At 38.7% G+C, this 550,817-nt stretch overlaps 20 protein-coding genes, 1 long non-coding RNA gene and 2 other non-coding genes across 24 annotated transcripts; 9 read left to right on the top strand and 14 right to left on the bottom strand.

Annotated features, from left to right (window-relative positions):
* Nucleotides 1-9,018: 9,018 nt before the first annotated feature.
* Nucleotides 9,019-10,641, bottom strand: LOC140230895 (la-related protein 6-like). The gene has a single exon (XM_072311037.1). The coding sequence runs from the start codon at nucleotides 10,639-10,641 to the stop codon at nucleotides 9,019-9,021; it is 1,623 nt and encodes a 540-aa protein (XP_072167138.1).
* Nucleotides 10,642-30,142: 19,501 nt separating this feature from the next.
* Nucleotides 30,143-58,213, bottom strand: LOC140231186 (uncharacterized). Its single transcript, XM_072311334.1, has 3 exons — nucleotides 57,853-58,213; nucleotides 43,157-43,728; nucleotides 30,143-30,790 (listed from the first exon to the last, which is right to left on the bottom strand). The coding sequence occupies exons 1-3, from the start codon at nucleotides 58,211-58,213 to the stop codon at nucleotides 30,143-30,145; spliced, it is 1,581 nt and encodes a 526-aa protein (XP_072167435.1).
* Nucleotides 58,214-75,064: 16,851 nt separating this feature from the next.
* LOC140231185 (retinal homeobox protein Rx-B-like) lies at nucleotides 75,065-77,654 on the bottom strand. The gene is made up of 2 exons (XM_072311332.1): nucleotides 77,430-77,654; nucleotides 75,065-75,682 (listed from the first exon to the last, which is right to left on the bottom strand). Exons 1-2 carry the CDS (start codon nucleotides 77,652-77,654, stop codon nucleotides 75,065-75,067), a joined length of 843 nt encoding a protein of 280 aa, XP_072167433.1.
* Nucleotides 77,655-102,392: 24,738 nt separating this feature from the next.
* Nucleotides 102,393-107,514, bottom strand: LOC140231282 (zinc finger protein 474-like). The gene is made up of 4 exons (XM_072311427.1): nucleotides 107,496-107,514; nucleotides 105,044-106,585; nucleotides 103,554-103,749; nucleotides 102,393-102,544 (listed from the first exon to the last, which is right to left on the bottom strand). The coding sequence occupies exons 2-4, from the start codon at nucleotides 106,466-106,468 to the stop codon at nucleotides 102,393-102,395; spliced, it is 1,773 nt and encodes a 590-aa protein (XP_072167528.1). The 5' UTR covers nucleotides 106,469-106,585; nucleotides 107,496-107,514.
* An 802-nt stretch (nucleotides 107,515-108,316) lies between these two features.
* LOC140230326 (uncharacterized) lies at nucleotides 108,317-111,696 on the top strand. The gene is made up of 3 exons (XR_011901388.1): nucleotides 108,317-108,481; nucleotides 111,026-111,210; nucleotides 111,641-111,696. It is a non-coding gene; the product is annotated as an uncharacterized lncRNA (long non-coding RNA).
* Nucleotides 111,697-117,270: 5,574 nt separating this feature from the next.
* LOC140230672 (nucleotide triphosphate diphosphatase NUDT15-like) lies at nucleotides 117,271-121,945 on the top strand. The gene is made up of 3 exons (XM_072310811.1): nucleotides 117,271-117,701; nucleotides 119,715-119,911; nucleotides 120,499-121,945. Exons 1-3 carry the CDS (start codon nucleotides 117,328-117,330, stop codon nucleotides 120,660-120,662), a joined length of 735 nt encoding a protein of 244 aa, XP_072166912.1. The 5' UTR covers nucleotides 117,271-117,327; the 3' UTR covers nucleotides 120,663-121,945.
* A 3,566-nt stretch (nucleotides 121,946-125,511) lies between these two features.
* Nucleotides 125,512-132,639, bottom strand: LOC140230671 (small ribosomal subunit protein bS16m-like). Its single transcript, XM_072310810.1, has 3 exons — nucleotides 132,548-132,639; nucleotides 128,750-129,025; nucleotides 125,512-126,957 (listed from the first exon to the last, which is right to left on the bottom strand). The coding sequence occupies exons 2-3, from the start codon at nucleotides 128,982-128,984 to the stop codon at nucleotides 126,830-126,832; spliced, it is 363 nt and encodes a 120-aa protein (XP_072166911.1). The 5' UTR covers nucleotides 128,985-129,025; nucleotides 132,548-132,639; the 3' UTR covers nucleotides 125,512-126,829.
* Nucleotides 132,640-134,081: 1,442 nt separating this feature from the next.
* Nucleotides 134,082-142,194, bottom strand: LOC140230383 (uncharacterized). Its single transcript, XM_072310532.1, has 4 exons — nucleotides 142,082-142,194; nucleotides 140,811-140,924; nucleotides 135,372-135,508; nucleotides 134,082-134,269 (listed from the first exon to the last, which is right to left on the bottom strand). Exons 1-3 carry the CDS (start codon nucleotides 142,188-142,190, stop codon nucleotides 135,393-135,395), a joined length of 339 nt encoding a protein of 112 aa, XP_072166633.1. The 5' UTR covers nucleotides 142,191-142,194; the 3' UTR covers nucleotides 134,082-134,269; nucleotides 135,372-135,392.
* Nucleotides 142,195-154,665: 12,471 nt separating this feature from the next.
* On the bottom strand, nucleotides 154,666-197,823 carry LOC140230668 (integrator complex subunit 3-like). The gene is made up of 32 exons (XM_072310808.1): nucleotides 197,711-197,823; nucleotides 194,487-194,570; nucleotides 193,497-193,580; nucleotides 191,154-191,267; nucleotides 189,015-189,099; nucleotides 186,516-186,582; nucleotides 185,194-185,335; nucleotides 184,011-184,140; nucleotides 183,033-183,130; nucleotides 182,466-182,513; nucleotides 181,811-181,954; nucleotides 180,507-180,594; nucleotides 179,793-179,872; nucleotides 177,705-177,796; nucleotides 177,011-177,102; nucleotides 175,621-175,764; nucleotides 171,899-172,025; nucleotides 171,185-171,248; nucleotides 169,190-169,293; nucleotides 168,631-168,675; nucleotides 167,988-168,107; nucleotides 166,436-166,532; nucleotides 165,467-165,526; nucleotides 164,378-164,446; nucleotides 163,110-163,185; nucleotides 162,097-162,213; nucleotides 161,814-161,862; nucleotides 161,019-161,189; nucleotides 159,455-159,546; nucleotides 158,886-158,958; nucleotides 157,961-158,111; nucleotides 154,666-155,306 (listed from the first exon to the last, which is right to left on the bottom strand). The coding sequence occupies exons 1-32, from the start codon at nucleotides 197,789-197,791 to the stop codon at nucleotides 155,229-155,231; spliced, it is 3,066 nt and encodes a 1,021-aa protein (XP_072166909.1). The 5' UTR covers nucleotides 197,792-197,823; the 3' UTR covers nucleotides 154,666-155,228.
* Nucleotides 197,824-199,879: 2,056 nt separating this feature from the next.
* Nucleotides 199,880-212,289, bottom strand: LOC140230665 (proline-rich protein PRCC-like). The gene is made up of 8 exons (XM_072310806.1): nucleotides 212,151-212,289; nucleotides 209,633-210,008; nucleotides 208,519-208,658; nucleotides 207,514-207,564; nucleotides 205,840-206,664; nucleotides 203,074-203,220; nucleotides 202,598-202,663; nucleotides 199,880-202,103 (listed from the first exon to the last, which is right to left on the bottom strand). The coding sequence occupies exons 1-8, from the start codon at nucleotides 212,151-212,153 to the stop codon at nucleotides 202,017-202,019; spliced, it is 1,695 nt and encodes a 564-aa protein (XP_072166907.1). The 5' UTR covers nucleotides 212,154-212,289; the 3' UTR covers nucleotides 199,880-202,016.
* A 5,007-nt stretch (nucleotides 212,290-217,296) lies between these two features.
* LOC140231184 (sorbitol dehydrogenase-like) lies at nucleotides 217,297-227,022 on the bottom strand. Its single transcript, XM_072311331.1, has 9 exons — nucleotides 227,017-227,022; nucleotides 225,969-226,002; nucleotides 221,666-221,830; nucleotides 221,048-221,204; nucleotides 220,188-220,306; nucleotides 219,541-219,606; nucleotides 218,874-219,049; nucleotides 217,978-218,099; nucleotides 217,297-217,453 (listed from the first exon to the last, which is right to left on the bottom strand). Exons 1-9 carry the CDS (start codon nucleotides 227,020-227,022, stop codon nucleotides 217,297-217,299), a joined length of 1,002 nt encoding a protein of 333 aa, XP_072167432.1.
* A 5,228-nt stretch (nucleotides 227,023-232,250) lies between these two features.
* LOC140230662 (sorbitol dehydrogenase-like) lies at nucleotides 232,251-244,194 on the bottom strand. Its single transcript, XM_072310802.1, has 9 exons — nucleotides 244,094-244,194; nucleotides 239,635-239,668; nucleotides 237,685-237,849; nucleotides 236,904-237,060; nucleotides 236,164-236,282; nucleotides 235,130-235,195; nucleotides 234,556-234,731; nucleotides 232,936-233,057; nucleotides 232,251-232,480 (listed from the first exon to the last, which is right to left on the bottom strand). The coding sequence occupies exons 1-9, from the start codon at nucleotides 244,163-244,165 to the stop codon at nucleotides 232,324-232,326; spliced, it is 1,068 nt and encodes a 355-aa protein (XP_072166903.1). The 5' UTR covers nucleotides 244,166-244,194; the 3' UTR covers nucleotides 232,251-232,323.
* A 10,374-nt stretch (nucleotides 244,195-254,568) lies between these two features.
* On the bottom strand, nucleotides 254,569-264,391 carry LOC140230660 (sorbitol dehydrogenase-like). Its single transcript, XM_072310800.1, has 9 exons — nucleotides 264,326-264,391; nucleotides 262,416-262,449; nucleotides 261,770-261,934; nucleotides 260,396-260,555; nucleotides 259,018-259,136; nucleotides 256,837-256,902; nucleotides 255,928-256,103; nucleotides 255,426-255,547; nucleotides 254,569-254,754 (listed from the first exon to the last, which is right to left on the bottom strand). Exons 1-9 carry the CDS (start codon nucleotides 264,389-264,391, stop codon nucleotides 254,598-254,600), a joined length of 1,065 nt encoding a protein of 354 aa, XP_072166901.1. The 3' UTR covers nucleotides 254,569-254,597.
* Nucleotides 264,392-267,217: 2,826 nt separating this feature from the next.
* On the top strand, nucleotides 267,218-267,290 carry Trnav-aac (transfer RNA valine (anticodon AAC)). The gene has a single exon. It is a non-coding gene; the product is annotated as a tRNA-Val (tRNA).
* Nucleotides 267,291-272,990: 5,700 nt separating this feature from the next.
* Nucleotides 272,991-317,739, bottom strand: LOC140231183 (integrin alpha-6-like). Its single transcript, XM_072311330.1, has 26 exons — nucleotides 317,546-317,739; nucleotides 310,705-310,842; nucleotides 305,225-305,279; nucleotides 304,501-304,701; nucleotides 304,185-304,270; nucleotides 303,158-303,234; nucleotides 301,749-301,959; nucleotides 300,487-300,592; nucleotides 298,640-298,742; nucleotides 297,219-297,474; nucleotides 296,474-296,575; nucleotides 293,684-293,745; nucleotides 292,556-292,725; nucleotides 291,803-291,958; nucleotides 291,200-291,282; nucleotides 289,817-289,961; nucleotides 288,693-288,788; nucleotides 281,465-281,544; nucleotides 280,681-280,767; nucleotides 280,007-280,106; nucleotides 278,651-278,824; nucleotides 277,555-277,689; nucleotides 276,994-277,116; nucleotides 276,391-276,495; nucleotides 275,097-275,225; nucleotides 272,991-273,107 (listed from the first exon to the last, which is right to left on the bottom strand). Exons 1-26 carry the CDS (start codon nucleotides 317,737-317,739, stop codon nucleotides 272,991-272,993), a joined length of 3,291 nt encoding a protein of 1,096 aa, XP_072167431.1.
* Nucleotides 287,759-463,531, top strand: LOC140231283 (dolichyl-diphosphooligosaccharide--protein glycosyltransferase subunit KCP2-like). Of its 2 annotated transcripts, XM_072311429.1 has the most exons (6): nucleotides 287,759-287,766; nucleotides 449,732-449,747; nucleotides 458,612-458,766; nucleotides 459,294-459,357; nucleotides 460,837-460,903; nucleotides 461,966-463,531. In XM_072311429.1, exons 2-6 carry the CDS (start codon nucleotides 449,744-449,746, stop codon nucleotides 462,066-462,068), a joined length of 393 nt encoding a protein of 130 aa, XP_072167530.1. In that variant the 5' UTR covers nucleotides 287,759-287,766; nucleotides 449,732-449,743; the 3' UTR covers nucleotides 462,069-463,531. The 2 variants fall into 2 exon arrangements, with proteins under 2 accessions (XP_072167530.1, XP_072167529.1); XM_072311428.1 differs by lacking the exon at nucleotides 287,759-287,766 and having other exon boundaries at nucleotides 449,668-449,747.
* Nucleotides 321,937-322,009, top strand: Trnav-aac (transfer RNA valine (anticodon AAC)). Its single transcript has one exon. It is a non-coding gene; the product is annotated as a tRNA-Val (tRNA).
* On the top strand, nucleotides 323,843-351,641 carry LOC140231181 (vacuolar protein sorting-associated protein 33B-like). The gene is made up of 14 exons (XM_072311329.1): nucleotides 323,843-323,956; nucleotides 328,258-328,338; nucleotides 328,901-328,962; nucleotides 329,327-329,376; nucleotides 330,372-330,439; nucleotides 332,168-332,213; nucleotides 332,957-333,051; nucleotides 334,689-334,793; nucleotides 336,367-336,544; nucleotides 342,323-342,393; nucleotides 344,748-344,834; nucleotides 346,946-347,039; nucleotides 349,402-349,479; nucleotides 351,463-351,641. The coding sequence occupies exons 1-14, from the start codon at nucleotides 323,843-323,845 to the stop codon at nucleotides 351,639-351,641; spliced, it is 1,308 nt and encodes a 435-aa protein (XP_072167430.1).
* On the top strand, nucleotides 384,467-389,533 carry LOC140231284 (vacuolar protein sorting-associated protein 33B-like). Its single transcript, XM_072311430.1, has 4 exons — nucleotides 384,467-384,560; nucleotides 387,849-387,942; nucleotides 388,762-388,881; nucleotides 389,333-389,533. The coding sequence occupies exons 1-4, from the start codon at nucleotides 384,504-384,506 to the stop codon at nucleotides 389,407-389,409; spliced, it is 348 nt and encodes a 115-aa protein (XP_072167531.1). The 5' UTR covers nucleotides 384,467-384,503; the 3' UTR covers nucleotides 389,410-389,533.
* On the top strand, nucleotides 397,284-437,491 carry LOC140231180 (lamin-B2-like). Its single transcript, XM_072311328.1, has 10 exons — nucleotides 397,284-397,679; nucleotides 416,511-416,700; nucleotides 418,573-418,665; nucleotides 420,483-420,653; nucleotides 423,178-423,303; nucleotides 427,853-428,073; nucleotides 433,391-433,574; nucleotides 434,513-434,743; nucleotides 436,574-436,627; nucleotides 437,462-437,491. The coding sequence occupies exons 1-10, from the start codon at nucleotides 397,288-397,290 to the stop codon at nucleotides 437,489-437,491; spliced, it is 1,692 nt and encodes a 563-aa protein (XP_072167429.1). The 5' UTR covers nucleotides 397,284-397,287.
* LOC140230529 (uncharacterized) lies at nucleotides 454,190-455,131 on the bottom strand. Its single transcript, XM_072310673.1, has one exon. The coding sequence runs from the start codon at nucleotides 455,129-455,131 to the stop codon at nucleotides 454,190-454,192; it is 942 nt and encodes a 313-aa protein (XP_072166774.1).
* A 4,971-nt stretch (nucleotides 463,532-468,502) lies between the features above and the next one.
* LOC140230892 (uncharacterized) lies at nucleotides 468,503-473,219 on the top strand. Its single transcript, XM_072311035.1, has 3 exons — nucleotides 468,503-469,977; nucleotides 470,795-470,909; nucleotides 472,454-473,219. Exons 1-3 carry the CDS (start codon nucleotides 468,667-468,669, stop codon nucleotides 472,768-472,770), a joined length of 1,743 nt encoding a protein of 580 aa, XP_072167136.1. The 5' UTR covers nucleotides 468,503-468,666; the 3' UTR covers nucleotides 472,771-473,219.
* A 26,468-nt stretch (nucleotides 473,220-499,687) lies between these two features.
* LOC140231179 (chondroitin sulfate proteoglycan 4-like) lies at nucleotides 499,688-509,618 on the bottom strand. The gene is made up of 3 exons (XM_072311327.1): nucleotides 509,582-509,618; nucleotides 503,080-507,786; nucleotides 499,688-502,558 (listed from the first exon to the last, which is right to left on the bottom strand). Exons 1-3 carry the CDS (start codon nucleotides 509,616-509,618, stop codon nucleotides 500,055-500,057), a joined length of 7,248 nt encoding a protein of 2,415 aa, XP_072167428.1. The 3' UTR covers nucleotides 499,688-500,054.
* Between the last annotated feature and the right edge of the window lie 41,199 nt (nucleotides 509,619-550,817).

Genomic DNA, 550,817 nt, shown 5'->3' with positions numbered 1-550,817 from the left:
TCGTACGAGGGTATTCTAATATTCAACCTCTTTATAACGAGGTTCCACTGTAGTGTTTAATCAAACGCCAAGAACGGTTGAAGTTCAATTAAAATCGGACGTTCGCTAGATACTGGTATACAGCCACTTCCCCATCAAGTAATCACCAATCATAGGCGTTTGCAATGAGAAGGTCACACGTTCTTCGTTTTTGTTCAATTTTAAAAAGAAATTTTGCCACAAGCATGCAGGTCAGTCGGACGACGCGAGAGGCGATCGCATGACTTTATCTATTTCGCCTTTATGTATGTAAGATGCATTTGCGCCCGATGTCACTACCGTACTTGCGCGTCGTGAAAATAAGTAAAACTTTAAAATCCCCGAGTTTATTATTTTCCATGTCCGAATGTCAACGAACCTTCTATCATGTTTTGTTTTTTTAGAGCCAACTTGAATATGGAGAGGAATTGCACTTTAAAAATTACACATCCAAAAGCTCTCACACACAGTGGTATTCACAAACTTTTTAGTTAAAACAATCTCAAATGAAGAAAGCGGGTTTCCATACTTTAGGCGAATCGGAGAAAACATAGCAAGCTATAAAGAGGTTTTTAATTGGGCACTGGAACTGCAGTCCAGCAAGGATATCACCATAATCAGTGACACGACAGACAAAAAGAACCCGACACACCATTACCAGTGCATCAATAATGAAGGCAGCCAACTAGCCCATCTACACTATATATGTAAGCCAGCGATATGCAACGGACGCATCATAACATTGTATTTTACGTCAATAGTATAACTGAATGGAAAATTTATTGAAAGAAGCCTTTTTGTATAACGTGGAGTTCTTGAAGGCAGTGCATAGCATATGCAGTTATACCACTTGAAGGAAAAACAAGAAGTTACAATTCAAACAACAATTCGCGCATGAAAATACATGTATATTATGGACTAGTATTTTCAATCAAACGAAAAGAGGTAGGCTTATTGTACAAAATAAAAAGACCTCATAATGATGACCTTTTTATTTTCAGTGCGAATTGAGTTAAGATACAAGGTACTGATATATTGATCAAAATACAAGAGGTGAATCTTGCATAAACGTTCAGTGTTATCTTGCAAAGATGGCAAAAAAAAAGAAAAAAAAAAAGAAGAAATTTTCAGCAAGAGTTGTCGCAATAATACTCTTGCCCGCATGAATACAGCATCAAAATGAAGCATGCGGTTATACTCGAAAACCCCAAGTTCTTTGCAAATATACAATGTATAATTATATATAGGCCTATATGTAGGGCCTAAATGTATTTATAAACGTAGACTTGACACACTGAAGCCTGAAATGGGGAAAAGTGCCTTCAAGTTACCTTCAGCACAATTGCATCTATTATACTATACACTGTCTTCAAAGGCATATCTCTTAAAACTAATTTAACTGATTTTTAAAATTCATTTTCAAGATACAGAATAATGATGTACATGTACAATATACACTCGTAAAAAGAAAACAAAAATCTCATATAATAATACAATTACATAAAAGGAATCATGGACTCATTTTCACATGTAAAAATCACTTAACAATCCATAAAATCACTGCCACACAATTACAAAATATCAGTCTGTATATTGTCGCACACACCTGTTACAAGAAAATTTTCATAGATAAGATAAAAATTACATGTACTCGATAATCTCAATAAGATTTCCATTACTTCTATACATGGACCAAAAGCGAGACATTGTCAATTCGAGATACAGGCATCACTCTGTACTCTCAAATACAATCCACATACATATCATTTTTGGACAAAATGACAGGAGGAGTGATGAATGAAATCTTACTGCTTTATGCTGACCTATAACAAGAATGCCCCACAACATTCTAACACGTCATAAGAATGAATCCATCACTGATAAAATCTCAACCATATACAGAAACAATAATCTTTCTAACAAAAAATAAACGTTAACTGCCACTGCCTCAATAAAATAATTTCACCTGTTCTTTCTCCGTGGAATGTATCATTACTCACGACAAAAACTAAAACATACAAACATACCTGCACAATAGCTAATACAGTGCACTCTTGAACACGGTTATAACGAAATTCCGAATATAACGAAAACACAACGAAATACAACGAAATGAAAATTCGCGTCGCAACATTATCCGCTCTGGGTTTTATATATATATATATATATATATATATATATATATATATATATTTTTTTTTTTTATTTGTTCGGTTATAACGAAATTTCGATATAACGAAAGAAAACTGCCAGTCTCGACGACTTCGTCATAACGGGAGTCCACTATATGCATTATATACATACAAGTGTATATATTTGTCAACGATTATTCAAAGAAGTCATAAGTGTCGCAAATTATACGAAATCACATTCATGATGCCTCGTACATAGTAACTACAGTGTAGTAGCCCTGTTCTGTGATGGAAAATAGCCGCGGTACCATGACTGGAATGACGTCATAGTATAATAGCGTTCTACATCCGTGGTTCTCGGAAACATCTTATAAATATAAAAATGGAATACTTTCCTTTAAACGCTAACAGCTATCTACATCAAACAGCAACGACAGAGAAAGAACGATGCTCTCTCGTGGTATCGCACTTCTGCAAAGCAAATAAAACTTGTTAAAGTCATCAATGTTACAACACACGAACTACGCTTTTCATACGACACTCGGCCTCTAGCAACCGGTAGCACAGAGACATTTGCTCTATACGAGTCTGCCCACCATACCAATGACAACTACACAGAGAGTGAGCGTGATCTTGACCTCAAGACCCCTAAAGCACTTTACAACAGACTGCATTCGAATGCATGGATAGTCCAAGTCAAAGTTTCTATGGGCGATCAGCTATATTCATTACAATACAATGTAGCTTCTTGCCATCACATCGACTCCCAGTACACCTATTTTTAAACTGACACTTTTTGTTGCTGTTGTTATTGACATGCAAATCAAATAGTCAGTGGAAAGGAAGCATGCACAAAACGTGAGAACATTCGTTTAACTCGGTCTACTAGACCCACTGAAACGTGCACACGACACATCAGGAATGGAATTACTGTATCAAGCTGGCAGGTTATACATGTACAGTTCATTATTTCGAAGGTTCGTTATTCTGAAACAAAATGGAATAAGGTTTGCTGTTCTCAAACTTAGTTATTCCGAAAATGAAACCAGGTTTGTTATTCAAAAACTATAACAGGGTTTGTTATTTCGAAGGTCCGTCAATCCGTAAATGAAAAAAAAAAAAAGTTCCGTTATTCCGAAAGTTCATTAATCGGAAAACGATATAAGGTTCGTATTCCGAAGGTTTGTTAGTTTGCATCTTCTTTCATTTCCGGATTAACGAACCTTCGTAATAACGCCACAAATCTTCGGATTCACGAACCCTATTCCATTATGTGGACGGATGAACGTCTAGGTTGAGTTTGGAATTTGAGTGTTTCGGGAAAAAAAAAAAGAAATCGGTATACCGATCCTTATTTCACTTTCGGATTAACGAGCCTTCGAAATAACGATCACCAACCAGGTGATCAATACAGACGAACGAATGACAGCGTTGAAATATCCAGCAAAATGAAAACAAAACAAAAGGGGCCAAAGATTAATGAAGACTGCAATAATTTTCTGAAGACTGCATCAAAAAAAAAAAAATTATACTTGTGTCACAGAATATCGGCGACTGAAAACATACAGGACCCACGAAATGCGAATTAGTATGCATGTTGACTTGTGTTGATGTATGATACCCTCATCACATGGGCGTCACGGGGGGGGGGGGGGGTGCGTTGGTGCGAACGCAACCCCCTTCAGACCCTTACAAAAAGTGCCCCCCTTTTTTTTCGCTTGTTAGCTGATGAAACCCGGAAGTGGAACCAGAGATATAAACGCACCCACCCCCCTCCCCTTTGAAAAAAAAGCTGGTGACGTCCCTGCATCATCACAAGCATTTTTTCCCCTTAGAAATTATGACAGAGCTAACTCATGCAGAACATTTTGACCTACTGTTGTAGATAGGCAGAGGAAGCACGAACCTAACCAGTCCACACATACAGTATGTGTACATGCAGTTTACTACAAGATTATTTACCTCAGGGAATAAAACATGCTCAATTAGAATAAAAGCAAAAGCAAATCATTGCATAATACATGTATAACAACTGAAGTCACATATACAGTTAATCTCTGGAAATGAGCAAGGTCCATTAATTAACCAACGAATAAATTGTAATTACAGGCTGTATACAATTAAAAATAAAAATTAAATACTTTTAAACAAACCTACATCTGTAGATAGTTCAAGAATCAATACAATAAAATACAAATACCACCACAAATCCATTGCTTCAAGACTGAATATAACCCTTTCCTTCGATGTTGTATAATCTACAAAGTATAAATGAGCTCTAAACATGCTACTCCACTTAACAAATATACATGGTGCAATTAAAAAAAAAAAAAAAAAAGACCAAGAACGAGATAACGATAGAAGATTAATACTACGCCGCTGGCACAATCCATGACAACTTCACATCCTGATGCCTGCCTACCACAAAACCAATGAAAGCAAAAAATGGGTGAGTACTGGGGGGGGGGGGTGGTTAGGGGAGGAAGGAACCTTCAGTAAAGGACAAAGGGGCACAGCAATTTAAATAAGTTAGTCATGGAAAGGGGAAATATTGGTCAAATCTGATTGATAGTTCATTATCGCTTGACAAGAACTTCAGAGTAGTTCACACTTTGATGCTCCTTTGGTCAATAATCTAGTCACGCTATCTCCTCCTCATAACCCAACACTTTCAACTGTAATAAGTTGTTTCTTCTTATTCCATGTCAGCCATTTTTTTTTAACTTACATGTAACATATCAATTTACTCAAACGGGCAAGAGAAATAAACTTTAACAAAACAGGAACCCCTTTAGAGTCTACTCTTTCACAGACATAGCAAATGAACAATAGAAAAAAGATTAACAACTTCATGTTGGATTTGTGGGAGGCAATCACTTTTCTTTGTTGACGAAAGTTATCAAAAAAGAATTTTATCTCAAGCACAAGTATACATATCTCACATATTATTGTCTCACTCTACACACAATATACATTATGTACAGAAAAAAAAAACATGTAAGTGAGGTGGGTTAGGATTTGTAGCTAATATTATGAAAACATTGGCAGGGTTAAGGTCAAAGGCTGTGCCCTGTAATGCATCACCACACTGTACATGATAAATAGCTTGTTCGTGGATTGCCTACAATGTACACGTTGCATCTTCCTACTGACAATTTGCCCTTGTTTTCTAAATCAACTCTCATCCAAATACATAGCATAATACATACAATTGTACATACATAAAATGTGTGTAAATGTACAGTGTAACTACACATTCAACACAGCATCTGCACATCTTCTAAATATTATTTTTTTTTTTCTGATGTCTATTTTGTACAAGTTTAACGTGTTTTAGGTATAACAGTTTATTGCACACAGAAGACAGCGCTTCCAACAAGAACATGTGTATGATGAATGTCAAGGAAATGTACCTAGTCTTAAGAGGTGATTACAAAACGGAGCAAACAAACATACTGAACATTTACATGTCACAGCATGGTACCTGTAACACTGTGATTCACCAAAGAATAATTTCAACCAAAGCACCATCCGGCCCAGGCTCATGCCGTGCCTCCTCAGGTCAATTTGCATCTTACAAAATGCATGGAAAACTGGCCTACTGTGCGAGTTCTCTGCACCAGTTGTTCAGCTGAGTGAAGGAGAGGACACATGCGTAAAGTGAGTCAGATGGCTAGTGGGTCTTGGTCAGGTGACCGGTGCACTGGTCAGGTGACGGGTGCATTGGTCAGAAGACAGCTGCATTGGAAAAAAATGACTACATGACTGGCTGGTAATGTTGTCTGCAATTCAAGTCCTCAACTGATTATGTTTTTGGCAGGGGCTGAACCACCATTAGAGACAAACTTAGCATGGCTACACATGAATTTCCCTATGAATAGGTTGTGCCCCGAAAGTCCACTTTCCAGCCGCTCAAATCCCCTGCCTTCTTTCCGCAGAAAGCAAAGAGTCAGAGAAGTATTCGACTGCCATTCAACACTCGACACAATATCAAACCATAAACAGCATGCACTTCCTGGAGCTGTGGTTGTCCTACAATAATTCTCAAAGCAAACCTTGGGATAAGAAACTTGCCAGTCATTTTGTCGACTCTAATGCCTCCCTGCCTCCAAACTGTACATGTAGTGTGTGGGAATAACTATTGCTTTCCTCACAAGAGACCCGCTTTATTAAAATAGTTGCAACTATTGCACACTGCAAAATAAAAGCAGTTAATGATGCAACAGCAAATAAAATTCTCTCAATAGATTGGATGCTTTCTTGCTTACTGGTTGCTGCCATGGCAACAGCAATTAGTACATCTGCATGACACAGGGCCAAGTGCATCATTAGTTCAGTTATAGCTATGACAGCTCAAAGTCCAGTGCGTATCCTTGAATGTCCTTGGATTAGCATGGTAGAGCTCTGTAGAACGGAATAGAGGTCCTTGCTGATAGATAAGGTGTTATGAAATGGTTTCCAACGAAACTGTCTGGCTACCTACATTGTCTGCATACACCGAATATCCACAATCTGGGTGTGGATACACTATCTATAACTTGATCGCTGTGAAGGAAATGCATAGGGTTTGTGGTGGGGATATCACACCTTGCACCTACACATTCTACCTACAACTGTGTGTATGCATCAGGAAGGTACATTTACAGGTACATGTAGTACATGCTGTAGACACTGTGAAAGTATTTTGTTGTTATAGTAGATTTTGCAGTCTAAAGTTATTCCTGTATTTAAAGCTGCCTTCAGCAAAAGGTCTTGAACATGTACAGTACATGTCCTCCTGACCTTTCTGAAGTGACAACAGAAAAGGTCAACAAAAAAGGTCTTTTTGTTATGACTACAGACCTACATCCTACATCATCCTGCTGTCAAAATTATTGCATGGATCATGTATAGCTACAGGAATATGTACGTGTACATCACACTTTAAACATTTGTAGAATATCAAGGTTCGTGTACGAGTAATGGATGTTTACAATATCCACATTCATAATTTGTTCAGTATGACTTTGTATAATTCATGCATTTAGCCAGCATTTAATGCCTATTGATAATTTCTAATGATGGTATACAGCTGTATGTACTTTATATTCCTGGGACAGAATGAAGCTACATTTACAAGTGTACTGTATCTCTCAGAAATACCACAAATTATGCAGTCAACAAGAAAAACAAAAAACAAAAACAAAAACAGACAAGCATTTGGCTGGCATACACACTGGTACCTCCCATTTGCAAAGGAAAGCTCCAAATACAGTAGATTTGAAACCTGACTATTTTGTAATCAAATGCTTGTCTGAAAAAAAAAAAATAATGGGCTAGTTAATGGACAATCAATACTGTTTTATGCCTCAAATAGTGGGTTAAGAGCAGTGGAACCATCATGTGTGTATGGATGCGCTAAGCCCCAATGTAAGAGACTGATGAGATTATTAACAGAGTTATTTTAGTCATACGCGGCACTACTTAGTGAAGCACACAAAATGCCATATTTTCATGACATAGTTTGAGATGCAATTTTTGGAAGCCGATTTGTCCTTGAAGTGTATCTAATGACTTCTTAATGTTTTGTGAAACCTTCTTTCTACAGCATTCTACACCTGTGGCTGTATATTTACAGATACTTTCTCTTACGTCAGCTTTTACATGACGTGTGCAGTGGCTGTTTGTGACACTAACGAATGCAGCACTGGTCTGAGCATCCATGGAAGTTGATACGTGCTAAAATGTGCTGATGAAGCAGACTAGAGCTGTATAATAATACAAAGTGAGAATCATAGTAAAATAGGTGAGAATGATAATAACCTAATGTTCCCTACAAACAATTAAGCGACATGATTGGTACAATTGTTCAAATCATTTTGCTCCGATTGAACAGAAAGCAAAACTACAACTGTACCTCTGTATCATGTGACAAGTTGAGAAAGAGGCATATCTTTCCTGCCATGCACTGCAGCTTGAATTCCAGAGCATGACTGGACACAAAAACGTCAGAAATTTCTGACGCTTAGTGACTACGATTTCATGTACAAATCAACGATATTGTGCATTATTCTGTACAAGGTGCTGCAATTGGTAGAGAAAGTGTTTTAACGGAAATCATTCACTAAGGCTAACAAATTCGATTGCAGAAGTGTTTTATCGCCTAATGATGAATAAGGAGCAACAAATATATGATCAAGTACCTAAAGTGGGAAGTAGCCATTGGAAGCATAATCAAAAGAGTAAAATCAGAGCATCTGTTCAACGAAGTTCATTAATGATTGCATGAAAACAAACAGCAGTACTTTCCTGAACATGTTAAGATCGTACATACAATGTACAGTGTACGGTAGTATGCACACTACAATGTAAGTGCAACTTACACCATTTGACTGTCCAAATTGAATATTTTGAAGTGTTGGCACATTTTTCTCTTTACAAATGCATAAAAACAGGCAAGATACTGAGTAGATATCTATCACTTCTTAACAAATGGCATCTTGAATCATTATTTGCAGCTGCCATTGTCATAGCCAAGGCAAATCACCTTGAAAATTTGAGCAAGCCCATTATGATATTGTGGTCACTCCATCCTTTAGCAGTTTAAAAATAAATCAATTCATCCTTACTCTACTTGTAAAAATGTACATTCACACAGATTCATAATTCAAATGATATTATAATGGAGTACCGAATTCGCTTAACCTGACTATCTGACATACGAATTTGATTACATCTTTCAGATACACTATACACAATCTGTATGTTACAGCATTATTCTGGAATATTACAGCTACACGTATACATTTTAACTGATGTTAGAGCATTTATCTGCACTACAGGGGGGGAAAAAATATGTGTGCAGATTAAATTGGTACTGATACTTTTTTCAAGGCTCAGATGGAGGCTTGCCACGACCTTTACCCCCGTAGAAGGCTGCAACAGAACCTGGTCCACCAGGGCTGCGTAGAACACCAGCTAGATCTGCCATCTGGCGTCTTCCCATCATGGGACTCCCGCAGGGACTGCTCCCAGCTGCAAGAGGGCTCTTGTCCTGGGCTGCCAGCATCCGTCGACGAATCCACGGGCTCTGTGAGGCACTGCTATCGGAGTGGTCGCCACTGCCCCTGCGGTCGAGGCTTCTGCGGCTCAACTCGGGGCTTCCCTTGGGGCTGGCCTTTGGACTGTTGCGAACCCCTGGAGAACCAATCAGGGGAGACCTCCCATGCTTGCGCTGGCTCCGTGGGGACCCATGAGGACTCGGGCAGGGACTTGACTTGGGTGTGTTAGCCGGGCTGAGGTGGTTGGGGCTGCGATGTTGCTGGATGGGTATGGGCTTGCTGGAATGTCTGTGCTCAGATGGATTATCTACATCTGAGGAGCTGGGAGTACCAGTCACGCCACTTCCATCGCATGAAAGCTCGTCCAGGCGGTTGCTATTCCTCTTTTTCTTGCGGCGACGTTTCTTTTTCTTTCCTTCTCCGTCACCATCCACAGAGGCAGCATCATCAGCCAGTTGAGGGGACAGATTTTCCTGCTTTTGTGATTTCCGCTCCTTCCTCTCCTTCTGTTTTGGCTTGACAACAAGGAGTGACACGTGCAGGCCAGAACGCCAGTCTTCCTTATCATTCATTGTCTTGGCAGCTTGGTGAGCAGCTTCAGTTCTCTCAAACTCAATGAGAGCACATGCTTTCTTCTCACTGTACTCTACATGGGATTCCATGTGCTTGCGCACATCTTGAGGTATGGGATTACCTGGCCTTATAATGCGAACAAGGGATATCTCCCCACATGTTTGGAACAGGTGCGACACTTTTTCGACATTGGGGTTCTCCATTGGTAGATTTACAGCAACTACTGTGCGGGATGTTGAGGTTTCATCATACTCTGGCAGTGGGGCTATTCTCTTTACTTTTGTTCCCTCATTGTTGACTTGTAACTTTTCTGACTGTTTCAAACTGAAGCAAACAGCTTTCCAGTCTTTTGACAAACTGCGCACCTTTTTAAATGACGCTATCAACTTTATGCTGACATAGCCCTGTTTGTTCCTGCGAACATGTTTCAGCAGGAAAGCATCTTTCACAATATTGGCATCAGAAAAGTAGAACTCTACCTGCTTGATGATTTTCTGCACAAGGGCATCATCGGGAGGCTTCCATTCTTTGGCCGGCGATGGTTCCACACTTGTGTCCATTTCTCCCTGGTCCGACTTGGCCTCATCAAAATCACCTGCACCATGTCTTTCATGCTCATCGCTACTGGCATCTGAACTCTCGTCACCACTCTCATCAAGCCCCGATCCGTCTGCCTCAGACGCACGGTGAATCTGCACAACAGGTGGGGGTGGTATTTTGGGTTTATTGGCCCGGTCACTTCCATTTTGACCTTGGCCAGCTACTGTGCGATTGGTATCCTCGGAAATAAGGGTGTGGGACTGAAGGGTTCCACCATCGTGATCAGCGTGGCCCGGAGTGCCGTTTTCTACCTTTTGGATCACTTCTGCTTGACTCATCTTCGACTAGAAGGTCGGCTACAATCTCCCAAACGAGATGATTTCAGTTTCGTTTTCCAATGAGTTGATTGAACGCCAGAAAACCGCACAAGATGGTGACGGGCCACGGCTGCGCTTTCGCTCCGAGTCACGCTACACATGCACAGCCTGTATACACATACGGGATTTTGTACACACGAGTAGTGGGTGCTAGTGCGTCGCATGCATACAACAAATAACATACAGACCTGTACATGTACGATGTCCCTTCAATTTTCTCAGTACCGTACTCGACTCATCCGGCTTTCCGCATACTAGCACTCGTTCATCCCATCTCCGTACCACAACAGGCCTCTCATCATGCGCATTTCATATTTCTTTTTCTTCTTTTTATTTCTTCCCTCGTCCTCCACCACCCCCTTCCCGCAGTATCATTCGCGTGGTAATGTACGTCATGAATACGGTTTATTAGTTACTCAGCATTCGCCACATCTAGCACTGCCGCAGCAAATACAGTATATAGGACATGATCTATGTATAGTACATGTAGTTCCCTTTCATATGACAAATACTGGATTAAAGTGCATGCCCTTTATGAAAGATGTAAACTATTAAGAAAAATCCCCTGATGGTTTACACCTTTAACGATTGTAATCTTTAGACACTAGATAGGCCTATATCCGTATTCTCCAAAAGCAGAGATTTCAGGAACACACACCTGTTAGTCCGATGGGACAATTCTTCTCTCCTCCACTCTTTCTTTTGTTGGTAATTAATAGGGGCCTGTGTGTCATAACGACAGTGAGGTGTCGTAGTAATTTATATGATTTATTAAACCTGTCTTGCCCATGTCCACAGTATAGCAGTAGTAAAACAGAGTCTGCCCGTTCGAGACAAATCACACAAAACAAAGCACTGAGTTACTTGTTTGCTAGTTCCCTTTCCAATAGGCCTATGCTCTAAAGATTCATCAGTCGACCGGTGTGTTTTATGAGGTACCGGTACATTTTATCGGCGAATCACAGCTAATCCTGTAAAGCTCTACTACTTATGCCGATTCTTGTCTTATTATCATGAGTCACGTTCACGGTGTATGTTATCAATTCGTTATGAATCCATAATTATGTGAATAAAAATAATGCACTGATACATCCATGCGTGCATTTTGATGAATGTAATATGAATGAACGGATCCCGGATAATGGATATGACAATGAATAAACAAGAATGATAGATAGATAAACAAGTGTGGTTTGAGGAAATCTGGACTAAAGGCCGTTCAAATGTTATGAATGTGAAGTTTCAGTGAAACTAATGTAGGATCCTTCTTACAGTCATTGCTAAATTTGAAGCCTATAGGTCCTGTACGTTTTATATGTTGAAGGGACGGTATTGGTGGAAATGAGGATTGGGTTTTTAACTTTTTGCGAGATACACATGTACTAAGAAACCACTTATGAAATAGTACAGAGCATACCGTTAGTATATCATGATGAAAATCGGGTTTGGAATGGCTGAGACATCTGAAAACAGAGTAAAACAAAGCCATCATAATAAAAGGTGGGTCCCACCTTTTATTAGGATCCTTTTGTTTTGGATATCTCGGCCATTTCAAAACCAATTTTCATTTAATAAATGATGAATTCCTCTTGGAATTACATCCTCTTTCATATTGCAAGGTTTCTCGTCAACTCACCAAAAATGTTAAAAACGTTAAATTAGGTCTTAACCAAAACTTTATGATCCCTTTAAAACGATAAAAAGAAAACATAAAGAGAATTCCACAAAAATCATTTTAATGAAAAGAATAATTCCCCTCCACTGGTTTCTGATTATGGTTATGTAAAAGGTGAAATCATTCCTCATGCCTTCTATAGGAAGTATATGGAGGTATAACACTGAAAAATAATGCAGCCTAATTATATATGTAATAGCGGTGACAGCAAAAAAAAAAAACACACAAAAAAAAAAACACAAAAAAAAAAAACACGTTAGAACACATAACTCTTGAACAGACGGTCGATTTCCCCAAAAATTTCACTTACGGTTTCATTAACATTATTTTCTATAAAATTCACTGCAGATGTAGGGCGATAACTATTCAAAAAATTTGAGATGAAATGGCAAACTTGTGCAAACTTCTGATGATGTCGTGCACTGCTTTAGCATTTTTAAGTCGATCACAAAGCATTGTCTGAAGTTTACAACGACTGTGACTGTCTATCATACTTTTGATTTTTCTTAAATTTGTTGTTTCTATGACTCAGTCAACGTTATGGCGCAAGAAATACGAGGAAACAAATGAAATCTTCCAAAGTGGACACAATGATTAATCGTGCATGAATATGATAATTGCGATCATAATAATATCATTTACGATGATTGTAATTGCGCTATTTCGGTTTCAAAACATAAAGACCTACAGACTCAGTGTTGTTTGTTTGCTATGTAGTATAATTCTGCATTTTCCACGAAAATATATTAACATCAGTGTAACAATGAAAATAAATTGTACAAAATGATGCAATTCAACATAGCTACAACTACAGGAAATATATGTAAATCTTAGGACATACGGCAGCCTATATACCCATCATCATCTAATATTACAGTAAAAGATTATTATCCACTATACTAACAATATCAATACCTCCATAATTCCCTGTTCCAGCAGAGCTCGTAATACACTTCACGAAATTTCGAACTAATAGAGAGTCATTCCATTTACTATTAGCATGCCTGGGACCCCCGATATCAATGGGCTCTTTACAGTACTTGCGACGTGCTTCACGGCAGAAGCTAAGAAATAGCCAATCGTTTTTGATACGAGCATTCAATTGTTGCTAAACAGCGACTGTTTATGATGTTTCGATTATTACATGTTGTGTTGTGAATCTCGAGGCATTAAATTGACCGTGGAGCTACAACTCATATAGCTCACGCATTTTACAACCTGCACCTGTTATGCCTGTGGAAGATATACTCAGTGCTACGCAATTTGACCGATAAGAGGCAAAGTTAAATGGAAGTTTAGCGCCACCTCTCGTCGAACAGCTTCTCATCCTCCACCCCCTCCGTGTAATCCTTAACTGTCTTTTTTTTTTTTTCTTCTTTTTGTGATGCTTTTTAAGCCCATGCTCTCTAGACCACAAGCTCCATCCGTCATCTCTGGTTATCATACGATGACTTTCCCGTATTGGTTCGAGATCGCCCCTTGCATGTCTTTTATAAGCCAGTTCGGGGTTCCACTTTGAGCATGAGCAGAAATAGGTCATCACTCTGTACCAGCAGAGCATGTTGGTTTTTAAATTCACTGAGATAAGCATCTGTGATGTAATGATTATTCAAGTGATACTTATAAGTGGTGCTTGTCAGCACATCCACCTGACAGCAAAAGCGGTGTCTGACAATATCAATAGAAAGAGATTGTAAATACATTCAATGCAAAATAATGAATGGATGCTTTCCAAAATGCCAATGGAAGGATCATTCTGGTCACCTGATCTACGCAAGTTCATCCTTTGTTTGAACATGACTGATGAATTCCATCAATTGTTACTTTGGGCAAGCTTATGCCCTCTGTCACTTGTTGCTATAGATAGTGGAGTGCCTAATCAACTGAGAAAGAAGAAAGGTCATTATTTTGTACCCATGTGCCCATGAGCTAACTCCCAACTGGCTTATTCATTCATTCATTCATTTTCTACAGCTTCAACAGCAACATGTCAATAATTAATTTCTAAACAAAGATGTGCATATGTTAACATTACAATGTACAATAAAATTCTAATGGAATTTATAAGTATTCAATTAAATAAGAAAGTTAAAAAAAGACATTTCGAGTACATGACCTATATGGAAATGTTGGAGATGGGGAGGGATTTTAAAAATCAATGTTGATATATAGGGTGCATTGCCGCCAAACATAATGATACATAAGTCATATTTATTGATATGCTATTCATAACAAAGAATAGAAACCTAACTAGCCCTAAAAATACACCCCAGACAAATCCTTACACTTGGTCGCTATAATTCAGAAAGGAAAAAAGACAGAGAGAGAGAGAGAGAGAGAGAGGAGAGAGAGAAATTAAAAACAACAACAACAACTAATAACATGATGTAAAAATTAAAACAATATCGATTTCGGCGACGAGAAGTAATGGATGATCGGAGCCGCTGAGAAAGCGCTTGATGACTTAACACGAAATCAAAGTTTGATTCGGTTCTTTTGCAACAACTAACAACTCAAAAAAAAGTTATATATTTTTATGGTGTAAATGTATAAAACAACAGCTTTGATGATAAGTCTCTAATAATTTCATTCCAATCAACAACAGCAACAACAAAAATCTTGAAATTAGTTTAGACAAAAAAAAAATACAAGTCACTTTTAAACTATCACAGAAACTATTCCAAATTTGGGACCAGTAAATATGAATGTATAGCTGTTATTTAGTATCGGTGCAAGAATTTGGTCGATGGAATTAATAATGTATGTGTGCATTTTCATTTTGTCTATTCAAGCTTCCCCCTTTCACTGAAACCATGCAGATATTGTCTAATTTCTCATTGAATCACTGGAAAATAACCAGTGAACTTTACTTTGTTGATGAGTTGATTTTGTTACCTGCTCTCCCTTGCCATTCCCACCTCCCTTCTCTGTGCTTTTCAATGGTGATTAGAATGGAACTGAAAGGATACAAATTGGATGATTACTGCATGAAGAAAAAGGAGCGTATTCCCTCGGAAAATTTGACGTGGATATAAACATAATAAAGAGAAATAGACTTTGATAACCATGTATCATTCAAGTCACCTGCTGCTATACCTCCCGAAATCTGAAATGGTTTTGAAAACAAGACGGGAATGTCAACAACTACTGTTTGAAGATCATGCGTGGTCACGGTGCAAAGGAATATATACGAGAAAAAAAAAAACAAACAAACAAAGAGAAGAAAAGGGGACACTAAGCACATCTACGGATCAATTATGAAAACGAAATAAAGTGAACCCTGGTAAACTATTTGGCTGATTTCCTCATAAAGTAAGAGAAAGAGTGAAACCTCAGAAATTAGACCCCGGAATAACGTTAATCAAACTGACAATAAGAGCATGGTGATATAATGTGCACAATTTGTCTCAGATCAAAATCGAGTACGCAATGTATTAACCCTCTGCATGCCACATTTGTTTTCTGTCCACAGGTTTATATGTGAAATTTGTGCATTTATGACTCATTGGCAGAGGAGGGTTCATGACATCAGTTTTAAGAAGAGAATGGATGATCAATATTAAATATCGGAACTGTCTGTCAAAAGTATAATTATTTTTCTCAAAATAGTGAACGATCTACACGATCACGCTTAGAGACGATTCGATGTTTCAGTATTGGGGCACAAGGGCCTCGCTTTCTGCAAACAAACACAAACAACCACTCTCGATAAACAGGAAACATTCGGATAATGTATATCGAAACATGCCTCCATCAAATAGTTGGTATATAGCAGTAGTATAGCCCCCTGTCGAGCTATCGGGTTGGCGCCCCCGCAACGGCGGTCGCATGTGTGCGTGTGCTCAGTCTAATGATCAACACCTCCCGTAATGAGCCTAGATTAGTCGCGCCTCCGCAGCTGCTTTCGGCAGTGTAATGACCTAATGTATTTACTTTGTCACTTTTGTTGCTTATGCCTTCTGAATTGAGACGACTTTTCCACATAGGGGGAAATTGTAAACGGGGTTAACTTTCCCTTCTGGATTTGACTTTGATGATATCTGTTTTTGGAAGTAAGGCCGAATAGGCCTTAGTACGGATTGTCCGATTTTCCTCAAACTTCGCTGATGTGAACTATATTTTGCTGCTTTCACTGAATTGACATGAAAAGTATGACGAAAATTCCCCTTTTATATATTGATATTGTATAAAGGACTTCTTTAAAGAATTTGTTCAACAGAATTACGATAAGTTCAGATGATTATTACCTTCTGTTACTATGTTTATTCACAACATCAATGTATATATACTTTGTCATTTCGATGATATATTATGCTAGTGTTTTTTTAAAGGAAATATACACGAGCAAACAAACAAATAAACAACTAGCCACATTATTAATTTCCCAAAATTCTCAATCGTGTATGCTATAGACGGTACCGACCGGATACCCTAAAAAGAGTCTGAGGAGTGCGGGGGACGGCTGCCAACGCACTCGATATCTGTAATTCACTGACTTAATGATGCCTACCACGTGTATAGAAGCTGTAGAGGTTATTGCCACGACCGGAAGTGAAGATTTTTCTCATTGATTTCATTTTTTTTTTGTAGTTTCCCACTTCATTTAGTCCCTGTAATAATCGCATGGCACTAGAATGTCTCGTGTCATGTAGCTATATACATGCAAATGTGAACGTATGTTGAAAAAGCATTGATATGTTTGTTAAATTATAGATCAGCAGTTGCGAGATACCAAGAAACCATTTATGAAATAATACAGAGCGTACCATTCTAAAAGGAATTCCAATTTATTAGATTAAAATCGGTTTTGGAATGGCTGAGACATCCAAAAACAAAGTAAATCAATCCTAATAAAAGATGGGTCCCACCCTTTATTTAGATTGCTCTGCTTTGGATATCTCAGCCATTTCAAAACCAATTTTCATCAAATAAACGTTGAATACCTCTAGGAATTACATGCTCTTTCATATTATTTCATAAGAGGTTTCTCATTATCTCACCAAAATATTAAAAACCTGAAGTTATACAGATCTCAACCAAACCTATTCAATCCCTTTAATTGAGCAATTTATTTCAAATTTGGTATGTAAAATGATCTGTAGGTGTAGCTATGCAGGACACTCTTTGCGTTTGTACCCGACAAGGCTTTGCCATGGTAACGGCATATTTTCTTACTTCCACAAGTTTGAAGCAATTGAAATCAAATTTGGTGGACATTATGACATTGAGGTATAGACTTTGAAGACATGCTTTTTTAGTTTGTCGGACAAAGCGGTGCCATGGTAACCACAATTTCACCAAAGCCTTGTTGGGCGAAGTACTTTCACAGTATTTCCGCAATTCAATTTCTTAATACATAGATCCAGCGTCTCCACTTTAATTAAACGTTAAATAAAAAATGAATGTAATTTTTAATGATGTGATAAGTTTAAACCCATTCAATGCAGCAGCGAGTTAATTAGTCTTCAAGAAAATATCAACGATTCTCTGAGAGCCTGGACTTTAGCCTCTGAGGCTATACGAGTTTGTACTACAAGAGCACCGGGAGGCATACAAAGAACATCGCATCATCTGATCATTGCATATATGCCGATACTGTAATTATTCGTTTAGAGCTCAAATCAGTTCGGTTCAGTTCAGCTTTATTCTGTTCAATTTATTTCTGCATTCCCTTTTCAATTCAATATATAACAGAATTTGATAACATGTCATAAGTTGTAAATCAAAACAGAAAAGAGGTTTAAAGAAATTGAATTTGGTTTCAAGAAGAATTGTTACATGGTTCTTGTAAGATTAAACATACATAAACATGCATTATACAGTCATGATAATTCAGACATTTATACACTTCGTAACATAGTGCTATACAATAATCTGTGTTAAGTGCATTGTGACGATCTTTTCAAATTTTTGAGAATACGAAACAACAAAACTTAATATGTAATTGATCCAATATTATGCATCCATATGTACACACATGTAAAATAAACTTGCATGTATGTTATAAATAATTATGTGGGTATGCGCAGTTTGGTGCGGCTGCATGATTCTTTTCTATTGAGTGTTTGTGAATGTCATTTCCTTTGCTTTGTTGCTCAAAGCGTATATCTTGTTGATTGGATGTGAATTTGTTGAATTGAAGTTAATTGAAAGACTTATTATATTTCCAACGTTCTAACGTCAAGTTATAGAATTTATACTTATCAAGGTCCAATGCGCAACATGAGTTGCATGGGCTCCCTCGGCGGAGGAGTTAGTGAACGTTTTGGTATTGGAGTGCAATCACGCGCCTTGTAGTGGCATATGTCTATATGGATGGTGGTGATAAGCAGCGAGTTCATGGTGTTTAATTGTCCAAGCACATCATGTCGGCTTCGCATAGAAGTATGCCTTTCCACTTATTTCCCTCAGACAAGTGCGACGAATCTGTGAACCAAATCGCAACAATTAGAGGAGAAAGCTCCGACTGTACGCATCTTGTCCCCAATGCGTATATAGCAAGCAGAACGAGAAGGCATGCCGCACTTTTTTGACAGCTCAAGCAAATGCCATCACCTTTGAATTCGAATTAATGTCGAAAACGAAACGCGAAATGCAATTACAGTTGGGGGCTGAGGATTTCATTCGAAACAGACTCTAACTGAGCAACCGAATCACTTTATACAATGGTGATGATGCGGGGGCACAAACGATATAGGCTTATCTATCCTTTGAAAGTTGTCACTCTTTTTGTCTCCGTCTTATGTGCATGGTGTATACGAATTGTATAAATAAATGTATGTATTCTATAGTCATAAATGGATTTCTAAATTCTGATTATGGACAACTGTATTGTGGAGAGAAGAGTTGTTGAATGAAATCGGTAAAATCAAGAGAGCAGCTTGATCAGCATAACGTATAGCACAATATTTGAACAAGTGCTGAAAAAAGCCTGCAAAACAAAACAAAAATCACATGTTTGCATGAAGCCCTCTTACATGGTATCCTATCAAGTCACAGGAAATGATCTCAGTGTATAGACATCACTGTTTTGGCAGACATACCAAAAAATGATATACAATTATAACTTGGGTTTTAAACGAGGCCATATACTTCCTTTCTTCTCGGGAGATGAGCAATAGAACAATGTCGTCAATAAGAATACGAAGTTAAAGGCGTTATTTACCATTTTGCATCAGATGGAGCAAAAATCTAGCTTTAGTGTTTAGTGCTTCAAGATAGTAGTTCTAAAATGTCAATTAGGAATAAAACAAAACTAATGTGAAAATTATAATCAGTATAATCAATGTTAAGTATTGTTGAATATACAAAATATGAACAATAGTTATAATACAATTTTCTTTAGAATAAACCGTCCACAGTATAGTTTATTGAAAAAATAGTGATATCTTTATATTTTACGCTTTATTGCGAATTTTTTACATGATAGGCTATTTCATAATACAACTGACCTACACATATTATGCATCAAATGTGACAACTCGAACATTTTTTTAAATCACTGTTCCCAATAGTAACTAGTACCTTTAATGCTGAATATAAAAGCAAAAACCAGTAGCTGGTAATAAAGGACGTCCACAGCTACGAAGCCAGTTATATCAAATGGGGCAGCACTACACAAGATTGAGTTGTTCTACTGACACTATAGTGTATTAGGATCATAACTTTCTTTCTGTTTCTTAAAATTCGTTCGTACATGCCATGATCTGATAGCATTGTTTCAGGCATATCTACATGTATCGTCTTTTATAGCACTGTTTTCTTGCCAAAAGATTACAATGATCTTATGTTCCAGACAAGCGCTTTTTCATCTGTTCTCTCTCTCCCTCTCTCTCTCTTTCTCTCCATCTATCTATCTATCTTTCTGTCTATCTATCTATCTATCTATCTATCTATCTATCTATTAATCTATCTATCTATCTATCTATCTATTAATCTATCTATCTATCTATCAATATCTATCTACCTATCTATCTATCTATCTATCTATCTATCTATCTATCAATCAATCTATCAATCTATCTACCTATCTATCAATCTATCAATCTATCTATCTATCTATCTATTTATCTGTCTGTCTATCTATCTATCTATCTGTCTATCTGTCTCTCTGTCTATCTCTTTCTCTTTCTCACTTCTATTCTCTCCCCTCTGTCTTATTCTCTCTCTCTCTCTCTGCCTGTCTCGTATCGTACAAATGCAATTCCTTTCCGTATGTATATATAGTTTCCTTGTGTGTGTGTGTGTGTGTGTGTGTGTTTGTGTGTGTTTTGCTTTAAAGGGAAGATAAACCCCAAGAACAATGTGGATTGAGTGAAAGCAGCAACATTAGTAGAGCACATCAGTGAAAGTTTGAAGAAAATCGGACAATCGATGCAAAAGTTATGAATTTTTAAAGTTTTGGTGTTGGAACCGCTGGATGAGGAGACTACTAGAGGTTATGACGTATGAGTGGACTACAATATCAAGAAAATATAAAGAAAATACTACAAAAATCCATTTTTCATGAAAATTACAAATTCCATCAACTTGATATTGACCTAAGGGTAGCAATTATTCCCCCTGCTTTCTGAAAGCGGTTGGTCCACTGCTCTTTCGTAATTCCAGAAAAGTGAATTTTTGTTGAATATCCTTTATATTTTCTTTGTATTGTTGTCCACTCATACGTCATATCCTCTAGTAGTCTCCTCATCCAGCGGTTCCAACACCAAAACTTTAAAAATTCATAACTTTTGCATCGATTGTCCGATTTTTCTCAAACTTTCACTGATGTGTTCTACTAATGTTGCTGCTTTCACTCAATCCATATTGCTCTTTGGGTTTACCTTCCCTTTAAGATAGCATTGACAGACAATATAATTTAAGGCATCTCCTAATAATCTCGACATTATTTCGTCTGCAGGAGAAGTTAGTTGTTTTTTTTTTCTACATTTTGTTTCATTATTGAAATAGTGCTAAAAACATCATTTATCATTAAATTTGACCGTGAAAGGACATTGTTTTTCTACGGCAATTGTTATTTTAAACTTTAAGATTTAATGAGCATGTTTACTCTTGCGGATTCCTTCTAATTTCACTCAATTCGTGACATACAGTTGCCAAATGCGAAAGCTTCAAACTGCTCACATAGTAGAAGAATTAGTACAAATTAGTCATCCCTTGAATGGTATGGCATGTCTGTTTTGTTTTCAATGTTTTACCTTGTTTCTCTGTGGTAAACGGAAAACAGATTAGCTTTTGCATGATTGAAAAGAGACTATGAATAACTCTGTAATGATCGATCCTACTTTTGACGCACGAGGTGAGTTCGTTAAATCATTTTCCACAGTTCGCAAAATAATGACAGGACATATTATATTCTATACAGCAGATGTCAAATTATGTGTCATTAACGGTTGTGTAAACTGTGTTGCCTTTATCGTAACTGCTCCAGAATGAATGACATCTGGTTTGTTCATTTATTTCGGGAAAATGCTTATCGTACGATTTATAGACGAATGTAAACCAAGAAGAAGGTATAGGCGTAATTATGACAATCATCAGTGATCATGTACTTTTTTCAAATTTTTTAGTCGTCTGTGTACTGTTTTGTTGTCTCAATTTCCGCATTTTACAACTCATACTAGTATCCTGAGCCACATGCTCCATTTTGACATGTACTTAATTGTTTTCTCCCTCTCCGTTTAGCAAAATGAAGCCAATTCTAAATGACTCTAATACGCATGATAATGTGTCGAAGGCATTGCGTTACTGAACTTCCTCAAAGAAAACAAGGTTGCTCTTTTTGGATCCAAGGAGGTACCATGTTATAGATGACACTTTTTAGATTTTTTTTCCCATTCTAATTCGATATGAAAAAAAAATAGCAGGCGCAAAATCAACTTCCCTTCGAAAACAAGCTAATTCAGTAGATTTATAGATGGGCCCGAACTTTTGGTATAAATCTTCCCATATCTCTATTATCGACAAGCACCTTCTATTGATGTTGGTCAAAGGGGGTCATTTGGTTATTCAGGGTCGGCGCAAGAGGGATGGGGGTGGCTGACCCCCACACTTTTTTTTTTCATAATACAAAGGAATACATAGGAATACACCTTTTTACCTCGGAAGTGGCAGTTTTCCGATGAATCCCGGAAGTTGTACCAGAAATTGCCAATGAAGACCCTTTTTTTTTTTTCGAAACCCGGAAGTGGTACCAGAAGTATAACTGCCCCCCCCCCTCCACTTTTAAAAACCCCGACCTTGCTATCAGTAGTTCCTCGATTAGGGGCACCATATAACCCACTGATGTTGTCAGGGGACCAACGGGGACCTCACGATGGAGATATACGGTCACTTAGAAAAAAATATCATCAACACTTAGATAATTCTGTAATTTTCTCATTCTGGAAGCTAGTTAGAAAGTGTAAAAATGTAACTTAGTCTATCTTGACAGGAAGAATACGCCTGTGTTTGTCTTCTTTTTGTCTTGTTTTATTGTTAGAATATGTCTATAAATTTGATCATCCATAAACGATTCAACGATTCATCCTCCTAATCATCCGTCTAATCTATCTATCGACAAAGCTCTCTCCTTCTCACCATATCGTTCTAACATTTACTCTTCTATCTTTTCATGCATCTATCTATTTCTCAATCCAACTACTGACTTATCTATATATTTTTATATATCTTTCCTATCGCATCCCCTCCCCGCAATTCCGCTCCAAAAATCCTCGCCGATTACGCTCTTTCGTCAAATGATTTTTTTTTTTTTTTGGGGGGGGGGGATGCCAGAAATAATGGCCTTATTGAGTTAATGCCCACTGAATAGTTGGTGATGTGGGTAGCCGTGTACCGTCTGCCAGTAATCCAGGAAATAATGCCCATCAGTGGCACTGATGGGTCTCCTACTGACAGGTTTGGATGTCGTGATAGACGTTCAGTCGACCGTGGGAGATAATGCATTACGCGCCCCTGCAGCAAATCATTAATGAGATAGTCTCTCACCAAGACTTCATCTTCAATATTTTTTTCGCGGTTAACTCTCAGTCAACTTTTAGCTTGTATATATAATGTTTGTTTGTTTGTCAGGGCTTTTTGTTGTTACCCCCTACTTATTCAGTCAATATTTCTTTTTCTGAATTTACGGCAGGCCATCGAACTGGCAAAACTAATAGATTGTGCTACAACGAGGCTCTGCAAATAGAAGATTTAACTCTCAACTCCTCCCTTCTGATTGATAATTCTCCTGTAAATAATTTCAAGGAGAGTATCCGGCTAAGATTCTAGAAAAGCACTCTGACAAGAATCCGGATTGTTTACCGGCCACTTGTTTCTAATAATCCACAACGAGACAACGGAGTTCGTCAGTTGATTATGTTACCCTCATCGATTGTCTATTGCTTCTATAAGGAAGGTCACGCGAAAGATGATTTTTCAGCAATCGATGATGTACACTGCCGCAGCATAAGGCATAATCTTAGAGCCAAGCTCGGACGGACATTGGTATATCTTTACATCCCTTCTTTCTTACACGCGGGAGGAAAAAAGTAAACTACACTATCCACGGCCACGTTTGCTCGACAAGGGAATGAACACCGGCGACGTAACATTGATGTGACAGATAAGATGGGCGATGACGTAACAGTGGTCTCTGTCCACCCGTCAGTAAAGAAGAAGCGGAGAGAGCGTGGCGCCACTTGGGCTTGCTGCACAGCACGAGTTGTCATTCGGAGGGAAAAAGCGAAACTGATGGGCGAACAAAAGCCCAGTTAAGTGTCTAAATAGCCTTTAGGACGAGCCAACAATAGGGGTATAGATTGGACAAAATAAACTCTCCGACACCAACCCATTTGGCGTTTTTAGTTTGCAGGCCCAGGGTTGCAGGGAGGAAAAAAGAATAGGACGCCAAATTATACTGGTATGTTGGTGTCTGACTTTCTGAAATGATTGACTCGGTAATCAATGATTTGCAGTTAAAGGTCTCCACTTCGTACGTACTTTTGCGTGTTATCTCTTTGTATTAAAGGATAGGCTTGTAGGCCTTTAAGTGCGTTAATGGATGTGTGTGCTGTATTCTTCAAATGTTATACAGGTACTTCGTGCTGAGATGACAAACCGCCTATCTCAAATTTCGGCGAAAATGACTGTTTTTTGATTAACAGTCGAAAATGACTGTTTTTTGATTAACCATTAGATAATTATTTAGTCCAAATCCTAGATGTCTTACCCCCAAAATAAAACCAACATGGCATGTCAAAGGAAAGGTTATCCCATTTATTATAGTGCTTTGACTATCTTTTTTTTTTTTTTTTTTTAGATATGAGGTTTTGTCGCCTTAATATTGATATAATTTTGCTAATTAAGGCAAGAAGCGTATATGGGTGTGTTTGACTCATGAAGAGAGCAATGACCACTATTTTGCCGGATGTTTTTCTTTTTCGACACTGCACGGGTTAAACCTGGGCACCGTTTCATGCATGAAAGTTGTTAGCCCTGATAAGTTATCGATTCTCTGACAATTTCAGTGTAATTCCTTCGATTTGATTGGCTGAGAAGCTCTGGTCACTGATTGTTACTGCGGTTCGATTGTCAGAGACTGACAACTTGTCAGGCCTGACAACTTTCACGACACGGTATCCTGAAATCTGGTGTTCATTTAATGACGTCAATGTTCTTAGTATCGGTGATATTGATTACATGTTTGTGGCTGCAAGGTAAGCATTCACTCGACCCACTTAAAGTCCTCCACCTCATAGATATTACACACACACGGGAGCAAACATTCAAGTAGTGGCATGATAGTGGATGTACGAGACAAAAACAAACAAACAAACAAACAAACAAACAACAACAACTAACAAAAAAGTTGGTTGAAGTGTGAGATATCTTCAATTATTTGTCTCCTTCTCCATACAAATGAAATTTGTAAGATCGCAACTGCTGATCAATAATCTAACAAACATTTCGGGAAAAGGAACCAAGGAACTCGGACCTGTCATCTACTATATCGTGGGTGCAGCGATACTACCACCAGGCTATCCCTGGTTGCCGGCAGTGACACGATGCACTCCAAATTTCATTGAGAGAAGAGAGACAAATTAAAGAAAACTCACACTTCAACCTTAACCCCTCTGCTTAATAATTTCTTGCTTTCATTAATGCCATATCCGCCTTGGACTACTAAACTTAATAATGTCGGAATTTCGGAGCTTGGGTATTGTTCCAAGTTCTTCTCCAGCGATGAAGGCACCGAAAATTTAAAAGTTCGTAAGTTCGATTTTCCTCAAACTTTCACTGATGTGTGTTTTACTGATACTGTTGCTTCCACTCAATCCACATTTATATTTTGGTTTTGGCATGTTTGGTTTCCTTTAAATTTACACACACTGACAGAAAACGGACAAACACTGACAATGAAAAGATGTAAGCGTTCTGCAGTATATAGAATTGCTTTTAATCTGGCAGATTGATGAAGTGTTATCTGCAATGAATGTAACATTATAGAAGGACATGTTTCACGAATAGATATCAAAGAAAAGAAATATTGTCTGTACATGCTCACTTTACAGAATGATTTAAAATCAGGTATCATAATGCAATTTAGCCTATATAATCAAAGACCATTCGCCAGACTAACATTCAAATTCATACAATTTGTATCAGGCGTATATCCCAGACAGATTCCTGTGACTGCAGTCACGATAGACACATGGCAGCCGATATTTCACAAAATGCTTGAAAAAGGGAGTCAGCCACAATTTCATCAACAAAAAGAAATAAACAAACTTAACATTCTATTACCTTGTTTTTAATGTCCACATGACATGCATGTGTATGATATAATTATAATCTGACAGAGACGACACAGCATGCATGACGAAGGAAGTAGGACATTATGGTTGCCTCTTCAACGTGTGCTTGATGTTTTGCGATTAGTGCAAAAATTGCGAACGAGTTATGTTTCATTAGCTGCGTCCTGGATCAACGAGTCGTGATCTCCACAATATTGCGTAGTCATTTAGGTGAACCACATGCTCTCAAGACTAAAGTAACGCGTAATCGAGAGACCTACAGCTTGAATAAATATCCAGAATTTACATTCGTTGTATTACATAATCATTTCCAGGCATTCAGCGGGTTTCTTCTTTTTTTTTTTTGCATTATTTCTGTTTTACTTTCTATTATCTTTTCTGTTGACATCATAAGCCGATTGCACAATAAACGTTACCATGTTGCGTTACCTCAAACTTCATATTATGATATTCGTATAGCTAAATATCCCTATGGTTGACCACGACCATAGAATTAGATGCCTTTATCACTCAAGTTCAAATACATGTAAAAGAAAAAAGGGCGTTTAAGATATCACTGGTAGGGCTTGTCAACGAGAAAATCGAAATGTTTACAACTTCATTTCTTATTGTGATGAAGGTGGAGGCTTCTGGTCCGTGAGGAAGTTCAACGGCAGGCAAAGGCAACACTTCATAGCGCTAACTGTGTAAAGCGATATCATCGCGTTTAGCATAATTTCTTTATGTACCTGTCTCAAAACCAATCCATATAATAGAATTAATGCGAAGTGATTAAAATTTTCAGTCTAATGAAATTGTGGCCGGCATTTCACGGACTCTAACATTCTGGGAAATGGTTATCCTAAATAATGCAAGGGTGATCGAGGGAGGCATAGAACGAGTATGCTCTTGTAAAGATAATTAATTTAATGTACACACATAGCCTGGCCTTGGAACGGGGTATGAAATTAGGCTATCATGTTTATTACATCTCGGTTAAACTGCTAAGCAGGAGACAAAGTACTGATGAACAGGAGACATGGATGCCACATTGTGTCAACATCTTGCTAAAAAACCATAAATTCAATCTTAAAAAGGGAAAAAGACAGCGTCCCCTATATATCATCCAAAGGTTTCCGATAATGCTCTATAAAGTAATTGTCCCCAAATTTTACATTCGAAATGGAGAAGTTGACATCATTATGTGCTTTGTAAAATCTTATTCAAAAGATTGATAGATTACAAAAGATGAAATATACAAAAGAAATTAATTTTGATCATGACGAAAGCATAGAGACTAACAATTGACTTTCCGAAATTGGCGCAAAAAACAACAACAACAGTTGTCAGTTTTTGTCCGTCCCTTCTTTTCTATACCTGGTGAAAGGAATTTATAATCTCCATGACAATGTATACATCCTTAGATATCAAGAGTACTGATATAGAATCGCAAAACAACAATAGTGATGGAAATGCGATGTGTACAAATATTTTTAAGGCGATTTCTTTGTTTTTTACTTTTTTTACATCAACTTTCTATACGCTGTTCTAATCAATTCCAGATTTGCATTGTTATGTGATGATGGGTGACATCAGGTTCATTTAAATGAGAAAGCTCTGAATAAAAATACTCGTGGAAATCCAGATGTTTATATTATCATACCTGCAATATCAACGTTTTGTTTTGAGAACGTTTCAGCGTTTTACCGTGAGTTTATTCCATTTTTGTTCTCGAGATCTTATACCCTTATGCCTTTCTCCATGCCATCTGAGATGATATTCTATTCAATACGGAAACATTGTAGTTCGTATAAGCTTTTTTTCCACGCTTATGGGACACCGTGGAAAGAATGATAACGTAGCCCAGGTTCATGTTCACTTTTTTAAGTTGATGTAGTGATTACAGAACGCATAGAACATGTATGGAGCCTAATTCGAGAGAATCAGTCTACTATAAGTGTTTAATTTTCCCCATAAAATGTCATCATACAATAATCGAACTCTGAACACATTCATGGACCTCCGGGCAGTTTAAACACACACATGATGTTTATTACTATAGTATCCATTCTACTGAATCCTGAAATCCCCATAGACTTAATACACAGGCCACCAGGTTCCCGTAAGGAATGAGTTAACTATAGGTGGGCTACATGGTACATTAATGTTTATGAGACGGCAGTATTGCATTTACCTTGGGAAAGATAAGATAAATTCTAATTTCAAAGGCAAAATAAATGCAAAGAATGTCGTTGCGTAGACTGTTTCATGTGAAATTATACTTTCTTCTTTTTTACAATGGTTTAGGCAAGAATAAGAAGTGACAGAATGATATTTCAAGGCGATATAATTAATGTCACGATTAATTACAAAATAACATAATAGACACTTTGTAAAAGGATGTGCACACAAAACTTGTTTTTTCTTTAGTGCAAGAAGTCTTCATTATATATACAACATTTACATATACCATTTAGCACTATGTAACACAATACATTTCCCTTCACAAATCAAGACACACTTTCCATCTTTTAAGTATTTGAATGTTATCAGTGATTATCTAGGTTATCAGTAAAGTTATAGAGGATGTAGATGTTACAGTGGCAGTGCAAATACAATAATAAAATAGTTCTATTATCATTGGCGTAAAGCAAACAAATTAATGTCAAACACTAAGTGGACCTTACATACATAGCTTTTTACGTCACTAAAGACGACAGGTAAAGTTCTTTGTCATAAGTATTATATACTGTACTCTTGTCATGCTTGTATGGAAACGTACCAGATTATCAACGTGTACGAGATGATATCGGTAGACATCAGGAACCATATTGGAATAATTTGGAAATGTCTCAAAGAAAAGTCGTAGGAAAACTAGTGTTTAAAGCTGTGTGCGAATTGATATAAGTCTTTCATGCCTTGCAAACTCAGATACTTTTATGTCATATTTTTGCATTGAAAAGGTGGGGGAACTGGTATGTTGAATTAATGCTTGCAAAATCATGATTTTCCCCCATTCCATAACGCCTTGTTCCTCTCAATATTTCAACACAGTTTTCAAAGGCAATTAACTGAATATTATGGATAGACAACATTTAGGTCCAAAGCAGAAAAAGTGTGCAGTAGAAATGGTGTTTGAACACATAACGGCATTTGCCTCTTGATTGACGAAGCTGTCTATCAAGCTGTATTACATAGAAATATTAACAGAGAAGTTTAGTCCAGGAAAAGGTATATAATCAATGTAAGAGATACTGTGCTTCTGCTTATTCATTGTAAGGGGACTCTCCCTTGATTAGAAAGCTTGTTTTAGGTTTGTTTGTTTGTTTATCTAAATATTCGACGTAATCAAATGCGGAGAGTTGCGACGGTGACGTAATGTCGCCATAATTTCGAGTTTTAGCCTCACTTATGAGCATCCAACACACCTATCGGTACTCAAAATTAATAAATCATGCGTGCTCCATTCTCACGCTCTTTGTCGTCCTTATCTTGCTGAGATATGAAGTTAGCAATGTAGAGCTTTCATAACTGAGTGTGTAAATAATCTGCTTGTATCTGATTAATAAAAACAAAACACAAACTCTACAAGACACCGCCACGCGACAACTATAGTTTTGACATCTTACATTGCAAAAAAAAAAACAAAAACAAAAAAAACCAACATTATTGTGCATCTTACATTTTACTTTATCGAATATAATCTGAAAAAGTTTTTATAAATGTGCCAGTCATGACGGGCTTTTCTAAAGATCCAAATCTTAGTCTTGTGCTCCTATCTCAAGCTCTCGCATTATTTTAGTCTGCTGTTCGTTATATAACAGGATGCCACTCCTCCGCTAACCCTCTACTTTGTCTTGAATGATAGATCGATTACTCAAGTAAATAACATACTTTACTTTTCTCATGAATGAAGCCGTCAGAATTGTTCAAGTAGAATAGATGTCTTTATATATACAACCTTTGTTTTAGCTTATCATTGTTCTCCATATCATTTGGAGCTAATCAGATCTTATATATGCTCGTCTTCCGAGCGGTCTGATCGCAGTGGTGGGGACTCGCTCACACTACATCGACCAATGTTGTCCATGTGCTCCATAGCTTTCTTTCTCAGTTTGACAATGCTCGAGCTTCTCTGGTCCTCCCCCGAAGGCGGGGAATTACCTACGAAGTTGCCGTCGCCGTCGCTGGAGCTGCTACCCACTTCCAAACCGCCTGCGACCGCCACGCCGCGTCTCTCTCCAACTCCGCTGCGCTTCGAGTTCCCGCGTTCCAAGAACGAGGCGTTGTGCGACAAGAACGGGAGTGTAGCGGCAGCAGTCGCGGCGTGGTGGTGATGATGGTGCGCCGCCAGGAAAGGCAGCGCAGCGCCGATGTGAGAAAGGGCAGGCGCCAGCGGTCCCCCGGCCGCGGCAGAGCTGGCAGCGGCTGCCGCCATGCTGGCGGAGAGGGACGGGTGGAGTATGCCAGGCAGTGAGAACGCAGGAAGATGACGGGCGCTCGATAGAGGATTGAACCAGGCGTCCAGGGGCAGGGAACTTGCCAGCGAAGCAGGAGCACATCGCTGAATAGAGGGCATCGGAGGATCCTTCAGCTTCAATGTATTTGCTTCCATCTTCTCCTGACGACGCCACTTCGCCCGCCTATTTTGAAACCAGACCTGCGGATACAAACAATTGCAGATAAAAATAATGATATGCGATATCTTATACGTATATACCATTGCAACTGAAAATATAGTGAGAATTATGTCATGCATAGTGAAGTGGTCTGATATATAGAGCTGATTTTAGATAACGATAATAATGATGATGATAATGATAATAATAATGATAATAATAATAATAACAATGATAAAGGTCATACAAAGTGTCAGTCAGCAGAACTGAATCATTTCGTGATTTTCGTCAAAACATGGTTCCACATTATTTCATGCTTGATAAATTTTTCGAAATAACTGGCAGATTGGGCAGAAATATACCGTTCTTATGGTGGATGGTGTACTCGGATATCTTGAAGGGAGTGTATTTCTACATGTAAGCCGGTAGAAGTAGGTTCGACATAATCATTAATGTTACAAAATTTAGGTTCTCTTTGTTAGTTTTTCCTTATCAATACTTTTCCAGCTTGTTGGACAAACTGACCAAAAAAAAAAGAAGATTTTTAGGCAGGCATATTTTCACTTCCTGTAGTAATCCACTTCTCTTTGATTTACTCATGCTTAAACATCATATTATACAAATTCTCTTCGTCATGCGCGTTGGCTTATGAAGGTGTGACTGTGAACTAAACTGATTTGAAAGCTATTAGTCGCTCTCCCCTTTGTGAAAAGGTTTATCTATTATCCAAACTTCTGTATTGTCCTTTTCATAATGCATGCATCATCAGGTCTTCACTGGAATAGTGTTTCAAGTTAGCATTGAATTGAAATCAGAGTAATAATGCATAACCCGACTAATCACAGATATTGAATTATTCGCCATTCAATTTGGCACTAATGGATTTTCCCCCACTTGACTATTTAAACGTAACTGGAGAGCGTGGCTCCCTCCAGGATTCTACAGCGCCATTTTACTTATCAACATTGGACTCAACGCTAACACTAGCGAGTTAGCCCCAGTGGTTAGCCCTCTGGGCGCCCCAAAGCCGATAGTCTATCTGTTCCAGTCGTTTCTATAATAAAGAATGTTCAGCTTCAAAGGTCCGTCAAAAGTGCTGAAGTGTAGTAGGTCCTTGAATCGATAGGCATGCCGTGACTGAGAATCGATCCCGTGCAATAGGCCTAAATTGAGAAGGGTATACCGCCAACGAATGTAAGCCAATTCCCCATCTTCGCAATAAGAGCTTCTCAGTGGCGGGTCCAGGACGGAACGAACCGGGCACGCCCCCTTATTTATTTATTTTTTGTTAAAACAAAAGAAATAAAAAGAAAAATGAGGGTCGTGCGCCCCTTCCCCCCCCCCCCCCCCCCTTTACGGAATTTCTGGATCCGCCCTGCTTCTTATTTGGCGAAGCAATTGATTTATTTCATTCAGTACAGGTGTTTTTGTCCCCTCATTGGACAACCCTCATGTCTGTTGTACTAGAGACACTGTCAGAAGACTAATGATTGCACTGTATCATTGTGTGCTGACTATATTATTATGTGAGGCTTGTCACGTCTTTTATCTTGAGATCCCCAAGTTTTAAAGAGACTCCTTTTTACAGGCAAGCACACGCATACACACCCACACACACAACAGACATACCCAACAGTGCCCAAACATTACACACAGATCCACACAGATCATGCAGATCATAATAAGTAAATGTGGGCCCTTTATTAATTAGTGTATGGGTGCGTATGTGTGTGTGCCGTGTGTGTGTGTGTGTGTGTGTGTGTGTGTGTGTGTGTAGAGCGAGAGAGAGAGAGAGGGAGAGAGAGGGAGAGAGGTATGAGAGATAAAAGATTCATATTTCGATTACTTATTGAAAATTACTGCTAGTCGTCTGATTGCACTGGACTGCATGGGCATCAAAAGTTACCTTCGTCATCGCACAACGCTCGTAGTTATCTAGGCCTACTTCAACGCGTTAGCGGGAAAATATAGCTCCCATTTATGACTGCAGAAAATGTTGAATATTTCTCTAAAATGGAGACCTATGCACAAGGAATGTGTGAAATAACGTTGTGATAACACGAATTAAGTTGAGCAACGACAAAAATGGGAAATATTACCCAAAATGTACGACGCAAATATTGTTATTTTACAGCACATACAGTATTCGATCGTGGTATATGGTGGTTGCTAAGTGATTTTTATATTCGATTACATTGATTACACTTATCGGTTCATAGCCGCATCCATCGTATCGCGGCTTGAGATTGAATCGCATGGATCTTTAGGGTTGCATGGACAAACATTGGAATAATCAAGCAAACCTTTCAAGTAAAGTTTTACTATTCATCCACCATATAAGTACAAGCGAATTTAGTTACTTCTGCGATTTTTAAGATGAGTTGGTGATTAATTCTTATTCTATACCCATCTATTTATGGATCAACGCGAGAATATCAAATCAAAAGTATTAAAAAGGATGTCATGTAGTTTTCTTGTAATCAGTATCTTTACTTTCTGATTATTTTTCCTATCACTTTTTTGTCTTCTGATTTCTTACTTGGCGTTTTGTTGTTGCTATTTGATGACACCCTCTATATTAGCCCTTTTCCCCAACACGGTCGCCTCCTAAGTCAGTCGACTATTTCTGTGCCAAATGCATGTCTGTTTCCGTTCATTTTCATTTGTTTGTTTGTTCGTATTTTTGTGCTAAATTTCGTCCTTGCTGATAGTGTAATTATCGGAAAAATTTCCCCACAGTGTAAAATAACCAAATGTTTGAAAATGTATCTTAATTGCATCCAGCACTGTGTTGTTGTTGTTATTGCTGTTCTTGTGATTGGTGTGCGTTTGAGTTTGTGTGTGCGCGTGTGTGTTTAATCCAGTATTATGATTGAGGCAGATGCGTGTTTCGCGTTACCCTGGTTCTCACTCGCTTCATGTTCACATGACATGAAAAAAAAAAGCCCCCAAAAAACTTCAGCTAGATAATTACACGCCGTTCCGCAACATCTAATCAGCTAGATATCCTACAAATTTCCAAATTATGCCCACATAGTTAAGTGTATAAAAAAAGTCAACATTAATATCATCACCAGGGTGGTGTTATGCCGTTTCCAGGCAAGTCGATACTGCATGCATGCTCACTGGGTATAGCGAGAGAAAGACACCCAAACGTGTATGATCAAATCAGCCCATTTAATTGCCATATTGATAACATCAGCGCACTCTTATTTCTCATTGAATTAAAAAAAAAAACAATAGGGAGAACGCACACACCAATTCGTGCCCCTTTTTAGATGAAATGTACATCACTATATCATATCTGCCGGTTGGTCGCGCGCGGATCACTCTGTCACACTCGTTGAGCTAAGCGCGAAAAAAGCGCAATAGCTACAGCAAAGAAGCAAGCAGCCGCCACACACCCCTGAATGGCTCATTAATGCGTAATTGGAAAAAGTTGCTAATGCGACGGAGAGAGTTAGAGCAGAGGTATAGACGTGGAGGCAGCAGGGGGAAAACTGATTCCGTGAAAGTACAGTTCCACTTTCTATCGTGCCGTTACCCTATTAGGTCAAATCGTCACAAATTCATCCGTTTGGCGATAATCTTTTCAAATCTCAAACGAACTCTGTGTTGTGGCCGCGTGGAAACTATAAGGGGTAAATGGGCAGGACCAAACCCCGAAGATTTTGTCAACCCTACCATGAATGTTTAGCAAATTATCGTTGATGAAAGACAGACCCTCTATGAGTATATTCAAAATGTCATGGTTGGCACACACACACAAAAAAGAAGAAATATGCGCATTCACAACTTGCAGGCATCAGTCTTGATATATCACACAACGTTAAAGACTGATCTGATGAGAATGGTGATATTTAGAGAAGAATCAGTATATTATTTGAAACCATGACCTCTCATAATTATGGCGGAGTAGCTGGTCAATCTTCAATCATCTGACTTGCTCTACACCTATCTAGATAATCATTTTCACCAAAAAAAAAAATGCAAGACAGTACTTTCTGAAAGTTGTGCATCTATTTTGTGCTATCATTTTGATACTAGAATCGGAAAAGCTGTAATTTAGTTTTTTACAAACAAATTTTGTGCCCGCAAGGACAAGCGCCGTGCTACGCTTACGTGGTGTCCCAGTTCTTTTTAGTCTTTTTTTTTTGGGGGGGGGGGGGCGGATGGGGTCTGTTTTAAGACTTGAACTTAAGAGTTCACAAATCGTAACTCATTTGCGCATTTAAGTTCAGGGGGGTGTTTCATCAACGTTTGTCAGTGCCGACAACTGTCGGCACTGACCAATTTCAGCAAAATCCTTGGTTTTGATTGGCTGAGATGCTCTGGTCACTGACTGTTACTATGGTGATTCAAGTTGTCAGCGCCGACAAACGTTGATGAAACACCCCCAGATGTTTCTCATCGGGTTGAGTAGTATGTACACGACGTGATGAAAAAAAGAAAAAAGAAAAAACACCAAACAAAAAGGAGTTACTGAAGACAATTTACTTATTAAGGATGTCAGCTTCAACATGTTATTACGAATTCATTTGGGTGGGTGTCATCAGTATTGGAAGTTTTAAAGCTTGCAAAGCAATCCCCAAAATACCAATCTTCGTATACTTACGGACAAAAATTAACAAGAAGAGATGGACAACCAACAAACCTCACAGTGATATCTAACTTCGATGTTGAACCCTCCAAGGATCAGAAGCCTGAAGTCCTATTGGTTGTGTATGTTAACATGTTTTGGGTGGGGCAGTAAAGGGTTAATCAAACCTTTGGATCATTCAGGAAGAGGACGAAGAGTAACGGAAACGAGGCGTGTTGGGGACGTGTTTCGTCCAGAGACAAACTCCCGCGTTACAAGCAATTCAGGACACCACGTCAATTATTGTCGGCTCTAAAAACTGAAACGATCGATGGTTTCACACATTGCTTGATGAGGTTGATCTACAGTAATCACGAAAGTAATGATGGTATTTCACGCAATATATCAGCATCCTGGACCCGCAGAGGGCCCGCGGAGTTTTACAAGATAATTGAATAAATAATTACTGTCTCTGAGCTGCTTTGACGAATTGACTCATCGAATAGATATCTGTTGTATGTTGCCCTAAATTTGAATTTCATCCGGACGGTGGCAGATTTAAGATAAGAATCAGGTATCTATCCAATCACGAGGGTCGTGGCGTTCGGATGGAAACATCTCATAGATGATATTATCTTTATCGTTACTATCGCTCATTTAGAATGCTTAATATGTGTGTATTCATGTAATATCTGTTTGATGATACATTGTATCACGTCTCACTAACTCCGTTGCTATGTCTGTCCACAGAGTCAATCATACAACTATTTAAAGACACACAAAAAAAAACCAGGGTCTGTAAAGTGCGTAACTATCCTGTTTATTTAAAAACACACACACACACACACACACACGTTATCCCCAGAAGTTTGATATACATGTATATCGTCTGAAAAACACCACGACCTTCATAAGAGTAAGCAGATTATTTTTCGCACGTCACCAAACATTAATTGTCCTTTGACGGCAGCAAATTTTATTAGCAATAACTTTGGACGGGGCCCTAGAGTACAAAACTGATTATCTATTTCTGTGACAGTTTAGACAAAGAAAATAGCAGATTATCTGATTTATTTTCAATGATTACCTCTTGTTTACAAAAGCGGGTCACAAGACATTCGCCCTATGACAAAATGAAGGTGAACTTATCAAAGATTTCCAAATATTCCCATCTCTGACCGAAATGCAGGACGGTAATATCATATTATATGATGGCACATCAGATGCATGCTGCGCTAATGGTAAGGCAATTTCTATCTTTCTCTGGTCTTCAACAGTGATAACTCTTCGCCGCTCTTTTATTAGATATTTAGTTTAACTTTTCCCATGCACTCAAAATACTCCCATCCCCACAACTTCCAGATACAGATATCACTCCCAATTGACAAAAACACTGTGATAAATGCTCTTCCGATTTGCTCGCCGGAATCGCATCGAATTTTACGTGTCCCTGAAAAGGCAGACGACACGCCGAGTGCTGCTGACTTGAATCATTTACGAAGCTCTCCCAGGCGTTCAAGCATTCCTGGGGCCTTGGTTTATTCAGTGAAAAAAAAAAGGAGGAAAATCTAACAAAGACAACATCCAGACGAGAAATCAATACCGATTGTCGACGGCGATCAGGAGGAAGAGCAAAATTCGCCTTTCACGCAAATCCATTTATTTTCTCTTGACTTGGCGAAGTGAATGTTGGCTATATTGCTGAGCTGCGGGGACCAACTGCACTTTTCGGCAGATAACCTCAACCGGCTTCGGCCCATTCACCCCGCGAAGGGAGAGAGACGAGAGACGCGGCAATCGGTACAGCTGTATAGCAGTAGACGGGTTTCGTCACTCAACTCGGCAGGCGAGTGAGCATAGCTCGGACAGGCTGATGTTCCTGACATTTCTGCCCAGTTGCTCTTCCCTGAAATGGTCTTTCTTTTACGACGACGAAGACAAAAAAAAAAAGCAAAAACAAAACAAACAAAAAAACAAACAAATTTTACAATAAGTCAGCAACATATAGAGTCATGCTTGCGTAACTCATAATCGCGCGACGTAGAAAAATACACTCGCATGGCAACTTAAAGGGAAGATAAACCCCAAGAACAATGTGGACTGAGTGAAAGCAGCAACATTAGTAGAACACATCAGTGAAAGTTTGAAGAAAATCGGACAATCGATGCAAAAGTTATGAATTTTTAAAGTTTTGGTGTTGGAACCGCTGGATGAGGAGACTACTAGAGGATATGACGTATGAGTGGACAACAATACAAAGAAAATATAAAGGATATTCAACAAAAATTCACTTTTCTAGAATTATCAAAGAGCAGTGGACCAACCGCTTTCAGAAAGCAGGGGGAATAATTGCTACCCTTAACATATGTCAATATCAAGTTGATGGAATTTGTAATTTTCATGAAAAATGGAGTTTTGTAGTATTTTCTTTATATTTTCTTGATATTGTAGTCCACTCATACGTCATAACCTCTAGTAGTCTCCTCATCCAGCGGTTCCAACAAGAAAACTTTAAAAATTCATAACTTTTGCATCGATTGTCCGATTTTCTTCAAACTTTCACTGATGTGTTCTACTAATGTTGCTGCTTTCACTCAATCCACATTGTTCTTGGGGTTTATCTTCCCTTTAAGCACTAGTATTCAAAAATAACAAAGCAGCCGCACAAAATGCAACTACGTAAGCAAAAGAAAAAAAAGGATAAATGTGTATTTTGAAGGAATTCATAAATCATGTTGCGCTCAAAGATATATCTCTTTAATCAAAATCAGTAATTTGATATCTGAATTTCGAATCTGCCCTGATCAGTGTGATGGGTCACAATGTCTTCGTCATTTACTATTGTTGACGAAATTCTTCTTGCGCAGACGCTACTGTTTTCGAAAGAAATTTGATTAAGTCGTCAAACATTCCATCTTCTTATTTCCAAATACAAAATGAGAGCGTAAAGAGTAGCTGCAGGAAACCACTTCGGTTAAAAACAGAATTCCTTCGTCACAGGCAAAAGGCAAGGTGGCAACATTTTTGACCCGAGGAGCTGAGAGTGTAGATACGGAAGAAATGGGCGAAATGTCTGCCTAGCTTACAATACTGCTCAAAGTGTATTGATAGGGTAATAGCATTTGACTCTTATTCCATCTTTTTGAATATTTCTTCTTCTTCTTCTTCTTTTTTCCGCGGGCAGTGTCCTCGGTAATATATATTAAATATTTTCGAGAGTGATGTCTATTGTTTTTCCTTTCTGTATTATTGGATTACATTATCATCTGTGATGATTAAAAAAAAAATAGACAAGTTTCACCCTGCGATTAGGTGAGTACATTAGATGATCTAAATTAACCACAGATTGATATCATAATTGTGAAGACTTTGAAGACACAAAAGAACTTCAAATTCATGATTGTCTGAAGTATCGTATTGTTAAAATAGAGGAGAGGAGGCCAAGACAAATCGGAAGCAATGACGGTGTATGAAAAGCAGCATTTGGTTGTGTTGGCAAGTACACTGTATTTTAACTCGACATTGTAAGTTCATTTGAATGGAAACACTGACAAGAATCATTTGATCAGGCGTAAATTCTGACGACCACTCAAACGCACAAGTGCTGTAAATTCACTGAAGTACTGATGTGAAATGGAGTAGGGCATAGAAGGGAAAATAAAAGTAGCGGACTTTCTGATGCGATCCCTGAGTTTGTTTTTTTGTTGCTGTTTTTTAATTCGGTCGTTCGTCCCATTTCTCTATAGCCCTAAACGATTATTTAATTCATTTAAAGCCACTGTCTACCATTGGGAGCAGTGATTTAGAAAATGTTCGAATTATCACTTTTGATACATATGGCCTACGTATAATTCAGTGTCAAGCATCCTACCATTAAAAAAAAATGGCAATTTAGCCGCAATTATAAGGAGACATCACTAATTTTCTCAATGAACCATAACTGCAATGGTTTATTCGAGAAAGGATTTTAAGGAAACTATTGTTCACATATATTTAACAATACTTAACATTGATTATATCCCTAACTCGCATTTTTAAAGCACTTACGCTTTTTTTTTCATCTGCAAATGATAAATAGTGGCTTTAATTTCCCTCGAATGTATTCGAAGGAATTTTGTTCCTCTCACCATGAGAGTACGACCTTTGACATGGTCAAGATTTTCTTTTTTTTTCTTTCCAAGTGTTACTTCAATGACATTTTATGCGCAAAGTATGAGAAGTCTTGCTTCAGCTTACAAGTAAAAGTGGTGAAAAATCAAGCGAAAGCTATCATAGTATTCCATATGATTATTAAATCGATAGTTTGAGCTGGATTTTAAGTCATACAATCCGAATATCGAATGTGAGCTTCTCTCGATGTTTTTTTTTTTTTTTTTTTTGATGAGTTGTTTTTGGTGCAAGTAGTAAAGTCATAAATAAGTAGCAAACTCCACCCACTTTCACTAATCCATCCAAATGTGAACCCTTTTCATACAACTGCAGATTTAAAATTATAAATCATAATAAACTGTTATTATAATCATGAAGTTGTGTAATTGATACTTGTCAAAGTAACTTTGTAACTCAAGCTGCAGCTGCAGAACAAGCAGAATGTCTATAGATATTTTTATAGAGAGAGCGAAGGAGAAATATATTCGAGTAGACAAGGAAATGGAACTGCTAAAGGACAGTCTTTATACCTTGAATTGTTTTCCATTTCCTTCACCAATGGACTGACGGGAATTCAAATGAAATATCGAGTCATAAAATTCAATCATATAAGGTTAATGCGATGCTGCCTGTTACCGTGTAAAAGATGCACAAGTTAGAGCCCAGGAACCTACTGCGTCGCGGTGTGCTTCTGCCAAAACGACAAATAATTGATCAAGTTAGAAATTCCTTATTTACAACTGATAAACGAATGTGTCGTTTTCTTCCTGACAGATCCATTTCACTGATGTTAGATGAATATTTCATCTCCTGGAAAGGCGAGAAGACCAAGTCACCCACTGACAAGAGAGATAAGAATAGAAAGGACGGGAACACGCTGTCTCGATCCCGATAATGCGATTAATAAAATAAATCATGGGCACGTTGCCTGATTCTGTGGAGAATAAGACGCCAAAATCTTCGCATTACTGCTTGCATAAGAGGGCGAGGATTTGTCAAAAGAGAAGGAGGTGTGTGGTGATTAGGCCCCCAAGGAAACCACCGCCGCCATGCAGGGACCGAGTGTCCTCTCTCTTTTCCGCCAATTATGGACTTTTTTTTTTCTCTTCTCCTTCTGTTTTTCTTAAGTCATTAGCGCGTTTGTTTTGTCATGTTAGACGATGACTATTAATTACCCGCTGCGAAATGCCTAGCGGTTCCCCTTACCTCTCTCAGCGGAGTGCCAGCTGCTCTCTGGGCTACATCTCCGGGGGAGAGAACCCTTGGATCTTATGATTTCTTTCGCAGAGCGGACCACTTCGAAGCCTTACCAAGCATTTTAATGATCTGTAGCGCAGATGGCACACTGCGACAAATCTCAATTTTCTGGCAAGTTAGTGCTTCCAGCTCCCGTATTTGTATTTACCACACTTTTATGCAACCAACGTCAAATGTAATCATCGTCGAACATTTAAGGTCGAAACAAGGTCTACTTTTAACTACTTCTCTTAGCGTTTTTTTTTTTCATAAATATCGACATGTCAACATGAGAGTCATATAAAGTCAAATGGAAAGAAATCAAAAACTTATACACCTATTAAGACACACACTCACACACGCATAAACACGTCATTAAAGTAATAAAATGAAAAAGAGATATAGACATGCTTATTGTATATAATGAATTATATATGTATATATATATATATATATATATATATATAGAGAGAGAGAGAGAGAGAGAGAGAGAGAGAAAGTGAGGGAGAAGAGGTTAGGGCTTTAGATTTCCAATAAACGAAGCATAAATTATATACCCTTGGGTAAAATCTCTTATCTATTGTGATGTGTATCAACGAGAAAATCAAATCAACTTTTGACTCTTGAATAACTCCCAAATTAGCCTAGTTATTTTCTTTTCCTCTCATACAAAACTGTGTGTGTGTGTGTGTGTGTGTGAGTGTGTGTGTTTTGTGTGATTGTATATTTGTATATACACGTGTATGTAAGTGTTTCATATCATATTTATAAACTTTTTGGTTGGTTTATTCGGGAGGGGGAGGAAATAAGCGGACGCGTATATCTTTTAATTGACGGATATACAACAACACTTCAATGTGATGTCTAATTTCAGCACTGTCCTCTCGACGCTGCTTTCAGCCCATCCAGACTTTTTAATGAGGGTTTTTCACAATGACAGTTGGGTTGATTACAGCATTAGCACCGTTGTATGGTCGGGGAAAAATCTGAGATAATTAACCGACTGGTTGGGAAGGAAAAACACAACCATAGAGAGACGCAATGACTTTTTTTTTTTGAAAAAAACAAGCCCAACAACAACTAAACTGCTTAACCACTGTGCTTATTAACTCATTATTGCGTAACAATATCTCCGCTAATGACACTGCTGGGATACCCATTCGTTAAACCTATTTAATGATAACATCAGTGCCATAAATTCGAGCTAATTTCAGCTCAAAAGAGCTTATCTCGAATTTACGTGGAATTCTATTTACACAACGATGACTTTTGCCGCGGCGTTGCCAAGGCAACAACGCATATGGCATGATGTGATTTCCGGCAGAATCCGAGAACCATCTATAATGACAGCCTGTTGTGGTTTATTTCGTCATTGTTAACATCTTTTTACTTTTATTCAATATACATTTGCTTCATCCGGATAAAGGGAAGTCAGCAATTAATTTCAAAGAGAGATAAATTATTATTTCGTGGATGTATAATACCGTTACGCAGCTGCCTGAACGAAATACAGTCATGTTAAACAGTTATGAATAGAATTCCTTAATGCGATGAACTGAGTTTTGTTCTTCAATGACCTACAAAGGGACTGCCGTGATACCAACAAAGAAATGCATTCTGTGAGTTTGTTCTTTCTGAGTCGGTGAAAGTATTATATACTTTGGCAACTCCACTCTTGTTTTTTTTTCCCCCAATTGTATATTGTCAGATTATATTGCGTTGCGCGCTTGAAAGACGTCTTCGATCTCTCCGATTGGTTTGCTTGAAGATCAAAACTTTAGATTGGGGGCGGGGGGGGGGGGGGGGGGGGCTTTGTGCATCCAGGACGTGTACTTTGGCATGAACTTATGCATCAAGTTCGAAAGTTTTCATCTCTTGAATCTTCCAAGTTGGCTATACCGGCATTTCGGTCTCCCCTCTATCTTTATCTTTATCTTTATTTTTATCACCAGCATCAGCATCATCCTTACTATACATAAAATCATGTACAAGATGTATTATGTACTGTGAACATCAAGACAGTGATCACTGTTTGGTTACGGAGTGTGGTTTTACCAATAACTATAGTTTTTCTCAATGAATGATGCACTTCAATAGACAAAATCCACTCTTATGTTTGATCTATTCCAACGGTCATTTTTTTTTAATATGTTTGCCTTAGAGGAAGTGAAAACGTAATTTCAGATTTGAGTTCTGAGAAATGTTTTGATGTATTTCTGTTAAAAAACTGCAGCGAGTGAGGTCACATTTAAAGGGACTAAACAGGAAATGATCATCAAAGTATTTTTTGTACATACCTGTCATAAAAGCAATTTTTCAAAAACATAAATGTATTCAGTAATTCATTATCATCATCATTATTTCTGCTACTATGAAATCACTGGTGTTCGATTCCTTAAAGGCGATAGATCAAGTTAATCAAGCAGCTAGCGACGTCACTCACCTGAACTCTGACCTCAGGTAGATTAACTTTCAGAGCCAATTCCTCACGGCTGTAGACGTCTGGGTAGTGGGATTTCTCAAACGCCCTCTCCAGCTCATGGAGCTGATAGGTAGTGAACGTCGTTCGATTCCGTCGATGTTTCTTCTTTTTCTCCTCGCTCTCATCACCGTCGATTTCGGTTACCCCCTCGTCGCAGAACGACGATCTCGCCAGCGGCCCATGGGTCGAAGAGTGGGCTCGCTTGTGGCCGGCCTTCATGTGAAGCGGGCTGGTCGCACCCGAGTCGCTTTGGTCGCTGGATGTGTTGCAGCTGAGCGCGTTGTCGCTTTCGGGCGGCGTGAGCGATTCGCCGAAGCCCGGTGACACCGGGGTCCGGATCGCCAGCGACTTGGCGTCGGTGCAGATCGCATGGCGATCACTGACATGTGGAGATGTTGCCGAATGCTTTCTTCCGTCGTCGTTTTCCTCATCCTCGTCATCGTTTCCGTCATTGCTGCACGCGTGGTCGTGACCATAGTCTCGCTCATGCCCAATCGTCATTCCACCGCTAGACTCCTTTTGATGGGTGTCATCTAAACAGTAAAAGAAAAATACCGGGAGAAGAAAATCAGTGTAGATTAATGGTTCCATCCAAACTCGGTTTGTCTTTCGACATCATGCCAGACATGTTACGTTGTGCGTTGTTAGGATATAAATTGTAGTACTGGTAAAATATACAGTCATCACTCGCACATGCGCGCCATCACAAACTCACACGTAGAATGAAAACAACAACAACAAACAAACAAATACAATCGCATGGGTGCGTGTGATAATGTGTGTGTCTGAGTGAAACTAAGTATATATTGTAACATAATGTAACTGGCATTACAAGATGTACATCTCCAGGAATTCATATTTCATGATCCGTATCATACATTTAGTTCACAAGGATGCACATTCACTCGATTATTACCATCATAGGCGCACAAACACGAACATAAACTCTCTCATATTATGCATTATAATATATACACATAGTGAGGCGGACGTTGTATATATATATATATTTACGGACATAGTAATGTTGATAATGATGATGATGATCGTACAAGTGTACATGGTGTTGCTGGTCTTGGGTGAAGATTGATGATATTGAAGGATGGCGCCACTCCATGTAAAAGGAGGCATGGTAAGATGAAAACTTCCATCACATTATTATTACAGCAAACACTTTCTGAAAGTCTATCTCTTTCATATTCATGCTTTTTTCTTTTCTTTTTTGCTTTAATCGGAGCCTTTTCAGACTCTTCTTCTTGTCAGTTTTTCCCCAGTTTAAGCGAAGATTAACGATTCCCGTTTGCAATAGCAAGATAAATTTGTGAATGCTAATAGGCTACTGCGTTACGCTTCGACAGAATAAGCGATGCAAGGTCATCAACTGTGCTGGCGATAAATGGTAGATAAAATTGACAAATTCCCCAAAGAATGTGATAATTGACCTGGGGAATAAAATGCGCGGGGAAATACACATTACAGCAATCAAACAATAATGGCGCAATGTGGCAATAGTTTGATATGTTTATTCAAACACCAGCTCCTAATAGAATCATACCCCGCGGCCAGATTGTGATTTATAGAGCTTTTGCGCTAAATACGCCACAGCGTAATTTGGCGGGATCGCCAAATCACCTTTGAGACGACCTAAGGGTGCAAAGAAGCCCAAGAAGAGAGAGCGAGAGACAGAAGGGGGGGGGGAACACTAATGTGAAATTCACGTTCATCTTGATAACGAGTCAAATTCTTTTATATCTTCCTTTCTTCTCTTTCTCTCACTCTCACCCTTCTTTTCTCCCGCTTTCGGACATCAAAACGTTGGTGTCATTAATCTAGAACGAGCGCTAGAAGTGAAACCACGCACCCGCGACGGGCGAAATGGCTGAGGTATGACTCGCTCAATTTGCCCCATTCAGGGAAGAAATCGGCGCTGGGAGACTCGTTAGAGCGGGGCTCCCTCTACTCCAACAGGAGAAGAATAAAAAGGAGAAAAAAAAAGGGAAGAAGATAAAGAAAAAGGAGAGGGATACAGCTAAGACGAGCTCCCCCAAGCGATTCCAAATGAGAAGACGCCCACCCTTCCGGGGCAAGCAGTAATTGCATAATGATGGCAGAAATACAGTGGGCGAGTAATGGCTGCATTCTATAATGGCGGAAGACAGAACGAAGATGAGTAGGCCTCAGAACTAAGGAAAGATGCGAGGCTTCCTATAAATATCACCAGTTAGGTAGATCATAAAGAAATTATGAAGTGTATAAATAAACAACGTCTCCACACTCTTTTCCCTAGTTTGCAATTCTTAAACATAACTTACATTGGAAATTAGTCGATATGGATGTTATCCCGTCTGCTATAGTGTTCTGATGAAAAACATCTTATTTGCAGATGGCATCGATCCTTTTCAATGGACTCTTTTACGTTATTCATTGGAAGGGTAGCTCACTAAACTCTCTGTATCTATATAGTATATGTTTTAATAACGCAACCCTTCCTCTCATATGATTAGTTATGATGAATAGCTATTAGGAAAGAAAGTCTCTGCAAGTCACCTAAAATAAACCAATGAATCGTGAGTGATGCTCATCCGAAGATTATTTTATTCTTTTTTGATCGCTTGATCAGTATCATCTGAACCACAATCTATGCAATGCTTATGAAATGTAGTATTTCATTGCAGGTATAAAGTGTCAGTGATTTTGGAGCTTCCCTTTCTACTATGTGTTGCCCGACGCGGTGTACCAGAGTTGAAAACAAGGGTGGTGATTAATTCAAAGCGCATGGAGAGATGATCTACTTACAGATTTTGTCTTCATCGGGTGCCACAAATGATCCGCGGGCGTGATTGTTCTCGTAAATCTGGATGAGTGTAAAATGTTTGTATGTATATGTGTGATTATGATATTCCCTTTTACTTTCAATGACTGGATGATTTTGACTTAGGAAACATCTATCAATACTCTCTCCCTCCACCCCACCCCCACCTCTCTCTCTCTCTCTCTCTCTCAGTCAGTCACGACTCATTTCATGCAAAAGAGATTACGTCTGTTTTATTTGAAATGCATCAAGCCGCTGTGCGATTCCATTCAACCGAGCAGCAGAAATGATTTCTGTTGTAACTTTTTTTTTCTCTCTCTCCCTCTTTTCCTTTCAATACGCTTTTATGAAAATATCTACTATAGTATAAGAGGAATAAGAGCATGTGGAAGAAAATGTAACGGTAATATCATTTTAACTTCGTTTTCAATTTTATAACTGCCTTATACATATACCACCGCACGTATACATTAATCAGGGCTCGACACTAACGGTGGCCCGGTGGCCCGGAGCCACCAAAAACGCACATAGGGCCACCAAAATTTCAGAAATGAAGAATTTGGTGGCCTGATCGGGCCACCAAAAAAGGTCGGATGTTTGCCTTTGGGCCACCAAAAATAAAAGTTAGTGTGGAGCCCTGCATTAATGTTGTAATTTATATGAAATAAATTGATTTTATATAATACACAGATAGATGGATATATTGGTAGACATGAAGAGAAAAAGAGAGATCCTTAAAGGCGCTGTTTACCATTGGGAGCAGCGACTTAAAAATGTTCGAGATATCACATTTGATGCAAAATGTGTACGTCAGTTGTATCACAAAACATCCTGTCATATAAACATTTCCTAATAAGGCCTGAAATATAAGGAGATTATTACTATTTCTCTGACTAAAACATTACTGTAGACGGTTTAGTCTAGAAATATTTATATTATAACTATTGTTCACATTTTGTATATTTGGCGATACTTAACATTGATTATACAAATTCAAACACAGATTCAAATTTCTATGGTGGTTGTTTCTATCCCTAACTCACATTTCAGAACTATTTTCAGGCACTTAAGCTGGGTTTCTGTTTCATCTGCAAATACAGCAATGCCTTTAATACTCTAGACTGAGGTGTTGATAATGAACCATTGATTGGACAATACAGCAGGAAGGATTATTTCGTTTAGATCTTCAGAATCCCCTCTATTTAGCCAGAGAGTGATAATGTGCCAATATGGTCAGGACAATAACAACCTCCGTGAACTTTAGAAGAGCTTTGCACTCTTTGAGATAAACAAGGCAAAATGTAGATCAAAAAGGTAGTTTATCATCTTAATTGCGTCATCTCTGGCATCTGGGAGTTTGGAGCGAAGGGACACTGCTCATAATCATTAGCGTAGCGTACGAGGAATTGCCTAATAGCTCGCCGCATGTGTAAGTTCGATTTTCCGTTCATTCCATATCATCGTCATCACAAGTCATCATATTTTCATGCTGGACCTCACTGTCGTGCTATCGGTACCTTTCTGCTCGTCAATTAATTGGATTAATTCCGTGGTGCGCACGCTTTCAGGCCCAATTACAGGCTGCTTCGCAAACTCCGGACCTGGCGGAGCATGATGAGTTGACATGAATAATTTTTCGAGGAAAACGGTGGATGGGTAAAGTTTGATGGGAACATTTCGATTCAAACTTCAAACCCAACAAGAAAATTGCAAATGCGATTGATATCGCCCATGTGAGAAATTCTGCTATTTGTCAAAATGCTGATGAGTAAAACTTCAATACAGAAGTATCTTTCCGTATGTATTTGCATGAATTCAATCAAACTTATATGAGCGGAGCGACCATATAAAACTCCGCCAACCGACATCGTGTAGCAAAAGGAAACGCGCATCAAGACGGACACCAATCTAACGTGCCAAGCCAGCAATAATTTTGGTGCTGCTGGAAGGTTAAAAAGATACAAACAACGAGGGCCTAAAGACATGAATAAACAACAACAACAACAACAACAACAACAACAACAACAACAACAAAGAGACCAATAAACTTGAATGGAGACTAACAAAAGAAAACGAGAAATGGGAAGTTTCGATAAGGACAAGCGAAGCAAAGAATATCACGTATGAAAATTATTTGGTTCAAAGTTCAAAGCATTGTAAAATGTTTGTAAAATGTTTGTAAAATGATGGTAGATGACGTCATAAAGGTATTTGGATAAAGTTTTGTAAGTGTGCAGGTATTACAGTGTATTATATAAGAAACCTTGACAATGTTTCCGCCACACTGGCTGCATCTCTCAAGTTAGGCGAAGGGGGGGGGGGTACAGCAGCCCCTTCCCCAAACACACACTTTTAGCTCTTCAAACAAAGTCCAACAAAATGTCGTAAAAATTGGAAAAAAAAAAATAAAAATCCGTTACTTCCATAGGGTTCCATCAGCAGATTCTCCCCGTCGAAGGGGGGGGGGGGTTCGATTGATCGTTGACCCCCGTCACACCCCCCCCCCCATGAAAATGTTAAAGTTCCGAGGCCTCTGTCTAGAATGCCATCTAATCTACAAAACAGCATTTACCTTGAGCCGTCTCAGTAGACATTTTTGTCTGTAGACGTTATATTATATGTGTGATTAAATAATATACAATATACCTGTCACACAGTTGAAGCATCGACGTATTAGACATTCCTTATTCATCAATTCACATTAGTGGAATTGATGAGCTGTATGCATGATAGTTTATACGCTTGTTATGAATACTCTAGTTTTGCCCAATGACAGGAAATTACCTGATAGTACCGATAGATAATAGCTTGCCATCAATGTGACCTTGTGTAATGAAGCTAGATATATCACACGGCCGTGCGAGGAACAAAAGCAATTATAAATTCAAGACTAAATTATTACTAAATATACCTAATCTGAATTAAGCAATCACAATTTGCCTGGGATTGGCAAGAGCAGTTCGGATGAAATAGAATTACACACACACACACACACACACACACACACACACAAATCAACCGGTAATGACGATTTTTTTTTTTTTTTTGCATAAAACAGCAGTGTATATAAGATATGACCGTTGTGTAAACTAAAGATGTGATCAGTTATCTGAACTTCATTTGTGTCTATACCTTTGAAGACTATGGAAGAAAAACGGTTCGACTGTCCTTTTGCGAACTATTAGATCGAAGGTCATCATACTTTTTGAAGCATGGATAATGATCCCAATCAGTACTTCACGCCTCCGATTCTACCTTGAGTGCATAATGAAGAGCTGAAGACGACATCAATTATTTAGTCCATTTTGAAGTTTTTGCTCCTCGAGAACGAGCAATCGAAGATATCTGAAGGAAAATGAATTACTGAGAGATTTTCTCACTAACATTGCGTTAACTTTTTTTTTTTTTTCTGGTGGAAATTTGGAACCAATCAAATTTATGTGACACTTGCTTCATTTAGATTTTAATTGACTGGGAGGCAGTTTGAAGAAATATAGCACTTTGAAACATAGAAAAATTGTCATTTACCAGGACACATTGCTGGCCATAACATGCAGCTTTATCGACATATGCAGCTTTATCGACATTTGCACCTACTAGTATTTCAAATTCAAATTCGTATTTTCGCCAAGCTTCTGTCGGTAAAATGTATTGAAAAATGTTTGGCGCGTAGTTGACTGCTGTACAAAATGCAGTGTCCTTGAGGTTTGGATAAACATATCGCCCTGAGATGAACAAGAAAATTAAGTGGAATGTATATATATATATATATATATATACATATATATACATTCCACTTAATTTTCTTGTTCATCTCAGTTATCTCAATTATATAAAATTATATATATATATATATATATATATATATATATATATACAATTATATATATATATGTTTATATATACATGCATATATACATGTATATATATATATACAATTATATATATATATGATTATATATACATGTATATATATATATATATATATATATATATATATATATATATATATAATCATCATAATTATGTATATGTCATGTATTTAGGTTACATGCATGTTTTTGTGGATGACATATTTCATAATATGCTGAAAAGCACTTTGAACTTTGCACCTTCTGCATAAAGAGCTTGTTAGCATTTGTTATTACATTTCATGTTATCAGATCTTATTCAATGTAATCAATATCGTTACAGAGGAAAAAATTACGTGAGATATGAAAATTGTGTGTATATAAGCAATGTCTGGATTCTACCAGAGTACATGTGAATTACCCTTGCTGAAAATTGGCCAAGGTTCCGATGCGACAACATAGTATACGCGTAGTTAGTGAAAGCAGAAAGACAGGAAGAGAGGGGACTGAGTTAAAGAACCTAACCCTAATGTGAGAAGACAACCAACAAAATGGAGCAGTGGATAATAGACACATGCCTGTTGTCAGCAGGAGTTTAGGTGCACGTGGTGTATATAGGTATAGCGTTATTGCGAAGAAATTTACCCAGGACAGAATCTGACACGGTCGTAATGAAACAACTCTTTTGTGGGAAATTAGACCAAGGCAACGCGGGTGTCATGCACAAATTACCATGAAGGACCTTTTCTTATTCAATTTTGATGGTTGCTCAGGATGATAATGATAATAAAGGACATGGTTACATTGCGCAGTTACTATAATAATATACTCTACTGCGCATTACGAAGTAATGATCACGACATACTTAATTTAAACATAGAATGCATTGTTCCAAAGATGAGTTTTTAACCTGGTCTTAAACTCATTAAGTGTAGATACTTACCTTACAAACAGAGGGAGATTATTCCATAATTTCTGGCAACTTATAGGTCTCACAGTGAGTGATCAAGATTAGATTTTTACTTCAACTATCTTATGTTTCCGTGGATTCAAGTGAAACCATAGTTCTCACATGCCGGCAGAACTGTTGATTTTTTATCTACAACGTACACATTATGCATGAGAAATGTGTTGAATAACTTGTAATAAAACGATTTCCGTAGCATAACGATGAATATTTAATAGCCAAAAAGATTTACCGGAAGTACGACAGTCTAAGAGCATACCCGATCTTGGATGCTATATCTCATTTTGTATAATCGATCATCGATAATAGACAAATCAGGAAACAACACTATGGGCCAATATTTATACACTCACCAATCTACTGCGCAAGAGTGAATCGTATGCAGCTTCTTGGAAAATACGATTGCCTGGGTACAATATCGATCGTCACGTAATGTTCTACTATGTAGGGAGGTACGTATCGTGATAAGGGATAGACTCCCAACCCCTTGGTGTCTATACCTATCCACAATGCTATATAAAAGTCGTGTGCTGCCTGCGATCGAAATCATTCTACTCCTTTGATCTCAAGATACTCTAAAACAATTCATCATTCTGGCAAAGCGCGTCAGCCCGGTATGAAGTTTGTTGGCAGAATCAGGGACACTGGGGTAGAATCTTTCGATGTATTGTAAACAAATTTCAAATGATGGAAGATGAATTTTGAGCGCTTCTGACAACTATGTTTTGGCTTTAAGCGAAATGATGAACCACTCAGGTTTCAGCCATATGGCATTTATAACTTGATAGGTTATGAAATAGAATTGGTTTACTATGAAGGAGGAAGAGAATTACATGAGTCCAGAAAATGTATTTGATATTTGGTGATAATATGTAAAGAGGCTTATTATCACATTTTCCCTCTCAACTTGATTAATCTGCGACGATTTACTGGATAATAATAATAAAAAAAAAACCACGTCAATTGAAAACAAAATGATAATGATTGAAATGTCAGATCTTTTTATTTTTAGTTTTGAGGAAGATGGCTAAAACAATCACAGCACTTCAAATTAATTATGTTACTCGACGATGAAAATGCTGCTGGCTTAATGGCCAGTTGTTGTTGGGTTTTTTTTTTGGTTTGTTTGTTTGTTTGTTTTTTGTTTTTAAATGGGAAGAGGAATAAATACTAGCTCCAAATCATTGAGCAAGTATGGTTGTGTAGAATCATGTTCGGAAAAAAATAATGGTAGGAGGTAACAATAATCGTCATTATTATGACGAATGACGCAAAACATATCATGCCTATTAGTACAAAGCACCCCCGTCATTCCATCATCGAGGAATCTACAAGTGTTTTTTTTTTTTTTTTTTTTATAGAAATGATTGCATGGTTTCTCTACGAGGTGATGGTTATGAAAACGTCAGCGACCCCGATATTATATAACATCTATTTTTACTAGAACTACAGAGAAATGTAAGTTTGTTAAGGTAGATTTATCCAAAGGAACAATTCTGATCGAAAGCTGTGGATAAAAAAAAAACCCACAGCGAAATCATCTGTATGGGCAATTGATTTATGCTTAATTGAATGTTTATAATCTTTCGGGAGAAACAAGTTGTCAGTCTCTGACAACTTCAGTAAAATCTTTGATTTTGATTGGCTGAGAAGCTCTGGTGCCTGACTGTTACCATGGTGAATGTCATAATCTTACAACTTGTCAGGGCTGACAACTTTCATGAAACGGTGCCCTGCCCGAGATGCGCAAAGGATAGATTGATCATATGCATCGTTCTACAGAGAAGCAGGAAATTCTCAGTCATGTGTGAAAACATGTCTTAAAAAAGCATTTATATGATTTAATATAGAGATTGCTCGCATCATTGATCTTAGATTTGCATTCAAACCCAATGTGGTAGAAATGTTACTATAACACTTACTGAAGTTTTTCACTCTGTAAGCCTTAGGCAATGAGCGAAAAGATATGAACTATGAACAAAAACATCAAAATGAAATACTATTTTCATCACGAAATAATACCGAAAAAAACTAAAAAGGGACAATCTTTTTTATGCTTCCTGAGACTCAGTTACGATTACATCAACAAGGAAATGAGAAAGGAAAACAAAGAAACAAACAAAAACAAACAAGCCAACAACAACAGCAACAACAAACAAATAAAAATACGTAGCGGGGCTATAAGTACACACTAATCTAATCATCACGATTTTGATGTTAAAGCGCAATCCCACACCATGTTCACATTGAACTAAAGTTTCATCAAATTCGGATCTAAGACATTCACGACATGGAATTTAGCTTTTCTGACAGTTTATGTCTCAGCAACTCCTTCAGAATAGATAAGCTGTGGGGATGATATCATCAACTCATAAACGCCCCATTGCTACATTCACACGTCATCCTTTAAAAAGTGTTGGTCAATAACTTAGCAACACCAATGTGATCTCTGTAAACGTCGCCATTACTTAGGCTGGTGCAACACAGCACTGATTTGAATAGAAGGAGGCAATCTTCTGTCCTATATAATAATTTGCATGTCAGAGAAAAGAAATACAGCTAAAGATGTGAATGTATAATAGGCCTATGTGAAACTTGTGAGGTCACGACCTCATTACCTCATCTAATTTGCATATCACGATGTTGAAATAGATTTAGCTGTTTCCCGAAAACATGAGTATAACTCTACATTTAGTTCAACTATTTTACACACGCTCTTCAAGCATGAAGAATTAGCGGAGCTACTTGGAGATGTTTGATATAAAGTCGAATGATTGCAGAAGTAATAGATCCTTAAAAGAAGCAAAATCAATGCGCAGTTTTATCAGGTCGTGATTATGATTGATTTACGTTGGCAATTGTTCATACTTTCACCCATAACTCTCATATTTTCTCCCATTCGATGAAACCTGCATAAACACTCTTTTTGTCTGTTTTCATTCTATTTGTAAAATCTGAAAACCTGAACATGGTGGTGAATTGAACTTTAAACGTCAAAGATATCAATCATAATTATCTTTCTTTGCAGCAGTGACTTTTATTACAAACTCCTCTTGCACATACAAACCTTTACTGATCTCTCGTCAAACAAATGCTTGCCGCTTACGTAATTCAACAAGAAACAAGACCTTGTATTTTTTTATTCATTACAAAGGCAAAACGATCAAACATATTCAATAAATCCTGAGTGTCCTGCAGGCTCTTCAAGCTTTAAGAGCAATTCGTTAAACCTTTACTGAAAAGAGAAAAACAGTTAGACTGCAGACAGAATCACATAATCGCTAATAATTGCTGTTACGGCTTTGCTTCTGCAAATCAGAGTAGGTGTAAAATCTTTAACCCCAAATTTACAGGTTGAGCATACTTACATTAATTACATTGATCAATAATTTCTGATACTTGATATTGACTGTCTGAGAACAACCACTCTTTTTCCTTAAATTGAAATAAAAACGATAGGCCGACTTGCTAAATTTCTTCGACGCAGGATTATTCTCTCTTTGCAGGAAACGTTTCAAGGTATAATATTTTATCTATTCCTTTGGTTCTTGATGGCGTCTTATACTGTTACACGCATGCAAAGGATGTTTTTGATGTTGTTGTTGTTGTTGTTGTTGTTGTTGTTGTTGTTGTTGTTGTTGTTGTTGATGGTGATGATGATGTTGACTGTGATGCACATTAATGCAGCATTCCCATTCTTCCCTGTCAAATCCCAAAATTGCAGACACATTCACAGAATTGTGATCTGAATCTGTTGGTGCGTGAATTACACCAATGAAATATAATCAACTGAATTACTTTATACAATTAAGTAATCGCCTTCATGGCAAGATTCAAATCTAGTTATTTAACCTAACATTATCAACTACCCTACAAGCAGATGTGGCTTGTAGAGTAATTATTTTCTTCTTCTTCTTCTTCTTCTTCTTCTTCTTCTTCTTCTTTTTTTTTTTTTTGGGGGGGGGGACATTTGTCATTGCTACCAATTTGTGAGTTTTCGAGTCATGGAAGTAGCGCACAGTTGTTTCTCCTTAAATGACAACATAAGTAAAGTATAGTTTTGCATTTATTCTATAGTATCGAGTCTCAATCATCTATGTACTATCTGTCATCACATTGATGTGGATGATTTCATCTTTCGCTCACAGCTCCTCCTTGACATAATACAACGATTTAAAGGGACACATTTGATTCTGTTCATTCATGGAAGTTTCGTTTTCTACGCATATGATTGTAACACTTAATCTTTTGAATCATCTCGGCTTTTTGAAATTCGATCTCGAGAACAGAAAGACTGACTTTCAAGCAGTCAATGGTTTATATTGTAAGCTAGTGTGTTTTTCATTGGATGTGGTGTGACCAATTAATGTTTTAATGTCTGCTTCATCCATGGCATGGTTAATGGATATAGCAGCTCTCCCTCGTGCGACCTTTCCTTAGTGTGGATATGTCCTTGGTATATCTGTCCTTACTATATAACATTTTCTACTTCAGCCACGTATAGTTAGAGTGACAAAAACAAAACATTGACAAAAGCCGTCCCATATGGAACCTAGTGATTATCCCAAGATGTGCTTTTACAGCAGTAGAACGATATGTTGATATCTATAAATGATTTCATCTTACCCGCGAAACATGACTGCGATGCTGACAAAATACAAAGGACAGATAATTGCATGTTGCCTTAAATACGCGCAAACATTATACTGTTCCAAATGTACCAGCCAAACCAGACACCGGCGATGCACGTTCCGCCAGCGGCTTCTGCCCGGACACGCTTGGCAACGCTCGCTAAGTGTACACATTATTTTTACCTGTACACCACTTAATTCGATTAAAAGCATACATCAATTAATTATGACAACGTTAAGCAACCGGAACGAATTGCCTGAATTTATGCCGTTGGAAGAGGGAGACGGGAGAGTAGGGAAGGGTGAGGGTGAGGGAAGGGGGAAAAGGAAAGGGGAAACTGAGATGACAATAACTGTTATACACATGGAGTCTTCTGTGTACAACCGACACCAGTTGTTTCAGAATTGATCAAAAAGTCCTATGACCTTCCTTTGACCTAGTTTTTTTTTTCTCCTCACAAGTCAAATATTTCAAAATACGATGAAATTTGCATTAGCACAATCAAACTAAAATGGATAAACTGCATACTGATATGCAATTAATCTGAGAAAAGAGGGGCATGCGTTTGTATAAAACATCTAACATTCTATCTCAAGTAATAAAGTCTCACAAAATTGTGGGTTCATTTCAGAAGACAGAAATATAACTGGCAGAGTAGCTCTCATTTCAGTATGAAAGAGAGACCATTATAAAATCCTATCATCGCATCTCATTCAACAAAGGCTTTATAGGCTTATTATGAAATATTGAAAGCGTGCATTGCAGCAGAGTTATATCAGTTTATCTATACATAAACAGCAAATCTATTTGCATATAAACTAGTATTCTAACTGTGATATATCTGTATAAATGTAATCATATAAATGATAATTATTAACCTATATGACTCCGTAAGAATGCATGAGAAGCTATGCGAATCAGATTCTGTCTGTCTGTCTGTATCTGTCTCTGATTTCACTCGAGCTGTATGAACCGCACGAACACAAGGAGAAATAATAATATCTTTAATTTCGAACAAACAAACAAACAAACAAACAATCAAACAAACAAAAAACAACCTATACAACGTCCTGAGAAAACATCGATTCCAGTACATCATAATAATTATTTTGCTTCTTCTTTCCTGTTACCACAGTTCCGAAATGCAGGAGCATCTCTTATAGTCATATACCAGCCATAAAATATGAACTTCGAGGGAGTGTAGAAATGTTAAACAGTATATAGCCTTGATTACAATCGGCTCAGGTTGTAAGTAACTTAAACATTTCTTCCGAATTATGAAATCATCGAATGCCTTAATGCATGTCAGTTCTCGAAGACTGAGATTGATGCTAAATACTCCATACATGGAATCGTTTCACGTCAATAAAGACCAGAATTAGAATCCTTTCAAAAATTTTGCAGTAACATTACAATGATGATAGCCTCACCATATCTGAATTACATTTGACAGCTATATTCCAGCTGTGTATTTGCTACATAAATAGATTCTCGATGATAAACTTAGATACATATCTGTGCATATCTTACAATCCCTGCTTTATAGTGGACCACCGTTTTCTTTTTCATCTTCTTACTTTTCTGTCAACCTTGCATAGTATACATTGCTGTTTTTTGCTATTCTACTTAATTGCCAACAAAGATTTTGTTATGTACTTGGTGATCCACACTATATTATGTATTTCTACAAATTGATAAAACAACATGATTTCTGATATATATATATATATATGAAGGGTTTGTTTGCAAAAACCGATAAGTCCATTTTTGAAGATTTTGAAGTACGGTCTCTGTCATAAAGTACAAAATAATACCTTTTAAATGATGTATTGGTCACTACATATAAAGGTATATATTTGAAGTTATGGTCAAAAGAAGCAAACATTTTCTTATTATTCTCTTTATTTTTCTTGACCTTTAATGGCAAATATCTCCATTTGGCAAATATGGACTTATCGGTTTTTGCAAACAAACTCTTCATATATATATATCTGCATTTTCTTTGACCCCTCTTTTAGATGGGAATATGTGATAATTGAATTGAATTGAATTGAATTGAATTGTATTGAATTGAATTGAACTGAATTGAATTGAACATATTTGAAATGGGATAGAAGCTTCTTGGAAGGCATAATAATGACTTGACAACGTAAACGAGCATATTTATGGTATCACTGACAAACAAAGGTTTCTCGAATTTTGATATGGTTGGAAATTTGATAATGAAGCCAGAAATTTTGCCTGGCCTTTTCTTTTCATGTAATTGCTCAGAGACTTTCCCCCTCTCTCTTCTCTTATTCTTCAGTGATTAGTTACTTGATCACAAGAGTCAAACAGTGTTACCATTATCAATCTGAAAGAAAACTTAACAATTTCAATTGCCATGTCTACGAACCTTTCTTGAAAAAGGGTGATCCTTGCCCTGTTGGATCCGACATGCCGAGTGCGTGTTGCAAGTCTCCGCCGGGACGAGAAATGGTGGAAAACATGCCCACAATAGGATTTAGTCCGGGAAACAGGGGATGGAAGGGCGCACTTGAGCGCGAGTGTTGCTTGATGCCTAAGATCGAGTCGATGGAGTGACTTGGCCGAGACGGTCGGGCGGCGTCTTCCGACACCAGATCCGACGACAACCGCCGCTCGATCCGCGGTAAGCACGAGGTAGGGGAGGCGAGCGCCATACTTCGGTCCGGCGGAGAGGGATGGGCTACGGTCGATGTTGTGGTGGATGCACGGTGCGTCGTTTCCGTAGTCATGGGTATAGATCGAGCTCGAGGAATCGCTATTTTAGTGATGAGGGGAAGGGCAGTTCTTTCAACAACAAAAAAACTTAGGATAAATTCTATCTGTTTCACTGACGACGTCAAATTTTCACTTCAGTCTTCAGTCGCGTGCAGAATTATGCTTTCTCCAGTAAGGTCATCTCATCGTTTTAATATCAAAATGTGATTAAATCGATCGTCTGAATTATTGTCTCAATTTGATGATGCAAGTCATGTTACGAGTCCTCCAGTGCATTATGTTTGTTTGTTTGTGGCTTTTTTCCTCCCTAAGGACGACTAAAAAGCGATGATACTTTGTAGAGTTTTTGACCTGAGAGAAGAATGGTGAAATGTTGCTCCTAAAATGCCAGCAAGCCGAACACGGATCTCATATAAAAGATAACAGATAAAATCAGTCCCGCCAATGACATTAGGTATGATAATCCCAGTTACGCTATACGCAAAGCTCGAGCTGCTGGGCGGAGCTTGCGACCTTCCCCTCGATGTTTGATTGACGTTCAATTACTGACCAATAACTAACGCTGCTTTGTACTCGCGATCGCATGCGCCAAACATAGCGGTAGTAGAATTGTACGCCAAGTCTCGTCACACCCGAAGTATTTTTTATCCTTCTCTATCCGTCCTTAGTATTGTCAATGCAGCCTCATTGCACCTTCAATTCACTATCTATCTATCTTCTTCTTCTTCTTCTTTTTTTCAGACGTCGTCTGACTATCCTGAGTTAAAATACGCATCAAGCTAGCAGCAAACAAAGGAGGGTTGCATGGATCGAATTGGCAACCTATTGTTAGCCAAACGAAAGGAGAACATCGGGCGGACAACCGAGCACTAATTAGGAGCCTCTTTATTCGAATGCTACTATACTAGGAGATTCTGCAGGTTTTCTTTTTTGTACATTTACTTCAGTCATCTACACTTAATCCGGCGAACGAACGACTCCAAACATATCTGCATTTTCCTTCTTCTATAGCTCTCCCCCTCCCTCTCTCTCTTTCCTTCTCTTCCCCAGTATTTTAGTATGTAATCCCCTCTTTCCGCACGAAAAATTAATTGAGGAATCTGAAGGTATAGATTTATTAATTAATCATTGTTATAATTTAGAATCTACATTGCAGCATTTACCATATTACGAAGCTACGAACCTAATGCATTCGGAATTCAATAATGGCTCGACAATGTGACAAGGACAGGACAACAATCATGCTTCCCTTTTTCGTTAAGTTTCATCATTTTCAACATTTCTATCTAACATGTTGTCACAACACACCATTCTCATCACCATCTCATCAATGTTACATAACATTATAACACAGACAACTCATATCTTATTTGTCTTTTGACCTTGCAACCAAAGCGCTACGCCCGTGCTGTACCACAATACCTCATTAGATCATCTGAATTAACAAACTTGACTGAATTCAATCTATTTTCCTCTAATTACTTTCTTTGACAACACATGTTATAGTATGAACGCTAAGGAATAAGTAACTTTCGTGTTTGTTAAAACATATTAGTTCATAATGCTTGATTTGCTGTTCATAGACACCATGCAAGGATAGCAAGTGGGACTCAGTATTCAGAAATAGGCCAAGGTACGCACAAAATTAATGATAGTCGCCATAACTTATACGTTGAAGTAATGCAGAAAAGGAATGCCATCATCCCTTCCTATGGTTTCATAGTTTGCTCGTTAGGTTGTTGTTGTTTTTTAAACACGCACACACATGTACACATATACACACCCACACACACTTTTTTTCACACACACAACCACACACACATACACACACACACACACACACACACACACACACACACACACACTCACGATGTGATATAATTATAAGCACCTTACAGAGTGCTGATTGGATCTTCCCGCTTTCAGTTGGACGTTGTAGACCACATTTATACAAGCGGAAGATATAATGTGAGCTGTTTGTGTTTGTCTTTTATCTGAAAAATATCATTATGAACAAAAAAGTGTGACTATGAAGTAATAATGAACATAAAGCAATGCTTATCTGACATATATCCTGATTCGTAACTTCATGCAATACTTAAATTGCACAGATTTGATATGATAATAATCATGACAATTTCATTGCATCTTACAAATACCACCAAAAAAAAAAAAGAGACCGCCAACAAAACGAAGCTTACAGGATGGTGACCACCGACCTAATTCATGGTAAAGCGTCATGATTTCCATATCTTTTCAGGTGGAATCAGCGCACTATAAGAGCCCACTATTATTATTATTATTTCATTATCAAAGAAGAACAAAAAAGGATGTACTCATGATCTTTTTTTTAAGAGTGTTTGTTGTTTAATGCGAGCGTAATGTGTACGGAGTGAGGGATCGGTCGTAGGGTGATTGTTCATGTATGTAGATACTGAGGCTAGATGGGAAAAGTTTAGATATTTTGAATTGGAGTGAGAATGCCTGCAGCCCTTTTTGTATATTTGAATAATGTGTAAACACTTCTTTCATGAAGAAAAAAATGTTTGTGTAAAGAGGAAACATTTGGGTTGTTATGGAGCAGTGTCTTAACAAAGCGTTTCATTTATATATGTTTATTTTAATGCGTAATATCCTATATACATTTTGCACTTAACCCTAAATTTCAGAATCATTTTTTCAGATCTCTGTGTATTTGGTTTCCTATCAAGTTTATTACACTTTGTGTGAATTTCTGGTTATCTTTATTCTTCTATATTGAGAAGGGCAGATCATGATCATATAGATCACACACTTGAAACATAGAACCGGAGGAATCTGAAAATACTCAAATCACACAATTGATTTTTTTATATTGGGCTTTGGTGGTGACGCGTTACAGATTATGACAAAAGCATAAGTTGAAACAGCATTATTTCACTGGGACGCCATAGGGCGTTAGAATTTCTTATAGATGATGTTTGTTTTATAATGAAATACTCCGCGATCCATCGTGTGCAATTTCATTCACAGTGGGTGTCGAAGGATATACAGGAGGAGAGTGTGTACCTCCGCAATTTAGAAAGAAAGTCCCTAGGGTAATTCAATGTATTTTCCCCGTTCCCCGCTTAGGGACCCTTTATCCTTTTTTTTTTTTCCTGCTATATACAACAGTAATTGTCTCGTTCCGCCATTTCTTTAAAATTATTATTCATTTCAATGTCTCTCTTGTATACCGCTCTTCGTCTTCCACTCACAGTAAAGTGGTTTGAGAAAGACTACACTTTGGTATCCCGTAATTTCCTCCTGTTTATAATCACTTTTAGCTTCAACAATGCTATTAAGATCTCAGTTTTTTCTGATCCATTTTCTGCAATCTTCGCTGCAAGCACTTGATGTCCATGCCAAAACGAGAGAGAAATTTCGAGATAAAAATCAATTTTCTTTGCGATTTATTTTGTTTTTATTTATTTAAGTTGAATGAAAAAAAATGTTACGAAACGTTATTCTTATAGAAACTCTTTGAAAAGTTTATATTAATTGCAACTCTTGGTTATTAACACTGAGCGACAAACCTTGTCTGTTAATTGGATTTTTTGTTGTAATCGAGGGCAATCCGCAGCAGTCGACCCAGTTAGAGTCAACTTTTTGATTGCTGCGGGAGAATCCGCTTGCCACTGCTTGCTGTCGGCAATGTTAAATGCCGGCGGGAGCAGGTGGGAGGGGGATGTGTAGACGATTCTATAGTTTGAAGTGTGTGTGTGTGTGTGCGAGATAACTTGAGAGTGTTTTGTTTTTTTAATTTGTATCAATGTTTCTGCCACTTCGTCTCTTTTAAAAAGTACAGAAATCAACACAAAGAATTAAGAAACAAACGAATTTATCTGTATCATTTATCTTTTGCAAAGTCGAATGTTTATGTTTATGATGTAATTCCTGATTTATTCTGTGTAATGTTTTGTTGGAAAAAGAAGAATGAAAATAAATGAATTGAATTCAATTGAAAAATTGAAATTAATATAGGGAAATTCAATATGTTTTTGTATAGATATACTCCATATGTATTTATTATGTATAATTATACATAATATGGTATATATTACATTGATATATATATATATATATATATATATATATATATATACATATATATATACATATATATATATATACATATATAAATATACATATATACATATATATATATATATACATATATATTTGGGTGTGTGTATGTGCGTGCAGTGTGCGTGTTAATAAAGTGGTACAATATATTCTAATATACCTTATAAATTGTGAAGACCTCTTCAATGCCCTCATGATTCATAATTGCGGGGGGGGGGGGGCGTAGACGAAATATCTGTTTACAAAATGCTTTCCAGACATTACGTTTTTTTATAATCAGATGCCACAAAGACCTTATTTGAGTATAAATAACGATTTTTTTTTTCTCAATCTTATTTTTTTTTCTTCGTTTCAATTTCAACAATTCATTACATGATTTTGTCATCTATAGATTGCTTTTTAGATTCTCTTTTCTTATGAAACTGAAATTTAAGAATGAAAAATAGGAGATATCAAGAATCTGTCAAGTCTATTGTCTGGCATATATAAGTAATCATAATCTCCAGTTACGTTTTCTAATGCACTTCAGTATATGAGCATTGTCAATTAGATTCCAGTAGGATATAACTGCTGATATTCTTCATTTACAATTTCAAAACACAACTCTTATCTCTCCAAATAATGGACACAAATCACAGTGTTGTTGCCTTTAGGTACATAATTATGTCGTCAGCGCCACCGACTCGTTCTCTTTTCCTCCTAGAAGTCATGTTGAATGAGGTATATGGTATTTGCGCAAGAAGTAATTAGAATTACACGTAGTTACGTGAGATTTTTGTATTGTCGTTTTTAGTCCTTGGAAGGTTTGAGTAGTTTTGAAGTGGAATAAGATAGGTGGGAGAGTAGATGCTACATTATTGCCTCTCGGTCTGGTTAAGATGCCATACTATGTTTTCAGGCAATTTGAACTCATTTAGATATGATGGGTATTTATTTCAGGTGAGTAATAATATCTTTGATTACGAAACAAAATCCGTTGTGTAACTGCTCCAGAAGCGAGATGGGGTGAGAATGTAGTTAAATTTAAAGAAAATGAAACAAAAAAAAATAGTTGTTTCAAAGTGCTATAGGAAATAATCCAATTTTATATGTCATGAGGAGGAATGGCGTGAAATAAAGATATGATCATAAGGGAGAAAGCACGTATCTTCCCAAGTAATACCACTGATTATCTAAACTTGCACCTTGTCGCTATGGCGCCTCGAAAAACATTTTTGTTAGACAGAAGAGATGAATACGGATACTGAATTTGAAAAAAAAAAATGCCAAGAACGAACAGGCGTGGTCCATGTTGGTCCTTTCAAGAAATGGAATAGTAATGATTTAGTTAGTTGATTTTAAGGTCGGAGACACAAGCAACGGCCCATGTAAATATATATATATATATATATATATATATACGTGTATATATATATATATATATATATATATATACATATATATAGATATATATATATGTATATATATATATATATATATATATATATATATATCCATGCGCCTGTTGAGACTACACACGATCAAGCCGAAGGGGGGGGGGACTGGTAGCGTCTAATCTATTAGATTGTCTGTTAAATAGCGCTTACTCTTTTTCTTTCGTCTCACCTTGCACATGGTTACGCTATTTTGAACCATTAGTTGATTAAATGTTCTGAACCAAATCACACTAAATTGCATAGAGCCCGAATGGTTCCAATGCGATAGCGTGGAAACGCAATTCTCCTTTAGCTGCTGACATTGTCTTGTTCTTTTTAAGCGCTTAAATCTTGATGTGTTCTTTTATGGTAGAGTTTTATGTTAAGTATGTTTACATATGATATTTTGAAAGCAAGTGACATCTAAGCGCCTCCTCTATATGTGAGCTCTGTGAGTGTGCTCATCAGAATACTAAATTCTCCTTAAAGAAAACACTTTATAACACCGTATACAGCAGTATGAAACTCTATATGAAAAGGAAGACCCATTGTCCAATGTCGTTTCCTTTTTTTTCAAGTAAGAGATTTCCAGATGTCCTTTCGAATTACCCAAAAATAAGAGCCTGATGGACCAAACTCTAAATCTAGAAAACACAGGAATTGAATGTACGGTTATGACAATGGACATTGGTTGTCATTTTTCTTCGTCCAAAAGCTCACTCCTTCCTTTAGGTTTTGAATTGCTCTTAAGTGGGAACATCATTTTTCATTGATGACATTCAAATTCATTCATTCATTCATTTTATTTCCACACGGGCACTTGTTTCAGTCACAGGTTGTTCTTCTACAAATCCGTGCATCTTAAAAAACAGTTGCATAACATAGGAACATCAACATCAACATTGAGCTTGCAGGCGACAAATCACAATCCCCGTACCCCCACCCACACCCACACACACACGTGGACAGCTGTAGGCAAGATTATTCTTGTTTGAACTTTCTCCCCATGAAATAAACGCAGAAATGTACACAAAGCAGATAAATTTGATGAATCTATAAGGCTTAAAACTGTCTCAATAAATGACAATTATATATTCATTTAAATCTGGTGAAGGACATTTTTTTTTTTTCAGATTCCTAGGCAATCGGTTTCACTCTTTGATTCCACGAAATGATGTAAATCCGTTTCTGAAACCATGGTAAGGCTATGTAATTACAAATTGTTTTAAAAATTCTCCCGGTGTCACATCATATGCAGTCTTATACAAAATGTGCTTATAATTTCTCCTAACAGAAAGATAGGAGAAATATAGATTAGATATAGAAATATAGAAAGATAGTTTGTTTGATATTTCAAAATATCAAACAAACTATGACATTTTACTTGATTTCTATTAATAAAGCCAAATAAAAAGATAATGGGGAAAGATTCATTTCATTCTTTAAAGGAAGCAAGTAACAACTCTATAAAGGTTTACAGGGTTTTAAGAGGCGATGATAGTGATCCAAATAATGAACACGAAATCACAATGATGAGGTAATAGCATCTTCGAAATTCAAAGATACATGTGAATGTAATAGAATATGAGAAAATATAGATTCTATGATGATGATGATAATGGTACTTTATATCAGGGACAGCATATACATTTTTGAGGTTATAGAAACACGGAGAATGGGAAAACAAAATCATGATGAGAAATCCAGTGTATTCCATCATCCACAATACCCTAGTGCCCCTTCAGCTGGGCATTTGCCGATTCTACCAGTAAATTTGTAACAATCCTTTCAGGCCTGGAGAATTGTTCAGAAATCATCAAGGTATCTCTGAATTGGATATAGTATGACTATTAGGTGGAACTGGACAAATTCCGTAAATCTGTGCAACAGCAGCAATGAATCATTAGAATCCGCAAAATTTGAGAGGAGCAAAACTTTCATCCGATACATTGTGTTCATTTTGACGAAATCAGTTATAAAGTTAGCAATTAGAGAGGTTGTTGAAAACTCTGTTACATAGATATACGGCAAAAATAAACATTTAAAAGCAAAGGGCTTGATTAGAAGACACTTCTGTAATCTTCCGAGACACTTGCAATGTTTGCGATATGAAAAACAAAATGCTGATGAAAAAAATGCATCCCCAAAGCATGCATGCCTGGTATGGGTCTTCTAAGGGCTGTCTCACTGGAGGAGACGTCGCCGCGACTCGTGCGACTCTAGAGACCAGGAAATGGCTTGCACTGCCACCAAGAAGGCAACTCCAGGGCCCCATTTCATAAAAGATGTTAGGATGGCAACTCTTGCCGGAATGGCAACTTCCCATAGCAACAGCCAATCAGGAAGCTGGATTCCAGGTCATTGCCATTTGACAATTGCCGTTCCAGCAAGAGTTGTTATCATATCAAACTTTTATGAAATGGGGCCCAGGTCGACGTCCGAGACGTCTCCCAACAAGGTGGCAGCTCACTTGCCAGGAAGTCACGGAGACGTCGCGACATCGCCGCGACGTCTCTGAGACTTCTTCTCAGTCACGAAGACGTCTCCGCGATGTCTCCAGTAAAGGTCGCCAACGGGTCTCCGCAAGGTCACGGAGACGTCTCGGGACCTCGCGGATAAAATTAGTCTCCTCAACTTGGCCGCTACCAAGGAGATGTCGAGGAGACTTCTCGGAGACCAGCTGGAGACTAGAAAAAAAAAAGGCTAAAAAAAAAAATCAAACATGTTCGATTTCCACGCGACTTCCCGGAGACCAGGCTTGTCTCCAGGATACGTCGTGGAGACTTGAGTCGCTACCAGGTTGCCACCAGGTCGCAAGCCTAGTACAATTTGTATCCAAGCCAATGAAATACCCATTAAACCGAGTGGCATTCTTGAGTATGAAATCAAAAAGTGGGACTGAGCACGATCCAAATAATTATTCGTCACAACATTCGAACAAACCTATAACCAAGAGAATTTAGGAGGAAACAGGTAAGAAATAAACAGAATTTAAGAAAAATCTACATTAATTCACACATATCTGTATTGATAAGCCTTTACAATTCACTGTAATGTGCTCTTCAGGTGGTCTGTTTGAATAATGAGCTCGCGCAGGCGAAAAGTGAAAAACGTCACTTGCTGTTGACGCCGAGATTTCCGTTCGTAAGATTCCCAATATGAGCATGGTGAGACGTGAAATCTTTTGCATTTTCTGCTCAAGTGAGACGAAATTGAAATAAAACTAATATTTCTGAGATACGATGTAATTGATCAAGTAGAGGCGGTCGATGAGTAGTAGCTTCAACCGTACGTCCATGGCCCAATGAAGCCGATGTGAATCCTATATACCACCTGCTTTTAAAATTGACCATTCGCAGATTTTAGGGATGTTGCTTTCCTGAAGAGTTTAGTAGTTGCATGCATGGCAGACGTCGCAAATTAATGTACGTCATGTAAAACTTACTAAATCGTCCCGCTGGGAGGCAGCACAATGCGCCACCATTAATGTATCGACGCCAAGACTGGACAAGTACTCACGTGATGTCCCTAGCATCATTAGAGCCTTTAATTGTTTGGATTTGCCATGACGGGAAAGAACCTTAACCCAAGGCCACTAGGTGTATTCATATAATCGAATGTGTTCCTGCTGCGTAGTCCTCTTTTATCCTGTCCCCGTTCACACTCTTTTAGGTTTAAAACCAAAGTCCGGTTTGATTCTTGGTCAATGGCTGATAATCCTCACGTTCGATCTAATCGCGTCTTCCTCAAATACCTCATTACCACGAGAAAACACCTTTGTTCGGTTGACATGAATGTTGTTTGTGTAACGAGCATACGCGCACGACTGGAGCTGTGGTGAATGCAACCATTTAGCATGTACTAGTCCTCATTCCAGACTTCTGTATTCTAATCACAAAAGTCATACGGCACACATCATATTCATAAATCTCTTAATCATCTCTAAATGCTGCGCAATATGACCCTGGAAGCGACGCTGAGAAAGTCTCGTCGTTGAGGGAGCATTTTTCTCTCCGAAGATTAAGCCATTGAAAGGGACTGACAGTAAGTGAGTCTAATAGGTGCAAAACTAGCGCGGCTGTCAACTTTCTTTTCCTGTTATATGTCTAATGCTTTTCTTATCCTTGCCATGTCTTTCGCGTTTCTGACTTTTCCCCTGTACCATGGAGACAAGAGTTAGAAAAAACAACAATCAAAGACAGCCATTGACAGGTTATTATTGACAGGCAATCTTGCATCATTAGTGTTCCCCAACAGCAGCGACAACAAAAGGACCAAAGAACTGGAGGTGAAGATGAGATAAAATATATATATATATATATATATATATATATATATATATATATATATATATATATATATATAATATGTTAACGTTGGTGATAAATTACATGCCTTTTATCGACAGAAAGAATACACGAGGAACTTGAAGCGCGCCAATGGAAAAAAAAATATTGTTTGTGGCGACCGAATTTGTCCTCATTTAATTAACATCAGATTTACAAAATACACAGATCCAAATGGAGACACAGATTGTCCCTATACAGAAGGTGGTGAAAAAAAAAAAAAATCAAAGTAGATGAATGCTCTGTACAAAAACTCGAAACCTAAAGTTAAATGTATTTACTTCTGACCGTTTGCCAAAAGGATCCCCCATGTTGTCTTTGATATTTAAGGCTGTAGTAAGTTTCGGACAGTTCACAAGTTGTGAGGTTAAAAGGTAAAAGTCTTCCAACTTTGAGAGAGACAGAGAGAGAGAGAGAGGGGGGGGGGAGGGAAAGAGGGAGAGAGAGAGAAGGAGCTGGGTCAACGTCCTCTGTAATCTGTGTCAGTCTGCAAGGATACTGATGGAAAGATACAAAAAGTTTGATGAAGCATTAACTAATTTCGTCAGCCCTTATTTAAGAACCAATTTATTCTGCACAAGAACAATAATCAACGCTCAAACGCAACATCTATAGTTTGGTCGTAGTTCCCGAAAAGATCGTTCACGCTCACATTCGCACACACGTTTTGTTTTTCTTTGATATTTATTGATTTCATTCAAATCAATCATGAATCAGCCCATTCTCAGTGTAACATGAACAAAAACAATACAAATACAATTCAAAACACGAAACAAATCCATTTTTCAATTTATACTGCAAATAATCTCTCTTCAACATGAATAACTCGATTATGAATCAATCCCACTTATAATTCCTTCACACGAGAAAATAACTGACATATTATGCCAAACATATCCCGTGAATGTATTGAATCATGTAACTCATTCTCACTTACAAGAGCATATATGCTACATAAAAAACAAACAAAAATACATTATACAAATCTATAGAATGAACTCATTCATAAAAAAACAAAAAACAACGAAACACACACGCACACGCACACACACACACACACACACACACACACACACACACACACACACACACAGAGGCACGCACAATGATTAACCTCTTCAAGTGCATCATATGGGATCTTACTGAGTAAGTATTTTGGTAATTTACTCCATCCTTTACCGCGTGTATACTATGTCTAAATGTTGTTATGAACACTGATGAACGGTTGGCCAGTCTGCTTCTGTAACCATGACACCAAACTCTACAAATCGCTTTCATTTAAAGCGTTGTTTGTGGAGTAAACTAAAGCATTGTGATGGACAGGATGAAAAACAAGAAAAAGTGCATTAAAAGACAATAATGTAGAAAAATAGGCAGTAGGGGAAGAAAACGAAGATGAAGAGTAAAACGAAAAAGAGCAAATAATATTAAAAGGAGTCAAAGGGGGCATGAGCTTAAGCCCTTTTTGACTCCATTTTACTCCACTTCCACTATTGGGTAAGAAGTTTTCAGGAGCTCTTTCGCTGTACGAAACCTATAAAGGACATGACAGTTAAAGCACATAATATTGATAACAACACTGATGATAATAAAAAAGAGAAAGAATTCTAGATGATTGGGAGGAAATGGAGAAAAAGTTTGTTCACATGTTTAAATTTCAGACCATATTTAACATCTACTCTCACTGCTACGGTTTATTCGAAAAAAGTTGTTGTTTTCAGACAAGCTGGTGGTCTAGGAATCAGAGGAATGTGACATGTCCATGATCACCTTCCAAATATTGATAGCTGCTGCCCTAGGGCGTGACGATGTGACTGATTGGACAACGTAACAATCGATAAAATAACCTCGAATGTTTCAAATGGAATACATCTCTGGGAGTCAGCGTAGAGGGCCACAGTCCAACCCACGATGCGGTAATGTTCGTTGCAGATAGATCGGCTGTTCCAATCAAAGGTCTGAGACCCCTTCGTCACTAGCTCGTTTGTCTTCGACAATAACATCGTTATTGTTATCGCGATAATCTTTATTTATCATACTAACCACCATCAAGTGAGATCAAGCTGATTATGCAGGGGAGAAACATTGTGACTTTAATGCAGGCTATATTTCCTAAATTACTGTGTGACATGAGATATACGGAGTGGTAGGCGTAGATTCTGTATAGATGTCTGCTTAGTTACTTTTTTTTCATAAAGCTACACCACTGACACAATAATATACGAGCATACTGAGCTTTAAAAACAAAATCGATGATCGTAATGGCTGGCGAGAATAAGTCACTCCCAGACATCAAACTTGTGTGTATGATGGCTATGATAATAATAGTAATATCTTGATGATATTGACAGTAATAATAATCATAAAAATAATAATGATAATAATAATAATCATCATCATCCTTGTTATGAAAATTATTGTGTTATAATTGTTATTATCACTATCAAAATCATTATTATCATTGTTATTTTCGATTAAGATCATAAGTTGCAAGAAGTCAGTGGTTTTGGATATTTTGAAGTATAAATCAATCCTTGTCAAAGCTTCATGCAATCTTTAATTTCATTGTATTGGAGTGAACAGGAACTTTCATCGACCTTTGTGCTCGGAGCCATTTTCGTACACTTACTGTAGCCTGTCATAGAATGCAAGTCTTATTTCATCCTGGTTGATGTCCAAGATTGAACCTCATGCAGGAATATGACATAGAGTCTGCACTTTTGTATTCACTCAGGTGTGACAGACATACAGATATTACACACTTAATAAGTACGCGAGTCTGTATATATCCACACAAACATGTTCACAAACATGAAGACACTTTTATGATTCTGTGTGCTTGCTGCATATTTCAATGATGACCGAAAAACCAACCAACCAAACACGCAAAAACAAACAAACAAACAAACAAACAAGTTACTGGAACATGAAAATGCAGCTGGGATCGTTTCCGCAGGATGCTCGCATAAGTTTACATAGCATGAAATGACTACACTTAAGAATTCCCTTTTAAAAGGGAATGAGCAAACAGAGGGTACATGTATCAGGATGCATTTAGACACGCCAGATTTTATTAGAAGTAAATCACTCTCTGACCAGAAGGCAAGATCTATCAGTTCCTGGAGCAGAATAAAAATAAAGTTTTTCCCTCTTTCTTCCTTTTTTTTGAGCACTATTTGGGTAAATATTCATCATCCCAATCGTATGTGAAATTGCTTATTGCCATAATGCACTTGTGAAACATTCGCGAGTAACTATGTGGAAAAACAAAACAAAAGCAAAAACAAAAACAAAAACACACAGAGGGTATGCATAACCATGCTGGGAAGAGCAGGCGCAAAGTCAGTATTGGCAATTTTGGAAGGTGATTTTCGTTAGTTGACTCTTGTCTCTATCCAAAAAGGAACTAGATCCATTTTCTGCTTCCATGAAAGGATGAAACATTTGGCGGGTAACAGATTTTCATCTAGTTTAACAGTGATGCATTGTGACCATTCGGTCCTGAGGAGCAGGGCGATCAATCACGCATTCTCAATGACGGATCAATTTCGAGCAATTACTATCATACCTCCTATGTGACCATTTCATCTGATACCAAAAGTAACGAAACTAATGTAATGAATAGGGCTAATTATCCGTGGCGCGTTGTGCTAACCATACGGCGTGCAGCCTCTTTACCCCCATCCACACTGATCGCTCAATAACTTTTTGTGAAAGACAACTAAAGTAGGGACAAAACAAGAGAAATCAAATCTACACTTGGCGTGTCTCCCTGACAGAATTCTCAGATATAAACTGATCACATTTTGCTACCGATCAAAGTATTACGATTGGGGGGGGGGGGGGGTGGGGGCAAATAAGTGCTACAATGACAACAATTACAGGAAAAACAGACAGAACAAAGCAAGACTCCAGCTGTATGGAATCTTTAAATCAAATACCAGTACATTTCGAGGAACCGCGATATCCTTTTTCATTGTCCTTCCCCGATAACGGTCGAAAGGACGTAAGTGACAAATTATCAGACTGTTTGAAATTGAAGTAAGTCGTCCGTGGTAGATCACTAGCATTAATCTTCCTAAGACTAAAATCATTCGCCAATCCCCCAACCTCACCTGTAAAGGTATCACATCACTTTCTGGGACCCTCTTACATTTAGACATTTTAAACTATTTTTTTTTCTCGAAAGTGAGCTTCAACTGAAACTTTTCAGCTTTCAGCAAACTTCACATGATTTATAAATCAAACCCTGTCGATAGTGATTCACCCATTTTTTTATTTTTTTTTTTTTGTACGTGTACATTATATCAAACTCCTTTTTAGTGAAGTTTTTAATCTTTGATGATTTCGTTTTTGGTTTCAAGTAAAGTAAGTTAGCTATGATCCACATTAAGCCTTTGCTCCAATTTGTTATCTCCCCCATTATCAGTCTGTCTCTGTAATATGTATACATACATGCATGTTTGGGTTTTTTTTTCTTTTCTCTTTCTTTATGAATATTTCTTTGTGTGTATGTGTGTGTGTGTGTGTGTGTGTGTGTGTGTGTGTATGATGGAACTGCTTCTTACAAAAATGGCTTTCAATTTCTCATGTTTATTGGTATTATGTATCAATCATCGAAGATGTTTTCAGATTTGTAACACTCAGTCGAGTTAAACTTCGTGATAAGATCACAATTACTGTTTTTACTAAACGGTGGATTCAACTTATACTTATGACGACGTCTTCAGTATGTTTCTGATTGTTACGTGGTATATTTGATCACACTGCCGAATAAACTTGCTTACTGAGCACGTTCAAAGACTGGATATGTGAGAAACATTGAGGTGGAAACAAACAGCCTACATGTACGCCATACGGACAAACATTCACTGGCCTCCCTAGAAGTACACATTAATGCTAAATGAGCTTCATTGTTTAGATTAACGAAGCGCGAGAATTACATGGCATACATCATTTCAAGTCACGTACCCTTTCAAAAGAACGGTCTCACACCTTATAATTGAAAAGCCAACCTAAGAAAGCAGCGACATTGGTCACAATGGCATAATAATATGCAAATTAGATGAAGTGAAAGCGTTATAGCTTCACAAGTCATCCATTCGTACTTTTTTTTTTGCTTAAAGATGAAATGATAAAACATAATGTATGATATTTAACAATCTATATGCATATACGTTGTATTCATTTTCATCAAAATGTTAGAAGCCCCACAAACACTTGATTCTAAAGTTAGAAGTTGAAGTTATATAGAATAATTAGAAAAGAGATGACATCATATCGCCTTCTGTAATTTGCATGTTGTTGCGGGTGATACCACTGTTTGGCTATACATAGGGTCTACATATATGTATGTATATATATATATATATATATATATATATATATATATATATATATATATATATATATATATATATTATACTCTTCAGATTTTATTCAACTAAATATAGTTACCCGGGTACAATGAACGTGACTGCATAAAACGGAAATAGATTAACTGCAATAAGAAGTAAAAATGAAAGTGAAAGGAGACGTCGTTGAAGTAAAGAGTGGAATAGATTCTTTATTCGAACTTTCAGTTCGTATTTTGCAACGATAACATGGCAGCTGATACCATAATACACATCATTATGATATCACAAAACACCAAAGACATTAGATTGTAGTTTTTATGCCTCAGAGACAAGTCAGATTTCATCAAAGTCATAATTACCAAAGTCAGATGAGACTACCAAACAGTGAATCTATCTCATATAGGATGATATCATACGACAGGGGCTTATAGGTCCCTATGGGATCTTCGAAATTTAAAAAGAAAGTGTCAAATACGTGTACATGTAATCATAAGATCATACGATATTAATTGATGGCTGGTGGTGGCGATCTTTACCTGAACCTTTGACAAACTGATTCCTTTGTTTGGTCTTATAAAGTGGCATCCCAGGTTCTTATCCCAATGAAAAGTGCATATGAGATAGTTGCGGAGGAGTTTTGTTTTGTTTTGTTTTATGTGGAAAAGCTACGATAATGTCTGACTCCGACAAGATGCGTTCAAGATGACGAAGTCAAAAGAGAACCGTAACCTACCACAAGGTTCACATCATTGCAATGTCTAATCTTGTTCAATTCGTTACGCACCTTGTTACGTATCAGATCTTTCAAATTCAGCATGAAATTCTTCCGTCGAGATGTTTTCATTGCAACTGATTGACAAATTGTCCTACATCGATGTCGATGTAGGGTAATTTGTCAAGCAGTATCAGATCTTGTTTCACCAGAAATTTATGATGATGTCGAAAGAGGTGTGACAGGGAAATATGACCGGGACCGAAAGAGTGTGGCATTTGAAATTTTTGATGTGAGGGAAACGTACTTATTCATAGGTAATGTTGATGAAGGGAGTTTTGTGTGACTTTCCTTAAGAAGGTACTAAAACAAGAATAGTACTTTGTCTGAAATTGAGACTATTTGGATAAATGTGCCTTATGGATCTCTGGCTTAAGTGAACGTTCATAACCACAGTAAAAATCTGATAGAACTGCAAACATCTTTGCGATTTGACTCAAATTAAAATCACACGATCCCAGATTTCTACAGAATTCTTACCGTGATGATTATTACATTTCCCTGCCCAACTGTACGTGCCGTGTGAATCTTTATACAATATAATAGATATAATATCCTTTCAGCAGATCGCTGATATTCGTTCACGCATTACCTGTCAAAAAGAGACAGCACATGTCCCCTTGACTAGATTAATCAGATGCAAAAAGAAGCGAAAAAAGATGATAAGAAAATTGAACAAAACAAGATTGAGAAGTCTTTCAAAATTATATAACAGTCAGTGACAGTTACCGAATTCTTACTTTCCATTTCACAGATATAGCCAATGATGATAATACTCTTTCGTATATAGTTGTGCATCATGAGCGTTGCCACGATTGTCATGGATAGGCCTAATCAATGTTCACAATTCGTTAGTTTCAGGCCGTGCCGACTAACAGTCCGCGAGGGGCGGGGAAGTCGACGTCGGGCTCGACGGACTTCTGTGGCAGTGTTCTTTCGCCTTCGAGCGGAGATCGTCGATGCTCCGCCGCTTTATGGTTTCGTCCCCGAACGACCGCTCCTTCCCGGTCAACGACAAGCCGAACTTTGGAATGGAGAGCTGGAAGGACTGCGGCATAGTCAAGTCTTCGGGAGGATATCTCGACCACGGTGTGCTCTCCGTGACTTTCAGTCCATTCAAGGCGGGTAACGGAGGGGCGTGGCGCAACGCCATCAAGGAACCACCGTCACCGCCGTGCATGACCCCGCCCAGAAAGGGGTTAGGGATCCACATGCCGGGCGGGGTCGGGAGAGACAGCGCGCTCGGAAGTCCTAAACCAAGGGTGTGTCCCCTCATTGGCCCTCCCTCCCCACCCGACACGCGATTGGCCAACGACAGGAGTGACTGGTGATAGAGGTGCGGCTTGTCAAGCGGATACATGAAGGGGTCACAAATTTTGGGCGAGTCCATCACGAAGGATTTGCCATAAGAGCCCAGGATGCAGGGACTCTTTCTGTCAAGGACCTTTTCTCTCTTCCGCCATTTGGCCCTCCGATTCTGAAACCAGACCTGTAGAAAAACACACACAAAAAAATGGATAGCTGATCAATTAATCAGTGAGAAAAAAAGAGTCAAAGAAATCATCCACTTGTTCTCACCATTATCATTGCATTTTAATAAGTTTTGATGTAACACCTGATGACTCTACACTGGGACTGGCTTGTTGTTATTACTTTTCTCGCAATCGTTTAAAAGGAAATTAAACTTAATGTCACAGGTCTATAAGTTTATGAATCTAACCACCAAGGCTTTTTTATTGCACAGGATAAACCCGCTGGTATCAGTCGCTTTCACATTCACTCACTCTCTCAAATTTGGTCAAAGTTTACAAACATAAAATGTTACATCAATAATGTATAGAGCATGCCATTATAATCATCACATTCATAAAATGTGCAATCTGCGTGTACGTGGTATTTTACAGCACGTCCGTATACAAATTCTCCTTCCGCACATATTAAGTTTCTTCTGAAGCATCAGAAGCAAGTTTTTATCAACTTGCAGCGTGCTACATTTATGTGATTTTGATAAGCCGCGAAAGCCCGTAAACCCACTTCGCTATACATCCGTCAACATTGATTGAACACGAATCCGTTTAATTAAAGAGTCCGCTATTCCAATCAAACAATACCCGGACTTGTTGAAAATGAAAGTCGTTTAGCGTCATCACGCTTTTCAGATACTATATAGGGCTACTGCATGGATGAGCATTTTTTAACCACGTAAAGGATGCTTTTTCTTTTCTTTTTTTTTTCTAAACCAAACCACGGATAACGCGTAATTTGAACTGATGTAGGCCTATATAAAGTGTGATTTCCAACGATCTCCGAGCCCACTTTAGCAAAATCGGATTAGAAGTACGGACTTTCAGTACAAGAAATTTGTGGAATTTGATTATTTCCATAGATCAGTGATATCCATTAGTGGTAACCAAAACTTAAGATGGCAGACAGGATGACGTCAGACCCTCACATGTCTCTCACTAAATTCTGCGCAAGAATCTTCACTATGTAAGATGTATCTTTCGCATACAATTATTGCAGTCTTGTAATAACCTTATAGCAAGGTTTAGGACTTGGGTGTAAAAGCAACAATATTGAAGTATTAAACCCCTATAGTCTCTTTTTAAACCTTTTTAAAGACTTTTTATTTTGAAGTGTGTATATTTTTTGGGGAAAAAATGCGGCAATACGAGGACATTGCTTTTTTGCCAATTGTAAAAAATTGCAGAAGAGTAGGTCCTGTATCTGTATTATCATAATCATATCATTTTCTTTCATTTTCTTCTAAGAAAGAAACATTTGCACTTTTGTTTCGTTAAGATCCTGCTTTTACAAAAGAAGTAAATGTGATTAATAAACCCCTATTTGCCCATTCTACAAATTCTCGAAAAAATATACATGTATTAGCATAATTTTATAGTTTTACTTCCTTTTGATCTAAGAAACTTTTTGTGAAACGTCGTTCTTGTGTAAGTAAGATTTTAACGACAATCCTTTGAATGAACAATGTAGTGTAGTTTTTTTTCCCAAATTGTTTTGAACAAATCAAATGGACAGAATAAGAGAGTTATGTTCATTAAAAACATGTAAAACAATTAAATTTCATAAACATCATATATCTTACATTCGACGTTGGCTGAATTTCTATCAGTCTGACTTTACTTTCATTTATCACATGCAGTCAGCGTGATCACATTGCACCATAAACTGGCCGAAGAAATTATTTCTTTTCAAAATCTGGTATTTTGTCTTACCTGCACTCTAGACTCGCTAAGGTCCAGTCTCATGGCTAATTCTTCCCGCATAAACACGTCCGGGTACTGCGTCATCTCAAAGGCGCGTTCCAGCTGATGCAGCTGGAACGTCGTGAAGGTAGTCCTCGATCGCCGCAGCTTCCTCGACGACGGATCGGTAGCGGTGTCCCCCGCTGCCTGCCTGTGATCATCGACGGGTGATATCTGTGAGCTGTCGCTTGACATGGCCTGGTCTTCCGCGAGGACGTTGTCGGAATCAAACGCAGACGAGTGAGCAGATGAAGTTGGAGATATCAACGAGGGGTTCACATCATTGGACGATTGTTCTGCAGATGGGATGGCGTGCAGTGATAGGGGGAACCGCTTTCCCCTAAGATGTACAAGATTCGGAGGGGCCAACAGGGCTTGGTGTTCACTTTCGTCAACAGGCCCTAGGTGGACATTTCAAAGTAAAGTGATGAACTATTGTGATCAGAAATACACAAAATACGGCTATGGACTGAATAATATAGCGGTAAACTTTACAAAAGGCTATGTCATTTATAGGTTGCCGTGAAAGTTAAATATTGTCAGTCACCAGATATTCTATGAATCGTAGCGTACGAAACGCGCAGAAATCGCCATTTTTTGTGCCAACACTTGTTTTACTGTTCGCATAGAATAGGATGTTAATAATCCCCCAAAAGAAAATAACCAGTAATGCACAAACACGGTGTCTTTCATGATTCCAGCGTGCATTCTCCAACAACTCCAAAACTGTGCAAAACATTGGAATACATGCATTCCTCTGCATGTATTTGTAAGTAAATTAACGAAAGCATGACAGAAAACGAAATAAAACACTGTGCATAAACATTGTACCCGCCATGAACAAGGGACTTGAAAAATCATACATAAGTATATAGTTGTCAGTATGCGGTTGATATATAAATTATCTTCATTCACACAAGTACGCAAGTTTATGCATGCTGTTGTTTCACAGCTTTGCGGTCACGTGAAGTTATATCAACACATTTGTCGATTAAGAGATAATTCAAATTGCCAAGTTAAAAAAAAAAAACTGCAAGTTTTAACATCGTGTCTATGAAAGTACTGACATAACAGATAAATCAACGAAGTACGTGTACTTTGAAAACAACCATGTTAATTCACAAATATTTTGGAAGTAGTGATAACTAGGCTTATTAATGATCGTTGATCGATGTTACACTCTTATAAGTGAGGGGGGAAAAGTAACACCATCTAAGTTTCCGGACTTTGCCATATGGTTTGAATGATGGATAATAATGATCATGGATTATTATTTATTCAAAACAAGGTACTTCGAAAGGCTTTTGAAATATCCTACTCTACTTTAAACCCATTCTGAAGCCGTAGGAACACATCCATTCTTTAACCCAGCTAACCGAACAGAAATTACGAGTAGGGCCTATGATTTATGCACCCTTCTCCAAATTGTGCCCCTATATGCCACACAAAACACTTAACTTTAACTGCGAGCTCTCAGAAAGAGTGATTATATACATTCTTGTTTTAGGATGGTTGTTTGTCAATATAAACGTCTGTTACTTGTATTACCACATAATCATTTGCATTTATGCACTTTACTAAATGTTTATTCGGAAAGTAATCAAAAAGTATGTGCGTTTGTTTTTATTTTTAACAAAGATGTTATCCACTAATGATTCGTGACTTTCAGTCAAAATACCACCCTGCTTTCGTAACAGAAAAGGAAACCCTATAACAGTTTCTTGACCTCAAGTTTGCTAGTACATCTACATCTATCATGTATGGTATCCTTGAGCGGAAACCAAATGATTTGATTCTACTGCACTGTAATCAAACAGGTTATAAAATAATTTTTGGTTGTGTCTGTCTATGCAGATAGATAATTATGCTGAAACACGTATGACGCAGACACCAAATTTAACCATTCCGCGCAGTCAACATCTCTTGGAAAATATCAAGAGACCCCCTTGTTTTCTGGGCAGTTAAGTTGTAATTTTCAGCATCGGTAAGGAAGTGTAATTGCTGATGAAGATTTGATATAAGGAGAAGGCATGATATCGTTACATAAACTTGCTTAAAGCGCGTGGTTCTATTGAATGATGCTGAAAAAAAAAAACATCTGCGATCAACATGGATACACAACCCCCACAAAATCTCAAAGATGTTTATCAATATAATAAAACACAACATTATAATAGACGTAGGTATAGAACGTGTATTGATATACAACACAACAATATTGAGGTCACATTGTTGTTTGCTTTGCGAAATAAGTTCATAAGGATGATTGATAGATGTAGGTAAAGAGTTCTCTAAACACATCACAGGTAAATACCACTTTTGGATGTGTTTAGAGAACTCTTTACCCACGTTGTTGTTTGTTCAAAAACTATCCAAGAAGTCAACACCACAATACGATATTCTTCGAGAGATTTCAATGCATGTAATGTGCAAGGATGATGGTTGCTAGGAATGGGTGTGGATGGGTGGTTTTGCTAAGTACTGCATGTTTTCTCCATACCTTTCGACTGGAACTCAGTGTCATCGTTACGACAGGGACGCCGCCGTTTGTGCCCGACGATTCCCTCGCCGACCTCCTGCCCGAGGCGTGTCGGCTCCCGATCGCATATCCCTCTCTTCGCGGCAGTATGCCGATCTCCTTCAGCTCTCCGGCCCAGTAAGAAATCTATGGAATAATTGGTGCGGCTTTGGCAGGGTGTGCGGGTGATGGTTTGGACCGTCGGTACGACTAAGCTCGCCGTACCCATCGGGTTCGTCGCTGCGAGAAGAGCGGTCATGGTGTTTATCTGACGTGCGAAAAACTCCCTCTGAATTGACGATGTTATATATACGTCTCGAAAGAGTGCTATCAAGTTGAGGATTTTGGAAAATATTGCATGCCCCGTGAAAATGATTTAAGAGTCCACGGCAAATAGAAGAACTGGCAGCTTTTCGACACGGCGGTCGTATTTTTTAACAGAAATATCATTTGCAGATAGTAAACGCGCTCTGGTGGCTCGACCGGTGTTTCCAGTACCACCATGTGGTGAGAATGACCCGTTTAGACCTGTTGGACGCTTTATTTCACCACATCGACTGCTAGCTCTCTCTGGCTTCACAAAAAAAAAAAGGCACCATTGGCGGACGATACTTAAAGCAGTTGTCAAACTTGCGGGCATGTGCCAATCAAAATGCGAAGCGCCAACTAGCGGGGACTAGTTACTATTGAGTAAATAGACGCCCATTGTACCAAACACAATAGCAGATTAGTGGATTCAACAGCCCATTATCAATACTTATATACTTAGAGGCAGTTTCCCTATTTGCAGCTCGTCTGTGGTTGAGAGAGACACAAATGGAGGGGGAGGTGCACTTTCGAATCGGTTCAATAAGAGGAATTACTATTATCCTCCCCCTTCGTCAAGTCAAGTTGAAGATGTCGCCAGGAACGTGTGGCGTAGCGACACCCCCCGTGAATAGTCCACTTAGCACCATAGAAAGTCGTAGTGGTCTCTTCCTACGTATCATCATAAGCCAACTTTGTGGACCTCGTTAGCTAATGAAAACATTTACAGAATCCCCCTATCGTGCTCAATTGGCGATTGATTATTAAGGTGGTTGTGAATCAAAAAAGGAGGACGAAAGAACAACCCCGAAAAAAAAAGAAAAAGGAAAACAGCCTGCACGAACTGTGGCAATGAAGTTCATTAACCTAGCGGTCAGAAGCATCAAGTCAATTAGGACAAAGTGGAAAAGCTGGATCGGTGAGAGCGTCCTAATTTTTGATAGGCTTTCACCGTGGGTATTGTAGACTGGAATGAAAGAGATTCACCAGGATGATTGACAGGTCTGATTAGAGATGACTTTGTTTCACATTCTAAGCTGATTACGGCATCCGGCTAGCATCCATCCATCTACCCGAGTTAGGCAGCATTACACATCGACTTGGAATCGACTGGCGAAGAGACTGTGTGTTGGAAACAAAGCATAAAGAAGAAGCAAAACGATTGATGTGCGTATACATACATACATACATACATACATACATAATATATGAATATACATGTATACATGCAAATTGTGTATATGTATAATGTAGACATATACATACATTCAAACACACACACATACGCACACACACACACACACACACACACACATGGCGCTGTTGCTTTTACATGATAATCACTCTCTGTGACGTCAGGAGGGACTCATTCAGGCTCTTTGGAGTTATGATGTACACGTTATTTTTTATTTTTTTATTTTTTTTTGGTGGGGTGCCAAAGAAAAACAAGAGTAAGTTAAGCGTCATCTTTTGTGAAAGCATTCAAACAGAGATAGACTCCTGGGGCAAAAGAAAATAAAATCAAACCATTATGTAGAAATTGGAAGTGATGACTTTATTAATTTATTTATTTATTTATTCTTTATCATTTATTTTTTTTTTTTTTTGCCCAGATATATAGTTCGGTGGTGCATATAGAAAAGAAATGGAATATTCATAAAACATTCAGATGCAATAAATCCATATTTGTGATCTTTCTCTCTGATTACTTCTATAACCTGAGATATTAAAGGTCATTCGGCTATTTTGAGTGGGTGGCAAAAGATTTGTTGCTAGACGATCAAGAGTACCACGTCTTTTTGCCACATTATTCGATTATAATCCTAGAGGTTCCCTTTGCAAACTTCGGTTACTTATTCTCCAGAATTTCTATCACTTTGCTCTATCTTGTACTGTAAAACATGATATCTTAGCGACATGAATTTTTGGCGAATTGGAGCCGACGGCCTTTTTAGCGGCATGAAATTTTCGCGAACTGGAACTGGTATTCAATGCATATGTAGTGTAGAAAAGAACTTTCGCGTGCATTTTAATTTCGCGAATCTTCGCGCTCGCGAAATTCGCGAAATTAAAATGCACGCGAACATTTCTCGTTTTACAGTATTCAGCTTTTAGCACTATTAATCCGATTTCAATGTTTCAACGATGTTTGACTATGAACGCAGGAAAATGACGGAGATATTGACCAACCTATTTTCATGAACCATCTATACATTTGTGATTCGGGTGAACTGCACATTTTCACTAATTTCAGACCAAAATACAAATTGATATAGCATATAAATAGAGTAATATGGTTACTATTGTGGAGGAAAATATTCCATTTATCATCATTATGTTAACTTTACCACCTCTGGCCATCATGTAGCCTGTATGGGTAACCTATAGTATGCTAAATATACTTTCTTTTTTTTTTAAGTTCCCTTCATGATTATTCATGGTAACATGTTTGACCACCTCAAAAAACTGTTTTCATAGTGTTGTTTATGTGTTATGTGCTTTTATTTTTAGTAAAGTTGTTTCATTTTCATATCATTATTTTTTTGTGTGGAAGACTTATTCAAATAAAATCGAAGTAAATCCAAAAAAAAAAAAAAAAAAAATCACAAGCATTGGGAGTTACACAGGATGGTATCTTCGTACATGTCTGAAAGGATGACGACATGTAACATCCCTATTGGAGAAATTTCATATAGTTTGGCCAGTCACATGGGCCTAAGAGGAGTAGGGTACGTGCACCACAGATGAATGACCGGTGACAGAAATTTATGAAGATATTATTCATGATGAGTATCACTAGCACATTTATAATTTGCACCATTGAATAAGAACTTTGAAAGAAAAAAAAATATATGTATTGCTGTTGAACCATGATGCCATGACACCCACTATTCAAGAATACTGCTATATGGTCAGATCCGCCGAGAACGGATCAAATATGAGACGTAAAGATTATACGGTAAACAGGTCGGATGTTAGTCCGTATCCTAATAGAGTCCATATCCTGTTTATATCATTTAACAGCATCATGTTGTATAATGTATTTGAACTTGAACTCTTTACTCTGTTTCAACTAAAACACATGACATTCGTACAAAACAAACAGGTCATCCAGAAAACAAGCGAACAAAAATGCAATACCTAACATGTGATAATTATGAATGAGACGTGTATGGAAACTAGAAAAGGCCGTGAAGTCTTGATGGGGTTGTTCCCAACAAAAAGAAGGTGAAACAATATTGTTTTACAGTCTCAACATAAAACAGAGAAAAATTACAAAAACAGAAATAATAGAGGAATGCATTTTGGTGGTAGAAACTATAAATTGTGTATGTAAATGTTTTGAATTGTTAGAAATGAAATAAAATGAAATGAAAAAAAAAGATATTGCATTAGTGATTAATTAAATAGACTCACAGAGAAGAAGCAAATAAATAATCATAGTGTATTCCACAATATAAATTCTAATCAACTATGTATATGAAATAGAGTTCGGCAATGATTACTCGTTTGATATCTTTATGTTTAATAAAACTGCTTTGTTTAATCAAACACTATTTTATATCTATGCCATTGTTTACCGAGGAGTCTTCATTGCTTACACGATCTTTTAAAATAATTTTAAATGAAAATGATTGTCTGGACGAATAAAAAGAATACATTGATGAAATAATTGTAAAACTGAATAACTAAAATATCATTATATACAGACTTATGGACTGGTGTTTTTACTTCTTGCTTAGTCAACTGTTTAAAGAATGAACTCATCAATTTCGTGATTTTTGTTTATTCACTAGTCGTCGAGTGTACGCGATTGGACAGCCAGATTCACTGATTTTCTTGCCTGTTCTTTGTAATTTGCAGCTGGTCATTAAGACCCGAGCAGCTGTCCTGTACTAATTGGTATACCCATTTACATTAACATTATTATACAAGAGGTGTATGATGGCGTTGTTGGATGCCCAGCTTCTGCACCCTGACTGAAATGTAATCTCGAAGAGTAGCCACGAATGTCGGCAGACCCCTCATGTACGGCTTCTGATTGAGAATCTCCTACCCGGTAACCCCACGTCGTAATTATGTATGGAAGTAGTGAATCACGACATTGGAAGGAAACAAAGAAAATAAAATAAGGAATATAAGCAGAATTAAGGAAAGACTACATAAGGAAAAAGAAAGTTATAAGAGAAAAGATTAAGGTGCTCCACCAATGAACAAATCCGGGATTCTTTGATTAGTTGAATATCGCTGAATTAAGAGATCTCAACTCGTGAGTGGATTAAGAGAAAAGCGCGGCTTCGAACCACATGCAAGTTTCAAGCTGGGACCCTTTGGTTCTTGTCCTATAAGTCGATTTTCAGAGACCATTCAGATGGGATGCCCCCTCCTGCGGCACCAACTTGGTGCATTCTTCCTCATCTCAAGAGCATCTCCGTGGGAATCCCGTCCGGGGGAGGAGCTAGGAGGATCCGATCAGTCATGAAAGCAGGCATGCGCATCGGTGCCAGACAGTCTGTCAAAATGCACCCCTCCCCTCCTCCTTTTCTCACTGTTAAGCCCTTTACACAAATTACGCTTCTTCATTTGTGACAACTGATGATCTTCTCCTTATTCCCCCCTGCGAATTCTTTATTGTATGCGATTCACTAATCTTTATTCGCTAAAAACAACAATTAAAACGCCTACAATGAATCATATTGCTCTTTTTTCTTCTTCTTCTTCCCACGGCGTCGCCCCAACCCTTAACAAGACGTGGCAACGACGTATAGTATCAGGTTTCTGCCAAAATTACCCTGTTACTTTTGTTATCATTGTTTTGCATGGTATCTTGGTATTATTGTTGCTGCTCATGATGGTACCAGAGTAATGATTTTTATTCCTCGTTTGTGCCAATTATCTTCCTCTCGACTCGCCTATACGACTGTTTTGTTGTGTTTCTTGCTCAAATCGTACTTTATATGGAAATAATAGAATGGCTTGCTCTTTTTAACTTATAGTTACTAAGTAAATCTTTAGCAAGACCTGGAGCCCGTTTCATAAAACTTGACATCAGTGACAAGTTGTCATAGATGTGACAAGCTACTAAAATCCTTGCATCTGATTGGCTGAGAGCAAATTTGTCATAGAAATGTGGCAGTTGTCACTGATGACAAGATTTATGAAACGGGCCCCTGGTAACCTGAGTACGATATTCTGTCCTTGTATTATTTACTGTCATTGTTAACGATTAGCCTTGTTCTCGGTCTTAAGAAGTACAGTAGCTTTCTCGTGTGTGTGTGTGTGTGTGTGTGTGTATGTGTGTGTGTGTGTGTGTGTGTGTGTGCGTGTGTGTGTGTGTGTGTGTGTGCGTGCGTGTGTGTGTGTTGTTGATTGCTCTTGTATCTAATAAAAAAAGTTTTTCCTTCATTATACTCAGTATTCTATTTGACAAATTACGCAATAGTACGAATCCAGTTCCTCTTGTAAGGTGTAGATTTTTACCCACTCGCATTTGAATATAACTATTGTTTGCCAAGATAAGTTACAGGGTAGAATTCAAAATTCAAATTCGCGTTATCTAGAGAAGATTACTTGCATTTAAAAAGATTGTTTGGGGTACCATAAATTTACAGAATTTGGCTGCTGTATACAAAACCCACATATAGGCCCTACCTAAAAAGTGATATTCTTTATTCGAATTTCGTTGGATATCATCATCATATATTCAATCACACACAATATGTGTGTGTGTGTATGTGTGTGTGTGTGTGTGTGTGTGCAATGCAGTTTGACTTTGTATAATGTATTGTTATACAAAGTGTATAATGCAGTTTGTCTTTCTATAATGCAGCTTGTCTTTGTATAATGTTTTGTTTTTGTTTCTGTGAACGTTTCTGTTTCTGTGATATGAAATTGAACGAAATTCGAATAAAGAATTATTTTAAAAAAGTGTGTATGCGTGCGTGTGCCTGTGCGTGTGCGTTGCATACAAAAGATTATATGTTATCTTTGATAATATATATATCATATACCATTTATGAGCGTGGCGGATTTCACTACTTGCCATCCGAAATATATAAGGGCTACTATAGCAAAAAGCGCGAAAGGTCGATGCAGCAAGTATATTGCACCGACACAGGCCCTTTTGTTTTGGATACGTGGGTGAAGCGAAAATATCCTCAAGTACACTTAACAAGTTCTTGCCAGCATTCCGAAGCAATATAAACATCACTAGAAGTGGATCTGTGGAAAAAAAAAAGAAAGAGTCAGTTTGTTAAACAAAACAGTTAAGATGAATCTCTTACAGCTGACGTGATTGACACGTTTCCATGCGATAGGAATTGACTGTGGAAGAGGACGTTTCTTCGGAACGAAGCGATAGATCCTCTCAGCATGAAGCACTTTTGCAGTCAACTTACTTGAAGACTGTTAAAGTTTTCTGAACGAGTTAAAAGTGTTTATTGACTTTTTTTGTCACATTCTACGTGTTTTATTTACAGAATGCTGAGTGCTGTATTGAGTCCTCGCTCCATCTCATGATCGCATTTTCTGAATAAAAGTGAACAGACCGGAAGCAATTTCTAATTTTGATCCAGAGGTGCATACTTTTATCGATTGTTATAACCTATCGTTAGAATTTAGTGTTTAAGAAGCGAAGTTGGCCTTTAATGTATAACGAAAATCAATATAATTATCATCGAACTGTCTTCCAATAGGATTTGTCAATGATAGTAATTCAAAGTTTCGTTGCCTGCATTTCAACCTTAGTTTTAAGTTTCAGTGGCCATTACCTGACATCATTTTATCATTATTCATCATTTATCCAAAAAAAAAAAAATGGAGAAGACTTTTGGGCTATGAATAAATAAATGAATAAATAGATTAATTAATAAATATACCATGCACTGTGGCAGCAACTACCAGACTAGACGCACTCCATCACAAGCAGATTAGTTTTGAAATCCGTCCGACCAGGAGCAGACGTATACCCTTGTGTGTATGTTTGCTTCGGAAATCACATCGCATCCTGGTCGCTGATGAAGAATGCGATGACTAACCTGTTTGGTGTCTTGTTTCTATACATGCGCTTTCCTCGCCAGGATAAAGCGTTTTAGTGCCATTTTAGGTTTTTATCATATATATATATATATATATATATATATATATATATGAAGGGTTTGTTTGCAAAAACCGATAAGTCCATTTTTGAAGATTTTGAAATATGATCTCTGTCATAAAGTACAGAATAATACCTTTTAAATGATATATTGGTCACTACATATAAAGCTATATTTTTGAAGATATGGTCAAAAGAAGCAAAACTTTTCTTATTATTTTCTTTATTTTTCTTGACCTTTAATCGCAAATATCTCCATTTGGCAAATATGGACTTATCGGTTTTTGCAAACAAACTCTTCATATATATATATATATAATTATCATGATATAGTACAAAATAAATAACAATAGCAACAAGAACGATAGCGATATCGACAATGCTGATAATGAAAATTATAATGATAGCTGTAATAGAAATAGGTAACGGAAAAGAAGAAGAAGAAGAAGAAGAAGAAGAAGAAGAAGAAGAAGAAGAAGAAATGACAGAACAATAAGAAGAATATATTGAGTATAGGGCTGTTGTAAGATAGAAAATGCCATGCGATTACGATTTGCCATGGTCGATGTAAAGAAATATTAACTTACTATACAATAAACCAATTCAAAGCTTAAGTCTGGGCATGAGCACATTAAAAAACACAACGTAACTGACACACATAGTTGTAAAGAGCAATGTCGTGGACCAGGGAGGTGGAAAGAAACACCTCAGTGCATGGACGGTCAGACCACGGTGCCTGAAAAGTTTCTTTACGCTGTAGTGAAAAAAAAAATCCAAACATTTAAGAGAACTTATTAACATAGGCATGATGGATTACGTAAATGGGTGGTATCTAGATTTACAGCTGTTTTACTTCGATGGTTTAAAATTCAGGGTAATTTAAATTATCGTTAACTGGAGCGTTCGGAGAAATAGGTCAAAAAAGAAGGGATGTGTGGAGATATGAGATAGAATAGAAGATGAAGATGCCAGTAGATGCTATATAGAAGATGCCAAGACGCGTTTTTTTTTTCTTCTTAATGTGCTCTACAGAGTGGGCTTGTTTGACAGACACTGTACAGGAGGAGAGCATGCTGAAAGTATTATAGGATGCATGGCCACATTGATTTCATCATCAGATTTCATCGTCACTTTGTGAGTACAAGATTCACACTATGAAATCGAACATTATATATCACAATGTGAACATTCTGTAGTAAACCACACCATGGAGGTGTCCACACTGTAAACAACGTGTGTTCACATAGTGACAGTAGACTATGATTGTGAATACCATATTAACACACTGTAAATACACTGCGAACAAACTGTGGGACACTGCATGGGTTTTCCTCCAGCAAAAGGTTAATCCCTAAAGTTTCGATAAATTATTTTCTACAAAATTTCTTGTGATGATGACGCTTAACTTCTACAGAACTGCATTAACTTCTACAGAATGTAAAGATCGCAAATCATCACGAATAATTATTCACCAGAGGTACCGAACGGCTATCTTTTATCCCATGCAAGAAATGAACTCATGAACAGAGAGCTGAGCTGAGCTCACCACTTCTCGTTGCTCCGAAGAAAACTCACTCTTCAGTCCGGATATGCCTGGCACTCGTGAACCGAAATTGCTTCCTATTCAAGATGTCGAGTGTTGTGAAAACATCCCAAATTTGAAGCAAACAGCCCAACAAAGATGACGAAGGATGCCACCATACTGTTTGCAAATAGGACCATTGACAGCAATTTATTTAGACCACGTTGAGAGTTGAAGACAGTTAAGTCGGGGAAAATGACAGACAAGCTGGATTTGTTTGTTTGTTGTCTCGTTTTCCATCCTTGCGTTGTGGAGGAGGAGGAGGAGGAGGAGGTAGGTAGTTTGAAAAAAAAAATGTTTTGAAGCATCCTTGTTACGTAACTTGGAGCACCTCTCCAGGTTCGACAGGTGTGTGGTGCGCTTAGAAGTTATCGAGTGTTTAGAATCGTCCTTAATTTGTGTACTGACAGTTTAAACGCATGCACGCACTTCGAGAAGTCAGGAGAGTGATGCTGCATGCAGCCAGTGTTATAGGACTCACTATCATTCGAGTGGAACGATTTGATTGTTCTTTGATTTCATCTGGTTTGATTCCATTCAGTTCGGTTCAAAATGAATTGATTCGATATGAAACAGCAACATTCATGACGGAGAACACTAGAAATCCGTTTATTATTCCAGGAAAGGGTCAAGGGTCAATCATAACCCCTACCCCCACCCCCTTCGACTCGATGAATCTCCCGCATGAACCTCCGGGGAGTCATGGGGGACCCTGGTAGTAAAACGCGAGAGTCAGTATTGAAAAAGATAGAAGTAGCAGTATAGAATCGTGAGAAAAGACAAATTGTTCTTCACCCGTCAGTATCAACTGAAATAAAAAGAGTCATAAAACTCATTGTATTTGATATGATACACGGACAATATAAATGACTTTATTATCTCGCACAGTAATATGGTCATATGATGTTTATTCTCTCATTAATATTTATCAGTGTACGAGTCATCAAAATTATGTTCGTGGGAGTCGTAAACAGATCACGCATTCAGAATAAAAAGATTACAGATACTGAGTAAATAATCTCACTTTTGTCTGTGTCAGTAAGAAAAAAAAAATAATATAATGGCCTGACAGTGAATGGAAGAAGATCGATCATGTTGTCAACAATGGAACCAGATTCTCTCCTCTGTTATCCATCACACAACCTTTGCTGGTATCTACCATATGGTCAATTTCTATCCTCTATTCAAGTCACATCAGCAGTTTGATCAAGGCTCATTTTCCCCATCGGGATGAAAAGGAAAAACAAATCAGCATAGAAAAAAAAAAAAACAGAGGAGCAACGAATCAGTGGTCACATTACATATTCTTTTTTTTTTTATTTCTGTGACTAGATTATCTTATCTAATTTCGAAAGGTCTTTCGTTATGGTGTGTCTCGATGCTTGCTGTCTCTCTTCAATGCCCCCTCCCCCCTGCCTGTCTGTCTTTGTTCTTTTCCTCTCTCTAGGGTCAAACGGGAAGTGAGATTTTTAACGATTTCATACAAGCCCGTCACGCATGTGATTGTGTGAGACATCGAGTAGTTCGCTTCTTTTACGTAAACACGCAGAGACACGCATGCATGAAAGTACATTATGTGCATTGAATTGCTTACTTTCTGTTCGAAGCTTTTGAGCGACACTCATTTCTATATCTCTTACGGAAATTAATTCATCCTAATCTCTCTCTCTCTCTCTCTCTCTCCACATACACATACACACAAACACACATAAGGTATATACAATGTGTGTGTGCATTATTTTGTCTCTCCAAGCGTATACATAAAATGCAATGTACACTTTTAACATTTTACGTTGAATTATAATGTATAAAACACACATCAGATTATGGCGAAAATGTATGAGTCATGAATATATATACTGGACAGCAAAAGAAATTACCCACTTCTGTCAAAGGCCGCACACAAAAATTCACCTCATAGAAATATACAATTTTTGTACACAGGTGTGCTACAATGCCCCTTACTTATCACGTGCAATGCCTTCATAACAAAGAAGAACTTGACATGCACAGCGTCTTGGTCATTGAATCAAAAGTCCTACACAACAGCACTCTCCACCATGCAAAAATGACCACTGAATGGATAACAACCAATATGTCAAAGTGAACACCTGTTTTGTCAAAATGATGTTAATGAGCGTATTCTGTATTTAGGGATGCTATCCTTCCTGATTATGCTAATTCTCAGAATAAAATCAGTTAGCTCTTTAGACTGGACATTACTTTCCTCTGGTCTAGGCAAGCTTCCATCAAGAAAATTATGCCACGTCTTGTAAGGCTTGTAAGGCTCATTCTGTTACATTTTGTGACTTTTGATTCAGTGACCAAGATGCTGTGCATGTCATTTTTTTCTTTGTAATAAAGATAATCACTTGCTACTGGGTACGTAATTACTAATGGATGTTGCAGCATACCTGTGTACAAAAATTGTTTATTTCTAGGTGGTGAAATTTTGTGTGCAGCCTTTGATAGAAGTGGGTACTTTCTTTTGCTGTCCAGATATATATTTGTGTATGTGGGATTTTTCTTTCCAGGCACACACTATACCAAAGCAGTGACATCTTCCAAAAATGTCATCTCCTTCCACTGTGATCACCCTTATCTCATCCCTCTTGTCATTTTTTCTTCTTTATCACCTAATACTCCTTGACTGACGGAGAACTCAATACGCTCTAATTAACCTCACTCATTAGCCAATTATCAGTCAGTTGTCCTCGCTCCTAATGCCCCCAAACTGAATTGTTCGCGCCCGTTCTTCGGGAGACCGAGGGGTTTGCTTAACGCCTCGAGATCTGGCAGCCTCAAAAAGCTGGTCTTTTGTTAGTCGGACAATGTAGGAGCGGGGAAGAAGTATTGATGGGCCATTAGAGAACCACGCACAGATGAGGTCCCAGACCTGCCGAGGGCGGATGATTGCTTCCCACTGTCAGTATAATAATAATAATAATTTTGAAAAAAGAGAGGGCAGGACTGTCGTAAGAGGCGAGGGAGAATCTTACAGGAATATCCTGGTCCAGTCGTCCAGAGCGTCGACTCCTGTGTTTGTCAAGACAAATGTGATGCCAAGTGGTGTCTAAAAGCACACCTCAAATTGTTCCTCCTATACCTAGTCACAGGATGGATAATGCTCGCGCGTTTCCCCCTGTAAGTCTACCAGTTATTCTGGAAAGGTGTTCTACAAAAGGAGACTTTCATTTTACTGACGTGAACAGAGATATATGGTGATCCATATTACCAATATGCAGAAGTTTACCATCAGCCTTTCTCTTTATGGCGTACAAACTGACACTTAGCGAATGCGCTGCTTTCATATTTGTGACAGTGTTCATTATAATATTTCTTCTGCTTTTTATGCGCTTTGGGAATTCTTTTCTATAGAATGGTATCACATCATTTTTTTTAATGCAAAGTGAAGACGTATGGTCGAAAATAGCTGCGTGACGAATCTTAAACCACGAATGAGAGGCCAAACTAAAAGTAAGATGAGGAAAAGCTAGAAAAAGAAAGCTAATTGGCCCTGTATGGCTTCTCCCCCAAATCCTATGCGTCACTCAACGCTACTTTGATAAAGATTTTGACTGTCTGTACACGATTGTGCCCTTGTGAATTACAGTGCACTCCCGTTATTACGAACACGGTTAAAACGAAATTCTCGTTACAACAAAGTAAAAATTCAGCTCTCAAAGCAATAATGTACATCTTCATTAACTGTTCGGATATTACGAAAGAAAACCGCCGGTCCAAAGGACTTCGTCGTAACGGAAATCCACTGTATTACGTCTTCAATATCTTAATGTTGTTTATGCCTGGAATACGTAAACTGGACTGTCGAGACCCCCCCCCCCCCCCCCCCCCCTCCAGAGAGTAAAACAGTTCATGGGCGCGGGGTAAATATTTTGTTTATTTTGATGAAAGGGCTAGGCTTTAACAGGGAGGAGCCAATAGGGTCCCTAAATCAATTTTTACGGCAAGGGAAATGGCCACTCTTCACTCACCCCCCCCCCTCCCCACACACACACACACGAAGAATCAAAATGTAAAAATAGATAAATGCTATTTCAATGTTTTCAGTAAGTTCATCATCGATTAGAGAAAAGTTAAATCTTTTCAATGATACTACACTCGTTACATGAAGAGAATATTTTTGAAGATATCATCAATATTATCACAAATACATTGTATTTCTATAAATTGCTATGGTTTTCAGCAGCTTCAATCTTAAATATCTCAATTCGATAAAAAATGATGTATCTTTTTTGTTTAAAATTCTTCATATATATATATATATATATATATATATATATATACATTCCTTCTATTATTGTTAAACCGAGATCAATATTGTCATCCATATTAATATTTAATGAAAAAAAAAAATGTTTGCATTTTTTCTGATAATATTAATTGCAAGTCATTTTAACATATATAAATAGAAATGTGTACAACTGATGTTCCACCCAGGTTAAGATGTGATGGGGCTTCAAACAACAGATGTAATTTAAAGTCACAAGTGTTTTAGAAGGTCATACGATGCCATGCTTTTTTATTCGATCTTTAAGTAAAATCTCGATCATGCTGCCCTCCCGCCGGTAAGTGGGGGTCGCGGGTCCTTGGGGGGCCAGGCGAGCGCCCAAAAGTGCAGCAGGCGCCGACCTAAACCCACACGAGTACCTCTCCCGCGGCTAATCCCGGGCGGACACAAAACGAAAAGCAGCTCGCAGAAAGACAACTTGATGACACGGTTGACACAGGAACAATACCCGCAGCCTCCCCGTGCTCAGATTGTTTAGAAAGCTACGACGATTTGCCACAAAACCGTCTGGGCCCGTCGGAATTGTTCACCTGCCCCTTCGCCTCCCCATCAATACAATTATTTGCGCTGGAGTCATTGTTACTTCGTTTACGAATTCAATACTCGCTAATTTGGAATTCAAAAGTCCGAGCGGACACTATCGAGTAGCTTCCGATCAGCCCAGACAATCGGCATTTTTTTTCTACATCGCTCCGAGGTAAAGTGAAGCGGATAGACAGGGGTGTATAAACGGACGTGCACTTGCGTGAAGGGTTTGAATATGGACCGTGGCTAGGAGCCGTCAGACAATAGGAATAGCCATTTCTCAGGGACTGGTGTTTGTTCTTTCTGACAGGGCTGACGATGATGGGCAGCTGTCATTGAACAGTTAGGAGAAGTCTCCTAAATTTTCCTAGGTGACCGAAAAAAAGTGACTATATTTAGGGTCAGACAGCTCTACTTACAACCGAAAGCCCCACTTATTGCAAAACAATTAAATCTTAATTTCTTTGTCATCTCACTACACAGGTGACATTGTTGGATTGAGTCGAGGTGTAAGTCGTATCATGTGCGAGCCTGAAGCATTTGTTGAACTTGTCGTAGCTTGCTAGGAAGACTCTGTTCTGATTGCTTCGTTCTGCTGAACGAATCAGACGAAAAAGTAAAATGCTTCAGGGAACCTTTTACGGCGGCTACTTGCGGCTGAAAAATGACGGAGCTGCCGTCAGCCTAAGATAGCAAAGTTAGTACGACATTCAAGCGGCAAGACCACAAGAGGGCGTACTATCAATTCAAACATTGCATCTTAAAGGGGCCGTGAAATCCAAATGCATGTTGATATGTGTTGATTTATGATACCCTCAACATCACTTTTGCGGTGAAACGAATATCTAGAAACAATCCATATATCTTTAACGATTTGTTCTCTTATTTTTCTTCAAATTACTTGGGAACGCCCACCAGAAATCCTTCCAAACCAATATTCCTCAGATCACCTCATCTGTCAATCATTGCTAAAGTACTGAAATGTTTAATAAGACATTGGAATGCACCTACCCCTCGACTCAGCATAACTTGCATGTTCCCTCGCCATGTCTTTTGTTAGTCACATTAATATGACAGAAACATGGAGGTTATGTCGAGTACTATATACTATACCGCTCTCTTAATTAATGGGAACTCTATGTCACAATATAATGATGTAACAGGCGTGGAACGACATAAAGGGAAATCAAAATAAAGGTGATTTCACAATACTTCATTATTGGAGGACATCCGAAGAGACCTCTTAACCTAACTCCTTCAGAAGGCTAGGAAAATATTGATATTATTTTCCATGTCTATAATCCGTATGATAAAATGGGTTCAAGAATGTAGCCAATTGGAAGCGCTGAAATGAGTCACGTGTGCGTGCATTAATTTCTTCAGGTATGCACTAAGAAGAGTCTCTCTTCCACCTACCTGGCCTGACGTACGTCACAATGTTTACACTAGCAGTGCGCACTCAATCAGTTGTTACAAGTGCGTCACGCGCTACTATACGCGCTGTCAATCCTGTAAACAACTTCTAGTTCGGGCCGCGGGCTGCCACAACAGCCGGCGGCCTTTCTTGTGCATAACAGTACGTGGCGTACGTATACTCTTATACGTACGTACAGTACTTATGTGCGGGATTTCCGAGTGCGACTTGCGTAAATGTTTGGGACGAACATCTTCGGACATCTTGACTTTTGAGCGAGTGCTACATGTAGCTGACTGGTATTGTCCCACAAAGGTACGTGAATAATGCTGTTAGTTTTCGACCCATTTTATAAAACAAATGATGCACAGGATTATTTCGTGGCGTTAGTGAAGGTGCAGCGCTCTCTCGAGTATTGACAACGGTTGCAAACATGCACTCGGCTGCGCCTCGTGCATGTCGCACCATTGTCAATACAAAATTGTACTAGGGAGCTTTAGATTTTAGACGCGCGGACGTTCAAAGAGAAAAAACATGATCTGAGCGTGCGCAGTAACTTGATCCGCGCTACTGCGCACGCTCAGATCATGTTTTTTTCTCTTTGAACGTCCGCGCGTCTAAAATCTAAAGCTCCCTACTCTCGAGCGCGCCGCACCTTCACTAACACACTCTATCCTGTGCATCATTTGTATAATGTCATATTATATCCGTAAAGGGGTCAAATGACACTGTATGTTCCTACAAAATAAAGATTTGCGAAACTTCTTGTGTGTGTGTGGGTGAGTATATATATATATATATATATATATATATATATGAGAGAGAGAGAGAGATATTATCGAATACACATATATCATACATACATATATCTTTCTTTCTTTTTTCAAGCGAGCTATTGTGCTACTAGATTGTGTCATTGTCACAATATTACGATCTGATCTTGCAAATATGTAAATTTACACACAAGACCATTATGGCAAACATCGAGGACACAACGGCAAATACCATGGCCGTGTACGAAAGTCAGAAGTAATGAGGTGAGAACATAATCTTTAATGACCTTGATGAGAAATTTTGAGCGAGCTCACAGAGCAATTGCAGACTAGTTAAACGTTAGTCTGAAAACAAAGAGTAAAATTCCAAACACAAGAGTAAAAAAATTGATCAAAATGGGATAAATAGGACCAAACTTGATACATTGTGACTTTTCACTACTTTTTGTCTATCAGTTCTCGGACAGTTAATAGGAATATGCAAATGAGTGAGCTAATGACATCACCTTACAATTCTCAATTGCTTGTGTACAAAAAAAAAAAAAAAACTGAAGAAAATAGTTGTCTTTTTTTTTTTTTGTCTGCTAAGATAGTGTAAGACATAGTGGCATTCCTTGCTACTACAAAATAACGATCAGTCTGATATATTAGGATTTTAAGACCGGGCATAATTGCATTTTGTATATATATATATATATATATATATATATATATATATATACACACACACACACACGGAAATTTCAAATAAGATTTTGTAAACAATGTTTGTTTTGTGAAAATTACGCAATAGCAAAAATTCACAATTTCATCAATTCCCTTATTTTTTATCCAATTTTGATCAAATTCTGACTGTTGTGCTTATCAAACTTCACTCTTTCTTTTAAAAAGATGTTTAAGACTATTCATTTTACTGGTCCAGAATTGTGCTTCAATAATTATGAGATCTCAGTTCAACAATTAGTTAAAAATTCATAAGTTACAATCACAGGACTTTATATCCATATCACCATCTCAAAAAAGATAACGTCTTTGTAAGAACAAGGCATAAAGTGTACAGAATAGATTATTCAACTACTCCGTTTTCATATCACGACAAGTTGCATCATAAGTTGTGTCAATTTGCATTATAAGTGCTGAAAGACAATAAGTTTCACAATAATTTCAATGACAGCTGAATGTTGATATTACATATTACTGGAGTTAATGTTCTTTCTTTTTATCAGGTCAACGATGAATCGAGATACACTGGCTACATACATGACATACAATGCATTTAAGACAATAGAATTACGATAGAGTTCGTGTTAATTGGCCTGGATATGGATTTACTGGTGATTACAGTGTACATGACTGTGCAATTGTCACAAATCAGAACGTACTCATGTGGTACTGAAATAACTTCTCGTTTGAGCCTCGATTATTCACTTACATCTGTTTTGTTTGCAGGATTTTTAAAGTCTCTGAACTGCTTTACTTATAGAAGTAAATCTGACATTAGTAATTTTGGTTAGATTACATTTAAGTTTGCTTGTGGGTTTTTCTTTTTTGTTCATCTCTCACTCAGAATTTGTGCAGATTCAATGAATTTAGCCAATTGCATCTCATCTAGTATAGGATAAGATATGAAGTAAATAAAGAGGTGTAAATTTAAAGGGATGGTATAGTTTTGGTTGAGATGAAAATTCAGTTTTAGTTGTTTGCGAGATAATTATGAAACATTAAAGAATATACAATTCTGAAAGGATTTCAAAGTTTATTTGATGGAAATCTGTTTTGAAATGGCTAAAATGTCCAAAAAAAAAAAGGTACAAAAAAGTACGAAAGAGGACCACTTTGCTTTTTTTTTTTTGATATATCGGCCAAATCAAAACTGATTTTCATGTAACATTTTGACTGCCTCTTAGAATTGTATGCTCTTACATATTGCATAAAAGGTTCCTCATTATCTCGCAACAAGTTAAACCCTGAATCTCGATCTCAACTAAAACTACACCATCCCTTTAATGACAACAAGATGGTAATTTCCAAAAGCAAAAATCCCGCAGAACTCGACTAAACGCAGTATGCCACTTTCTTCTCAGTCTGTAACTCTCTCTGCAAATGTCCCTCTCATCAGCCAGGAGCTCTTTAAATATTGACAATAAATGTCAAGGCACAAAACGTGCACCACTTTTCGCGTCACTAAAACTCCCGCAAGGTTATTTAGTTATCTCAGTCTCTGAAAATGTCACAGGCTGACTCTAACACGTCAAATCAGGCCCTTACAGTAGGTGTTATGAAAACACCATTTATTAGACCTCGCTAATACAAAAACATGTTTACTCCATACTTGATTGAAATCTTCTAAACACCTTTATTTCAAGGGAAATAAATCACAGCAATTCCACCGTCACGGGCAGCTGACTGGGATGGCTTAACTTCGCATTCCATCACTTTACATAATTTTGCCAAAAATCTGACAACTCTATTATACCAATATAGTAGATGAAGCTCACTGATCATGACCACTGACGTCGTGCGAGGACTAGCATTGAAGCTTACATCCCCATTCATTCAAGTCTTACCAAATTACATTCTTTAATTCTGGACTTCACGACATTTTGCCTCTCACCCAGTCAACTACATACTGCATATTCATTTATTTACTGAGACACAAATCAAATCACACTGAACATCACAAAGTGAAGGTCCAAAGCTAAATTGACTTTTGCCCTTAAACTTCAATCAAATCATTTTACTTTTACACTGTACATCTTTGAGCAATTCTTCCCATTGAATCATATTACAACACATTCAGAGTTATGGTCTAAATATGTCTAGAATGCAACATTTCTGGCCAAAGTAAAGTGATCTTCGACCTTGAGGAATTTTGCCACATTCATGCCTCACATACTACACCTGAATCAAGTACTAACAAAATCCACCATTTCTGAGTTTTCCTGCCACTGTGATTTCAAGAATTGGAGGAATAGATGGATGGGCAGATAACAAAATAATAATAACAATAATAATATCTGCCACTCCCATAAATGATGCAATTCCAGAATCTGCTCTGGCTGTCACTCATTTCATATAGTTTACCTCAGAAAATAGCATTTCATCTTTGATGCATTTACAAGTGCATAATTAATTATACTCTACTTATACTGCTTTTTGAGTTGTTATGAAAAGAAATTGGACAGACAAACACACAGGAGTTACGGAGTACCCCAAAACATTCAGAAACTATCACTTCTCATAAAACTTCTAAACAACTGCTTTACAAAAGAGAGAAAGAAAAAAACATTCAGATGCACAAAGTTAATTCACTATGGGAATTCCACTTGACATAATTATGTCCATAATGCAGACACAGAGAAATCCTCCATACATATTTTGCTGAATTAACTGTGTGAACTTATGTAGCCTTCTGCAAAGGTGGCCCGCGATGGACGAGCGTTTGCATATAGGGCAGGCGGTGGACTCGCGCACACACAGCGATCAGATGGGAGCCTCGCTACTCTCGCCGGTTGCGCCCTGTGTGTGCCTATGCTGAAATTATGGCGAGCTGCCTTTGCAAACGGCTAGAACTTATGAGGACTTCTAATTCATGATCTACCTCCACTTGGGGGTACATGCACACCTGATTGCTGATCATTTGATTTTATATGATCATTCGATTTGATTCCAATATGCCTATCTGCTTTGTGGCAGAAAGTAGTGTTGTTGTCTTTTTTTTTTAATACTAAATCCTACGATTTTCATACTTACCTTAAAGAAGGCATACTTAATATTGTCCATCCCAACATACAACATTGTAACATCTGTAAAGTCTATATAAAATTAAGTGTCAGCATATCCCATCGCTGTTGAATTATGAATGGAAATATACATCTTGTCAACCAATGAATAATATCAATTTTCAAATTCACATGACATGACATGCACTCACTGAAGACATCTGTGGAAAAAAAAATATATATATACACATTTCCAAAACTCTGCTGAATCTACTGGTGGCAGGAAGTAAAACAACGAATTCATAAATTTAAGTCCATATCAGTCCTAAATATCATTTACAAATGTCCCACAAATATTGAGGAAATTATTTTCATTTGCAAAATCAAGCAAATATCTACAAAACAATTGAACATGAAGTACACTTCATGTATACCATCAGAATTGTAACTCTGACCATATAATTTGATAGAAATTGTAAACGACATTTCATAATTTCTTGTATAGTCCTCTATTTGTCTGTACACGAGATGCAGCTAAAAACCTGAGGAAAAAAATATATGTATCTACAATCAAATTGCACACATGTACACTGTAGTATTACAATGGTATCTACGCCAGACAGCCACTGCTACATAAGATCTCAAGGTGATTCTATTTGGCAAAAGGATAAAACAATACCACGAGAAAAAGCACTTCTCTTTTTTTTTTTTTCCCAGGCGAATCCATCACCTGCATATGGTACTTCAGATCAAAACAGATTGGTAGGCCCCTGGCAGTAAGGCACTAGCTATTGTGAAAGGTGTAACAAATTAAGGCCCTTTTCATCTGTGTGATCAAGTTGTCAAGTCATATCAGCCTAATATCAATTTTCTCCATAACAAAACACATAGAATTAAAAAAAAAAAAAGGTTTTGACATATTGCTGAGGCACAATTGCATGCCCTTACTTGTTGAACTGTGAATACATTTCTTAAATCATTCACCAGAAAGTCCACGCACTGATGTATGCAAATCCACTGTTGTCGACTCAATCAATTTTGATGCAATTTCATTGTTCCACTGTGAAAATGTAACAACATGGACAACAATTTTTATATAGTCCATATACAGTATCAAGTTTCCACACAGATTTAAAAGATTGTCCCAACAAATCTGTTCAAATGACAAACTGACTGTAAACTATCTGCAACATGTGAAGAAAGCACTGTAAGGACTCCAGTACTAACTACAACCATCTCCAGAGATGGACTATTTCTATTTCATAACCAGATTTACTTTAACTACACATGCCTGGAAGTTGAAAACTTCATGATCTAAAAACGCAGAAAAAACAACGGTACAAACACATGCCCTGTATAATCTTGAGATGTACTGTATACGCCATTTATTTCGTGAGTCTAAATTTTTCGCAAATCGCGAATTCCTAACAATTTCGCGAGTGGTTAAATTCGCGATCGTGGAGTCCTGTACTGAACGGAGAAATGTCCACGTGTACATCACATCCTCATCTGGATCAGAGTCAATATTTTTGCGTGTCTTTAATTTCACGAATAGCACCCGACTCCCAAAATTCGCGAAAATAAAAACCTCGCAAAATATTCGGCGTATACAGTAATCATAGTGTGGTATCCTTCACCCACATGACTTGTGTGGCTATCAGCAATGTTTGACAATGACAATACCTTCTCTGCATCTATAGTTCAGTCGCAGTTCACTTGGGCCTTCAATGACCCGTAGTTGGTGATCATCATATAATATCACACTGGAAGATTTTGTATAAGTCATAGAAGTGACTGGCTGTTATTTGCAAAAGGATACAAGTTGATTTTTATTCAATTTTGCTGTCTTTCTGTTCTGTGTCACTTTGATTATGCTATTTCATGTTGCAAAAGAAAAAAAAAAATCAATTCCTGATTATCAACAGGAACTGAAAGTCAAAAGGTGGTGTTTCAGTTGTGACATTTCCTTGTTTTGGTAAACAGACAAAGCAGCAGTTAACTTAAAATATATATATATATATATATATATATATCAGGCAGAAGTCAATGTTCAAACATTTCTAAGAGAGGTCAATGCCCAGTTCTATCATCCAAACATCATGATCCTTCTCAGTTGTGCTGTTAGTAGCAGGCCAGAGTTGTTTAGCATTCCAATAAGTTGTTGTCAGATCTGCTTCAAGGAGTCAATTAAACCTGACTTGAAGAATACAAGCCTCAGACATGAGGTACAATTGCATGTATACTTTTAATGCCATAGACTGTTACATTGTCTTCTCTCCATCCCTCCCCATCTCCTTCTCCTCCTACAGCTACTGTACTTGCACGATGAACTGCCACTACAGATGTCCATTGTTTACAGAGCACTGGTCTTGGGATTGCAATCATGCAAATGATTGCTGCAACCTGCGATCACTGCCAGAAGGCAACAACTCCGCCTCTATATATATAACATGTGATGAGCTAAAAAACACACCCCAAAATAGAACTGCTCCTGCATTTGTGGCCCTCACTCCTTGGGTTTGCCAGAAGGCCACATCTCACATCTTGGGTTCGCTAGAAGGCCACAACTCCACTTCTTTGCCACAAGCCACTTCTAGGGTTTGCTAAAAGGACACAACGCTAGATGATAACTTGTGATGAGCTAGGAAACACACAAAAATAAAACTGGTCCCACATTTGTGGGCCTCACTTCTTGGGTTTGCAAGACCTTTGATGGACTATGAGTCTGTCGGGGAGGAAGGTCCTGCCACAGATGTCGCAGGGAACAAGGTTGGCCTGGGATGCCTTCCACGCTGCCTCGTTGATAGCATCCAGGTTGTACTGGCCATCTTTACTGCCTGCATCGTTGCGGGAAAAGGAGAGAGGAGTGGGTATGAGGACAGTGTGAGATTGCTAAGAGGATTACATGTATCGCTGCTTCTGGACTGGGGAGTTATATGTACCAAAGAGGTTGTATGCTCACTGCCCAAGGAGGGCAGACTATGTAAAACATCTGTGACCACAAGGAGTTCTTGCTTGCAGTTATCTATCGCAAATTACATGGTTATTTCCGTAGCATATTCCTTACATTTTTAAAACGACACAAGTTTTACAGACCCTTTTATGGAGTATTCATAATGTGAACACGTGAAAACCCCATGATTGAATACCAACGGTACAAAAATCATATTAACTGGAAGGTTATGGGTGGAATTTCAAATGTTTCAACCCAAAGCAGATCACTTTAATATTAGAAATCATTATTTCAGTTGACAGCAAGACCAACAGTTTCTATGCTCTGTGCAGAAAGCATAAAGAAGAGTCCTTATTGTCAAATCAGGTAAATCCATCTTAAATGTCACAACCTCTGCAATCTTCTGATGTCCTGTGTCTGACCTTTATCAAAGTTTTAATAGGGAAAACCTAGCAAGTAATGGTTTCCATCAAGGTCTGGCTATAATGAACACAATTCATGAGGGTGGATAATCTTTACACAATAAAGGAGCTCACCCAAACTGCCATCATTAGCATAAACATTACCCTATCCTTTGTCAGTCATATCTAACGCCTAATCTAAATGTGACATGCCACTGTCACCCTCATGATCATTCAAATCACCATCAGCATCATCACAGTTACAGTTGATTGTCATCACTTAACCATGCATTTTCTGTTCATGTACTATTTTAATACCATAAACATTTGTATGCTTGATGTACTGCAAATTCTTCCTTGCTAGCATTTCATTGCACGCTTCCTAAGTGACAATCTTTTAACCACTGAAGGGGGGGGGGGGAGAGACCCTTAGATGATGAGTATCAAATAAACAATTTGAAGTAACCAAGAAATGAAATGAAATAAACCTACCTGAGATTGGCACAACTGTAATAACAGGTTTGATCGGCTCTGGTTTGCGTAGCTTCTTCGGGAGCTTGTCGTTCTCAATGTGCCATTTCTTCAGACATTGCGGCTCATGAATGGAAATTGACTTGGTGCCAAACTCTCGACCACAGATGTAGCAGACTACAGTAGGCGGGCGTCGCATGACTGGAGTTTTGGGTCTCTGCAATACAAAAAGTCCATGCTACATTACCATCACAGAATACTTTCTTACGCGGTTCTCATGGTCACTCTTGCATTTTAAAAACTAATGCCTTTGAAATCTACAATGTACACTACACATACATGTAGATATACCATCATTTTCCATTTGCACTGTGCTTCAGGAAACTGTTTAATAGTTGCTCTTATTGTATCTTCTAATTTTTTGCTGAAAGAAATCTAAATGTGCATACAAAATAATCAACAGATACTTATACTTATAGTAAGGAAAAAGCCAGTTAAGAAGCAGTCAATCTATAATTCAGAAGAAACTTGAGCAATTTCAATGTTAACATGCAGGTGACTGGGATGCTTCCACTTCTTTGGAAATCATCAACATCTGCTTTAAGAACATGGGCCTTTGTTTATATATTCAATAATTTCATTAATCTTGTCTACTAAGGATTAACCTTAAACACTTTTTGCACAAAAAGGAATGGTTTCCATTTTATTCCTATCCATCACACCGCAGAGCATCACTCTTGGACATCTCACATGAAACTTATGGCCACAAATGTCATTTACTGGTAAGCTAATTTTTGTCTTTTTTGTCTTTAAAGGCATAATTTACCATTTGCAGATGAAACAAAAACCCAGCATTAGTGCTTTAAAATAGTTCTAAAATGTGAGTTAGGGATAGAAACAACCACTGTCAAAATTTGAATCCGTATAATCGATGTTAAGTGTTGTTAAATACACAAAATGTGAACAATAGTTATAATAAAAATGTTTACAGACTAAACCGTATACAGTTACGGTCTATTGAGAAAAACCCTGATATCTCCTTATATTTTAGGTTTTATTGCAAATATTTCATATGGTAGGATGTTTTATGATACAACAGACCTACACATATGCATCAAATGTGATATCTTGAACATTTTTGAAATCACTGCTCCCAAAGGTAAACTGGACCTTTAATGTTTTGGTTTCAGCTTGATTTTGCTTGAATAGGATAAAATCAAGATTCTTCTTCCATCCCTGCCCCCTTTGAAAAAACAATAACAAGAACAACATTCTGGCCCTAGAGCCTGCTATCTGTTCGAATGACTTCAAATTCTTTCCTCCAAACACAGTCACTGTAAACACTTTTAATTCATAGAGGTTGTATGACTGCTTGCTGGGAGGGACTTTTTGCACACTGCGGGTAAATGTTTATCTTCCATCCCACATACTTTAACCTGAACTACATGGCTGGCAACATCCCTATGATCATATTAATATTACAGAACTTTTCCCTTCCTTCTTGCACACACCTTCTTCATCTGCTGCCCTGTCTGCTGGCTTCCAAAGCTCAGAGTTGCAGTCTTGGGTCTCAGAGGTGCAGATTCCGTTTTGGGACGGCAGATCGATTCATGCTTCTGTATCCTGTCCGGGTTGAATGTCCTGCCACACTTGCGGCAGGCAACCAAATTCCCCTTGGCAGCTTCCCAGGCTGCCTCATTCCCTGATGCACTCCCAACCACACTGGGTTTCTTGGGCAAAGGTTTGCGCAACTCCCGAGGCAACTTGCTATTTTCAATCTTCCACTTCTGCAAGCACTGTGGCTCATGAATCGGCAGCGACTTGGATCCAAATTCTCTCCCGCAGATGTAGCAGACCAACGTGCGAGGCCGGGGAGGTGGAGTTGGTTGAAAGGTTTTCGGATCCTTTTTTGTGCTTGCAGGATTGGGAGAGCTGAGTTGCTGTGAATCTTTGACTGACCTTGTAAGTGATGCACTGCTAGCACTTAATGTATCAGCCCTGACCTTGGCACTAGGCTTTGAACTGCACACAGACTCATGTTTTTCGATGCGATCTGTTGCAAATGTTCGTCCGCAACGGCTGCATGGAACTAACTGGTAGTTAGCACTATGAGCAGCAGCAGTATTATAAGCCTCTGTCCCGACTTTTTGCACTCCTGGACCAAGTGCTTGAGGTTTCTGAGGTGTGGGCCTTCGCATGTGCTTTGGTAGCTGCTGGTTCTGCTGCTTCCACTTCGCCATGCACTGTGGTTCATGTATGGAGATAGACTTGCTCCCAAACTCCCTTCCGCATATATAGCAGATAACTGTTCGAGGCTTCTGGGGCCCAAGCTGTGATGCTGGCTTGGACTTGGGCATCTGCGGGGGCCTTGGTTGAAAGCTGCCTGATTTGGATGTTCTCGGGCCACCTTGGTGCCCACTGACAGGAGAGTTCACAGGTGAGTCTGACACTGTGACATACTTTTTTTGTCGTACAGTCACGGAGCTAGGGCGAGACAGGGTGGCTGTTCCTGGTCTTTTTCTGGATGGAGGTCTGGGTGCCTCTGAATCGGGACCAGCCCAGGATTTAGAAACACCACCTGCACCAAGGACTTTATGCTTCAGCGTCTGACCGCCTGGCTTACAGCTCCTCTGGTGAACAGGCAGTCTATCTGGTAGAAAGGTTCTCCCACAGGTGGGACATGGCAGTAATTGTGCCTGCGACGACTCATAAGCTGCCTGGTTGAATCTCTCTATGTCTTGTGATCTGCTCCCGTTAAGAGCTGGCAACACGTCTGGTTTCCTAGGTGGAGGTCTCTGCTGATGCTTTGGAAGCCTGTTGTTTTCTGCATGCCACTTCTTGAGGCACTGGGGCTCATGGATGCCGATGGACTTTGTCCCAAACTCCCTGCCACAGATGTAGCAGACCACTGCTACTGGGCGCAGCACCCCTGGCATGGTGGCATCACGTGCCTTGAGCGTAGAAGACAAGCCACTCTAGCAGGTGTACTAGTTCAATCAGCCATGTCATGTTCTGCTGCTACACTGTTTCAGCTCATGTTGAAGATAGTCAATCTGAATAAAGAAGAATTTGATTCAAACATCACAATAAGCCAACTGAGAAAGTAAAGAAAGTGCATTGATTTGCTTGCATGACAATCAATACATGTGCTGTAAATTGATGTCTTGCCACTCAATCTTTGGAAGTTCTCATGGATGAATCCTCTATCATGAGGTGCACTAGCTGTGTATAATAGAACCTATACCGAGGTGCACATTTCTTTATACCTCTCAAATATTCTCAAAAATAACAACTGGATTTCTTTCTTTTTTCCATCTAAAATACAGTCCTATCTTCAATCCATCTGAAAATTACTAAAAAATTAACAGTAGGGCCTCTACTCCAGTAGGTAGAACCCTACACTCCATACAGACCGCTTTTTCATACCAAAAAAAAAAAAAAAAAAAGAAGTTATTTCAATTCACTCTCACTTTCAAATCCTTGCCTGCTCTGGACATTGTCATTTTAATTAAACATTTAGAAGTCGTCTACATCAAAAGGTCAGTAGGAAGAACAAGGTTGGCACTCTGACCCAACGGCAACGTTCAACATAATGGCCCCAACTTACTTGCTATTCATATCATAATTCAGTGCTTTCACTACTCAGTTTCAATATCAATCATTTTTCACATTTAACAAGTTACAAAAAACATGTTTTGTTCATAGCATAATAAGTCATAACAAATAGTTAGGGGTCTACTTACATTCTATCATAGGCAAGCCTATAATAATAATACTAATAGGGCCTTCGCCTTTACGCCTTCGCTTGGCTTCGGCTACAATGCATTTCATAAATAACAATTAACATGACTACAGTTAACCCCGTCGCGGGGCGCTGTAACACAGTTACGGTACGTATTTGTCCGTATGGGGTCGCTGCTGCGGTTAGACTACAGTGTACGTTACTACGTACGAGTAATTTACCAGTAACGTTAGAGTTGATTTTAGACCTGCATACACGTCACAGTTCTCTCGAGATCTCTTGACCTACTCTCGAGTGTGAGACGATCTTCCTCCGTCATCGTCGCGAGCGAGTCCGCGAGTCGAGACAAGACATCAGAGTCAGAGTGATTAGTGTCGTGCACACACTATTTTACATGCACCGAGCTGAGCTGATTGCCTGAGCTGAGCTGGTGACTCGACACGAACTAACTTAGCATACATAATAAGATTACGCCTTTGAATATCTATTTTCTTTCTCTTACAAGTAAAAGAACATAGTTTATGAAAACAAGGTAATGATCCAAGTGTGAACGTTCTTATATGTCTATTCTGTGCGATCTTACCTTCTTGTTTAAAATGACAAAAAGCTGTTTTGATTTCGCAAAATACCTTGGAAACTGTACACAATCCACACGGATACGGCCGTGGTACAAAGGTCACTGCATGCATTTACGGACGGGCGGCGCGCCGCCGCGGCGGGCGGCCGGCGCTGTTCAGCCTGGAAACCTGAACCCTCGCGCTTGCAACGCGCGAGCGGGGTTGGCACATGAGTCGGTTGCATAGAGTTCTGTGGTTGGTTGTTGTTGTTTGTAATTTGGCAGACGAGCATCGCGAGCTAGCCTTAAGGCGGACTCACACTGTGCGATTTTTACTGCGATTTACCCTTTGCGATGTCGCACGACGAGAAATCGCACAGTGTGAGAATGTCTGCGATACGACAACCGGCGATTTGGGGGCTATCGCAGCCATCGCAGCCCCATCGCAGAACTTTGAACATGTTCAAAATTCTGCGACAATCGCTTGCGACGATGATCGAAAACTTTCAGTGAAGCAAGTTGGTAGAAGAAGTACTAATCAAGATTTGGCTGGATATGCTTCCTTTATTCCACAATTGCTTACTGATCTATCTCAACATGATGACGAAGATGAGATGGGGAGGGAGTTTTACGACGACTTAGAGTGCAATCGTGAGTAATTCTACCATGAATATGGGCTTCTCGCGTCCATTGCAGCCGTTTTGTCCATACGTAGTCCCATGTATAGAGTTTGAACGAGGGCAGATTAAACAGTCTGTGGGTTGGTTAAAATTTTGTTTGCGTACCGCCGGACCGGTACTGTATGCATAGCCTTGGACTAACTTGTTAAGTGTAATACAGTAGATCTAATGTTTAAATTATACTAAGCCTAGGACCTACTGAGTACTAGTATGCTATAAACTAGACCCATATCTAGCTAGAGTGGTCTAGGCCTAAATACGTGTGTGGGCCTAGAACGAGGTGATCCGGTTCTAGGCCTAGTCTGCCCTAACTACACGCAGCCGCTGTCGCGAAGCGACAACGGTCTGGTCAGGCTAAGTCTGACCTAGATCTACATTGTACATAGGCCTATGTGTTCCAGTCGAATTTTGTAAATTAAATCGACATAGGCCTACACGTTGTATAAACTACTAGGGCTAGGCCCCTGGTCTGGACAGGCCCTAGATCTAAGTCTAGACCATAATGGCTTAGTATTGCACTGCTACTGGATCGACTGACGTGGACGTGAACACTAAACAGTAACACTAAACGTTAGGGCCTAACGTTATAGACGTGGTTTCTGTCTATTAAACGACATAACGTTGAAAAAGAGTAACCTAACCAACAGTTAGAGATCTAGTCTAGTCTGGAGGCTTCAAAATTGTGAAACATTCTTCCTGCCCTGCACACACGACCATGCTAACACACAGTTACAAAACGGTGGAGTAGGCCTACAGTTAATTCTGAGTAACCTATATGGTACCGATGGAACCGGAACAGAAACAGATCCAGATAATTTTTTACACATTGATAGGAAAGGATATTGATAATTGAAAGTCTAGCCCATCAAGATGTAACTGATATTATTGGTGATAAGATCTCCAGAAATCTACATTCTTATTAAAGGCTTATGTGATATAGATTAACTAGTCTGTCTAGACCCTAAGCACTAACAGTTAGATCTAACAGTTTTAGTCTAGCACTAGCAGTCATACCATGCACTAACGTTAGCACTACTCGCAGTCAGCAGGCTTCTTCTTAGTTTTAGACCCTTACGGTGATCTAACATAAGGGTACTAACGTTAGATGGGTCTACATTTTTTTTTTTTTTTTTTTTTGCCAAAATGTGCTCATGGATTTCAAAATCATACGGTAGGCCTACTCTGGTTAAGCTAGTGATGGCTACAGAAATACAGTGTCGATTATTATTTAGGCCTAGGCACCTACTGGATCTATATTGTCAGTAGCTGTGCTAGCCTTTCCTGCCTTTGGCTGTGGTCTAACACTAGAACCGTAGGCTTAGACCTATTTTGTATTAAACGTTAGAGGAATCAGAACTCTAACCGTTGGCGTTAGACCTACACTGTAATTGAGATCCAGTGCTGTAGTTACAAGCAGTATGAATCGAGATCCTAGACAAAAAAAATAAACAAACTGTTCCCAAACTTTTTTTTAGAGTAGACGTAGTGTCTAGTCTCATGGAAATTACCTAACTACATTTGTAAGCCAGGAGTATAGCACTCTAGATTTTTAACAATAAGGCCTAAGTGGAGCTGAGGTACTGTAACTAGATTGATCAGTTGTTCTTGGAGATTTGTACAGAAATTGTAGTTCTAGAAACACACACACACAAAACAAATGCAATGCAGTGAATTGACCCTCTCTACATGTAGGTTACTAGGTGATTAACATTTTATCAATGTTTGTCCGAGTTTTCATGTGATGATCGATCATGCACTCCAAACTGAAACTTGTTACTGTATGAGGCTGTAACATGTTCATGCTCAGGTCTGCAGACTAGTGCTACAAAGTATTTGATTATCCGGCAGTGCGTCATTTGTTAATCTGTGTCGATAATAAGCACAGCCTTGTCATTGCTACCTCAGCAAGTCACAAACGTGCTGTGCACAGCACTTGTAGGCTATATAGTATATAGTACAGTACCGGTGTACATGTCATACTCCCTGTTAACTTTAATTTCATAACAAAGTATATCAAAATGAACTCTCAGTCTGAAATCATCAAAGACCCTGCCCCAATCTGTAGGGTGTATAAACTGTACTTGCAGTTTGATTGCAGAATGTAAAACATCATTCAAGGGCAATCATGAATTATCCAAAATTGCAGACTGTAGGAAACAATGCTGTGTGCGTCATGTGTTACACATGTATGAATATTGACATACTTGTACTAAACGTACACTATATGTAATGCATAGTGTAATTTAGTTAAGCTTTCGAGCCCTTAGACCTTAGTAAATGACTGAAATAATTATGATTATGATATATGAATTTATGAAGCACTTACGTATGTACAGGCCTGTCCAATGATCAACAATGGTGAATAGTTGAATAAATTTGTTCATCACTATATGTGTTTGTTAACTCTAGATTCATTCCCAAATGTTGTCCTTTTTACCCAAATGGTAAATTTAGAGTCTACTGTAATTATCATAAATGCCTAAAAATAGTTGTCCCTTTGTGTCACCCTAAACAGGTCTGAATAAAAATGAAGTCTCTAAGGAATTCATACTGGAGGCTTGTCTCAATGTTGAAAAGGAAGAGCAGAAAAGGAGCAGCTGGCAACTGGTTGTCCTGCAGAAGTACATGAATCCCTCTGTTACCTGCAATTTCTGAGGACAAACATGCCAAGAGGATACCTAACCAATTTTGGAGACTGAGGTACAAAGATAAAATAAACACTTTTTCATACTTTTCAAAATGTTTATGTGACTGCATATGTGAATACATCAGTTTCTTTTTCTTTTTATGGTGGCTTGACAATTAAAAAAAAAACAAACAAACATTAAGTTGAGAGCAAGAAAGAAATTATTTCAAAAGTGTAATTTAATTGTCTTTTACAGTATTTTGAAGAAAATAAAAATTTCATTCATGCTAGCCTAAAAGTGATGAATAGTTTATTTATAGAACTTCAAATACAGTCATTGTAAGCAATTTCTAGAAATAAATGAAAACATTTCTTATGAAAGAATGAATCCATTGTAAGACATAGGGGGAATGCATCCCTCTTCATCATTCTAATTCAATACAATATGTAATCATGTTTGTGTGTTGTTGTTTTTTTTCTTTTTCTTTTTCTCCTATTTACTAGGAATTACAAGATGATTAAAGACTCTACCAGCAAGGCGTCAAAGGCTGAAATGCTACACATAAGGAGCAGGAGAAGGAGAAGCAGGACCTAAAAAGCAAAACCTAAGAAGATAAGAAGGAGTCAAGAAGCGAAGGAAACCAAAATTTTATCAGCAGTAGGTACCCTGCTGATGCACTAATGGAAAATATTTGCTTTACCTCTAAAATAGAGAGAGAAAGAGAAACAAAAACATGCTTGTTGTTGTTTTTTTTTTCTCTCTCTACAGACAAGTGCAACATATTTATGTATTTGGGGTGTACCTGAAAATCCCAAATTTGATTTACATACTTCAAAGAACATTGTTGAGTAGAATTTATTCAAAGAATTATCATCCAGGGATACTTAATTTTGTCAGGGCATTCAGATCCATGATCACTGTCGAAAGGATTATTCAGGTGTAAGTTCTCTAAGTATAAAATAAAAACATGCCACATTGTTCTTTTAATTTTTCAAGAAAATAAAATTCCACAGTCAATTCCATGGTCGAGGAACTTCATAAAAACTCAACTCGATAACTCAACTGTGGTTGTCAGTTGCTGATGTGTGTAGTTCAAGTGCTGTAAACACTCCAAGCAAATGGGCGGAAAGTTGGAGGCATCCTAAACTACAAACACTTGCTTCACAGGGAACCTTATGCATTTTTATAACAATTAATATTTCCCTTATTTTCTCCCTTTTGCTCTCTTTTTTGTGTTTGTTTAGCCCTTGTCATGTAGGTCACCTCAACACTTACACCTGTAACTGCAAGATCGGTGTGGGATGGCATTGCTGTCTCTCTGGGACTTACTGGAAACAAAATGTGACTTTTCAAAGCAGGAAAGTGGTAGCTATACTACAGCAGGCAGTCGTGAAGGTGGAACTTGAAGAAACTGACATATTGACTTGTTTCTTTCATTTATGTTGGACCAGTGCAAGTTTCCATGAACTTTACATGCATTTGATGTTAACTTACAATAGTTTGATTTCTGTTTTCCCACCAACTACAAACACAGCTACTCTCGAAAAACTCAAATTTACATGCAGTCACCGTGAGTCATAGTTTTTTTTTTCTGAAATACCATCAAACAGCTGAAGAATTTCAATGTGCAAGGTTTTGTCATGATTTTAAGGTGATTATGCACTGTTACTCCGACAATGCACTTTCCCCTTCTCTTTAAAATGTATCCTGCAACTTTAAATCATGTACAACAAATGTACCATGTTTTCTTTGTATCACTGAAAAACTGGAGAGGGAAAATTCCACAAGCTTTTGTTTGATTTGTGAGGGCCATTACAATGTTCAGAGACAATAGCAACACTCTTTCCACTACTGTTTAGAAATGTATGTTTTGTGCAACTTTACATTAAACTCAACATGTGTGCCAAACATTGTTTTAATGGCTCGAAAACTGGGGAGGAAAGCTGTTCTTAAAGCCGTTACATAACTTTGAGGGCAATTAGTGTTGTTACCACGGCAACACACTTTGCAGTGAGCTGAACATGTAAGCAAAACTTCTTTTGAATCGATGGAAAACTTCAGAAGTTCAAGAGATGTTTTACCTTGAAGTTGTTGTATATGACTTGCACTGTTGCAAAAGTGGTAGTGACATGACATCATATTTCTTCGTCACTCACAGGACTGCACAGAGTAAAAACACCGTAGGCCTTTGTGGAAGTGAGAGCTTATTGCAAGTTGTCTAATATTAGTTTAACTTGACCATTGAACAACTTAGTTTTGTGAACAAATTAATCACCCTAATAATGCCAGTCTACATCAACAAGGCTTTTAATAATCATTGCACAATGATGGAATTGCACAGTGTGTTTTCATCGCCCTTGTCTAAGCGAATTGAAATGTGAGTCTGACAATGATACATGTATTGCCAGAAATGTTTGAGCCAGAAAAATGGAGAATGGCACATGTATCATTGCAATAAGTTGTACTATAGCTGCAAACAAGAAATCATGTTACTGTGCAATTCTGAATTTAGAGCAATTTGAATGCAGCAGTCAGAGTTCTGAGATAGCTATTTTTTTTCCTATGCAGTCATATATATGCTACCGTATAAGTGCTGCATGGTATTTTAATCATACATATTTTAACTGCTGATCTCCCCCTCTGCACAAAATTATGTTTGTTTGTTTGCTTGTTTTTTTATCATACCTCTATCTGTATCGATGGATAACATTTATTACTGGACTCAACATCTGAGAGTTTGAGTCAGCAAATTGTTATAGTTGTATTTGCTACATTGTAGGCTACAATTTGCCACTTGCCCTTATCAGTCAAAGCAATTCAATGTTCATTCATTTGTATCTTCCTGATTTATTGGTAACACAATTGTATATTTCTTGTTTATAAGTCAGTTCTGGAAAGTAAAATGTGTAACCAAAATTACATGTACTCTAGCCTTGAACCTTTTTTTTTCCGCACATTTTAACCAGCACATCTTCTTATTGTAAAGAATGCCTAAGGTAGGCACCAACATAATCTGGGATGGAAAGAAAATGGACAATGTTGAAGATGAGATCTCCTGTAATGATATTACATTTTTAAGGTATACAATTGACAAGGTTCACACACAGTTGGAATTTCAATTCAAATGACTGCTTTGCCACAGTATTTTGCAGTGTATGCAGTGTCTGATTAATCTGGATTAGGACCAGTAGCACATTTAGTGCATTTCAAAGCACCCCTTCGGATGCTGGTATGATCATTTCAATTTGGCATTTTTCAAAATACACTGTATGTTTACAGTAAGTGTTTATGTACCTTTGTACACAAACTCTAACTGTAAACATTGCTGGTAGAGTATGTTAGATTGCAGCAATTTCCTCTCTGAGGTTTGTTTGTTTGTATTTGCAACATTACATGTGTTTGGGAAATTGTAGTGGCATAGGTAGTTGTCTCATGCAAATTGTAATGGTAACTCGTTGAGCTGAACTTCTTGTAGATGTTCAAGTTGACTGAATTTATTCATTGTTTATGTGGGAAAAAATGGAAGTTGGTGTTTTTTGTCACTTTGTGTGATACTTTTAAGAACTATGACATCCATACTGCAGTATGTATATATGAATTGTACAGCACAATTATGATATTGCTTTTCCTACTAGTTTTGCATTTTTTTTTTTGCATTTTTTTGACAGTACAATTGTATTGAACTAATTGAAGCATACAGCTGTAGTCATGATATAGAAAGACAAATTGACAACTTGAACCGCTTTGTACCATCTTATCTTTTTCTTTTTTGATGATAGAAATAAATAAACTATTGAATTGACTTTAATTGTGATCAATGTGTCTATATTTTAGATTTAATTTGATGACTTGAATATATCATTATCTTTATTCTTGTCACGTTTTTATTTGTGAATCAATATATATTGTAAATAAGTGTGATTCCCATACATCTGGATGGTAATTACATACCGTACACAAAACAAGAGTGAATTTTTCAAGGACCAACCAGAAAAATATGTCAGCACAATATTTTATGTGTTTGAGAAACCACAATGTTAGAATTCCACTATCAAAGCCTTAGAAAAGCACTCAGAGAATACAGACCTCCACCAAGCAGTACTTTTTCACCCTTACTGCGATTTCTACCCATTGTAATAATTACATAAATATGCGTAATATGCAGTAAATGACTACTTTCAATGATCAAGAATCCTACAACGTAACCCCCTTCCCCTCCCCCCCCCCCCCCCCCAAAAAAAAAAAAGGGGGGGGGGGGACTTTGATCCAGGCAGTGATCCAAATTAATACCAAAATATGGCATTTCTTTTTTCTATCATTATTAACTTTATTTCTTAGAATATACAGTGTTATTCGATTCATATCTAGCAATTTCTGTAGTTACTTCAGAATTAAAAAGAAAAAGCAAGCTTGAACATACATGTACTTTTCAAACCAACGTCGCCCAAAAAAAAAAAAAAAAAAAAAAAAACCAGTCACGAGTGACTTCATTCATGGTGACCGTTCTTTATGATGAACAGGTGCCATGATGTACGATGTACGCATGCGCACGGTGTAAATCGTAGGCCACAAATCGCACAGTGTGCGGTATACATCGCAGCACCTGCGACAGAGTGCAACAGGCTGCGATATCGCACATTGTCGCAGCGCAGCGCATCGCATTAAAAATCGCACAATATCAACCCTGTGACAACTCTCTGCTCAAGTAGCACCATGTGTGGCAGCTCCTCGTGTGTGCTGTGTGAGTGTGTGTGTGTGTGTGTGGGGGGGGGGGGGGAGTGGGGTTCTCTATCACATAACATAAGTTTTTTTCCTTCTGAATCAAAAATACAGAAGAAAATACAACAACAACAACAACAACAAAACATGACAAAAAACAAACAAACAAACAAACAAACAAACTTTTTTATGGGACTCTCATTTCCCTACCAAAATCGGCTGACAAGTTTCACATTTTTTTTTTAATGCCAATCCTCTAACAAAATCGGGCCTCAGCTGTTGACAAGCAACATTTTCTGCGAAAAAATGTGTGTGTGTGGGGGGGGGGGCAAGTGAAAAGATCCCCATGTATTAATGCAACAACAAAAAAGTGGGGTGGGGGCGCTCCCCCTCCCCCCGGTTGCCCTTGCCCGGGCATAGCTCTGCTATATCACACCTGATACATCAATGTTAGGCCTATTTTGTGTTCGTCTCGAGGTGAGGTGTTGAACTTATTGATAGGTTATCCTGACCACGTAGGGGAACCTCCTCACATGTAGATCACTGGGTAGTGGCAAAATCATCAGGGGGTGGGGAGAAAAAAAACACTTTAAGAAAGTAATTCTCTCAGTGGTGTATCCGGCAGGAGGTGCACCTTGTGTGCTGCACGGGGTGCCCCCTCTAATTCTCTTTTCTTTTCTTTTTTTTTATTACATGCAAAAGAAATAAAATGCTGTGTTTCATTTTCTTATCAACCATGGAAGTGTGACAAGAAAATTCCTGGCAAGGCTTTTCTTTTCTTTTTTCTTTTTTTTTTTTTTTTGTTTTGTTTTTTGCTTGTCAGGTGATTAAACCTGGAAGTACGTGGCACCAGAAATATGAACTGAGTTTCCATCTCCTCCCCCCCCCCCCCCTTTAAGGAATTCGTGGATCCGCCCCGGCCTGTTCTCTTGATCGTCGTGTAGATCTAGTCACAAAGGATAAACAAGAGCCAAACTGCGCTTTTTCCATCAGAATATTATTCGTTTGAGACTGAAAAAATGGAATGAACCTAACAAACACAGGCAATATACCCTGGCTCCATAAAAAAAAAAAAAAGTTAAAAAAATAGAACATAGATACATGACGTAACCTCTCTGCTCCAAAGGGTATAGTCTACCTTCCTAGTATTGGATATACGTAATTCAGTCTCAAAACGCACCTGGTTCTCGTCTTACTTGCATAGAGTTGGACCTCGCTATCAGCTTTTAAAAAGTTTTGGAACTTGCGCGTTGCGAAGAAGAGTGCGACAGTGCAGTGCCTTGGTGAGAGGCTACCTGCATTCTGCTCTTCCCAAAGAGGTTCTCCATACGAGAACCTGTTTGGCTCTTCCCAACTCTCGTACGTGGGCCAGCTTCAGCGCGCCATTTTCGACCAAGCCCGTACAAGATTGCTACCAAAGGCGCTGGCTGGCGGCTCGCGGCGGCGGCGGGCAGGTGCATGGTGTGGCGGGATGGTGATCGGGAGGAGAGTTTTTTCATTTCCAATTCGTGCACATGCGGATGCGGAACATAAGCTTACGCGACGCCTAGCTCTCTCAAGCTTTGTTCGTCCCGTCAACACATTTTACTACCGACACGTCAAGCCTCCTGTCAAATTAAAACATCCATATCTATCACGGTCTTCACTAGTTTATCGCGGGTTTGCATCGGGAAATACTTTCGAGAAACACATGGCGCCTTCAAGACATGATCCAATGAGACCAGGCATTGGGGTTGGTGTGATAGTGACGAGCAGAGATCATCCAAACTGTGTGTTGTTGGGCAAGCGGATAGGATCATCCGGAAGTGGGTCCTTCGCCTTCCCAGGTGGTCATTTGGACTTTGGGTAGGTCCGGCAAGTTACACAATCACACCAATGCACAGCACAGGCAATACAATAATTGCGACCAGGGTATTTCCTTCCTCGTCAAGAGTTCCCTAATCATATAACGTTACTAGTACCAAGTAGTAGGGCCTACCCCTCCCCCAATGTATTTTGTCATACCACTCTACACTATCTTATTAACTATATGACTCCCCCATTCCAGTAATATACAATTTACAAATGAATGTTTATGAGTGCAATGGACAGAATATTTCATGAGGTGTTACGTGAAAGATGAAATGATCCATTCAACGAGGCGCAGCCGAGTTGAATGGATTACATTTCATCTTTCACCGAATAAAATATTCTGTCCATTTCACGAATTAAAAACATTTATTATTTGTTTTATATAACACCTAAAATAGATCCTTGTCATTTGATGTTTTAAAAATTTAGAAACAAGAGAGTGCTCACTGAGCACTTTCCGCTCGTGTGCTGTCACATACACACACTGCAAACGCAAACCTTTTAACACGCGTAGTGTGTCGCGCTCTTAAGCATATCTTGCTTAGTGAGCGTGCAATGGAGCAAATTGTATGGATCAAAAATTGCACGGTAAATGGAGCCACAATTGCATGGATGATGACGTCATAGTGAAATGGGCCGAATGATCAATGTCAAACAACCAATCAAATCTAAGGATCTCTTCAGTCATTATGTGTGTAATACTCAATTATCAATGCTCTAATTGAATTCTGTTGATGTAGTGTACCGTGAACCTTGAACTTGAAGATTAAATCTAGATAGCAGCTTACCTGCATGTGAAACTGAACTGGGATGGGTGTGTGACAGAAGAGCTAGTGCCACTAGTGGCGAGTATAGCAAAATAAAGCCTAAAGGAACTCTTAGTCTTTGTCTTTATTAGTTACTGGCATTCTTCAAGATCCTACAAGTTTGTCTTCATGAAGTTTTTATTATTATGTAGATGAGGATCTCGTTATCATTCATCATTGATTAGGTTCTGTTATACGTTCATATAGAAGTGATGATAGACTTCTAGAGTTCTAGATTGGTCAAGTTAACAATCATTTACCACAGCATAAAAGAGGCAAGAATCTGAATAAAGCCTCTCTTTTTTATCCCATCTACTACCTACTGTAAAACATGATATATTCGCGGCATGAAATTTTTGCAAATTACCACTGGCGTTCAATGTATATAGTGTAGACAAGAACTTTCGCGGGCATCTTAATTTCGCGAATCTTGGCGCTCACGAAATTCGCAAAATTAAAATGCACGTGAACATATTCCTCGTTTTACAGTATATATATAGGCACGTCTGCTGACCATATGAATTGTCATCATTGATGGACCCTATTCCAGGGGTGGATCCAGGAATTCCATAAAGAGGGAGTGCCTTTACGGAATTAAAGTGGGGCGCATGTACTCCCCACCATTTTTTTCCTTTTACCTGGTATTTCTTTTGTTTTGGCAAGAAAAAAAAGAGGGAGCGCGCGTCCGGTGCGCTCCCCCCTGGATCTGCCACTGCTATTCTGACCCAAAATTCACATGTCCTTTCCAAAGAAAGACATCTTGGTAAATTTTGTTGGTTGAGAATGATGATCTCTAAAGCCATAGCGTTCGAGGCAACTTAACGCACGCCCTTCTCATTCTCACCCGACAACTTGTGATATTGCATTATTGGGAAGTGGGAATGCCTTTAACTTAAGCTGAATACATGTACTGTGAAATGGGAAAAATTTCACATGCAGGTGATGTATGAACTTAAACATTTACTAAGAGCTATAGACCACTATAGACTGGTTCACAGGGCTGCTGTTTGGTGTTCGGCATTTGCAAGTTCCTAAAGAGTCACACTTTGGAAGTCTTAAATGATATCTGTCTAGATGTTATGGATACATGCAGGCCTGTACTTAACTTACTTTACTGCAACATTTAAAAATAGTCTAGATTTGATTTGATGTTTCATGTAAGTGACAGCCTTACTTTTTCTGTTATCTTCCCTTCCCCAAGCGAGGAGTGGGCAGAATGTGCCGAGAGGGAAACCGAGGAGGAAACTGGTTTGCGTCTCACCAACGTCGTCTTCTCGACAGTCGTCAACGCTGTCTGCAAGGAGAAGGACTACCACTACGTCACAATCTTTATGAAAGCGGAGGTGGACCGAGACTTTAAGAAGGAGCCTGAAAATACCGAGCCTGATAAATGTGAAGGTGAGATACTGAAGTGAAATGGTCCTGAGAGAACACCTATCTGCATGTGCATGGCATACTTATTTGTCAATCATCAGCTGAATAGTCTCTTCGGAAAAGGCAAATAAGCTAGCAATTGATGGTAACACACATAAATTGAATGTATTCTGTGTTGGTGCATGACATGATTCGTTCCTGTATTCTGCAGATATGCAATTCTTCAGATATATTGTGTATTTCTCTGATTACAGACATACAGGCAATGTCAATATGAAATTTGACAGGAACACGTCAAATCCACTCACTGAAGGAATGCCATACAAAAACAAAACAAAAACAAAGCAAAAACAAATTAGAGATCAATTAAAATCTAAAGCCCTCCGCACACTATAAGACTCATGACTATACAACTGACAGACTCTGGATGTGAAATGAATCACAATAGTCTCAGAATAAACATGCTTGTTTATTTCAGATCCAAAGTCGCTTAGTCGTATGACAGAAAGCGGTACACTGTATCATGTGTGGTGGGCTTTAGAATTACTACATCATGATTTAAATGACTTTTTAAATGCTTGTGGTTTGCATTCTCTCTTTTCCTTCTGCAGGATGGGAGTGGGTGAACTGGGATGAGTTTCCTCCAGCTGATCAACTCTTCTGGCCTCTACGTGTCGCAAGAGAGCAGGGAATGAACCCCTTCCACCCCCTGAAGGAGGCAAAGGATCTCAACAACCATTCAACAAATTGTAATAACATTGATGCACATAGCTGAAAAGCATTCCACATCAGAGATGTTTTTGTATAGATATACTAGAATCACTACATGTAATATAGATCACTTGATCTGTTCAGATTTCATAGAAATGTCCATCAAATGAAGGGAGTGCAATGGTCATTGTAATGTTTTGAAGTTGCCCAGTGTGATATCCCATGGGGACAACAGGATAATTGTATTCCTTCCAGGACTGTGTCAAAAAAGCGAATAAACATTGGGCTTCCTTGTGTGCCTTTTAGCAAGTGCTGATCAAGCACATTTTGTACGTGTATTCTGTTTTGATATTATGGCTCTTTTTATTTTGTTTATTTGAATGAAACCAAACATTCCTTGACACCATCATTATACTGAAGACTCTGTTGAAAAAAAAAAAGTCCTTGGGACCGAGTTTTCTTTCACTGTAATGAGAATTTCATTGTACGATGTAATCGTGTTCGTTAAAATGGTAGTGCGTTGTATTCATTTGCTATAAACACCTCAGTCAAATTATCACAATCCTGACGACATTATCTACAACTTAATGTCATTGTTTCATCAATCAATTTTATCTTGCAACTTTGTGTCATACTGCTCATAGAAAAGCCCCATGCTTTTGTGTCAGTTGCATGTGAATGCCATTAGTTCATGTATTTCTGTTTTCAACTTGGAAAACCTTTTTTTTTATTTTGTCATGTGGTGGTCTACTGTAAACAATAGTTATTGTTACAAGACATGTCACTTTGACTGCGTGTATTGTGAAAGTTGCTTATGAGTGATTACAGAGACTCCAACCTCAAGAACCTTCTGATCTGGAGATTCTCCCGCCTGAAGCCCCTAGTAAACGGGAGACTCCAACTTGATGTGCCCGAAGCGCGAAGTTCCTTGCGGCCGGGGTCCAGTTCTAGTGTTTTAGATGCTCTATTGTGCTATCTAAGGCCAATTTTTCAACATCAATGATGGCAATAAGTACAAAATCCTTTCCAACTGGAGACACAGAGCCAGGGCAGGAGAAAATAAATCTCGAGCGGGAGAACAGGAGATTTTACAAAAATTGGCTTTCGGCGGGAGATCTCCCGTCGAAAGCGGGAGAGTTGGAGTCTCTGTGATTACAAAGAAAGAAAACACAAGTCAGCTATAGTGGTGATGCTACACAGACTCAGACACAGACACGTGCACTCTCTCCCTCTCTATACAGTGGACTCCCATATTATAATGAAGTCCTTGGGACCGGCAGTTTTCTTTCATTACATTGAAATTTCGTTATAACTGAATGAATAGACAATAAAAATACATAGAGTCAATTATGTTGCAGCCCTGAATTTTACTTCGTTGTAACTGGAATTTTGCTATAACCGTGTTCATTATAATGGGAGTGCACTGTATATATTTCTATTATATATCATATATATATATATATATATATAAAATAGCATACATACTTATTATACAGGCCGGCAGTGCATGACAAAAGTTATAGTGCACGCAAAATATAACGATTGAAGACGATAACCCACTATCGATTTGATATCGGTTTTTGTTCCCTCATTTTAATCATCGAGTACTGAATCCCGCACCTCATTGACGCGATTGCGCCACAACCGCGATATGCTCGATATTATCGTTATTCTCGATTCTCGCTGACTATGCCAGCAACTTATCTGTGTGGGACTAGACTTTCAGCGGTAGATTTAAACACAGAAGCTGAAATGAACAGGTTCGCTATTTTTACAGAGACTGATCCATATAAACAGTATCTTAGACAATAAGGACATAAAGGATGCCATCAAATACGCCCTACGAATTTATTTTGGACTCCTACTTTTCCGAAAGAGGAATCAATCCGACGGATATTGAGCAAGTCAACCCAAGATTTGTGCCGCTTTCTCCGTACATTCTACGCGGAAGTGCGCCGTGGAAATGGGCAGCGTGTGTACGGTAGACTATACGCTAAGCGCCCTTTGATCACGCTACGCTATGAACTTTTACTACGACATTCACAACACACTCTCGGAATCCACTTGTGTAGCAATGGTGACTTCAATGATGCCTGGCACGAGCCTTGTGTTTAAATCCAGTAGATCCCTAATCCTACAAAACATCATCTAGTCCTGGTCCTGGACCCACAGTGCAGTAAGTAAACTTAGGGCGTCTAACGTGTTACTGCTAGTGCTAGATCCATGGTAGACCTACTGTATTGTAGGGTCAAGTGTTAACTAACGTTAGCTCTGTCGCTCGTAAGTGACGTAGGTCTAGTAGTATAACGTTAGGCCAGGGCCCCTAGACCTAATTCTGTCGTAGGGCCTAGAAATCGTTAGATATAACCACGTAGACCCTAGACTCTATAGTTGAATTTGGATCTTCAGGATTTTGTCTACACAGGTTCAAAGAAACTGGTATTATTGCTTGTCTAGACACGTGTAGAGTCTTAAATGATCTAGCTAGGCTTTCGTATTTTTTCAATTTATCTTGCCTGGGTATGTATGCTATTTTATATAACACATAGTGCATGACATCTTATTGCACTATAACAAGTACCAAGCACCTCCAAATTCTGAATTTGCCCTCAGGCAATTATATTCAATTCGGCCTGCGGCCTCATTGAATATAACTGGCCTTCGGGGCAAATTCAGAATTTGTCGGTGCTTATATTGTTATAGTGCATTCAGCCTCATGCACTATATATATAATATACATATATATATATACATATATGTATATATATACACATGTATACATATACACACACACACACACATACATGTACACATGCATACATACACACACATATATAATAGTGGTCCATTCAGCATATGAGTACATGTACTTAATACCAAAATCAGTTTCATCTGCTGGTGATACTATTGTAGATTGTGTGGGACATGTAGTGCACATGTACTGTGTTCCCATTGAAGTTTATGCGGCTTTCAAAGGATGTCCCATGTGGTATTTTGTTCTTGGTACTGCTGAATATGTTTTCAAGGTAAATGCTGAAACATAATGTTATACAGGCACATGTAATACCTTGTACCATGGACAGTGTACTTCACATATTCAGGGTATTCTTTGTGTGTGATCAAATATTCACGGTACAACTGTACTCGAGAGATACCAACACAGTTGCACTTAACGCATCGACTCCTGATGCACTCTTCAGAGCAATAAAAGTACATGTAAAATGTATTTATCATTGCAGTACTGATGTATATAAACTTCACTTCTGCAAAAAATGTTTTGTGTACATCATACATGTACATTAAACATGTAATGTAGTACATGTACAGTGTATACCAATGACATTGTACACACGTATAAAGTACATTGTAATATTTTTCTCTTTCTTTTTTTTTAATCATGACCACATCAAATAAATCCAGTTGTAAACTACATGTAATTTGCTTATGAGACTGGTCTGTATTATGTAACAAGGCATTTTTCCATTGCATTGTACGTGTATTTCGTTTCTGAACAATCCCTAACATTGCTACACTTTAGTAGGATTTGTCTGCTTTGATGCAGTGGGTACGAGGGATAATTATGGAATTCAGTTTTGGCCAGCATCCGATGTGCTGTGCCTGGTAAATTACTTGGCTGCGGTGACTTGTACATGGCATAATGTATGATTGTACAAAATTTGCCATTCGACAAAAAGGATGACAGAACATGTCAACAAATTCCACACACAGTACAAATTTGTATCTGGAATCTTAAACATCACGTAAGGTTACCAAAACATTGTGTTCATGTAAGTCTGTATTTGTGTGTGCGACTGTGGGTGCATGCTTGCTTGTATTGTGTACAATGTGCGAGTATAATGTGGTTCAAAAATAACAATTACATGCGGTATAAGCTGTTATTTTCACGAATTTTGTGAATCGCTATTGGACGGCAAATTTAACCACATGCAAAAATATCTCAGACTGACAGGCATTAGTGCACTTACGATAGCCAAGTTGTCAAAATCGTGAAAACCACACCTCACGAAAGTGTCCTTGACCACCTAATTCGCAAAAATAACAGCTTATCATATGTACAGTACATAGTACACTGTTGTGTGTGTACAGAGTACTGTATTTGCAGAATGCCAGTACTGTATTTGAATGAGAAATCGTCCTGTACATGCATAATGTACATATACTATCACGTAAGGACTCTTGTTGACAGAATTATGCACATTACACATTTCTTTCTATCTGTCAATTTGTAACTGCAGTATGATTAAAAAAGTGATACAATGTACATGCAGTTAATAAGCCAGGTCGGAGTTACAAGAGTAGTAGCTCATGCACACATTGGTACACATGACCTTTCTTTCTTTTTTTTTTTTCAGCTGGCTAGGCACTTCACTCATCATCAAAGTGACATAATGCATGTATAAGCTTTCCAGACAATTTATAAAATGTATTACTCTTGTTCAAACAAAGAATGAGCTTTAGTAGGCAAGCTGACTAGAACGGTCCATCCTTCAAAACTTTGGTAAGCATCCACTCATTATCTTGCATTGACTGTATTAACAAACCTTTTCAAATGATATTGCCAAATACCATGGTTGCTGTTAGTGGATGTGCTGGCAAGCATCATATAAATGGTGATACAAATGATCATTTTGTCACAGATAATAATTTCAGTGAAAGTAAAAACAACATGCCTGTTGGTACAAATTATGTTTTTATGCTCATGTGCAATGTAGAACTCCAAACTGGCTTATAGAAAAAGGTTGACTTTGGAGGGTCTCTGCAGGTCCTCGTGGAAATAGTACACATACAGTACTCTCCAAACTTTGACTACAAAGGTAATTCTGTCTATTGTTGGGTTTTATAAAAAAAAATAAATAAAAATAATAATAATAATAATAATAATAATGCACACACAGACATAGACACACATAACAGGTGATTCCTTTTTCTTTTCTTTTTTAAATTTTGCTTCAACTTTATGGGGTTGGATCATTAAAGCTTCAATCATACTTTGGAAGATTAAACTGTGCAGGCCCAGAAAAGATGACATTGATTAGTCCAAATTTTGGTATGTACAAACATGTACAGTCCTACACAGCACAGTTTGACATTTCACAATACATGTAGGCCCTATTGTGAAAACAGTGAATGCTTACTGTTCTCATTTCGTAACAGAGATAATTCAAGCCCTGGAGCACAGGCAAGCAATGTATGTACTGTATATGAATTGTATATACACACCAAAGTGATGCTTCATTTGGATATTTTTATTTTTTTTAGAGCAGACCTAAAACACACTGCCAATTTGAATAGCGTACTTGGTGTGTAATTGTATCACAGTGTATAGACCAGTTACTTTCTAAGAAAATGGTTTCATTGTTTGCAATGAGATGCTACTTCTCATAGAGCACATGTACTGCCTGATACCACTTGTCAACTACTGCTAGACACCTTACGGGGACCACAAGGGGTTGGCATCTCCTCACACGTTTCTCGTATGTAAGCGGGGCAGACAATTTTACTGCCCTGGCAAGCTGCTCTTCATGAGGAGTGAAATGGGGTCACTTACATGCTCGAGTTACATGTAGCATTCCCTAACATATTGTATATGACCTCCACTCTTTGTTTTTATTAGGGATGGAATAATTTCCCTCCACCTTACGACAAGGAAATTTTCATGTCACTGGTATTGGTCCAGAGCAAAGATATACAGGAAAGGAGAATCCTTTATCCCACCCCATCCCCATCCCCCAACATACACAATCAACCAAAGCAGCGTGGCTTCTTTAGGTTCGAGACAAACAAAACATGAATTCAAAATCTGGTCTTGAACCATATGGTTACATGCATTACCATGAATATATCTCCTCTGCTAGAAATCAATCACTTCTTGAGCAGAATCTTCAAAAGGACATACACATTTGGCTAGTTGTTGGTAGCCTCCAAGTGTCTAGACAGAAACTAGACTCACGTTGTCATACCAAGCAATATCTGTAGTCATGATTGACTGTAGCATTACCATGCTGAGGATGAGTCTCGAGTGTACTCGGGGCAAGTGTCTATGGGAATTGCGTGTTGTAGCAAAATCAGCCTGTCCTCAACTGGTTAAAGCTGTAAAGCTTTTTGTATTGCAGAGCTAAAATCGTACCACAGCAGTCTCTTTGAAAGTCGAAGTCTTGGATCACACCAAGTTCAATTCACAGTTATTGAGTACATGTATTGACATTCTGCTCAGTTGTCTTCGTCGTTTTCATTTTCAGCAGCTGCAGCTGCCTCTTTCTCCTTCATGGCCGTCTTATGTCTCGCTCTCCTTGCTAGTACATATGTCCTTGGGTGGACTGGTAGCAAGCCTGAAAGACCTGTTGAAGTTCAGAGAAATTGAGAAACACACAATGGTCAAAATAATCTTCTCAATCCCGTACTGTAAAAGTGGATATTTTCGCGCAACTAATTTTTCGCGCTAGGCCGGGTCAGAAGAGTTTCGCGTGTTTTTAATTCCGCGGAATCAAGACATCACGCACAGGAACGTAGGGCAAGCAAAAATATTCATGCATTTTTATTTTCGCGCTAGTTTCTGGTTGCGCGAAATGCGCAAAAATTTCAACACCGCGAAAATTTCCACTTTTACAGTAACTGACTGCTTTGACTGTCTGTGAGTAGCTTAAAGGACAAGTTCACCTTCATAAACATAAGGATTGAGAGAATGCAACAATATTAGTAGAACACATCAGTGAAAGTTTGAGGAAAATTGGACAATCGATGCAAAAGTTATGAATTTTTAAAATTTTTGTGTTGGAACCCCTGGATAAGGAGACTACTAAGGCTCGTGATGTCATATGAGTACAACAGTATGTATAAAGAAAATTCAACATATTTTCACTTTTTTTACATAATAAAAGAACACTTGACTTGCCTCTTTCTAAAGGCAATGGGAATAATGTTACCCATAACATATGTCAGTAACGAGTCAAGGGAATGTGTACTTTCTTCAAAAGATGAAATTTTGTGAAATTCTCTTTATATTTTCCTTATATTGTTGTACGCATGTGACATCATACACTGCAGTAGTCTTCTCATCCAGCGGTGACTGCACAAAAACTTGAAAAATTCGTAACTTTTGAACGGATTGTCCGATTTTCCTCAAACTTTCAATGATGTGTTCTACTAATATTGCTACATTCTCTCAATCCTTATGTTAATGAAGGTGAACTTGTCCTTTAACAGGTGGCACAACACGTTCATAGTTGAGATCACTGAAGTTTCATCAAATTTGCCAGAGAAAAAAAAAGTCACAGAACTTTAAAAATGTGACATGCTTTTGTAAAACAGGATTTATGTGAAAAGATATAAGGATGTTAGCCCCTCACAACATTCCTATTGGTTTGTACATACCATGTAAAATGTACAATTTGTGTGTATTTTGTCATTGAGTTTGTTATTTCCACTCACTCCCCCTATATAGTCATTGCTAATTTACAGCAACTCTGTGATGATTTGGTACATAAATTCCTGTTTCCTATTTTAATTCATTAAAATGGCAAACAAGGAGACACATGTACAGAAACTCTGAAATTATTCTGTGCAACATTAAGCATATATGTTGCTCTACATCAGATGTTTTATCAATTGTCATTCTCCATACAAATGCTGATAATGAAGCTGCCTGGATGACAGGTTCAGTTCCTACTGGTTCCTTTTTTCTGACATGTTTGCTAAAACATAGATAGCAGTTGTGATCTTGCAAATGCATTTGTACTGAGGGTGACAATTGATTACAAAACAAACAAACAAATCTGTCATAGAACATCTTCATTGCATTATGCCTCTGCATTACAGTGGACTTCGTTATAACAAAGTCCTCGGGACCGACAGTTTTCTTTCGTTCTATCAAAATTTCTATATAAGCCAACAAACAAATGATAGAAAAAAACATACAGCCAATAATGCTGTGGCCTGAATTTTTTCTTTGTTGCAACTGGAATTTCGTTATAATTCATTATATTCATAATTCATTATAATTCATTATATCAGGAGTGCACTGTAACATTCTTTTGCTTTCAATTAGCAATCTTGTTTGCCTCTGCAACTACATGCATGTCTGCAGCATCTTATGGTCAGACAAAGTGCGAATGAATCAGCCAAATAGCTCACCAAGGAGATGCGAGACCGGTGTGGACGGTTGGGCACCACTGGCCAGCCAGAATTTGATCCGTTCCACATTCAGACTTATGAGCTTCTCATTGTGGTTGTTTGGCATCGGGTCATACGTTCCGAGCTGTTCGAGGGCACGGCCGCTGTTCCTGGCAAACTTGTTGTGGATGACAACAATGTGGAAGAAGGGCCTGTTGGTGCAGCCAAACCTCGCCAGTCTCATAACGACAACCATGGTGATCTCCTTGGGAAGGCTGGTCCTTTTCAAGTCTTTACCTAATCATCAAAGTGTTCATGAAATAAACAAGAAAATTAAGACTACAATGCTTGTTTATCAGAAAATGTACTTCCAGTTTTATGTCCTAATTAAATCATATCTTTTCCTTGTTAAATACTCACTTCAATACACGCCATCTCCCACCTTTTGTTTTTTCTCCCCCTTCTCTCACTAATCATCAGTTACATATAACTGTGCAAAGAACATGATCGTGTCATCAGACATCTACATATATACCTGGAAACCTATCAATGTATTACAATTAACTAAACAAGAATTAAACTGTCTGTAGTCATCACTCATGTCATGGATGGTTTAACTGTTGTTGATTCAGTGTGATTGGCAACATTTATAGCAGAGTTGTAAGCAGCAATTGACTGCAGGCACTCGAGGCTAACTATGCCAGCCATTTCACTGAATGTGAATGGTTATAGGCAATATCGTATAAATCCACAGGCAGTAATCATGCCTTTGATAATGATGCTCTTGTCCCACTCTGTTACTACGTATGACCCTTAAAAAACAAAATAAAACAAAACAAAACCAAATGGGCCTCACATGGTCCCGGTGGTTTAGTCATATGCGTACGTGGGCGCACGGCGCAAGTTTCCTATAGAGACCTACGTATGCTATCGACTCCTCTTTAAAGGGAAGATAAACCCCAAGAACAATGTGGATTGAGTGAAAGCAGCAACATTAGTAGAACACATCAGTGAAAGTTTGAAGGAAATCGGACAATCGATGCAAAAGTTATGAATTTTTAAAGTTTTGGTGTTGGAACCGCTGGATGAGGAGACTACTAGAGGTTATGACGTATGAGTGGACTACAATATCAAGAAAATCTAAAGAAAATACTACAAAAATCCATTTTTCATGAAAATTACAAATTCCATCAACTTGATATTGACATATGTTAAGGGTAGCAATTATTCCCCCTGCTTTCTGAAAGCGGTTGGTCCACTGCTCTTTCATAATTCTAGAAAAGTGAATTTTTGTTGAATATCCTTTATATTTTCTTTGTATTGTTGTCCACTCATACGTCATATCCTCTAGTAGTCTCCTCATCCAGCGGTTCCAACACCAAAACTTTAAAAATTCATAACTTTTGCATCGATTGTCCGATTTTTCTCAAACTTTCACTGATGTGTTCTACTAATGTTGCTGCTTTCACTCAATCCACATTGCTCTTTGGGTTTACCTTCCCTTTAACGCTTATGCTTTGACCCATTTCCCTCTTCCCTCCCCCCCCCCCCCCCCCCCGAGTCCGAAGAAGACCGATCCACTGTAGTCAGTAGTCCAATCGCAGTTCGGCTCATGATTCGGCTGAGGGGGATGACAGCTTTAGCACACTTCTAATTTTGTGATGTCATACTAAGAAGCACATAAGCACGCTTCCTGGCATCACTACAGACTGTGTGATGCGCACAGAAGACAGCAAAGGCAACGTTACCTACATGTAGCAACACCTACGCGCTTTTATACTCTTGATGACAGCTTAACTTCAGCAATCTTCATATCATGCTCACGGTGATCGGCAGTATCATCCAACAGCACCCTTGCACCCACCGGGACTACATGCACCTTTAATAATTATCCTAGCATCCTGTCATGTCAAATAGTGCTGTGTTCAGTGCAGCACAGCTACAGGATTGGATGATTGGACTAATTGGAGGATGAGTTCCCTCCCACTCCTCATGCACCAGCCACTTACATTAAGTGCACATTAATATGCTATTTTATATGAGTTCTCTGGCAAATGGCACGAGTATGGCAACTCACGATCATGCTCAGCTCATGATCTTATGCGCAGGTAATTATAACCCTTGACATTGTGCAAACTGACCTGATCGTAGACTTGACATATACAGTTGCACCTACTACTCATAGATCACTTTTTGATTAAATACCATGTATCTTAGAAAATATCGCTCAGTTTCACCTTAGATTCATTTCACTCAAGGCAGAAAATACCGCAGATTCATATCCACGGCTCAGATTGTTGACTCGTACTATACGCGTGGACTTCTTGGTGACAAACGCAAGTGACTTTTTTCACTGTGCACCGGCGCAAGCTTATCATTTTAATCCACCACCTATTTTCCCTTTGAAAAGCACGTAAATCCAGTGAATGGCAAAATATTTGGAACAATAATTATGTGTATTACTAATGAGGATTTTCTTCGATTCTTTTTCCTCCCACTTCCTAAGGTTATTAACCCGAATCCCCCAATTTCTCTTGATTTGTATTCATGTTCGAATGTTCTAACATACTGCGCCCTGTCCCACGCGTACTTTTGATTTTATACGCAAGAAAGCCATTGCGCAAGGGTGGTCAATCTAAAAATATGTGGTCAATGAGTAGATTAGTAGACTTTCCTAAACAGCTTGGTGCTCGTACATGGTGATGCTAAAGAGATGGGGCTGGACCCCAGGCAGGGCAGGGACAGACAGGCAGGGCATGTGGGCAGAGTTGGTAGAATGTGGCATAACATGTACATGATGAAACATCAATTACCGTATAGTCGCCACTTGCGTGCATTTCCTATGCACTCCCGAGTTGGCAAACTAGGGTGTTGAATTATAGTTCAGCGCCCATAGCGCGCCACGTATTATGTGTGCTATTTATACACAGACTTCAATGTAGGATGCAGTGTGCATCATCGCATTTAAAAAATCTATTCAAAATAATTAAAAAAAAAACATTCTCGCATTAAAAAAGGTTTTGTCACCTATAGACATATTCTACAATTGGTAGAATACATTTGGATTACAATTATTTGTGTTTTTATGGAGGAAAAAGGAGAATTAGGAATGACTTTTGACAGCGAAGAAAATCCGTCGCCCCAGCTGATCTCCAATTGCAGCGCGCATTACATGCGATGTGAATGTCTGGCGACTTTAGTCTTTAGGTAGGCCTAGTGGTAATTGGCGTTAATGTCGTTACGTTGCATACTTGACTGAAAGATCGGTCTGCTACTCAGTGCTAGTGTACTGTAGCTTGTCGGGGATATGTTTCGCAGAGACTGGGTCTGGCTTCACGGAATAGCGAGGAGCTAGAGCTGAGCCGTGAAGCAATTCAAGCCATAAATAACGTTAAATCTAGATCTATGACTTAGTATGAGTAAATTTATAAGACTCAGAGTAAAAAATATTTAAAAAAATAAATAAATCACAAAAACAAACTCCTCCAGACAAACGGATTTTCTGTCTAGTCTAACGTTAGCTGCTTACTTACTAACTGCGACCAGCCCGAACGCGAAAGTTAAACTTGTCGCAGTTGAATAGAGTTAGATCTAGGCAAGGGTCGCTCGCTGGTGCTGGTGCGGTTGATTTATGATGACCACACAACACACACGAATACCAACATATGGGACCGAACAAATAAGAATTAAGATACCGTTAAATTAGCGAAAATTTGATAGGTCAACGCTATGCATTCGCTTTAAAAACAGGCTAATGTTTTAAAAAAAAAACCTTGTCTATATTGGGGTATAAATCTTAAATGGCAGAATAATACATACGTGGGCGTTCGTGTCAGTCCTTCCAATTCCACCGCCGCCACCACAGATTCATCGACTATAGCTACCTATCTGTGGCTGCACTACTCGATATGCATACGCATTGTGGAGCAGTCAACTACAGTAGCTAGATGGTGTACTTCTGCGCTGATCTATCCTCTTTGGTGGGGGGGGGGGGGGGGATGAGTTCGGTGAATAATGTAAAATAATCCAGAGGGCTTGTCACAAAAATTTCCAAAATTCATCACTTTTGAACGGATTGTAGTACGTCTAGTCTTCTAATCCAGCGGTCTCATCATCAAAATGTCAAAAATTCATAACTTTTGAACGGATTAATTGTATCACATTGTCCTTTAAACTTTCACTGATGTGTTCTACTAATATTGCTGCATTCACTCAATCTACATGTATATTTGGGGTAAAATTACGCTGGTTTCTGAAAAGAGGAGTAATGAAGAATGTGTTCAGTGCAACCAGTGTCCAAACAGATAATTTTTATTTTTTATTTTTTATGCATTCAATCTTAAATTTTAAGCAGATCACACTCAGTTCCTTGTACTATCCTACCACCCCTCTCTTAACCGGGGAGGTAGAAGAGTCCACCTCCCTGGTTAACTATTAATCAATTAATGTGTGTGTGTGTGTGAGTGAGTTCGTGTGTGTATGCCGTCTGTGCGTGTGTGTGTGTTTGTGTGTGTGTGTGTGTTGCTCTGTGTGTGGTGTGTTTGATGTGTGTGCGTGTGTGCGCGCTCGTGTGCGTGTGTGATATGTGTGTGTATTTTTTCTAATATAGAATAATTTGTATATTGTTTATATGAAAAAAATATTGACAAAAAAAGAGTGTATGTGTGTGTGTGTGTGCTTTGTGCGTTTCTGTCATATTCTTGCGCTGTCTACGGCTAGAGTACAATTAAGGAGTTTACGCTAAACAGACAAATATTACCCGAGTGTAGATCATTTTCATGTGTTTTTAGAAATTTTATTATCATTGTGTGTGTGTGTGTGTGTGTGTGTGTGTGTGTGTGTGTGTGTTGCCACAAAGGACAAGCCACCACGGGACCGACTCTTTCCCTTCGACTGAAAGAGAAAGTCAGACGTGGTTGAACACGAATTGTACATTATTATGTGCAATGTATATAATTTCTTTGTTTATTTGATGGAAGTGAAAATAAAGTTGAATCTTGAATCTGAATCTTGAATTCCCGTCACTCAAGCAAATCTCATAGTCGAATTGACGCCAGCCAGTGAAAATTACATTCTGTAGTTGCGCGCCCGCACACACACACACGCACACATCAGCAAACACACACAAGCACACACATGCAAAACTATTGTGTGGACAACACCGACAAGCGTTTATGGGTTATATCAACAAACGACTTTCCATTCACTGTAATTATGATTTCATGATCATTTTATTGAGGTGGTGGGTTACTAAAATCACTCAGCATTGGTGAGTAAACAAATAATGTTCAGCTTGTTGAAAGGAAGCAAAGTGACAAAATAATTCCTCCAGAATATTTTTCTCAATCTTACTTTATATAGATCACATCCTGTATAAGAATAATTACGTCTCCTTTAGGCTTCGGAGTATTACGAAATAAGTCGATAATACAAAGAAGAAACTTTGTCTAAATTCAATATTAGCCAGTATCTGACTTTCAAACTAGGGTTCGCGTCTGATTCCATATCCATGTCCAACATCCATGCTATAATGTCGCCGATCTGTAGAGAAAAAGAGATAACGGAGAAAAGAGATGAATTGAAATCACACCATATTTTTATTACTCGATTTTGGGACAACATTACCCCTTATTACCATAACATCCATATTATGTCCTGCCAGCCAGAGCTATACGACCGTTTGAACAGCTCAAGCGGATGAAATTTTTACCTTGTTTATATAGTATTGACTATGTATTCATATATTTGCGTATCATTATCTACTTAATTTATTTTCATATAATGTATGTGTGCGTTTTGTATGTGTGTGCTCATGTGTACCTGCGTATGTGTTTGTGTGATATGCATTTACATCTACGTATGTAATAAATTGTCTACATGTGTGATATATACACTCTTGCATCGCTGTATTGGGAATGACGTTATAGCCATAATGGCGTTATAGTGATGTAATAATTATAATGACGTTATAGGAAGGGCGGATGGGGGAGCTGAGAGGGGGATGATCTTGTTTAAGTTTCAGATATAACATGCTTCCATTTTGTTATATCGCTGTACTACATGTATTTTCATTTTATTTGTTTGTTCTTACCAATGAAAAATTACATTTGTGTTACAATCTTAAATTCCTATTTCCACAGTGCTAAAATATTACTCACTAAAGGAAATATTCTTGTAAGTTCATTGAGCATGACAAACAAGACCGCAGTGATAAATATTGTAGTACCTCATTGGTAAATTGAATTGCCGTTGCTGGTATTATCTGAATGGAAGTGAATAATTATCATGGGGAAAAAGAAGCGGATCTAGAGGGGGGGGGGGGTGGGGGGGGGTTGCAACCCCCCCCCCCCCCCAAAAAAAAAAAAAAAAAAAAAAAATCCGGGGACCATTTTTTTTTTATCTTATCTTTTTTTTTTAACTTGTAATTTCATTTTTTTCTATTTATGGCAATGACCTCTATACCAAAAATAGTAGTGTTTTAGATGCAAGAAAACGCCATTTTCACACACAGATTTTCAAAAATTCTCCCTACTGTGGGAGGGGGAGTCCCCCTCCCACACCCTCCCCCCCCCCCCCCCCCCCTTTATAAAAAGCTAGATCCGCCCCTGCGGAAAAAAAGGTGGCGTGTATATGCATTACTTACTTTCAATGACTCCTGACGATTCTAATGAAGCATACTGCAGCCTGTTTTGACTCCGCTCATGATTGTTCCGAGATCCCAGTCTTCCTGGAATTCGTCCTCGGACACGGCCTCGGGAAAGGCCCTCGACAGACGGAAGGCTGGAGGACAAAAAAAAAGTGTTCGCGTCATTACCATGATTGCGGCAACGGGCACCAAAGACACAACGATGGCGAGTATGATGAAAACGATGACATTATAAGTATAATGACGATGACAATGACATTAGTTATCATTATAACAATTGTCATCAATATGATAATTACTGTAGATATGATTATCACATTGATAGCAATGGTACTAATAAAATTTATAATACCAATGCCAGTGGCGGATCCAGGAATTCCATAAAGGGGGGGGGGGGCACAATATTTCTGGTGCTATACTTACGGGTTTCAATTAATTTTTTTTTTTAAGTTTTTTTTTCTTTTGCTTCAACAAAAAATAAAGGGGGCGCAAGCTCTGTGCGCCCCCCCCCCGAGTCCGCCAGTGAATGTTAACAGTACACTTTATCATTAGTCATTGTCGTCATTGTCACTTCTCACAATCATCATGAATTCATCTGCCAATATTTTATGTTTTTGACACCAGAAATCACAATACTAAGACTTTAGATGGTAACAATAAACATGATTAAGAAGTCTTGGACCTAATAATGATGACAGGGAGCAATAACTGCATACAAACCATAAACATGATAAAATGCGAAGACGCATAGATATAGAAATTATGAGAGAAATCCGCCTATATCCTATCTCAGTTACAGGCCAAGGGTATGAGCAATTTTCAAAATATCAGATTAATGAACATTTGTAAAATTGCTTGTTAAAATTTTATTGAGGGGAGCACATGAAATTATCCAACAAATTGAAATGTAGCTTTTGAACGGATTGTTACATTCTCCGAAAAACCTTCAGAGAGTGTTTTACTAATCTTTCTACATTATCAATACGTCCATCATAATTGTCTATTCATTATGTCTATATTATACGTCTGGTTGAGCACAATGTCGGGGGAAACGGCTACGTTCAACGTTCCTAGAGTTGCAAAATCAATTTAGTTAATTGAAAGAATTTACACCTGATATTGTTACCGATGTGGATCAAACAGCACATGATGTGCGAACAAACGAGGTAGTTGCTAATATTTTTGTCGTGTTTCCACACTGCAAAGATGAAACAAGAGTTAATGCTATACTAGGCCTATACATCACATAAATGCATAATAATTATGCTTTATTTATTAAAGACTTTATCACTATTTGTGAAACTTCTTTCACATCAGACCCCCCAAAAAATGACTCTTGTGACTTTTGGAAATTACCGTTTTGTGTTCAATGTGTGCTCGCTGATGAAAGACTCCATCAACTAATCAATATAGTATCTCAGGAATACCCCTACTACCAACGGCGTAAATCCATACTGAGGAGTGGGGGGGATGGTCACCATCACCACGATTACAAGCCCATAACCGGACCGGCGCAGCCTTTTTTTTTGGGGGGGGGGGGGGTGGAAGAAGCTTTGTGCCCCCCTCTCCCCCCCCCCCCACACACACACTTACCAGGGATCGGATGCCCCACTCTTTTGCATGAAATATAAAGTGGGAGAAAAGTGGCAGCAACAACATAAAGACTTTTTGTTCTTGTTGCTTTTTTTTTTTGCTTGTCAGACGACTTTCGGCGGAAAATCAGACCTTAAAAGTATGAAAACATTTTTTTTTTTTTTTTTTTTTTTGTGGAGCGGAACGACCGAACGGGGGAAGGGTGTGTATGGGGGGGGGGGGGGGGGTATCCCTCTCCCACACGAGGAAGATTTTGCATTTTCAGACCTGAAATTCAGCGATCTGGTGCTCACTTGTGGTGAAAATTTTGTTTTCTCTTCTTGAAAAAAAAAACAATAAGAAAATGAAATATTCACAATATATTATTGAATGACAAAATCGTGGTATTTCAGCTCTTGCTGTGCGACATCACTGTGAAGGCCTACTAAATAATGGGGCCTATCATCGGCGTAGACAGGATTTGATCTTAGGAGGAGCGGTTATGTGAGGGAACGAATCAAGCGAGGGAGGAGGGTATGTTATGGTAGGGGGGTTTCCCCCTCCTACGGTGAAATCTCTTTGCGTTGAAAATTTTGACATTTTTCAGTCCAAAAACTGCCGTTTGTAGCTATATTCTTCGCTTTGGAAATTAAGGGGGGCACACCAGGCGCAACTGCTGTCAATCACTGGCAGCAACGTCAGGAGAATGGCATAGCGATTAAATGCGAGCGAGCGGAGCGAGCGAGCATGAAAATTTTAGCATTTTGCAGTCTAAAAACTGCCGTTTGTAGCTATACTTTTTTCGCTTTGGAAATTAAGGGGGGCCGCATCAGGCGCAACTGCTGGCAATTACTGGCAGCAACATCAGGAGAATGGCATAGCAGTTAAATGCGAGCGAGCGGGGCGAGCGAGCTTGAAAATTTTGACATTTTACAGTCCAAAGACTACCGTTTGTGGCTGTATTTTTTCGCTTTGGAAATTATGGGGGCACACCGGGCGCAACTGCCGGCAATCGGGCAGCAACATCAGAATGGCATAACGATTAAATGCGAGCGAGCGAAGCGAGTGAGCTTGAAAATTTTGATATTTTACAGTCCCACATGTCCTTTGTGGCTGTACTAGTATTTTTTCGCTTTGGAAATTAAGGGGGGGGGGGCGCACCGGGCGAAAACTGCTGGCAATTACTGGCAGCAACATCAGGAGAATGGCATAATGATTAAATGCGAGCGAGCAAAGCGAATGAGCTTGAAAATTTTGACATTTTCCAGTCCCAAAAACGGTCGTTTGTGGCTGTATTTTTTCGCTTTGGAAATTAAGGGGGGCGCACCTGCTCACAATCACTGGCAGCAACATCAGGAGAATGGCATAGCGATTAAATGCGAGCGAGCGGAGCGAGCGAGCTTGAAAATTTTGACATTTTACAGTCTAAAAACTGCCGTTTATATACTTTTTCGCTTTGGAAATTTAGGGGGCACACCGAGTGCAACTGCCGGCAATTACTGGCAGCAACATCAGGAGAATGGCATAGCGGTTAAATGCGAGCGAGCGGAGCGAGCGAGCTTGAAAATTTTGACATTTTACAGTCCAAAGACTGCCGTTTGTGGCTGTATTTTTTCTCTTTGGAAATTAAGGGGGCACACCGGGCGCAACTGCCGGCAATTACTGGCAGCAACATCAGGAGAATGGCATACTGATTAAATGCTAGCGAGCGAAGCGAGTGAGCTTGAAAATTTTGACATTTTCCAGTCCTAAAAACTGTCGTTTGTAGCTATATTTTCGCTTTAGAAATTAAGGGGGGGGCGCACCGGGTGCACCTGCTGTCAATCACTGGCAGCAACATCAGGAGAATGGCATAGCGGTTAAATGCGAGCGAGCTTTAAAATTTTAACATTTTACACTCCAAAAACTGCCGTTTGTAGCTGTATTTTTCGCTTTGGAAATTAAGGGGGCGCACCGGGCGAAAACTGCTGGCAATTATTGGCAGCAACACCAGGAGAATGGAATAATAATTAAATGCGAGCGAGCGAAGCGAGCGAGCTTCAAAAATTTGACATTTTACAGTCCCCAAACTGCCGTTTGTAGCTATATTTTTCGCTTTGGAAATTAAGGGGGGCGCACCTGCTCACAATCACTGGCAGCAACATCAGGAGAATGGCATAGCGATTAAATGCGAGCGAGCGGAGCGAGCGAGCTTGAAAATTTTGACATTTTACAGTCTAAAAACTGCCGTTTGTAGCTATACTTTTTCGCTTTGGAAATTTAGGGGGCACACCGAGTGCAACTGCCGGCAATTACTGGCAGCAACATCAGGAGAATTGCATAGCGGTTAAATGCGAGCGAGCTTGAAAATTTTGACATTTTACAGTCCAAAGACTGCCGATTGTGGCTGTATTTTTTCGCTTTGGAAATTAAGGGGGCACACCGGGCGCAACTGCCGGCAATTACTGGCAGCAACATCAGGAGAGTGGCATACTGATTAAATGCTAGCGAGCGAAGCGAGTGAGCTTGAAAATTTTGACATTTTCCAGTCCTAAAAACTGTCGTTTGTAGCTATATTTTCGCTTTAGAAATTAAGGGGGGCGCACCGGGTGCACCTGCTGTCAATCACTGGCAGCAACATCAGGAGAATGGCATAGCGGTTAAATGCGAGCGAGCGGAGCGAGCGAGCTTTAAAATTTTAAAATTTTACACTCCAAAACTGCCGTTTGTAGCTATATTTTTCGCTTTTGTTTGTCCCACTTTTATTTGAGAACCATCCCCCTCCCCCATCGACGCCTCTATACATATTAGGTTGCTTTTGTTAAGTGAAAGATCTGCTGCACACTCTTTGATAAATTAGGGAATATACGTCTATGTCAAAAGTGTACAAAGTTTATCCCTTATCCTGTATAGCGGACCTTTTGCATGTTCATGATTGCAATACAACAATCTGGTGCATAGTTCTGGCGATATTTGGACAATTTTCCATTTAGAAAGTTCGAGATTTGTCCTCATCTCGGGAATTGCTTGGGGATAAATGATTTGTCTGTCTAAACACTTCCTTTGGGGCGGGGCAAATGCCCCTTTGCCCCCCATAGATTCGACGTCCCTGATCTTCCCTTGGTATGCCCATAGATGTATCCTGACTGAGTCATCAGTCACTGTCGTTTCTCAGGAATGATTCAGGAAATGGAGGGGATTCAATTGTGGCGATAAAGTTGTTGTTATTGTTTGTTTGTATGTGTTCGTACATATTTTGCAGATGGTCCCCAGTTACTCGCGTCATAGCATGTTTATATGTAGACCTATACTATTTGACGTTGTCAACGCCTGAGCCATACCTTACAGTGTATGTCGATGTTACTTTCTTCGCGAGCGAGCGAAGCGAGCGAGCGCTTGAGAAAATTATACATTTTCCTACAAATAGAATACTGTTCAGCTCTGTTACCTGTCTGAAGGCCGGCGTACAAACGTCATGCAATATGCCAAAATTTATACAATCACATTTCTGCTTCCTCCATTTTCCCCCTCAAAATTCAGGGGGGGATGATTGTACAGGCCATCCCCCCCCTCCTCCATTTCAGGGGGGGATATATCCCCCCCATCCCCCCCGGGATTTACGCCCATGCCTACTACTTTATTCTGTTCAAAACCATGTCCTTAAAAAGTTACGCTATTTTGATTGGGGTACATTTTTTATGTGTATATCATGTTTAAATGTGCATATATAAATTTGTAAATTACTTTTTCTTCAATGGGAGCATAGAATCATTGATTTGGATTCAGTTGAATTGAATTGAGCTGAATTGAATTGTACTAAATTAAATATGATTTGATTTAATGTCTGCCTTTTCGGCTTGATTTTTTTTTTTCTATATAGCTTACCTAGCTCTGCGTCGGATGCACCATTTACCAGCGCGCATCCTTTCTTCGCTCCTGCCAAGGCCTTGCTTCCATAGCTCTTCAGAGTGTCCCAAAAGCCTTCGGTGCGGAAGTTATCTACGTGCGGAATTGCAGTGAACACAATGGCAGAGTAAAATACTGTGACAAGAGTGTCAATTTCATCATTGTTCATTGACCTTGTTCTGAATCATTATTGCCTTCCTCCTGAAAAAAAAAATCAAACAAAACAAAAGATACAAAGATCAACCATTAGGCCTATAGTCGAATGTATAAAAATTATGATCAATGACAAAAGTTGATGGTCTATTTTAGTATTACATTTATGATTTTCTTTATGTTGGCTTTTACATGTAGACCAAATGAGGGCGACTATATAAAAAATCACAATGCTCGATATCTCAAAGTTTTAAAAGTTACTATTGCGTTCTCAGACTCAACATAAACTTTCAATTTATGTTGTTGTCAGTAGCTGCAATATTCAACACAGAATTTCTTAAATAAATTACAACAGCCACGGCTCAGGGATGGCTGTTTCACTGTTCGAAGTCAAGTTTATAGTATAGAAAAAACAAAACAAGTGCTAACCTTTGCAATCAATGGCTCTTACCATTAATTTCTGTTTTGCTGGAAATAATACTTAAGAGCACAAGAACACATCGCGAAAATATTGCCTATAACTATATAACTAGACGGATGTTTTGACACTTAGACGGCTTGATATATTTCCTCTTCAGGTATCACTCTAGATTTTTATTTCTTCTTTCGTCAAATGTTACCGAACAATTCTTATACTGTATTTTCTCAACGTTTGTGAACCATAATTATATAAACCTTCTTTTTTCACCTTTTAGTAACATTTTCCTTTCCTACTGTCAATATTAAGCTATATGTTTCTATATTCTGTCTCAAAATCTTCCTCTTGCCATAATTGGCAATTATCGCTCGATTTCTTTTTTCTTTTACCCTTTATAAGCCACCCAAATTCACTTTCTGTGTCTGTCAGACGTCCCCTGCTTACTCTTGCATTATTAACCCACCCCCAAACAAACAAACAAACAAACAAACAAAACAAAACAATTTTACAACTATCGTAATATATTCATTTTCTTTCTGCCGTAGAGCCAAGACAATATGCTTATTACAATCTCAATCTGTTACATATTTTCCACATTTTGAGAGATAAGAGGATTTTGTATTGAGAAATAGAATGGACAGTTGTCCCGCACACTACTTGGAGCAGATGAGACCTTTACCTTTGACCAGGCTTTCCAGAATTTCCTTCTTCAGGTCTTCTCGGCTGGGGGCCGAGCTGCCGAGAGAGACGGTCATCAGGAGGCCGAGCAGTACCAGGGCGAGCTTCATGATTGTGCTGATAGGTTGTTTGTACACTGCGATAAATAAGGGAATGACATGTACATTCGGGTAATTGCCTGGTGCAATGCAGGCATTAATTTACTTCGATTTGCTTACTCTATAGATTCCGATATAAAAACGATAATAAAGTAATAATTATATGCAGATGATATGCATGTAATAATGACGATAATAATGGGCGGCTAGATACTACCTGCAGTGTAGCGCACATGTCTTTGTTTGGACGCTCCTAGCGATGGTTCCGATATTGATATTCGATACTGACATAAACAGTTGATAAAATACTCACATTTTGGTTATCTGATTATGAATATGGTGCGTTTTACGAACGCGTTTTGTTTCATTATAATTCTTTGTCACAGCATCACTTCGTGTTCTTCCTCATCTGACATAATAAAGACTGGCTAAAATGTGGTAATCATTCCAACTGAGATAAGTGAACTTTTCCCTACCTTCATATAGGTGGCAGTAAATTGTATAAATACGAATACAAAAACAACAGGCCGTTGATAATAATAAATGAGTGTATCATATTCTACTTAATAATAACAATATCACACGAACAAAATAAGCATTCATCTACAGTCATTCTGTAAAAGCGAATAAGCTTACGTTATCACCTGTAGTCGACGAAAAGCCGGAGTCAGCTATTGAGAGTCTCTGCTACCGAATGTTGAGAAGAGTACGATGATATTCACAGCGTTCTGCTCACCTATTTATATCTTTAGGCCTATCTTCTAGCAGTCAAACACATATGCATACATCTCCTTAAGACGAAATGTTTGCTTGACCATGTAAGTACATTTCTATGACAGTTTGATGAATCGAAATCTCTTTAAGACGAAATGTTTGCCTGACCATAAGTACATTTCCATGACAGTTTGATTAATCGATATTTTCGGGGGACTGTTAAACTCTTATTCTGTCTTTGAATTGATAGTGGTCAAGGACGAAGGTGTCCGGATGGACGAGAAGTTGACGAACAAAGAAGAATATAGTTCAAGCAGGAAGTATACGGTGTCCCACATATGGTCTCAGACTTCCAGTTAGTGGAGATTAATCAACTTTGTCATCGTTTCGTTTTCTTTTGTTTTGTTTGTATTGTTTGTTTGGTGTCTCATTCCTGCGGGTTCCAAAGTCATAGTTTTAACACTTCCCCCTTTTTTCTTCTTGTTTAGAGTGCATGCAACGCGGTAAAAGATCACTGTCAGTTTTTTGTTTCCTTTTCCTTTTCCCTTTTTGTTTTGGGTAGAGTGTAAAAAGATGAATAAGTTTTCCTTCTTCCTTCTTTTTATTGAATTAAATTGATAATGGTTTATTGATTAAAAAAAAAAGCAATGTAGTAGCCGGGTGACTAAATTATGCATTGTATACATTATGTATGTTTATTTATTTATTTATTTATTTCTGAATAACAAACAACATAAATATGAATGAATGACGTTTCAACAATAACAAATATAACATGAACAGAACCATAAGAAATATATACAACTTATCAACACGCAAATAAGAGGAAAAATAATGAACAAAATGTATTACTTTAAAATAATAAGAATAGCTTTCAATGTACCTACACACGCACACACACAAACATATGCACATCACACCCACATGTCTATAGATACCCATTAATACTCATCTCATTCGCCCATTCAACACTTGTAAACATTCATACATCAAACAAACAAGGTTTATAATTTTGTGATTATAAAAGTCCCTATAGGAAATCATAAGTATAAACAACATGGATGAATTCAACAATATGCTGACAAGTTTCATTGAACACCCCCCCCCCCCCGAAAAACCCAAACAAACAAACAAAAAGCAAACAAAAACAAAAAATAACAAAAAATCAACAGCTGATAAAATCAAAAAATTATGTGACCAATTTCAATTATGAGTGCCTAGACTTGCTCTTTTATGGCTTTAAGGTTTGCGACTTCATTTATGTGATCATGGGGTCTTGGCGGTAAATACTCATCTTTATTTTGCATTATCACGGAATAATGTCCCATACTTCAATTAATCTCTTATAAACGTGTTTCAGCTGTAAGATTAAAATGATATCACACTCGATTAGTTTGTTGAAATGACATTAAATTACACGTATCGTATGTATGCAAAATAAATGCAGAATCAAACTCAATCAATCAATCAATCAATCGATCGATCGATCGATCGATAATCAGTCAGTCAATCAATCAATCAATCAATCAATCAATCAATCAATCAATCAATCAATCAATCAATCCCTTTCCCTGTTCCGAATTTCCCCAAACGTTAATGCATTAAGCTCATTCACAGATACAACTTTTCTTTTCCTTATGATATCAAACCTTTTTGGAACTACAAAATATCCCTTCCTGCGAAATATGTCATGCTTTCCGACTTTATACTCTATAACAACAACAACAATAAGTTTAGAACAAAACTAATAGACGTAAGTGTAAATCAATGCTTGCTTACATCATTGCAAAAAAAAAATAATAATAATAACAATAAAATCCCCGACTTTCAAGCAATGAGAATACAAGTCATTCGTTGTGGTGAAATATAAAACCTGCAACTGATTTTGTCTTACCCCCATTGTTCTTCATCACTCGATTTTTATCAATCGTTTCCAATTCCTGGAGTGGTCGTTTTAATGTCATGCTGTAACATTGCCGGGAGACCAAAATCGTCCCAGCAGCTGAACCAACCCTTATGATCTCTCCGATATCTTTCTCTCTGTCTTCTCTCTCTCCCTCTCTCTCTCTCTCTCTCTGTCTCTTTCTCTATGTCTGTATATCAACTTTATCTATCATGTCTTTCTACTATCAAACTTCTATCGAATCTATAAGTCTCTCTCGATCTGTTTTTCTATTTATCTCTTTATATTTCTATTTATCTATTCATTAATCTATAGCTAGCTGGCCATCTATCTGTCCGTCTGTCTATCTTTATGTGATGCTGTTGCCGATTAGCAGTTCAGTATTGTGCACTCCCGTTTTAACGAACATGGCTATAAAGAAATTTCCTTCCGACGTCCCAGAATTATCATAAATCTATCATATCTCAGGGAGAGTTTGGTTCCAAAAGGCGCCAAATTTATTGGAAAACAAAAGTATTTAGCGCCTTTTGGAAGCAAACTCTTCCTATATTTCTATTTGTGCGGGTATGAGGAAATTCCGATATAACAAAAGAAACGCTATGATTCCGATCTGGACTGCGTTATAACGGGAGTCGCCTGCATAGCAGCAGAAGGTGTATCAAAGTTAATGTCGATCATCTCGAACGTTTATTGTATTGCCATCATTAGGCCTACTATATAATTGCCATTATGAGCATTTCATTTTGTCTTTGTTTTGTTTTTGTCCGTACCATAGCTATCGCATCTCTGTCGCCTTCTCTCTCTTATCCCCCACCCCCTCCCCCCCCCCCGATTCTTTTTACAAGGACGTGTTTCAGATTTAGAGTTCGAATCGCTGACGTGGAAAACATTAATACCATACTGCTATTATGTGAATGCACATCGAAGCTTTTTCATACAAAGGACCACCACTAAAATGTCTCCCCTCTTTTTCTCTGTCTGTCTGTCTCTCATTCTCTCACTCTGGCGCCAGAGATATTCCATCCAAATTGAGTATATCACTCCAATCTGATTTTCCTCACGAGTTCTTTTCAAGACTAGGGCAGTGTTTCATGAAACTTGTCAGTCACCAACAATTATTGTTTTAAGCGACTGAAATCCTTTGATTGGCTGAGAGCAACTTTGTCAGTAAAATTCACTGAAAGAACACTTACTGAAATGCCCCCCATGCACTCACCTCAGGGTTATCAGTCCCATATTCACATACTTTCATCTAATTATTATGTATTTCTGATTTCCAACATTAATGCCGTGTAGTTTATCCCGATTCTTTGCATCCCACATACCATTTGGGGGGGGGGGGGAAACAAAAACAAAAACAAAAAACAAAAGCTGGATGGGTTGAGTGCTTTCTCTATTCAAGCACATGTGTGTGTGTGTGTTTGCATAATAAAACATCTTGTTTGGGTAACTTGTTTGGAAACAGAATAAATATTTTGGATGACACTAGTAACTAAAGATCCCTATACCCCTATACCATGGAGAGAGATCGGTTTCTCCATTAACCCTATTCTAACTGGGAAGGTCAAATTGACCCCCTCCCCCCCCCCCCCTCGACGTTTCGCGCCACGATTCCGCAACTCGCAAAGATTTTGCCGCGTCGTTTCACGACTTTTTTCATTGAAGTCTTCTGCATATTTTGAGACCAAATTTGCGACGTCCAGGTACACCATTCTGAAGTTACGTAATGTTATGCATATGCATGTCAACCCGAAAACAACTCAAATTCATGATATCGCATACCTGCCAATATTTCAAGATGAAATATCTTACTCGTGGATTGCAAAAATCTTATTTTATATGCAAACTGAAGTTAAAAATCTTACTTTCGGTCAAATCTTCAGAAATTACACATGAAAGGTATATCTAAATATTTTTTAAAAATCTGATTTCTCTGACAGAAAATCTGATTTTGCTATTTTTAACGTAAAATATCTTACTGAATCTGATAAAATCTTACTAGTTGGCAAGTAAGATATCGTGTGCAAATTGAATGCAAATCGTGTGTTTTGGTTAAATTGATATAAATTAGATTATTTCAGCTTTTAACCATTGAAATTAGTCAATTCTAGTGTAGATAAGCCTGAAAAAGTGCCTACAACAAATTTTGGCAAAAAAAAGTCAAAAAACAATAAAATACATAAGAAATTAACAAAACAATAAAAAACAAAAGAAATTGATTTTGATTGTACTATTTTTTGCATGAAAATTGTTTGATATGTCTTGAGGAATTCTGACACAAAAATTTAGCAATACTTCAGTCTTTTTAATGGAGTTATAGGTGAAAATATGATTTCATGCACAAATTTGCATAATTAATTTCTTAAAAATAGAAAGGCAATATTTTTCTATTGTATGACCATGTAATCTTGTAGTTGACATCCAGCTCTATCTTCAGGCAAAATTTCGTGGCGATCGCGAGATCGGTGGCCGAGATCTAAAGGGGGGGGGGGGGTCAAATTGACCCCCCCTCAGTAAAAACATGGTCTCAAATAGCCCAGTTAGAATAGGGTTAATACAAGCAACAAAAATATCACTAGGGTAAAAACCTAGTACACTGTACAGCATTGTCCATCTGTATTTGGTTGTCTGATCATCTTTCATGGTAGTCAAACAACCACTTCACCTTCATCCAAATGCACTCGTGTCTGAGAGAGAGTACACCAACTGTCGTATTCTTTCTTAGTGCACCTGGAAAAGATGTACAATGTAGTGACTACAATAGGAGATTTAGGCTTCTACCAACCTTTAGTTCCCCAAATGATGAAAGTTTTCTGCATCAATGTAGTGACTGTATACGAAATGTAGTTTTCAAATGCATTCCCTTTGTAAAAAGGGAGTAAAAAAAGTTATTCACAATGGTATAGCTTTGAGCTAGTGTAATAAGATAATGTACAAATCAGAAGCAAACAAACAAACAAACAAGGCCAAATATTACGGATACACACAGCAAGTCCTTCGCTTCCACATGAGAAAAGAATTGCCATGTATGGATCTGAATTGTAGAAAAAAAGAGCCTGTATTTATTTCACATTCAGGCAAATGTACATAAAGTTGGTATGTGCACTTCATGATTTATACAAAATTTGGTATACTGAGTATGTATGGGTGAAACTCACAGTTGCACATACAAACAGTCCACTGTACAATATAATACAAACACTTCATATCTCTGAACACATATCACTATTGATACACAGAGCTTCCTCATAAAACACCGTTTCACCTTTTTTTTTTCACCCCAAAATATCTAGCGTACGTCTAATCATGGTGTGAATAATTCATAGCAATTTTCACACATATGAAAGAATTTCCAACCATCATCCTACGTCCGCTGTCTTCTTTGGATAAGATAAAAATATGTACCTCTTGACTATCACAATGATCTATTCTTCCAAGACAGACACAACCTTACATTTCTTATTTAGCATCAATAATGCATTCAGCTACTAGTATCCCATTTCAGCGGGAAACTTTACAACATGAAATTCACATCGTCTCTCAAAGACACATCATCACAGACAAATCTATGACTTCAGTCTCTTTTTCGTTAGCGCACCTCTTCATCAGCAATTGTACAATCTTACAGCTAAATCCTGTAGAGGCTGTTTATTTTGCAAGGTTTCTATTTTCATGAATTTTGCGAGTCGGGTGTTCTTTGCAATTTAACTCTGTTCTTGACATGAATGTGGCATGCATGCATATACTATTTCTCTGTTCATTATGGAGCTCCAATATCGTGAATTTAACCGCTCGTGAAATTGTTGTGAAGTCTGCACTGGCGAAAAATTAAACTTGCTAAATATATGGTGCATACAGTACATCAAATTTCCTTAAAATCCTGCTGGTCTTTTAAAGAGAACTCAATAGAGATAAACTGAAATGGAATAGTGTGAGATTTTAATATGACAGATACTTCTGATTTTTCCCCTTGAAAAAGGAGAATGTTGAGGGAGGGAAAACAAGACAAAAGTTTAAAATAACTGCAGTCGTTCTTCACTGTTGAATCCAAGAAATATATCATCACAACCATGTCAGGAAGTCTGGGGGTCAGTTTCATGAAGTCATGACATAAAAGTCTTTACATAAATCTCAGAATGTCTAAAGTTGCTTATATGCAGCTATGAGAGACTTTCAAAGAGAAGCAAAATCAATTTCATGAAATCTCTCATAAGTGTGTCTCATGAGCGAAAAGTCTCTCATAAGACTTTCATGAAACGGACCCCAGGCCAAGCGAGAAAAATGACTCTCAAGACCAAATATGAGAATCAAATTATTTACCACTCTAAAATGCAATCAATGACCGAGGTGGTATAATAGTTCATCACATTTTTAGCAATGGCCTGCAAGTCTGCATGTCAACACAATCACGAATATGAGCAAATTTGCATACCTTATCAAAATACATATACAGAGGAATCAAATGCCTAATTCAATGACAAAGATTTTCCATGAATGGTAACAGGTGATGATCTACTGTATACGCCAAATATTTCGCGCGGTTTTTATTTTTTTGTAAACTTCAGGAGTTGGGTGCTATTCGCGAACTTAAAGACATGTGAAAATATTAACTCTGGTCCCTGCATGAATGTGACGTGCACACATACATTTCTCCATTCAGAAATGTGCTTCAGATTGTGAATTTAACCACTCGCAAATGCCTAATTCAATGACAAAGATTTTCCATGAATGGTAACAGGTGATGATCTACTGTATACGCCAAATATTTCGCGCGGTTTTTATTTTTTTGTAAACTTCAGGAGTTGGGTGCTATTCGCGATCTTAAAGACATGTGAAAATATTAACTCTGGTCCCTGCATGAATGTGACGTGCACACATACATTTCTCCATTCAGAAATGTGCTTCAGATTGTGAATTTAACCACTCGCAAAACTGTCGTAAGTCCAGATTTGCGAAACTTTTGACTCGCTAAATATATGGCGTATACAGTCAGTGGTTGGAGATGACAAAATTCCCTGACTACTCAGCACTAAATGTGAGATCAAGCTCTGGTGTCAATTTGATGACGATTTCGGAACAGGCAAATTCCTCCGGAAATACTGATCATAACTCAATGACGATCAGTTCTGCTACTACTCTGGAGAAGGAAACGACTAGGCAGCACAAGTACCATCAGAGGTGAGCTCCCAAACCACAAAAGTATCATGAATGATATTCAGTCTTGCAAGGGTACGTCAAGTCCTTTCCAATCATCACATGTCATGTGATCATGACACCTCCCTACCCAACATGCATCACTCTATCCCAAACTCTCTGAGCTGCTCTGCACCATGCATACAATGACATGGATGTAAAATTTTACAGATCCATGATTCCCCCTCTAAAAAAAAAAATCAAAAATCAAAAATCAAATCAAATCAACAACAAAAACTTGATTGCATCCTAAAGAAAAAATTATTTGTATTTTCTCCACATCCATAAATATATTTTCTAAAAGTAAAAACACAGGCATATATTTCTATAAATATGCCACATCAATTACCATTTTCAACACCTTCTCATCAGAGGACAGGCAGAAAAGGGAAAGGATGCAATTTTTATGCCTCCACGAAGTGTTGCTGGGGGACATAATGTCTTTGGGTTGTCAATCCATCTGTCCACAATAGATTTTATGGATAATGTAACTTAAGAAACTTTTGAGGTATCCAAACAAAACTTGTCATAAGTAGGCCTGTGTATGAGCGGATGAAGCTGTGCCTTTCAACTTGTTTACAAAATCTCAGGGTCAACAATTCATAAAACCAAGATTAAATTCAAAGATTTCACGATTTCTCCAATATCTCTACAATGCCTGAAGGTATTTTCATAAAACTTACTGAATACATGTATAATCAGATATGAAGTCAAATGTCAAAGGTCAAATGAAACTATAATAAAATTTCACACATCCCTTTGTGTCTCGGAAATGGCTCAATTCATCTTCATGAAAACTTAAGTGCATTGGTATATGTTTTGCATGACAATGATTCTCTTTGGAAGTTTTGGGTCATGGGTCAAATGTCAAGAGGCAAAGGTCAGGATAGAATGCTACAATTACACTATTTGATGCTGAAATTGCATTATTTCCTCCATATCTTGAAAATGACTGAAGGTATCCACTTTATCAAACTTGGTCTATAAAAGCATTTCCACACAGTGATTTTGTAGTGAAAGATTTGGGTCATGTGGTCAAGGGTCAGGTGAAAATGCTGAAAATATCACACTATTTTCCATGTTTGAAAAGTGGCTCAAAGTGACACCATGAAAATTGGTTGTATTCATTTGCCAGTCATGTGAAACTGTCTCTTCTCACAGTGGCAAGATGTTCTGTAGACCTACTGGGAATATAATGGCACATGGAGGAGGCGTACCTTTTACCATAGCGACATTTCTGGTTCTTACTTGATTAATTATGGATGGAGTCCCTAACAGATGATGTGACACATGCTGCTGACTGCATCAAGGGAAATGGAATCTGTACAAGTGTCTCCCTTGCAGTGGCTGCTATCTAACCAGAACACAAATGTCAGTTTCTCAGAAGAGTATAGGTGTGTTTCAAAAGCAAGGCAAATGTAGATATATAAGTAGCATTCTTCAAGCAAAGAGAAAATGCAGGGAATATCCAGTATAGCATTTGACAGAGGAGGTCATGTGCATTAAAACTGGGCTTACATGATTGCTCCAGTAAAGCCATACGGTAATCTCTTTTGTTAAAGGGGCATAGTCCCGGTAGTGTAGATGGCGCTGTTGATGATACTGCCGATCATCGTTAGCATTGATACAAAGATTACCGAAGTTGAGCTGTCATCAAGAGTAAAGTGCGTAGGTGTTGCTAAGTAACGTTGCCTTTGTTGTCTTCTTTGCGCATCGCGCAGTCTGTAGTAATGCCAGGGTGTGTGCATATGTGCTTGTTATTGTGACATCACAAAAGAAGTTTGCTAAAGCTGTCATCCCCCTCAGCTGATTCATGAGCCGAACTGTGATCGGACCACTGACTACACTGAATCGGACTTCTTCGGACTCGGGAAAATGGGCCAAAGCGTAAGCGCCAAAGAGAAGTCGATAGCGTAGGTCTCTATAGGAAACTTGCGCCGTGCGCCCACGTACGCATTTGACTAAAACACCGGGACCATGCACCTTTAAGCTTCCTCGACATTAACGATGACTGATGATTTACTGGGACCATCTTAGATGACATAGCCTACACACCATTAATGCAAATGCACAAAAACAAAACAAAAATAGTGAAACAACACAGACTAGTTTTATAACGGTGTCAGGGCGAGTTGGTGATTGGGTGGGCTGGCCTACCAAACACAAGATTGCCAGCAGTCAATTGTACAATTTTTGTCTTGCAAGAATAATTCCTTCTCAAATGCATGACAAAGGCTTTGAAATACAGACCACTGAATTTGACTGATCTGAATGTAAATGACATCACTGTATTGATTATTCTCCGTGTGCAACTTCTGCTGGGTTCAGAACATGGACAGCAGAAAGCACTATCCCTTTATATGTTGAAATCACATTAATGTTGCATTCAATAGACCAGTTCGTAATTCCACTTTGCGCATGAGCAGAAAAAGGTCATTTGTACCAACACGCATTTTGGTTTATTAATTAAATGAGATAAGCATCTGTTATGTGATGATTATTCATGTGATCATTATTTAAATAGTGCTTGCCAGCACATCCACTTGACAGCAAGCCTGGTATTAGGCAATATCAAAAGAAAAAGGTTGTTATTGCATTCAATACGAAACAATGAATTGGATGCCTGCTAAAGTGTCAACTGACAGACTATTCTGGTCACCTGGTCTAAACACAAGTTCATACTTTCTTTGAACACGAATTCCATAAATTGTTATGTCGGGCAAGCTTATGCATTATACCGCTTTGAAAACGAGTGAAGTACCTAACCAACTGAGAAAAAAGAAAGGTCATTTGTACCAAGGTGTACACGAGCTAATTACGAACTGGCTTATTCTATCTGCATTAACCCTTTATGCACAGTAATGACATAACAATGATATGATAATAAGTTTAACATGCATTGTATTTGGCACTATTTCATTGGGACAAATCACATCAATGTGCCTTTTCAACAGAAAAGCAAGAAGTGTAATATTCATTGACATCTGTTAAAGAAATTTTACTCCGGCGAAGGTTACTCTGCACCATGAGATTAGTATCAGTCATATATGCACTGACAGCGAGTGAGACCTTCTGTACTGCTTGATACCTCTGTGACATTCATCTGAAATTATATGGCTGCAAATGGGACTTTTTGTCAGCACCACCAAAAACTCCACACATAAATGCCATGACAATATCACATATTGAGGAAGGCATACAATGAGCACAAGAAAAATGAGGTTTCCTTGCATGTAGTGTGTCTGGTTGGTGTTCCAGGGTATACTAAATTAAGAAAGAAAACATACAGTTGTGTATGCGAAATTTGAGAATGACTACAAACGCCTAAGAAATGACACCAGTAGCCATTCGTAATTACAGCAGTACTAATTGATGTCATTTAGACACAATATAACTGCTAAAAAAAAATGCAGACATACCACTACCTTGTCACTGTACGGTAATAACAACAAGAACTAGCGACTGCATCAATTACCGGTACATGATGGCCTGCTATTAACAACATTTATAGTTATTTACGAAATATCAATGATGAAGGGCGCATCATTATCAAACTCTCTATCAGATGTCATTATTTTTTTACAATTAAATTGAAATAAAGATACTTGATACATTCATGTAAAAAAAAAAAAAAAAACTTCCAAGGAAAATTTTGGGTTGTGTTTGAATCTTCAATACAATGCTGTAAATACAAAATATCATGCCTAATGTACGCTCCGCTCAAGAACAAATGCAAAATGTCACCAACGTAGAGAATGCCACCATAGAAGTTTATCTCACTGTTCAGTATGCCCTTTTCATCAATGCATGTGTGACAACTCCATACTGTGATTATTTTTCATAGCATGTTGTAGGTTTTGTGGGGAGCTTCAACCTGGGAGCTTAAAAAGAAAAAATTAGAAAAGAACATATAGCCGACAGGACTCCTTAAAGGAACAGACCGGCTTATGAACATATTCACAAATGACTGCAATTTTCCCTGCAGGTTCCATGTAGGTTCCTTACTGATAAGCCATGATTTCGACTAAACATAACACACACAAATGATGACCTCAGGTATGGAACATTCAGCAGTGGAAGGTACATGTATCTATATGAGGCAATTAAAGTTGTAAACTTTCTTTTTTTTTTTTTTAAATGAAGTTAGAACTCTCACTGCTTCCTGTCATGCATTCACTAGTTACAGGATCATGATGGTTTTATGGTTGGTGCTATGGCTAATATCAACAAAAGAGATCCTGTTTTTGCCAGCATGTGTTTTTTGTTTGTCCCATAGCTACATTACTAAAAAAATAAATTAATAAAATAAATAAATAAAAGAAGAAGTTAAGAACAGATTTTGATACAATTTTTCAAGAAAGGCCAACTGTGGTAAAAGGAACAGGCGGTATTGTAATTGGTAGTATTCCATACCATGATCCAGATCCAGAATATTTCTTGAAGGATGCCTACACATTACTCTGCCAGTGATGATCCCTTGGTCTTGGTGGAGGTTTGCATTCTCTTGGCACCTCTAGCTTCCCCCGTCATTGCAAATTAAGACCTTATGTGGTACAGTTGATGCAAAATAAAAGATCTGGAGGAGGAGGATCATGTTAATTCACTAAAAAGAAAAAGAAAAAGAAATCACTCCTGTCAACGAGGATCCCACCAAATACATCAACACTATTCCTCTGTCATAAAAGGCACTGAATAAACAAGCGAGAACAAAATTGAGAGATTTCAAACAGTAGAAGGTGGGTGCCTGAATCAAAGCAAAATGTTCATTGATCATGAAGATGATGGTGGCCCCGAAACCCTAGGATGGCATCTTGTCTGTCCAACTTCCGAGCGAAGTCATCCAAATCACACAGGAAACGGTTTCTGACAGTTTCCAGCTCGGCATCCCTTCTCTTGGAGTGCCTGATTGTCTGGATGAGGGGAAGTCTTTGGAGCTCTGCATGGGGTATTAAAGAATGGCTGCACGATGATCCCGCTGCAAACTGGCTTCTCTGTCCTCGAGTAGAAAACTTAAAGAAGTTGATGACGTCCGGACACCGGGCCTCTTGGCCGCATGCACTCCTCTGATTGACTCACTCATACTTTTTCCCGGCTGCGAAAACCCAAGCTCCATCAGTAGCGATACGCTGGGACCACGGATGGATCACAATAATCCCTGCACCAATGGAATGCTGGTGAACAAGAATGTCCTCGACAAATTTCAGATGGATGAAAAGTCTTTGCGAATTTGGGAATTCCCTTCAGTCACTATCTGATCCAGTGACGGAGGCCTTTTTCCTCTTCTTGGCTGGTTTTGACTTAAACTTCACCTCATCATCCTAGGCACACAGACAAAAGAAAATCAAATAATATATAAGTAATAAAATATGATGCAAAAGTCATTGATATGGATTCAATCAGGGCCTATTTCTCAGATCAACCAAATACTAATTAGCCTCATATTGCACATTGAGAGGTTTAGTTGTACCCAAAGTAAAAACTGAAAGTGGCAGAAAGGCATTTTCTTTTGATGGTGCAATACTTTGGAATAGTTTTCCAAGTGAAGTGAGAAATGCTCAAACAAAGCAAACATTTTGTACTCAGTTTCTGAAAAGTCGGCAATATTAATAATAATAATAATAATAATAAGGTCTTATTTACCCAGGGTAGCCTCTTCAGTGTTGCCACTGCTCTACCAGAGGGCCCTGCTATTATTATTACCCTAGCGTTGCCAGGTACCCATTTATACACCTGGGTCGAGAGGGACATTGTGGGTAAAACATCTTGTCCAAGGATGTAAGCACTGGGCGGGATTCGAACTCGCGGTCCTCCGTTCGGGAGTCGGGAGTCTTATCCACTATGCCACATGCTGTATTGGTGATTATCATATACATGATTACATTTGATAATTTGGTATTATGTTTTTTCTTTTTTTTTTCACAAGCAATATTGTTTTGGTAATGACTTGAAGTTATATACACACATGTGTTTGCTATGGTATGTACATGTTTGTAGGAGTGCAGGCCCACCTTTGGTGGTTGTCGGAGAGTATGTGCTGTGGTGACAGGTTTTGTTTTTCTCTTCTTTTCTTTTCTTTTCTTTTCTTTCCTTTTCTTTTCTTTTCTTTTCTTTTCTTTACTCTTCTTTTCTCTCTTTTTTTTTTTCCTTTCTCTGTTTTGAAGGTCATTCACATTGTCATTAGATGAGATAGGCTTTCTGGTTAACTGTTGCACAATGTGTTGCCATGGTAACAGTACATTTTGAATGAAAAATCATGTTAAAAAATATGGATGTGGAGTATTTGGTTTGAAATCTGGCATATGTGACCATTATATGATTTAGATGTTTGAATTTTTCTTATGTTATATATGTAGTTGAAAAGTGCGTTGCCATGTTAACAACATCATTTGAATGAAAATTATAGAATAATACTGCCTTTTTTTTTAGTTTTTGAGTATTGGATTTGAAATTTGGGATATGATATGATCTCATGATATCATAGTTGTGTAGATTTTTTTTTTCATGTTATACATTGTGTTACCATGGCAACAGCATTTTCACTGACAAACACAGAAATTGTCGATATATTTATTTGTCTCAGATTTTGGGCATTAGACAAGAGATATGAGATATGATATACAGCTGTATATGTGAATGCCATTGGGCAGTGTATTCGTATTCTTATTTTATGTTGAGTAACATATTATTATGTTCATAAGTTTGTTATTAGCAAGAATATAATAAGATGGTTGCTGGTTGGGTTCATTTCTTCCCGCTTTGGGTGGGGGTATTTATCACTCTCAGTGAAAGTTTTAATAGGCCCATCACCATGTTATTATCGCTTGTTTGACTAGTAAACGTGTAATTGTCAGTGTACAGTTATTGTGTGACTGTATGTAGGGGACTCAGTGGAAGAATTGTACCTGTCCACATACAGTGTGTTGTAATTGATGTATATGTCTCTGTCTTGTCAACTGTAATGTTTGTTTGTGCAGGGCCCCCTGTAAGAACAGTACTTGCCTACTGATGGGGCTACCCTGTTGAAAAAAGACTGAATAAATAAAATAAATAAAAAGCTACTGCATGTTCAAATCAACTTTGACAAACAATCTATAAATGAAATCACACATTCAGTACTGTGAAAGTTTTGCTATACATGAGAGGTAACAAAAGACTAAGTTAGGGAATTAAACAGTTTCAGATACTTTTCATAACACAATAACACTGGTCACAATCATATATGCAAAAACAACAGCTACATCTACTTGGCATATGTTGTCACTATACTCTAGTTGTATATTTGTATCCATCTTAAAAACTCTTCATTTATCTATCCATTAATCCATCTATCCATTAATCCATCTATCCATTAATCCATCTATCCGTTAATCCATCTATCCGTTAATCCATCTATCCGTTAATCCATCTATCCATTAATCCATCTATCCATTAATCCATCTATTCATTAATCCATCTATCCATTAATCCATCTATCCATTAATCCATCTATCCATTAATCCATCTATCCATTAATCCATCTATCCATTAATCCATCTATCCATTAATCCATCTATCCATTAATCCATCTATCTATTAATCCATCTATCCATTAATCCATCTATCCATCTATCCATTAATCCATCTATCCATTAATCCATCTATCCATTAATCCATCTATCCATTACTCCATCTATCTATCTGCCTATCTTTCTATCTATTCAATGTATATATCTATCTACTTATTCATCTATTTCATTCATCTACAACTCAAATATCTTTCCAGAAATCCAAGTGCATGACAAAATCTCATAATTAGGCCTATCCTCAGAACTATCATTATTTATTTTCATTTATTCAATACTTGTGTTTTCATGTATTCATCCACCCATTCATTCATCTATCCACTCATCCATCCATCCATCCCTCCATCAATCTATCAATCTATCAACCTAATTCCATTTAAAAAGTAGTGTGCAAGAGTGAGACATTTCACCTCCTCTGAAGACGAAGTATCGTCATTGTTGACTGGTTGACTCTTCCTTGCCCTGGGGCTGGTGCTCCCCGGCGACCGTCTGGCAAGCCGACTACGAGTTGTTCTTGACGCATCCTCCAGGTCCTCTACGAGCGCAAAAAGGTCGCTGAACCTGCAATGGCCACATCATCATGATAGAGGGCGTTAAAGACTTGTTTTTTTTTTTGTTGTTTTTTTAAGTGTATCAATATCCCGAGTATTATTTTTCCTACATTTGTAGAAGATAGTTGAGACATGACCTCTGCAAAATATTGGAATTTTTTGTCTCTCTGAACCAATTGCGAGATATGGAGAAGAGTGAAATTTCAACACTTTCAATCAACCTTTGACCTTTGACCGTATAGCCTGCAACTCTCTCTAGAGAATATCTATTGGGTAGTACATGTATACACTAAGTTTCAATATACCTTCAGTCATTGCATAGATATGGGATAAATAGTGAAATTATGAGCATTTGACCTAGACCTTTGACCTTGAAAATGTGCATCCAACTTTACATACACATGCCAAGTTTCGTTATGATACCTCAAATGGTTTTTTAGTTACGCTGTCCACAAAATTGATTATGGACTAATGGACGGAAGGACAGAAGGATGAACAACCCGAAAACATAATACCTCCGGCGTCACTTCGTGGCCGAGGCATAGAAATTGAAAATCGCCTGTCAGCTCTGCTTTTGGGATTAACAAACTGATCTTTCACAAACAACTGTGAATAAAAACTCAGTATATGGTTTGAATTACAAGAATCAATGTTTATTACTTTGGAATCTGTCCTTTCCACTCACAATTCAACAGACATGCACTTAGCTGGATGGGGCATTAATAAATCCACAACCTTGTAATACTTTATACGAAAGAAATAAAATGAAAATCTTGGAACTTGCTTTGTTTTTTGGCTCTCTGTGCACACATTCTGGAACTGCTGAAGACCCTGTAATAACGACTCTTGGCGAAAAACTGTGAATAAAATGCAATATGACATGAAACACGAGATGAATGAGATTGAAAAAAGAAAAGCTCTTAAGAATCTTTCATGAGAAACTGAAATTGATATCTTTGCTGCATGCACAATGTTTTGATATAAATGCACACATACAAACAAATAGTATGTTATGAAAACTTCAAAAAAGAACAAGTATGTGTGCAGCCTTCTCATTGCATTGTATTACGGTGAAATTCACACAATAAAAGTGATAACAGATGTTATGTATCAGAAATTCAAAATGGATCAATGAACTAACAAATTGCTTACCACCACACTACAGTATACAGTGATCAATTACAGTGATCAATTTTCCTTTCTTTATTATCCCTCATTGGAAATAAAGACAAAATTAAAATGTCTTCTATGTAGATAGGCATTCAATCAACCAAATCTTTAAATCAGCAAATTAAAACTGCGGCAATAATGAATGACGATGGACAGGTTTTCACAGTTAAGGTCACAACTTACACAGTGTTTGCCTGCTGGCCGAAGTATGCCTGAGTCCGTCGAGGTGTCCTAAGATCTGTGCAGGCGTAGGGTAGTTCTGCTTTGCTGTTTGTCTGTGCAAGATCAACATACAAATAATCATACAAATTAACATATAAGTATAAAGAGTTGGATGAACATTAGAGCATATGTCACAAACTGGTGTTTACAATTCGAAGTGTCAATAACAGTAAAAGTGGTAGGCAGAAGTAAAAGCCTGCATCATCATACGTGTATATGGGTATATGGAAATATGGAAAAATGAGCAAAGAAAATGGAATCCCATTTTCTTTGCTCATTTTTCCAATAATGAATTATATTCATTTCTGATCAGTTTTTCTCTGTTTACATTTGTTACATACCGTACTCAAAAAGCTGCATCACTTCGGTGATCCCTCGCATTTACTCCCAAGTTGAATTATCCTTCAGGTTTATGCCAGGTTCAAGTGCGTGCGTGTGTGTCACACACAAAGCGTACTGCTATAGCTTCTGACCATCCGAGCATTGAGAATTAAGGGTTTCTGGGACGAACACTGAACTAGGGCTTTCTATAGCTCAGTCGGTAGAGCACCGGGCTAGCAATCCGGAGGTCTCGGGTTTGAATCCCGATGGAATCCCATTTTCTTTGCTCATTTTTCCAATAATAAATTATATTCATTTCTGGTCAGTTTTTCTCTGTTTTCATTTATTTATATGGGTATATGGTGACAAACATTCATTGATTATGCACTGGTCAGGGACTTTGGTATGCATGGATGGTGTTTAGGTTACATTCATACAAATGGATTCAACAATCTATGGCTTATACCTTCACGTGGGATTACAAAAATGACAGTACTGACATGCAAAGAAAACACAACAAAGAAAGGATTCCATGTGAATAACTTCATTAGGATCAGCACTCCACTACAGCTGCAAATTCATTTTTTTTTTTCATTTATTTTTTTCAATTCAATTCAATTTTATTCAGCACATAATAGATCATAAATACATTATGTACACAATAAAAACAAAAGCAATGCATATATATACATGCACAAGTTGAGGAAATTAATGCCAGGACCCCTTTGAAGAATCTGGTGCTTGTTCTTTGGGCACAAAACAAGATTATACAAAGTACAGTCATTAAATGGCATATTGTGCAAAATGAAAAGAAAAAATCAATACAAAAAAACTTACCAGCCCTACACTATACACACACCATGTTCTTATCACACACGCAACAATACACCCAACAGCACACGCAGTACATACATTCAGTAGCAATGTCAGGATCAGAGAAGTGAAGAGAAGAAGAAATTTGGTATCAACAATCTACTAAGTCAGGGATAACAGTTTCTGAAAAGTATGCTGTTTGAATAGTGTCCTGAAGCGAGAAAGTGCAGTGCTGGACTGCTGGAGTAGAATAATCATGAAAGCACAAATTACATTTAAACATACCATGAAACAAAATTGGGAGAATGCTTTTATGATACTTAAACATAAACACAAGAACATCAAACGAAACACATAAACACTTAACAAGGACAGGCCTACGCATACGCACCTTTGGCGTATCCTCTTGGCAGCGTTCGCCGCCCGCACCATGATGCCTTTGATGGCGTCTGCCAGATGCTGCTCGTCTTGCGATGCCCAGTGGCTCAAGATGGACGCCGTCAGCCGGTCTCCGGACTCCACCTTCCTGCTCAGCAGCGGCTTCAGGAATTCCTGCGAAGCCCTGGGGAGAAATGCACATACAATCTTCATATCACATCTCTCCATTATGTCCAAGAAATGTGCTACATGGAAACTATATTGTCAAAATCACTTTCTTTGCAGCATATCTTAATCTAACAGCATCAAAAGGCAAGCTTCAAGGGAATACCAAAAATATGTATATACTGATATGAGTACAATCATAACTATGATGATGCTTCTACTTCTGGCATAACAAATAATAGTGATCATCATCATTGTTATCACCATCAACAAAATTATTACCATCATTCTTATATCTCTTATCATAATCAACATTATGAGTAGTAGTAGAAGTAGCAACATTGTTATTATTGTCAGTACGGGGAAATGGTATTTCTTCATGGAAAGGGTATTGGGTGCTTCATGACTTACACTGTATGTCCACATAAGGTAATAACAAACAGTATGACTGCATCTTTTATTCTATATTTCAAAGAATGGCTAACATCATACTCTCTTCATGACTTTTTCAGCCCATTTCACAATTCAGTCCACCTGTTTATACAGTACGTATATTTCTCGCCAATGCAATGGTCTTCCAGCATGAATGTCAACCATGTACATCAATTTACAGTGCTGGAAAGACCTACAAAATGTGCCTTACCTCTCAAGTTTTAGCATCAGAAGCATGTTGGCCAAGGCCTCAGGATGTTCTGCGTTATGAAAGCACGAGACAACATTCATTATCAAAACATGAAAGAGAAAGGGTAAGGAGAACCAACTGAGCAAGAATGCATTCCTGTTGACGAGGCCCAATTATGATGGTGCAAACGCTTAGAGTGAAACTCTACTCTGTGTTCAACTTAACATTAGTCAACAACACTCATGAGAACGGTAACTATACAGCTTATCTACTGACAGTCGTCACATCCTGCTCTGAAGCTCACCTTTGTATTTGAGTTTGGGTATGAGTGGTACCAGATGTTCTACTTCAATGTCATCGTGGGCGAGCAGCAGCTGCCAAACACAGAACTGCTCAAACGTCTCCCACTCTAACGTTGATTCTGTTGAAATACAAGAAAATGGGTTTGTCAAATTACAACAGTATCATTCTTATCATTGAGCTTTAGCCAACGCAATTCATCAAAATTTCCATGGAATACATTTCCCAAAACAATACAGTTTCTCAAATTCTTCGAGACTTCTTCTCGCTTTAATATCAAAACCTCAAAATCAGCATGTGCAGCAAATTCCTTTTTAATCATTCAAGACCAGACAAGTTGTTTACTCCATGAGAGTTGGCAATAGATCAATGGATCAACTGACTGCTGAATTGAACCAATCACACACTGACTCCATTAAACTCTTTCAGACTTGTTTGGCATGGGTCTATAAGGAACAACATATTTCTTTCTGTATATTTGCCTTTCAGTAGTGAAAATTCACTGGTATACAAAAGGTCCTTTCAATGTGTCCAGCTTTGGTGATGCAAAATGCAACTAAGATAAAGTGCATTTCAAAAACACAATAAGTCCCATCAGGGAAATATCGAACATACTTCACATTGCACTAAAATCACAGAAATAAGACTTCTTCTGTTGATTTTTCCCCTCTATTTCCATTTACAGATGCAATTTTAAAGAAATACTGTAAAACAAGGAATGTTCGCGTGCATTCAAATTTTGCGAATTTCGCAAGCGCAAAGATTCGCAACATTAAAATGCACGCGAAATTTCTTTTCTACACTGTATGCATTGAATGCCAGTGGCAGTTCGCGAAAATTTAATGCCACAAAAAAGGCCGTCGGCTCCAATTCGCGAAAAATTCATGCCGCGAATATATCATGTTTTACAGTACAGCAAAGGGAAAAAAACAACGAGATGGAAGAAGAAACCCTACTACAATGATGACGAAAAACAGAAAGAGGAATCACCGCCTTCAGCTGCAGTGAAACACTCACCTAAAAAGTTTGCCACTTTGTCCTTGTTGAAGACAATAAGGCTGCCTTGCATTATATCACAGATGAGGCCTTGTAACTGTGGACAGGGAGATCACCAGATTAAAGATGAAATGTCAGAGAGCTCACGTAATAGACCTTTAACCTTTATTTTTTTTTCCTGACATGCCCTAGAAAACATACAGCTTCATCTACTTAATCAAGTACTGCTTTTTCTTTTTTCTTTTTTTCCTGACAGGCCCTGCCTGGAAAACATGCAGTTTCATCTCTCTAATCTAGTGCTGGTCTTTCTGATGGGCCCTACAAAACATACAGCTTCATCATTCCAATTTAGTGCTGGTCTTTCTGATGGGCCCTACAAATCATACAGCTTCATCTATCTAATTAAGTGCTATGTGGGGGTAGAGAGGGAAAATTAGAGGAATTGCATGATGAGCTTCTAATTAACATTCAATCTATATGCTGCCCACCCACTTTTCCCAGTCGATATAGTCTAAGTTCAATAAAATATATTAAATATATTAGAGTCTGTGATCCATTTACCATTCCATGCTAAATTCCTGTCTTTTTTCTTTCTTTCTTTCTTTTTTTTTTGTTTTTAAATATCAGCTATTCTGCACAGCCTCGAGATGAGACAAGAAATTTCATTTGTTTGCTAGCTTCTCTTTTGTTTTCTTGTATTTACGTAGGTAAAACATTTTAGTTTGAATTGTTTGCTACATTTTTTTTTCTTTTGCACACTAGATCTGCAAATTCAGAAAGTCATTTATAGCCAAGTTCCCTCTTTCAAATCATAAAACATGTATCTCACACATTTGATATGTTTACATTTCAGTACAATGCAAATGATGATCAAGTGAGATCAAGTATTTTGATTATCTCATTGTCCTTTCGATCAATACCAGCCTTCAAACTCTTGTGCCTGAACTTGTACAAACAGCATCTGAGTTATCTACAAATTTTTGTTCTGTTTGGCATTTTAGTTTGGAAATGTACAGCATTCCAGTTTGGGTTTGTGTTGCAGTACTGTACAAGAGGGAATTTTCGCGGTGCTGAAATTTTGCACATTTCGCACGACCAGAAGCTAGTGTGAAAATAAAAGCACGCAGATATTTTTGCTGGCCATATGTTCCAGTACCTGATGTCTTGATGCCGTGGAATTAAAAACACGCGAAACTCATCTTACCCAGCTGAGCGCGACAGATTAGTCACACAAAAATATCCACGTTTGCAGTATTCAACTAATATCAGTGCTGAAGACATAAACCAACCTGTGATGAATCTATGCACGACACAATGATGTGGAGGAGTTCTATGCATCCCATAGCTCTATCAGCAAACTGTAATAAAAACAAGGAAGCCGGAGAAAGAAAGATAAAAAAACAACAACTTAGTATCAAAACTGTACCATAAATTTTTGCTGCAGTCATGTGTATATCATCTTACCTCTAACACCAGAGGGGTTTCTTGACATTTTGTTTTAAATTTTGTTGTGGTTTTTTTTTGCAAATTTAAAGTAAAGACTGTGTTCATGCTCAGTCATGGTTCTTAGAATTTTCTTGGATTCTTCAGAGTTTAGCAAACTAGAAATGAACTCAACGGGAAAATGTCCAATTTCTCATTTCTCACCAAGATACTATGATTTGATGCTAGATATTATTTGAAGTTATTTACCTACAATACTTAACCCTAACTAGGTCGGGCTATGATAGCCGGGGGGGGGGGGCTCCCAGGCCCCCCCCCCTCCAGATCTCAGCCGTCGACCGCGCGATCGCGACGAGTGGGCACACACATTGCCTATGACGTATTCTAAAGTACCATGAAGTTAATTTTTCAAAAAATTATCATTTATGCTAAATTATGCTAATTTATTCATAATGATGCATGAAATCAGACAATTTGGTTTAAATCACTAAATAAACCTCAAAACAGGCACATTTTTTGTGTAAATATTCTTTTAAGTGTCCTCAGCAAATGTAAGAGAAAAAAATTGTGCATTATTATATTATAAGTATGATACTGTTTTCTGAATTTCTTATGTATTTCTTTGTTTTTTCGACTTTGTTTTTCATTGTTTTTTCGATGAAATTTGTCCGCGACATTGTTCCGAACAAGAAAATATGTTATTATTTGATTTTAATCAATAAAACCCCAAAATAATCTAATAATAATTTTTTGTGATAGCGATACATCGCGCGGAACGTCAAGGAGCCCGGCCTAGTTAGGGTTAACATAATGGAAGCAGAAAAAAATTTCTTTTTGGAACAGATATTACGACTTCAGGTTAGCTGTGGACATGTCTCGGTTGTGAATAGAGTATAAGAAGTAAGAGTGTAACAGCACAGAATAGAAATTGTTACCTGTGTATAGACGGGAGGCACTAGGTAGCAGAGAAGATTGACATCATTTTCTTGACATTCCTGCATAAGGAAACAGTGTGCTTGTGTCATTATTCACCACTCTTCAGTTTTGCGTTCCTTTATGTATTTCACTCAACTCATCCATTTCTCGTTTCATCATTGGACTTGTAATGTAAGTTTCTTTTATTATTATCATTCTGATTCTAGATTCTGATATTAACTACAACAAAAGACAAACATGTTGCCTATTCACCAGCTGAGCACAAAATATTTGAAACATGAGCACAGCTATGTTTTACGTTATCAAACACCAGAACAGCGGTGAGGTCACTCTGGCCATAGAGGCTCTTGGAATGATTTCTACAGAGATATTCACCAGGAACTGATTTATTGATCTCTGTACCATGCTTGTGAAATGTTTGACTTTCAATTAAAACCAGTTTCCTCCTACTAGACCACATACACACAACATGGCTAAATATGTCTGCTCTAACTGAATGCATATTCCCCCATTCAAAAAATATAATTACGACAGCATACTGTAGTCCTGTTTAACCCATCAACTAACAAAGAGGAGGCAGACAATTAAAATTTCTTGTAATACACCTTTTTCTGATATGAATTTCACTGACGAAACATACAATTGTAACTCCCCTTACCGCAGAATCGGAGCAATAAAATAAAAAGTTGCGAATAATGGATCCTAACTTGTCCTGCTGGAGTTGGGAGCGGTACGCAACCCTAAACATAATCACAGGCAAGGTCAAATAGACCTTAACTTCTGCCAAAGTGGGGGAAAAGAACCAACTCCCATGCCTATCTAATGGCTTATAGCTTTCAACTGCTCTTGACAGCAGATCATGGTTCCTGAGATGAGATTGAAGATGAGATATTTCTCGGTACTGGTGTTTCCATACGGGGACATTCACGTAAGGTAATGTCAATACCAAGTAGATAATCACAACATACCATGAAATCCTTCACTAGACACGCTGCCAAGTCCCGGGACTCTGTATTCTTACACAGCTCTTCGTACACATGGAGTTTGCTCTCCCCGTCTTTACTACTGCAGAGGTCAGAGGTCAACGTAAAAAAACAGAAAATTCACTCATATCAAGATTAATATCGTATGGTTCACTTTCAACAAAAGACAGTACACATTTTTTCATGCATTAGCCTCTGATAATCACAAGTTTGTTTGTTTGTTTTTTTAATCCCTAGCAATCAAACACTGCACAGTTGTAAATTAATTAATCTGGCAGTATAATCAAAATGCTGCAGGTGCTTGCAGTACGACTTAAATCGTGAATATACACGTCTTGACAGTCAAAATTTACAAGGAGACACATTTTTGTCATGTAGTTAACACTGGGTATATCAAAAACATTATTTTCCTCAGTCTGATGTTTCCACCCTAGTGCAAACAACAGTTCTTTAATATTTAGTGCAGCAATACTTCATTTTTACCTGAGCATGCAAAAATAGGATTAGACCTTCTATAGCTTTAATCAAGTTGACTTACTAATAAGTAATATCAAAATAACAACATTTATCAAAGGTAGGGGGAAAATAAAAAGTTAGGACATTTTGCAAGTTCCACTCACATGTGCAAATAAAATGTGGACATTCTTGCTGTGTGGAAATTTCTGTGCATTTTGCACAACGCAAATTTATTACTATTATTATTTTTTTTTTTTTTTGCAGGTAATTTGTGATACTATTTCATTTTCATAAAGGAAAATTTGTGAAGTGACAACAACATCTCCTTACTTAATTGGCATGTGTAATTAAAATGTCATTTCTTTTGAAAACCTGCAATATATTGAAATTCAAAACCTTCTCACATTACCACCTGACTTTAATGGAAGCATTGTTGTTCTGTTGGTTTGCTATCACTTTAGTCATTACAATCAAAACCTGAACACACAGTGGACTTGTCCCCATGAGTTTTGCTTCCTGCTAGAGAAACCAAGATTCAACGTAATTCTCGGTATCGCCAATGTGCAGAAAATTTCTGCGCATCCTGAAGAGCTCTGTCACAGATGCACTGTGGGATTCCTCGGTGCCCTTGTTCGCTTCCGGTTGTCTCACGCGATTCGCAGTTCCCATACGATTAAATGGAGTTATTTGTCTGCTTTTCCGTTGTTACCCCTTTTTTTCTTGGCTATGTTTCAGCTTAAAAGAGTTGAAAGTTTCTAAGTTTTACTGATTTGCGGTCACTAGAGTCATGGTTCACTACTGCAAGGCTTCAATGTGCGTGCTGGTCACATGATGGAAAGCAAAGAAATCTTCAACAAAAAATACCTCTGGATAAAGACAGAGCGTGATCTGAGTGCATGTGCAGTCAAAACTGGGGCAAGTTTGTCCTGTGAGCTATCCCATAATGCATCTAAAACGCTGCTCGGCGCATGTCACCTAGGCACTGGGCATTGGCATTGGTGATATCGAGAATTCAAAACACAGGCACCTCCAGCTGTGTGAGGAGAGAGCATGGAAAGGGGGGTGGAGGGGTGGTACCCACCTGGCATGGAGGAAGAAGAGGAGGAGGTAGCCGAGCTTTGGGTGCTTCTCATACATGTTGCAGAAGAGAATCAGTAGCTGGATCGGACAGCTGTTGTCTTCGGTGTCCTGGCTGAGGTTTCTGGGAGGTTTAAGGGTGACATGGAAACAGAACAGGAAAGTCTTTAAATGCTGCAATACTCCAGGTAGTCAAAGCACAAGGACCGGATGACTTGTGGACAAGCCATCTGAACCTCTTTTCTTCCAACATTTCCTTCGACATCAGTATCTGTCTTTGAGTTTCATGCCACAAGTCAAATAAAACTTTATCCTTCCACAGCAGTCAAGGTCTGTTTTCACCTTTGACTTCATTTCAACATTTTGAACATGCATTGTGAGCATCAAGGCATGGCCAATGCGAAGTAAGTTTCTAATGCTCAAACATCTTGTCAAGTCACAAAACATCCAACTGCATATGATATTTCACATTTGTGGGATTTTTAAGATGTAGATATTTTCATTAAAAAAAAAAAGACTGCTCTAATATCCTAAATGTTACAAGTCACAGTGTATTACATGGACAATCTGTTACAAAAATTTATCACTAAACATGGTGAATGTACTGTTTCAATGGCTTCTTCTCTGAACAAGTGAATAATTCTTACCTGAACATAACAAAGAGTGGCTTTCCAAGAGCATCTTCCATTGTTCTGTGGGGGAAAAATTGTAAAAACTCAACTTATGGCAGAAACTATGATTTTTACCCTTGAAATGAGAAAAAAAAAACATGAACAAAACACACAGGTTGTCAAGAATTAAAGATTCAAATGTTTTCAGAGTTGCAAGACTTAAAAAAAACACATAAAGTTCTCAATGATTACTAATGTCATTAGGTGAGAATGATTGGGTTGATCAAAGAAAAAAGCTCTGAGAATGAAGGTAAACACTGAGGGCTATGGAAATTAATGGCTTAATGTACAGGATCTTATAATGAAAGGGTTTACCCAAGTGCTCTATATATAGAAGATCTAATAAACCAAACCTCTTGAATATTGAGGGGGGCATAGAAAGGCTCTTATCAATGACTTATAGACTTAATAAATGGCTCTTATAGACTAAAGGGTCAATATCTTAAACCAGGAACTCTACATCTTAAAGGGCTCTGACTTTTGGGTTGGGTTGATAAGGAGGCTCTAAAAGTGAGAGCCTTTTTATGCCACTCACTCATCATTGATCTCCTCAGGGAGGATGTTTCCCACAAACTGCTGGTTGTACAGATTGCAGAGGAAGTGTGCCAGCGGGGTGGCAGTTTCTCCATCAAAATCACTCTGTGAGGGAATAATGCAAAGCGAAGGCATGAAACATAAATCAGAATGTGTCTTTGCCAATACCAATAATGAAACCACTGTGCCTGCTACGTCTGTGAAACTTCGTCCTCAGACCACACTTTACCAACGTTTGATGGTACTACCACAAGGCCAGATGCCATTACATCTCAGCCTGTGCACATGACTCTCATGTCTCCACTACATCCAACACTGTAGTTAACTCCGAAACGTTCTAAAGCAAAAGATGTGGCAATATATATGAATGTTTCACTCTTGTATGGGGTTCATCATTCTGGACAATTAACGGCAGATGTCATTAAATTATAGATATCATCAAAGACAGTCAGTTTGCCAGCGCAATTGTATCCTACTGAGCAGCAACTGTGCAGCTAAAGAAATTATGTAAGGGGGATGCTGTACACCACACACCAACTGATGAAAATGACATTGCAACATGGTATGTACCAGTCAGGAATCTTTGACCAGTCTACTCCACGTGGTTTACAGAAAACAAAGTGTTTGAGCTAATGAATCTACATCTGTAGAAGAGGCTGTGAAAACCGATGAAACTTGAAATGGGAACATTTCTAAATAAACGTTGACTCAGACAGCCATGAATATGTTGCTAACGCTAGAGACGAATTGACCAATAAAAAAATCTCAAGAGGATAATCATTCAACATGAAATGATGGTGGTACGATGTACTAAACACAGGATGACAAGTGCCCTGTTGTGTCTTTCAAGAAACACGTCTCAAAGCTCAACCCTAACTTTGACACATTCTTTCAAACCCCTACAGTGGTCGCACCACCCACGGGACCATGGCACAAAAAGTGTCCCAGGCGGGGTTGGGTTAAGATACATACTTGGCACTATGATGGTGCAGATTTAAAAAACTGCAAGCTTGTCAAGAGTGTATACACAAATCACTGCCTTAGGGCTACATGCATTATGATACTAGACAAGACTGGTTTTGCATCTAGGGAGATCTGTAAGGTATCTGGTCATAGAAATGAAGGAAGCCTTGCTCTATGCATCAGCCGGGTTAGTAACAACAAGAAATACAACATCTCCGACACTTTGTCATCAGCTCTACATAGAAAACTAGACCAGAAACGCTCTAAAACAGAAAACGTTGTGGCCAGGAGCCAGCAGCTGCGGGCAATGCCTCAATTTGTCTAAAGACATCTGGAAAGTGGTGAAACTGAAGATGCTGTAAGTGTTGCCCCTAAGCTTCAAATAAAAAAAGGGGTAAACTTTCACCTAACATACTCTTTGACTAGTTCCCGAGAAATTGAGGAAATGCATCGCACTCTGTATCACATCTTGTGTTAAGAGAGAAATAAGGACTGTGCTCATGCAACAAGAGACAGAAACAACATCACAATAGCTGGCAACTTCATTGCTAAAGAAATACATTCACTCTTACCTACACCACAACATTGAAAACTCAGTGTGCCGTTTCAACACAGCCCCTTTGTGCTGAACAATTGTAATGTGACCATAAACAACTACACATTCAATTTAACTATTTGAAGCGCTATAAACTTCGAAATATGTCAGCATAAAATGTTTTGCAAATTTTGAACTTCGCATTCACTTTCTCTTTGGTCATGGACTTTGCTGTCCATTTTCTTACAGTGGATATTTGTCCCAGGATCATCACTCTTACAATTGTAAGTGAAATTGTGTTTTTTACTGTTCATGCCATATATATATACAAACAATGGTTACAGATAATAATAACTGCGTTGTATGGCTCTATTTCATGGGATATAATATTGCATTCATCTTTGATTCATGCAATACTGGTTCTAACTCGTGCGACATTCCCTTGTGTTGCATTCACTGCCATCCAATATGATATAGATATTGAATAATGCTTCTTACCATTTCCAGCAGGTAGCTGCAGAGTTCTTGCATCGTTTCACACTGTGTCTCCACATCGTCATCCCTATGAAGACAAATGCAGAAACGGATGAGATGCAAATTTGTTCAGACATGTACATCCTTTAACAATAACCTCAGTTTGTACAATGGGAGTACTAATGAATATCAGTTATCACCTTCATCTCCCATACATCAAAAAAGGGTGGTACTTGAGTTCAGTAGCTTTGGTATATAACAAAAAGAGTGACCAGGGTCCACTTCTTATTGTGGCTTACAGTTTGTCATCATTCTCCAGTGACATGAAAGAAATGAAATATGCCATAAAACGATGTGCAACAACAAGAATAAGCTTTACAATGACATATTTTGATGTTTGTACGTCCCTCCTTGAAAGTGCATAATGATGCAATATGAGAGTACTACGTTCTTAAACACCTACAGAACTTTTATTCTGGAATTCACTGCAAAGACAAGCAATGACAGGAATACCAAGAATTGAACTGAACTGAACTGAATTGGAAAAGGTATCTTATTGAGCAATATCTATCGCAGCCCGCAGGCTCAATTGTAGACATTGTACAACGGGACCATGAATACATTGAAAAATTATGCACAAGATAGAAAAAATATATACAGAATGACAACAATAAAAAGACACACATACTCATCTTAACTAGGAAGGGACAGTCACAAGATTACATCTGCCTAACCCACCTTTGTTCCAAAAGACTTGCACAGAACTTCTTGATGTCACCGTCCATCTCGTCCAGTAGCTGGTCAAAGTTCACCTCTTCCTCCTGCTTGATGGGTCTGAAGAGCATGTCCACAGGATTCGGCCGACCTGAAGGGGTGGGGGGGGGGGGGGGAGTCAGAACCCATTTTAAATTACCTTTTCTCACACCAAACTTTCAGGATTTATTTAGCTACTAACACTGACATTTTGGCAGATGATTCTTTATCTAAATGAGTAAGCAAGTTTGGCTGGGCCTAATTGGTTCTGCAGCTTTTTTATCTGTCTTCCGAATATGCTGTCACCTAAGAATGTTGCAAAACAGAGTTAGAATATTTCACTTTTCAGACGCAACTATGAGTAAACTCTTGTCTTCATATTTACATATGACTTTTTCAGGTATTAGTCAGCAAAGGCAATGAAACAACCCACAGTCCATGAGCTGACCATGGCATACACATTTCTGCATTCCCATCCACTTGAAATTGTGTCACCCACTTGTTGGGGACACTGCATGTAGTCTTCCACTGAACCTAATGAACTGCTTGTGAAAATATCTAGAGTAAATGATCTGAACAAAACTAGCAACAGGGCACAAATTGGAAAAGTGATGATAACATGCTAGGGCTGGAAAACATGATATATTCGCAGCACGAAATTTTCGCAAATTGGAGCCGCCAACTTTTTTCACAGCATGAAATTTTCGCGAAACACCATTGGCATTTAATGCATAGGGTGCAGACAAGAAGTTTCCTGTGCATTTTAATTTCGCCAATTTTGGAGCTCACCAAATTTGCGAAATTAAAATGCATATGAACATTCCTCATTTTACAGTATTTGAATTGGCCAATGAAGTCCAATGTAATACTTTGAGTATCAATAATTTGTAGTCCTTTGGTGGAATCAAAACAAGCTTTGCATCCAAAGTACATGGCAGATTCGATCACTTATTATCCCAAACAATCATGAAGAATCAATGATGAAAAAAGCTCCTCTATAACAACAAACTACAGAGTACTTAAGTGTGACATCACAGCCAATCATCGCCATATAAATTAGTTGTAAACAACCTCAGATAACCTGAATGTCTCTAAAAACAATGGCTGCTAACCATGCTCGTACTCCACTTTCTACAGCCTTGTGCAAAGGGTATTTTGTATGGACAACTCTATTAAGCTACAACAGAAGACTGCGACATCACCACTTTGATACTCTTTGTTATCTCACTATACTCTTCCATGGACAACACTACATGTATCTGTTGGCGATTGCTGATGCAGTCAGCTCCTTCTGTTGTCGCCATTGACTATTGTCATGAAGTCAGGACTGCCAACACTGGACTCTAGTTGAGAGTGAGACTCCCATAGGCCAATGCTATAATTTAGGAGTCAAAATGAGTGAGATCAATAGAAATGCATGCAAATGAAATACAGTTTTAGCGTGAGAACGGACCAAAATGTGTGAGTCTCACGCTCAATGCGTGAGAGTTGGCAGCCCTGTGAAGTGATGAGATCCTACTGAATTAGAGTATGACTGATTTCAACAAGTGCAGTCAAAACTGAAGAATCAAAACATAGTGCTGCTGTGAGGATCTTCCCCTCTTCCCTTAATGTGGTCATATGGATTGTTTTACAATACTGTTCTACTGATCATTCAAATCTTGACAAGTTAGTTATTCTAAAGCTAGTATTGTGATCATTGAAATTTAAACAAAACAGGTGCACCAGCTAAAGTTTGTGCCACCATCAAACAATTGTTTGCAACAGCTGAAAAATATCCATCCACAATAGGTTCGGAATGCAAAATTTACATAAAACAGGTGTGCAGGACACAGGTGTTTATAGCATACCTTATTGTTTACAATCACCGTGCAAATTCCATATGGTACAAAAAAACAATGTTAGTCTTTTGTTATAGCTTTAGTTGAAACAGGTGCAAGCATGGTTAGCAACAATAGAGGCAAGGTTGCTTGGAACCAGTTTCCATGGCGATGAATGGCTAAAGTCAATGTAAACAGGTGAAAAGAACCTCATCAGGTTTTGCCAGAATTTCTACAAACACTCCCACCTCATTTATGACAAATAAGTCTGGTTATTTTTTCTTTTCAAGAGCAATTCCTTCCTGGTATTACATTTTGTAAGAAAACAGTAAAAATCAGAGCAGTAGATCTGTGGAAACTTCGACTGAACCGAATTTCATTTTTCTCCAATACAGGGGCATAGACAGAACTTATCTACTAAGGAGGATATGCAAATATGTATTACTCTTATCATATATCAAGGACAGGTCTAAAGATATTTTTCTTAGGAGAGAAATGAAACTTGATGATTTTTTTTTTGTGTGTGTATGTGTGTGTACAAACTGAATGAAGAACTGCTCAAAACCTACATCTCAGTGTCTCTGATTTTTCCCAAAAATATTTCACTAAAATGTACTTCTTTGAATTTTTTTTTATTTTCATACAAAGTAACATAGTAACAGGACGGAATTTCCTTGAAGAGTAGAGTACAGAATATAACCTAAAAATGGTTTATCTGACATTAATGTCATTTAATCTGACTTAGATTATGATTTCTTCTAAGCTGTCCTGTTCAGAGTTTTGAATGAACATTATTCAAGTGTGAAAAATATAGTGAACTGATGAGCAAGTGAACTGCAAGATACTGTGTAAGATTAAGATATTGATGATGATGATGATGATTATGAATGATGCTGATGCTGATGATGAGTGATGAGTGATGATGATGAATGATGAATGGTGATGATGGTGATGATGATGATGATGATGATGGATGATGATGATGATGGATGATGATGATGATGGATGATGATGATGATGATGATGATGATGATGATGATGATGATGATGATGGATGATGATGATGATGATGATGATGATGATGATGATGATAACAATGATGATGGATGATGATGATAATGATGATGGGTGATGATGATGATGGATGATGATGATGAATGATGGGTGATGATGACGATGATGATGATGGATGATGATGATAATGATGATGGGTGATGATGATGATGATGATGATAACAATGATGATGGATGATGATGATGATGGATGATGACGACGATGATGATGATGATGATGATGATGGATGATGATGATGATGGATGATGATGATGATGATGATGGATGATGATGATGGATGATGAAGATGATGATGACGACGATGATGATGATGATGATGATGATGGATGATGATGATGATGGATGATGATGATGATGGATGATGATGATGATGATGATGATGATGATGATGGATGATGATGATGATGATGATGATGATGATGATGATAACAATGATGATGGATGATGATGATAATGATGATGGGTGATGATGATGATGATGATGATGATGATGAATGATGGGTGATGATGACGATGATGATGATGGATGATGATGATAATGATGATGGGTGATGATGATGATGGATGATGATGATGAATGATGGGTGATGATGACGATGATGATGATGGATGATGATGATAATGATGATGGGTGATGATGATGATGATGATGATAACAATGATGATGGATGATGATGATGATGGATGATGACGACGATGATGATGATGATGAGTGATGATGATGAGTGATGATGATGATGGATGATGATGATGGATGATGAAGATGATGATGACGACGATGATGATGATGATGATGCCAGATGAAGTCCTACCTCTGTCCTCGTCTTCCTCATCACTGAATGCAGCATCCTCACTACTGTGCCTCCGGTGGCCGTGGCCAAAGTGGCCCGAGGAATTATTGTTGGTCGTGGGGATTGGCTCCGGAGCTGCGTCGGGCACTGGACTCTCTGGTTTAGCTAGATGAGAAGTTTGTAAAGTAGCAGCAACATAGCGACATCACTGACGGTTCACTCTTGACTGCCTATGTGTCGATGAATGACGTATGCCGACCATATGGGATACATTATTGACAAGGAGAGTTAAACATGTATTCGTCTGCAGTTTAAGTACAATATATACCTGCAGTCAATGGGAGTATTTGTAGTTGTTGTTGTTTTCTTACCAACAAAAAAGATCCCATTTCCATGCGTTAGAAGAATACAACACTGTACAGAAATCATATAGCATCACAGTGGCATATGTACAACTTAGGCTTTAAAGGTACCTGTGTATGCATGTGAAATATGTAAGCACCTCTGGAATTTCCATTTTCTGTAGAAGGTTAAGACATCCTCAAGATGGCCTACAGAATACTGTATATGCCAAATATTTCGCGAGGTTTTTATTTTTGCGAATTTCGTGACTTGGGTGCTATTCGCGAAATTAAAGACACATGAAAATATTGACTCTGATCCCGATGTGAATGTGACGTACGCATGTACATTTCCCTGTCCAGTACAGGACTCCACAATCGCGAATTTAACCACTCGTGAAATCGTTGGGAATTCCCGATTCGCGAAAATTTAGACTCCCAAATATATGGTGTATACAGTAAATAAGCTTGTATTCTAAGTTGTCATGATAATGAAACAAGATAATGCATCCAAGACAGCTCTTGTTTAAGGTACAGTCTGACTTTTGCCATTTCTGACCTCCCGTAATACTGAGCAAACAATGAAAATTGCCCTTTAAAGAAACATATTACTGTTAACCCATTGAGGACGAGTCCCAAGTATACTCGGGCAGGTGTCTATGAGAAATTCGTGCTGTAGCAAAAATCAGTCCGTCCTCAAAGGGTTAAAGCAGCAGAACTTTGAGAAGATAACTCTTTATAGACATTGCACGGCCATCAGACATGACAAGATCATTTTAAGCATTCACCTTTACTGTAAAGCTTTAAAAGCCTAACTCTCTACAGAAGTTGCACTACTTTCAATCTGCCTTTTGCCTCACAAGCAGGCACAATCATAGCTACTACAAAGTCTGCTACACATTTTAGTGACAATGAATTATTACAGAATCCCTTTCAATATTTCTGCTACTAATTTCACTAGCAAATTAGGCAAGGTGAGCAAATCGCAACACATACACAAAGAAAATTGGCATGTGTATCACATGATTTTAAGCATTCTCAGCAAGGTGACTGGCGGAGGCTTCACTCACCTTCTGCCGTGCAAAATTCTGAAAATGTCTCCCTGATCATCGCTCGAAGCTCCTTGTCCATTTTGGTGTTGTCGAACAAAGGCGAGAGGGATCTGGAAATAAAAATATATGAATGTTTTGAAAGACAATGGAATAAACTGTTCAAATTCATTATAAATGGTATAGCAGATTAGACTGACTGTGTGACTGTGAATATAATTGCTTACTACCATTTTGTGTAGCAACATTTCCAGACACAGTGTGGAATATGTCAAGTGTTGAATACCACAATGACAAATATGACGACAATGCAATTGTCAATCATCTCCTTTGATGCTCTTTTGTTCCACGAAAAGTGACTGAGAGTTTACAAGTGACAGTGGAAATTTACATTATCAAATGTGCATGTATCAAAATAAACTCTATGAAACTACAGTTACATAATTTTATCAGTTCTTACTCATACCAAGGCTTTATTTTTTTTTTCAGTTGATATGAAGAATGTTGAAAACAAGAATATTTTTCAACTTCTGATGACTTTTTAACGGTTGTTGTCTTTGCTTAATTGTTTATTTCTCAGACAACAAAAATCATCATTGCACACATATATACAAGTTAACTGTGAAAAGGGTAATGGCAGAGTGATCTCAGAGAGAGTGTGGAAAGTGCTCATCATTCAGCTTCTTAAAGGAACAAGAATTCTGAGGGAACTCACGGCAGCACTCTTTTCTCCAGGATGAACTTCAGGGAACCTATGACCCCCTGCTTCACCTGAGGCTCAAAGGATGGGAAGAAGTTGTAGATGATCTGTGGCAAAGAGACACAAATGATCCAGGTGAATCAGAATACCACCACAGCTAAAAATACAGTTAGATTCACAAATTGCACCAGTTAGCTCACTCTAAGCTCTGGAATTCATACTCTGACCAACATACCAAAATCAACTAGAAATGTCGCTATGGCGACTGATGCCTCCGCCATAATGCATGATTCTCCCAATAGGTGTATAGTACAATGTCTTCACAATGTGCGATGACAGTTTCACATAACTGGCAAAATATTGAAATGACAGGTTTGTCAGAGATATCTTGAATGTTCACTTTCCTTGAACTAGGTTTGCTATAATCAGGGAGGTGGAAAGAGACCTCCCTGCTATAATTGTCTAAGAGTGCAGGTACACGTATGTGGGTAATTGAGGATTTTTACTTGACTTCTGACTGACCCTTTTATAAGTTTATGCATTGAGTAATTTTCAAGGTATGAAGAAAGAGTGTAATTACAGTACAAAATAGACTTTTTTGCATTTAAACCTGGCCTTTGACCCTTAACCTTTGACCTTTGACCTTCTGGCTGGAAATTTCCCAGAGAATATCCAATAGGTAATACATGTATATATTAAGTTTTAAAACTAATAATGCAAGCATTGCATATACTAGTATATGAGGGAAATAGTAAAATTTCGAGGAGTCGACCTTGACCTTTGACCCCTGACTATTCACCCATGACCCCTAAATTCCCATGATAATCCCTGTCAGTCAGTACATGCATATGTACCAAGTTCCATGAAGATACATTGAACCATTTGCGAGAAAAGTGAAATTGTAACATTTTCTCCTAACCTTTGACCTTTTGACCTTTGACCTTATGACATGAGACTCTCTCTGGAGAATCTTTATGCAGTAGTGTATGTCTACACTATGTTTCAAGAAAATACCTTCGGGCATGGCATGGATATGGGGGAAATAGTAAAATTTTTAGCATTTGACCTTGACCTTTTGACCTTTGACCTCTTGCCAATGTCACTAAAATCTACTCAACTAATTGCCCCATCATACATCATCCTTGGACCAAGTTTGGTGAAAGCTGCTTCATCCAATTTTGAGTTATCACGTAAACAGATAAATTTTAGGATTTGGCCTTGACCTTGACCTTTGACCTCGGTCTGATTTCACTGAAAAACTAATCAAGTAATTGTCTCATCATACATCATCCTCGCACAAAGTTTGGAGAAATTTGCCTGATCCAGTCTGGAGTTATCGCGTAAACGGATACAATTTCATGATTTGACCTTGACCTTTGACCTTTGACCTTAGGCCGATTTCACCCAAAATCTAATCAAGTAATTGCCCCATCATACTTTACACTTGGACCAAGTTTGGTAAAATTCCAGCCTATATTACTTAAGTTATCGCGTAAACGAATGCGGACGGACGGACGTACGTACAGACGTACGGACGTACGGACGGACGGACATCCCGAAAACATAATGCCTCCGGCACCACTTCGTGGCGGAGGCATAACAATACAGATTTTTTCAGTTCCTGTGTGAGAGAAGAATTAATTGATGATAGATTACATACTTAAAAAGTTGACCCTTTAAAAGAAATAATTTTAGCTACAAGAAAATCATTCCATGCAGCTCTGAAAGAACCAGAAATCTACTCATATTGTAACATAAATATTCCTGTGGAGCAAAGATTTGATGCAAGGACATCAAATGAAATTAGCTGGATGACTACAACATTTAATGTTATGGGAAAAGGAATGATAGAGCGTAGCAATAAGAACATTTAATTTTCAATACTTTGACCTCTAACATGCGGAACAATGAGCAAAAATTTCACCAACTTACTTCATATCAAGTATCCTTTACACATAGATGTAGAGTGTTGTCGCTATTGTTTGTGTCATTATCATTCGATATTACACCCATCGTCTTCAGTCATCATCATCATCATCACCACTATTACTGGTATGGTACCTACTTATCACATAAATGTAGAAAAACTTTGTTCCATCTTACCCTACACAGAAAGTCGAGAAGCGTGACAGTGATGGCCGGGTGGGTTCGTAACGAGTGATGCATGACGAGGATGGCAGGCTCTGCTCAGGAAGCAGACAATGTGCATAAAGAAAGACATACTGATTGGCAAAGCAACTATGCATAATGTATGATGTTTATTTAATGAACCAGATCTACATGTGAATAATTCTGGTATACGTAGGAGTGCTCTTTTAGAACTGTTGTAGAACTGTTGACACTTTATGTCTGTAGGATATCAGGTACCTTTTAGAGCTAGACATAACCCTTTGACTTAATATGTGGTTTTGAAAGCAAAACCTTCCCAATCACCCAGTTCTCCTATTCATACTAGTTTTGAGGAAGGCATAAGTAAAGGCATGCTTCACATTTAAGGTGTGTAACACGATTGCTGAAAGATCAACGTTTAGGTTTCTCAAAGATATGAAACAAAGAGTAATCTAACTGATAAAGCATTGTCCCACACACTCAAATCTGTGTCAGCATTTCTTGGACAGCATGGTCTCTGACACGTTTCATTCCTATCAAAGTAATACATCTTATCCAATACCATGAAAAGATTGATGTTTACTGTATACTGGTAATCATTCACTCAGATCAAAATTTAGACGCATTTCGTTTCATCTATTTGTTGTTTTTTGGTAAGCTATGTCAAATCACAGAGAGTAATACATAATAAATCTGAGACTTTGTTACCTATATCCATGATATTTCCCCTCACTGGGTTGAAGAACAGCCAGTCATAGAACAAGGCTAACTTGGCACAGGATGCAGCCACGTTGGACTAATGGAAAGGAAAAAGAAAAGGAAATATTACATCACATGCACACAATTAAAGGGCCACAGAAAGTGAGATTGACACAGATTCATGTGTAGAAGCAAAGTACAGAGGTACAGACATCCATTTGCAAAGTAATCACGTGAAGTCATCATTGACTTTCTTCTGATCATCACTGCTTTCTTTTTTTTTTAATCTAGTTTCAGTGCTAAAGGTTTCTTTATCTGACTTTATGATAGTGGAATTCTATTTATGAGGAAGATGTTTTGAGTGCGACCATGAATTGAGTACTATCACATTTACCTCATGAGTAGCCACTTCTTGCGGTAATGATCCCGATTCTGCTCAGGATTCTAAAATATCATATGTTAGGTAAGTAAATGCAATTACCACAAGTACATTTCAAGTTTCTGCGGTGGCAGGAATCAAATTGCAACGAGCATGCCACAGTTGATGTCAAACATACACTCAGCACCATAGTGTAGTGCATAGTGTTAAGACCATTACAGAAGAAATTACCAAAGATAGAGAATTCACACCCTTGCACACCGAGTGTCACAATCTACACTTGCACAAAGTGTTCATACAGGGTACTTGAAAATTTTCAACCACAATGTGGGGAATTTGCAGTGTGGAAATTTTTGTGCATTTCACACATGAAACTTGCATAAAAACAAAAGCATGCAAATGTTTTGCTTGTTATACATGTAATATCGGGGGGGGGGGGGGGGGGAGCCAAAATTAGCCCAGACTACTGTATACACCATATATTTTGCAGGGTTTTAATTTTCGCGAATGCAGTAAACGTCACACAAATATAAACTACAGTTCGACCTCGATTATCTGGCCATGTCGGAAACGGCGCTCAGCCGGATAAGCGAATTGGCCGGATATGGGAGACACAATGTTAATGTATATAGCTGCCGTCCAAGTGCACTGGCAGCTAGGCAGGTAGCGTACCCCGCATCAGTGGTGTAATCTATGCTAGCCTGCGCAAAATTGTAGTCCCTTCTTCACAAAAATAAAGTATATCTTTATGTGAAAATCATACATGTTTTACCTCATTAGATATTGAGAAACCTATCATGCACATCTTATGAAATTAGTGAAATAGATCCATGAAAGTCACTGTTTTTTCTCAATTTTTTGGACACACAAAAAATTAGAGTGACTGAATATATGGCATACACAGTATGTAGGGCTACGGGGGAAATGAACTCACAGTGCAGGTGGTGAGCAGCCAGCCAATGACGGCCCATCGCTGAATGACATCTGAGCACAGCACCTCATTGGACGGATGAATACAGCAGCAGATGTAGCGAATCAGGTCACAGCGTAGTGACTGGCTCTCCGGCGTTGCCAGGTACTACATTGAAAGCGGCGGAGCAAAGGTAGGTCGGAAGAGCCAATTTGTTACTTATTCAATTGCACTTCAGTCATCTTAAGAAGACATGTAATGTGTTGAAAATTTGGTGCAACCATGAAGAGTTATTGGACACTAATACTGCATTAAAATTTCTTCCCCTCATCTTTATTGTAACATGTATATAAATATAAATATGAATATGTATATGCATATTCATCTATTCATTTATCTATTGATTTGTTTGCTTATTCATCTATTTATCTATTCATTCATTCATTTATCTATTTTTCTATCTATCGCCTATTCATCTGTTTAGTAACTTATTGATCTTTTCATTTCATTGAGAGGCATCTTATAGAAATATACTGGACATTTCAAACTGCCTAGTGTCTCAACAAAAAAAGTTGCTCAAGTAGTAACAATGTTAAAGAAACAGAGAATAAGGAGGATTGAGCAACTTTTGTAAACTTCATTTGCATTGTTATTTGTACGTCTTGTTAACATGACTTACCTGTTTTTGAAACCAGTCCTGGTACCTTTTTTGATTTCCAAATCGAACCTGAAGATACAAAGGGAGAGCAGTCATGACAAACAACTGAACACAATGCCATCTGAACACATAAAAATAATTCTTTATTCCAATAAACCTAGCAAATTACATTTGATTGTATCTGTGCATTCTGCAGAGCACAAAGCTATCCAAAAAATATATACACATGATTATTTCTTTATAGTAAAACGAAACAATCATGTGTGTACAGGTATGTGTGTGTGTGTGTGGGGGGGGGGGGGGGTGGGGGCTACAAACTTCCGAAAGTCTATGACCCGCTTATTGACCGTCATGTGATCAAGGCAAAGATGGGACATTCCGCTGATGAGGGCTGTAGCGTTGACAGCTAAAATTTTTCAGAGATAAATATTTCGTACCAACATCCAAAACTGAACACCAATCTCAAATAATTTGTCCTTACTACATTTTTAGTTCAGGACTGCGCCTAATCATTGCATCAGATATCATACACATGAAGTTGTCATTTACATACATGGATTGCGTACAAAATGATGACTTCACAATTACCTTTGAGGTCAGAAATATCATTTTCTTTTCCATGTCAGGGGTCAACCTGCAGGCAAGGAATTTGTGCGATGTCCGCTGATTCAAGAGCTGCATTATTCCTGATGGAATGAGCATACAATTACAAGTGGTCATACAGAGAAATACTTTGGTTAGTCAAAGAATACCATTTATACCACAGGAAACAATACAGGTTTACACATCATGCCAATCATGCTATAGAGACAACCTTCCTTTGCTCATGGTATTCTGTAGGCAAAGTCAAAGATTCTTTTTAGAGGAGTTGCAGGAAATGGTGAGTTGGATATCATACAATTCAGGTCATGAAACACTTGCCTCTCACTCTCTGAAAAAAAAAACTACAGGTTTACACATCATGCCAATCATGCTATAGAGACAACCTTCCTTTGCTCATGGTATTCTGTAGGCAAAGTCAAAGATTTTTTTTAGAGGAGTTGCAGGAAATGGTGAGTTGGATATCATACAATTCAGGTCATGAAACACTTGCCTCTCACTCTCTGAAAAAAAAACTACAGGTTTACACATCATGCCAATCATGCTATAGAGACAACCTTCCTTTGCTCATGGTATTCTGTAGGCAAAGTCAAAGATTTTTTTTAGAGGAGTTGCAGGAAATGGTGAGTTGGATATCATACAATTCAGGTCATGAAACACTTGCCTCTCACTCTCTGAAAAAAAAAATGTTATCACTGGAGCAATGTCTTGGTGACTGAAAAAATGATGCATGATGCTGGTTGTACACTTAGTCAAATAGAAATAAAAAATGGGAAGGTATTCCAAACATCAAGAAGGTACATCACCCACTTTCTACAGAGGAAACTAATAATTCAATTATCTTCATACACACAAAATAAAAGCTACGGTGTTTACAACAACAACATATCCACATAACAGCACAAGTTCCTTCCTACAGCAAGAGGTTCCTTCACTATAAACACAGATAAGTAAGTGTTAACTCACCTGTAAATTGCGGACTTAGGGTCTGCGGCCTGTACAGCATGTCTTTCCATAACTTCTCAAATTCTGGAATGCGCGCCACGCTCTGTAGAAGACGCACCAGATCCCTGCCTATTCTACAGCACTCGTTGAACTTAAAAACAAAGGCACAAAAGGGACAACCTTTTAAAAAACAACATCAATCAAGATTTTTCCTTGGCTGAACCTAAATGTAAATTATAGCGGCCTGTGAGGCGAAGTGACAGACACAACTTCTGATCACAAAGTAGAGTGTTAATATACGTATCACGCCACAAAGGATTCCACCTCACATATTCTTTAGCATGCCATGGAAAGCAAGAACAATGATGCATTGCATTTTTCCCTAAAATTTCTGGTAGTGATTATCTTAAAACTAATGCTTACTTAATATCAGTGGCATTCTGTCATATACATCGTTTTGCAAGAGCATTTTCTATAATAGCTCAGAAATCATAAAACTGAGAGTTGATTCCAGTACTCTTTTCTTCTTACTGTACAGGTCATCTAATTGATGTTTAGGACAACAAATGGTGCAGACTCTTAAGCAACCCATTTTCTCATGAGAGAGTCTGTCATCAACCAAAAATCTTTGGATCATATTGGAGAGAGATGTGCTATATTTCCTTGGTAACAAAAACATGTTTACAGAGCTGGAAAAGGGATGCTTTCGCTGAGATATTGCTCTCCAGGCACCAGCACAAAACCACACCTATATGGACATGGAACTTGTCACTGTAATTTATAGTACATGTTGAAGCTTTTGCGCATTAAGATTTAATCATTGGGCTATTTTCAGTGAGCTCTGCTGGTTTATATGTGTACAGTTCTTTGTTTGTTTGTTTGTTTTTTAATGTTGAGTCTCCAGAGATATTTGCACATCATCACTTTTGCAAGAGTTCTGTTGAGGATGAAATCTGTGACGATTTCCACACTGAAATATTCCACACTGACAGTGCATGAGAAGTAAGTCATACGTAAACAAATCCATTTGGTCTGCAATTTCAGAAAAAGCATAGGTTTGCCACCATTTGAGTAACAATATAGAGGTTGACATTGCGGTTGGAAACATGTAAATAAAAGACTTTTTTTTTGTTTTTGCTTCAGGGGGCGTTTCATTTCCTACATGATCTGAATGAAAGGGATGTGATGCTGCATCTTCCATTACCTTTGACCTCAGTAACTGGATGCAGAAATCCACTTCTCGCTCCCTGAGGTGGGTCCACATCTTGCTGCTGTGGTCTTCAATTATTCTGAGATACGTGTAGAGCACCATTGCAAGGAGGGTAGGGTGCTTGTCTAACCACGTCCTGAGGAAACAAAATATTCATATCTCACTTTGGGAGAACACATTACAATTTTACTGTCACTTTGTTTTTGTTTTGTTTTTCCAGAAGCATGCCTTGCTGAACCCATAATGAATGATTAAACACACTTCGGCAGAAGCAGAATTCACTGCAATCCCCTGTCAGTGAATAGCTGTTGGAATTGTACTACTTATTGATTCAAAAGAAGTGAATGTGTTTCGTCAAGTTTACTTTCAATTATGGGAGGGGTTGTATCTTTTGTTTTTCAAGCTTGCTTATACACTTTAAAGGAAGGATAACTTGGGAAGCATTCAAACACAGAGGCTGGTAATACAGATATTACAGTCTACTGCATTGTAAAACTGCCGCAGTATTTTTTGTTTGTTTTACTTTACTTAATTACTTTTATTTGGAGGGGAACAGGGATCAATCATGAGGAGTTGTATGCTTAATGACAATTTACAGTAAATTCTATTCAAGTACAATTCCAGTATGACTACCTATTGTGAAGAGTGGACGGTATTTGCTGGTACTGCAAAATTGTATGATGAGAAACATGTCATCTTTCACTTTCATCAAATCACAAAATTGATATAAAGTTTCTATAGCTCCAGGCTAATACAAAAACGGAAACATGTTAACAATGTGAAACAACTACAGTAATTGCAGTCACTTAATAAATAAATGCTTGCACTGAAAACTGAGAGGAATATTACACTGCACTTCAACTGAATCATATACACTGCAGTGGAGCAACATGGCTCAAACACAAATCATGCTTTCGATAAGACATGGGATTGAACTGATCCTCTACTACAGATAAAATTTATCAAAATCCAGTCTCACTCAAATAGAGCTGCTCGTAAAAACATGTTGCATCACACGTTGTCAGGACAAATCTGCTTGTCACCCACTTTCGCATTCATGACTAATAATTGCACTGTTACATGCTCAACCAGTACTCGTGACATCCTAAAACTGCCTTTTTATCAATTGCTCTCTGTGATGCCTGATGCTTTCCTGTTAATGACCGCAATTAAAACACCATCTAAAATCTATCCCCAAGTCAGCTCGGCCAATTTGGTGCCTTTTTCTGGGAGGACAGTTTTACAGAAAAGATACATCAACTCAAAACATTAGCACAGAAACTAGCTTATTGGTGTAAACTCATGCAGCACTGTACCTGTTTTCCGTGAAGAGGTCAAGCATTGATTCTGCAAGCCAGACATTCTTTGGTGAGATATCACCACCTGGTTGGAAGAAAACATATGCACAAGGGCATCAATGCTGGAATCAGATAATCAATGGAGTTGTGATTAAATTTGATCACAGGTGTGCAGTTGAGAATGTAAATAAAATGGGACACTAGAAATCACACACACAAACCTTAGAAGTCATTTTCCATGTACAAGTTGCACTTACATGTGCCCTGAACTTTTGGGAACTTTCTCACAAACTATGCCAAAATGCACAAAACAATATCATCATTCAAAAAAAAAAAAATATTCCTTGAATCCAGCAGCAAAATAGATAAGTTCTCATTTGGACTTGGATTCTTACATAATCTATTTAGATATCAATAATTTTTAAAGATTACAGAAATAGAAACAACGAGAAATGTCACTACAGCGACTGGTTATACCCCCGCCAAACAACATTTCATAAGCTTTGGTCAAAACAACATTTCATAAGCTTTGGTCAAAAAACTGAGGAAGTAGTTAAATCCGCAAGATCTTTCCTTGATCTTCTACCATTAATATGCCGCTACCATGGCAACGTACTTTCGGGTACTGTCGAAAAATGCGTCTGCACATCTACAACCAAAGGCACACATCTGTACCAAGTTTCATGGAAATTGGGCAAAAACTGAGGAAGTAGTTTGCAACACAAAATTTTCCATCATTTTGGCTCATAATATGTGAGCTGTTACCATGGCAACATACTTTTTGTCACTGTCAAGAAATGTGTCATGCTGACCTATATCCTAAGACAAACATTCAATATGAATTCCATGAGAATTGGAAGAACACCGATGAAGCAGTTTTGCCATGAAGCATTTTGCCCTATATTTTACCAATAACATGCCGTTACCATGGCAACGCACTATTTGCCACTGCGGAAATATGTGTCTTGCACATTAACATATTCAGATGAACATCTGTACCTAATTTCATAAAAATTGATCAAAAACTGTGGGAGGAGTTCGCGACGCAAGATTTGTACCCATTTTTGCCCATAATATGCCGTTACCATGGCAACATACTTTTGGGTACTGTCAAAAAATACGTCTTGCACATCTACAACCCAAGGCACACATCTGTGCCAAGTTTTATGGGAATCGGTTGAAAACTGAGGAAGTAGTTTGCGACGCAAGATTTGCAACGGACCGACCGCCCGACCGACCGCCCGCCCGACCGACCGTCCGCTGATTCCTATATACCCCCTTCAAACTTCGTTTGACGGGGGTATAAAGATATGAATAACAATATTATGACTGATGAAGCAATTTATTATTTCAATCCATTTCCATTCAACCTATCAAAATTTGCAAACACAAAGAACCACTTGCCAAGGTCTTATTCTGAAAATGCAGTTTAAAATAATTGTCATTTACACTGATCATAAAATGTTTAATAGTTGAAGAGGACAAACTGTAGTTATTTGGAAATGGGTGAAAAGTCTCTTGGATGTAGAAACAAATAAATTTTCAACATATTTTTTTATTCAACAATGTGCTTGATAGTGTTTAGCCTTCCCCTGATCCTAGCTCACCACTAGTCAATGTTTACATCTGCATGGAGGTAAGTATCAGCAAAGCTTACAGCACTAAAGTCTGTCTCTGGTGCATTTGCATTGAGCATTATGAGCCTTGCCATGTGCTCTCATGCAGTATGAACGCTTCATACACCCGACATGAATCAATGCCGGGACTGGGGCAAGTTCAGACTGGACACACCAAGGTGCATTTATAAAATGCTGCAGAAGAGCTTGTATGCACAATATATGTCTGGGTTGGTTTTCTTTTCAGTGTTTATAAAATGGTATATTCAATGCAATCTACCAGCTCGAACAGTATATAGGTGCAGTCTCCTTTTCTCCATATTCAGAGAGTTCTAAAGATAATTCTAGTATCTCTTTCATGTCGAAAATGGTTTGTAAGAAGACACTTGGGCAGTTTGCCGAGTACTTCTGAGATAATCTCCTCTGACAGGTAATTGGGAGCCTTGAGGTTCTGCAAATATAGCTCACATACTCTTTGAACATGGGATTGTTGGTTGCAATCCTGTCTAATTTGAATGTCTTACAGCAGAATCTTCTATCCACAACGTCGCTCTGAACCAAAATTTAACACTGGGTGCTTTGCAGTGGTAAAGTAAATATAATGACAGGATCTCTGGGTTAACGGAACCATAATCAATTCAATTCAATTCAAAAGATTTTATTTACACAATAAGTAATACAAAGCAATATACATAACGCAAAGCAATATACATAATGCTTAATCATGTGTCATGCTATTTTCATTTTTTTTTCTTTTCTGGGCCACATACAAACTACCACATAACTATGTGTCATATTACCAGTATTGTTACTTTTTCTGGGTACACACAGGTTTGGCTTGAGCAACTAATTCCTGTTCAATAATTTACACTATTACCACTAATGTATCAACGATAGTTACCTGCTATTTGCCGTATGAGAGACGAGATAACTTGATCTGCATTAACCACCGAGTTCTTGACTAGCTCCCGTGCAAACCACACAACCTACAGGACAAAATATATAAAATAGAGGTGGGCTATAGAGGGTCAATTTTAGGTCATATTTTCAGAACATGCTCATCACACCTTAGTTTGATGACTTTTTGCGTACTGACACCATATTTGAAAAAAAGAACAAAAAAAATGCAAAATCCGGGGTGCCCCGGCCGAAATCGTAAAAAATCCAAGATGGCCGCCGTTTTGGCTTTAAAAAGACATTTTTGGCCATAACTCGGCTATTTTTTGGTCTATTGTGATGGTTTGGTGTCTAACCCCATGTTTTAGGGGTCAAGGAAATGGATTATCATGATAATTTTAGTGGAAAACCTAAGCTTCTACATGAAACTAACCTTTTTCCCACATTTAGGGTTGAATTTCCTTCTCCTTTACCCCTACCCCAACCGCCATTTTTTTGCCTTTTTTTCCGCATTTTTTTCAAGTCATGTTAACTACCATACTTTTGATAACAAGTTCTAGCAATCTGTTTTTTTTGGTTTTTTTTACTACCGACAATACAGCAAGAAATATACAAATAACTTACGGTATACAATGTATGTGTCATGCTGATACTGGTATGTGGCTGGTGCATTCAGAATGCACGGGAACTGTGGAACCAGTATTAAATACTGTATCTGCTTTGTAGTGTCCATTAACATTTTGGTCATAAGACATTTAACAATATAAATAAATAAATATAAATAATAACAAATAACTTACATATATGGTTTACATATATGTGTCATGCACATATCGGTATAGTGTGGCTTGTGCATTCAGGATGTATGGTACATTGTAACAGAAGCCAGTGCTTATACTGTATCTGCTTTGCAGTGCTGATAAACATTTGGTATTCAGATCTGTAGTGCATGACACATATGTAAACCACGTATAATGTAAGCTATTTGTATAGTTCTTGCTGTATTGTTGCAAGAAAACACCACATTGATAGCTAGAACTTGTTATTAAGAGTATGGTAGTTAACATGACTTGAAAAAAATACGGAAAAAAGTGCAAAAAATGGCGGTTGGGGTAGGGGTAAAGGAGAAGGAATATTTATTATCATATCTATTTATCTATATTGTTAAAGGTCTTAGGACCAAAATGTTAATGGACACTATAAGGCAGATACAGTACAATACTGGTTCCACAGTTACCATGCATTCTGAATGCACCAGCCACATGACCAGTATTGGCATGACACATACATGTATACCGTAAGTTATTTTGTATATTTCTTGCTGTATTGTCGGTAGTAAAAAAAAAAAAAAAAAAAAAAAAAAAACAGATTGCTAGAACTTGTTATTAAGAGTATGGTAGTTAACATGACTTGAAAAAAAATACGGAAAAAAGTGCAAAAAATGGCGGTTGGGGTAGGGGTAAAGGAGAAGGAAATTTAACCCTAAATATGGGGAAAAGGTTAGTTTCATGTCGAAGCTTAGGTTTTACACTAAAATTATCATGATAATCCATTTCCTTGACCCCAAAAACATGGGGTTAGACACCAAAATCATCACAATAGACCAAAAAATGGCCGAGTTATGGCTAAAAATGTCTTTTTAAAGCCAAAACGGCGGCCATCTTGGATTTTTTACGATTTCGGCCGGGGCACCCCGGATTTTGCATTTTTTTCGTTCTTTTTTTCAAAAATGGTGTCAGTAGGTAAAAAGTCATCAAACTAAGGTGTGATGAGCATGTTCTGAAAATGTCACCCTCTATAGCCCACCTCTAATAAAAACATGGCATAGTGAGAATGTGGACAAATGCACCACACTGCTTTATCATTTTCAATGTATTCCAGTTCAGATAATTTTTCTTTTTTCCACGGCACTAACTACCACTGACATAACAGCACTTTATGCAGTGCACTCAATTTAAAAAAAAAAAAAAAGGAGAGAAAAAGAAACAGCAAATCTTCCTGGAATTACTTTGTTGTATGTCACACAAATGGTAGAAGTATATGATATGGCATTCTGATTAGAATGAATAAAAAACAGTTGAAATTCACCTCACCCAGCCAAGTGTAAAAATGTTATATTGAATAGAGATATACAGTACTTTACCTGTGTTCTGATATTTTCTTGGAGCTTTGTGTATTTCTCGATAACAAGTTGATTCAATCTTGACCACACTAGTCCGAATCCATCTCTTGTGATGAGGGTCAAATCCCGGTAAGCCTGTAGATGTAAAGCAGTATTAGAAAACAAAGTTCAAAAAGAGACCCAGGGGTCTCGTACTCGAATGAGTATCGCAAGTTCACCTTCCACTCACTCTTGCAAAGTTCTTGAAAGTGATAGTACCTGCCAAGTTTGGTGATGAGTTGACCATGCATTGCAAAGAAGATAAAATGTACAATTTAGGCCCCATGGGTTCAAAGGGAGGGGGGGGGGGGGTGGGGCACTCCTGGATCTGCCAAGAACAAACTTTAAATTACAGTCATCAATGTACTTACTCATAGTACTTAGCTCTATCACTTTGTGTTTTTGTTTTGTTTTGTTTTGTTTTGTTTTGTTTTTTGTTTTGTTTTTTTGTTTTGTTTTGTTGTTGTTGTTGTTGTTGTTGTTGTTGTTTTTGGGGGGTATTTCTTAAGGATTTCTCAATTTGGGGGGTTTGCCGCTCCCCTCCCCCCCTCCCCCCCCCTCCCCCCCCCCCTCCCCCCCCCCCCCCCCCCCCCCCCCCCCCCCCCCCCCCGTCCCAAAAGGGGAGCATGGTGCCCATTTGAAAAAAATGAGATCCTATTCCCCCTAGGGCCCCCATTTAGACCCCTCCCCCGGGCTCCAAAGGGGACATCCCTAGATCCACCATGAACAAACTTGAAACTGCCGTCATCAAAGTACTAACTCATAGTATCGACTTAGCTCCATCCCTTCTGGTTCCAGAGAAGAAGTTTTAAAGATTCCTTAATTTGGGGGGTTTGGGGCCCCCTGCAGCCCCCAAGGTCCAAGGAGAGCATGGTGTCCATTTGAACAAACTGAGATTCTAATCCCCAAGGGATGCTATCTGCCAAGTTTGGTGAAAATCTATCATGGGGTTTTCAAGAAAAAGACCAAGAAGTACAATTTAGGATTGCATTTGGACTCCTCGGGCTCCCCCCCCCCTTATTTTTCTGTCTGGGAAAGGAGCTGACATGAAAGGCATAACATGATTTAACTATTTATCCCCATGATTGGATAAGCATATTGACATATATGCATATATATTTTTATATATTCACCTATCCCTGAGGAATAGGTATGTCACATACACCCGGACAAGCATATTGCATATATTCTCATATCTTCACCTATCCATGGGGAACATACTGGCATGTCATATATACAGGGGTCGCACTTAACTTTTTTTTTAACTGGCCAGGCGGACTACTTAGAATCAATTTTAACACTGAAGCAATATTTTGGCTAGCCAGACGGACTAGTAACTTCAGAATTTTATGATTTTTAGCTAGTCCGACGTGATTTTGGGTGGCCAATGGCCAGCGGACCATCGCCAATTTCGAACCCTGATATACCTGGTAATCAGGCATGTTCATAGAGAAACATTCACTGAAATGGAAGCAAAGCAACTTTTGTCTTGGGGATTTCTGTTGTTGTTTTTTTTTCACTGTCTTGTATTAACCCTAACTAGGCCGGGGGGGCCTCCGAGGCCCCCCCCCTCGACGTTCCGCGCGATGTATCGCTAACATGAAAAGCTATCACCGCGACGTTTCATGACTTTTTTCTGTTGAGTCTCCCTCATCTTTTGACACCAAGTTTGCGATGCCCGGGCGTGCGGTTCCGAAGTTTCGCATAAATATGTACATGCATGTCAGACCAAAAATTGCTCAAAAACGTGAATTCGTGTACAATTTCAATGGAAACTGTGCTTACAGTCAAATTTCATAAAAGCTTGATTATTTTTGGGGTTTTATTGATTAAAATCAATTAATAACATATTTTCTTGTTCGGAACAATGTCGCGGACAAATTTCATCGGAAAAACAATGAGAAACATAAAGTCGAAAAAACAAAGAAATACATAAGAAATTCAAAAATCAATAAATACTTAAGAAATTTTTTCGGATAGCTCAATTTTTTTCTCTTATATTTGCTTAGGACACTAAAAAAATATTTGCACAAAAAAACGTGCCCATTTCGAGCTTTATTTAGTGATTTATACCAAATTGTCCAATTTCATGCATCATTTTATGCATAAATTAGCATAATTTAGCATAAATGACAATTTTTTTAAAAATCTAACTTCATAGCACTTTAGATTACAACATAGGCAATGTGTGTGCCAATTTTCGTCGCGATCGCGCGGTCGACAGCCGAGATCTGGAGGGGGGGCCTGGGAGCCCCCCCCCCGGCTCTATGATCTACCTAAATAGCCCGGCCTAGTTAGGGTTAAAGGCAGTGAAGCAGTACTCACTCTTGGGGCAGCTGCTGCATCCGTCAGGATTGTGTACATGAGGCCGAGAGTTATCTCTTCATGTTGCTGTAACCCTTTGCTCACCTGTTCAGAGGATATGAAAGGTATATCGGCTATTCACTGATAAGAAATTCTTCAAAGCAATGTTGCAAAATCTCCAGCCACTCCTATTCCTTTATGAAAAGTGCCTTGACTCCTCACAGGTCTGACTATATGTTAACTCACAGCACCATTTTTCTTCAATATTCAAAATGTATTTGATTTCATTAGTAACACAATATTAAAGACACACTATGAAGAATGCATCTTTACAGGTGGATTCTCAATTGATATTTCCAATACTGTTTTTTTTTTTGTGTGTGTGTGGTCACTCCTTAAAAGGGTATTGATTTATAAAAAAAAAAAAATAAATCAGTTTCTGTCTAGTCAGCTGCGAAGAGTATCAGAAAAAAAGTGAGCTCAATTCAGCAAATGCAGAAACCTCACACAATAGCAATCCTTGACTTCAAAATATCAATGTATGCACACTGAACAAATCCACTTGTCTGGTTGTCTGGGATTGTAAGTAGGATAAAGGTTATTCTGTTCCTTGCTCTCCCTCTCCTGTCTATCTCTATCTCTCCAGCTATTTCTGCTTCACTCTATACTCTTGTTACCTGTCCCTCCTTCTTTCTATCTCTCCCCCTCCCCCCCCCCCTCCATTCATCCTCTTTGCCATTTTCCTTGTCATTGTCAATCCTGAAAATTAGATATTAAAGTATTCTCACTGAAGGGTTCTGAATTAATGATTCACCTGCCAAACAAGCAATGAGCATGAGAACACCATTTTTTTTTCTTTCTTTTTTCAGAATGATGGACAGGAAATGTTTTACTTGGTTTCAAAACTGTACAATGTATGTAATCATTTCCAGGGAAAGAAACGTTCGTTTGTCCAACTGATTCTTGTGGGTTGATTGATTTTTGTTAAACTCATACTGTGCATGAACTCACCACAGCTGTCAGGGCATCATGGGACTCTTTCTCCATCATCCCTGCCGTAACCTTGGTGAGATGCTCATGACCTCGTTCCATTCTCTGCAACGAAACAGGAAACAACATGGAAAATTTTAAACGATTCATTAACCCTAATCAGGCTGGGCTTTTTTGGCTATGCTATATCTGGGTGGGGGCGGATTCCGCCCCCCCTTCAGATCTCGCCTATGGAACGCGCGATCGCGTCGAAAATCGGCACACGCGACGCCCGCGACGTATTCTATCAAAATGTATGGTTGCTTTCTCCGAAAAATTTTTCTTATATTCTATATTAATTAATTATTGTAATTTATGCATAAAATCAGTTTTGGGCTCTAAATCACTTATTTATGCTCCAATTAAGCTAATTTCTTTTTAAAAATGTTTCTTGTATCATTCTTCTGAGACATAGGATAAAAAAAAATCTGTATCGAAATTAATTTCTTATGTATTTTATTGTTTTTTGAATTTCTTATGTATTTCTTTGTTTTTTGACCTTTTGTTTTTGTTTGTTTTTTGGCCAAAAATTGTCACAGACATTTTTCAAAGCATTATTATGCTAAAATAAATTGATTTCGGCCATTCTAAGTGAAGATATGAATTTTTATGTGAATTAATTGACAAAACACAATTTGCATTGGATTTGTACACAAAATCACGTTTTGGAGCAATTTTGGGGTTGACAAATTTTTTTCGAACGGGCGTTGCGTCAAAACGGTACGCGCAGGCGCAACAATTTGGGTCTCAAAAGTTGCGCGATACTTGAAAGAAAAAAGTCATGAAACATCGCGGCGGGAGCTAATTGCGTTGCGAAGATATTGCGCGAAACGTCGAGGGGGGGCGGATTCCGCCCCCCCCCCAGCCTGATTAGGGTTAAAGAAGACTGAAATCAAAATAGATATATGTCGATTAAGTGAATGCAACAATTAACAGAGCACATCAATGAAGTTTGAGGAAAATTGGACAATCCATCCAAACGCTATGAACTTTTCAACTTTTGGTAGTGCTGCCACTGGATAAGACTACCCCAGTTTGTGATGTCACAGTAGAAGAAATATGAAGAAAATATTTAGAGAATACCACAAAATTCATTTTTATTTTTCATACAAAAAAGTTCACATTTTTCTACTTTTTACTGACTTATCTTGAGGGTAATGTCATTCTCCTGGCTTCTGAAAGAAGTACAGTGTAAGCCAAACTCTGCACTTTCATTTTGCTAGAAAAATTACACTGAATTCTCTTGATCGCTGTTCTCTGCGACATCCTAAAATGTTGCAGTCTTGTTATAAACAAAATCCAGAAGTGGCAGCACATAGATTTCCCAAAAATTTAAAAATTCATAACTTTGGAAAGGATTGTTGAATTTTGATCAAAACTTCACAGATGATGATGTTTCGTACTTCTGAGCACTACATCCACATGTTTAGATTTCATTCCCCATCAACCCATCCAGGACCACCATGACAAAGTGGTCACTGATGTTGACTGCAAACAGAGCCCACATGGCAATGACAGGCCTCTTTAGCTTGGTATTCAACCTATGACTGTATCAGCATGACTTCGTTATTATATAAGTAGATCTATAGGCCTACATTGTCATCTAATTATTGCTTCATGTCAGAGACAAAGCATATAGGAGACATCAAACAGAACTAGCAAAACTCCCTCCGCACCCTGCAAAGAAAGGTAGTTGATGTGACTGTGGGCTTTGATTCCCTAACTCACTTGCTGAACAATCAGATGGCAATTTGTCACAAGAGGCAGCATTTATACATGTAGTTATATAAATTCTGCTGTAAAACAATTTACATTTGAATAAACAATCAAGCCTAGAGCAATTATGCAGCACAACCTCTTATAGTGAAGGAGTGGAAATTTTTGTGGTATGGACTATGGGTATTTCGCACGCATTTTATGCAACATGACACTGGCACCAAAACTAAAGTGCACAAATTGCTTGAATACTATTATTTCTAGACAACCTATCCTTGATTCTGTGGAATTACAAGGACATGAAAATCATCTTACTCAGACGTGCAAAAAAAAAATTAAAAAAAAAAAAAAACTCACTTGAATATTTCCACTTTTGCAGTTGTTCAGCTGCATTCATTTAATTTAATTTTTTTTAAAGTATTTTTGCAGTTTCCCCAAATTCCTTGAACTTTCCAGCTGACTTTAGTTAGCCCACTTAGTTTAGGAAAAATACAGAATAACGTCAGATCTAATTTACTCAAAAGAAAAATAAAATAGAAATAATCAGTTTATTCAGTTAGCGTACGCGTATTATCACAACCAAGATCTTGTACTCTGATCATCATCAAAGTCGAAAGTGAATATTAATGGAGCTGACTTGCACAAACGTGACGAGGTGATGTAACTGAGTTAGAGCTGCTGTTTATGAGTTGATCTGAGCAGCGTCAATAAATCTTCCAATTTTATTAAAATGACCTAAATGTTAGATATTCTTCGCACAATCCAGTCAGAAAACATCTCTCAGCGAGATTCTAACGTTACTTAGATTCTAACGTTAAAGGGACCTACCTTAGAACCGTTCTGTATGGTACAATTATAATTAGTAGACTGTTGAAATATCTGTGAGATACAGGCCAGTTTTCCACTAAAGTCCTTGTCTGTGCTATTTAAGTTGTGAATAGATGTCTGGATCTTGTTTTGTTGTTATTGGGACCAAGTTCAGAAACTGTCAAGATTTCAGACCCTCATACATAGACTAACGTTAGCATTCTATCAGGGGCAGGGATAGGGACCGGGATGTTCTATGATACTATTTTGTCTACAAAAACACGAGATTCATCAACTACTATTACGTTCCAGCATCAGTGGTGTATCTGATGCGAGCAGATAATAGATGGAAAGACTGGAACATCTTTTTAAACTCCTAATATTTTTCATGTAAAGAGTGAGACTTCGAGCGAGACTATCCTTCATGCACCATGAACTGTACATTCGGCCTAGGCTAGTCTTTATCTTACACTTTCTACACTACGATCATGCGTGTTTTGTACTCGTTCGTAGTACGTGCGTAGTGGCTTTGCACAGCGCAGCCACATCGACTCGTACGAATGTGTAAAGGAATATGGAACCACTGCGCTTTTTAGCGCCTGTCTGTACAGCCATTACTAAGAAAAAGTAGCACGATTTTCTTTTAGTAATTCACGCTCATAATAATCTGATGAATCACATACCTCCTCAAGTTCATCTCGTATATCTAATTTTGTTGCTACGAAAAGGCAGGAATGCTTCTTTTCCTCCATTTTGGAGGTCATTTTGGCGTCGGCGTACGCTGGATTGACGAAGAGCACTCATTCACTGACAATATGCATCGATAGCGATGAAAATTACCCTAGGTGCATATCGATTCACATGTTAGACGGTCGACGAGCGCCCTCAAACTAAAACATGCAGTGCGTTTTTACTATTTTTCCCCCAAGGAGATTCTAAACAACTGCTAGTGTAGACCTATATATACATTTCATACTACAGTTTACACCATAAGGAGCGAATCCAGGAATTTTATAAGGGGGGGGGGGTGGGGGCGTAACTAATATTTCTGGTGCCACTTTCGGGTTTCATTTCATTTCTATCTTTTTATTTCTGTTGTTTTAAAAAAAAATAAAAGGGGGGGGGGTGTGCGCCAGTTGCACCCCCTCTGGATCCGCCACTGCACCATTGAGCGACAATACAATTAGCTCCATGTTTACACAGACTTGAAATTAGTATAAAATTGTATCATATCTTATGGTTCATTGTTGCATTGTTGTATCATTAATATGTCTATTCTAATGTTGTAGTACTTGTTGTGATCATATGTGTTGGAAATGATCGAAATTTATGTGTCTTCAAAAACACTTCAACACTATTAGTAAAAGAAGTGCTCTTTAGAGGCTAACTTGGAATGAGGATTTTTTTTTTTGAACAAAAATTTCCATATAATGAGAAATAAAACTTTGCATAGGAGGAGATTCCTGAGATGGGGGGGGGGGGGGGGTGGGGATCAATGGGCAGGGAGTACTAACCGTTGACCTACTCAACTACAGGCACTATATAATCATCCCCCCCCCCCCCCCCCCGAAAAAAAAAAAAAAAAGTCCATGGCCTCTGCAAGAGCAAACTGTTTTATGAGCTCACCTTGTTTGGGTTTATTCCACAAGGAAGTAGGCCTACAGGTGGGTGTGGTATTCACACATCGTATCACAGAACATAATCTAGAAATGTGCATTTCTATATGTTTTCTCTTATGTGAAGAATACTAGTACGTGGGGAAAATATCCTTGTCAAAAAAAAAAAAATGTATACAATTGAACTAGGAATATGAAATCATGTGGATTGTTTGAGAGGAAGAACAAGACGTTCAAAGGGCAGGTCCAGGTTCTTTGAATTCTTGCTGGCTGTAACAGGCTGATGATAGCCGTCACTATTTTGCAAGAGTCAGTTCCAAGACAGTCCGAGTCAGTGTTAATTATTCTTCAACTTTATTGCTAAAAAAAGTGTCGGTCCTACATCGTTTATGAGGTAGCACTTTCCTGGAAGAAAACACAAAAATGTCAACTTCGACACAGCCATACTTGGTTTGAACCATTTAGTTGGATTTAACACCTCATAACTCAAGTCTCCCACCTTATTTTGGTTTCCACACAGTTCATGTTCTATGGTCACATTAATTCAGCTATGCTTTTGTTTTCTCATTGTTATTAATGCAATCAAATCACTTTGAAATTTTGATGTCTTGTTATTTTTTTTAAATAATTTTTTGACGTGGATAAAAGGGGTAATCTTGTACATAACACACACACACACACACACACACACAGATAAACAGTATATCAAATAAGAGAAGTATGGGAGTATATGTATATGTATCTCTCTCTCTGCCTCCCTCTCTCCTTCTCTCTCTCTCTCTCTCTCTCTCTCTCTCTCTCTCTCTATATATATATATATATATATATATATATGAATATATATTACACATATCATATATATATATATATATATATGAATATATATTACACATATCATATATATATTATATGTACATATACATTATACATGTATATACATAGATAGATAATAGACAGACAAATCGATAAATATAAAGTCATATGCTAGCATATGTTTATCATTTTTTTTTTCCAAATGTCTATATTCTAGATTAAGCGATAGACATTTTGGGGAAAATTGGAAGGATTAATTGAAAAGAAGAGGTAAATGAATTGTACGTGATGAGAATTAAGGCGAACACACTATGAACCTCATACAACTGAACACAACACAATAAGACATACATCATCTACACAAAACAATTTCCAGACAATGAAACACATTTACATACAATCTAGTCAACTTTGTTTTATCTCTATTTCAACATATGTTTATTAAGCATCATAGGAATATGTTCTCATATGAATAGACCATTTATAACTTTGAGAAGCTCAATACTGAAATATCCCAGTCAGTCCTGTATTGTTTGGAGGATATGCAATTATTCTTTTTTTTGGGGGGGGGGGGGGAGGGAGGTAAAGAAAATAATGAATTAAATTTTCCTGCATTTACAATAGCCACTCCAACCTTGGTCAAAATCAAAGAAATATAATAAGTGGAATGTACTAACACACAGTCACTAATGCAGTTTGCACTCATTAACCTATTGAAGACTAGTCCCAAGTATTCTTGGGCAGGTGTCTCTTCATGTAACTTGTATGAAAAGTGCTTGCCAGCACATCCACTAGACAGTAAGCCTGGTAGTATGTATTTAGCAATATCAACAGAAGAAAAAAAAATGATACTGCTTTAAATACAAAACAATGAAACAAATACTTCTCCAAGTATAAGTTGACAGGCCATTCTAATAACCTGGTCTATGCAGGTTCATTCCTTGTTTAAACATGGATTCCATGAATTGTTAATGTCAGGCAAGGTAATGCATCATGTCGCTTTGACAACAAGCGAAGTCCCTATCTAACTGACAGAAACGAAGGGTATGAAGACCTTGGTATGATATGCACTTGATAAGTTTCAAAAGACAAGAAGATACAACTGTTCTTTGATTGTGTAAAGATGAAACCTTTCAACGAAAAAAAGGTGATATGAAACACTGACATATCAAAGTCTGATTAAAGTAGGTATACAGTAGAAAAAGTCACAAAACACTGAAATGTAAAAAGAAAAAAAAAGAAAATAAAGAGTATACTGTCTCCTCTTCTCCGTTGGTCACAACTCTGTGACCAATGTTCGAAATACAAAGGAACAAACGATAACAAACCTTCCCCATTTTCTTTCACCAATGTGTACGAAATCACACACAACTTAACTTAAAATTCACCTTACATGGTTGATTTGTAAAAGTTGATAATATTCGTAATAGTTGTAACACTTAGAGTCAACATTTTTTTTTCTTTTTTGACTGGAGACTTTATACATTTGCCGGTGTTGCTGTAGTTGTTTGGGGCATGAGGTCACAGTTCAACATATCACCTTTTACACCAAAGTGTAACTGCAGATTTCTTTTCACTTGAACAAGCAGGTTAAATGTAATAGCCTGAACTTACAGAAATAATTCATATCATTTGCACTACAGCTTCCAAGGGAAAACCAAATCCATCAAAGTGACATAGTTGTTGTTATAGTTGCTGTTGTCTTTTTCCATTATTGCTAAATGCCATTTGCAGCTCCACAGAAGGCTTGCAAATACACAATAATTACCCCAATTCTTTGAATTAAAAGGTCTGTTCCAGAAACAAAGTTCAAGTGCTTTCCTTTCCAAGAACACTCAGAGCTCTACATCTAGTCATATACCACACAAGTGAACTATCACCTAGCCCAAACCTGTTCCTTTTTGACACTGCAGCTTAAACCATACATGTGCTTGTCTGGCTATACTGGACTACCAATAATTCTACTACTAACAGATAGCATATAAAAGTTCCAGCTTGATGTGGGGTGAGAACATGATTATACAATTTGTGATTATCAAAAACTTTCTTGTTCACTGGATCCTTTCATCCAGATAACAAGCAAATATTGCAAGAATTAGAATGAACACAAGATAGCAAAGGCTATCCGGCTGCCTTTCGCACTGGAATGATGACAATTCCTTGCAAACACCTGATAAAAACCTGTTGAGGGGGAAGGGCTGCTTCTCCCATTCCACTGGCATATCCTTGGCCTTAAGTCAGCACAAAGTCTTGCTCTGCAGGCCATTCACTTCCTGGACACTAGTGTTTGGCAGAAGCCTTGCTGCCACAGTATACACACACATACACATCCCAGCACTCTTGACCCTCGACCCTTGACCTTCGACCTTTGACCAAGTCACAGAGCCAGATCATGATAGTGGCATGCCAGACTATCAGGAGACCTTGCAAGGGAAAAGGGGCATGGGCGCCGCTACCAGCACACTGTGGAGATTTTGAATGTCTTGATGTAAGCGTGGCACACTGGCACATAGCGAAGTGTGCTGGTTGGGGCTGAGGGCACGCATCCCTGCTGGCACCCTTAGAAGCCGTACTTGGCCTGTGTCTGCTTCCTTGTCATGCGGTTGTCAGCCCACTGGTTCTTCAGCTCCAGTTCCCTCTCCTTGGCCTTGGGGAGAATGTAAACATGAGCAACATTACCTGATTATTGGGAATACTTTAATGTACTACATCACACATATTAAGCCTTCATGTGCTTTGTAAACAGTCATGGCATATTTGATAGTCAGAAATACAAAATACATGCGATAAAATTTGTTATCTGAGAACTTTTGATTGGAATATTGAAACATCTGAACATGATTGATATGCATTAGTACATGATGTAATAATTGCAGCATATGAATGACAGTAACTTAGGGTTTAGTGATATGGAATAAAAAAATGTGGGAAATTAAATAAAGCCTCTAAGCCAAACTTGTATGGTTACGATGCAGTGCTTTTATCTCCATTTAAGTTGGAACCTGAAGTGGATATAAAAATGGTTTTACATCGTTGTAGCCTTTACACCAAATCATGATATCCGAGGGGGTCAGACTGACCCAGAACACACAAAAAATCATACCGTGCACACCTACACACTTCAAATAGAAATGTACGTACCTGTCGAGCCAAGTAGGTAATTTGATGCTTTCTCTTCTGTTGTGATGTCGGAAGCTGTTCCTTCTTCTGTAGATCATGACCACAAAATAGAAACAAGGAAAGAAATTCTAATCTACTCGGTAGTGACCACAAGGATGGTAATATCCTGAGTTGAGGGGTGCCATTTTCAGCAAATATTATAGACTTGAACATTGACCAGATGGAGTTTCATTCTACATTGTGGTAACTACTATCGCTGTTCTATCAAAATGCCCTTGAAGATGTTTGTCAAAATGGGCTGATTAAAGACTTTGGTAAGTGTTGAATGTATGTTGAAGCATAGGATACATAGAATGCCTTGTTTATGGTAACAGTTATAACTCTTGTCTACATGCACACTTTTGTAATCCCACATACACTATGATAACAAGGCAGATTTAATGCTTCGCTGCATGGTCGTGGACCACCACGACTATATGAATTATTGATGTTCTCACCAGTTTTCCTCTGTATTCGGTCTCCTCCGTCATTGATTTCACCATTTGCTGAAGCCCCGATGTCGGTCCAATCTGGTCATCTGCATTGATGTCAATGATTTGAATCGCTTCCCTCCCACGATTGCTCTTGCCAACCATCTTAGCAAACTGCAATGCAATGGAACATATAAATGTGAGAGGGGAAGAAAAGGGATGAAGCATCTACTTCAGAGAGGACTACTGTAAAAGTTTATAGTTTCGCGCAAGTAAGTTTTCGCACTTGACCGGGTAAGACAAGTTTGGCATGTTTTTAATTCCACGGAATCAAGACATGAACTAACTGGAACATATGGCAAGCAAAAAATATTTGTTTGCTTTTATTTTCGCGCTGGTTTCTGGATGCGCAAAATGCGCAAAAATTTCAACATCGTGAAAATTTCCACTTTTACAGTAAATCAGTGGCAAAACTTGATTTTCTTCACTCTTGTTTGCCTTGTACAATTAAGATTATTGTTGATTTTCTATTTTCATGTCAGTACTACAAGCTAGAGATAACAACAAAAAAAGAAAACTCCAACTAAAGCATGATATGTAAGTAATGGAGAGTTGGCTCAAGAAAGAGGGTAACTATCAAGATTATGCACCACATCTGTACAACACTTTTTTTTTTTAAACTTTACTACTGTTTGGTAAGTCCTTCAGAATGGAGAACAGAAAAGTAGGTACAAGCATAAAAATGTGCACAAGGTAGACCAAATAACTGACAAATTAAGTTATAGATATTTGTGGGAAAACAGAGTTGGGGTATTTCAATAAAAATGGATGTCCGGGGATTCCCATACCAGAATAATTGCAAGTCTTCATCGGGTCATTTACAGAAGGCAAAGAACGAAGAATTATGTCTTCAGTGTTTTCAAGTTATTCCACCAGCATCAATTTCTCTTGGAGTCGTTGGATCTCACAATGTTTTACACACACTTAAAAGAGAAAAAAACTAGAAATGTCGCTACGGCGACTGATGCCTCCGCCATAATGCATGATTCTCCCAATAGGTGTATAGTACAATGTCTTGACAATGTGTGATGACAGTTTCACATAACTGGCAAAATATCGAAATAACAGGTTTGTCAGAAATATCTTGAATGTTCACTTTCCACGAACTGGGTTTGCTATAATTGTCTATTAAAGAGTGCAGGTACACATATTTGGGGAATTGAAAATTTTCACTTGACTTCTGACCGACCTTATTATAAGTTTATGCATTGAGTATAATTTTCAAGGTATGAAGAAAGAGTGTAATTACAGTACAATTTTTTTTTTCATTTAAACCTGACCTTTGACCCTTAACCTTTGACCTTTGACCTTCTGGCTGGAAATTTCCAAGAGAATCTCCATCAAGTAATACATGTATATATTAAAAACTTTTAAAACTAATAATGCAATCATTGCATATACTAGTATACATGTATGAGGGAAATACAGTAGTAACATTTTGAGGAGTTGACCTTGACCTTTGAACCCCTGACTATTGACCCATGACCCCTAAATTCCCTAGATGATCCCTGCCAGTCAGTACATGCAGATGTACCATGTTCCATGAAGATACATTGAACCATTTGCGAGAAAAGTGATATTGCAACATTTTCACCTAACCTTTGACCTTTTGACCTTTGACCTTATGACATGAAACTCTCTCTGGAGAATCCTTACGCAGTAGTACATGTCTACACTAAGTTTCAAGAAAATAACTGCAGGCATTGCATAGATATGGGGGAAATAGCAACATTTTTAGCATTTGACCTTGACCTTGACCTTTTGACCTTTGACCTCTTGTCAACGTCACTAGAATCTACTCAACTAATTGTTCCATCATACATCATCCTTGGACCAAGTTTGGTGAAAGCTGCTTCATCCAGTTTTGAGTTATCACATAAACAGATAAATTTTAGGATTTGACCTTGATCTTTGACCTTTGACCTCTGTCCGATTTCACTGAAAAACTAATCAAGTAATTGTCCCATCATACATCATCCTCCAACAAAGTTTGGTGAAATTTGCTCCATACAGTCTTGAGTTATCGCGTAAACGGATACAATTTCATGATTTGACCTTGACCTTTGACCTTTGACCTTTAGCCGATTTCACCCAAAATCTTATCAAATCGTTGCCCCATCATACTTCATACTTGGACCAAGTTTGGTAAAATTCCAGTAAATATTACTCAAGTTATCGCGTAAACGAAAGCGGACGGACGTACGGACGTACGGACGTACGGACGTACGGACGTACTGACGTACGGACGTACGGACGTACAGACGTACGGACGTACAGACGTACGTACGGACGGACGGACAACCCGAAAACATAATGCCTCCGGCACCACTTCGTGGCGGAGGCATAAAAATCAGTTTCCCTGGAATATCTTTCTCATTAGAAAATCTACAGTCACAAAGCAAAATGACGCTCTTGTTCAAGCCATGTGCTAAGGAGAGGGGTTGTTCCTGTTACCCAGGGCTGCACACTAACCAATTTTTTTCTAATGGTCTGACCTGTCTGTCAGATCAGTAGGTACCCAGTTTTTCCATTTATTACAGGTCCATTCCTGAAAGAGTTACTGCACGGACAGTGATTTTACTGCTTCTGGACCGTCGGACAAGTGCCAGTGTGTAGCGTTGTGTTATCTCAATGGAGCACATCACATCATCAAAATGATGAACACACATACACACATTACAGTTTAGATGGAGTGTTTTCTCAAAGGAGGATGCAGCAGTTAATCCCACTCACCTCTTTGTCTTGAAGGAGCTGCTGCTCCATAGTATCAGAATTTTGCACCCCTGCTCCAGATGCTTCACCTTCCAGCCCCTCCTGGTAGGGCTGGTTATAGTACTGCACACCACTTGACCCTTGACCTCCAAGCTGATCATACGATTGATGATACTGTGCACTACTGCTGTCTGCATAGCTGTAGTTTGATGCATCCCAAGAGTGCACAGGGTTGTGACTGTAGTTCCCATGGTAATAGTTCTGTGGGGTGTGGCTGGCTGTGTGCGACTTTGCAGGGTTGAATACCAGAGGTTGGTCCTGTGCTCCGGGTAACGTGTGTTCTGACGGGCGCGGCTGGGCAGCCGTCCCCTCTGCACTACCACCATCATCAGTTCTGGATGCCACATTGTGGGGCTGCAAAGCTTGTCCACTTTGTAGGAGACTCCCCTCACCTCCATCACCTAGGTTTTCATTCAAAGTTTGAGATGGTATTCCAGAACTTGATACTGTTGGAATTTGGGAGACTGAATTAAATGGCTTAATTTTGTCCTTATCATCCCCGCCCATGGAGAAAAAATTCATCCCTTGTCCCTCGTTATCATCATCTTCCTCATCACTGTTGTATCCAGACACCAACGGATTAGCTCCGGTACCCTTCAACTCCTGGCTGGTGCTACCGATGGAAGTGCGTACCTGGGGAGGCTTGGGGCGTGGTGGGGCACCGGCAACTGACGTTGATGCCGGAGGTGGAGGCTTCTTGGTCAGAGTGTGAGGAATTAGGATGCGGTTGGCTTCCTTCCTGCTCGCAGTTTTTGGCTTCGGGAGTAAAGAGAACAGGCCAACTCCCTGTGCAGCGACAACAACAACAAAGGGAAAGTGGCACTAAAGCACTCAGGGTACTATGAGGTTTCACAAAACAAAACAGATCTATGAACAGCTTACCTCAAAGGCAAGGTTCATTGACATTACATGCATACTCATGGTCTCAAGATTGGTTTTCTCATCGGATCATACCATTCAATTTCCAGATTATGCATACACTTGTATGATTAATTCATGATTAGTATTTGAATGTACAAACATAAATATCATTGGAAAGGGTTTTTCCAAATTCTTTCTAAGCACAAAAAGCATACAATATTTGCTTTGTTATATCAAAACTTGCAATTTCATATGATGTTTCCATATTTGCTCTCTTTCCTTTAAAATTTCTCCATGATATTCTTTATCAAATGTTATCAGCATGGGTCTCTTTTTAGCAAACCTTAATTAAAGGGATGGTACAGTATTGGTGGTGATGAGAATTGGGCTTCTAACTTTTTGCGAGATACTGAGAAAACACTTATGATATAGTACAGAGCAAACCATTTTAAGAGGAATTCAAAGTTTATTTGATGAAAATCGGGTTTGGAATGACTGAAACATCCAAAAACAAAGTAAAAAAAAGGGATCGCAATAAAGTGTGGGTCCCACACTTTGTCAGAATCGCTCTTTTTTGGATATCTCAGCCATTTCAAAACCAATTTTCATCAAATAAATGTTGAATTCTCCATAGAATTACATGCTCTTTCATATTTCATAAGAGGTTTCTCAATATCTCACCAAAAAATGTTAGAAATCTGAAATTAGGTTTCAACCAAAACTATACGATCCCTTTAAACAAGCCATAACAGCTTACATTTGAACATACTGTACCTTAGTTGATTTGGTTTTCTTTTCAACTGGTTCATCTTCATCTGAGTCGGGCTGCATTGACAAAATCAGAATAAAGAAAGCCTGAATGTTGTCATAGCAGTAAGATTTTTCATTACAGAAATTGACAATGACTTGTTAACATCACCACTCCACCGAATAAATATTTCATGATTGATTCATTAGTTTCAGTTCTGACTTTACAGGAAATTGCAGTAAGAAAATTACGTTGAGACATCATACTGAATCACTAATAACAAGATCAGACATTGTTCTAGGGATGTAATGAACAATTCACATCATGTTCTAAAAGATTTGCTGTAGTTGTTGAAATTCATTATATTTTAGAGAGCTGTATTTCTTAAACTTTACAAGTGCAGGTACCATTATCCTTTAGATGCTTTCTCATCATTTTCAATCAATCTTTAATTCTTGTAAAAATCATAACTGGCAGTTATGATTTTACAAACTGCACAAGAACAATGAGAATGGAATTGAACTAAAGCCTACATTGTCATATGACACACACAGTTAAAGGGATGGTACATTTTTGGTTGAGATGGGGATTCAGGTTTTAACTTTTTATGAGATGGTTTAAAACTATTTATATGAAATATGAAAGACCACACAATTCTAAAAGGAATTCAAAGTTTATTTGATGAAAATTGGTTTTGAAATGGCTGAGATATCCAAAAACAAAGTAAAACAAAGTGGTCCTCACAAAAGGTGGGACCCACCTTTTATTAGGGCCTCTTTGTTCCTTGATATCTCAGCCATTTCAAAATAAATTTTTATCAAATAAACTTTGAATTCCTCTTATAATTGTATGCTCTTTAACATTTCATATTAGAAGTTTCCAATTACCTTGTAAAAAGTTAAAACCTGAATTCCTATCTCAACCGAAACTACACCACCCCTTTAATGCCGCAGAAAGGCTGATGGCAACTGTATCACAGCATTCTTAATATTTTCCCTGAAATAAGTCATCATCAAGGTGCCAACACGTACATCTGGAAGGGATGGGAGGCTGATTTTCACAGGCTGCTTCCGTTTGGGAGGCGGTAGGTTCAGCAGACCCTTTGAGACACCACCTGAAGTAGCACTACTTCCTCCAGATGATGTTGCTTGCTCAGCAGTTGAAGCAGAATCTGAGCAGGAGCATGATAAGAGAATTGGACAGTGTTGAAGCACTGATAAGCAAGTGGTCTCTATAGCCTAGGTGGTCATGGGCTAGTCTATCAATATTATAACCCCGGAAGAGATTGAACGAGTCATGCTTACTATGTGTACAGTTTCAGTGAATAGTCCACTTAAAGATATTGGTAAAAATCAAATGTTTACTTTTTCAAATTCATGAAATTCTTCCGTCAAGATGTTTTCAATGCAACTGACTGACAAATTGCCCTACATCGACGTAAATAAGCACTGAATTGATCAGTGTTTTAAAATTGCCCTACATCGATGTAAATAAGCACTGAATTAATCAGTGTTTTAAAACACTGATCAATTCAGTGCTTATTTACATCAATGTAGGGCAATTTGTCATCAGCTGCAAAATGTTTACTTTTTTCACATGCTGTAAAACAGATAACTCTAAATCACTTTGGCACAACTCTTTCCATTTACTCTGGCAAATTGTCCTACACAGAGTCATGGAGCTGTACATGGAAAACATTTGCAATGGAACCACAGAGTGATAGAATGATCATGGTAATGGGTGCAAAGTGCTTTTCATGCAATTTGCATTTTCTCTTCTAATGACATTGTCATAAGGTTTGCAACAGAGCTTGCTACACAGATGACGTGAACATTATACAGGCAGTCAATTCTAATTCTACACGATACAGTCATCAAAGATATACACACGTAAATAGATGATAGATATAATGTTAGGGTTTAGCATTAATGCAAATATATGCCAGTTCTTCTCACAAAGGATTCTGTTTCAAAAGCTATCATACAGTATGAAATTAAGGCAAACTTAGATGTCAATGACAGAGTAATCATGAAAAATGAAATAGAGCCTATGGACATTTTATTTTATCTGTTTCTTCGTTTGTTTGTTTTTTGTTCTTTTTTTTTCGGCAATAGGGGCAATCAGTAGAGTAGAGTAAAGACCTACTTGTTTTAGCAACAGGAGGGGTATTTTTCTTGGGAGGAGGCAAACTGGAAAACAAGGACTTCTTCTCGAAAGCTTCTCTGGCATTGCTATGAGAGCTTCCAGCTGGACCCCCCGAAGCACCAACATCAGTGGCATCTGTCTGCGGGACTTCTGGAGTTGGGCCAGGTGTAAGTTTTGGCTTGGGTAAACTGGCAAATAATGATGTCTTTTTCTCGGCTACGGGTGGCGATGGCTTGGTGCTGGCTTTTGGACCAGACGACGTCTTTGTTGACATCACGGGAACAGGAGAAGTGTCTTCCTGGTCACTCTCCTCACTCTCATCACTGCTTCCCATTCCGTAGCTCACAAGGCTGGCCATGTTGTCATCTAGCTGTCCCTGTTCTTATAAAGATTGAAAAGACACTTTCCTTTGCTTTGGCTAGTCCGTCACAGAGTTATTTTTTGACAAACATACAGTTTGTATAATCAATTCATCATGGACTTTCATAGACTGATGAATATATGTCAGTGCAGCCATAGCCCCATTTTCACTTTATTATGAATTACATTAAAAATGTACATTTCTGCTACTGGTAAGTTTCTCTTATGCACTTGTCAATGTAATGACTCACCCCACTACCCCCGGACATGGGTGCGTCATTTCCTCGTTTGGTCCGTCAAATTTGTGACCCAGGTGTTCGTCATTTTACCAGCTTTGTCCGTCAAAATTTTGACCGAGGGGTGCGTCAAAATCCCATCATTGTCGGTCACATTTTTGACCGAGGGGTGCGTCATGGTACGTCACTTGGCTATGGAAAATAACACGCATTATTCTGAACCGAGGGTGCGTCACTTACTATGGAAAACTGCACGCATTTTTGCACGCTACCAGTACCGTATACACGTACCGCGAGTGAAATTACAGTGAGCGTTTTCCCGCGGCAAGTGAAAATCAAAGTCGGGAAGCGTTTTGGAATAAGAGGGGAAAATGCTTGCCAGAATCTGGCAAGCAAATAATTTAAAAGCCACCCTTTCTCCTCACATTTTCTAAATAATGTTCTGTGGTGACAAAGGCGAATTTTTGACAGTAAAAGAAGCGACAGCAGACGAAACTCCCTGCCGCATGCCATTTTCTGCTCGCGGGATTAGCCCAACGAGACGCGCGACGCTGTTAGTACATAGTGCGAATCTCTACGTACAGCGACGACTGGGCTGTGTGTACTCGCGGGAAGCGTTTTTTTTTAAGACGGCACAGATTGGGGCATGGCGCGTGTTAAACCTATGGGAAAAACGTTGGGTTAGGGTTTTTGGTTATGGTTAGGGTTAGGGTTAGGGTTAGGGTTGGGGTTAGGGTTAGGGTTCGATGGTTAGGGTTAGGATTAGGATTAGGGTTAGGTTTAGGAATAGGGTCCCCGATAGATTTTTAGTTTCCCCAATCTGTGCCGTCTAAAAAAAACACGCTCGCGGGAATGCCGTGGCGTGGTGTGTATGTATATCGTACCTGCGCTGCAGTATGCATCCACCGGACTAGCAATGGCCGCGCACACACTGCGCATCTGCACACATGTGATTGTCATGTATGGACTGCATGCACAGAATACACACTATGTACGGAATACTTTGTATCGTAGCATGCAGCAGCGTGATGTACGGTGAATGACGGTACGGTGCTTACAGGGCCAGGGTAAGGGAAACTTGCCGAAACTTTTACAAATTATGTTCACGAACCAAAAGAAAATGAAATTGCTTGAATAAAACGTATGCAAAAATCGTTTCAGTATTTTCGGGGGTGCGTCAAATGTACCGAGGATGTCCGTCAAAAGTGACCGAGGTGTGCGTCAAAAAAATGACTGTGGTGTCCGTCAAAAACCCCGTAGTGTCAGTCAAAAAATGACCATGACGCACCCATGTCCGGGGGTAGTGGGGTGCGTCATTACATTGACATGTGCATTAGCTCTTAGTCTTAGTCTTTTGTTTGCATTTATATTTAAGTTTAACTTTGTTACTTTACCAAATGTTAGACAGAGTAGACCTAGAGAATCATGTTTCACAATCAGGCATTCAGGGTTTCATGAATCAATTCTGCTGCTGAGAGTGCTGTAATGACAATGTCTACTGTAATTTTTAAGCGTAGAATATCTAAGAATTATTAAGTCTAACGTTCTCGTTGAACGTTAGATCTAAGAAAAAGATAGATATCTAGACTAGAACTAGTCAATCTAGATCTAACCACATCGGCAACTTCAACACGTACTGGTCACAGCGCCCCGGGATTATGTGTAATACAGCTCAAGCTCAGCTCGCTCCTCAGCTCGCTCTGCCCTGCCCTGCCCTGCCTGCCCTGCTCTGTTCTGTTCAGCGCTCGTGGAGCATAGCACGGCGAAAAATTCCAACATTTCTTTCAGTAGGTGGTACCACACAAACAACCATCGCTTTCAGCTTATTGACTAACCCACATAAATGGCTATGCGGATGGCAGAGAAATCCGTTATGCAGTTATCTTGGTAATCATGTAGAAATGCACACCATGCACACCTACCATTTCCTTCCTTAATTTGTCAATGAAAACTTCTTGTGGCTATCAGAAATGTCAAGATGGACCATATCTGACGGTTTCATGAAGTTTCATATTCAATTACAGAAGAAAAGTAGCTAATTTTGACTCGAAAGTACGCCGATCGACGACTGTCTCAGCGGAGCATGATGGATGATCGATTATGTGGAAGAGTGATATAACGAGAATAATCGATCGATGTAGTCTGTAATACAGCCGCTTGTTTGGTGTTTAACCACAATAATTACGTCGGCTCGACAGTATACTCAGTAATGTGGAAAAAAGAAAGTGATCTTGATGCGTCTGGGTTTTTTTTTTTTTTATCGTTTTAGTTAATTTTCTCCTGCATGTGACTGTATATCTGTCAACATTTTTCGCCGACTAAATGATGGACGGATAATATGTGTACAAAACAGTAAAAGATATATGAAAAAATCGGAATTATCCATCATGAATATTGCACAATAAAATGGATTTTTACTACAAAACAAAAGCAAATACTGGGTTGCTGTTTTTGTATACATAATAAAAAAATGAAATGGAAAAATAAATACTATCATAAAAACAATTAGTTTCTACTGTAAGTTGAACTTATCAATCGAAAACATATTACCATTTCAATTTCAATATTCTGTTTCTTTTTAGGTAAAATGAGCACTTTATGAGAAGTCCAGAATATTAATACATGATTGTATAACATACACTTTTTGTAATACTATTCTCATTAATTTATCAAATTAGGCCTATGAATGATGAAAATTACTAGAAACAATTCCCCTTTGAATTCAACTTCCTTCTCATCTTCTTTTCTCTCCTCTCTTTCTCTCTATCTAATAGCCCAACCTTTTTTTCTTCCACTTTTCCTTCAACCACATTCTATTCCCTTCAATACTATTCAAATTAAATAATTTAATCTAAATTATTATCAACTTTTTTCATGATAAAAGCAATACTTGCCACAATTTTTAAAGAAAGGATTGATTTCTTAATCCTGGTATGAATAATCGTATCAATAATTTGAATAGTGGTAATCATGATAGTGGCAATGAAAACAAAGAACTATCACAATAGCTCACTTGAGCCTTCGACCAGGGAGGTGGTCCCACGCCTCCCTGCTTCGACTCGGGTGAGCTAACAATAAGAAAAAAAAAATACGAAAAAGAAAGTAGGGCCTTGGGGCTACACGTATTGCACGAGTCGAGTTCGATATTGTTAGTAAGCGGCTAATTAGAGACTACCAGAATCGATTATAATCGTTGACATCGTTCTCTGCGAAATCGGTGCACTAGTTACGTCGGAGACTATGTTCGCGACCGACGTACTTTTCAACTCCGATTTCTCATTTTTCTTACCTTTTCGGCTTTCTAATTCCATGAAAACTCTCTGATATGGTTCAATTTAGCATCTCCAATAGCTGCACAAAATTTGATTGACAAACAGCGAAGCGAACGGTAGGTGTGCATTTCTACACGATTACCGTTATCTTCAACCATCAAATAACGGCAACAGCCAAATAAATACATGAACGCCATATGGGCTGATAATAAAAAGCCTAATTGCCAAGCCTGGGCTCCTCTCAAACTGCGAAAATTCTCTTACCTTTCTCCTTCACCGTCAACGCATCATCTCGCCAAATATTGAAGCAGAAAAAGCAACAACAACACGGGCGTGGGCAACCTGAAGCCACAGGTGTAAAGCCCAAATAGCCAAATTGGCTTCTGACTTTCTTTCCGTCCCTGTCTTTCTGGATTTCTTTCTTATCGTATTGATAGCACAGTTAGGAGTCAGGAAAAAGAGGTGCACACTTATGGAATTTTGATTTTGATTTTGATTTTGATTTTGTTCTTCTTTGAATTGAAGTGACAAATGTGGTGAACTTCACTTTTTTTTTTTTGGATGAAATTTGGACATTAGTCTTAATTGTTACTCTTGAAAGTGTACCAAGTATATGGAATAGTGTAATGGAGAACTCCACGGGGGAGGCTGTCGGAGGCGGCATCACTTTATTGCGCGCCGAGCTTTTGTATTTTCAGAAACTGAAATACAGTTATACCTTTCTGGTGCACTCTTTGGTTGAAATATTTGGACAATTTTGTTTTAAAAAGAAAACAATAATAATAGGTCCTAATAATAATAATGAATGATGATAATAGCAATCATCATCATTGTCATCATCATCTCTGGAATTGTGTGTGTGTGTGGAGGGTATAGATTATGTGTTAGCCCCCCCCCCCCCCCCCCCCCCCGAAAAAAAAATCATAAGGAGGAATGGCAACTTCTCCTCTTGCCCCCAGAATAGACGCCCGTGTGTCAAGAGAGCTACTTCATTCATTTCTTCTTCTTCTTCTTTTTTTTTTAGAATTCAAATGATATAGGCAACCTAGCTACCTCGTAAACGTCGCATCTTACAATTAAATACTAGCATGGGAAATTGTATATCTTCACTAGAAAGTCAAAGTGTAAGAGAACTAGACCTATGGGGGATCAAGTGGGGTAAGTTTTGATTTAAGAAGATAGCTACTCCCCTACACAAGAGAACGTTTGTATTTCTTTAATTGAAGTGGCAGATAAGTAATACTAAGTCTATTGCAAAGAACCAAGGGGGCATTCATACTGCTAAGGGGAGTGTGCTGCATGGGGATATTCTCTCCCATGCGAGGGAGATTTATAGCATTTTAGAATCGAAAGTCAGCAATCTGGTGCATGCTTTGGGTGGAATATTTGAACAGTTTTCTATACAGAAAAGCTAGAAAATTTTCTACATCTCGGGAATTATGGGGGAGGGGGCACAATCATATATTTGCCCAATTTATTCCGGTGTAACGAATTGGTAGCTGAACGTGGATTCTCGGTGTCTGACAATTTGCATAAAATCATGTGACATTGTATTGTGACCATGAATATCCTGACTAAAGGAAGGTACATAGATATGTTACACTTATTCACCAAGCTGAAACTCATATGCTTTTATGCATCCGATAGACAAAATATTCAATGTTGAAACTGACTGTTTTATTCGTGCAACATCACAATATCTTATGTTTAGATAAATGATTCTGGTCCATGATTGTATTGTACTGAAATAATAACACGGCACATCTGATATTTACATTTTTATTTCACTTCATTTCATCCTCAACAAGTAAATAGACACACATATTTTTGACATTCATATAAATCATTCCAAGTGTAAAGAATATATTATTACGATAAGAAAACATGCACGAAAATTGCACCGAAGTTGCATTGAACAGGGCAGAACCCTGTGTCAGCTATTTTTTTTTTTTTTTTGCTCTCATTCTACATCCGAAGTGAAGAGCTATAGAGTATTCAGTGTCACAATATTAATGATTTGCTCTTGATTTTGAAGAGAAACAATTGGTGAAATTGCAGTCTATTATAGTAAGTTTTCATTTACATTCAAAAAGAAAAAAAAATGATCCTTGAAGAAAACAGGGTAAGTAGAAAGAAGTTTTCTGATGGGCAATATCATGATAATTACAGTATAGGAAAAGAAATAGAGGCATAACGTTAGAACTTTGAGCTGTTAGTAATCAATCATCATATTCTATTATGATCACATGTCTCATAATTATGCACTTTTATTCAATTTGTTTGCTTATCTGTTTTAAACACACATTGATCTGACTTGGCCAAAGCTGGGCTTCATATTGGCATGACCATTAACTATGATATATATATATTACTTTCATTAGGACAGCAACGATAAATATATAGTTGTTTGTGACGATTACGACGTATTTTTGTATCGAAGTTTGTAATGTTTGCCCTGTTATCAACATGCACAATATAATTCTCTCTTTCATTCGTCAGTCGAAGAGATTGTGTTGAACGCCCGTGTTAGAGTCATCATTAACAGGAGTAAATAAGCTTTTCATGACATCATAACATTACGAGATACCATCACAAAACAATAAATTGTTATTATCCTCAAATGAATACATAATACACGACAGTAGGCCTATTACTTTTAACGACACTTATTACTTGCACGGTACGTATGGAAACTCAAAATCAGCAGTTGAAATGGTTCTATTCTGGCTATGGGCTCCACACTTTACAATCATCAACATGCATTAAGTGTCCAACGTGTTTAGATGATATACGTTTGATTGATGTTGCAGATTAACGTATCCACAACATCTAATTTTTCATCATCATTTTGACAATAAAAACTTATCTTCTACCATTATAAGTAACCTCAAGTCCTTCGGGGCAGGGAGGTGTTACAGAGATGGAGTGGCAACTCTTCGTAATTCATGCAAACACATGTTTGGGTGCAAGGCGTTAATGGGATGTCTAGCATTCTACTACGCTTTGAAGTCAGGCTCGGCACCGCTCTAGTTGCAAGACGAAATTCGAGGACGAAGAACGCATTTGACCTTTCGTTGAATTACAAGCTTTATTTCACCGCAAAATTTTAAATGAAATACTCGAATTGATTTAGAATAGTTTAGGAAAGAATTCAATATTATAAACATGTATTTCTAGTTTCTTCGTAATTCGCAAATCGAAATGAAATGAAAATTAGGCCCTCTTAAAAAACCTAATATTTTTCTATAATGCGCACATTTCCGCATGTTATTTTTCTATCTTTTAATAAGGGATATTTTGATCTTTCAAATAAAGTACTCCGCTAAAGAGTGTTCCAGCGTGTTTTTAAACTATTTGCTGTTAAAATTGTGAGTTTTACACTGCATTTTGATTCGCTGCTCCAATTCAAGGTTCACAAATTCATTGTTGCCATCACATTGAAAGAGAGAGCGAATTGCAGTAGGAGCAAGTATTTCTAGATGTGAGAGCGCTAGTCCCGATTATTGATGCTCTCTTTTGTCAAAGCACATGGTTAACACCTGTAGTTGAACGCATAACTTCTCGGCGGTGCCGCGCATGACTTCAAAGGAGAGCAGTAGTTGTCTCTCCTTCTCTAGCACCTCCCTGCTCGGGGCTTTATACACTCTATATTACATCTTAAAAGTTATACTTTGTATTCATCATTGCAGGGGAGGAATTTGCTCGGTTTGTGTGTGTGTGTGTTTGTGTGTGTGTTTGTGTGTGTGTGTGTGTGTCAACACCAAATTGGTTCTTCAGGAAACTCCTGAGACGGCATCTACTGATCGCAATGGATCATGATTTTGATAATGCCACTTCCTCCTGCCTTGGCAGTCTCGAAGGCTTTCATCGCCTCGCTCAACTTGAAATGGTGGGTGATGATCGGCTTGGCATTCACTTTACCGCTAGCCAGCATTTCTAGAGCAGTTGGGAAACTATAGTATACAAACAGGCAAAAAAGAAGAACAAGTAGATTGTGTGTTGGTATACAGTTGGTGTACAGCCTTGATGCTATGTTTGTTTATTTGCAAAACTAACATTTTGTCGACATTCTTGATGTATGATGAATGGATACCACGGCAGGGAGTCACAAGCGGCAAAACATTATAGAGGGGAACACTTACTAGTAACGGTTAACAGGAGCCGGTATGAATGGTTATCAAAGACGAAATCAAAACAGATATCTCGTGAAATCCACTGATCTACTGCGATAAATATCATAATTTTAATCAAATCCATTGCGAAATGTCCATGTTTTTCAAGAAGAAGAAGAACAGGCACTGCCATTGAAGTTAGAACACAAAATGAGATGACTTTTGATCAGCAATACGTCTAATAATATTCGATAACTTTGCAAGCTTCGGTTACGTGTACCAGTGTGACTGGGGGAAGAGAAGAGAATTGTCACTCTTAAGTAAAACTAATCCACAACATTGGAGCCGTAAAAAAACCCACATACCAGTTTGCATAAGCGTTAGTTCCGCGAATGTCAAGCTCTTTCATCAACGCCGGAAAAATGGGAAGGTTCATGTGGTACGCTCCTAATCCAACCACGGCCAGAACTCCTCCTATCTGAGAAACCTGTTAAAGAACCGAACAGACATAATCTCTTTTTGCTTTGCTTTTTTTCTTTTCACATTGCATTAAATTCAACTTGTAAAGTAAATATTATGTTGAGGACATAATTATGACGGTTCCGCCGATGAATAGAACACGATGGTAATTTTGTTCACTGCGGCAAAAAGATAGGTCAGCATCAATTCAGCAAACTTCGAATGTAATTGGGAATTGTTTCATACAACATCCGTACGTAGTCTGAAGAATATTCTCGAACAGTTTTTGAAGTTGCCTCACATTGATTAAGCTTGGAATTTGACCAACAGGCCATTTGACCCTCGACCTCTTAAATTGTTCCTTCACCTCTTCGAAAATCATTCGTCATTCTTTACCGAACCAGGGAGGTGAGACGTCTCACCTCCCTGACCTTACCTCGACAAGTTGTGATGAATACTTGCAAGAAAATGTTTCACACAACATCCGTACGTAGTCTGAGGAATGTTCTCGAACAGTTTTTGAAGTTGCCTCACATTTTAAGCTTGGAATTTTACCAACAGGCCATTTGACCCTCGACCTCTTATCTTGTTCCTTCACCTCATCGAAAATCATTCGTCATACTTTACCGAACCAGGGAGGTGAGACGTCTCACCTCCCTGAACTTACCTTGACAAGTTGTGATGAATACTTGCAAGAAATCGTGAAAGCAAAATCTCTTACATTAGCCTTTGACCTACGGCAGGGTCTAGTCAGATAGAGATTTTTAAAAACTAGAGGCTCAGTGGGATTGGTTATACTCACATGAATTGCTGTCTGAACAGCAGCGGGCGCCCCAGTGCACTCCAAGGTGATATTGGGCTTATCACCGAGGGCAGTGTGGATACGCTTGACCATCTCTTGGACATCCTTGGTGTCCACAAGAATGGCATGGTCAGCGCCCAGCTGAACGGCCAAGTCTAAGCGATACTGTTCTAGATCTGTAGATTATTAAAATTATTTGAGCTGTAAGAGTGCAAGCCCTCATTTTTGTAAAGTATGCAATACCACGAGCTTCCAATGGAGAAATAACCATAGGACGTGTAATCTGTGCCACCATTTTAGTTTTAACTTAATTATTCGTTGTGTAAAGCTGTCATCCTAAATCCGTTGATTCCTGATCATTTAAGGAATATTTGCTGTTGTTGGTGCAAATATTCTATGTGGTGATAAAATGTGGCATCTAAAATAATGCTGTTCTGATCACCAGCCACCAGTCTTATAGAATTGAATGGTATTTTGAAAAATAAAAAATAAAAAAGTTTAGTGGCGTGACAAAAGTACAAACCCAAATTTGCGTGTATTTTTCATTCTGACGAAAACTCAATAACATACATTTTTCTTAATATATCTATATTCTTTACGGAATATAATTTCCGATAAAACCAACGTATAGAAAAGGGAGAAAGAAACTTTATGATGTTATACTAACCTGTGATAACAACAGACGCCGCCCCCATAACCCTAGCAATCGAGAGACACAAGAGACCAATCGGCCCTATGAAAAGAAGAAATAGCAATAAAACAAAGACAACGCGAAGAATGGATATGCTGTGTAGTTGTTTCATGCTCTCCAGTAAAAGACCGATAAACGTTGCCAAATTGTCATGCCGCTGCCTCCGTTTTGACAAAATATAGTATAATTGCTCCTGCAGTATCATCAAATTGATAAAGACATGCGTCGTATTATGTTCCCGGGATTATGTTAAACCTAAAATTAGGGATGAGTTCGTACCCGTCATATCTGAGCATCGTCGCCAGCATATTATCACTTTTGACTATCCCAGTAATATTTTATCTACTGATTCATTTTCATTGCTGAAAAATACGAGAACACGGGTTCAAATTGCAAAATGTTTTCGATCAATACTTTCCTACACCAGTGTAACTCTGGAAACTTGAATTGTGTGTACATTGTGTCAATTTTGAGTTGTATATATTGTGTATGATATAACTTCATCATATAAGCTCCTGACTGCAACAACAACTACTTATACTACTGCTTCTATTACTACTATGTTAAACGGTAAGAACCATTTAAAAAGGGATCAGTTTAAAAGGAGCATTTAAAATACGTACCTGCGCCACAGACGAGTACCTTCGACCCTGCAAAGACGTTGGCCCTTCGGCAAGCATGGAGAGCGACAGCCAATGGTTCCAAAAGTGCGCCCTCTTCCAGACTCACGTTCTCAGGTAGTCTGCAACGTGTGTACAGTGCGTACTCAGACTGTAGACGTACATTATATTTTATTGTATTACAAACATACTCTAAGATTTAGACAGAAGTCTTGACCTTTTCAATTACACCACTACATACCTTGCAAAAGGATATCTTGTACGACCTAGAGTAAAGCTGCCAAATGAGTTAATTAGTTGCATGGAGAGTGAGCACTTTGTATAATATTTTATTCTTATTTTAAAAAAATGACATTATTTCAAGTGGAGGAGTTGCGGCATTGCCACTGCATTCCTGGCATCACTTAAGACATAGCAGGGAGCCAAAGGTGGCAGGAAATGGTGGACGTATTGGATTTTAGTCACTCCAGTAGTGATTGAGACATGGAACCTCCTTCGTCACCTTGGTTCAGCCCACCCAGTTGAAATAACCGGTCCACGATCACTATGAAAATAGCAAGCAACAATTGGGGTTCAAAAGCCAGTATTCTGTTGAATTTTCTTCATATTTCCTTCATATCGTCCCAAGACTACGACAACACGAAGTGTTTAGCCTTCTTATCCGGCAATGTATGGCGGCACCAAACTTTTTTTTTTTAATTCATAGCAAAAGAATCGTCCGATTTTCTTTTAGCTTCACTGATGTGCTCTACTAATATTTCTGTATTCACTCCATCCACACATACATGTACATTTGTTTTAAATCAACCGTTATGTATTGGAGGGAACTTATTTGAACTAGAGGAATCGAAATGAACTCGTACTTGAAGCAAAAGTCGGCTGGGTGGCACATATATCTCGTCAACCCACCATCAGCAGTCATACCGGATAGGAGCCAATGTGGGCAAACATTGTAGCGACCACGCTTGCAAATGTCGCACCTCATACACGGTATACCGGGTTCGACGGCTACCCTGTCACCTATTCATGCCATGGACAAAATGAGGGAATTCATAGTAAAGATATCTATGAATGCATTTGTCACTATAATTATGATATCGGTGAAAAGAAATCATATTCCCCTTTCAAGATAAATTGAATAAAAAAAGTACTATAAGCCGACCTCTGTGAGCGTTTTCATCAGGATTGGCTGCTTAAATTTCTCTTTCTTCAGTATGACATGCATGATAAAACTTTAAAACATCAACTTGACGTTATCTACACTGTCAAGACATTGGATTGCCTCAAAATGTACCCCTCTGACTCCCTTAATTTTTGTATAGCAGAAGCGTATAGAGATCAACAGACGACATAAACTGCTTAAAGATATTAGGTACAAAAATCATGCAAGTCCTAGTATTCCTATATCATTTTGATGATAGTCTCCTGCCCCATCCACTCTCTATGATGTGACTTGTGTCAAAACTATTCATGGCACTTACCCACTTTTAAGGATGTCACCTTTGACCCGACTGCCGTCACAGTGCCGCTAGACTCGTGGCCCAGGATCGTTGGTGATTTGATTGTGACGTCGCCAACGCTGCCCTCTGACCAGAAATGAATATCTGTCCCACAGATCCCAACTGCTCCCATCTTGAGTTGGACCTCTGAGAAATAGCCACATATAGTTTTCACACCACATGGAGGTCTCAAACTTGTAAATGCATTGTAAAGTATGTCCCCCCCCCCCCCAAAAAAAAAAAAAAATACAACCGGATTTCGGCCTTGATAACTTTCAATATGATTAAACTGTCTGAATGCTATTTCAGAGTATAAAAATATAACACCTTACCTATTATTGCAGAAAACCCCAATTGATTTGGTCGAGTGATCACAGAGAAATGTGAATCGTTGTAAAGTATGTCATGGGTCTGTTTCTTATCCCAAGTTAAGCGCTTGGATGCTCTTGGAACACAATGGACAGAACGTGGAGGGAAAGCATTCCTGACATGATCTGCAAAGTTCGTCATTTCTCGGTGACCACTGAAGCAAATTGGATGGGTTTTCTGTAAGATGTGGGTAATAAGTTATAGTTTCATACCTTCAAATTGTATATGGAATGATTAACTGTTTTTATAGTTATCGATGCGGAGGGTCTCGTATTCTTTTTTTTTCGGGGGGGGGGGGGCATGCGGTACAATGGACTCGCCCTGGCCCCTCCACATTAATATATACCCGTAACGTTCATTAGCCAATAAAACCAATGAATTTTTGTATTGATATTGTTTTTTATTGCGGTGATGGAGGAGAACTGCTCTACGAAATACACCCAGTGTGACGGTCAGAGGTTTTACAGTCTTATTGTTTTATTTGAAAGTTTTTCTTATCTTATCGGATTTCATTGTTTCAAATGTAGCAGATATTAAACAATCTAGTATATCATTATGCTTATTGCATAATTACAAGGCGAATATCTTACATTCGTTAAACATAATTTCCAACTATAGGTCATTATGAGTGAATGAAGAATAAACGCAACCTAAAGCGTAAGTCAGAAGCAAATCGAGTACTAGTATATTATAGGAAAGTCAGTCAGAAAACAGGTCTAATTCCAAAGAAGTTGGATTTCCCTGCCCTGTGAAAGTACAGAAATTCAGAAAATTTTTCTTGACACAAATTTCTAACAAGAGCATGAAGTAATCGGGGTCATCACACGAGACCGACACCCACGAGTCATACGGTCCACGAGACCGACATCAAAAACAGGTCCCTGAGTCATACAGCCCATGAGTTATACGGCTCACGAGTCATACAGCCCATGAGTTCGACACTAGGCACATAAGGCTCACGAGACCGACACTAAGCAAAGAAAACCCACGAGACCGACACTACACGAGACCGACAGTACGAAAAAGAGGCTCACGAGACCGACACTAGGCAAATAAAGCCCACGAGACCGACACTAGGCAAATAAAGCCCACGAGACCGACACTAGGCAAATAAAGCCCACGAGACCGACACTAGGCACAGAAGGCTCACGAGACCGACACTAGGCAAATAAAGCCCACGAGACCGACACTAGGCACAGAAGGCTCACGAGACCGACACTAAGCAAAGAAAGCCCACGAGACCGACACTAGGCAAAGAAGGATCACGAGACCGACAGGATGAATAGCGCCATCTACATGTCAATTACCTGTACAGGGTGTTCCATGAAGGGGAAAATTACATACTGGAGGGTGCAATTTCGTTACGCTGTCGAGCGAGAGATTGTAACTAACTAATAACAGCACCATCTACATATCAACGACATTGAATATGTATTTCTACACGTGTGACTTTTAGGGGGCAGTTCTGTCATGCTACGGAGAGCGACATTGTTACCATTTTTTTTTAAATAAGATTGTCCTCTTCATGGAACCCCCCCCCCCCCCAAAAAAAAAAATGTATGAAAAATATGATAGAGGACAAGAACGATGAATGGTTTAATTTTGAATGTCATCGTGCGATATTTAATTGGCTTTCCTAATTTCTGGGTATTAGACGGTGGACAGGATCTATTTTTTGTCTCCCTTTTCTTTCTCGCTTCACAAGTTAAGTCGGCCTTATAGATATCCCATCTGCCTGCTTATACCCTCCTGTTTAGGGTTTAACTTGTAATTTTCTCTTTAACTAGAAATGTTTGAAATTCAACGGATGAAAACGTTTTTTATCGCAGCGATTCACCTCGATTTTAGTGTCTTGTGTTTGTAAAATTATTCTTCTCAAAACGGTACGTTTTTCATAAAATAGACAAGTTGTTTTCATGGATGTATCTTCTTTTTCCGAATTCTTAACGCTGCCTTAATTGACGATTACATTATTTTTCTGTGAATTTATATCATTTCAACGCCTTTGCAGATGACTACCCCCCCCCAAAAAAAAAAACAACAACAAACAAAACAAAACAAAAAACAAGTGAAGCAGTTGTGCACTGCAACATTGACCATTTTGTGAATTATTTTCTTTTAGTTAACTTCATTTCATACCTGGGTATTTTTCTAGTTGGTTGATATGAATGTCCACAACATTTTGTTATTTTTGTTTTCTGAGGAGGTGTATACCGGTATGGGCTTTGCAGATAGGGAATCGAGGATGTTTTCGCATTTTCGAAAGTAATGTTGAAACATCTCATGCACTTTTACTGAATTTTGTTCATTTTTTCACAAACACTCACATACACAAACACAATTAAAGATCTTGAACCTTTCAGGGGATGAGGGAGGGCAATTGAAGAGGTAATCACCCCAGCAACTCCCCTTTTCCATCTCTTATACACGTGTACCTTCTTTATGCCATTATCTGGACACCCTGTACAATCAATTGGTCTATAGGTGGCGCTGTTCAACCTGTCGGTCTCGTGGGCCTTCTTTGCCTAGTGTCGGTCTCGTGAGCCTCTTTTGCTTAGTGTCGGTCTCGTCAGCCTTTTGTGCGTAGTGTCGAACTCATGGGCTTTATTTACTCAGTGTCGAACTTGTGGGCTGTTAGTGGGCTGTATGACTTGTGAGCTGTATGACTTGTGGGCTGTATGACTCGTGGGTGTCGGTCTCGTGACGTGCACCCAAATAATCTGGTTCTTTGATATAATTATTACTTTTAAGGGAAGGGATTTAGTATATATATATATATATATATATATATATATATATATATGTTATGATACAAAATAATATTTCAACACGTATGCCCCCTTTACTACTGTTTATTTCTGTGTATTTTTTTTTGTTAATGCGCATGCGCAATTGTTTGTTGTTGTCATAGAAGAAATCATAACAAAAGAACGCTTTCACCCATCCAGCTTATCCGAGTCCAACGTTACCGTTCGTTACCGTTCTTTCTCCCCCAGTCTTCTAATTTGAACAACGGATTTAGAAAATTGCTCTCCCCCTTTAATAGGCCTATTTATATTTCTTTTGTATTTACTTAAATACCGAGTGGACGCCTATTTGTCCCGTCGGTGACATATATATATATATATATATATATATATATATATATATATATATATATATATATACATATATATATACATGCATACATATACATGTATATATATATCCATGTGTAGCAGTTTGTAGTCCAGTATACTTTATTGCGCGTAGTTTTTATACGAGCGAATATTTTCCAAAGTTAAGCGGTTTTATGAAAAGTGTAATGTTTAATTCTTTACTGTTGTTTGTTTGCAATGCAAATAATTGACTGTTTAAGTTGTTTGTTTGTTTGTTTGTTTTTTTGTAATGACAAACAATTCTTCTTAAGAGTAGCTGAGCTATCGGCTTCCAATTTGAAAATTGTGTTTGTATAATATACTCTATAGTTCTATATATATCATGATGTTAATTTGTCTTTACTCATACAAATGTGATGCGCATTTTCGAGTGGTGAATAATTCATTCATTATTTGATTCATTCAAGCATTTGTCTTTTTCACGCATATAAGGTGAAATTTTTCATACAACACCACAGGGGCAGAGGAGAGATTCTGTCAATCATTATCATTACTTCTTTATTCAACGTCCAGCTTTTCCTGTTATTTGACTGTTATTGATTCCATTCTTTTTCTATATTAGTATATTATTTTTTTTTCTACATAAGTGGAAGTACTATTTCGTTCTTTTTTGACAGAATCATTTGATATTGTTTATGTGATATGGCACTATCAAAATATTCTACGTCGTCACCAACAAGTCTGTGATTTTGAATGTTTTAAAAGGTTACACCCTTGTGACACTTGGGTAGATTTGAAACATTTCATCTGTGACTTACCATTCTCCTTTGGCGCACAGATGGGCACATCTTCCTGCCAAATAGACGAAAAATCAAATGTCAAAACTCAAAACAAATCAGCCAAAATACTTCACGTATACTGCTATAACAGGATTGAAAGTTCACTCACATATCGTACCATATTGCATTTTTCGGTACGGCTTCCATAATAATAGTAGATCCGAATATCAAGACTCTATGATAGCTATTCCATACGTGCAATAATGCTACCATGTGTTTTGAAAGGAAAAGGAATCACTTGACCGAGAAAAGATGTTAAGGCATATATCATTCCTCATGCCACCGAGGGAGATAGATCAAGTGCTCCATTGGTGTCTTCTGTATATGTATATGTATATGTATGTATATTGTGGAGTTCGCATGGAGATGGAAACACTTGTAATTCACCAAAACTGCAAAAATGTGCAACTTTGGAACGGATTTTCCCACATTACTAAAACGTTTACTGAGGGCTTCCTTATGTTTCACAAGTGTTCATACGACAGCTTGGGAAACTTTTCCTTTAGTAAAACAGTATCCTATTGTTTCATATTACACATAAAACACACACACACACACACACACACACAAGAAGTATTCCGGAGAGAGGAAAAGTATTTAACATTCAACCCATGTATCATATCTGCCGGCGTTCATGCATGTTAAACATACTAAATGATTTAGTTTGCATGAACATTAACACTAACAATACATCATACAGAAATCATTGTTATTTTCCTTATCATGTTTGAAGTACGAAGTTCAAGGATTCGTGCTCCTAGGTAGGCCTACACCATGAGTGTAATTCTAACCACTTGCGCAGTCTTCCCTTCAGTCACTGATGTAGTTTTGTGACTACATTATTAATGCAATATGTGGTGTATAATAACGAGGACTAAAACACTTAAATCTGGCTCACATTGGACCTTCCCACTCACCATCAGGCGCTGAGATTTTAAAATTGTGGAAGCATTTTGTAATGATGATAGTAACTTGTATGAACTGTAAGACAAGGAGGCTTACTATTTATAATATGCATTTATATTACCTGCATCACAATCAGTTATCAGATGCTCTCTCCGCATATCTTTTAGATAAATGCATAATTTGCATATTGATCATTGAGTGATCTGCGTCTTACAAACTCAGCTTTTCAGTACATCGCTCTTTTCCATCGCTATTTAACTCGTGTCGTCCTTGGAAAGTATGCATTGTTACTCTGACTATACGTTCCATTCTTACATTCTGTATCATATCTTATGACTTGCACTTCTCACAAATTATTAAACAATACAACATAATTATAATATATGCCAAATGTATCAGTCGTATTATATATTACATATTGTTACATGGATATGAAGTTGAATCGAATTGAACTGAATTAAAATTGGACGGCGTGTCAAATGAATGAACTTTATAGCACACTGATCAAGTATATAGAGACTTTGTTTGTTTGTTTGTTTGTTTGCAACAGGTCGACACCATAAAACATGCAGTCTTTCAAATGACCGGAAAAAAAAAAAGAGAAAGTGCCTGTTTTTATGTATCTGTCAAGTAAAATGGAATTCAAAATCTGATCATGACGAAAAATTGAATAATGACTTGACGGTTACCAAAGGCATTTGATTATAACCAATAACACCGTAATAGAGCACTTTATGCGGTTTAACATGGGCTTATACATACCTGTAGGCATATGCTGAAGTATATAGAATTAGCTCACTACCACGAAACTGTCTAAATGGACAAGCAGACAAAGGAATTGCAACATTGTAGCGAAATCAAGAAGTACTATGTTTGAAAACGTATATTTTGTCAAATACCGGCACGTATCAAGTGAGAAAAAAAAAATCTCTACATAATTTTTTATATACAATTAATATGATGCGTGATGAATGATAAGTTGCAACTCACCAAGACTATTTTATTCTTTGCGTGTAGAACAAGTGATAAGTTTCCACTTGGTGCGGGAGTACATGTCATGTTCCCAGATTAGGCTTCAAAATGGCATCCGTAGGAAAGATGTGACAAGCGCTGTGCGTTATTACGTCAATCGAAGGACTTCTTCTTTGGACACTAAATTTTCCCCAAGGAGTTTAATCTGCTAACGTACACGTAGATGACTTACACCGATGAAATACCTGGCTCGGTAATGAAATAACAAGCTAGCAAAGGACGCGGATATTCAGCGTTCAGCAGGTAAATGCAAAAAAAAAAAAAATGGAATTTGTACAGGAGACAATGAACGGAGACGACGAACATGCTACAATACGTGGACCTTGGAATCCCACCGGTACAACACTGATATCTTGAATTAGATGAGCAGGTGGAAGCGAAGTGATGACATAGATTTTTTTTTTTTAATTATATATATATATATATATATATATATATATATATATATATGTATATATATATATATATATATATACATAATCATGCCAATATTTAGGTTTTCAACCCACAAGTGAGATTTTTTTCCAGACATGACTGATTAGAGCGTGCCATTGTTTTAATCATTTAACCATTAGGTGAAAAAAAAGAATGGGACACTTTAAAATTCCGTATCTCTCTTATTGTATGTCCAATCTTTATGAGACTTCTACGATCTCGTTTGTCTGATTTAATATCTTTTTAATGTATTGAAGTCAACTTAAACAATCATGATAAGGACTTGCACTTTAAAAAATTCACCAATCCAGTTTTTTTTAGTTTTTTTTTTTTTTTTTTTTTGGTGTTGCGGACAACTTAGACAGTTTTTTTTTTTAATTTTATAGGATTTAAACGAGGATTTTGTATTTGTGTGATAGATAAAACTTTATAGAAGGACAATACTGTATTGGTTTTTTTTTAATACAAGCAGTAATAATAATGATATGTACTATTACTTTCTATCAGTCCTGCTTTCTATATGATCTCATAACCAATAAATTGTCATTCAAATAGCGGTACAGTGCAACGAAGCTTTCACACACATACACACACGGTTTGTATCACATTTACAACATAAACTTGAACATGTTTTGGGTCAAAGTCATCTTCCTCGTTATTCAACATGAAACTACGACAATTTCGTCAGCGTAATATCTAACCCATAATACTGTAGTTCTACATTATCTCATGTCTGTCTGTCTGTCTGTCACAAAGGTGATTGAGTATTATAACACTGAGTAGTCGGTGTAGATACAGACACAACACAGTTTCAGAAGTGATACAGGCATGTCCTTTATATTTTCATTCATGTTACAAATGGTAGCATCATGTACATTGTATTTAGTTACTTGAAAGTAAACAGTTCGATAATTCATAATCAGATGCAACTATTGTAATTTAATTCGGATATACTGCATTTGGTGTAATTCATCCCAAACTATTGGTTCGAGAGTTTCAAGTAGATTGTGAAGTCTCCTGACAGTACAAAGGCACCGCTTGCAGTTGCAGCAAGTCCTGACGATCTCTAAATATGTTGAAGTATTGCACCTACGCAAAAGTCGTCATTTGACGACGAGCAAAACTGGTACACCATCTAAATTAGTTTGAACCAATTATACTTAGATGACAAGCATTTGGCAATCGACATAAGCAGTCTGGACGGACAACGAACGCTGGTGCCGGAAAGGGTTACAGCTTGTTATACCAAAGGTTCTTAAATCCGAAAATGAAATAAGGTTCATCATTTCAAAGGCTTGTAAATTAAAAAACGAAACAAGCTTCTTATCTTCAAAGGTTCGTTAGCACGCAACCTTCTAAATAACAAACCTTCAGAATAACGCATCAAAATTAATGTTTGACGAATGAAGAACATTCTTTAGGTATACAGAATTTGTGTTTCGGAACAATGTACATTCGGAGTAACGAACCATTCTTCATTACCTTCGGACAGACACATTATCCAGTCAAATCAAATCAAAATCAAATTATTCAGCTGTTTCCAATTTGCACATAGGTGAATTACTAAGATTATTCTAACCACTTTCATTCGCACTCTTTACACATTTTTTTCTCCCTCTTTTATTTGATTTTCTCTCTCTTTTTTTTTTTTATTCTTTTTGGAATGTTTCCACTCAATCAGCCAAAACTCATATATTTTCTGTTTTTTCCGAGGCCGACATCGAAATCAGGCAATTGCTTATTATGGCGGTTTCAGGTATAGTTCAGTTATTAATTCCAAGCGATCAATCATAGGATTTACTTTTCTATGAAGTCCGTTCCCTATGCAAACCTGGTGGCCTGTGTACATGTATTTCATTTCATTTCACTCATTTATTTTATTTCCACACGGTCACTTGTTTCAGCCATGGGCTGTTCTTCCACAAGTCCGTGCATCTTAAAAAAACACAGTTGCATAACATGATACCGGAACATACAGGAACATACACAAATCATAAAGAAAAAAAAAAAGAACAATTAAGTCTACGGGGGTTTCAGAATTCAGTATGTAATGGATTAACATCGTAACAACTCCCTATCTTATCAATTCATCGTAATGTATCCTATCACTACCTTCTATACAATAGTAATATAGGGATGTCATTATAACATGTTCAGTACCAGCGCTCAGTTTCAATATGAATATTCTAAACTGCTGTTCAGTCTGTTTCTCTACCTTCTAATTTGATCCTGTATAATATATTAAAGCATTATAATGCTAAATGCATTGTCCAGATGTTCCACCGAAATACATCTCTGCTGAGGCACTCGACTTGAAGGATAAATTATAGGGCATTTCTTGCTCTGAATGAGTGAGATGTATGGATTAACATGTGACTGTGATAGACACACCACCCAATAGCAATATTCCACAAGAAGAATTTTTTTTCTCACAGAACAGACTTTCTTGCAGGCAATTCCAATATGTCCATTAACAAACACACACAGACACGAAACACACATCACTATACATGAACATATTATATGTAATTATAATGTATACAAGAATACTTGATAAAGGGGGAGGAGCCACAAATAAACTGTTGCTACTGACAGCTTGAGCATGAGTTCTGTTCAATTTTTGATATATTTGTTTATATACCTGTATATATATATTATATATATATATATATATATATATATATATATATATATATATATATATATATATATACATATATAGGCGTATCTGTGTTTTGGTGCCTTGTCTGCTACCGGCGGTCTCACGCTGTCGCGATCCCCAGGCAGACTGACAAAGTGGTGTGTTTCTGTGCTCATGTGGCGCGGTGGATCGGTTTGACGCATGAATGATATTTCTTTTCCGGTGTCTGCATTTGGATATAAGCTCGGACCTATTATTGAGTGCGTTTTTGTTTCGGATGATGATGGTCTTCTCATCGAGGTAGAGGTTACACAGGCCACTTCTTCTTAGAGTTAAGTTTGACTTTTTTTTTGGATGTCCCATGTCAGTGTGAAGTTTACGCGATTTTCTTTCAGGCTCCAGATGTATTTTGAGAGTTGGGTTTCGTTTTTGTATTTCTCATTCTTGATAGATTTAACATGATTCCTATATCTGTCTTTGAAGGTACCCCCCGCCAGCCCGTAGTAGCACCTTTCCTCGTTGTCATGCTTGATGGTTGCTGGAAGAGAAACCCAACTCTCAAAATACATCTGGAGCCTGAAAGAAAAACGCGTAAACTTCACACTGACATGAGACATCCAAAAAACAGTCAAACTTAACTCTAAGAAAGAGTGGCCTGTGCAACCTCTGCCTCGATGAGAAGGCCATCATCATCCGAAACAAAAACGCACTCAATAAAAGGGCCGAGCTTATATCCAAATGCAGACACCGGAAAAGAAAAATCATCCATGCGTCAAACCGATCCACCGCGCCACATTAGCACAGAAACACACCACTGTCAGTCTGCCTGAGGATCGCAACAGCGTGAAACCGCCGGTAGCAGACAAGGCACCAAAACACAGGTACGCCTAATATGCTCTGCTTTACAGCATCGAGCACTTTTCAATCCTCAACAAACTACATATTCCCGACGGATATATATATAACGAGAGGGAGAGAGAGAGGAAAACAGACAAACAAACAGATTGATAGATATAAAAATGTTGCAAATATGACTAAATCTTAGAGAAACAGTCATGCATAGACTAAAGTTGATTTAAGAAATTAGGAATATCTGTGCTCCAAATTAAGGGCATAAAAGAATCTCTTATAACAAAGTGCTGCATTTGACCGGGATCAAAAGAGGCATTAATCACGGCCAAATGGATCAGTATGCTCAACACGACCCGTTATCGAGCCATCATTCTATTGGAGACTGCTAAATATCTAATATTCTTTGTTTTTAGCAGATTCTCCTTAAAGGTAACTTTCATGCCACTGGGAAACCTCATAGGACGTCATCTATTGGTCACAGTGGATCATGACCTTGATGGCGCCATCTGACCCAGCCTTGGCAGTCTCGAAGGCTTTCATCGCCTCGCTCAGCTTGAAATGGTGGGTGATGATCGGCTTGGCATTCACTTTACCGCTCGCTATCATGTCCAGAGCAGTCGGGAAACTACAAGCAGATTTCAAACAATTAGCGAAATTTACGATAGATGTATGGTATAGTCATTCGATTACACAGACTGCGATTAAAGCAGAATATACCAGCGAGCCTGTGGCAGACGTGGACGTCAGTGCCCCTAAATCTTCGTTCACGAAGCAAAGCGAAGAGAGACAAAGCAGATACATCGTTTCGAACACTAAATAACTTGAACATGTAGATATGTATTTATAATATGGAAAGGTCCTGATAAGAGAATTTATATTAGCAATACATTTCGGGTTGTCTAGCCACACACATGCACGCACACACACACACACACACACACACACACACACACAAATGCTTGTTTTTGCATGCCGTTTTGGTAAGAGGTAATTGAAATCATATCATAGTATAAATCAAAACAAAGGAGATTGGGGTCACAACATACACTTGTTTGGACGGAGAGAGGGGAATTCACTCACCAGTTAAGTTGCATGATGGCTCCGCGAACGTCCAATTCTTTGAATGCTGCCAGGATGATTGGAAGATCCACGTTATACGGGCCCAGTCCAACCAAAGTCACAACACCTCCTATCTGGGTAGCCTGTTAAAAGAACCATGTAGAATCGATCCCCAATATCAATTTCTACCGGATCAATCGAAATTCGTGAGCTTTCATGTTGATACGAGCTTAAGTATTTGGCTACTGCGCTCATTCATCTGGATTGCCCTCACATTTTTATTTTTTTTTTAAATAATGAAATAACCGTAGTCCAAACTATCGTGGCGGTTCATTTACATTTAGAGGCAATGAAAGGATCCTATCTATTGACATTGAGAACTAACTTCCTTTGCATTGGGGGAGATCCGAGTTTTTTTTTTTTTTTTTTTTTTTTTTTTTTTTTTTTTTTACTATCCATGATGGCTGAAAAACTGTAGCTTTGAGCTAAAGGTATAGTAGCTTTTGAACCAGTGATCTTTCCAACTTGTGATTTCAGCAAAACAAATGTCTTCTTGATTCTCATCCTTCCTACACTACAGCTGTATCTATGGATCCAAAATGAATCACCACTGGACACTAAATGCTGAAATGTGACACGAAAAAAGAAGAAAACAGCCAAAGTACAGTGAGTAATATCTAACGTTTCGTCTCTCATCACTAAGGGTTATCAACGGTTCGTTATTCCGAAGGTTCGTCAATCCAAAGATGAAATAAGGTTGGCTATTCCAAAGATTCGTTAATCCAAATATGAAATAAGGTTCGTTATTCCAATGATTCATGCATCCGATCATGAAAAAAAAAGGTCGTTATTCCGGAGATTGGTTAATCCGAAAACATTATAATCTTTGTTATTCAGAATGTTCGTTATTAGTACGCACTTTTCTTTTCCTTTTTCGGATTAACAAACATTTGGATTAACGAACCTGACTTCATTTTCGGCCCGTCACTTGTGCTATACTACTTTGAAATCACGAAGTCAACAAGAATGCAGTCATCAGACCATCATCTCTCCTATCAATCTGAACTAATCGCCTACGACAACCTGTTGGAATCTGTATAATCGTCAGTGGATATCTTAGTTCCTCTTACAAGGAAAGTGTTGATTCATATCCACTCATTTTACTTCGAGGACTCAATTAGTATCTCGTTTTCTCACTCTGAAGAGACGCTCTGCTTCTGTTAACCTTTAAACCCCAAATATGGATTAGGCTGTAAATCCTAAATATATAGCTGCTGTTACTCTATAACCACCTTACCTTGTTTCTCGTCTGATGAATTCGATATTCTACATTGGTTCTTGCGTGATATGATAACATAGAATTTGACCTTGACATTACCTTGGACGGATTTTTTTTTTCAATATATTCTAAATATCCTAACTTTTTCATCGTTTAATATCGTCCAAGTTGGAATTCTAACATTTCTGTCAATCATCACTACTTAATGTGGAATTTCAGCATTTTTTCGCTTAATCATTTTGCTTTAACAAACCTAAGTTAAATTACATTTGTATGAGTGAATTCCGCTGCCCGTAAGTGATGAGTTGATTCAATTTTCATACGCAAATATGACGCAGAAAGGCTATAAATGACGTACTCACATAAATTGCTGTCTGTAGAGCAGCGGGCGCCCCAGTACACTCCAAGGTGATATTGGGCTTATCATCAAGGGCAGTGTGGATACGTTTGACCATCTCCTGGACATCCTTGGTGTCCACAAGAACCGCATGGTCAGCACCCAGCTGAACGGCCATATCCAGACGACTCTGTACGAGATCTGTAGAGAACATTGATTCAATATCAGAGGATAGTGAACACTGTTATAATTATGCCAACCAGTCGCATGTACAGCGAGCTATGAAGGTGAGTTTTATGCAGATAAACAATATAGGCATACCCTATCCCAATTTGAGCCCAGCTTATTCCTAGATAAAGTTATGGATGGAATATGACATTCTGAATCAAAGTTGAGAGGCATTAATTAGATCCTGACCACAAGATATTTCGCCCAAAATGTTATCATTGCTAAGCACTGAAAAAAAAGAAACTTCAGATTTTTTTTTTGTCTGTCATTTTAATGAGATCTATAGGTAGTAGATTCTATAGACGAACATACGGATGACCCCAAAACATAAAAACAATAAAGAAAAATGAGAAAGGAAATGTCTTACTGACCTGTGATAACAACAGATGCCGCCCCCATGACTCTTACAGTCAAAAGACACAGTAATCCGATCGGCCCTATAAATCACCAATAAATGGCATACAACAAAGAGAACAAAACAATCTTGAGCAACGGCTGGCCGTTTCGTGTTTTTCAGTTTCACACTCAGTAATCAAATTCTTTGTTTCCTCAGTTTAATCAGATTAAAGGGATGGTACAGTATTGGTAGAGATGAGAATTGGGCTTTTAACTTTTTGTGAGATACCAAGAAAACACTTATGAAATAGTACAGAGGATACCGTTTTAAGAGAAAATCAAAGTTTATTTGATGAAAATCGAGTTCGGAATGATTGAAACATTTAAAAACAAAGTAAAACAAAGCGATCGTAATAAAGTGTGGGTCCCACACTTATTAGATTCGCTCTGTTTTGGATATCTCAGCCATTTCAAAACCAATTTTTATTAAATAAACGTTGAATTCCTCATAGAATTACATGCTCTTTCATATTTCATGAATTACATGCTCTTTCATATTTCATAAGAGGTTTCTCATTATCTCACCAAGAAATGTTAGAAACCTGAAATTAGGTCTCAACCAAAACTATACAATGCGTTCGAGGCTCTTGCATGCACTTGGGTATACAATGTACCTTTAAAGATGAGCATGTGTATAGTAGGGCCTACATTCGCAGCGCGTTTACTTGGCAGAATATAATTCGCTTAATTGCCTTTGTAAATACTGTTATTCATTCCTCGAGACCAACTACTCCCTAATTTTTGCCAAGCCATATGGAAAACACGCATGATCAAAACAATAAACACGATTATTTTAGATATCACCATAAAATTCTGAATTTTGAAGAATATGATTATTGTAGTATATTTGCCTATTTTGTTTCATTCGAGGTCTGTACAGCGCGTAGAATCCAAAGTCAGAGCACATCAGTTCGTTATTCCAAAACGCCTTTACTTCAACAGCTCTTGCTACTAAATACTACTGCGTTAATTGAGAATCAATGTATAAGAGAACATCACATATTATTACCTGCGCCACAGATCAGTACCTTGGACCCTGCATAGACATTGGCCCTTCGGCAAGCATGGATAGCAATGCAAAATGGTTCGAGAAGTGCGCCCTCTTCCAGGCTCACGTGGTCAGGCAGTCTGCAAAGTGGTGTGAACTTCACTTTAAAACTCCACTCCACCTCCTTCAATCTCAAATCGACTTTTATCACAAAAAAAAAACAACAAAAAAAGAATGACTGCAAATACACAAACAGTAAAACTTGAATGAAAAATAACTTGAATGAAAACGGGACAGTAAAAAGAGAGTAACAATAATAAAATGCAAACTTTCAACATCTACCAATGTCTATACGCTCCTTTTTAAACACTTGTCTTGTTTACTGCGTTGCAAACATCCAACTGTTGTCTTAGTAGTGTAAAGAAACTTAATCTTAGCTTTATTCAAAGTCATGCACAAATGACTGCTTTGCCTGAGCGATTAAGTGACAAATATCATTATGATACAGTTGTAATGACAATTCATCAGTATTCACTGCCCAACTAGATTTACATTAACACAGACTTGACAGACAGATAAATCATAATTACGTTTTCTATAATGAAAGTATGAGTGAAGACAATTTTGGTAAGTTTGTGTAGTGACATTTAAAAGCAAATGATAACAATATCAGTGTCTTCAATACAGCTGTAATTGCTGTTAGTTACGGCTGCAAGTCTTTACTTTATAGGGGCTGAATGAGAATCGGAATCATTTATTACTTAAAGCAAAATTCGGCAGGATGGCAAGCGTATCTTCTTAGTCCACCGTCAACAGTCAGACCAGTATAGAGCATACTCGGACAAACATTGTAGCGACCACTCTTACAGATGTCGCACCTCAGGCACGGGATACCAGGTTCCAAAGCCACCCTGTCACCTGTTCATATCACAAAATAAAATGGAGGAAATCATATCATTTAACTTCCTTGATTGTTAAATGCATAATGCTTTAGTTTTTACTTTAAAGAAAAATCCGCCACAAAATTAAAATAAACTTCAAAAGAAAGAAAAAATATTCCCTATAGAATGATACAAAAATGACAAAATCGGATAAGAAATAAGGAAGATATGACATTTTGAAATTCCATTTTTTTTTTGGAAATATTTCTTAACCAGTCCTTATGAATATTCAAATGAGCGAGCTGATGGTGTCATACCCTGACAATTTTTTCATGTATGTTATATATGAAATTCAGAAAAATTGTTATTTTTAGCTAATACAAGTAAAAGCATGCTCCCATACTAAGATAATTTATATCAGCGTTAGCATTTGTTGTTTTTTATTTTGGGTGGTTTCAAGACAATTTTATATCTATACAGCTGAAATATGAGATTTTTTGTAATTTCTGACTGTATATGAAATGAATAAGAAAGAAACTTCGCGGTAAAATGTATGTGTGTGTGTGTGTGTGTGTGTGTGTGTGTGTTTGGAGTGAAATCTGGCCAACAGGACGTTCAAATAACATCATCAAGTGTTTACTGATGGTGATGACTCACTTACCAACTTTCAATGACGTAACATTTGATCCGACTGCCGTCACAGTGCCGCTGGCCTCATGACCCAGAGCGTTTGGCGATGTGATTCCAACGTCGCCTACGGAGCCTTCGGACCACAAATGAATATCTGACCCGCATATTCCCACTGCTGCCATTTTGAGCTGGACCTCTGAAAAAAAAAAAGAAATCCACACGATCACACATGTGGTCTAACATCTGTACATAGATGAAATAATGGACTGTACGGAAACTCATCGCTTTGCCGTACAAAATCAGTTACGGCATAGTTACGTCATGTGGTATTCAGAATGCATCGCATGTATACAAAATACATGTACATAGAATTAGGTATAGAATGAAGAATGCAAACTTGATAGGAACTACTCCCAGCTACGGTCAGAGGTCATTTTCATACAATTTCCTCTAGGCTGAACATGTTCAGCATGGATAATTTGAACTGATGGCGAAATAATTTCGTCAGCCCTCAAGAACTGTCAAAAGTTACCTTGCAAGTGCTCAAAAGTTTTTGTTTGTTTTGTTTTTATTGTTTATTGCTTATTCCAGAGCTTGTTCCTCTGAAAGATCAGTCAGGTTATAAGCAGTATGTGAGATCTATACCATTGTCAACTTTGAGATTACATCAAGGAATGTATTACAGTCCAAAAACAAAGCCAGGGTCGACTGAGCAGCCCAAGCTAGAGGAACACTTTGGGAATCGGATAAGGCATATAGAGATCCTCCTTCACTATTTCTCGATAATGATTGCCAGTCAACAGCATCATAATCACAGAAAGATGATAAGCAAATGATTACACACACACAAAAAAAAAAAAACAACAACAGCATTCCGTGACACAACCACCCCCCAAAAAATAAAAACAAATGCATAAAAAAAAAACCTAGATAACATAGTTACAATGAAGATGTGAGTTTTTCTTCACTGGCATTATAAGGCTTTGCGGCATCAGTTTCTTAGAAATGTGCAAATATACACCAATACATTAATTAGACAGAAATATCCGTCTGTCCGGAGGAGTCTTTAATTTTTTTTAACTTCATCAGCTCTGAGGGGATTCCGTGAAGACAGACACAGTCTCCCACGGAACATATCCCCGACGACCAGATACAGACTGATCTTTCGGTCAATACAGTAATGTATTTTTAGTATTACTCGCAAAAACGCATTTACATAATACAGTTTCTGAAATATTTTGTACCTGTACTTTGTAGCAAGGTTACACGTATAGTATTGTAGGAGTAAATAGAAGTATCAAGACATTGCAGAGGTGTTTTTTGTTTTCCTTCTTTTTGCTTTGTTTTGTAAGTTTTTGATTGGTTGTTTGTTTGTGTTTGTATCGATGCTGAATAAATACTGTGATGTCGAATCTTGTCTTGTGATGAGAAAATTGTCTGTAGACAATACATTCATTTTTTTTTTTATTGTACCCCATCTTGGTACGATTCAGGTGCATTATTATTATGGCTTCATGACCAAGGGATTGAAGTGTCAGGTAGCCCTTTTAATAGGGGCTCGCACTCTTCGAGCACTGTCTTTTCAGTGGGTACCTGCGTTTTCGCACAATGCATATTAATGTTGATATTTTACTTTGATTAATTCAGTCCCATTACAATGTATCATTACTGTAAGTCTTCAGTTATTGTTGCTTACTCTGCTCAATCAACTTTTTTTTTTGTTTACATGATTATTGTCATTAAAGCAAGTGAGATGTACGAAATGTTATTGTCAACAAAATAAAAAAAAACAAACACGGAAAATAAATTTGAGTTGAATTGAATTGAATTTGTCCCACCATGAAAATCAAAATTTACTGACACTACAACAATCAAATCTCCTTTATCTTGAGTCTCTTCAGCCCCGATTTTATAGAATTAGTTTTTTCATTCCGTGACACTCGGGTAAACCAATCTTCCCCATCGACATTTACTGCCTTACCATTCTCCTTTGGCTCAGGGATTGGCAAATCCTCCTGCATAATACAAGAAAGAAGTTCAAACAAAATAAAAAAATGAAATCACATACACATAGTATATCACAAACATTCACGATATTATATACACAATGATTGTTGACGTACGCCAGAATGAACTTTATACTTGTATAAAAATAATCTTCATTTTTTTTTTCACTTTACATATCGAGTTCAACGTACAAACTTCAAGATCTTGATGGACATGCATGCACATATCCTGTTGTACATGTTATTCACCCATGCCCTTCGTGATGTACTCGCTCGTCCTATTATGAAGGCACTGTCTATTAGTTTTGATCATGACACAAATAACTTGCGCGCACACAGCATCTTTTGACGGGCGTCATATTGATTTTTATCTATATAATTTTTCATTGAAGCCCTGTGTAGCCATGTTCATTCCATTTGGCGTACATAATTATACTGTTGGACGTTCACACATAATACACCCCACGGGCCCACACCGTGAAATATTTTCAAACAACTTCATGACTAATGGCAATGAAGGAATTCTATCAGGCAACTCAAATACATTTTTCATAAAAAAAAAACAAAAAACAAACAAAAAAAAAACGATTCTGACGTGGGCGAGAAATTCCATAAACGCTTCATATTATCCTAGTTGTATACATGCAAATCAATCTTTTATATATATTTCAGATTGTAATACAAGTATCAGGGGCCGGGCATCGTTCTTGTAATCAGGCATGATAAGGGTTCTTCTTTTTCAGTCTTCAGATATTGCGAAGTACGAGCTATAGATAATATTATGATCGCCTATAATATACATTCAACATTTCATCAAAACAAGCTTAAGTGGCGTTGGAATACCATGATACCACTGCCAGAGCTCGTGCAAAGCGTGGGTTGATGGACTTCCGGTAACGGCAGTGGCGTATCTAGGGAAAACGGCGCCCGGGGCAAGCACGAAAATTGCGCCCCTAATTTCTGAAAAGTGTTCAACCCCAACCCCATCCCGGTAGGGACTTTAAACAAAGTCCATGATGCTTTTTCAAGCACTTAAAAGGGATCTTTTTGAGGGTGATTTAAATGTAATGAATTTTGATAGATTCTGGCGAGCGAGCGCAGCGAGCGAGCCGAAAATTTTTGTATTCAGCTTACAAAACATGGAATTCTTGTCATTTTTTGCTTACCAAATCTTACAATTCTAATCAAGATATAGTGACAGCCTTATAGATATCGATTTATACCAAAAAACTGAGGACTTTAAAAAATACTCTAAATTAGTGCGCGCGAGTGAGCTGAAATTTGTAAATGTTCTCGTCATCATCACGTATTGTTCTTATATTCTTTTATATAAATTTTGGCGAGCGAGCGCAGCGAGCGAGCCGAAAATTTTTGTATTTCAGCTTACAAAACATGGAATTCTTGTCATTTTTGCTTATTAAATCTCACAATTATAGTGACGACCTTATAGATAACGATTTATACCAACAAACTGAGGACTTGAAAAAATACTCTAAATTAGTACGAGCGAGTGAGCCGAAATTTGTATATTTCTGCGTCATCATTACGTTTTTTTCTTATCTTTTTTGATTTTTTTCTTGCGCCCCCTTCTCCGTGTGTTCGAAACCGTTGGCGTCCTCTTTTGATCTAATGGGCGATCGCTTCAGAACGAATGAAATTGCAGTCGCTGCTCCGTGTAACATTTTTCCTGCTAAATATAAAATGACATGAGTGAACACAATAGATATTATCATTTTGTCCGCGTCATCGTCACGTTTTGTTCTTCTCTTTTTTATACAAATTTTGGCGAGCAAGCGCAGCGAGCGAGCCGAAAATTTTTGTATTTCAGCTTACAAATCATGAAACTCTTGTCATTTTTTGCTTATTAAATCTTACAATTCTAATCAAGATATAGTGACGGCCTTATAGATAACGATTTATACCAACAAAGTGAGGACTTGAAAAAATACTCTAAATTAGTACGAGCAAGTGAGCCGAAATTTGTATATTTCCGCATCATCATTACGTTTTGTTCTTATCTTGTTTGATTTGTTGGTGTTTTTTTGCGCCCCCCCCCCCCCTCGTATGTTCAAAACCGTTGACAATGGTTGACGCCCTGTTTTGATCCAATGGGCGATCGCTTCAGAACGAATGAAATTGCAGCCGCTGCTCCGTGAAACATTTTGCCTGCTAAATATAAAATGACATGTGTGAACACAATAGACACTGCCATTTTGTCATCATCACGTTTTGTTCTTACCTTCTTTTTTATACAAATTTTGGCGAGCGAGCGCAGCGAGCGAGCCGAAAATTTTTATATTTCAGCTCACAGAACATAGAATTTTTGTGTGAACACAATAAACATTGTCATTTTGTCCGCGTCATCATCATGTTTTGTTTTTATCTTGTTTGATTTGGTTTTCTGCCCCCCCCCCCCCCCCACCATTCTCCCTCCCCCTTCCCGGCGAGTTTTTTTTCTTCTTCTTCTTTTTCTTCTTCTTTTGTTTTTTTCTTCTTCTTCTTCGTTTTTTTTTCTTCTTTTTTTTTCTTCTTCTTCTTCGTTTTTTTTTTTCGTTTTTTTGCGCCCCCAAGGAGTGGCGCCCGGGGCACGTGCCCCCCTTGCCCCCCCCCCCCCCTAGATACGCCACTGGGTAACGGTCACTCTTATTCGCGTCAGACTATACCCCAATCATGATCACGATGTATATGTCAAGCACAGACAATATAATATAGGGTAACCTATTTAAGCCTAGCCCATATGGCTTTAAGTTTGTATTCCACAAGCGCGTCTTGTTAAAGACTACTAGTATCAGCAAGGCAATGGTGAAGGCACGTTTTTAGGTCTCACACCAGTCCGGTAAATAATTCTCCCTTGATAAACGTGTTTTTATTGGGGGGGGGGGGATATATATATATATATATATAGATAGATATATATATATATACATGTTATAAAATTATACAAAATACGAAAAATTAAGTCTTCTTTGTTCAACATCCAAATTGTCAATTCATTTCTAATTCAGTCCAGTCCTGAAGATTGTGACCCCTTTTCACAGGCTTTTGGACAGGAAGCCATCAAAATTACAATGATCAGTATATTGAACAGCTAATGAAATTAAGTTTTATCTATTCATTTATTATTCAGCTATTATAGGAACCTACTTTAATTGAACTGGTCTATAAACATGTTGATATCATACGTCCCAAAATATAGCCCGTGCAATTGGAAGCGTCCGAAGAGTGAAATGTTTTCATCATGTAAAACCATCAATTTGTATTACTCATTAGTTTTACCCCACATTTATAGAATACTGTCAACCAGCTGGGGTTCATGTTCCAAAAGACATTAAAAACGATGCAAAATAGATATATTGGTGTGATTTTCGATATAAAGCAACAAGAATCTGTATCACGTTATATTCCAACATTAAATTGGCAAGATATTGAAGACAAGGCTAAAATAACAGCATTGAAATCTTCAACAGGTTTGCGCCGCCTCTATACATGTAACAAATACCTAAATCGCCTAATCACACAGCGACCCGTTTATTACGTAACACGGATACGTGTTACCAATAGTCCACCGAGTACAAAAAACGTATACATTGTAGTTCTTCCTATGCTTGTCCAATGCTCTTCCCATGATCAACCCCTTCCCATCCATACGCTGAGTTCATTGCCCCTTTTTCAAGAAACACTGCCGACCAACCTCATACCTTATGATTTTATACTCTGTCAAGCACGACAGAGAATATTTATTGTTTTATCTGACTCTGTGAGTTGATATGTGTCGTTTACACTGGTACTCATTTTAGTACCCTCTGCGAATGCAGTTGTAAAGAATGATTTGTAAATACTCCATATAATCTGTATAGGGCCTATTATATACTTTGATTTTTATTTGTTTTGTATTGTTTGTTTTAAGCTGAAAGTTTATGTATACTACGTACGCTAGCTTCCTTGAAAAGCAGGTTTGCTGGATATCAGCAGAACTGAAGGGTATAATCACAACGCCCCTGTTTGTTTGTATATTTTTGTTGTGAATGAATGTAAATTAATTAATGAATAAAATGAATGAATGAATGAATGAATGAATAAAGATACATACGTTTTTATATAAGCAAATATTTTGGTCTCTTAGCAATTGCTCGAGGGCAGCAAGCAATTGCTTCTACTTGCTTGCAAAAGATTTTGATCGCAAGCAATGATATTACTTGCTTTAAATGTACAGATTCAATCAATAAAAGGCTGGCACGAGCAATTGCTACTGACGATGCATACGGACCTGTACCAACGTGCACGTAAGACACTAAATTCGATCGACGTACATTGTGCCTGGCCCGAATAAGCGAGCCTCGATTGCAGGGTCTGAACAAACACTGCTGACAAGCCGTAACAATGTACTGGAAGTCAATAGGACCTACAGGCCTATGATACAATATATATACTCACCAAAACTATCTTGTCCTTTGCGTGAAGAACAACCGACAAGTTCCCATCAGGTGCAGAAGCAAGAGCCATCATTTGGAATTCGCTGATTAATACGCTGTGGGGCCTATAATGAGTGTCGCGCTCTGCCAAAGAGGTCTGTCTTTATCTGGATGTGGAAAGGGATCGTTTGCACCCTATAGCTCCTATGGGAAAATTAATGTTTAACGACACTCTTTCAGCAGGCCTATACACTTCTAATATTCCAGGAGGGAAAATTAATCTTAATCACCATGAGTTCTTTTTTTCCTAAACGTCAGATGTTGTATCCCCTTTCCTATGTTGTGATTAAATGTGAAGGCTAACAGACGTAGGCCTACATCCCAAAGAGCTTTCGCTGCCGAGAATGATAACTATAAGCGAAACCGCTCTGATAACGCCTATCTCGAGGTAACAACCTCTGAACCGTGCACGGCGGGCATTTACGTGGTAATATAAAAGGGAACAACAATAACACTCTTTCGTCCCTTAAGTGTATAATAGTCTACAATCCATAGACCTCACTGTGTTCTCAAGTCACGACTGAGCAGTGTCACAAATTAGCACACGTACTATACAAACGTTTGGTTGCTCTCATTTGCTGAAATATACGTATCCATTATTTTATAAGCTGAAAACGTTAGAAGACGAGTGATTGATATCAGTGTTCTCCAAGTTGCAGTTTTTATGTTAAAATATGATAGATAATTAAACAACTTCCCCCATGCATCTTTTGATAACCCGAATATACAAATCTAGAATGAAATAATTCATTAAAAACCCAACCAACCCTTCCCCTCCCAACCAAAACCTAAACCACACCCACACCCACAACCACTAACCCACATACACACACACATACACACCGACACACATACATACATTCACTTCCACAAACACACACACACACACCCGAACCGATACCACCTTCCTTCCTGATGAAACGACTTCCAAATGTTGATATGTAAAATATAATGGACCGTATGCATAAAAGCAGCACACACACACACACACACACACACACTCACTCACACACACACACATACACACACTCACGCTGGCCCTGGACAAGGGCAGATCAGTATATTATCGATGCAGGGTGAAAAAAAAAAAGAAACAATTCCAAGTCAGGTAAAGTAATCATGGGGTACATAGATATATAGTAAGTAAATTCTTGAAATTAGTAGAAACTGATTTAATGCTGGGAGAATCTTTTGTATTTTTTTTTCAATTGAATTCCACAAGTTTGGGTTACTGTAGATAAACGTTGATTTAGTGAAAAGAGTTTGCATAAGGGGCAAATGGAACTCTGTCTAACAAGTATAATAGGGTATTTGTGAACTTCCTTTTTTATTCTTATTGAACATATATTCAAAAATCAAAGGACGTGAATTCTTATGTTAACTATACATATTGACCAAGATGATGATAATACAAATTCCTAACTTTCAAAATATTATTCTTCCCAAATAACTCATCGGTCTGAGAATAATTAGAGGTATCGCGTATTATACGAAGTGCCATTTTAAGTAATCATTTCAAAATAAGTCTAAAGTGTATTACCCCATATCATAATTCCTTAAGTTAAACAAGGTAGAATTAAAGTTGAATGTAACAATAAAACGTTTTAACAGGGAAACAAAATTGCACTTTATCAATAATTACACATATAACACTTTTTAAAATTATACGGCACAAACAATCTATGTGTTGTTTCCAGGAGAGCCTAGTATCTACTGTCAAATCAAGATATTTAACAGAATAAACATGTTTGATAACTCCATCTTAAAATGTTGTATAATTATGGTAATTTGTCAAGCGTATTACTGAACAACATCACATTTGTTTTCTGTAGATTAAGCGATGATTTATATATGCTCTTAACCATTGCATTATTTTATCCAATTCTACATTCATAATATCAACTAATGTATTGGCATTTTTATTTTGAATGAGAGAAAAAAAATTTGAATCATCTGCAAATAATACAAAGGAGAGAACATCTGAAGAATTTGGAAAATCATTTATATGAATAATAAAAAGTAATGGTCCTAGTATACTTCCCTCTGGAACCTAACTGGACTCAAAGAATAATTTTCATTGTCTTAAAAGAAGACACACACAATTGTTTTCTGTCTTTCAAATAACTTTTGAACTAATCCAAGGTGATCCCACGTATACAATAATGGTTATTGTTTATAAAGATAATGGTTATAAGTTTATAAAGAAGAATGTCATGTTTAATCGTGTCGAAGGCCTTAGAGAGGTCCGGGAAGATTCGGACCTACACTATTATGAAACTTACCAATGGCTCGAGATACTTTTTCAGTAAAAGATAGCATTGCATGTGTTGTGCTATTTTTTTTTTTTTTTTGCGACATCCAAATTTATATTTTGACAATATGTCGTTTTAATTCTTATAAAGAAATAGTCTACAACTCGGGATCATAATTTGTATTATGATACTTTAGATGCAGTAAGCAAATGTAAAATTGTTCTATAATTATTCAAATCTTCCTTTATACCTTTAAAAAAATTGAACTATTTTTAAAGATTTTCATAGCATCTGGTATACCTGCCCTTGTGGCACTGATAGATTGAAAACATAAAAGGGAGATTCAACAATACAAAAATTATTCTATATTTCTTAAGAGTATAATTATCAATACACTTGTATCGTCATAACCCGCGTCATAACCAGAACTTCTTTTAGAAGGTAAATTATGAACAATATTTAAAATCTCATATACATCTAATACTGTTACAGGGATGAAAAATTAAATTTTGATTACAATGTATTTTCGTCTTGTAATAAATAAATACAGTATGAAAGTAATGATTACTTTTGTCTTGTAATAAATTTTGATTACAGTGTATTTTCGTCCTGTAATAAATAAATACAGTATGAAAGTAATAATGATTACTTTTGTCTTGTAATAAATCATCAAGATTTGACAAAAAGGAGCGCTCGATTCCCACATTCGCAGTAGAAAAGACCGCCCCTGCAGTGCCAGATCACACAACAATGAATGTGTGTGCTTTGAATTAGAGCGGCAAATCAGAATGCAATGTCAGATAACACTTTCAATTGCAAGAAGTATTAGAAAAGCACGTTGGGACATGCATTAGCAGAGTACTTTATTTGAAATATCAAATATTCAAGCATCAAAAAATAGGAAACTAACATGCGCAAATGTGTGAATCATGGAAAAATATGAAGTCTTTAAGACCTCATTATTTCCATTTCATTTAAATTGACGAATTACGAAAACAGATACATTGTGTAGGCCTATGTAACCTTGAATCATTTCCCAAAATGTTGTAAAGAAATTCACGTAGGCCTATTTCATGTGTTTGAGAAAATGCGGCGCGGAGCAGGGTTTCACAACGTATAGATAAATATTAGAGATCGTATTGTACAATGTAATACTTAAAAACCCAAACTTGTTTGCATAGATTGCGAAGAGTTGCCACTCCATAACGCCTCCCTGGTATAACAAAACGGCATGATCCGCGATTAAAAAGGGATGTCACACACAATATGCAGACAAAATGTATATACAATGTATTATCAATTCACTTTAGCTCCTGCTTTGTCGTAAGTAGTAGGCCATACTCAGTATATCTAGCACAGTGTATATCCTAATTTTGTCGTGTTCATCAACTAACTCATTGAGTAGTGTTTGAAGTTCAAGGACGACGCAAAAACATTTTACGTAAACACTCCTTTTTATTCACACATACATACAGGGGCCGGAGAATATATACATTTTATGATTTTCACTATTTGAGTGTGTGTGTGTGGGGGGGGGGGGGGATCAAGGGTTGTGTTCGTTTGTAGGGTAAATGACAGTCCCTAGACACCCCCCCCCCCCTTCCGCGGTCTCTGAAGTTACATGTACATGCAATCATTTCACACGAACAAAGAAAAAAAAATTAAATCGCGAGAGTTAGCATATTCTTCAGTCCCGAGAACACACACACACACACACACACACACACACACAAACAAACAAACAAAAGTAATAACATGATAACATGACCAGTAGATTCACCAATATCTGCAAGGTACAGATTTGTTTTTCGTTTTTATTGTGGGCAAATACTATAGTAATCTACATCAGATAACCATCCATGAATAGGGATATTGGGTACATTAGAAATACATGTACATGAACAGAAGTATGGAGTACAAACATACAATAAGATCAAAGGTTTATGACGTCTCGTAATTCAAAACAGCACCAAAAAAAAACAAAAAACAAAACAAAACAAACCAAAACAAAAGACCCGGGAGGTCTTGTGCTCACCTCAGCATCGAAAGTTCACTTTCCACACATTCTTGCAGACTACTACCCGAGAACATTGCAAACTTGGGGGCAGCTTTGAAGGCTTCTATGGATACATAGGCCCGTATTCTACTGTAGACCAAGGTTTAAACCCACTGAAGACCCACTTTAGACCAAACATTGGTTTAAACTCCGTTCAAGTTTTTAGCAGAATACTGGCCATACATAGTGTCTATATGCATATTCCATCATACTGGTAAAAATACTTGCCAGTACACTGTATTTAGACAATAACTATGTAGGTAAATAAAATTAAATAAATGTAAAAATTTTCTCCCCGCCCCAATTTGATCTCCATTAATCCCACGGATCTACTATACGAAACCTTGAAAGTGCATTCACTAATGTATTTCTCAGAGTATTTCCAGTTTTGAACAATACTGTATTGTTTGAAATAGGGGATTCTGTGGTCATTGTATTGAGTATATAAATTGTCACCTTTGTGACAATGCATTGGGTTTGGATCTGACATTAACAGACACAGAGCTACATTGTACAGTCATCAATGTACTTACTCATAATATCAACTTAACTCCATTATTTCTGGTTCTACAGAAGATCTTAAAGGTTCCTTAATTTGGGGGTGGGGTGGGCCCCCTAGGGTCCCCAGGAGGATCATGGTGCCCATTTGTACAAATAGAGATTCTATCCCCCTTGGGATGCTACCTGCCAAGTTTGGTGAAAATCCACCATGGGGTTTTCAAGAAGATGGTGAAAACGCATAATTTAGGCACCCATTCAGACCCTGCTGGGCTCCAAAGGGGGCACCCCTGGATCCATCACGAATTAACTTGAATTTACACTCATCAATGTACTAGCTCATAGTATTAACTTAGCTCTACTATACTGCCACTTCTGAGTATAGAGAAGAAGGTTTTTAGAAATTCTTTTTTTTTCGGGGGGGGGGGGGGGACCCCTGGAGACCCCATAAAGGTCGACAAAATGCCAATTTGAACAAATTGAGATCCTATTCCCCTAGGGATGCTACCTGCCAAGAAAATCCATCACAGGATTTTCACAAAGAAGATGAAAATGTATGATTTATGCCCCCATTTGGACCCTGCCGGGCTCCCCTGGATCTGCCATGAATAAACTTGTACCTGCACTCATCAATGTACTCGCTCATAGAATTAACTTAGCTCTACTACTTCTGGTTCTAGAGAAGAAGATTTTTAACGTTTACGCACAATGCACGACACACTCCAGGTGGACAATGCAATCACAATAGCTCAATTAAAGACATAATTTACCATTTGCAGATGAATAAAAAAACCAGCATTAGTGCTTCAAAATAGTTCTAAAATGTGAGTTAGGGATAGAAACAACCAATGTAAGAATTTGAACCAATATACAAAATGTGAACAATAATTATAATAAAAATGTTTCCAGACTAAACCATCTACAGTTATGAGTTAGAACTCCACGGTTTAATTAGAAAAATAGTGATACATGTATCTAGTATATCTCAGGCTTTATTGCAAACATTTTATATGGCAGGATGTTTTGTGATACAACTGACCTACACATAGAATCTATGCATCAAAACAGATATCTTGAACATTTTTGAAATCACTGCTCCCAATGGTAAACAGGACCTTTAAGCTCAGGTGAGCTAAAAACTAGAAATGTCCCCATGTCGATCGGTATGCCTCCATCATATTGCATTAATCCCCCATTGGTTTGTTGTACATCTTGGCAGTGTGAGATGACAGCTTCATATTATTCGTAAGAAAAAAAAAATGGAATGAATTGTTTGAAAGTTTGTGGCACAACCCCAAATTAGTGTTAATACATTCCTGGAACCAATTTCATCTGGATGGCTAAATTGCTTCAGACAGCAAGCATTCAGGAGTTTGAGCATTTTCACTTGGCTTTTAACCCTTGCCCTCGACAGTTGATATGCACATTCACCAATGCACAAGAGTCGATATGCACAGCTTCATCCACTCATACATATAATATGCCAAGTTTCATTTGTATACTGAAAATGTTTCTTAGATTATGCTGTCTACAAAATCGATTACAGACAAACAGGACAGACAACCTGAAAACATAATGCCTCTGGTGACACTTCATGGCAGAGGCATAAAAAAATTTCAATGTTGTTTTTCAGATGGCCTTGCATAAAACTACTTTTACACTTGCCAAATGGGCATTGGGTAACCAACCATACATTTTCCTTGCTAAAAAATGAGTTAAGTTGGCTCTGGCAAGCATGCAAGTGGGTTTGTAGCACCCCTTTTCCAGCCCATAGCATCAAATCAGTACATTCGTATCCTTTGGACAGTCGAAATGAAAATAAAATTTGAGTGCACTATTACAAACAAGGATACTGAAGACCAAAAGAAAGAGAAAATAAAAATGATTAAAATTATCAGTTTGACCAAATAAAAAGCACAATACTGACAAGTAAAAAACGTCAATTACAAGATTGTCCCACCTTTTCTACCGAAACATTTGAGCTCTGTATAATAATGTAAACATGTACATATACTGTACGAGCTGAAATTTTCGCGGTGGTTTTATTTTCGCGAATTTCGCGAATCGCCTTTGACCCGCGAAAATAATAACACGCGAAAATAACAACGCGTGAATAGCTAAGTTCAGTTACCCTCGCAACCGCGAAATTAACAACACGCGAAAATGTCCTCAAAGCAGCAATTCGCGAAAATATCTGTACGCGAAAATTTCAGCTCGTACAGTATGTATTCATAGAGTGCATGAATTCAAGTTTAAATTTTGTTGGAAATTAGGAGAGGGCTCCCTTTTGTTAATAAAGTGCAGATATCAGCATACATCTTTAAAAAAAAAGAAAAATCCAAAGTTAGAAAATCAAACCTCTGACACTTTATCCACGTTTTAAGCCTTTAAACATTTGATTAAAAAAAGACATTATACACAGATTGTCGGCTGAAGGTGTGATACCTGGTACATCACCTTGTAGAAAATTGCTTAGTTGTCACACAAAGAGTCAATTCTGATTCCAGTGGGTCCATATACTCCACTCAAACATACTCTTATAATCCTGTTTCACTCCACAACCATTTATGAACCACTCTTTGTGAGTCATTACAAAGATCAGAGGAACATAACTAAAAAAAAAAAAAAACAGCACTACATCACTCACTCCATTGTCTGGAGTTGATTGCTTCTCTACATCAACAGTTTCACTGAAGGCAATAGAGACGTCTGACACTGAATATGTGTCTGTACAAACTTTTCACTTTTTTTTTTTTTACACATTTGATATTGATTGTGCATTGATGTAAATAACTGCTTTTAATTTTTTTTCAGTGTACATTGTACCATAATAGACATGACAAACTGATATTTTCAATACTGATAAGGAACATGAACTCATAATGATGAAATATATATTTTCAGAGTCAAAGATAACTAGAAAGCAAAAATTATTCTTTTTGGTTAAACAAATGGCATAGTATTTGCCTTGAACTGCATATATGACATTACATAAATTCAATCTCTTTCAGATTTGTAAGATTTTCTTCACAACTTTATAATACAATTGTATATATACAGACAAAGGTACAAACGAGAATAAGATCAAGATGCCCTTCCTGACTGCAAAAAGTATAAAAATAGAATCTTCTTTATCATTTATCAAATTCTCAGAGACAACATAAGCCTCTACACAAAACTTTCACATGTTTCTTTACCAGTAGCTGTTTTCAATTATGTGATTGTTACTGGAAAACACAATATTTTCGCGGCATGAAATTTTTGCGGATTGGAGCCGACGGCCTTTTTCGCAGCGTGAAATTTACGCATGTTGCCTCTAACATTCAATGCAAATACAATGTAGTGTAGACAAGAACTTTCGCGTGCATTTCAATCTTGTGAATCTTGGCTCTCACGAAATAAAATGCATGTGAACATTCCCAGTTTTACAGTAGTGTCCTTGAATGCAATTGCCTGAGGAATTTCGTTTCTTTTTCTATTATCCGCCCGGCAACATTTTACCACTGTGTCTCTGCTGCATGTGAATACGATCAGTAGCTAAATCATCTTCTCACTTCCCTAAACTAACATAGATCTGATTATGACAAGCAGACTGGGACCTAGCACCTCACACACTTCCACTTTCATTGCTTGAAGATTAAAAGTTTTTTCGTTTTTTTTTTGTTTTCTTTAATTACATAAATGCACTTCATACACATGCATCAAATATGAGAAGGCATGTTTGTACATCATGATGTGTCTTACACAGAACAATGCAAATTTGCCTCTTGGAGTTGATGAGCCTAGACCTCCTTTTCTGTCACTTCAAATTTTGATTTTTCAAACCGAAGATGAAGATGAAATCAAAAGACTGTACCAAAATGGCAGCCTGCATTCTAAAGCCCCATTTTAAAAGACTTCCATTGCGACAACATAGCGACAACATAGCAACAATGTCAGGAGAACAAAATTCTTCACCTCAGGAGAGAGCGAGCAACATTGTTTTAACAAACACACCAAAAACCTTCTACAGGTAGGTTTCTAAAAAGGGGTTATGTCCACTGATGCGACTACCCAGCCCACTGGCCAGTGCCACATGTCTGTAAACAAAACGTGATTACAATCGAAGATCTTCGCTGGGCTACTCACTGCCAGGCCATTCGTCAAAAAGCAAACAAAACTCTCGGTCTCCTACGTCGTACATTATCCCCATGCTCCAAAGCTGTCAAAAACAGGGCATATCAAATGCTTGTTCGTCCGCAGCTAGAGTATGGATCAGAGGCATGGAATCCATACCACACCAATACAGTACAAGGCCTTGAAGGAGTCCAAAAAGCAGCTGCTCGCTTCGTTCACCATGATTACAGATGGGGTACTTCCTCTACATCCCTTGTATCCAAACTGGGATGGGACACACTGCACACACGACGCCTCACAGCACAATGCACCATGTTCTACAAAGTCCACTACAACCTTGTCAACATATCACTTCCGCCCTCCATCTTTCCAGCCCCTTACATTGGCAGACATGACCACCAGCTCAAATACATGATACCAGATGCCTCAATTGACCCATACAAATATTCCTTCTATCCACGTACTGTACGGATCTGGAACCACCTACCAAGCAACGCTGTCACTGCATCTACTGTTGACACCTTCCAGAAGGCTGCCCTACCAATTATCAGAAGGTTGCAGCCTCCCGTAGGGTCCAAAATGCTGTAAGCCTGGCAGCCTGATTTTTATTTGCACGCACATGACATTTTATTGTAAATAGTTACATCTGTATAATAGCATTTCAAGCACCGTCGGCCAACGTCGTCATCCCACAGCCCATCCCAGTTTAGCTTCAACGAGCTGCTACAGGGATTATCATTTCAAGATTCAAGATTCAAGATCTCAGCTACATAGAGATCAGTTACAATCCATGCATGTGATCAGTGCACAGTGCGTTAATCATTCTCTGTCTGCAAAGTTGCACACGTGTATTGAGTGTATCAAAGGAATGTTGCTATAGGTGCGTTCTAACAGAAGTGTTCCAAGGTAATGTCAGGGTAATGTCGCAGTAATTATCCTACATGGCTAAGGTAGATTTTGGCAAACATTACCCCGAGCAACGTCCTAGCAACATTTTGTAGTGATAATTTCTACCTGCAAGGTAAAAAACAAGTTACCTGCACGCCACCCAGATGTTGTCGCTGTAACAAGACTCTGTCAATATGGGGCTGTGGTCTTCTATTTGAACCTATACATATATTTTATGCTTGAATGAGAATACTTATTGCATGGTACAGTAGACTATCATTGTATAAAACATTGATTTCCAAAATTCTGTTACAAGTACCTGGTAATTATCTTTTGTCCTAGAATTTTTCCAATTTTAAAATTTCAAAATTTACCAATTCAAAATTTCTCTTGTATTTCATTTCTACTGTCATCTTCTTAGAACATAATATTTTTGTGATAAAAATCTTTTTCAATGGAGATGTTTGCTATACAATGAGAGTCTACTGTCAAGTACATATAATTTTGATTTGTTAGTTATCTATTCATTTCTTCTTTTTTTTCCTCATTTCTTTTTTTAAAGCTAAGAAAGAAGGCTGCTCTGGTTCAAAACCAAAGCTAATCAACATGAAAACAAGATTGCCACACCCAGTCAAGCATTCCGAATATCATACTGACTACTGGTCACAGTGGATCATGACCTTGATGGCGCCACCTTCCCCTGTCTTGGCGGTCTCAAAGGCTTTTAACGTCTCAGTGAGCTTGAAGTGGTGGGTAATCAGCGGCTTGACATTCACCTTCCCGGTAGCTACCATGTCCAGGGCAGTTGGATAACTGTGGGAGGTTAGGGTCACGAGAATTTATCTATCTTAACAGAGTGGAGGGATGCAATTATACTTCCATTATACGTTGAGCTTCAATAACCGTCTTGTTCAGAGTGCAACTGCTTGCATGAAAGACAGATATAAACATTTACACAATGCAAGGCACAAGTACCTGTCAAATTCAGTGGCTACAGATGTGCTGTACAATGAAAGGCATCCTATTTTGACAATGTGTCCATGTTTGATATATTTTACCTTGCTATAAAAAAAACAAAATAAAACAAAATAGACTACAAATGGATGCATTTGGAGCTTTTATCATTCAATTCTATGTCATAATACTCTAATCCACTTATCAGTGTATCTCAGTGTTTCATTCTCTTCATGGTGCATTTCAATAACAGTATGTATTTTCAGGGATAGTTGTATGCAGGTACCATGGAACATTCCTATTGATTCTGTTTGTTTACAAAAAAAAAAAAACTTTGCAAATGATTTGATGTGAATAATGCATAGCATATTATGCTGTGAGTGTAGATAAGAAGTATTATAAATGCAAAACTTGTAACAGAAAATCATATTATCATTGCAAGTCTGGAGACTAATTTGCAGTTTTTCATTCCATAAATGACTGATTGAAATAAAAAAAAAAAAAAAAAATTACATGGAGATTCTACTTACCAATTGACATATCTGAATATTCCCCTGATGTCCACTTCCTTGACGGCTGCAGTGATGATGGGCAGAGTGAGTTCAGCTGGGCCCATCCCAACCAAGACCAGAACGCCACCCGGCTTGGTTGCCTAAACAACACAAAGCGATTTATGGCTAAACAATTTAATACATTATCGACTACTGCCACAAATTTTTCATTGACAAGGGAATTTTGGCTTGTGTAGTTATTCCAAACAGTGAAAGGAAATAGCCAAATTAATCCCACATTATTTTACATGTATTTAAATGTTGCTGCATGTGAAACCAGTGGGATTTAGAATACCCAAAAGGACTGGGCACTTTTTAAGACTGAGCAATACAGTAGTCTGTACTTTGAATTGTGCATTGAATGCTGGACAAAGACTCCATGGGTACTGCTCTGGGACTGCTGCAAAGTCTTCGGCTTGGGCTACTGAGCATCTCATGCAACTTCGGGGCAATTTCTCAATTCCAAATTTTTCCCACTCACATGAATTCCTGTCTGAACCGCAGGGGGCGCTCCGGTGCACTCAATGGTGATGCTGGGCTCCTCCCCCAGGGCTGCATGAATGCGCTTGACCATCTCATGGATGTCTCTTGTGTCCACACGAATGGCGTGGTCAGCACCCAGCTTTGTCGCCACGTCCAGACGATTCTGTTCCAAATCTGCACATCATTTTGCCAAATCTATCTTTTAATGGCTGACTGAAAAAGCACATTGACAGATACATTGAAATTCTCCATTCTGGTCAAGTTAGCCAAAGACATCAAAACAAGATGCTTCATGTTCTCTTATTTCTTTTATTCCTTCAACATGAAAAATTATAATTTAGGTTCATTTCAGGCAAATTTACCGCAAGGAAACCATTATTGTCCACTCATTTATCACTGCTGGCGATCAGACACTGACTGAAACATTAGCATTAACAGATTGATCTTTGGGTTTATTGCCCCTTGGTCTACTATTAGATGGTCTCCTTCCCAGTTCGTCTAACACCACTATGCCTGCCTAAACTCACTTGGTCTACTATCAATTTCATCTAATGCCAAGTTTGGCTACTTATAGTTTTGTTTAATGACCAGATGGTCCAATAGCAGTTTTGTCTTCTTGGACTTTTCACCATTTTGTCTAATAAACTGTGGGTATTAGACGAAGTGGGCATAGCCCATCTGGAAGTAGACTAACTGGTAATGAGACTATGTGGCAACTGGACTAAATGGTCATTAGATGAACTGGTTGTAGACAAAACAGGATAAGACCATGTGGGTGGGGACTATATGGCTACTAGACGAAGTGGGAATAGACCAAGTGATAGATCATCAATTTTTGCTGCAATCCATTCCATCATGAAACTGTCTGAAAAAGTAGAAATTAGTGATGCATGAAATGGGTACTGACCAGTAATGGCAACAGATGCAGCTCCCATAGCTTTAGCAGTGAGAAGATTTACAAGTCCAATTGGCCCTGCAGATAAAGGAACAATCACATGAAGAAAGTCACAATGAACTATTAAAAACACACAGCATGACGTACGGAAATGTTTTACTTACACTGTAGGTGAAACATATAGTAGAGTTTCTTTGTTTTTCACGTTCGTCTATGGTCATAACACTTGCTTAAACTGGAACTTCAATGAGAATATGAAAATTGGCAAATAATACCTCTACTGAATGCTGAGATCACCACAACTATTATAAATTTTCAGGCCTATTGCAGCACAGAAAACAAATAAAAGACAATTTAATGCTCATTATGCACAGCCATCTACCAGTAAGTGCCTGTGGAGTAAAATATTGCCCAGTGATTTGATGACATCACATATGGCCTCAATATTTTGACAGCAGCCTATGCATATGTGAAACAGCATTAATGTACTTTCATATCCATGGTGATATCTCAAATTCCATGTCACCAAATGGCATCAAATTACACGAAATACTTAACAGCTTATTTCTAAATACTCTCGGGTAAATTTGAACCAAATCGGTTATCATAAACTGGTGACACCAATGATGAAATGCATGTTGTTGCTCAAAACAACTCACTCTCACTCTCGCCCAGCTTTGCGGCATACGCTGCTTGCATAATCTGAAAAAACACACACAAAAAAATCAGAATCAGATATTGATACTCGCTGTCCTTAATATACTTGAACTATCTACTTTTTTGAAGCGGCTTCAAGATCCATTCTAAAATGGCGGTAGGTGATGCTCAAATTACTTGTGACAGCTGTCAGTACATGTGTACATGGGTGGGTGCATTGTCCAGCAGGCAAACCTCTCGGCAGTGGCTAATCAAACAGCTAATGAAGGGAGTGCACTAGCAAGTTACATTGATGCACGTACTGTACACATGTAGCATGCAATGTACAGAGTAGGCGTAGTACATGGTATGCAGTCAAAGCATGGGAAAATACAACTCTAGCAACTAACAACAATATCAATGTCATGCACATCAATTCCCCATGTTAGTATGTGTAGGGTCAAGTCACAAAATATCTTCATTTCTCTTCGCAAACTGTTTGTTTAATTTTTTCATCTGAAAAAATGGCTGGATAGCCCACAGTCAGCTGTATTAGCTGGTCTTCCATGGGGTCCAGATGGAAGTGAGGCGCGACCACTTCACTGGTTTATGCACCCTACTCTTTATCATGAATGAATGAAGCGGGACCTTTAGCATGCACGAGTTGTGACTCTTTCATACACGGGACCTCCATTTTACTGCATGTCCTATCCGAGGAGTGTTTTGTCTCTTACTAGAGGGGACGGTATTATTACACACAACACTGCTCAGTTAGACTCAAGAATCAATCCCGGGTCCTTTGAATCTGGAGGCAGGTGCTCTACTGACTGAGCCAAATCACCACCCTACCTATATCATAACTATCATGCAGGTGTTTTCACCCCTCCCCCCCCCCCCCCCCCCCCATGCAGCCGGCGCTCAAGCTGCAGCAAACGGCATCATCTACAGTGGCATCTTGGTTCTGTTTCGGGGGCAAAATCATCTAACTATCTGTACTCACTGTTTGAATTCAAGGATCAGTATTGTCTCCTTCCTCCTTTTAGTTGGTTTCCACTTCGAAACTCAAATCGAGAACGTCATCTCCTTTTTTTCCTTCAAGCGATTGCTTTGGATCGAACTACACTGCACATATATGCATAGGGAGTGAGGTGTGCACCTACTGGCATTTGGACCACGTGGATGGTTGGCAGAGAGCATTGGCCCATTGTGTCATCATGAAAATCATGCCAACATTCTTGGCGAGAAGTGGGTCATTTGATGGCTTACTTTTTGAAACTTGTTCATAATTTTTCACTCAAGATCACAATAAGCAGCCAAAAGTGGGGATATCATCTGCATACGGTATGAAATTTTTCCTGTGTGAACATACCGAATTTGACAAGGATGACAATCACTGAGGTTCCAGTTTAAGCTGATCTTTGCACTAGACAAAAGGATTTACACAAACAATCCAACTAAAACACAAATTCACACATACATCACAGTTTGATAGAGAAACCTACACACAGATAAGAAAGTAGGAGATTCATTATATCCAGATGTGTGACATCAAATTACCTGCTCCGCAAATGAGGACTCGGCTACCAGCGGTGACGCCAGCCCGTTTGCATGCATGAACGCCCACAGAGAGTGGTTCCAGAAGGGCGCCCTCTTCTAGACTCACATGCTCAGGTAATCTACAGATATTTGACACAAGTTACAATTATGATTGATAGTGTCGCTTCTTGTGATGAATTCATCAATTACATTATAAATGCCTTCGTTAATACCAATTATGACTCGAAAACACTCTGAGAGTGCAGACCTGTGCCAAGAAGCTTATTTCCACCCATATTGTAATAAAAAACAACAATAAACAAACAACGACTACTCCTGAATCTGGGGGAATAATAAGTGGTCTGGATCACTATGTAGATTCAATCATCTACTCCTTGTGCCATTATCAACTTTTTCTACAAATTTCATCCAATCAGTTCACAACTTTTTGAGTTATTTTGCAGACAAACCAACACCAGTGAAAACATAAAACCTCCTTGGCAGAGGTACAATACATTTTCTAATGGTCCATTTTTACTGTAGATTAATGGAAATGATTGAAGACTGTATTAAAGGAACATGTGTTTCTACTCCAACACTACTCATGAAAGCATTACATAGACTGCCAAAGTGGACTTTAGTCTGGAACAATTTGCCCACATCACCCTGACACTCGCATCATGAGAGCAACACAAATTATTGTCGTATACAACTAAAAATGTTAGACCAATCCTACCTATCCTATCCTAACAGTTTGGATTCTGCACGAGCTATTCTCATCTTTGCAATGTGTGAATTGTTTAATACTGAGATGATGTAATTAAAAGGAAGAATTGCCATTGCAAAGACGATGTTGTGTTTGACTCTGAATCGTCCAGTGCACTAAAAAATATCTTTTCATCATAAATCATACATTGTGGAAAACTACATTTTCTGAAAAATTGCAAGAACTGCCTACAGGTGGTGTTCTAAATGAAAATGGACCTGTACCTCGGTGATTACCTCTGCTCATAAATCCTTCTGGAACGCCCCCCCCCCCCCAAAAAAAAAAAAAAAAAAAAATCTTCATACTGTCAATAACTGATCAAGACTGAATTACCTGGGTTAAGTCAATGGTTCCATGACTTTTGCTCCTGCAACAACAGCTCCCATGGTGATATATCTGCACACAAAGCCAAACATGACTTCTACCCACAAACATATTAACCCTAACCTTAATCCTAATCCTCACATCAAAGTAAACAAAAAACTTTTCACAACCCTCACCCTAAGTCCCTGGAGAAGATAAGATTGAAACAATTGTTGCAGGAGCAAATGTTGTATCACCTTGAAGTCAATGGGTGTAGAGAATGAGTGTCATCTTCACTGACTGAAAATAATATACAATTGACTGGCATACTTGTAGCAAAAGTCTGCAGCGTGGCAGTAATATCGCCTCAGGGAGCCATCTACAGGGGGCGTGGCACAGAAGGACATTTCAGGGCACAGGTTGTAGCGACCACCCTTGCAGAACTCACACATGCGGCAAGGCACACCTGGTTCGACAGCAACCCTGTCACCTGTGACGAATATGCACGCATACAATAGAAAACAAAAAATAAATAAATAAACACAAGAAAAAAAATAAATCAAGACAAAACAAAAAGCCTAGCTGTCATACAGAAAGAGAGAACGAGAACTTGTGTAGCTAATTCATTATGATCTCTAAAATCTAGATAGTATGCACACACTACATTCCCTATCAGAATAGCTCCTTCAGCTTTTTGTAAAAAGGCAAACACTCTCCTTTGGACAAATCCTCCACATACCAGAAGTCCCGTTATAAACCAGACCCTGATCGGTAAAGAGGGGCATATTCACTCAACAAGAGCACTCTGTCAAGTCAGGGAAGCCTGTTGCCAAGATGTAAATAAAGGAGAAAAGGGCAAACACAATAGCTTCTTTTAACCTTTGAACCTATTGCATTATTGACCTTTGTATTATTGACTTACGCAATTCCCATTTCTGTTCATCCTCCCCACTCACAATTTTTTCTATGAGGACAAGCAATCATACATTCACCAGGTTGCTCACATCATAGACCTACTACACATGGAGATTCATTGATCCTTGATTAATTCCTGCACCTGTTTCTGTCAAAAGTGTCACAATGAAATTTTAAACACGCTTTCCTGCTTTGATCTCATCACTTTGAGAAATCTAAAAAATAATTGTGCAGAAGAATCTCTTTAGACAAGAAAAATGTACGTGCAGTTGTAGTATTCTAAATGGGGAATCATCACTGAAGCAATTTCATTTGCACATACTTTACAAGAGAAAGCACATACTTCGGCAGGTTGTGATTTGTAATCTAATTTTCCCATTTTTTCGCACACTGTTTCAGATTTTACATGGACAGTATAAGCAGATGGAGTGTACACTGTACGTCTTGTATACCATTGAGCAAAATTACATGTGCGTCCACAAGTGTACACTTCAGAAATGACCAATTTTGTAATACAAAATTTGTCGTGTTTTGAGGTTTGCTGCTCCCCATCATTGGTATTTATTGAAAGGCAGTCGAAAAGGCACCTCTGCCAAATGAGACTAAAATGAGGGAAGCAGTTCTTTTGTCAGTGACGATGCACGATTACACAATTGTCATTGCCCAAACATTTGAACGTACTCAGCAAGATGTGGCAGCGGCAATGATGGGATCAAAGAAAGACCTCTATTCATTATAGTCCATGTGAAGTGGGTCCAAGCTCAAGTGAAGCCAGCAGCAGACACTCACCAACTTTCAGGGATGTCACCTTTGACCCCACTGCTGAGACAACACCACTTGCTTCGTGACCAAGGATCATGGGAGCCTTGACAATGAAGTCGCCAATGCGGCCGTTAGTCCAGTAGTGAACATCTGAACCGCAGATTCCCACTGCAGCCATCTGCAGCTGGACCTCTGAGAAGGGTCAAGAGATGAATACAACTAATAACCTCTAAAAGGTTTTCAGAAATTATTTTGATGTATCTACATAATAACAAATCAGAAAGGATGAATTTGACATTTCTTTTCACAAGCTTTCTACTCAGGTGTTGCTGCTACACACACATAATTACATTCGATGTGCACAAACGAATACCACAGTCACACCTAGCACATCGAGGATACATCCTCAGAGGCTTTTAATATCCTTCCAGTGGTGGTACTCGGGTCATATCACTTTTGAAAGAGCTAGATACATAGATCCCCCCCCCCCCCCCCAACACACACACATTGTCTGAGGAACCAGTTGGAAAAATATCTTCTAATTTCTTGGGTTTTACTGCACTGCTTTTCTTTTAGTTAGGCCAACCTGGATGGGGGGGGGGGCATTAAATACTTTGCTTTAAAAAAAATACAAAAGTCATTGTCATTATTAGTTGGTGGTGATTCCACTTACCATTTTCTTGTGGTTGTGGTGTTGGGGTATCTTCCTGAAAAAAAAAAAAAAAAATCATGAATATAACAATGACAGACTGTATGAAGAAAGCTTTCACATTTTTACTGCAACATTGAACTGTGAATAGTTATTTAGATATTCCTGTGTGGAACTACATAGCTATTCAGATGACTGTTGAATCAACTACCACAATCTCATCATCTTCAAAAAAAAAAAAAAAATCTAAAAACTCACCCGTTTCATTAATGATACCATTGTAAAGCACACTTGAACATGTACTGTATGCATATGGAAAATAAGCTATAAAAAATTCATTGTAATTATCATTATCATTATTAGACATTCAAAGGGACATAGATCTACAAGGCACTTGGCATCTCCACATGATTGGTTAATTTCCATCACTGCTATATACTAGAACCAGTCCATGATAATTATCATGAGCATCTAGACCCTAGTCTACCTACGTCCATTTTGTGAAATTTGTTTTATTGCCATGATGCATCCTCTGTCACTGCGTAGACCTAATTTTGTAGTACCGGTATCTACACAGTGTACATCTATTAATCCTAGCTGTCATTTTGTATGTCAAGTAATGATTGTGTATTTAACATCATTCACATCAGCATGCAAAGCACCTCAAACATGCTAAAAATCAGGTTATTTCAACAAGCACTATCAATTAAGTTTTCATTTTGAAACTCAAAAGACATGTCTTTGTCACTGTACCTACTCGACCGAGATTAAAATTTATTGATATGGTCCAGAACACCCTAGAGAGTCTACTATTATACTATAGACTATAACATTAGAGACTTATCTTCATCACTGTACAACTAGAGTACCGGTATATATTTAATAGGATCTAGAGACTTATCAAGAATATCACTCTATCATGATTCATGAATCCTCTATCCTCTGAGACCTAAGGAATCAATTTCTCCCAAAGAATTTAATTTGAATCTCACTCTTACTTTGGTCTTCTTTCATACTTCTAATATTAGCTAGAATAATCATTAGCACCAGTACGGTAGCTCCATGACCATGCTAGAGTAGTACAAAGCAAAGGAGCAATGTGAATAAGCCAGTTTACAGTTCCACTTTGCGCATGAGCAGATAAAGGTCATTTGTACAATTAGGCATGTTGGTTTTTTAATTCACTCAGATAAGCATCCCTGATTTAATGATTATTCATGTAACCCTTATAAATGGTGCTTACTAGCACATCCACCTGACTTCAAGCCTGGTATTTAGCAATGTTGGTAGAAAAAGTTTGATTATGCATTCAACACAAAACAATAAAATGAATGCCTGCTGAAGTGTCAATACTCCAATAGACAGACCATTCTTGTCACCTGCTCTGCGTATTCAAAGTTCACTCTGTTTGAATGTGAATTCCATAAATTGTAGGCATGCTTATGCATCATGCTGCTTTGAAAATGAGTGAAGTGCCTAACAAATTGAGAAAAAGAAAGGTCACTTGTACCAATGTGCCCATGAGCTAACTGTGAAGTGGCTTATTAAATTTCATGGCTGCTTATTCAAGTAATTTACAGAGACAGCTAGCAAGCTAGAGTCCATGTCCAGGCGCAGGTAATGTAATGGTACTGAATAATATTATTATCGGTTCTGATTATTAACCCGTTTACACATACACTTCTAAGTTCTACCACATAAAGAGTAAGGCGACTCACTGGCAATCAGTGACATTCCTAAACTGGCATTGTAAATTTCTGTAGTCTAACGTTAACAGAAATAAATTCACAATGCATTGAATTCACATTCACAATGCATTCGACATAATATTCGTAATGTCAAACTCGTGACTCGGGAGCTACGGAAATCCTGTGGCTAGTGATCCCGATCGATGGATAGCCGATGCAAACAAAATGACGGTCAAAACTTCTTACCAAAACAAGATTTCCCTGCGATTGCAAAACAGCTGACAAATTTCCACTTCCAGGCGTTGGAGCCATACTGATTTTTATCGACAAGTTTCAGATTATTTCGCAGGATTTCGACAACAGTTAGACTACACGTACTGGCCTTCTCGATGGTAGAAGTATTCAGTGTAGGCAGCTAGCTGAGTGTGTAGGTACGGGACTGGTACTGTATGCGTGTGGTTACCGACCGTGGCCGTCTGGCGAGGCCCGCGACTCGCGTCGCGAGTGCATTGTTTTCCACGCATGGAAGTCTCTCTCTTCGCGTGACTCGTGGATTACGTAACGTCCATCTAGGGAGGTGAAACGCCCACCTCAGCTCACCTCCCCTGTCTGCGCCTCCCCTCTTCTGGGCCCTGTTGCATAAAACCCTTACCGCTGGACTTACCGCTCCTTTCTAGCGGTAAGTCTTGAAATTAGCGGTAAATTTTATAATCCTTGATGCTGATTGGCTGTGACGCCTAATTTTGACGGTAGTTACCATTGAAATTCAACGGTAAGTTTTATGCAACGGGCCCCAGCTCTTCAAAGGAAGTACCGGTAATGGTCGTCGGGGATATATTCCGCGGAGACTGCGTCTGGCTTCACGGAATCCCCCGAGGAGAGCCGATAAAGTTAATGAATGAATGAATGAATAAATAAGTATATAAGTAAGTAAACAAATAAATACTATAAATAAATAAATAAATAAATAAATAAATAAATAAATAAATAAATAAAAATAGATAGATAGATAAACAAATAAATGAATAAATGAATAAATAAATAAATAAATAAATATATATATATATATATATGTATGTATATGAATATATAAATAAATAAATAAATAAATAAATGAATAAATAAATAAACAAATAGACTCCTCCCCGGATAGATGGATTTTTCTGTCTACATGTATTACCTTGATAAAAGATCGGTCTGTATCTGGTCGTTGGGGTTATGTTCCTGGAGACTGCGTCTTGCTTCACGGAATCCCCTCCATATACGGAGGAGAGCCAATAAAGTTAAAAAAAAAAGAAATTAAAAAAATAGATAAATAAAAGACTCCTACGGACAGACGGATTTTTCTGTCTATCCTTGCGCTCCAGAGAGGAGGCAACTTCGGAAACTCATTCCAAGATAAGGACCCTTGTTCAGAGGACAAAAGGACGAGGGATCCTACTCAGAACTCGGGCTCAGAACTCGCCTGGGTATCTTCAGGGACGAAAAGGTGAGAAGGTGACATTTTCAACACTGGCCTTTCGGACTTTGTTCAGCGTAAGACGCCGAAAAAAAAAAATGACTTGTTAGAACACGCGTATTAAAAGCGCAATGCGGGACTAGAAGGCAAGACACTCATTCAAAGAAGAATCCCAAATAGTGAAAAAAAGTGTCGGACACTTGAAACGAACAAGACACTTGTAAAAAAACCGCAGAAAAAAGTAAATAAACGAAAATAATCATGAACATGCGGCGGCATTTTGCTACTGACTCCTGCCAGCCAGTCGTAATGCGCAGACTGGTGGTTATAAAAAAATATATAAAAAAAAACAAGAAAGAAAGAAAGAAAGAAACAAACAAACAAAGTACACCAACTTCTCTGTGATTGGGTTCTTATTTGATCCCGAAACGGGTTAAGCGCTATTTTCAAACAGTCCTGCTCTGTTAAAAAAGAACAAAATAAACATTTGCGGTAATACCCCATATACATGATACACATGATATACAGATGAAATTGATTAAAAATATCTCATATTTTCTTATTATTTTCTTCGATTATCAGCAGTTTTATCGAAAAATGTCTAAAATCAACAAGAAAGTAGTTTTCTCATTTTGCGATCGAACTCTTAGTATTATTGAATTAAAAGAGAAAATACAAGATGGTAATTGTTGGTATTTGTGTAGAAACTAAAAATGAAATACAATAGTCGTATACCCCCTCAAGTGCATCTCACCCAATGCTCAGAGTAATTAAATCATGGAATCGATCGCTGAAGCAGCAAAATGCTTGGAGTGGAAATTGATCCTCACATTTGTGTAATAGTGACAGAACAGTTCATGTTGAATGCCATCTATAACTATGTCAATGGCAGATAATATTGTTCTAGCCTCTGTCTCCCGTGTGCAATACCTATATCATTGCAGATTTAGGTGGAGAATTCGATGATCTAAACTGTCTTCTTCGTGAGAAATAAGATTAAGTCGGGACAGGGCTGAAAAGAGATTAGTGCCCAATGCATATGCATTATCTACTTTTGTGATTATTCCCTTTAATGATATTCAAAGTTCGAAGATTCAAGAGTGTGCTCTACAGTCAAAGGGGCATTACATTATCAAACTGACAAAGTAGCGACTGAAACGTCTTTCCGTATGGTAGTGGTCATCACGTATCTATGTCAATTTTGATACACACACAAATTACTCGAAATGATTCATGAGCGTTCCAGTGCCATTTCGTAATTTCGGTACATGTGTTTACTGATCGAATTTGTGTGAATTGTGTGTATTCAATTTGTGTAATTTCATGAAATGACGCACAATATTATTTGTCATTGGTTTTTCTTTCTATTTTGTGTGTATCAGACCCCTCTTTCTCGCTTAAAAGTTGATGTTCGTTAATACACTCAGCTGCATTCTATTCTATAAAAATGGCTGGTGCATATTCTCACATTCATTTTTTTTTTTCAATTTTCTGTCTATAAAATATTTGTTGTTGCTGCTGCTGTTTTTGTTTTGCTTGGTGATTTTTTTTTCTTTATTGATGCTTCAGTTCTAGTCATTTGCACTCGTAGAGGGCTCCGTTTCAGATTATTTTTATCTAAATCATACGTCACAGCTTATACGATTGAGGGAGATAAAGCTCGCCATGCTGTCGTCTACGTTTCCGTAGTGTAGTGGTTATCACGTGAGTCTAACACACTCAAGGTCCCCGGTTCGATCCCGGGCGGAAACAAGACTTCAAACAAAACAAAAAAAATCTTCTTTTTTTTTTGTTATCATTATTGTGTTTGTTTGTTTTTTTCACTGAATTATCATATCCCTTCACATTCCGGCGATTGTATTACATTATTGTTGTTGTTTTTTCCTTATATCGAGAAAAAAAAATGACATTAGAAATAAAATTTGGTTTGAAATGATTTTTGACTTGATTTGAATTGAATTGAATTGAATTGAATTGAATTGAATTGAATTGAATTAGACTGATAAGTTGAATTCTTGTAATTTTGTCTCGCTCTGACACTTTCACTCTTTTATATAGATTGGTATGTTTAACCCCAACTTTGATTGGTTCTTAAAGAGAAAACTTGATTGGCCAAAAGTTGTTCTGTTTCTGGGGAGCAAATTCGAAGTTTGGAATAATTTGTTTGTTTGTTTGTTTGTTTGTTTGTTTTTCAAGTATGTCACCGTTTTAGGCTCCAGAGGAGACGGGTGTGTCTTGCCCGGTAACTCTATCTTAATTTTCGGCTTTCAGACCAATCGCGGCACAGAGCCGCCGAGTCAGCATCATCGCCATCGTCCGCCCGAAAGTAAATTTCGTCTCAACCCTGGTCGTCGCATTTCATCTCCAGCACTGTCAAGAACTTCGTTTATCCGTCGTCAACCAGAAGTGAACTTTGATATCGTCATTTCCTTTGGTCCGGACATTCATTTGCCATCATTGGCCTGAACTTTGACATCATCACGGCATTTCGAGACATCATCAGTGATCAATTCGTTCTTGTGTCCACCGGACTTGCCTGCATGGGGGAAGCCTAGTGTAGCCAGGGAGGTGGAAAACCTTCTTCCACCTCCCTGATTAGACTGTTTCCATTCTGGTTTTCCAGCACTGTAAATCTGTACCCACACTGCTGTTCGCCAATTAGTTTTCCCATGGAGTCCATGGTTTTCCGAACTCAATTTTGTAGGTCCATGATTTGATAAACCGACATCCCTCCGCAGTATCACCGACAGCCTCATTGCCATCGCCGTTCGAGCTGCACTGACGGACGCCGTCGCAGGCCATCGTTGACAGGACTCTCTCGTCGAGCGGATATCATTCGCGGACTCCTCACATGCGCTTGGAGGATCCTGAATTTTTCCAGGCCGACCAATTAAAGTTACCCTGTGGAGACTGGATTGTTATTCACTTACATCTTCCAAAGGATTTTGCCCCTCGGGTACAGTACCCTTGGATGAACTCACTGGATTACAAACTATAAGAACTTAAAGACGCTAATGATAATAACCAAGGTAAACTGGATACAAAGCGACTGTCTCTTGCTACAGACCACCCTATAGATGAAGTACTCCCAGTTGTAAAAAGATGCATGCCTGTACCCCCCCCCCCAAAAAAAAAAGAGAGAGAGAGAGAGAGAGAGCAATTTGTACGATCACGATCAGTGTTTTGATTTTCCTGAGATCAAATAAAAGGAAAAGGAATTTAATATCTGACTGAATAGTTTGTCTTACTGGGTCTGTCGAGTTGTAAAATGTATGGGGAATATTCGACACTTGGCAGTGGCTCTGATATACATTGTACTGCAACTACATCAGGTTTGTATTGTAGCCTGTCATTATTTTTAGCTATAGAGCCATCATGATATACCTGATAAATCCAGTGAGATGTTCCCGTTTGCACAGGGTGGTGCAATTTTTCCATACTTATTGTCTGGTGCATACTTTCAACACATTCATTATTGTTAACTTTCTGATTTTGGGGTTCAGTGTGAGACAGTTTAGATTTGGGTGAACTTAATGAGTCTCCCGCTATCAGAGTGAGAGTTGTCAGTCCTATACATTTGCGAAGATGAGCATGTAAACCTAGGAGTCAGTGGTAGGTCTACATCTCCCCTTTTTTCACCTGATGACATCACAGACATAAGAGGTCAAACGGTTCTCTGGGATTCTGCCTGCCTTTCAATCAGTCACTGCTGCTCACATGAAACAGAAAGAGTATTTTCTTTGAATTAAGTACTGAAGGTATCACATTTCTATTTTGATGTTCACCATCATTATCATGCTAATTTTCAGTATCAGAATATTCCCTACAGCAACAATAGCATTGCGAAATAAGTTCATAAGGATGGTTGATAAATATAGATGAAGAGTTCTTTAGACACATCCAAAAGTTGTATTTACCTTCGACAGTTTCGACGACGGGATGTCATCTTTTTCAAACGATGGCTAATCGGCAACTGATGATTTGGCGCCAATCAGCAATCACCCAGGTGTGACGTCCGAGTGATAGCGCCATCGTAAATGTCAGGCATATACACGATCGCAGAGGGTATCAGCAAGCCAAACATACTGACAAGAAGTTTGCCATAACTGACCATGCCGAGAGGGAAATCACGGCATCAACTGGGAGGGGTCGCGGTTAGTAACGAGAGAGAAAGAGCCAGGACCTGAACAGACGAATCAGAGAGGCCAACATGAATCGGGATTGGGGGGGGGGGGGGGGGGGGGGGGGGGAGAGGAGGGGCATACCAACTGTCTGACATTTACGATGACGCTATCACTCGGATGTCACACCTGGGCGATTGTAGCCTTTTGTCAAGGCCCTCTCGCTGTATGGTGAAGAGAGCCCAGCTGAGTGGGGTTGCGCGAGGCGCGCTCGGCTGGGCTCGCTTCGCTCGCCCATTACAGCGAGAGGGCCTTGACAAAAGGCTAGGGCGATTGCTGATTGGTGCCAAATCATCAGTTGGCGATTAGCCATCGTTCACGTGTCGTTTGAGAAAGACGATAGCCCCTCGTCGAAACTGTCACCAACAGGTAATTACAAGTTTTGGATGTGTCTAGAGAACTCTCCAACTGTTAACATTACAATTTTAGACATGATCGTCGCTAACTTTCTTATCTGCATCCTGGCATACACCCCCCCCCCCCTGCACAAACAACAAACAAAGAGCCACTTAGATTTCACATATGTGCAGTTTTCCCTTTAATATTTACCAACAAGTTCAGAACTGTGTATTGCAAAGTATGATTACGTGTACATTCACACATGAAAATCAAAGCAGGAAGAGGAATAGAGTCTTGAGGCAGAGTATAAGATTGTAATGTTCCCTCAAAACCTCTGTTACCAAATATACCTACTAAGTATATATTATTATGAAACATTTACATTACAAAAGTGATATCATATGCATAATATTTGGAAGATCATGATAATTTCTTCTTTTTTTTCTCTTCAGAAAGAACATCAACCACACCTTGTTCAAACCAAGCACACTCGGACATTATAAACAATACTTGAAGCATTGAGCCATGAATCTTACATATTTCATCTGTAGAGGGAGACAAATTGAAGAAAACACACCTCGAAGCTCTTTTTTATTTAAAATATGCAAAAATTACAAATTAATTGGATTACAGTATCTAATTTATAAAAAAAAATCTATTCATTATTGCTCTTGGAGCTTTGCACATTTAAATAATCTTTCGATTTATTCAACGATATCATTCAAAGCAAAGGTTTCTCACTCAAAGTAAACCACACTGACGGAGAGTGATCGCAATGATGGCTCAAGTATGAGCTAAAAGATCCGGGAAAAAAAATATTTCGGTCTTTCGTTTTCAAAAAAAAACAAACTTTACTTTTTTTTCAAAAGGCACGTTACACGATACGGAAAGATTAAAAAAAAAAAAACGTTACGAAAGACATGACGACAGGAGAAAGAAAGAAAATATATATGTATACAATATTATATACCTGTATTGTATAGCATCAAGGCACCCAAATGCCCATGTCATAATAAAACTCTGATACCATCCCACACAGATAGGTGCACAAAACACAAGCAGATGAAATTTGTTAGCAATACACATACAACAAACAGACTCAGTGGAGTTGCTATTTAGCTGACTCAAGAAACATTTCTTATTTTCTGAAAAATAATTTCTATACAGCTACATTTACCTCTCATGGCCAATGTGCATCAATATTCCCACCTCTCATTTAGCGTATTTACAGTTTGTTATCTACATAAAAAGTAACTTTGCTTTTAACCCCATAATTGATGTTTTCTCAGAGAACTTCAGGGAAATAACCAGAAATTTTGTCGAAACGCCTCTCGGCAGCTGGGTGGGATTGTCCGGTAACGCCTATATACTGGAAGGAATTAATGGGGTGGAGAAATGTCTGTGTACATGTTTCGGCAGACTTTGCAGAAGTTAATTCATAATTTCTCTTTCGAAGGTCTGTAAACGATGAGGCAATAATTATGTCCCATGCTGTCATGTGCAGTATGCGCATGTGTTGGGGACCAAACTCCTCCTCCCATTAAACAACAACAGACAAACAAATTAGAAATATTGAAGTGAGTACATACCCCAGCTTATCACTTCTTTAGGTCCACTGTTGCCATGGTAACACATTTTCTTCTACTCTTGAAAAATATGTCTTGTACAACTCTACATCACCATCACCACATGGACTAAATTTCTGAATTACCTAAAAACTGGACATATGTTTCAATCTTTATGATTTTTTCTTGAGTGGGGCCATTATGCAATGTTACCGTGGCAGCGCACATTCAGTATTCTTTAAGAATGTGTCTTGCACAACTTTACATCAAGTTTTTCATGTGTGCTAATTTTCATGTGAATCCCTGAAAAACTGGAGAAGTATCGGTAACTTGATCTGCCAGACTAATTTACATGATTTGGGGATCATAATGTGCTGTTACCATGGCAACGTACTTTACGCTTCTGAGCTACAGCCCATGTGATCTTGGGAATAGAAAGATGGCAATATCAAATTGTGACAACTTTCAAAATATGAGCTTCGTGCATAGTATATCTTCCCAAGAAACAAAACAAAACTCGACTTGTCAATTCCCTCGACATATTACTACACACCTCACAATATTTTATTCTAGTTTGGCTGCATTCTGTGCATGTTAATTGCCCTCAACTGCCTTACGCAGGATACTATTATGTGAACGAGTGTGCATAATAATTATAAGTGTGTTGGCATTACTCTGCTGGTCAATTGACGAGCTTTGCCCTCTTACTGTGGTCAAAAATTCTCATATTTGAAGTCAACCATTTATTCCTTTTCATTTAAAATAGACAAAATCCTGTCCTCTTTGTTTTCAATTCAGATTAAGTTTAGTTTTACCTCAATCAGGTGGTAAGCAATGTTAAAAATAGTATGAAACATTTACATTACACTGACTTCGCACCATCCCACAATCAAATTTTTTTGTTTCTTTTTAGCACAAGCATTAATTTTTTTAATCATTAATGTCACAGCGTTCTCTGTGTAGCATTTGTGTCAATTCTGTCATGATACAAAATAGTTCTCAAAGAATAACATGCAGCAATTTCTTTACAATTCCTACTGAAAATAACAATCAGATTCACTGTGATCATCCTGTTAATGAAACATAACTGAGTCAGAATCCAGTGCTTTGTGATTTTATTCTGGTATCAATAACAAGAAGAAGAAGAAAAGAAGAACTACAACTCAATTTTCCATCTCAGAAGTAAAGGTTGTGATGAAATGGAAATAATTTCTGCCATATACAAGTCACACTTTAGTTTCAACGTGGGCTGCATTTTCTATGGTCCTACACTTCTCCCACGTCAGCGGAGGTGTACCGTGAGATTGCAACAATAAAATAATTTGCATATCATGCCCGAGCAGGCTCTTCATCCAAGAACCACAAACTCATTGGTAGTACGAGTCGTCATAGTAACCGACTTTGTCCTTCTTTGCCTCCGCAGTCGTCTGCTGCTGAGTGACAGTAGCATACTTATAGTCCGTCTTCCGCTTGAAGAAGCCACACTACCCAGTGATGAGAACAAGAAGCAAAACAAAACACGTGAGGATTTTGTTGTTGTTGTTGCTGTTGTTGTTGTTGTTGTTGTTGTTGTTGTTGTTGTTGTTGTTGTTGTTGTTGTTGTTTACGGCTGGCCACATTATTTCAAGGACAAGCAAAAACACTGAGAATCTGGTATGCATGCACAGATTACTGACCAAACAAAGGTAAAATGATGAAATATAGTCAAACACATTCTTCTACCATTAGCCTGGTCATCACTGTAAAACACCTAATAAAGAAAATTGATTAGTCCACTTTCAAGTTATGAAACACTCCACCTTGCAATAAACTCGACTTGATCAAAAATCAGCCCCAAGCTTAAATATTTCAATATTCGTATAATTATGAAGGTAAAATGTTGCATTGGTTAACTCTTCACAGTTTGTGATACAATACTGTATCCCCTTGCGTTATGTCAAAATTTGCATAAATGCCACTACAACATTCATCAGTCGTATATATAGGTGTGAGCTGAACTCAAAGGTTTGAAATATCATACTATAGACACCAATCATCAAGAGATCTACAAAAACGAAAAGGGACTTAATCTTTCTACCCAACGGCAATTACAAAATCAGTGAACCAGTGATATAATTCATATAGTTTAACTCTAATGCCACTACTTGAGCGTATGTCTATTCATCGGCCTGCCGAAAAAGACATTTTCACGATAAATCTGTAACATAAAAAATAAAAGATAGAAAATAAAAAATAACCCCACGACGTTCATGATATTTTTTTTTTCTTTTAAAGAGGAAATCAGTCCAATTTCAATCCAAATTTAAGTTAGTCTGATAAAAAAGAGTAAAGTATTATGCACATGGTCGATCGGAATAGTGTCGCTGACAATATATTTTCATCGAAAAAAAAACCCCCAACGAAAAACAAAATGTCAAAGAAAAACAAAAAACAAAGAAATGCAAAGGTAAACTTTAAAAACAATAAACTACATAAAAAAACGATACCGCCATTCTTTTTAGATCAACATTCGATATACACATAGGAATCCTAAAAAGAAACTTTAGACAAAAGGTCTGCAGTTTTGGACCTTTATGTACATAGTTACCGGCCGATTGTTAGATTTCATGCATAGATTAGCATGATTAACTTATTGACAATAAAAATGAATGATTCCATAATAATTACCTATTAATTTTTGTAGATTACATTGTGGGTGATGCGCGCGCATCATGATTTTCATTGCGATCGCGCCGTCCACTTACGGCCGAGATCTTGGATTCAGTCCGCCCCCCCCCCCCCCCCCCCCCGTCTTGCTATAGGCATCAAAATAGCCCAGTCGTTTGTGTTTGTTTGTTTGTTTATTTGTTTGTTTGTTGGGGTTTTTTTTTTTGGGGGGGGGGATGAAGCCTTATTACTACATTCATATAATAAACCGCTTTCTCCTCTGCAAAAAATTAAGAAAACTGGTAATTCACTTTAAGAAAAAAAAACAGCAAATACATATCACAAGCAGGTAGTAAGCAATATGACATGAAATTTTATGTAATTTGCATGACTGTGTGGATATGACTATAACATACACCACTATTTTGCATATAGTGTATTGCAGATACCACACTCTTAAGCCCCAGTTTTTCCTATCTTGATTGGACAGTTGGATGAAACTGCACTATACACATGATGACTTCTGTAATCTCTTTGATTTTATGTGACTCATTGAAATATTACATGAGCAAGGAGTGGAATTGCCTTTCATTATTCATCTACTTTTATAATTATCTTATAAGTTTACTAATTGGTTGACATTGCCACCCAGTAGTGTCCGGGGGGGGGGGGGGGGGGGGGGGGGGGGGGGCACACTGACCCAGAGAGCTAGCCAGAGAGCTAGACAGCCTCATAGCGTGCATTTTAAGAATGCTACACCAGAGCCTTCGCGGAAGGAGGGAGACCGGTATCACAGACAGCTGAGTGAGAGGACGCGGGCATCTTACCTTCCACAGCAAGAGGATGAGGAGGAGGAGGAGGAGGAGACCACCGATGACTGCCAGGGCGATGATCCACCAGGACAGTGGCTGGGATGGAGGGAGGGTCTTGATGTCTGGAATGACCGTGGTCACTTGCTGGTAAGGAGTAGAGAGCAAGAAGACAGCAGGAAGATGAGTGAGAGGAGATCGACATAATCTTTTTAATGGAGGTAACTAGATGTCTGTTGCACTTCATGCAAGAAAAATTGATAGTGGACAGTTGATGACATTCTCCACTTTGTGTGGAAATGTGTTTTCCACCTGCATTTTACCAGTTTATATGAGTCTTACGAGTGCCAGGGAAGTATTACATAGTAGCATTAATATAATTCATATATCACTTAGACTTTCAAATCTTGTGTCTCTAGGTACATGGCACATGGTCACAATATGAAAAGGATGCATTCTAATGATGGGTGACAGAGTGTGCCTACAAATAATAAAATAACGTGTACAGCAATGATCGAGTGCTGCATAATGCTCTTAAGTATAGACACAGACACAACATTTCAGCCCTTCTTTACATTACCTGGAACATATGAACTTGGCATGGATTAAGTTTACCTAAGGCTGCTAAAATTGCAGTTAGATATAAATTAGAACACGACAGTCTTGCTCTCTAATCCAAATATATTAACATAATCTATCATAAAATGAGTTTATCATTTGTGACAGAATAATCTGTTCTACAATATTGTAACATTGTAACAAGTACTTTCTCGACATACCCCTTTCACTTTCTATTAAAAACTAACAGTCTTCAAATTAGTGAAGTTATTTTTTTTTTTTTGCGTTGAGTTGTTAATATTGGAACTGATTGACAAATTGCTCTACATCGACATAAAGATGCACTGAATTAATCAGTGTTTCAGTAGTAGCTATTAAACAATCATGTGCATACATACTCGGGCAAGATTCGAACCTTTTTATCATGGCTATACTACTAAAACATTGATTGATTTGCTGCATATTTACATCGATGTGGGGCAATTTTCCAATAAGTTAATTGCAACTGACAGTCTTGAAGTGTCTTTAACACGCCATGCACTCATCTGATTTGTTACTACCTACCAAGTATAGGCCTCCTGTAAGTAGTGTTACTACAATGATGTAACTGGTAGACTTCAGTTTCCAATATCTACCCCTGGTAGATGGTATTTTCGTATACAAATATCCCTAGCTATGTATTTGCAATTAGAAGTAGGCTTCAGTTCCACATACTCATTCTCATGCTGGTAGATGACATTTCAACATATCTCACCTTGGCTTTGTCATTGTCTGTCCTTCTCTGGGTAATGTAAGGTGCATTCTCAATCACTACAGAACCATTTGTGACTATCCTCACACTTTTTACATTGATGTAGTCCTATAAAGTATAAAGTAAGAAAAAAGAAAGAAAAGATGCTGGAGCACCTACAAGCCATCTCTCATAAAAGTCACAGAAATAGAAAATCACATTTGTATCAAGATATCAGTTTAAATTTGCTCAATTATTGTAAGGTATACAATATAATGAGAAAATCGGTAAAAACTCATTTGCATGCCTCAGAATTACTTTCAAACTCTACCATATACCACTTTGAATGATTTTAAATGTTTTCACACAAGAGAAACAACTATCATGGCCCGCAAATCAAAATGCCAACAATCTCTGAGTAAATCAAACATAACCAGTCTGTGACATGTCTGTGTATACTGATAGTGTTTATGGAATCTAGAGATGGAGTGTTCTATAGCGATTAATCTTTTTTTTTTAAATCTGTCTTGGTAAAACCTGCATTTTTGGCATGATCTGGATGAAACTCACAAAAGTAGATCCCTTGGTGCCCGGTAATACCAACTGCTTCAGCGTTAAGACAATTACCTCAAGAAAAGTGGCGTTCCAGAGCCGGGATCTGATGATTATTTTGACCTCGCCCTGTTGCTTGGTCAGGGGTTTCAAATCACAGGTGATAGGGATACAATTTGCTGTCCCCGACGCACAGTCCTGGATAATGATTAATAAAGTTTGGAAAGAGTTTAAACCTCTTTGCATCATTAATGACAAGACAGGAATGCATAACTCATAAAAAATTCCCCTAATAGTAGTGTCATCACGGTCATGATCCTCATATCCTTTAATGCTTTTTGGAATATATTTGCTCATGCTTAACAGCAACACACAACTTTTCTATAAATCTAGATTGACTTACTGGAAACACCTTTTAACCGGGTGATTTTTTTTTATGTTTACTATGTCTGAATCATAAACAAATTTATATTGAAAAATTTTTTTCTTTCTCTTCTATCATTTACAGAAAAATGGCAAACATACAAAAGACCAGAATCAACACATAAATATTGATCATTGTAAGCTAAAATAAACAAATAAAAAAAAACAATACTGCAAAATCTGAAAAGTGGTGAGAGAGAAAGGAGAGTCTACCAATGTGATGTCTTTGCCACTGATCAGCTCCTGATGGGTGGACTTGGCTGCCTCTGGGGCTACCTCTCTTCGTTTCCTGGACAACGCTGACTGGGTGAGAGGCAGAGGACTGTTTGCCACTCCAGTGTCTTTGGACTGCAAATGCCAAAAGTGGGGGGGGGGGGGGGGTGGCAAGTCAGTATTGAATTAAAGGGATGATATAGTATTGGATTAAGGAGGATTAAGCTTTTAACTTTTTGAGAGATACCAAGAAACCACTTATGAAATGTTACGCAGCATACCTTTCTAAGAGGAATTCAAAGTTTACCTGATGAAAATCGGTTTTGAAATGGCTGAGATATCCAGAAACAATAAAACAAAGCGATCCTGATAAAAAAAAAAGGGGGGGGGGTTCTCACCTTTTATTAGATCCTCTTTTGTTTTTGGATATCTCAGCCATTTCAAAACCAATTTTCATCACATAAACTTTGAATTCATCTTAGAATGGTCATATGCTCTTTCATATTTCATAAGAGGTTTCTTAATATCTCACCAAAAAAGTTAGAAACCTTTTTATGCCGGTTCTCAAAACTATACCACCCCTTTAAATCTGTATACATCTGTATCTTGTTCAATCACCACAATGGGACAGATGAATGATTGGATAATTAAATACACTGATGAATGAAAACATAGTGATGAATAATACGAATGGAATGGACACACTCATTCTTGGTGAACGAAGATTACAACAAAAGAAGTGAAAATGTGTATTACGCATACATGTAAAAAAAAAATGATTTAAGCACCTTTTATTTCTCTGATTGTCTGCCATTTGGACTCTAAGGTGGAGCAATTTTTCTGAGTATTATAGAGGGTAAGAACTCTGCAATCCTTTTGCTCAGTATGATATTAAAGTAGCTCTTGAGTCAGACTGTCACAGTTAATGTACACCAGAATGGCCGTGTTAAGAGTTGAAAAACAGCCAAGTTCATCTGCAGTGTGGGGTGAGTATTTATTGAATGGCGCCGTAAACTAGTAAATAGCTTTACACTTGTGGCTAGGTGTGTTTCTGTAAATGGCGTGGTCGTGGCTTTGCAAATCCTCCTAGTCTTACCTTCAGACCCAGTTCATTGACATAGTAAGGCGGAGTCACATTACACACTCCTCTGTCGTTTTCCACATATGGCATCTCTGTGAGGTAGAGCAGCCATTTGCCATTTTCCACTTCCACTGGATAGTCGATGGTAACCACAGCTGTGTTGACTGCTCCGGTTCCCTTGTTGAATATCTAGTTATGATTGAAAGTGAATACTAATCATTAACATTAATACAGCATTTCTAATTTCTTAGCATTGTAGGGTTACAAGTGATGCAAGCTTGTCAACATCCGTGGTGCTATATACATTGACAATATACAACATTACTAAACATTGGGGGTTTCTGGTTAAAACTATGGGCAGTGGTGACTCTCCATAGTAATATTCAATAAGGGGCACAACCCAGAAGTGAATCGTACATTTTGAGGTACCGAGCCCTGACATTTTAACAAGAAACTCAAACTTAGGCAGAATATATTAATTTGCTTTATATTTTGATTCAAAAATTTAAACAAAAGAAGGGGAAGAAGTGAGGCGAGAAGTTGTGTGGTGGATGGATCCTGCACCGACCGTACAAAGCAGCGCATGATGTAAGACTCTCTTTACTGTGATGTTGCAATTGTTTTGTTAGAAATTGTTAAATTTCACAGAGTGACAATATGAAGCTGGCTTTGTGATGTCACAATTACTTTGTGACATCATTTTGCGAATAGTATGCCATGGAGTGTCAGACATGCCATCATTCTGACATCCTTAAAAGAATTACAAGTTCTTTCAACCAATCACTAGAGGATTTTGATTCAAAATATAAAATTCACTACTGGCAGGAATTCGCTCATTATGAAATAGCACTTTCAAAGCAAAACACACACACACACACACACACACACACACACACACACACACACACACACACATATATATATATATCTATATATATATATATATATATATATATATATATATATATATATATATATAATTAATATCCACCAATGCATCGGTCTATATACACCTATCTATCTATCTATCTATCTATCTATCTATCTATCTATCTCTCTTTCTTTCTTTCAGTCGGTATTTCTTCGTTCCTGTCTATCTGTGCACCTTTGTATCCATATAATTATACGACTACCTCGCAATGAGATATTTGCTTGATGACAAGGAGTAGTATATACCTCTCCCCCTAACTCCCCCACCCCAATAAAAAACACAAACAAACAAACAAACAAACAAACAAACACACAAACACAGTAAAGAAGAAAGAAATTAGAAAGGGGGAATAAGAAAATCAAAGAATGCTAAGGAAGAGAGATGAGAAGAGAGAGAGAAATGAGAGGTCTCAGTATTCATTTCAGTACAACTATACTCACAGTCCACTTCTGGTTGACCGCCAAACCAATGTCTTCGAAGTAGACCATGGCACTCTCACCCCTGACCTTACCACTGAAATACATCTGCTCGGGACCATCCCTGGATATAAGGTCAGTGAACAAAGAGGAGAAAATCATATGTATAGATAGCAACTCAAAACTTGCCATGATACCAGAGGGAAGAGAGAGAGAGAGAGAGAGATATCCACACATAAAGAATGTGAGCATCAGATGCTTATGTATTACAGTTTACATTATTCCAACCCAAAATACAGTGTTATTTTATTTTCCATGGTAAAAGCTAGACAACAACAACAGCAACAACAACTTTTGGGTTTTCATGTTGTTGTTGTTATCATTATTTCAATTTTTAAGGCACGTGTCATTCAGTTGTGAATATTTATGCCTAATACCTACTAAAAATTTCATACTTATATCTTATTTTCATCGAAAGAAAACAAATTCAAATCAATAAGGAAGAAAAATTACGCTGCATTATTGCCGCAATTTTGGAGATTCTGGCAGACTGTCATCACCTGCATGTCGTGGACCGTTGTGTACGTATTTTCTGACCAGCCCGGTTCGGTATCAGTGAACATGTCAAACGCGGAATTTTAGCCTTTTCTTCAGACTGACCATGTATGAATAAAAAAAGCAGGTGACCTTTAACCTACCCACTGATGATAATATCGGTGATACTCTCTACTTCAATCTTTATCACTTGGATGTTGTCAGCAGGGTTCTCCTCCATGTCATTTGTCCTGTAAAAAGTAACAGAGAGACAGGTGGAGATCTCTCACGCATGGAGGGAAAATAATGCTTCTGATGGAATACAATAGGCCTTACGTAATCATTGTCGTTGTCATCATCATCATCATCATCATCACCATCATCATCATATCGATAGTCACAAGGAGAACAGTAGTGACTGGGATCGAGGATTAGGAATGAGGTGTTGTGCACACCTTATGAAAGGCATGAAAGGTTGTTGTTTTGGGACAAAATTGTTAACAGACTTAGATTCTGGTCAAATGACTGAAATCAGTGAGTATTCTCACTATCTATTGTACTGTCCCATACATTCGCATTCGTGTTTCCGATAGCTGTCTATCAGTCCATCATGTTGAAAAGGTTTTCTACTATTAACGATGCTGTTCATCCAGGGGGAGGTGATTCAAGAAGGTGAAGTGTGTTTGGTAGATGTCATGTTGAAGTTGTTTATCAAGCAATCATGAAACAATCATTCAAAAAAATAAATTATCTGCAAACACAGGTTCTCAATTAAAACCATGCAGTAGAAATTTAAAGCTTTGATGCTATCTTATCTTTACTGCGAATTACTGCAGTGGTTGGGTAGAACAGGAAGTGCGGAGGGAAACTTGACAGCACAGCTAGGCTAGCTGCAGCAGCATGGATACTTTCTGACGACATACACAGGCAAGAATTGAACACACTCACGAGGAAACCATGAATGTGATATTGAATTCCCCCGCGTCTACAGGAACGCTCCGGGCATCAAATATGATACCAAATGCATCCTGTTAGAAAGCAAATGATGTTGATACATTAACATTTCCAATATCAGTTAGGTATATGCAGTGTGTGGCTACTCAAAACATTTCTACTGACACAAACATACAGACATAAACAGAATTAGATGGTGACTAAATTTCTGGTATATGATTTATAATTACTTTACTACTTTGCATCTCCTGTTAAAGAAACCCATTCAAAGATACTGTAAAACCCGAAAGTTTCACAGGCATTTTGGTTTCAAGAATTTCACAAGAGCAAAGATTCGCGAAATCAAAAGCGCGCGAAAGTTCTTCTCTACACCATTGCATTGAATACCAGTGGAATTCGTGTAAATACCACGACGCGAAAAAGATGTCGGCTCCGATTCCAGAAATATCATGCCACGAAAATATCTTGCTTTAAAGACATGGCAATTTGAAGACTAGTCCAGAGTAGACTAGGGCGGGTGTCTACGGGAAATGCATGTTATGGCAAAATCAATCTGTCGATCCTCAACGAGTTAAGTTTAAAGGCAATACGTAGAACACTGCAAACATTGCATGACATAAATAATTATTTCAGACTGGTTTACGATCGAGACTACTGTTCACCATCTATAAATGGGTCGTAACAAACAAGGAATGAATCATAATGTGTAAAGCATGTGCTCGGATATATTCATATTTCCTCACGGATATATTCATATTTCCTCACGGATATAATCTTTGACTGTGAATATTAACTGTATCTGCTCAATAAAATCGAGGATTAGTTTGATGGGGCGCCAAATGTCGCACGGTAGATTTCGTTACGAAAGCAGTCATTTTGTCGACGAATTGACCGTGCGACACTTGGCGCCCCATAGAACTTATCCTCGAGGTTAAGGATCACCCTCTGAACGTAACTTGGCCTATTGAGTGTCCTTTTTATCAGGGAACATCTTATGCTCAACGCAAATGGTAAAAAATGCTTACCATGTCAATATGCAGCGTAAACACTTCTTACTTCTGCATAGACAGAATTAATTTTGTATGATGCTATAGCATTTATTCATACATAACATCGCAGGACGTTGAACAGAAATGAGTCCCTCCAAGCATGAATTACCAACTGATTGCGTGAACAACTTACAGAAAACCCCATCCGATTTGATTCAGTGGTCAAAGAGAAATGAGGATCTTTGTCGAGCCTGTCAGGAATTCCCTCCCTCCAAGTTCTGTCTATTGTGTTCACACATTAAAGGGATCGTATAGTTTTGTTTGAGACCTAATTTCAGGTTTCTAACATTTTTTGGTGAGATAATGAGAAACCTCTTATGAAATATGAAAGAGCATGGAATACTATGAGGAATTTAATGTTTATTTGATGGAAATTGGTTTTGAAATGGCTGAGATATCTAAAAAAAAAGAGCGATTCTAATAAAGTGTGGGACCCACACTTTATTACGATCGCTTTGTTTTACTTTGTTTTTGGATGTTTCAGTCATTCCAAACCCGATTTTCACCAAATAAACTTTGAATTCCTCTTAAAATGGTATGCTCTGTACTATATCATAGTGCTTTCTTGGTATTTTGCAAAAAGTTAAAACCCAATTCCCATCTCCACCAATACTGTACCATCCCTTTAATATGCAGTTCCAAGAGCATCGAGTGCTAAACTTGGAAGAAACAAACCCATGACATACTTTACAATGATCCACATTTCTCTGTGACCACTTAATCAAACTGAATGGGGTTTTCTGCAAAATGTACGTAAGGTGTTATATTTTTGACCCTGAAATAGCATTCATATTGAAAGTTATCATTGCGGAAATTCGATTGTTTTTTTGTTTGTTTGTTTGTTTGTTTGTTTTTTGTGTGTGTGTGTGTTTTTTTTTTTGGGGGGGGGCATACTGTATATTCGCAGGGTACAAAACAGTAGGTCCTATACTATTACAAACATTATTATAAGTCCTGTGCTAATTCACTCTGTCTAGAACAAAAGCAAGATAAACTTGACTATTCATTAAAAGTATTTAGCACTCAAATAATAATACTTCTTTACCAAATGTGACTATAACCTAGTAAACAATGGACAAACACAAATTCTGTTCACCATTAACAGTAACTTACATTATAGTACAATAGTACAACTTCACGGAATATGCAATTCATCATTCAACGCCAAGGGTTAGTTAACACCAAGAATTAGAGAAATAAAGGAATAACCGTACGACTTTGAGGTATGATTTGTGATTGAGTTTATTTACCGTGGCTAAGAGGGTGACGCCAGATGGCGCTACATCACTTCACATTTAGTGGTATCAAATCACATTATAACATATAATGGCGTGACTCATTTTTCTTTTTTTCTTTTGACATGAATATCACAAAAATGTACATTGTATATGAAACTTTATGCATGACTATACAACATACGGTTTATGTAGGATCAATATATAAACTCAGTTACTATCAGGTTTTATGCCTCGGTACATCAACACAACATAATCATTCCAATTATCCAATCTTAGCATGACACGACAACTGGCAGCTATGCAAACACAACTCTTCAATATAACCATATCATCTGAACTGAGCAAAAACCAATGTGACACATAGTCATCAACTTCAAGATGCAAACTAAATTACTTCTAAATATTTTTTTTTAAAAACTGCAAATGGATTGTTTCTTTCTCTCTTATCTTCTTTCCTATATTGATAATAAATCATATCACGTGTACTACTCGACACATGACCCAATTAACACAATAAGCAAAAAAAAAAAAAAACAACAACAAATTTTGTTTTAAGGATGCATTTGATGATATGTATACAAAATGTATCAAAAACTAATGTCTCTCCTAAAAAAAAAAAAAACCACCATGCATTAATCGAACATAAAGGATAACGATGACTGTACTAGAGTTTACTAAACTAAACCAATGTGGCTGTAGACCTTCACAAAAACCTAATAACCAAACAATAATCCCTTACATTGCAAGAACAAGAAAGGACATTTTAGGTTAGCAATACTCATGAGCCAATGCATGCAAACGTTAAAATAACTAAACCAACTAATAATGAGACATTATGTACATAACTAAACCTCATGTATGATAAAAAAAAAAAAACACCAGTAGTCCGACAGCACAATAAACATCTTAAAAGGTACATGCACCTGTATTATACAAATGATACATTTAACTAACATAAGTATAAAAACTTACTTTTTGACTGTACTAAGAACTGTTTACTGGTATAAAAATTAAAAAAAATCACTCAATCTCATTGATAACTGTTTCTTGACAAAATGACAGTAGTACAGGTGCACTTCTCATTCTAAGAATAAAATCAACTATCAAAACCCTGTCCATGTAACGTAAACAACCAAATCAAACAAACATCAGAGTAATAGTGTGGTCGCTGTTCACATACATATCATTTACGCATCAAGGTCCCTAATACCAAAAAAACAAAAACAAAAAAGGAAAAACAACAACACATTTTAAGGTACAAACATAGCATTTTTTAAACAATTATCACTCACTTTCCATGAGCAAGTAAAAGGGTTACCATGACAAATACACACAAATCTGCTACTCCTTTGTGGTTACAAACGTTATAATAACAAACAACTACTTAATACAATCAAATCACGAATGACGAGGTATCCCTTGAGAACATAACAAAATCAGGATTAAAGTGATGGACACATTCTTAATGATATGAATAAAAGTCACATCAATATCAAAAATAAAGGCATTTATAATATAACAGTATTATGGCTTGTTGGAATGCGAAAAAAATCATGGGATATATGGTACAAGTACCAAATGGCAAAAAACCAACAAAAACACAAATCTCATACAGTTGTTTAATTATCAAAACATAAATGATTAAGAGCATTTGTATTTGTAATCAACGGTATTGTAATCAAAATTCACTTCAAAAATGCACATTATAGCGTGAAAAAAAAAAATGGACATCCTCAGATTGGGTGGTGGTAACATATAACGTCAAGCCAGTCTATATAAGAGAAAGGCATGCTCCTGACTGTCGAAAAGGGGTATGCCCAATTTGGAAAGAACAATATACATCTCTGTCCATCAACATCACAGTTTGACATAAAATGGTTGCCAGTAACAAATTTTTAGATTTACATAAAATTCCACAGGATAAAATGAGAGCTATCAGTTGCCACTATTTAAAGTATCAGATTGGGGGGGGGGGGGGGGGTAGGCGGATGTGATTAATGTCTGTTACCATCCAACACTGACGAGTGTGGTGGAGCGACCGGTGGGTTCGCAACGGGATATGGAGTGCAGGTAAGGACACTCAGGACCCGGGATGTAGAATGTCTCATTGCAGACAACATCAGCTACTTTAGTGGGGGAAAATGGAGAGTCTGTGCCATGCAGTGGGTGGGCCAACAAACCAGGACTATGATGCCCACTGTAGGGGATAGACGGTTGAGCAGGTCCACGTTCCGTACCGACTGGAAAAGTACCTTGCGGGTGGTCCGGTGGACAAGTATGGGGAGCGACCTCGATCGGGGGGGGGGGGGTGAGCTGTCAAGCAGGTTGCCATCGAATGGCCATTCACCCAGTCCGCTAGGTGGCGAAGTCATATGACCTGGGTACCGCAACATTTCTGCTTGCACGTAATACGTGGGTTGTATGGACGAACTAACATGTGCCGTTGAGGAGCTATCACCATTTGATGGGGATGGAGGCGAAACGGTCCCTTCATCACCACCTTTGCGGCTGTTACTCACACAATCAGGTACCTGTAGTTGCAGATCAGTTAGAGGCGTGACAGAGTGGATGCAGGTACCATTGCTTTTAGATGAACAGCTAGAATCGGCGAAACGTCTGCTTTCAACCGTGTGACTGCTATCCAAACAGCGATCTACTGTAGGCACTGCGTCGGACATGACCATAGTCCCATCGATCAACTTGCTAATGCCATGATCAAGACTGGAACTCAAACTCTCACACTCTATGAGCTGGCTGTCAAATACAACTGACTGAAGACAACTCTTGACTGCCATGGAGGACTCAAGGGTGAAATCAACACCTGGGAGCGGAGGTTGCAACAGAGCACTTTTTCCATCAGCAGGAATGTACACAGCTGCACAATCCAGGAGTACTGGGGGCTGACCAGCTTTGGTTACACGGCCAGCTACGTCATTCTCATTGAACCCCTGATTACATTTCTCATGATCACTGATCACTTCTTCAATACATGTATCTCTGATCTCTTTCCTTTGATCTATATTCACACCATGTCCATGTGTTGTTTCTATTCCACCATGCTCATTCTCACTTGTCTCAAGTTTGTCACCATGTGCAACATACTCTGATGTATCGTCATCACTACTCATCTCACATCCCTCATCTTTGGGATTCATCTCACATCCCCCATCTTTGGGACTCATCTCGCATCCCCTATCTTTGGGACTCATCTCACATCCCCTATCTTTGGGACTCATCTCACATCCCCCATCTTTGGGATTCATCTCACATCCCCTATCTTTTGGACTCATCTCACATCCCCCATCTTTGGGACTCATCTCACATCCCTCATCTTTGGGACTCATCTCACATCCCTCATCTTTGGGACTCATCTCACATCCCTCATCTTTGGGACTCATCTCACATCCCTCATCTTTGGGACTCATCTCACATCCCTCATCTTTGGGATTCATCGCACATTCCTCATCTTTGGGACTCATCTCACATCCCCCATCACTGGGATTCATCTCATATCCCCCATCACTGGGATTCATCTCACAACCATCATTTCTGGGATTCATCTCATATCCCTTATCTCTAGGATTCATCTCACATCCCTGATCTTTGCAATCATTGGCAATCACATTCAACCCATGTTCTTCATGTCTGAGACCTTCACTACAATCATGTTGACTGTTCCCCGTCAACCATCCTGAATTGTCCCCATTCACCTCTCCCATGCCATGAAAACATGCGAAAGACGAATCAACAACTGGAGGGGAAGACGAACCGTACGAGAAAGTGACATTATCACCAAACATGATCTGTTTCTTGGAGGGGCGAACAGAGATGTCATTCTGCTCCATGAAGGGAGCTCCACCAACAACATCAACTCGAGTATCTAACAAGTATTCATCGTGGACCACCACACCATCAAACACCATCTCATACCCGTCAAACACAAACATGAAACAGGTCAATCCGACGATTTGAGTCTGATCGACAAGACTAGCCAGCAAAACGTCATCATCAAGAAAATAGTCACTGAACCCGAACTCATCAACAGCAACATCAAAACCAAAATAATCAGCTGCGGATTCTTTGATTAGATTGATGTGTGATCCACTCTTCACTTCGACTGAAATTGTCCTATTCTCGGACGTGCTTGCACGAAAGCAAGGTTTAGAGTTTAGCTGCTCGTTGGCAGAATCGCGCAAACTGTCTCGCGCTTGCAGTGACCTGCTAGCCGGACGCCAGCGCTCAGGCGCCCCGGCTGCCGCGGTGGCCAGCGCGGCCTTAGCCTTGGTATTGTCCCGTAGTGTCTTATCACACATCGTCGGTGTGTATGTATGGGACTATGCACAAATTGAAATTAAATTGAACCTCTCGTCTTACACCGATTTAACACGGCACGCACGGCCCCAATATAAAGGGTAAAATTTCTTTAGTTGGCTTAACGGCTCGATTGACGTGAGTGAGACCTAGCTGCCACCACGCCAAGGGTTAGTTAACACCAAGAATTAGAGAAATAAAGGAATAACCGTACGACTTTGAGGTATGATTTGTGATTGAGTTTATTTACCGTGGCTAAGAGGGTGACGCCAGATGGCGCTACATCACTTCACATTTAGTGGTATCAAATCACATTATAACATATAATGGCGCAAGCACCTCCATTAACCGGATGGCCTCATATCATAAGAATTAAAATGAAAAGTAAATGGAAAAGTAAATTGATCCCATGTGTAGTGCTTATATCTGCTATCAAAAAAACTGCACTCAAAGGAGTGAACTCCTCAAAGTAAATTCTGTGGCATGTTTCAGAAAATGAAATTATCTTTATATGAACACTCCCTAAACTCTGCCAGACCATGCCAATATGGTGTGGCGTGAATTGCTCTGGTTTGCTCCGGGATGGTACGCTTTAATTGGGACTGGATGCCGCCTAAGACTCACCAAAGAATCTGAAGCATACGGGTTGCCAAGAGAACAGATCATGCTTGTCACACTGGCTCCTTCTTCGTAGTCTCCTTCCTGACATCGGGATGTAAACTGTTCCAAAAATGAGGGGTAAAGTGGAGGGGAAAAATTATTGAATCGTCTCTTCAAAAGCTGCCACGGTGACCATGTCAAGAAACACGCTCAAGCCTGTGTGAGGGATTGTTATAGAGTCATTCGATCCAATATCAACTCGTAAAGAGAAATGCAACCATTAATAAAGTAGTGACTGGGTTCATGGTTGAGTATGGTTCATGGTTGAGTATATAGTCACTCTGGCTGTCCGTCTGTTCAAGCACGGCTTATAACGGCGGCCCTCTGCATCATATGTATATATTATATATTGTACTGTGAATTAAGTCATTATTGGCCATATAAACATTTTGTATGTTATTTAACGTTTCATTTGTCTTTACATACAAAATATGACTTACTATGTAATATGTCAATAATTTTCAGAATTGTATTTGTGTAATTGAACCTGCCTTTGTTATTTTTGTTATTCTGAAAGAAAATATGAAATGCAGAAAATAAAATCTTTTCAAACAAAACAAACTTTCAAACAAACTCCTAAATCTTTAATATTACATCAATTTAGATGCCGGGGGGGGGGGGGGCAGTGTTAAAATCTGTGTTACGTTAAATCTTTAACATTACCATCAATTCAAAAGGGGCGGGGGACAGTGTTAAAATCTGTGATAGTTTTTTTTTTCTTTTTTAAACTTAAAGGTCACATACCTTTTTTGCAAATGCTACAAAATTTTGCATGCATGAAATCTAATAAATCTATTAGTTGATACCTATACCAAGAATAGCAGCTGCATATTTCCCTTCTGAGTGAATTCACCAGAAATTCATAATACTGTTTACTCTCCATCATGAAAGAAGTTTCTAATTTCATTATTCAGAGGAAAGGTCTGAACTACAAGTGTACCTACCTCTACAATATACCAGCTCATCAAAGTAGTCTAGCTAATTTTCAGGGTTGCAAAAGGGATACATGGATTTGACTAGTTAATTTATTCGGTTGTTGGGGACACAACAATGGAAACAGGAGACAGGCAACGCGGGGGCTTTACCACTGATTGTTCCACAAAGTCAGAAAACTGTAGGAAGACAGGGTAAGTGATTCTGAGCTGTGCATCGTAGGCATCCTCATTGCGGTTCTCCACAGATACGCTGAGAGTAAACTCTTCCACTTCGCCAACCTTTAGGGTTGGTGGGTCGCTGTGAGGTCAAACATTCAAACAGAAATATCAAGGCAACATGGCATCTTCAAGAGAGTAAAATGAGCTGAGTTTTGATGTCATACTCCCATCCCTGCATGACTTTATCCCACTAGTAACTGAACCGCCCGAAACTGCCTGTCCAGTTTTATTTAATAGTTTTATGCTTTTTTAATTTTTTGTTTTCAAACAGAATATGTAATCATGTAATTTGAAAGAGGTCAAAGGTCAACAAGTGTGTCAGAATTATTTCTGTGACACATCATTCTCTTGGAAGAATCTTAATAGGCTTTAAAAAAACATAACTTGTAATAGACAAAAATAAACACGCAGTGAGCAATTTTACATCACTAGAAAATTGTCAAAATGACAGCACTATCGCCATTGTCGAAATGAGAGCAATATTGCTGTATTACCTTCAAGGGAACCATAGGCCAGTATGTACAGAATCTTCAGTCGTTAAGGGGTTAATACACCCTGCTTCTTAGTGACCAAATATACGTCACAATGTCTAGTTTTCCTCTACAGGAGAGCTCATTGTCATTCCTAATGCCCTTTTTGCCCCTATCAACTTCTTTGCAATATTCTGTTGTTTTGGGGGTTTTTTTAAAGTAGTAAACAGCGTCTTTATTTTCTCAGATCACCTAACTTTTCAATTCACACATTCTGACTTTTGAAGTCCAAAATTCAGAATTTTAGCCACGAAGTTTGAAAACCAAAAAGACTTCTGCTGAATACACACTGTATCTTTGTCATGAGCATATATTCGTAGTCAACTTACGTGCCCAATACACAAGAAGCCTGCACGGCTCTAGCATTGGGCAAGCTCTATTATATGTCACAGTATAAACGTAGTACATGTGCAATAGTTATCGCCAATACCATCCTATCAAGTGTAGGCCTACTGTAATTTCACACGCAACGGCATAAGGTTTTTTTTTTTTATATTGAGAATGAGACTGCAGGGTCTGGGTGCTGACTATACGCAAAGATAGTGGAAGTTGAAATTGAGATATTTCTTGCATCTGAAGGCAAATTGTCGTTGCGATTCTAGAAGCTCTGTTAGTAAGTTGAGACACGAGATGTGTTCAAATCTTGATTAGATCGATTCGTCTGTTCGTGGTGCACACTTCCCGTCAGAAAGCTTGACCTCCAAAATATAAATAAGGAGGTGGTGCTTAAATGCTTAATGGATTAGCAAAAACAGCAATAAGACCAATTCATTTGCTCCTCAATTACCCCTGGAGGTCAACTGAAGCCTCGACTACCAGATCTGTAATGCAGACACCATCATCTTGAGCACACTCCTTGGTGAAGACAACCTACAAAGTGCGATGGTTAAATGAACTGGAGATAAAGCTTGGAAATAACACAGCTTGCATCACACCTACAAACACATATCTCTGAGTTTCTTTAGCCCCCCTCCTCCCCCCCCCCCCAAAAAAAAAAAAAAACCACACACACACACACATATTCGCGCGCACACACACACACACACACACACGAATAAAAGTCATGGCGAATTGAGTGTTTCGAGGTGTCTCTAAAAGCTAACATGGTTGAGCTCTAGAAATCTTGAAAATCATGTTGTTTCTTGAATTGTATACTCGTTGAATAGAATCATATCCTACTTTGTGACTTGTGGTTTCTTTTCTTGACCTGTGACCATCAATAATGTGACCAAAGTCTCATTGCAAAAACAAAGATATATCAACAAGAACGAAACGTGCGCGCCCGCACGCACACACACACACACACACACACGCAAAACTTGCCTCTTGTGCTAACGGCCAGAGAAATTATTATGATAATTCACAAACTTTTGGCTCGCAGCGAACTCACCTCAAAGTCGAACTCAGGGATGACACTGACATCAAACATGGCGAAGGGAGACATGGAGGGAAGTGGGTCTCCTGGTTCTGGCAAGACCGGAGTCGATCCTTGGATGCGGTATGTAACTTTCAAAGGGATTGGTCGGAAGATGTCTTGGAAGCCACTCTGTCCATACGTTGTTGTTGTTGTTGTTGTTGTTGTTGTTTTTGTTGTTGTTGATATTGTTTTTGTTGTTGTTTTTTGAGGGGGCGGGAAGGAGGGGGTGAGGGCATGAAGAGCACAGACTGTTGATAGCAAATCTTCTCTCAAGAAAACACTGATCACTAGTCTTGGGAAGACACAGTGTGACCACTCTGATTCCAATATACTTTTTGAAGATATACTGCAAAAGAATTCGCTGCAACAATTTTCTTCTTGTTTTGGGATAACATTGCGATAAGAAAATGAAAATGAAAAATTCTGTCATGGTTCATATACCGAATATTGTACCTTTCAGCTATACTTAAATATCCATTCATTCATTCATTGGTTCGTTCATGGGTGCCTTAATAAACCAGACTTATATCCTCTCCACACGAAAGGAAGTCAAGACTACTTTTGATATCCTTAAACGTGCACTGTAAATCTCAACTTTTTATTTCCCATCAATTTAACAAGCACTTTTTTTAAGCCGAAGAACGATGTTCCTATCTCTTTTATTTACATTCACATGAACCGATATCATCCTATATGGCATAGTTCTGATAATAGAGGACATGTTACCTCAACGACTACACGGATCTCATCAGAACAATTGAGAGTGTCCTCAAGCTGTGGGGGGAGGACAAGGGTTTGATTCATGAGTTTGTCTGAGCCGTTCTCCTCAAACTTCACTCGGGAGCTTAGATCTAAATCAAGCCGAGCCAGCTCAGCTTCAACATCGTACTCCAGAGCTGAACGAAAAACAAAAGAATACGTAGATGAATTACTGCGGATAAACCTTCACAGGATATTTCTGCAGTACATGAAAGATCGCGTTATTCTAGCTGAGCTAGTAATATTACACGATTATTTTTTTTTCTTTAGTTCTAACAGGACTCTGGAACATCTAACAAAAATAATTTGAAATCACGATAGGACATGGGGCAAGTAGACTTTATTGTACCTGGCAAGTAAAATGAATTCATATTTGCCTATTGATTGTGTTAGACAACTCTCTGCATGCCCTTTTGGATAAGTGGGAGGAATGCTATATTTTATCCCTTGTCAATGCTGGAGACTAGAAAAAGTTGTCAAAGAGCTTTTTGTCAACCAAGGGAGAGAAGTTTCCATGCGAATTGACAGAAAGAGGGTTAGGTATTATATGTCAATAACTTCATTACTGTATTTTATCTTTAAAGTGCTTGGGATTTTAAAACACACAAACACACACACACACATTTAGTGTGAAATATCTCAGGCTGAAAAAGAAAATTTCCAGAGTTTCTTATCATGGAAACTGAATGCAGTCCAACGAAGTGGAATCCTGAGTTAGCATGCTGGTTTGATGCCAAGAATTACACACAGTTTATTAATCACAAGAGGACTATGGATAATCATTTACATTATTTCTTCCTTGCTCTTCGTCTTTAGAAGATCTAGGACAATACAATGGATTTGCTGCCTTCAGTGTGTATATCCGTGTGTTTCTTCATCATGCAGTTCCTTCGTTTGGCTAATGCAGTGCTTACTGACAATGTCATTTTCATAGGTTTTTAAAACGGATTCTCGATACCTTTAGAGCAACTATATACATGTGAGATCGTGCACTATTACGCCGAGGGATAATAATGAGAAGTGTCGTACTCCTGTAATTCCTGGAAAACAACTACATTATGTTGTTCTTTTTCTAATCAAACAGATCTTACTCACTGATTTCATCATTCAAGGCATCTGAATTGCTGTAATACCTCATGCAGATTTCGAGGGTGAAGCTGCAATTTTTGGGGACGAAATTTAATGCGATCATTGTAACATTAAGTCTGTTTTATATAATTAGGTACGGCACAACATAAAATACAGCTGTACATATTAAGAACAGTCAATGTCAAATCATTAAGTCTTCTCCATTTTGATATTGATACTTGCCACATATTTCCAATGACAATAATGAGCATAATTTTTGCCAACAAATATACCACCACACGTCGTCATCATGTCTTAATCACCAACAGCATGAGAAACCCTGGGGAACTATACGTTTGAGAAGGTACAGGTCCATACCATGTTGAAGATAAGTATGCATTAATGGAAAACAAAGACAAAGGCATTTCTTTTTCTGCCTCCGCCAAGAAGTGCCGCCGGAGGCATTATGTTTTCGGGTTGTCCGTCCGTCTGTCCTTCCGTTCGTCCGCCTTTTCGTCCGTCCTTCCGTCTGTAATCAACATTGTGTGCACAGCCCGACTAAAAAACCGTTTCGGGTAACCTAGTGGAACTTGGCATGCATGAGTGAACGAAATTGTGCCAATGAACTTTCGTACGCACATGTTCAAGGTCAAATGTCAAAGGTCAAAGGCAAATACTCAAAATTTCACCATGCATTTGCCCCATATCTGGAATGCAATGCCTGAAGGTATTTTCGTGAAACTTAGTGTATCTATGTTACCCGATAAAGATTCTCTAGGAAAAGTTTTAGGCCATGGAGTCAAAGGTCAAAAGTCAAAGATCAAACTTCACTTTTTTTTCCATATCTCTGATATGGCTCAAGGTATCTCCATGAAACTTGATACTGCGTGACAGTGATTATCTTGGGATTTCGAGGGTCATGGGCCCAAAGGTCAAGGGTCAAAGTCAAATTCTCAATATTTCACTACTACCTCCAAATCTCTGCAGTGCTTGGAGGTATTTCTTGAGATTTTGTTGGTACATACATGTATCACCAAATGGAGGTTCTCCAGGAAAAATTTCGGTCATATGATCAAAGATTAAAGGTCAAGTGAAAATGCTACAATTTCACTTTTTTCTCCATATAGGGTCTCGGAAGTGGCTCAGGTCTCATCAAATAGTAGGCCTACAGGCCTACATATGCATGTACTGCTCAATATTGATTCTCTTAAAAAATTGGGGGTCATGGGGTAAAAGGTCAAGGGTCAAAGGTCAGGTTAACATGCCAAAATTCTTTTTAATGCTGAATTTACACGTTTTCTCTATACTTAGAGAGTACTCAATGCATAAACTTAATAACAGGGTCAGAGGTCAAGTCAAAATTCTCAAATCCCCGAATGCCTGCTCTTAATACAACGATCATTAAACTTAAAATAGTTCAAGGAAAGTAAACACAGTTGGCATTTCGTCCCACTCCGATTTTCATGGGTAAGTATGGTTGATTAGGTTCTTACACTTTAGTTCATCTCCTCCATTACATTTATCTCTATCAAAATGTCTATTGGCTCTAATAGTTGATTTGAACAGTTCAGACGCAAAGATGCAAAGGTTGACCCTTTATCCAAATTATGGTTATCAATGGTCATTGTGGGGATCTTTTCAGAGGGCCGACAAGCCCAGAATAAATCAATGCACCTCAGCACTTATGTCTGTTAGACTCATTCTGCACCCGTGTCCCACTCCTATAATAGCTAACTTCACAACTCGAGTATTTTCTGCACAGCTATACTTGTCTAATTTTCAAGACTCTTCTGTCTGCTTAACTGTCTCTGCATCTCTTATACAGCCCGTGTGACTGTCATGATAGCTTTTCACTCATTGGCCCCGTTGTATAAAAAGATGCAATCAGACAAAAGTCAGGAATCTGCCAGTCACTGTTGAGTAGGTTCTATTCAGAGAATTATGTTTGATTTTCTGATTGATGTTTGATCTCAAACTTTATGCAACACGGCCCTTGACTTTAACCGGAATGAATTATAAATAATAATAGTGATAATAATAGATAAATAATAATAATGATAATAATAATAGTATTAATCATAATAATAATAATAATAATAATAATAAGGTCTTCTTTATCCAGGGTAGCTTCTTCAGTGTTGCCACTGCTCTAACAGAGGGTCCTACCATTATTACTACCCTAGCGTTGCCAGGTACCCATTTATACACCTGGGTCGAGAGGGACGTGGTGGGTAAATACATCTTGTCCAAGGACGTAAGCACTGGGCGGGAATGGAACTCGGGTCCTCCGATTGGGAGTCGGGAGTCTTATCCACTATGCCACAGCGACCTAATAATCACTGTCATTTCATTCATCATCTCTGCCTCTACTTAGGCCATCACTTTTAACTGTCACAGTAACCATGGCAACCGCATCTTTAAAGCACAGTCATCATTATGATTATTATCATTATCATCATCATCATCATTAACTTTTGACAATTGCTGTCGCGTTAAAGCATGTTTCATTTATTTGACTCAGAGTATTTTTCCTGAACACTGTTAGGGTTGCTTCTGCCAACGTCTTTCGTGTCATCATAATTTTCATCATATCAATCTCAATTACCACTACCACACTTGAATTCCTGTCCTAATATTATATGTGTTAATGTACATCACCCTCATCTTCATTAAATCAAAGCTATAGCCATACTCACAGGTCATATATAGGTATTTGTTTACTGTCATAAACACTTCCATCTTCATTGTCTTTTTGTCGTCATTATCATTATCGACATATTCAACAGAATTATCTGCCTTGAACTTGGGCATCCTTACCAGTGAGCTGGCTTGCCGCTGTACTCACAGTTTGGGTTGTGTGGATCCAGCTCATTGGGTGAGATATCATTCTCTTCCTCAATGAGAATCACGGGCTTTGCTCTAAACACACAGCAAAAAAAAAAAAAAAAAAAAAAGAAGTGTATGACATCAGAAAAATCTGCAGATACCTTGGTCGTATAGTAGAGTGCCTGCCTCCTGTGCGGAAGGCCAAAAATTCAAGCCCCACCTGATGCAGCCCTGATGCTTGTCGCAGATCGCGTATGCCGACAGACATCAAATAATAACTGTGCATTGATAAGGCACGCCTATTTCATGCTGATTTTAGTCCAAGGACTAAATTTAAGCAAACATTTTAATTTGAACCATCTTCACGAATATGGGCCTATATGTTCGAATTTGCAATATCCCCTTTCATTCATCCTCAGTCACTGAGTCACTCAGTCACATCCATATATATTGTATACATATATAATATATATATATATATATATATATATATATATATATACATATATATATAAATGTGTGTATATATAATATACATATATATATATATATATATATATATATATAAGTAAAATAATTAGTAGAAGAAGAACGCCGTCAAAAAATAAATCATAGATCTTGAAGATCTTAAATATATATATATATTATCATTATGTCTGCGTGTGTGTGTGTGTGTGTGTGTGTGTGTGTGTAATAAGAGAGATTGAGATAGAGAAATAGGAGTGAAAAGTCGTACCTGAGTACAACAATCTGCTCCACAGCGTAGGCACCAACAGAAAGCTCTGGGAAGCCATTGCCATCTAGATCCACACCACCGGAGATGGAGTATCCAAAGGTGGCGTTGGGGAAGGGGTAGCCGTTAAGGCCCATTGGAAGGTCGGAGGGTGTGATCTTCTGAGCTTCCGGCTGCAGGATCACCGTAGTGGCATCGCCCAGATAGATGTAAACGGCTCCTCGTCCATCGTTCTCATATGGCGCCCCGATGGCAATGTCTGGAAGAACATATATAATTGTTACAGATGGATGAACCCTCCCCTCCTCTCATGCTTTTGTTTTTGTTTTTGCTGTTATTGTTGTTGTTGTTGAGTGGTTGCAAATTCTCATGTGAGACTGCAGTGAGTCAAAGGTCAGGTGAGGGCTGAAATATGTTCAAATTCATAAGAAAGAGGAAAAACAGAACAGTGCAAACATGATTATAATCGGATGAGAAATAAGGAAGTTACGACATTCTGATTTTTTTTTTTTGTGTGTGTGTGTGTGTTGGAAAACACTTCTTGACCAAACGTTATGAATATTCTCATCAGCAAATTGGTGATGTTATGCACTCACAGTTTCTTATTCATTTCTTATCCAGAAATAGCAAAAATGTTTTTATTTTAGATGTATAATATAAAACTTGCCATACAACCACCCAAAATAAAGAAGAACAACTGTTACCTCTGATACATTTTGGTATGGGAATATATGCTTTTACTTATATTAGCCAAACATAAAAAAAAAATACAAAATTGGAAGTTAGTATTTCTAACATACATGAAAACTTGTGAAGGTATGACACCATCATCTCGCTCATTTAAATATTCATAAAGGAATGGCCAAGAAATGGTTGCCGGAAAAAAAAATGAAACTGCAAAATGTCATATCTTCCTTATTTCTTGGCCTATTTTTGTAATTTTTGGAACGTTTTGTAGGGCATTTTACTATTTCTTTTGGAGTTTATTTACATTTTGGGTGGATTCCCTCTATAACTGCATGTATACTCAATATATTTTTCTGTCTGAATTTGGCAGCTTGTGAATTTCAAATTTGTGACTGTGACTAAACCAGATCATTTAATATCTTGCTTATTCAACAACAGATGGTGATCATATTGTGTTTATATGAAGGATGTACCCTAAATTGCTTGTATTTTCCGTTATGGAAAAAAGTACGTCTTACATGCAAGACTCTACAGCATGCACAGAGCCCCGTTTTATCAAGAGATAATAATATCCGATTTTAAATTTCCTTACTGCACAAGCTGCCATAGACTTATCATAGAAATCAACTATGTAATCAATTACAACTCTTCAAAAAACAGGGTCCTGGTATATCGATCAGCTGTTTTGATGCGTCATAAAACTAGAATTAAGAGTGGGCAGCATGTTATCTTCCTACCTTGCATACCATCCAGGTTTATATCCCCGATGTTTGCAACAACTTGACCAAACAAGGAGTCCCTCCATCCCGTCAGTTTGATTGGCTCCACATCAAATGTCCCCTGCAGCAACATAAGAAGGGTATAGAAATTTGGCACTGCTGGACCAGTAGTAAATTTGTGTTTCATTCCTTTTTAATATTTGACCCATTCCTAGACTATGTGGAGAAAGTTCCACTAAATGAAGCGGTGAAACAAAAGCTTAATTGTTATATTAAGTGATTTGGCTGAAGGATGAGAAATTTGATATTGTTTTAAATATGAAAAGGCTTGCTTTCTTCATAATCTCTCGTCGAAATTTCAGAGCCAAAGAATGATTCCAATATTATGACCAGGTTTCTTTATGTCTGTGGAAATACAGTGGGACAAACTGCAAATCGTTAGAAAGCTGAGTCCGAAAAAAAAGGTAATAAAAAAATCAGAAAATAGAAAACTCTCAGCATCTCGAGATGGCTGGCAAAAAGTTACATGTATTCCTGTATTTTGCCATTTATTCCATACCAAATACCAGCATGCCATAAACTAGATCAATTTCAATTTCATTTTCAATTTATTTCCACATTTCTCGATGGAAAAAAAATACATCAAATATAACAAAATTAAATGATATACATGATATCCAGCTAGGAGACATACATAGAATACTGCAAATATATAAAACATGTAGTGGCCAATTTATGAAAGTTAGATTCTGAGAATAAATGCTGAAGAAATATGAAGGAACCTACTTCAAAGCGAGCTTGTTGAGCGTATAGGTCCCTGTTAAAATCGTGCTAAAGATTAAGATGAGGAGCACGGGTACAACAAAATGATCGAAACATAAAAAAAAAAAAGAAAATACAAGATACAAATATACATATAATAATGACACCTTTCATTCAAAGGGACATGGGAATGTACTTTCTGTGCATTCTTGTTTTCATTAAAAGTACATGAACAAGATTAAAACTTAGTATTAGGACTAAAAAGGGAAAAAGAGTGACAGATGAGGTATATGAAACCAGATACATAAAAATTTGCAAATAGACAACATGGGGGAATGTGTGTACTATATAGAGTATACAGACACAAAGGCATAGAGTACAGAGAGACGCAGTATCCAATCAATCAATTAAGCCATATTGACACAATGTCGACTTGTCCAAAGAGTGTCATTCTTCCTAACGAGACAAGTTACTCACCCTAAGCACTATATGAATTTGCACCATATCTACAGATATATACTTCTGTACAGAAAGACTGTTTGAAGGGGTTAAACTCTGTCTAATATCTCTCCCTGTATCTCTTCATATATTCACTGGGGAAAATATGGCAATAGTTATGAGTACATATTTCATAATTTATATCTCACAGGAAAGAGTCACTTGTAGCACTTCGCCCTGTATTAGGAAAATGAGGGCAACTACCACATCAAAATCGTCTTGCAGTACCAAAAAGAGGTATGTCTCTGAACGGTAAAAGTTTGCAAACTAGTAACTGTTCGGTTTCGTCAGGGTTTGTAAACACTTGCAATGAAGCATGCACGGCGTCCACTAAGTTTTGCAAACTCTTTCTGCACACATAATGTTAAACGTTTCGAATGATGGAGGTTAACCCTGGGTTTGCAAAAATTGAATCCAAACATCGCGACGTGCGAAGGCATTTGCGACTCGGTGAGATATGCCGGCTTTAAATCCCCCCCCCCCCCATACACACACACACACACATCTTTCAAATACATACATACAAACAGACAGACAGATTGACACACAAACGTACATGCATACACAGGCAAACAGGATAGGCTAGCTGTAGAGTCTGTCCTTACATCATGAGCAACGTTCTTGTAGATGTAGACCCTTCCACCGATTCCTTTTCTATCCTTGGGCTGGCGATGAAAGTACTGGGGGGCACCGACAATCAGGTCATCGTAGCTACACAGACATGAGCAAATGAACAAGAAAATTTGTCTATTTCTTTACAAGGCATGAAAGTCTATCGAAGAGAGGTGAAGACATCTCCTCATTAGGATTTAAGGCTAAGGGCAGATGCAAGATGTACTTTCTAGTCTGAGATATCAGTAAAGAGCCAGGAAAAAGAACTTGTCCAACTGAAAATATAGCCAACGACATAAGAATACAGCGCAAGGATCTGTTGACTGTCACCGAGTGAGTATGATAAAAATACATTATGATCATAATTTCTAAATCCTAAATGCTCTATAATTACTGTGATTCAGGAACAAAGACATAATTATGATACCTCTGTTTACAGTTTGTGAGGTTATATTCTAAATAATCACCTACAAGTACAAAACCTCAGAAGATATAGCTCTCAAACATGGATTTTTTTTTTTTTTTTTGAGCTAAAGCATCATGGAAGGTCTTGTAAAACAGTTGAAGAAAAGTCTTCATTAAAACATGTCCATGAAAGTACATCTGACACATCAACACATTACACAAGAAATCTTCGTCAGGACAAGTAGGAAGAACACGCAAAGCGATCATTTTACTCTTATTAGCTTATGCTAAACAGTTGGGTCGCGGCGCCACTCGGACCTGCTCGCTGGGTCGAAATCAGCCCCCAAATTCTGTGTGGTGTCTTCAAGAAGACACATGAAAAAAAAAAAAAAAAAACGTCCATCATATCCATCACCGGCCTTCTACGATCGTATACGCCATTTATCAAAACTTTGCTTGGGTCAATATTATGCTTTTGGTGAAAGATGATTTAACTCTTCTTTCAAAGAAAAGTGGTTTGGGTACTAAACAGCAGAAAATGGAAATTTGAAAGGAATCAATAAAAAAAAATGAGTATTGAATTCACGAATGTGAATACATTAACATGATGATTAAATTAAGATCGCAAATAATTTGGGGATCCTTATTTTGGCAAAGCGGCAAAGATGTGTTGTGTAACACATGAAGATCATATTCCCACTAGAGTTCATGAATGACATTAGAGTTCATATCCGTTATAACTTTCTCTCCATTGCCTACTTATGGCTGAAGAGATGGAAGTCCACATATAAGCTATAGCACAGAGATTAGCACGGTATTCAGTGACAAAGGGAATACTTAGTACACTGACCCGTCCCCAGTTAGGTCAGCAGCAGCCACATCATAGCCAAAGGATGACGACGGCTTCTCCGCATTGATGCGGTAGAAGAACATCGGGGACATTAGTGACTCGGACATCTTAAAGATGAGAACAGCACCCATAGAATCTGCCCTCGGGGCCCCGGCTATGTAGTACTGGACATCAGACTCATCTGTCAGCTGTGCTGACGCCACAGAAAAGCCTGTCACCAAAAGAGGAAGGAACGGACTCCAATAACTCATTGAGTCCATATGCAGCATCAAAGCCATCATGTTGCACTTGATGACAGAATTGAATAAATATGAATGAAGAATCTGTAGTCCAATGTGTGGATACATTTCTGAGTTATGAACCGAACTGAGACAAAGTAGACATAAAGCCTGTCTTTATCCAGGTCACATTTCATCTTGGAAAATCAAATCATTATCAGTGGAGAATTCAAGTAATCAAATAGGAGGATTTGGTATACGTAAACGAGAATAATATGAAATTAGAACAAAAGGTTCAAGATTAGAAAAAAAGTGATGACCAAAACTGATGAGTCATCCAATTAACAGGTATCCTGCGTAGGTGGCTGTGAAAATACAGACTCTATAAAAAAAGTCATATTCTCCACGTATTTGGACATATACGTCAAAACTTGCATCCTACTCACTCTAATGTATTCTCTTTATTTTGGAGATGAGAACAAACCACGACTTCTTTATTGACATTCTTGAGTCTACAGCAAAGCCATTGACCATTGTAACAGTTTTGTGATACGTACCCCAAGGATCGCAAGTCACAATGACACACTAATGTTCTATCGTTTATTGTAAAATCTCACATAGACCGAAATTCACCATGGATTTTTCTTCTTTTTTCACAAGGGCAGAAGATACCAGCAGTCAGGAGGTGTTGTGAGCCTTATCATGGAGCAGTGTGCATCATGTACATGAGATACTGCTATCAGGGGGTGTTTCATCAACGTTTGTCAGTGCTGACAATTTCAGCAAAATCCTTGGTTTTGATTGGCTGAGATGCTCTGGTTACTGACTGTTACTATGGTGATTCAAGTTGTCAGCGCTGACAAACGTTGATGAAACACCCCCCCCCCCCCACCAGATCTCACTCAAATTTTCATAGATCTATTGCTTTCATTTTTATATTTATCATGGAACATGGGTAGACTCTCCCCTCATGATTCACTTACATGAAGCACATGATATGCTTCTAAAAATAGCTTGAATGCTTGACTAAGATAATCACCAGCTCAAAGCCACTTATAAGTTTTCAGGGGACAGGTTACCGTGACATATTCCAAGCTGCTAACTACATGCTCCCTTCAAGACTTTATGGATACTAGGACTGCCCCGTCCCATTGACTGAGAAAAAAAGCAAACTCTCAAGCTAGAACTTACCCAGGTAGCTATTAATGCTGACACCACTTTTCTGCCTATCTCGAGGACCGACCAAATACCGTAAAGCCTGTCCAGGACTAGCCACCACCAAAATAAAACAATGGGACAATGAAATAAATCTACAATCATTCAAAAAACTTGGTGGAGATCAACAACATACTAGAAAACTGTATACGTGGTTTTAAAAAATGATTTTAAGATACGAGATCCATAATACAACGTGATTTTCCAAATCTGTGGCCTGTAGAATGCCACTTCTACCATTTTTGGATGTCTTTGCACTTTGTCATCTATACATTACAAGCAATAACAAATAAAATAACAACAAAAATAACGATCTTTAACCAGTCAAAAACGGTGTACATTGAATGGTTTTATGAACTTCAGATTTTAGTTGAGTAATCCCACATTATTTTGCTGGAAATACATACAACATTCCCCTTCTATTCTGATTTATTCCTCAATACCGGGAGGTTCTATTATTATAGGTGCCGATTTTACCTCGTAATGACAGGCACCTCGTTGCAAATGTACTACCAAAGAGATCATCTAAATGCATTAATGGCGCCTAAATATTATCCATGTTAAATAATTGACAGTCTTGCAAGTGATATGGGATACAGTATGTATCAAGATTTGAACAGAATTAAGAAAAAAAAAGAAACATTACATCTTCCGTCAATTAAAGATTTACAGATTGCAGGATTGTTGGTATTTGCACAATCACACATTTCACTTTGGCTTTGACCATGTCCTTTTTCGTCCGCTAATACATGCACATGCAATGTTCCATTTAGGTATGTCAAATGGTTCTGAAGTTACGCTGTCCACAAAATCGATTATGGGCGCTCGAACAATCCGAAAATATAATGTCTCTGCATGGTGACCCTACACGACGGAGGCATTAAAGGATTCCAATACAACAGTACATGATTAGACTTGAGTCTTTGGCTCAACTAAATTACACCAATCTTTCAGCTTCTTCGAAGGGTTGTACAAGAACGGAGTGGAAAAATAGTATACTCACACAAGGGCAGTAGCAATACCACCATACCAGTCATCTCTCCCCGGAATACCCATGATATACTCCTGAATAGGAATGTCTGGGGACATCTGTCAAAGATGAAATGTTTTTGTTTGGACAATCACGACAATTGCAGCTTTACTGACAGTTAAACATTTCTGTCTTTGTGATATACAAAGATTTGAGGAAAAATAACTTCTTTGTTCTCTCCCTTTGGCATCCACTTTTATAATTCATGTCTTCTTCCGTTTTCGTAAATTCAGAGTTGTTGTTGTTTTTAATGTAAAGATGGTTCGCAAGCTGTTGTCATACTGGTTACCTTGGTAACAGCAACATCCGTCCCTGCTTGGCAGTACTGGAAGAGGTTAGAACCCAAGTTTTCAGTCCTTCCTTCGCAGGGCACATACCCATTCTTGGTAAATATGTCCTTTTCTAAGTCATTGTTGAGGAAGTAGCATTTTCCAAGACCTTGGACCTCCTCGGTATTTGCAGGGTGTACTTTATACCTATGTGCACACGCCTGGGTTGAACAAACACAACAGATGAAAAAAAACAAAAACAAAAACTCGTCAATTCTAGAAAATCGTGCACATTCTGAAATTTTATGACCCCGATTGAAAAACATCATATAATAACTTCCAGAATGAAAGTATGAACAAGGAAGCTCTTGACAGACGGACAAATTCACAGACGGACTTATGGATGGAGAAATACAGGGATGGACTGATGTATCATGAATGAAGCACAAACATACTCTGGTAAATGTGTTTATAGTACTCATATTGAAAAGAAAAAAACATTTGGGAGGAGCGCGGTTGGTCCGAGTTGTTTTGATTAATGCATATGAGGCTTTTTTTCTCTCATTATCACGCATGGGCACATCAAACACGTATTTTTCGATATATTTCATATATTCTATATTAACTATTATTCTATTTAATTATTCATTTTGATTGATTGATTGATTGATTGATAGATTGATTGATTTATTCATTTATTTATTCATTTACAATGGAAAGTAGTGGGTAGTGAATTCAACATACTACTACTGCACCCCCAGGTCCCTGGCTGGCCACAGACACCCCTAGCCACTGGTCGCTCTTCTTGGGTGTATCATCGCCATCTGTAGGAATGGAAAAAAAATAAAGGTATCATTTTATCAAGGCATAATACAATGCATGATGTATACTCAGGGTGTATAAATTCAAATGAATGATATTTTAAACCTTTACTATATATATACTACTGCTACTGTCAATGGTCCTTCTTGGAAAAATTACATTTATTTGTTTTTTCTTTTGTTTTCCTGAGACGTGATGCGGCCAAATTCGTAAAAATCTCAGACAATCTTAAAGGACAACTCCACCTTCACAGCACTGGCGTAGCCAGGGGGGGGGGGGGCGATGGGGGCGGTCGCCCCCCCCCCCCCCCCCTAAGATTTGGACCGGGGATTTGGGAGGCGGAAAAAAAAATGCGTGTATACTGTTTGCATGCACATGAAGCGGGTCTCCTTTACAACCTTTCATCAAATAAGATATTTTTTTGAATATTTCACTCAAAGTGTGCACCAGATCGTTGAATTTCAATTCAAAATATGCAAAATTTCTCGTGCTTGGGAGGGGGTATCCCCCTCCCAAACCCTCCCCCTCTGTGCCTCTTTCCCTAGCTTAGTACACTTTTTAGATTTACACACACACAAAAAATATGAATAATTCTGAGTGCACATGCAAGACTTATCACTTATATTCCGAAAACTCAAGGTTCCCTCATGTATAAGGGGAATTTTCCCTTTTAATCGACCCTTTCCTCCCTCAGCCCCCCCCCCCCCCCCAATCAGGTTTTTTTTTTTTTCTTTTTTTTTTCTTTTTTTTTGGTGATTTCCCAAATGTTTATTCCATCAATTATGCGTATACGAGATATCTCAATTTCAGGCAAAAGCTCCATCGGAAGGGAAGGGTGGAGATAACACTCGCCCACGCCTTCTCCCTGCTCGCCCGCCCCTCCCCCCCCCCCTTCCGCCATGCATAGAAGTAGACTGTGGCTATACCCAGATCGCTTTATTTCAATTCTAAAAACGCAAAAGCTCCGCGAGCGGGAGGGGGAATCCCCTTCCCCTAAGCTCTACCTCACTAGACTTTATACATACACACAGATGGTGCACATTCGGAATAAGAGCTAAATTCCGTGATTTTAACACTTCGATGAAAAAGTATAATATTGCACCAAAAATTTGCACCAGATCGCTGAATTTCAGGTCTGAAAACGCAAAAACACCTTCGTGTGGGAGGGGATATGCCCCTATCTACAACCTCGTGTGCATGCTTTTTCTGTTTGATTGCTGAACTGCAGATAGCGTTCATGATATTCAGTGTAAGAATTAATACAAGAAGATTATTTAAATGATATACCATTTTATAGGCAAATTGTTCAATAATAATCTACGCTAAAATATACTGCAACCTTAAACAAGTGGGACTGTTTCAACTCGTTGAAACACGCAAAAACATGCATCAAATTGCACCATTTGCAACATCAAAATGCAAAAAGTTCTCACCGTGGGAGGGGGGACACCCCCCTCCCACACCCTCCCCTCCCCCTTCGCTCGCTCCGCTCGCTCGGGTTCAGTCGCGTTCATGATATTCAGTGAAAAGAATTAACACAAGAAGTGTATTTAAATTGTACCATTTGATAGGCAAATTGTTCAATAATAATCTACATCAAAATATACTGCTACCTTAAACAAGTGGGACTGTTTCTCGTCGATAAAACGCGCAAAACATGCATCAAATTGCACCATTTACAACATCAAAATGCAAAAAGTTCTTACCGTGGGAGGGGGGACACCCCCCCCCCCTCCCACACCCTCCCCCTCGCTCGCTCCGCTCGCTCGGGTTCAGTCGCGTTCATGATATTCAGTGAAAAGAATTAATATTGAGATGTGTGTTTAAATTCTACCATTTTATAGGCAAATTGTTAAATAATAATCTACACTAAAATATACTGCTACCTTAAACAAGTAGGACTGTTTCACGTCGATAAAACGAGCAAAAACATGCATCAAATTGCACCATTTGCAACATCAAAATGCAAAGAGTTCTTACCGTGGGAGGGGGGACACCCCCCTCCCACACCCTCCCCTCCCCCTCGCTCGCTCCGCTCGCTCGGGTTCAGTCGCGTTCATGATATTCAGTGAAAAGAATTAACACAAGAAGTGTATTTAAATTGTACCATTTGATAGGCAAATCGTTTATTGTTCAATAATAATCTACACTAAAATATACTGCTACCTTAAACAAGTGGGACTGTTTCACGTCGATAAAACGCGCAATAACATGCATCAAATTGCACCATTTACAACATCAAAATGCAAAAAAGTTCTTACCGTGGGAGGGGGACACCCCCCTCCCACACCCTCCCCTCCCCCCTCTCTCGCTCCGCTCGCTCGGGTTCAGTCGCGTTCATGATATTCAGTGAAAAGAATTAACACAAGAAGTGTATTTAAATTGTACCATTTGATAGGCAAATTGTTCAATAATAATCTACATCAATATATACTGCTACCTTAAACAAGTGGGACTGTTTCTCGTCGATAAAACGCGCAAAACATGCATCAAATTGCACCATTTACAACATCAAAATGCAGAAAGTTCTTACCGTGGGAGGGGGCACACCCCCCTCCCACACCCTCCCCCCTCGCTCGCTCCGCTCGCTCGGGTTCAGTCGCGTTCATGATATTCAGTGAAAAGAATTAACACAAGAAGTGTATTTAAATTGTACCATTTGATAGGCAAATTGTTCAATAATAATCTACATCAAAATATACTGCTACCTTAAACAAGTGGGACTGTTTCTCGTCGATAAAACGCGCAAAACATGCATCAAATTGCACCATTTACAACATCAAAATGCAGAAAGTTCTTACCGTGGGAGGGGGGACACCCCCCTCCCACACCGAACCCCCTCGCTCGCTCCGCTCGCTCGGGTTCAGTCGCGTTCATGATATTCAGTGAAAAGAATTAACACAAGAAGTGTATTTAAATTGTACCATTTGATAGGCAAATTGTTCAATAATAATCTACATCAAAATATACTGCTACCTTAAACAAGTGGGACTGTTTCTCGTCGATAAAACGCGCAAGACATGCATCAAATTGCACCATTTACAACATCAAAATGCAGAAAGTTCTTACCGTGGGAGGGGGACACCCCCCTCCCACACCCTCACCCCTCGCTCGCTCCGCTCGCTCGGATTCAGTCGCGTTCATGATATTCAGTGAAAAGAATTAATATTGAGAAGTGTGTTTAAAGTATACCATTTTATAGGCAAATTGTTCAATAATAATCTACATCAAAATATACTGCTACCTTAAACAAGTGGGACTGTTTCTCGTCGATAAAACGCGCAAAACATGCATCAAATTGCACCATTTACAACATCAAAATGCAAAAAGTTCTTACCGTGGGAGGGGGGACACCCCCCTCCCACACCCTCACCCCTCGCTCGCTCCGCTCGCTCGGATTCAGTCGCGTTCATGATATTCAGTGAAAAGAATTAATATTGAGAAGTGTGTTTAAAGTATACCATTTTATAGGCAAATTGTTCAATAATAATCTACACTAAAATATACTGCTACCTTAAACAAGTGGGACTGTTTCTCGTCGATAAAACGCGCAAAACATGCATCAAATTGCACCATTTACAACATCAAAATGCAAAAAGTTCTTACCGTGGGAGGGGGACACCCCCCTCCCACACCCTCCCCCCCCCCCCCCCTCGCTCGCTCCGCTCGCTCGGGCTCGGTCGCTTCGCTCCCTCCCAGACTAACCGCCCCCCAAGATCAAATCCTGGCTACGCCGTTGCTTCACAGACATGTGAACTGAATGAATGCAGCATTATTAGCAGGAAACATCAGTGAGAGTTTGAAAAATTTATGGATTTTTGAAGTTTCTGATCAGTCACTGCTGGATGAGAACGCTACTACCGCTTGTGATGTCACAATTATGTAGAACAATAACAATTATAACCAGTCGTGATATCCATTATTTTTTCAATCAGCCTTGACCAATAACAAGGTAATGCGCGGGAACCAAATTTGAAATTCTTCGCACGCGTCTGTGAGCAAATAAAGCTAAAATGATAAATAAAGCAAAGTAATATATGCCTTAGTGCCCCCTGTAACAAAATGGGATTCTATAGGGATTTTTCCAGCCAGGTTTGGTGAAATCTGTCATAGATTTTCAAGCGCATGCTGAAAATGTAAGAAAAAAAAATCCGCCTCAACCCCTTCCCCCCTCCCCCTCCCTCTTGGTATCCCCTCATCTTCATAACAAACTTCAAACTACGTCATAAATGTACTTACGATATAGCACTGTATTGGTTCTATCACTTTTGGTTCTGGAGAATTGTTTCTTTTAAAAAAAGATCTCATTAGACGATTAATCTCATTTAAACAAATTACGATGAAATCACCATGAATATGCTATAAGCCAAGCTTGGTGAAAATCCGTTGTGGGGTTTACAAGAAAATGAAAACGGTAAAGTAACCTACTAGGTCACTTTTGATAGGCATGTATCGACACCATCGATATCGGCAGCGTTTGTACAATTTCCCCCAAAATTGAACGTTTGTAAATTTCCCGGCGAGACGTTTTTACATTTCCCGTTGATGAAACTTTAGAGATTGGTACATTATATCCAAGCGATGTTTGTGCATTTCACGGCGCTTGTACAAATCCCGGCTTCATATAGGTCTACCTTTAGACAATTCAGTACTGTGTGTCTCTTACATGGAAAACATGCCAGGCAAGTAAACACTGCATTGTGGGTGAAACATATTGATCCATCATGATTTGATAACTATACTCATTCTCATTGAACTACCATCAAACGAGACACGCCTGCTGCTCTTCATTATGTGACCCTGTATCACAAAACCACCAAAAATTCGCCAGACGTGGATTTGTACTTAAAGGCGAATTCTGAAAGAGCAGACCGTTAGCTTTAAAATGATACATACTTCAGTACAAGGGGACTTTCTAAATAGATCTGAATAATGGAAGATAAGTACACACTCTGGAGAAGTGTGCACTGACAAAAGAGGCTCTGAAGTTTGGGGTTTAGTTGAATGCGTGTATTACACTCCGCAGTGGTCTCTGCAATGAATGAAACTAAGAACAGGATGTAAAGCTCCACGGCAGCCTCTGTGAAGGGATAATCAAACTAAACTGAAAGTTAGCACATCATTAAGTACATTATATTCATGACCGATACTAACTTAACAAAGCAGTATAGCATAATTCTTTCACAAGAATAAAAATTGAAATTGATAAGTGCTTGAAGGGTTTCCAGTGTTCCGAATCCGTGAGAAAGTCTATGTCGGACCGAATCAAAGTTTTCTAAGAAGAAAAAAATGCAAGAAGAAATTTCCGTTCGTTATTTATGATACATTCTCACAAATATACTGCAGAAGCTGTGCTCTTTTAATTACTTCTCAATTTCATGTGACGATCATCATGTTCTTACTTACCAATTATTTCTTCATTTTCATCCAGAGGAAGAAGCGTGCAATCTGAGAAGTTGGATGAAAAGGGGCAACGAAAGACACCGCCTGGTTTTGTAGCATTAATGTCTGTCTGATGAATTGGAGCTCCAACTATAATTCTGCAAGGAGACATAAATGGCATAGACAGGAATATTATAAGTGAAATATTCAAAGGATATGTGATAATAACTGGTTTTTAAAACTTAATATGTGAAAACATAGAGACCTAAACCATGGTGTTTGTGTATTCATGCATGATGAAGGAGCTCACAGCATCAGAGCCCCCTCCCCCATTTCTCTCGCCTTCCCTCCCTCTGATCTTTCCCTTCCTCTACCCCCTCCCCCTCCCTCTTATACCTCGTCTTTTTTCCCCATATTCGCGGTCCTCAAAAACGTCTCTTGTTAAACATTACTGATGTAAATTATCATTGCCCCAACAGAAGAATGTTCTTGCGTATATTATGGTCATGTGCAATATTATGTATGTATGTATGTATGTATGTATGTATGGGGGTGGGTGTATTTGAAGATACATTGTTCATTGTTGGCCGAAAAACAAACTCCCAGGTCCGAATACTTGTCTTTAAGTCACTGCCAGCTCCATCTAAACAAAGCTTTTTGAATTTTTAGAACACAAATTCAACAATCTGGTACACACTTTGGTGGAATATATTTTGAATGTTTTTAATCAAAGAGTAAGGGTATAATATTCAGAGACAATGTGATTGGCTGAAGCGTGGTTTCCATGGTATCTGTCACTTCAATTGATCCGCGTGTCCGTGTTCACGGTGTATTGAGTTTGGAGGTTGACCGAAATGTGGGGGGGGGGGGGGAGAATGGATGTCTTCCTCCCACACGAGGGAGCTTTTGCATTCTCAGATTTGAAATTATACGATTTTGATGCAAGATTCTACTCAAATTCCAAATTGACTGAGGTGCGACAGATAAACTCCTTCCTTGATAAGTACCTCACAATCGACAGTGAACTGAGGGATGTACCTGTAAAGCTCCAAGTGTGGAACAAATCAACACTGAATAATAATCACTGCTGCTGGAAGGTGCAAGATCTAGACCAAGAATCCAGTCACAGCAGGCAAGAAGACTTTTGGCGTATCGTGGTTGAGGAAGCCTTGACGGGGTCATCCCACTAGACCAACACCCACGAGTCATACAGCCCACGAGTTCGACATTGAAAACAGGTCCATAAGTCATACAGCCCATGAGAACGACACTAGACAAATAAAGCCCATGAGTTCGACACTAAGTAAAAACAGCCAATGAGTTCGACAGATACAACACGGGGCTTAATGTGTCGGTCTCGTGGGCCTTGTTAGCTTATTGTCGAACTAATAGGCTGTATGACTTGTGAGCTGTATAACTCTTGGGCTGTATGACTTGTGAGCTGTTTGACTCGTGGGCTGTATGACTCGTGGGTGTCGGTCTCGTGACGTGCACCCGACTTGACTCTCCTCCCCAGTACGAAGGAGGCAGTGAAAATGAACTTGATCACTGTTAACTACGATGCCCTTGAACAACTACATTCAACCACCCTGGTTGATGCTACTGCGACATATGAAGTCTTCTCCTTGTCAACATTTGGCATCCTACCTGGCGAATTGATCGGTCTCTCTGTGGAAAGATGTGAAACCAATTATTGTTCCGCCATCCAGGGCAATCCTTCAAAATCCATGAAGAAAGTAGTAAAGTCAAAACTGGATAAGCTGCAGAGTAAAGGGATAATAGAACAGGTCAATTCTCTTACTGACTGGTTGAATCAACAAACAGTTGCGACTTATAAGGCTGGACGAGTACGACTATATGTCTTGATCCCAGACCACTCAATGAGGCACTCAAAAGGACCATTATCCACTTCCAGTACTTGATGACATCCTGCCCTCATTGCAGCTTCTACATTTTCTGTGTGTGCTATACCCCTAAGATGGATACCTGCACTGTCCACTGGATGATAAAGATCAAGCCAAACAAACTGACTACTTTTGCAAATCCTTTGGGGAGGTATCAGTGGAAGCTGCTGCCATTTGGACTGAATGTGAGCAGCGAAATCTTTCAGAAGCGACTTCACTAAGCTCCAAAGGTACCAGAAAGTTGGAATTGTCCTCGACAAGGAAAAGTGGCAATTCAAAAATAATGAAAGAAATACCCTTCCTTGGGGTACAATGTATCCAACTCAGGATGGAAGGTAGACACCTCTAAGGTTGAGGTCACACCCAGCATGGCTCCTCCCAAGAACAGAGATGATATAAGCAGACTTCGGGGCGTGGTAAATTACCCGGCGAGATACCTGCATTATTTCTCTGATGTGATGTAACCCATCGATGAACTAACGCACGGTGACGTGTCATGGATCTGGGATGCAAATCACCACCACTCCTTCAAGACACTGAAAGAATTCTTAACGCAAGCCCCTATCTTGGTATACTATGACCAAAGCAAACCCTAATTGGTCACATGCACTGATGCTAGAGCTCATGGTATCTCAGCTGCAATGCTCCAAGATGGAAGACCTGTCGTATATATTGTCAGTCGATCGTTCTTTGAGTGATGTGGAAACAAGATACATCACTGTCATAGAGAAAGAGATGCTAGCAATCATATTGCTGTTGAGAAATGGTGCCAATTCACCTTCGGTTGTGAGGTGACGATCTACTGTGATTGCAAGACATTCGAAGGCATTGTTAAGAAGCCTCTTGGTAGAGTTCCGAAGAGACTACGAGGTATGTTCCTGCGTGTCCTGGCCTACGACATCACTCTCAAATACTTGAAAGGGAAATACAATCTACTGGCTGACCCTCTTAGCTGCTCTTGTCCATACCATTTGAAGGAGGACAAGAAGAATTTGAAGTGGTGAACTTGCTTCATCATTGACAATTCCAGAAGACAATCACAATGTCCCCGGTTGCCAAGTTTGTGTCCCGGATCACGAACGTGGCGTCTAAAATCGCGAATTTCGCGACCTGGTCGCAAAATTCACGGCGCACATGATCTGTCGTCGAGCGTACTTCAGGGCCACCATATGTTTTCGATGTGGAAAGGAGGGACATTAGAAGAGGGAATGCCCAGTTAGACTGAGAAACAAGAACACGCAGGTACGAAATTTGATAAACAGTATCTCTGTCAGACCCGTTACATTTCACAAAATCGTGTGCAACAAGTGAATCTCGTGCGATTTCAAAACTGTACCGTTTATACTGTCAAACCTAAAAAATCAATCGAGTTTCTTGCATTACATTTTTGAATTACATACTTTCGATGAATTTCAATTTGCATGTTAAGATGATGGAGACTTATGTAGATATCTTACAAGGGACTGAAGTGTATATCGTAGTAAAATCATTTTCTGTAAATATCGTTATTATACGCCTGTCATATTAAGGCAGGTAGTTGCGTATCTTTGACAAGATTTCGCGATGATCATTTTTTGTCGGTTTTCCTAAACTTATTTTATGCAAACGAAGAGAAATATGCTAGTTACGTTACCTTCGCGTATTCAATGCAACTGTACAGTTTAACTCTGCCTATCTCCATTTCAGTTTAAGAGTTACTGCAACGCTCTTTTTTGCAACGCCTTTTTCTTTACAAATGTGACGTATTGGAAACGAATTTGATGAATTGCACCGTAATAAATGGTGTATAGTAAATGCTTTCGTGTTGATATCGAATCTGTGATTGTTTTGAACGCCAAATTTTTGTCCAATATGACAACAATCAGTTGTAACGAAATTGACAGCTACTACAAACTGATATAAACTTGTAATTTTCTGTCCATCTCTCTTCCACCTCCCTGGTAAGTCATCACGTATAGGGGAAAGCTCTGCTTGGCAGATACACTTATAGCAGGGAGGTGGAAGAGAGATCTCTCTTCCACCTCCCTGCTTATAGTTACTCTTTTTACCTCTCCCGGGGGGGGGGGGGGGGGGGGGAGGGAGAGAAGGAGTGAGAGGGAGAAAAATAAGCCACAATATATCAAATCTTTTGAAAATCTTTCGTCATCTGATCTTGATGCGTACTAGAATATTCAATGCAATATCATGCGTGTTACATTGCTATTACCAGTCAAACGCTTTTGATCGGGCTAATCCTTCACCTTTTTTCCTCGCATCTCCCCCTCTCTCACAGCACATACAATACACAAGCACACACGCACACACACACACACACACACACACATACACACTGGCATGAGATATCTACAACTAAACCTTTAGTATCTATAATGCCACCACAACAAGCTTTTTGGCTTTTGACATGTTATGCCCACACTGATCCAAATATTTATATCTGTATACATCTATTATACATGTATATATTCATAAATAATATTATATATATATATATATATATATACACTATTGTATATTCTTTTTCTTAACTTTAGAAAGACATTGCTAAATATGAAGAGAAGGTCAAAATAATTTCTGATTTGATCGTAATCTGATGGATGCACTGTCATTACCACATAATATACATACATTGGATTTCTAGTATTCTCTAGGCCTATCACATTATAGAGAGAGAAAAAATATGTACTTGTTAAATCAAGTCTTATATACGGTCACAGGTCATAGCGGCGTCCGGTCTATTTATAGCCTGCTAGGCCGTCCCTGAATTTAGGCATCATCCAACGATTTGGGGAGAAATCTGTAAAATGCCCGAGCGTCGACCTGCCGATTTCCCGTCGGTCACCGGTCGATTTTAGGTTGATGAAATAAAGGGATCTTCTCCGCGCAGGGTCCTGCATCCACCGATCAGTGATGACCCACCGGTAACTGGACGTATACCCACGGTAGCGCGATGATCTCTGCCAGAAATTTCTCACGAGCTCACTGGGTAATAATATACCTGACTATAAAACCCCTTTGCCATCATTAACAACGCTTGTGCTTTGCATCTGAGAGGGCAACGAGGTCTACGAAGCCCCTGATTCTACCTCAACGACTACGACAGCAAGATGCACAAGCCAAACACTTTTGCGAAAACATTAATACACGAAAGCCTTTCAGCGAATCAACAAATTAACTTTCCTTCTACCTTAGTCTTCTCAAAATAGAGCTTAATTCGCCATAAAGATAAAACGCGAAGAACAAGATTTAAGATTTAAACTGCGAACTATATCAACCAAAGTTGTGAAACCAAAGATGGATAAAAGATATAAAATTATATGAAATCAAATAGAAATGAAAGAGAAACCAAGAGGAACAAATTCTGTAATTACTCAAAGATTAGAATATTCCAAAATATCTTTGCTTGCTACTCTATATTTCTATTTCCTATTTAAGTTCAGCAATCTTCAAAATCAATTTAAAATCAACGCCATCTGTTTATTATGATACTTAATATGCTAGCATGGGGGAAAGGTGCAGTAATAAAAAAAAAAAAAGAAAGTACAGATTCGCCTCCTTCAAAATTATGTGTTATTTGGTTGTTTGGCGCAAGACATTGACAGGGTGCTGCGAACTCTCGACCTGGGCAACTAAACCTCGGTGAAGGGCAAACGTACTATGCAAGGAATGAGAGCCTGCAAGTACGGGGCTCTTGCCCAAATGGCCATGATGTGGATTAGTGAGAATATCTTTGATATTTAATGTCCATGCCGACAGACTGTGGTTTCAGATGGAGCAGAAGGAAATTGCTCTTTTTTTTTTTATTAAATCAACTCAATGAAATCCAGTTTCATGTCGTGACAATACAGATCATCCTGATACGACACTTGCTTTTGGAATAACTCTTGTCCATTGCATCTGAGCTAGTAACCTCAACAGCTAGGGAAACTGTAGTTACGTTCAGACGGTGATCCTTAACTTCAAGGATAAGATAACTTCGGAGATAAGTATGGGGCACCAAGTATCGCATGGTCAAGTTTGCCACTTTATGACAATTTTGTGACGAAAATTGTTATTTGGTCAAATAAATTGTCATTTCGTCGACCAAATTGACGCTTTCACTTGTCAATAAAAGAATAAATTGTTACTGTCCTGACTTTAACTATAGTAGTCACCAATACACAAAGTAGTGACTCAACTATAAAGGGAAAGAAGTGGTGATAAGCCACTTTACATTGTGAAGAAACTTTACAAGATTGGAAATGGGTCAAACTCCGGCTGATGATATAAACTTTGTAAATAAGTAATTCATAGGAATACTTTGATTGCTTCATGGTTACATGCAATTAAATGGACCTCTCACTTCTTTTTTTCTCTCTAGACATAACTTTGTATTTTTGCCGGTATGCATGTCTTTATCTTTATTTGCTATCTTATATCATTTATCCTTCGCACAGTCGAATGATATAAAATGCCTATGATATAATTCTGTGTCATACTTTGTTGGAAAAATGAAAATAATTGATTTGAACTGAACTTAATTGAACGTTCTTCTCGAATTGTAGCGTGTGTTTGGTGTGCTTTTATTTTGTTTTGCTATGGTGATTTTTAGGTTTTTTGCACAAACAGTTAATTTTGTTTTTCTTTTCTATCCCTCGGGGTTTTTTTTTTTTGGTTGTTGTTGTATTGGTTTCTAAATTGTATCAATGTTAATGTACATTACATCGATTATCAAAAATTGATCAGACGTCTCGTATTTACACTGCCATCGACTGTTGTCAAAAATGTAAATTGTTTTTGTGGTGTCGAAATATGCCATGCGACTTATGAAAATGAGTACGTTTTGTTTTGATCGACAAAATCTAGAAAAAAAATAGTCATGAATGATTAAAAAGACTCATCCGGAAAGACGGATTTTTCTGTCTAACTAAACAGTTAGGTATCTCTTGACAATCTGACTCTCATCATACTTAGTACTTACAAACTCTCGTCATACGGTGCAACTGGTTTGGCAGCTGTAATTCTATGCTCAGCCACAGAAAATCCGAAATAACTGTCCCGCGGCCCTTCTTTGATGACAGGCAATAGCGGTTCATAGTTGAAACCAAATGTTCTTTCCACAATTGCTTGGAATATGCACAAAAAAGTTGCACAGGCGACCAATAACCTCGCCATTTTTTTTCATCTGTCCGTCGGCACCGCTATACGCACAAGAAATGCATTCAGAGACTGCTCCCACTGGGCCGATTGTAGGTGGTAATGAGCTACTGAATTTCTTCGTCAATGCATATTACGATTGTATATTCAAGTACCGTACCCTTATCTCCACTTGATGATCTATTTATTTCTTGATTGTGCCACCTACTTGTGTCTACTTCTAAGCTGCAAGTCTAGAGTTACATTATCTAGCATAGACTTGTGCTTGTAGGGTAGGGAATCCAATTTGCATGCCTTAAATTAAGAGTTGTATAAATACAGTGGTATGTTGAAGAGAGTATCATTTTAGAAACTCCCATAAAGTATTGAAAGTGGAAGGTAACATTTGGTACATTTTTATTGACCGTTAGATTTTGAATTGAATTTTTTTATATATAGCATGAAGTACAGTTCGGTCGGCGATGCAATCTTCGCCTCCTGTCAATACAGAACTAGTACAGTGCGCTATCTTATCGGTGCATCACACACCAAAGGAGGCAGACGATAGGAGGCGCTGATAACGTTTGCGAGGCAAGGGTTGAGCGCGAGATTCTGAAAAGGGTTACATCCGTGATACGATTAATGTGCGCTTCTATACTCTTTGCGGATCGGAGTAGGCCTACATGGCGTTCGCAGCTTCTATACTACAGTATTTGCGGATGGAGTAGGCCTACGTCATGGCTTTTGCATTACTGATTACCAGAATACCTTCACACACCACGCTCAGCTATTCGACTGTGTGGTCCTTTCTTTTTCTTATGGTACTGGTATTTTTATGCCTCAGCCTCCGCCACGCACGGTGTGTCGCTTGAGGTGAACCCCCCCCCCCCCCCCCGGTCGATATAGCAAAAAGTGCTACAGTGAGCAAAGACTTTATACCAGGAGCCCGAGGTCCGTTTCATGATGTCATTGCGTCACTGAATCTATGGACGGGGCGTCAAACCGTTTTCATTTTAGGTGCAAAACTTGGAGGATACGTGCGAGAAAGCGGATCGACCGAGCGTGGGGGGGGGGGGGGGGGGAGGGTGTGGGGGGATATCCCCTCCTACACCCTCCTCCCGGAAGATTTTTCATTTTCACTCCTGAAATTTAGCGATCTGCTACACACGTTTTGTGAAATATTGTAACTTCCTTTTTTTCCATCAAAAAAGCAAGAAAAAAGAATATTCAGGGAAATGCGAACAAATAATCTCGATTTATCTCTTCTTTTTTTTTTTTTTTTTTTTTTTTTTTTATTGATTTTCAAAAACAAATCATACATAACATTAAAACAATCAAAGCAAAAAAAAATAAAAATAAAAATAAAATTTTTGATTTATCTCTTCTTGTTCCATACAAAGTATTCTGATGGAGGTGGACGGGGGAGTGGTGTGGGTTGTGTGAGCAGGGGCCGCGGAACCGGGGGGCTGGGGGCTGCAGCCCCCCCCCTCCCCTCCCCCCCCCCAAAAAAAAAAAACACTTTTTTTTCGTGAAAAAAAAAAGAGGAAAAATCGGGGGAAAATCAGAATATACTCATAAATTTGAATTTCCAAAGATTCCGCCGTTACACAAAGTTTCCGTCTAAGCACCGGCGTAGCAAAAGGGGGGGGGGGGGGAGCGATGAGGGTGGTCGCCCCCTTAAGATTCTGAATAATTCTGAGTGCACAAGACTTATCACTTACATTCCGAAAAATCAGTAGTTCCCTCATGTACAAGGGGAATATCCTCTTTTAATCAACTCTTTCCTCTCTCAGTTCCCCCGATCAATTTGTTTTGATAATTTCCCACATATTCCATCAAATATGCGTATACGAGATATCTAATTTCAACTTTAAAAAGGCAAAAGCTCCCTCGTATACGCAAACGCAAATTAAGCTCCGTCGAGCGGGAGGGGGCATTCCCCTCCCACACCCTCCCCCTCTACCTCATTAGACTTTGTACATACACACAGATGCGGAATAAGAGCTAAATGCCGTGATTTTGCTATTAACGCTTCCCTGAAAACAACCTAATTATTTCCATTTTTTTTTGGGGGGGGGGGACTTAGAAAAATTTCAAGTATTGCACCAAAAGTTTGCACCAGATCGCTGAATTTCAGGTCTGAAAACCTAAAATCATTTCGTGTGAGAGGAGAAATATCCCTATATATATATATACATATATGTACACCCTCGTGTGCATGCCTTTTCTGTTTGACTGCTTAACAGACAGCGTTCATGAAATTAATTGTTAGAATTAATACAAGAAGTTTATTCAAAAATTAATGCTACCACTTCATAGGCAAATTGTTCAGTAATATTCCACATAAAAATATCCTGCTACCTTAAACAAGTGGGCCCGTTTCAAGTCGATAAAACACGCAAAAACATGCATCAAATTGCAACATTTACAACATCAAAATGCAAAAAGTTCTCACCGAGGGAGGGAGACACCCCCCTCTCACACCCTGCCCCCCTCGCTCGCTCCGCTCGCTCGGGCTCGGTCGCTTCACTCCTTCGCATTGTAACCCCCCCCCCCCCCCCAAGATCCATCCTGGCTACGCCGGTGCGTCTGGGGTGGGGGGGGGGGGGAAGGGGGAGGGGGAGGGGGAGAGGGGTGACCTTGCCACACCCTCCGGTCCCGCAGCCCCCCCCCCCCCCCCCAAACTGAAAAACGTTCCGCGGCCCCTGGTGAGAGTGGGATACCCCTTCCCACAAGACGGATTTTTTTTTTTTAATATTCGAAGTAAAACGATCCGATGCAACTTATTCTATGTTTGTTGGATAGGGTTCTATTTGGAAAGTTGTTTAAGTGTAAGTGCAATCGTAAGTTTATGTGGGAGGGGGACAGAGCAAGGGGAAGGTGTGGAAGTGGGTTATTTCCCTTCTCACACGAGAGGAATTATGCATTTTTAGAACTGAAATTCAACAATCTGGTGCACACTAAGCTTTGGTGAGATATTAGGATTTTGTTTCTATCTAATGTAACAAAAAATATGGGAAATATGAATCGCTCATTTCTCACCTGTAACATGCGCCAATAAAGTGTACGTGGTGGGAGTGGGAGGGGATATATCCTCACTCAACACGGAGCTTTTTCATCTTTAGAACTGAAATGAAACCATCTGATCCACAGTTTGTTTGTTTTTTATCATGTTTATATTCGAAATAAAAGTCTATCCCCAAAATGCACTAGGAAGCACAGTCGTCGCAATTCATAAAGATGTGACTTTTTAAACAAAGTTCGGGACCGCAGTGTACCTATAATACTTAAAGTACAATTTACCAGAAAAGGTTTAAAGTAATAAAATCATAAAATAAATTGTTCGAATCAGCAAAATGTTATGGCAAGAAACCTGATCCTGGAATCTTTTTCACGGTGTTAATGGTTATATGCTGATAACAGTTCATTTTGACTGCCATGTTTATAATCATTTCATTATTGGCAGGCTATAGTTTTAACCTCTATTTCCCATGTACAATGTACCTGAAAATTTCACATTTACGTCTAGAATTTGATGATCCAATTACATCTTCCATGAAAAGTAAAATTACGCCCGGGAGAGGGCTTGAAAGAGACTAGTGCCCAGTAATGCTTGCATTGTCTATTTTGTGATTATTCCCTTGAATAATCAGTGTTCAAAGTTCGACGTGTACTCTGCATGTTAAAGGGGTGATTACTATTCATAAGCTGAAGTAGTCAGCAAATGAAGCGTCTTTCCAGATGGAATAGAGGTTATCATGCACTTAATGTCAAACACATGACACTCACAAATGATTATAGAATCGAAATGTTTTATGAATGTTCGAGTGCCATTTTATAATTTTGGTACATGTCTTCAATGATCAAATTTGTGTAAATAGATTGTGTGTATTCTATTATGCAAATTTCGTGAAATTACGCACAGGGCCTTCTGTCATTGTTTTTCCTTGCGTGTTTAAAACCCTTCCCTCTTTCTCGCTTACATGTAAAAGTTGATCCATGTTTGTTAGTACTCAGCTGTATTATATTCTTATGGCTGGTGCGTGGTATTCATGTCTTTTTCAATTTACATGTACTTTGTTTAACTAAAAGATTTTGTTTTTGTTTTTGTTTTTCGTATGTTTTCATCATGTTTTGTGCCACTCATTTGCACTCGTAGAGGGCTCCAATTGAAGTGTTCGCCTAATCCGACAGCCTACGTATGATACAATTACAGCTGACACCATTACCAGATTCGTTTCCGTAGTGTAGTGGTTATCACGTGAGTCTAACACACTCAAGGTCCCCGGTTCGATCCCGGGCGGAAACATGTTATTTTACTGAAGATGCATGGATCTTTGATGTAAATCAACAAAATCCCAGCATGTGGAATTGGCTAGAAATGCAATAATTATCATCCTTTCATGATCCTGCGATTACATCTCTTTATTTGTTGGGTTTTTTTTTTTGTAATTTTATTATTTTTACAAATGTGATATTGGAAAAAAAAATAATTTGAATTGATTTGAATTGTTGTCATTATACATGAAATAAAACAAATAGATTTCTAACGCTATCAAACTATGAGATAAGGCAAGTATTCCTACATCACACCTGCATGCTGTCAAATTTGTTGTACAACAATAATATTCCACCCTGTCCATCCACCTTGTCGGCGTGGTTATCATTATGTCGTTATAAAATGAAGCAGGAATATCTCAGACGGGGTCGCTATTATTCAAGAACAAAAATGTGATGATGCTGGCGTGCAATCAGTCAGTCTATAATTACTTCATAATGTGAATATTTCTCAAATTGCCTTCTTTTTTTTTTTTTAGTTGGTTAAATGTTTCACTCGTTTTCATAACTACATAATGAATATAGGCTTGTCCAACACAAAGCTTATACAGTAATGAAATCTATGTTCATGTTCATACAAAGAATTAGCTTGCTCAGGCCAGCACTCCAGAATGACCCGTCAATTAACCTTTAGGGAGCATCCATTCCATTGTTTTGCATTTGGATGTAGTATCAAACTGTGTTTCTATCATTGCCAAATGTGCCTAGGTGTAAAAAGCTTCAAATGAACACTTTGTTACTCTCAGGGGATGTGCTGGCAAGCACCGTTTATAAGCCTGGGGAAGTTCCATGTAAAATCTTCACGTAAGATAATAAATGCATTTGAAAACCCAGCTAGCGTGCGAAATAATAATATCACAAACAATAATGATCTCATTCTGCTCATGCGCGAAATGGAGCCAGGGATCAGGTGTTAGGGATAGAGAAACAACACTAAACTAATTCAAGCAATCACATGTTTGGGTTCCAAAGTTTACAATGGGATGTCTACATTCTTCTATGGTTTGGAGTCATACTCGGGGTGCTCTTTCTGCAAGACGGTCTTGAGAATAAGAGTTTCATATTTCATTGAATTAGGCCTGCAAGCTGAATTTCATCACAAATTTTGCATAAAAATAGGCACCTTCTAAATTTTGTTTAGAACAGTAAGTTTAGGAACGAATTCAAGTTACAAACATGTAACTCTATATTTACCTCGTAATGTATGGGTCAATGACAAGCAAAAAAAAAAAAAAAGAAAAAAAAAAGAGAAAAGAATAGAAAAAGGAAAAAAAAAAAGGTCCTCACAATTCACTGCTGACACTTCTCTCCTCAGATCCTCTGACAAGCAAAAAAAAAAAAAAAAAAAAAAAAAAAAAAAAAACCGCACAAAAAAAAAACAAAAAACACATTTTAAACAAAAATAAAAAACAACCAACCAATCAACCAACCAACCTAACCAACCAACCAAAAAAAAAAAGAAAAAAAAGACCCAAACAAGCAAACAAACAAACAAACAAAGCAAACAAAGCAAACAAAACAAAAACAAAGAAACATGGGGGGGGGGGGGGTAAACCCCCCAAGCCCCAAAACAGGGGAAAGGAGGTCGAGTCCCTAAATTAAACCCCCTAAATCCGACCCCCCCCCCCCCATCCGCCACTACACATTTCTTTGTGGACATCGGGCTTGACCTGCTCAGTGGGCATCATGCAGCCCCAGAGCCTTCTTGTAATAACAGAAGGCTCTAGCTCTGTGCAGCACCATAGCGCCGCCGCGGCCGCCCCACCCACACTACCATGCATTGCACTCTTGAGAATCGAAGAAAATGGCATCTTCATCGAGCGCAAGTAACGGGGCTACGCCTTCTGCCAGCAGAATGCCTGATTTCTCAATTTTGAAGCAGCTCGCAAGGGAACATCTGGTCCACCTACTGGAGTCTGTTAGTATGATGTGATATTAAGTTGTAAATGAAAATGTTACAGGAAATCCAAGCCAGTTACGAAGAAATCAGAATGAGCATTACACGAATTTTAACGAATGGGACTGTTTGAATGTAGCCCGACCAGACGCTGTTACGCTATGCGAAAACAGCGTCTGACGAGCGCGGCATGCAGCCTCAAAGTGAGGAACCTCAACACAACTAGCACTACAAAACTTAGGAAAATGTATACTTTTCTCCTTTAAACAGAATACTTTACTCACGTTAAATGCATGTTTCTATTACAGAAGAATAGTTCGCCACACTGGGTCCATGGAGACCACTTGCGATAAGTCCGTGGAACAAATAAATGACACTTTCTGGCGCAATTCCTGACCGTCGGTACGTCGCGACGTACCATGTACAGCGACTGGGCTGTGTATAGTTAGGCCTGGCGTGAAAGATTGTGTACCGTGTGGACATGCTGGATATGATGATCAATTTCGGTAAGTTTCATTGCGTACATTTGAATACTGATAGCATCAGATGTAGAGTAAATATTGAAAAGTATACTCGTTGAGTTTGAGGTGACAAAAATGATGTTAAGTATCAAAATTCAAAGCTATCGTAATACGATTACGTCGCTCTCCTAGTGGTTGGTGGTCGCGCGCGTACAGCCCTGTCGCGACGTACCATGTACAGCGACTGGGCTGTGTATAGTTAGTTTGAATGTAACTTGTTATTTTCTTGACGCATGACGGTGAAGCCAAGGCAATGAATGCGTAAAGCAAAGCGTAGCTAAAATTGTATGGTTGGTCCTAACGGTTACTACTCATCGACCGCCTAATTTTTATTTTCTTCATAAGAATATTTTACACTGAAATTCACGTAAAAACTTTACCTACGTGATTGAGAAAAGTCAGCACTAAGAAATGCTGTTGTTCCCTTTTCAATTTGAACTTGAAGTTTCAGTGCAAAAATATCGCCGTCGTTGTTGTTGTTGTTATTTTAAAATTCAAGGCGTGTATCAATCATTTATGAATATTTATATATTTTATATAATCATCACGTCGAACTTGAGTGGCCTCTTTTCAGCTCCCCGCGGTGGCGCTCCTTTTTTAGATCGACCGCTGTTTTTGTTTTGACAATGCACACAAACTGAGTTGTATTGAACACCGTATTGTATGGTTGAGGGGTCTAGATATCGCGCACGAAAATTTGAAATGCTCTTATAATAGAAGTTATTCCATAATCGTACCTGAATTTCTCAATGAATATCACGAAAATGCAGAAAAATCACCTCCCAGAATCTCCTGATGATACGATGACGGAGTAGTGCGCTGTCGCCGTTTGTATGTCGGACTTTTTTTTATGCGTTCACCTTCTCGGGGTATGTAAAGATCGCGCAGCTGCCCTATGTAGTTTCATGCGTGAAAGTGTCTGCCCCTCTCTGCGGCTGTAGCGTGCTTCGGCTTTCGTAGAATATTATCAACGATCGATCGAACAAATTACGAATTCTATCAGCTACGATCATACGAACGAGACAAGCGAGACGACACGTCTAGGCTACAACATCCTTAAAAAAAAGATTTTAAGCAAAGGTAGGTAAATTATAAGGTAAAAAATTGGAAATTTAGTGAAAAATTTGTTCCAAAAAATTGGAAATTTAGTGAAAAATTTGTTTGAAATCAAAATTTCTTACCTGCTTTCTTCTCATGTTTAGCGGTTGTCAGGTATTTTTATTCCATGGGCGTATCGGCAAATTTTGCGCTTAGTCCTACGCGTAATATTGCTTGCTATACGCAGTTACGCTATGCGCGATCATTAAGTCCCTGCGCGAGACCTAGTACCCTTGCTATACTAAGCGTTCTGTGCGCCAAAAACTACGCGGTCAGTTTAAAAAAGGGTGGTCGATGTGTAGTTGAGCTACTGTTAGTCAGGTAGTGGCTAGTGCCAAATAAACAGGGAGAATGCAGTCGGTCGCGGGATGGTGTATATTCGTATGATCTAGCCTCTCGAGTTTCTGGATTGATGACAGGCACTCACAATGACCTGGGGCTGAGTACCGAATCACTACAAATTAAAGTTAAACAGTATACTTTATTATCATCTATATAGGACGTTTTAGCGGCGCATTAAAAATGCGTATTGTAGTCCGCTCAATTTTTACCGTTCAATATCAGAGCATATTGAACGAAACGCATAGGCCAACGTATTAATTCCCCATAGGCTATCGTTGTTACTTGCCGTTCAAGATCATACCATATTCAATTCTGTCTCGTCTATTGCGCGAGCGCTTGCTGAATGCGCAAACGCTTGCTACTAGTGCGCATCGTTTTTGTTACAATTCACAAGCGCGCAAGCATCTTGCTAGTTGTTTGTTTCATGTACGCAGTTTTAGGGGCTTCCCCTTTTCAGCGCTGGGATGTGACTGCCGAGTCAACTTCAAAAACGAGTAGAAGCCGGGTAATTTTGTGCAGTTTACAAATGTTTGCTCTACTTGATTGTATAGATGATAATAATTATATTGGATGGCCTTGATTCATGGAATACCAGGGAATATTGCACTCGTTAGGGCCAATATTGCACTCATCTTCGATTCGTGCAATATTGGCCCTAACTCGTGCAATATTCCCTGGTATCCCATTCAGAGCCATCCAATATAATATAACTATTGATCTAGACAAACAAAACGTCTGTTAAAAAAATCATTAAAAAAAAGGATTTGTGTGTGTGTGTGTGAGTGGCTCTTGGGTATGTGTGTTGCTTAGTCCACTGCATTAAAATACTAGTATTACGCAAATACCCGGTAATTATCAACTGCGATGGCGATGGTATTCGTGAGGTGCCTCAGGCCAGGCCAAGCCAAAGGATTTCCGAGACACCTCAAGGATCACTGACGCAATGTATCCATTGCCCAAGAAATAGGAGATGATTGTTTGCTTTATATCCCACACTTTTTTTGCACCGTGCATAGGAATACATAGGTTGTCACCACTTTGGGCCTCCCCCCCCCCCCCACTTGTTTCACCCCGAAGTGCAAAAGTGGCACTAGAAAAAAATAGCTAGAAATTGTGAGTGTGGTTAGGCCTTTGTTTTTGTTTTTGTGTGGTATTTTGCATGTCATCTGAATAAACCCTGAAGTGGCACCAGAAGTTGTGCTGAAGGCCCCCACCCCTTTTTTTTTTTTTTTTTTGCCTGTTAGCTTATGAAACCCAGAAGTGGCACAACAAGTATAAAGCGGGCCCCCCACGTTTTCAAAAGTGGGGTCAGCCATGTAATGAAAAAGTCAGATAGATCTCAGTTGCCAGTTGGAGGGAGAGTGTACATTCAGAAATCTAACAACACTTATAATAGTAATACGTGTATTAAGGAAATTTCAAGCTGATGACTTGCTGTCTTGTAACGCTATTGGAGTTAGTCACGTTCATTATCATGCTTATGTAGCTCCACTACATACTGAAACTGTAAACCTCAAACTATCACAGTTAGATGCCAGATGTCATTCATTCAAATAGACAACTCAGATTAGCCATATAGATATCACTTGATATTTCTTGAATGACTCAATGACACTTAGGCCTGAATTCACGAAGGTGGTACAAATGAAACCATGGTTTAAACCATGGACGAAAACCATGGAGCGCCAAGTGTCGCATCGAATATTTTGTTACGAAATCAGTCATTTTGTCGATGAAATGATTATTTTGTAAGGAAATGACATCATTTTGTAACTAAATGAACATTTCGTCCACGAAACAATAATTTTGTTAACGAAACGGTCATTTTGTCGACGAAATGACCAATTTCGTAACTAAATATTCCGTGGGACACTTGGCACTCCATGGTTTTTGTCCATGGTTTAAACCATGGTTTCATTTGTACCACCTTCGTGAATTAGGGCCATAGGGTTTAAAAGCAGTCTTTACTGATTTTTAACACATTGAGGACACGCATTTCCCATAGACACTTGCCAGAGTATACTCGGGACTCGTCATCAATTGGTTAAGCAAGATGCAGACCCATTTCAAAAATGGTTTGACACTCACTGCCTATCTGCTGAAGCTAGCTCCTTCTAGCAAGCTGCCATCAAGTTTAATTTGATATTTTATTGTTCCTGAAGTTAGGCTTAGATGATTACAAATGGTTCAGAATCTACATTATGATTAGACCATCTCTGCACATCTTGACAAAATTGCAAGTAATTGCAGTCAGCTGTTTGTTGTAGAATTGTGAGCTCATTCGCCTCTCGATTGTTTTTTTTTTTTTTCAATGTATGTATTGATGCTATTTATCAATTTGTGTATTTGTTTTCATTCCAGATGCCCGGTGGCAAAGATTTAGTGATAGAGCCAGACTTAATGAGACCTCTGGACCGTGTAGCAGGGGCGCAACTGCTAAGGGTAATGTGTCCTCTTACTGTTACTCTGTATAGACGTATGACATAATGATTTGCAAAAAATATGTTCATGGTGGTACTGGTAGGGTTGAAAAGTTAGGATTACAGATTTGAAGTAGTATTTGTGTAATTAAAGGGTGAGTTTCAGTGTAGAGTTTAAACATTTTGTCCCCATCAATGAATATGTTTATGTCTCTGACAGATTTTAGTGCAGTGAGACTCAAATTAAATGACAAAATTAACTACATATAATCAAAACACCACACATCTGCACTGCTAAAGTTCACGAAATCACAAAGTTTGACATCCTGGAGAGGGATTTGTACATTACTTATTCTATCAACCTCAGAAACCCTCTGAAAGAATACCAACTTCAGATACAAATCCTCATTTGGGATTTATGTAGAGATCCATGAACTGAATAACTGAGCAGGTATTGACTGACTTTTCATATTGCTCCTGCTTCTGTGAAATTCCCTGGTGAACTTGGACAAATGTCATATTTTACACTTGCATGAAGCTGCTATCCATCTTTAGAATCTTCTCATATATTTTTTCTTCCCCAGAGCCATGGAGTTGACAAAATCTTCAAGCTTGACACAGACTCTTTGGCGGGAGGTGGCTACGGGTAACATATTTTAATTTTTTGTTCTGTTGTATTCACATCTTACAGATACAGAAATAAATTATGTCTTATTATCATGACAAGAATGACACCATATTCTATGGAGAGATATGTCTACTCCAGATTTTTTTCAACCTCCTTCAATTGGATAAAAGTTTGAAAGTGCTGTGAAGGAAAACTTTCAATTTTTAACACAGTAAGAAATTTTTGTATGTTATATGTTTTGCCATCTTTATTATTCAGATGACAAGATCTATATTTCACAAGAGATCTCACTGCAAGTCATAATCAAACTTGAGTGTGTGAATGCATACCAGTATTTGTCTACAGCAGTGCGTAATGTTCCTTCTTCTCTTTTCCCCGTTAGGCGTATGTATCTGGTCAGACCATCAGCCCATGTGATCCAGCGCATTGCAAGTAAGGTTTGGTGTGGTCGCTCTGGATTTGTGAATTTTTCAACCCAATTCCCCTCCTCCCCCCTTCCCTCATTTAGAAGAGAAACAGCTCAATTGTCTAAATGTATCGCCAGTTTGGATGAAATTCTAGGTTTTATTATTAAAACATGAAGAGATTCTATTCAGTTTTCCAGAGGGTGGATGTGATAGGGAAATAAATATCATCAGTTGAGAACCAGAAGGGCGCTATCGTATTCTAAGATTTGAGCATAAATGAAAGCGAAGCAATCAGTTTTCATGAAATGAAAAGTTTTTTCAATCAAAAGTGGGTAGATTTATAAGCCTTATTCCAAATATCAGGTAAACTAACACCCTTGTGGTTTTGAATTGTCACATTTTACTGAAAAAAAAAATACACCATAGTGTAGAGGAGATCAAGGTATACATTGTGATACCAATTTGCTCAATACCCTCCAAAAATTGTTATAATGCCCTTCTGGCTCTCAGTCAACAATATGATCAATGGCATCTGATCTCTTCGTCAGTTATGTGTTTTTATTAAACCCTATTCTTAAAGGAGTAATAGTAAGGACAATCTGCTAAAGGTACTTGAATTGGTGATGTTCCAACATTGTATTATCTTACCTTAACAAGATCAGACAATGCATCAAATATGCACAAAAGGGTCGCCTTTTATTACTTCAGTATGTACAATAAAATAAAGCTACGAAGATTACATATATGTATTGTAACTTGTAAGTGCATGAAGGGGTTTTCGTTTGATTTGTTAGTGCTATACATGAATGCAATAACATTACAGTAGTGATTAATTACTAATGAATGAAACTGCCTGACTTGGTCTACTCTGTTGCTGCATATTTTTTTCAGGTGGAAATAGAGAGCATACACATATAAACTTTTATGTAGAATGCATACCAGAGAGTAGCAAAATATCAGGAGTGCCCAACTGTTATTTGCTCTAAGAAACATCTTGTGTTGTGTAACTTTTGTATCCAGGTCAGATTCGAAGTGACAAACATAACGAGAGACAACGACGGTACTCTATAATCTTTGTTCCAAGAAAGGTGAGAGGATAATGATATTCATGGATGGTATCTTTTTTTGTACCTCCGCCAAGGAGGTTAGGTTTTTGTCGGGGTTGATTTGTTTATTTTCTGGTTTGTTTGTTTGTTTATTTTTCTGTCTGTCTGTCTGTCTGTCACTTTGCAAAATAACTCAAAAAGTTGTGTAAGGATTTTGATAAAACCTACAGGAAAAGTTGATTATGACACAAAGAACAAATGATTAAAGCCAAAACAAAGTTCTGGTACGCCTGCAAAAGTTGTCAAATTTCGCTCCCAAATGTGAACGTATGCCTAGGAAATGTGCAGAATAACGCTGTAATAACAAGATATTCGATGGGTAACAACAAAAATGCGAAATATAAACCAAAAAGGTTCAGTCTCAGAACTTACCCGAACGGGGTCAGACTAAACTCGGACTCGGGGATAACTCGGCCTCGCTTTGACGGCGGGCTGAGTTGTATTGGTTGTCCCTCTGGATTGTACAGTGTTGTACTATGGGAGCGGCCTGTATAAACTATGTTTTAGCGCTTCGCGTTCTGGCTACTCGCAGTAATGGTCTGAGTTGTTACAATGCGCACATCAAAAACCTCTTTGGCGCGCATGCAAAATTAGTGTGCGCCTATCAAGCACCTCTAAAAACAATCAAAGACGCTTGATAAACAACAACAAAAACTTCAAATACCGCGCATCTCAGCAACTGAGGTGATGTGCGTATAGGCTTGAGGACCGCGCGCTGTCCATTTGTTTTGTACAGGATTAGCACGCACTTTCCTGTCTGTTCAGTTAGGCCTCATTTGGTATTATACAGTAGAATAAGGCGATCACGAACTGCGTGTAAATTGTCTGAAATAGGGTCGAGTTCTCCCTGAGACCGAGTTAGTCTGGAGCCTTCTGGAATAAAAGTCGGTTTTCCGACTTTTATTATTTTTCTCAAAATACTCCAAAACGACTCATCATTCCGACAAACCGCGTCAGCCAGGTAAGTTTCTTTGTAGACTCTTTCAATATATTGCAAGCAAATATGAAATGGTGCCAGACGGGTTCTCAAGCCCTTACCAGAACTTTGTTTTCACTTTAAGTTTTGGTTGTGATCTGGATAACCATCTAGATCGAGGATACTCTTTTTTTTTTGTTGTTGTTGTTGTTGAAAGATTGTTGTTGGCATATAGGGTCATCAAATGAAGGAGTTCAGATTGCTCATATTTTAGGTGTGCATACACGCACAGAGCGCACACTCAAGGCGCAGCGTGCAGTAAGCTGTTGATGAGGTAGACCCCAAGACACAACAGGCTTCTTTAATCATTGGGAAATAAGGGCGACTTTCAGCATGTGTATTTGGGGAAAAATGAAGCTGTTTGGTGGAGGTCTGTGCTCTCTCAGTGCTTTTCTAGTTACTCAGTGTTGTTGTCACTCATTGTCCACTCAAGTCAGTGTTGCATTTGACTTAATTCCAATAAATCTAGTGCTGGTATATTAAACGATATTCTGTGATAACCATGGTGCCATTATTTATTGTTCCTGTAAAATAATGGGGAAATGCATGAAAGATTCAATTTTGGGAGCTTATTATCTGGTCACAATATCTCGACTTGATATGATTAGAGAAACTTCAATTTTCTTCGATTTTCTGCTGTGGTTAACAATTGTCAATCAGATTCATTCTGTTCATATCTCCCCTCCCCCTCCCCCCCCCCCCCCCCCCATTTATTTCCTCTCTTTTTTTCCCAGCTACATGTCTGTGATATGATTCTGGAAGAAGAGGGTGTATTTGCTGGTGAGTGTTTTGTATGGGGAATATGAAATTCAACTTATATATTCTTTTCTCATTGTGAGTTACCCTCCAGAGTATTTTGACAATAACATACTTCAAAAGTACTTCTTATAATCCCTACCTGTGAAGGAATGCCATGGTGTGTGAAGGCTTCTCTCTTTTTTTTATGGATGTTTTCCCTTGTGGCCCAATCTAGCCACTGAGAGAGCAATAGTCTGGTTTTTGCACTAATAAGATGGGTTGAATATATTTTTTTCATCATCTTTCATGTTAATGGTAAAATTGTTCAACCTACATGTAGCTTTGGGGGAATTGTACATTGGCTTGAGCTAATTTGATTTGATAGTTTAGCTGACAGTAACCCTGAAGTTTTGGCATTGAAGTTCAAAGATCATAACGTTTACACCTTCTTCTCATACTGAATTTCTAGAGGCAAATTTGTATTGTATACAGGTGTCCTTGTTGAAGAATGAAAGTTGTCTGATATGATTCTTTTTTGGTACATGTTTGTGAGGGCTGAGCACCACTAGGAATATTTGTTGGTCTTGATGTCATGAGATGTGAAAAATGCAAATCATAGCTAAACTTGACAGCAGTGACATAAGGGCACATAGAATCCACACATATTCAGGTTTATACAACGGTCTGCACAGGCCCAGAGGTAGGGTTGCAATGTTTGAAAATAAAGTATTAACATCAATTTCAAATAATTCCTTCTACTTCTACCCCCCCCCCCCCCAATCCAGATGTTACAATGGAAGAATTTCGCCTGGATCTCTTTCCTCTTGATACTGATGTCTTGTCCTTGGAGCTGCCCGAGTTTTTCAGATTATTTTTTTTGGTGAGTCAATGACCAGGTCGATTTCTCAAATACATGTACATGTCCATTTGATACACATTTGGATTCCTATGCATATTTGTTGTTATTGAACAAGAAGATTCAAATCCTCTGTAAAATTTAAACCAACTACCAAGGTACTGTCAGTATCTCATGACAAAATACAAAATTCAAACATAAGAATACTGCTCTCTCTCTCTTTGAATACACACACACACACACACACGTGTATAAGATCTCCATTTAGTATGTCTACAGTCTCCCCAGAGAGATCCGTGGACAATAAGACAACATTGTCAAAGTGGAAATTTTCGTGATGTATGAAAATTTTCGAGCATTTCGCGCAGCCACAAAATAAAAGCATGCAATTTTTTTTTTTTTTTGCTTGCTATGTGTTCCAGTAATTGATGCCTTGATTCCACAGAATTAAAAACATGCAAAATTCATCTTAACCAACCGAGTGCGAAAAATTGCTTCTGCAAAAATATCCATTTTTATACATATATACAGAACTTGTTTGGAAATCCGTAGCCATTTACTTGAGGTGTCTCATCATAAGTAAATTGCAGAATTTTACTCCTTAACTCATTGAAGACTATTCCCAATTATACTGGGTTAGGTTTTTGTGGAAAATGTGTGTTGGAGCAAAATCAGCCCGCCCTCAACAGGTTAACAGTATAAGGATAAAAAATCACAAGTTCTGGAAGTACCGGCAGGTTTTTCCCAGAAAGTACAATTTATCACACCATGTATGCCAGGGTTAAAGAAGAAAGTATCATACAGCATTTAGGATCCTTCTGCAACTTTCTAAACTGAAATAGTACATTTGATTTTGTATTTCATTATGCCCACAGTCATCATAGTATCCAAGCAACTGCACATGGTGTCAAGTGTCAATCATTGCCAATAACAATGTGATGGTGCCACAATAACAATAACAAACTTTGTGGTGAATTTTATTATTTTTTTTTTTTTACTGGCTCATTGTTTCTTGTATGAATGAGCAGATGCTTCCATTCCATGGCATCTGTAAAATATAAGAACTGTAAATCATGTGGAGGGAAGCTTGGGATAATAGTATCATTACCTCCGCCAAGGGAGGAGGTTATGTTTTCGTTACTGTTTGTTTGTTTGTTAGTTAGTTAGTTTGTCCGTGTGCAAAATAACTCAAAAAGTAGTTAATGGATTTAGATGAAACTTGCAGGAAAGGTTTAGAATGATACAAGTAACAGATGATTGAATTTTGGGAGTGATCCGAGAATTTTTTGGGAATTTATGAAGGATTTTTGATATTTTGGCAGGTAGGGTCAATGAACTTGGAAGTTCAGGCTGAGCGTATTTGAGGTTTGCATGCGCGCACTAAAGTGCGCGCTCTAGTTTCTGCTAGGGCGAGGCGCGCCGTGCAGCTGAGGGTTTATGACGTACCAAAGGCTCCTATATTGGGAAATCGGGCGACTTTCAGCACACAGTGCTATAACTATAAGTACGTATGGGTGAAAATCACTGATATCTTTATGGAAGAACAAGACCAGTAGTGGAAATGAGCTGCATGCTTGGTGGAGGTCCGAGGTCTCAGAGTGCTTTTCTAGTTGTTGTGTGCAGTCTTGACTCAAGCGTTAAATGTCTCCCCCTCTTGGCAGGATGGCGACCAGACTTGGATCCATACCATAGCAACATCTCTCGTCAACATCCAAGCTCTGTTCGGGACCATTCCTCATGTCTACTACCAGGGACGCTGCTCAAAGGTGACCCATTGAGCAACTTTGTATGAATGTTGTTGTAAGAGTTTAGAAGACATTGATTCATTACAAGTTAAATAAATAAAAGACCTTGTATATGACAACAGTGGTTTTAGTAATAGCTCTTGATCAGCAAATATTGCGCTTACTGGATTTATGAGGTTTATCAGATTTAAATGTTGACAAAGGGAGACTGGCACATGTCTATTAATACTCAACTATTTTTCATCAAGATGTTTGATATTTTATATGATTTTTGTTATTGTTTTTGTGTGTACTTGTTCTCATTTGCATGGGTTCACATTCTGGTAGATTTCCATTACGTAATCCTTTGTGTCATTTCTGAAATTGATAGTTATGATTTTCACATGGAAAAACAAAGAAAGATGACAGGAATAAAAAGAAGTGAAAGCTTTGTGGTAATTCCTTTGGAGTGTATGATTTGAACAATCATGTCTACATACTGCAGAGAGTGCATATTACAATTTTTCTGGCATACATGTACATTCTCAAAAGCATTCAGTATAGGATATCATGTGAAATAAAACACAGTTTTGGGTTTGAGTCACTGCATATATATGCTCTTTAACCCTAACTAGGCCGGGCTATTTAGGTAGATCATAGAGCCGGGGGGGGGGGGCCTCCCAGGCCCCCCCTCCAGATCTCGGCCGTCGACCGCGCGATCGCGACGAAAATTGGCACACACATTGCCTATGATGTAATCTAAAGTACTACGAAGTTAGATTTTAAAAAATTATCATTTATGCTAAATTATGCTAATTTATGCATAATGATGCAATGAAATCAGACAATTTGGTATAAATCACAAAATAAAGCTCAAAATGGGCACATTTTTTTGTGCAAATATTCTTTTTAGTGTCCTAAGCAAATATAAGAGAAAAAAATTGAGCCATCTGAAAAAATTTCTTAAGTATTTTATTGTTTTTTGAATTTCTTATATATTTCTTTGTTTTTTCGACTTTATTTTTTCCATTGTTTTTTCGATGAAACTTGTCCAAGACATTGCTCCGAACAAGAAAATATGTTATTAATTGATTTTAATCAATAAAACCCCAAAATAATCATGCTTTTATGAAATTTGACTGTAAGCACAGTTTCCTTTGAAATTGTACACGAATTCATGCTTTTGAGCAATTTTTGGTCTGACATGCACATACATATTTATGCGAAACTTCGGAACCGTGCACTCGGGCATCGCAAATTTGGTATGAAAAGATGCGGGAGACTCGACAGAAAAAAGTCATGAAACGTCGCGGCGATAGCTTTTCGCGTTAGCGATACATCGCGCGAAACGTCGAGGGGGGGGCCTCGGAGGCCCCCCCCCCCCCGGCCTAGTTAGGGTTTTTAAACTGGAATATCCCCTGTAGCTATACTTATGGGCAGTTCACACATTTTCATTATGCACAGCATTTGAAACAGTTGTCAACAAGATTTCGTCCATCTTCATAAGCTACTGAATGCAAGATGATGATGAATCAGCCTACATATGTTAATAAGTATAAATTTAGATTGATTTGTTTTGTTTTATACTGTGTTTCTATTATTCCCCCTCGCTCAGATGGTGTGGGACATGACCAACACCCTTTTGTCCCTCCAAGGTGGGGAGCAGAAGTCGCCCCTGAAGAATGAGATTGGCCACCTGTTCCTCATTGACCGTGAGTGCGACATGGTCACCCCAATGTGCACTCAGACCACGTACGAGGGACTGGTGGATGAGACCTTTGGCATCAGCAGCGGTCAGTGGCTCTCTTCGAATTTCTGGTCACTTTCTTGATAATCAACAACTGTGATTGATGTGACATGTCAAAGATAAAGGAAGAAATATCAGACTGAGATTGAGTAGTAGAGATCACTAAGGTTAACTGAAATCTTCATTTGTCAGAGCTCAACACTAACTTTTTTGTCTGGTGGCCCGTTCAGGCCACTAATGAAATGTGATATTCTAGTGGTCCAAAAAAAAAGAAGAAGATATGTAGTGGCCCAAAATAAAAGCAAAAGTCATAACCCATTTTTAATCTTTGTTGCCCAATTGGGCCACCAAAAGATATATTTGGTGGGCCGACACCAATTTTTAGTGGCCCTGGGCCACCATTACTGTCGAGCCCTAGATTTCATGACATAGTAACTTACACAAATACGACTGTATCAATGTTCTCATGAGTTATATTTGGTTTTTGCTTTGTTTTCTTGTCTTTTGTTCTTGGACTGCTTGGTGTCTCTAATGCTGACTGACATATCCTTCCCTATTTTCCTTCAGATATGTCACATGAGGTAAAATGGGAATAATTAACAGTGTATAGGAAAAAAAGGCCATTGGATACCAATTTTTCCCAACAAAGCCTTCATCAGATCAAATCCAAATTCCATTTTTCCAAAACTTATCAAATAATAATAATAATATAATAATATATCAATTTATAAAGCGCAAAACCTATAGACATATATTCTTCTGCGCTGCAAAAGCTTCTGATGTGCTTAATAATAATAAACAATTAAATGAAAAGATGTGTTTTTAGCCGTGATTTAAAAACTGCTACGGTTGGGGATTTCCGGACTTCTAATGGTAGATCATTCCAGAGTTTGGGAGCAGCACAGGCAAATGCTCTGTCTCCCAGTGTTACTTTTGTTTTACATGTTGGAATTTGTAAAAGGAGAGTGTCCTTAAAACTGCGCAAATTGTGACTGTGTCTATGAGATTTGAATATTAATAATTCGGATATATACCTGGGGGCTTGACCAATGAGTGACTTATACACAATCAACAAAATCTTGAACAATATTCGTTTACGAATCGGAAGCCAGTGTAAGTCTTTCAGAAGAGGAATAATCCTTGAAAACCTGGGTTTGTTACAGATAAGCCTTGCGCAGGAGTTTTGGACTCGCTGCAGGCGCCCAACTTGAGAATCAGGGAGTCCATATAATAGCCCGTTACAATAATCCAATTTACTGACAATGCATGCTTGAACGATCGTTTTCATACTGTTCTCATCAAAATATTTCCTGATACGTCTAAGATTATATATCATATGGTATGATGATTTACACACATTTGTGATGTGTGCTACCATGTTCAGATGTGTGTCAAAACACACTCCAAGATTCCTAACAGTGGAAGATGACTTTATGACGGTGCTTCCAACTGATATCCCATCAAAAGAAAGTTTAGATATTTGCTTGGATGTGCCAATCAATAACAGTTCAGTCTTACTGTCATTCAGCATGAGTTTGTTTTGCAGCATCCATTCACGTACATAATTAACACATATTTCCATGTGAGTGATGCTTTGCTGCTGAGCAAGTGCGTCAGGTGTGAACGACAAATACATCTGTGTGTCATCTGCATAGCAGTGACAGGATACACCAGGAAACTTTTCATACACATTTTTGATCAGATTACTTGTGTATAAAGTAAAGAACAGAGGGCCCAGCCGAGACCCCTGTGGGACTCCAGAAGGCACTGGGAAAAAATCTGAACCAGTACCATCTATATCGATCTGTTGATATCTATCTGCTAAGTATGACTTGGTCCATTTCAGAACAACACCATCAATGCCAAAGCAAGTGTTCAATGATTTCACTAAGCGAGAATGATCTATGGTGTCAAAAGCACTGCTCAGATCTAATAAAAGCAATATAGTTACTTTCTGATTGTCCATAGCCATCAATATGTCACTCTTGATTCTTAACAGTGTTGTTTCAGTACTGTGGAATTGTCTATAAGCCGACTGGTTAAAAGGCAGGAGTGCATTAACATTAAGGTGATCAACAATTTGCTGATGGGCAGCACCTTCAACCAACTTAGATACATACTTCAGGTTACTCACAGGCCGCAGATTACAAAACTCCATATCTAGACCAGCCTTCTTCAAAATGGGTTTAACTAAAGCATGTTTCCACTGTGAGGGGAATTGACCAGTTGCCAAAGAGAGATTGATTAAGGATGTTAAAACAGGAATCAGTGCGCTATCACATTGTAAGAGAATCTTTGTAGGCATTGGGTCTAATGCACACGACTTTTTACTGAGCTTAGATATGAGTCTTTCAACATCATGCTCTGAGAGTGGCTTAAAGCTTGTGAACATTGGTGCACTGTGTGAGGTCTCTTGAAGAGAATCTGTGAATGGTTTGCTCAGCACGTTCAATCTTGACTCAATGTCGACGTGAATTTTCATTACTTTGTCATGAAAAAACTTGCCTAAGTCATTCACAAAGGTGTGTTTGTCAATGTGCTGTGGTATTACAGGTTGCTTATTGGCTATGTTCAACAAAGACTTCACCACGTGAAACAAACGTTTTTGGTCGTCTTTGTTTTCCATGACTAAATCATTGTGATACTTTCGGCGGGCTTCATTTAACAAATACAGCATAGAATTACGTTCTGACTTGTAAATATTCCAATCTATGTCTTTCCTAGTTTTCAACCAACACTTTTCAGCCTTCCTTTTCTTCCGTTTCGCGGCCCTGACAGTGTCAGTGAACCAAGGTACTTGGGGACGCAAAACAACTTTCTTTGTTACAACAGGTGCATGCTTATCAATGATGTCACTCAGTGTAGCATCATACAATACAGCCAGTTCATTGACATCACTTGGTATGCGCTTACACAGTTCACTTTCAACAACATCTGTTTTTAGGCTTTCAATATCAATCGTAGACAACCTGCGAAAAGACAATACTTTGAAAGGCAATGGAGGTTTGTATGATTTAAGACAGCACATAACAGGGATATGATCACACAACAGAGAACCATGTGGCCAGGGCTGGCCGATGACAATATCATCTGACTGCCGACAAATCAACAAGTCAAGGGTGTGACCACGTGTGTGTGTGCTAAAATCAACCAATTGCCTGCAGCAAAGAGACTCAAGGAGACTCGAAAAAGATCTTGACTCAGCATTGATAACATCCACATGAATATTGAAATCTCCTGTAATTAGCAGGGGTACATTCGACAACAAGTGACACTGCATATAATCATTAAATTCAGGTATAAATGATGAAACCGACACTGGATGTGATTCTGAATACGGCGGTCTGTAAATATTGATCAATTTCATATGAAACGTGTGATATGAAATAGAATACTCAGCGAACTCGAATGAGTCCTTCTCACCAGCATCTACCATATGAACATCAATTGTCTCTCTGAAGACAAGGCCAGTTCCACCGCCACGGCGGCCACTCCTCGGTCGATGAACAAGACGATATCCGGGAGGGACAAGTTCACGAGAGACTGCCGAATGTGTGTCTTTTAACCAGGTTTCCGTCATGGCAATCAAGTCGACATTGCTGTCGCAGATGAAATCTTGAACAAGAGCGGTCTTATTACACACTGACTGGGCGTTCATGGAACACAACTGGAGATTCAAGGATGATATTGGCTTGTTGTTACGTGAGACAGTATTCTTCTTGCGGCCTCCTCGAGTTCCTCTCCGTGTTCTCTTTCGTTGAATTGCACAAGACTTGATGATGTCGCAAACGTCTCGCGGGAGTTGCAGTTTGGTATGTCTCCATCGCAGAAGTTCACCTGGGGTGTACTTGATTTGACGTTGTCCATGGTGAGATGTGCCGTGGCAACCTGACGCAGGCGATATCTCTCCATTTTGGGTGTTGGGTCCTGGGTTTGGATGAACATCGCCATCATGGAGAATGTCTAGTTGAAAGGAGGCAGTGCAGTTTGGACTGTATAAAATTCTCCTCTTTAGAAAGTGCCTTCTGGTGAATGACCCATGATGAAAAGGATGTAGGGCAGACTGGCCACTGCAATGCACTGGATCACTCAGAAAAGCACAGAGACAAAGAGCAACAAATACTCTGAGATGAATAGGCTGCATTGTGCCTGACTTGTAATCCAGATGTTCACGTTCATCCAAGCAGGAACATAGTAGAATGTGCTACTTACACAGTGATGCATAGGAAGCACAGGGCACACTGAGTACAGCAAAATCCAAATCCAAATCCATCCAGAAATGAATATATCAAAATACTGCGTAAAACCGACACTTCACTGATAGAAACTTGTCTAGCAGTTTCTGAGCACTATTACATAGATGGTGGTAATAGTATAATCAAATGAAATGTCCAAAAAACAAGCAATCAGAAGCTTTTTTGGAGAGCAAGCAAAAGCATGTGCAGCATGCGTGTGCGCTCAAACAATAGAACAAAGTGAATGTTAATGAAGTATAATTATCAATCTTTCTTTCTTTTTTGTAATCTTAGTCTTTTGATGGCAGCATTTGGTGGGATATTGGGGCAATCTAGAGAGGGGTAGATGCAAGTTGAGTCTGAATCATTTGAAAAAAATTCATTGTTGATTTCACATTCATTATCATATGATTTACACATCCATGTTAACAGCCATTCCATTCCCTATTCTCATTTTCATTTGTACATTCCCTTTCCGATATCCCATTCAATATCCATTGTGTTTCCATTCGCCCGTCCATGTCCATTTCTGTTTCAATTTCTGTTATTTGTTCCTGTTTGCACTCCTTTTCCGTGGTCAGACCCCCTATTTCCACTTTTGTTTGTATTTGCAATTTCATTCAGCTTCAGTTTCCCTCTCCTTGTCTGTATGTCTGTATTCATTTCCTCATCTGTTTCCGTTTCGCAGGTTATTGCAAGTTTGGGCCTGAGATGACTGGAGGAAAGAGCCTTTCCTTTTCCATTGTCAATTCCCAACCCCCCCCCCTTTCCACTGTTGCTTGCATTTACACTTTCATTCCATTTCAATTTCCATTGCCATTTCAGTATGTCTGTATTAATTTCCACATCTTTTCCATTTGCCAGGTTATTGTTTGTTTGTTTGTTTTGTTTGTTTGTTCATTTTCCATCTGAGAAGATGGCTGGATAGCCCATATTCAGCTACGTTAAGCTGGTCTTCCATGGGGTCCAGTTGGATGTGAGGTGGGACCACTTCACCGGGTTTAACACCCTGCTCTTTGCGATGAATGAATGAAGCGGGATCTTAATACGTACATGAGTTGTTACTCTCTCATACACGGGACCTCCATTTTATGTCCTATCCGAGGGACAGAATGTTTTGCCTCTTGCTAGAGGGGACGGTATGCTTACACACAACATTGCTCAGTCCAGACTCGGGTTCGAACCCGGGCCGCGTGATCGTGAGGCAGACGCGCTACCGACTGAGCCAACTCACCGCCCTATTGTGAGTTTGGGCCTGAGGTGACGGGAGGAAAGATCCTTTTCCATTGCCAATTCTCACCCCCCCCCCCCACCCCATTTCCACTTTTGTTTGGATTTACATTCTAATTCCATTTTAATTTCCATTGCTCTTTTAATATGTCTGTATTCATTTCCACATCGTTTTCCATCTGCCAGGTTATTGTGAGTTTGGGCCCGAGATGACGGGAGGAAGAATCCTTTTCTATTGCCAATTCCACCCACCCACCCCCACCCCATTTCCACTTTTGTTTGCGTTTGATTTTACATTTTCATTCCATTGCTATTTCATTATGTCTGTATTTATTCCCAACTCTATTTCTGTTTCCCAGGTTATTGTGAGTTTGGGCCTGAGGTGACTGGAGGAAAGAGCCTGAGATTGCTCCTGACAGCAGAAGACCAGGTGAGATTGGGTATTGGCTTAAGCCTTTGTATGCCCTGCTTAAACGGATGGTACAGTTGTAGTTGAGATGGGGAATTCAGATTTAAACTTTTTGCAAGATAATTAGAAACCACTTACGAAATATTAAAGAGCATACAATTCTATGAGGCATTCAAAGTTTTTAAATGGTTGAGATGTCCAAACACAAACTTAACAAAATAAGGTACAGTTTTAGTCGAGATGGGAATACAGATTTTAACTTTTTGCAAGATAATTAGAAACCACTTATGAAATATTAAAGAGTATACAATTCCTTAAAGGTATGCAAGTTTTTAAATAGTTGGCATGTCCAAACACAAACTTAACTAAATGGTCCTAATAAAAGATGGGCCTCACCTTCTATTAGGATCTCTTTGTTTCTGAGTATCTCGGCCATTTCAAAACCAGTTTTCATGAAACAAACTTTGAATTCCTCTTAGGGTTGTATGATCTTTCTATTTTCACAAGAGGTTTCTCTTTATCTCACAAGTAAGTCGGAAACCTGAAGTCAAATCTCAACCGATACTTTACCAACCCTTTAACCTGCCAAGTTTTATCATTCAGTAATCTGGCCAAACGTCGGCTAGTTGTAAAGTTAAATAGCAAGACCACTCAGGTGTAGCAATGTGCTTCAATCTTACAGGAAGGCCATAATCCCACTAGGGGGATTTATTTAGCTATTTAGATGTCTACTGTATATGCCATATATTTTGCAAGTTTGTTTTTTTTTTCTGCAAATTTCGTGAGTGTAGGTGCTATTTGCGAATTTAACAACACGCAAAATTATTAACTCTGATCTCGTAGTAAAATATAAATGCACGCATGCATTTCTCCATTCATTATTGAACTCCATGATAGTGAATTTAACCACTCACAAAATTGTTGGCAAGTTGCGATTCACGTAAAATTAGACTCGCTAAATGTATGGTGTATTTAGTTGACAATTAGTTTCCAGGCATCTGTGTCAATTGATGAACGAAGCAAGTACTCCAGCATATGTGCCAAGTGAAGAGCAAAGCACTATAAGACTTGATACGCACACACCTTATTTCCCCCCCCCCCCCCCCACATTCACTATGGTTGATGTAGTGAATTATATTAAGTATATGTGTCCTCCTTTAACCTTATAGATGTGATGCTATACTTGATTATTTGTTCCATGACACTGATTAAAATTGTGTCTTGTTCCATTCAACATTTTTGAAGCATCTCAAAGCTCACAAACTGTGATTGTATGTTACCATGTCAGTGGGGTCTGTCAACCAAGATGAATGGGTAGATGTGTATTAAGTTATACCAAATTAACTTGCTTATTTTAATATGTTTTTTTTTCCAAGCTTTCTCACAGCTTGTATCTGTCATTTAATTTTGAATATTATGTGCAGGAACTCTTTGCATGAATTCAAATTTACTGTATTAGGTTACTATGATAAATGCCATTGATGCATTGATTTTGAACATTAGCTCAATTTGATATAGCTTGCAAACATCCAAAGGTAAATAATTTGAATTGCTGTGTAGTAAAGAGTAGGACAAATATCTGACAGAGATATAAATTGATATTTAATGACATGATGAAAATTGAAGGCAGCCTTTTTAGTAGGAGATACAGTTTTACCAAAAGATATTGCCCTCATCATGGCCGTAAAGTTTAACATTCAATAATGCAATTGGTCTCATTTCCAAAGTGGCTAGTATTTGTAATTCAAGTATTATTGGCTGAATGGTTACATTTTTATCCCCCTTTATCTATGTTTCATGGATGGGTCGTGGTCATCTATGGTTCAGCACATTTGAATGGCAAAAGGCTTGTGTGACATTCAAACCTTGGCCTCTGTACTGACAACACACATCACAGCAAAATGTTCCATTTCTGGTCCTATTTCAAGAATGAATTATTGCTAAAAAAAAAAGGTAGAAAATTATACACTCGATCAAGTATGACAGTTTACCAGTAATAACACGAAGTGATGTTGAAAAATACAAAGCAAAACTATTGTTGGTTTTGTTGTTGTTTTTGTGTGTGTACTAGTATCACAGAGCTTAAAATACACAAAGATTTCTACACCATAAAGTGTTCCTTTAGTAATGGTAGGTATGTGTGTTAAATGTGGGAGAGTATGAAAACATAAAGAAGGCTAGATGTGACAGACTAAATTTAAAAGCACAACCACACTTCACAAGGCAGGTCCACAAGGACAAGTGACTATTGGCTACAGTGTGTAGTTCTTGTAGAGAGGCTGTATGTAGGAGGTCCATAAACCAGACCTTTGACTATAATGAGTCGTGCTTGCCAACGGTCACCCTGCCTGTCTGTCCATTTGCTTTTCTCCCAGCTCTTTGAAGACATCAGAAATCGCCACATCTCTCACGTGTTCTCCTACCTGAGTGCCACGGCCAAAATGGTGCAGACGGGATACAACGTGAGTTCTACGCTTTCTCGATGTGTGGTGTCAGAATATGATAGATTCATTTCAGTGTTTTGGGTTTTTTTTTTTTTTGTATTTGCTGAGTATAAGGAGACTTGTGCAGTCTTTTGAAGGCCAATTTTACTTGTTTTTCAAAAATGTCCTTCTCTCTGTTGGGGGGGGGGGGTAAAAAAGCTGTGAATTACAATGTCTGATTGTCTGTCACATACTCTGTAAGCTTTTACAGCTGGTAAAATTTGTATGTGTGTGTGCTTGATTTTTTTTCCCCAAAATTTTCACTGATATTCTTCTCTTATTTTTCTATTTTCATGCAATGCAATGTAATAACAGAGTAGCTACACACTAGTATCGCAGCTTTCTAGCTGTTTGGTGCTCAATGTCAAGAGGTTTATGTACTTCCCTTTGGCTAGAGATGTTTTCCCATACGTGTGTGTCTCCTTGATATCAGATTCTAGGCCTTACCATGAGACAAATTACTGGAAAGCCACAATGTAAAGTTAAGAGAAATAGACCAAGCAAAACAGGAAAGGCTGTTTTCATAGTGGTATTTTCTCGTCGTGGAATCTCTACAATCTCAGAGTGTGCGTCTCTGGTTTCCATCTGTGACTATTTGTATGTTGTTTTTGTATTCCTTTTTGACGTGAGAACGATATGTAGTCGTTAGATAGACCTAGGGTGGTATTCTGAAATCCTTCCTAGGAAGAAATTTCTTCCTAAGTCAGGATTTTTTTCCTAAGTGGTATTCTGAAAATCTTCCTAAGTTTTTTCCTAAGTAGACTTAGGAAGAAACTTAGGAAGGGGGCGGGAATATGCAAATTTCTGACTTAGGAAGAAGTTGGTATTCTAGAATGCACTTAGGAAAGAATTTTGGGAAAATATTTAGGAAAGCTCCACCCCTGTCCTAAGTACACGTTGTTAAGAATAGCAAACTGCAAGCATCATGATAGGCACGCTTGTCAGTCATTACGCGCACATGTACTTTGATGCGCGAAATGAGCGTGAGAAAGGGGACATGCCGCGCACTCATGTATTTGACCCTACGTCATAATAATATGTGATTGTCATTGGTGAGTTCCTTGTGATACGGCATTTTGTATTGGCTTAGGAAAGGACGTGGGCGGGGATAAGGATGGCCTAATTTGCATTAAGAAGTTCCTAGGAAAAAATTTCAGAATACCAATTTTGTCTTTCCTAGGCACTTCCTACGTTTCCGACTTAGGAAGAAACTTAGGAAGAAACTCAGGAAGATTTTCAGAATACCACCCCTAAGGAAGGGTTTCTGAGATCACTCAAGGGTGACCCGATTCAAATTAGTCATCTTTCCCACAACTTTTTTTTTTCAAGTTTTAAGCGATTAACTTGAGAGTCAGCACACATGTGGACAATTAGTAGATTAGCAAGTTACACCTTTCCTCCATAAATGATGCATTGCCATGGTAACAGCTTTTTTGAATGAAAATCACAGAACTTGTGAATTTAACTCATTCCCTCTGTCAGTTTTTCAGCAGTATGCTTGATATCTGGAACATGGGGGTTATCTGGCTGAGTGGCAAATGTAGCAAATTGTAGATTTCATCAGGGTTTGTAAACAGTTGTGATCAAGTTCGTAAACAGCTGCAACTGAATTTTCAGAAAGTTTTCATTGTTGCTTATATTTTCAAAATTCCTTTGTGACGAGAAAAACTTTATCAAAATCTCTTTGCGACAAGAAAAACTGCGACAATGAAAGCTTCGAATTTGACTGCAGTTGTTAATGAACCCTGACAAAACCTAAAATGTTAGATATGTTGGTAAAGCTTTGCAAACAAAATGTTAATCAGCTATTTCAAAAAATGTATACTTACCACACCTATGCTCACATTGACTGTACTTTAATACACAAGTAACCCCTTCGCTGTACAATGTTCCAAGGGAATTTTAGGAGGCACAGGTCTGCAAACTTTGTCTCTCTCTCCTTGTTGTTGGTTTGCTCTGAAATCTCACTGTTGTTGTTTTCTTACGCAAATATCGTTAATATTACTTGTGTCTATGCTTCCTTCCCTTGTGATTGGCTGAGAATTAATCTGTTTTTTTTTTTGTTGTTGTTGTATTGTTTCACCCTGCAGAAAGGGAGACAACTGAGTAATATAGGGGACATGAAGACTTATGTGCAATCCGAGCTGAAGGACCTGAAGCAGAAATACAAGTCGCTCACAATACGTAAGAGGAGAAGCCGCAGAATCACTTAGTCCCCACCTCACGTGGTTTGAACATACGCTGGTGTGAACACGCCTTCAACCTTGTCATTCTTTAATATGCATGTAACTGATGTGAGAGGTAGTCATACACACTTCTATGTCACGAATTGAAAATGAGGGGACTTTTGCACATAGTGAAAGACTCTGTTAACCTGTTGAGGACGAGTGCCGAATATACTCGGGTAGGTGTCTATGGGAAATGTGTGTTGTAGCAAAATCAGTATGTCCTTAACGGGTTAACAATCTGACATATGTTCTGTCTCTCCTCTCAAAAGACCTTGGAACACAAATCCAAAGGATTTATCTTTTAATGTATTATCTATTAGGAAAAGGATAATAACATTCACAGTCTGAACTAGAAAAGCACTCTGAGAGCGCAGACCTCCACCAAGCATGCAGCTCATTTCCACCACTGATCTTGTTCTTCCATAGAGATATACAGTGATTTCCACCCATACTTATAGCATTGTATGATGAAAGTCGCCCGATATCCCAATATAGAAGCCTTTGTTATGTCATAAACCCTCAGCTGCACGGCGCGCCTCGCCCTAGCAGAAACTAGAGCACGCACTTTAGTGCGGCATGCAAACCTCAAATACGGTCACCCTGAACTTCCAAGTTCATTGACCCTACCTGCCAAAATATCAAAAATCCTTCATAAATTCCCAAAAAATTCTTGGATCATTACCAAAAGTTAATCGTTTCTTACTTGTTTCATTCTCAACCTTTCCTGCAAGTTTCATCCCAATCCGTTAACTACTTTTTGAGTTATTTTGCACACGGACAAACTAACTAACGAACAAACCAACGATAACAAAAACATAACCTCCTTCCTTGGTGGAGGTAATAATAATTACAGACTTGCCAACTGTTGTTGTTGTTGTTGTTGTTGTTGTTGTTGTTGTTGTTGTTGTTGTTGTTGTTGTTGTTGTTGTTGTTGTTGTTGTTGTTGTTGCAATATTTAGTACTGCTTTTTTCGGGGGGGGGGGGGGGGAGTTGGGGGTCAAAAATATGGCAGGTTTTATGGCAGATACTGTTTTTCCCAATCTTTTATACTACTCATGTATATTGCAGGAAAGATGAGAATACTGTTTTCCACCTAAAATACCCTTTTCACCCCTATGAACACCATGATACTGTTTTCAGGGTTGGCATCACTGTAATGATGGCGGTCTTATGCTGTTTGAATAGTGGACTTGCTCCAGATTCCATTTATGCTGGTAAATTTCTGCTTTGCCGTTGATTATTTAACAAAATTTCTTCACCTCGAAGGTCTGATATGCTATTTAGAAGGGAGGATAATAAACAGAAAGGTGTTAATTTCGCCAATGCCAATGGGTCGTCAGCAGCACACCAGGGATCACCAGTGTTTTGGCCATTTAAGTACTGGACACCTCCCCCTGGCTGGCCTGTGCTGTGTTGGGATTCCGTAGACAGCACCCCCATGGCGTCTCAAAGAGCACTTGCATCAATTACCTCTCTTCACTACAGATTCCCAACACTCTCTCTACACCCCCTATTCCCACCACCCCCCCCCCCAAGCCTTCCCAACTATCCATGCAGATCCTGTCTCCGCTGCCCCACAAATCCTCTTAATCCACCTTCCCCCTCCCTACCACCTACTCCCATTGCTCTGACCCACCTCCTTACCGATCGTCCAGCAAATCCCCTACACCCCACTTCCACAGTATGCACCTCCGCACTCCACCACCTTTTCTCACACTCTTCTCTCAACTCAGCATACCTATCCAACTTTCTTTCCCTTGCCTCATCCATCCTCGTTTCCCATGGCACAGTCAGCTCCACCATTGCTAACCTGTGCACAGACCTAGCCACCAGCACCATGTCCGGCTCAAGGGCAGTCACCACCACCTCCTCTGGCACTGTACAGTTCCCCTCGTCCACCCGCACCTCCCAATTGTCCCCCACTGCTAAAATCCCTCCAACATCATCCCCCTGACCCTTCCTTCTCACACTGCATCTCACCCCCTCCTTCACAAACCAAATTCTCCTCGCCCTAGGAGGCCCATTATTCTTCCTCGCCTCGACTGCCACCCTCGCCACTCCCGCCATCTCCTTCAACACCTGGTTGTGCCTCCATGTATGGGCGTGTAATGATCCTCCTATGCTGACAAAATATGTTCTAGTGAGCCCTTTGCCTTGTTGCACACCCTACATCCACCATCCTCCACAATGCCCTATCTCTAAAGATGAAACGCCCAGCTTTGGTACTCTTGATGATGACATTCTGGGCTATACGCTCGTTTTTGCCCATTAGCGCAAGGTATTATCCAAAGATTATTTTGATTTTCCAAACTTTGCAGACATAGGAGCTTGTGAAGTCATCATTGACAAGAAGAACACCCAGCTTGACTTTGAGGAGCATCTTCAGACAGAGCATGGTACGGCCAGATAAAAACCTAAGTGACTGATAGGTAGATAGATATAAAGATAGATAGATAGATAGATAGATAGATAGATAGATAGATAGATAGATAGATAGATAGATAGATAGATGGATGGATGAATTGATGAATATATGTGACCCACTACAACAAAAGGATCCTAAAGTCGCTGAAGGCTGAGCCGAGAAAATCAAGTGTGAAATTACATCATCAAAATTGGTCCAAACAATCGGATTTCTGTTTTTTGCATAATTTTGTAGTCTAATGTTTTGTCTATCATCTGCCAAAATTTCGAAGCTAAATGATCAAAGGAAAGGCAAGAAATCATCGTTTTTCTGGGCCATGGTTTTGCGACTTTCAACGTAACAGAAACATGTCCGAAGGTTTGGATTTAGCGCTGCAGCTAGACTCCGCCCCTTGCAACGAGGGAGTATTCTTATTGGTCAGTGCGTGGCATCCTGATTACTGATTGGTCATGTGTAGACCGCTGGCGTTAAGCTTGAATGAACATCGCGGAGGTCAAAGCGGTGAAAAGTGTCTCCCCTCCCCATGATTATGATAGCGTCGGAAGGAAAACTTTGAAGGTGTTTTTTCTTGAAACTCTGATTTCCTCAACCACTTGGCATGCGCTAGTAAAATCAGCGATATCTCCGCAACCGAGTACTTTTATGAGTTGCGTTATATATGAAATTAAAGAAGAAGAGTAAGGGAATAATGTCATGCCATTTTCAGAAAATTGTCCTCCCCCGACTTTTGGATCCTTTTGTTGTAGCTTGTCACATATATCTTTAATATCTTTAATCATACAGAGATAGAATCATTGAATGGTAGATAGATGGATAAATGAATAATCAATATATGTGTATAGACATAGATTCATTTAAGGATAGATAGATAGATAGATAGGCAGATAAATAGAGTGACTGTGCATGGATAAATATATGGATAAATGTCCAGAAGGAGGGATGGTAGGATTTGTTTTTGGATGGTTGGATTGATCAATGGTTTGTAATTAAATGACTAAGTTTTACAGTGGGTTTTCCTTGGGAAAGCTTAGCTTGCCAAGTCACAAGGTGTACACTGCAGTTGTAATGTACAGATAAGCTAATGTTACTATGACTCATTTCATATCCAGACTTTGCAGATGTCTACTAACACAATATTTTTGAATGAAATCCAGCGTAGTGCTGTGAGTTGTTATTTAGGTAGCTTGTAGATAACTACAGTAAAAGCATACAAATATTTCTGCTTGCAGTATGTACTACTATGTAATGTCTCAATTCCATGGAATCAAAAACATGCGGAATTCGTCCTACTCTGCATAGCATGAAAACTTACTCGCAAGAAAATGTCCACTTTTACAATAAAACTCGTACCTAATCTTTCCAACCCACCTACAATGTAATTAAAATTCAAATGAAATGATGCTACACCCCGCGTTCACATTGGTCCCCGCGACGCGGGGAAAGTCCCGAGCTGTGGGACTTTCTCCTCCAAAACCATAATGTGAACGCTCGCTGGGACTTGTCCCCTCGTCCCCGCGAAGCAAGTCGGGTACGGGGACAAGATTTGGAGGGGAGAGTGACCTTGGGGCGCAATTGATAGCGTCCAGCTGTGGTCATCAAATGTGCGCATGCGCTATGCCTGGATTCAAGTGGCAGAGCTCGCTCCAAGCCCCAGAGTGCCCCCACAACTCGGGGACAGATGAGATACCAATGTGAACGGTCAGTCGTAAAAAAGATAAGATCTCTTGTGGCTGTCCCCGCGTCGCGGGGACCAATGTGAACGCGGGGACAGTTTCCTGACAAGATAAACTCATGGACAAATTAAGATAGGTTGACTTGATTATTTATGAAGTTCTCCTTCTTCCCCTGCCTTCTTTAAGAAGAAATGATGATAGTAGAAATTCTTGACAAGTTACGCTTTTTGAGATTTGTGACTGTCAAAATTATAAGTATTATTATTATTATTATTTTGCAGCAATGCTTGAAGGGAGCAACATGAAGGACAACTTCACATTTGTGGAAGAGCAAATTGATAAGCAGGTATGGCAACATAGCTTAAATAACCAGTTTTTAGTCCCCTTCACGCACATCCGAAAGAAACAGTTGTTGAAAATCAATTCTTACAACACTATGCTGAAAGCTTTCCTTCTTTAATGTTAATACACACAGACAAATTTGAACACTGATGATACGCCTGGCAAATTGAAATTATGTTAGATTGATTGATGTTGTCTGGGAAGTTTTTTTTTTTTCTTTCCTTGCGTGTTTGTGTCTTACACATTTGCGAAAATGAGTTTTTTGTTGTTGTATTTTTACATACCAGGTAAGTGCATGTCAGACTTTATTAAGTTGGATATTTTTTTTTTTTTCAAAAAAGGGTATTTGTATCAGCTGCATTTTCTTTGACCTGCTAAAAGACTGAATGCAGAAAATTAAAAGACAAGTTCACCTTCATTAACAGAAGGATTGAGAGAATGTAGCAATATTAGTAGAACACATCATTGAAAGTTTGAGGAAAATCGGACAATCCGTTCAAAAGTTATGAATTTTTGAAGTTTTTGTGCAGTCACCGCTGGATGAGAAGACTACTGCAGTGTATGATGTCACATGCGTACAACAACAGGAAAATATAAAGAGAATTTCACAAAATTTCTTCTTTTGAAAAAAGTACACAGTCCCTTGACTCGTTACTGACATGTGTTATGGGTAATATTATTCCCATTGCCTTTAGAAAGGGGCAAGTCAAGTGCTCTTTCATTATGCGAGAAAAGTGAAAATATAATGAATTTTCTTTACATTTTCTTTATTTTGTTGTACTCATATGACATCACGAGCCTTATAGTAGTCTCCTTATCCAGTGGTTCCAACACAAAAATTTTTAAAATTCATAACTTTTGCATCGATTGTCCAATTTTCCTCAAACTTTCACTGATGTGTTCTACTATAATATTGCTGCATTCTCTCAATCCTTATGTTTATGAAGGTGAACTTGTCATTTAAGTTATTTATGGCTTCCTGTCTAAAAAGTGGACTAAGCTATCAAACTCAGAATATGTAGGAGGAGAACTGTTTGTTGGCAAAATGTGATAGTAAACAGGATGCAACTTAACAAATGCATGGTCCATTGCAGGGGCGGATCCAGGAATTCCGTAAAGAGGGGGCGTGTTTACAAAAATAAAGGGGGGGCGCACGCACCCCTCCCCCCATTTTTTTCTTTTTATTTCTTTTGTTTCAACAAAAAATAAAGGGGGGGGGCGTGCGCCGGTTGCTGTCCTCCCTGGATCCGCCCCTGCATTGTATGTTAAACGAAACACTTGGTTTGAAAATATGTGCATTATATTTGATGTTTGCTTGATATGTACAATTCAGTTGCACACCTTTTTACTGTGCTTCCTTTTTACTGTACCTTTCTTATCCCACTTCCCTTTGTTGCATTTCAATTTTATCTAACAAGAGCGAAATCTTTAAGGTTGGTATCTGCCTGTATCGTTTTTCTGCCTCTGTAGACTGTTGTGAAGGTTTCATGTTTGTTTTGGCCTTGTACGGCATGTTCTTTTACAAAGTAGAACTTGTGTATTTCAGTACAAGATTCACATGTGTTATGATTACAGTATCTCATTGTTAGCATGTACGCATCAATAATTTCTTGGAACATTCTTTGCGGCAAGTGCTCAACATGCTTTGAAGGCATGAAGGTTGGGTCCAGTCATTGTACAGTTATTTTGTCCTTGTCATTCAAATTCATGTGGGTTGCTAAATTGAACTTTGAAATCCTTAGGACTATAGTTCTGGATTGGTTAATGTTAGTACCCTTGAGTTAACCATTCACTCATTAAGTTGAAGCATTGTGTGAATGCATAGTAGGTGTATATTTTTAACTTGCATATTTAAGCATGTCATCATGATGACCAGTGTAAAAACTGGATACCAGGTGATCTGTGTTTAGATGCATTATATTGTACAGTTACAGAAATATGTCAACTAGATAATGTGGGAAGAATTACAGCTCTTGTATTGCTTAGAGACTTTGTGACTGTCATGAATTTATGAATATTCTAACCCTTTTGTGATGTCGTGTAGTGTGTAGGCCTACTATATCTTTATTCTAGTGCTAGGACTGTAGAAATTATGTGTGGCAACCCGTCCTTGCATTAATGTGCAACACATCAAACATAGGGATAATGCATGAATGGTTACTTTGGGGAATTAACAGCTGTGTAATACAGAGAGTGTATAGTAGTATTTTATGTGGATGTGATGTGAAATTCAGGATAGGAGCATGCATATTAGTACAGAATGTCCATGTCCTGATATTTATCCTTTTGTATTGTAGCTGTGATCCACAAGGTATTAATGCTCTGAAACTTATCTTTTTCAGGCTGAAGAACAGCATATGAGAGCATATTTTTCCACTGGGAATTGTAATCATCACCAAATATCTCTCTTTTCTTTATATACACACTCCTTTTGGCTGTAACAGTGTGCTCATTATTAAAAGGAGAATGAATCCCAAATGTGTTTCTAATGAATTGAGGTATGCAGCAATATGGATAGAATGCACCAGTTCAGTTTGAGGAGAATTGGTCAATCCGTTCAAAAGTTATGAATTTTTAAAGTTGTGGTACATCCATCACTGGATGAAAAGATGGCAACACTTAGTGACCTCATGTATGGAAAATAATATAAAGAAAATACAAAGAAAATTCAATATATTTTCACTTTTCTGGCATAGTGAAAGAACACTTGACATACCTCTTGCACAAAGCACTGAGAATGATAATACCCTAACCTATGTCTGTAGCAAGTCAAGGGAATGCATACTTTCAGTGAAAAGAATGAAATTTTGGGCAATTCTCTCGCTGTTGTACATACGTGCATCATGATCAGATGTTGTCTTCTAATCCAGCGATGTCTACGCCGAAACTTAGAAAATTCTTAATTTTCCAAGGGATTGTCCAAGTTTCCCTCTAAATTTCCTGTTTTGTGTTATTTTTGCATGCATGAATGCTGCATGGAGACTTATCACCAGACAAAAATAAGATTCATGTAAAGAAATTGATGATGTGTGATGGAAAAAAAAAAAAGTAAGGCATTTCTAGTCATTGACATGCTGGTCATAGAGACCACGGCATGCATGTATTTACTCAGTTTGTGTGTGTCATTTTGTATGTATTTGTGACATATTTGTGATTTGTGAAAATATATTACTGTATGTTAAATATCAAATTCCAATGACAGAGGTGACCTTATGTGAGAGCCTTAGACTCTGTATCTGATGACTTACATTAGACTGGTCAAGGCTTTCTTGCTTTTGTTTTTATCCTCTCTGTCCTACTGTACGACTTTTCCTTTTCCATATCTTTCATTCTGATAAATTTCTTCTTTTTCAATGAATTTCTCATTGGGCTATTAAAGATTTTCACACCTTGGTTATCATATTGTTGTTTTGCTTTTTTGTTCCACAGATGATTACTTCTGTTGGCATTAGCTTTAATAAATACTTGCTTTCTGTGACCTCAATGAAATGAAGCATACAAACTCCCAGTCAGAGACATACTGTGATAAACAGAGAAACTAAAGCTATCAGAAAACAACAGGATGTGAATTGCTTCCTCCTGATAACTGTATTAACAGGATGATTTGGTGGTCTTGAATTCACAAGTAATTTTTTCAATCAATATGAAAGATTTCTAGATAACTGTGCAGTAGCTGCTACGTGCTATAAGGATTAGAACCAGCACTGGTTGTCGCGCGTAAAGTCACATAGACCCAGTGGTTTAGTCGAATGCATACACGGGCACACGGCGCAAGTTTCCAACAGATACTTATGCTATCGTCTCCTCTTTAGCGCTTAAGCTTTGACCCATTTCCATGAGTCAGAAGAAGTCCGATCCACTGTAGTCAGTGGTCCGATCACAGTTAGGCTCATGATTCGGCTGAGGGGATGACAGCTTTAGAAAACTTCTTTTGTGATGTCATACTAAGAAGCACATAAGCACGCACCCTGACATCACTACAGACTGCGTGATGCGCAGAGAAGACAACGAAGGCAATGTTACCTAGCAACACCTTCATATTTTACTCTTGATGACAGCTTAACTTCGGCAATCTTTGTATCAATGCTAATTGTGATTGGCACTATCATCCAACAGCGCTCCCGCAACTACCAGTTCTATTCGCCTTGAAAGCTCTGTAGCCTAGTGGATACAATACTTGTTTGGTATTAAGGAGATCATTGGTTTGAGTCCAACCCAAGCACAAATTGTATGTATGTCCAAGATTCTTTATTGTGGCTCCTACTAAAACAGTCATTAATTGGTGCTTATTTTTGTCAATTGAGGGCAATTTGTTTATCAGTTGACTTAAAAGAAAAATCCACACCAGAATGTTTTAATTTGAGGGATTTTTGTTTTTGTTTTCTGTGTTTATTATGGAAATGATTAATTCATTCTTCTCTTTTATGCCATTTTAGATGAGCATCACAAGAACGATGCGGCTGATGTGCCTTCTGTCTCTCACTCAAAATGGTAAGATGATGATCTAGGAAGAGAGGCTGGAGGGAGCTGTTGCCATAGGCGACAGCAATCCCCAGAGCCCTCCCCAAAATGTATCCTCATCATTACTGTAGAGATTTAATCATCGATAAGCCAATACACTTCATATGAAATGTGACAAGTTCGTTCAAGTTTGCCAAATCTAGATGGGTAATCATATGAAATGGAAAGATCAAGCGCCACGAAAGGTACAGTATAACCTCTTGTGAGTGCTGCTTTGTCAAATAAATGAACAAATGAAAAAAACAGATTGAAACAAGATACTAATTCTGACAAAAGAAGATGCTAGTCTTGAATTTTGTTTTAGCTCTGTAATGATGGACTATCCTTGCCTTTTTAAACCAAATAGTTGTTCATTTTGTAATACACATATCATCCTGTTTGTGTGTGAATGTCTCTCTCTTGTCTAGTTTTGTACAAATTATATCAAAATATGTATTGTGAACATCATGCATCAGAAACAGGAGTAGACATACAGTTAACTCTGCATAAGTCCAATCCCGTAGGACTGAAGAAAAGATTTAGTGTTACAGAACACTTGATTTGTGCAGGGTGGAAAACAAAAGGAAATAAAGGAATTGGTCCTTGAAACGATATTCATTGTAGGCAATACAACTTCTACTCTGTGTACAGCTCACAAGACATGTTTTTATTTCATTAAAAAAAAATTATTATGTTATCATTTGTGCTTTTCTGTCATATCTTCTGTGAGTTGATTTCATTTTTCAAGAGTTAGGACTGTGCATGCCTTCATTCATGGTCATTCCTGATTGCAATGATTTGACAGAATTACATGTGCCAGGGGCGGATCCAGGAATTCCGTAAAGAGGGGGCGCGTTTACAAAATCAAGGGGGGGGGGGGCACGCACCCCTCCCCCATTTTTCTCTTTATTTCTTTTGTTTCAACGAAAAAATAGATAAATAAAGGGGGGGGGGCGTGCGCCGGTTGCGGTCCTCCCTGGATCCGCCACTGTGTGCATCACTATAAACATGGGTACCATGAACATTTAAGTTTGTTTGGATTTCCAAGCAACAGTACATTTGGGGGATAAAATCATTTGTGCGTATGGCAATGAACCAGTTTATAAGCGAGTGCAATAGGCATCAGAGGCATCTAATGTACATGAGTCTACATAATTTTACTGCGTGGAAATACATGAAGTCTGGGAAGGCAACAAAACCAGGGTCAGAGGCACAAAATTTAGGTAAAATGCACGGTGTGTAAAAGGATTAAGTCTATTCTTGTCTATAATTATCATGGTATAATCAGTGACAAAGTGTATGTACATGTAACCCCTTGATGCCTCTTCTAATAATTACCTCAATTCATAAATTCTCCGGCTGAGGTGTGTTCAAAGATGCAGCTGTTGGTCTGTTGGTTTTGATGATCTCCTTGATGGTGTGTTACGTAGAACACGGCACTGCGAGGTTGATGTGGAAAGCTGATGGGCTAATCTAAAATAGCGCCATCTAGTGGTCATGCCAAACAATGATCATACTGGTTGCAAGTATATCATAATGCTTGCCATGCTCTGTATATTTCGTTCATCTAGCCGTGTGATGTGGCCATGCCACAAAGACTGTGTGAGAATCATATCCAACTGCAAATATGTGACTTAAAGGGCATTTCCATGCCATGCTTAAAGGCATTTTTTACCATTTGCAGATGAAACAAAAACCAGCAGCTTTAGTGCTTCAAAATAGTTCAAAAAAATCAATGTGAGCTAGGGATGCAAACAACTGATGTAAAATGTTACTCATTATAGTAAATGTTAAGTATTGTTAGATTAAATAAAAATTGAACAATAGTTATTATAAAATTGCTTCTAAGAATAAACCATATACAGTTATGGTTTATTGAGAAAAATAGTGATTTCTCCTTGTATTCTGGGCTTTATTGCAAAATTTTTGTACAGAAGGATGTTTTGTGATGCAACTGACCTACACATATGTATCAAATGTGATAACTTGAACATTGTTTTAAATCACTGCTCCCAATGGTAAACAGTACATGTACCTTCAAGTTAAGTTTCGATGCATAGAGAAAAAAATGTGAAGCTTCAAATTCCATGACTTTCTTGTTTAAAGTCCAATTTTGATGCAATCTCTACCGATTTGTCTGGCTACTCTATCTATATATGTTTTACCAAATACTTGCAAATTGTAAGATGTGTTGGATGTTGTTGCATCACTATTAAATCTACCACTCATTCGTACTAAAAAAACACACATACACATAAATTTTAATCGTGTTTTCGAGCAATGCTACAATCTCTTTCCACCTAGAAGCCATTTTTGCTAGTTTATTTCTAGACCAGAGTGATTCAATGCAAAGGATATATCCTTCTGTTATGTAACAGACAAACAGACGAACAAACAAATCTGTAACAGTTCAACAGGAAGCTTGTGAGGTGATGATGTCACTACATTTGCCATTTTGAGTATGCATTTGCAATATCTCCGATTTGTGAAAACAGCGAAACTTTAGAATTATATAACTCTCTTATTCAAGGTCTGCTATTTTTTAGCTCACCTGAGCCAAAGGCTTAAGTGAGCTATTGCGATCGCCCTTCGTCCGGCGTCCGTCGTGCGTCATGCGTCGTGCGCAAACTTTTTACATTTTCATCTTCTTCTTGAAAACCCCAGGACCGATTTTCATCAAACTTGGCAGGTAGCATCCCTAGGGGGTTAGGAACTCAATTTGTCAAAATGGGCACCATGCCCCACCCAGGGGCCCCCAGGGGGGCCCAAACCCCCTAAAATTAAGGAATCTGTAAAAATGTTCTTCTCTAGAACCAGAAGTGATAGAGCTAAGTTAATACTATGAGTTAGTACATTGATGACTGTAGTTTCAAGTTTGTTCATGGCAGGATCAGGAGTGCCCCCCTTGGGACCCAGGGGAGGTGGTGGGGAGGGGTTCTAATGGGGCCTAAATTGTACATTTTCATCTTCTTCTTGAGAACCCCATGACCCATTTTCACCAAACTTGGCAGGTAGTATCCCTAGGGGGTTAGGAACTCAATTTATTAAAATGGGCACCATGCCCCACCCAGGGGGCCCCCAGGGGGGCAACTCCCCCCCCCCCCAAATTAAGGAATCTTTAAAAATGTTCTTCTCTAGAACCAGAAGTGATGGAGCTAAGTTAATACTATGAGTTAGTACATTAATGACTGTAGTTTCAAGTTTGTTCGTGGCAGAATCAGGGGTGCCCCCCTTGGGACCCAGGGGAGGGGGGTGAGGAGGGGTCCTAATGGGGCCTAAATTGTACATTTTTATCTTCTTCTTTAGAACCCCATGACCCATTTTCACCAAATTTGGCAGGTAGCATCCCTAAGGGGTTAGAATCTCAATTTGTTAAAATGGGCACCAGCCCCACCCAGGGGGCCCCAGGGGGCCCAAACCCCCAAAATGAAGGAATCTTTAAAAATCTTCTCTAGAATCAGAAGTTATAGAGCTAAGATAATACTATGAGTGAGTACATTAATGACTGTAGTTTTGAGTTTGTTCATAGGAGATCCAGGGGTGCCCCTCTTGAGGGCAGGGGTGGGGGAGGTGGTTGGGAAGGTCCAAATGGGGGCCTGAATTGTACATTTTCATCTCCTTCCTGAAAACCTCATGATGGATTTTCGTCAAACTTGGCAGGTAGCATCCCTAGGGGGTCAGGATCTAAATTTATCAAAATGGGCACCATGCCCCACCCAGAAGGCCCCAGGGGGCCCCAATTCACAATTATTAAGGAATCTTAAAAAATTTGGGCCCGTATTGTACATTTTCGTCTTCTTCTTGAGAATGCCTGGTCAAATTTTGGTAGAGCTGTGAATAATTTAGATTAGTGACTGAGTGAAAGGTGAACTTGCGATACTCAGGTGAGCGCTAGACCCGCGGGTCTCTTGTTTTAAATGAAACTACTTTAATTCATTTTGCTCATTTGATTTTGTTCTCACTTTATCAAAGCCAACTTGAGCATGGTTTGGAATTTGCACTGTAAAACTCTTTAGCCACATTTGATGATTACTTTATCATGTCATGAGTTCCAGTAGCTATATATCCTCCCACACTGCAGTCCCAAGCCCTGATGCACAAAATATGTTACCGTGCATCACAAAACAAACAAGTCGCTTCCCTTGATTTTACGTGAGGACTCAAAACAGGTGAAATGGGTCCTAACTATTAAAGTCAATCTTGAGTTTTTCATATTTTCTGAAAGAGCTATCTTTCTTCTACATTATTTTTTAGTTTGGGATCAAAAAACGAATGGAAAAGTGTGTTTTCTGCAGTTTTTCTACAACCCCTTTTTGGGTAGAGTAGAATGATCAGGTACGTATATTAGAGGCCCCTTTTCATTTCTTGAAATCCCTTGTACACTCTTCACTTTCAAGTCTAATAATTTTTAAAAGGATAATGCTACTGCTTTGAAAGTTAGCTTAAATCATGGACAGAATGTGTTAAAAAAAGATGTTCAATTTCAGCTTAATCTGATAATCCCTTCCTTGTTGGTGCTCCACTGGTTGACATCCTGTGTTTTGTCCCTTTCATGGCACAGCTAGCATGGCTTGCTGAAAGATTAAGCGCTTGAATAGACCCTTTACTTCAGAGCCTCTTTTCTTGGTTCACACTTTTCCAGAGTGTGTGCTTTCTTTCCAGTATTTAGGTAGGTTAGGGAAGTCCATTTGAATTGAGCTATACATCACTTTAGAGCTTAGAGTCTGCTCTTTCAGAATCTGTCCTTAACTAAAGATCCATATGTGGCGACTTTTTGTTGGTTTTGTGATGCAGGGTCACATATAATGCTTGTGAAATGTATGGGGCATAGAAAACATCTGTATGAAGCAACAAGTATCTGTCTGCTTGTTTGTCTGTCTGTCTGTTTGTCTCTTTATCATTCTCCCTAGCTCTCTCTTTCGTCAATCCAGTCATTCTCTCCACCTCTGCTCCTCCTACTGTTTCCTGTAATTTATTTTATTGGTTTTCTTAATTTTTGGTGATTCACGTGGAGGGATAATGACCAATTCCTCACCAAGAGAGGCAAGATAGAGGCAGCAGCACTGATTGAAGCTAGGGTAACACTCTCTTAATCTCCCGGATTTATCATGAGTCCCTACCTACATGACCCTGATTCAGTACGCATCCCTACATGCCGTACATGACCCTAATCCAGTACGCAATCCCTGCCTACACGAGCAGACCGCCACTCACCAGTCTGGGTGAGGCATTCACCTGGGTAGAACTCCTTTGTGTTAGGTTCATCCGAGAGAGATATACGAAGGGCTCCCTCTCTCATGGTGAGTTTTGAGCACTTGATTGGTAGATTTTGGTAGGATTCCTCTGGCCAGATTCTGGCTGCAGTGCAACTAGGGCTTCCTGACGTAATCCTGCCCACAAACACACCCTTTGGGGTGAAAAGGACATTATTTTGCATCAATGTTTTGTTGTTGTTGCTGGGGGGGGGGGTGGGGGGGGGGGGTAATAGGATGGCGAGTGCTTTGAGTGGTCTTCAAGAAATCTTTGAGGAGATGACATTTTTGTATCTTTACGGCAAAATTTGCTTTGATGTGGTGATGGTAGTTGCCCTCGATGTATGTGCTTGTAATATGTAGATATGTGTTTGCCGTATGTCTGTGTGTATGTACATTGTGTATTTGGAGATGTCCTTAAAAACATTGCAAGCATTTAATATACACCTGCTTACTGTGGACTGACCAGAGCAGTGCATAAGTTCAGGTATGGAATAGGCTTTGCAGTCTAAGAATAGATCATGCAAAGTGCATTCGATGTAAAGTATAGTTTTGTGTTTTGGTATGTGTAGTCGATGCACACTATGTGGAATGGATATTTCCAGGGATGTTGTCAGTTAAAGGGATTGTATAGTATTGGTGGAGATGAGAATTAGACTTTTAGCTTTTTGCAAGATACCAAGAAACCACTTATGAAATGGTACAAAGCATACCCTTTAAGAGGAATTCAAAGTTTATTAGATTAAAATCGGTTTTTGAATCGCTGAGACATCCAAAAACAAAGTAAAACAAATTATTAGGAATGCTCTGTTTTGGATATCTCAACAATTTTAAAACCGATTTTCATCAAATAAATGTTGAATCCCTCTTGGAATTTCATGCTCTTTAATATTTTTATAAGAGGTTTCTCATTATCTTGCCAAAAAATATTAGAAACCTGAAGTTCGGTCTCAACCAAAACTATACGCTCCCGTTATCAAGTACGGATGGTCACTCCTGCAAGTCAAGTGGTTGATAAATGTTGCAGCCACTGTGGAATGTGATATCAGGGTGAGGATGTCAGTGCTTATTACCACTGCAGATTTCTTCAAATTAACTTTATGTTGTTGTTTTTATGTCTCCGCCAACGAAGTGGCCGGAGGCATTATGTTTTCGGGTCGTCAGTCCGTCCGTCCGTCCGTACGTCCGGACGTACGTCCGTCCGTCCCGTTTTGTTTTTGTCGATATCTCAAGAACCGTGTGGTGGTTTTGCATCAAACTTAGTATGAGGGTATATCCTTGGGGGACGATACTTTGTGTGGATTTTAGGGTCACAGGGTCAAAGGTCAAAGGTCACAGGTTATTTTGTAAAAAAAAAATTGAAATTTCATGTTTTTCTCCGTATCTCGCAAATGGTTCAAGGTATCTTCATGGAACGTAGTATATATGCTTGTACCGATGGGCAGTGATTATCTAGGGAAGTTGGGGGTCATGGGTCAAAGGTCAGGGGTCGAAGGTCAAGGTCAACTCCTCAAAATATAACTACTTTCCTTATATTTATGCAATGCCTGAAGGATTTTTTTAAAACTTGATGTATGCATGTATAACCTAATATATATTCTGTGGGAAGTTTCTTGCCAAAAGGTCAAAGGTCAAAAGGTCAAAGGTCAAGTGAAAGTGCTAAATTGCACTTTTTCCTCCATATCTCAAAAATAACTCAAGGTATTGTCATGAAACTTACATATTTATGCATGTTCTACCTAACAGTGATTCTCTTTGGAACTGTGGGGTCAAAGGTCAAAGGCCAGGTTTCGATAATACTATTTTACCATTTGATACTGAAATTATACTTTTTCTCAATACCTTGAAAATTACTCAATGCATAAACTTGTAAAAGGGTCAAAAGTCAAGTGAAAATCATCAGTTCCCCCAAATACCTGCACTCTGACGTTTTAATCATTCATCCAATTGAACCTAGTTCTAGGAAAGTGAACATTCAGCACATTTGTGGCAAACCTGTCATTTTAATATTTTGCCAATTGTGTGAAACTGTCATCACACATTGTCAAGACATTGTACTATAGACCTATTAGGAGAACCATGTATTATGGCGGAGGCATACACCAGTCGCCGTAGCGACATTTCTAGTTTTATTATATTTTTCTCCTTGTAACAAGACTATGTGGTTGTATATGGATTCCGATGTCATATACTTGTTTGAGGTACCTGTAGTAAAGGATTTAGTGTCATGTCTCTACAATATGCCATCTCCACGTGTCTGACAAGGTGATTGTTCTGAATAAGCCAACCAAACTCTGCATCACACTAGTTGGCAGGCACAAACCCCTGTCGGTCGTGAAGAAGTCTGTGCCAAAACATCTCTTTCAGGGTCTTTGCATGCATAATCCCTCCAATGTAGTTGCTCTCAGGGACAAGGATTGGGAGCAGCTACAGTACACAGCCTATGGGACAGGTCCAGTTGTGCATGTAGTCTTTTGGCGCAAACTCCTTTATGACGTACAAGGATTTGTGTCGGCAAACCAGTATTACATACACTTCTGTAAATTCCATGAGACACAGGGTGAAATAAAATGCAAAGGAAGGTATGAATCAGATCATTCTAACGAAGAAGAAAAAGAGAGAGCCAAAAGTACTTGTATGTAGCTTGAGCTACTTCTTGCATATACATGTATTGAAAACCTACAAAAGACATCGTTGTCAGCACAGAAGTAAGTTTAAAGGACATGTTCACCTTCAAATACATGTGGATTGAGATAATGCAGCAGTATAAGTGGAACGCATCAATGAAAGTTTGAGGAAAATTGGACAATCCGTTCAAAAGTTATGAATTTTTAAAGTTTCTGTGCAGTCACTGCTGGATGAGAAGACTACTGCAGTTGATGATGTCACATGCGTACAACGATATAAGGAAAATATAAAGAAAATTCCACAAAATTTCATTTTTTGGAAAAAGTACACATTCCCTCACCTTGTAACTGATATATGTTAAGGGTAATATTACTCCCCCTGCTTTCTGAAAGAGGCAAGTCATGTACTCTTCTATTATGCGAGAAAAGTGAAAATATGTTGAATTTTCTTTATAGTTTCTTTATATGGTTGTACTCATATGACATCACAAGCAGTAGAAGTCTTCACATCCAGCGATCGCAGAACTGAAACTTCCAAAATTCATAACTTTTGAATGGATTGTCCAATTTTCCTGAAACTTTCACCTATGTGTTCTACTAATATTGCTGCATTCTCTCAATCGTCACGTTTATGAAGGTGGACTTGTCCTTTAATAAAGCATGCCAGATACACAGAATACATGCTCTCTACAAAGAATGAAGCAATTGCACACTTGTGTTTGAACAAAGCACTGAGTTGTTGCAATGATCACTCACACAAACATTGTGACATAGGATTGCATGATTATATGATTATTCAGATTTCAATTCTGCCCTCCATGGGAGATCTCCCGCTTTGAGGCCATTTTTTTCCAAACTTTCCCACTTGAGTTTGAAAATCTCATACTGCTCTAGCTGTGTGTCTGCTGCCCCCAAGTCGTATTTTCTCCTGTTTGAAATGTGGCTTTCTCCTCCTTGGTATTTGTTTTGTCATATAAGTCTAAACTATGGATAAGACAGCACAAGAGCAGAGAGACCCGAGAGCTTCCAGGGTCCCATTTCATTAAAGCTTGTCATCAGTATACATGGCAGGCACCACATTTTCAAAAGTGGAAGGGCCCACTTCAGACTTTTGGTGCCACTTTCGGGTTTCATCAGCTAACAAGCAAAAAAAAAAAAAAAAAAAGTCTTCAGCGCAACTTCTGCAGGGTGCCACATCCGGGTTTCTTCAGCTGACAAAATTTGCGCTAAGCTGATCACATTCAAGGATTTCAGTAGCTTATAACAACTATTGTAACTTGTAACAAGTTTTATGAAATGGCATTGATGTAAGGCACATCACGTTAAGCACACGCACATGATCAGGGTCTCCCGTTTGCTAGAGGGTCCAGGCAGGATAATTCCTAAATTATACAAGTAATAAGAAGTATAATTAGAATTCTATTAGTAATAATGAAGTATAAGTCGAAGAGGTTAGCATTTCCCAGGTGTTTAAGGCAGTGAAGTCACATAATGAAATTCAAAGTAGGTAAAAATTCCAGGCAGTCCCAGTTGGCTATAAATACCTGTGTCAGTGAGCAGCAAGCATCTTTTCAAAGAGAATACGGCTTTAGACAGACCAGCAACACCAGTATTGGGTGCAATGCAGACAATTAGCTCACTGGTCCTTCTCATCATACAGACAAGCAATAAATAAAGCACAATCATTGCTGTTCCAAGGTACGGAGCATTCTTGTACGTATGGACATCTCATGTCAAGCAATTGATAAGCAGAACATTAGCATACAGAAGGGCCCAGCAGTTTTGACTTCTGTACAGTGTTGGAAAGGGAGGGTTCAGAACTGAAGAGTGTCAATTAAATGAGATGCTGGGTGGGAACCTCTTCGACTTATACTTCATTATTACTAATAGAATTCTAATTATACTTCTTATTACTTGTATAATTTAGGAATTCTATTACGTAATACTCGTATAAGTCTTCAGAGGTTAGCATGTTCAAAATTCCGTACAGAAGTCAGTCTAGTGGCATGAGTGAGGGCAAGAGGACAAGAAGGATGATGGACAGTTTTCACAACAAGGATGAAACTTTAGTCATGACACTTCATGCGTAGAGAGTGTCCATAGATGGTGACACACATTGTCGCAAACAGGAAAAGAACTCGAGCAAAGTTTGCTTGAGAACCTACTAGTATAAGGTGCAAGGCATAGGTTTTGAGTATGATATCATTTTGATATCTTGCGTGCTTTAACTGGAGCAGGATTAAGCATGATAGCGCACGGACAAATCAAATACAATGGACCTCTTGTACCGATTTTCCAATCAAGACATAATCATAATTATGTTCCTTAATTCATGTACATTTGAAGGAAGAATTAGACATTAACCAGTTCATACTCGGCATAGTAATATTGCAGCAATAATTAGAGGCAACTCCATTGCCATTTTGGGTTGATATTGGAGTTTAAATTCATCAGTTTGGTGGACCGAATCTCCTAAACGAGTGGCCGAGTAATGTGTCGCCATTTTCCAATGCACAGCGTTATGGTCTTGTGTCTTATCTGACTCGTATTAGGACATTGTTCTTCATTGAGATACTGATATACAGGTATACACATACTATCACAATTTACATGTATCTTTCTAACTCAGCAGAACTGAGAATTGTTGAACTAATGTGGAATCAATTGTTAGAAGGTAGAAGGTTCAAAATGTACCAGCGTTCGTCCAGTCAGTTGTGGACAAGATTTCGTTAAGACCTTTATACTCCATGCGCTTCTGTAGCTATGAGCTGAGAATGTGATACCCCTGTCATATTGACATCCTTGGATGTCTTACCAGACCAGAGTCTGGGATGAACGCAGGATGACTGTGCTCTCAAATCCTTATGTATGTGAACACGATGTGAACACGCGTTCGTCCAGTCAGTTGTGGACAAGATTTCGTTAAGACCTTTATACTCCATGCGCTTCTGTAGCTATGAGCTGAGAATGTGATACCCCTTTCATATTGGCATCCTTGGATGTCTTACCAGACCAGAGTCTGGGATGAACGCGGGATGACTGTGCTCTCAAATCCTTATGTATGTGAACACGAGGTACGTCCTGTGGTACCCTTTCATACTGATCTCGAAGACAGTACAAACTCGGTACATGTTCCCATAGCAACAATACATTCATACCTAATTGTATGCAGCAGTCAGTACAGTGTACAGGGATGTATACGTACAGCCATTGACAGTATATTAGATATGTAATAAGTGTTTATACAAGCAGCTGCGAGGGACTGGCTTTCAGCCTCCGCTCCAAGATGCTTGTCGTCACCGATTTGTTGGGATGTTTCAAAGAAATTATGAGTTTGCTTTCTGAACTTGCTCGTTGGAGATGTTCTGTGCATTTAATATACTCTTGAAGAGTTGATCAAAACACAGAGTTTAGGGTTGGAGGTAAAAGAAGGCGCTTTAATTACCTGGTTAGAGATATACCTTTCATATCTCTAATGTGCAAACGTGGCCTCATCTTCCGGTAATGTCATTAAGAACTAGATGTCTCAGCATTTGTGTACGTTGTGCCAAAACGAGTGCAAGCAAGGAAAATTGTTTTTGGCTCAATTAAGGCACTGTAGGAATCTATAGTTCATAGGTATCTTGAAACGATAAAAAAGTGATTCAAAACAATTGAAACATCCCAAGTCTTGTTGTATTTAGGCTTGCGAGGGTCGGATTTAGATACACCCTTCATAAGTCTGACTATAGGGGCTGTTTGCCTATGTCATAGCTCTCGGTTTCAGGTAGTATGGAAGACAGAGCAGGTCTATGAGTTAATCGTGGAGTGGGCTTTGTTGAAAAGCTATGCTGTAGGCTTAGAAAGTTGACAACGTGTTCTGTAGATGGGTTAAAAAGGATCACAAGATTGTTCAGAATACAGACATTGCTACTGTCTTCAAGTACCCTCATTTGTTTTGTTTATTGGTATTGTCTCGCCATGATGATGAAAGGAGCTTTGCAGCGTGCTGCGATGTGTCTGTCACTTGTCATGATCGCTAGCAGAGAGCACCCATGCAGGCGGCTAGCTGGAGGCTCGTCGGTGGGTGAGGGTGTGGGGCAAGAATTTTCTCGTGGAGTAATAGAGGTGGGGCTATTCGCACTTCGAGCAATAATGAGACCCATGGCTGCCGCCACCATTGGGGCAGTGAGGATTGCTCAGATCACCTTGTTCAGTTGAAGCTTGTGGAGGACTGAAAACGTTCTAGGGTAAGGAAAAAGGCATCAAAATTCGGGGGCAATAAAACTTGGCTTCCATTTGACATGAGGAGCGAACTGGTGGTCAGGGGAACCAAGATGCAAATTAAGGTCAACGTCAGGTTCAGTGCTAATCTATATGTAGAGATTGTGGATTATGTGGTGAAAAACATGTAAAATAGTAATTAGTTGTTCATGTCTCTGCGAGACAAGCAGAAAACTTCAGAATTATCTACATCTGTTGAATGTGAAGCTGATATCCAATTGCTAGACACCAATTCCAATGTTGGCTGTGAGTTCATTCGGGTCAGGTATGCTACTAGCTGTAGAAATGTCTGAGCGAATTATGGATAAGCACGAGCCACACAGGGCTTCAAGACCGTTCTGAATTGCAAGAGGTTCACACACATTGCTATGCGGGGAATTCTGTTTGGCACTCCAGACTCTCTGAGCAAAGGAATTGTCATTGTTCAGAATTAACTACTCTCCATACTGAGATGCTAGCATCGCTTGAAATTATCATGCTAATGAAGGTGGAAAATAATTCTTTGTCTTGCGAGACAGCCACCACCAAAGAATGTTTTGTATCGCATGACTAGATAACGAAACCAAACTTTGTGTCGAAGTCATCTTCTGCTTTACGCAGAGCATTAGTTGATCTATTTTTTTCTAGTCCCAAGTGACGAGAAATCCTGAAATTTGCTTTCGTTGCCATACAAGATTGAATTTCCAAGGGCAGTAACCTTGTCAATCTTGTTCTGAGGAAAAAACTGAAAATCATTTGCTGTGAATTAATATGAGAACCAAGGAAGGTCTCGACTTGCTTTGGGTTGAAACTGGATTTGTCGAAATCCTTACTGAAACTCTTTAAGGGTGACAACAAGTTGATCATAAAATTGTCTTTGTCAAGACACTCTTCTCTGGTGTGAGAAAGAATATGGATATCATCGAAATAGGTGATTGTTCTAATGCCACTACTCCTCACCGAGGCAAAGACAGGTTTCATAACTTTAACGAAAATCTGTGGGGTCGAATTAAGGCCAGATGGAAGGCACTGAAGAAATGCAGTGAGAATACTATTTCCATTCGAAGGACTATGCTTGATGAACAAGGTGAACGGATACCGATAAATATGCACCCTTTGGAGGGGCAAAATTAAAGCCGTAATCAAGCGAAACTGTTCCACTCTGAAGTGTTCATATCTTACAAATTTGTTCATGTTTTTCAAATTTATGATTGGACTTATACCGCCAGTCTTTGGTAGCGCTAGAATAGAGTTGATACTCCATGTGAGGAATCTCTCTAATAGCTTACTTTGCGAGAATCTTTGGAGACAATTCTTCATGGGTTGCCTTTTCCTCCTCGGTAGAATGTACACTTTGTAGAGGAAAAATTTATTGGCTTCATAGGCAAATATTGTGGCCAATATCCAAGGATGGGGAAATATTTTGACCAGTCATCTTTGGAAAGCTTGAGATTTCCAGCACTGAACGGTTCTGGACAGTTTGCTACTCATCCTTTTTTTTTTTTTTTTTTTTTTGGCTGGCTTGCGTAGAGACATTCATGACCCACGATGTATGCTTATGTGACACTTGTCAATTTTTCTCAGATGTCTTTCTGAACAACTTTTTATCAAGTGGAATCGACTTGCTGCGCAAGTGTTGTTGAGAAGGGTTGAGAAGGGGTTTCAAGATGCCTCGATGGTGCATGCTTAAATCATACGATAAGCAAAGCCCGGGAGTGTCAGGCCATCGATGGTGACATGAGTTGTTTAATTCTCGTTGTGTCAATTGCATGGATGATTATCCGTGCATGATCTGTGAATTTCAGAAAGGATTTATCTATGTGGTAGAAGTCCCTTCACTACATTTTGTTGTAGAAGTTGGGAGCTCACAAGACCCAAGGCCTCGTGAAGGAGGATCGCCCAAATTTTGCTCTCGATTTTTGAAGTGAGAACTGCTTGGGCATTCGATGGCAATTGAGCATTTGCTTCGCGATTTTATAGAGACTTACCTTCTGATGTGGCAGTGTGACTGCCTTCATTAGCAAATCAGCCAGTTTTTAAATTTGGTCCAAATGAGATCAGAATTTAAGTTAAAATCAAATTTGGTACCAGGCTTTGAAAGAGTTTGGCTGTAAGGGCATGGCATCCGGATCAATTCGGTTGTCAAAATGACCATAACCACAAGAAAAGAGTCAAGGCCACCCATACAGGGCAACGCAATCAGTTTTGCCGGAAAGGAGGCTGACATGAGAATATCGTCGTCTGATGAGCTGCCGATGGGGTTGGCAAGCTCGCTGAAGTCTTCGATGGGCGGGGCAGCACCCCTGTTCCCGCGGACATGGCTCGCATGTCCGGACTAATCGGACATTAATGACTGTACTTTTGAGTTTGTTCATAGGAGATCCAGGGGTGCCCCTCTTGAGGGCAGGGGTGGGGGGGGGGGGGTGGTTGGGAAGGTCCAAATGGGGGCCTGAATTGTACATTTTCATCTCCTTCCTGAAAACCTCATGATGGATTTTCGTCAAACTTGGCAGGTAGCATCCCTAGGGGGTCAGGATCTAAATTTATCAAAATGGGCACCATGCCCCACCCAGAAGGCCCCAGGGGGCCCCAATCCCCAATAATTAAGGAATCTTAAAAAATTTGGGCCCTTATTGTACATTTTCGTCTTCTACTTGAGAATGCCTGGTCAAATTTTGGTAGAGCTGTGAATAATTTAGATTAGTGACTGCGTGAAAGGTGAACTTGCGATACTCAGGTGAGCGCTAGACCCGTGGGTCTCTTGTTTTAAATGAAACTACTTTAATTCATTTTGCTCATTTGATTTTGTACTCACTTTATCAAAGCCAACTTGAGCATGGTTTGGAATTTGCACTGTAAAACTCTTTAGCCACATTTGATGATTACTTTATCATGTCATGAGTTCCAGTAGCTATATATCCTCCCACACTGCAGTCCCAAGCCCTGATGCACAAAATATGTGACCGTGCATCACAAAACAAACAAGTCGCTTCCCTTGATTTTACGTGAGGACTCAAAACAGGTGAAATGGGTCCTAACTATTAAAGTCAATCTTGAGTTTTTCATATTTTCTAAAAGAGCTATCTTTCTTCTACATTATTTTTTAGTTTGGGATCAAAACACGAATGGAAAAGTGTGTTTTCTGCAGTTTTTCTACAACCGCTTTTTGGGTAGAGTAGAATGATCAGGTACGTATAATAGAGGCCCCTTTTCATTTCTTGAAATCCTTACACTCTTCACTTTCAAGTCTAATAACTTTTAAAAGGATAATGCTACTGCTTTGAAAGTTAGCTTAAATCATGGACAGAATGTGTTAAAAGAAGATGCTCAATTTCAGCTTAATCTGATAATCCCTTCATTGTTGTTGCTCCACTGGTTGACATCCTGTGTTTTGTCCCTTTCATGGCACAGCTAGCGTGGCTTGCTGAAAGATTAAGCGCTTAAATAGACCCTTTACTTCAGAGCCTCTTTTCTCAGTTCACACTTTTCCAGAGTGTGTGCTTTCTTTCCAGTATTTAGGTAGGTTAGGGAAGTCCATTTGAATTGAGCTATACATCACTTTAGAGCTTAGAGTCTGCTCTTTCAGAATCTGTCCTTAACAAAGATCCCTATGTGGCGACTTTTTGTTGGTTTTGTGATGCAGGGTCACATATAATGCTTGTGAAATGTATGGGGCATAGAAAACATCTGTATGAAGCAACAAGTATCTGTCTGCTTGTTTGTCTGTCTGTCTGTTTGTCTCTTTATCATTCTCCCTAGCTCTCTCTTTCGTCAATCCAGTCATTCTCTCCACCTCTGCTCCTCCTACTGTTTCCTGTAATTTATTTTATTGGTTTTCTTAATTTTTGGTGATTCACATGGAGGGATAATGACCAATTCCTCACCAAGAGAGGCAAGATAGAGGCAGCAGCACTGATTGAAGCTAGGGTAACACTCTCTTAATCTCCCAGATTTATCATGAGTCCCTACCTACATGACCCTGATTCAGTACGCATCCCTACATGCCGTACATGACCCTAATCCAGTACGCAATCCCTGCCTACACGAGCAGACCGACACTCACCAGTCTGGGCGAGGCATTCACCTGGGTAGAACTCCTTTGTGTTAGGTTCATCCGAGAGAGATATACTTTAGCACTTACTGACTAGTCGCGCATGCGCTGAGCATTTCACCTCGTCACAGTTTCACATAGTCAGTAGAGCCCGGAGCGACGCTCACCTGCGTATGCTTGAGGCTACATTCATTCAGCTGACCAGTCCTATTCTATGCAGGCAAAAGGAGTTTGTACGCTCATTGGCACTCTTTTGATTCTGACTCATGTTTACTTTAGCCAATCAGCGTATGCACTGTTTTGCTTGAATGGTTTGCTCGTTTTTGCTTATATTGTTATGTTCACGCTTCCTGTTTCATACGTGCGGTTTCTACTCGGAAGAGTGCACATCAAAAACGTTCAGTAGCAGTATGTATTTGTTTAACGCAATTTTCAAGTTTTGTATCTTTACGGCAAAATTTGCTTTGATGTGGTGATGGTAGTTGCCCTCGATGTATGTGCTTATAATATGTAGATATGTGTTTGCCGTATGTCTGTGTGTATGTACATTGTGTATTTGGAGATGTCCTTAAAAACATTGCAAGCATTTAATATACACCTGCTTACTGTGGACTGACCAGAGCAATGCATAAGTTCAGGTATGGAATAGGCTTTGCAGTCTAAGAATAGATCATGCAAAGTGCATTCAATGTAAAGTATAGTTTTGTGTTTTGGGTATGTGTAGTCGATGGAATGAATATGGGGTAAGATAAGTTGTTCTCTTATTCAATGGATTTTTTTTCTCTCACTTATAATGTAGTATACCATTATTTCATGAACCTTATTTTGAGGGTTTCATAGAGAATAAACAAGAGCATTATCAACAAGACTTAACTATTTTTGCTAGATCCCAGCTCATGTGATAACTTATGTTTCGGAATTTTCCATAGACAAATGTATGAGAAATGTAATAGGAACATGCTGCTTTGATAACAATGAGTGTATTAAAGTGATGCCAGATGTACATTGTGTGTATGGGATGAAGGAGAAATATCTTCATGCGTAGTACACCTGTGTTATAAAACAAGTAATGCACACTTTTGAATTAAGTAGTGTCGAGGCAGTGCAGCACACTATGTGGAATGGATATTTCCAGGGATGTTGTCAGTTAAAGGGATTGTATAGTATTGGTGGAGATGAGAATTAGACTTTTAGCTTTTTGCAAAATACCAAGAAACCACTTATGAAATGGTACAAAGCATACCCTTTGAGAGGAATTCAAAGTTTATTAGATTAAAATCGGTTTTTGAATCGCAGAGACATCCAAAAACAAAGTAAAACAAATTATTAGGAATGCTCTGTTTTGGATATCTCAACAATTTTAAAACCGATTTTCATCAAATAAATGTTGAATCCCTCTTGGAATTTCATGCTCTTTAATATTTTTATAAGAGGTTTCTCATTATCTTGCCAAAAAATGTTAGAAACCTGAAGTTAGGTCTCAACCAAAACTATACGCTCCCGTTAACAGATGGTCACTCCTGCAAGTCAAGTGGTTGATAAATGTTGCAGCCACTGTGGAATGTGATATCAGGGTGAGGATGTCAGTGCTTATTACCACTGCAGATTTCTTCAAATTAACTTCATGTTGTTGTTTTTTTATTATATTTTTCTCCTTGTAACAAGACTTTGTGGTTGTATATGGATTCCGATGCCATATACTTGTTTGAGGTACCTGTAGTAAAGGATTTAGTGTCATGTCTCTACAATATGCCATCTCCACGTGTCTGACAAGGTGATTGTTCTGAATAAGCCAACCAAACTCTGCATCACACTAGTTTGCAGGCACAAACCCCTATCGGTCGTGAAGAAGTCTGTGCCAAAACATCTCTTTCAGGGTCTTTGCATGCATAATCCCTCCAATGTAGTTGCTCTCAGGGACAAGGATTGGGAGCAGCTACAGTACACAGCCTATGGGACAGGTCCAGTTTTGCATGTAGTCTTTTGGCGCAAACTCCTTTATGACGTACAAGGGTTTGTGTCGGCAAACCAGTATGACATACACTTCTGTAAATTCCATGAGACACAGGGTGAAATAAGATGCAAAGGAAGGTATGAATCAGATCATTCTAACGAAGAAGAAAAAGAAAGAGCCAAAAGTACTTGTATGTAGCTTGAGCTACTTCTTGCATATACATGTATTGAAAACCTACAAAAGACATCTTTGTCAGCACAGAAGTAAATTTAAAGGACAAGTTCACCTTCAAATACATGTGGATTGAGATAATGCAGCAATATAAGTGGAACACATCAATGAAAGTTTGAGGAAAATTGGACAATCCGTTCAAAAGTTATGAATTTTTAAAGTTTCTGTGCAGTCACTGCTGGATGAGAAGACTACTGCAGTTGATGATGTCACATGCGTACAACGATATATGGAAAATATAAAGAAAATTCCACAAAATTTCATTTTTTGAAAAAAGTACACATTCCCTCAACTTGTAACTGATACATGTTAAGGGTAATATTACTCCCCCTGCCTTCTGAAAGAGGCAAGTCATGTACTCTTCTATTATGCGAGAAAAGTGAAAATATGTTGAATTTTCTTTATAGTTTCTTTATATGGTTGTACTCATATGACATCACAAGCTGTAGTAGTCTTCACATCCAGCGATCGCAGAACTGAAACTTCCAAAATTCATAACTTTTGAACAGATTGTCCAATTTTCCTGAAACTCTCACCTATGTGTTCTACTAATATTGCTGCATTCTCTCAATCGTCATGTTTATGAAGGTGGATTTGACCTTTAATAAAGCATGCCAGATACACAGAATACATGCTCTCTACAAAGAATGAAGCAATTGCACACTTGTGTTTGAACAAAGCACTGAGTTGTTGCAATGATCACTCACACAAACATTGTGACATAGGATTGCATGATTATATGATTATTCAGATTTCAATTCTGCCCTCCATGGGAGATCTCCCGCTTTGAGGCCATTTTTTTGCAAACTTTCCCACTTGAGTTTGAAAATCTCCTGCTCTAGCTGTGTGTCTGCTGCCCCTAAGTCGTATTTTCTCCTGTTTGAAATGTGGCTTTCTCCTCCTCGGTATTTGTTTTGTCATATAAGTCTAAACTAAGGATAAGACAGCACAAGAGCATAGAGACCCGAGAGCTTCCAGGGTCCCATTTCATTAAAGCTTGTCATCAGTATACATGGCAGGCACCACATTTTCAACAGTGGAAGGGCCCACTTCAGACTTCTGGTGCCACTTTCGGGTTTCATCAGCTAACAAGCAAAAAAATGAAAAAAAATAAAGTCTTCAGCGCAACTTCTGTAGGGTACCACGTCCGGGTTTCTTCAGCTGACAAAATTTGCTCTAAGCTGATCACATTCAAGAATTTCAGTAGCTTATAACAACTATTGTAACTTGTTGTAACAAGTTTTATGAAACGGCATTGATGTAAGGCACATCACGTTATGGCTGCACACTGGCGCCGGTCCGACGGTCAAAGACCGGTAAAAGTCACTGTCGGACCGGTAACTTTTCAGGAAATCCACAAGTTACCGGTCCGACATGACCAGTAAGAAAAAAGCATTGGTGGGGTCAGTAGAAAGAAAAAGAGCAGCCCCGATCAGGAAGAAACAGAAGGCAAGATATCGCACTGTTCAACAAGTTTTACGCAAGTTTTCGTTTATGTCTACCGGTGCAATTTGTACAGTAAACATATTATTTTTGAGCACTAGCAGTCGACCAGTTATTCGCGCTCGCTTGCGCATTTGGCGCTGTTCACGCACTGCCATGCAATGCAATACATGCAAAGCATGTATAGAACAGTGTAACTGCTTTTCGTTTGCTTGCGATCGGCGGTCATGCCAGACAAGAAGCATTGATAGAAGCGCACGCATTTCTGAGTCATTTTGCTCATGAGTTTTTAACGCAAGATCAATCCGATCCCGGCTTCGCAGCAGCGTGGCAGTTATGTTAAAACTAATTTACTTGTGTTGATTTTTAGAAAAAGTAAAAAGACATTCGATATTCAACGATACAGTAAATGGATATGATTGCGTTTATTTTCATTTTACACAGTCATTTCACAGATGAATATTTTCATTCGTTCAGAATGGTCTCATAATGAAGATAGGCGCAAAAAGGATCACGAAATCGGCCCTTCCGTGTACTTTTTAAGAACGCATGGCAAGCACAAAATGTGAAGAGATAATACTAGGGAGAAAAAAATCATAAAATCATCGCAGTCCCGCTTACATATTTTGAGGTAGAAATCGTCCCAAAAAGGATCATGAATTCGACCGGCCGCGTCGTATCTTTCAAAAGCTTACGTACGAAATGCGAAGAGATTATAGAGGAGAGAAAAAAAAAAATAATGGACACATTTGGTGAGTACATCATAAAAGATTATATACAGCCGAATAACAATTCCAGAAATCAACGCAATCTCGTTGAAATTTGAGGAAATAACGGGCGCAAAAATGATCTTGAATTCAGTCCTGCATGCCGTGTTGGTTATCAAACACGCATGCACAAATGCGACAAGATTATCGGAAGAAACGTAGAAAACACATTTTTACCCTTCTGGTGCGTGCATTACAAAAGATTACATCTGAAGTAATTCATGAAATCGCCACAATCCCGCTGATATTTGAGGTAGAAATAGGCGCAAAAAGGATCGTGAATTCGGCCGTGACGTATACCTTTTAAGAACGCACGTATGAAATGGGAAAAGATTACCGGGAGAAAGATAAAGGACACATTTTCACCCCTTCTGGCGTTTGCATCATATAGATTACAGCCGAATAGTAATTCATGAAAATTCGCAATCCCCTTGGAATTTGAGATAACAATAATAGGCGCAAAAAGAATCTCAAATTCGGCCCTGCATGCAGTGTATAATTTTGAAAACGCATGCACAGATGCGAAGAAATTATCGGGAGAAAAATAAAGAACGCATTTTCAACCCTTCTGGTGCATGTATCACAAAAGATTACAGACGAAATAATTAATGACATATCGCAATCCCGCTGATATTTGATGTAGAAATAGGCGGTAAAAGGATTGTGAATTCGGCCGTGACGCTGGATGTAGATAGGCATGTACGCAATGCGAAGTGATTATTGGGTGAAAAATACAGGGCACATTTCAACCCCGTTTGGCCCGTGCATCATAAAGATTACAGCCGAATAATAATTCATAAAATCATCGGAATCCCGTTGAAGTTTGAGGAAACGATAGGCGCAAAAGAATCATAATTTTTGGCCGTGTCGTGTATCTTTTAAGAACGCATTTACGAAATGCGAAGAGTTTATCGGGGAAAAATAAAGGACACATTTTCAACCCCTTTTGGCGCGTGTATCATAAAAGATTACATCCGAAGTCATACATGAAATCATTGCAATCCCGCTGATATTTGAGGTAGAAATAGGCGCCAAAAGGATCGTGAATTCGGCCGTGTCGTATACCTTTAAAGAACGAATGTACGGAATGTGAAGAGATTATGGGGAGAAAAATGAAGAACGCATTTTCAACCAGTATAGCTGGTGCGTGCATCACAAAAGATTACATCCGAAGTAATTCATGAAATCGCCACAATTCGGCTGATATTATTTTGATGTAGAAATAGGCGCTAGAAGGCTCTTGAATTCGGCCGTGTCGTATTCGCATGTACCAAATGCGAAGAGATTATTAGGAGAAAAATACAGAACACATTTTCAACCCCTTTTGGCCCGTGCATCATAAAGATTACAGCCGATACAGCCGAATGATACTAATTCATGAAATCATCGGAATCCCGTTGAAGTTTGAGGAAACAATAGACGCAAAAAGAATCATGATTTTTGGCCGTGTCGTATATCTTTTAAGAACGTATTTACGAAATGCGAAGAGTTTATCGGGGAAAAATAAAGGACACATTTTCAACCCCTTTTGGCGCGTGTATCATAAAAGATTACAGCCGAAGTAATTCATAAAATCATCGCAATCCCGCTGATATTTGAGGTAGAAATAGGCGCCAAAAGGATCGTGAGTTCAGCCGTGTCGTTTACCTTTAAAGAACGCATGTACGGAATGCGAAGAGATTATGGGGAGAAAGGGACGCATTATCAACCATTCTAGCCGGTGCGAGCATCACAAAAAGTTACATCCGAAGTAATTCATGAAATCGCCACAATGCCGCTGATATTTTGAGGTAGAAATAGGCGCAAAAAGTATCATGAATTCGGCTGTGTGAAACATCTTCTAAGAATGCACTTATTATGAAATTCGAAGAGTTTATCGGGAAAAAATAAAGGACACATTTTCAACCCCTTTTGGCGCGTTGCATCATAAAAGATTACAACCGAAGTAATTTATGAAATCGTCACAATCCCGCTGATATTTGGGGTAGAAATAGGCGCAAAACGTATCATGAATTCGGCCATGTGGTGCATCTTTTAAGAACGCACTTACGAAATTCGAAGAGTTTATCGGGAAAAAATAAAGGACGCATTTTCAACCCCTTTTGGCGCGTGCATCAGAAAATATTACAGCCGAAGTAATTTATGAAATTGTCACAAACCCGCTAATATTTGAGGTGGAAATGGGCGCAAAAAAGGATTGCGAATTCAGCCCTGCATGTCGTGTACTTTTCAAGAACGCATGCACAAACACTAATGTGAATATATAGATTATCGGGAGAAAAATAAAGAACCCCTTGTAGCGCGTGCATCAGAAAATATCACAGCTAACATAATTCATTAAATCGTCGCAATCCAACTGACCACCAACAGCAGGTTACGCAGCAAGTTCGTGCGCCGATGTTTAGAAAAAGTCACAAACGCATTTGACACAATCTGAATTTGTTCATTATCATTTTACACTGTAATTCACAAACAAACGTTCAATTTTTTCCTATTTTTTTTTTTTATTTGTTGTGCAATATATAATGCAAGTTTTCCAAAAAAAATATTAATCTGTAGAATGTACATGGGGGGGGGGGGGACGTTCATAAAAAAAAAAAAAACAAGAAAATGAGTTTGCAAGTCATTTAATGTTTTTTCAGGTTGTCGTTGTTGACCGGTAAATTTTCTGTTCGGTCCGGTAAAAAATGGTAAAATGGGGCATTTACCGGTCCGACAGAGACAGGTTGGACCGGCAGAAAAAATGGGTTAGTGTGCAGCCCTGCGTTATGCACACGCACGTGATCAGGGTCTCCCGTTTGCTAGAGGGTCCAGGCAGGATAATCTCCCATTAAGAGATGCTTGAGCTGGGAAGCCATTGGAAGATCTCCCAGGCATCATGGTCAACAAGACACCACCTTGGAATTTTCCCTGAAAGAATCACCAAGAAGTCCACACAGAATGATCTGATGAGTTTGAAGCGTCTGAGTACTTTTGAGTACCAGTCACCACCGGATTCCCCATAGCATTGTACACACTGTCCAATGTCTCTGGTGCAGAAGGGGTAAAGTTCAAGCTGAAATGATTGGTCTGTATCTTTACCTACTTCAAGATCCAAACAAAATGATTAATGCAGGTAGAATTCCTTGAGGATGCTGCCAAGGCAGCCATAATGCACACCACTTGACCATCATTGTTTTCTGGGGATTCCTTAAGTTATCACTATAAAGTTGGAAGCAGTCTCAATGCAGGAATACAAAACCAAAAAAAAAAAAAAATCACTTGCTGCAGCTGTTTGTTTTCTTGACGTCAGTGTTTCTCTCCTCAAAGTGAAAGGCAGCTATAAGTCTGCCTTTGTCTGTGATCTGACATTGATTGATGCGTGAGTAAAGTCTCACAAACAATATCGATCAAGTTTTTATCAAAATCAGATTTTTTTTTTAAAGTTTGTTGTGGAATTTTCCAGTTTTACACTTTCATTCATTTCATTTATTTCATTTCCAACAACATTTTCATACACAAAATAACACAACATCAATGCAATGTGGTATCAAAGAAAAATACGTGAAGTTGACAATACTACGCATCACAAAAGCAAAGTAAACAATGAAAATTGAAACTAATGTTGCAGGAAATGGAGGAGACATGCTAAAAAGCTAAGCTTGTATTTTGCAGTCTCCTCGTGGACAAAAAGACTAAATAACATCAAAAAGCAATTAGCTAGACATAATATATCGGTGTACAACACATACAGACCTATACATATAAACAAACAAACAAACAAACAGACGGACAAACAAACACAAGCAACCTCTCTTGTAAAGAGAAAGATAGAGAGAAAAAAACATGATTTCACGAAACAGAGATATTGTTTATAAACATTTCTGCAAATTGGATTAAATAGGTGGGTATATCATCTCCACTTCAATTTTCAGTTGGTTTGCCCCTAAAGATATCAAAGCCTTGTGTAAGTGTGTCTGTCTGTGTCTGTGTCTGTGTCTGTGTGTTTGTTGTCCCCGCCGAACGAGTTCGAGCAGGGGACTATGAAACGGGCTCCGTACGTGTGTGTGTCCGTGCGTCCGTCCGTCCGTCCGTGCGTCCGTCCGTGTGTGCGTCCGTGTGTGATCAAAATGTTCAATTTGCTACTTCTCTGTCATTTATGAGCCAATTTTGATTCTGTTTGCTTTATATGATAGCACTACATGGGAGCTTTAAAATTTCTACACAGAATTTCAGTTGTGACCTTTGACCTTGACCTTTGACCTATATTGTACATTTTGCTACAAAATGCTACTCCTTCGCCATTTCTAACCCGATTTCGATTCCGTTTGCTTTATGTGATGGCACTAGGTGAGGGCTTCAAAACTTCTACACAGAATTTTGACCTTTGACTTCTTTGACCTTTGACCTTGATTTTTGACCTATATTGTACATTTTGCTACAAAATGCTACTCCTTCGCCATTTCTAACCCGATTTCGATTCCGTTTGCTTTATATGATGGCACTAGTTGAGGGCTTCAAAACTTCTACACAGAATTTTGACCTTTGACTTCTTTGACCTTTGACCTTGATTTTTGACCTATATTGTGCATTTTGCTACAAAATGCTACTCCTTCGCCATTTCTAACCCGATTTCGATTCTGTTTGCTTTATGTGATAGCACTAGGTGAGGGCTTCAAAACTTCTACACAGAATTTTGACCTTTGTCTTCTTTGACCTTTGACCTTGATTTTTGACCTATATTGTACATTGGCTACAAAATGCTACTACTTCGCCATTTCTAACCCAATTTCGATTCCATTTGCTTTAAGTGATGGCACTAGGTGAGGGCTTCAAAACTTCTACACAGAATTTTGACCTTTGACTTCTTTGACCTTTGACTTTGATTTTCTACCTATATTGCACATTTTGTTACAAAATGCTTCTTCCGGCGGGGACATATATTTTACGCACCGCGTAATTTCTACTTTTCCTTGTTGTTCATAATTTGGCAACTACAGTCTTCTCCTCAGGGGAAAACCCATTACGATCATTGTATTATTATGACAACTCCACAAAAGGGGGAGCAAAGGGGACAGTTTTGTTTTGTTTTGTTTTAAACATTTTGTGTGAATATGAACATCTCAGGGGCATGGAAAGTTTTTAAGGATGGGGGCTGCAGGCCAGTGGGTGTCAAGGGTCATGGATGTCAAGGGTCAGTATCATGTACCCCCTCCCCTCTTTTGAAGGGGAGAATCTCTGGAATAGGCAGAGCTCTTGGTGAGTCAAAGGTTTTGTAATTTTATTTTTGATGATTATTGACATTTTTTTTTTCATTTTCTGTAAAGACCAAAAATGTTGGGAACTCTTGGAAAGTCGCGGGTTTTGTAATTTTTTTTTAGTTGTTTTGACATTTTTTCTTTTTTTTTCTGCGTTTGCTGCATCTGTAATCAATGTGATTGTATAGTCCCACTGCTTCCTTTCCATGTCATGCAGGCCTGCCCACAAAGGACTACCAAACACTGCAGAGGCACTTCCTTCAGAGCCATGGTTACGAGAACCTCCTGACATTTGCCAACCTCAAGAAGCTGGGCCTCCTGGTGGAGCAGGCACCGGTTGAGATCACCATGACGAAGAAGATGACCGTTTCCAATGTGACCAAGTCCGTCTCAGGCATGACCAACAAGATTGCCGACAAGGCCATGAAGCGTGTTGGGTTCCGCCAACTTTCAAAGAAACTCAGCCTGGTGAGGGTATTGCATTGATGATGGGTTTTGCTTTTCAGATTTAAACAAAAATCTGCTTTTTTGTGATTCTTCTGGTTTCATTTCCCCACATTAAATTCCAATTTGTCAACAAGTGATATTTGGTATCAGGATGACTTTCTATTTCATATCATTCAGACCATCGTGGCACTTACTTTCACATTTCTCAAAGTTTTGAAGACATTTCCACTGACCTGTGGAGTTTTTTCTTCATTATAGGCATTCATTTTATGAAAGTAAATTGACACATGAACAAATCAAATGTCATAATTATAGCAGAGCTGCATCAAAAATAAATTGTATTGTTTCAGAGGTCATGAGAGTTGTATTTGATTATATTGTTCTTTCGTTACCTTTTCTTAACAGTTTCAAGAAATTTCAAATTAATGATCAATTATCTTTTGAATTATGATGATGGAGAAATATAGTTAAATTGCTCTGAAGTGAAAGTTGACACAACATGTAAACTCTGTGCGTATCGTGTTCAAAGATCAAGGTCACTCTTGGGAGAATCATAGCTTTACTTTCAACTTCAAGCAGTTGAAAATGTTTTCTGATATTTTGACATTTATATTAGATTGCCTGCTAACTAAATAACTTCCTTTTTTATCAGAATGGATTAGCATGTGGGTAGTGGAACAAAACATGAGTGACTGTTTTGATGTCTTTACAATGGTTACAAAACAAATCATCAGGGGGGCATTTCATGAAGCATTTTGTCCAACAAAGTTGTCAGACAAACTTACTCTCAGCCAATCAGATGCAAGGATTTCAGTAACTTGTAAAGATTTCAGTAACTTGTTTGTCAGAAAAATATCCGACCAAAACGCTTCATGAAATGCCCCCCAGATGAAATTTTCCCTCAAACTCAATTTTCTTTGAAAGGTAAAATCTAGGGGGGGGGGGGGGGGAATTGAATTACATTTCCTGTACTTAATCATTAAGCCATTGTCCAGACTTAACAAACAAAAATGATTTGCTCCAGTTATGCTCTTCTGGAAGAGTTTGATAGCATTTCTGGCATTTTCTGCTGACCTGTGAGATAAATTGGTCAATGTGATTAGAAATCACAACCCCTGACCATGAAATATTTGGACTTATGTTCATCAGTAGATGTACCATCATGTGAAGATATACTGTAAACGTCAATATTTTCGCGCGATTAATTTTTCGCGCTGAGCGGCTCGAAAACGTATTCACGGGTTCTTAAATTCGCGCTCCGCAGCAGGTTACTTTACTGTAGTACACATTCACTGCTTTCATCCAAAGCCTCTGCTACATAGCTTGCTATGCCAGCGTACGACAAGCGACGTAGCGAGCGGCTCGACTGCGAGTACAAGCACTCAAATACGTAGTACAGCTTTGACTCTAGTACCGTAGTCACGGGGGACTGTAGCATCGATGCGTGCGGTGCACACATGCATGCTACAGTACACAGCAATCTAGGGTATCGTCTCTTCGCACATTACTAGTAGCGTAAACATGCCTGTACATTGTACTACGCAGCAGTATCATCGATGAAGCGCACACAATTCATCCCGTTCAAAATGTGCGTAGAAAATTGTGAAGATATATTCGCGCGTTTTTGAATTTGCGCTAGCCGAGCGTAGCGCGAAATCCGCGAAAATTAATGTACCGCGAAAATTTCCACGTTTACAGTAGTGAGTTGTCACTGACCAGTCCCCGTGCTGTCTCACAGACATGACAACAGCTGCTTCATCCTATTTTTATATAGTTTGCCTCAGTACCTCAGTATATAAAGAGAGTCTGGCCAACTCGTAAATTGGACGCCATGTCGTTGCCCAGCGTATTACGCGTTACAGGGTTAGTGTGTACGCTCAGACATAATAATGAAAACCTACCAAATACAGGGATTGTGAACAATACGCACTGCATATGAGCGCACTTTGGTAACGACATGGCTCCTCAAAGATCACGGGACCACTTTTGACCAATCACAGGCTTCAAAACTCATAAGCCAAAACCCGAGATGGCCAGACTCTCTCACTGGTTTGCCTTAGGTGGATGGCCAGGAAAGTGAAGTGTGATGCTCAGATGAGCGCTAGACCCGTGGGTTTTGTTTCTATCTAGCAATGCTGATCAATTATTACAAGTGTGCATGTAACCTTTCTGTATGTATTTATGCAGATTCCAAAGTCATCTGAAATAAACTTGGCTGAACCAACAGACATGTCTTATGTCTACAGTGGTGCCTACACACCAATAACCTGTCGGCTTGTCGAACAGGTAAGAATCAGATCAATTACTTCTCATGCATCCATTAATATTCATTTAGTTTCCTTTCAATAACTAGTGGGAAATCATCTTGTGTGATTTATTGACAATCTGAGTCCAACTTGTTCTCATTTAAGTGCATGGTCCATTTAATATGTGAAGTTCCAGGTGTGTTTAAATGTATAATATATGCCATTCATGGACTATTCAAAATTGTCATAATCATGTGTGGCAGATTCCGACCAAACTGTTCATATAAGAAACATGTTTCATGGAAAGGGACCTCAAGCTAAAAAACAAGAAAAACAAAAACAAATTGTCCAGACATTGTTGGGGTAGCTCTGGTTCAAAAAGCTGTGTTTTGTTTGTTTGTTTGTTCATTTTCCATCTGAGAAGAAGGCTGGATAGCCCATATTCAGCTACGTTAAGCTGGTCTTCCATGGGGTCCAGTTGGATATGAGGTGGGACCACTTCACCGGGTTAAACACCCTGCTCTTTGCGATGAATGAATGAAGCGGGACCTTTAACTCGCATGAGTTGTTACTCTCTCATACACGGGACCTCCATTTTATGTCCTATCCGAGGGACAGAGTGTTTTGCCTCTTGCTAGAGGGGACGGCATGCTTACACGCAACATTGCTCAGTCCAGACTCGGGTTCGAACCCGGGCCGCGTGATCGTGAAGCAGACGTCTTCACGGAGTACAGGTATTTATGGCCACATAAGATAAATCCAGAATTAAAACTCTTTTAGTCTAACGGACGTCCATTACAACAAGCGAGGCATACTGCACTATCCATCATGATAAGATTGCGGTGGCTCAAATTCAGTAAGTTCAATGTTTGGCTTACAAGTGTCAAGACTTGCCACATCTCTTGTTTTGAAAGTCATGATTTGAAGTCTTTTGAATATTATATGTTACTGTACAGTGCTTGATAGGGTGTGGGGCCTTGCTTAGCTACATAAGATATGCATGTCATTTGCAGCAAGTTGAGTAATTTTGTTCTTCTTTCGTGAGCTGTATAAGCCTACCCCCAATCTATGCACACGTACCTGACAAGAATTTTTGTTTCATAACACTAAGCCTCAAAGCATATTCAAACACCCACAGAGCTCTGCCGTTACAAGTTTTTCGAGCTGTGATTTTTCTCCCTTGTATGTTCTGTGGAATCTGCAGTTGTCAAGTTTCTTGTGCCTTGCCCCATACGTTGACTGATGTGTTGAAAGTATTATACAGTGCCCCTGTACCGCAGTGAAGGCAGAAGCAAGGTTAATGTTTGCGTGCTTTCACATTTGATAGTCTATGTGGTACTGTCAGTGAAAGTTACTTGGTAAGATTGAAGTGCTTTTGGCACGTTGGACAAATTTATTGGTCGGCTGGTTGCTCTTGATCACTTATTCTAGGGACCTCCTACTGTGTCCATGAAATTAAAGTTGATGGAATAAAAGAAAGAAATTACGTTTTTTTATATGAACTTAATAGTAATAGTATTAGTAGTAGCTAGTAGTAATGATAGTAGTAGTAGTAATAATAATGATAATAATAATAATAATAATAATAATAATAATAATAATAATAATAATAATAATAATGATAATGATAATGATAATGATAATGATGATAATAATAGTAATGATGATAATGATAATAATAATAATAATAATAATAATAATAATAATAGTATGATAAATAATAATAATAATAATAATGATGATGATGATAATAATAATGATAATAATAATAATAATAATAATAATAATAATATAATAAATAATAGTTGATATTTTTAGAGCTCCTTTTCCACTGCATAGAAAGTGCAAATGAAATTGATTCCCTTTTGTTTCTCATGATGTTTGGTTGACACTAGAACTTCTTTTCCTTAAAATTATTACGAAGTCCTCGGGACCGGCAGTTTTCTTCTGTTATATTGAAATTTCATCATAACTTAACAAATATACAATAAAAGACACAGAGTGGATGATATCGTGGCCTGAATTTTTACTTCGCTGTAACCATAATTTCATTATAACCGAAACTGTGTTTGTTATAACGGGAGTGCACTGAAGAAAGATGCTTGATGAGATGCCAGCACATCCCTCGCGACAAAATGTCCAAAGAGCTATTCTCTGGGATTTACACAAAAAAGAATGATCTTGAATAGAGCCCTCTGAAATTTCCGTAATAACCTCTTGTGAAATCGCTGAGGCTTTACTGTGTAGATCCGGGAATGCCACGTTGGAAACCACAAAGTATTCATTAGATTTTGATGCGTTGCACGGTGGCCTCATGCGGGACATGCAAGGACACTGTCAGATGCTCATTAGAAATCATATGTTGCATTAGAAACTATATGCTGCTGCATTAGAAATCCTATGTTACATTAGAAATCATATGTCACTTTGAGGATGCTCCAAGATTGCGGCCTTGCAGCCATAAAACTTCACCACTATACCCTGAGACATACTCTACACAAGCACCTGATCTTGCACTTTTGGGTATGTGGCTGTAGCTGTAGCTACAGTTTTGTTTTATTTTTCCTTAATACCAAAAAGAATTGAAAGAAAACTACAAAAGCACTCGGAGCACACAAACCTCCACTAAACAGATCATTTCCACTCAAACGCGCATGCTGAAAATCACCCTCATTTCTCAGTGATACCATTTACAAGTCTTTCTGTTGTGTCTCAGTGTATACCTCATTGCAGCTAGCTGCATGCTGCGCCACAAGCATGCACTCAGTTCACGTGTGCACACCTTGAATTTGCACAGCTTGAACTCGCTCGTTTGTTGGCCATATTTGCCTATGATAAAAGTTTAAAAGAGTATCCTCAATCTGGACAGATAGTCTGTATCACTACCAAAATTTAATCATCTGTTCTTTGTGTCAACAACTTTTTCTGTCAGTTTCATCCAAATCCAGCAACAAATTTTTTGAGTTATTTTGCAAACAGATAGACAAACAAACAAACAAGCCAACGGCAACAAAAACGTTACCTCCTTTGCGGAGGTGATAAATCCTGTTGTTCATCTCAAAGAAAGATTCTGCTGTACTTACACCGGATCAATTCCGGACCCCGTTTCATAAAGCTTGTTGTTTGTAACAAGTTACGATAGTTGTTGTAAGCTACTGAAATCCTTCCATCTGATTGGTTTAGAGCAAATTTGTCATAGATATGTGGCAGTTGTTACTGATAACAAGTTATATGAAACGGGACTGAGATTAGTCCTAATCAACTGACTCTGCTGGAGACAGGTGCTTTCCCTGAAACATTCATGCTCTTATCTCTTCTACAAACACAGGTGCTTTCAAGAGGAAGTTGGGCCAGTCTGGACGATGTCACCAAGCTCTTACCAGGCCCCTCCTTCTCCACCCACAAGACCACCTCTGTCAAAGGTAAAACAGGCATGAAACTTTGGCAGTAACAGATGGACGTGCAATGTAAGAAGTAAAAGAGATCAATAAGTTAAGGGCTCTGAGATAGGACTGGGAGTATCTAGGCAGATGTGGCATATACTAGTACTTGTAAAACCAGAAACATCAAAGGCACGAATCCTTTGCAGATTAGAGGCAACAATTTTTTTTTTTTTTTTTTTTTTTTATAAAAAACTTTCTGTTACTGCAGTGGCATTCAATGCATTGTGTAGACAAATGCTATTCCTATGCGTTTTACTTTCACAAATCTTGTCTCCTTGCAAAATTAGTGTAAATGTATCTACTTTTATTGATACAGTGAATTGTCTGTTCAAACTTTATACCTACAAGCTTCAGAATTCACAATTTTCACAGACTTTCTGCGGAAAATTATGAGGATAGATGAGGTCTATATTGAAATTTCTACCCGTTTACCCAAAATGCCTAAAATACCTAATTATGTGGTAAATATAACACATATTGGAACCATTCAGTCACTTTGTATGTCATTTAAGCGGACCTGATTAAGTACCCGATTAAGCAGTACCTGATTATGTGGGGAAACTACTCTGTTACAGCCTGTCATATCTGTTCCAGTTTGACATTGCAAAAACAACAAGATATTCCCAGAAAAGGGTACTGTGATGTGGCACTGACAGCGAACAATCTACCCAGTTGAAGGAAAGGGTTGTCGGGCAACTCAAATTCAGACTCAAACTTTACTGCCAAGATGCCTAATGTGAATTTTGATCATCAAATTAATTTGCTGATTTGATCAATGTCCTTTTCTGATCAATTCAGGTCACACTGGCAGTAGCTCTGCCCCAGAACCGTTGTCCGAGCGTGTGGTCATGGTCTACTTTCTTGGAGGATGCACCTCGGCTGAAATAAGTGCTCTCAGACTTCTAGGCAGGATGAAGAGTGAGTTATGCAGCCCCTCCCCCTCCCCTTCCCACTCCCAACCACTCCCCCCACCCCCCATCCCTTTTCATAGTCCCCATGCTGGCCTCAAAAACAGTCACAAAATGAAACCAACAGTGATGAAATACCTCATCTATAAATTTTGGTCCCTAGATGATAAGCTTGTGCTGACATGGAATCCTTGTGTACAGCATTTTTTCATGATTATTATTATTTTTTTTAAAACCAGTTTACAATTTCTTCATTTATCCTGTCTTCATGTGTAACCTGTCATAAATTAAAATGATCATTACATGTTTGGAATTCCTTTTACCATGCAGTTATGATAGCTCATATCAATGCATTATTTAGAAAGCACAAACATAAGCTGCCATAAAGAAAGAGGTACCTTTTGATTTGCATTCAGTGGGAAAGATGATTTTACAGATGGAATCCTCTTTCTTGTCTGCAGACTACACATTCATTGTGGCCACGACGTCCGTCACCAATGGCAACAAGTTGATGGAGTCGATCAAAGAGAAAGTCTGAGACTGGCATAAATCGTCGAATGGAGTAGCATCTATGGTCACATCGAGGATTGAAGTCAATGTTAACTTTGATTAACTGAAAGTGAAAACTCCTTTATCTCCTTGGTATATCATTGGAGTAGCCACAGGCAGAGTTGTCTTTTTTTATTAAAAACACAAAAAGAAAAGAAAAGAGGACTTAAGTATTCGTCAGTGGACTACACATTTAATAGCAAAAGATATTTTCATGGCAAAAATCACAGAATTAAACCCATCAGTTCTGAGAAGCAACATTTTTGTGCTCTGTTGCTTATTTCTTGAAATTTTATCATTTATTAGGAATACTTCTTTAGGTAGAACAAAATGTCTCCTTCATTTTAAGCCCTGTTTTGGCTGGATACCATATACCAAATTACAAAAAAGTATCTGAACTTCAATTTGTTAGTGATCCTTAAGTTGGCAGTAAATTATAGAAAGTTCTGTCTCACGTTCTGACAAATTTTGATGTTGTTTTCTGATTTTATGCAGATTTATCAAATAGTTCCATGTATTTTTTTTTCTCCAATGTAAGACATGTAGTAAATTCAGAGTTGTCAATTTGTAAAGGATGAAGTGATGAGTTTTGCTCAAAAAAATCAAACCGTGACCTGATGGATTGATAATCTTTCAGATGCCAATAAACAATATACAGCATAAATACGATCATTATCCAAAATTCAGTACTAGCTATACATGTTTACCTTGATACCTTGAACTCCAAGGCATTCACACTGTCCAGAGTTGGGCATGTTAGCTGCTTGCAGATTAGAAAATCTTGCTCATCTAAATCACCAATAAAGGACCTCAACCTCATACTGTAGAAGTGGAAATTTTTATAGCATTCAAATTTTCGCACATTTGCGCTTCCAGAAACTAGTACAAAAGTTTTTTTTTGTTTTTTTAAATGTGAATATTTTCGCTTGCAATGATTATGTTCCAGTAGTTACTGTCTTGATTCCAAGGAATCAAAAACATGCAAAACTAAACTCATCCGGCCGAGCGCGAGAAATTACCCATGCGAAAATATTCATGTTTACAGTATTCATCAGGAAGTAGATGTTCCACCAATCTAAATGTTGTGACGCAGATTGTTGGAGTTCTAATAAGTGGGTCACTAGTGTGGGTTGAGAACTGATGCCCACGGCAGAATGCACGACTTCACTCTATGACGTACTCTCTTATACTACTTCCTGCGAAGTTGTTGAGGAGTCATTAAGTTGAGCAAATATTGCTACAACAGAGACTCCAACTCTCCCGTTTTTGACGGGAGATCTCCCACCGAAAACCCACTTTTGCAAAATCTCCCGTTCTCCCGTTTGAGATTTAATTTCTCCCGCCCTGGCTCAATGTCTCCCATTGGAAAGGATTTCTTACTTATTGCTATCGTATATTGCAAAAATAAGCCTTAGATAGCACCAGAGAGCATCTATAACCCTAGGAACTTCGCGCTTCGCTCACATAAACTTGGGTCTCCCGTTTGCTAGGGGTTTCAGGCGGGAGAATCTCCAGATCAGAAGGTGCTTGGGGTTGGAGTCTCTGCTATAATGATGATAAAACTTTCTGATTCACTCATACAAGTCACCATATAGGTCATCCTGCAGGGTTGGGATCTCATCAAAGGGTTTCATTTTTTTTTTTTCTTTGCTCTAGGATGGACAGACTCTTCTTTCCTTGTAACTGATATTTGATTTTCCCTCAAGGTTATATTGTCAGTATCGTTACATCCATTCATCAGTGTCGGATATATGGTATCTTGTACTTACGACTTCTTTCCTGATTAGGTCTGCCTTTTCATTCCATTTCATTCATTTCATTTTTTTTTATGCCCCCGCCTGAAGGTTGTCGGAGGCATTATTTTCATTTTATTAATTACAGTTTTTTTTTTTATTTCATTTCTTATTCATTTCATTGCCTTTAAACCCTTGAACTCTTGTTATCCAGCAATAAGGAGAAATTCTGAGGAATTCATCAAGAAAAAAATAGATAATCAAGTCAAGAGAGTATCTTGATTGAGAAAAAAATTCAACGTAATGAACTCGGCTTCCTCATCCTTACGACCAGTAGCATGAATGATAATTCCTATTATACCATTAACTTATTCCACCTCACATTTACTGCTAGCCCCCCTCCCAGCCATGTCTCCATCAGTTCACCAAATTTCCTTTGGTCTAACCTTGTATTGTGTTCGTATTGGTTGATCCAGATGAGAATAATAGACCGGTCCGCAGTGCAGTGTGATTACAGACAGGCTCTTTTGACAGGCACTCGGCTAAACTGCTTAACTCTTTATGTGCCACGTTTGCACGTCCGACTCAGTCGACAGCGTGCCAACTTCGCATATTCTGCTCAAATCCACAAACCTGCCCAAACCGATCGATAAATCGACAAATACCGCAGCACAATGAAAGCTTTTCTTGCGCTTCCGTTCGTCTCACATATAGCTTGCATTTTATGTGGTGATTGACTATCAAGCGGTGTTCCCTAATAGATTTGAGTGTAAATTCTAGTTTTTGATTTTGTTGTTGTTGTTTTTTTGTCACTGTTGTGTGTGCAAAAGCCATGCCATTACAGTAATGTAGCTACTTGTCATTTGAAACAAACAAAAAAATAATGATTATAGATTTGTCCTGCCATTTACGTCAAAACAAAGCTTAGCATTTTCTCTACAACTTTACTCACTACATGTCAAGCTTAACAGAAATTTATATAAGTTACAGAGATTTGAAAACAAAAACAGAATGTTTTCTCAAAGCATGACTATATTGGTGTCTCAGAATAGTGTGGCACACAGGGGGTGTCCAACATGGCACATAAAGAGTTAATAACAGTGGAAGCATCATTGTAAGCCAGTACTAATTTAACAAGGTACAAATTGGACAGGCTGTAGCAACATTGTGTGTATGTTGATCCAGTTGATCCAGAGACATTTTATGTAATAACGCGCTATATAAATGTTGTGAATTATTATTATTATTATGTTTTGTGGGCCCCTATCTGTGGCTTGGATTACAAAATGAAGCTGGTTAGGAGAGCACAAATGGAATAAAATTAAAAAAAAAAAATCTGATTTGCATAATACAAATGTATGTATGAATTCAAGAATGTTCTTAAATGTCAAATGCACAAAAATAAAGAAAAGAAAAGAAAAAAAAATGTATTCTTAAATGTCAATTTCTGAATATGGACCTTGGTGAGCCCATACTGATATAAACTCAGAATCAGTCTTGACTCGGGTTTGGGTAAGCCAAATCTAAGGTTGCTCGGTTTAGCCAAGCTTGGCCTATCACATTCATAGCGTGCTCCTGATAAGGAACCTTCATGTTGGTTTCAAAGCCTAGATTAAGCCACGACCAATCTGAGACCAAGCTGCCGTGTACAATGACTGAGGTACAGTACTGAAATACCGGTACATGAAAACTACACATGTAAGAACAAATAATCTTTGGTTAGTGGTCTGAAAGTCCTGCCTGTTGATTGGAAATGAAGAACTGTCTCTGTCAGCCAGGTTTACTGGTAAATTCAAATTATTCCCGTTGTAAACTAAGTTCATGTGCCCTGTTTGTATAACCATGTGTAACAAACATGTTATGCAAGATATCCTGCTTGTACATTGTGCAATAGATAATAAAACATTTTATAGTATAATCCTGTGTATTTCAGAATTTTTATTTGTTGGCTGAAATGGTTATCATTCCTGAGACATGGTGCATGTGTGTGTATGCATGTGTGCATGTTGGTTCAGTTTTGGAATATAAAAAAAAAAAAAAAGAGGACAAAATTTAGAGTGAGTTGTGCATGCTGTAAAACCAAGGAGTGTAATGCCATAGTAAACATGCAAAGTAAATGTTAACAGAACCCAAGAACAGTACAGTGTAGTGGTCCTATATTGGGCTGCCCCCCCCCCCCCCCCCACCTCTCAGAACTGTGCCACCAGAGGTAGCTCATGAGTGGAGGTGGAACATTGAGAGGGATATTTGCATTCCAATGCCCTAACATAATGTCCGGAGTAAAAGATAAAGCAATCAAACTCTTGAATCGGTCTCAATACATGTATCAGCTTATGGTTCTAGAGTGGAAGTCTTTTATTGTGAAATACAAGTACAAGCAGCATTTTGGTAGCACTTGCAAGAAAAGTTCGTCAAATGATATAAATATCATTACCATGTGAATTACAAACATATCATCTAAGGTGGCATCTAACAGGTACCCTATCCTTGTTACCTTGATTGCCCAATAATGAGCTGTAATTTGCATTTTTTTTTGGGGGGGGTCATTATCACTATTTTGTTTCCCTGCTTGCTCTCAAAGTGATATGCTCTCGGGGAAAATGTGATCTGTTTTCATTTCATTTCATTTCTTTATTTGTGCAATTGCTGTTTTACCTATTGCATATGACATGGAAATTGGTTTTGTCAAAAGTCCAGTAATCAAAACATTTGAACATGGGCAGAAGGACAAATTATTTTCATGTAGTGATAAAGAAAACAAGATTGTGATGAGTGAGAGACAGAGTAATGGAGAGGCAGAGAGAGAGAGAGAGAGGGAGAGAGACTTGATGACAAAAATAGAGAAAAAATGACAGAAATGTGCCGGCAATATTTTACAATGAGGATAAAACGTGTCAGGAAAGTTCTGATACAAATTTGAGATAATTCTTATATCGGGCATATTTAATAATCAGTGGCAAATGAAACACTTCATTTTTTTTCTTAGTCTACAAGATGCAGACCCTGCATCGTATTAGTTTAGTTACTCTTATATACTTATTACATGCTGAGCTTCAAGATAAAACCAACAGTGATCCAGCATATCTGCCATATTTAAAACAAATCATGCTTAGTTCATATAGATTTTGTCTGTAGAAAATGTGCACTAGGAATAGACAAAACCAAGTAAGAAAAGGATGTTTAGAGGACAAGTTCATTCAAAATTGATATATGTGTGGATTTAGTGAATTAAGCAATATCAGTAGAACACACCAGTGAAGTTTTAGGAAAACTGGACAATCCATTCAAAAGTTATGAATTCTTAAAGGTCCAGTTTACATTTGGGAGCAGTGATTTTAAAAAATGATGTTCAAGATATCACATTTGATGCATATGTGTAGGTCTGTTGTATCACAAAACGACCTACCATATAAAATTTTTGCAATAAATCCTAAAATATACGGAGATATCAGTATTTTTCTCAATAAACCATAACTGTAGACGGTTCAACTGGAAGTATTCTTATTATAACTATTGTTCACATTTTGTGTATTTAACAATACTTAACATCGATTATACGGATTCAGTTTTTTACAGCGGTTGTTTCTATCCCTAACTCGCATTTTAGAACTAGTTTAAAGCACTAATGCTGGGTTTTTGTTTCATCTGCAAATGGTAAACTATGCCTTTAAAGTTTCAGTGCCACCTTCACTAGATGAGAAGACTACTGTAGTTTGTGATATCACTGCAGGACAATGATATTCAGATTGTCAAATTTTCATTAAACTTTCATTGCTGTGTTCTACTAATTATGTTGGATTCATTCAATCTATTTTGGGTGAATGTGCTACAGTGCTGTGCTGACATTATACAGCCTTGTCTCCCTCGCTAATATTGCCATTGATTGGGTGATGAAACAAAGATCAGAGAAGAGGTCTTCGCTTGACCATCTTCTCATCACTGGAAGAGCTGGATTATGCTGATGACATTACACTTTCCTCTCATACACATCGAAACAAACAAGCGAAAGTTAGATGTCCGGTCTCGATGAATATTCCCAGCAAATTGGCGTAAAAATCAATCTTAAGAAAACAGAAGTAGTGACTCGCAATATCTCTAATCCACCTCCGATACACATGCATGGAGAAGATCTTCCATTTATTTTTCTGAAGAGTTTACCCTACTTACCTGGGCAGCACAGTTATAGGAACGATGGAGGAGCTGGGAAAGACACCAAAAAAATAAACGCAATAAGGCCAGAAGTGCATTCAACATGCTCCGTAATGTATGGCGGGCCCAGCAATACAGAGATAAGATCAAGCTCAAGATACATGTATATCAGAGCTGTTTCCTCTGTACTCTCTTGTATGTCTCTGAATGTTTGAGGATTGGAAATGATCTGCAGAAGCTGTCGGGTTTCATACTATAAGCTTTAGATGCATACTTCATATCGTCGCTGGGGTGACGAAACCTCGTATCACAAAATTGTCAAATGTTCAGGAGAGCGAAAAAACATGGCGGCCAAAGCACTATAGTGAATGGGAAAGCCTTCTCTTTGACATGTCATGGTGGCTTCATTTTTGGAGTAAGACAGTTAGGATTTGGCCAAGACATCACTTGACCCATTATTTGACCATTAAGCTAAAAGAAACAAATTTTGACATTTTTGAGATACGAGGTCTTGTCACCCCAGCGACGATATATTCCAACCCAACACATTATCCAATGAGGAGCTGTATGAGAGATGACATCAGGAAAGTATGGAAGATACACTTCTGACGAGAAGGAGATGGAGGTGCTTTTGGGCACGTCTTTAGAAAGGAAGCTGATGACATAACAAGGACAGCTCTTCATTCGACCCCTTGGGACCCATTTCATAAAAAGTTGATCTGATAGCAACTCTTGCTGGAATGGCAGTTGTCATAGTAATGACAACAATCCAGCTTCCTAATTGGTTGTTGCTACTGGAAGTTGCCATTCCAGCAAGAGTTGCCATCCTAACATCTTTTTATGAAATGGAGCCCTAGAAGGAAGGAGAAGAGGGGGCCGCCCAGGAACACCTGGCGACGGACTGTTTAATAGGAAATGGCTAACCTCCACCAGACTTAGGGATCACTCCAGAGAATATGGCCCAAGAGAGACCAGTGGAGAACTATTGTTGCTGCCCTACATGCCAGGAGGCATAATGGACAATGAGTAAGTGGTCCGAAGTTAAGTGTATGCTATGTTGTGCACAATTTAGTCAGTCAATTTCAAGAACAGAAAAACATAGCAGCAAAAACAAACATAAAACACCAAAGTAGAAAAAAGAAGAAGAGCTGTTTGAAGAGAGAAAGTGATACAAAGTAGACAACATATTCAGGAAAAAAATGTAAGCAAAATCAACCATTGTAAGCAAAAAGCCGGTCTGTGGGTATTTGGAAATAAATAACTTGATCACACGACAGCATCTCATGTTGAAGATCATAAGAGCGTTAATTAATTATGCAGAAACATGTACAAGTTGGAATTGGAATTTGTGTGATCTTCATAAAGGATTTGACTTTGTATGTATGGGTTGGAGGGGGTCATGGATATTATATCCTTGTTAACAAAATATTTGTATTTCATTAAATAGCTTTTCATTCTCAAAACAAATTAGGAGTCATGTGCTAAGGATTATCATACTACAAGGACAAATATATATATATATGCCAATTGAGTTTGACAATAATTATGTTACCGCCGCTGCGGTTGGAACTCTCCCATCATTTTCAGTTTTCCCCTTATTTTCATCTTTCACTTGAATGTTTGCTCACATCGTCTTAATTCTCAGCAAGATATCAATATCACTTATGTTCTATGGGGGAGGACAGTTTGAAAAGGGTTGAACCGAAATTCTTGTACTTGAGATAGTATAAACCAGCGATGTCACACCCAAAACGAAACTCCCGCTACTATGCAATTTCTACGCTCATGATTGGTTAACTTTTGAATCACGTGATTTTCAGGAAGGTTGAGTTGGAGGCTTTGATTGTACTTCCGGGCTTTGCGCGTGTCTTTCGAGCATCCACCAACCGACCGCGACCGATGCATTGAGCCTGTGCTGTGGGCAGTCTCGAAGGGTGTAATAGTCCGGTGTGTGCATTTTCGTGAAATTGAAAGTCAAACCGACAATGGCGTCCCAAACCAAGAGCCAAAGGTATGAAAAACGGTCAACAAGGACCGAATTCTCGACTTCTACTCCGAGGGCTGGAACTTCCACCACTATTCTTAGTCCAACGAAGATAAGCAGAAGTGAAGAAAAGGAGGAACTTATCCATCTGAACGACCGCCTTGCTAGCTACATCGACAGGGTTCGTCAGCTGGAGCTCGACAATGGCCGCCTACAAGTTCAGATTACCTCCTTCGAGGAGACCCAAACCCGAGAGCTCACTAACATCAAGGAAATGTACGAAAAGGAATTAGCCGATGCACGTCGGCTTCTAGACGAGACAGCGGGGGAAAAGGCAAAGTTGCAAATTGAATGTGGAAAGTACAAGACTGAACTGGATGATCTCCGTCCAAAGTAAGTTGTGCTGAACTGAATCAACAAGATGTCATATTGTTTGTGTTAGAATTTACTAGTCTCGGCGTGATGTGATAAGGTCTACAGTCAGCTGTATTTATGATTCATTTACATGCTACTTAGTGCACAAATCATGTCTGTTTTGACCAATCAGTCCTGATACTATAACCTATAGGAAAACAAAGAAATTTGTTTGGTAGTGTGCCTGATCTGCATCTGTGTGCAACATTATCATTTGATCATTATTATCATATGAGTGATGTTAATCAATAAAAGTCAAAGCGAATTAAAGAACTAGTGTGGATGTCGTAGACCAATAAATCTGCCTAGTGTTTGTTGGCTCCTTGTAAACTGTGTATTAAAATTTACTGATACTAGTGATAGTGGTAAATTTACACAAACAAGACCACGGAACATGATGCAGAAATAGAATTATGGGTCTAGGGTGGACGGTATAGCCTTTATATATTTTAATATTTTTCTCTGGTTTCCTCTTCAGCATCCGTGGACAATTCTGTGATTTTTTATCAAAAAATGAACAAAGCTCTAATAATGGCAGTAGCTACAGTCAGTGTAGCTTTCGCTCTAGTGATTGCTGATGCTGGTGGATTATGAGGACAGGCTTGACGTGTGTGGCTCTGCCGCCTAAACTTGAAGTTGATTGTCAAATTGACTGGTGGCAAAGCAATAATGATCTGTGATGGAATACGTAAATTTCATCACATCTTATCATAGACTTACAAAAATTTAGTGTGAACAAGTCATAAAGTGGGTAATCATACATGACATGAGTCTAAGCAAGTTATACTCTTGTGAGTCAAATATCACGAGCTGTCAAGCTGTCGTGGCTGAGTGGTTAATACCACACAGATGGCAGACTTTCAACGGTTGATATCTTCAAGAATATTGAGGATCACATGGCAGGAAACAGATTAACAATATAACATGAAGAAGGAGAAGAAGATTTACAGTGTTCTCTTCTTTTTTTTTTTTCAGTCCTTACTTCAGGCCACTTCAACACCTATGAAGTATACTGTTTGTATGGTAAATTGTCTTTAATATCAAATGAAAAATTTACTGATAAGACATTGGCCCTTCCTCAGAAATATTTTGAATTTTGCATTGTTATTCAACAAACTTTGGAGATGAGCAGGTCTGAGAAGAAAATCATTATCAATGTAAGACACCTAAAACTCTACTAGGATGTTTTAGTTTATAGTGCAAATGAAATACTTGTACAAGCAGACACATAACTCTTTCAAAATCTTTACTGCATCGAAAGTCTCACACATCAGATTACCAGGTATGTAAGAGTAAGACTCACACTTCACAAAAATACAGCAGAATGGATTTCTGTACACACACAAAAAAGTCACATTTTGAGGCAATTTTAAAGTGCTACAGCTTCATTGTTAGGAAAGGGAGCATCCCCTCCCACCTACCAACCAGGTATAATATGCTATTAGGTTTTCTGTTTACTTCTCATACATGTTTATTTTTGTTGTTACATGATTGTAGTTTTAGAAAAACTAGATGCTACATGTATGTCATAGAAATTTTTATGCAGCTTTGGCAAGGCAGCACTAACTATCTATGTTTAATACTGGCTTTAGATAAAAAGATAAACAGTAGAATCTCTTCTAGGAATAAGTTGTGATGGATACACTGTATCTACAGTCTACTTGTTTCTGAATTTAACTTTATACCTGTAGGAATCAATGTTCAAAATAATGCTTCCTTCAGCAGAAATCTGAAGTAATCAGTACCCTATGGTCTGTCTATTAAATATCTGATCAATTTTTTTCCAGTTTACAGCATTTAGGAATTTGTATCATTCATTATTCTGAAAGAAAAGAAAGAGAAAACATATTTGACAAGCAGTTTCTTGTTGAAATAGTATTTCTTATCTTTAAATACTGAGAACTTTTACAATTGGTATAAAGTTTAGCTGTGTAATGTTAAGTGCAGGTGTTATAATATTCCTTCTCTACATTTACTGATTGATAATTCATTTTGTAGAGAAAACAGTATGATACTGACATGGTAGACTGTTATGCAGACAGGAAACCAACTCTTCACAAAGATGGAAAAATTGGGTTGACTACTTTGTCATTTACTCACTTGTAACAGTGAGATTGAATCAGCAATATACTTTATTTGTTTCACCCTGTTTCCTACTGTTGCAGCATACAAATATTTTGAGCAAGAATATACACTGTTAGTGTATACACAACAACCAAGCTTATTTGATATATATCTACTCTGTAATGGCTGAATATCAGAATAACACTTCAACACAATCATTGTATTCATGTAGGCAGACATGGAGGAAGAGTCTTGGTACAGCAGGTAAAGGGTTAATTTAGAGGAGCAAGAATGCTCAAATTACAAAGCCACTCACTCACTTGGCTTCATGCCAACGATCACAGCCCATTCACACACTCTGTCTCTGTCTGCCTAGGAATAGGACGAATCTGTACATGTCTGGTTCAGTGTAGTGATGATGGATTGTGTCTCTGCTGTACATTGAAATCATGTTTGCACTTTTGCGGGAACAGTGTGCAAAATTACAGAATCTGGAGACAGAGGATGCCTATCCATGTCATAGTGTCTCTCTCTTCTCTTTTTTTTTTTTCTCCTTTTATTTATTTTTTTTTTGACTCCTCTTCCACTTCTGATTCTTTTACTTTCAATTTATGCTCCTTTTCTCCTTCCCCTCTCCTTCTAACTTATTTTTCTTTTTGTTTCACTGTTGCGTATCGCGTCTGCAATGATCAATGTGCAAACTCCACTCAGGTTCCTTTGACTCGGCGTGAGCCATGGCTACTTAATTAGAAATTCAGGGGCCTTTGTATGTTTTTAGTGTCTTCTTAATTTACTGAAGACAGCTGTACTTCCCAGAAGAAAAGGAAGAATAATCAATAGCTACCTGCCTTTGTGTTGCCCCAGGAAAGGGGAGAGGTCACACAACGTTGATCCCGTACGTGGCAAAGGAGCCAGTCAAGTGTACACTGTAGTGTAATACAGGCATAGCGTACAACTGCAGGAGTCTCCTAAAGAATGCAGAAAACATTCATCACACGAACTGCTGAGATTGGTTCAGAAGTGCACATCAGGAATTGCTGCTAAACATAAAGTTAATGAAATAACATAGTTGTCTTTGCATTGACTGTATGCATTATTGTACGTAGTGTGGTACTGTAGCTGTGCAGGATCAAAAGAGTGCATCATAATGTCAGTTGTACAACCACATATCATTGTCACATTATAAAGCTTGAACATGAAAATGTACATAATTTCATTTGTATTTTAATAATCTGTGGTTCAGTCATGTAAATACAGATAAAGTTAAGACAGAACAAAAAGTGGACTTACAATTTTGCTGTTGGCTCTGAATGTTTTTCAGCATTGGCCAATTGTTTTTGGCCAAAAAGCTACAAATTCATTTTGTTTGTTATTTTGTTGTTGTTGTGTCAGGTAATGTAGTGTGTGTGAATGACCTCATGAAGATCATTTTGTAGTTGACTATTGGGTGTTTACCGCATTGATAAGTTCTCCTTTTAGTGAGAAATGGGAAATAGTCAAAACTCAATACTGCTGTACACATTTATGAGTGGTACAGTACATTTGTATGTTTAAACTGAAAGAGGATTTGAAAGCTACTCTAGAATGAGTAATGCCTACACATGTTATGACGTAGGCATGTATGCTGCATGGTACACGTGTTCTGCAGGTTGCTCAATATTAGGTCATTCAAAATTTGGCCACAGGAAGTGGGCTAAGAGCGTCTGTACGCCTTTTTTGAAATGTTGTGTTTCTTCACTCATCCTCATTATGACCACTTCCTTCACGTTTCAAGCTGTTAACGGTGCTTAGTTTTTTATGCACAGACTCACTTTTTGTGAAGTGCATTTACACCATCCGGTAGTATGGTGGTGCTTGTCAGCCAGCCGGCTGGTTGTGCAGGGCTCTGAAATTAGAGAATGCCAGATGAAATACTGGACACGTAAACTTTCACATTTACCTGGCATGCAATGCCTAAAGTACTACAGTGTATATATCTCAAAGACAAAGTGTTGATGAATCTTTGTTTTGTGAGTGGTTTTCTAGTAACAAGTAAATACAGTACAACGACTCAGAGTCAAAGCCATGACTGGGGAGAAAAATGAGTGAAGCAAAATTTGCATTGTCATTTACAAAACTGATAAAATTGCCACAGGTTTGCCACATGACTATGAAGTCCTTTTCTTGAACTTGTGATTTCTAAGTAGACATAAGAAACAGAAACTGATATGAATATGATACTGTTCTTGAAATTTGTCTAATTTGCCCACATTTTGTGTGTGCATCTTGTTCATTTTGATAACCACTATCATTCAAGACAAATTACTCCAGTTAGTAATTTGATTCAACTGGTTTTGGGGAGGTTTGATTAATGATAACTCTGTCAGTGTCACATGCTCTATGCTTTTAAATACAAGGACTGATGTACTGTTTTATCAGTGCAAGGACTCAAATACAGAGTCTGTTCTTCAAGACTACACATGTGCATTTATCCTCCAGTTTCCTAAGAAGCATGGGGGAACAAGGAAGCAGCATTGTTCAACATCCTGTATCCTCTCACCAGAGAAGCTTTGCTATGGACTTAGATCCATTTTGACTCTGTCCCAGTTTCAGACTTGGGTAGAAGATTTGTAGAGCTACAGTTTGGCCAGTAAAGGCTCTACTGGCAATGAAGCTTAGGAAAACAATATTGTTAATGAGTCAAGTATAGAGATAAACCACTAGCAGTGGAATTGTATTTGCACTTTAATGCTTTTCTAGAACAATTTGAAATCCCAGAAGTTCCCATTATTCTTCTTTTATTGTTCAACAGGTCTGATTTTTTAGGTACTGATACCAGTTGTTTGTTTGGCTTTACTCAGTTCATCCATGTCAGTTTCAATGTGGAGTAGCAATTGCACTCTTATGAGTTGTTCCGCAGTCAGTGAAAAGGAGTTCAGGTCAATAATTTGCAAAGCTTTGCGAGTATATAATAATGCGATTATAACTTTTGTGTCAGACTGAACGGGGTGGGGGGGGGGATGATTCAATTTAGAAAAAAAAAAAAATGATAATGAAGATTGCTTGTATGATGACACAGAATATACTGTACAATCAAAAAGAAAGATATTCAGATAACCTGATACTTGCACCCACAGATAAACATGTTTTCAACGATGCCATAGAAACGTGAATGCTTTCAACATGTATAATGCTGCAAGTCTCACATGAATGCTGCCATTCCTTATTTTCTTCTGAAATATCCAATAAATTCAGCGTCTTTCGATTCTGATAGCTTATCCTTGCGTGGGATGCCAGACCCTCGGCATACCTTGTAGGTCAAAGGTCGGGACACAGGTTGGCGTGATGTTGACCCTCAGGCCCTCTTCTCTGCTTCTCCCTTTCCCCCCTCTTCATATTCAACTTTGTCCAACTGTTAGAAGCGTTAGAGCAGATAGGATTGTGGTTCTTATCTTTCTGATACAGAGTATTGTAAGGAATTTCTCAAAGGAGTACATTTAACCAGTGCATTGTACATGGGGGAAAAAACAGAGGAAAGGGTATCATGTACAGGTGTAATAAAACAGAAAGAAGACCTCACAATCTTATCCTAGATCATCAATTTAAATGCTCGTTTGTATAGCTGTAGATAAACCAGTATCTGGTGATATCAGATTCTTGTCCGACTTACAACAATTGTAAAGAAGTATTGAAAGGGAAAGATACATGTAAATGAACATGTATCATATCATGTTTGAAGGTAAAACTCTGTACAATGAAGGCATCAATGATTCCAAAAGATGAAGGAGACGCAAGACGATATCAGGTTGATTTTCAAAAGAAAAGTTCCTCCATGCAGAAAAATAGTTGATTGACTTTATAATAGCTAGCTATATTGTGTGTTCAAGAGAGTTTTCTGGTAGTGGAAAAGGAGTGGCAGTCAGTTTCTGAGTTTGCTGGGCAAGGCCTGAGTGTGTTACAATTAATTGTATGTTAAAAGTTTCAATAGGTAGGCAGGCCTTCTTTGCAATCAGGTTGTTGTTGTTTCTGTTATTTTATTAACTTAGAGAAAGACATTGTGGATCATTATCTAATAACCTGGCAAGGAGCCCAAAGTGGACAAAGAATTTGGAATCATACTACCAAAATGATACATACATTTGTACGTACAGTGTAAAAATACTTTTGAAAGAAGAAAACCTGAAACCTGATACCCATCATTTTTATGATTAGTTTAATGATGGTAAGGAAAGAGAAATGGAAAGAAAGAAAGAAACAAACAAACCCATCTGAATTGTCATTTAATGCTGGGCAACGTAGAACTTTTACAAGTGAACACTGCACAGTCGGCCCCAGTACAGAGATAATCTTTGTTTTGCGGACATTCCAGGGTATCATTTGTCCAGGGTAAACTGGAATCCTTATAATGTTTTGGCCATTCTTTGCATGTGCCTCTTCCAAGCTAAGCTAGTGGCACAATTCTTATATATTGAAGGGTGCATCTAGCGTCTGTCTATTCAAGTATTACAAATAAGTCTCCAAAGGTTGACACACAATACTATAAAATACGAAAAAAAAAAAAAAGTAGGCTAGTCGGCTGTACAACAACTAGATTGATAGTGCATCTGTGGTGGTAACCTTTTTTCCTCCCCTTTCCTTATTGTGCTTACTCTACTGTGTCAACCCACACCCTGCATGGTAAAAGTCTTTTTGAGGATTCTATGGATGGTGTCACGCCTGCTTCACTCACAAAAGATTGTATGCTTGGCTGAAGCGTCCCCAGTTTTGCATTACAGAAGCAGAAGGTCACAATTTAGAGAGAGAAAAAAAAAATACAGAGAGAAAGAGAGAAAAAAATACAAATTTGCATTCACATGACGGCGTCAGCAGTTACCAAGTAGTCAATGCAGTGCCCCTTCGTTTTTCAGCTTTGTTTGCTTGTGATATCACTTTATATTTTAACTTTGTGTGGGGAGTAGGGGGTATGTTTAAACATCAGATCGAACCACCAGGGCCCCATTTCAGAAAAGATGTTACAGGATAGCAACTCTTGCTGGAATGACAACTTCCAATAGCAACAGCCAATCAGGAAGCTGGATTCTCATCGTTACCGTGACAATTGCCATTCCAGCAAAAAGAGTTGCCATCGTATACTTTTTATGAAATGGCGCCCTGGACTTCTTCTTGAAACACTGGATGGCTTGTCAGGGGCTAGCCGTGTACAATGTACATATTGTACTTCAGCCATTGTAACTGTTGACCTCGAAAGACACAGTACTCATGCTGCATTTCATACATTGTATGAGAAAAAATGTACAGATTGTACATGATGCTTCCGTCAAAAATTTAACATACATTTTTATATACTATGTGCAATACATAGCTCCACTGGAAATAGAATGATGATGTACATTGTAGTTTCTATGCCTACAATGTATCTTTTCAAAACTGGTATCAAGTATCGATCTATACAGCATTGACTGCAAGTGCAGTTGATTAATACGAGATGAGATGTAATCCAACTCCTTGGACATACAGTGTACAGTACAGTTTTACTCTTTGCTTACAGAGCAGTCAAATATAGAAGACCTGTCAAATCTCCCTGATTCTGCCACAGTTCTTTCCAAAAACTTAATATTTTATGTCTTTATTCCTGGATAGTAAAATAGATTTTTTTTTAAAAATCCTTGAGCTATTAATTATTATTGCACATTGCATGGCGCTACATAACTTTTTTTTTTTCTACCATTTGCCCAGTTCGAAAGTTCGAAAATACTCTTCCCAAAGGTCAGTACTATACCTGGAAGAAGAAGAAGTTGGTCAAGCAGATTTTCAAATTGTTGCAGAACACTTGCCCAAACATGAATTTACCTCCACAAAAAGAAAGTCAAGAAATAAGAAAATGATAAACAAAATCACTTCTAAGTTTAAAATAAAGGCTTAATAAAACACTAATCATTTAAATGAACAGTACAAATTTATTTTCACGCTTTATACACTCAGTGGAGTAACAAACTTGGTTTGATCAAGTGTTGGTGTTGCATTGCATTGGAGCTTCTTCATGTACAAGTATTGGAAAGTTGCTGAAGTGAAATCAAAGTGCATTGGATTGCATCACTAAACAGTCATTCTCTTTTGGTGTCTGTGTGGTTGACTTTGTGGGTTTGTGTTGGGGGGGGGGGGAGTGGGAAAACAAACATTTTTTTTTTGTTTGTTCTCATTGCTCCAAAACACTTGTGCAACTTTGATTTTTACTTGCCCCGGGCAATCAGGCAAGTGCTTATGTGTACAAGCACCTTACATTGAAATGCATGTGACACACAAAGTACCAACTGAGGCCCCATTGGAATCCCTCTTACTAGGCCTTATAATTATTGCTGTGTGAATGCTGGCGGCACTGAAATATATGGTTGAATAATGTTTATGGCATTCAGTTGTATGTCGAATGCAGAAGTGACAGTGAACTCGGCAACTACACATATCTTTGCGTCTCCACCTGTTCTAGCCTGGTTGTGGAAATTTGCTGGGAGGTGTATAAATGCAGGCAGGGAGCACCGTAAGCGTAAACGTCGAATTGCTGGCATCTTCACAGTCTACCAGCAGACATTTGTGGGCAAATTGTCTCTGTTTCCTCGAGAAAAAGGTGTATAGTTACACTTTACAGTGTTACTGCACCAGCCACAAGTGGAAGAGAGGAGGGACATTGACAGTGAACTTCTGAACACAGCGGTAGGACTGTATAGTGTATGTACTGTTTATCTATGATGGAAGAGTGCAGATGACCCTTTTGATAGAGATTTCAATTGTTTGCTTGTTTGTTTGTGTTTGGTACTAAGAATCCTTTTTCAGGATTCTGTGTTCTCTATGTAGATTTAGCAAATTGTTGTGATCATCAATGTTATCATGTGTATCACAACTCATCAAAAAAAAATCGAGTAAAAAACAAAACAAAATAAAAAACGAAAGACAGGGTAGCAGAAAATTAATGTCAAATGAGGTTATTTCCTACGTCAGCTGATGTCAGCAGGCAAAGACATTGGCAATGTTTGTAGGCTCTGGAAGGTGTAAACACATTTAGTAGGAACGATCTCCGCTAGGCAAATTAGTCTGGCAAGCCAAGGTCTTTATGTCTGACGCTTATAGTATGCTTTTTACAAACAGAAACGTTTGTGTGCATGAAATTTTCACAAATTTTGTGAGGAGCCAAGATTCGTGTGAGTAAAATGCAAGCAAAATGTATTTTTTTTGTCCGTATGACACAATGCATTGAAATGCCAGTACAATACTCTACACCATGCAAATATTTCAAAGTTGATTTGTACTAGTGTTACTGCTATCATACAAAAACAGTTAGACCTAGCTACAAGTTGTGTAGATGTAGGGCATGACCAGTGATTGCAGCAATGTGAATTAATGTTTTTTATCATCTAAAACATTTTCACGTTTGTATGTTTCTTTCTCCTTTTGTTATTACAATTTGTTTTTCCCAATGCAGTGCAAACATGTTTATAAGAAACAAGTGTAAAAGTCTGTCCATCTCTGCCTGCTGGAATAATAGAAACCAAAAATTTTGTAGATTTATATGTATAGATCTGTTCACTGCTTGAAGGTTGATAACAAAGGATAGTTGATAGCACAGTGTTCTCTATAAACTGGAGTGAACTGATGAAAGGTATTCAGTAATTTTACACCATAACTGGTGAATTATATTCCTTTTTTATAATTTCTAGTTGAATTTCCCCCAGCATGCCGAAGTTCACAGTTATGTGTGATATGAGGCCAGCCTTCCCAGTGCCTGCTGAATGGACTAACCTCTGGAATGTGGTGCCCAGTAGTAGGGGTATGGTCTTTTATTCAGACCCCAGTATTCTATTATCATTTTAAAACTGTTCACAAGACTAGTGTTGATTCGCCTTGGCAGTGCATTGTGACAAATATACAGTGTAGAAACCTTGCGTGGGGATGTGACTTCCAGTAGTTATTGTGGCATTGATCAGCACAAGAGCATCTGTGTCCTTAATAAAGCATCTGTGTAAATCCGGGCTGGAAACGTGATCTTATCATCACATGCACCACATACAGTATGTAGATGTACACATTTATTTGACCTACTGTTGATTGGCATTTGCACATACACATCCTGTGATATAGAATCATGTCTGTGAATAAGATATCAAGGAATTGATTTTTTTTTTTCTGACAGGAAAGCTTTCCTGTCCTCTAAAACTTCAGCATACTGCACTTCCTGAAAGAGTTCCTTCTTCCATTGTGGAAGTATACTCATAGCATGCTTCTGTGTTCAGCGTTATCCATCAGATTTCTTTTGTTGGTTTTCCAACTGGGTGAAAAGCAGTACTCAAACTTGTGGAAGTCTGTGGAATGTGATTAGGAATTGATACGTGTCTACGTCATTATTCTCTTGCTGTTTTATACAGAAATCTACAACAACACAGAATAATTCTGACATGCTGCAGGTGTATATATTCTTGTACAGTATCATCCAATGCCTATTTTAATCATTTGTAAGTTTATCCTGTAATTCCGTCATCATTTGCAGAACATTTGTAATTGATACCTATTTGGATATTTGGTGGCCCGACAGAACTTTTTAGTGGCCCCGGACCACTAGGCCACCACTGATGTCGAGCCATGCTGTAGTATCGTTAACAATGAATGTGGGATCAAAAACAAAAACAAAAACACAAAACACACTGTTTTCATCAGCAGTTTTTATCAAGGTCTCCTTTAATAATTCTCGGTATGACCTTAAGTAGCATTGCAAACAATACTCACAAAGTTCTAGATGCAAATTAATGGCAAGGATTCATTATCAACATGATGTAGAAGATGCAGTAAAATGCTTCATTAAATCATAGTAGGCCTACATGTAAATATTGGTAATGTATTTTTTTCTTTTTTTTTCCGTCCTTTTCCCAATCAACCCACTGCACATGTATGCTGTATCATTTTAAGGTGCTTTTATCAACTGACTTCTGCCATAGAAATAGGGTTTCCAAACAACTCTGAAGGAGGTATGGGCAGTACGAGGCCTCCCTCTCGACTCACCACAGAGATGATAAATGCAACAGCTCAAGAAACACAATCCCAAAGGCCTTTGCAAACATGTTTTGATGGTGGGTACTGAAACATGTTTCAAACTTTGGAAAGATGGTAAACACATATGGCAGTAGACATGCTGTGTGCAACAGAGTCTGCATAAGTAGACTACACAAAGGACCATTCTAATGAACTAGATATTTTAGGTGGGTCACTTCCACATGACCTATGCCCTAGGGTTTTACAATGCCAACCTTACTATCAGCTTTCATTCATGACAGGGAGGCAAGATCACTTCCCTCCCTGTTAATGACAGACTAGTGCAGTGATGAAGACACAGTGTATGATGTTGATGCTGTTGCCATGACATCGACTTAGACAGCTCCTTCCTAATTAATTATGCATAGTTAGCCGGCATGCCCCTGTGATGAGCTCTGGGGCACTCAATTTGCAGGATTATCAATGGATTGCAGACGAGTGCAATAATGATCGATGATATTTGATGCAATCAGCTAACAATTGATTCTCTTGGACTGCTATAAAAAGTAGCTTTGGTTCAGGAACTAAAACAGTAACAGTAGGCCAGTTTTGCTTAAAATGTAGGCTTTCTAAAAACCTGAGACACTGTAACTGCCTTTAATAGATATATCTGTATGGTGTACAGCTGTACACATACATTGTATTTATTGTGAGGCTGACTGCCGTTCAGGTCTGCAAATTTCTGTACAGGCTACTTCATTATAAAATGCATGCTGTCCCAGATTACTACTGATTAGTAGCACAAGGTTGTAGTGGGGAAGTCAGAGTGAGTGTTGTGCTATAATGCACCTTTTGATACTCAACTGTTGTTGTTTTTAGGTTACCTATATGTACACTACATGTAAAGTTGGCCATGACATTGTTTCATCCAAAGGCTTGCAGGAATTGTGTTTATAATCACCATAGCAACAATTCACTGCTCACAGCTACACTGTAGTAGTGTACAACTGTATTTGCTTTAGTACACTGTAGCTGTTCCGTAGTAACGACTGATATAGGGCCCTATTAAATGGTGGCAAAGGTTGGAAACTGTGGACACTTTGTCAGATGTGATGGGCACACACAAGCCAGTTGCATGGATATAGAGTCATGCCAGAGTTAATTCAAATTTAGTATTTTTTCGCTCTCATTTGCCTGGGGGGGGGGGGGGGGGGGAGGTGGTCTCACAGTGAGCTGTAAGCTCATGACAATTAAAATTAGCTAGGAATTTGTTCAGCCAATTACAGCGTAACTCTCGAAAAGCCTTATATTGTGATTTGATTCTGTATCCATTTATTATAACTTTAACCTTTTTTGTTCAAGCATTCCATGAGGTAGAAAAAAGAAAGCTACATGTACAGTCAAACTCGGATACCTCGAACTCGGATAAGCCGAATATCACTTACCTCGGGGGCAAAATGAAAGTCCCGATTGTTCCGATGGAGTTTCCGTGTATTAAAATTCGCGTAGCTCGAAAAAAATAACTCGAAGTTCGGTTACCTCGAAGGGAAATCTAATGTCCCGATCTTAATTAACTTATTGTTTTTCCCAGCATGTTGCTCGAATCGAAATTGCAAACATCAGTCAGCATCTCCGATTAAGCGCGCGTGAACAGCGAAGACATGCAAATGTTTTCACACTCGATTGTAAATATTCTGAGACCAGAACAATCGCGCGCCCAAGAAGAAATACCCGATACACAGCTGACAAGGAAAATCCCCAACACCTACCGAACACACGTACATGGTATGCACATAGCACCCGTGCCAATGGAGTGCTTTACGATAGCACTACGCGCTGCCCCATCATTTGCTTTTCTTTAACCACTGTGTTTTGATTTTTGACGGAGACAGTCATACCGTGCGCGTAGATTTCTCAGCCGTCGAGGCGCACCTGCTTACGTTGACAGTTATATCTTTGCCATTAATCACGCTCCACTGTGAAAACATCAATCTCCCTCGTAGTGCCTATTTTTAAACTATTTTTTTTTTTGCCTTTCACGAAGTTTACTTCCCCGAGAACGCAAGCACTGAAACTTTTTTTTTTCCAGCAATGCGATTATGAAAATCTGGAAGTATAGGCCGATCACAATGAAGAATAGAATACACAGGGCTCCGCACTAAGTTTTATCGGGCCACCAATATCATTGATTTTTATTTTCTGGTGGTCGAAGGTAAAATCTGGTGACAAAAAAAAAAATCAGGAAAAACATAAGAAAAACTAAATCGGTCCTACTAAACATAGACAAATTAATATTAAGCATTATTGAAGTGATACAGATGCCCATGTCTAAAACAAATGAATAGAAAATTCAATCATCTTACTCTGTGTTTAAAGATTTGACAAATAGGCGTAGAGATTATTTAAAAAGTTGATGCCCATTATATTGAGGAGGTCAAAACTTACGTTTGAAATGAGAAAATGGGAGCATTTGCTGACATTTGTTAGCATCCGACATTTGTTTTAGCATTGTAAAAAGCCGAAAGTTACCGTTATTCATTTTTAAATGTAAGAGCAAACAACCGACATTCATTTTAGAATCTTACGGAGCTGAATACTATCCTAATCCATTTCCAAACGTGAAAGCAAACATCCGCTATTTGTTTTAGCATCTAACTGAGCGGATTAATACCATTAATCATTTCCAAATGTTAAAGCAACAATCTGTTATTAATTTTTTGCATCGTACGGAGCAGAATATTACCGTTATTCATTTCAAACATCCGACATTTATTTCATTATCGAACGGAGCCGAATGTTACTGCTGTCCACTTCCGAAAGTGAAATGAATCATCTGACAATTATTTTATCATCGCACGGAGCCGAATGTTACTGTTTTTCATCTTTGAACGTCAAGGCAGACATCAGACATTTTGGACCATGAAACGTATAGCTGAATGTTACTGATATTTATAATTTCGAAATGTACCGTAGCAAATATCCAATATTTTTTTATCATCGTATGGGGCAGAATGTTACTGCTGTTCACTTCCAAACATGCCAAACGTAAAAGCAATCATTCGACATGTATTTTTAGCATCTTCCGGAACTGAATGCTATTGACATTTACTTTCGAACGTAAAAGCACACATCCGGCATAAGTTATCAGCGTACGATACGGAGTTGAATATTATTGTTATTCACTTCAGAACATCAAAGCAAACATTCGACATTTATTTTAGCATCTTCCGGAGCTAAATGTTATTGCAATTTACTTTCGAACGTAAAAGCAAACATCCAGCATTTATTTCATCATTGTCAGGAGTTGAATATTATTGTTACTCTTTTCCGAACGTCAAAGCAAACATCAAACATTAATTTTACCATTAAACGCAGCTGAATGTTACTGTTATTCATTTCGAAATTTAAAAGCAAACATCAGACAGTTATTCTAGCATCATATGGACATGATGGAGCAGAATATTACCGCTATTTTCTTCCGAACATAAAAACGATCATCTGACATCTATTTTAGCATCTTCCGGAGCCGAATGCTATTGCTATTTACTTCCGAAAGTATAAGGAAACATCCGACATTTATTTAACCATCGTACGGAGTTGAATGTTATTGTTTTTCATTTCCGAACGTCATAGCAAAAATTCGACATTTATTTCAGCGTCTTCCGGAGCCGAATGTTATCCTTATTCATTTCCGAACGCAAAATCAAATATCTAACATTAGTTTTAGCACCATACGGAGCTGAGTCTTATCGTTATTCATTTCCAAAAGTATGAGCAAACATCCGACATTCATTTTAGTATCATACCGAGTCGAATATTACCGTCATTCATTTCCACAATTAAACACAAACCCCTGACATTTATTTTAGCATCTTACGTAGCCGATTGTTACCGCTGTTCATTTTCAAAAGTAAAGGCAAACATCCGATTTTTTTTTTGATTTTTTTTTTTTTGGTGGCGCGATCGGGCCACCAAAATCTTTATTTCTGAAATTTTGATTTCATTTCCGATTTTCACTCAATTCATTCATATAAAAGTTGATTCAATTCAAATCGACAAGCATGCAAACAATCAGTAGGCACTATAACAGACATGTTGAACATCGATAAACGTCGAACATCGATAAACGTCGAACATCGATAAACATCGGATAAGTCGAAGAAAATTCGACGTACGCGTACCTCGAAATTCGCGTACGTCGAACCATTTTCTTCAGTCCCGACGAATTCGAGGTATCCGAGTTTGACTGTATGTATGTTACAGTCCTTCAGTAGAGCCTTTGTCATTCATATACTTTGACTGATTGTTTCAGTTGCAGAATTGTGGCAGCAAATTGAACAGTCAGATGATGAAAGGACAAACTATGATATCCAGTTTGAAACAAAATGTGGTGTCTGCAAAATTTTGTTTAAATTTTATATCAGTTTGTTTGGAATTATGACTTTGTGGTTGAGCTTTACGCCATGATGTAGAATGCACTAGTTAGTGATTTTTCTGTGTGTGTATTCACACAGAAGATTGTAGTTTTTCACATGGCGTTGCAAAAATCGATTTTGAAAACCACTGATTTCAAAGTGAACACACCTAATCTTGCTTGTGTGTACAGACCGTGCTAGGTATAGTCATCTTGGCAGAATATAGTATGAAGAGCAGGTGGTGCTTAATGTTTACAAAAGTGCAGATGGGCTCATTTTAATGTAGGCCCTACTTTTTTTCCTCTCTCTCTCTCTCTCTCTCTCTGTATTGAGATTATTGCATTTTTTTGTAAAACAAATAGGTGGTGTGGTTGTGTCTTTGAACATTTGAAAATTTACAATAAGGACTATGAGATAGTAGTACTTCGTGTGTCATGCTCTGCACAGTAAGCCACCTTTCTTTTTCTCTCTTCTGCCCAATGTGATGTATGACACCATCTACCTTCATTCATAACTTTGACAGTTCTGAGCAAACACCATGCTGTTTTTTCCCCTGCTTTGGTTGACTGGAAGGACAGTACAAACTCTGGTTCCACCTCCCAGATGGTTGTTTATCGCTACTTAGGTGTTGCACCGACGCTTCCGAACACGATTTCTTTTGTGTGCGACACTCTATGCTTTTACAGTGCATGGACAATTTGTGGCAAATCTATTTCATATGTGTATATGGTGTGTGTGTGTGTGTGTGTATGTGTGTGTGTGTGTGTGTGTGTGTACGCTCAAGGGTCTCACCAACTGATGACCTTCTAATAGGCGGTTTAATTTGAAGCACTGCAAGTACTGAATGAACGGCAGAATGAATTATTCAGACTGTGAATGCTATTATCCCTTGGTTCCAAGGTCTTTTGGGAGTAGAGACCATTGATGGAGCCAGAATGTACAATGTAGATCAAATTGATAACAGAGTCTTTCACTATGTACAAAAGTGCCTCATTTTGCCATTGGTGTGATGCTGACGATTCGTTTCCATATATGACAGATTCAGATATTTACAAAAAAATATGAAAATCAGACTTGCATGGTTGGAGTGAAAAGTGTACACACATTTTGGGTCAGATAGTCTTGGCTATTGCCAGTATTCATACATTGTGTATGGCAGAGTTTGGAAAATGTGTGGATCTTTCAGGAATTACCGGTAAAATTTTATGCATATGTCGTGTGTGGTGTCTGTTACATCTAGATATTTGTCTAATTTGCAGATCTGTTTTTCTTTTACTCTCCAGAATTTCATGGGAAGAAGTATACTGTGAAAGTAAAATGTGGATACACTTTGTATACTAAATCAGTTTTACCCCCTACAAACCTCTGAATGATTTGAAAAGTAACCTAATACTATAGAACAGAAAATAGGGCAGTGGGAATTTGCTGCTAATCAACTCTAGTAGAAAACTCCCACAAACTCAGCTGCCCCCATACTCCACTTAACTGGACCTTTTGCTTTCAGATCATGGTGGCACATTTGTCTATCCTTTTAGTGCTCCAGTTGTACAATGACCAAAATTTATTTGCAGCATTGCAATCACAAATTCATAACACCTGAAAATTTCCGAATATGTCTGTAGTTTTGAGTTGTCATTGCAGCAGTAATGTACATAGGCAGTCATGTGGCTCAGTCGGTAGCTTGCCTGCCTCACAATCCAGTGGCTCGGGCTCCATTCCCACTGCATCTAGTAAAGAGACAAAAACACATTCTGTCCCTTGGATAAGACATAAAATGGAGGTCCCATGTGCGAGTAAGTCCTGATTCATGCGCATGCATGTACTATCCCACTTCATTCATGCATTCATCGCAAAGATCAGGGGTTGCTAACCCAGTGAAGTGCTCCACCTACAGCGCATATACCCTCACCAGAAATCTGGCAAATGATGCTGACCACTCATGGTTCACCCCAGGCAACTACGTGTAGTAGTCAGTAGTCAGCAAACTTTGGTATCGAACAGGCACACTGTGCAATAATAATAAGAAGAAGTACATGTAGTCTACCATGCTCCCTCTGTGAAAGACCCTGTCCCAAGCAGTGAGAAATTGCTGGTGACTGACTGAATTGAAGCCAATTTTTGCTTTCCCGCCAGCATGCACAATGCATGCCACTCAGTCAGTCTCAATATCAACCCATTATCATCAAGATGAATTCGTTTACTGGATTTTGGCTCTATTCTTGATTGAATTTCCATATACAGTGTACATGTATGCATTATCTTTGCACATTTGCAGTACTGTACGGTCACATGTTTCAGTGTGCAGCAACTAGTACGTCTGCCATGTTCTCATGTTTGTATGCAGCTAGCAGTACCTGCCATTTTCTCAGAAATAACATTTGCTGAGATGCGGGTTCAACTGTCCAAGGTCAACAGTCTGCTGTACATTGTACCTCATTACTTGTCACATTTGCATATACTAGTCTCCTTCGCAAAGTCAACATGCTCATATGTTTGTTCAAATGTAACCATGCATGCAACAAGAGATGATTAAATTGTAGAGGGCAGCAGATATTAGAAGAACTTTGTATCAGTTTTTGTTTGTTTTGTACTTACTATGATGCAGTTATTGTGTATGCAGGGAAATGGATCAGAGAGAAAAATCACAGAATTATGATTTCCTCCATTTGTAGACGTGCAATAATGTGCAGTTTCAGTCCATGTTGACATTGGTTTTGAAGAGTAAAATCAAATAAATGAAACAGTTAAGGTGTCATTAAAATAAGACATGTTGTAAGAAAGTTATAGGACTAATAAAATTCTGCTGATTTTTTTTTTTCAAAAGTAACATTTACTGAGTTGTCACCATTGAGAAATATGTAGGGATTGCCGCTACATACATTGTGAAGTGTTGTGAGTGTTGAGTAGAATTAATTGATGCATTTGTATGTTTCTTAATAGAGACATAATGCTTTAACTCCCATCACACGAAAAAAGGGGGAAGGGGTAGAAAAGATCTACATTGCACGTTTAGGTCATAGAAATTTGCACTTGCAAGGGAATTGGTAGCACTTCATGGCATTACAAAAGATATATTTCACAATTTCTCAAATGAGAATTCAGGCAAGGGTCCCAGACTCTTTCAAGAGGTAAGTGTCCATTCATACATTGAGTTTTACTTGCTCTGGGCTAGTGGGCAAGTGGGTTTGTCCTGCATTGTAGCTCAGTCAACTGTGTGTACTACACCATGATTTTGTGATGTCCATACAATATATGTTTTAATAGAGAGAGAGAAAGATTGTATCAGAGTAGATAAACGGCTACTTCATGATTTCTTGTTTTCTTTCCATTACCTCAGGGTGAGCCAACTGGAGAAAGAGCTGAATGCGGCCAACAAGCGCATCTCGGTGCTGGAGGCGCAGCTCGCCGAGAGGGATGGCCGGATCCGGACCCTGTCCAACGACAAGCGCCAGCTGGAGGACGAGCTGAACGCCACCAAGAAGGAGCTAGGAAACAAGGAAAAGCAGCTGAAGGTGGCCAAGAAACAGGTAAGACCAGGGCTGTCATGGAGGGGGGGGGGGGGGGGGGGGGGAATCCACCCTTCATGTTGAAGTACTGTAAAACCAGAAACATTTGTGGCATGAAACTTTCGCAAATTGGAGCCATCAGCCTTTTTCGTGGCAAGAAACTTTTGCGAACTGCATTCAATGCAAAGGGTAGAAAAAAAATATAATTTCATGTGCATTCTACTGTTAAGGCCACCGCACACTACACGATCAGACTGGTCTTAAGCCAAGCTGGGTCTTAAGACCAGTCGTACAACCGGACACCGCACACTATACGACCGAACCTTACGAGTAGGCTTACGACTGTAAAGCGCGCGCAGTGCTCACTGCGTGCGCTTGTATTTCACTGCATTGTGAATGGCTGAAAGCCTACGACCGATCGTAGAAATTCAACATGTCAAATCTCTACGACTGGCGCTAAGACCCAGTCATACGACTAGAAAATCGCAAGACTGTGACGTCACACTTCTAGTCTTAAGGTCTTAAGACCGGTGAATCGGGGCAAAATCGTGCAGTGTGCAGCGGGCTTTACGAATCTTGGCTCCTCACAAAATTTATGAAAGTTTTATGCATGTGAACAGTTGGTTTAGTAAATGTGTGATAACTATAGAATAACTTTCAAACCAGCTCCCTAAAAATAGACAGAGAATAAGAGAATTTTATAGGATTTTGTAGTTTGTGTTTCTCGTAGTGCTTGCAGATTCTGAACATGCCGTAAGGTGGTGATGATGGCATTGCCTTCCTTACAAGTCTCCAATTACATTTTGTATTTTGTTTTGTTTTGTTTCTTTTTTTACATGTGTTAAGGAAATGAAGTCTTGTATCCTTTACACCATAATGCTCACATCGTGAATAGTGCAGGGTAAATTGTCACCCCTTCTCATCCATCTTGTTCTAATCATGTCGCCTTCATAGGGGCATTCATATAGTTTTATGCATCACTCAAAATTCTCCCATTCGTTGCTCCTTATTTACTTGCACTGTGATGACAGGGAGAAGCAGTACCTCGGTAGGTGACCTTCCACAGTTAATCAGACTATCTAGACCTTCTGTAGGTGACACACACATCGGTTTAGTATCAAGCGCGGAATTAACGTACGGTCAAGGCGATGCTCATTGTTGCGGATGTAATTTCCACACCTGCTGGATGACCCCTGCATCCCATTTGGGAGAATTAAAAATAAGGCATGTGTGTTTGTGTGTGTGTGTGTGTGTGTGTATTAGCATCGATGGCCATCCGCGCTCCACGTAACAGCTGCGAACGTTGTGTACAACGCTTTACTGTATTGATGTGTGTCAGGGTTGATGCGACTGAGTTCATTTGAAAGCAAAAACACAGATAAACACGTTGCACTCTACTATGCAAGGTAGCTGAAGGATTGACATTGATAAAACTAATTGGTGTGTAACAGGACAAAGCATGTCAAGGTTTTTGCCCCCTGTCTCTTTATGCATAATCTCAGTAGTAGTTTGTATTTTGTCAATTTTGTTCTTAGTATCCGTTACTAGTAGTGATAGAAGTGCATTGACCATGTCAGTATCCTAGTTGCAAAATTATATTTACAGTGTCAAAAACAACAGAAAGGATGATAGTAATGGCATCTCTCCTTTCTCTCTCTCTCTTGCTCTGTCCATCTGTCAATCTGTTTCTCTATCTGTTCATCCATCCATCCATCTATCTATCTTCCATCTATCCATCTCTCTATCCATTTATTCATACATCTATCTACCTATCCATCCATCATTCCATTCATTCATCTGTCCATCTATGTATCTATCCGTCCAACTACACATCTATCCATATGTCAATTTTCCATCTACCCATGGATCTATCTATCTATCTCTCATGCCCAGGTGGAGGAGGAGACTCTACTTCGTGTGGATCTGGAGAACAGGATCCAGAGCCTCAAGGAGGAGTTGGCTTTCAAGGAACAGCTGTACAGAGAGGTAAAGCTGATCTACAACTTTCTACACATACTGGTATTCTCACATTATCGGTGATGGTACATTGGGCACACACACTCTCATGAGGTTAACAAAATAAGTAAAGGATATGGAAATGATGGTATGGTGGTAAAAATGTAAAAATGCCAAAAAAAAAAAAAAAACTTTTACACATTCTCTCACAGTATCGGTGTTGACACAGATGACACACGTTCTAATGAGGTTATCAAAATAAGCAAAGGTACTGCATATGGAAATGATGGTATGGTGGTAAAAATGTAAATATGCAAAAATTAAAAATAAAAAAAAAAAAACTTCCACACATTCTCTCACAGTATCAGTGTTGACACAGAGGACACACATTCTAATGAGGGTAACAAAGTAAGCAAAGGTACTGCATACGGAAATTATGGTATGGTGTCAAAAATGTAAAAAGAAAAATGATAATACATTGAGGTATGGTTTGATTCTCTGGGCAATATGACAGATAAACATGATACTGTAAAAGTAGGTGAGGAGATGCCACCTAATCGTACTGTGGAGCGTAACTTATCGATAGAATTGTTATTGGCTGTATTGCCCATCAAACAAACCAAGGCATCCCTTTTGCTGCTCAAGGCTTTGCACCACTGTGCCACTACCAGACAGCCAGTCAGTAGCTTTTCTTTATCAAACAAAGGGAGGCAAAAGTATCCTATACAGCACTCTTGACCTTTGTCTGGGTTGTCACGGGTCAGTGACCAGCCAAGCTGTAAGATCCATGGAATTGATTCTTTTTTTTTTCAATCAATTACCAAGGATGCCATACCTCCTTTTCTCTTTCCTCTCTCTCTCTCCCATTCTATAGTGCCCAGCTCAGTACTTTGCAATCAATAGTTGACTTTATTTTTTTGGAAGAGCTTTCGCTTTCCAGTTGGATAATGTAGGCGGAGCTTTCTTTAGCAGTGGCTAATCCGCCAGATAAAAGGGCAGTGAACTCGTAGTAGATATCCTGTGCTTCATTACACTTAATCTGTTCATGGATGTACAGTATGGCAAGGGAGTTCAACTATAAACCTGACAGGATGTCTTAGTATTATGAATTGAGCCTGCAAGAATGAAATGGCTTAAGAAGTGGCCAAAGTGTCCCCACCCCCACCCCCACCCCCAGTTGTTCTCAATTATGGTACAGGGAAATAGTCAAAAAAAATTATGTGTGAAATACTGGCAAGAATCTTTATGCCTCACCTACAAAGTGTTGCCAGAGGCATTATTAATGATATCTAATTGGGAAAGACAAAGTATCAGGACTTGTTCATCATTGCTAATAGATTGTACAGTTTGTTTGCTTTGGGGTTTTTTTCCACTGGGTTGTTTGTTGTTGTATTTTCAAATGCTTCAAATTTGCATCCAACATTCCCCTCCCCCTCTTCAACATTAGTGTATTTATTTTCATGTAATATCTGGTACCACTAGCATTCTCCATGTAAGAATATGGCATTACCATCAGTATAATGAGAGTTCTGCAATGATAGTGAGCTCAGTCTTCTAAAGATCAAAAGAGTGTATCAGCAGGACATCATCACATGTGTGAAGACAATGCAATTAGTTGCAAAATTAAGGGGAGTCTCACAGCAGTAGTCCCTATACAGTACATCTGTACATAGAACTAAGTTTATCATTGTCACTTGTAAGGGATCAGGCTTGCTCTGATGATTTTGCAAATATGCATTTCCAAATAAGCCTCAAAATTGATGTGACCTGTTTTTATTATCATCTTCCTCTGCTTACTTTTCCTTACCCCACCTGTCTCTCCCCATCCCCCCCTGCCCACCCTCTAGGAGCTGAAAGAGGTGCGAACCAAGCGCCAAGTCGACCTCTCCACCCTCGATGGCCAGACCCTGGAGGAACTCAACAACTCCATCTTTGAGAGTCTGCAAGAGCTGCGGGAGCAGACCTCGGAGCAGACCACCCTGCTCCGTCAGGAGACCGAGTCTCTCTACCTCAGCAAGGTGAGATGGGAGGGGTGGCAAGCCGGCTCAGTCGATACCTTTGCAGCACCCGGGTTCAAGGCCCAGAGAGACCATCTGTGTCAAAGTTGTCCCACTTTTCCCAGGGCACTATAATAATGATAATAATAATTTTGATGATGATGATGATGATGATGATGATGATGATGATGATGTCCCACTTTTCCCAGGGCACTATAATAATGATAATAATAATTTTGATGATGATGATGATGATGATGATGATGATGATGATGATGATGATGATGATGATGGTGGTGGTGATGATGATGATGATGATGATGATGATGATGATGATGATGATGATGATGATGGTGGTGGTGATGATGATGATGATGATGATGATGGTGATGATGATGATGATGGTGATGATGATGGTGATGATGATGGTGATGATGATGATGATGATGATGGTGGTGATGATGATGATGATGATACAGGGTACTTGCAATGCGCCAATTCCACATCACTAGTGTGTTCAAGATGCAATAGGAAAAGTGAATTATGAAATACAAAAATCATTACACACACATGTACATGGAAGAAAGTGAAACAATTATGATGAAAAAAAAAAGAAATTACACAATGTACAATTCAACTGGAAAGCAGTTATAAACAAATGAGTCTTGAATGGACATTGAGTGTTAGCATACAACCTTTTATATAGAGCGTGTCATGCCAACAACAGTTGTGTGTAGACTTATTGGTGAGTGTTCATTCATAACATTTCTTCATGAGTCATCTGTAGTGAGGAAAGGGTTTGCTTGTTTGTTAAAACATTCTTCAGCTAATATGAAAATACTGATAAGGAATGTGCTATCTACTCATGTGAGACAGAGAGTAAGGTACAAAGAGCAATTGGCTAGACAGAGATAACTCAGTCGTGAAATGAAAATTACTTGACGCGCTTTATCCATAAATAATACAAAGTATTTGCCCTACTGTTTGTGGCATCTGTGTACGGGAATGTTCGTCGGAAACCACCCACAATTTGCTGTCGCCTCACTAAGACAACGTTCATGGAATTACTTGATATTTTCAAGGCCAGTTTGGGCGTATTTCATGGAAAGAGAAGGCCAAAATCTCATAAGGTTGCTGGTATTACTTGTCATTGTATGTTGAAAGGGAATGTGCACATGTATGTCATTGAAGCTTTGGCTTAAAGTTTGTTGCTGAACTGGCGTGCAAACTTTGCTTTTAATTTAAGGACCCCTTGGAGTGGGTATACCATGGAGTGGGAAGGCTTGCCTGGCTGGGATATATTTGAAAATCCCCATAACGAATTGTGTACAGATTTATCACTGATCTCCATGTAAGTTCACACACAGCCAAAGAATCTTGACTGAAATCGGCCATTACCAATGAGCTGCATATATTAGCTGCATATACCATGTGGGCACTGTTTGTGGTTTTTTAATCTATCCCGGTGGGCAGTGAATGAATATAGATTCAGTCAGACCACCCATGTTTCCCCATGTTGCTGGGTCTTTAAAAGGCAAGAATGCACTTTTCATCACAAAATATGATGCTTCCCTTTTGTTGATTTTGTTTGTTTTTTTTTTACTTTGTTCTACATTGAGAGCCAGAGGAAGAAGTTGAGGCTGGAGAAGGCTATGTAGCCACATCCATTACAATTGCTGTTGGTGTGCTAACATTTTGACAATATTACCTGTATATTATCTGTTTCAAGTTCATGGCAAGTGATCCAAAGATATGCAAAATTTGAGTACTACTACTTGAGGGACACTTCTGAGATTGACTACAAAATGCCCCATGTGCCAAATATCTCTGTCCATCATCAGTGTTTAATAGCATGTTGGTTATTTCATGCCCGATATCTCGTGCAATGCAATTAATATAGTTTAGACGTCTTCTTCCTCTGTATGGGAGGGGGCAGGGTAGTCTCTAGGATAGTACCTCAGATATGATTTGTTCCAAGGCACAGAAAAAGTGCCCAGCAAATTGTATTCTGTGTCTAGCTACAGTAGAGGAAATCGATGGCATGTTCCCATATATCTCCTCTTTCGTTTTGTGCTCTCTTCAAATGATATTCTGCACTGTCGTTAAAAGAAGTCATGTGTGTCTGCGGAGTCGGGTCAAACCAGTCAGTGCAGGGTCTTTTTCATGGTCTATGTCTTGGATCCATATAAGAGTATGCTTTCAACACAAACTCAAAAGCAAAAATTAGGTACTGTAACTCCGTTGTACTGTATATGCTGTATATTCTATGAGTTTTTGTTCTCGCAAATTTCGCAAGTCAGGTGCTGTTCGTGAATTTAACAACACATGAAAATATTAACTCTGATCCTGGCATGAATGTGACGTGTACACATATATTTCTCCATTCAGGACTGTACTCTACAATGGCGAATTTAACCACTCATGAAATTGTCGGGATGTCCCGATTCATAAAAAATTGAAGTTACTAGATATATATGGCATATACAGTAAGTGAAGAGGAATCCCTGGAATAATCAATGATGTCTGCATCGTTCTCTTTTTCAAGATGGCCGACTTGAAGGCTCTGGCAGAGCGCCACCGAAACTCGTCGGTCTCGACCCAGGATGAGGTACGCAAGCTTCGCATCACCATCGATGACCTCACCTCCGAGATAACCACCCTCAGAGCTCAGGTAAAGAATCCCCACAGTACAGTCGTAAATGAGAATGTAATGTCTGATAATGGATGTTGTGGGGGTAAGAAGCTATTATTTGATTGGACTCCTGTACAGGATGCATGTAGGAATTCAAAAATATAATTTAGGGTTTGACCTTGGAGATATAGATCGATGTCAATTGCAGTTCTAGAGGAAGAGCGTGAAATTTTCACATAGTTCAGGTGAATGGTTATAATTTATTTTTCATTCAGTGCACAGATACTACTACTACAAATAATGATAATAATAAATAACACTTATATAGCGCTTAATACTGACATTTAAAGCGCATTGATACGGAAAAAATATTAACTCAAAATACAGCATTATGTACATATGATATAATAACAACAACAAAATAAGAATTGCATAAATAAGTTTTACTAGGATGGTTAAGTGCTGTTATTTGGTGTATATTTTATTAAGCTGCCTATTAATTTACCTGGTCACACAAAGTCATTCCTCTTGGACTGAAACACTGTTATGGCTGAATGGGCTTGCTAACTTTATGAAATTTGGCCAAGTTGGGCAGGATTAAAGAAATGGCGGTTAAAAAGCATGGCAAGTGACAACTTCAGTTAGGCAGGGCTGCACACTAACCCATTTTTTTCTACGGGTCCAACTTGTCTGTCAGACTAGTAGGTACTCAGTTTTTCTATTTTTGAGTGGTGTATTTCCTTGAAAAGTTACTGGTCTGGGAACCTTCAGACCAGTGCCAGTAAGTGAAGCGTTGAGGTAGGGCCCTGTAAGGGATACATGGTTCTAGCAGGCATCACGAAGCATGAACACATTTCACCAGTTTTAAGAAGCTTACACTGGCTTCTAGTGAAAAATCGGATTCAGTTCAAGGTATTGCTACTAGCGTTTGAATATTGCTATATGTTTGCTCCACATTATTTACGAGAGCTACTTCAAATCTACACACCAGAGAGGAACCTTCGTTCAAAAAGCTTTATTTGTTATTCTGAACAGAAGGACCAAATTTTATGGAGAACGAACATTTGCTTTAATGCCCCTACCCTTTGGAATGATCTACCCCAGAATTTAAGACAAATCATTAATATAAATAGATTCAAGTCGGCTTTGAACACACATTTGTTTACAGTGTAAGCAAATATGAAATTTGGTACCATCACTGTAATTGGAATTGTATTTTTGCGAAGCCGGGAGTGGTCTGAGAGCCTTAATTTTTGTTCTGACGTGTATATGTGTATGATATGTACTCACAGGGAATAATGCATCAGCAGTACCTCAACACTTTAGTCAGATAGCGCTTACTCAGCCTATCGCACTCTCCACATCTATATAGTAGGACTTTGGTTCCTGCTGTTACAACCATCGCTTTTCTTTCTGCAGAGCTCTGTTACACTGAGCTAGTATGAACTAGTGGTTCCCCATTAATCTTATAGTTGTTTCTAGAGAGAGACAGTTCTGTGGGCCGCACTTATCCCCCAACCCGACTGAAAAGTTATACGGTGAGCTCGCGGTATTTGTACCTTTCCGAGCCAGGGTCATGTGACTAATCCTGCCTTCTTAAGCCATCATCTCACAAAATACATTGGAATATTACGCAACCCTACTTCTACATCTTAATCGTTTCTGGACCCCCTTTCCTCAGGGCTTTGGGCCTTTTTCCTACTCTGGACTTTGTTAACCTTGGTTTCTATACAGTGTGTATCATGAAAGTATAGGGTGCGCCAAAATCTCTTGTACAATTTCTCCATAGGAAAAGCACAGGGGCAAACTCTATGGGATTTTTACATGGTGTTCAAAGTTAAGGGTATTAGCCACATATTTTAAAGGCGCTCTATCGCATTTTTGCAGCACTACCCCCTCTTTAAAATGAAACCTACTCCTGGAGGTTGGTGTGGAATGTTTTGTCATTACTCTCTCCTATCAACAGGTCCGAGCATTTTCAAGTGGAGGGGCCCACTTCCGGGTTTCATGAGCTAACAAGCAAAAACAAAAACAAAAAAAAAAAAACTGGTCTTCAGCTCATCTTTCTCCTCCTTCCAATTCTGGGTTGGTCTCTTCAGCTGACAAGCAAAAAAAAAAAAAAAAAAGGTCTTCAGCGCAAAAACATAACCTCACTGCACTCACATTTCAAGTCTCTATCTATTCTTGCTAGTGCTACTTACGTATTACCAGAGTAAAACAAGAGGGGGCCGAAAGTGGTGACACCTTATGTATTCCTTTGTATGGTACAAGAAAGGTGCACCGCACTCACACTTCAAGTCTCTATCTATTCTTTCTAGTGCTACTTATGCACTTCCAGAGTAAAACAAGAGGGGGCCGAAAGTGGTGACACCTTATGTATTCCTTTGTATGGTACAAGAAAAGTGTGTGTGTGTGGGGGGGGGGGGGGGGGGGTCATTACCCCCCCCCCCCCCGATTCCGCTGGCCATGATACTGCATAAAAAATCAAACACATCAAGTTATTTTCCCACTAATATCTCATACTTTCCCAATGAACTTTTGGGTGCCGACAGAGCTCGCAGATTACAAACTTGCTACTTTATTTACAAGTGTACGTATACATCCTGAATCAGGGAGTTTGAATTTTGGTGGGGCACTTCTCCCCATTTCCAGGCCGAAATGTTAGAACATGCAATTTGCTCCTTTTGCCAATTTCACATTTATATACACCGGGATCAAAATCAAACATTTCCAAACAGTTTAATTTTGGGACCTCCATGATTCGGGTTTACAGGTTCAAAACAATCCAGTTCAACACCTAGACTTATGTCTATACTTTCTTTGTCTTCTTCTCTTCTTCATCTTCGTGGAGTATCTTCAAGAACTTCAATTTCTTCGATGTCTTCATGACACAACATTGTTTAACACGGTCTTAAATTTTCTTTATTAATTCTTCTTCTCAAAGGGGCATGGTAGTCACCGTGTTTGTGTCGATGATCTTCCTCAGCTGCACAACCAGTGTGTGTGTCATTGATCATCCGCTGCTGCATTTCCCAGATTTGTGTCGTTGGTTCTCAGCAGCTAGCCATGACATGGGGCTAGCTTCATTTTATGAAACAGTGAAAAATGTATCTTTTTCTCTTATTCTATTCATTCTTATTCAAACCTAGAAATTTGCCAAAATAAGTCAGGATACAATTTGGGTTTGATGAGTGTGGACCAGTGTCTGTATGTTAAACTGCATACAGTGAAAGGTACTACCACTACTCATTCGAATTTTGACAATACTACTACGTGTTAACAACGGAGGACGATCACTTCCGCTTAACAACGGAGGACGATCACTTCCGCTCACACATTAGTCTAGTCCATCAGACCCGTACCGCTTTGGTTTCCTTCACGGGCGGAGAAATAGTCGACATTCGTCTTTGTTGTGAGGAATTTGTGTCTCGGCTCATTTGTTTTCTTGCCAGTTTTGCCGGGATTCTCTCTCGGAAAAGTGGCAGCCCGTCCCGATGTACAAATTTTTGGCTTCCATGCCAGTTCCTTCTTTACTCAATAGGATACATCACTCAACATGTCAAGGACTTTATATGGACTAAGCCAATTTTGTCTCAGTTTGGGGGAAAGTCCCTTCTGTGTTGCTGTATTGATTAGCCAAGCTGCATCGTCCCATTCGTCCCTTTTTAATGGGTTGGATACCGATCTTCTGTCGTACGTTACTTTCTGGCGAGTGCTGCTTCCTCGTATGTTTTCTCTCGCCAGGTCATGTACTTTCCTCATTTTCGTTTCCAGCCAATACGCATAGTTGGTTTTTTCATCGGTGTCTGTGCTTGCATTTGGTAGTAGAACATCAACTGGGAGTTTCACGCTCCTTCCCAGCATCATTTCACATGGTGAGAATTTGGTGGTGTCATGAATTGATGTCCGGTAGGCCATCATCACGTATTGGAGCCATTCATCCCAGTCTCTTTGGTCAGGCGCTACGGCTTTCGAAAGCATAGCCTGGAGTGTTCTGTTAAATCGCTCGACCATCCCGTCTGACTGAGGATGAAAGGGCGTGGTGCATGTCTTGTCTATATCCAGCAGTCAACAAACTGCTTTGAAAAGGTTTTATTCGAAATTTCTTCCCTGGTCGGTGTAGATTTCCACTGGTATACCAAAGCTACAGACAAATTCTTCCACCAGCACTTTTGCTATTGCTCTGCTGTTTGATTGGGGATTGGAAAAGCTTCTGTCCACTTTGTGAAGTAGTCAGATATAACCATAATGTATTTATTCCCATTCCTTGACATAGGAAGTGGTCCCATGATGTCGATAGCTATTCTCTTCATTGGCTTTTCAACATTGTACTGTCTCATTTTGGCTTGTCTGCATTGAGATACCTTTTTTTTTGCTCCTCCGCAGATTTGGCATGAGTTGCACCATGGGTATGAGGGTATAAGCCACATATTCTAAAGGCGCTCTCTCACCTTTTTTGCCATAGTATGTTTTTGTATAATTTTTCCATTTTGTTTTTTGAGTGCGTATGGACATTATCACTACGTGATATGCACTGTATAAGCACTGTCAATTATCAATTATTATTATCACCCCTCTGTGTCTGCAGAACGATGCCCTCATCGCTCGCATCAAGGACCTGGAGAACCAGCTCCACCAGGAGCAGGAGTCCCACTTGGAGGCCATCTCCTTGCGGGACAGGGAGCTGCAGCAGCTGCGCGACGCCGTGGCCGAACAGCTGAAGGACTACGACGACCTGCTGAACATCAAACTCAGCCTGGACAACGAGATCACCACCTACCGCAAGCTGCTTGAAGGAGAGGAGACCAGGTGAGTCTCTCCCCATATCTTCCTCTCTTTGTCTTTCTCTATCTTTCTCTCCCCATATCTTCCTCTCTTTGTCTTTCTTTATCTTTCTCTCTCTATATTTCTTCTCTCCCCATATCTTCCTCTCTTTGTCTTTCTCTATCTTTCTCTCCCCATATTTCTTCTCTCCCCATATCTTCCTCTCTTTGTCTTTCTTTATCTTTCTCTCTCCATATTCTCTCCCCATATCTTCCTCTCTTTGTCTTTCTTTATCTTTCTCTCTCCATATTCTCTCCCCATATCTTCCTCTCTTTGTCTTTCTTTATCTTTCTCTCTCCATATTCTCTCCCCATATCTTCCTCTCTTTGTCTTTCTTTATCTTTCTCTCTCCATATTCTCTCCCCATATCTTCCTCTCTTTGTCTTTCTTTATCTTTCTCTCTCCATATTCTCTCCCCATATCTTCCTCTCTTTGTCTTTCTTTATCTTTCTCTCTCCATATTCTCTCCCCATATCTTCCTCTCTTTGTCTTTCTTTATCTTTCTCTCTCCATATTTCTTCTCTCCCCATGTCTTTGTCTCTTTATTCTTCCTTATCTTTCTCCCTCCATACTTCTTCTCTCACTATATCTTCTTCTCTTTGTCTTTCTTTATCTCTCTCTCTCTCTCTTTCTTTTCTGTATTACTGTCTTCCTCTATTCCACTCTTCATCTCTTTTTATCTCTCCCTCCATCACTCTTTTTAAAATAGCTTTCTTTCTCTAATAGATTCTTCTTTTTGTCTCCTTATCTGTCCTTCCATCTCTTTTCTCTATATGTGACCCTGCACCTCCAAACAAACAAAAAGTCACCAGACATGAATTTCTAGTTAAGACCGTATTCTGAAAGAGCAGACTTTAAGCTTTAAAATGATGTATAACTCAATTCAAATGGACTCTCCTAACCTATCTAAATATTGGAAAGAAAGCACAAACTCAGGAAAAGTGTGAACTGAGAAAAGAGGCTCTGAAGTACAGTGTCTATTCAAGCGCTTAATCTTTACCAAACCATGCTGGCTGTGCGATGAATGAAACAAAAAACAGGAAGTAAACCACCAGAGTAACAACAATGAAGGAATTATCAGATTAAAGTGAAATTAAGCATGCCTCATTAACACATTCTGTCCATAATTAATGCCAACTTTCAAAGCAGTAGCGCTATCCTTTCAAAAGTTATTAGAGTTGAAAATGAAGAGTGTGGACAAGGTTTTTCAGAAATAAACAAGGAAAAGTAGAAATTACGCGGTGCATAATATATGTCCCCGCCAGAAGTAGCATTTTGTAACAAAATGTGCAATATAGGTAAAAAATCAAGGTCAAAGGTCAAAGAAGTCAAAGGTCAAAATTCTGTGTAGAAGTTTTGAAGCCCTCACCTAGTGCCATCACATAAAGCAAATGGAATCGAAATTGGGTTAGAAATGGCGAAGGAGTAGCATTTTGTAGCCAATGTACAATATAGGTCAAAAATCAAGGTCAAAGGTCAAAGAAGTCAAAGGTCAAAATTCTGTGTAGAAGTTTTGAAGCCCTCACCTAGTGCCATCACATAAAGCAAATGGAATCGAAATTGGGTTAGAAATGGCGAAGGAGTAGCATTTTGTAGCCAATGTACAATATAAGTAAAAAATCAAGGTCAAAGGTCAAAGAAGACAAAGGTCAAAATTCTGTGTAGAAGTTTTGAAGCCCTCACGTAGTGCTATCACATAAAGCAAACGGAATCGAAATTGGGTTAGAAATGGCGAAGGAGTAGCATTTTGTAGCAAAATGCACAATATAGGTCAAAAATCAAGGTCAAAGGTCAAAGAAGTCAAAGGTCAAAATTCTGTGTAGAAGTTTTGAAGCCCTCACCTAGTGCCATCACATAAAGCAAACGGAATCGAAATCGGGTTAGAAATGGCATTTTGTAGCAAAATGTACAATATAGGTCAAAGGTCAAGGTCAAAGGTCACAACTGAAATTCTGTGTAGAAGTTTTAAAGCTCCCATGTAGTGCTATCATATAAAGCAAACAGAATCAAAATTGGCTCATAAATGACAGAGAAGTAGCAAATTGAACATTTTGATCACACACGGACGCACACACGGACGGACGCGCGGACGGACGCACGGACACACACACGTACGGAGCCCGTTTCATAGTCCCCTGCTCGAACTCGTTCGGCGGGGACAAAAAGGGATTCTAAAGACAAACCTAATCACACTATTCTACCAAAAATGTTCGAGATAAACTGCTAAAAAAACACACTTTCCTGCCCGTTTTATGATACCAAATTTGAGCATAATGTAAAAGAAGACCCGCTCTTTCAGAAAATATGAAAACGTCAAGTTCGGCTACGTTGACCTATTTCACTTATTTTCAGTCCTCACGCAAAATCAGTGTGTACGACATTATGTTCATTTTGAGGTGCACGGTCACATATACTCTTTCTCTATATCTCTTCCTCTAACTATCTCTCTTCTTGAAATCATTCTCTTTCTCTATTCTTCTCTTTGTTTCTCCTTATCTCTCTCATCTGTCTTCTCTCTATCATTCTCTTTTACTTTTAATTCTCTCCTCCCCATCTCTCTTCTCTCTGTCACTCACTTCTTTTTCCCTATATACCCTTTTTTTTCCAATTTCCCATTCTCTCTCCACACATCATTCCTCTGTTTTATTCACTTTCTTTATCCCTGTGTTCGCTCTCTCTCTCTCTCTCTCTCTCTGTTTGTTTGGTTTTGGGTTTTTGTTGTTGTTTTTTTGCTTTCTCTTCCTTTCTTTGTATTCATAGCATTTGAATTTTCTGTGGCAACTAGTACTGTGGAAATTGAGCATTTTGCTTTATAAATTTGTAGAAAAAAAAATAATCCAACTCACACCCTTTTCTAAATCCAAAGTCATTAAAATGCATTATCATTCCAGATTTAGTGTGCTATAGAAAAAAGAAGAAGTAGTCAACATGGAAGAACTGAATTGTGCAGGATGCTTTTTCCAGAGCACTTGAAGTGACATTTCTGCTCCTCTACCCCTTGCCATCATATGTTGGATGGATTAGAAAGTATTCCACTTTTGGCTACCTAGAATGTCTGAAAATCTTTTAACCCAAAAAAGACTGGGGTGGCTTTTTAGGCGCCCCCCCTCGACATTTTTCGTGATAAATCTGGAACGGAAAAATCTCGCGCAGCGACGTTTTTATGACTTTTTTCTTTTAAATCTAGCACAACTTTTGAGGCCAAATGTGCGACACCCAGGTACGCAGTTCTGAAGTTACGCAATATTTTGTAATTGCATGACAGACCCAGAATTGCTCAAAAACGTGATTTCATGTACAAATCCTATGCAATTTCTGTTTCTGACCAAAATTCATAAATGTATCATTATTTTTACTTTTACTGATCAAAGTCAATTGATTTCATGTTCTTTATGATCGAAATAGTGTCGGCGATGATGTCCATCGAAAAAAACAATAAAAAACAAAAAGTCAAAAACAATGAAATACATAAGAAATTTTAAAAACAATAAAATACATAAGAAAAAAAATTTGATACCGCCGTTTTTTTTATGTACATTCAATAATAATCCTACACACAGTGCCTAAACCAAAAATTAGCCCTTTTGGACCTTTAATTACAGATTTACAGCCATTTTTTAGCTCACCTGAGCCAAAGGCTCAAGTGAGCTATTGCGATCACCCTTCGTCCGGCGTCCGTTGTGCGTCGTGCGTCGTGCGTAAACTTTTTACATTTTCATCTTCTTCTTGAAAACCCCAGGACCGATTTTCATCAAACTTGGCAGGTAGCATCCCTAGGGGGTTAGGAACTCAATTTGTTAAAATGGGTACCATGCCCCACCCAGGGGACCCCCAGGGGGGCCCAAACCCCCAAAATTAAGGAATCTGTAAAAATCTTCTTCTCTAGAACCAGAAGTGATAGAGCTAAGTTAATACTATGAGTTAGTACATTGATGACTATAGTTTCAAGTTTGTTCATGGCAGGATCAGGGGTGCCCCCCTTGGGACCCAGGGGAGGGGGTGGGGAGGGGTTCTAATGGGGCCTAAATTGTACATTTTCATCTTCTTCTTGAGAACCCCATGACCCATTTTCACCAAACTTGGCAGGTAGCATCCCTAAGGGGTTAGGAACTCAATTTGTTAAAATGGGCACCATGCCCCACCCAGGGGGCCCCCAGGGGGGCAAAACCCCCCAAAATTAAGGAATCTTTAAAAATGTTCTTCTCTAGAACCAGAAGTGATGGAGCTAAGTTAATACTATGAGTTAGTACATTGATGACTGTAGTTTCAAGTTTGTTCATGGCAGAACAGGGGTGCCCCCCTTGGGACCCAGGGGAGGGGGGTGAGGAGGGGTCCTAATGGGGCCTAAATTGTACATTTTTATCTTCTTCTTTAGAACCCCATGACCCATTTTCACCAAACTTGGCAGGTAGCATCCCTAAGGGGTTAGGACCTCTATTTGTTAAAATGGGCACCATGCCCCACCCAGGGGGCCCCAGGGGGGCCCAAACCCCCAAAATGAAGGAATCTTTAAAAATCTTCTCTAGAATCAGAAGTTATCGAGCTAAGATAATACTATGAGTGAGTACATTAATGACTGTAGTTTTGAGTTTGTTAATAGGAAATCCAGGGGTGCCCCTCTTGGGGGCAGGGGTGGGGGGGGGGGGTGGTTGGGAAGGTCCAAATGGGGGCCTGAATTGTACATTTTCATCTTCTTCCTGAAAACCTCATGATGGATTTTCGTCAAACTTGGCAGGTAGCATCCCTAGGGGGTCAGGATCTAAATTTATCAAAATGGGCACCATGCCCCACCCAGAGGGCCCCAGGGGGCCCCAATCCCCAATAATTAAGGAATCTTAAAAAATTTGGGCCCTTATTGTACATTTTCATCTTCTACTTGAGAATGCCTGGTCAAATTTTGGTCGAGCTGTGAATAATTTAGATTAGTGACTGCGTGAAAGGTGAACTTGCGATACTCAGGTGAGCGCTATACCCGCGGGTCTCCTGTTTAAAATCCATACATAAATAAGCATACTTAATTTATCAAAAATAAATTTGAATATTTGTGAAATAATTACCTATTCAGTTTTGTAGATTACATTGTGGGTTACGCGCGTGCCAATTTTCCTTGCGATCACGCAGTCAACGGCCAAGATCTCGGGGGGAGGGGGGCCAATGAGCCCCCCCCCAGTCCTACGAGGCATCAAAATAGCCCAGTCTTTTTAGGGTTAAGGATCCTGGAGCCAAAGTTGTATTGCTGTGGTTGATGAGATTGAGTTACGAGCATGTGGATGATGCTATGGCTCTGATACATCTCTGCCAGGTTGAAGATGAGCACCCCACCCCGGAAGATGAAGTCCACCAGCCGTGAGGTGCGTTCCGCCAAGCGCCGCCGCGTGGAGGACGAATCCAGCACCACACAGAGTGCCACTACCAACGGAGTTGTAGCCATTGTCGAGAGCGATCCAGAGGGCAACTTCATCAAGTTGCACAACAATTCAGATACTGTGAGTGCATCGCGTGGTCAGAGACAGCTCCTAAACTTTACAACATGGCACCATTGTCATTGGAAAGTCAAGTGACCTAATCCTTATGTTCAGTATCTGTCAAGGAAAAGCTCCCTTTTTCAATGATCCATGTAATTAATAAGCATATGCATTTTCCATGTTGCAACCCCAACAGGGCGGGGGGGGGGGGGGGGGGGGGGCAGAATCCGCCCCCCTCAACGTTTCACGCTATAATTCTGTAACACAAGAATGCCTCATCGCGAGGCTTCTTGACTTTCTTCGTTCAAGTTTCGCAAAACTTTTGAGACCAAATTTGCAACGTCTGTGCATATTTTTTCGAAGCCGTGCCCATTTTTGTAACGGCATGTCGCCCCAAAATAGGCACAATTTGTGATTTTGTGTACATTTCCTATGGAAAACAGTGCTCTGTCGTGAAAGTCATAAAAACCTGATTATTTTTACAATTAATCACTTTCATTGATTAATTTTATGCTGATTATGGTAGAAAAGTGGTCAGTGACAATTTCCAATAAAAAAAAAACAAAGAAAAAACAAAAGTTGAAAAAACAAAGAAATACATAAGAATTGAAATGAGTTTTGGGAGTTTTTGTGATGTACAATTGTTGAATATGCTAAAACAGATTTACAGACCAAAAAGTAGACTCTCAATGCTCTTAATTAGGCTAAAATATGATTTTGAGCTTAAAGGGTGTGTACAGTTCTGGTCGAGGTGAGGATTTAGCCCAGCCGGCCTGATTAGGGTTAAAGGAAATTGTTTGTTATATGACTTTTGCAATCACCAGCAAGTATGTCATTGAAAGATTATGGATGGAAATGTTAGCCTGTAGTGTGAAATGTTTTCTTGCTAATTGCATATCATAACATGATGCTGTTGAATGCACGCCACTAATAGCTGTTCTTTGGCATCCGCCCCGCAGGACCAAGCTCTTGGGGGCTGGCAGCTGAAACGCAGCGTGGATGGGGGCAGCGATCGCGCCTACAAGTTCACCAGCAAGTTCGTCCTGAAGGCGGGGCAGGAAGTGACGGTGTGGGCCTCCGGGAGCAGCCGCAAGATCAACAGCCCGCCTGGCAACGTGGTCTTCAAGAACATGGACAACTGGGGCGTCGGCGACAGCGTGGAGACTTGTCTCGTGGATGCATCAGGAGAGGTTAGTCAAGACCTGAAATAAGATGGAGGGGAAGAGGGGGGGGGGGAGGGGGACGAGTGGGAGGGTTAAAGGGAGGGTATAGTTTTGGTTGAGATGCGGATTCAGGTTTTAATTTTTTGTGAGAAGATTAGAAACCACTTATATGAAATATCAAAGAGCACACAATTCCAAGAGGAATTAAAAGTGTATTTGATGATTATCAGTTTTGAAATGACTGAAATATTGATAAACAGAGAGGTTCTAATATAAGATGGGACCCACCTTGTTTTTTTTTTGTTTTTTGTTTTTTTTTTGATATCTTGGCCATTTTAACACCGATTTTCATCACATAAACTTTGTATTTCTCGTCAAATTGTATGCACTTTGATATTTCATGTAGTGCTTTCTAATTATGTTAAATTATAAAAATTCTAATTAGAAAACTTTTAAAGCTTGATTCCCCATGTCAACCAAAACTATACCATCCCTTTAAGTTGTGAGAGTGTGCTGTTCAGCTCTTTTTAAGTTGATTTAAAGACCAGGGCGAAAGTTAAACAGAGGTGAAATGTGATATGCCAAGAATAGGTGATACTTGAAGAAGAGATCAGACAGAAAGGATGACAAAAATGGTGATACAGAAAGGTAAAATGGCAAACCACTTCACTTCAATTCCAGCATAATGAAAGAGCACTTGACACACCTCTTTTAGAAAGTGGGGGGGGGGGGGGGGTTATATTACAACATATGTCAGGAACAAGTCAAGGAATGTGTACTTTTCATGGAAACAATTAATTTTTTGAATTTTATTTATATTTTCTTGATATTGTTCTTTGTGTGTAATGCCACGGACTGCTGTAGTCTTCTCATCCAGTGATGGCTGCACCAAAGCTGTAAAGATTTGTGACTTTTGAATGGATTTCCTGATTTTCCTCAAACTTTCACCGATGTGTTACAGTTTTAGTGCTGCCTTCACTCAATCCACATGTATATTTGGGTTTCATTCCCCTTTAAAAGAACTAGGTCAGTGACATGTACATACAAACATAGATTTTATTGTTTCCCTTTAAGGTAAAGATGGAAGAAACTAATCAACATATCAGTTTTGCTTGACTAGGATGGCATCCTTTGGGCAATATGGTATCTTATAATTCTGTCTTATTTTTTACTGAAGGAGCAAAACACACCCACATAAGATAGATGATTTGAACGGCAGGGTCTAAAATGGACAACAAGGTCGAACCTTGGGAACCGATGGTAATGATACGGGGTTACAGGAAATGGGTTCAGCAGAATTTAAAACTCTTCCCTTAGTAAAAGTGCATTACAGAGATAAGGTATGGCTTTGATTCAAAAGAAATGGGGATCGCCAGGGAATTAACTGAGAGAATGGATGGTGAGAAATGGGTTGTGTGGTAGAATTTGAAACCAGTTGATGTACATGCAAAATAGAGTCCAATACCAAGAAAGTGTGGGAAGTCTGGGCAAGAGATGGAAGGTTACAAGGGGGGGGGGGGGGAGCAATGAAGGTACCAGTGGAAATGGAAGGTGTGCAATGAGTAGAAAAATCAAAACCCTGTGGCCTTTTGGTGGGTTAGAGTAGCATTCCATTGTCATTGACATGGAAAATTCAGCTGTGTAGTTTCTGAAAGGGGGAGAAAATGTCTTGTTAACCCATTGAGGACGAGTCCCGAGTATACTCTGGCAGGGGTCTCCGGGAAATGCGTGCTGTCGCAAAATCAGCCCGTTCTCAACGGCTTAATGTGTCAATAATAGTTGATGGATTTTTGTGCTCTATCAATGATGCTGTGGCAATAATTTTTTTTTTTTTTTTTGCTTTTTTTTTTCTTGCAGGTGATGGCAACCCGAACTGTCACCAAGGAGGTGGTGACCCACGAAATTAGAGACGTAAGTTTGAAGTTTGCACTGCCCACTTATTTTAGTCTTTCAAGCAGTAATCAGGAATCGGTTTTGCCCCATTATGAAATTAGCACAATGAGGAGAGAGGTGACAAATCTTCCGAGTTTCTGTACAATCGCATAAGGGCGGATAGGAATAGAAATGTTTTCACGAGATACTAGTAATGCATCAAGGTGAAAGTTTCATTAACCATACTTTGACAGTAATACTTATTGTCTGGAACAAACAAGTGTGCAATTGTAGTTACTTACCACCGTTCTGTGTTGTCAGTGTTCAGACATAGTATGCAGTTTCCCTAATATTGGTTTACTCTCCCTCCCTCTCTCTCTCTCTCTCTCATTCTCCCCTTCCCCCCCCCCCCACCTTGTTTTTTTTTTTTGTGTAGATGTGTATTTGATGATACAAAGCCATGATAAATCATCATTTTGTAAACTTTAAATTTTGGGGTCTGGGAAGGGTTAAAGTAGCTTGGGCTATGTTGGGTTATATCGAACTGATATATTGTATTATGTATTTTCTGTAGTAGATTTGTAGGGTGTTGTTTGTATTCATTGTGCCTGTCATAGACATATGTAATTGTGATGTGAGATGCATTTGTATTGTCATCATTATTTTGTTACAATGTAATGTAAATGGAAACCAAATTTCTATGTCTGACATAGACCAATAAAGATGAATGAATGAATGAATGAATGTTTGACTACAAGACACTACATTTTACAAATTTTACGTAATCATTCTCCCTTCTATCTTGTATTCATTCCTTCCTATTCCTTCTCCATCTTTTATTCATTTTATATTTTGTTTCTTCTTTATTTCCAGGGAGAGTCTGAACGATGCAGCCTTATGTGAGCCGTGATGGGAGTGACATTACATCAGGATACCTTTTAAAATTTGTAGAAATAACATTACCATTTTGATCTTATCTTCATACGTTGATGTACGTGATTTTAACAATGCGTAGATACATTTGTACAGATCAGTAGAAGTTCAGTGATCTAGATTTGTGTGTCTCTTTTTTAATATTTTTATAATGTGGCATTGCGTTATTATTTTTTTTGTGTGTGTAATGTGGAGGGCAGTCTGCAAATCATGTGCAGTAATTTTAGGGAGTTTTTTTGTCTGTTATACGAATCAAGAGTGAAAGATCGCACCTTAGGCAGACAGAATATTTCATGGAATTGTTGGCTTGCGTGGAAGCACTGAACAGAGTCTCATTTAGACACGAGTGGATTTGCAACTGTGTTGTAGCATGTTGCGTTGTAGCAAAATTTTGATTGAATTTGTCCTGCATTTCTTGTTTAAGTTTTTTGCTGTTCGAAGCTTCACCACAGTCATCATTTCTTCTCTTCTTACGTGTGAAGAGTTCAGAGTATCATGGCAACACCTATATTTTGTTGTTCAGGGTATGTTCAATCTTCCATGATACAGTCGTGTTTGCACTGTAAAGAGGCTCCTTTTGTTTTTTTAACAGGTAATCCTCTTGCAATAAAAGAATGACAATGCTGTATCTGTCAGTTACCTGCCCCTGGAAAAAGTGGAATTTTTCTTGGATGAGAGTCACAGTTTTTTGAACATTCCTGTAGTGAGCCTCGTTTGCCTTGGCTTCCTAGCCCCAGTTGTGGCTTGTGTTCAGGAAAGCGTGATCTCTGCCCATTGCCGTCACGCAAGTAACAGGGTTTACCAAGACGTGTCTGTGACGCTTTTGTTGCCAATTTGCTGAATGGGCATAGTTAGGTGCAGAATCAGCACAAAATCATGATGCAGACTTTGCAGATATTGAGATGTGAAATGATGTGGATTGATCAAAAGACAAAAACCAAAATGAGATGTCCATCGTCCTCTGTTACCAATTCCGATTTGATGGCGGTTGTGATGGAAACCAAACCAAACCACATATTTTTTGTTCAACTATGAAAACAAAAGGTTATTTTGAGCATGCATTGTTAATTTATGTAACCATAACTAACCCAGAAATCATGTAACAAATTCTCTAATTGCCTCTTTTAAGGACATTTGCATAGAAACTGCGTTTCTTCTTGAACAGCAGGAGGGCTTTGACCTTTTCCTTCTCAGACTTACACAACACTCCTGGCCAGTACAAGGATGCATAACGTGTGGTGCTTTTAATAGTATGAATACTTCTATTTTTAGAAATTGGTATTCTGAGAAGAGAATGTGGAGGCATGCCCACTTAAATGCAAGGCTCCTTTGCGTAATGATAGCATATCTTTGTAGCTTGAGAAGTGTCAAACAGTAACAAACCTTGTCTGCTGCATTTTTGCAAATGTTTTCAGCACTACACGTTTGTAGCTCTCATTCTTCATGAACCTGAGCAAAACTGCTTTTTATTTTCTGTTTGTTTTGTTTTGTATTTGTTTTTTATTGTTTTTTAGAGGGGGAGGGGTTGTTTGGGGTTTTGTTGTTGGTTTTTAGATAGAGGCTGATTATAATCCAGGGTCAAAGGATTATGCTTGTGATCAGTGTACATGACTTTATGTTGCGTTCAGCTAACATGGCAGTGTATCTATGTAGGGATCCTTTGTACATCAGAGATTTGTAGTCATTTGTCAAAGGTTGTTTGGATATTTGTTTGCTTATTTCGGGTGTTTTGTTTTTTTTTTTCCTCTTTTTTTTTTTTTTTTTTTTAGCCATGTCCCTTAGGAGATCATGTAGAGCTTTTGCTTTGCCCAAAAGCTAGATCCATATGACATCACACTGTTTCTTTGTGTGTATTTGTGTTTATGCAAATTAGCACTCTAATGGCTTCTTCATAGCATCTCTGAATATGTGGTGTATACCGTATGCATTCTCTTTGATTGCTGAGCTCTTCTACATTATCCTGTAATTCTTCCTTTTTCTTCTTTTTTTTTTTTAATGGGGGATGAAGGGAGGGAGAAATTTAAGTTTAAATCCAAATTCCATTGCAGTCTATTTATAAAAAAAAAAAAAAAAAAAAAAACAATGATTCTCTCATGTCTACCTGCCTTATTAGTTTACACAGATTCTTTGTGTAACCTGCTGATCGGTACCTCTACCAGTTGGTTTCTTGTACATACATTTATGTTGTTGGGTTTTTATTTATGTGGGTATTGCGTATAAGTCATAGCCTATGTTTGAAATAGCGAAGGGCACATTGTGATAATGTGAATTGAAAGCTGTAGGTGAGAGAATTTTGCATGTTTTTCTCTGTAAAAACATGCAAATCTGCTTGTTTATGTAGTTTAGTGTGTCAAGTTTGTAGCATTGTACTATAGTAAACTCTATAATCATTTTTTCTTTCTTATTTTTTTCGAGTGATTGGCATTGGATTATGTGAAAGTAATTTTATAAGGTCTTATTCGGAGATTGCCGCAAAGTGCACTGACTCGTGATCTATTTATTCATTTATTTGACGTTCTTGTGTGGAGGTTTTATCTTGATTTTTGTTTTGTTTTTTTATACATGCACACACAATAATTGAGTTTTTTTCTTGTTTTTTTCTTTTTCATTGTTGATGAAGAAAAATTAAGTTAGCGAAATTTTTGTATGGAAGGAAGCCTAGACACATAATTATTGATGAACGAAAAATTGGTGTTCACATATTGCAAAGTTTTCGTGGCTTGGCTCGACTTGTTGACTTGGTTCAACCATGTACTTCACAGGGACTTGCAATATCCCAAGAGATATTTGGTTAACATTGGCCTACTCATTACATTTATTTCTCCTTATATGAGCAAGCAAAATGAAAACCAAACATACACTAATTGCAAATTGAATTCATGGTGCTTTTGGAGGAAATCAAAGAAGCAATCAATATTTTTTTTTTCTCCCTCAAATCTGCTATGGACTTTTTTTCTTTTCTGTTTTTTTTTTTTTTAGTACTGTATATGTATCCAGCAGGCCCTGAATGTAATGCATTATTGTCTACTCACAAGCTTAATATGGAAAGTAAAAAGTAGAACCTGTATGTGTAGGGTAGTGTCTTTGATATTGTTAAAAAGACAAAAACAAAAAACAAGTAGTGGGGATGCACTGGTCATTCTGTATGTTGTTTTGTTACTTTGTAATATATACTGTAGCTCTTAACCGTGTGATCTTGATATTATCAGTTTAAAAAAAAATATTTGTTAGGTGTATATTATTTTAGCGACTCTAATGACAGAACCTTTGCAATGAGATTTCCAGAAAGGAAGAGCAAGGTTAGTTTTTGAACGATCTGCATGCTTCAGCAGCCTTTTAAGTAGAACAAGCACATTAGATTGTACAGTATAGCAGAGCTGATGGGGTATTATATCCTGTAAGATACTGATATATGGTTAAGTCTCTGAAGGCATACAGTTGAAAGAAACTCTATGCTAAAGACTAGCACTTAACCAAAACATAACTCTTTTCTCCCATCTTTCTTTCTTTCTTCCTTTCTCTCTCTTTCTCTCACAAATAAACAAAACAAAAATAATAATAAAAAAAGGAAAGACTTAAGAAGACATAAAGAAGATTTAATCTAGTGCATTTTTTTTTTCTTCCTATGTCATGTAGTGATTCTAACTGATATCATTTGTTGATTTATATCAGTAACATTAAGTATCTTTTCTCAAACACCCCTTGTAAACTTGCTGCTTTACTACCTGGGAAACCCATCTCAATTTCATCATTAATCATTGAATGAGTTAAGAATGCACAACCTTCAATATGCAAATTACCATTAATAGATAAACTGCAATTTGAGCTTATGATTGAGCAAATAAGAAAAGAAAAAGGAAAAAAAGACTTAAACAAAAATGATATGTAAATGGGATAGACAAGTCTCGATACCTTGTGCCCATTGTAAAGCATGGGAAAATTATCAGTCACATGTTTGTCACATTTGTTACTGTTTGATTTCAGTGACTTCTGATATTTGTGCGCTTGAGTAGATCTTAGACCATGTTTATCCATATTACCAGTGACTGTCTGGTATACACGTTGATTTTTTTTTTCTTCTTCTTCTGCCCTTGTTCATGTATTTGATAATGACTGGAATAGATTAATTCTGCAAGCTACGCATGTTTATGATGTGCCTATGATGTTGTATCAGGTCGACATGTTTCAGTCTAGAGTCCCGTAGATGACCCTTATCAATCTCTAGCTGGCTTTTCTGCTCATAATGATGCCATAAGTTTTCTTGTCTAATATGTGCCTCTCTCTGACCATATATAGGAAAACTTTGTTTGCTATATGTTTGAAATTTCTCTCCTACAGTGTGTGTACATTGTGATGTTTTCATTACCATTATTTTCTTCAGCATTTTAATTTTGTACCGCGTATTCTTTGAACATTTTTTTTTTGTTTTGTTTGTTTTTTAATATGTCGTGAAAAGGAGTGTTAAAATCCAATGCAGTCATGCCATTGAAGAGATTTTCAAAGAATCGTCTTAATGCCTGATCCTGTGGTTTTGTTGGTTCTTTTTTTGTTTTGTGAATCATTTGGGCGATTTCTCTTGCCACATAAGATTTAGATGACTAGCTGAAGAGACCCGACTAAATTTAGGCTAAAAGCCATTAGAGGAAGGTAAAAACTATTTATAGTGTGCCACTGAAATAAATACTGGTAGAATGTCTATTTTTTTTTTCCAGATGAAATCAACTATGTGGTGCATTCTGCTAGAATCTCTGTGTTTGATGTATACCATTGTATCCACATAAATTTTGATAGATTAGAAATATATTAGGAAGTTTATTCATCAAAGATTTGAAAGTGCTGAAGAGATTATGACACATGATTTAACTGATTTTATTTGTATTAGGTGCTGTGATTGATACATTTATGAAATATTGTTATTACTTTTTTTTTAATTGTATCATATTGCTTTCTAGTAATAGTCCCAGGTTGGCACTGTCCATCGTTTTAGGCAGAAAAGATATCTTTTTCTGTTTAAAAAATTGATTAAAAATTCCATTGAAAGTTTTTGAAAATGCTTGAACAAATGACACTCATCACACCCAGCATTTTTTAAGCTCCAGTTTGGATGGCAAAATGTCATGCTGCCTACACAAGAAAAGAAGCAATATATTACAATGTAACAGGAAATGCCTGCCACAAATACATGATTGCGTAGGAAAGTCCCAAAACAAGCTTTTGCATTTCTCTCCAGGGAAAAAAAAAAGATTGTGGTGGTCCACAGTGATGACTATACTTTCAACATACTGTGTTTTTGACAATGAAACAGGAAGAAGTGAACAAATCGTGTACTTTTATCAGTTTGATCATTCATCAAGTTACTGTTTTGTGTATCTTCATAATTATTTCTCCTGATATGTGTGATTATGTACCACTTCCACTTTCCTTCTTTCTTTCTTTCTTTTTTTTTTTTAATGAAATGTATATGTTGGATTCCTCCGTTTCTGGCTTGAATTTGTGTGATATGCACATTGTATTCTGTGCTACGTCCCTCATTGTATAAGTTTTTTTCACAATAAAACGTTTGAAGCACTCAATCGGAAACAGGATATTTTTGTACAGAGTGACTGTATTCCATGTATAGGTTGTGATGTGAATGTGGTGCCTGGAGGGGAACGTTTCCACTTCCATAAATGTGGATTCAGTGAATGTTGGAATATCAAAAGGATGTAACAGTTTCAATTTAGATGGGGCTTCAGGTTTCTAGTATTTTTTTATTATTTTTTTCTTTAGATAATGAAAAACCTCTTATGAAATATGAAAGAGCAAATAATTCTTTGAGGAATTCAAAGTTTATTTGAAGAAAATTGGTTTTGAAATGGTAGAGATATCCAAAACAAGGCAATAAAAAAAAAATGAGACTCAGCTTTTAGTAGGATTGCTTTGTTCTTGGATATCTTAGTCATCTCAAGACCGATTTTCATCAAATGAACTTTAAATTCCTCTTAGAATTATGTGCTCTTTAACATTTCATAAAGTGGTTTCTAAGTATCTCGCAAAAAGTTAAAAGCTGAATCCTAACCTCGGCCAATACTACACTATCCCTTTAATGACTCTGAGATTTTAATTGAACAAAAGTTTCAGAGTTCTGAAGTTTGCTCTTTGTCCATGTGCTTTCCTGTTCTACATGAAAACTATAATTATGTTAATTGTGATGTCACAGTACAGTACTACCATGATCTCAAGAAAATAGAAAGGAATTTTTGATATGATCACTTAGTTTGATCAAGTGTTGGTGTTGCATTGCATTGGAGCTTCTTCATGTACAAGTATTGGAAAGTTGCTGAAGTGAAATCAAAGTGCATTGGATTGCATCACTAAACAGTCATTCTCTTTGGGTGTCTGTATGATTGACTTTGTGGGTTTATGTTGGGGGGGGGTGGAAAAACAATTTTTTTTTTTTTTTTTTTTTTTTCTCATTGCTCCAAAACACTTGTGCAACTTTTTATTTGCCCCGGGCAGTCGGGCAAGTGCTTATGTGTAGCACCTTACATTGAAATGCATGTGACACACAAAGTACCAACTTAGGCCCCTTTGGAATCCCCTTACTAGGCCTTATATTGCTGTGTGAATGCTGGCGGCACTGAAATATATGGTTGAATAATGTTTACGGCATTCAGTTGTATGTCAAATGCAGAAGTGACAGTGAACCAAGGAGGTATCTTTGAGTGAACTCAGCAACTACATGTATCTTTGCGTCTCCACCTGTTCTAGCCTGGTCGTGGAAATTTGCTGGGAGGTGTATAAATGCAGGCAGGGAGCACCGTAAGCGTAAACGTCAAATCGCTGGCATCTTCACAGTCTACCAGCAGACATTTGTGGGCAAATTGTCTCTGTTTCCTCGAGAAAAAGGTGTATATTTACACTTTACAGTATTACTGCACCAGCCACAAGTGGAAGAGAGAAGGAAAATTGACAGTCAACTTCTGAACACACCAGTAGGACTGTTTAGTGTAACATGTACTGTTTATCTATGAGGGAAGAGTGCAGGTGACCCTTTTGATAGAGATTTCTGTTGTTTGCTTGTTTGTTTGTGTTTGGTACTAAGAATCCCTCTTCAGGATTCTGTGTTCTCTATGTAGATTTAGATAAGAGCTGGTAGCAAATTGTTGTGATCATCAATGTTATCATGTGTATCACAACTCATCAAAAAAAAAAATCAAGTAAAAAAAAAAAAAACACCAAAAGACAGGGCAGCAGAAAATATGTCAAATAAGGTTATTTCCTACGTCAGCTGATATCAGCAGGCAAAGACATTGGCAATGTTTGTAGGCTCTGGAAGGTGTAAACACATTTAGTAGGAACAATCTCCGCTAGGCAAATTAGTCTGGCAAGCCAAGGTCCTTATGTCTGATGCTTATAGTATGCTTTTTACAAACAGAAACGTTTGTGTGCATGGAATTTTCACAAATTTTGTGAGGAGCCAAGATTCGTGTGAGTAAAATCAAGCAAAATGTATTTTTTGTCCGTATGACACAATGCATTGAAATGCCAGTACAATACTCTACACCATGCAAATATTTCAAAGTTGATTTGTACTAGTGTTACTGCTATCATACAAAAACAGTTAGACCTACAAGTTGTGTAGATGTAGGGCATGACCAGTGATTGCAGCAATGTGAATTAATGTTTATCATCTAAAACATTTTCACATTTGTATGTTTCTCTCTCCTTTTGTTATTACAATTTGTTTTTCCCAATGCAGTACAAACATGTTTATAAGAAACAAGTGTAAAAGTCTGTCCATCTCTGCCTGCTGGAATAATAGAAACTAAAGATTTCTAGATTTCTATGTATAGATCTGTTCACTGCGTGAAGGTTGATAACAAAGGATAGTTGATAGCACAGTGTTCTCTATAAACTGGAGTGAACTGATGAAAGGTATTCAGTAATTTTACATCGTAACTGGTGGATTATATTCCTTTTTTATAATTTCTAGTTGAATTTCCCCCAGCATGCCGAAGTTCACAGTTATGTGTGATATGAGGCCAGCCTTCCCAGTGCCTGCCGAATGGACTAACCTCTGGAATGTGGTGCTCAGTAGTAGGGGTATGGTCTTTTATTCAGACCCCAGTATTACCATTTCAAAACGTTTCACAAGACTAGTGTTGATTCGCCTTGGCAGTGCATTGTGACAAATATACAGTGTAGAAACCTTGCGTGGGGATGTGACTTCCAGTAGTTATTGTGGCATTGATCAGCACAAGAGCATCTGTGTCCTTAATAAAGCATCTGCGTAAAGCCGGGCTGGAAACGTGATCTGATCATCACATGCACCACATACAGTGTGTAGATGTACACATTTATTTGACCTACAGACAGGTACCATAACAGTGTACTGTTGATTTGCATTTGCACATACACATCCTGTGATGTAGAATCATGTCTGTGAAGAACATATCAAGGAATTGATTTTTTTTTTTTTTTTTTTTCTGACAGGAAAGCTTTCCTGTCCTCTAAAACCTCAGCATACTGCACTTCCTGAAAGAGTTCCTTCTTCCAGTGTGGAAGTATAGCATAGCATGCTTCTGTGTTCAGCGTTATCCATCAGATTTCTTTTGTTGGTTTTCCAACTGGGTGAAAAGCAGTACTCAAACTTGTGGAAGTCTGTGGAATGTGATTAGGAAGTGATAGGTTCATTACCTATACGTCAACATTCTCTTGCTGTTTCGTACAGAAAACTACAACAACACAGAATAATTCTGACATGCTGCAGGTGTATATATTCTTGTACAGTATCATCCAATGCCTATTTTAATCATTTGTAAGTTTATCCTGTAATTCCGTCATCATTTCCAGCACATTTGTAATTGATACCTATTTGGATATTTGGTGGCCCGACAGAACTTTGTAGTGGCCCCGGACCACTAGGCCACCACTGATGTCGAGCCATGCTGTAGTATCGTTAACAATGAATGTGGGATGAAAAACAAAAACAAAAACACAAAACACACTGTTTTCATCAGCAGTTTTTATCAAGGTCTCCTTTAATAATTCTTGGTATGACCTTAAGTAGCATTGCAAACAATACTCACAAAGTTCTAGATGCAAATTAATGGCAAGGATTCATTATCAACATGATGTACAGTAGAAGATGCAGTAAAATGCTTCATCACCATTATTTTCTTCAACATTTTAATTTTGTACCCCATATTCTTTGAACATTTTTTTGTTTTGTTTCGTTTTTTAATATGTCGTGAAAAGGAGTGTTAAAATGTGTTAAAAAGTGTTAAAAAGTTTCAGAGTTTTGAAGTTTGCTCTTTTTCCATGTGCTTTCCTGTTCTACAGGAGAACTATGATTATGTTAATTGTGATGTCACAATACTACCATGATCTCAAGAAAATAGAAAGGAATTTTTTGATATGAAATACGACATTCGTAAAGCACTTGCCTCTTCAGAAGGTATGGAGAAGAATATGCTTGGATTATTGCTGTGGCAGGTCGAAAAGAATGTTTATGTTTTATCAAAATTTCTCCAATTTGTGGTGTCCATTTCACCATTTTTTTATTCTTAAACTATTTTGTGTCATCACAAATACAGTTATGTTGCAGATTTCACATCTATCTAGAGAGGGCAGTAGGCTTACATGGATTTTTTAGCCAAAATTTCAATAATTCATGACTTTTAAACAGAATGCTTGGTCTTCTTCATACCTTCCGTGAGGTTCTCGGCAACTTCCTCATTCAAAGTAATATTGTCATGTTTGGAGAAGCATTTCCCTTCAGATGTCTTAAAGGACAAGTTCACCTTCATAGACATGTGGGTTGAGTGAATGCAGCAATATTAGTGGAGCACATAAGTGAGAGTTTGAGCAAAATCGGACAATCCGTTAAGAAGTTATGAATTTTTGAAGTTTCTGCTCAGTCACGGCTGGATGAAAAGACTACTATAGCTTGTGATGTCACATGAGTACAACGATATAAAGAAATAATAAAGAAAATTCAACATATTTCCATTTTTCTCGCATAACAAAAGAACACTCGACTTCTCTCTTTCAGAAGGCAGGGGGAATAATATTACCCTTAACATACGTCAGTAGCAAGTCGAAGAACTGTGCACTTTATTAAAAAAGTAAAGTTTTGTGAAATTCTCTTTTTATTTTCCTTATATAGTTGTACGCATGTGACATCATACACTGTAGTAGTCTTCTCTTCCTGCAGTGACTGTGCGCAGATACTTTAAATATTCGTAAGTTTTGAACGGATTGTCCAATTTTCCTCAAACTTTCACTGATGTGTTCTACTAATATTGCTGCATTCTCTCGATCCTTATGTATATGAAGGTGGGCTTGTCCTTTAAGTTTGACATAGTCTTGTCATGTGTTTGATTGCAGTCACATGAAAGAGCACATTCATGTTTTGCGTGCCTGATGCACAATTGCATGGTTGCAATAACATTTACAGTGAAAACAGCAAATTTGAGATAAGAATTGTACTGCAAACTAAAACTTTTTGGTTGAATTTTCACAAATTCATAACATTTGTATACGTAAGAAATCAAACAATGGACTAACAACACATGGCACTTATGGATTATTTTAAAATGCCCATGTGTGTGTGCAGTGTGTGTGTGTGTGTGTGTGTGTGTGTGTATTTTATATACATGTATGTATATTTTGTATACAATTTACATCCGTATCTGTATCTTATATATATATATATATATATATATATTTTATACGTATACATATCCGATCTCTAATATAACAGCACAACAATATGACAAAACAAATAATTTAACCTCACGGCTCGCGGAGACGGGGAACAAAACACACACACAAAAAAAAAAAAAACCTAAACTAAATTACTGAAAGAAATTTACTGGGGCATCCCCCCCGAAAAAAAACAAACAAACAAACAAACAACAACAACAACAAGACACAAACAAACAAACAAACAAAAATACATGTAATACAATAAAAAAAAATTAATGTATGTGCTTGGGCAGAACCAGTGCATGTGTAACTAAAATACTCTTCTGCTATTAAAGAGGAAACTATTTGGCGGTTTGTGTTTGTTATTTCTGTTTTTTAATTCTCTTCCCTGTCATCAAGACAGGAATTACATATTCTGACATATTGTGTATGATAGTTTTCAGTATTGACCACAATATTGAACTCGGCCTGATGTTCCAGACTGACACAGATCCATCGGTTGTTAAATTCACTTACCTGACACTGAATTTCCGTGCATTACTATGTACACAGAAAACTCAGTGATCCCAGGGAGGGAATGATTCCAGGGAGGTGTGACGCATGACCTCCATATTGACAGGTTTAAAGATTGTTTCGTTATATCAAGGATACTGATGAGTTTGATGTACCACGTGCTTGATACACAGCTTTTTAATTTTTAAAACCTATTGCTTCGTTGGGTGTGTTATGTGAACATTATGCAGGGCTGGCACCGCATTGTGGAAAGTGGGTGCCCAGTTTGTATTTTTGGTGTCACTTCCAGGTTTCATCAGCTGACAAGCCAAAAAGGGGGGGGGGGGCTGATCAGCACAATTTCTGGTGCCACTTCCGGGTCCTTTTCGGCTGCCACGTAATTCCCACCTGACAAGCACAAAACAAACAAAACAAAACAAACAACAAACAAAAAACCAACAGGTTTCTAACAAGGAAAAACAGAAGACAACAAACGTCTGCAGGCAGCAGTTTTCTCGTTTTCTGGTATGACTTTTGCTTGGCAGCAAAAACAACAACAACAACAACAACCTTACCACATATATGTCTGATGACACTTCCGGAGTAAAAATCTTAAAAGAATAAAATAAAAAAATAAAATAAAATAAAATTGAAAATAAAAATATGTATACTTATGTAGGACCTATAATGCAAAGTAAAAAAATGAAAAATAAAAATATGTATTCTTATATAGGACCTATAATGCAAAATATACAAAAAAAAAATAGACAATAAAAAGTGGTGGGGGCGACCCCCCGGTTGCGCCTGATATGTAGGTCTACAAAGTTTATTTCTATATCTTCAAATTTCGTCGATCTTCATCACGCGGCTACTGTTATCAACCTCTCGTTTTCGGGTTGTGATTGTCTTGAAAAAGACTAGCGTATTGCCGACGTGGTACGTTGTTGTTGCGCTAATCGTTGGCGTTAGTTGACTGGTGTAATGCATGCATGCTGAAGTAACGTGTTCTATCGGCCGAAAACGTCATCAGGGAGTAGCATGGGTAAGAAATCTCTGTTTCTCTTATTTTAAGTTTGAAATACATGTATTTATAAGGCACAAATATTGTAGGGAACATTACAATAGCCAGTATCTCTATATGCCATCTGAAGTTTCCCCTGCTAACTTGTCCAACTAGCTGAGAATGACCAAGCCCTGTCCTGCTGCCACTCTGATCGGCGTAACAATAGTCCCACTGGGACAAATATGTGTAAGTTCAGAAGGAGGTGGATCGGTCTTCTTCTTTATTTTAATCTTCAAGGGCTGAAGGGATTGCGTAGTAGGATAGTTATTAGAGCGTGGAGAATCTATCCTTCTACTCACCATTCGTTGTTTTTATACACACAATATCTCCTGCGCTGCCGAGCTGCACCTGGAGTCGATGTTGTGCAGGAAATGGTCCTCCAATTGCCAATTGAAAGTTCAGTTATTGCACTTTTCCCGTTTGGTTAATACACAAGAACATAACGCGACACAAAATATTCCCTGAAGTAGCACAATGATGAAATGGCACGCTGTTGTAAGCTCCATGAGACGGCGAATTTAGAGATGGAAAGAAATAGATAGATTGAGAGAGAGAGAGAGAATTTCGCGAGTCCAATGTTTGATGATGCAGTTTGGTGAGTTTGCAACTTGATGTTTTCGTGCTTTCACATCGAAAGGTGGTCAAGAAGTGTTGTGTGCGTGAAAAGTTGAATTTTGTGAATGGAGAGTTGTAACATGCGTGCGAAACTTTTTCGAGACGTGGAGCGAAGAAAGGAGATTGGTTGGAAAGGATATCCATCTCGCGTTGTCATGGTGACCGTAGGAGTGACCAGAGGTGTAGTTACGTTCACGAGGAATGTTCGGACAGATGATATATGAGTGCTCGCGATACAGAGGGCCAGAGCAGTCATAAAAATGTGCTTGTATTACGTCGTAGAGTGACCACTAGCGGATATGGTCAGCGAGTGGACGAAAACAATTCTTAGTAGAGTGAGAAAATGAAAGCATGACTCATTGTGCTGCTACAAGTAGCTTCCCCCTAGATTGCTGCGAAATGAGATGCAAGAGCAATCGATGAGTGTAAAATGTAGTATGTTCTCAGTTGAGCGAGAGTGACAAAATAATATGTTAAATGACATAGAAAACAACAAGCTGAATCCTTAAGAAACAAAAATGTCTCTTCAACCGTTGTCACAGTAGTCGACATATTTCGTGGGGAATCACATGTGACGACCGGAGCGTGTTTTCTTGATTTCCGTGGTCGTTTGTTTGGAGAGTGAGGTGGGATGGAAGGGGGCGTGGCAGGTTGTGTCGTGAGTTGAGTGTTTGTTACAGGTGATCGTGTGGTGCGAGGCAATGGCTCGGGGATGATGTCCGTTTCTATGAATGCTGGTTTCAAGCGGTCGATGCTGACGGTGTCGTGTTTGCCGTGGTAGTCGATCACGAAAAACTTGTCAGCACGCCGAATGACCAGAAAGGGACCTCTGTATGGGTGCTGTAGTGGTTTTCTCACGGTGTCATCGCAAACGAAAACGTGTGAAGATGTGTTGAGGTCACTGTGTATGAATGTCGGTTTGTGTTGAGTGTGTGTTGATGGAGGGTGCATGTCCTGCATGAACTTACGTAGACGTTGGACGTAGTCGGAAGGGTCGATGTCCGTCGTGGTCTGGTCATGCTCGGTGATGCACTGGCCTGGGAGTCGTAGTGTTGTCCCATAGACGAGCTCTGCAGCTGAGCAGCCTATGTCTGTCTTCACTGAGGTCCGAATGCCGAGGAAGACGAGTGGTAATGTCTCAGTCCATTTGGCGCCGTGTGCCATGAGAGAGGCTTTTAGTTGACGATGTAGGCGTTCGACGAGGCCGTTCGATGTCGGGTGGTATGCTGTTGCGAATGCGAGTGGATCCGAGTTGCGTAATGAGAGCGTTGAAGAGGTTGGATTCAAATTGACGACCTCTTTCTGTTGTGATGGTCGATGGTGCGCCACATCGTGCGACCCAGTGCATGATGAAGACTCAAGCAACTGTTTTGGCTGTGATGTCGCTCTTGGGGAAGGCTTCTGGCCATCATGTGAATCGATCGACACATGTGAGGAGGTATGTGTGACCGTTTGATGGAGGGAGTGGGCCGACGATGTCGATGTAAACGTGGTCGAATCCCGCATCGGGAGATGAGAAGGTGCCGGGGGGTGCTTTGTTATGTCGGTGAATTTTGCTGCGTTGGCACTGTAGACATGTTTTGGCCCATGATCGACGTCACGATTGATGCCGTTCCAAACAAATCTGTCAGTGACCAATTTCTGCGTTGCTCTTACCCCTGGATGAGAGAGTTGATGAAGGGAGTGAAAGATCGCCTTGTGATAAGGAACTGGGATACAATGGACGAGGAAATCCAGTTGACAAATCACATAATATCGTGCGATCCGATGAGGGGATTGGCACTGGTGTGAGTTTGAGTGAGCTGTCAGTTGTTAGTCGTTTGAGTTCCTCGTCATGCTCTTGGGCGAGGGCAATGACGTCAAAGTCGATTGGGGTAGTGCTTACATTGTTGATGAAAGCTCGAGAGAGTGCGTCAGCAGCTGTGTTGCGTTTGCCTGAGATGTGACGGATGTCAGTGGTGAACTGGGAAATGAAGTCGAGTTGATGAATTTCCTGTGGCGAGTATCTGTCGGGACAACCGTGGAGAGAGTGAGTGAGAGGCTTGTGGTCAGTGTACACAATTCAATGAATTGTCGTCCCTTGAGCATGTGATGAAAGTGTTTGATGCACAGGTAGACGGCGAGCAGCTCTCGTCCAAACGCGCTGTAGTCATTTAGAGAAAAACGTGAGAGGTTGCCATGTACCGTCGATGCATTGCAGGGGGGCGTTTCATCAACGAGTTCGTCGGAGGTTTTCACCGACAAGTTTGCTATCAGCCAATCAGACGCAAGGATTTCAGTAGCTTTTAACAGTTGTCAGTGGAAATCACCGACAAAAAGTTTCATGAAACGGTCCCCTGGAGTACACCGCCGACGCCGACGTCCGACGCATCTGTGAGGAGACAGAGAGGTGCATCCATCTTCGGTTGAACAAGCATGGTGGCTTGTGATAGCGCTGCTTTGACTGCATTGAATGAGGAGAGTTCGTCGTCGTTGAGTGAGATGGGCTGATTTTTCCTCTTAGCATTTTTCAACTTGTCGGTGAGTGGTTGCATGAAATCAGCACATCGAGGGAGAAATCTCCGGTAGAAGTTGACGGGACCCAGGAATTCTCGCAGCTTGCGAAGTGAAGTGGGAGCTGGTAGGTCTTGAATTGCCTGGATCTTGTCTGGCAGAGGAGAGATGCCGTGGTGATCGACAACGTGACCGAGGAAGTGGAGGGATGGCACGCCGAGTTGGCATTTGGCTGGGTTGATGACGATGCCATACTCAGCAAAGCGTGAAAACACAATGTTGAGGTGTTTTTCGTGTTCCTCGTGTGAGCGGCTTGCGACAAGGACGTCGTCCACGTAGGGGAATGGAAGCCCACACATTACTTCATCCATGTAGCGTTGAAAGGTCTGCGCCGCGTTGCGTAGTCCAAAAGGCATGCAAGCATATTCAAACAGACCGAAGGGCGTGGTGATGGCGGTTTTGTGAACATCAGCCGGATGAACGGGAATTTGATGGTACACCTTAACGAGGTCGAGTTTGGAAAATACTTTCATGCCATCGAGATTTGCTGCAGTCTTGGAGGTGGGGAATGGGATATCAATCGGGAACTGTTTGTCGGTTGAGGGCGCGGAAATCGCCACATGGTCGCCAGTCGCCGTCGGTCTTTTTTGGCACCATGTGGAGGGCGAAGACCAATTGCTTTTCGATTGCGTGACAATGCCGAGCTCGAGCATGTGGCTAAATTCCGCTTTAGCTGCTTCGAGGCGGTCGGATGCGAGACGGCATGGTCGAGTGGAGACGGGGGGACCTCAAGTCTCGATGTGGTGGGTGACTGAGTGTTTGACGTTCGCTGGTGTGTATACTGGCTGTGTGATTGATGGATGTTGCTGAATTAGAGCATCGAAGCGAGTACTGGTGGAGCGTAGCATTTTGAGACTGAGGGACATTGCCGACGGTTCGGTGACGACGCCGCTAACCGACAGTTTAGTCATTCCATCTGTCAGTTTGTGGCGCTTGACGTTGACTAGCAGACCGAAATGCCGTAGGAAGTCAGCTCCTAATGTGGGTGTGGGCACGTCTGCGAGTACGAAAATCCATCGACACACGTCGCAGTCCTAGGTTTAGCGTTAGGGAGCGTTCACCGTATGTCGTGATTTGTGACTGGTTTGCGGCCTGTAGCTTGAGTTTGTGTGATGTCACTCGTCTCTCAGCCGGGGAATGGGGAAGAACACTGACTTCCGCGCCGGTGTCGACGAGGGACAGCGTGCCGGTGTTCTTGTCTGAAATGTAGAAGAGGCGACTGTGTGAGTGTGAGCCAGCGTTGTTTGTCGCCATTAGGCGCTGGCTTGCTCGTTTCCCTGGCTCGTGGCAGCGGACGGTTGATGAGCAGAAGACGGTTGTCGTCGACACGGTGGTTGACAACTGCGAGCGTGCTCTCCATATGTTTGATGGTACCAGCACTCACCATTGTCGTCGGAAGCAGGCGTCTGAGCAGGCACGGCAGGGCTGCTACTACTCGAGGTATGCTGTCGGTTTCTGCGTGTGGCCGACCAACCTCGACTACGGCTCCGCTCACGGTTACAAAGCTGCATTGTTAGAGTGTCCAATTGCATTGTTAAACAGTGTATTTGATCCTGGAGGAGTTGATTGGACATGAGCGTTGTTTGGGGTGGGGCTGCCACGGCATTGACAAAACTCGGCACTGTGACGGCTAGGATGCGGTCGGCGAGCTCCGCTACCTGTGTGACCGTCAGCGAATCGCTCGACGATGCCAAAATTTGTTGCACGTTTGTCGGCATGCGCTGGACAAACAGCTGCCGAAGAATGCTGTCTTCGAGCACGCGATCACCAAGCAGCTGCCTCATTCGACGGAGCAGTTGGGTTGGTTTCCTATCCCCCAGTTCTTCCTCCGTCAAGAGCTGCTGTAGTCTACGTTGCTCCGACTCGGATGTCCGAGCGACGAGCGCTGTCTTTAGTGTGGTGTACGGCTGTGCGGCAGGCTTTGTGATGAGGAGATCGCGCACCTCCTGGGCGATGTCGGGGAAGAGGGAAGAAACCACATAGGCATATTTTGAGTCTTCCTTGGTAATGCAGCGAGTTGTGAATTGGGCCTCAACCTGCGTGAACCACACCAACGGGTCTTGTGGCCAGTAGGGCGGCAGCTTTATGTTTGCTACGGCGGCATTATCGACAGCGATGTCAGTGGATGGTTTCGAATTCGCATCATCAATCGGGGGCTGAACGGGCTCAACAGGCGCTTGCGAAGGGTCGGTCATAGTGGCGGGGAGATGAATTAAATCATGTCGGGGTCACCAGTGAAGGGATTGCGTAGTAGGATAGTTAATAGAGCGTGGAGAATTTATCCTTCTACTCACCATTCGTTGTTTTTATACACACAATATCTCCCGCGCTGCCGAGCTGCACCTGGAGTCGATGTTGCAGGAAATGGTCCTCCGATTGAAAGTTCAGTTATTGCACTTTTCCTGTTTGGTAAATACACAAGAACATAACGCGACACAAAATATTCCCTGAAGTAGCACAATGATGAAATGGCACAATGTTGTATGCTCCACGAGACGGCGAAATTAGAGATGGAAAGAAATAGATAGATTGAGAGAGAGAGAGAATTTGTCTATTTTGTGAGTCATACCATACATAATGGGCGTCTAGACCCCCCCCCCCCTCTAGAAATGTAGAATAGATTCTAGACCAGAGTCTCAGAGAATAGAGATGGAATCAATCAGAAGTTCCATTTGTTCCTCATTGTTCTTATTGATAATCAGTTGCCCCATCTAAAAGTATAACATGTCGTTAAGACTAAATGACTAAGAGTCTGAACTTCAGAATCACACTCACAGTTACTGCTTTATAATATTTATAACAATTCATGTTAATTAATGTTAGGGTAAGAGTATCAGTCCAGTATTCGGTCACATACCGGAGTTCAGTCACTTGTCACTAATCACCAGCCAGTAAGTTCTACAGTCACAACACACGCAAATCACATCAACTCACATACTTGCACACTCATTCACAACAGGAAAGTCCCTAATAGTCCCCTCCAAAAATCTCAAATTTTACCGTCAAAAATCGAGAAATACGCCATTCTCTTGCAGGATTTTTTGCTTATCGTAAGCTTGGAGTGTGATGGTATCTTCAAAAACACAAAAGAAAAACAAAATTTCTGTACATGCCGATGCAGTGACTCAATGTACAAGGGTTGAATTCAAGTGCCGATTCCCCAGTATTTGGTCACCAACAGGCGCCGCAACGTCACCGATGCAATTTTGCGCCAACAAGGTAGTGCGCGGCGCATTTTTCAGCTGCCTTGATCATGCATTGACTTTGAACGCGCATATCGCGTTCAGACCGAATTCTGGTCGCGGTGACCGTATTCTGGGGGATTTTCAAGGTGATATATTTTCTGATTTTGTGCAATTCTGTGAGATATTTAACAAAATGAAAATTAAGATTAAAGAAATTTGATGTACATGCGTGTATTTCACATACATTGCTGTAGATATGATGTATGTATGTATTATTTTAGTTTTAGAAATATTGCAGAAAAGCTTAAATTACCGAGTACTGGGGGTTTTAGTTACCCTAATGTTACTGTATAAGCTGTTAATAAGTGTTATTTTCGCAAATTTCGCGAATCACAGTTGTACCGCAGATTTATCAGCACGCGAAAATGTCACCATGCGCCAAGGTAAAAGTGCACCTATGATGAAGGAGCCTCTGGGTCAATTCCCAAAAACAGCATCTCGCAAAATGTCAATAACCTCTTCATTCACGAAAATCTAGATCTTCATCGTATACATGTACAGTCAGTAGTATAGTACAGTTCGACCTCGATTATCCAGCCTCCTTTTATCCGGACGCGTTCAAGCAGTGAAGGACTTTTTTTTTTCATCCAAAAAATGAGAAAAAAATGACTTTCATGGATCTATTTCACTAATTTCATAAGATGTGCATGATAGGTTTCTCAATATCTAATGAGGTAAAACAGGTATGATTTTCACATAAAGATATACACTGTACTCTACTTTTGTGAAGAAGGGACTACAATTTTGCGCAGGCTAGCATAGATTACACCACCGTTGCGGGGTACACTACCTGCCTAGCTGCCAGTGCACTGGGACGGCAGCTGGACGGCAGCTACAGGTGTACGATACATTAACATCGTGTCTCCCATACCCGGCCAATTCGCTTATCCGGATGAGCGCCGGTCAGGACATGGCCAGATAATCGAGGTCGAACTGTACATAAGTTGTGAAGTAATTGTAGCTGAGCCCCCCCCCCCCCCCCCTTCCCCCAAGGCTACAGACAAATATGCACTTCTTTTAGCTGAGCACTATATAAATTTAAATATTTAGATTTACAGTAGTCTAGTGTGATTCAAAAAAAAAATGAACAAAGACAAAAATAAGAAGATGGGCAGATGGTGTACAAAAATTCTCGCAGTAGGAAAATAAAAGAGCATGAAAGCTAGAGTGAGTTAACTCAGTCAATAGTGCATCTGCCTTAAGATCCAAAGGATCCCGGTTCGATTCCTGAGTCCCACAGAGTTATGTTGTGTGTAATCATACCGTCCCCTCTAGTAAGAGAGGTATAGAACACTTTGTCACTTGGATAGGACATAAAGTGGAGGTCCCATTTGTGAGAGAGTCACAACTCGTGCACGTAAAAGATCCCGCTTCATTTATTCATTGCAAAGATCAGGGTGTTTGACCCGGTGAAGTGGTCCCGCCGTACATTCAACTGGACCCCATGGAAGACCAACTACTGTATATGCCGAATGTTTTGTGAGGTTTTTATTTTCGCGAATTTTGTGAGTCGGGTGCTAGTCGCGAAATTAAAGACACATGAAAATATTGACTCTGATCCCGATGTGGGTGTGACGTACGCATGTACATTTCTCCATTCAGTACAGGACTCCACGATCGCGAATCTAACCACTCGCGAAATCGTCGGGAATTCCCATTTCGCGAAAATTTAGACTCGCGAAATACATGGCGTATACAGTATTGCAGCTGAATATGAACTATCCAGCCATCTTCTTAGATCATACTAGATGGAAATGAAACAATCACTTCTAAAGTAGTTCTACAGATATGATTTTTCTCAGTTGTCTGCTTCCAAAATAAGCTCGGACAAAGAGCATCGAGTTATGACGTACTGTTGTCTGTATACACCATACATTTTGCAAGTATGATATTTGCCACTTGTAAGACAATATCATGTACACGTCTGAATTCATGATCAAGAACCACATTGATTGAATGGAAAAAAGTATAAAGTTTCAAGAGAAAAGTCATTGATTTCCCACTGTGGAGACAGTGTACAACACATTTGTGTTACAAGATGCAGTATTTCCCTGAGTTGTTAATTTCATGAATATCAGTTGACTAACTGTGCAAGAATAATAAGCTTGCAAAATATACCAGGTATACAGTATTTCAGCATGTTTCTAGGCAACCATCAATATGTATAATGTTCAGTGTTGTCCCACTCTGCAGAAATGAAATCAATTATACGATGACAAATAATTCCTTGAGCACTACAACTTGGTGGCAGCACAAAAAAAAAGGAAAATGTGTGAAATCTGAAATCCCACATACATTTTTTGTATGAGGCTTCGAAAAATGTATACATTATATGTATATAAAAGAATGACTCTAAAATTCCCTACCATTACATTTGTTTACCACTTTTTTTTTCTCTCTCTCTCTCTCTCTCTCTCTCTCTCCCCACAGCTGTTTCCAGCAGTGTATCAGGTCTTCTGTCAGCCATTTTGGCTGTGGTGCTGTTTGCTGGCATGCAGACATACCGCAGCCAGCTTGCCGGATCAGAATGGCTCACAATTCTGGGCGGTTTCCTAGGATCAAATCTCTTCATTCTCATTTTGACAGTATCCTTTGCAGTCATACCCACCATCATTGATGACAAGGAAAGGACAGTACATGTAATTTTGTCATTGTTTGTTTGACACTGTGGATTACTTAATTGTTGCAGCATAGTTGGCAATCATGTTATTCATGTTGTTGATTGACTGCATTTAGCTTTCTTTGTCCAGAGCAAAGGAACATCTTCCCTGATAAAAAAGTATCAACATTGCACACTGACAATATTTATTTTGCTTATAAGTTCCCTTTGGATTTCATTTACAAAAGCAGTGTACAACAGTGACAGCTAACAGCCTTTTCATATTAGCAGCTGAGCAACAACCATGAATATTAAGTGTTGTAGCCATAGTAAATACATTACAAATAATGCAATATCAGTCATGACAATTCTCTCTTTTTTTTTCTTAATTCTGGGTAGTTCATAAGAGCACAGGGTATTAGGCAGATTGCATGTGCTGACCAAAAGCAAAACATAACAGATGCAAAATGCGTATCTCATTCAAACTTTCCTTCACAAAGAATTTTATTGCAGTGCATAAGCAACATTGAGACAGTTATGTTCGGAAAGGGGTTCCAAGCCAAGCTCATTCCAGAAGGTGAGATTACTACTCAGTGGCTTTAGCGTCTCTGTGTACCCAACATTTTTTTTTTGTACACTTGTAAATACTGTGTTTATACTGTACTTCAATAGCAAGCACACACATTGTCACTGTTTCCTTTTTCCTTATTGTCTCAACAACATGCCTTGAAAGGCATACAGTACCTGGTGCTATGTACATTTATGTCTGAGTGTCCGTCTCATTTTGTAATTGTATTTTACAATTTGGTTAGAAAGAGCACATCATTTGGAGTCATGGTTGTCCTTTTTAACTTCGAACTGTATTTCTGTTTTAAAGAAAGATTGGGCAAATGCAGGACATGCATGGATTAAACTTGGATGTATAATACATGTATCCTGGCTAGAAAACATAATGTGATGGAATATGGTCGTCTAAGTCAGCCATCGTCCATGAATAAGACCCCGTTTACAGTGCGGGGCCGGGCTCGGCCGCGGCTCGGCCGCGGCCGAGTCCGGCCTCAATTGCGCGGCCGAGCCTCGCAGTTTTGTCCGTTTACACTGCTGGGCTCGGCCGTGCTTTTGATTCAAACCTTTCAATATTTTGTCGTAGTGGTGCTCTGCTTGCAAACAAACGCAATTTGGTATTGTCTAGTTTTCAGACCCTTTGCCATATGAATTCCGTGGCGACGAAGTCGCCGTTCGGGCAAAGGCCTTTGCCGAAGGAAAAAATCCTTTGCAGGACAAAACCACCTTAAACTATACTAGTTTTCGATGTCGAGGGGGTTAATATCCTGAATAGCGAAAGATACAGGCAGAGGGTTAGGAAGCCAGACTAAAATTGGCCGCGCAATTGGCCGCGCATTTGGCCCAGTTTGCGTTTACACCAAGAAGAGGCAGGGCTCGGCCGCGGCTCGGCCACGGCCGAGACCACCTCCAGAGCGAGGCCAAATGCGAGGCCAATTTTGGCCTCGCATTTGGCCTTTTGCGCGTTTACACTGAAGCGGGGCTGGGCTCGGCCGCGGCTCAGCCGCGGCCGAGCCTCGCACTGTAAACGGGGTCTAATTTACAGTGACAAAGGTGTTTTTTAGAGTGCACTTTGTTGTACATGCAGTGATATGTTTTTAATGCTCAGTATCAAAAACCATTACAAGTACTGTTGATGACGCTGGATTTTACATCTGGGGCCCGTTGCATAAAACTCCAACCGGAATTTTTTTCGGTTGAAATCACAAAATTCCGGTTGGAAGCTCCCAACCAGAGTTTTTATGCAATGGATTTTACATTCTTAGGTTAGCAACCTTAAAAAAATCAGGTTGGGCAAATCCCAACCTGAATTTTTTAAGGTTGCTAAAAAAGTTTTATGCAACGGGACCCTGATTATTTGATAAATCTTTGCAGTGCTTTTCTTTTATGCTCCCATTATAAGTAGAGATAGGTGTACAAACCATCTTATATGTAAGCATAGAAATATAGTTTTTTTTTTATCCAAATGTTACTTTTGCTTCTTCATTTTCAGTGGCTATAGCCCTGGTTCTAGCTATGTTTGCATCTGGTCTTGTACACAGAGTCTGTGTCACAACATGGTAAGTTATTAGTATAATAGTATGTAACATTAATGTTTGCATGAGTATCGGTAGACTTTATTATAGCAACATAACATGTTTTCACCTGGCCAAGGATTTTAGGTCTACAAGATGTTGTGGGTCAGTGGTTCTGAAAAAACAATTTTGCAAGTTTTATACAATAAGAGATAGCTCTGTTACTTTTCAGATGTAGCTACAGTATTGGGCTGGGAGAAAATAATTGCTTTTGAGAAAACGGTGAGCTTTGAGGGCATACTTTTCAGAAGACTTTGAAAGCATGACTCGACCATGCATTTCAAGTAATGGAGAACACATTCAGTTTCCTGTAGGTCTGTGTTGTCTTGCCAGAGTTGATATCACATTGTAGGATTTATGAATACTGATGATAAAAGACTATAATGAGTGCTATTTTTGCTTCATGTGTAGTCAATAAGGAACTGTCTTCTAGTGGCAGATGTTCTGAACCAGTGCGCACTTAAAACGAGTCAAAGCTTGTTTCAGTGGCCATATCATTGATGGCCAGTGATGCACTTACTTATCAGGGTGGTGTGATTTTTTTTTAACCCGTTGAAGACAGGCTGATTTTGCTACAACACGCATTTCCCGTAGACACTTGCCCGAGTATACTCGGGACTCATCCTCAACAGGTTAAGAATACAAGAAATTAACAGCAGCTCTTTTCACACAGTGATATAAAAGTGAGGCCGTCTTTATTGTTTGTAGTTGAGTGGCCTCGTCATATCACACCAGACAGAGCAAGATCTCTTCAGTAAAGTTGCTTCATTGATACTGGAAGGTTTCATGCAGTGGTGCATCATTACAAATGAAAAATTCATTTCTTTTGACCTTTTTATTGGTTGTCCAATTGAATACAATGGTGCAAAGAGGCTGTTATTTGTCCATGTAAGAAAGGAAAACACAAGGACATGGTGTGTACAGAAAGGCATAGGAAGTGTGTACCGGTAGTTCATGTTTTTTTTATGTTTTTTCATGTAAGACAATCACTGCATAATTGCATACCCAATAATCCACCATCTTTCCTTTTCCTCTTGTGGTATACAGCTTCATCTTTTCACTGGTTGCCTTATACTACATCAACAAAATCTCCCAGGCTAAGTATGCACCGCCTCCTTCAGCGACTGTGGTCAGCAAAAAGAAGAAGTAGATGATGAACTTACAAGCCAAGTCAAGATAATGAGAGACACAACCAATCACGTCATCCATTTTAAGATGTAGTCCCAAGACCTTGCTGCAGAGAATGCAGACACACAGAATGTGTGTTTGTGTATGTGCCCTTTGATGAAAATACAATGTATAAAACAAACAGCAAATTTGGTGGAGTTCGTTATAAAAGTTGCTCATGGGAAAGGTCATTTTACTAATACTCTTCATCATTCGAAATGAAACCCCTGGTCACTCTAGTTGACATGACGATTCATGTTTATAATTTGCATTTTGTTTTTGTTTTTGGTTTTTGTGTTTTTTTTTCAAAGAGAGATTGAAATCTATGCCAAGATCTTTTTCCTGTTTTGTATTAGATTGCTTTTGCTGTTGTCACTCACTGGACTGTCTTCAGTTTGAGTTTTCTTTGCCTTCTGTTAAACTTCTCAAAAAGGTATCTTATCCAAATACCTCTTACCTGCCAGGAGCAGTCCGACATTTTACAAGATATATAAGTAGATATGTAAGCCCCAGTTCAAGAGAATCCTTGATATGTAAACACACCCAGTTTTTTATGGTCTCCCTGCCAAAGTGATGCTGAAACATACCAATACCATATGTCATAGTGGCTGCTGTCAAGTCTTCCTGAAGGAAGTATGGAGTTATTGTAATGATGCCTGATCATTTAATTGTACTTACATTGTCCTTGAGTCAAGCTTGTCACAGTGTATTTTATCATCATCATCCGTCTGAAACGCTGCTATACTGTTAGACAATGAATCCATGTTGGGGATTGGCCAACTGTGACACCGTACTGAATGATGCACAAATATATCAGTGAATGGCACAGTGACTTCTTTTTGTCATATCAGCTTATATTTGTTTGTACAGTTGGATGGTTCATTGGCTGGTTTGGTTTTTAAAACAAATAAGATTGGAATATGTCAGTGTTGACCATCTGCATTTCCATGCCATTCAGAATTTATGTGGACTAAAAACTTTCTTTTTTTAATATATGTATGATTATTTCGTAGTGAGTCATGTTGATATTTTAAAGTTTTCTGATCTTTTATCCAAGTGCCATTAGATCTGAGAAATTTAGTCCAGCTAGTGGAAATCTTTGACCTTAGCCCAACCAGATGGCATGCGAACGTTTTACAGGGCTGTGTATAGTTACTTTAACCTATGTGATAGCCTGTTAGAAAGATAGAACTTAAAAATTCAGATACATTCTGGTACTTCTTTGATGCAAACAAAAGCCTTTACAATACACTAGGATTTTAGATGTAGATGATGGTTGGTACTTTAATAGCATTCCATAGTTGTTTTTTTTTTTCTCTCAGTCTGAGGTAAAAAAGTATTACATGTACTTTGTTTCTTTCCTCTTAAAAAACAAATGACTTCAAATAAGGAAAGAAATAAAACATGTCACATTCTGTTGTCTCAAAAGAGCCTGATAGCCATGGAGCAATGTTTTAAAGTGTAATCTCATTCATGGATGATGGTGTTCAATGTGCTGTGTGTGGCTGTAGCAAAGATGTGGTAGAAATGGGTTTGGCAGAAATGACATGTACACGTGCAATGTACAACTGTATCATCTTGTCACTGAAAAGGCACCTCTGAAATCTGCATATGTGATGTGCAAGAAAGATTAGAGGAGGGGGGGGGGGGGATCACACAATTATGTCAATCAGAGAAAGCGACAGGAACTTCGATCTTCTGAAGGGTAATGCTCAGCGATGAGTCAGTTACAACGTCAGAAATCAAGAGGTTTTTTCAAAAATCCGAAATCAAGAGGTTTTTTCAAAAATCTGCAACCATTACACAATAAAAAGTGGTCGGTTTGTGGGCGTTTCGTAATCCCACACCAGTACAGCCTCGGCTTGAGCAGCGTCGCTTACTCGGACATACAATACATGTACATTGTAGTTTACTCAAGACTCGGCTTACCAAACCCATTGCACTATCCGTCCCTGAATCTCGGAAATAGCCTTGTACGACGCAGGAATTGGGTCAAAATACGCCAATGATGGACGATTTTTAAAGGATATTTTTTAGAATTCAAGTGCAAATCTAAGTAATCTCATCTCGATCACTCAATTTCTCTCTAATAGGTTTACCAAATACTAGTAATGTGTTCGACCCGAAGAATGAAATAAACTATCTCTGGAGGCATGGTAAGAACTCGCAGGAACAGTTGGTCATACCAGACGACAAAAAAGTAGTTTGCAGTTACGGTATACATTGTCTGACCTACTAAATGTCTAAATCACAAATTGCTGATGAAAACCACGTCATATAAGAAGTCTCACGGGGAATAATAATATGTACTAACAATAATAAGTACAACAGCCAAATGTGCTATCGATCTAGTGGCCTATTGGGAGGCGCAGAGGGGCATATAGAGCGAATTACATATACACGTAGTTAAATACATGTAAAACTCATTAGTGCATGATATGCTATACATGATTGAAATAACATTCATGGTCGTGCTGTGGGAGACATAAACTATGTACGCGGCCTCGGCAGTCAGCTAGACTCTAATCTGCCATTTTTCGCTCATCAGAAATCCGTCTGAGGGTCATCCGTTGTGGAGGAGTTTCCGGATTATTCGGAATAAGAAACCTTATTTCAGTCTCGGATAAATGAACCTCCGGAATAATTTGATTGAAATGGTTTATTAATACATGTAATAACATCGTCGCAGCGAAAGGCCAAATTGTGACATTTTACAAGAAAGGAATAAAAAAAAAAAGTACATCTTTACTTCAAAGTATGTAGCTCAAAAGACAAACAATAAACAAAACAAAACAAAGCAGAACCCCTAGTAAGTACACAAAACTATTTGTCATGTTTGTGATGAACCAAAGCAGAATACAGTACATAGATTACTCTTTGAGATATTCAATTTTCAATTCAATAGTTTATTTATTTCCATCATCAAAAAGAAAAGAAAAGAAAAAGTTGACATGATCCAAAGTGATACAATTTTTTTTCATTTCTCTTACACTCGTCTGATAAAGGATTTTTTTAAATACAATATAAAGTATATACACGAATGATGTCGTAAAAAAGAAACAATGCACTTTGCCATGGCAACAAAAATAGTAAATAATCACAATGATGGAAAACAGTGTTCCACTAAAAAAGCCAAGCTTGTAAGACGTGGAACACTGGAACAAAACAACAACAGCACCAATTTGTTATACCAATAAAACATATTCATTTTAAATTCTTCTATATACTATTGTACATTTTACTCATTGATATAACGATGCTGATACTATGAACAATACTTACTAGGATTTTTAGAATGCAAACGTATAAACTATGTAACATATCACATTTGTGGCACAGACACTATGGGGCCAGGTATGCCAGGAAAATTGAACGGAAAGGAAGATATGCAATCGGCCACAAAAAACATAACGACGACGACAACAACAACAATAACACAAAACACAGAAATAACAGAACTTGAGGAAATGGACTCAAACAGATACTGGACAACGAAGAACGAGGAAAAAGGAGCAGGGAAGAATAGAGAAGGAAAAGGAGAGGGATGGAAAAGGTCTGAAAAGATATGAAATATTATACAATGTACTGGGTTGAGGAATCCCAAGAAGAATGCACCCCTCAGAAAATAGTACTATTGAAGTCCCCTCATGCACACAATTACAACCAGAGCCTCTCAGGCCTGGTACATTTGTATATTTCACCATTTAGTCCACATACCACATATCGGCCTGTGTGAAGACTCCCGTTTGACTGTGTTGCTCTTGGTGCATGTCACATCGCCAAGTGACAAGATGTTTGGTTCCACCAAGGAGGTTTAAGAGACGGGAGTTCCAACTGGCTGTAATTATTCAAACAGTTGTCACTTTTCTATTGATGTACAAAAGAATTCCACAAGTTCATTTGTGCCTTTGATGCCGGATTTGATGCCGCCTTCTTGCTGAGCAATCTGAAGATTCATTTTGAGCGTTGACATAATGTTGGCTATATTTTGCTTGTTCATTCATTACATGAAATGAAATCTCACTTAATGATAAATCATATACAATGTAAAACAAAAGTCAATCCCGTCCAGAAATACATGTATATGCAAAAGTGTAAATCAGAGCTGTGTCATGTGAAAGTGTTTAAAACTGTACCCTCCTGGAAAGCCGGTTTTATCACTTTTCCACTTAATTCCGACAAATAAAACTGAAATTCAATAATCTTATAAGTGTAATTCTTTATTAATAAATACGTACAATGTATATCAGATTAGCGGCCGGGCATGGCCAGTCGAGTAATTTTCATTTTTATTTCATCATTTTTTGCGCAATTTCTGTTTGCGCATCCTCGTGTCTGTACCATTTTGATATATTACCTATTTTTTATAAGTAGGGATGGCGAAAAGTATTTACCATAACAAAGACATATCTTCTGTAGAAAGTGGGTGGTGATTATGTAATTATCAATTGTCATTTGTATTCCTCCAGTTTGGCACATGCTTCAAATATTTTCCAGTGGCGGCATCCAACATGGGTTCAAAGGAAATAAGACAGTTGTAACTCCATTCTCTTGAACCTCCTTGGTTCCACGCGCTCCTTCCAAAGCGCACATCCATGTGGTGTCACATTATGTTGGGGTTGAATAGCGTCACGTTTGTTGCATTCCATTCTTGCAATGTCGGGAGTGCCGCGATGAGAGATGGGATTCGGCGTTTGCCGCTTGTGTTTCAACCAGAGTGGTTATCAGGTGGTCCATATACATGTACTTGAAACTTCAGACATATCTGCAGAGTATGTCGTTTTCATCAATGTTGGCTGCTGTATCGTTGGCAAGGACCATGAATACAGGAGGGCCCAATTTGGTGCCTTTGGGTACACCAGCAGCGGATCACGTCACTGAGACATCGTTCCACTGACGTAGACGGCAACCCGACAAGAAGTCTGCGATCCATTCCACATATCCACGGTGAACATGTGTCAAGCAAGTTGGTAATAATAGTTGTATAGTCTACACGATCGAAGGCCTTCGAAACTCGGTCATGATTATTGTCGATGCTATACCATGTACACGGCGAGGTATATCTGCATGACTGGAGCATGTGCCTAAATGTCGACACCACTTATTCGGAGCGTCCTTTTTTTCTGATGTTGAACGCTATGAATTGACATAATGATGTTCTTTTGCAGCTCTCATTTCTCCTCTGATTTTGTGTCGCAGTTGAGCCCAAAGACATTGTTTTTGTGTTGTTTTTTTTTCCTGTGAATAACATTATGTCTTTTGGCAACGTGGTGCATTATGCGAGTAGTGATCCAGACTGGATGTACACTGTATTTTGATTGTGCGGGAAGGGGAAAAGCCTATGTAGTGTTTGGTGGAGCGCGTCGTAGAGGGCAGTGTATTTTTCAGGAACATAAATCGGCGGACGCGGTGTAAACTTCTGACCAATCGTGTTTCGGAATCCATGATCCGCGTTCTCTAATCTTGCTGTCAGGTATAATACTCGTTTTCGTCTTGTGTTTTAATTTGAAACATGGTTGTTAGATTTGATCACCACACAGTGGTGGTCGCTCAGGCCGATCACCATGCATATCTGAGATGTTAGTTATGGTTTTGTCAAGATTGCGTTATTATGATCGCGCTCTTTCACAATTTGCGTAAATGAGTTTACCCCGAAAGACAATTTCTCGCAAATATATTTGATTGAAGTCACCGTGTATGATCACTTCTGTGTTGGGTTGGTTTGTAAGGAAGATATCAGTTATTGTGGTGTTGATGTTTGCAACCAGGGTATATCGTAACAGCGTATTGGGATTGCTGGGGGGGGGGGGGGAGGAAGGAGGGGTAGTAGAATACTCTAACCGTGGAATGCACATGAGATCTGTGGGTATTTCAAGTAAAACAGGCTTCAATGATTGCAGTTATATACGCCCATAGAAGACTTGTTTTCCAATACCACAGCCAGGTCATCCAGCTTATTCAAAGGCCGGGGAGTACACAAAGCACGAACTTTATCTCATTTTCAGACTAACGGACTTTCGGAATGACTCCAAAATCAATGTTCGGATTAACAAACCCTATTTCATATTCGGGTTAACCAACATGTAGGTGTAGGAAGTTGTTGTGTTTCGGAGTAACGAACCTTCATTCATTTTCGGGTTAACTGACCTTCTGAATATCGAAGATCACCCGGAGCAATTGCGACCCACGTGGTGGGAATGCCTTCAGCCAACCCTTCTTTCTCGTGTTGTTCTTTCCTTCCTTCTTTCTTTCTTTCTCTCTCTCTCTCTCTCTCTCTCTCACACACACACAGTCTTTCACTGTTGTTTTTTTTTACAAATCAAACGCGAATATCTACATTGCTTCACGGCCTACGTCAGAAGTCTGATTCTTACAAGCTTGGCATGAGTGAAGCCATACATGCTTTTCAATCGAAACGCCTACAAATACGCGACGTACAGCAGCGGTTAGCTCACTTTTAAACTGCTTGTCGCGAGTTTTACATCACAGCACAGCCAAGAACTTAACAGCCATTCTGCACAATACAAGATCTTGCTCCTGGCTCGATCCAGCTCTCTCCAGCTCGCTTACAAGAGGCAAAGATGGCTTATCGAAAGATTAAGAGATGCCGGAAGGGTCACTCTCCGGTACTTACGCCTGAAAGCGTTCCCCGTTTTGTCATCCCTTCCCGAATCCAATCCCAGACAGGAAGCGTATCCTCCCTCCTATCCACTGGACACCAATGTTCCCCCCTGTTCAAGACTTCACAAGGGGAAGGTAACAACATTTGTGCCGGCAAACACAGTGGGAGTGAACCGCTCCTGCACCGCTACCATTGCTACCTGGACCCCACCGAAAAGTCACCAGTCAAATGCGCCGACACTCATCAACGAGACCTGCACAACGAGGTTTGGAGCGGGGGCGACCCAGGTCTGAAGCTTTCAATGACATACGAACATATCCCAATATTGAAGACACCGTATGGCTTTTACCATCTCAAGCACAGGCCAAACTCGACTCAAACCGAGTCTTGCCTCAAACGCGTCACCGTCCCGGCTCAGACCAAGTGTGGTGATGAGCAATCACCGGTCTCTTCCGGGTCACCCGAAGAGTGCAGATGGCAGCTGGCACGTCCAGAACACCGCCGGCTGTCAACCCGGCGTACTCATACTGTCGAATCTCGTCTATCTACTACCATTTCTGACGAGGCTTCCACCATTGGAAGTCTTTCTAAGACAACTTCAGAGTGCCTGGAGACTAATGATGTCACTCTGTACACCTTGAACTCAAACTTGCATGAAGAGATGAAAACCGACAAAGAGCGCGTCATTTCAAGTACAGCCCACAAATTATCGTTTACCGTTCCAAATGTTTGTACAAGTGCGCCTTTCGTTACAAGAACAACAATGACGCCAAAGTGGTCCATCGACTTTGATCGCTACGACGCAATCAACCGACTGCAGATGCTATGCGCTAGGCAACTACAAAAGAGAGGTCCCAGATATCTTGGTGAGCTCGAGCTGACGATGACCTACGATCGACAACGACGTAAGCTGCGCGTCCTCCTTGTCCAGGCGAACGGCGTCGGTTTAGCGTCCGGTACGAAGTCCAAGAGGGTCAACATGTATTTCCACCTGTGTCTGATGCCGTACAAACGGCAGCAGCAGCGCTCTAGCGTCTTTCGGGGGACATACGACCCCATGATCCTCGAAGAGTTCGAATTCGATCTGTCTCCGTGTGACATGCTCTCGCACAGTCTCCGCATCCAGGTACGCCGGTCCCACGGATGCAACCCCATGGAGAAACTACTCCCGAAATGCTTTGGAGAACTCTGGCTCAACCTAGCCCCTCTCCAGAGCGCATCAGAGGAGGTCCATATTCGGGAAGACCTGAGACCAGTGAAATTCAACAAGGTAATGATAGCACTTCATAGCCATCCAGGTTTTCAGGTCAAAGTGTATATGGGCGTTTATATTCTCTTCAGAGAGGTTAACATTGGATTGTTAGTACAATTGTTGTGCAACATTTTCGTTGTCATTTATCTTGAATGTAGTAGTATAGCCTGTAAGACCAGACATGTTCACCTGACTTGTCATACCACGAAAGGATTGTAAAAAAATACGTTTGTCATGTGTGGGAATCAATATGTAATGCTCCCTGCTACGCCAGTTTAGAATGTGTAGATTATAGCACATCCTTTTCTGCAAATGAAAATGCAATTTTCATATTGTGTACTTTGTTTTTGATCTTCTGTTTTGTGCTTCCCCACGCGCTATAACCAGATGCGTTATGTATGATAGTTATTAACGTTCCATGAAGATTTATTTGTATTGAATTTTCTGTCCGTCTCTAGTCTGCCGATAGGGTAATTACCTCTGCATAATTTCACCTCACTACGAAGGCTACATAGACAAAAGTAATTACTTGAAGGCAATAATACGTCATTATTGTCAGATGAAAAACATGAACTCTGTCATAAATCCCGACAAGAAGTCCACAGTCATACCAGGAGTGTTTTGCTGTGGGCTACATTGATGCCGGAATTCATCACAAAAATTGTTGTTCATGTCATATCGCATTCAAATGCTTTGTGATTACGCAGAGCATCTTCGTTAATCTTTGTAAGGCTTCCCGTTATCACAAATGTTTACAACATTGACTACACTTTCGTATCCCTGCAGTCCTATCCTGAATTTATTCCTGTATTGTTGGCTCGGTTGCATTTCACAGGAAACCAGTACGCTGAATGTATCGGTGTGCTATCATTCGAAACCCCGCAAGCTCTGCGTGACGGTGGTGAGAGCTCAAGACGTCTACCCCACGGGCATTTTGAATACGGCTCCGAGTAAGTTTTAGTTCTTCTGTTTAAGTCGTCGTGTCTCAAAAAGCCACAATTCTGTTACTTTGGCACTCTATTCCTTTATCATAACTTTACCCATATGATTTTCCTATTGTTGCAATTTCATAAGATACAGAATCTCTTTCAAATTATTGAATCCATACCTATGTCTATTATGGTTGCAGAATTGATATAAAAAGGCCCTACATGCTCTATCTATAAAGTTATCCTGATTTTTTTTTTAAAATTGAGATTTTTCCATTCTTTGTACAGATTTAACAATGAAATTTGATCAGTTAACTGTTCCATGTAGTATTTCCCCAATATAACAAGTCATTTTTTCTCTCTTGTCCAGCGATTTGGTGGGTTCAGGGATCGTCAGAGGATCGGAGCGCTGAAATCGCTTGCGCTTATTGATCCAATTCGCAAACAATTTTGCCATTAATATGATTATATCACCATGAAAAAAAAAGACGATGGGATTTGTCTCAAATCTAAATACTTGTGGGTAGTCTGTCTTTTCAGTCTATTTGTTTGAAAATAAAATCTTATATCATAATATTTTTTTTCTTCATACGTGCTTCAAAATTGAATGATGGCCATCACTTGGGAAAATTGCTGCAGGGTTGTGTAAAACCTCGCAAAGAAAACAATTACGAATTCAAGCTAATAGCCACACAACCTTACCCTGCCAACTGAAATTTATGGAACAAGCAACGAATCTATCAAGTCTTCCATTTCACATTCATCAGTAACTTACATTTCCGTTGTCATGACAACTGCTTCTATAGCATTATCAGGGGCGGATCCAGGAGAAAGAGGGGGCGCACGCACCCCTCCCCCATTTTTTTCCTTTTTTTATTTCTTTTGTTTCAACAACAACAACAAAATAAAGAAAGGGGAGGGGACGTGCGTCCGGTGCGGTCCTTCTGGATCCACCACTGATTATTCCTTATGCTACCACCTCATCATACTTGTCCAATTTTTGTGTGCTCAGTGCAAAGCCTTAGTCAGCTGACCTCATCAATACATTTCTTCGTTTCAATGGGAAAACTAACTTATAAGGCTTCCACAATAATATGTATATGTTTATCTCATTGTAGCACTAGTATAAAGTGCTACAAAGTGTGGCCTCGAAAATAAAATATGACAAGAGATTAGAAAGATATTACAAGGATGTAGAATACTTAAAGATCTGTACACTTTTGTGTATCTACGAGTGCCTTTTCATCAATTACTACAGCCATATTGCAAAATATGTAATTGCTATTGACGTATCACCGTGAGATTTGTCCTCATTAATACGTGGAAGATTTGTTTATTTTGCAGTGAAATAACGATAACGTTAGCTTAGGGGGCCAACATTTCCTTCAGTCCTGAAAGGTAATTAGCCTGCATCTAGTTAGCTGAAAGTTGTTCTTCAGTTTGGTCCTCAGTGCTATCGGGCAAACAGACTGCATGTACCCCTGTAGTTTTTATATGCTCCTACCATTTCACGATTATCAATCTAGAAGCTTGTAAATCATTACTGCCCTTCTCGCTTTGCTCAGGTTGCCGAATCCGAGTTGAGGTCACCCAGGTGCGGAACGGTTCCCTCTCCACTCAGGTCAAGCACTCGGTCGCCAAGCATCGCTCCAGCAACCCTGTGTTTAAGGAGGCCATGACCTTTGGCATCAACGACCTGAACAACCTGCGCAACGGCATGACTGTGGTATGCACGCTGAGCAGGCGAGGCGCCGCGGGCCAGAGCAAGACTGTTGGTGAAGTGCGCTTGGGCGTTGGCTCCAAGAAACCCTCGGAGACGCAGCAGTGGAGAGACGTCATCCAGAACCCTGGAAAGTGCATATCGCAGTGGCACGCCCTCTAGAGCGATCCGTCTCAACTGCACGTGATTGGACAATCGCGTGATTTCTTCCCGTGACTGTCAGTGGCCATTGCATGAAGGTTGCGCACATTCTGGGTCATGATCATTTTCAAGAGTTAGTCCACGTCAGAGACAGAAGCTGTGCTGAATAACTTGTGACCCTTCATGGTCGTGATAGCCTTCTCTCCCGCCCCCTGTCCACTGAGTTGTTTGTACCATAACGAGACGTGAGTTGCTTCTACCATCACGAGACGTACAATGCCTAGATCGGCAGCGATATTGAGTGAAGTAAAGTGACATTGACATACTGTATATCCCGGAATTGCTTTTATAACTGCAGTATATTGGTATTGTCGTTTGAGAACATTTAAAAATGCAATGATCTGCGTGTAAATGTAATGGTACACTACATATTCTATATACTAAGTATATTTTCTTACCTAAACCAACCAACTTGTTTATAAAGAAACATTTCAAGTTGTAAAAAAAGGAAAGAAAGACACATTGATAATAATTCATATTCTGATGAAATTCATAACAATGGTGTTTTACCCGAAGTACTTTTCTTTCGCTTCGTCACCGAGGAATAATGTGTGTGTTGAGTGAGTGTGTGTCCGGGGTGCCACGTGCGTGTCTGTCTGTCTGTCTGTGTGTCACTGTGTGTCACGCAAGTGTAACGGCGACTAATCAGTCACGACGGTCGCTGCGAAGTCTCGTCCAGTGACATAGGCCGTGACTCCTCTTTCAAGGATCTTTAACTCTTTCTCCAAACAACAGTCCTTTCAAGGACAGGACGGCATACATATGGTGGTAAGGCAAACCTCTCTTCCCCAACATCCTACAAATTATTATATTTTTGAATCAACACATTATGTCCTCTTGGATATCAGAACACTATTCATATCAACCCTTTGTGTGCTGCGAGTGCCGATTAGTACAACAAAAAAAAAATCGTAGTGTTGTATACATTGTCCAAAGTTCCTGGCACGTAATGGGTTAACGTGGTCGTCATCAGATTCTGGATACTAAGCGGGTGCCGCCACAGTCTCTTGACTCTTCGTCATTAAATTTACGTTTTTGAAATGTAAATCTGTGGAGTTATGCCACTCCATGTTTGACATTACTGTGATCCACGCCCGTTATAACGAACACGGTTATAACAAAATTCTGGATACACGAAGTGAAAATTCAGAACTCAAAGTTATGTGTCTGTATGAATATATTTTACTTTTCGGCTACAACGAATTTTCGATATAACAAAAGAAAACTGCCCGCCCGGGGGACTTCGTTATAACGAGAGTCGCTTGTTGTCGGCTCTAAGATCCATATGATACGACTGACCCTGTGATGAGACGCACTGTAAATTAAAGTCTACAACACTCGGTGAGTTTAACTTAACAAAACATGTAACTTATTATGCCATTTATTTTCCAACGAAAAATCCAATAACATTATATATATTACATAAAAATAATATAATTTCTTCCGTATCTAAATGACAGAAAATATAAAAACGTTCAGGAGCAATTTTATGAGATAAGTAATAATATGAATCCTAGACCCCGGTTTTACAGGATACCTGTGGTTCACTACTTTAATGTGCGCACATGTTTGGTTTCAATATACTGTCCGACGAGGATGGTGATGATGCTGATGACGAGGATGTCGGTAAAGTAACGTATATAGATGTCGCCGAGGTAAGCTAGGGATGCCGCAGAGGAAACGGAGATGTTGAGCTGACGGGGATGTCGTCCAGCTGACGGGGATATCGTCCAACCGATGGGGGTATCGTCGTGATAGGGATGCCGTCGAGCCCTGCTCGTGTCAATCTAAATGGAGATACATGTATTGGTTATACATCCAACCATGGAGGTAGAAACCCTTTGTGACAAAGTCATCATCTATTCACAGGGTATCCCACATTATGAACCCCAGTTCAATAAGCCAGTTCGGGGTTAGCTCATGGGCACATGGGTACAAATAATCTTTCTTCTTTCTCAGTTGATTAGGCACTCCACAAGTTTCAAGCAACAGAAGGCATAAGCTTGCCCAACGTAACAATTTATGGAATTCATCAGTCATGGCATTGTTCGAGCAAAGGATGAACTTGCGTAGACCAGGTGACCTGAATGATCTTTCCATTGGCATTTTGGAAAGCATCTATTTAATCATTTTGCATTGAATGTATTAACAATCTCTTTCTGTTGATATTGTCAGATACCGCTTTTGCTGTCAGGCGGATGTGCTGGCAAGCACCACATAAAAAGTAAGGATCACTTGAATAATCATTACATCACAGATGCTTATCTCAGTGAATTTAAAAACCAACATGCTCTGCTGGTACAGATGACCTTTTTCTGTTCATGCTCAAAGTGGAACCCCGAACTGGCTTATATTTAACTACACCTGACCAATAACGCTCCTGTATTATACACCATAGTTAATTCTTACACCATCACTACAGACCTAAACCAGTGGCATTTATACATTCATATTATACACTGTTCTCACTGAAAATGAGTATTAACATACCATTTCATATCATCATAAACCCTCTCATTACAAAATGCCTAAAATTGTATCATCGTAACACATAACGCTAATCACAATATGACTATAACATTTAATTTTTTCAGCGAACATGTTTCATCATGTTAGTATTACTTCACAAAATATTAAATCAATACACATTTACCAATTATATGTACATTGTGTAACATCAAATTCCATATAACCACGGGATCGAACAGGTTGTAGGTCTTAGTAATAAGCTATATACCATTATCTTTTCAAGCCTTTACAACTTCTTGACATTCTGATTTATTTTATTTCTTTTTTGCAACTATGCACTCTAATTATTGCATAGGAGTACAACAAAAACATTGTCAAAACTCCATGCTGTGCCCACATTATGTTAACTTTGGATAGAATAGTTTCAGGGAATTTGAATTTCTTTTCTCGTGGCTCTACCTTTCATCCTCCTCTTAGAGTCAAACACGAGCTTTGAGTGAACAATGGTGAAAGTGAAATCTCACAAACCTTACAATTGCATGCAGAACACATTTATATCGATATCTTTTCGGGATAATGTAAAGACATCGCGGTAGTCATAGTAACGTAAACGTTTGGTACTTAGAATTTAGCCTATTAAACTGCACATCGGCTGAAGCAATGTTGGGTAAAAGAAGACACAAGAATATCGTGTCCCGTCCCGATGGCATGCACAATTTGGATATCCAGTTTAAAAAAAAAAAAAAAAGCCACTTGGAACCACGTGAAGTACGATATATGCGAGTAAGGGTTTTCAAGACACGTAAGCGCCTCCCAATCATGGGTTTCTTCACTTCGAACTGAATGGCCTCAGTCACTAGGACTTCCACTCAATAATCAAGGACTGCTTGAAGGCATACCTTAAAGGGTGTGTACAGTTCTGGTCGAGGTGAGGATTTAGCTTTTAACATTTTGCGAGATATTCAGAAACCACTCTATGAGATGTCAAACAGCATGCAATTCTAAGGGGTATCAAAAGTTTATTTGATGAAAATCGGTTTTGAAGTGGCTGAGATATCCAAAAACAAGGTGAAACAAAGAGATCCTAATAAAGTTGTGGCATGTCGCCTTTCATTATTTTCACTTTTTTGGATATCTCAGCCATTTGAAAACCAATTTTCATCAAATCAACGTTGAATCCTTCTTAAAATCACATGCTCTTTCGTATTTCATAAGAGGTTTCTCATTATCTCACTTAGGAATGTAAAAAACATGAATCCCCACCTCAACCAGTACTGTACACCCCCTTTAAAGGCTTCTGCACACCCCTCCTTGTTGGACGGGATACCCTTGGAGCTGACCGCAGGGCTTGTCGAATGACCGTCACTGAAATGGAATCCAAGCCTTCAGAGCAAGGCGTGTTTTTGAAGACAATACGTAACCAGAAGTTGCCGAAGAAGATCATAATTATCAGCGACTCTCGAGTTCAGTCTGCCGTCTCGGTTTCTCCAACTTCGAGCTGCACTGATTCTCACTTTGATAGCCTTGCGTCATTTGCGGCTGACGATGCAACCAACCCAACTTCATGAACATGCTCCCAGAGTAAAACATCGCAAAGAACGGTCAATTGTACTAACAGCATCATCATGTTTATTCGTTTGCTGATGCAACGTTTCTACAGCCCGCAGCTATGATGAATGGATTGCATATCCGTACAGGAACAATGCACAAAAGCAAACAAACAAACAAAACAATTACGACTAACACTTTGAATAGGGGATACATAGATAAATAGGAGATCTCTGGACAGAAAATCAATAAGAATGGGTTGCATCATTTGTATACATGTATGTATGTATTTAAACGAACATATAGTAGGTCCCCTAGATACTAGGCAAATATTTCTTTAGTAATAATGCTTGTCATTAATTTTTTCTTCCCCTGGGCTTCTTAAGAATTCGTTTTTGCTTTGACAGTCAGTCCGCAGCACCCGATAATTCGCTCGTATTTATTCAACTCGTATGCAAGCCCGCTCTAGGCTTGCATACGTAATAAGCTGCGTAAGGAGATTTTGTTCATGGGCTTTCGACAACAAAAATACACCTTATGTTCACAAAATTGGTATCAAATTCAAGGAAAATATGTAAACTATCGTCACATGTTACTCAAATTATTGTAAATGAAAAATATCATAGCGTAATTTGAGCTAGAAAAATGATGAAAAAAGTAATTCATGCAGTACACGTTCAAGACGTCAAAAAATATCAAATTCACCTTGCGTCTCAATGAAAATGCTTTATTTGGTAGTCCATCTCCTAATCTTTGTATCCATGTAAATATCTTGACAATTTGTTGCTTAATCCGGTCAGGAACCAGTAAGATATACATCGATGTCAGTGCTGATCAGCTTGAAACCGTGTAATCTCAAGAGTAAGCTCTCTCATTGGACAGCGCTTGCATTACGCTGCTACATAACGGTTTCATGCCACTTGCGGTTTCTTGGCACGCGTGTAGTTCAAGCGCTGAATGCAAGCACTGTCCAATGAGAGAGCTCTTTCGCGCCACTGTACACTTTGTGTGGAGCATACTTCCGGCTTAGGAGTGAATTTTACAGACATTTCAAAACGGAAAAACTAGTATAAATCATGCTTGCGTCTCCTTGACTCCAATATATGATGAGCATCTAAGTTCCTCTCTACGAAAAAGCCAAAATCAGAAACAACATTTTCTTAATCCGGTCAGGAACCAAAAAAGAACTTTAGACGACAAAATCTTCCGTGAAAAGCAGGTAAAATTTACGCAAATTCAACTGATTATATAGTCATGATGAGATCCGATGTTATACGCAAATTTAGTATCAAAATAAAGATCAAAGTCTGGAAAACGATTTACCGTGACTTGTAGCCATGACAAATGTATGTACAAGTCGCTACACTGTGAAAACCATAGCCCTATCAAAGTCTCGCAAAATCTCGCACGACGAGACACCTTTCAAACGCAAAGATCGTCAACGAGAGTGCTGAATAAATCTTGCCGGATCGGCTCATTAGCATACGTGCTGCGGACTGACTGTTTCCTCTCACCTCCCTGTTGATACTTAGGTAGTCCTTCTTTCTTTTCCTTCCCCCTTTAACCTGCCCCTTCCCATTAACTCTTGATGTCTTGTCTCTACGTCTTCGTTTACCCAAAGCGTCTTGTGCCTGTGTGTGTTTCCGATCCTTTACATCTTTAAGTTCGATTTATTGAGTGCCCCACATTTCTACAAGCTTATCTTAAAGGGACTGTATACAGTGGTGGTTGAGGTGGGGATTCAGGTTTATAACATTCTTAAATGAAATAATGAGAAACCTCTTATGAAATATGAAAGAGCATGTAATTTTAAGAAGGATTTAACGTTTTTTTATGAAAATTGCTTTTCAAATGGCTGAGATATCCAAAAAGTGATGATAATAAAAGGCGTCAGGCCACGCCTTCTATTAGGATCTTTTTGTTTCACCTTGTTTTTTTTTTGTTTGTTTTTTGTTTGTTTTGTTTTGTTTGTTTTGTTTTTTTTTGATATCTCAGCCATTTCAAAACTGATTTTCATCAAAATCTAAACTTTTGGTACCCCTTAGAATTGCACGCTCTTTGACATCTCATAGAGTGGTTTCTGAATATCTCGCAAAATGTTAAAAGCTAAATCCTCACCTCAACCAGAACTGTACACACCCTTTAAGCGGGTCTCTCTTTTCAAATAACCCAATTATTTTGAGTGGTTAGTTTCATCTGTATAATTTATGTATATATTTCTCTTTTTTTTTGCAATAAATTCTGCTTTCTTTGACATTGTTTGAACTCGTATTGACAACAAAATGTGGTATTGGAAATTAGATTTCATTTCAATTGCATAGAATTAATTGAACTGATCGTCACCCTTCTGCTAAACTATTTCGACGTCTTAATTACTTCTTTTGTAGCACTACACACTTTGTGTATCCATTTTGCATATTATTTTGTCCAGTCATTCCGATTGTAACAATAACTATTTGTTATTATATATCTATCTATATATATATATATATATATATGCAGGAACGGGACATATGCCAGGATGAATATCGTCGATGAACATAATAATCATATTCTGTTGCTGTGTAAAGATTAGTTAGTGAAATGAGCCCTGTCGTGAGCCTTTGGCATTTGAAAAGCGCCATCTAGAGTCCTATTGTAGGTAATTCGCTTCGTGTAACCTTATTGCCCTCTCTCTACAGGAGGATTGGTCAGAAAACTGATGTGCACTTCCATTCTCGTTCCTGTTTTCAATGTGGGCTTTGATCAAATACTGAGTAGACAGAAACGTACTAAACGACTGGTACACGTGTATAGATTTATTTGAAACCGTCAAATGGGCAAAACTTATGATCTGATAATTTCGCATATTTTCTTGAAGTATTAATGCTCACTACAGTTGTTAGTCTATTCTGCAGATTGAGAAGATGACACTGTGATACATGTCATCACCTCACCAGTTGATTATTTATGTATACAGATCTTCACTTTTTCGGTTCAGTTATACTGTACATGTACTTTATTTCCATTAAAAAGATGATGAACTTGTCAATTCACATTGTTGAACAATTTCAAAGAGTACAAGTCATAAAGTAGCTAGGCCATATAAAACGAAATAGTTTGCCAATTACAACATTTCCTTTTTATTGGAGTTAAATAAAAAATAACAATCTATCTGTCTATATAAAATGATCTTAGTCTTGTTAATAATGCAGCAACTTATGACTTTACGGGAAAGGGTTGTAATCGTATAAATATCGCTCCCCCTAAAAACAAAAACAAAAACAAAAAAATATATATAAATTTACAATCTTTGTATGAACTATAATGGGAGAGGTGTATCACAAGAAAAAAAAAATCCATACTCAATTGCGTCAAATTTGACTAAAGGCAGACAGTATTTTGGCACAAGTTTCATAAAGATCGGACCCGAAATGAGAAAGTTGGAAGGATTTTCACATTTCTCATGTTTTGATGATCGAGTACAGGCCCAATTTCCCACGACCACATAAGCAAATCTGCAACAATTTTTACACTAAAAAAAAGACAAGACAAAACAAAGCAAAATCATAGATGATAAAACAAACACCTTCATGCAGCAACGATTTGTGCGACAGTAACATGATCGCTTCTATTCTTCTTGCTCAGGTGTATTCAGTGAAAACGCAAAAACAGTGAAACTTTTAAAGTGCAAAATTTCTAAGTAATCACGTCGGATTTTGACTGAATATATTTCACATCGTATGTGAGCTCTCAAGATATTTACCCCGGTGGTAGGCCTACAGTCATCAAACTGAACGGGAACATAACTTACCTGTCTTATATGAAATATCGTAGTAGACTGTTATATAGGAGACTGAGTTGTAGACTAATCATACAAGGTCTGAAGACACAGACTATATGATAGTACAGTATACTGACATACATGTATCCATATGTGTTGTATACACAATGGGACTGCAACTGAACTAATAAAGGAGTACAGACATACTCTTGTGATTGGCTTCAAATCATGACTTTGAACTGTCTTTATTTCGGCTCAAGTGAACCCACAAACATAACAAATTTGGCGACGAGGATCGGATTTCTTCAGAGAATTGCCTGGAACAACTCAATTTTGTGGATGACCAAGAGAAAAGGTGGATTTGAATGGATTTAGATTGGATCGTGCAACGGGAAATTTGTGATCCAGTCAGTGGTGGCCTATGAACAGTCCCAGCTATACGAGATTGTGTCATGAACGCTTTGCAGCATTTGATACATTAAGGCTACACAGTATCCATTCATAATCATATACATAGACACCACAGCGGTTTAGGATTCTCAGTAACCTATGGACGCTTTGCAGTAGGTTTCTATGTTGATACAAGAAGGCTAGACCCTATAATTAAGCTAGATCTAACAGAATCCAGTAAGCTACATGATCTAGCTAACTGTAGTGTTAGGAATGTTGGAGTGTCTAGACTTTGTTTGATAGAACTTGTGTAACAGTTAGTTCAGAGACGCTTTGCAGATGGAAGTCTAACTCCAACAGTACCGGTAGTTTGTTAGATCTAATCTGAGGGCCAGCCCAAGCCCAAGTCCACAGAGGTCCAAAGCAGTTCCAGGCCCAGCATTATAGTTGGGAAGGCTACTAAGACCCAGCTATAAGGCCAGCCCAGCCGAAGCCAGCCCAGCCCAGCCTAGGACCAGCCGAACCTAGTGCAGTGAAGACCCAGCAAGGTCCAGCCCTGCCGATAGCCCAGCCCAGCCTAGGACCAGCCGAGCCTAGTGCAACGGAGACCCAGCAAGGTCCAGCCCAGCCGAAGCCCAGCCCAGCCTAGGACCAGCCGAGCCTAGTGCAACGAGGACCCAGCTGTTAAGCCCAGCCCAGCCTAGGACCAGCCGAGCCTAGTACCGTACAACGGGTCCAGCCAGCCCAGCCAAGTCATGCAACATACATAGACTCTAATGTTAGAGCATGCAGTTTTAACTGATGAACTAAAGCAATGGACTCAGTTGAACATAGTTTTGTAACAAGTTGTATGGCTTGATGTTTATTGTTGCATGGATGCAAAGTTGTAAACTTTTGTTACAGGTACCGGTACAGTCATAATGTATGCAACACCACCCTAGTGCAACAAGGTGGTAAGTTTGTTGAACAATATATGACGATTTTGGTTCAGCAATTCAAAGTTTAGTAGCTAAGTCTTGAGTTTAGGCTTGATAAGCCAAAGTAGGACCAAAGATACAAGTAATTGGTCCATCATTTTCAAGACTAAGTGGTAAGCCCGTAAAGGACGATTTAGTCCTAGTCCAGTGGTAAAGATTAAGCCCACATGATAAAGGACCGCAAAGTTCTAGCCCTAGTCATATAGGACCATGCAAGTCCTATAGCTCGAGTGAATTAAGTGGACAAGAGTTAGTCCAAGCCCTATCAAAGTAGGACCAAATTGATTACACTAGACCAAAGTTCAGCCTAATTAGTACTGAAGGTGTTCTAGTTTAAGTACAAGCCCGTGAATGGTCTAAACCAAATAGCCTACCAGCTCAAATTGGTCCAAGCCTAGCCTTGTAATTGGACCAGACAAATACTGTGTGTATTTTCAGTCATAATGTAATATACCAATGATAGTGCATAGGCCCAACGGTTACAGGTTGTAAGTTGATACGTGGTACGTGTACACTACAAGTCTATGAGCTGATTGGTAGGCCCTATAGTCGGTCTATAGTTGCAGTTTGTAAGCACTGTGAACTAAATGGTTTTGTACAATTGGCAGTGGTTCAGTGAAATTACTGATTGTTAATATATGTGTATAGATACGGTACCAACTACACATTCGTTTTATGTGGGCAAAGCAAACGAAGTAGCACAAGCAGAATAGTCTTGTTCATGTGCGCACTGTGAATTAACGATGGCAACCCCGCAGACTATGATCGGTAACGTGCCCCAGTTAGAAGAGGGATATACCTATGATGAGTGGATTGAGCTCTTGGAGGCTTGGTTTTCTGCCAATACTGTGTCTGATAGTGAAAAGAAAAGGGCAATTTTCTTGACGAATGTTGGTTGTAAGAATTATCACACACTTAGAGCACTGCTACAACCGAACAAGCCAACGGAGCAGACATATGAAGTGTGCAAAGAGACACTGCAATCGCATTTTTCGCCTAAACCAACCGAGATAGTCCAGAGGTACAAGTTCTATACAACTGTCCAGAAGCCAGGCGAAACAATTCCACAGTTTGTTGCAAACTTGAGACAGCAAAGCGAAGGCTGCAACTTCAAAGAACTCGATAACATGATCCGAGATCGGCTAGTGGTGGGATGCCGAGATGTTGGTATCCAGCGCAAGTTGCTGAGCGAACCATCGCTAACGTTGAAGAAAGCACTTCAAACAGCTACAGCAATGGAAGTTGCTAACCAAGATGTGGAGAGATTGAAAGTGCTAAGTAAAACGCCCGAGTCCACGGTTGGAAAGATCCAAGACAAGAAGTCACGTCAGCCCAAGCAAGTGAAAAAGACACTTAAAAAGCCAAGCAACCCAAGTGGAAGCTCCACTACAACTAGATGTTGGAGATGCGGTGGTTACCATACCCCATGGACATGCCGTTTCAAGGACGAAACATGCTTCAAGTGTGCAAAGACTGGGCACACGAAGAGTCAATGCGACAAAGTACGGAAGTACAAGCAAACAAAAGCAGCTCATCATATGAACAATGATGGTAACAGTGATTCTCCCGATGAACCGGAACAATCAGAGAACGAGATGAGTCATATCCAAGATGCTACAGTAAACAGGATAGGATATCGCGAGCCTTACCAGGCCAAGGTAAAGCTCAACGGATATCAGACAAAAATGGAAGTAGACACTGGTAGCCCATGGACGATGATATCCAGCGGAGTGTATCGCAAAGTGGGAAGTCCAGGAGAACTGACTCGATCTCATCTGTCTCTGAAGACATACACCGGCAGCAGTGTGCCAATCATTGGAGAAGTCAAAGTGGATGTCGAGTTTGACAACAGCCAAACATCGAAGAAACTCTCACTCCTTGTAGTAGAGAAGGGTGTTAACCTGTTAGGTAGAGATTGGATACAGGAAGCCCCTGAAGTGTTGCAGTCGTGTATTGAACTGCACAGCCAAGTCCCAGTCCATGATGGAACTGTCCACAATGTACAGAGCACCCTACAGGACATCCTTGACAAACATAAAGAGACATTTGACTGTACAAAGCTTGGAAAGCTGCAAGGATACCAAGCGAAAGTTCACCCACAGGAAGGTGGAGAGAAAGGGAGTTTCTACAAAGCAGCCCCTGTTTCCTATGCTGCCGAGAAGCAGATAGATGCCGCAATCGATGAATTGTTGGAGGAAGGCAACATCACGCCTGTGAAGACTGCAGATGTCGCCTGCCCAATCATCGCAGTACCCAAGCCAGATGGGAGTATGAGAATTTGCGGTAACTCCAAGTTGACAGCAAACAAGATGTTGAAGGTAGAACAGTATCCCCTGCCAACACTGGAAGATCTTCTACAGGAACTTGAAGGTGGAGAAAAGTTTTCTAAGCTAGATCTAAGCCACGCCTATCATCAGATAGAGTTAGACCCCGAGGCTCGCAAGTATACGACAATCAACACTCATAGAGGTCTATTTGAGTACACAAGACTGCCTTTCGGGATAGCAAGTGCTCCAGCCTTGTTCCAGAGGACAATGGAAAGCCTCTCAGCAGATATCCCAATGTGCAAGCCCTACTTGGATGACATAATCATCAGTGGAAAAACTGATGAAGACCACCTGAAACATCTGGAAGCAGTTCTATCCAGGCTACAGAGCAATGGATTGCGCTTGAAGAAGGAAAAGTGTACACTGATGAAAGATTCAGTAGAGTATCTAGGTCACTACCTGGACAAGAATGGCCTTCGTCCCCTACAAGACAAGGCAGATGCCATACGCCAAGCAGAACAGCCAGTGAACCAGAGTCAACTTCAGGCCTATCTGGGATTGCTCGGATATTACAGAAAGTTTATCCCCAATCTGTCCCAGGAGATCGCGCCGTTGACTGAGCTGCTGAAGGCTGACTACAGGTCAAACGCCAATGGAAAACGAAGCAGCAAGCCCGACCCGAAGTTCAAGTGGGGGAAAAAGGAAGAAGCTGCCTTCCAAAGATCCAAGCATCTACTGGAGAAGAACTGTGTCTTAACACACTATGACACGTCAAAGCCGCTGTTGCTACAGACGGATGCTAGCCCGTATGGGCTCGGTGCGGTAATAAGCCAAGTGGATGCAGATGGTGAGGAACGCCCAGTTGCCTTCGCATCTCGTACACTGAAGCCAAGTGAGATGAACTACGCTCAATATGAGAAAGAAGGCCTGTCTATCATTTTCGGGTTGAAGAGATTCCACAAACAGCTGCATGGCCGACACTTCACAATTGTCACAGACCATAAGCCCTTGATAGGACTTTTTGGGGAGCACAAGCCTGCAAGTCCGATGGCGTCCGCACGAGTGGCAAGATGGCATATGATCCTGTCGGCATACAGCTACGACATTGTGCATCGTGAGGGGAAACATCACCAAAACGCTGATGCGTTGTCACGCCTGCCTATCCCAGAAGATGGAAGCTCATGGGATCATCCAGATTTGGTGGAGCTGGATGAAACTCGAAGGGCACGCATCAACCTGTTGACTGACATCGAAACGAGCCCAGTTAATGCTCAGGAAGTGAAGAGCGCCACCAGGAAAGACAAAGTTCTTACGCAGGTGAAGAGATACATCCAGGAAGGGTGGCCAAACACAAGGAATCTGCCTGAAGAAGTCAAGGCGTTCTCCTGCAAGAAAGACGAGTTGACAGTAGAGGATGACATCATCCTGTGGGGAGCAAGAGTGGTCATACCCAACAATGCTGACATGAGAGAAAGGATTCTCAAAGAGCTACATAGCACCCATCCAGGCATCGTAAAGATGAAAGCTCTTGCTAGGTCCTATGTATGGTGGCCAGGAATAGACAGCCAACTGGAACAGCAAGTGAAGAGTTGTCCAAGTTGCCAGCAGAGTCAACACAGCCCTGCTGCATCGCCTATCCACCCATGGGAATTTCCAGACAAGCCATGGAGTCGTATTCACTGTGATTATGCCACCATTGGAGATGAGAATGTCCTGATCATAGTCGATGCCCACAGCAAGTGGATCGAAGCTGTTCGGGTTAAAAGAGCAACAACTACAGCCACAGTGACTGCCTTGAGAAGAGTGTTTGCCACACATGGCATTCCGGAGACGGTGGTTACCGACAACGGTACACAATTTGTGTCGGAAGACTTTGCCACATTCATGACAAGCAATGGTATTTGCCACATCCAAACACCCCCGAAACACCCATCCAGCAATGGATTAGCTGAAAGAGCTGTGCAGACTGTCAAAGCAGGAATGAGGAAAGGAACAGATCCTGACCTGGAGAAGAAGCTGCAAAAGTTCTTGCTGAGATATCGTGTTACACCCCAGGAAACCACAGGGAAGTCGCCCAGTGAGCTGATGTTCAAGAGGAAAGTCCGCACAAGACTTGACAATATGCGGCCAGATCTCAACAAGTCGGTGAGGCGGAAGCAAGCGTTGATGAAGCAGACCCGGGATCGAGGGCGGAAGGAGAGAATCTTCCGTATTGGTGACCACGTGATGGTAAAGAATTTCTATGCAGGCCCCACATGGCTGTATGGAAAAGTCGCGGAAATCATCAATCCTGTCATGTGTAACGTTGAGCTTGATGATGGGAGAGTGGTCCGACGCCACATCGACCAGATCAGGAAATACACCACAGAGGAACGTGCGATCCCACAGCCTGCAGAGGCATTTCAACCACCTCAGGAACCGCCAGTCGGGTTGCCGATAGAAGCGCCAGGCATGACTGGAGAGCTGCTCGACGAAGCTCCAGCAGGTGAAGCTCCATCAAGTGCAGCACCCTCAGACAGGAACGTGCATGGAGGAAATCCCCTCACCCACAGATACAGGCATGCCAGGCATGACACACACACCCCAAACAGAGAGACGCACTTCCAACAGAAACACAAAAACACCCAAACGATTTGATGAATATGTTATGTACAAGTAAAAACACTAAGTGTTATTGTGAAAAGAGTTGTACAAAGAGTTGTGTAACGTTTTGATGTGTTACATTGAGTATAAGTTGAAAGGAAGTGAAGGATTAATGGTTATGAGGTTAAAGAAGATACAAAGTTATTGTTGTATTCAATTATTTGCACTGGTGAGAAGTAAGTCTCAGTTTGCCAGGAAATGTGAAAGTTATGTTTTTTGTCAGTGATTTCAGGTACTAATGGTATGATGAAAAAAGAAAATATATTGTGATCGTATATCAGGATACACATACATTATGAGGAGTATGCTACCTCAAGCTTCACAAGTTAAAAAACAAAACAAAACAACAAACAAACAAAAAATTCAAGCATTGTAAGATATTTGATCATAGGCTATGAGTACACAGAAACAGTGTCTAAGAAAATAGATAATCAGAAAGTATGGTTTAAGTAAAACCATTGGTTATAAGCAAGGAGAAGTTATTGGTTTAGAAGATATGTTTTGTGTATTTGTTTTCACCAAAGCACTGAGTGAAATGTAACGAGTATTTGAATTTTCAGTTTGAAAAAAAAAAACAAACAAAAACAAAACAAAACAAAACAAATCCCCGGGTATAATTATCTAAAGGGGGAGGAATGTTATATAGGAGACTGAGTTGTAGACTAATCATACAAGGTCTGAAGACACAGACTATATGATAGTACAGTATACTGACATACATGTATCCATATGTGTTGTATACACAATGGGACTGCAACTGAACTAATAAAGGAGTACAGACATACTCTTGTGATTGGCTTCAAATCATGACTTTGAACTGTCTTTATTTCGGCTCAAGTGAACCCACAAACATAACATAGACCTATTTGCTGTGAGGTGATCTCATTGATTTTAAGCAAAATGGGTGATTGTTTTAAAGCTCTGTAACATGGACCGATGATTTAGTCATGTTTGGCTCCACAGTGGAAGCAATCATCTCGGAGAGTATGTCGGCTACTAGCGGCTATTTCAGCATTTCCAGATACCTGTATACCCACGTAGCTAGGCCTACATGCATGCACCGTTGGCCAAGAGAGATGTAGTGACCATAGGGGTCGTCAAAACTGCGCAGGCCAGCATGTCTATGACTTGATAAATAGAGCGCAATCAAAATAATCATTATGCAGAGGTACTAGGTTTCATAACCTATATCAGACCTTACATGAGAAACTTTTTGAGAGCTAAATCACTGCATGTTTCACAAGGTTGCAGCAAGAAAGATGTGGGTATGTCTAGAGCAACCACATTAGCAAAGTGATAGCTAGACGAGGTGGTACTGTTTCGTCATCAAATAACAACTATCCCATCGGAATTGTGCCCCAATCCTCACATAACTACCACGTTCTTGGACGAAAATTTTGCATGTAGGCCTACTTCCGCAACATTGCACCCATTGAGAGGAATTCATCCCATCGCGACGTGTATGGACTAGCACTATGGATTCTAATTTCTCTGCATTCAGTGAATTCACATACATGGAGTAAAACAAACAAACACACACACACACACACACACACACCAAAAAAAAAAAAACTTGATGCGAATGTTAATGATACGTCCGGGTGTCCCTTTATTTCACGCAAAACTGGGGGGGGGGGGGCAACATAGGAAAATTCAGCATTCAGTAACTTGCTGATCGAGTACACGGTGTGGAATCGCACTTTTGAGTAGGCCAACACCAGGACCTTTCTATTGCTACAACCTTAAGTTCTTAAGTATAAATTGTCGGCCAGAGATTCCATAGAAATAAGAGAATTTACCTCGATCTTTGCAGGTTCAGTGCGTCGATCGCAATCTAGGTCTACTATATTCCAGACAACGCCTTTAGACAAGTATAAGTGAGTGGAAACGACGTTTGTCTAAAAGGGACGACATTGATTGCCCCTCTGGGCTGTGTTGCCTGGCATCTGAAAGGTGGAGATGTCCTGGTTTTAAGCGATATTTTTTATATCCATTTGAGGTCAAACTGAGTGGCCAGAACTTTTACCTCTCTTTTGAAACGAGTCTCCAACGGACTGGCCACGTAGGCGCAATTTTTCTCACTGGAATGGTCTTTGGTGCCGCCCCAACGAGGATCACCGAAAGCATTAGGAACAAAATTTGGAGCAAATTGGGACTAAAATAAAAGAAGCCCAAGAACCGATCTGTCTCTGACTGATCCTTGAACCGCGATGTCGTCGTCGTAATCCTGCCAAAAGATTCACCTTTCTTATATACCCCAACACAGGGTCCCAACACCAGCGAGGGTGCCAGTTTACTGGCGAAGCTATAATCCCTGGCGAGTTGAATCTCCCTTGCGTGACTCTTGTGCTAATGGGTTCGTTTTTTTAACTTCGGTTCCGTCCGACACATACACGTGCACATACTAATTATGGCCTCCAGACGATTTGCAGTCCGATCAACGTTGAGGTCATTACAGTTGCTATGGCAACTAACAGGACATCTTCTACACCAAAACTGCAGATATGGCAATCCGTCAGTGCCAATATTGCCATTACCCCAGTCGTTTTTCCCAACTGAAAAATATATTTTTTTACATATCTTTTTTATATTTTTTTAGTATTTTCTTTTAAACTGCATATTTTTGTGATATTTTTTGAAAAAATACTCTGAAAATACCATATTTTATTAATGTTTTTAAAAAGATACTCTGAAAATAGCATATTTTGGGGGTATTTTTTCGAGTTTTGAGATGAGACGAATATTTTTTTCTATATTTTTTCATCTTCCCTATAAAAGTTCTTGACAGTTTGTAAAAATACTCTAAAAATAGGATATTTGGGGGGTATTTTTGTCAAATTTGAAATACTCTTTATATTTTTCCCATATTTTTTCAGCTTAATTATTGAAAAACAAATTAATAAAGCATTAAAATATGCTTTAAAATTAAAAATGTGGTAAAATTGTGGTAAAAGTGAATTCAGTTGGTACAAATTGAAGTCAGTTGACATTTCAACTAGTAAACTATTATGTAGACCAGGTATGTATAATGCCCTTGTGTGTATATATATATATATATATATATATATATATATATATATACATATATGTGTGTGTGTGTGTGTGTGTGTGTGTGTGTGTTAATTTGTGTGTAAACAGTTTGTTAACACTTGAAAGCCATGTACCTGACTGGGCTTGCTTGCCAGTTCAGACCAGATTAAAACCCACTATAATACCAGTTGGTTTTTACTGATTTCTACTGGTCATGCATATTCATAAGCTATTCAAATTCTCTTGGAATGGAAAAAGAAAATATATAGTTCTAATTGTTTTTATGATTACAATAAGCTTTGCACTGTATTAGAAAGTTTACTCAATATTATTGTTGTGTTATTGTACATAGTTTACATAGGCCTAGGCTCTAATACTAGTTGTAGGGTTATGTTTATGAAAGGTTAATTTGGATATTGATAATGTGTTCACATATACAGAATGTACATTCTATGTGTTCTGGGATAAGCTCAGACATCAACATAACTCAAGAAATTAATATTTATTTTGTCCAAACTCGAAAATGTAAAACAAAAATATTTGAAAAATATATTTTTGCAGTATTTATGTAGCCCCAAATCATAAAGGCATTAAAAATAGCTGGAAAATGTATTTTTACAGTATTTTTTATTTTTTATTTATTTATTATTTTTTTTTTTTTTTTGCTGTAGCAGCACGACGTGACAAAAAATATTCAAAAAATATATTTTTAACATACAGTATTTGGCGTTCCAAAACTGTACGTAAAAAATATATTTTTGAGGTATTTTTAAATAGAAATTAAAATATCGTAAAAATATATTTTTGGGGTGGTTTTTGAAATATTTTCATAATATTTTTGTGATTTTTTTTTTTTTTTCGAGCAGGGTAATTATACAGTATAAGGGATGGCAATTCATTGCTTGCTTGTCTGCCTTTTCATTAGCCAAAATCTATTCAAATATGAAAGTGCATTTATATTTGTATGGAAATGCGGAAGTTTTGAAGTATTTACTCTGTTTTGCAATGCACAATAATTCTGTAAACACAACAAACAAAGTAAACACCCATTAGCTACACAACTGTGATGAGAACTGAGTGTGAGGCACAATTTTGTGGGGAGAGTCTTAACCCTATAAAGCCCAAGAGGGGGGGGGGGGCACATTGTGTCCCCTACCATATTTTCGTTTGCCACTCCTACACCCTTTACCCGATTGCAACCAAATTTGGTGACTTTTCCTAAAATCTTATTGCAAACATTTTTATATATAAGTTAGATATGTCCGATATTGCTGGTTGCCATGGCAACCGTAAACTGACAACCATGCTAGTCAGATTTTGCATGATTTTCTGTTCAAATTTCAGTTAACAATAATGGATGAAATGAGGGTTTTCTTGGCTGTAATTTGCTGAAGGCCCAGAATGTGAAGTAATTATGGTTGTGAATTACCCTGAAATTGACTTCTTATCATTTCCTCTATTTTCTATGACATAGGCATCAAACAATAGATATAATAGAAATAATCGAAAATAAAGCATTTTTCAAAGACTACCTTTTTATTTTGTGCTATCTTCACACAAGCTTTGCCTGTAATATCATTTGTTTATCATATTATCAATCTGCAAACTCAAAATTCCAATATTTTGGAAATATGAAATGTGATACCAATATATATACCCATTCCAAGCAATACATCATAGGTTTCATAGATTTCGTTACATTGTAATGAATAGCGCCCCCACATGTCGACCTTGAGAAATTTCAACCATAACAAATGTGTAGGTTGACTTGCTTTTCCTTTGTAGTAAATATGAAAATGATTGATATGAAATAAAAACTATATACTGGGGATAAAGAATTAAAAAGAAAAAACATGATTTTAGTCTATTTCCTATATATTTCTTTATAGTCTGGTAAATAGCTCCCTCAGTGGATGACCTTGAAAAATTTCAACTGTTGGGTCATGTAGAGTATGAGTTGCTCTACCCATGTGCCAAATATGACGGTCATACATCATATAATAAAGAAGTTATAAAGGGGGGGGGCACAATTTTCCCCCCTTGGGCCTGGAAGGGGTCAAAATAGCTTGGGCTTTATAAGGTTAAGAACATGTGAAAATGAAATGTCTGTAACAATACACAAGCACACACACACACACACACATACTTGCATATTGTATACTTGTATATTATATACATACATATACATGCCACTAGCGGTAGCCTCTAAAAATTGAAGTTGGACAACCAAACTTCCAAAAGGGTTATCCTTCTGGTGGTCCGATCGGACAGATAATATTCAAAACTAATTTTCACATTTTCTTTCATTTCTTGCCACCATCATTACTTTTTCAGGCCACTAGCTTTAATATTCAAAGTTTATAATATCCCCAAACAGGCCACCAGAGAGGGGAAAAAGTTAGTGTTGAGCCCTGTGTACACTAGGCCTATACTTGTATATGTTGAATTGTTAGACTCAGACTGTTGTCTACATTATCTTCTCCCCCCCCCCCCCCTTCCCCTTGGAACAAAAAGACATACAACTATTACAGGAGGCTGTATTTCCTTATAGAGTTATGACTATTTATGTTTTCACACTACCAAGTGCCATTTCTGATTCTTTCCAAGTAGCTGTAATATAGATAAGAAATACGCAACATAAAATATAAAATGTATGTACTACTCTCACACTTCCTTGGTTCATGGTACTTTCATATGCAACATAAAATACATGTACTACTCTCACACTTCCTTGGTTTATTGTACTTTCATTTACCACTCGATTCTTTACAGAAACAAATCACTGAAATGGCTCCACACCAATTAATCAAAAGTTAGTCTGTAAAAAAAAAAAAGAGTAACACTTTTACATGCAAAACAGTGAAGGCTAGATTGATGTTAGATTAAAAGTAAGGAAGTTATGAAAATTTCAAGCTTCACTAATTTTTGCAAAACACTGCAGGATAAGAATTATTATGCCCAATAATTACATCATCTCATGATGCCTTCATCTCACAATGATCCATTTATCATGTACAATTAAATGTACGGTCAAAAATCAATTCTTTTGCTCTAAAAGTGTAAAACAGTATGTTATTCCTGGCTGAATAACCTCAAAATAATGAACATTCAGATATGTTAGGATGTGAGGCTGGAGCATACAATGTCATTGCACTGGAACAAGCAAAAGTGGAAAGTTCAAGATTTTTATGTCAAGATTACATGGCAACTTGTGAGTCCATGACATCATCAGCTCATTATTTGCATATTCATATTGACTGTTCAAAAAACTTTTGTGAAAAGAAGCAAAGCTTCATGATAACATAACTCTCCTCATTTTTATCTGATTTGATCAAATTTTCAATGTTGTGCTTGTATGATTTTACTCTTTCTCTTCAGAATTACTTTTTGGCTGTCTCAAATTCCCCTTTAACATGCAATACACACTGTATACACTTCAGACATCACTCAACATTTTCTAATGAATGAAGGCATGATATTTGAAAAAAAAGAGGATTTATTGCTGATAATAAAATACACAGTACTTTCGGAAGAAATTAACATGACAATGACAATAATAGCTAAATGTATGCATAAATTACACAAGCAAAATTGACAAAATAAATGACAAAGAACAGAAGCAAATCAAGGTTTCTCCTATTTTTCTGTTGCAGCAGATTTTTGAAAAACATATAAGAGCATACACTTAAAGTAGCTGCCCTTGATGGATTAAATTACAATTTTTTTTTTCAACTCATCCATGACTGATAATAGGTACAAAAAGTGTCGGGGTAAATTGACAGTTGTAACAATACGTAACAGCAGAGCATATACACTTATGTGATGAGTTGTTTACATTCAGGAGTTATTCAAAATGGAAAATTGACACATTTATGTCTGAGACCTTGCCAATGAGAACTACACGTTGTAGCACAATCTCTAGTGTATATTGAGTGGTACCAAACATTTCCAAAAGTATAGCTGACTACATTCCTTGCATATGGCTGTCTTTTCTATGAATGGAAGAAACTTCCAATTACACTGTATATGGTACTGAATTAAGCAGATCATCTGATTATCAACAGGCAAATTTTACAAATATCTTTGCCATATACATACAGCTTATACAAGTACAAGTCATTTGTGCAAATATTGATTTCTGACCAATTAATACAGAGAGAGGGACATTTTGTGGTCTGATTTGGTAAATAGACTGCATAAAACTGTATTAATAACATGTCTTTCAATGATTTCCAACAAATATATATCAAACTAGATAGTTTATTCTCCTCCAAGAAACATGAAAGCTTCTGTATTAGGTGGCCTGGGAGAGATTTCTTAACATGGTTTCGAAAATGTTTGCAATGAGGCCTTAAATCAATTGCCACTCTCTGGTGAGTTAATATGTACGTAAGCAGAAAAGTCATGGAACAACACATAGTACAGTCGTAGCAGAGTTTACATATAAGAAAGTTTGCATAATTCTCAATCATCGCTCAAAAAATAACATATTTTTCTAGTACTCTTTGTCAAATATCTACTCTTGATAGAACAGCATCAATTTTAATGTGTTTCATGACAGTCAGTACAATGACTGTACTACATAGGCCCTACAGTGTAGTCAGGCATAAAGCAGGGCATGACATTAGCAGTGGCTCGGGGCCAATAAAAATTTATGTTGGGCCAACAAATTTCTAAACAGGTTGGACTTTGGTGGCCCGATTGGGCAGCTACAATTTCAAATGAGTTTGTACATTCCCCCAATTTCAGGCCGCTATATTTCTTTGTTGGGCTACTAAAAAGACTTTACTGACATGAATACACAACCTCAAAAAAAAATTAAATAAATAAATAAATAAATAAAAATAAATAAAAGTTATTATTAAGTCCTGCACATAAAGGTACAATGTATGGTGGATTTTGATATTACATTGCATTAAGTGTAATATCAGTAATCATTGTAACTGCACACAACGGTCAGTTTGTTTCTTTATAAATGCCTATTAATACAAGCTATTATGTTGTTTGTCTGGGGGAAGGGAATGGTAACCCCGTGATTCACTTTTTTTTTTTTCTGAACATACATTCTATATGTACAAATGAATTCACAACAGAACATTCACAGAAAATCAAAGTCTGCTTAACACCAATGATAAAACATCTTCAGAAACAATAAGCATTCAGTTATTTGTTTGTTTGTGTCATTTTGTTGTTTTTGTTTTTTTTGAGGGGGAACCCATAACTTCTTATGAATAACGATTACATTTTTTCTTAGCATTTTCTAATGTTCAATTACTCTTTTTATTATTCTCCTCATCAAAGACCCTTCAAACTTTTGTCAGACATTAGCCTGCACATGATATCTAGCACAACAAAAAAAGAAGATAAAAGCCGATCTTCAGAGACAGGTCTTTCATCACACTGACATGTGAAGTAAAAATATTCAGCCTGCAAAACTAATCCATTAAACTGATATTTTCCTTTTCTGAATCATTTCTTACCAACTTTATACAAACATCACAAAGTTTACTGAGTCATAATTGTGGTTGCTATTTCTATCTCTACATTTCACACCCTCTTGTAAGTGCAATATACCTCGCCACATGATAGTCGTTTGGCTTTTAAAATACAACTATTAAAAAGCATTAATTTTCATCTTTATAAAGAAAACATTAGCAATCACCAGGACACTGGTGTTAGTGTCTCATTAAAACAGTGCCCCAAAAGAACATCTTGGTCAGAAAGGAGCGATTGTACCACAGTATACCCCATAGTGACAGGAACACAAGGAAATCCATTACAAAGGAAGTATTAAGGGGACTGTACAGTACTGGTTCAGCTGAAGATTCATGTTTTGAACATTCCTAAGTGAGATAATGAGAAACCTCTTATGAAATATGAAAGAGCATGTAATTCTAAGAAGGATTCAATGTTTATTTGATGAAAATTGGTTTTCAAAAGACTGAGATATCCAAAAAAGTGATAATAATGAAAGGCGACAGGCCATGCCATTTATTAGGATCTCTTTGTTTCACCTTTTTTTTGGATATCTCAGCCATTTCAAAATCGATTTTCATCAAATGAACTTTTGATACCCCTTAGAATTGCATGTTCTTTGACGTCTCATAGAGTGGTTTCTGAATATCTCACAAAACGTTAAAAGTTAAATCCTCACCTCAACCAGAACTGTACACACCCTTTAAGTCATATGTCAGAGCTATGAGATAAGAGCAACGCTATGAACAAAACCTGCAGGGAGACAGTGCATTTGATCAAATGATATCAAACGTCAGCATGTCAGTAATCAAATTGTTGTCATCTTACCTCATAAACAATGATTTTGGTTATTTGAAAATGGCAAGTTTTTTTCTGACATGATGCAAACTTGACTGCATTTTTCATATTTCAATCATATTCTATTTGACAGGGGTGGGGGGAGGGGGCACAGGTTCTGCGGAGAGAAAAAATAGGAATTGAAAGAAACACTGAAAAATCATCATGCAAAAACAAAAATAGAGAAACCAGTCACTCGATGGTTACACTCGCAGAGATCTACACAGCAGCTTTCTCGACAACAGTATGGAAAGGACATGTTCACGTTGTCGGCATGATTTCAACTATGCAAAACCTTACGCTTCATCTTCAATGAACAACACTCAGGAAGGCACTGGTGAAAAAAACTTTGAAAAGTATCAGGATATATACCCCCCCCCCCCCCCCGAAGTTACATTTAAATGAAATATCAAAACTGCCAAACAAATACAAAACAAGAAAGATGCTGAAAAAGCTGCAATTTTCATGCGCAGATATTTTTTTTTTTTTTTTTTTTGTAAATGAGGAGGTCAAAGATATTTTTGCAAGATGTTTTCTTGATTTGACACTGGTGCTGTGTTATCATATGTGCACAAACACCTGTCGATTCACTTCCCAAATTTGATGCGATTAAGATCAGGTGGCGGCCCAACAGTGACAAAAATGAAGCCCTCATGAAAATAACAGCTTTTATAGTATGAAGTAAAAAAACAGTTTAACCACAGTACTTCTCTATTTCCAAACAATGTCGGATACACCTGAATACAAGCACACTCCTTCATGTATTTACAGCTTATAGGAGCAACTGGTAGGGCAAGAAAATTAAACATACAATGTACTTACACAAATCTCAAAGAGCTAAACAAATAAATTCTGGTCAAAACATGCAATGTGCTTGCAATGGTTACACACACACACAAAAAATCCCCAGTATACATCTTGCATAAAACTGAATGAAAAACTAAATGTACATCACAAGGAAGGATAAATACATCTGATTTGTACATACATTTCTATCAATAAATAACTAGCTATGAACATAGTACCCTCTTCACTGTACAACTTCATATTCCTCCAAATACAATTCGGCTAAGCAGTGGTTTTGATATCAATTAAAAAGCAGGTCTTTACAAAGAAAGTCAATGGAATCACATCCTGCTATTAAACTGATGATTATTTACACTAAAACATGACATGAGACAATATGTCACGACAAGATAAGAACTCTCCCTGTTCCTTCTGCTGCACATGATTTCAGCTCCATGTAGAAAAATAGGACTTTTCAGCAGTACTGGATGCTACAGTTTTTGTCATCTGACATCTTCAGCAATTGGATTACAATCACGAACACACATTGAGTTGTCAACATTGGTGCGTATGTATGTACAGAAGTGCATAAAAAGTCTTAAACTCTGTGAAACGCAAATACACTGTCTTATGATACATAGAGAAAGCGCTTGATAGACACACCAATTGCAAACATGTGATCTTATGCCTTGCATAATAGTAAAGGTGTACACACAGATATAAAAAGCACACATACCACATACTTTGGTTGAGGGTTTTGACAAGATGGCATAATGTCACCAAGATGCACTTCTTGTCACATAATTCCACTCTCTTAGAAACACAGAAAATACTACATCACAAGACAAAATTGAATGATTTATGCTTCAGGCTCCACATCAGAGTGGCATCCTGTATGTTTGAAATTCTGCTCACAGTTAGCTCTTCATGTTTTAAGTACTGCCTTCAAGTTCCAATGACAAACTGTGCATTCAGCTACCATATCCAATATCATAGCCATCACTGAAGTCACAATTAAAGTCAGAGAAATTCCATCAAAGATAACTCCAACCCCCCCCCCCCCCCCCGCACCATGCCCCTTACCACCCGATCCACAAACTTTTCCAAAGATATGAAGACACAACACCAAAAAAAAAAAAAACCATGAGAGCATACATTAACAGCTTAATTTCAAAAATTTTGAGAAAGAAGTGAGTTGATGGACCAAGAACACTTTATGTATTTATCATGCACTGATTAATTTTGAATGATAACCAGCGAAAAAGACACAAAGAACACTGCCATTTGTTCTTTGTACTGTGACCTCCACTAGTGCCTGTATTAAAATGGACTAAAAAAAACATTGCCTTTACATGTTATGCACAATACCGATTAGAATCAGCATTTACCTGGAATCAAGTTCTCCATGTTACACAGAGTATGGAGGGAGCTTCTTTAAGAAACTTGAGTACTGTGCATACTGTCTAGCATACAATATACAAGGAATCAATAGGAACACACTACAAGGTTTGGCTTCAACTGTAATACACATTATGTCTATCAGAGTGTGTCCCTGGAAATATGACCGGTTCCGGGGAATAAGGTAGTGTCTAGCCCATCTTGGCAGACTGCAATGAAAAGACATACCAAAACTATACAAGGCTGAACGCTCAATTCAATATGTTTGTTTGTTTGTTTCTCTCTTTTGTGCTCGCCAAATTGTTCATCATGGTAATAGAGTGACGCACAACACTGTTTTCCTATCAAACACTTTTTAGACTTTATCATTTAAAAGTCATCACCACCTGAGCAGCCTCATGTTCTGAAAACGAAAAAAAAAAAATGTTTGGTAGCTGATTGACAAATTATAGGAAAGAAAGACAAATGATCAGCTCAGAAAGAAAGAAAGCAGGAAAGAAAGAAAGAAAATACAACTCTGGAAATATTTCTGCAATGAGACAATAAAAAAAAAAGAATGAATACCGTAACATGCACCACCATATTACAGTAGTGTTGCAAACTTCCTAAAATTTGCATAGGAGAGATTTTGACTTTCCTTTACCATGCCTTTGTGTTGTCATACCATATCTGTAATGCCAAGGGTTACACCCTGTGATTACAAGTTAAAACCATGTCCAAATAAAAGGAAATTATTTTACAATCCAACAACAAATTGTGCACTCTTCCATCATAATAATCATTTCACGATCACTGAAATATGAAAGGATATAGAAAAAAAAAATGTGATCATCTTTTTACTGAAATGCCTGTTACATGGAGTGAGCACACATAGGAAATATGTGAGAAATTCCACCATCAGTAACTTAATCAAGCACAAGCTCCCTCCCTCACCTCCAATCCACAGAATTTGACATAGTGACATCATTTCAGTTAAACATAGATGCAACGCTTTGACCATTTGGGTGTGTGTGTGTGTGTGTGTGTGTGTGAGGTTGAGTGTGTGTGTGTGTGTGTGTGTGTGTGTGTGTGTGTGCATAGGCATGAATTGGATGTAGCTCAAAAGATCAACAAACTGTACAGTGATGATAAGATTTGATATCTTGCATTACATAAAAAAAAATCAAACCTACAGAATATGTTCTATAATGTACATTCTGTAATGTTGTTTGGACTTGTACAAAGTGTCATGTGGAGGAGAAGAATGGGGAATCAAATTCATTACTCATTCACTCACATATAACTTTGAGCACCAGCATTGCAATGATTTTACTGTCAAGGGGCTCCCCACGAAAAACATGAACAAAGATTACAAAGTACTGTGAAAAAACTCCACACCATCCCAGTGCATAAATTACACAAGTTTTCATCCAGTAGTACAGTAAAACCCAGTTACAAATCAACACATTTTTTTCTTTAATTACAGCAGCCAGAGATGTACTCGTCATCACACATTGTTCCTCAAATCTCATACTTATCTGCAGCACCATTATGAATAAGCACTTTCGAAGTACATGTACCTCATAGTTACTCTTACATTATCATACATATTTTACAAAATAAATAGGAATTTGTTAACTATTTTTCAACAAATAAAACACACAACATGATATAATTGAAACACTAGACCCAGTACTGGCTCTTCTTAAGTGTTGGGCTCTTGGGACCTAAGTGAGGAATTGTATCTGGCGGATAATTATAGAAGTTTTGCAGGGCAGCAGAAGACTTTAGAGTCCCATCCGATGTGAGGCTTGCGTAGGAATTGACAGGCGAGGGCGGCCTTCCAAGAGGAGTTACTTTCACCTGAGGCACCATGGGGCTCTGCACAGGTCTGTTGATCATCGGCTTGGTCACTTGGCTTGTGTCGTCCTCCTCATCCGAGTCCGGGTGGACCACTGCGTCTTGAGGAGGCATGGTGGTGATGACAGGTGCCGCGGTAACCTTCTCCGGATACTCTTCCTCCTCCTCGCGACGCTTCAGATCCGCTTTCCTCCGATGCCGTCTGCGCCATACGACAACGACCAAGACGACGAAGAGGATGATCACAATGAAAATGATGGCAAGAATGATGTAAAGGATGGGCACAGACCCACCGACAGGTTTCGTGTCCGGCCCAGTCTGCCCAGTTGGCTGTTTTGGTGTCGATGACCCTTCATCATAAGAAATGGGACTGACATCTATCAGAATATTTCCATCTCCTCGGTTGACTGGGCTATGATCACTAAACAAAGTAGCTTTCTGTGATGTGGTTGATGGAGTAGTGCTCTTTATTATCTCTGGTCCAAGCGATATATCCACAGATATCTGCACAGTTTGGACATTCTGCGCAGACAGCAAGAAAGTGCAGTTGTCCACCATTGTATCATTTTCGTCGATTTGCAGTCGTTGTGCTTGATATGCAACATCCAGGAGCAAGAGATCGGCATAAGAAAATCTGCTCACTTCTTCTCCAGAGCTAGCATTAATGAAGGTTCCTAGTCGAGGAGGGTCATCAAGCTCAAACAAAGGCATGTTCTGAGTCTTAACAGCAAGCTCCGAGGCATTGAGATGAGACTGGAGAAGTGGGGTGATGCTGCCACTATGTGCTGAGATGATTGATGTCCTGATCAGTGCCTCCACGAGCACTGTGACATTTATATTGGGTATCACATTGTACTCATCGAACAATGTCACCTGCAGCTCATCCTCATCTGAAGACATATCGGTCTGATGGTATGTGACAATGCCCTCCTCAATGTCATGCTGGGTGAATGAAAGGGCAGGTCTGGAGCGGACTCGGATCTCACCAAAGTTAGCCGGCGTGCTGATGTTATAGAAGGATACTGATGTGTTTCCATTGCTGGTGATGTTCAGGTTGTGTGGAGTAACTACAGCAAAACTATCACCCTGTAGAAGAACAACAGGTACAACTTCTGTCACTGATAGCAAACGAGGCACAACAACAATAGTGAACTGCTTGAATTGCATATGCTTGCCATCACTAATGCGGAACACAAATCCTCCTGGACTTGTCCCACCATCATGGATAAACATCAGTTTGTTGTGATCTACGTCTGCCTGTGTAAAGTCTGTGACACTGGCATCATGATTGGAGACAAGAACAAGCTTCCCATTTGAAGGACGCTGGTGAAGTCTGAAGGTGATTTCCGCCGGAGAGTTGTCTGGGTCCAGAACGCTGAGGTATCTTGAGTTGAACAAAACCTGCTCTCCCTGAACAACAGACATTCTCAGGGAGGATGTTACCACCTTGAAGACTTGATCATTGATGGGTACAACATCGATCTGGAAGGTGCCATCCACACTCGGAGTAGTAGCACCTGCTGCTCCAGCCCCAAATATCTTGACAGTTGCTGAAAAATTGAAAGAGTCTTGCAAGGTGTCAGAGTGATCATGGTGGTACTGCAGCCCTGCCATAGAAAGTTCTTGTTGTGTGAAGGACTCCTTCGCAGTTATGTTTCTTCCCGAAACAGAGAGGAATCCATGTTTTGGAAATTCGGTCAGCCTGTATTGGATGTAACCACGAAGCCCCTCCAGTAAAATGCTGGCATCTAAATTGTCTGTGGTTATGTCTGCAGTCTTACCCTCCTGAACTGTAATCCCAGTATTTACTATCCCGCTATCATCATCCTCGGATGAACCAGTTGTGCTCTGGGGAGTACTCACAGTTGTCAGCTCGGTCTCCAGTGGAATGGTTAGTCTGAAAGCCACGCCGGTGAGATTTTGTGAGAGTGGGAGGAAGACATCGAACTCAAAGCTGTCCTCTTTGAGTGTAGATGCAGTGTGGTGTCTGAAAGCTACCCTTCCCTGATCAATGTCCTCCTGGGTAAAGGAGGATGTCGGCCTGTACTCCTGCAGTTCCCCTGGAGGGCGCTTAACAAGTTCCCCGCTCGATGGTTCCCGAGTGACGACAAAAGTGATGGGCCTGCTCAGTTCGCTGACCGGCTCCTCATTGGTCACTGCATGGAGGTGGTCGCCTGTGATTGGTTGCAATGACCCTGGCATTACTTGCATGCCAGTGTTGTTAGTTAGAGACAGTACCAGTGGGTTGGCCCGAATCGTGAAGATCATCTGCTGGGTGGTATGTTCTCCATCACTCACTTGAAAACGAAATCCTCCTGTTCTTGGTCCTGATGGGAGCAAGTAAGAGATAAAGGAGAGTAGAGATTCATTTAACTGACAGTCATTTAACTTACCACAGTATTACATTTGAATTCTAAATGCAGTAATGATGTTATTCCTTATTACAAAATGATCCTGTCTAATGTCAGATGAAATAAAGAATCATTATCACAATAGCTAAGATCTTTTTCATCTTTTTCCTGTAAAATGCTTGATGAGTATCAAAAATCTACACAACAATAAGTAGTATAGAAAAGATTGACTTTAGCGCTAGCATAATATGATAAAGGCATTATAAGCACAGAAGGTGGTAGCAATCGAACCTTAATCAAATGCAAGAAACATATTCCAGAGAGCAATTACATGACTTTGTGGGCAAATGGGACATTGAACTGACATGGACCACACACATTACAATCTATCGTAAAAGAAAGGTCATTGGAAAGTTCACCTGACTTTGTTCTGGCAAAGTCAACAATAAATACCTCTGACAGAAACAAAAAATAAGCGACAGACAATTGATGCTTACCTCTTTGGATAAATATCAGGCTTTGAGATGAGAGATCTGCCTGAGTGAAGGACGAGATGGCATGAGTTGGAGAGGAGCCGAAGGCCACAAAGCCATTCCCAGGGGTCATGATGGAGAATGTGAGATTTGTCTCTGGAGTGTCAGGATCGGATGCACTCAACGAAGCACTGGTTAGTGGAGTGACTGCACCTGCGATGGTGGATAGGCCATTATTGGTTGTGACGACAGGTTCCTGATCGTTGATGGGAAGTACAGTTACATAAATGGTATAGGCTTCACTGTATTTTCCGTCTGTGTTATTGAGAGCAAACGTGAATTGATCCTGAGTTTCTTCAGAGTCATCATGGACGTAGTATATAAACTGGTTGGCTATGTCCTGTGTTGTGAATAATTTCAGATTCTCTCCAGCTTGACGGGTATTCTCTATGATTCCATGCATAGGGCTGTCCAGAATGTGAATCGTAAACTCCTGCATCTCGTACAAAGCATGCCCAATTCCTATAATCGTAGAGCTGATCGTTTTGGACCGACCTTCTAGTACTGTGAAGTTGTGAACATTGAGGGGCACGATGGGCGGGGCGATGTCAATTGAGAGAGTTAGGTCAGTAAGTGTGGTATATCCATTGCTGACCTCAAAAGAGAATTCATCTTCGAGCTCTGAATAATCAGTTTGGACGTAGCTCACAAGACCCCGACTGACATCTTGCTGGGTGAAAGTCATCACTGAGTCATCCACATCCCTCCTTGCCCGTGCTGTGTGACTGCCCAATGGGGGTGACCTCTTGATGATCACCCCAAACTCATTCCTCAACCTCAGCTCACCATACTTTGGTGGTGTGACAACCCGGTACACTATTTCAGATGCAAGATTGTTTGGGTGGGTGATCTTCAAGTTGAATCGACTCAAGACGATCTCCTTTCCCGCTTCTACCACAACAGGTTCTATCTTTTCCACAGACGGCAGGATGTCCTCACTTGAAATCATCACTCTGATGCGTAACTGTCCCTCGGTCTCGATATCTCTTGCTGAAACAGTGAAGTTAATGTAATCGAATGGATTAATGCTAACATTGTCATGTTGATATGACACTGCACCAGTTTTCAAGCTCTCTTGAGTGAATTGTTGAATTTCAAGTCCCTCTGCCATAAGTGAACCATACTGAGGACCTGATGTGACCACAAAGATGATGTTTCTGGACTTGACATTCATATTGGTGTCCGCACTCAGATTGGCAATTGAAATCACTGACATGGCTCCCCGATCTACTCTCAGTCCGGTGTTGACTGGGATGGCGACATAAGACTCCTGCGCCACTATGTTGAGAATGCCTGCCACATAACGTGCTCTGTCTTCATCGAATACATAGAACAGCATTCTACCTTCATCACCGTTTCCACTGTGCTGGAATGATATGTCTCCTGCAACTAGCTCCTTTTGTTTGAAGCGGAAGACAGACTGTGAAGGATTGCTAGTTTTCACAAGATCCCCAGCACTGGTCCTCTGTCTTTGGTAGAGCAGTTCACCATCATCAAAATCTGAGTCTGCATCAGTGTAATAAAGGTCATTGACCGTAAGCACTGTGAGTCCATTCTTCATGACATGGAAAACTTTGTCAACTGTTCGGACAGGAGACTGGTCATTCTGGAGTTCAACAGTGATGTTCACAGTGCCACTGTACGACAGCTGCTTCCTTCTGCCAAGCCTGTCATGGAAAGTTGCAGTCGCTTCTATCCCAAACAGGTCTGAAGTAGTCTCAGAGTCATCATGGACATACTGTAATGCCCCTCGTGAAATATCCAAACTGAGAAAAGTTGTCACATTCGAGTTCAAAACTCTTCCTGTTGATGTATCTTTCAGCTGAAGCACACCATTTACTGGTGACGAAATTACTGAAAATGTAAAGTCAACCGTGGCTTCTGTCCGAAGGAAAAGCTCTGATGGACTAAATATATAAGATTCTCCCTCTTTAACAAGTATTCCAGTATTTGTAATATCAATCTCTAGAGAGTCTGGGAAGTACGCTATGACAAATTCATGAGCTTCTGTTTGCACACTTGAGACCATAGCACGGAAGATAAAAGTGTCATTGAAGGAGTCCATGTGTTCGCCTCTGAGCCGGTAACTGACCAGCCCATCATCCACGTCTTGCTGTGTGAAATTTTGACCTACTTGAAGTTCACCTGTCAAGTGCTTGAAAATATCTCCATGGCTGGGTGTGCGAACCAAATAATAGACTATGGGCGAACCATCTAGGACATTCTGAGCTTCAGAGGAGAGATTCTGACTTGAGATGAAGCCCTCAGATACAATGTCAAGCACAAGGCCTGTATTGATGGTGACTTCAAGAGAAGTTACAACTATTTCCACAGGAAGAAATATGCCTGGTACCGATACAGGCCCACTACTTGCAGTGAACCCTATCTGATCACGGACCACATGAGACGCACTAGTGGCACGAGATGCAAAGTAGCGAACAGATCCCCTCTGAATGTCAGTACTGCTGAATGTTGAGGTAGCAACCCACTGATCCAATGTCTCCAGCTTCTGCACTTCACCAAGTCTTGGACGAACCATAATTTGGTAGGATACTTCAAATCCATCGTCTGGGTCATTGGTTCTCATTTTCAAATTTGATGGAGAAATAATGCAAACAGTGCCTGGATTGGTTCTGATTGTACTCAGGCTTGCCACTTCAAGACTGAGTTGAGCTGCCTCTATTCTGAAAGATGCCAGTCCACTCTGGTCAATGCCATCACTGGCGCGGAGAATGATCCTGGATTTCATGGAAGGGCCAGTGTGGACATAGACAACATTGCCACCATCTATATTCTCCTGTGTGAACTCTGTAATACTGATTCCAGCATTATCTTTAAGCTCAAAATGCCCAACATTACCCTGTGGATTAATTGTAGTGAGAATGACCTCTGATGATGGAGTGTCTGGATCCAGTACTTGCAGAAGGGTTGGAGGAAGCGCCCGCTGAGTGTTTTCAATCAGCCTGAAAGTGTCATCATCAGAAATGATGATTGCTGGTGCATCATTGACTGGGGTGATCAACACAGAAAGTGTGAAGTTCTCTACTTCACCAAAGTTTGGAATGGATGAACTTGTTCTCCCACTTAGTAAAACATCAAACACTGCATGGTCCTCAAAGTTCTCTGACCCATCATGGACATAGCTGATTTTACCATTCAGCAGATCCAGAAATGTGAATTGCCCACTGAAGCCCCCTCTGCCTAGAAGGACCTTCTCTATCCGCCCAAACTGTGGGGGTTGGCTCATCTTGAACAAGACCTGTGATTCACGCAGATTGTGCTTTCTAAGTTCGATGTTAAACTGGTCTGATGTCATGGAGACACTTGCTTCACCACCCTCGATGACTGACAATGGCTCTACAGAAAAAAGTTCAAACGGAGGTGTAGTATAGACTGGAGTTGACAGCAGGCTTGTCCTGGATGACATGGTAGTGGCTCTCTTGACAATGTCAATGGTTGTTGGATTTGGAGCTGATGAGGAAGACTCTGGGCAATTGTCTCCAGTACATTCACAGTGGAAGGTAGTGGGACCTGTTTCTGTGCACAGCTGGTCAGCTTCGCATGGACTGGAAGAGCAGGGGAATTCATAAAGACATCCCACATCAATGCCTAAAGTCACTAGAGAATCCCCAAGAGCATTCTGGACTCCGTTGAGTTCAATGTCTTGCACGCAGCCTTTGAAAGATCCCCCAGTGCTAGCATGGGTGATGGAGTGCAGGTCAGAGTTGTATGCAAGAGTTCTGGCTCGGATGATAACTCCTCCAACATACATGTTTCCAACAAAGTTTGATGCCCCTGTAAATGGATCTGCAAGACTGAATTCCTCTGACTGGTGGTCAATGTTGATATTGAGATATGATGACGCAAAATCTAGTTTCACAAAGTGCCAATTCATATCATTAACTGTTCTCCCTGAAATTACTGCCATGGGGGCAGAATATGAGGCATCCTTGATTAGAACCCTGATATGACCTCCACTTATTTCTGCAGCTAAAAATTGGTTACCCTGGTAACTGAACATCAACAGGCCCAGAGGAGCAGAAGTGCGGATCCAGCATGAAAACGATCCTTCATCATTTATGTGCCACTTAGGGAACTGGATTAATGCTGTTTCCTTTACAAAGCTGATGGGATCATCGATCCCTGCCTCGAACTCCAAACTACAGTTTCTAGTAACATCATGGTATGTGGCATTACTGGTGGTCTGCGACAGAGCCAGCACATCCAGACTCCCAAGCATCACACTCTGGATGCACCCTCTGAAGTATTTGTCTGACCGCCTCAAGTGTGAGCACTTGCTGTCATCCATACCCCCGACATGCACATCGTTGACAGTCAGCGAGTCCCAGTCAACTGTTCTGGAATCTTTCATCTCGTCGTCGATGTAGAGGATTACCCTGCCTCCGGAGAGTGTCACTCGGACATGGTGCCATCTCAGGTTGTTGAGTTTTGGCCTCTTCTTGGACAGGAGTGTTTCTGGCGCATCGGTTGGACCAACCTCTACTTCCACTCTGCCCTCTCGCAGCCTCACCAGGAAGAGATCAGTGTCTCCGCATGCCTTTAGCATCAGACCCTTGATGCGACTGGTGCGAAAGTTGAGCCCAATCTCTGTCACATTAGACTCTTCATCTCCTAGGGGCAAGTGGACATAGCTGGTTCCATAAAAGGAATCTGTAATTGGAGTCAAGAGCAGACAAGAACAGAAATGCTCATTAACAATCAAATTTTCAACTGATCTTCCAAGAAAAGTGTTCCTCAAAGTTGTCAACGATGAAACTACAAAGTAATGAGAATGGTCTGTCTTTTGTTCTCTCAAACCATGTACATTAATAATACATGTTTTGAAAGAATGAATATCTGGCATGTAGTTCGGAACAGTGCCAAAGCTAACAACTTGCACATAACTAAGTCCACTTCTAGCATACAGAAAGAAAGATAATACATATGCTTCCTTTGAACATGCGAATTAACAAATCTGCCTATTCCATCTGTTGATGTTACATACCTAGCTGTGGTTAGACGGCATATTTGTGAATGCTAACAAATTGAACTTCTCAACAAATGACCAAAAAAAAAAAAAATTATAAAAGTCCTACAAATGTCAAGAAAGTTATCACAGACCAAAATGCACATATGAATCAAAGTAAATGAAGTATGAGCTTTCATAGCAAACGTTTCTTCATTCACCTCATCTGAGGCATACCAGTGGAGATTTAATGAATAGAATCTTGTGTAGTTAAGCATGTGTGGCACGCATCCTTAATTGCCTATATTGCTACCTCTGGCGCAGCCGTCAGTCACAATGAAGTTTCACATCAAACACATGCACACAGCAGCACACAGCACACACTCCTGGCACAGAGCTGCCAACATTTACCCATCAAAATCATGGAGGTTCCGAAGGGCGAGCAGGGAAATACTTGCATGCTATATGCATCCCAAAGCAGGGTGGAAGAATTTATTTGTTCCTGTTAACGGGACATGACGAGAAACCTATTTTTTTTTATCTTTTTTTTTTTTTTTTTTTTTTTTTTTTTAGGGAGCCTACTGCAGAACTGGCTAGACTTAGCAGCTCTGCCAACTTATTATTCAAATTTACAAATGCAATCACATTCACACACGTGTACATGCAGAAGATACATACAAATCACCATTACATACATGTATGTCTCCAACTTATTGGCCATTATTCTTTGTACAGAATAAATCCAAACCAGAAATGAACACATACATACACACACACACACACACACACACACACACAAATGTCAGCTCTCTGCTTCCTTCATATATCCATTGCTAAGACTTCCTGACAGTCAAAGTTACCCTCTGTTCAGACGCAAGCCAATTTATACCAAAACTCGATAAAGAAATGATGTATAAAGAATCATCGCTTAAACGACAGACCGATCAGATGCTAATCTCCACCGTTCTGGAAAACATTGTATAGATGTGCAGTTTCCTGCACAAACTGTTTCATGGTCATGAGTAACAGCTATGGGGTCACCTTTTGTGTGTGCTCCCATTAAGCCCCGCCCAGTTACACCGTTCTATGGTCGCCAAAGATAATTAACAAGAAGACAGGAAGGCGCGTGATAAAAATGGAAACAAAACAAAATGGTTACCCTACATGACGATACAAAAGAGAGCTAAGTACAAACTCAGTACACCAAGAAACATCATTCATTTCAAAAGGTAGTGGTATTTTTATTATCTTAAAAAGATTTAAAAATTATAGTCGTAGCTTTTTTTCGATTGAGGGGATTATTTTGAAGAACTAGATTTTAAAGTAATAACTGGATTATTTAGTGGAGGTGAAAATTTGGCAACAACATGATCTAAAAACAATCAAAGACGCTTGACAAACAACAACAACAACTTCAAAGACAGCGCGTCTCAGGTGATGTGCGTAATACGCTTGAGGACCGCACGCTGTCCATTTGTTTTGTACAGGATTAGTGCGCACTTTCCTGTCTTTTCAGAGCGTCTTTGATGGTCGCCATACGTTCAGACGCACAATGGACATGTTGGAATGGTGATCTCTTATCGAGTTCTAGTTCGAAATGATGCTCTGACCCTCGTTTCATTATATACATTGTTTTGTGATGTACGTCATTTCGATAGTTTCAGATGTATAACTTTATCGTATAGCTATACGGTTCTAGTATAATTTTTTTTTTCGTCTGAACACCCTGTTAGAAAGCCCCCAGTCCCCACTTTCACAGGCACGCTGATGAATGACAGCTTTTCCAGACAGTGAGTGCACTTTCTCTTCTGCATTAACCACGATTGATACATATACCGGTATGCTGGAAAATCTCTATCATGACGTTCATCAACAGCTTTTAAAACAATCTGTCCATTTTCATACTGATAAAAAAAAAAAATAATGCTACTCTCCAATTCCCTGCTGGGGAGACCATCTTACCCTCCAAAAATAGAATTGAAGAAAAAAAACAAAAACCCACTAAACACATAATTTAAGTGTTACGAGCCCCCCTACAACACATACAATGTACAGCTACAGTTTGAAATTCCCTCTGGTAATCTGATTTCATTGTACTATACAACATTGTTTCCTGCTCAGACTTGGGACTTGTTTTCCCTTTGATGTATATTTCGGGTCATATTCTACTCTCTTCATATTTCTCAGTCTCTCAATTTCCGAATCATTTCCAGAATATCTCTCTCCCTCTCTCTCCCCCTTTCTCTTTATGATCATGTATATCAAATAGTACTAGATATTATCAAAACACAATTCTACATCATGCCATCATTGACTCACAAATAAATCTTAGTAAAATCAAACAATTATGATGGCAGATGTTTCACTAACATTGAACTCAAAACAAATTTATTTTGCTGAAAAATGTGATTATTAGCCAGAACCACATTTGCAAGTTAGAGGTCAAATGACATTACATCACAAGAATATCACTGACCTTTGACCTTTGCATAAATCTTAACTTAATTTAGTAACATGACATGAAATCATATATCCTTCACAGTGATGGGGGGGGGGGAATGGTAATTGCATTTTTTTTTTATTTTCAGCAAACTGTTGTACTTCATTTGTGTACACACTGATGGAAGAGTTGTGTGGCAATAATTTAATCACCTGTAATGACTGTGCGACTGTGTCTAAAATCAATTCAGACTCCTTTACTGTTTCAATTTAGGTCTGATTTAGAGAAACTTTTGTCATTTCTTCTTATCATCCCTTTATGCTACTTAATGGTAATAAAGATAATAATAATAATAATAATAATAATTATAAATAATAAAATAATAATAATGATTGCATTTATATGACACTTTATACGTGTGTTTCTAAGCACACACTTTACTTTATAAAATCAACTTGAACATGGGCATGAAAATGCACTTGTTTCCATGCCTTACAAATGCTACTTATAACTTTCTATAGATGGAGAGCGAATGAGATGAGCCTGTGTGAAATATTAATTCAAAACTATCCAAGTGCATGATAACGAAGAGTTGTAAACACGATCTTCAAATATTCCTTGACCAAACTACTCGCCTATTTGTCACATATATAATCAAAGCTGAATAAATTTGCTTGGATGTATTCACTTCACGAGTTCTTGTTTTAAACACAATTCAAAGGCTCCACTTCTGCATCTATCCCGAGTAATAAGTTGTGATGTACTGAATTGCACTGATAGACACATGAAAAAAAGGAACATGACCAACGGAGAAAATTCAGTTCCATATGCACTGAGTCCTCAATCTAAATACAAATTTATTGAATCTATCAAACTGTCAGATGACACATTCCTACAAACAGGTAATCAAGTACAGTTGAAATATGTGCATGCAGAGGGGCCATACATGGCTGGATTAAAAAAAAGAAAAGAAAAAAGACTGAATTGACTGTGAGCACTGCCGAGTCAAAATATCCTCTCAGGCAAATGCAGCTTTGTCTATCACCTGGGGTAAAACTGGGTGCAAAGCACGTCTTGTTATGACTGCCCAAGGCTTCATTGAGCAGCCTATTATGACATCAACTGGAGTGGAAAGCACTCATGGAAATCAGCTCATTTTCCTGCTGTCAAAAAACAGATAGGAATAGCATTCAAATAAGGCCCTACCAACCACACATAACATAATGGGGGTGGGGTGGGGGACAAAATATATGACCATTAATATACACACATAAAGGATACAACAAAATAATTATGAAGGGTAAGATATTCAGAAGTATACCATACCCTATTTTTTCCTCCTCACTAAATTCTTCCACTTCAAGGCAGGCAGGACTCCATGTATGAAATGTGACTATTTGCAGCAATGATTAAAATAACCCAGTGTTCTCTGCGAGGTTCATTCAAAGTTCAAACCTCTGTCCCTGTAAAGCTTCTCTCTCCATTTTTTCAGGCTTCATTTGTACATGTTTCAAAACACAAAGGTCTGATCATGTTCCAAAACACTGCCCCAGACAGCGATAATCACTGGCATTAGTTGTCACCAACAGCTTGTAACATTCTTCTGAAGCAATACTGTCTGGAAAGAGATGCATGAGAACAAATTCCACTGACTTTTCCAACTTTGGCGACACCCCCCCAAAAACAACAACAACAAACAAACAAACAAACAAACAAACAAACAAACAAACAAACAAAACAAAACAAACAAACAAATTTAAAAAAAAACATAACCTCAACACAAATCAGTATATTACCAGAGAAAAGGACCCATCTATTTAAAGGGAAGGTAAACCCAAAGAGCAATGTGGATTGAGTGAAAGCAGCAACATTAGTAGAACACATCAGTGAAAGTTTGAGAAAAATCGGACAATCGATGCAAAAGTTATGAATTTTTAAAGTTTTGGTGTTGGAACCGCTGGATGAGGAGACTACTAGAGGATATGACGTATGAGTGGACAACAATACAAAGAAAATATAAAGGATATTCAACAAAAATTCACTTTTCTAGAATTATGAAAGAGCAGTGGACCAACCGCTTTCAGAAAGCAGGGGGAATAATTGCTACCCTTAACATATGTCAATATCAAGTTGATGGAATTTGTAATTTTCATGAAAAATGGATTTTTGTAGTATTTTCTTCATATTTTCTTGATATTGTAGTCCACTCATACGTCATAACCTCTAGTAGTCTCCTCATCCAGCGGTTCCAACATCAAAACTTTAAAAATTCATAACTTTTGCATCGATTGTCCGATTTTCTTCAAACTTTCACTGATGTGTTCTACTAATGTTGCTGCTTTCACTCAATCCACATTGTTTTTGGGGTTTATCTTCCCTTTAAAGACTGCAGTAATCAGTCACCACCAGTAAAGAAGCAGATTGACAGCACAACTTGTTTGATTTTTCCAATAACCTAGCAGAATCTAATGTCATTCAGCTGTAGATACCTACAATTACCAACGACAACAAAGCATACACAGTATACAAACCTGTAAATGGGGTACATACAGTGAGCTTTTATACAACAAGGAAAAGTAGAAATTACGCGGTGCGTAATATATGTCCCCGCCGGAAGTAGCATTCAGTAGCAAAATGTACAATATAGGTAAAAAGATGAAGGTCAAAGGTCAAAGAGGTCAAAGGTCAAAATTCTATGTAGAAGTTTTGAAGCCCTCACCTAGTGCCATCACATAAAGCAAACGGAATCGAAATCGGGTTAGAAATGGCGAAGGAGTAGCATTTTGTAGCCAATGTACAATATAGGTAAAAAAATCAAGGTCAAAGGTCAAAGAAGTCAAAGGTCAAAATTCTGTGTAGAAGTTTTGAAGCCCTCACCTAGTGCCATCACATAAAGCAAACGGAATCGAAATCGGGTTAGAAATGGCGAGGGAGTAGCATTTGGTAGGAAAATGTACAATACAGGTCAAAAATCAAGGTCAAAGGTCAAAGAAGTCAAAGGTCAAAATTCTGTGTAGAAGTTTTGAAGCCCTCACCTAGTGCCATCACATAAAGCAAACGGAATCAAAATCGGGTTACAAATGGCGAAGGAGTAGCATTTTGTAGGCAATGTACAATATAGGTCAAAAATCAAGGTCAAAGGTCAAAGAAGTCAAAGGTCAAAATTCTGTGTAGAAGTTTTGAAGCCCTCACCTAGTGCCATCATATAAGGCAAACGGAATCAAAATCGGGTTAGAAATGGCGAAGGAGTAGCATTTTGAAGCAAAATGTACAATATAGGTCAAAGGTCAAGGTCAAAGGTCACAACTGAAATTCTGTATAGAAGTTTCAAAGCTCCCATGTAGTGCTATCATATAAAGCAAACAGAATCAAAATCGGGTTAGAAATGGCGAAGGAGTAGCATTTTGAACATTTTGATCACACACGGACGCACACACGGACACACGGACGCACGGACACACGGACGGACGGACACACGGACACACACACGTACGGAGCCCGTTTCATAGTCCCCTGCTCGAACTCGTTCGGCGGGGACAACAAGGCTCAACAAATTTAATGGGCCTTAGTGCACTGTACAGATGAATCTAATCACACTTTCCATAAATGATCCACAATAGTAAGACAATTTGACAGGAATGCCTTTGAGAAAACTAGTGAATGAATGAACCAATGGGCATTACCATGCTAGGAAGAAAAACATCAGAATTATCAAAATAATATCCTTGGAGGGATAGAGAGAGTTGATGAAGTAGGCCTAAAGTTCTTGTGACAAAAGCTGTTGTTGTTGTTGTTGTCTAAAGCATATTCTACCTGTGCAAGTCTAACAACAACACCAACTAAATATTTTTTTTTTATCTCTTAGTGATCATGCATTCTGTAATCTCATTAGTTAATCGCATCCTTGATAAAATCCAATATTATTTGCGTACTTGGTCTCAAAATTGACACCATCCACTAAATATCTCCTGTATTCCATTAATGAGGAGACTACCCTGTTGTATTTTATGTTTTGCTCTGATGCTGATATTAGTGACCATCCCTGAATATTTTCTGTATTCGGCGATGACCTCACCACAGCTACATTGTACCACAAGTGCTGATTGATTAGGTACAAGTGGTGAATAGACCAAAAATTCTGAAATGTTAACTGTTTTCATAAAAAAATTAGCAATGAGACAACACTCCAGAAATCATTTAATTCTAGGTATTTACACTCAAAGATAAAATTGTTATCCCCTTTTTTCTCAGAAAATACAGCTACACGGACAATGGCACTAGACCACAGATTTGCCCGTATTTTGTGAACAAGTAGCTGGGGTAGTGAAAAATATCTCAGATTTAACTCTATTATTACAATGGGAAAGTTATTTGCAAACAATGTCAGAGACATATCACAGTGATCAATAGTTTTGGAGAGAGTCTAACCATTACAGTCTTTAAAAAAAAAATAATGACATTAATGTGGAAATATTGAAAAATAATGCATGCTCCAATCTGAATTTGTGCTGCTTCAAAACCCCGACAGGAATAGATAAGTGAGGGCTGTAAGATTCAACATAATTAATCATGATAGCAGAAGTCCTACAAATAATAATGACAACATGAAGAACAAAGACAATTATAATAATGAAGACGATAATAATAATAATAATAATAATAATAATAATAATGATAATAATAATAATAATAATAATAATAATAATAATAATGATAATAATAATAATAATAATAATAATAATAATAATAATAATAATAATAATAATAATAATAATAATAATAATAATAATAATAATAATAATAATGATAATAATAATGATAATAATAATAACAGGAAGGAGGAAAAGAAGAAGGAGAATGTAACCAAGGATTACATCAGTATGACTAAAAGATGAGATGCATGAGTGATGATTCCACATGAGACTACAGTTGTACTCCAATTCCTCCCTGGTACAGACGCACACATCATAACAAATTAATTGATAGGCCATCCAGAATTGAACCCCTAACAAATGAAGATGTTGTGCAGGACTCCTTCTGGAAAAGACATCTCACCATGGCAGAGCTTGTAAAATATTCCCTGTACCTCATTTGCCTCATGTTTTTGTTTTCTCCCTCCTCCCCCTCCCCATCCCCCTCCCCCTCCCCCCCCCCCCCTTCCCCCAATCCATTATTATTGCTTTTCAAGATCACCTTGAGGAAAAAATTGCTATATTTCATACCAGGCATTCCATCCCTGATGACAAACATATCTATGAATTTGGCAGAGCTAATCTTCATACACTGTACCATAATTTTCATACCATCGCCAGAGCTCAATCTGTAATTTGGCACAGGGCATCCTCTCTTCTCTCTCTCTCTCTGAGAAGTCACAGATTTTTGCATCCACCAAATTTTCCCTTTCATTGCGTGTCCTGTGCTTCACTAGGCAGAATTTCATGGAATATCAGCATCAGCCCCATATGTAGCAAGTTTAATTACTCTGCTTCAGAAGGGGAAAGCGTATGAACACGAACTGTGTGTTGTCCAAATACACACAAAAATATGCTCTCCAAATAGATGCTAATGCGTAGGCAGACATAATCCCACTTATGCATTAAATTTTCTAAAGATTATCTTCTAACAAAGCATAAACCTTCTTGCAATGAAAAACAGAGATAAAAACAAAAATATAAACCCAAGGAAATGAGGATCTCAAACTGACAGCCACATTGTCAAGACAAAAGATTCTGTACAAATAGTGTTAAAAACAGTGGCAAGCAGACTCTATGTGCAAATTACCCATTTGCTCTCCATAATTATAACTAACTGACAAGCCCAAAACTGGGCAAAGAGCAAGGCATGAGGATAAAATTTCACAATAAGTTTATGCAGGTCCAAATGTCACATTAGACTACATCAGAACTTTTCATCTTCTGTAAAACCATTTCACAGACATTGAAAGATTTCAATGAAATATGATTATCCTAGGTATATATTTCCTTGCAACAGAAACAAAAACAAAATGTGATAGAGATCCCACATCCAGAACCCTTTTTGTATCATTCCTATTTTGAGGAAGCTGAGATAACCTGCATTTATAGACTTGAATTAGCAACACACTGGAACATATAACCTTTTAGCTCATTTATGAGAACCAGTGCATATTCATTGTCATGTCATAATTGGGTGGAATGTCAAATAAATCCCCATTGACTCAGTGTTGGAGGTAATGGCGGAAGCCCACTGACCTGAATAAAAGTTCCGTAAAATGAAAAAAGAAATGGGAAAATATCAAACAGCCGCCAAGCTCCACGTAGCAAAGTCAGTCAGAAGAATATTTGCACTCAAAGTGTAAATTGGCGCTCTGCCTAAGATGGCCTTGGACTTCATGCACACATACTACATGTACAAGTACAAGCCAATAGCAGTCAACCAATGTCTCCCCTCCCCCACCCCACCCTGTCCCACAACAGTCCTGATAAACAATCAATCGCAAGTTGCAGTTGCAAGAAGGGAGCTTGCAATTAATTGCAGGATTTGCAATAGATTTTGGGGAGTTGCAATTAATTGCAACTTTCTTGCAACACCCCCTAAAACAGAAAAGACATTGCTCTTTCATGTAAGGCTAACAAGAGGTACTTCCCTACAGGTCTTGACAATCAGTTAATCAGGGAATAACGTACATTGCCTGCACATGATGGTCTTCTGTGTATCAAAACAACTTTTAAAAAGAAAATCCAACTTGAGGATCTTTATATATCTCCCTTCAATAACAGTTAAGGCGCAGTCAGACTGGCAAAAGATCGAGAAGTTTGGGCCATAGGTACACGCGCAAGAAAGAGTGCGCCGTCCGATGGCTAGTGATTGTGATGTAACAACGCCCATCCGTACATGACAACGGCCTCGCGCTTCGGAGGAACCGCCCGCAAACAGATCAAGAAGTTTCGCGGGAAGTTTGCGGTCACACTGGCAAAACTTTGAAATCTAAAACTTCGCGATCTTTTGCCAGTCTGACTGCACCCCTACAGTATGAATCTTAGGATGATTGTTTGAGAAAACATGAAATTATAGTGACATTTGTTCATGAGATTCACTCTTCCTCTGACGTAATGAGAATATTCCAAATGAAGACATCTCCCCTTTCAGTGTTTTTTTCTTACAATGAAGAAACATAAAGAAATGCATGGATATTCTTTTCCTTTCTTGTTCCAAAATAAATACTCTATTTTTGAAATGACACTAAGAGTACACAAACAAATAGATCATACAAAGACACATTGATTCACTTGAAAACAACAGTAGAGTAAACAAAGCCTATTAAATGCCCAGCCCAGTTTGCTCTTCCTCACAATAAGTTAACAAAAATTGTGCTATCATGCAGCAACTACATAACAATATTTAAAAGTGGTAACTACAATCAATCATTACATTACATCCTATTCTCTTCATTCACATGCTAAATTTGCATAGAATGGATAGGAGTTGCCAAAGCCAAATTCATTGAAATTGCTGGATTTTACACTTCACTTTCCCACGCCAGGCTGAATAGTTGTTCTTTGTTTTTTCACTGAAGAGAGGATGTGGAATGTGGTGTAGGCTTAGAGCAATAGAGTGTGGATCCAGTCATATTTCCTTGGTGGATGGGATTTTTATTGAACTATTTTTCTTGTCGTTGAAATGATTTACATCCAGGCTAAAGGAACTACACAGGAAAGACCACCATAAATATTGTTTCTTCTCCATTGTCAGATTATTTTGAGAATTCCTCACATGATCAATAGTCAAAGGCAACAATAAAAGTGAACTTATACTTCAAATGTATGCATACATTTTGTATGGAGGTTCGGCAGAACAAGAAGTACTGGTCAGTGAATTCAACAATTTGACTGTTCAGAAAACATTATTTTTTTTCCAGAAAATATGACTTTTCATATTTTCATAACTTTAGTTAAATCTGTATGCGGTCATCACTGAATATGAAGGCTACAATTTAAGATTTGTGATGTCACAGTAATGGGAATGATATAAAAAAAGAAAACATTCATCATTCTCGTAACATGATGGCACATGGATTTAACCAAAACTTTTAAAGGACAAGTTCACCTTCATTAACATAAGGATTGAGAGAATGCAGCAATATTAGTAGAACACATCAGGGAAAGTTTGAGGAAAATTTGACAATCGATGCAAAAGTTATAAATTTTTAAAACTTTTTTGTTGGAACCGCTGGATGAAGAGACTACTAAGGCTCGTGATGTCATATGAGTACAACAGTATAAAGAAAATGTAAAGAAAATTCAACAAATTTTCACTTTTTTCGCATAATAAAAGAGCACTTGACTGCCTCTTTCTAAAGGCAATGGGAATAATATTACCCATAACATATGTCAGTAACGAGTCAAGGGAATGTGTACTTTTTTTCAAAAGATGAAATTTTGTGAAATTCTCTTTATATTTTCATTATATTGTTGTACGCATGTGACATCATACACTGCAGTAGTCTTCTCATCCAGCGATGACTGCACAAAAACTTCAAAAATTCATAACTTTTGAACGGATTGTCCGATTTTCCTCAAACTTTCAATGATGTGTTCTACTAATCTTGATACATTCTCTCAATCCTTATGTTAATGAAGGTGAACTTGTCCTTTAAGTTCATGACTTTTGAACGGACTGCCTGAATTTCCTCAAACTTCACTGATGTGTTCTTGTACACTTGGTGTTTCTGTATTCACTGAATCCACATTAAATGCAATATGTCATTCACTAGCAACCTGGACACACACACTTTCTGATGTAAAAAGCTTAATGTACAGCTAGTTGATATAATGACCATAAATGTATGACACTTTATCTAAATACAGGTCAGTGGCATATCCAGAGGGGGGCACGACCGGCGCACGCCCCCCTCCCTTTATTTTTCGTTAAAAACAAAAGAAATAAAAAGAAAAACATGAAATGAAACCCAGAAGTGGCACCAGAAATATAAGTTCATAAATTCATCATGGCATTTTCAAGAAAAAGATGAAAATGTACAATTTGGGCCCCATTAACCCGTTTAGGACGTGTCCCGAGTATACTCGGGCTGACGTTTTCCAGGCTGTGGACTGGTCCCGAGTATACTCGGGCTGAGAGAGTGAAATGAACACGCATTTTTAAACTTAGAATTTCACCAACAAAACGATGCCTATGTTGAAAATGATTTATATTTTGTGGGACTACATACATCAAAGTTGCCATCTGTGAACATTTTGTGATGATTGGTCATATCTTATGTCTATAAACAAGCAAAATATTGACAGACATGAGTGCAATTTTCACGACATTCAGACCTTCGCAACGGTCGGGAAACTAACCAATGACGAGCGACCAGCCGCACGCTCTGGCGATCTCATTTGCATCGGTATGCAAATTGTCACACTCAAGTGAAAAGCGTGCGTGCGGCGGTCAAGACCGTTGCGTGCACGCACCTACCTTATTAGCACACATTTACATGATAAAGTATTGTAGCATACTACTTCGTGTTATATCAGGAATGCAATGTCGTACTTATGGATCTTCTATGAAAGCCATCTCGGCATGACAACTGGTTACCATTATTGGCATGAAATGTTGGCCTTCTTCTTCCGCTGCCGAGTCCTGGGATTTACCAAAACTCGGCGAATTGAATAAATTCAAAAGTAAATCTTTTGCATGTCCCTGCATGCATGTGATGTGTGTGAATGTCTTTGTGTCTGTTTGTTATCATGACAGCGATGTTACTTGTAGTTGTTTGAAGAGTTTTACCGTCATGAATAATATTCTGATTATGTTATAAAATCGTTAAAAAAAAAGAAACCACTTGGCCAAGAACAAACCGAGTAGGGGATGTACTGCATACAAACAACGCAGTCGATTGTGCTACTTCATCGAAGTCGTAAATTCATATAAATTGAATAGACCAGGTGGCCAGAGTATCAGGCTACATTGTACCTCCTTGAATAGACAGGATGTTGATACAAAAACATTCCTAAGACGCACTCGTAGACGCCATCTGAAAAGTCGGGGATTATGAGCATAATAGAGAAGTTCAAAGGCCGATTACAGACAGTCTCTTTTTTCTGCACCGGTCCATAGAATGCATTATAGTGATGTGCTTCGTATGTATTACGTAACCACTTTTACGGACCCCAATGATTTTATGGTTGTTGGGAAGCGAATGTGCAAGTTCTCATGTGGTTGTAACCAACATATATGCTTAGAATTTAAACTTCGACAACGAAATACGCTGCAATAAAGCGAGTAAACAAGACATATGGCATTTTTTTCTCTCATACGCTTAGCATTCGCCAAAAAATTGTAGATATAATTATGATGTTCGGTATTTGATGTTTGCAGCATTTCAAAGAAGCAGTCAAAATAAAATAATATCCCATATTTCGATGATACCGACGATGGTGATGTCGACTGTTTAGTCTTTTTTGTTCTAGTTCTGTATGAATTCCTCATAATATGCTAATATTCGGCTATAGTCGCTCTGTCAATTACTTATACATTTAGAAGTCTGAGGTGTTTTCAGTCCACTTCTTTCGTAAGTTCACGAGTCATTTTTTTTTTCGATCATTGAGTTCAATCCATTTATAATCAGTCTAATATGACAACTTATACCGAAAGCGCTCCAAATTTGCGAAGTGGTGATTCAATTTTGCGAGAGACGGAGATGTGATAACCACATCGCTTCAATTGAACACTTTCTTTAGGAGCAAGGTATTTCGGGCAATAAAAACATGAAATTAATGTTCTTGTCTTATCTCATGTTTATCGATGTAATCAATTTTTTTTTTTCATGTTGCTATTGAAGTAATTTATGCACTTATCGTGCCTGTGTATTTTTTTTTTTTATGTCTACGTATATCTCTGTGTTTAGGTATGCCTACATTCATTCATTCCATTAGACTTCGTGAAATCGCATTGAAGCATTTTCATATTCATAAACGATTGCAGCAAATGCTCTTTTCCTTTATACATTATGCTTATTGAATGAGATTGTTAGTACTTCAGTTTTGTTTTTGTCTTTTATCGGGGGATGACTGGTATACACAATAAAAAAAAAATATTGATTTACACTCATGACAAAAGAGAAGATCATTTCAGCAAAATTAGCCGTCTGTTATGAGATATGAAAGAATGCCGGGAGAAATGTCGTTTATTTCAACAAAAATATCGTCTTTTCCTTATTTTCTGAAGTGATGTAATAATTGTAGGTCTTCAAGCCTGTGTGGCTTGTGCTTGCCATACTTCCATGATCATGTCGGCTTCTTCTACAGCTGCCGGATGGCCAACCTTTTTTGTTGCTAAATTGAATGAATTTCTCCGTCGAACTCGGGAATGCTCACCTGCGACCCTGTTTGAAAAGACGCTCTCTCATATTGAGACGAATTTGAATTCTCGATGGACATTCTAATTTGAATTGTGTTAAAGGGAAGGTAAACCCAAAGAGCAATGTGGATTGAGTGAAAGCAGCAACGTTAGTAGAACACATCAGTGAAAGTTTGAGAAAAATCGGACAATCAATGCAAAAGTTATGAATTTTTAAAGTTTTGGTGTTGGAACCGCTGGATGAGGAGACTACTAGAGGATATGACGTATGAGTGGACAACAATACAAAGAAAATATAAAGGATATTCAACAAAAATTCACTTATCTACAATTATGAAAGAGCAGTGGACCAACCGCTTTCAGAAAGCAGGGGGAATAATTGCAACCCTTAACATATGTCAATATCAAGTTGATGGAATTTGTAATTTTCATGAAAAATGGATTTTTGTAGTATTTTCTTTATATTTTCTTGATATTGTAGTCCACTCATACGTCATAACCTCTAGTAGTCTCCTCATCCAGCGGTTCCAACACCAAAACTTTAAAAATTCATAACTTTTGCATCGATTGTCCGATTTTCTTCAAACTTTACTGATGTGTTATACTAATGTTGCTGCTTTCACTCAATCCACATTGTTCTTGGGGTTTATCTTCCCTTTAAGGCTACGTAATTTGAAGTGATAGGATATAGTGAAAGGAAACTGAGATTGAATGAACATCTTCATTGCGCGATCTTTTTTTTTTTAGGCGATTTTGAATTACCTAACTGTGAAATTAGAAGACAAACGTACACACACACACACACACAAATGACTGCAAAATCTTTGCATAATGTTGAACCATTTTGAACACTCGAATATACCGTTTTGCTCTTCCTTTGTAATACATTTGCCTCGATTAGTGCTGCTTCGATTTATCTCATTGCATCATATTACTTTCCTTTCCAGCTATCCACTTCTTCATTCCCATCATCTACAATTAATCGTTTAGATTGAATATCCCCATTGATGGTGGCGATCACCTTTCCAAGATACGTTGCCCGTATATAATCTCATAAGATATCATCATAACACAGATTATAGGCAAACCTAGCCGAGTGTAATATTTCATTTCTTTTGCAAAAGTGTGTTCAGATTACCGTCCATGGAACTAAATTTAGAAGACCAGCCTATTTTTTTATCTCTTTATCTCTCAATCTTTCTTCTTATCGCATAGACTCCGATGTTTCGTTTGCAGACCGGAAGAGCTCATAAATACTCCATCAACTGACTTGAATAGGTGTTATATATATATATATATATATATATATATATATATATATATATATATATATATATATATATATAACAATAATCTATCCCGTTTGCTGATGATTATCATATCACTGTGTGACATTTAATTTCAAGTGATGTGCAGTGAACAATACCTTCCCGCCATTACGGTAGAGTTGTAAGGGAATCATGATTGCACATAAAATTTGCAACATACAACCCGACAGTAAACTTACAAATGCGCTCGTTGATCTCCTTTATTCATCTCATGGAAACCTAAGTCATTCTATGGTCGAAATCTGGAGGCAGTCATGATGGATAATTTCACAAAGCAAACGTCTTTATACAAAAATGCATGGAGTTCGCAGGTTTAGTCCCCATTAGCTGTCAAAGATTGCAAGAAAGATGCAACGATTTATCTGAATATTGAACATCCCATCAGGCTCTTGTCAACATTATGAAAATTGTTGAAACAAAACCAAGAAACAAACTCAAATGGAAGATTGGTTTGAGAAACTCAACTTCGATGTTGCTTGAAGCTTTTTTTTTTTTTTCTCTCTCATACTTATGAATGACAGCGTGATTATGTTATAAGATCGTTCAAAAAATCTACTCGGCCAACGAACCAAATAGAAGATATACTGTATAATAGTCATCATTTTCATACAATGCAAGAGCCGATATTGCCACTATGGGGTCTATTATATTCATCATGGTGAAACACATCGTAACATGTGCGCGTGTTATAGGCAAGAACACTTTGAATAGACCATGGCCAGAGTATCAGGTTACATTGTACCTCCTTGAATAGACAGGATGTTGATACAAAAACATTCCTAAGACGCACTCGTAGACGCCATCTGAAAAGTCGGGGATTATGAGCATAATAGAGAAGTTCAAAGGCCGATTACAGACAGTCTCTTTATTCTGCACCGGTCCATAGAATGTATTATAGTGATGTGCTTCGTATGTATTACGTAACCGCTTTTACGGACCCCAATGATTTTATGGTTGTTGAAAATCCAATGTGCAAGTTCTCATGTACTTGTTACAAACATGTATTACAGAATTTAAACTTCGACAATGACATACGCTGCAATAAAGCGAGAAACAAGACATACGGCAGAAGTTGTCTTTTTTTCTCTCTCTCTCATACGCTTAGAATTCACAAATAAAAATTATGATGTTCAGTATTTGATGTTTGCAGCATTTCAAAGAGGCAGTCAAAATAAAATTACATCCCATATTACGACGATACCGACAATGGTGATGTTGACTGTTTAGTCTTTTTTGGTTCTAGTTTTGTATGAATTCTTCATAATATGCTAATTTTCGGCTATAGTCGCTCTGTCAATTATTTATACGTTTAGAAGTCTGGGTTTTTCAGTCCATCTCTTTCAGAAGTTCACAAGTCAAATGATTTCGCGATCATTGAGTTATAATGGTTTTAGCAACACACTACCGTTTTGTAGCTCAATCGATTTATAATCAGTAGAATATGGTAACTCATGCCTAAAAAAAAATAATTTTTTTTTAATGTAAATTTTTAGAAAGCACTCCAAATTTGCGAAGTGATGATTCAGTTTTGCGAGAGACGGAGATGTGATAACCCGTCGCTTCAATTGAACACTCTACTTTGTTTAGGAGCAAGGAATTTCGAGCAATAAAAGCATGAAATGTTCTTGTCCATCTCATATATTGATGTGATCAAATGTTTTCATGCTGCTATTGAAGTGGTTTATGCACTTATCGTGGCTGCGTATTTTTTTATAACAATTGCATTATACATCTCTGTATTTACGTAGACCTACTTGCATTCATTCCTTTAGACTTCGTGAAATCGCATTCAAGCATTTTCATATTCATAAACGATTGCAGCAAATGCTCGTTTCCTTTATACATTATGCTTATTGAATGAGAATAGTACTTCATTTTCTGTCTTTTACCGGGCGATGACTGGTATACACAATAAAACAAAATAATATTGATTTACACTCATGACATAAGAGAAATTCATTTCAGCAAAATTAACCGTCTGTTATGAGAGATCGAAGAATGTCGGGAGAAATGTCGTTTATTTCAACAAACATATCATCTTTTCGTTATTTTCTGAAGTGATGTAATGATTTTAGACCTTCAAGCTTGTGTGACATGTGCTCGCCGTTCTCCCATGTTCATGTCGTCTTCTTCTATCAGCTGGCGGGTGGTCAACCTTTTTGTTTCTAATATGAATGAACTTCTCCGACGAACTCGGAAATGCTCACCTGCGACACTGTCTGAAAAGATACTCTCTCACATTGATGCGAATCTGAATTCTCGATGGGAATTCTAATTTGAATTGTGCTAATGCTACATTTTTTGAAGTGATAGGACGTAGTGAAAGGCAAACGAGGTTGAATGAACATCTTCATGGCGCTATCTTATTTTCTTTTTTTTTGTTGGCTATTTTGAATTACGTAACTACGAAATTGGAAGGCAAACGTACACAAAAAATGACTGCAAAATCTTTGCATAATGTTGTACCCTTTTGTCCTTTTTTGCCGTTTTGCTCTTCCTTTGTAATACATTTGTCTCAATTAGTGTTCCTTCATTATCTCATTACATCTCATCACTTTCCTTTCCAGCTATCCCCTTCTTCATTCCCATATACAAACGTGTAAATTGAATAGTATCATTGATGGTGATGATTCAATTCAATTCAATTCAATTCAACTTTATTTCCACATAATCATTAAAAGGATACAAAGGATACATAAAATGTGATATAATAAACATCAATTGGAATATACAAAGTAAAAGAACAATACACATAAGATACCATATTCACCAAAAGGTGTTTCAACAAACACAAAGTGAATTACAAAGAAAGGAAATAACATCGTAATGGATGATTTGTGGAGGGATCATGAGAAGTTTATATGGAGTTTCCATAAAACTTATAAGTAAGATCCCCAATGAGTACAGAAATAAAAGAGAGTATTACAGTGTGTGTGTGTGTGTGTGTGTGTGTGTGTGTGTGTAGGGGGGTATCTAAATGTCATTTAACCGGATACACTTGAAAAATCAAACAAATTAAAATATCATTACAGATACAAAAAACTCTACAAATTCTATGACATTTTTGTCAACAGGTTCTTTTTCAATTTTCTTTTAAATGAATTCAACTTTAAACAATCTTTTATACTACTTGGTAAATCATTCCACAATTTTGGTCCTTGATAAGTTATGAATGAATGTGAAAATTTAGTTCGTCCATATGGAACTCGAATATGAAATTTTGATCTTGTATTATAATTATGAATATCAATATTCTTTACAAATAATGAACTAAATAACTCTGGTAATAATTCTTTGCTGTATAAAAACATAAATATGGCAAGATTATACTCATAGAGTTGATATATTGGTAAAATATTCAATCTAATAAACAATGGTCTAGAATGAGACAGAAATGATGACTTTGTTATTACTCTAACAGCTCTTTTTTGCTGCTTATGTAATCGCTTTAAGAAATACTTATTGCACTTACCCCAAAGTATAATACAGTAATTAAGATGAGGGAGTACCAATGTATTATACAGCAACAATAATATATTTTGAGGTAGACAATCTCTCAACCTGCCCATGATACCAACATTTCTTGAAACCTTGCTAAGAATTTGAGCAACATGGCTTTTCCATTTCATTTCTTCATCAAGAAAAATTCCCAAGAACTTTACAGACCTCACGTGTTCTATCTTTGTATCATTAATATATAAGTCTGTGTCAACATTAATTGAATTACTATTATCAAATTTCATAAAATGTGTTTTAGTAACATTCAAAACTAATTTATTTACAGAAAACCAATCATTAACTTTAGCCAATTCAATATTCATCAAATCTTCTGCTTGATTAATATCTTTATGCTTCAAAAATATGTTGGTATCATCAGCAAACATCAAAAATTGCAATACAGATGAGGCAGCAGGCAAATCATTTATATAAATAAGAAATAAAATAGGGCCCAAAATTGAACCCTGCGGAACACCGCAAGATATTGTTTGCATTTGCGAAGAATATGAATTATAGGTAGTAAATTGTTGTCTGTTTTCTAAATAACTTTTCATCAGCTGTAATGGTGACCCCCTTATACCGTAAAAATAAAACTTACACAACAAAATTTCATGATCAATACTGTCAAATGCCTTTTTAAGGTCTCTAAGATACTCTCCAAGATAAAATTTATATCTGTATTTATATATATATATATGTATCATATAAAACGTAGAAAGATATGACCAAAACACAGGTTGTAGGCAAACCTCATCTTGTATAATTTTACATTACGTTTGAAAAATCTTTTCAGATTATCTACCGTCAATCAAACAAAATTTAGATGACCAGCCTATTTTTCTCTCCTTTTTCTCTTCTCATCGTATAGACTCCCCTGTTTCATCTAAAGAGCTCATACATGTTCTGTCAACTGGCTTAAACAGGACCGGTGTTTTATTCTTAGTTTTTTTTTTTTTTCTATGTAAGAAATAGCGATACTCATTTAGTTGGTGATTACTTTTTATAACAATTAAATATATGTCTTGTATCACTGTGTGAAATCTATTTTCACTTGATACATAGTAAATAATCATTATCTTCCCGACATTACGTCGAAGTTGTAAAGGAATTGTAAGATCGCACAGAAAAATAGCAGCATCAAACCCCGATAATAAACTCACAAATCCACTCGGTGATATCTTGTATGCATCCAATGAAAACCTTATATAAGTCGCATGATCGAAATTTGTAGGTAGTCACGATTGATAATTTCAGGAAGCAAACTTCGTTATACAGACTTCTTCAGGGGGTGGCAGGTATCGCGCAAGCGTGGATTATGCATTTTTATTCGTCTCAAAGAAAGTTAGAAAGATGCAAAGATTTGTTTGAATATTGAACATATTCCAGGCTCTTGTCAATTTTATGGGAATTACTGAAACAGAACCAAGAAATAAACTCAAGTGGACGTTATTCTATTACGAAATTCGACTTTGATAAATCAGTATCACCAATTCTACTTGTAATACTACATCGTTGATGGTTTGCCTAGTGTTGAAATAAAGCCACGTGCTTCTGTTACAGACACGCGAGCTTTGTATTTGGATACAAGTAGCGGGGACAAACAAGGTGTAACAGATTTTCAAATGTTGTATACAATGAATAAACTTCCTTCTGTTTCCAAAATTCATTGGCTAGCTATGGTAAGGAATTTTGTGAACAACAGGAAGTCAAGAGTGGGTTCGTGTGCCTTTGATATCGCCACAATACGAGATTTACTTGGCGTGTCTTACAGTCGTGTAAATGGAAATACGCAAGCCTGTACACAATCCTCCGATCGATCGCTTTTCATTGAAAGACTTTGAAGGCTTGTGATCAACGGATTACAGTTTCCATAAAAGATTGCCTCCATGAATCAGTAAATTCAAGACAATTATGTAGTAGAAATTTGCGACACCCTCGACATAGCCTGGTGCCCAATAATAAAAGACGCTATTCATTTGAGTTGACGAGGGAACGTAAAATGACGATCGTACAGTACGTGAAGTTCAAACCGCGCGCGCGAACCCAGATAGCGAAGGGAAGCGACATTATTATTCATGAGCGGTCGTTATTCATCCAATCAGAAAGCGGATTCCTACACCGCATACACGGCAATTTGATGATTGGGTAAAGCGGGACCGTAAGTCACACCCCCTTAGTAACCCTCGGTCCGGGCTCGATTTTGGAAAACCTGTCCGTCTGTGGGGGTGTTCGCTCGCCAAAGCAAACCGTCCTAAACGGGTTAAGACCCCTCCCCACCCTCCTCCCCTGGGTCCCAAGGGGGGGGGGACACCCCTGATTCCGCCATGAACAAACTTGAAACTACAGTCATCAATGTACTAACTCATAGTATTAACGTAGCTCTATCACTTCTGGTTCTAGAGAAGAAGATTTTTTTCTTTTAAGATTCCTTAATTTTTGGGAGTTTGGGCCCCTCTGGGCCCCCCAGGTCGGGTATGCTGCCCACTTGAACAAACTGAGATCCTATCCCCCTAGAGATGCTACCTGCCAAGTTTGGTGAAAATCGGTCAAGGGGTTCTCAAGAAGAAGATGAAAATGTAAAAAGTTTACGCACGATGCATGACGGACGCCGGATGAAGGGCGATCGCAATAGCTCACTTGAGCCTTCAGCTCAGGTGAGCTAAAGAGTTGGAAACCTGAAGGCGGTCTCAACCGAAACTTTACCATCCCTTTAACTCTTCCAAAATGTGTTGCCAATTTCTGGATCTGTTATGAATTAAGCAATTGAGAGGATTGTGAGATTTCTGTCATGAACACAAACAATTCATATAAACAAAGGTATGAAGTATTTTGTGCGTGTTTATCCTGTTGCTGCACTGTCAGTGTGCTCTGATCTGATCTATGCCACCAGAGCTCGAGGCCGTAAGTACATTGCTCAAACCATAGGCGTGTCTTCATCAGCCCGAAGTTCAAACTAGCGGGACATTTTGCGGTCTTAGTAAATAGCCCGATACAGCGAATGTGCATCTTCATCAGCTCGAACAGCCTGCTTCGGGAAATTAGTCCGAAAATTAACGCATGCGCACTTTGCAATATTACTCTGCCTAGCTCGCAGTTCGAAAGTGGGTTTCCCCGCTCAATATCTCCTATATCACCGTATGTACGATACTACAACCAGGGAGGTGAGCGGTACAGCATATTCTCTCCAAAGGGATATTAGTAACGCTACTCTTTTGTCCAGTGAGGCATCTTATATGAAGTTAACAAATTGCAATGTTTAAATAAATCAAAAATACACACAATCTGCAAGAATCTTCAGCTAAGGAAAAAGTTTACAAAAAACAGCTAGCATGCACGGCACTGAGTTTTATTAGGGAGGTGAGAGGAATCACCTCCCTGGTTTTAATGATGTCAACAACAGTAGGCCTATGATCCTGGATGAATACACCGTGCGTGGGGGTAATGTACTATACACAATTACTAGCTTGTACATGCATTTTCCATTGCCAGCTGGCTAACCAGAAGCGTGGAGGGATCGAGAAAATTTCGGGCTGATGGAGACGCACCCAAAATAGCGCGCTATTTCACGAATTAGCGCTCAAGTTGACGAACTAGACCAAGATTTTGGGGGAAATTTTCCCAATCAAATAGCGCGCTATCTTGACATCGGACTAGTTTGGTAACCGCAAGATAGCGCGCTATTTTGAAACTTCGGGCTGATTAAGACACGCCTCATGTGACAGATCTCCTTTGCTTGCCTTTTCACAGACACACTGCAAACTTACCCATGCTTTGTTTCAGGGTCTTGCATCAAGCATTTTATTTGTGGACTGTGCATATGTACAGATTCTCTGGTCAGTTCCGGATTTATAAACACTACCGCTGTGCAAACACAATCTGATTCTACCTTTGTGGCGTTCGGTCAAACTTTTCGCCTTCCACTCTTATGTAACCCTTACACCAAGGTGTGTCGTCCGTTTCAAAAATCACTTAGAGGAAATTGTCACTGGCTACTCTTATAATAGCATGTGTATATAAAAAGTTGTGCATGTGTGTGTATGTGTTTGAGAAAATGTACACATTCTCTGTCTGGTTCATATCAATGCTGTATCAACATGCTCTTAGATCTAATCTAACGTCACTCACAAGAGGCCCTATGTCTACATCCCCTATTTTGCAAAATTTCACTGTTTCCTTCAGGAAGTAAATGTTGATATCAATTTACAAGAAGCCTCTAGTTTTCAAAGGATGATTTGTTTTTTCTCTGCAAAGTCTTCTCACATTCGTATATATGGTGCTTCATGCACTTGAAGAACTATACGATACCATGGCACTGGAGCTTCAAAATTTGACGCAAAAAACTGACAAAATTTTTAGAGTGGCATTCCACATGCTCAGCATGGCCAGATTAAGGGGCTTGCTTGGAGCATGTATTTTAACCCACTAAGGACGGGTTGACTTTGCTACAACATGCATTTCCCACAGACCTTTGCCTGAGTATGCTCGGGACTCGTCCTCAACGGGTTAACCTGACTGACTGGTATTCAAACAATGGATCTTACAATAAGTTTTTTTTTAAAGTGTCCCTCTCAACCCCATTTCATACACCAGATTTTGTTTGCCTGCTTAAAGACCTGCTGCCCTATGTGCTGATGGCACGATAGGCAGTAAGTAAGCAAGTAGCTTCAAGATTTGAATGAGTTAAATTTCCACAGCAAAAAGACTTTCCATTAATGTGATAAAAGGTAAAAAACACATCATTACAAGATCTGTATTCTTATCCACATTTATTGTTCCATACATGTCTAGACAGCTTTACTTTTCCCCCTTTCATTTGGGTGTCATCACTGTGCATTCCAATGCATACATGTATATCAAAAGCACAATCCTACCAATAGACTGAGTGCAGAATACCTATCTGCAGGTGTTAATGAATCACAGTTCATCATGAGAACTTCTCACAACTTTAGGTGGGGCAGTCAAGCGCGGAGTGCTATTGTTTTCATTTCTATTCTCACCTATCTCATCCTTTGTTTGGTGGTAGTGGTGGTGGTGGTGGTGGGGGGGGGGGGGGTAGTTGGAGTCATTGGGAAAAACGTAGCAGAACAAACAGTAGCTGATCACTCATCCGGCAAAGGACAATGAGCACATTGAGAGAAAGGAAAAAGGAATGTTACAGAAGAGGATTCTTCCTCCCCCACACAGACTATCTATTAAGCAGACGCTCAATACTGATTAATAGCGAAGTCATATCGTTTTCAAAGGTTATCCGTTTCTTCTTGCATATCTCCATGGGGAAGGCCGGAGAGAGAGTCTAATCAAAAGACAGGCCTATTGTAGCAGGAAGAATTCAATCAGTCAAGGAGCGTAACTTATAAAGTAAATAAATACCTTGACTCAGCTTGAGTAAATCAAGGTACCAGAGCAACGGAGTATCAGAAATAAAAAAAATTATGCAATGTACATTTCTAGGAAGCTGCTTTATAACCAGCTTGATACTATGTTGCATGTGGGGATGTATCAGTTTCAAATACGACCTAAATATGACACAAAGATTTAGTGCACAATCCGGCAATCTAACAAAGAACGTAGTTTTGGTTAGTATATGCAAAATGATCCCATCATAACTAAATGATCAGCATATAAAAAAGAAATTATACAAGTATGTCTTTGATACCCAGGTATAAAAACAAACTTCATAATGACATACAATGTATTTGTAGGAGTATTTTCTCTTTATCATATGAAATGATACATGGTGATATTTCCTCCAAGGAACTTACAGAAATCATCGATCTAGATACAAGAGCTGTTCTATTTCTACTCAACGATAGGACATTAACATTTGGAACGACAAAAGCATGTATAAGGTGAGACACTTTTGAATTGCCTTTCTGGTCCTTATGTGATTGTAGGCGCAGGAAGAATACCACTTAATACGCTCAAGCTATTGATCTGGAGTGCAAATTACAAAAGAATAAACAGATCTGCATCATTAAAGAGAAAACATACAAATCAAGCCATTCACCTAAGAGTACACAAGAACAAGACATGTAAAATGTAACATTGCCACAACTCATTCAGCAGGAATTCTACATCTATAGTCCCATATGCCTGTAAAGAGAACAGTACACGTTTTACAGACAGTGATGGGACTGAATCAATCATGAATGACATCTAAACATCTCGTATTTCTGCTGCCGAGCGCGAGACCGGCTCTAGAATCCTTGCCGGTCACCCATACAGCAGGCCAGGTCATTTCGCGCAAGACCGGAGACGAACCCTCCAAATTGAATAATTCACCAGACCCCACCAGCGAGATCTGATGCAAGCTTTCCGCCCTCTCCTTGAATCACATATGCAGGAAAAGTCTGGCGTAAGCAACGACTGTCTGATGGCATTTAGGCTTCCTGTTATCGGTTACCTGCAACAAGAAGCCTTCATGTCTACATCCAGTCTTAGAGCAATACATGGCTTCTTTATGTACCGGTATGTGGAGAAGAAAAAATATTTCAAAGAGCAGGTTACTTTATTTACCCCAAACATACGTACATGAGGATTCATTGGACGTAAATGACGTCAATGAAGTTTTGAGTTTGGGCCAGCTGCTCAAAAGTAAGGAAGTTGAATACAAAGAACTAATTTTCTGTGTAGTGTGCCTTCTTCCTTTATTAAGCATTCATTACATTACGGTACTTTAAAAGTGGATATTTTCATGCGACCAATTTTTCGCACTCGGCTGGTTACTATCTACTGGAACATGCAAGCAAAAATATTTGCGTGCCTTTATTTTTGTAGCAAAAAAAGCTGCTGAAAACTGCTTATCCAATAAGGGCGAGCCAATGGAGTAATTTTTGTCATTTTGCCTCTGACGAAGATTCTGCTAGGATCGAAAGCTCTGACTCCTTTATTTTTGTGATACCTTCTGGTGAAAATTTTAACACCGTGAAAATTTCCACTTTAACAGTATATGATAAACTGATTCAGACCATGAATTAATACCAGCTATGCCTGCAAGATAACCTGGCTGCCACATGAGTATTGATCACCACTACTACTTCATAATACCACTGATATCATATCAATGCAGCAGGTTAACCAGTATGGCTAATAGTAATACATGTAACTCCAGTGCCTCTAATACCCCTTTCAGTAACTCATGCATTTTTGGCCAGCTCCTGGCCCGAGCTAAATTGGCCCACGCCAAGCAGTAAAAATTGCGTTCAATAACTACAGCAGAGCTGCACTACTCTACGATGAACCATTCACAAACTCAGCTACATAAGGGATAACTACCATGGTAAACTGAACGCGCCCTCCGAAGGAGGCACAGCCAGGTAATTGTGACCTTTGACCATGCAAGGAATTTTGGCCCAAGCCTGGCGATGCTACCATTCATAAACTCTTCAATCGGCGTCAGGCCCGATCCTGGCTCGTGTCTGGTGCTAGCTTACAACAGCGCCAAAATAAGAGGCCTATAGCCCAAGCCTGGTACAGGCCACTTTGGTCCGACCCATTCATAAACTCAAAATTTTACGAATTAGCTCGGGCCTGGCCCGAGCCAGGAGAGTTACTGAAAGGGGTATAGGACTGACTTTACATGCTGACTGCTAGTTTCAAGAACTTCCAGCGATTCTTTCAAGGAAATTCCGCCCACGACAGGCAATTATTAATAACGAGTGTCTCTCCCCCACCTTCCATAGGTGAAGGATGAGGATGAACCAGTTAGAAAAGGTTGATTCTGAGTGCAAACTAGCTTCGTTCACATTGAAACTGCTACGCACATTAATATAATCTCTTGTACCATTATTCAACTCATGGATGAAAATAATGGGCAATTTCTCCCCCAGCATGGACTAACATTTGTAACATGGTGATTGTGTTGCATACTTCCAGAATTAGCCATTTTCTTACAGGTAACATGAAACTGCTACTGATATTTGATTAATTTTACCTCCGCCAAGGAAGGAAGTAATATGTTTTCATCAGAGTTGGTTAGTTGGTTTGTTTGTCTGTGTGCAAAATAACTAAAAAAGTTGTGAACGGATTTGGATGAAACTTACAGGAAAGGAAACTTGCAAGAAACAGATGATTATTAACATAAAATCTTGGTAGTGATCCAGGTATTTTTATAAATTTTATGAGAGAATTTTTTATATTTTGGCAGGTAGGGTCAATGAAGTTGGGAGTTCAAGCTGCGCAATTTTTAGGTTTGCTAATACATAGTCTTGGTAGGAAGAGAACTGAAACACATGATAGAACAAATGATAATTTATAATACATGTCATAACAAGCTACATTGTACTTGATACAGCAAAGAAAATATCCTGGTCCCAAGAATCCCTTCACACTGAGCATCCACTGAATAGTGCATATGCAGAGGGATGATGTCAAGAGCACTTGAAAAATAAAGTCTTCAACCTGCACAGTTAAAACTGGCATTGCCATGGCAACAAACCCCCTCGGTCTAAATGATGCAGAAGCATGTTCATTGCAGCAGATCACAAAGTCATCTCACACAAAGCGAGTTATTGAATTAGTTCCAAATGCATAATTTGTTACTCATGCCCCTCCTACCCACCTAAAACATTGCACATGTGATTGGTATTTGATAGTGATGTACAGGGCACTTTATGACTGCATGCTCCTTGCTTGCATCAGGGAGGTGGGAAGTGGGAAGTGCCCACCTCCGTGCTTGCATGAAGAGACGTAGAGCACTCCAATATTCTTGCGTTAAATCTTCCCCTTGCTCCTCTGAGGTGCCCCTGTGTCCAGACAGGACGAAGCAGTAGGTTGATAACAACAAAATAAGCAGGACAACTGACTGCGGCCTTCAGAGTGTAATACACTACTCTCTTGTCTAACGAGCCAAGCAGGAATGATGAAGTACAATCTTCACGCAAACACACTTCAATTTGGGGCGTAGCACACTGGTGCAAAATTTTCTACAACTGTCAGAAGTGCATAGTTACTTACAAGGTTTCACATTTGTTTCATATTAGAAGGCAGAGAATGCTGTTTCACTACGCTACTCTTGCGGTATTTCTCAAATCAAATTAATGCAAGATCAAAGCATTCACAATATAAAAAAACACCAGGAGTACATGAACATTTTTAATTAACTAACATTTACTCCAGTGCTTTGGCATACTTCTGCCTGTCTGATTTTGTGTCTCATTTTTTCTTATTGGGGAATGATCTTCTTTTTTTTTTTTGTGAAGATGAAACATTTGTTTCACGCCTACTGACTGACAAGCCACAGCATGTAGGAACCTATATGGTAAACCTTTAAGAACACATAATAAGTACAGTTCCTCTGGAGTTTGACACACTTTGTAATTGCGAGTATGATGCTGTATTTTGGAAGGGTTTGTCCACAGGGCATTGCTCTCCATGGCTTTACCGGGTAATATGCACACATGTCCCAAAAACCAGTATTGGCTGGACGTTTTCCTTTAAAAGGAGTTTTTTTTTTTCCTTTCAATGACCATTTAAGGTCCTATTTCACAAAATACAATTTTGACATTCAGGAAGCTAAAATCTAAAGGAATATTGTAAAGATCGCAAGTAAGTGTTCTGGATTAAATACAGTCAAATCATCTATTCGACTGAATTCCCTCATGTATTTCATGAAAAATGTCAGTTTCTGGTTATTTTCCTACTAAGTGTAAGAAGAATGAATTACCCTAGTGACGACATTTAAGGGATGTCATTTAGGGATGCAAACATATGCAGTAATATGCTATTTTGGGCCCATTTTTTATGTGTTTGGACATGGGTGGGTTAGCACATTTGTCTTAGAGTGCCCCCCCATCTTCTGCTATAACAGACACAATGTAGTCCTACTATGAACTACCAAGGATAGAGACTGTACCAACATTCACTATAGGTACAGTGAAACATGCCTACAGACTGATGAAGTATTGTTCAAAGATTAAAAAAATAAAGAAGATAAAGAAGTATTGTGAAATCTTTCCTAATTCACCATTTTGCATAAAAAAGCCAATACGTACCCTATGCTCTTCTGAATGAAGTAACTTGTCTGGTTCACCACCACCATCATCATGACTAAACATCTTCATTAGGCCCGTGCACACACAACGAAAATCGAAATTACAATCGCGATCCAAATTTTGATTTTTTTTTTTTTCGACCGTTCATACACAAGGAAAAATCGCACTTCGCTGCAAGGAAAGAACGATCAGTGGCCAAACTGCGCATGTGCGAAACTTGCATGACCGAAGACTGACCCCGCGGTCCCAATAATGTTCACGCGCTACGAACGATGGGATTAAAAATACCGATTTCCGAATCTCGATCGCGCTCACACACACGACGCTTGGCAAAATAATTGCGATTATTCTGAAAAAGTTGGAGTTGGATCCTGATTAGGATCGCGAAAATTAGTGAAATTTTTCTGTCCACACAGGAAAAAATTTCGAAATTTTGATCGCAATAAGAAAATCGATTTTTAAATCGCACTTTTTCCCTTGTGTGTGAACGGGCCTATTGTTAGTCCAGTCTAGTTCTATCCTTTTTTATTTCCAGGAAATGAAATACAAACACTCTCTGACCTTGGATTTACACAGCATGCCTACCAACAAAAGACCGTGGAGAAAGAAAGGAGCTTATAACCACAGGGTTCCAATTGTTCTACAATTTACTCATTACCCAGTGCTCCTGTCTAATACAGTAATCTGATTTGTGCGCCCATAACCTTTACTCGCTTAGCCTCCAATCTACTCCCCCCCCCCCCCCCCCGAATGTAAATTCCCAAACAAAAGAGGATACATTTTTAGTCAAAATTTGTCCATTTTTCCATGAGCAATATTCCATGGATGGAAGAAAAAAATGAGATGGATAGAGAAATCAAACCAATTTGTAGACATATCCGTGAGTCATCCTGGAGGCTAGCATTATCCCCCCTTTCAGTCTTCGCCACTAAAAGCATGAATGAAGGCTTGAATTGATGGATGCCTCAACGAACTGCCAGGGTGAAATTTGGGGGGCAGGCAATCCGTGGGCAACAGCGTACATTATCCGTCCATTCATGCATAGTGATCGTGCCCATAAGGCCTCGGCGAACTCTGCCGCTTAACCCATCGAACACCGCTCCTTCTCACGGCATGCGGGGAATGCATCTCGGAGAGTCAGTGCCCTAACAGCTCGGCATCGGGTGGGTAAAGGGCAGAAGTTGAACCATTTCTAATCCAGTGAGCAACACCAAGTGAGAGAAAATTACACGATGAGGACAAAATCATAAGAAACCGATATCAAACTGAGAATAAGGAAATAGTTTCATCATGATGAAAAAAAAAGGAACTGGTATATGATAATAACATTTCTGCTTTGCTACTCACCAATTATAATTCAAAGCATGGAAAGAACTCATTCTACTGTGAGAATCTCTTTTTATGGGGGAGGGGAGGGCTAACAAGTTCTGTTCGTACTGTGATCATCTTTTTGGGGAGGAGAAGGACAATACAAACTATTGGATTTTCTTGAATATCGCATCTTCTCAGGAGTGTCAAACTTTGTAATTGCAATTACTTTCTATCATGATTTTTGAAAAATATGTTACTTTTCTTACATAGTCATTTTTTTTTTTCATAGGCTCTGTCATAAACTATATCATATTTAAAGGGGCCCATTCATCCGAGTTCAGTCCATCTATTGGTTGTATAAGTCTCTGGTATCACCTCATCTTCAGTCGACCAAATCTTGAGTGGGATCGGCAATATTTACCTCTCGGAGCAGAGCAAAGCCAGCTAATTGTGTGTGTGTGTGTCGCAATTTTGGGAATTTTAGCGCTAATTCTCTTGTTAACAATGCGTCATGCACCAGGCAAGCAGCAATACGGTGTAACGGTAGCTGCTGCCGAACAATGGAACACCCAACTAAACCCAACCTCACTCTGGTCGATATCGTCCACCGGGTTCTCACTTTTGTTTTGGAGAGTTGTCTTTGTCAAAGAAATTCCCCTTCTATGGACATAATGCTATGTCATCATTTTTTCACTTTAGAGTCATTTTCTTGTGTCTTTGTTCACTACTTCCTCTATTACAAGGTTTGCAATAGGTGCATGATACAATGTTCAAAGGGAAAATCACTTTTGTTCAGGTTGCCTTTGATATGAGGAATTGAGTAAAAATTAACTGAAATGTTTCATTATGGTGGGACTGAAATAATATTGGTAACACTCACACATTGTATAAAATCAGTGCTTGTCAACAATTCACTCAATCATAAGCCACTGAACTTTATATAGCCAGTGATAGCTGATACCTTGCAACACTTAAAACAATTTGAGCCAAAGGATATGTGTTCTTCACACAAATTTAAGCAAAGATTTGCATGGAAGCAAATGATGAGAGTTTAATGGGGCCATGCCACATCATTAAATCTTGAAATGCATGTCACCACAGTTTCATGAAAAAATATGTCAACCTTTGAAATTTCACAACTGTCTTATTTTGTTATTTGATTTCAAAAATACTCTGGCTGTCTTGTTCCTCTGACTTCATACTGTTTAATCAGCATCTTTCCTTGAACACAAGAGTACATTCAAATTGCCTTACCTTTTGCAGTAGTAATTCAGCATGTAAACTTCTAGACTAGATCACTGTGGTGATATTCTAGTCTTCAAACATTTTGTACATATCCAATGCATCAGTGAATGACTATCAGCTCTTCAAGCATGAATAAATTGTCTCACCTCCAAAATGACAACTTTATGAATCAAATCATTCATGGAACCTGAAATGCTCAAAATATCATGTTGAGAATCAGAAGGCAGCTAGTACTGTACACAAATTCATCAACTCATATCCCATTTGCAAGTGAGTAGATGAGTTAAAGCTCTTTATCACAACAGCAGTTTCTATCACACAAAACAAGATATAAACGAGAAAAGAAATATATGTGACCTGCTACAACAAAAGAATTCGAAAGTTGGGGGAGACCGATTTTCTGAAAATGACATGACATTATTCCCTTACTCTTCTTCTTTAATTTCATATATAACACGACTCATAACAGTACTTGGTTGTGGAGATATAGATGATTTTATTAGCGCATGTCGAGTGGTTTACGAAATCAGTGTTTTGAGAAAACCGCCTTCAAAGTTTTCCTTCCGACGCTATCATGATCAAGGGGAGGCAAGACAGTTTTCACCTCTTGACAATAGAAGGTATGCTCCTAGCAACTTCCTCGATGTTCATTCAAGCATAGCACCAGCGGTCTATGCACAACCAATAGGTAACCAGGATGCCATGCACTGACCAATAAGATCACTCCCTCGTTGCTAGGGGCGGAGTCTATCTGCAGCGCTAAATCCAAATCTTTGGACATGTTTCTGTTCCTTTGAAAGTGGGAAAATCATGGCCCAGAAAAACGCTAATTTCTTGCCTTTCCCTTGATCATTTAGCCTCGAAATTTCGGCAGATGATAGATGATACATTAGACTACAAAATTATGCCAAAAACAGAAATCCAATCATTTTGACCAATTTTGATGATCTGACTTCAAACTCAAGTTTCTTAGCTAAGCCGTCAGCGACTTTAGGATCCTTTTGTTGTGGCGGGTCACAAATTATTTTTCCTTGTCCCTCTTTCGCAGGAGAGGTAATAGAAGGGGTTGGAAGTTGAATCTACATACAAAAATCTAAAATTCTATTTTGAAGTTATTTTTGAAGAGAGAAAGTTTTATGAATGATGAAGAGACAGACAAGCATAGTCACACATTCATACAGCTGGACGGACAAACAAATGCGCAGATGGAGACACACACATCAGACAGCCACAAGCAGACAGAAACATATACTGATACTACATACAACACCACACACGCTAAACAGACAGACATGCAGACTTTCGCACAAACTGACAGACATGCGTAACACATAATAAAACAAACATTGGCTGGAATTCTGGGACAGGCTGCTTGCATTCTCACCTGCCAATAGTGGTCACTCTCGTCAACACATTCGTTTGATGCTGTTAAAGGTAATGAGCACTGGGGCATGAAGGCATGCATCATCAAGGAATGACTTTGGGGGAGAACAAAAAACCCACCAATGGGAAGTGGCGCTGCCTCTCAAACAGCCACGCTCGACAGACGACCGAGGAGTGATTTTTAATTGGGGTGCGTTTAATCGGAACCATGTGACATACCCCTACTTCCGCTTTACACTAGTTTTGTTCACACAAATAACAAAGATTTGGTGTACAAGTGTGAATTAGATACTGGTTATCATAACTTCATGATGATGATGATGACGATGATAATGATGATGATAATGATGATAACAATAATAACAATAATAATAATAATGATGACAATAATGATAATAATAGAAATAAAATTATAATAAAGGTAATGCTAATATTGATAATTATACATACTATGATTCAGAGCAATGGTGATAATGATATACAATGTAATTGAAATATCATGGGGAATTGCAATACTATTCAATTGTGCCTTTTTGGCAGGTAAGAATATCCCATTGGACAAATTGCATTATCAAACGTATAAGTTTAACTCCTACACATGAGTTTTACAACAACAGAATCACAAGAAGTCAGCTGATTTGACATGTTTACAAATTAAAGTATACGCAAACTTGTGTAAAATGACATCAGACCATTTTTCTCTGTTACAATCAATGCATGGACATATACATTGATACCACAATGCTTCACACTTGAAAGTCATTTGTAATACTTCCATGATGCTCCATATTTGAAATGCCTTTATACAGTGTAATGCTTATGATTACCTACAGTAATTTGGGCTGGTTATCATCATACTGAAGGCATGCACCTTTAAGAAGTTATGTGCTGCCATGTAATCTCATAACAAACAGCAGTTTCCTAAAACATGAACATATGCACATTAGTGTAATGTCCTAATTTTGGAATGACTTTGCACATTATCCTTTTTATTCCCTTTTTAAATGGTATTAAATGATTATCACAAATATTACCCCATTGTTTCAGTCTGCATTTTTCAGATTGCATCACAGTGTACACATAATGTCCTTCTAATTTTTCAATGACTTTGCACATTATCCTTTTTATTCCCTTTAAATGGCATTAAATGATCATCACAAATATTGCCCCACTGTTTCAGTCTGCATCTTTCAGACTGCATCATAAATCAAACATTTTAAACTTTATAACAAACTCAAAAAGAAGAGCAGGGGCACAAAAAGAAAAGAAAAATCTTTCTTGTATGCATATTGTATTTGTCATGCTACTATTACCGCATCAAGAAGACACTACCTCTCTGCCAATACACCAGCTTTTAGCAGAGCGGGCTATGCTAATACACAGACACCATTGTTTTTCCTACCGCATTTCAGACAGTGCAGGATCACGTCAGCATTCAAATATGCTCCAAACAGCTCGTCATGACCGCAACATGCACCCCCCATCACACACGCACCTGGTTTTCGAGGAAGAGTGGTGAAACCTGCTGTCATATTTTTTCTGCAATATTCAGCGCTAGCTCCCTTCGGGGCGACAGTATTGCTTTTGATACGACTTGTACGCTTCCAGAGTTCAGTAAGGTGCTACAGCGGAAAAGTCACACTCGACTGAATCTTAAAGACCCTCACTAGCTAACAGAGATTAATGATAAAGGTATCTTTAAATAAAATGTATAATTCAACAAATACATCCCAAATCAAACATGCATTCCCATAAACATCTTCAGTGTAGATGGGTGGGTTTTGGTAGACTGGTCATCACATCTGACAAAGTTATCAAGATGTGTTGAAAAAAACAAAAAACATGTACTCAAATTATGAGTATAAGGGATATTCATACTGTCACAGAGTGATATAATATCACACACTTGATAAAACATCAACAAAAGTTTGAAAAATAAAATTTGTCCATGTTTATCTGCTATAATTAGTTTCTTTAGAAATGCCTCCAGTGCACTGGGTGGGAAAATATACATAATGTACATGCATCCATCACTTCCCAAAGGAGTTCGGATATCAATATGAAAAGGTCAACAATGTAATATTTCATGTGGTTCTGACAAGTTTGAGGCATCTAGTGTGAGGCGGCAGCTACCAGGAGGAATCTGCCCTGTGGAGCCAAATCCATTCCACGAGTGTCACATTTTTTGCGAGGTAATCTTTCTCTTTCTAGACGAAGGATTACGATGGGGGAAGACAGCGGATTACCATGGGGAGGTGGCATCACACACACACATGGCACTTAATACTACGTTCACACAATGTTCCTAAACTTTACAGATTAGCTCGAAGTTTCAATCTTCGATGATTGCCTCATAGTTTAGCACCATGTAGACACACTTGAAAGTTAGCAATCTTAAAGATTAGTCGATGATTAGAAAAACAAGACATCTTAGGGTTTATGCTTTATCTTTCAGCCGCAGGGAACCTCCACTCTTAATTAATGTCATGTGGACACAATAATTCATGAACTCAAAAGTTATCATGGCCTCTCCAAGTACCCTATTCTCCATCAACTTCCAGATCAACCTCCAGGGCGTTGTTCGTATACTACTATCTTGTTGCACATTATCAGGTTTATTACTAGTGCTGTGTGTAGGCCCTATATTGTGTATGATATATTTCTTCCGGTTCTGTGGTTTAATCACCGAGTGAGATTCTAGTTTAGGTGTTGCGTGGATGTGCATCGTAGTTTAAAACTACAAAGTAATCATTAAAGTGTAAAAACTTTGAAGATTGCAAACATTGTGTGAACATAACTAAAGATTTGTTAATTACTCATTACGTAGCTATCTCTGTGGGGACTGAAGGGGAAAGAAGTTAAACAGAAGGATGACACAACTTTTTCTTTCGAAAGTGAAGTTGATATGACGAAATGAATCAGATAATCCTCCAGAAGTTGTTAGCCTACTCAGTGGCATGTACTACCCTAGGAACAGTCTGACAAAGAAAGAAGATTCAGATATTCTTGGGGAATACTTGTGCCAATGTCACATTTGAATAGGAAAAAAAAAGTGTAGCCTCTTCCCTTTTACTCCCCCTTCCCATTGCAAGGAGCCTGTGACCTCCTCATTCACATTAATATTTGTCTGTGAAAATAGCAGCTTCTACAGTATTCTATCAAATCTTACTGAAACTTTAATCAACTATTTTGTTTGTTTCTTTGATGTTCATACATTGTAGTTCAGTCCACCTGGAATATAAAGTGCCATGGCCTTTCACTTTTTGAAGGGTGGTACAATCTGTAATGTATGCATCATTGCAAAGCCTCTTGAAGGCTGAACAGGAAATGGCTTTTATTATCGTGGCTTTAAATGAATCTGTAATGTCACACTATTCAGAGTTTTAACATGAGTTACATTCTAAACACTTCACATTTTATTCACAGGTAAACACCACTTATCAGTGTCCAACAAAGAAGCAAGTTCAAAGAACAGTTTTTTATCTCTTTACAAATTCTGCCACACTTGTTTTTCTCACATCAAGCACCCTCTTGTGAATATTTTGCATACATACATGTATAAAGAAGATGGTTCTCAGATAGAATTATGTAATGGAACATTTAACATAGTGCTTATATTTTGATACAGAGAAACCTGTCTTTTTTATGTTTTTTCCCTGTCTACAGCACTTCACACCATCTTTAAAGAGAAAGACAGATAGATGAGTTCACAGAGAAAGGTAAATTGAAAGATGCAATTGTGGTTCCATGAGTGGCATTTAGACGAGTCCTTGACTGCACCAGTGACTCCGCTGGCCAAACACAAAAGGGTTTTGGACGAGTGAGCCATGCTCGAGGTGTGAAACGGGCTGTTTACTCATCAACCCCATCCCATTCAGACTCAGAGCAGGAAACCTTCTCCTGTCCCACTGCTAGCCCACGTTGGAAGTGCAGGTAACTTATCCAAACATATCAAACTTCTGCCTCCCCCCCATCCACCCCCCCCCCCCCCAACACACACACACACTGGATGTACAGCATGCGCACCAGGACCATACACAACTTATACAGTAAGACAACTTAAACATCAGTGGGACAACAACTGAAAGGACAACTTGATACTCTATCTTCCTTGTTGATGCTTCCTCTGTACTTGTATCTACTTCTCCCACCCCACTTTTTTTTGTATTTGTCAATCTTTTATTTTTTCTTTCTTTTTCATATAAAACAATATACAAATAATTCATGACAAAATAACACAAATTTAATTGCAACACAAACTCCACACTGTCAATATTACGAATGAAATTGCACACACGTGAACACACACACACACACACACACACACTATCTAGGCTTTAGAGAAAGTGCACTAACCAAGAAGTTTGCATTCATCACACATTTACTTTGCTTGCTCTAGTTCATACCATTAATGAGAATATCACTTTTTTCCAACTCTTTATGACCAGCCAGTCATCAGCTATGAACATTTGCAGAGACTGCATACCTTTATGCCAGGAAATGAGCAAATATTTCCCCCAAAATGCCATTTATATACTCATTGTCCCAATTCTAAAGTAGTCACTTAGCACAATCTTTTTAGTCTGAATGGATCTTTAAAATAATGGATACACATAGCAATTTTGCCATTGAGATGTACCATTAAAGCACATTAGTTTCTCTTCCAGTTTTAAGTACATCTGTTTGCAAAACACTCCATTAGCAAGTGGCGGTAAACATAATACCAAAGTTCCCCCCCCCCCCCCACACACACACAAAACAACCTTGGATAGCATCAGTATTTAGCATAAATCTGATTCTTCCACCCAAACAGCCATTATTTGGATCATACTAAACATGTAGTGTAACATCAAGACTCCACTCTCCTAATATTTCATTCTTATGCTGCTGTTTCACTTTTTTTTTTTCAACATGCAGTTAGGCACGAACTCCCATGTTAATTGGTATGGGGCTTTGACCCATCTGCAAGGTGGAAGACCAGAGGAATGATGCACGTTGCCACGGCAACAAGTCGGCTGAGAGCCTGTGGAGATGGGTGACACATGCAGAATACCTGCAAGCATAATGTGAGGCACCTTCCCTAGTGCATCCTTTCTGGAAAAGGGAAACAGGGTGTTTATTTTTTTTTCTCCTGTTGAAATAAATGTGCTAGAAAGAGTCCAATCATAATACAAACCAAATTAGAAATTAAGTATGTATATTTTGCTTCAAAGACCTCACATGATAAGGTACTACATATTGCTTTCCTCCACAAGTAAATAAAACCTTTATCTATTGAACACATTTTTGAATGAAATTTTGGGACACTCTTGTTTGTTCTCCTTGTTATTCTTCAACTGGCATACACATATTGTAACATCATAAAGCATCAAGCAACAACAATTCAATACACATGAATAATACTGTACAAAACCACAAATGATAAAACAGACACAAATATGGCTACGAACTTGAAAAAGGTGGCACAGCCTCTCTTCAAGTGCACTTTGTAGTGAATCATATCGAAAGCTGGAGATACAGCTAAGGCAACAGTAAGAGTACCAAGCTTCCTTGCTGATTGTGCTGCAGCCAATCACATTACCAGCAGCCAATGACATCATCAGCAGCCTTGGCGATGCAGCTACCAATGTACTAGTACATCTCGTAAATCCAAAACCCCACATCTCAGGTCTACGGACCGTTACAATATGCATGTCTACACGTGTGTGTTCATATGTATCTGTGTAACTTTGAATCCATTAGTGTCAGTCTGTTTGTCTGTCTGTCTGTCTGTGTCTACATCTTTTTCGTATACCTAACAATCACATCTCCTGTTGGACTGACCGACAGGTTATAAGGAGACGGGACAAATCCACTGAAAGCCAGAGGAACCAATGGTACCTACCGAAGGTATAAATATATTTGCTCCTGTTTTCAGTGTGAAGGTACAAGTAAGATCTAGCCACCATTACATTGGGATTTTAAGTACTTTTCAAATAATGGGATGATCATTTCAAAACCGTGTCAAATGTCTGTCGTGGAAAGTTACCCATGTGAATATACATCTGTAATTTTCATGCTTTCCAGCAGTATTTCTTTTCTTTTTTTTTTTGTTGCTTACTTGTTCAATACATAGGTGGTTTGTTTGTAATTTTTCATGACAAATATACACTGACAAACATTTGCTGTTAATTTACATCAGAAGGAAACTCAGACAATTTCTAACAAAATACATTTTCAGTATCCGACCTACATTTACATCTTATCAAATAAACAGACCACTGCATCTGTGGTTACTTGCCAAATGTATCCTTCATAATATAGAAAATATGGACAAAACAAATGTATGAGTTTTGTGCTCCTGTGTAGCGCAAAAATCCAAAATGCATGTCACACATTGTTATTGCTAACTACCTTGCATTGCCGACTGCCGGTGGTCATTGAAAAAAAAAAAAAAAATGTCTGATTATGAAACACCGCCCACCCGCTCACGTCGATGGACCTCTAAGGCAATCATCAAAAACAAATTTGCAAACCTCATTTTGTATGAATTGGATTTTTATTGGAGAGTCGTGGGATAATCTCCTATCCTTTCCCCACGACAGCGCTCTAATGTCTACATCACAAACTGTCTCCACTATTCTTGACATGTTCATTGCATTAACGTCCTGAAAAATCAACAACAACTACAAAAACAAAAACAAATATTAGGCTGTATCACTACAGGAATGTTTAAAATGTATTGATTCGCTGAATATTTCATCAATTACAGTTTGCACTACCTGAATGATCAATTTACATACAGGTTGTGAATACGAAACAAGGCAAATTTGGTTTATTAGGTTACATTTTAATGGGGTCTATTTTTCAGAGCAAATTCTTATAACTCTTTCTGTCAGAGTCAAATAAGCATAAAAAACAAGACACAATCACTTTAAGTAATTGCATGTATTGACAACAATAAAATTAAAAAAAAAAACTATACTTTTTACTCAGTGAGCCTGCATTAGACATTAAAAAGCACTCCATTACATTTAAAGTGAGTACAACTTGAATGTGCAATAATCTAATCATAATATTGGTTTGGACATACTTGTATGTTGTATTATATATCTCAAAACAGCCAATTTTTAGTGGTTACTGTGAAATATTTGATATACTTTTGAAGCCCCTTTTATATACTAAATTGATAGCTGATTTTCATAAAATTGGCAACACATTTTAAAATATTTAACTTACAGTTCCTTTTTTTCTCTCACATTGGTAAAGTTTTGTAAACTTACTTCTGATTTCATGCAGATTGAGTGAGTCAAACCGGTTCCATCTATTAAATGTTTCTACATTATAAGCAGTGAAATTCAGAGGTGCTAATTCAATGACAGAAGATGATACATTTTGAAGCAAATTCCACCAGGGCACTGCATTATAGCAAGGAGCTGAGAACTACGTAAAACATACATGTATAATCACACTTTTGCTGCATGTAATGGACCATTAAAGCCATCTCATATTAGAGAACTAACCTGCCAGCATGTCACAAAGGTGAGAAGTTGTAAGAAGTTTGGCATGCCAATGAAGGGATTTGGCACATGTAGGGATTTCTTGTATGCTGCAGTGGCTACTACTTAGTATTCACAGGACAGCTTTGGTACAATTGTAGCTGTGTATGCTGTAAAACGAGGGGATTTTATAAATACCTTCTTTAATCCCTCCAGTTGGCGAGCTGGCTGTACAAAATGCATCAATTGAATGACTAATACCCCTGGAAAGAAACAAACAAGACTTTAGTCTAATATGAACACTCAAGACATTTCCTTGAATAGAATTCGCCAACCAGTGACTTGGGATTGGGCAAACTTGGGAGAAGACACAGAAATCATAAGTAATTTACCATGGTGGGGATTATTAACTTCCTTTGCATCCTTTCTGATCCCACTCCCTTTTATTCTCCATAGATTAATCACCACTGAACCACTTAACACTACCGACTTGAAAATCAAGAATGCAAGGACAAAAGAGAAGATACTATATGCACACAAAACAGAATACCCTGCATGTAAAGCGTTTGTCTGAAGGATGCTCGGTGAGAAAGGGGCCTTGTATCGGAAGATGGACATGTTTACCAAAGTATCTAAATGCAGATCCAAACATTGAATCATGGGAGAACAGCTCGGTATGAAGGAAAGGTCATCGAGACAAGATGGAGGATCCTTGGAGGGTAGAAGCTCTGGAGAGATCAGGAGAAATGGACACACAAGGGGGTGAGCCCCCAACACGAGGGTGGAAAAACATCCTCTTCAAGGAGCAATGGTTTCCAAGAAGAAAATCAACGTCATTTCCAATTAAATCAATGTGACAGCAGTAACATGATAGTGCATGTAATGTATTTGGGGCACTTTGCATATTGCACCAAGACATAGAAATCCAGAAGTGAGCCCCCAACATGAGGGTGGAAACTATCATCTTCAAGGCACAATGGTTTCCAAGAAGAAAACCAATGTCAGTTCTAATCAAATCAATCTGACAGCAGTTACATGACATATGCATGTATGTATTTGGGTCATTTTCCACATTGTAGTTGTACCAAGACAAAGAAATAGAGAGGAGCTTCTTTTGCTTCTCTCCCACTCATGAGCAGTCATGGCCCTTTTGGGCTTGAAAGGCACTTCTTTGTATTCAGTGGAAACTTGTTTGTGCTGAGTATATAGTGAACTTCAGTACACCTATTTATATGTTTCTGACTAAGACTACTCCTACACATACACATGTAATTATGTATTTTAGTACCATCCAAGAATATGAGCATATAATTCTGCACTACATTTGTAGTTCACTCGAGTGTAAACATTATGAATGTAATCCCACACAATGAAATATTCCAGTTTACTGGATTTCAGGAAGTGGTTGTATACAGCATGATGTACATGTACATAATTCATGTTTATTTGGAAAGTGTCTCATATAGTACCTGTTTTTCTCAGTGAAGATTCTATGTGACTTCTGAGTCAAACATTGGGGACATGTGTTTATTAATAAATATCATTCACATATCATACACACTAGATGGATGGAGTTCTTTAAAGAGAACAATTTTTCACATGCAGCACTACTTGAGGCTACTTGCAACTGGACTTACCCATCTCGTCTTGGAGTAACTTTGCTGCAGTGAGAAATTCTCTTGACATCATTCCAATGGCAACTCAGAATTTCTCTGTGTATCCAATTATTGGTAACAATCTGAACAGAAATAGTTCAATCCATGAAATTTGCACGGAATAAATAACAACAAAATAAAAGTGAATTCTACAACAGAAATGTTGTAGCTTTATGATTTCTTGTAGTGTTGTAGTCAAAAGATATCTGAAACTAAAATAATCATCCACACCAAGCTATGGATCATATTGAAGAGAAGTTCTCTTTCATTCTACTTTAAGGCATAATGAAAATGAATAGTAACAAAAGAAAAAAAATCACACAAAAAAAATGCTGTACTGTATCATTCATAAATCTATCTACAGAACTCTCTCTGGTGGGCAAGACTTATATAATTGAAACCCTTGGGCCTCATGGTATACATGATATAATTTCCAATTGATCTAAATAGTTAGTTGTGTATCACTTCACAACCGTGCCCAAACAACCATAATGCTCTCAAATCACCACAGTCCATCTCTTTCCATGACATCCATCATCTAAGGATTCTTCACAAACACTTGAGAATGAGATGCTCATTAGACCTCACATTGGTCAAATGAGAATCACAGTAATCAAAGTTGAACTTTTCTCAGGGATATGATGAGTGTCCCTAGCAATAGGAACAATCAGTAAAGTCGTGTATATAAATAGATTAAGCATATGGTGTGCAATAACATGTAATTAGTTTGATTAAATGGCATCTTCCTGCAAAAAATTAAAAAAAAATTATAGGCCTATCATGAGCGCCTCATAGTGATTGGCATAAATTACTAATTTCTAGAAGAAAAAGGATCATGAATGAAGCACACTGTCTGTAGTGTATGGTGTGTGGCTTTACTTGATCTATTCAATTTAGCATGTGCAACATCACTGCATGTGGTTATCATAGATGTTACATTGTTTATTTACATAATAAATGTTTAAAAACAAGGTAAAAATAGCACTAAACAGCATCTATAACCTAGAGCTTCCAAGGCCCGTAACGCAAGCTCTGGACCCCCGCCGTAAGAGACATTGTGCTTTGC

The sequence above is a fragment of the Diadema setosum genome, chromosome 7, assembly GCF_964275005.1.
Source record: "Diadema setosum chromosome 7, eeDiaSeto1, whole genome shotgun sequence".
Taxonomy (NCBI): Eukaryota; Metazoa; Echinodermata; class Echinoidea; order Diadematoida; family Diadematidae; genus Diadema; species Diadema setosum.
This window is presented reverse-complemented; position numbering and strand designations above follow the sequence as displayed.

Coding starts and splice junctions, on each gene's coding strand:
- LOC140230383 (XM_072310532.1), bottom strand. CDS start 142,190: ATGAAGCTCGCCCTGGTACTGCTCGGCCTCCTGATGACCGTCTCTCTC. Junction 140,925..142,081: donor TCTGGAAAGCCTGGTCAAAG/GTAAAGGTCTCA, acceptor TTCCGCACGTAG/ATAACTTCCGCACCGAAGGC. Junction 135,509..140,810: donor TGCATCCGACGCAGAGCTAG/GTAAGCTATATA, acceptor TTTGTCCTCCAG/CCTTCCGTCTGTCGAGGGCC.
- LOC140230895 (XM_072311037.1), bottom strand. CDS start 10,641: ATGAGTCAAGCAGAAGTGATCCAAAAGGTAGAAAACGGCACTCCGGGC.
- LOC140231284 (XM_072311430.1), top strand. CDS start 384,504: ATGTCTTATGTCTACAGTGGTGCCTACACACCAATAACCTGTCGGCTT. Junction 384,561..387,848: donor CCTGTCGGCTTGTCGAACAG/GTAAGAATCAGA, acceptor CTACAAACACAG/GTGCTTTCAAGAGGAAGTTG. Junction 387,943..388,761: donor CAAGACCACCTCTGTCAAAG/GTAAAACAGGCA, acceptor TGATCAATTCAG/GTCACACTGGCAGTAGCTCT.
- LOC140231179 (XM_072311327.1), bottom strand. CDS start 509,618: ATGGCGACCATCAAAGACGCTCTGAAAAGACAGGAAA. Junction 507,787..509,581: donor CGCTCTGAAAAGACAGGAAA/GTGCGCACTAAT, acceptor CTCCAATTACAG/ATTCCTTTTATGGAACCAGC. Junction 502,559..503,079: donor CCTGATATTTATCCAAAGAG/GTAAGCATCAAT, acceptor TGCTCCCATCAG/GACCAAGAACAGGAGGATTT.
- LOC140230665 (XM_072310806.1), bottom strand. Junction 203,221..205,839: donor AGCTCCTTCAAGACAAAGAG/GTGAGTGGGATT, acceptor ATTGCATTGCAG/TTTGCTAAGATGGTTGGCAA. Junction 202,104..202,597: donor TTACCTACTTGGCTCGACAG/GTACGTACATTT, acceptor ATTCTCCCCAAG/GCCAAGGAGAGGGAACTGGA.
- LOC140230529 (XM_072310673.1), bottom strand. CDS start 455,131: ATGACCGACCCTTCGCAAGCGCCTGTTGAGCCCGTTCAGCCCCCGATT.
- LOC140230660 (XM_072310800.1), bottom strand. CDS start 264,391: ATGGCTCCAACGCCTGGAAGTGGAAATTTGTCAGCTGTTTTGCAATCG. Junction 261,935..262,415: donor ACCACAACCACAAGAAAATG/GTAAGTGGAATC, acceptor GACCCTTCTCAG/AGGTCCAGCTGCAGATGGCT. Junction 256,903..259,017: donor AGTCCTCATTTGCGGAGCAG/GTAATTTGATGT, acceptor CTTTATCTGCAG/GGCCAATTGGACTTGTAAAT.
- LOC140231185 (XM_072311332.1), bottom strand. CDS start 77,654: ATGTCAAGCGACAGCTCACAGATATCACCCGTCGATGATCACAGGCAG. Junction 75,683..77,429: donor TTAGCGAGTCTAGAGTGCAG/GTAAGACAAAAT, acceptor GTTTTTCTACAG/GTCTGGTTTCAGAATCGGAG.
- LOC140230671 (XM_072310810.1), bottom strand. CDS start 128,984: ATGGTTGTCGTTATGAGACTGGCGAGGTTTGGCTGCACCAACAGGCCC. Junction 126,958..128,749: donor ACCGGTCTCGCATCTCCTTG/GTGAGCTATTTG, acceptor GAACTTCAACAG/GTCTTTCAGGCTTGCTACCA.
- LOC140230662 (XM_072310802.1), bottom strand. CDS start 244,165: ATGATGGCTCTTGCTTCTGCACCTGATGGGAACTTGTCGGTTGTTCTT. Junction 239,669..244,093: donor CAAAGGACAAGATAGTTTTG/GTGAGTATATAT, acceptor TGTATTATGCAG/GAGGATTTGCCAATCCCTGA. Junction 237,850..239,634: donor CCCTGAGCCAAAGGAGAATG/GTAAGGCAGTAA, acceptor TTTTTTTTTCAG/AGGTCCAGCTCAAAATGGCA.
- LOC140230668 (XM_072310808.1), bottom strand. CDS start 197,791: ATGACCTCCAAAATGGAGGAAAAGAAGCATTCCTGCCTTTTCGTAGCA. Junction 184,141..185,193: donor TCCAGTTACTGAGGTCAAAG/GTAATGGAAGAT, acceptor TTTGTTTTTAAG/TTCAACGAGTGCTGTAGAAT. Junction 163,186..164,377: donor CGTGCATAGATTCATCACAG/GTTGGTTTATGT, acceptor CCCTGTCCACAG/TTACAAGGCCTCATCTGTGA.
- LOC140231181 (XM_072311329.1), top strand. CDS start 323,843: ATGGCATCTTCATCGAGCGCAAGTAACGGGGCTACGCCTTCTGCCAGC. Junction 344,835..346,945: donor TGGTGCAGACGGGATACAAC/GTGAGTTCTACG, acceptor TTCACCCTGCAG/AAAGGGAGACAACTGAGTAA. Junction 347,040..349,401: donor ATACAAGTCGCTCACAATAC/GTAAGAGGAGAA, acceptor CAAACTTTGCAG/ACATAGGAGCTTGTGAAGTC.
- LOC140230892 (XM_072311035.1), top strand. CDS start 468,667: ATGGCTTATCGAAAGATTAAGAGATGCCGGAAGGGTCACTCTCCGGTA. Junction 469,978..470,794: donor GACCAGTGAAATTCAACAAG/GTAATGATAGCA, acceptor TGCATTTCACAG/GAAACCAGTACGCTGAATGT. Junction 470,910..472,453: donor CATTTTGAATACGGCTCCGA/GTAAGTTTTAGT, acceptor CGCTTTGCTCAG/GTTGCCGAATCCGAGTTGAG.
- LOC140231180 (XM_072311328.1), top strand. CDS start 397,288: ATGGCGTCCCAAACCAAGAGCCAAAGGTATGAAAAACGGTCAACAAGG. Junction 416,701..418,572: donor TGAAGGTGGCCAAGAAACAG/GTAAGACCAGGG, acceptor TCTCATGCCCAG/GTGGAGGAGGAGACTCTACT. Junction 434,744..436,573: donor TCGTGGATGCATCAGGAGAG/GTTAGTCAAGAC, acceptor TTTTTCTTGCAG/GTGATGGCAACCCGAACTGT.
- LOC140231283 (XM_072311429.1), top strand. Junction 458,767..459,293: donor TCTTCATTCTCATTTTGACA/GTATCCTTTGCA, acceptor ATTTTATTGCAG/TGCATAAGCAACATTGAGAC. Junction 460,904..461,965: donor AGAGTCTGTGTCACAACATG/GTAAGTTATTAG, acceptor TGTGGTATACAG/CTTCATCTTTTCACTGGTTG.
- LOC140231186 (XM_072311334.1), bottom strand. CDS start 58,213: ATGACTACGGAAACGACGCACCGTGCATCCACCACAACATCGACCGTA. Junction 43,729..57,852: donor ATCACCCTTTTTCAAGAAAG/GTTCGTAGACAT, acceptor TTTACTGTTTAG/ATGACACCCATCAAAAGGAG. Junction 30,791..43,156: donor TACCTGAGGTCAGAGTTCAG/GTGAGTGACGTC, acceptor TTGTATCCGCAG/GTCTGGTTTCAAAATAGGCG.
- LOC140231183 (XM_072311330.1), bottom strand. CDS start 317,739: ATGGCGAGGTTATTGGTCGCCTGTGCAACTTTTTTGTGCATATTCCAA. Junction 310,843..317,545: donor GCACCGTATGACGAGAGTTT/GTAAGTACTAAG, acceptor GTCTCCTTGCAG/AATTATAGTTGGAGCTCCAA. Junction 291,283..291,802: donor TCCCTGAGTTCGACTTTGAG/GTGAGTTCGCTG, acceptor CGCACTTTGTAG/GTTGTCTTCACCAAGGAGTG.
- LOC140231282 (XM_072311427.1), bottom strand. CDS start 106,468: ATGCCAGGGGTGCTGCGCCCAGTAGCAGTGGTCTGCTACATCTGTGGC. Junction 103,750..105,043: donor CAGGGCAGCAGATGAAGAAG/GTGTGTGCAAGA, acceptor TTTGTATTGCAG/AGACCCAAAACTCCAGTCAT. Junction 102,545..103,553: donor TACAGTTGTGCCAATCTCAG/GTAGGTTTATTT, acceptor GCAACGATGCAG/GCAGTAAAGATGGCCAGTAC.
- LOC140231184 (XM_072311331.1), bottom strand. Junction 221,831..225,968: donor CTGTGCGCCAAAGGAGAATG/GTAAGTCACAGA, acceptor GCTATTTCTCAG/AGGTCCAACTCAAGATGGGA. Junction 219,607..220,187: donor GGTACTCGTCTGTGGCGCAG/GTACGTATTTTA, acceptor TTCTTTTCATAG/GGCCGATTGGTCTCTTGTGT.
- LOC140230672 (XM_072310811.1), top strand. CDS start 117,328: ATGGTGATCGGGAGGAGAGTTTTTTCATTTCCAATTCGTGCACATGCG. Junction 117,702..119,714: donor GGTGGTCATTTGGACTTTGG/GTAGGTCCGGCA, acceptor CCCTTCCCCAAG/CGAGGAGTGGGCAGAATGTG. Junction 119,912..120,498: donor CGAGCCTGATAAATGTGAAG/GTGAGATACTGA, acceptor TTCCTTCTGCAG/GATGGGAGTGGGTGAACTGG.